The 576,716-nt window shown below is 44.7% G+C and overlaps 1 protein-coding gene across 1 annotated transcript; it reads left to right on the top strand.

Annotated features, from left to right (window-relative positions):
- The first annotated feature begins 222,835 nt into the window (after positions 1-222,835).
- LOC144776547 (calcium-activated chloride channel regulator family member 3-like) lies at positions 222,836-487,693 on the top strand. Its single transcript, XM_078659274.1, has 5 exons — positions 222,836-223,098; positions 242,549-242,689; positions 242,798-242,948; positions 447,789-447,897; positions 486,393-487,693. Exons 1-5 carry the CDS (start codon positions 222,937-222,939, stop codon positions 486,463-486,465), a joined length of 636 nt encoding a protein of 211 aa, XP_078515400.1. The 5' UTR covers positions 222,836-222,936; the 3' UTR covers positions 486,466-487,693.
- Positions 487,694-576,716: the final 89,023 nt, after the last annotated feature.

Below are 576,716 nucleotides of genomic sequence, written 5' to 3'. Positions count from 1 at the left end.
GACCCTGAACCCTAAAAATACCCCTTTACCCAAAAACTGAAAACTGACCCTGAACCCTAAAAATACCCCTTTACCCAAAAACCCAAACATATAACATTTTAAAAATAATTATATACTTACCAATACTTACGTTGTAATGGTATGCGTTGTGAAGGTATCTGCGTTGTAAAAACATGCGTTATAAAAGTTTTTGCGTTGTAAAAGTTTCGTTGTAATGGTAGTGCGTTGTAAAAATTGCATGGTAAACGTTGCATACCCCCTTCAACACCATCTCCGATAACCTCATCGCCAGAATCTGGGACTGAGGTGTGATTGCCTCCTTCCTCTCCAATAGAACTCAACTCCCCCCATAAACGACTGAACACAAGAAGCTCGTCTGTGGAGTCCCCCAAGGTTCTTACCTCTGCCCAACCATGTTTGATGTGAACATGGCACCCCTCGACAGAATCATACCAACCCAAGGCATAAACATTCCCTCCTATGCCGATGACACTCAGCTCCATCTCTTCCTCACTGATGCACAGAACACCACCAGAATTAACTTCATCCTTGACATTCCGCTCACAGTGAATAAACAGGTCAAAGCTGTGACTGCCTCATTCTCAGAATGCTTCACAAGATTATCAAATGGCTACCCTCACACACAAGATGCACATAACCAGCAGACTCGAATACTGTAATGCCCTCTATGTCAGCCCTCTATGTCAGCATCTCCAAACAGCTCACACAAAGACTCCAGGCCATCCAAAACACCGCCGCCAGACTCATCTTAGACATTTCCAGAAACGCTCACATCACTCTCTACCTCACTGAAATACACTGGCTATCCATCCACACCTATAAAGCTTTCCACAACATCGGACCAGTATACCTTAATGACAGACTTTAAATCTATCAATCTTCCAGACAATTACACTCTACAGGCCACATGCATCAACCCAAAAACAAGTCACAAATGGGCAGATTCACAGAAACTGCCCTTTTGCGAGCAGTATTTTTGCATTTGGGATGCATCAATCAGTCCTATCTTTCACCAAGTCCTATTTGATGTGAGTGCAGCAGATTCTGCAGGGGATATTATTACTAAATGTTTATCATCCCTCATTAATTTAACATATTCATACAGCTTTACATCACTATCCATCTTGGGCTACCAATATGCTTCCCTAAAGCATCTTTTGGTCAATGTGGACCCCATATGGCCATTGTGCGCATATTAGTGTATAGTTCGGAGTGAGTACTAATGCAATCTGTTTTAGAAATAGCAACCCCAATACAGTGAGGTACTAAGTGCTGGCGCATTGATTGCCCCGATTTGTATTTTTATTCATTCATTTGATTGTTCATGTAAGGAGTTCCACATACAGTGCTTACATGTCATCCGCCAGTCACATGAGAGCACTGTAAGGAATGCAAAACAAGGTAACAACTTAGATATTAAAGTGAGGTGATATAGTAAGAATAGAATATAGTACAACAGAATGTCGATGATGTTGGATGAACCGATGGATTACGGTTAGATGCTGAATGGTGTCATTGAGTCATAATATAAAGGCATTTAGGATTATGACATGGATTGACCTAAAAAGGTGGCAGAGCATTAAGGTTTTTTCTGTATGGGACGCCGCTGAGTTATTTTCTACATTCTTACTACTTCTCTTGGTATCTTAAGGCAGGGTCAAGGTTGTTCCAGAAGTTGGAGCAAGAGGATAATTCCCCAAGGCTTCTTTGGAATAAGCTGTGATGTACTGTATGATTGTAAGTGATACATGGCACTTATTACATTGATTAACCTATTTGGTTTTCTACGCATTTTGCTCGGTAAAAAAACTTATGGTTTTCAGAGTTTTCCTAGGGACATTTTCTTGGCTTAAGCACTGACTTGAATTGAGCCACCAATCCCGTTTCGGCCTTAAAATCCAGGTGGCACTGGAAACTGGATTACAAAGCAAGTGCATATTATACCCAACACAGATGCTCTCAAGATCATGCAGAATCCTGGTTCGGGTGCCTCAGAAAAGAGCACAACAAACTTAATTTTAAGTTTTCTTCCCCACGTAGACCTGCAAATCATAAACATTGTTTGCCCACTAATTACTGTGTTTAATGGAATTGACTTTAGCGCTTTGAAACCAGCAACTAAGCATGTTTACTGAAAGGTCTTAGACTTAATGTTGTAAGGTGCCATCCAGCCCTAAAGTGACCTGTGACCATGCAGCATGCAACCTGGAGGCCAGGCTCAGCCTGCAGGTATAAATGAATGGGATGTGAACCGCATGTGGCCCCACCCAATGACTGCATCAATTGTGTCCTGTGTGTTTTATAATACAGCACGAGTCCCACGTCACCTGGGCCCTCACCCCACCACATTTGGCAACGAGGAGTATTGCGACCCCAATGACACAGAAGCCACAGCAGTGTTAAGCCTGGGACAGGTGGCAGTCAATGCCTGTAAGCCCACCTGCCTCCCAGCAGCAACTGCTGAGCTCATTCCTGCCTCAAGGGAGAAGCACCCTGCTTGAGGAAGGTCATGCCCCACTTGAGGCACACATCATCGCGGTGTGCTCCCCTGCTGCCCCAAGGAGTGCCTATTTGGAGAGGAGCACTGCGTCCAATTTCCCTATTCCTTGCTCGGTGGAGTCGGAGGCAAGGCTTATGGCCAGAACCGGTACTGCAGCCAGCCCCTCACCAAGACTTATTTGAACTAACTGCAGTAGCAGCCTGAAGGAAGAAGCATTCAGTGCCATCCTTGGATCCAGGAGGAATGACAGCAGTCTCATCATCGTCGCCTGCAGGGTGTGGCCCGGAGCATTGCATAACCGCCCCAGGTGCAACACGTGACACACGAGATTGTGAGTACTCAAAGCATTGAGCATGGCAGATGGCCAGAACCTGCAGGATGAGTCTACAATGGCCCAACCACCACCAAGTTGCCCCAGCTCCCACAACTCCCTGGTGGTGCTACCCCCATAGACTACCATGGCTGACTCACTGATGACAGCACCATGGTGGAGCATTTGGATGAGCTGACTGAACAAGTATTTATGCACAACAAGGGAAACAAGAGATACCGAGAAGAGGTTGCTCCTTCTACACTTTGGAGGTGAGGCGATTTACACGCTCTTCGAAACCCTGCCACAGAAGGGCCAGACAATGAATATAACACTGTGGTAATTGCCCTGGATTCATACTTTGACCCACATCTGAACCTCGATTTCAAAAGATTCTTACTGCGCCATGCCAGCAAGTGAGATGATTAAAACATCAACAAATTCTCGCTCGTCTGTGACATCTCTCCAGCACGTGTGGATGACCATCAACCTAAGAAAGTTCGTGGCCAGCTCATTTAAGGCTGCAAGTCTGCCACACTGCGGTGCCTTGTCCTATGACAGCTTGGCATGACTCTCAATGCTATCCTCCTGCTGGTTCACTCCCACAAATGTTCAAACAGCAGAGATAAAGTTAGCCCTCAACAGAACTGTGAAGGTGGCAGGTATCGACGAGACCTACTCCACATGGATTAAGATGAAAGGGGGCATGGCCAGCTGCAAGGGAAGATTGGAGAGAGGATGTGTCCTCACGGCTAGGGAGGTCGACCTCAAATCTGGGGCACTGAGTTTGAGTCTCAGCAAAGACGCACAACTTCCTGGGATTCTGGGCAAATCAATTAATCTCCCCGTGGCTAAGAAAGATGAATGTGTCCTCGTTTAATGCAACTGGTGCTCGTGTAAAGCGCTCTGATACCCGATACCTTCGGGTCTAGTTTGCACTATAAAAAACAAGATGACCACTACTTAGAGTGGATCCAATGGTCTGCAAAATCCCCCATTAATCTGCCTTACTATCTGGTAGTGGTGACAGGAGGCACTCGCCCAAGGTCTACTTGTCGTCCTGATGGCAGCGATGCATTGTGAACCACAAAGAGCTCGGAAACGGCAAGGGCGGGAAACAAATCCCCAACCTCAATGCATGCCTTGTAGTCCTGACATCATTCCCTCTCCCTGGAACTCCCTCTCACCACCCCCTCTGACTGGAGGGACTGGAACCAGAGTTCCTACACCGGCATCCGCACACGCTTCCCAATTGGAGGGAAGTGCCAATAACGGAGGCACACATCTGGAGGGGCCCATCCTGCAAAAGGACGAACCCGTGGCCCAGCGGTGAAATTAAGGCAAGTGCTGTTTCTTCCACGTTGTGATGAGCTCCCCCACAGTACAATTGACTGCGGTGCACTACTGAAGCCAAAGGGGGGGTGAAGAGCCATATCGACCCCTCTGATATCCCAATGGACCTTTGGACCTGGTGATGTCACACAGGGGAGTGACCTGCCAAGGTCCTGGTAGACCTGACATCCCGACCAACTACAAGGTGTGACAGACTATATTAAAGCTTATCTGGACTGTTCCTGCCTGGTGGGATTGAGGGAGTAATCATCAGGCGAATCTGGGGGGCAGAAAACCTACAGGGTGTCAGGCATATCTCAACCGGCTTGGGCAGGCAGTGGTGAGTACTGCTTGCAAGATCTCACCCACCCTGCACGCTCCGTCCACACTGTACTTTAAGACCCTCCTGGCTAATGTGTCCAACAAGATGATGGGTGGCAAGGGTCAGCACTACACACAACAAACAAAACTAGATAAATATACACTCTCAAGAGGATCAACCACCATTGCGGATACTCCACTGGATGCTTCATCACCCAGGCCATTCCCTTGCATTTGCTGCAGGACATAATGGCCGCTATCCCGGGAGTTAAATCGGATCTCGCAGCCAAGATAGACTCCGTGAACACTGAGGTCTCTCTGTTGAGAACAGACTTGCGAAGTATGGGTGCTCGGATGAAGGAGGTGGAGGACGTCATGACTGTTCTTGAGGCTGATACCAAGATGCTCCAGACCCAGATCCCTGAACAGCAGGCTACTACTAAGTCCCTAGAAGCCAGGCTGGGAGACCAGGAAGACTGCTTCTTTGGCAACAAAGTCTGCATTATTGGAATGCCTGAAAATGCGGAAGCGCGATAGTTGATCTCTTCATGAAGGACTGATTAACAAAAATGCCCCAATCCCGGGGACTATCTAACTACTTCTTGGTGGAACGGGCCCATCAAATCCCGGGTACCCAACCAAGGCCTGGTGCCCCACCACATCCCATAATTGCAAGAATATTCAACTACCCCAATCACAACGTTATCCTCCAGGTGGCCTGGAGAACCCCTCCGCTTAAATACGAGAATACAACCATCACCTTCTTTCCAGACTTTTCTCTGAAAGTGCATCAGAAACATTGCAGCTTTCTTGAGGTGAAGAAAGCATTCAGGGACAAAGAAATCAAATATTCAATGCCTTTTCCAGAAACTCTCCGAAATGCATCGAATGGCAAGGTTTGGCATTTTTCCAGCAGTGAGGAAACATGGGACTGGCTGGAGGACTGGAGAACGGTGGTGAGGCCTAAACAGAAGAACCTACGCAAACGCCACTCCGAGACCACAGAGACATGGACTACTCAAGACAATGAAGACTGCTCTCACAGAGACAAACTTCCCCTGAGACCACAGGGAGTGATCATTAGTTGTGCTGTGGTCTATCCCCAACGGTCCTTCAGGAGCTAGGAATGATTCAGAGCTCACCAAACCACTCGCTCGAGACTAACCTGAAACAGTTGACTTGCAGACTGAGGCTGTTTGCAAAGCTGAGATCTAATCTTTAAAAACTGGCTTTACTTTGGTTTTAATTGTTGTTTCATGTAAACATTACTGCTGGTTTCCCACTTCCAACCTGATTGGGGGAGGCATAATGTCTGTGGGCCTTCTCAATGGAGCTAGCTCAGCCTACTGATGGTAATGTTAGTATTGGGGTAATAGGCACTCTGCAAGTTAGGGTGATTTGAGGTTTTGAGCCCACAGTGCAGGGTAGCAAGGAGGGGGGTTTTTGTTTCAATTTTAAAAGTGGATTGGTTATCTTTCAAATGTTCTTGCTCTGCTCGGCATTCATAGCTATACAGGAATGGACACTGGAGGAGGCAGGGGAAGGGCGCCACACTCCACCCAAAGTACAAGTGGGCAACAATTAAGGTCTAGCCACTGTAGATACCATGACCTCTTTGTCTGAGACAGAAGACCCACTTGAACCACACAATAATGATCTAATGTCTACAACACCTTGAGAGTGTTTTCGTGGAATGCCAAGGGTCTTTATAACAAGATAAAAAACACTCTGGTTCTTCAGTACCTATGCAGACATGCTCTAGATATAGTGTTATTTCAAGAGAAACACTTAAAGGGTAATCATTATAAAACCCTAGATAAACATGGCTACACACTGCTTGCACATGCAAGATTCACACCGGGCTCCATAGGGGTGGGAATAATGGTCAGTGGGAGGGCATGATCCTCAATGTATGCTTGGTCTACATACCACTAAAACTCCATGCTGACAGCCTGCCTATACTGAGCGCATTATTACTAGAAATGCCATCAGGCACTCTACTACCGGGGAGGGACATGAATAACACCATGGACCAGGGACGGGATAGAGTTTTGAGCTCAAACAAGGGCATAGGTACAGAGACCCTATGAGCATTTGTAGACAGAATTGGGCTGGTAGATATATGGTGTGAACATAATCTGGGGGCAAAGCAGGTTATGTTCTTCTCGTCAGTTCATGGCGGACACTCCCGCCTGGATCACCTCCTGACACATACCACTAGTACAGGTTTTTTCCGGAATGCAGTTCACACGGCGCGTGGTATTTTGGATGGTGGAGGTATGGTGGTGCTGCTCAAGGGACCCGTCAGAGATAATGCAGTACCTTCCAGATTAGTTCCATTGGGCCAGATATATCAAAGGGTTTTACACATTCCATGTCTGTAGGAAAATGCGTTCATACATATGGTCCATGGTTCTTTAAGGATAAACAATTTAAAGATATGATAAGAGAGCATAAGGAGCAATACTATCAAGATAGTGTGGGCATGGTTGATTCAACATGCACTATATGGGAGGCGTACAAGACAGTGATACAGGGGTATGCCCAAGCCCTGGTGGGGGGAGGGGGGGATGATGGAACAGAGATTAAAATATGAGATCTTGGAAAATTAGATTGTTAGGCTTGAAGTGATTTCTCCTGAGGCGGAAGCCGGGAGTAGGCTTGCACGAGCATTTTTTAAAAATTGAGTGTCACAATTACTTTGTTTTTATCTTACCTGTTCTCATTTCTGCACCTTGCTCAGGGCTCCCCCACGCTCCTGACTAAACCCGCGCAGCGGATTTTAGCGCTGCTGCGGGACAAACTTCAAAAACTCATTGCCGCCATTCCCGCCGCGCACACAGGCCACGCCCCTTTTCCAAGAGGCCCCGCCCCGCCGTCACTACTAAAGGACGCTAACTACAAGCGCCGCACAGATAGTGATTTCTCCTGAGGCGGAAGCCGGGAGTAGGCTTGCACGAGCATTTTTAAAAATTGAGTGTCACACTTACTTAGTTTTTATCTTACCTGTTCTCATTTCTGCACCTTGCTCAGGGCTCCCCCACGCTCCTGACTAAACCCGCGCAGCTGATTTTAGCGCTGCTGCGGGACAAACTTAAAAAACTCATTGCCGCCATTCCCGCCGCGCACACAGGCCACGCCCCTTTTTCGAGAGGCCACGCCCCCCACCGTCACTACTAAAGGACGCGGACTACAAGCGCCACACAGATAGTGATTTCTCCTGAGGCGGAAGCCGGGAGTAGGCTTGCACAAGCATTTTTTAAAAATTGAGTGTCACAATTACTTTGTTTTTATCTTACCTGTTCTCATTTCTGCACCTTGCTCAGGGCTCCCCCACGCTCCTGACTAAACCTGCGCAGCAGATTTTAGCGCTGCTGCGGGACAAACTTCAAAAACTCATTGCCGCCATTCCCGCCGCACACACAGGCCATGCCCCTTTTTCGAGGGGCTACGCCCCCCCGCCACCATCTCCCTTCCTGTATAAATAATGTGCATCTTCCGGTCGCGCAGCGGGCGCGCCTAAGGCAAGCCCGTCTGCTACCGTCCGCGACCAGCCGGGACTAGGGGCTACACCCCTTGCGGGTTTCAGCCAAAACCCGTCAACACCTATCTGCTACTCCCGCAGTGAATTGCTAGCCCTTCGTGAAAAGAATAATGGTTATAAAGCTAACCTATGTACCCAAACCGGGTACACCGGGGAAGCCGCTTGGCCGCAGTGCGCTTAATTAAGTCCTTTTTTTCATTTCATTTTCATTTCATTTCCAAACGGGGCCAGGATTATCTTATGGACCAATTTCCTGCCGCGCTTGTTGTTGGTCCAGTATGGGTCAATTCTCATTGGACCATCACATAACTCATGCCAGAAACCATCTGACCTTGAACTGTCTATATTTTAACGCTAGATCCCTACCTAGACATGCCCTGGATATTTGGGACTTACTTACGTCAAAGACCCCTGACCTAGTTATCATCATCATGGAAACCTGGCTATCTGACACCAACGCCCCGGATCTAGCTAACGCCCTCCCCCCAACTATAAAATCATCACGCTAGACCTATCTGGTAAAAGAGGAGGGGGGGTTGCTGTGATATTTAGGGATCACCTAACATGCCTTGTGGAACTAACAACTACCCACACTGAGCATCAGACCCTACCTTTTAAAGTACTTTATGAGGGTCTCACCATCCTCGCTGGTGCGGTTATATACAACCCCCCTGGACAACAAGTTAGTCTGAGTGCCAAACTATTAAATCAACTTCTGCCACTCTGTCTAAAACATAAAAACTATCTAGTTGTTGGCGACTTCAACATCCAATATGAGAAAAAGGATGCTCCAGGTACTTCCCAGTTGGAATATGACATGGGGATCCTCAATCTCAAGCAGTGGGTAGTGGGCCCCACTCATATAGCCTGTCATACACTAGACCTACTATTTACTAACATCGAATCCACCAACATAAGAGAGGTCCATCCCTTATCTTGGTCGAACCACTCCCTTATATCCTTCTCATTTGACCTCCCCGGCAAATCTTTGAAATCTAAGGTAGTCCCTCAGATTTCCAAACGAGCTTGGAGGCTAATCAACGAATCCAACTTTGAGAAACATTTCCAAGAGGCTAATGTTAAACTACCGGATGGCTCCTCTGTCTGCAATGACGTTGTCCCGCTAACTAAGGGAATACTGCAAACACTAAACAATCTAGCCCCGATGCGGGAATCCAGGAAAAAATCTATAACAGAAAAATGGTATACCCCTCATCTAAAAACTTTTAAAAGGGAATGTCAAAAATCTGAACATCTCTGGAGACAGTCTAGAGACAGTGAAGCCAGATTAGACTATGTCCATAAACGGAGGCAGTATATTCTGGCCATAAAAAATTCAAAGAAGGACTATTTCGCTCAGCGCATTCAGGAATACAGTAACTCAGTGAAGGAATTGTTTAAAATAGTGAAGGAGTTGAGCAAACCATCTAGTACTTCACAAACACTCACCCCTTCGGCTGAGGCTTGTGAACGCATTAACTCCTTTTTCTCTGAAAAAATTAAGGGAATCTACTCTACCTTCACTCCCCGAATTATTCAAAGCAACTCTGACAATCCATCCAAGACTGCGATCCTATCTGATGTTCTCACTGCTCCACCAGACCTAGGAAATGCACCCTGTTTAACCAGCTTCGACCTACTCTCCGAAGATGAGGTCCTAGCAGCCCTGACCACAGTGAAAGCTGGCTCACCCCTGGACCCTTGCCCCCACTTCGTGTTCTCAAGAGTTGCGTCCACGCTCTGCCCCTTGATCACACAACTCTTTAATAAATATTTAAGCACTGCCATCTTCCCGGATGCCTGGAAACACGCCTCTGTGACCCCCCTTCTGAAAAAAGGTGGGATATGATATTCTCAACCCAGAGAATTACAGACCGATCGCCCAGCTTCCCTACCTCTCCAAAGTCTTAGAGAAACTGGTGAATGTGCAGTTGACCAGGTACCTAGAAAATAACTCCCTTCTGGATTCTACCCAGACTGGCTTTTGAGCCAATAACAGCACCGAGGCAACGCTGCTGGCAGTGTCGGACAGTATCAGATCCTCCACCGATCAAGGTGGAGCAGTGGCGCTGATACTGCTTGACCTGTCAGCGGCATTTGACACGGTATCCCACAACTGACTGTTGAACGTACTTCAGAGTAAAGGCGGTCAATCTACGGCACTGAACTGGCTACAGTCTTTCCTGAGCAACCGCACTCAGGCAGTACATATGGGTCAGTTCTATTCCAGGCCCAATCCCATTAGCTGCGGGGTCCCCCAGGGCGCCTCACTGAGCCCTACTCTTTTCAATGTCTATATGTCATCTCTTGCTGACATTGGAAGGAAGTGGGGCATCGGCATCTGCTCTTATGCGGATGATACTCAGCTGATGGTGACCATGGACGAAGGGCCTGATATAACCAAAACCAAGCTACATGACTGCCTCTCCGAAATGGCCCAGTGGATACATGCCCACTGCCTAAAGTTGAACGCAGGCAAGTCAGAGATTCTACTGTTTGGTGGTGCCAAACGTGTATGGGACGCCACATGGTGGCGACCTTCACTGGGTTTGGCACCCACTCCAAAGCAACATGCTAGGAACCTGGGAATTATCATGGACGATGACTTGTCCATGAAGGATCATGTTCAATCCCTTTGTGGCAAGGGCTTTGCCATTTTAAAACTCCTAGCCAAGATTTTCCCATGGATACCCCTGGATTGCAGACGCTCAGTCAGACAGGCCCTACTGGTCAGTCTCCTGTACTATGGCAATGCACTATTTGTGGGGATGAATGAACATCTGTTCTCTCGCCTGCAGGTTTTGCAAAATCTGGCGGACAAACTTATCTGCAACAAGGGCAAACTAGACTCGGCATCGGAATGCTTAAAGACACTCCATTGGCTACCGATGCGTCAGAGGAATGCCTTTAAATTGCTTAGCCATGCCCACAGGGCTCTACATAAAACCGGCCCACAATTCTTCAAGGGAAGATCGAATTTTATGTTCCAACTAGGAACCTTCACTCTTGCCATTCTGCTTTGGCCAAGACGAAACGCATCCACAAAGTTAGAACAGGTGGACGCTCCTTTTCCTATTTGGCAGCAAAGAGGTGGAATGAGCTCCCCACCGACCTGAGACATTCCACAAATTATCTTCAGTTTCGGAAAAAACTGAAAACCCACCTCTTCCCCAAACTCTAGCTTCTTAGCATCCGCCATCAGTAGTTGCTATCTGGTATAAGCGCCGTGATATCCCTCGGGATGAGTGTTGCGCTCTATAAAAACCGCAAATAAATAAATAAATAAAATTGGGTAGCAACACCCCTGACCCCCTCGTTAGACATCCAGTCCTGCTCAAGCAACAAGAAATGAGAGATATAGTAGAAGACAGAACCTGGGTGCAGGCCAGAGTGTTACAAGGACGTCTTTATGATGTGGGTGACAGGTTAAATAAAATGATAGCCTTGTTAGAGAAAAGGAATTATGTCTTACAGATTTGTACCTCCAAGGGAACAGTTCATGGAACAGGGAAAGAGATCGCTGCTGCATTTGCTGACCCCTACGCAGCACAATACACATCCACCTCTGTAGGACAGGGGCTGATTGTACCGAACTTCACAGGGACATCCGCCTCCCCATGCTGTCGATCGGCGACCGCAATGCACTGGAACAGAATCTAATTATCGAAGAGATAGAAGGTGCTATATAAGACGTGCAATCTGCCGGCTGAATAATGTAAGGGTCTAGCTGCTACAGTGGCACTGCATATGCTCAGTATGTTCCAAGAGGCAAAGGCAATTGTTAGCCTTCCAGAGGATTAACAGTTAGCCATAATAGTGGTCATTCCTAAGGAGGGTATTCCCCCCTGAGGACTGTAACTCACATGGCAATTTCTCGCTACTGAATATTTGTAGGAGAGTAGGATCTGCTTACTATGGTTACCCCCACTTTTTGCTGGTGTTTCACAGTTTTTCGACTTTAGTCTGGCTGTGGCCCATCTAACCAGGACCCCAGCCTAGCTGCTTCCTCTCTAAATTGATTGCATGTACATGAGGTACACTCCAGATTGGCTACTGGGTTACCCTTGTTGGTCCCTGGTATAGGGTACCTTAGGTACTAAGGGCATAGGTACCCCAGAGGCCTACCAGGGGCTGAAGCATGTATTATGCCACCCCTGGGAAGCCTTCCAAAATGGCACCAGAGGTCTGCTACTGCAGCCTGGGTAAGGAAGTGCATGCAACCCATACTAAGATATAGGCTACCTATATCTACATTATATCACTGACACATATAAACCTGTAAGTCACTCCTATGACAGGCCTTAACAATTCTGAAGGCAGAGTGCTTGTTTTTTTGTAAAAAGGTGCCCAAGCATGAGCTGAGCCCCTCTGCAGCTTTTGGAATCAATTCTCTGTAACTCATCTGTGATGCAGCCAGACCATATACTCTTAAGTGCATTATAACCTCATGGTTAATGCTAACTTTGGAATGGCTGCATGGAAACTTGTTGTGTTTGGTGTCAATTACTTTGGAATGCTATCCCCCCCCCCCCCGCCTGTCCTGGCGGCGGGGATAGAATTACACCCTTCTATAGGGAGAGGCATGTATACACTGGTCTAACTGGTAATAGTTTTAAAGAGACCTGGCATCACAAAATGGATGCCACAGCCACAGACACAGGTGTGGCCTCCTGTTGCTGGACGAAACTCCTGCAGGGGAGGCCTGGACAATAGGTTTCCTGTCACAGGGAGGTGTAACCACCTCCAAGACAGGCTTTAGTGTATTGGGGCTGGGTGGGTGCATTCAGAGAATGCTTTTCAGACAGTGCTGGGGGCACACTTGGTGTCCCTGTGTATATCCCAGTTCAGACCAGTTGCTCAGCCCCTGCTCTGGCATGAAACTGGACAAAGACAAAGTGGTGTAACCACCCCTTCCCCAGGTCCTCCCATAGGTGGGACCTTAGAGTTAGTCCAACCCCTAAACTTAGCATAAGTATAGGAACCCTGGCCTTAGGACTTTAGATTACCCTGGACAAAACTCTGCAACATATATCCTGGAACTTCGACATTCTATTTTGACTAGAATATGGAAGAATCTCCCTTGGGGTCAAAGAGTGACTCCCCTGTTCAAATAGGCACCAAAGAAGCATCTCACCAGTCTACATTTAGGCTTCCGCTGGATTTTTGGCACAGGACCCAGACTTCCAGACTTCTCCGAGGCTAACATGAGATCCCATCAAAGTTGAGACCCGCAGCCCTCACGAGTGACGTGGAACTGGAACCCCTGGACACCATGCACATTTGCTAGTGCACCTACTTCACTAGCTTTCCTGAAGTTGTGCATTGGGCTACTTGTAGTCCAAGTCCTGAGCACCATTTGCACCAAAGATTGTGGGCCTACACTCCACGAGTGTTCCGTGGGCATACTTTTAGCATTTCTGCTTGACGCTCCTTTGCGATCTCTGGTCCGTCGACTGGTGGGCTCCCACGAAGGTAACTCTTCTGTTTCTTGGGCTTTTCTGGTTGCTTCAGATGTGCCCTGACTCCCCTCCAAAGGGTGAGTCCCTCAGACCTTGCCAGCCGCGGGCCGTGGAGGGAGTTACGGTGGGGCAGGGAGGCGGGGCAGGATGGAGGGACCTAAAAACTGGCATATGGATAATTGTAGGTAAGTACACAATTTAATTATTAAAACGAATTTCGTAGCGCGCACAGCATCGCATTTTGCGATGCAGTGCGCGCTACGAAATTCGTTTTAATGATTAAATTGTGTACTTTCCTGCAATTATCCATATGCCAGTTTTTAGGTCCCTCCACCCTGCCCCTCCCCCTCCCAGCCTCCCTGCCCCACCGTAACTCCCTCCACGGCCCGCAGCTGGACCTTGCTGGTCTGCACTGAAGCCAATCTTTGCTTTCTGCCTGGGTTGCTGTTGCCAAGGCTTGTTGGGTTCAATCCAGAAACCGACACTGCAGCACTCGACACCTTTTGTGGGACAGCTCAAATCCAGATCCTGGTCATCGTCGACACCTCCTGGTCCTCGTAGCTGAAGAGTCAAGCTTCACTTCTTCACCTGAAATTACGCGGCATTGGTTGGCATCTTCTCCTCGTCTTCCTGGTCACTGGCTAATGACCCAGACTCTGTCCCCTCTGCTGTCAGGTTCTTCTCAACTCCGATCCAGGCTTGGATCCCTCCGGACACTTTCGACTTGGTCACCTGCAGCACTTTTCAGCAGCTCACCATTGGAAACAACAACGAAAACGGACACCAACAGACACCAATGCACTCAGCTTCCCTGGGCGAGGTAACTCCAGTACACCGGTGCTCCCGTGGGTATTGACTCTAGAACTGCTTAGTTCTAAAGGGGTTTGCTCCAAGTCCTCTTCTAAGTGTCCTTCCTTTGTAAGTTTCCAACCGCGACTTTCCCCATAGACTTTCCCCCAACAAGTTAATGGTGATTCGCAGCTGTGTTTAGACACTGCATGCATCCCCTGTGTCACTACCTTGGGTGGTTCCTGGTGCCCCCAGCGGTTCTACAGGCTCTAGGCCTTGTATCTATGTCAGTACAAATGAGAATGGTCTGAGTATAGCAAATGTAATATGCATATATATACAAATTCAGATAGAACCATGTTCACCTTAAAAGTTTAAACCAATCAAAAGAAAAAATTTAATTTTTTGTATTTCTTTCAGGCGTTTTATTCAATCATAGCCAAAATTGTGTTGAGCAATTTATGATAAAGACATGTAATTGTTTCGTCATTACATTCTGTATTCGGAATCGGTGCTCTCTGTGAAAAGGGAAGGGTAGGTGAATAAGTGAGGGGGACAGAGTAAAGGTGTTGTGACATAAATAGTTGCATCCAAGTTAAAAATGAAAAAACCTCTACAACCAAGCTAATGGGCAAAGGTTCCCAATTTTACATCACGCATAGATTTATGAGAATACATCTCTTAATTAGCTCCTATGGTGTGTCAAGGAAAAACGGCGTATTTCTACGTTTCGACCCCTGATGCGCAAGAAGGGTGATTCACAGCCTCATGTTGGGGTCTTCGTCAGGAAGAGGAAAGAGAGCATCAGCCGACGGTCATTGAATGTGCCGTCTGCAGGAGGGGCTTTCAAATGCTCCGATGGAATTGGTGTGCCGGCGGAAACTAGGCACAGGTAGATCTGTCCTCGATGGGGGTGGTTTGTCTTGCAGGGTTGGATTGTCAATGCCACCCTGCTCTCCCAAACGCGTGTTCACTCGCGGTGGGGGTCTCAGTGCCGGTACGTTTTACTTCTTGAATACGAGCGCGCATCAGCGCTATTACTTCACGGCAGCCTGCATCCGAAGAGACTTTGTATCTATGTCAGTCGTGGTTCTTATACAACTTTCTTAGTATATGGTTTGTGAGGCCCCTAGGGCAAAACGTATACTGTGCTAATTTACTGTGTGCTAAATACGTTTACTCAATGTACTTTTGCCTCTAGTCTCATAAAGAGACTAAGGGAGTGTGTTTAGAATAAATACATATATTTTATATATATACCTGGTATGGTTATCCTTTCATTTGGTAATTCATGAGATTATAGACTGGTAAAACAAGCTGCTTTACATTACTTCAAGACTTAGCCTGAAGGCTGCTCTCCACAGCTACCACTAGGATAGCTTTCTATATAGGCTGTCTTTAAACCTACCATCAATAAGGGTAATTTGAACTGGTGCAAGGTGCCCACTAGAATAGTATACAGCAGATGCCAGGCCAACGACTCACAATATGGAGGCTAAGGTTCTGGTGAAGGCCATTGCAACCAGGCTTTGTAGAGTGATAAACTCCATTATACACCCCGATCAATATGGTTTTATGCTCCCACAGAAGCACCAAGCTGAATTTGAGACGCCTATATGGAGTCTTGTATATAACGGCAGACAGGCAGGAGGAGGGCGCTGTGTTACTGTCACTGGATGCACGAATGGAGTTTGACAGTATCGAATGGCAATTTTGTCCCACTGTCCTGTGCCGGATAAGGCTCTTGTATTCAGACCCTTTAGTGAGTAAATGGGACGATCTGCCGCCCTTTTGCCCTACAAAAGGGCAGGAGACATGGATGCCTGCTATGCCCTATGCTCTTGGCATTGGAACCTATAGCTGCATGGGTCAGGCGTGACCCGTTGGTGTCTGGCATCATGGGGGAGGATGGATGGGAAGAGCGAATCTCGTTGTACGCTGACAATATGCTGCTATACGCCACATGACAACTCTTTACTGTCAGCAGGTTACTCCACATATTTCAATTGTTCGGCAACTACTACCAAAATAACTGGGATAAATCCCTCCTGTTCCTTTTGGTGGGAACCATTCCATCTCTCCGACCAGCGGACAATCCCTATTAATAAAAGATATGTTTAAATACCATGGCATACTAATATCAAGGAACGGTGCTGAGTTCTTGGCCGATAACCTACTCTGGCAGATGACTAGGCTGCGAAGGGATGTGGCACATTGGAGACAATTGCTGGTTTCCCTAATGGGAAGGGCCGTCATGTTTAAAATAATGACACTGCGCTGTGATATGTCTTACAGAACACTTCCTACAAAAAGATACTGGTACATTTTTTCTACGAAGAGGACAGTGAATTATGAAAGCTTCTAAGAGATGGAGGTAGTTCCAGGATGGCCTTCAAAAACAGAGAGTAGTATTTTATGGGGGTCTGGTGATTTCCCGACTATGCCTGGGCAGAGTCTGTAGAATTCCGCGAAGTGACAAAAAAACTCTGTTATGGCTGCACTACAAGCAACAGAGTGGGTTACCTTGTGCCGTTCGCACTGATTTTTAGCGATGGGTGTTTGTCCCATGCTGTAAAATGAGCGCAAGCAGCATCACGTACAGTACAAGAGGGCGCAGCTTCTTTCTGCTGCTCGATTAGAGGTTCTACGCGAATGGAAGGTCTATCAACAAGAGCAGAAGTGACCATCCACGACAGCCCGCATGGAAAAATGTTTGCTGGGAAGCAGGCTAGCATTGGATTTTCCTTGCTTGCACTCGCCAACTTACCATTGGTAAGCACAACCAAAAAAAACCCACCACAAACGGAGCGGAGTTCACCACACAGGCCCATGCCCGACATTAGAAAATATTACTAGGCTGCCCAACTGGTCACAATTACTGACTGGGTGTTTGCAGGATGGGACGAACCTGCCTATAGACTTGATCACCACTCAATGAGACGTTGGGGCTACCGCGGGGTGCCATATCACTAACAAATTGTGGGACACTACTAAATTTCTCAGGTGGTAGGGCAAGCTGACGGAGAGGAATCCACTATGAGATGGTGATCTCCTATGGGAGGTGGGGTATCTGAAGGGTTTCTATAAATTGGGTCTCCTTGGGATAGACCACCTTGGGGAAGTCTGGAGGGGCATGCCATAATCTCCTTTGAGGAACTGTAAGTGAAATACCAGTTGAAAATGTTGGCATTTGCAGCAGGGACATGCACTACCGGCTCACATCCTTTAGGGCAAACAATTACCAGAATACGCACCCCTGGAAGACAGGCTTTTGCTAGACCGAATGCCAGATAAAGCCACCTCCTTGATATATAGAAAGATTATTAACAATACACTGGGCCCACAAGGACCCTTGCAGGAGGCATGGAGGCAGATGTGACAATGCCGGAGGATGAAAATTTGGTGAAGGAAACACAGACTGCCAGGGAGGTAGCTATGAGGGCATATTTCTGCCTTGTACAGTTTCGTATCCTCCAAAGAGCCTATTCCTCCATGGCCCTCATGTATTAGCTAGGCTGCTGTAACACTGACCACTGTGCTAGGGGCAATCTGGAGGTGGGCTCCTTCTTCCACATTTTGTGGGCCTGTCTCTTCAGCAATACTGGGGAGAGATAACACAGGTTATGTCTAAGTTAGTAGGCCAGACTGTCCCACTGAAAGCTGGATGTCATATACTGTGTGTGACTGGGGAAGAAATATGACCAAAATATTCTAAGATTTGGCAGATGGTTGCAGCCATGATAGCGAAAAAGAATATGGCCAGGCCCTGGGGTGCAAGCCGATCCCAGCAGGTAGTTGGTTGGAAAAACAGATCTTGATTGGTGCTGTTCAGCCGAAAAGGTGGTATTCCAGAGTCAGGGCTGCCCACGGAAGGGGCGAAAGGTCTGGGCTCATTAAGTGAAATACAGGGGCTACAGAGGATTCCTCTAGATGGAAAATTGTGTGGGTCGACTGGGTAACTAGGGGATTCGCTGTACTAGGTATAGTGATTGACGCTGGGAATGATTATTTCGGTCTTACATTAGAATACACTCTACTGAGTGAGCATGTAGAGATGGGATCTCCTGTACATTGGTTGTTCCGTCTCAATTTATGATTGTTAGTGTGCTGATGAGCTTATGTTTATTAAAAACATTTTTTTTAAAAGGAGCAGAGAGTAGACACCTGTCTACAAGCTACCTGGATGCCCAAAGCCCGCATCATTGAGTACTCCGATCCCTACGACATGTAGGAACTGTGGGCTTAAGTCACACCAAGGAGCAACATGCCCAGCAAGGAACAAGCCCTGTTCCCAATGTGGGAAAGGCAATCACTTTGCTCAAGTCTATTGAAGCATGGACAGAGGACGCAAATCCCAGAACAAACCAAGACCACGTGTCATTTAAGTATCTCACAGTAGAGGGCACTTATGAGGAAACAGACCAGAACACAAGCTCAAGGTAGAGTACCCTGGACAGTGAGGAGGGCGATGTCCTCACCATCTTTGAAGCTCCACCCAGGAATACTGAGTAGAGACAAGCTCCCCTCTGCACATTGGTGATAGGTGAGGTGCTAATACCCATACTAATCGAGACAGGAGCCTCTATGAACATCATGGACTGAAGCCAATGAAGGCCAGAATATATGTATATGGCAGTAGGTGCTTGCTACTACTAGCAGGGATCCTCGAAAAAGTTTTGGTGAAGGGTGACAGGAGAGTGTGCACACACTTACACATCACTAAAGAGGGAATACGCATGCTTCTTGGCTACCAGACAGCTGAAGATCAAGGACTTTTGTTCTTTGCAGAACATGTTCACGACAGCCATACAGATGACATCCATAAGGACTTTCCAGGGTTTCAGATGTCTGAAGGGCTCTTAGTTCAAGATCCACATTGACCAGACAGGCCACCCACTGGCCTTGCCTCACCACCCAGTGGCTGTGCAACACAGACGACCCCTTTCACCTGCAGCTTATGGGGGAAGAAGAACTGCAAGAGCTGGAGCTACTGGACATAAGAGGAAAGATTTCCGGACCTACCCCGTGGGTGTCCCCAGTATTGGTAGTGCCCAAATAGCAACATCCACTTTGTGGACATGCTCCTGCCAAACCTGGCCATCCACCAGTAGCAAAACACACAGAAAAAGTAAGGTAGGGTCAGAGGCCAGAGTTTAAAGACCAACTGGAATATGCAGCCCCAAACTGACATGTAAATACAAAGTATATACCAGCGTCTATATGATAAGAGAACAAAAGAAGATACTTAACAAGACTCAAAAATGTGATATGGCAAGGTGACATAAAAGTTTATGTGTGTGGATTCCTATCATTCACCAAGCCTGGTGATCAGCTTCATCATTTGGGTATCCTTTTGTATAGGATGACAATCCAGCTCTATATATATCAGAGCTCTCGAGTGTCAAAAAGGTATAGTTACCAAGATGAGCAAGATTGAATGTGTGGGAACAAGTTTTTCAGTGCAGTGCAAATTGTGAAGTGCAAAAAAATATATAAAATTGATGCGTGAACAGACTGTACATTTTATTAGTGTCAGTCATGATCAAGGGTTAAAAACACAACTCAAGGACCAGTTTTAACAAATAGCTGTCCTCAACAGAAGTGGTCAACATGTTTAAGCACTTAAAGGCAAAAGGATAAGCCATGTGCTTTCGTCAGGACCTCTAAAGATAATAAAGCTACTGCTATTAACAACTCATCAAAAAGGATATACTGTGAGTATGACGTCTCACAATCTGGAATTCCTCGTGGTGTCAACAAATTTCTGAAAAATAAAATAGCACAAAACACAAATCATTCTTGAAAAAGAATAACTTGATAGTTCTCTAATTGTATGTGGTTATGAAGTGTTATGCCATGACATATACACCCACTCAATGGGGCAACATTCCATCTTACTTTTATAGTATGGAGGACAAAACCTCACCCCACCTGGCAAAAGCTGAGGATAAAGGAGGCACCGCTCTAAAAAGAAGAATACACCAAACTAAAATTCTTGTGGTGTTTCATTCTTTAACATTAACAACAGAGACAACTGCCTCAAGCACGCGATACACCAAAACCAACATGACATCAATACACTCATTCTCATCATTTAATTATAAAAGGCAAAAGCAGCCCTCAGGGTCACAGAGATGCTTCGATACAATATGCACACCTCAACATGTGGAAGAAATATGTAAGGGAAAATCACCCTCTCTGGAGACCGTCAGAGGTACCGACGGAAAGGTAAGAGCGTGTCCTCTAACTGCATACGCTGGTTGGATATAGGGGGAGAATATAGTTTGTTTTTCCTAACACTAAGTCTCGACCGGGAGTTTATGACAATACAGCATTTTACATCTGGGTCGAGATGAATAGTTGTCAACTATTAGTAGTTCCCTTACATATTTCTTATCCATATTATGATGGGTGCGGACACATGCAATACAAAGTTTATTGTGTAGATTACTTAAAACCATGACAATAGAAAACATATTTTTTTTAAAAGAAATATAATTATACAGAAGCAAAATAGAGTGCTATTTCCTGACAAGACCATAAATGGCTTGTTATGCCGGAAGAAAGTAAACACTTGATGTACAGGCTTTCTCTCTACCATCTTCCCTTTCCCATGTCTATTATGAAAATAATGAATAAAAGTAAGTTAAAAAGCCTTCCAAAAAATGAATAAAAAGTTTCAACTAAGAGAGAACTCAATTACAGCGTGGTCTAACTCTACTGTGCATCAATGTCCATGATCCAAGGACTAAGAGTTAATACTGAATCATCATCTCAGTGCTTTGTTTAGAGTCCTCCACTGCTTTAAAAAATGTACCTATTCTTGCCAGTTCGATGGGGACCATTGTGCTAAAAATCCAGTTCATTGCCTGGTTGCATGTTCTTATACCGTGGATTAATAAGAGTGGCTTTAGTAAGATTTGACGGACAGCTGCACAGTAAATGTAAAAGAGTTTCTGATGTGTAGCCGCAGAGTCTACACTTGACTACGTTAGAGAGCAGCGGCCAGTGAGGATTAAAATCTTTGATTTGTAATGCCATCATCCTTACTGCCAAGATTTTAGTCAGCCAGTCTTTCCCTAATAGTGCAATTGAGGTTAGGTTGTGCCCTAAGTCCGACTTGACTTTCATTGTTGTATGACACTGCCAGGGCCCTTAGTGGAGGTGTAGTATTCATTTTTTGCAGGTCCGTGTTCTTGGAAAGTAATTTAATCTATTTTTTCATTATACTTTTTATTGCATTGAACGAAAATGAAAAAGTATTTAAAGTAATCAAATCGATTTGTAGATTTTCTGCTGCTATCCTTAAGTAAGTAGACCATGGATTGATTTTATGTTTAAAGATATCTTGCAAAATAAATTTTTGGGTACCCGGTGTTGCCGTGATGCATCTGTGGTAGTACTTTAGAAAAATCCCCATACTTGACCATATGATGCCCTCCAGGCCAAATTCAAGTCTCACCAAGGATCCCCTTTTATAAGAGGACAATTTGAACACTCTTTTATATATTTTTAGATGTAATTTTTCGATGGTGTTGGTGAGTTGACCTGGAAAGGCCTCGCTGCCATAAGTAATTGCGGATGGTAATACTGCCCTGAGTACCTTTCTAATTGGGGCTGAGGATGGACTTTCAAGGGCTGTATGTAGTTGACACAACGTCTGGTTGTTATTAAAGCTGCCTTGTTCTTTAAGTGACGCTTATGTGTTGTTGATGCGCCGTTTGCAGAAAACCATGTGCCCAAATAGTTATAGGACTTGGCTCCAGAGATTTTGAAGGGACCCAGGGACCAATTATTGTTTCTTTTTTGTAGCATCCTTCCAAATGATAGAACCTTTGTTTTTTGCTTTGTTTACTTTCAGTTGATTTACACCATTGTAAAAGTGTAGAGAATTTAATGCTCTCCGGAGTCCTATTTTTGAGTTGTCGAGGAGGACGATGTCGTTAGCGTATTGCAATATTGTGATCTTTGTGTTACCGACTTTTAGGGAAATTAAATTAGCGTTGGTAAGTGCCCGCGACATGTCCGCTGTGTATAAATTAAACAATATTGGAGAAAGGACACACCCTTGCTTTACTCCTTGGAAGGTGTTGATCTTCTTGGTTATCGCAGTGTCTGACAGCTTGACCCTCACCCAGGTAGTTGTGTATAGCGATATGATGGCATTGTGGAGGCCGCTGGGAATACCCAACGCCTGCAGTTTTCTCCAAAGTATATGTCTGTCCACCAGATCGAATGCAGATGAATAGTCCACGAAACATGTGTAGAGTGCTGGTGTCTTCTGTTTTTTTGCCTGGTAGGCGAGGTAGGATAGGGTGATTATGTTGTCCAGTGTGGAGGACTTAGGTCTAAAGCCAGTTTTGCAGAACGGAATTATTGCGTTTGTTGTTGCCCAAGCCTCTAGATCTTTTAGGAGTACAGCTGCATAGATCCTAGCCTCAATATCCAACAAGGCTATCAGCTGATAATTACAGGGATTCTGTCTGTCGCCCTTTTTTTAAAATTGTGTGCAATATTGAACCTCTCCAGCTGTCGGGCACTTTATGGAGTTTAGTGCAGGTTGTGAACAGTGAGAAAAGTATTGCGGACCATAATGACGGGTCTTCTTTGAACAATTGGGCCCGGAGGCCGTTCGGACCAGGTGCACCTGAAGATCTTATTTTGCTTAGTACTTTTTATTGCGTTGCCGCCATGGAAAAGCATGGCAGAATCTCTTGCGGGGGCCCGTTGCTGGCCCCCAGGGATTTTGGGGGGTGGGGGGTGCAGGTGGAGGAGCACCTATTGTACACCCCTGCATTTCAATATACAATGTGGCAGGCACCGCGTGGTGCCTGTCAAGTTGTGCATTGAAATGCATGACATGCATGTTTAGCATTTACGGAGGGCCGCAATGTTAAAAATGCGGGATGCGCCCGCCAGTATGGCGGGCGCATCCTAATGGCCCCCACCCTTATGGCGGGTGGTCCCTTTTTACGTCGGGCCATCCTAATGTGCCCCTTAGTACTTGAAAAACTACAAAAGCTGCAATAATAGGAGACTTCTGCCACATTTCTGAACCAGAAACTAAAAACAGAAGTGGAAATATATATACAACCACTTTGCAAAGTAAGTAAAACATATATTTATGCTAAAACATAAAATTAATTAAAGTTAAAAATGTCAAATGACGAATAACAATTCACTCTGCTACGTCTACTTTTTTAAGTTTAATTACTATAAAGAATTTATTATGGCATCGAGAAACAGCTAATCTACTGAGAAACAAAATCAGTCAAATATCTTGAAAAAGAGGTACCAAATGTAAATAAATGTAAATTACTACTAAACAGGAACTTACCCTGAGGGCCTGATTACGAGTTTGGTGGAACAACAGCCCAAGAACACCGCCTGGCAGCAGTCTCCCGACCACCGTATTACGATGTTTCAAATAAACCAGCGGCTGTCTTTCTGATGGCATTGAATGGTTTTCCATATGTGTTGATGTATCTGTGTTTATTTGGACTGTGGGCAAGTGTTGAATGCACACATATGCATGACAAATGTAAAAAAATACTACTACCCATTGCTAGAGTTGGGTCCAAATGTGCCCAGTCTAGTCAATGGGTAAATGGTAGAAAACTGACTTACCTGGTGTTGGCACCAATACAGTAGTTTTCTTTGGGGTCAAGATGCTGCTGTGAAGGGGGGGCCCTGGAGGAAGTGATCCATATCAGAGGCTGAAGGGAAGAAAAGGAAATTCGGGAGTATGAAAGCCAACTCGTAATTCGGATGGCGGTCAAACTTCTCTGCACCGCCTGATGACCACTGCTTTACCCCAACAAATGGTGCAGCAGTCTGCAACTGGTTGCCTGAGTCAAGGGTTCGCTGGCGGCCTTGCATAACAGCAATCCGACAATCTCGCAATATGGTGGTGCGACTGGCAGCGGTGCAGCTGGTGTTCTGATGCTGATGCCACAACGGTTCCCGGATTGCCAAACTCACAACAGGCCCTAAAACAGTTAAAAAATAAAACCTAACTATCTCCGCCCCCACTACCTATCAAAAAAAAACATTTAAAATAAAACAAAGCACTTTTTTAAACTAACACAAAAGAAACCAACTGCTCCACATTACAACACCCTCAACGGAAAATCTGCAAAGAAAGTGTGCAACATCTAGCAAGAACATACATGTAAGTGTAAAACAGAAAAACATATGCATCATTTTGTATGCGAATAACAAATTTATTTTGCATTTACATTTTTCAATAATTTATACTATTACGCAATTTTTAGGCATAATGACAGAAAGTGGTGGATACATCACATCATTAAAAACTAGGAGCCTCATTTATGAGGTTTTGCCGTGGGGAAGCGCAGCAGGCCTTCCTGCTGCGCTTCACTATGGCAAAAGAAAAGGGCAGGAATGGCCATATCTATAAGATACAGCGCATTCCTGTCCTTTTCCCCTGCGCCTGCGCACAATGGGCTGCTGTGCGCCAGTGAAGGCACCCTGGTGCAAGGGCTTGCGGGGATGATTATTTTTGTACAGGAAGGGAAACCTTTCTGTACAAAAATAATCACAAGAGGCTTTTTCTCTTTCTATGTGAGCTGCGCAGCACACATAGAAAAAGGAAAAACGAGGGGAAATAAAGATATTTCTCCTAGTTGCGCCTCCCTTACGCCTCCCCTGGGGAGGCGTAAGCTTTTGGCACTGCCTTAGATTTACGATTTCTCCTAAATCTGGGACAGCGTCAAAAGGCCATGAATGTTGCTGGGAATGCCCCCAGCAACACCCATTGCACGCCCCTTTAACGCAGAACACTGCGTTAAAGGGACTGATATTCATCAGGCAGCAGTATGCCAAAGAAAGTGGCTTAGTGCTGCCTGATAAATATCACGCAGGCTTCTGCGCCACGGAATTTCACAATAAGTGAGGCCTCATTTCAATCATTTTCTCACATGGGCTATACTACAACTAATGAAGTACAAGGATGGAAACTGTCAATTGGAAATGCATAAAATATTACTCTAATGTTTGCTATTGGAGGGCCACTACAAAAGATAATGTTGTAAACAATGTTAGGAAACACAACCATAGCCTAAATGTGATAGAAATAGAAGTAAGACATGAGCTGCAAGATGTAAGAGCACTAATTACCAAGATTACACGACTATAACCCTAAATGCTATACTCCCTAAAGTACCTGAACACATCAGAGACCAACTACCTACTATACCCACCTCAAAACACTTAATTGCACAAACTAAAAAAGCCACCAGTGATACCCCTACTACCCCTAGAAGACACAAAGATATCCAAATACCTAAACTCTTAACAACACAAAATAGGGAAACCTTCCTCTTTCATGATAACCTACACAATGCTAAACGGATCCTAATATTTTCTACATCAGATAACTTATTGTCAATGATGGATGGCACCTTCTAAAACGTTGTCAACTTTTTGATTGTTTTTCATATATTTAAAATAATAATATTTTATTAAAAATAATTACCTAATGGTAAAAAAATATATTATTCTTTATAAATATAAAATAAATAACTTGTAATCATAATGAAATGTGGACCAAAAATGACTAAAACAAGAAAATTATTGAAGAAATCAAGAACGTCCCTCATTTCTCCTACTTGGGGGTACCATTTGATGTGAATTTTAATTAGAAATGCTTATTAAATGTTAGAGCCATGCAATTCCAAAAGTCAATTGAAGCTATCTTTTGATTTGCCAAGAAACCTGGCCATAAGCCAATCAAAGAAATGTTATGCGTCTATAAGAGTAAAAGTCTCTCAGTAGTAACTTTTGGCCCTGGTGTCTGGCGACACATACATTGTAACTCACTCCAAATAGCAGAAAATAAGTTCATAAGGAGACTTCTTACTGTGCCTCAGAGTTCCTCTGCCTCTTTTTGTCACGAGGAAGTTGGACTGAGTTTTTTAAAAGATTACATTACATGGCAGCCACTATTGCTCTGGGCAAGTATTTGGGATACTCCAGAGGCTGATTTTTGTAGAACAATATTAGCAGATTTTATGAAATTGGACAACTGCTTAGACATACCCTGGTTCAGATGCATCAAAATAAGCTTTGCTAAGATGGGGGTTTCAGAGAATTACACAAATCCTGATACATCGAGAAATGTCTTGTCTGCTATAATTAAATCACTTTTCTATCAAAGCCTCGGCCGACCAAGTGCAGTGTGTAATACCACTGGACAATCTGAGCTTTTTTCTCAGCCACAAATACAATCTGCCCTTTATTTGCAAATAAACGTGAACGAAAGGCAAACATTTCTGCTGACCAGGCTCCATCTAAAATCCATAAAGTTTGTGGTTGCATTCCCTACCCAGGGCACATGGTTTCCTTCAATTCCTGATTGTTTGTCCCTGTGATGGTCTCTCATGTCAAAGCACTAAACACTTTATTTTATTCTGTAAACTTTATATTCCCCTGAGGAGGCAGTTCATCCGTCCATTATTATTAGCATCGGGGATTAGAGCTTATGAATTGATGTTGGTTTATCTGTTTTCACTGAGAACTTTAGATACCATACATGGAGTCTTAAACTATCGTTTTCGTGTTTTTAAGATTCGTTGCAAATACTAGGTATTTCTAATAAAATTAATTTGCAATGTTATCGTTTTTTATGCTTAAATGTCTTCAAATGAAAATGTATGTATGCAAGCTTTTATGGCTCTTTGTGAGTCTAATAAAGTATTCTGATGATGATGATGAACTTGCATATTAATATCAAGTATACATAAAGTCAAATTTAAATATACACATTTAAAACAATCTCCTACCCTTATCCCCTAAAAACTCAACATTCCAGCTCTATAACACAATAACACAAATTAATCATGCACATTGATTCTACTTTAAAAATATCACATAATCATATGTTATAATAAATTGTTAGAATAAACACACTCAAACAAATTAACAACTAAAATAAAACAAAATACATATAAAACACATAAAACAATATCTATTCAGCGATTTTTACCTAACAATAATTTTTACAACGATATTAAAATCAACACTATAAACAATAGTAATACCTTTGATATTAAAGTCCACGATATTGTGGGCATCCTGATATTCTTGACACCATTTTCTTTAATTCAATATTTTGTCCAAACATCAAGAAGGCAGAAGCCATTCGGAATGGCCCAATGCCAGTGAGTGCAGCAGAGACTGCAGTTTCTTAGCCATGGCAGCTACTGTGGTAGATTCATGTTGAACCTGGCCACCCTGTGGAACCCATGTGAGCCCTCACCAACGCAAATGCCAAGTGGGAGTGTATCAACAAGACAGAGAAATCATTCAGGAGAGTGAGTGATGTGACCTTGGCACCACCATAACATAGACTTTGTGGTTGATGTCAGCCCCATAGTGCTAGGGGCAGTGTTGCTGCAGGTAAAGAGCCACAAGACGTTGGTCCCTGTCACGTTTGCCAGCTGGGCTCTTAGCAGAATGGAAACCAGCTATGCCCGTAAGAGAGGGAAGCTCTGTCGATCCAATGGGACTGAAGATAATTTGACGTTTATCTCTGATGGTAGCAATTTAGAGTGATCACAGAGCAGAAGAAACTAGCCCCACTCTTCGGAGGCACAGCCCAGAACACCCTACTGGGGATAGAGATTGGGAAATCCAATTACAAATGTATGACTTCGAAGTAGCAGATTGACCAGGAGACCACAATTCCGCTGACTTCCTGTTGTGGCGTCCACAGTCAGAGTATGCTGAATGCAGAGGAAAAGATGAGTGGGAAGAAGAGTTTGTCAGTATGATGGTGCAGGGTGCCAGTGCTGTAACGGTGATGATGGAGAAAATCCAGAAAGCACCAAAGTGAACATATGCATTCAAAAGACAATTGAGGTCATAAGAAGTAAGGCATGTACACAGTTCCTTTAGGGATCCAGTAGGTGGAACCCACATGACAAGACAGTCCATACACATCAGGCATGAGATCAGCTACACCACAGATGGACTGCTTTGAGAAGGCATCGCACTGTGGTTCCTAGGGCTCTGTGGGAGAAAATGGTCAATCTAGCACACTGGGGTAACCAAGGTAGAGCCAAGACCAAAGCATGGCTGAGAAGAAAGATATGTTTCCTAGAAATGGATGAGAAGGTGGGGACCATTGCCAGCAAGTGCATCCAGTTTCAGCTCAGGTCACAAAAGAGAAAGACCAAGCTCACCCATGGACACATCTGAGTATGGACTTTAGCTTATTCCCGGATAGGAGATCTGACATAATGGTTGAAGTGGTTCTGGCCACTGCATTGAGGATGGTGAGGTCGGTAATAGACAAAATGTTCACCCTTTTTGGGTTACCCTGAAGAAGTAAAAATAGATAACAGACTTTGCAGTGGCAGGATTACCTGCAAAGGCTAGGAGTACAGCACAGAATAGGAAAGCCAGCAGGGTGAGGTGCGTATACATCCATGTGGCAGCGTGTGAAGCCAGTGAACGCATTAAGCCATATGAGCACCAAACACGCACCAATGCGTCTAGCACATGTGTGGTCAGCACATTTTCATCATAGTCTACTATCACGCTTCTGAATGATTAAATCAGCATGCACATTTGCCCGCATCAAATGCCCAACAGAAGTTCACACTGATGAGGTGACGCATAAAGAATGCCTAGCAACACGCTTCTGTGTTCAGTGAAATAGTGCTTACATATCTTCATTTGAACCACTCACCATGCACATAGTCCCCGTATATCTGCCAATCACTGCATATATCCCAATGGCTATTCGTGTGTCCTGCATACCAACTCAACCAAAATATTGCTCACACAGCACGGATTGGTGGATGTTGACAGTGGCTATTTTGAATTGGGATATCTGCCCAATTTGTTACATGCACTACATATTGTTTGAATTTTCTTGAATACAATAAACTAATCAATAGACACGCAGACAACATACATCTAGACATTATACAGGTTCTAATATTGATGTTCGCTCTGCACAAGGTGTAGCTTTGACTCCACTGTTCCTGGATCAAGAAGGGTCTCCACAAACTGAGTGAGAAGAAGGGGTTGGTAACTTTGAAAACTACTTCGAAGCCAAAGATGGCTTGAACTCTCGAATGTCCAGGGACAAGGCATTATTAAATGCTTTGGAAAAGGAGGGTCATCATGTGGTCAAATTTTCACCAGTGGCAATTGGAGCGTATCATGAGGAAATAGAAAATCCATATCTTGAAGCTAAGAACAGGCTAGAGATTTACTTTTGGAAGCAAGTGAATATAGTCATGCAAAGAGTCAAGTTATGTAGGCAACCACACAAGGCATATGAGTCAACTGATCAGTTTGTAACAAGGTTTAGGGAACCTACATTAAAATGCGATTTTGGTAATATGACTGATCAAATGACTGGAGATTAACTGATTGTACAAAGCAAAAATAAAAGAATGCGGGAGAGTTTATGGGCAGTGAGAAACCCAACTTTACAGGAGGCAATTGGAATAGCCAAGGCATGTAGGAAACAGACTTGTGTATGAGGGAAATGCAACAAATGGAAATAAGACATAAGGGTCATACTGAAGGAGTTAGTGTAGTGAACAAGAAAGAAGGGCATTTGAAGTCAACCAAAAGTGGGAAATGCTAAAGAGAGAGCTGGCTGAGATAAAGGGAAGGAGTATTCAAACACCAAGTCAGGATATAAGGGGCGTGGCAGGTGTGGCAGCATGATGCATGCTGCAGATTACAAAGGTTGCGATGCTCATGACAAAGACTGTTGAAAGTGTGAGAAGAAGGGCCACTCATCAAGTGTATGCAAAGAGAAGTCTAAAGGTCGGATAGCATGCAAAGGTGAGAAAGAAAACATACCGGAATGGGTTTTGTGTTTGGAAAGCAAGGAAAAGGCAAGAATAAACAGATCTAAAGCTATATACACAGTGACCATTAAACACATTGAGTTAATGGTTAACCCTGAGTCATGTCCCGAAAAGAATATTTGATGGCGTGGAATGTCTCTGCAGACAAGCGATATAAAGCCCAAAGGATATGATGGTGATGACATTCATATAGTGGGTGTGGTGCACGCAAAGTTTAAATCTAAGGGAAGAAGATCTGAAGACACGAGGTTTGTGTTCAGGAAGGGTCCAAAAATTCGGTACCACAGTATGATTTGCATGTGATATTGGACCCCAGATCTGACGAACAAGTGTTGGTAATGCAGAATGAGGAGGGTCTAGACATAATAGTGAGGACACTTTAGTGGAGGCATCAGAATGGTTGTCCCCAGTGGTGATTACAAAAAAATGGATGAGTGTTTAAGTTTCTGCGTGGACCTAAGGTCACTAAACAAATGCATAAAGATGGACAGTTTTCCCCTACCAATCATTTCAGAGATGGTTTTACTTTTATGTGGTGCTAAGTACTTTACAAGGTTGGATTTAAAATCTGCCTACCACCAGATTAAGCTGCATGCAAAATCGAATATCTTTGCAGCCTTCATTACAATAGAAGGAGTGTTCCGATTTACATGGCTCCCATTTGGGTTAGCATCAGCCTCAAGTGTTTTCCAACAGATGATGAGTAGAATATTTGGAGAGGTTCCAAATGTACTATTCTTGGTTTTCAGTGTCATGAGGGAAGAAAATAATTGTACACTAGTTAGGGTATTGGAGATTATAGGAGAGGCAGGGAAACCCAGTCACAAGGAAACATGTCAGTTTTTGGTGGACCCGGAACACTCTGCCCCTCTACCTCAGGCAATCCGTCACAGTTCAGGAAGGACCTCATGACCTGGCTCGTTGACTGAATCTCCACACCCAGATGGATCAGCACACCCCCTCCCTTAGGGCCTTGAGATCCTCACAGGTGAGTAGCCATGCTCTACAAACCCCTGATTGATTGATTACAGAAAATAGAGTATCTGAGCTACACCATCTCAGGTCATTCAGTTAGTCCTAAGGAGAACTAAGTTAAATCCATTAGGGAACCTCCAAAACCAAAAGGAAAATATTAGCTGAGGTCCTTCATGAGCTAATAGAATATTATTCAAATGTATGGCTCACTTAGCAGAGAAGACAGAGGCATTGAGGGAATTGTCAAGGAAAGGGAAGGAATTTGTGTAGAGTGAAAGGCAAAAACAAGTGCGAGGCCCGCAGGTGCAAAAAGCATCGATTTTTGCCACGCAGTGAAGGTGATGCATCAGTTCTGATAACAAGTCGGAGTCGAGAGGTGTTGAGTGATGCGCCAGATTCTGCCAGGGGATGCATCAATCTCACCAAGCTGCAGCGATAACAATACATTGTCCAATGCATTGATCCCTGGAGGCAAAGTGCTGGTTCCAATGCAATGCACTGCATTTACTCCTGCAACTGGCTCAATGCACCAGTTCTGCTACATACAGAGGGGAGATGCAGCAAAATCCATGTTGCAAGTATCCAGGCCACTTCCAGTTAGCCAGGCACAGAAGCAGGGGTAGAGACTCTGATATCCCTCAGGCTCAAGCAGCAGGAGTGAAGCCAAAAGCCCTTGGAGATCACTTGGAAGAAGGCAGGGTTAGGCTCTCCTTCAGCAGAGTCATAGAGCTGCAGTGCAACAAGCACAAAAGCAGTCCTTCGAGAAAAAAGCAGTCCAGTTGAGTCCTTTAAGCAGCACAGCAGTCTTTCTGACTTCTGACAGAGGTTCAGTTCAAGTTCCAGAAGTATCTGATTTTAGGGGTCAGAGACCCATTACTTATACTCAAAAGAGCCTTTGATGTGGTGGTGACTTCAAAACAGCTCTCTGAAGTGCACAAATACCCCTTTCAACCCAGTCCTGTCTGCCAGGCTATCTGTGGGGTGTAATCAGTGCTTTGTGTGGAGACAGGACACTGCCTATTTAAGTGAAGTGTTAGTCCCTCCCTCCTATCCTGCGAAGGCAAGGCCATCAGAATGCAGATGTATGTATGTAGAGAAATAGGTGAGTGTATAGTGATGGCATCCTTTATTCTGACTTTTGGCTGCATGCTCAATATATATGGGCACTATGATAAGTTTAACCCAGGGCAAAGCACTACGCTACTCTTGCGTAGTTTGCAAAACTTCGCACTACGCGAACTGCACGTAGCACAGTGCGAACATGCGTAGCACAGCGTAGCGTAGTGCAGCGGTCATTTTTTGCTGGCTCGCGGTCCTCAACGTCAAGATGGCAACCGCAAGCAAGCAAAATGACATCCTCGCAAGACTTTTTCCTTGTTCGCGACAAGCAACATCAAGTTGCCGATCGCGAGCATGGAAAATAAACCTCCCGGCGAGATACTCAACGCGGGGAGATCAGGTTTTCTCATTTCGAGTGGTCGCAATGAGAGACTACCAGTCCCTGTTGAGAAAGCTGCAGCTCGAGTGAAAATCTACTCGAGCCGCAGAAAAGTACAGCTCGCACTGTGCAAGATTTCCGTTTTGAATGATTGCACAGTGCTGAATGCTTGTCCGCACTGTGCAATCATTGAAAACAACATCTTGCATAGTGCAAACATGCTCCTACGCAGTTCGCCTAGTGCTACGCGTAGCTCGCGTAGTGCGAAGTGCACTTCGCGTAGCTTCGCATAGCGCTACTTCGCGAACTACGCCCACCCCTAGATAAATTGACTTTATCACCTTCCTTTATTGTAGAAATGTGAGATTGCTATTTACGCTCTATATTCCTTTTTCCATTCCATTTTCTCTTTTTTTCAGAACATTTGGCTCTTATTTTGAGTCTCTGTTTTTATGATATTCATAATGCGTCACAACAGATGGTGATAGGTGGCGTATCTACTTTTACTTTAACACAGATTAAACATCTTCTGGGAATCAGCACTATTATATCTCTTTCTCTTATCACTTGATTTTTTTGGGTTCTGGTGGTGCTTTGTTCCTCTTCCTCGATTCACTTTAGTATTAGATTTTGAATTGGTGCATTGGCTTACAATGTCTGTGTTTGAGATTTATCTTTTTTGCTTATGTAGTTGTGTATTGACTGTATGTATTTTGATATTCTAGCCCTGAGGAAGTCTGTGGCTTATACCACAAAAGACGAAACACATGTTGGCAGCTTGGATTGTGTTTGGAGAAGTGCTGTGAAATAAATGAAGAATAAGAAGATCGTCTCAAACTTGATTTATTAAGGACTTTACTGTTGATGAACCAAGCTCAGGATATATTTGTGTTTTTTTCCTGTGTTGTGGCTGCATTGAAGGAATGCACAAAGTGTAGCTGCTACCCACCCCAGACATGTATTGGTGACTGTCTGACAGACACACAGAGCACTAAGCACAGGAAAACGTCCACGTTCTGAAAGGGGCATTTCTAAAATAATAATGTTAAATCCAACTTCACCAGTAAGGACGATTTATCATTACCATTCCAAACATATGAAATATGACAAAACTATTCCTCTCTGATCAGGAGTTACAGCTTAAAAAGTGTATTAAGGCACTCCCAATGCTAGCCCATGAGAGGAGTAGGCCTCGCAGCAGTGAGAAACGAAATAGGCTGTTTGTCACTACCAGGACAGGCAAAACAAAAAGGTACATGTCCTACCTTTTATTCACATTGCACCCTTCCCCTAGGGTTACTTAGAGCCTACCTTGGGGGTGACATATATAATAAAAGAGGAGTTTGAGGCTTGGGAAGTAGTTGTCAATGCCAAGTTGATGTGGCAGTAAACTGCACACGTACGCACTGTAATGGTAGGCCTGAGACAGGTTTGCAAGGCTACTTATGTGGATGGCACAATCAGCGCTGCAGGCCCACTAGTAGCATTTGACGCATAGGCCCTGGCTATAAGTTATACCACTTTACAAGGGATCTACTATCAAATCAAATATTCCCATAAGATATACACTAATCTCACCATGTTTAGGATAGATGCACATACACTTTAGCACTGGTTAGCAGTGGTAAAGTGCTCAGAATCCTAAAGCTAACAAACAGAATCAACAACACCGGAGGGAAAAGGCAAACAGTCTGGGGAAAGACCATTCTAAGGATGAAAGGTCTAACATGTATCGCCCGAGCTGAAAGTGGGGAGATCTACCCAACCTCTATGGAGTTTTCATCACTTAGGCAGAAAGACCTAGATAGACCATCAGCATGGGTGTGGTCTACCCCAGGTCTGTGTTCCACCCTGTAGTCCATACCCTGTAGGGAAATGGACCACCTCAACAGTTTTGGATTCTCACCCATCATTTGTATGAATGAAAAACAGATCTGGCCTTAACTTTTTCCGTGCTCAGACCACAACAACAGTTTTTCTCTCAATAGCACTCCACCCCTGTTCCTTGGGGAGTAACCTCCTGGAGATGAAGGCTATAGGTTGGTTTAGGCCCTCCTAGACCTGGTCCTATGTCATGGTCTGAGGCATCTGTCTGAACAAAAAACTCAGAGAAGTTGGGAGTATTGAGCACAGAAGCTGTGGACATGACCTGCTTAAGGCAGTCAGAAGCAGTTTGGCATGCCTCTGTTCAATTCAAAATTCTTGGCTACTTCTTGGAAGTCAGCTCAGTCAAGGGGGCAACAATAGTGCCATATCCCTTAACAAACCTCCTATAGTACCAAGTGAGGCCCAAGAAAGCTCTGACCTCAGTCTGGGTTTGGGAGGCAGCTAGGCAAAGATGGTTTCTTTTTTGACCTGAAAGGGTTGCACCTTCTTCCTGCCCACCAGGTGTCCCACGTACACCACAGCCCCCTGCCCTATCTGTCACATACTTGCTTTGATAGTCGGGCCTTCCTATTGCAGAGGTTGAAACACTTCCTGAAAGAGAAAAAGGTGGTCCTTCCAGCTGCGACTCTAGACAGTTATGTCATCAAGATAAGCAGCAGAGAAGGTCTGCATACCAGCAATGTCCCGGTTCACCAGCCTCTGGAAGGTGGCAGGTACATTCTTTAATCCAAAGAGCACCACTTTAAACTGTTAGTGGCATTCTGGAATGGAAAAGCCTGAACTCTCTTTTGCTCCCTCTGTTAGGGCGATCTGCCATCTGATGTAAGATCAAAGTTACTGAGATACTGGGCAGCCCTTAACTGATCAATCAGCTCATGATCCCGGGGGATGGGGTGGCTATGTGTCTTAGTCACTAAAGTTAGCCCTCTGTAATCCACACAGAATCTCAGTGCAGGTGGGGTGCCCGGTGGGGCAGCTTTTGGTACCAGAACCTCAGACTGAACCAGGGGCAACTGGAAGGTTCTATCACCAACAACTTCAGCATTTTGGTGACTTCAGCTTTAATGCTGGACCTCATCTTATCTGACAACCTGCAAGGTGTATTCTTAACAGGGAGGTTGTCCACTGTGTCCACATCATAGGTACATAGGCGGGATGCCCCAGGGATAAGGGAGAGCAGAAAAGAGTATAGTCCTAACACTTGGTGGCAGTCTCTCTGTTGGGGCAATTAGTGGAGGAGTTAGAGTGGTTGAAAGGATTGTTCCTTCCACAGACCCATCCTTCTCCTTAAAGTCCAAGACATCAGGAAGAGGATCACTCTCTTCTTCCTCTTCTCCATCTGTCAGCAACAGCATGATGAGCTCAGACCTCTCAAAGTGTGGTTTGTGCTGATTTACATGCAGCAACCTGTGGGGTTTGCCAAGGGGTCTTGAGCAGCTACCTAAAAAGGGTTTCCCGGCGCAAAAGACAAGTCAGGGCTTGGAGGAAAACAGAAAAAGGAGTTTATCTGTCTAATAGCCATGTTTTAAAGACTTGCGAAACTGAGTATAGTTTATCGCGTTACGGAGGGTTGTGGGTAAAGAGTTCAAAGACGAGGGACCAAGGTAAGAGAAAGACCTACCACCCATCCGGGTTAATTTGAATTTAGGGATGCCGAACCTTCCTTGGGTGGCAGAGCGGAGATTTCGGGAAGGAAAGTAAGGACTGACCAAGGACTGAGGATAACAAGGAGCACAATAAGATTTAATTTTGCGCATATAGCTCAGTGCCTTGAACTTTACTCGGTTTTCAACTTTAAGCCAATGCAGCTTGCGTCGATAGGTCGAAATGGAGGTGGTCTTAAGGACTCCACACAAAAGTCTGGCTGATAAGCTGGTAGAGCCTTGGGCTTTAGAAGCTCCATCACCCACACGTTCTGACTAGGTTGTAACTCCAAAGTGGTGGAATTTTTGTCATAACACTCCTTATGACTAGCTTCAAAGTCACTGGAAGCTTGTTTCCATAACTTAGCCATTTGGCTTCGGAAGGCCAACATGTAGCTCACTACATCCTGGTGTGCCTTCCTGGGAGCTTGAACCCGCCCTTCTCTCACTAAACTTAGAGATCCTCTTACTGGATGCCCATTCAACAGCTTTAAGGGGCTGAAACCCACTCCTATTATCATTATTATTATTATAAAGCTTGTAGAGCGCCTGGGTCCTCCAAAGGAGTGTCCCCACACTAGAACACCATTAAAATCACAGCAAGTGACCAGGAACCACCCCCTCCCCCTAGCCTATGGCCCTAAGAAGTAAGAGGTCTACTTTCAGCCCCCTGGGGGGTGCTCTAAGAGCCAGGTTTTTAAATTTTTCCAGAAGAAAGTCTCCAATGGGCAAGTCCTTAAATTCACAGGTAGGTCATTCTAGGTCTTAGCCGCACAGAAGCCAAAGGAGGTGCCTTACACACTTTAGGCACAATCATCTTCGCTGTGCCCAATGACCTCAGGTTCCGAGCAGGTCTATATACGGTGGGAAGGGGGCACAGAAATCTTGGCCCTTTCTCGTTGAGTATCCTGTGGCTAAAACACAGGGCCTTAAAGGTGACTCTAGGCTGTATTGGGAGCCAGTGTAATTCCCGCAAGGCCAACCCCACCGAGGCCCGTCTAAAGATATTCATAATTAGCCGAGCTGCAGCATTCTGAACCTTCTGCAAGATGTTTAGTTTTATTTTAGTCATCCCTAGCTAAAGGATGTTACAGTAGTCCAGAAGGGACGTGACAAGGGCCTGTACAATCGTTCTTTTGGCGTCTAGTGGGAGTAGGTCCAGGATTTTTTGCAACATTTTAAGACTACCAAAGCAGGCTTTTGTCACAGCTGATATCTGCTCTGAATAGGAGAGGGTGTCATCGAACCAGACTCCCAAATTCTTGACCTTGGGGGTCGGAGTATGTCCCAACTCCTCTTGCCACCACAAGTGTGACCATAAAGAGGGCTGCTTGATAACTACCATCACCTCCGTCTTTCCCACATTCAACTGCAGGCAGCTGAAAGTCATCCAAATCGCAAGCTCACCCAAGCACTCCTTGAAATCAGATGTTGTTCCTGCCCCTTTTTACTCCAGGGTAACAATCAACTGAGTGTCATTGGCATATGACACCAGTTTCAACCCATGTCTCAGCACAATATCTGCCAAGGGGCGCATGTAAATAATAAATAGGGTAGGGCTAAGGGCCAAACCCTGTGGAACTTCTTGAGACAGAGGACAGACTTTAGATTTGAAAAGATATTGTAGGACCTGGAAGGATCTATTCTGTAGAAAGTGTTTAATCCACTGCCATGTACAGCCACCAACCCCGGCCTCCCCTATCAGTTTCAGCAGAAGGTCGTGGGAGACTGTGTCAAATGAAGCACTCAGATCCAAGAGGATCAGTGCAGTTGTTCTTCCCTCCTCGACGGCGGTTTTCAAGGCCTCTGGAGCTAGAAGTAAGGCCGACTCAGTACTATGAAGCGGCCTAAAGCCAGACTGGGTTTCATGGACAACCCGTCTTTCTTCCAAAAACATAGACAATTGGTTATTTAAATGTTTCTCTACAATTTTAGCCATGTAGGGGAGCAAGGATATAGGTTTTAAGTTTTCTGGAAGAGCAGGGTCTAGAGAGGATTTCTTTAGCAGTGGTACCACCGTAGCAAGTTTCCAATTGCTAGGAACCTGCCCCGAGCTAAAAAATGTGTTCAAAAGTTTGGTAAGAACTGGTGCAATTACTGTCCCCCCCCAAAAAAAGAAATTTGGGGAGGATCGGAACCAGGGGGGGGCCAGATTTAACTGCTTCCATAAGTTTTAGGACGTCACTTTCCACAGGAGGCCAAAAAACAAACCTATCCTCAGTCTCAAAATCTTCTATAACTGGGGCAGAGATATAATTCTTGCTACTTTCAGGGAAGGTAGCATATATATTTTCTATCTTACCCATGAAGAAATCTGCAACCTTATTACAATGATCAGTAGAGGGAGGAAATGTGGCTGTAAAACGTTCTAAAGAAGGCAGTTGTTTCACTACATTAAAAATATTCGTAGTGGAATTTTTTGCTGATTCAATTTTCTCAGTATAAAACTCCCTACCTACTCTCCTAATTTGTTGATGGTAGGACTTGAGTGCTGCTAAGTATTTCAAACTATTTTCAGTGAGATAATTTCCCCTCCACCAGCGTTTAAGGCATTTACATTAGGTTTTCAATAGTGCCAATTCCTCTGAAAACCATTTTGCCGAAGGGGTCATACGGGTAATTTTACAGGGCTTCAAATGTATTATGGAGTTTATTGCCTCCTTAATCCATAGGGAAACTTGGTTTTCTGCTATCTGGTTTTCAGCCCCTAAATCTGGAATGCTTGAAGCCAGCTAATTCCCAAAGATGTCATGGGTTAACGCTGCCCTTTTCCGGCCCATTATGGGCTCAGAACGCTTTCCCTGATTACAGGGAACCTTTCTAGGATTCACAATTCTGAAAGGGAGGATAGGATGGTCCGACCAGACTACGGGCACAGGTAACAACGCTTCTACCTGAGCACTGTTAGCGAAAATACTGTCCAGAATATGGCCCCTAGTATGCGTGGGGGTGTGGACTAATTCTTCTAGACCCATAGCTTGTAGTCCTCTAGTCAGCTCCTTGGTTTCTATACTTTCTCTATCTCCCAAATGAAGATTCAGATCCCCCAGAAGAATGAAATTGGGGTAGCGGATGGCACCTCTGTAAGCAAACAGCAGGCATGGTAAGAAGACATTGCACTTTTTCCTCAAGGCCTCAGGCAGGCCTCTGAACATGCCCTTCAGGGTCTTGTTGAACCTCTCAACAAGTCCACTGATTTGTGAATGGTAAGGGTTGGAGAACTTGTGGGTTACCCCACACTCCTTCCACATTGACTGAAAATAAGCACACATGAAGTTTGGGTCCCAGTCAGGCACAATGTTCCTGGGGAAATCCACTACGGTAAAAATCCCCATCAGGACCTTTGTCACTGAGGGTCCAGTAGTAGTCCTCAGAGGGATTGCCTCTGGGTACCTATTGGCATGATCCACCAGAACCAGGGTAGGCCTGTTGTCTGATGCAGTCTGGGGATCCATAGGCAGTACAACAGCAATGCCCACCCTCTTAAAGGCAGTGCTAATGACAGGTAAGGAATTGAGGGGGGGCTTTATGACTCTGCCCTGTCTTCCCTCTGACTTGGCTGGTCACAAAAGTCATACGGAACGCTTCTGAGGAATTCTTGAAACTAGAAGTGGTGGACAAACCTTGCAAAGGTGTTATCTTGGCCTAGGTTTCCTCAAGGGGACATTTTACGAGTCAGTCCTGGGAAAGGCACTGTAGAATTAGGGAACACCAGTGCCCTTGATGACCTATGCACAGGAGCGTTAGGCTCACTGTACATGAGGCTGTCCTCCCAATAAAGGATAGTGAATACCAGATGCATCATCTACTGCTTGGGCTTCTGCCTGTTGCCTCATGCCCTCAAGGGTCCGGAACCCACTTTATGCCCTACAGCACCGCTCCCTGGTGTGTCCTCCTTCCACATACCATCCAGCAAGCTCAGGTAGATACCAAGGGGAGGCAATGTCCTTCTCAGTGGACTACGGGGCGGCCACTAGAAATGCCTCATCCATCTCATTGAAGGTACATTCAGGGGCTGGTTTCCTCTGCCCTCTTCCTCTCATCTTCTTAGCAGCTGACTGGGCCATTGTTCCAGGCTACAGCCATTTTAGACTCCCATCCTGGGCAGCCGTGGACCATGGGCTAGAACAGATCCAGTCAGGTAACCCTAACATCTCCACATGAGCCTTGAGCTCCAATTCCTTCCAAGTAGCATGGCCCAGGGCATTACCTAATGAACAGTCCACAGGCATAGTAGGGCTCCCTACAACTTTCAGAAGACCTGAACATGCCCCCCTCATATGGAAAAAGGGCTACAGGATAGTGAACCTTTCTGTTATCAGCCACCACATCCTGGTGGAATGCTTGGGGAATTGCCTTCTCTGGGGAAGCAGGTTGACTCCTTTCCATAGCTATACTGGCTCCTGTATCCCTCAGAGCCTCAACCCCTTGCCCATTGATGGCGACCCATTGCCTATACTTTGTAGTATTTGAAGGCACATGGATCTTTGGAACCAACTCACCCTGGGACACTAGGCTAACCCACTAAACTCTCCCCATTAACTGGGACAAACTCCTGCCCCAGCACTATATTAGCCTCCCCTGAAATCCTTCCTCCAGTGGGAGGTTGTACTCTTTTTGGAAACTAGGGATCCCCCTTGTAGTGTCCATTCCTATAACACTCATAGCACTTGGGAGTTCTGGGCTGCTGACTCTGGTCATGTTAAGTTTTCTTCTGGTGGCCAGATTGGGAATGTGTACCAGACCCTTTCCCCTGGGAAGTATTTTGGGGGGCCTGAAGAGAACTCCCTTTTCTCTCCCCATCCTTATTCTGGTGGGTACCCTGACCACCCTTTTGGGAGTCCCTCTGGGGATACCTTTCTAAACACTCTGGTGACGACCCAGAGGTTGGCCTCCTCAGCAAGCTTCCTGGGATCAGTAAGCTTGCTATCAACCAGGTGTTGGCGCAGCTCTGGAAAACAAGTATCAAGAATGCCCTCCTTTATCAACAAATTGAACAACCCTTTATAATCATTAACTTTGGTGCCCCTTGGCCAGCCCTTCAGTGTCTTACCAGCATAGTCTAAGAAATCCACTCATGTTTCTGTTTAGAGAGTTTGTGACTGGCCGTGAAATGTTGTCTGTACTTCTCAGGAGTCAACCAAACTTACTGACTAAAATGGTCTTCATGGATAGTGTAGTCAGTCTGGTCTCCTACCTCTAATGTAAGGAGTGTGTTCCTCCCCACTGTGGGCATGTACCGCCAACGACTACACCGAGAACTCCTCTTGGACCCTGTGCACATTTAGAGTCTCTTCATAGGCTGCCAACCATGTATCTATGTCATCTCCACATTATAACTGGGCACCATATATTTTGGGATATGACATCTGGACCATTATGAAGATACAGCAGGTATGCTGCCACCAATAATGCTATTGCTGGACCCCACTTGGAGGCAACTAATATCCAGCTCTCCAAGACTAAGCTCATGGGCAATCTTCCTTTTCTCCATGGCCATCCTCTTTTCTTCTAGAGCTTGTCATTTCTCCTTATTTGCAGGCTCTACTCTGAGTTTTCTCCCCCTCCCTCCTGTCAGCCAGCTCCTCTGAGGACAGGCTCTGCCTGTTCTACAGTGGACTGAGGACACACTGCTGTCTGGTCTAGAATGGACTTTTAATCCTGGTAGAACATTGCCCCCTCCCCCTCTGTAGGCTGTATGGAAAGACCCTCTATCAGGTCCCGCTCTGATCGTTCCTCAGACACAGATCCCTCCTCCTCATCCACTTCTCTTTCCAGGTGGGCAACTGCCCATTTTCTAAAGGCTTTCTGAAGCTCTACCTTTATGGCAGTTCCATTAAGGAACACCCATGTTTCTTGGCAGAACCCCTTGATCTGGGTCAATGTGTATTACTCCAGATTGGCCAGCTCAAAATCCATTTTGCCAGATAGGACCACAGACATTGCAGAGAGAAAAATGGGACTTGGGTAAAAGAACGTTGGAAAATTAAAAAAAATTCAGAATAAGAAGTATTGAAAAAGGCTTAAATTGGCCTAGGTATAGAGTGCGAGCTACTATAAGGGTATTGCACAAACAAAAGTCCAATCTTCACTGCTATTCACCATTGTTAGCAATGGGATTACGGGTAACCCTGGGCAATGAACACCGCTCCGCTAGCGGAAGTTGCGGAGATGGTGTATTACGCATTTCATTGAAAACACAAAATTCATGCAAGAACTCCCATTCCGCTACATAATGTAGTTACCTACTGTACCCACAACCCTTTGATAAATCAACTAAAAAAAACAGCATATAACCAATTCACAAAACGGACCATTCAAAAACACCAGGCAATGAAAGAGGTGATGATTTTGAGGTCACCCTTTACCTAGGGGAAGGGGAAGCAGATGCATTTCTGCATGATTCAGTGGTGGTCCCATCCTCCTAGGACCACCCCAAGCAAAGTTATGGGCAAAAACACAATGCCAACTAAAGGACCCCCAAATCATCACGTCTCTCACTGCTTGCTATTTTTCATTTTTACTTTTGTGAGATGACTATATGCATTTTAGCCTGTAAAGATAAAATTAATTATTGTTTAATTAAAAGCACTGCTAGCTATATTTTTATTTGTGTGAGATGGCTATATGTATTTTAGCATGCAAAGATATATATATTTTTTATTTCTAAAGCTATATGAGATTTCTGCCTAAAACTTCTATTAATACATGACAACGGAGTTCATACAAAAACTCTGGAATAGACTACTGCAACCACATTCCTTTTTATAAAACAATGTTACCTTTACATGCTACAAAGCATGTAATCAATTCACAAAAGTGAGCTTCGAAAAATATCAGTCAATAAGAGAGGTGATGATTTTGGGGTCCCGCCTAACCTAGGAGGAGGACCAAGCAGCTGCCTTGAACACAAAGAGCATATCATGCTCAATGATTGTGCTGGTTCCATCCTCCTAGAAACACCCCAAGAAAAGTTATGGGAAAAAATACAATGCCAACCAAAGGCCCAGAAAAGCACTATTGGGTGAGATTATGGAGTTTCATGAATGTTATTTTATTAGCTCTCTGCTGAGCCCGAGAGTCTGCCCCTTGAGGAATGTTTTGATATTGGATACTATAATATTCACTGTACCCTATAATATTGTCCCACAATGCTTTGTAGGGCCTTTGGTTGGGATTGCATTTTTTGCCCATAACTGTGCTTGGGGTGCTTCTAGGAGGATGGGACCACCACCAATCATTCAGCAGGATGTGTTCTTTGTGTTCAAGGCATCTGCTTGGTTCTCTCCCTAGGTTAGTAAGGACATCAAAATCATCAGCTTCTCTTTCACGAGCTGAAAAGAGAAGCTGCTACTTGTCATTTTACCAAGGCTATGTGAGGATTCTGTTTACATAATTGTTGTGAGATGGAGTTGCAGAGCGGAATTCACTGAGTTTTTGATCAATTCCACAGAATTCTGTGTAGTGGTACTCCACCAACTACGCCCACTCTTAATTACGGGTTGGCTGAATTATGCACCTGGACCAGACAAGAAGCACAATTCCTGTCATGATAATCTAGATATACATTAAAAGATAACTTGGGCCCACCCTCTGGTAACTTGTCACAGAGCAGTCAGGCTTATCTAAAGAGGCAATGTGTAAAGTATGTGTGCAACACACACACACACAGAGTAACACAATGAATACACCACAAATAGACTCCACACAGGTGTATCAGGATATTAAATTATAAACAAGCCAAGACCAAAATGACAAAAATCCAATGTATTGAAGTTGAGATATTTAAAGAATAAATGCAATGAAGCGCTTAGAAGCAAGTAGCGCTAAAAAGATTACTTTAGGTCACGCTGAACCTTGGGCAAAGTCAAAGTTCGGGCCAACCTAGTGGAGGTGCTGGCAGGCTATAGGACCCATGCAGGACCTGGGAACAAAGTACCTTTTCTGGTTGCAACAGTGAAATGCAGGACAAGATGTGTTGATGTCGAGGCCAGCAGGTGCAAGATGCGTCAATCTTCTCCAAGCAATGAAGGCAATACATCGGTTCCAATGAAGGGTGCCGGAGTTGAAAGGTGTCAATCGATGCACAAGATTTCCCTCCTTGTGAAGGGAGCAGTGACTCTTCCAGGGTGGTCCTCAAAGAAGACCCGGGCGTTCCTAACAACTCAAGGTCCACGCAGCCCTTCACCTTGTGACCAAGTCCGGAGCCTAGTCGAAGCCTCAGAGACTTTGTGTGGATGGTAAAGAGGACCTGTGAGTCTACCCACAGGGTGCTATGCTTGCAAACTAACTTGGGGAGTGATGTAGAGTGCCATGTGGTCCCATTGTGGTCTGCTGCCACACAAGACACAACCTGGAGACCGGGTTCGGCAGACAGGTATAAAAAAGTGTGCTGTGTACCGCACTTGGCCACACCCAGTGAGTGTATCAATTGTGTCCTATGCATTTTATGGTACAGCACGAGGTCCATGTCACCTGGGTCCTTGGCCCTCCACAAGGATCTTATTTAGAGTACAGTGGAGGCCCACAGCCCTGCCAGGTCATCAGAGGCAATGTTCTCTGCTCCCCTAGCAGCCGAACCTCCTTATTTATAAATCCATGGCAGGTAGTTGGGGATCTTGCTGCCTTCAGTGGAGTCCCAGTAATGGTAGCTGTATCCAAAGCAGTAAAACATTTCCAAATGGGCATTATGTTTAAGGCACATAATTGGCAAACTTCTTTAGTTTTCAAGAATAAACTCTTAAAGCTGGGACAGGGTATATTGCTGAAGAACATCAAAATCAATGAGCATTGCATGGGGGTAGTTTCGTTCCTGTATATATGGGTACTTGAGAGACTATGTACCAAAAACAAGAGGAGGGAACTAGGAGCTCATTGTGGTCCAGTACCCGTGCTCCTTATGCTACTCACTAACCAAACAGGGGGTAACTGTTCCAGGGGGATACAATCTTTACAACTTTGTAACAACGCAGTGCCATTACTATGCAATTCATTACATTGAATTGCATAAGGAATAGTATAGCTTACTATTCCAACACCTTCTCTACTGTTACGTAGGCTGGAGTTGGAATAGTAAATTATACATTTCTAATGTTACGGCGACATCTACTGCAAGTCGATGTAATGACTTGCGTAGTAATGGCAATGCGTGGTTGCAACGCTGTCGTTGTAACAACTGCATTGTGATTGTGTTGCGGAGTAAAATCCACATTGTAAAGGTATGTATTCATTTCCAGGTGTGGGTGCAAACCCTCAAACAAGAGAAAGAAGAGAAAAAGGGAAGAGAGTAAGATCCTAGGTCTAAATCTCACGTACTAGAGGCAAGCACAAGTCTTGTCTCTTGAAACCCTCACACACACCGAAGGATGTCATGCTTCATCATCAGGCGTTCGCTCCTCGTCGGGCTTGTGCTGCAGTGCCCTACGGGTCCCCTAAAGGGTCACTTGAGCGGAGCTCTTTTGTTTGTACTGCCGTATGATGAGTGTGGGTGTGAGAAAGAAGGTTCTAGGAGAACAGTGAGTGGGTGAGTGATTGATAAAACTGGCAAAGGGATACCAGAGTGAGTAAACTTTAATGTGTAGGTTCCCTTGTCAGGCTAAAAAACCCGTAGGTTGTGAGTTACTGATCGGGCGTAATGGGCCTTAGTACATAGAGTTTGGTCGACATGTTTCACGTCGTCTAGGTGGTCAGAATGATCCCTGGTGCTTCTTCAGGACCAAATAGTGTGAGTAAAAAAGTGAGTGCAAGTAGTTGGGTCTAGAACCCTACTTGATCGTAGCTGTCCAACCCTGTGTGCAAGTACAAGGTGAGAATAACTTAATTGTATGGCAGCTCTTGTTGCAACCTAGGTAGTCACGGTAATTACGCAAAAGCCTTGATGTGCTCACGTAGCTACCACTATTATGTTTATCATAATACATTTCTCCCAGCAGAGGTGGTGCACTTATGATGGGTGTCCGGCAATGCTGCATATGTCCTTGCCACCCTTGTGGCATGACCTATAGCCCGTTTACCGCACTCACTGTGGAGTGCACTCATGCTGGAGAAAAACCATGATTATACCCAGAATGAAGCCGTTCTTTAATATGTGTTGTACGTTTTGCATGACAACTTTATTGTTTTTTAAATGTCTTTGGACACCAGATGCACTCAACCATGTGCCATTGGAGAGGATTACATTGACTCGTCTTATGTTTGTCTTGGTTTTGTCTTATCTACTGCTAGGTTACGACAGGAGCGGCTATACAATTAGGTTATTGACTTGTGCTTGCCTCTTGTACATGAGATTTAGACATAGGATCTTACTCTCTTCCCTTTTTCCCTTTCTTCTCTTGTTTGCGGGTGACTATTTTCGCCCACACCAGGAACAGTTACCCCCTGTTTGGTGTGTACTTGAGAGACTTCCCTGATCACACTACTATGCCTCACATGGATGTTCTGTGCAAGGAATTCTGTTGAGAGTCGTCCTAAAGAGGGTGTGGGACTGTCATTATGACCAGATGTACTGTGATGGATGGTCAGAGAATTCCGATGGCAGAGCTAGCTGAGACTCCGCTGTTGGAAACCCAGGGCTTCCCAGACACTAAACAGAGTGCTGGAACCATAGGTTTGGTGGACAGAAGGACAATAGATTTACAAAGGTGCTGCCACTCCTTCAAACTCTTATTACCCCCCGATACTCTTATAGAAGGGCAGTGGCAAAGATATTGGTTTTATCATTACAAATTAAATCACATGTTGCCTATTACCAAGGATATGTGATCGTGCATTGAGAAAAATCCCTTCTTGGCACCAATGTGTATTTTTTCACAAAATAGGCTCAGATATGTATGCTTGCTTCCGGAAAGGAAAGGTGACATTCTGAGCATGGATACTGCACTGGGTTGCACAGCGTTGATCTATTCTAATTTTAATTCATGATTTACATACAAAGAATTTTCATTTTACCCAACTTCATATTAGAAGTGCCCTTTAATACATTATTTAATCAATCAATCAGGATTTATAAATCGTGGCTAGTCACCCGATAGGGTATCCAGGCGCTTACAGGTCCCACAGGATTACATTTACTCATACGAGGAAATGGACTTGTTATAATAACTAAGAAGCAATATCACTGGGGTCACTCTAAGTCAGTTAGGTTTGTAAATTCATAAGACCTTTGCACTGTCACATAATTCAGCTCGGCTTGTAAAACGAATGACACAGTTTTCCCTCGATTGCCGGTAATAACCCTAGGGTGCTTCATGCTTAACTGCAACACGCCCTGAGATTTGAAACCATATATTCTACGTGAGCAAAAGCAGAAATGACTGCACAGTAAAAATAGAACAGAGCACTAAGGAAAAGGGCCGTTCATTGAACCGCCCGAACTTCCTCATTTAGGCTCAGATGGCTGACACACAGTGTATTAGACGGATCAGATAAAACATAGGTACTGCCTAACCCATAGACTCTTGTATGGCAATGTTCACCCCACTGCATGACACACTCAGGGTCATTTAGATATGTGTGATAAAAGCATGCGTCAAACTCATCCTTTCTAAAGACACATTGTTCACATTCCACCTGACCATTTGACACAATTTAGTGTCTGTTGCAAATAAACTAAGAATAACCCACAAGAATGACAATTGCGTCTCTTTTTCATGTTATTATCAGATTTTGTGTGCTTTTTGCTTGCCTTCATCACGAAATCCGCAAAGCTAATGATAATAGCAAGCATAACACCCCAAAAATGTACAATTTATTTTCAACTGTAAATTTCCAAAGGTTTTCAAGCCAAAGACTAAAGGAAGAGTTCCAGTGTTCCCGTGAGAAGAGTATTACAGAATAGGGTTGACCCAATAGTACTGGGACCTGGGTATTAATTGTTGCAAAAGGGAGGGCCCCAGTCAACGTAATTCACAAAAAACAAATAAGAGAAAATTCAGAAGTCACGTACATATGATTCATACCACAACTTGAATGAGAGATGTTGTTTATTCACATCCTCATTTTCATACATATCATGTATATTTACTTTACATATTTCAAATGGTGCCCAGGGTGAGGCAAAAGGAGGGAGGAAACAGGTATGTGTTCATGAGGAATAGGGATTGTGTAGAACAGTTTCAAAGAAGGCAAATGTGGTCAAATAAAACATTTGTTGTTAGACATCACATGGGCGTAATAGTATAGCCCCATACATTACTAACAATAGTAAAATCATATCCCAATAGAGGCACAGTCACTATGGTCTGTTGATCGTGGGTAGGTATTTTTAAGAAAGTCGACGTTTCGACCCCTGGTCAGTGCAGGTTAGTTGCACCTTACTTTAGGGTCTTCATCAGTGTTAGACTTGGGCCTTAGGGCAGGTTCACCCCTAATCTTTTTGCCTTTATTTGTGACCCTGTGTAGTGATTTTTGGGTCTTGGCGCACTTTTTCCCTGTGTCCCAGAGTGAAAGTGCGTGCGTGTAGTATGGCTGGCCTGCCCTCCCATAGGAATGCATGGGGAATGTGTGTGCCCTGGTAGTTCCTGATGTGTGGGGAGTGCAGGCTCGAGTTTAGTATGTATGAACTCGTGAGAATGAATGCTGCGCAATGGTATGTGCGGCTTGTATGTGTCTAGAAGGGAAGTGCTACTTCTGGACATTGATGTATGTGTGCAGTGAGGATACTGGAGCGTGATTGGCTGGAGCTGGCTGGCATGCCAGGCTCCAGGAAGTCTGGATGGGTCTGCCCGGTGGTGAGTGTGAGATCAGCATGAGTGATGTGTGGGAGGAGTAGATCTGTGTCCTGGATGGGCTGGGTTTTTCCCCACACAATGCTGGCTCCGCCCCCCTGTGGTTTGTCTAATGACCCAAGCCTCCCCAGTGAATGAAAGGGGTGGTTGGGCCATCAAGGGTACTCCCAAGCCAGCTGCAACTGGTTTCCCCCCACCCTGCACCCTGAAACAAAGGAATTCATGGTATAAAAATGGGGCTGTGTCCCCACAGAAATTGTTCTACTTTTGGATTCTTGCCAGAGGGGGCTGTTGCTGTTGCTGGGGCCAGGAGGACCGCCACTTGGCTTGTCTCCCTGCCTGGAGACCCAGTGTGCTGGCTCTGGCCCTGCCCTGCCCCCCTGTCTGCCTCCAGACCTTGCTGGAGCTTTGCTGTGCTTGGGGAGCGCTCTCCCTTGTCCCCAGCGCTGGGAGCGCTTCGTTTTGCTTTTAGCGCTGAGAGCGCTTTATTTCATGCCCTAAGCGCTTAAGAGCGCTTTATTTTCCCCCTAAGCGCTGGGTGCGCTTTATTTTGATTCTAGCGCTTTGGAGCGCTTTTCCAGGCCGAGCGAGTGCCTACCTCGCTTTCTATTTTTATTTTGAGGCCGGTGCCCACCCGGCATTGCCCCGTTTCCTTGTTAATTTGAGCGGCTGCCCACGCCGCATTTGCCCGCGATCACCGCCGCAGCCCGAGTGAGAGGAGGAAGCAGCGCCCGCCTTCAAGTCCGGGCCGCGCTGGGATTGGCCCAGCCGGCCGAGCCCCCTTTCACGTCATCACAGGAGGCGGAGGAGAGAGAGAAGCAGGAAGCAGCCTACGTTGACCACGAGGCTCCCGAGTGAAGGGGAGCCCCGCCCGTGGCCCAGCAGAGTCACTGAGGAGCCGTCCTGCAGCCCCAGACGCCCGGTGAGTGTGGGCTTACCGAGGGAGTCCAGCGGAGACTGCCTCCAACCCAGGAGGAGCCGGTGAGTGGGGCAGCGATTCCCGTGTGGCGGAGGGGGGCGTCGGGACACACTGTCGGTGCCTGCCCCTCCCCTCCAGAACGAAGGCCGGTTGTGTTCGAGCCTAAGAGAGGCTCCTGGGGGACGATTTGTTATTTAGAGCCCCAAGGCTCTAGGGGGCCCCTGTATTGCTACGAGCCTGCGAGGCTCGAGTGCCAGTGCATTGATTTACGAGCCAGAGAGGCTCTGGGGGCCATTTACATTGTGTAGAGCCCCGAGAGGCTCTGAGGCCATTCCTTGGTATTTACGAGCCCTGAGAGGCTCCTCGCCCATATTGATTTAGAGCCCTGAGAGAGGCTCTGGGGGCATATTCATTATTTAGAGCGCTGAGCTCTATTGGCACATTTTGCTTGGTGAGCCCCTGAGAGGCTCCTTGCCCATTTGGTCCTTGAGCCCTCCTGGCTCCAACGGTTGCCCAGTGCATATTCACAACTGTCCAGCACTTAGTGGACAGTTGCTACGTTTAGGCTTTTGTGTCTGTGCTGCCTGCGCAGACCTCCCTGACACTGAGACTCAGGGCATTCCGCCCCTTTCGAGGCCAGTTGGCCTGAGGGACATTTTGAGTGTTGTGCTACATGCACCCTGCGCATTGTGATTTCTTTGCTATATGATTCTTGCGCAAAAGTTCTAACCTGCACCTCTGAATGTGTTTTAATGTTACATGTGCAATTCTTGTTTATTATTATCTTTGCTAAAAGTGACCTGCTTAGGTAATTCTTTATGTGTTTATCCCCTTTGCTAAAAGTGACCTGCTTAGAGGATTGTTGGTGTCATTACCTTTGCTAAAAGTGACCTGCTTAGGTAATGCCTTGTTCTTTTATTCCCCTTTGCTAAAAGTAACCTGCTTAGAGGAATGTTGATGTTTGATTGCCTTTGCTAAATGTTACTTGCCTAGGTGATTATTTTAGGTTTCCTTCCCCCTGCGTGATTTCCCTACAGAGACTAGGGTGGCGTAGGAGGTGATAGGTTTTCCTTCCATAGGTTTCCTTCTCCCTGCGTGATTTCCCTACAGAGACTAGGGTGGCGTAGTAGGTGATAGGTTTTCCTTCCATAGGTCCTAGCTCCCTGCGTGATTTCCCTACAGAGACTAGGGTGGCGTAGGAGGTATTTTCTCTTTACCAGTAGTTACTGGTTGTATGCTACATTTACTATTTCTGTGTTACAGTCATTGTATGTTTATGTGCTAAAGTGTTATACCTACAAGTATTATTTCTAACAAGTGCATACCCCTGACAGTGGCCCAGGTGGCCTTGTCCTGTACATAATCCCTTGTAAATCTTGCCCGTGCCTGTTGGCACATTGTAAAGTGTGTGTGTTATCTAATGTGTTTTTATTATTATAATACAAAGGCTATTTTTGATATAACCTTGTGTGGAGTTTCCTTTGTGGTGGGCCTTTGGTTGTTGTCGCTGGGGTGCGCGCGCAAACGCTTTACACATCGCCTCTGAGATTAGCCTTGCTGCTCGCGCCACGTTACCTAGAGGGTGAGCGGGGGTTATCTTGGTGTGTGACTCCCTAGCCCTGACCTTAGAAATGATGATCCCTGACTGACCTCGACGCGAGTCTTGGCCGGCCAGGGTCCCGTTTCTAACATTGGTGGCTAGCGGTGCGGATTGGACTTGCGTTTGCGTTGTACCACAGTGGCGACAGGCCACACTTCAAAACTCTGCAATTTTAGATAACCACATTTTTGGGATTATTGTTTTTTAGGGAAGTTCAGTTTTGCTTCTCCTGAAAGGTGTCATTTGTATTTTGTCCAGTACCTTGTTTCCCCGCCCTGCTCCCAGAGTTTGGTACCTGTGTCGCTAGTGGTCAGGTTGAGATAATCAGGGGTGGTAGAAACTGCCTTACCAGTCCGAGGGGAGGGTTGTGTGTGAATGAGTGTGTGTTACGCTGGACAGTGGAGTGCAAGTTCTGAGATAGGAATCTTGCTGAATTTTGTTGATTGTATACTCCTGTTTAGCTCAGACCCCCAGGTTCCCTGTGTGATCTCATCTCTAGAACGTCTGCCAAAATGGAGCCTGTTTTTGATCTCAGTGATCTAGTTTGGTACAGTATGCAGGAGTTGGAAAGGTTCTGTAGAGAGAGAGACATAGGGGTGGATGAGTCAGATACTGAGAACCAACTTAGGAACCACCTGATCCAATGGTATAAGGATCAAAGGGATCTTGAGCGCAGCGAGGAAAGGGACCAGGCCACATGCCATGAGGGTGGTGAGTCTGTGGGGAGCCCTGAAGATTCTGATGAAGAATGTGAGTTGGATGATGACAGTGGTTGGGCCCCAGCAGATAGTGAGGACCCCATAGGTAGGGAGTCCCTTGCTGGGCCCAGTGTCAGTACCAGCGCCCCATCCCTTGTCCTGTCCCCAGAAGAGTGGGAAGATAGGGAGAAAGAAAGGGAGCACCAGTTAGCGATGGAACAGCTCATGTTAGAGCATGCCCAGGCTATGGCGCAGCTAGAGATCGAGAGACTCTTAGCGCAGGAGAGGATAGAGGTGGAGAGAAGGGCCATCATCCGTGAGAGAGCAGCCCTAGAGGATAGACTCTCCCCTGCGCACAGTTGTAATTGTCTGGATTCCCCAGAGAGGGTGGAGTCCAGTGGTGGCAGCTTTTTAAATATAAGTGTAGACAGTCCCACTCTCAGTTCCCCGAGTATGGTGCCTGTTTTCCCAGAAGAGGAGTTAAGGTTGAGATTCAGGAATCTTAGAAAACTGCCTCACCAGTCTTGGGAAGATTTTGAGGACGAATGTTGTGGGACACTGTTTGATTGGGTAAAGGTTCACACGGAAGATGATTTTGACATCTTTTTTGATTTGATTGTCAAAGAGCACCTGCTCAGTTGTTGTTCACCAGGGTTGCGCACACACCTGTTGGGGTGTGGATTGTCTGGCGCATGTGAGCTGGCAGCGGAAGCAGAGCGATGGGACAGTGCGAGAGGTTCTTCTGAGTCACTAGTGAGTGATTCCAACAATAGTGGGTCAGGTGTCTTCCAGCCCAGTGTGGTGGAGGAGGGTGAGAGTAGCCCAGCTAGGTCCTTGGTTAGTGAGGAGGGTGTAGGGGCTGACTGCCTGTCTCAGTGGAGCGGGAGTGAGTGTGTGACCGAGAGTCCCCAAACGCCCGAAGCCTTGTCACAGAGTCTGGATGGTTCCTTTAGGGAACACCAGGAAGGGAACCTAGACTTACCTGTTAGTTCACTTGAGGGAGATCTCCTAGTGGGTAGAGAACCTGGAGCATCTGTAAGCGGAGCTTCCATGGTTATAGAGTCTGGCAGTACTGCTCCAGTAGGGAGAGTACCGGAGTCCAGCGTGAGGAGTGATTGGGGGAGTTCCCCAGTGGAAGAACCAGTGGGTCAGGGACTACCCAGTGGGGCTAGGATCCCGTGTAGTGACCATGGTGACACCACTTCTGTGCTGGGGGATCTTTGCGCACTGTCGGGTGGACAGGAGGCGGGAGATCTGCGCCAGGCAGACAGTCACCCAACATATGTGTCATTTGCTAGCCTCAGGGGGATGGTGTGTGAGTCCCCAGAAGTCCTGGAGTGCCAGGCATTGGTTCCACCGAAGGTTTTAGACCAGAGGTTGGATGGCCAGGTTCAGGATCAGCCTGACCTGAAGGGTGGGACTACTGTAATCAGTGTCCTAACCAGTTCTTTCTCCAGAGGTACCGCCCCGGTTGGGAGGGAGCAGGACTCTGGAAGGGGGTGCAGAGGGTGGGAGAGCCCACCTCTGACCCCGGTACCACCTGAGGGGTTAAACCCTAGGTTGGGAGAATGTTGTTTAGAGGGAACCCCTCGCAGGAGGAGGAGGAACCCTAGGAGAAGAGGTAAGGGGAGGAGAGCCTTCCCTGAGACTCCTGGTCCGCCTGAGGTTGTAGACCCTAGGCTGGAGAACCAGTGGCAGTCTAGCCCTGTCTTGCAGACAGGAAGAGTGGAGCATGGCTATTATGTGCCAGGGGTTATTACCCCCCACTTTATGAGTAGGCAGGATCCAGTGGTACCTGGATGGCCTAGGGCCTGGTCCTGGCCGAGGGCAGCTGGAGAGTATCAGTGGGGTACCCCAGTTAGTCCCTACAGTAGTTTTAGAAGGAACCCTAGGGGTTCACCGTGGCGTAAAACAGGAGGGTGTCCCTGCAGTTGTGGGCCCGCGTCCTTGTTTTATCGCCCCAAGCAGGGAAGCCCATCACGGTGGTGATCGGTCTGCCCTGCGTTTTGGCTGGAAGGGGGTCGTGTTAGACTTGGGCCTTAGGGCAGGTTCACCCCTAATCTTTTTGCCTTTATTTGTGACCCTGTGTAGTGATTTTTGGGTCTTGGCGCACTTTTTCCCTGTGTCCCAGAGTGAAAGTGCGTGCGTGTAGTATGGCTGGCCTGCCCTCCCATAGGAATGCATGGGGAATGTGTGTGCCCTGGTAGTTCCTGATGTGTGGGGAGTGCAGGCTCGAGTTTAGTATGTATGAACTCGTGAGAATGAATGCTGCGCAATGGTATGTGCGGCTTGTATGTGTCTAGAAGGGAAGTGCTACTTCTGGACATTGATGTATGTGTGCAGTGAGGATACTGGAGCGTGATTGGCTGGAGCTGGCTGGCATGCCAGGCTCCAGGAAGTCTGGATGGGTCTGCCCGGTGGTGAGTGTGAGATCAGCATGAGTGATGTGTGGGAGGAGTAGATCTGTGTCCTGGATGGGCTGGGTTTTTCCCCACACAATGCTGGCTCCGCCCCCCTGTGGTTTGTCTAATGACCCAAGCCTCCCCAGTGAATGAAAGGGGTGGTTGGGCCATCAAGGGTACTCCCAAGCCAGCTGCAACTGGTTTCCCCCCACCCTGCACCCTGAAACAAAGGAATTCATGGTATAAAAATGGGGCTGTGTCCCCACAGAAATTGTTCTACTTTTGGATTCTTGCCAGAGGGGGCTGTTGCTGTTGCTGGGGCCAGGAGGACCGCCACTTGGCTTGTCTCCCTGCCTGGAGACCCAGTGTGCTGGCTCTGGCCCTGCCCTGCCCCCCTGTCTGCCTCCAGACCTTGCTGGAGCTTTGCTGTGCTTGGGGAGCGCTCTCCCTTGTCCCCAGCGCTGGGAGCGCTTCGTTTTGCTTTTAGCGCTGAGAGCGCTTTATTTCATGCCCTAAGCGCTTAAGAGCGCTTTATTTTCCCCCTAAGCGCTGGGTGCGCTTTATTTTGATTCTAGCGCTTTGGAGCGCTTTTCCAGGCCGAGCGAGTGCCTACCTCGCTTTCTATTTTTATTTTGAGGCCGGTGCCCACCCGGCATTGCCCCGTTTCCTTGTTAATTTGAGCGGCTGCCCACGCCGCATTTGCCCGCGATCACCGCCGCAGCCCGAGTGAGAGGAGGAAGCAGCGCCCGCCTTCAAGTCCGGGCCGCGCTGGGATTGGCCCAGCCGGCCGAGCCCCCTTTCACGTCATCACAGGAGGCGGAGGAGAGAGAGAAGCAGGAAGCAGCCTACGTTGACCACGAGGCTCCCGAGTGAAGGGGAGCCCCGCCCGTGGCCCAGCAGAGTCACTGAGGAGCCGTCCTGCAGCCCCAGACGCCCGGTGAGTGTGGGCTTACCGAGGGAGTCCAGCGGAGACTGCCTCCAACCCAGGAGGAGCCGGTGAGTGGGGCAGCGATTCCCGTGTGGCGGAGGGGGGCGTCGGGACACACTGTCGGTGCCTGCCCCTCCCCTCCAGAACGAAGGCCGGTTGTGTTCGAGCCTAAGAGAGGCTCCTGGGGGACGATTTGTTATTTAGAGCCCCAAGGCTCTAGGGGGCCCCTGTATTGCTACGAGCCTGCGAGGCTCGAGTGCCAGTGCATTGATTTACGAGCCAGAGAGGCTCTGGGGGCCATTTACATTGTGTAGAGCCCCGAGAGGCTCTGAGGCCATTCCTTGGTATTTACGAGCCCTGAGAGGCTCCTCGCCCATATTGATTTAGAGCCCTGAGAGAGGCTCTGGGGGCATATTCATTATTTAGAGCGCTGAGCTCTATTGGCACATTTTGCTTGGTGAGCCCCTGAGAGGCTCCTTGCCCATTTGGTCCTTGAGCCCTCCTGGCTCCAACGGTTGCCCAGTGCATATTCACAACTGTCCAGCACTTAGTGGACAGTTGCTACGTTTAGGCTTTTGTGTCTGTGCTGCCTGCGCAGACCTCCCTGACACTGAGACTCAGGGCATTCCGCCCCTTTCGAGGCCAGTTGGCCTGAGGGACATTTTGAGTGTTGTGCTACATGCACCCTGCGCATTGTGATTTCTTTGCTATATGATTCTTGCGCAAAAGTTCTAACCTGCACCTCTGAATGTGTTTTAATGTTACATGTGCAATTCTTGTTTATTATTATCTTTGCTAAAAGTGACCTGCTTAGGTAATTCTTTATGTGTTTATCCCCTTTGCTAAAAGTGACCTGCTTAGAGGATTGTTGGTGTCATTACCTTTGCTAAAAGTGACCTGCTTAGGTAATGCCTTGTTCTTTTATTCCCCTTTGCTAAAAGTAACCTGCTTAGAGGAATGTTGATGTTTGATTGCCTTTGCTAAATGTTACTTGCCTAGGTGATTATTTTAGGTTTCCTTCCCCCTGCGTGATTTCCCTACAGAGACTAGGGTGGCGTAGGAGGTGATAGGTTTTCCTTCCATAGGTTTCCTTCTCCCTGCGTGATTTCCCTACAGAGACTAGGGTGGCGTAGTAGGTGATAGGTTTTCCTTCCATAGGTCCTAGCTCCCTGCGTGATTTCCCTACAGAGACTAGGGTGGCGTAGGAGGTATTTTCTCTTTACCAGTAGTTACTGGTTGTATGCTACATTTACTATTTCTGTGTTACAGTCATTGTATGTTTATGTGCTAAAGTGTTATACCTACAAGTATTATTTCTAACAAGTGCATACCCCTGACAGTGGCCCAGGTGGCCTTGTCCTGTACATAATCCCTTGTAAATCTTGCCCGTGCCTGTTGGCACATTGTAAAGTGTGTGTGTTATCTAATGTGTTTTTATTATTATAATACAAAGGCTATTTTTGATATAACCTTGTGTGGAGTTTCCTTTGTGGTGGGCCTTTGGTTGTTGTCGCTGGGGTGCGCGCGCAAACGCTTTACACATCGCCTCTGAGATTAGCCTTGCTGCTCGCGCCACGTTACCTAGAGGGTGAGCGGGGGTTATCTTGGTGTGTGACTCCCTAGCCCTGACCTTAGAAATGATGATCCCTGACTGACCTCGACGCGAGTCTTGGCCGGCCAGGGTCCCGTTTCTAACAATCAGGACTAAGGAAGTGGTATGGGCAGTCGGGCACCTAATGTTAAAGATAACTGAAATGAACTGACAACATTTTTTTTTTTAAATGAATGAAAAACGATATAAATCCAATATTTACCCCATGGCCATCGTGAGTGAATGGCAGCCTCAGCGGCTAGTGGTTGGGCCAAAAGGCTCCCGAAATCAGAGAGTATGAAACCTAAAAAATTGGTCAATAAGTAAGTGGGTGGACTCTCATGATGCCTACCCATCAGAGAGCTGCTCAGTTAATTATAAGGTAGCGTGATTAATATTTAACACAAAACCCAGCCGGGTTAAAAACAGAATCAAACATTTAGGATTAAAAAGACATTGTCTCGTAATTCAAGGACATGAAACCAAAGGGTTCAGCTGCGTGGGGATGATTAATATTATGGACCCGTCCGGGTTCTAACAACCAAACTTTTAATGAATACAGAGTCGAGCATGCGGGAGGAAAAGAGTGGAACCACACCCAAAGACTTAGTTAATACAAAAGAATCGTATTGTAAAAAAGGCCTCGCAATACAGTGTAAACAACAGTTAAAAATTTGCTAACATTCGTGCCAAGAATTTTCAATTCTATTAAGGACAGGAGGCGAGGATTATGCTTTCTCTATTTCTTTACTGAAAAGACAGCAGCCAATCAGTACACAGTAAAGAAGAAAACTACAATACCCATGAGTACCAACCAGTATAAATAGGGCCACAGAGGTCATAACTTCCTCTTTCTTTGTCAGTAACAGTTAAATAATGAAAGTCAAAATCGTTGAAGAAAAAAACCACGGATCCATGAACAACATCTGGCCCCAGGTCATCCATAGGTCAAGTAAACAGGCAAATCCGAGGACCAGAGGGACGAACCAAAGCAGCAACCGGAGACGCCGGATCCAATGTTCATTTGAAGTCGGAACCTGAAATAGCAAAACATCGTCGTAATACCTACACCCACCACTCAATGAAGGAAATAACCATGAGAGGGCGGGATACATTGCATAAAACATTGCATACTAAAATCAGAAACAACAAGTTATATAATAACTGTATAGAACAATGCAATTATCAATCAGAATAACAAGGGTGGGATAATCCTCGCCTCCTGTCCTTGATAGAATTGAAAATTCTTGGCACGAATGTTAGCAAATTTGTAATTCAATGGCAGGACAGAGGCTACGATTATGCTTGTTTAAAGCTTAGCCACCACGACAGATGCAACATCAACAATTGGTTTAAAGTACAACGTCTTGAACACAGATTCAGAAGACCAATCTGCAGCCCTCATGATGTCATGAAGAGTGGCACCCATAGAAAAAGCTTTCGAAGCCATAGCTCCTCTTGCGGAATGAGCACCAAACAAGGAAGTATCAATGCCCGCTTCCTGCATGAGCCAACGCAACCAACGCGCTAGCGTAGCTGGAGTAACCGGTTTGAAAGGCTTCTGCAAAGCAATAAGAAGCTGACCCTGCAAATCATGTCGAAAAGATCCAGTGCTTACCTCGTAATCCTTGATACACTGGACGACACACAATTGAGGGTTGTGAGGAAAAGAAGGATAAGAAATGGAGGAGGTATTACATTTCATCCATTTAGAAATAACAAAGGTGACACCCTCAGGGGAGAACGTGCGACCGGCGAGGTCCAAAGCCCGTACATCAGAAACCCGTTTGCAGGAAATCAAACACAAAAGCATAGTCAGCTTGGCTGAAAGTTGTTTACGGGTCAATAAAGAATTGGAAGGCCAAGAAAAAAGAAAACGCAGAACAACAGACACATCCCACAGGGCAACGTACTTGGGGCAATGAGGTTTTACCATCCTTATGCCTTTCAGCAATTTAGAAATCAAGGGATGTTCTCCCGCTGGTTTGCCATCAATAGGAAGATGACCTGCCGAAATGGCAGAACGATAGTTGTTCACTGTTCTGAAAGCCAGTCCAGAAGATGCCACAGAGGCCAAACAATTGCTAATCAAAGCGAGATCCGCTGAAACGGGATCCACCGACCATTGTGAGCACCAATCACACCAGCGTTTCCAACTTGACGCATAACGCTTGCGTGTGTTGGGGGCCCAAGCTTCATTGATAAATCGGGTAGCGTCTCCCGATAATCCAGGGACTTGCCAGCGTCCCCCGAAATCCTCCAAGCCACCAACAGGAGCTGACCCGACAACACCAGAGGATGAGGCTTGTGAAGAGGATCCAAAAGCAGGTTCCACTTGTGTGGAAGAAGGAGCGGCTTCGAGCAGCTCATCTCCAGAAGAACTGGAAACTATGCCTGAGCCCTCCAGAGAGGAGTGATCAGAAGGAGTTCCGAAGAGAACTGACGCGCCCGGGCCAGAACTCGGGGAATCATTATGAATGGAGGAAACGCATAGCATAGGAGAGGAGGCCAAGGCTGGAGAAACGCGTCCGTAGCCAGGGCCGCCGGATCCGGACGCCAACTGTAGAATTGGGGAAGTTGGGCGTTGAGACGGGAGGCAAACAGGTCAAGTTGACAAGACCCCCAAATATGAGTCAACCTCCGAAAGTCCCGAGGATGAAGTCTCCAATCGCTGAAGTCGCGTAGGTGGCGAGAATTCCAGTCCGCAATCTGATTGCAGGAACCCGGCAGGTATTCTGCAATAACTGTGATCCTGCATTGCAGACACAGGTGCCAAAAGGCGTTTGCAATCTCCGACAGAAGCTTGGACTTGGTACCCCCCAGTTTGTTCACATAACGAACTGCAGATATATTGTCCATCCTGAGAAGAATATAACAATTCGTCTGTTGAGGGGACAGACACCGAATTGCGAAAGAACTCGCCAGAAGTTCCAGGCAATTGATGTGCAAGGACAGTTCCTCCGGTGACCAACGACCCCCCGTCGCCACCGGACCGCATCGGGCCCCCCAAACCCAGAGGCTGGCATCGGACTCGATCACAACATCGGGAGTCTTCCCGAACAGCGCCCGGCCGTTCCATGACTCCATGTGGTCCAGCCACCACAACATCTCCGTTCGGACATCCTTCGAAAGGGGGACATGATCTGAATAACGCAGACCCTTCTGAAGATGTCTGATCTTGAGACGCTGAAGCGCTCGATAATGCAGTGGACCCGGAAAGATCGCTTGGATCAAAGAGGACAAAAGGCCTACAATGAAAGCCACCGAGCGCAAGGAAACAGTCTGTTTGGCCAGAAGCAGTCGCAAGTCCCTCTTGATGGACCTGATCTTCAGCCCGGGCAGAAGGAGTTGGCAGGAGACAGAGTCTATCCGAAAGCCCAGGAAATCCATCGATTGAGATGGAGTAAAGTCGGATTTCAGAGGATTAACCAGGAAACCCAAAGACTGTAAAAGATCTATGGACCATTGGATGCCCTCCATCTTGAAATGGCGGTATACCACTCCGCCGTTGAAGTCCTTTAAATTGAGGACCAAACGAGACCCACCCCCTTTTTTCTCGACGAGAAAAACATTGCTGACGAAGCCGCGGGGATGAGGAGTCGTGGGCACGATGACTCCCTTGGCCAGAAGGGAGGCGATCTCTGCAGAGATAACCCTTTGATCTTGTTGGGAAAAAACAAGAGGCTGAGGCCGAAGATGCTGGCGAGGGCGAGTGTAAAACTCTATCTTGTACCCCTGTACCGTCTCCAGCACCCAGGCATCGTTCGAGAGCAAACACCAATTGTGGAGAAAAGATTGCACTCTTCCCCCCAACACCACATTGGAAGCGAGAATCAAGCTCACCTGAGGCGGAATCCTGTCGTCCTCCTTGGTTACCGTTGTAACCACCCTTGCCGTAATCTCCTCTGCCCTTCTTGGAGGGGTAGAAACTTGACTTGTTGTTGGAGTAATGTTGATTTCCTCTCTGGGACTTGTGCCTCGCTACGAGGCCTGATCCACGCCACGGCCGGACGAACGTCCCCTTCGTCCGGCCCTGCCAAAAAGTGGGCGAAAGGCTCTACGAAGATTGGCCTGGGCCCTATCCAACCCACTGAACGTGGACACAAACTTGGTCAACTCCTTAAGAAAAGGAGCCCCAAAAAGCTAGGCCCTGAGCCTGGGATCCTGATTCTGAAGATGCCAAATCAGTCAACCTGGGGTCCAGCTTCATCAGAATAGAACGACGACGTTCTGAACACAAAGCGCAGTTCGCATTCCCCAGGATGCAAACAGCTCGTTGAGACCACCCCACCAGTTCATCGGGGTCAAACATAGCTCCAGACTCTTTGGCCCGGTAAGCCATATCGAGAATCTTCGTGAGAGACCCCAACAAATCCAAAAGCTTATCTTGACATGAGCGCCAAGAGCGATCCAAACCTTTAGTGGGATCCTTTGAATATTTTTTCATATAGGTGATCATGGTCGGATCCACCTCAGGAGTAACTGCAAGTTTGCTGGCGAGATCTGGGCGAGGACACTCAGAGCGCAAACGCGCCCGCACATCCTTCTCGAAAGGGGTGCGAATGTGATCTTGGACGTAGTCTGCCACTTCAGGAGAGGTAATTGCAAACACAACAATGATGGACAGAATGTTGATCAATGTCACACATTCACCCCAGTCCAAAGATCTGGTCCCAAATCCATTGTTTTTCCACTCCACACCACCCTGGGTTAGACAATGGCGATATGCAAATCAGCGCTGACCCTGTGCCCCATGGGAACAGTCCAGTCCGAACTACAAAAGCCATGTCCTTCCCAGAACAGAATCAAGCATCCGAGGACCGGCCCGGTTTCGAGGTAACACCTCTCATCAGCCCGGCTAGCTTGACTAAAGTGGTGTGGAGTGCCTGGGACTCACGTCTGAGCATCCCCAGTACACTTAGAGCGGTAATTGCAAACACAACAATGATGGACAGAATGTGGATCAATGTCACACATTCACCCCAGTCCAAAGATCTGGTCCCAAATCCATTGTTTTTCCACTCCACACCACCCTGGGTTAGACAATGGCGATATGCAAATCAGCGCTGACCCTGTGCCCCATGGGAACAGTCCAGTCCGAACTACAAAAGCCATGTCCTTCCCAGAACGGAATCAAGCATCCGAGGACCGGCCCGGTTTCGAGGTAACACCTCTCATCAGCCCGGCTAGCTTGACTCCAGTGGTGTGGAGTGCCTGGGACTCACGTCTGAGCATCCCCAGTACACTTAGAGCGGTAATTGCAAACACAACATTGATGGACAGAATGTGGATCAATGTCACACATTCACCCCAGTCCAAAGATCTGGTCCCAAATCCATCGTTTTTCCACTCCACACCACCCTGGGTTAGACAATGGCGATATGCAAATCAGCGCTGACCCTGTGCCCCATGGGAACAGTCCAGTCCGAACTACAAAAGCCATGTCCTTCCCAGAACGGAATCAAGCATCCGAGGACCGGCCCGGTTTCGAGGTAACACCTCTCATCAGCCCGGCTAGCTTGACTCCAGTGGTGTGGAGTGCCTGGGACTCACGTCTGAGCATCCCCAGTACACTTAGAGCGGTAATTGCAAACACAACAATGATGGACAGAATGTGGATCAATGTCACACATTCACCCCAGTCCAAAGATCTGGTCCCAAATCCATCGTTTTTCCACTCCACACCACCCTGGGTTAGACAATGGCGATATGCAAATCAGCGCTGACCCTGTGCCCCATGGGAACAGTCCAGTCCGAACTACAAAAGCCATGTCCTTCCCAGAACGGAATCAAGCATCCGAGGACCGGCCCGGTTTCGAGGTAACACCTCTCATCAGCCCGGCTAGCTCGACTCCAGTGGTGTGGAGTGCCTGGGACTCACGTCTGAGCATCCCCAGTACACTTAGAGCGGTAATTGCAAACACAACAATGATGGACAGAATGTGGATCAATGTCACACATTCACCCCAGTCCAAAGATCTAGTCCCAAATCCATCGTTTTTCCACTCCACACCACCCTGGGTTAGACAATGGCGATATGCAAATCAGCGCTGACCCTGTGCCCCATGGGAACAGTCCAGTCCGAACTACAAAAGCCATGTCCTTCCCAGAACGGAATCAAGCATCCGAGGACCGGCCCGGTTTCGAGGTAACACCTCTCATCAGCCCGGCTAGCTTGACTCCAGTGGTGTGGAGTGCCTGGGACTCACGTCTGAGCATCCCCAGTACACTTAGAGCGGTAATTGCAAACACAACAATGATGGACAGAATGTGGATCAATGTCACACATTCACCCCAGTCCAAAGATCTGGTCCCAAATCCATCGTTTTTCCACTCCACACCACCCTGGGTTAGACAATGGCGATATGCAAATCAGCGCTGACCCTGTGCCCCATGGGAACAGTCCAGTCCGAACTACAAAAGCCATGTCCTTCCCAGAACGGAATCAAGCATCCGAGGACCGGCCCGGTTTCGAGGTAACACCTCTCATCAGCCTGGCTAGCTTGACTCCAGTGGTGTGGAGTGCCTGGGACTCACGTCTGAGCATCCCCAGTACACTTAGAGCGGTAATTGCAAACACAACAATGATGGACAGAATGTGGATCAATGTCACACATTCACCCCAGTCCAAAGATCTGGTCCCAAATCCATCGTTTTTCCACTCCACACCACCCTGGGTTAGACAATGGCGATATGCAAATCAGCGCTGACCCTGTGCCCCATGGGAACAGTCCAGTCCGAACTACAAAAGCCATGTCCTTCCCAGAACGGAATCAAGCCACTTCAGGAGAGGGCAGCCATGATGATGGGTGAGGATGTATAATATCCGACGGGTCAAATGTCAGTACTTGTGGCGTGGAAGGAGCATCTACAAGATGTTCCTTTCTAGAGTTCTTGGAAGGAGGCGGCCTTACAGGCTCTGAGGAAGAAGTGGATGAAGATGATCCGTTGTCTGAATCAGAAGAAGGAGTAGTACGAGCAGGAGCAGGACGTTTTTTATCTTCAGGTGTAGAAGATAAAGTCTTCGCCAACTTTGCAAAGTCGGAATGATGGGGGTTTTTGGGCGACTTCTTACTGTGCGCAGAGGAAGGAGGCAACCAACCCTGTTGCGCAGCATACTCCGATAAATGCCGCTTCAAAGGCGCAATCACCTGCAATAATGCCTGACCCATGAAGTCATCCATGGATGCAGAGGGCTCCTCCTCATTATAATAGTCATACCCTTATTCATCATAATAGTCAGCCATGGCGACAAAGTCTGCCCAGCAGTGCCCACAGGAAGAAATCCAAAGAATTTCAAATATTTTAAATGGCCAAAGCCGAATTTGGGGGAGTGGTACCCCTAATGCAAGCCAATAATGCAGGCAAACCTGACAAGTAAGAAAAAATAAAGGTGGAGGGAGGGCTTGCACTAAAAACAAAGGATATGCCACTCTAGGCAGAGCCTATGCAACAATTTGTACAACCCCTTCAATGTATTTGCTAAAAGGGGCGTAATGGAGCTCAAACGGCAGGTAATGTCAGGGCACGTCTTACTAAATACTTCAAATTCCTCCGTGTAAGGCGAGCGCCGTCACAAAATGTAAATAAACGCTGTCGCGCATGCACGAACAGCGACCTGCCTATAGGAGGGACGCGCGACCTTGAATCTCCCGCTCCACCAAATACAAATGACGCCGACACAGCGCGTCCTTACAGAGAGGTGCCACACGCTCTCAAGAGACAGCGGCCGGGAAGCCGAAAACGCAAACACAAAAGCCGCGGGGTAGCCGAGCACAGCTGAGAAGCGGCAACCACAAAGTGCCGAATACAACAAGAAACAAAGCGCAATATGCAATAGAAGGAGCGCACAAAGCGGTCAACAAGTTCACAATAATAGCGCAAACGCAAGTACAAGTAATAGGAATAAATGCACTTAACTGGCTGCGAAGCAGGAAAGAAAGAGGAAGTTATGACCTCTGTGACCCCTATTTATACTGGTTGTGTACTCATGGATATTGTAGTTTTCTTCTTTACTGTGTACTGATTGGCTGCTGTCTTTTCAGTAAAGAAATAGAGAAAGCATAATCGGAGCCTCCGTCCTGCCATAGAATTGGTGGTTGTTAGTATAAGGAACTCATTCTAGTTTGACACTAAACCGTTACTAAAAATTGCAGATATAATGTGTCTAAAATAAAAATTAATAAAATAATAAGTGCCCAAGTTGAAGCATGCGTGTATAAACATGCTTCCTAGTCCAATACCTGGAATATAGTATCTTGGTTCTCGTTCGTTTAGTCTTTAAAATACGAGCATGAAACGGGCTCAAATCTACAAAATGGAAAGAGAGCTTTACATAATCTCCGAAACCACGTGGGGGCAATATCTCACAAGGAATACGAGTGTGTGTTTAGAATATCGCTTACTGCCGTGTTCTTTGTCCAGCTCTCATGCATTGGTCGTGAAGAGTGTGGGCGGGCGGTGTAGTCTCCGTATTTAAGCTATGGAGCCTGTGCAGGCGCAGCCGCTAGATGCTGAAGGTGCCCCGCGATTCGTGAAACAGAAAAGAGACTCAGAATGCCGGTTTCACTAGCGACGATAGGATGATAGATGGAGGGTTGCAAGCTACCTCAAATCTGTCTAGTATCATGGTTAAATATTGTGATAGAATGTATAAACTTGGATTATGACAGCTAAGGCTATTGAGGCTGATGGCAGTGTATACAAACTTGTTTTTGGGCAAGATACCTCAAAATTGTCAGGTAACATGGTTTTAATTGTTATAGAAATGCACAGATTGCTAATACATTGAATTCAACAACATGTAAAAAAGTTAAGCCTATTAACAAAGACAGTGCATAGGGACATGTTGAAAGGCATGATCTACGTTGAGGCTTTTTACATATAACAGTGTTTCATATGCCAAAACAAAAATCAAGAATGGTAACAAAGTAGCTGGTCCTCGAAGTATGATCTGCAGAGGGAAAAAAGAAGGAAAGAACAGTCCCACATATGCATATTACAGACTACTTACAGATTCTATTACGGTAAACATGCTAACTGTGCAAAGCTAGCATCTTGTTCATTCAAACCCTCATGTACAGTATTGAAACAGGTCATCCATTTGCTCTCTCTGAGTGTAAGAATAGCATCTATATTCCCTCCCCTGGGGCCTAGGGATACCTTTTCGAGTACCAACCATTTCAACGGTGTGTGGTCTGATATCTTGCAATGTTCAACAAGGGGTGCACCTTGGGTGTCACGTCTTATTTGGCTGTGATGTTGTATTATATGTGTTTTTATCTTTTGTTGAGTTTGGCCAATGTATGCCAGACCGCATGGGCATATAATTCAGTAGATCACACAGCTAGTGTTACAGTTCATGAAGGCTCCCAGGTCAATAGTTTGTTGTCTATACGTGAACTGTTGATTTGTATAGCGGGTTCGCAGGCCTTACACTGGCAGCATCTGAAGTGGCCCACTGTCGCCGGCAGATTCCACATTGATTGCAATGTTGGTGGTATAGGGGTATCCAAGAAAGAGCAGACCACATGGTCTCTTACACTTTTCGCTTTTTTAAAGGAGTGCAAAGGGGGATCGTGTTGACCAATGTCATCAGCAATCAAGGCCCAGTGTTTATTAATTGTTTTGCGAATTGCATTACTCTTAGTGCAATATGTAGTGACACATATCATCCGTGTGAGACTGCGATTATTCTTGTCCTTGGAGGTTAGAAGTACATCACGGGGCTATACCAGGCCCGCTTCTGTGCTCTTTTAACAAGTCGTCTTGGGTATCCCCTGTCTAGGAGTCTCGATGTTAGATTTTCTGATTCCTTAATATAATCTCCTCTTTTCGAGCAATTCCGGCGTATTCGTAAGAATTTACCTACAGGTAAATTGTCCCTCAGGCCACGTGGGTGGTGACTGTTGGGGAAACATCCTTTACAACGCAACTTTTACCACGCAGTGCCTTTAGGACGCAACTTTTACAATGCAAACCATTACAACGCATTGCGCTGGGGGGTGCTCTAGGATAGGGAATAGGTTTAATTTACTATCCAACACCTTCCCTACTATCCACGGGGACTGGAGTTGGAATAGTAAATTAAACAATTCACTATCCAGCGCCCCAAAGGACTATGCGTTGTAAAGGCATGCGTTGTAAAAACCGCGTTGTAAAGGCATGCGTGGTAAAAGCATGCGTTGTAATGTCATACATCCAACTGTTGTAATGCAGTAACGAATTCTGTTCCGCTGAAGAGTGGCAGAATCTACCATGCTATGCACGAAAAGAGCGTCCAACTTTGTGGCTTTTTTTCCTGTTCTCCTCGTTATTTCCACCAACGATGCTCTCTATTGGTGTCTCATTCTCATAGAATATGACAAACTCGTAGACTTTGTAAGTTCTTCTGACCTGACAACAATCAGTCCAAGAGACATGGAAGCCTGAGGTAGGGCTGCTCATATCAGCATCAAAGCTGGGAGAGTTGGTACTGGTAAGTGGGTTTGTGGCAACTCCTATTTGGTTCCTATTGCCCTTAATCAGAGGTACTGTTTCTTTTGAAAATCTGGTCTTCCTTCCTATTTTCACCAGTGTTCGCATATGCAGGAGCCAGGATGCTCGACTTTGGGTGGAGATGCCAGACTCTGGAGTGAAGAGAAAGGATAGGTTGGGAGAGCCATAGTGGTTGGAAGTTGAGCAAAAGCGGAGGTTCCCTCCACTTTCCTCGTCCTAAATCAATCAGTCAATCAAATAATCAATCACATATTTGTAAAGCGTGGCTTGTCACCCATGAGAGTGTACAGGCACTGGGCTGTGGGTTTCAGTGGAAAAGCCAGGTTTTGAGCTTTGTCTTGAAGTCTGTCTGCAAGGGTGATGTTCGGAGGTGTATGTGGAGGGCGTTCCAGGACTGGGCAGCGAGGTGGGAAAAGGAGCATTTTCTGGTGGGGAAGAGGTGGATGTCTGTGTCAGGGCCAGGTGGCTGGAGCGTAGGTTTCAGGAAGGTTGGAAGTTCAAGCAGTGGTTTATGTATACAGGTTCTTGATTATTTAGGGCTTTGTAGGCGTGGGCCAGGAGTTTGAAAAGGCATCTTTCCTGGATGGGGAGCTAGTGGAGGTCTCTCAGGTGGTGTGTGATGTGGGTCCTTTTTGGCAGGTTGAGGATCAGTCTGGCTGCTGCATTCTGTATTGTCTTCTCATGAGTTTGCTAGTGGTGCCTGCATAGGGTGCATTGCAGTAGTTGGTGAGGAGGGCCTACATCACTGCTTTTCTCGCCATCTGGTATTGATAGGAGCCATTTGAAGTTTCTGAAGAGCATGCAAAGAGTGTGGAAGCTGGTTGAGGAGATAGCGTTGACCTGTTGTTTCATGGAGAGTTTGATGTCAAGAATAATCCCAAAGTTGAAGTAGTGGTGCTTTAGTGTGGGGGTGGGTCCGAGTTCCAGTGGCCACTAGGAGTCGTTCCGAAGGGAGGAGTGGCTGCCGAAAATCAGCACTTTGGTTTTGCCCATGTTGAGCTTCAGGCAGTTGTGCTTCATCCAGGCTGAGACATTTCTCATGCAGTTGTGTTCGCTTTCGTGGTGGTGAGGTCTGCTGAGAGTGAGAGGATGAGCTGGGTGCTGTCGGCATAGGAGATGATGTTGATGCCGTGGGTTCTGATGATGCCTGTCGGCGGTGTCATGTAGGTGTTGAAGAGGGTTGAACTGAGGGACAAGTGCGCTTGGGTTGTGAGGTAAAGGGAGGGAGGTGGATTCTCTGTGTGCATCCTGTGAGGAATAATGCAATTAATCCTGGAGCATCCTCTTGGATTCCTCTCTTTTGTGGACGTTTGATGAGTGTGTGGTGGGAGACGGTGTCGAAGGCTACGGAGATGTCCAGAAATATTAGGGCAGCTAATTCTCCTCTGTTGAATAGAATACATATGGTGTCTGTTGAGTCGATCAAGGCTGTCTTGGTGCTGTGGTTGGCACTGAATCCTGATTGGAAGGGTTCCAGCAGGTTGTTTCTCGCAAGGTGTTTGGTGAGTTAGAGGTTTATGGTGTTCTTCATGACTTTGGCAGGAAACAGGAGTAGCAAGATGGGATGTTAGTTCTTGAGATCACTGGGGTCTGTGGAGGGTTTCGTGAGGAGGGGTCTGGCTTCTGAGTGTTTCCAGGCATCGGGGAAGGTGGCTGTGGTGACTGAAGCATTGGGGATAGTGGTGAGCTGGTGGCTGGTCTCATTACTTCTAAGGTTGAAGAGTGGATGGGGGTATGGGTCAGAGGGTGCTACAAGTGGATGGAGTTCATTAAGGCAATATTATTTGGTATGCTGAGCTGTTCCCATGTGGTGAGCGAGTGGTTACTGCCACTCATCGTGGGATGGGGAGGCTTGAGAGATTTGCTGGTTGGGGGTAAAAGTTCCTGTATATGGGGGCTATCTTGTGGATGTGGCCTGCTAGAGCATCACAGATTTTCTGTGAGGAGGGGATCGAGTTTTTGGTGGCTGATGGGGAGGTGAACTCCCTGACGATGGTGAAGAGTTCCTTGGTCTGGTTTGCGCTGGCCTTAATGTGGGTTGCCAGGACCTTCTTTTTGGCATCTTTGAGTTGGTGGTGGCAGTTGTTGAGGGCCGACTTAAAGGTGGCTTGATCTGTGTCACGTCAGCTGGTGCGCCATTTTCTTTCTAGTAGTTTGCATCTGTGTGTCACCACATTGACATCTGGGTTGTACCAGCTGGCTTGTTTGGTGGATCTGTGCATTCTGGCTGGTATGATCGGGACGACCTGGTCTGCGGTGCCCGTGATCCAGGCATTGAATTACTCTACTGCCTGATCCCAGTTGGTGGAGACGTCCTACTGGATGAAGCTGAGGGCGTTGATCCATTGGTGCTGTGTGACTTTGGTCAAGCTGCGGAAGGGGGCGCTGTGGCGGTTGAGGTGGGTGCGAGGTGGGCCAGCGATGCCCACTCAATACACCTCCCTTGGCCCCACTCAATACACCTCTCATGGCCTCTACCCCACTCAATGCACCTCCCATTGCCCCATTCAACACACCTCCCATGGCCCCCCAGAGAACCCCTCGACCCCCCAGTCCAGCTGCGAGTCAGACACTTAGTCCCAACTGGGATAGCCAGCCCTTTCCGGTACCGAATCCAGATGAGATCAATGACTCAGATCTCGCTTCCAAACAGAAGTCTGCCCCTTTCCACATCCCTGTTCCTATTGGCACAAGCAGAATACCTAATACTGTCCACTCGCCTAGACCCCCTGCTCAATACACCTCTATCCACCTAATTCCTCCATCATCGAGACTCCCCGCCTTCTCTCTTGTATGCTCCTAAACTGCAGATCAGCAGTACAACACGCCACTGACATTGCTGAAGCTCTTCTCGCTGAAGAAATTGACATCGCTTTCCTCACTGAATCCTGGCTCAATGTCCACTCTACCCCCATCCTTGACATTCTTATCCCCCCAGGGTACAACATAATCAGACAAGACAGGCCAATCAAAATGGGGGGGGACTAGCCATCATCCACAAATTACCAATCTCAAACCTGCAGAATACCTATCGTTTGAATACCTGGGTGTCAAACTCACCACTAAGGGCACCTCATCCATCAAATTCCACAACATCTACCATCCGCCTGGAGAATGTACTCTTTCTCCCGAAGAACTAACAGACCTAATAACATGGTTCTCCTTGACAGATACCAAAGACGTGTTCCTGGGTGACCTCAATATCCACTGCAGCGACCCTAAAGACTCCACTGTCCTGAACCTATCCAACCTTCTGGAAATACATATCCTCAAACAACTATGCAATAAGCCAAATCACATCAAAGGTGCAACACTAGATGCGATAATTACCAACAACAAACTGGTCTCTCTGAGAGCGATTTCTCCCATTGACTGGTCCGACCACCACCTCATTCTATTCAGGATTGACACACCTGTCAGCCACCAACCTATTCGTGACGTCAAACCTAAACTCTTGACCAGAAACATCACAAAGTTATCTCATTATCCGAACTTCAATCCATGATTCATCCACATCTTCAACTTCATCCCTCATCATGGACGACTGATGACCTCACTACATATTTTAACTCTAGAATGACAGAGGTTTTAGACCAAGTAGCTCCACTGTAACTCAAGCAACAGAGGCAAAACAAATCGAAACCCTGGTTTAATGTGGAGCTAAACGATGAAGGGCGCCAACTCAGACAAACTGAAAGGGCTTACACCTAACACAACTTAGATCTGCTCGGCAAGCATACAAAAACAACACATTTTCAGTGAAAAGGCGTCCTTTTTCCGCAGCCAACTAGATCTGGCAAAAAACAGACCGAGAGAACTCTTCAGCATTGTCAAAAGCCAAACTAACGCCACCCCCTCTCAGGATATCGAAGCCACAAATGAGCGATGTGAAGAAATTGCCACCTTCTTCACTAATAAAGTCTCTAACATCCTTCATACAAACCGCAAACACTCCTTCCCTCTTAACCTGCCCCCCTTCTACTTCCCTTGATCACGCAGAAAGAGCTCTGTATAAGGACAATCAGACCAGCCTCCAGCTAAAAAACATGCACACTGGTCCAACTTTGAGCAAATGGCGGAAATCGAGGTCTTCAAGATAATTTCTAATCTAAAACCTTCCTCCCTCACCATGGACCCTCTCCCTTCCACAATCATAAAAGAACTCAACCACACCATCTCCCCTTTCTGGACAAAAATCCTCAATGCATCTCTCACCTCAGGCTGTGACCCAGACTCCCTTCAACTAGGACAAATCACGCCCATTCTCAAGAAACCAGGGGCTGGCCCTAATGATCTGAACAACCTCAGACCTATCTCAAACCTCCCATTCCTTGCAAAAACATTGGAGTCAATAAACACATTGATGAGTTCAACCTCCTCGACACCTTTCAATCGGGATTCAGGAAAGGCTGTAGTACTGAAACAGCCATACTCAACGTCTCGGATGACATTTGCAAAGCCTTAGATGATGGTGATGCATGCCTACTCATCCTTATTGACCTATCTGCGGCATTCAAAACAGTTAATCATCCAGCTCTTCTTGAGACCTTGTCGAATCGCTCCGGCATAAATGGTAGTGTCCTAAAATGGTTCACCTCTTTCCTCCAGTATCGCTCCCAAAAAAAATAAAATCAACTCCTGTCTCTCGAAGCCAACAAAAGTCACACTTGGGGTACCAAAAGGCTCGATCCTCTTCCCGTCCCTCTTCAATCTCTTCATGGAGCCCCTCACAATCATCTTGAAAAAAGCTGGAGTGAGTTACCACCTTTACGCGGATGACACCCAAATCTATTTCAAAATCAAGTCCCCCGATGACATCCATCACCTCAATACCACTCTAATGTCGATCCAAACTTGGTTCAACGTCAATCACTTAAAGCTCAACCCAGATAAAACAGAACTGATCCTATTCTCTCCAAAAAGCAACCATCATCCTATCCAAGAGTGGCTCAAGAATCTGATTGCACTAAACTTCCCCCTCGTTCTATCCGACTCAGTTATGTCTCTAGGCATCATCCTTGACAAGAATTTATCAATGGAGGCCCACATCAAAAACTCTGCAAAAAGTGCTCTTTTCTCTCTTAAACACCTCACGAAATTGAAACCTTTTCTTCCCCATGATGGCCTCAAGACAGTAGTTCAATCCCTGGTTCTCTCTAAAATCGACTACGGGAACGCCATCCTTACAGGGACTCCTAAAGCTCACATAGCCTCTCTAAGGGCAGTGCTGAACATGGCCACTTGACTTGTATCTGGAGTAAAAAGATTTGAACACATCACTCCAGCTCTCAACTCCCTGAAATGGCTTCCCATGGAAGGGAGATGTATTTACAAGCTGGCCTGCATCACACACAAAACCCTCCACTCTCCGGCTCCCAGCTACCTGAACAACAATCTGGTTAGAGCAGGTCAAGCCAGATCACTGAGAAGCTCTAACTCACTCCTTCTCATTCCGCCAAAAATGAAAAAGAAAACCACCCAATACCGATCGTTTTCTGGCAATGCTCCCAGGATATGGAACGCTCTCCCGGGAGTCCTCAGATGCAACCCCTCCTTCTCCTGTTTCAAAAGGGACCTCAAACTCCATCTCCTTAACAAATACTTTCCTGAACAACACCTACTAACCTAGACCTCAATACTCCGAGTTGACTCCCATTCAAGGATTGTTGATGACTTGTTGAGGATGCTAATCACCTTGCTTTTCTTTTTTTTCTCCCCCTCCGTTGCACAGTTATTTATCGTTCATGCTGTATTCTTTATCCGTGGTTTGCTTACTTACTGTCAGCCTCCTAGGTAATGTAAGGCCCTTCTGTTTTTTACAATGTGTATGTGAAGCGCTCTGATACCTACGGGTCTAGCTAGCGCTATACAAAACCTTTTAAAAATATATTCAATGGTGAGCGCGATGATGAATTCTGTGATGGCATTTCTGAGACCAGTCGTTTTCCTGGGGGTCTGTATGTGAGGGTGCCTTTGATGGTGGTTTTGTGGGTGATGTGGAGTTATGGGTGCAGGCATTCCATGATTGGCATGCTATTGCCTTTGGTGGTGTTGCAGGTGATTGATTCCTTGTGTACGATGGTGATGCCACTTCCGTGTCTGTTGTTGTGGTCTCGGTGTTTCAACTTGTAGCTGCAGGGTGTTGTGGTGGTGATGTCCGGTGTTGGAGTCAGGGTGAGCCAGGTCTCTGTGATGAAGGTGGCATTAGAGCCAAGGGTGGAAATGGTGTTCCAGATTTCAATGGCATGTTTGCAGAGTGCTATGAAACAATCAGAGAGAGAGAGGGTGTAAGACACTCTTATTCCCCCAGGTTATGTATGCAAAACAAAAGAAGAGTGTCAAATGCACTGGTATCTATATGAAGACACAGCGGCAAAGACTGTGAAAAGGACTGTGATGAAAACTGTGACAAAAACCCTTTTCATTAACACATTGGAAACCTTGGGGGGGTTTTTTGGAAGCCCTCACTCACCAACCTGGTTGGTGACATGCTTCATCATTGGGCCCACCAGGAGAAGCCGAGTGCCTCCCTGGTGTGCTACAACGCCAGATTACTGCGGAGCTGGTTTTTGTGACAATGGTGTGAAAAGTGATGTTAAAAATGTCTAAAGCTGTATCAATCGCAATGATTTATTTGTTGGTCAGTTTAGACATGGTTAAAAAGCGATTTGTGTGGATAAACTACCGCAAACTTATCATGGGAGTTTCCACTTAAAGTGGGGTCAACAAGTTTCTGCCCTTCCTAAGTGTAAGAATTACGTGGGCATTCGTCAGGACCATGTAGCGTGTACCTTGGCGGTATGGGCGCGCTAAGGCCCACCCTAACCAAAGGACGTGAAAGTTAAAAACTGTTTTATTTGTAAAAAAGTGCAAAACAGAACACAAACCACAAGTTGTGGGATTTACCTCCACTCAGAGGAACCTGTGTAATTTGTGTAATAAAAATCCACGGGGTCCGGAGCAGGAACAGCTAGGTGCCACGAGGGTGCTAGGCGTTGCGGGCGGTGTGCCATTTTCGCCTCCACCCCCCTCCCAAGACCCATGGGGCGTGGATCTTTTATTACACAAATTACACAGGTTCCTCTGAGTGGAGGTAAATCCCACACGTCCTTTGATTAGGGTGGGCCTTAGCGCGCCCATACCGCCAAGGTACACGCTACATGGTCCTGACGAATGCCAACGTAATTCTTACACTTAGGAAGGGCAGAAACATGTTGACCCCACTTTAAGTGGAAACTCCCATCATAATTTGCGGTAGTTTTTCCACACATATCTCTTTTTAACCATGTCTAAACTGACCAACAAATAAATCATTGCGATTGGTACAGCTTTAGACATTTTTAACATCACTTTTCACACCAATGTCACAAAAACCACCTCCGCAGTAATCTGGCGTTGTAGCCCACCAGGGAGGCACTCGGCTTCTCCTGGTGGGCCCGATGATGAAGCATGTCACCAACCAGGTTGGTGAGTGAGGGCTTCCAAAAAAAACCCCCAAGGTTTCCAATGTGTTAATGGAAAGGGTTTTTGTCACAGTTTTTCTCACAGTCCTTTTCACAGTCTTTGCCGCTGTGTCTTCATATAGATACCAGTGCATTTGACACTCTTCTTTTGTTTTGCATACATGTTTGCAGAGTGAACTGACATTGATCAGGAGACATTGGAGTGGTTCCGACAGGCGGGGTGGGTGTGGCAGGGGTTTCTGTGAGGGTGGTCGGTTCTGGGATGGAGGTGAACCTGCAGCAGAGGCAGGTGAACTGTCCTGCATTGTGCAGCAGCAGTTGCTGTCACGTCCGGGGTCCAGTGCACGGAGGCCTGTGGTAGAGTACCTTTGGGAGTCCAGGGGGCCAGGGTTCCTGGCACTGGGCACGGTCCAGGCACAGACAGGCACAAATTGGCTTTTCTTTGGCATGCCAGCAGCCACACTGTGGCTTGAATTAAATAGATCAAGAGGGCTGCCAAGGAGGTGGGAGGCATGAGGCGGGAAGAGCAGGAAAATGGCACGGGTCAGCAAGGGGAGGCATGCAAGGTGGCACTTGGGGCACTGGAACCTGGGCCTGAAGTGCAGTGGTGCAAGGGCTGGGGCAGATCCTGCTGGCTATGGGGCTGGCAACTGAAGTAGGAACAGTGGGCCCGATTTACAGAACTAACTGAAGACAAAACGTACTACTTTTGGTATTCACAGAAGTTAGGATTCTGTCTTAAGTTTGTCTTGTCAGTCTTAAGTCTGTCTTAAGTCTGTCTTAAGTTTGTCTTAAGTCTGTCTTAAATTTGTCTTAAGTCTGTCTTAAGTCTGTCTTAAGACAAACTTAAGACAAAATCCTAACTTCTGTGAATACCAAAAGTAGTAAATTTAGGATTTTGTCTTAAGTTAGTTCTGTGAATCGGGCCTTGTCTGGTGGTCCTGCAGAGGGATGCTGGTGGTGACTTGAAGTGAGAGCTGGCACTGTCACCTGGCACTGACCCATAGGTTGAGTTGGCGCTAACCTGCTCCTCAGAGTTCTACTTTTTGCCTCTCACCCCCAGCACAGCTGGATAAGTATATGTCTAACTAGACTGGCTACATTCATCTCTTAGCACATAGTCCCTCAATTGTATGCTCTGTCGAGAGCCTTACAATATCAAGCAATGTCCATTGTGCCAATGAATTGAAATTGAGCCCACTGTGGCCAGGGCTGAAAGCAAATGGAAATGAAAACCTAGGCAACAAGATAAAGGAGGACATCATGCAGAGAAGTAATGAGATAGAACCTCACTATGTTAAAGTGAAACTGAGCAGTCCACTGGGGTTACCAAGTATCGTGGCAATATATTTAAATAGCATGCACCCACTTTACTCACCAACATCAGAGAGTGCTTTTGCAAAAAAGAGATATAGAATGTTTGCATCCCATAGAACAAGTTACATCTAAATCCAATGTATCTATTTCCCTCAACTCACTGTCACTCGAACTTGAGAGAACTGTGGAACAGAGCGAATAAGATGCTTTAGGATTCACATAACTTGGAGTGTCACATATCAAATACAATTTAAAAATGCGTTTATTTTTATTGAGGTTTTGGTGAAGTGCTGATTACCTACTTGCGGTAACCTCAGAGTGCCTTAGGGTATTTATTTATATATTTTATTTGAAAGGTTTTATATAATGCTGGCTAGACCCGGGGGTATCAGAGCGCTTTACATGTGCAAAGACAAGATTACAGGAATTGTTCAAGAGCACAGTATAACAGTAAGTAAAATCAAACACTCCATTGCGGTATAATAAACTGAGACACAGTAAAAGCAGATACATTTACATATAGAGTAGCAGAGGGGGGAAAAGGATTCTGGGCTGAGCTGTGGGTGAGGCAGAAATAAGAAAAGGACAGGCTAGGGGAAACCAGGTTGGGGGAGAGGGGGCGGTGGTCAGCCGGCAGGGATTTAAAGAGTAAGGAGGAAAGGGAAGTGGGAGTAGAAGTGGGAGAGAAGGTGGGGGAAGCGTACAGGGAGAGAGAGAGAAGAGGGGAGAATTGAGAGGAGGGAGTGAAGTAGAGGGGGATAAGGACAGAGGAGGCACAGTGTCGGGTCAAAAGTCCGGTTAAGGACCCCTGTATTTGCTTAGGAGGTGCAGGTAAAGGTTTTTTTTAAGGCAGTGTCGGAGGGGTTTCACCGCAATTCCTTTGGGGAGGGCATTCCAAACGATCGGCATGTTTCCAGAGAAGGATTGAGATTGAGTGGTTTTCTTTTTGAGTAAGGGAGGGACGAGGAGGACCTCATCATTCTAGATTTGCTCGCTTTTTTTATTTTATTTGTGAGGTACAGCGGGGCATTCTGGTGTAGGGCTTAATGTGTGATGCATGCTGTCTTGTAGGAGGATCTACCTTCAGCGGGAAGCCAGTTGAGAGCCTTAAAGGCTGGGAAGATGTGGTCAAAATGTTTATAGTCAGTGGTAAGTCTGGCTGATATGTGGAGCACAGATCGGAGTGGGGCTAGTTGGACTTTTGGAGCTTCCTGTGAGGATAGTGTTACCATAGTCAATTTTAGAGAGTACAAGGGATTGGACGACCCATTTAACCCTTTACTTGTATCGGACGGCCCCTTCACATCCAACGTCACGGTGGGCGTGTGCGGAATATGGCCAGGGGCCGTCCTGATCACCCTCAGTCGTAAATCACCCGCACCCCAGTGGAATTCCCGCCGCGGTTAATGGGTGAAAGTCTTCCGGTGGGATGAAGAGTTTGATTTTCTTCCGGTGATGAAGAGTGAAGAGATCTCCTTTGGCAGAGTTTTTTATGTGGTCATTAAGGGTTAGATTTTTGTCAATGGAAATGCCAAGTGATTTCACTGAATTGGTCAAAGAGAGTGAGCAGTTGAGTGCATTAAGGTCGGAGATCAAGGCTTGGATGGGGAGCCCATTGTTTTTAGGGGAGAAGAGGATGATTTCAGTTTTCTTAGGGTTAAGTTTGAGATGGTTGGAGTGGAACCAGTATTGGATCTTGTAAAAGGTATGGTTAAGATGAAGAACGTCAGAGTGGGACCTGATTTTATAGTAAAGTTGGCTGTCGTCAGCATAGAGGTTGTAATTGATTCCAGTTTGTTTCAGAATGAGAGTAAGAAGTTCCATAAAGAGGTTAAAGAGAGTGGGAAAGAGGGGGAGAGAATAGAGACTTGGGGGACACCTAGGGAGACCGGAGAGGGGTTAGATAGATAGTCGTGCATTTTGATTAGTTGAGTTCTGTGTTGGAGAAATTAGGTGAACCATTTAAGGACCTGACTGTTAAGACCAAAGCAAGACTTGAGTAAGTTGAGTAGAGAATTGTGGTTGACTGTATCAAAGGCAGCCGAGAGGTCAAGGAGAATGAGTAGGCAGGATTCACCATTGTCAAGGGATGAGTGGATGCCATTGACAATATTTAGCACGGCGGTTTCAGTGCTGCAGCCTTTTCTGAAGCCGGATTGCAAGGGGCCTTAGAAGGTTGAAGTTTTGTTCATCCAGTTGAAGCAAAGCACATTTTTCCAGGGCTTTGGAAAGAAATGGTAGGCTAGAGATAGGGCAGAGATTGTTCAGGTCATTAGGGTCTGAGGTGGGATTTTTAGGGATAGGCATGATTTGACCGAGTTGAAGTGAGTCCGGGACACAACCTGTTGAGAAGGATGTGCTGATGATGGTGATCCAGTGAGGGCCAATAATGTGGTTGAGAATTTTGAGGGGATAGGGTCCTGGTGTGTGATGACGGCTTAAGTTTGCCGATGATGTTAAGTATTTCGAGCTCAGTCACAGGGAGGAAGTTAGTCCAAGATGCATTGTTTTCCAGTTGCAGGGAAAGAAGGCTAGATTCTGAAAGGGTAGTAGCGAGAGAGAGAGTGGAAGGGGGAGGAGGCAGAGTCAGGATGGGAGGATCGTTTAGTGCAGGGTCAGCGTGAAAAGGGGAGTTGGGTGGGATCTCAGTTAGGTGGAAGGACTGATCAATTTTGGGGATTTTAACCAAGAAGAAGTTGGCAATTTCCTCACATCTAAATGTTGAAGCAGTATGTTTAAGTGGGGCTGTGGATGTTTGGTTGCGAACAATGTTAAATAGGTCTCTGGGTCTGTTTTTGGCACGATCGAGTTGTGTTTAGAAAAAAGTGACCTTTTCCTTGAAGATGGGTTCTTCATAAGATGATCTAGCGGCCCGGACGGAGACAGGCAAGGTGGGGGGGGTGGGGTGTTGTCTCGATAATCTTTCAGTCAGTCTAAGTGAGCTCTTTTCGTCATTGAGGTCAGAGTTAAACCAAGTTTTAGATGGAATGGTTCTTTGCTTTTTTAGTTTGGGAGGGGCTAGGAGGTCAACAACCTCATTGGAGGTCTTGTTGAAAAGTTTGGTGAGCTAATTTGCATCTTGGGAGAGAGGGGTGAAAAGAAGTTGAGCTTGTAGCTTAGAATCGAGTTCGCCAGGAGGGATTTGATTGAGGTTTCGGGTCCATTTCATGGGTATGTAGTTTTTAATAGGGGGGGAGGGGAGCTGATTCGATCTTGAACAGGATGAGGTGATGGTCAGACCAGTCAATGGGGAGGATGCTGGAGACGAAAGCCAGGTCATTATCGGAAATGATGGCATCGAGAGTGGCACCTTTGGTGTGAGTGGGCAAATTACAAACTTGAACAAGGCCATTGATCTCCAGAAATTGATGAGATGGGTGACTGTGGGGTTAACAGCATTGTTTCAGTGGATGTTAAAGTCTCCTAGGAAGAGGTTTTTCGAGTTAGAGAGAGAGGATTGAGAAAGAAGATCGGACAGTTCCTCAGCAAAGGGAAGTGGATCACCTGGAGGGTGGTAGATGCTTTGTAGGCGAATTGGGGGAGAACCCTGTATAGTGCTTTTGGCACCAAGATATTTAAAGGTCTTTCTTAATGATAGAGTAGCAGCGGGGGGGTATGTCAAGAATGGCCTTTAAGTGGTCATTAAGCCAGGTTTCTGTAAGGAAGGCGATGTCGATAGATTCACTGAGGAGGGTTTCGGATATTTCCGTTGTGTGTTAGAAAGCTGACCAGAAGTTGACAAGCATGCAGGAGAGGGGTTTAGGTGGCCGGGCGCAAGTGTATGGTGGTAAGATGGGATGGGGGTCTGGGAAAGATGGAAGAGGAGGGAGTTCTGCTCCTTCCCAAAATCACTGGGATACTGGATTAAAGGAGGGTATGATGGGGGATACGGGGATTGGGAAGGTAAGAGATGCATACATCCGTAATGACAGAGGAGGAGAGGCCGTTCCTAGCACGGTGCGGCTTAAAAGATTTGTTGCGGAGAGGAATCGTTTTTTAGTGGTTAGGTTGGGAGGTGTAAGTGAGGCAAGGGCAGGCAGAGTCATTATGATTGAGGGAGGTCTTGTTGTTAAGGACGCTGAAATCTTCTCTGAGTCTCATAAGTTCCATCTGAATGGTAGAGAGAATAAGTTCAATGTTAGAAAGTGTCAGAGCGATAAGATTGAGTATTCGCCTGGGCAGCGGGGAGGGGGGACATGGGAGTTCAATAATGGCCTGAGACGAGAACCTGATGGGTGGAGGTGGGGAGATGCAGCTTGGGGCAGTCAGAGGGGATCTAGAAAGGTTGGATGTGGAGGTGGAGGTGGGGGTGAATCATGCAGGTAGGCCGCGAGGCCAGGGGAGGAGATATGATGAAGAGAGGGCTGGAGGGGGAGGTAGGATCAATATGGGGGGAGGAGTGTACTTTGGTAGTGGAGATATAGGTGTGGTGGGCGATGCAGCCGGAAGCAGTGAGTGAAGGGGCCGGGACTTAATTACCTCTACGTGCGTGGGGGGGGGGAGTGTAGTTCGTAGTGGGTGCTTTTGGCGCCGGGGGGAGGGTAGACGTTCAGGGTGGAGGAATCCGGGAGATGTGGACAGGTAATCAGCAGTTAGGTGGATTTGGAGATGTCATTCGTTGAATAAGGTGGGGATTTGGGTGGTGGAATGCGCAGTAAGGGTGTCTTGGGGGTGTGGGCTACAGGGTGGGGGAGGAGGGATATCTAATGGGTGTCAGACCGTTGGAAGGGAGAGGGTTTGGGGGCAGGTTTGGATAGAAGGTCAGTCAGGGAACTGTAGTCGTGATCGAAGGTGTTGAGGTGGTGTTCGGATGCTTGAATGAGTATGTTGCAGGTTTTCAAAATGGAGATGTCAATTTCTCCGCTAAAAGCTGGGAATGGGGAGGTAGATAGTCTGAAACTATATAGGATTTTGCCAGATTTAGAGATTGTGAGATGGCCCAGGAAGATGCTTTTCCATTTGGAGGGACATTTGGAATAGAAAATAAGGTTGTTTTTTATAGGAGAGGTGAGGCTATGGTAGGAGATAACTATGAGAATTTCGGGGTGATGTTTCAATAATTCACACTTAAAGTTTTTCTTGGCATTTTTGGACAAATTGAATTGGTATACGATGTTCCAGGGATTGGGACCATGTCTTGAGAGGGCAGGATCTGGGGAGTGGGGACAGGAGATGCGGGGGACATGGTAGGCCGTCAGAAGGGGAATTGGGAGGAAGAGAGAGGAGGGGGTGGGACAGAAAGAAATGAGAAATAGAAGGCGGTTGAGAGGGGAAGCCAGTGGGTAGAATCTCAAATTCAACAAAAGAAATAATAATTATAGAGATAGCATAATTCTAGCGATAGCACCCTAAATTATTCACATTAAAGGGTAATTGAACAAAAATTAGATAAATGCATAGTAGTCCTCAGACAGAGGAACCAGATACTCCTGGCTAATTTGTTCGGTTCAGCTGAAAAGAAACTCACGCTCATGAAAGTACTAGTAATAGTGCTAATGTATTGAAGGAGAGTCACACAGTTTGTGTTTGGAAGAGAAGGCAACAGCGAGTCCTAGGCACATGAACTGCTTATCCGTAAGTCATATAAAAGGAGGATATGCAGGAAAAATAGTCCAAACATATCGATCTGCTTAAAGTGGTGGATTTTAAGAACCTCCTGCATTGCTGAAAGCCAAAGACTCAGTTCAGTTGCAGTATTGTGGAACTTCAAGGTACGTGTATCATATGTATAATATATAAAATCAGGGGCATATTTACAAGTCCCTAGTGCAATCTGAGCATCACTTTTTTTGATGGACCAGTGGTGTGAAGAACTGTAATTTTTATTCTCAGGGAATACTTACTAATATAACAAAGAACTTGGCACAGAAGCTGTAATATGAAAAGACATCTTTATTGAACTTAACATAGTGCGGCCACGTCACACAGAAGCTGTAGCAACTGAATGAGATAGTCTGAGGAATACAGAGGACAGAGGCCTTTTATATGTTTTAGTGTTACATGACTCAGCACAAAAGTAAGTGGCAGTCCTAGCTTTTGCAAGCATGCAAAAAACCCAACATTCCTTCTTACACAAGCTGAACAAACCCATAATAAAAACGGGCACATCCCCATCGTAAACAGGCCTTAAAGAAAGGAGCAGAGACAGGTGTGAGTAAGATAAGACATAGTTGTATGCAATAAAGGTTTATGGTGTCCTGTGCCTTGATGCTTAATCTTGATCAGCTACTGGGAAAGGAACTGGTCTTCGGGCAGTGGAGTCAGCTTGCCCAGGTCACACAGAAGTCAGCTGAAGGTGTACGTGTCCTTAAGACTCGCTTGGCCTTAGTCATCGGCCTATGTGAGGGCAACCACAAAATGGCTGCTGTGCACAAAATGAAACCCGAGGGTTCAGAACGGAATCCCTGATTTCATGGTGATCTCGTCACTCGAACACGCCGAAAATACTTGTATATAGTATACTCGTCATTTTCGGTCTGCTGATACCAAAATCGTCATGCTACGATGATGTTTATGACGTGGGTCCAGAATCCATGGAACCACATGTGCAAAATGCTTCACTATATTTACAAGCCCATGCAACGCAACACAGCGTGGCTTTTCATGGCCTTAGCGTTCCATGAGTGTTGATGTGGGTGTTACCAGTCAACACCCATGGATTATGACACATGCACTGATTTACAAGGATTTGAAAGCCTGGGAATGCGTCAGATTCCTACTTCCCCCCAGGGAAGGTGTTAACGTGGCGTAACAAGGAGAAGTACCATTATTTCTCCTTATTTTTTGCTCTTTCTATTTGTGCTGCATACTGCAGCACACAGAAAAGGACGAAAAAACCATCACCACCATGGTGCAACGGTGCCTGCATTGGCACTTGGCAGCATAGAGGAAAGCACAGGGATGCGTCGTATTGCTATAAATACGATGCAAACCCGCACTTTCCTAATGATGCAGCGTGGTGCAGCAAGATGGCTTGCAGCGCTACGCCATAATCTAATAGTAAATATGCCCCTCAATGTTCAGTGGCAGACTGTAAACTTGTAGTTGGAAGATGCAGGAAACCAATAGTTAAAAAACTTAGGCCCACATGCATCAACCTATTTAGGAAGTGCAAACGGTGCGAATCGGTAAATTCGGCCGTTTGCACTTCCTAAATACGTTTTTGGAATGCATCAAACTCTATTTCAATATTCGCATTTTTTTGCATTTCTTAAAAATGCAAATGCATTTAAGGAATCGCATTTGTGCGATTCCTTAAATGCAATGCATCAATTTAAAAAAAGATGCGAATTTTGAAATTGGAAGTCCAAATTAACACGAGGTTGACCCTCGTGTTAATTTGCGAAAATCTTTCAAAATGCAAAAAAATTCATTTTTTACACTGTCATGTTACAGACACACATGTCCTTAGGACATGTGTGTTTGAAACATGCACTTTCAAATAAATTTCAGGGGTGCAGGGGGGGGTCCTTTGGACCCCCCTGCACCCTTGGAATGCATCAACAAATTGCGAATTCGTAAATGCCTTCCCATTGTTTCCTATGGGCCGAAAATGGAATTTGCGAAAATGCAGTTAGGAATTCGGTATTTATTTGCAATTCGGTAAAAATTGCGATTTTTACCGAATCACAAATAAATACCGAAAAATTTGATGCATAGCATTTTGCAATTCTTAATTTGCGAATCGGTAATTTTCGCAAATTAAGAAATGCAAAATGTAAGAATGATGCATGTGCCCCTTAGAGCCATATTTATTACCCTTTCACGCAATGCAGTGTAGAAAGGCAACTTGCTGCACTCCATAGTGGGAAATAGAGAGAGCTGAAATGCAGCATGTCTAATAACATATGGTGCACTTCTGCTCTCTCATAGTGCAGTGCACTTTAGGCAGCCTGGTGCTAACGCACGCACTTTTGCACCACGGTGTAAGGGTGCCTGCATTACAAGAATTGATTTTGTGCATGAAGGGGTATCTTCCTGTACAAAAACAATCTCTCAAGGCATTTCTCTCTTTTGCTTTTTACTGCAGTAGATTACAGAACACATAGAAGGAGGAAATAACAAGGAGAAAAAAATATTCTCCTCGCTACGTCATCTTCTGGGAGGCGTAGCGATTTCACGCAATACCAGATTTATAAACCTTTGTAAATCTGGGATAGAGTGAAAACCAGGGGTGGATGCATTGGGATGCCCATGTTTCACCCAAAAGCCTCCTAGAATGAAATGTAATGCAATGTAGCGAAAGCCTCTGAATTACGTGAAATGTTTTAGAAAGCCACGCAAGACGCCGTAAATCGCTCCTTGCATGGCTTTGTAAATATCTACTAGCATTTTGTGTCTTGGATACACGGCAGACGTGGTGGAACCATGACACAAAATGTTAGTATATCTGACCCTCAATTGGCAAGCATCTGTGTAACATCTTGTAAACGAGAAAGGGGGTTTTGATTGTACTGATAGTGGGAGCCTAAGCAGGGATGTTGGTGCTGCATGATGCAGTTGTGTTACTTTAGTCAGAACAAGAGACACGTTAAGTGATTCTGGATTTTACAGAACTGAGAGTGAGTTATACGTGAGACTTCCATAGACTTTATTATTGTAACCATTGAGGTAACTAACCAGAGTGGACAAGGGCGATTTTCTGAGGAAGGTCTGGAACATGCAAAATCCCCACAGTGCAGGAGTAAATGACGGAATGCTGATTTCAACACTGTATTTGATGGCTTGAGATAGATAATCTAACCTGATAGAAACCAGAATGCAGTGAGCACTGTTCGTGCAGAACAATTGTTCTAATATTTGACCTTTTTTAGAACAATTTTTCAATTTATACAATGGAAACAAATGTACATATTCTTTATTCAAGAAATTATTATTTAACAGTAAATCTTGCCTCGATACAATACATATACTTGTTAATGTATTTTTACACAGCCTAGTGAAATAACTGAACAGAAAGAATCTTTGTCTTGTACAATATAAGTTTTTTTTGTGAAGAAAAAAATCTTTGATTGACATATCACTGCTGTCACAAAGCCCATTGCATTTCGGGACACCGGGATCCCTCCCTCAGGGGCAATTTTCTGTAAACAGAAAAAATTGACTGAATTTTACATACAAATCGAAGTTATTGAAATGTAAAGGAAAGTCCCAAATGTCCAACAAGAAAAAAGAACTAATCTATACTATTGTGATAGTAGTGTTGATAGATAATTCCGAGTCGGAATCCACTCAACATGCTGTGTTAATGGTATTTAAACCACCATGTGCAGTGAAATGCAAATGTGTCATATTTAAAGAGAAGTGTATAGATTAGGGGCCTCATGTAGGTAAATGTTATTTACCGATTCGTAAATACCGAATTTTACCGATTTGGTATTTACAAATCGGTAAATGCTATGTAGGTATCTTTACCGAAATATTTACCAAATCGGTAACATTCGGTAATTACCGAATCGGTATTTACCGATTCGGTAATTGCCATTGATTCCTATGGGCCTTGAGGCACATAGGAACCAATGGCAATTACCGAATCGGTAAATATCGATTCGGTAAAATTACCGATTTTACAAGGGGGACAGGGTGTCACTTTGACACCCTGTTGCACCCCTGATTCAGGCTTGTGTGCCATGTGACACACATACACGCCCTTAGGGCATGTATGTGTACCACATGGCACAGGTGTACATGCACAGATGTGCATGCACACAGGAATTCGTTATTTACCATCAAATAGTATTTGATGGTAAATAACGAATTCTTAAGGGCCTGTGGCACTGTTTTCAGTGCCACCTACATCCCATATTACCGATTCTGTAAATTTACTGATTCGGTAATTAACAGAATAGGTAAATTTACCGATTCGGTAAATTTACAGAATCGGTAATATTTTGGCCCCCTACATCTGAAACTCCAAATACCGGTCGGTAACGGCCGAAATCGGCAGTTACCGATCGGTATTTAGCCACCTACATATGGCCCTAGGTCTTTTTTCTTGCGGGACATTTGGGACTTTGCTTTACATTTCAATAAATTCGAAACACCGACTTGTATGTAAAATGCAGACATTTTTGTCTGTTTACAGAAAATTTCCCCTGAGGAAGGGACCCCGGAGTGCCGAAATGCATTGGGCTTTGTGACAGTAATGCGACGATAAATTTGTGATATGTCAATCAAAGATTTTTTTCTCCACAAAAAACTTATATTGTACAAGACAAAGATTTTTTCTGTTCAGTTATTCTGTTCGCACTAGGCTGTGAAAAAATACATTACAAAGTATATGTATTGTATCAAGACATATGATTTACTGTTAAATAATAATTCCTTGAAAAAAGAATATGTAAATTTGTTTCCATTGCATAAATTGAAAAATTGTTACAAAAAAGGTCAAATATTAGAACAATTGTTCTGCAGGAATAGTGCTCACTGCATTCAGGTTCCTATCCTGTTAGATTATCAGTTTTAGTTAGCTTGTGATGTCAAGACACTGCAGCAGTGATGCACCCTTGGTAAATTTTTAGATTATTAAATAGGAAAATAGTGAATTTTTGAGTGCTCCTCCATTCCCCAGATTTTCTTATTACAATGGCTTGAGATAGCTCACAGTCTAAGCATACCCCATGGTTGCAGAATGCTGCAACAGAGAAGCTAGGAGTAGGGGGTACCGGTGACTCAGGTCAAACCAAAGGAGATATGAGAGGTTTTATCTAGATTGCAAGTATTTTTCCTATTACTGCTAATTTATTAACACAGCAGTTATGAAAGAATATAGACACGTTTAGGCGTATGTGGTCCAAAAACATACATTTAATGCCATGGATGTACAAAGTAAAACATATTCATGTTAGGGTAAACGCATACAAAGGAGAGTTGCACACCCGTGAGTCAGAGTCACACACACAGATATGACATTTGAATGTCTAACTCAATGTAATGTACTGAACAAACAATGTGCTATTCTTAAGCATTTTATTTTGCAGTTTACCTGATCAGCAAACAGTGCAGATACAAATTGATTGTACACAAAGAAACATTGCTGTCATTTGTGTCAACAGGACTAGGTGAAAGTTGTTTGTATGGGATATTGTTAGAAATTGGATTACTGGTTGTTGGGGGGACCTGCTCAAGCAGCAATCCAAAATTCTTGACAGGGGGAAACACAAGCAAACCCCAAATTAACCTATGCTGAACCCTCTGGTACCTTGGAACAAAAGCAGTCAGGCTGAACCTAGAGGAAATGTGTTAAGTATTTATTCAGCACTTCAAACAGTAATAAAGAGGAAAAACAACACAAGAAAATTCCCATATCCATTTATTAAATTATTGGACACCAAATCAACAAAAATCCAAACAGAGATGTGCACTTAGCATTTCTCCAGCTGGCTGTGTTGTACATCTGGGTGGAGAACTGTCCCAGGTACTGCCTGATCGGCCCAACAGGCTGCTCAGACCAATCACAATGCTGCTGTCATGCTGGTGACAGCAGCATTGTAATTGGCTTAGGGGAGTCTGGAAGCCTGTGTGCTTCCATTCCATGCTGCAGGGAAGAGAAGAGGATGGAGGAGAGGCGGTGGCTGCTCACAGGTAAGTGTTCTTTTTTTCCATCCCCGCCCCACTATTCCCATTCCGCAGCATCCACCAGTGCATTTCATATCAGCACACTAGGCAACCTTTGGGCATTTGGCTTTCCAGGCAGTGTGTGTGATTGCATTTTTCCTACTTCAAGTCTCCTTCCTCACTCAAAAGGGACAGCCCCCTAACATGAAAACAAGCTTATGTCACTCTTTAAACTTCTGCTCAATGCAGCACACAAGGATTCCAGCTCTTGCTCTGCCTCGCCCACCCTGTTACTGTAGTTCTTACCAGTTCCTGCTTCTGCTTCGTATTACCTTCCTTCTCAGCACTTCCCTGTGGCTCACAGGTGCCTCAGCCTCCTGCCCACACCAATGTCCTGGTTATATAGTAATTCATTCTTTTTTCATAGCTGTGCAACCAGCACCCCCTCTGTTGAATTTGGTGGTCTGGTCATCCCCAATACCACCACCATTACTACCATTATCAACACTGCCCCTATCACAAGCATCACCACCATTCTCATTACTACCACTGCATTTGCCACTATCTCCACTAGAACTGCCACCATCATCGCCACCACCAGGATCACATCACTATAGCTTATCAACACCACTGCTGTAATCACCACCATGACGGCTAGTATCACAACTAACACCAACATTACCAGTACTGGCACTGTCCAAATGACCACCACCAGCTCTGCTACAACCTTCCTCACTCCGATCACCAATGCCAGCATCACTATCACCACCAGTAACACCAGAACTAATACTAGCATCACAAATTTTTCATAGATGTTGGAGCTTTCCATTTCCAAGTAAACTATGAAAAGAAGATGGCAAAACAGTGGCTCCTTCATCAAAATGTTCTCTATAAGTGGACAACAGAACAACATGAATTAGAACCAGTTATGAAATTCAGATTTTACAATGTCATATGATCCAACAATTTTAATTTTGAAAACTTTTTTCACTTCTTGTTTTTATCCACTTGCTTCTTCAATGGCTCAAAATCTACATGGATGGGGCAGGGAGAACTTGTCTAGTAATGATTTAGCTTCATTGCAAAGAGATCACAGGATTAGACAGCAGACAGGTTGCAAACATCGTATGTGCTCAGGGCTCAGACTGCAGCAGTGATTATTGTGATAAATCCAGTTTGCGGAGTTCCAACGCAGTCAGAAATCACTGTGTCCCACTTTTGCCAATGGTAATTTTTCAGTTATTGCATCCTGCGGCCTCTGTACCATGATTCTTCAAACTGTGGACCATGTCCCCATTTTAGCAAAGGACCCTTACAGTAGTGAAGCAGAGTAATACACAGCTGACTCACAGGAGGGTGAGTGGACAGAAAATAAGAGCTAAGTAATGCAAAACATCACACTCATAACTCATTGTCCACTCTGGGCCTGACTCACAAAGGTAAACGTATACGTTTAGGTATATTTAAGATTGTTTGTTATTCACAAAGGGACTTATGACTCGTTACAGGTGCAGAATCTCTGTACATAAAAATGCTTTTATTTTTACATGCTGCAACTCCGCACTTGTAAAGATACTACTCATAAGTCCCATTGTGAATAGCAAACAATCGGAAACTTAAATAAAAGTGTAAGTTTACTTTTGTGAATCAGGCACCCAGTGGTTTTCTCTTTAGAAAATCCTTTTAAAGCACACACAACTACATAATACAGGGGGCGCTGGGTGGCGCACAAGCGGAATGGCCGCCATGTAGGGAGGCTCCCGCAGACCGACGTGTAAATCTGTCATTGTCAGAGCCAGGAACCAGCATGGGACGGGCCGCCATTATGGTGGTCTCCATAGCCCCGAAAATCATAAGAGGGGAGGAGGGGGGGACGGGTCACCAGTGGCGCGGCCCCCCCCTTTTTTAGCGAGCGGCAGCCAATGGGCGCTGCCTTTTAGAGCAGTGAACCCGAAGCGCTTCAGCGCTTCCGGTTCAGAAACATTCCGGAAGTCTTGCCTGGGCTCGGTAACCCTTAAAAAGGGGAGCCCGGAGGTGAGGCAGCCTCTTGGTTCCCGCGGCCGCCTCCATATCGAACCCACACACGGCCCGGCTGGCCCCTCCACCCGTCCCTTTTCATCTTTTTATTTATATTTCAGGTTCCGTCGTGGTTTTGCGGAGGAGCGGCATCGGGTGATCGGCGATTGCCGGACTGCGGGCTACAGACGGAGAGCACCATCGGAGGGGTGTGTGCGGCCGGGAGCATCTCGGGACCAGTGGCCGTTACGAGGCAGCTCCGTTGGTTAGAGGGAGAGCCCGGTGGGGGTACCGCTACCAGCGCGCGTTCAGGGAGCGACTGGGAAATGGAGTAGGAATCCTAGTCTAATGGGTCTGTGCAGCTACCGGCGCTTTAAGCTCGCAGTGTATTTGGGACTCGCAGACAACGTTTCGTGCCTTGCTACCACCATTGGACTCGAGCCCTAGTAATTTAAAGGCAATCTGGCCGGCGGAGCACTTGTCTTATGTGCGGGGGGCGCATAGGGTCAACAGACACAAGGCAGGATCTGGTACTGCGGTTCTGGGGGCGTTTTTTAGCGGGTGTTGTGCTCAGGGGGACTCACACATTCTGCCAGTTTAGCTAGGGCTGAGGTGTGGAGCGTTTTGATTGCCAGGGCTGACGGTGTCTCTTATGTCCTAGGGTGAGAGTAGTGTTGTTGGCCCCTTAGCTCACGATCAGGACAGGGTTCAAGGGTTTGTTTGGTCAAAAAACAGGAACCACTGTGAGGGACATTTCGCGGGATTGTCCTTTTCTTCATTGAACAGCTGCAGCTAGGGGTGCTCATTGGGACAGCTTTCGCAGGCGCAGCGCAGCGTAAAACGTAATTTGTCAATTTTTCTCAGCAGCACCGGCTATCATCGCGGAGTGGACAAGCACTCACCTGTGGGGCAACAGTTGGTTGGCGAGCACGGGAAACAGCGGAGGCGGCATTCGGCTAACCAGCAGATATCGCTTCTGGGAGCCATAGAGGGCTTGAGCAGGCGGCTCGCCTGAGCTTACTGGGTTAGCCAGTAAGTCTTGGCTCTGTTTGCGTGACTGCGCAGGTTGGTCGGTGTCGGTACAACAACTGGTGAGAGGGGACATTGTCTCCAGGTGGGGACCTGTCACGTGTTAGAGATTCTCCCGGGCGGTCATAAGTAGAAAGGGCGCTAGATTGCTATGGCCCCTAAGGCACGGAGGCCCGAGAAACGTTCTCACACGGAGGTCATGCTGGAAGCATTGGTGCAGCAAGTACAGCCCATGGGTCAGACCCTCAATAGACTGCAGGACAAGGTTGAAGGACCAGAAACAGTAGTGGGGGGGAAGGCCTAGACAGCCTATTGTGCCCCCAAGGAATTATTCCCCTCCTCCCCGGAAGCGGAATAAGACAAAACAAAGTGGGAAAATGAGAGGGGAGGGCACAATTGATTCAGTGAATCCGGTGTCAGCCACAGAGCCCGAGCCCCCTGTGGGTAGTGAGGGTACGGGGCAGCCAGTGCAGTTGGTCACGCCAGGAGCTCAGAAAACTCTAGAAGTACCTGGCCTGCCCGACATGACGGCCAGTTTAGCGGCGGTTCTGCCATGGCTTGATTCCATAGGCAACTGGTCACATGCCGCAGGGGCGTCAACTGGCGGGGGTGACGCGATGGAGCGGGCAAAAAAGTTGCTCGCGGAACTTGGAGTTGGCAAAGCGAAGGAGGGGCCGGCATTACCGGCAGGGAGCCCACAACAGGTACCTGCTGTCCCAATCCCTGAGTCGACCACGGGGTCACAGGAACAGGTGTCAGGCACCAGTAGCAGCAGCCTCCCGGGAACAAGCAACAGCGGGAAGGAGGCGGAGCCAGCAAAGAAGGCTGATGTAGCAGCATCGGCAGGTACAAAGCATTTCGCACCTCTGGGAGTGGGGGAAATGCGTTTTGAGAGGGAGCGTTTGGGTCGGCATCTGTCTAAAGACATGAAAGAAAAGATTTGGAGGGGAGAATATGTGAATATGTGTTTCCTTTTAATTGATGAAGTGGAGAGGGAAGAGGCTAGAAAAAATGAAGAATGGACTCATCCTAGAGAATGGTCTATCATCTTACTAAAATACATGGTGGAAGAGAATTTGGCAAACTGGATACAGGGTTTCTCCACTTACATGTCTGTGATGCTCGAACGCTTCCCAGAGGTGGGGTCAGAAATGGCAATCTACCAGAATAGGATCACCCTCGCGGAAAAGGGTGGTGACGGGTGGAAAGATTATGACAAGGCGTTTAGGCGGGCGAAGGCCAAGGACTCCACCCTGAGGTGGGATCAGACCGATATGTTCCTCCACCTAAAATAATTGGTGGTAACGTCGCAGGAGACCACACGGACCCCAGTCCCAGACGCGGGCCGTTTCCCTCCCTTTAGGACAAGCCCCGCTGGGAACGCGGGGGGTAGTGCAGCCAGATCAGGGGGCAATAGCAAGAGAGGGGTTTGCTTCGACTTTAACAAACGTACCTGTTCCAGGGCTGCTGGCACGTGTAAATTCAGACACGCCTGCGGATACTGTGGTAACACCTCCCACCCCGAGTCCAAGTGCAACAAAAAAGCTAGAGACAAAGGGGGCAAATAGCAAGAATAATGATATCTTGTTAGCAAAGGCCAGATCTCCAGTGAACATTGGCGCTATGATACCTTGGTTGGAACGGTACTCTTGCACTGAATCAGCGAGGGTCATCAGGGAAGGTTTTGTCGAGGGTTTCAGGATTCATGCGCAAGGCCACAGCGGGGTGACATACTGTAAGAACCAGGTGTCGGTACGATCCAACATGAGAATAGCAAGGGCAAAAATTTGCAAGGAGTTGAACATGGGGAGGGTGGCTGGACCATTTGAGGACGTCCCGATGGCGGATTTTGTGTGCTCACCCCTAGGGGTGGTACCGGAGAAGGCACCGGGCGAATTCAGATTAATCCAAGACCTGTCCGCACCTAGGGGCAGCTCAGTGAATGATGCCATTGCGGATGCGCTATCTACTGTCTAGTACACATCTTTTGATCAGGCGGTGGCCATGTTGAGAACCTTAGGTCAGGGGGCCCTGTTAGCGAAATCTGACATTGAATCTGCTTTCCGCTTGCTTCCTGCTCACCCCGCTGATTGTCATCTTCTTGGATTTCAGTTTGAGGGAAAGTACTATGTGGACAAGTGCATGCCAATGGGATGCTCAGTCTCCTGCGCTTATTTTGAGAAATTCAGCTCCTTCTTAGAATGGTCATTCAGGAAAAAATCCGGGCATCAGGGGGTCCTACATTACCTGGACCATTTTCTTTTTCTAGGGGCCCCAGGCTCGGGGGAATGCACGGCGGCCTTGCAGCAATTTTGCGACCTCATGCAGGAGTTCGGTGTGCCACTGGCACCCGATAAAACAGTGGGCCCAACAGCCAACATTGAATTCCTAGGGATTGAGTTAGATTCTGTCCAGGGGGTGTCCAGATTGCCACATGACAAGGTTAGGGAGTTCGGGCGCGCGTTGGAATGCTGCGTTAGCAGAGAGAAGGTTACGCTACACCAGCTGCAGCAGGTGGTGGGCCAGCTAAATTTTGCATTGCGCATCATTCCTATGGCGCGTCCTTTCTCTCGCACTATTGCTCACGCCATGTCTGGCCTCAAGGAGAAGCACCACCACACCAGATTGACCAAAGAAGTCAGGCAGGACATGCAGATATGGAAGACTTTCCTGCAGGATTTTAATGGCAAGGTGGTGTGGCCTAGCCCACCCGTGTCCAGCCCCGAACTAGGTTTAATGACCGACGCAGCAGGCAGCGAGGGGTTTGGAGCAATTCTGGGGCACGTTTGGGTGGCAGAACGTTGGCCGGTATGGTGGAAGAGTTCAGGGCTCACCAGCAACATCACTTTCCTGGAGCTCTTCCCGATTCTGGTAGCTTTGGTTGTTTGGGCAGATGCATTGAGAGACCAGTCGGTCATATTTTGGTCTGACAACATGGGAGTGGTGGAATGCATAAACAATCAGTCGGCAAAATGTGGAATGTTGCTACGCCTGTTAAAAGAAATAGTGTTACAGTGCATGAGGTTGAATGTTCTTTTTCGAGCAAAGCATGTTCCAGGAGTGTTGAACCACGCTGCTGACGCGTTGTCTCGTTTTAAAATGCAGGAGTTCAGGACACACATCCCAGAGGCAGCGACCCACGCGACACCTTTCCCAGAGTACCGCACCTCGTGGCTGCGGGCCTAGCGTCTAGAACAAGGAGTGCTTATGAAGGGGTGTTTGGTGAATTTTGTCTTTTCCTTGGGGACCAGTGGGGTGGCAGATGGCTAGAGCATGAGTCAGTAGTAGCTTACCTTGCGTTCATGTGGGAACAGGGTCACACAGTGGCAGCCGCAAGGAGACACATCGCAGCAATCTCTTATTTTGCAAAGTTACATGGGAAAGGCGATCCCACGAAACGCTTTGTGGTACAACAGGTTTTGAAGGGGTGGCAGCGTTTGAGAAAGGTGGAACCCGATGTGCGGAGGCCTGTTAGCCTATGGACACTGGGCAAGTTGGTTGTGGCCTTACCACGGGTCTGTACCTCAGTTAGCGAGACCGTCCTGTTTCAAGCTGCATTTTGCTTAGCGTTTTACAGTGCTTTCAGGGTAGGGGAGCTGGTCGCGAGGAATACGCAGGATAGGCAGGGAGGGATCCAAGCAGGGCACGTAAAACTGGGCGAAGGCTCGGTGATGATTACCATTCCTCAATCTAAGACTGATCAGGAGGGTAAGGGGGAGTCCGTTGTCCTGAACAGGGCAGGGAATGGGGCATGCTGCCCGGTCGCCAGGTTAAAGCCTTTCATGGCTCAGAGGGCTCTGATATTAGGAGGTCCCCTGTTTATACAAGCCGATGGAACACCCCTCACAGTATTCCAGTTTAGGAGGGTGATGATCAAGGCACTCGAGGAGGCTGGTTTGGATCCAGCCAATTTTGGGACCCACTCTTTTAGGATAGGCGCAGCCTCGGAAGCAGCGGCAAGAGGCCTAGGGCAGGAACGTGTTAAAAAGATTGGCAGGTGGTCTTCCAATTGCTATAAACGATATGTGCGGCTGCACTTACTGTAGTACCGATTTTTGTTTCAACACGATTGCCCCTTACTTTATTCTTGTGACTCAAGAAGTGGGGAGGTTGGTTCTGGACAAGCTGTTCATTTGTATATTTGGAAGGTATGCCGGTGCGGCAGTGCACTGACCTCCTTTTCTCTTTTCCATCTTACTTGCAGTTTCTTCATCCTGTGACTCAGGGAAGAAACATGCGTCGGATCAACAGGCGGCTGTTCGCAGGGAAACATTTCAAGAGGTGCCGCAAGTTTACTCTTCGCACCAGAAGAACCAAGAAATTTGGGTGGTAGGACACTCATATGTTCGCCGTTTGAATGCTTTCTTTACAGGAACCATCAAAGATAGGGTGACAAGTTTAGGGTCAAACATTTTATTTTTCGGAAGGGGGGATTGTGCGTGGGACAATTCAGGGAGTTGGTGAACCACGCTTTATGCACAAGCTCGGGACCACCTGCAATCTGGATCCTGCACTTGGGGGGTAATGATTTGGCGAAATTAGGTAGGAGGACCCTGACCAAAGAATTAGTCAAAGAGGTAGGGTGGCTGGCGAAGCAGTGTCCACAGTCCATAATAGCGTGGTTCAATATGATACCGAGGTGTCAGTGGAGGGGGGGCGAATCAGTCAGGGCGTTGAATCACGCGGTAAAGCGGCTCAACAACAAATTTGACAAATTGTTTAGGACCCCTAGGTTAAGGACGATAACACACAGGTACATCAGAGGAGAGCAGTTTTTTCTTCAGGATGGGGTGCACCTTTCATATAAAGGTAATCATGCTTTTATGGATGATATCATAGCCTGGCTCAGGGATTTGAAACAGACCTTTTCTAGGGCGGAAGGGGGGGCCAGATAGTCGGTCAACTATGCTGGCCTGTGGCGGTAAGGTCAACACTGGTAAGCATAGTCTGCGGTCTTAGCGGTCAGCACCATGTAACTCCGGGGGTAGTGACAGCCGGTAAGTAGGCTGTCGGGGTATGGGGGCCGGGGAGTCATCCTTCCCAGTTGGCCTGGGGCCACCCCTGTACGTGCGTGCGCAGCAGTCTGCGGCCCCCTGTCATGGAGATCAAGACCTGGGCGTAGGGGGTGCCCGGGGGAAAAAGATCCGTCCGATAAGCTGGACCCCCTGCGCAATCTTGCTCCAGGAGTAATAGTGGCAGTACCCTGGGACTAGAAGAGGGAGGGGCGAGAAGCCTGCCAGACGTTGACATTGCCATCAGGCTCAAAAAGGGACACGCAGAAAGTCATATTGTGCATTGTTAGATTTACGGTAGGAGTGCCTTCTGTATTAGAACGTGTTAAGGTTAGTCCTCGCAACAACATGTGTCTATCAATGTAAACTGTACTTTCTGCGTTTAAAAGTTTTCTGTAATTTGAAATGTTGAATATTGTTTGTAATAGTAATAAATACGGCCAGTGGGGTCACTCCCCCCTAATCCAAATATTTTATCCAAACATCCAGTCTGGTTGTCCAAGTCCCTGGGGCAGGGGAAGACCGGGATGGGAGCTACTAGGCACCAGGGGGTTGTTGAGCTGTTGAGGGGTCCTAGGGAGTACCCGACCATATTGTCAGAGCCAGGAACCAGCATGGGACGAGCCGCCATTATGGCGGTCTCCCTAGCCCCGAAAATCATAAGAGGGGAGGAGGGGGGGGACGGGTCACCAGTGACGCGGCCCCCCCCTTTTTTAGAGAGCGGCAGCCAATGGGCGCCGCCTTTTAGATCAGTGAACCGGAAGCGCTTCAGGGCTTCCGGTTCAGAAACATTCCGGAAGTCTTGCCTGGGCTCGGTAACCCTTAAAAGGGGGAGCCCGGAGGTGAGGCAGCCTCTTGGTTCCTGCGGCCGCCTCCATATCGAACCCACACACGGGCCGGCTGGCCCCTCCACCCGTCCCTTTTCATCTTTTTATCCCGCCCACCATCCCCTAAAGCAGAATTTTAGGTTTTTTCAAGATATTGTATATTTGTGTTGTAAATGGAGTTACCATTTTCATTTTCCACAGGTGTGTTTTAATGTTGATTTTGAGTGACATTTTCATTTTCCACAGGTGTGATTCAATGTAAATAAAAGTGAACTGTATTTTGCATGTTTTTTCAATAGTGTCGTATTTAAGTGTCCTTTTGTCAGGCGGTAAGGTCAACACTGGTAAGCATAGTCTGCGGTCTTAGCGGTCAGCACCATGTAACTCCGGGGGTAGTGACAGCCGGTAAGTAGGCTGTCGGGGTATGGGGGCCGATAAGTCATCCTTCCCAGTTGGCCTGGGGCCACCCCTGTACGCGCGTGCGCAGCAGTCTGCGGCCCCCTGTCATGGAGATCAAGACCTGGGCGTAGGGGGGGTCCGGGGGAAAAAGATCCGTCCGATAAGCTGCACCCCTGCGCAATCTTGCTCCAGGAGTAATAGTGGCAGTACCCTTGGACTAGAAGAGGGAGGGGAGAGAAGCCTGCCAGACGTTGACTGTGCCGTCAGGCTCAAAAAGGGACACGCAGAAAGTCATATTGTGCATTGTTAGATTTACGGTAGGAGTGCCTTCTGTATTAGAACGTGTTAAGGTTAGTCCTCGCAACAACATGTGTCTATCAATGTAAACTGTACTTTCTGCGTTTAAAAGTTTTCTGTAATTTGAAATGTTGAATATTGTTTGTAATAGTAATAAATACGGCCAGGGGGTCACTCCCCCCTAATCCAAATATCTTACCCAAACATCAAGTCTGGTTGTCCAAGTCCCTGGGGCAGGGGGAGACCGGGATGGGAGCTACTAGGCACCAGGGGGTTGTTGAGCTGTTGAGTACCCGACCATATTTATCCCGCTCATTGTCCACATTTTTGAGTGACAAAGTGTGGGGTCTCAACCTGCAAGCCCTGAGGCTACTGAGGTGCTGAAATTTAGGCTGGCGATGGTGTTTGGAGCGGCTGAGAAACTGAAGCAGCGCATGCCTGGGGCAAAGCCTGCTACCTGTGGAGCGGGCAAGCGGCACAGTTGAGTACAAGAGGCCCCGGTCCCCCTCGCGGCAGCTGAGCCAGCAGGAGAAAACGTCGTACAAGCTCACGGCAGGACATTGGAAGAGCACCCGACGATACCTGCTAAGCAGCGATTGAGCGGAGAGTGCTGTGAGACAGGAGGGACACATCCCGCGTCACGTTAGCGGCGGGCTGGCCTCGGGGACTTACGGTAGTGAGGCGCAGTTCACAGAAGCGCAGGGTGGCCATCTTAGAAGCGAACATTCCAGACCCTGATACTGTCTGGACACACGATCCTGGTGACAGCGCAACACTGCGGGTGCCGTCATATGCCATCAGCACACACAATAAACAGTCTAGGGGACAGGTATGATCTCCCTCATGCTGTCCGACACAGCTGTGTGCCCACTTGCTGAAGGTTGGGAAAGGGCGGACTGAAGAGATGTAGGCGCGCTGAGGGGGGCGTCGCCATATAACGGCTGTGGGAGATGTATGGGCCAGGGAGAGGCATCATATCATTAGCGCTTGGCCCCTGCTTGCTTTGGATGAGAGGCGCAGGTGTGGGTGTTGGAAATTGTAGGCAAAGCGAGATGCACCAAGGAAGGCCCTGAGATTGGAACTGCTGCCACTAATATACGGAGTGTCGGTGGTTAGAGTGGACGGCCTGAGGTGCTAGCAGAAAGAGGAATAGAGGGCAGCGCTACACATAGACTCCCAGGGGGGAAGAAATCGTGCAGCTCTACACTCAGCGTGATGCTGGGACGAACATAGGAAAAGACAGTGGACTGTGCTTGCCCCTGCGCTGAACTAATTGGCAGGAGCAATTGATTCTGCTCACAGACTTTGGGTGTGTATCTGGCGCAGCGAGGCAGTGTCTGAAGGATTGTGGAAGAAGTTGTGGAACATTTCGCTCTTGGTCAGCGGCGCAGAGGTGAGAAACGGCAGGGAGCGTGATAAACTGAACTGAATGCATGAAGCAATATTGGAGGAGGGGCCTGCACAGCTTACATTAATACCCAGCTATTATACGCGCTAGAGCTGCATACGCCTTAGTGGAGCTCGGAGCTCCAACCAGCCTGGCTGACACATAGCAGTGAGGAAATTTTAGACTTTCCTTGAGTGCTGCAGGATTGTCTGCAAGATTACGGACTGGGCCTGGCGAATAAGTATGGGCGAAATTTGCGAATTTGCATTCCGCGAATTCGCAATCCGCAAACTCCGCGAATTCGTGCGAATTTGCAGATTTTGGGGTTTTTGCGGGTTCGCGGGGTTTCTTACGTGTTCGCGGGGCTTTTTGCGTGTTCGAGGGCCGCTTGCATGGCAAAGTTACCCATGCGGTCGTGTATGGGCACCACTGCCACCCTCTGGTTCACCCCTGCCACCCTCTGGTTCATCACAGCACCCTCTGGTTCACCACTGCCACCCTCTGGTTCACCGTTGCCACCCTCTGGTTCACCACTGCCACCCTCTGGTTCATCACTGTCACCCTCTGGTTCATCAGTGCCACCCTCTGGTTCACCACTGCCACCCTCTGGTTCAGCACTGCCAATCTCTGGTTCACCCCTGCCACCCTCTGGTTCAGCACTGTCACCCTCTGGTTCAGCACTGTCACCCTCTGGTTCACCACTGCCACCCTCTGGTTCACGACTGCCATCCTCTGGTTCATTACAGCACCTCTGGTTCACCACTGCCACCCTCTGGTTAACCACTGTCACCCTCTGGTTCAGCACTACCACCCTCTGGTTCACCACTCCCAACCTCTGGTTCATCCCTGCCACCCTCTGGTTCACCACTGCCACCCTCTGGTTCATCACAGCCCCCTCTGGTTCACCCCTGCCACCCTCTGCTTCAGCACTGTCACCCTCTGGTTCACCACTGCCACCCTCTGGTTCACGACTGCCACCCTCTGGTTCATCACAGCACCTCTGGTTCACCACTGCCACCCTCTGGTTAACCACTGTCACCCTCTGGTTCAGCACTGCCACCCTCTGGTTCACCACTGCCACTCTCTGGTTCACCACTGCAACCCTCTGGTTCACCACTGCCAACCTCTGGTTCACCCCTGCCACCATCTGGTTCATCACTGCCACCCTCTGGTTCAGCACTGCCACCCTCTGGTTCAGCACTGTCACCCTGTTAGACTCGTTTTTTGTGCCCTTCTACCCTCTGTTAGACTCGCTTTTCCCTTGTTTTTCTGCCCTTCTGCCCCCTGTTAGACTCGTTTATTGTGCCCTTCTGCCCTCTGTTAGACTAATTTTTCCCTTGTTTTTCTGCCCTTCCGCCCTCTGTTAGACTGGTTTTCTGTGCCCTTCACCCTCTGTTATTCCCTTGTTTTTGTGCCCTTCCGCCCTCTGTTAGACTCGTTTTTTGTGCCCTTCTGCCCTCTGTTAGACTCGTTTTTGTGCCTTTCTGCCCCGTTAGACTCGTTTTTTGTGCCCTTCTGCCCTCTGTTAGACTCGTTTTTCCCTTGTTTTTCTGCCCTTCTGCCCTCTGTTAGACTGTTTTTTGTGCCCTTCTGCACTCTGTTAGACTCGTTTTTCCCTTGTTTTTCTGCCCTTCTGTCCTCTGTTACACTGTTTTTTGTGCCCTTCTGCCCTCTGTTAGACTCCTTTTTCCCTTGCTTTTTCTGCCCTTCTGCCCTTTGTTAGACTGCTTTTTGTGCCTTTCTGCCCTCTGCATCACCACATCATCACTCAGCGCTACCCCAGCATCACTCAGCACCACCACATTATCACTCAGCACCACCACAGCACCACTCAGCGCCACCACAGCATCACTCAGCGCCCGCCACAGCATCACTCAGCGCCACCACATTATCACTCAGCACCACCACAGCATCACTCAGCACCACCACAGCATCACTCAGCACCACCACAGCACCAATCAGCACCACCACAGCACCACTCAGCGCCACCACAGCATCACTCAGCACCACCACAGCATCACTCAGCACCACCACAGCATCACCGAGCACCACCACAGAACCACTCAGCATCACCACAGCACCCCTCAACACAACAACAGCATCACTCAGCACCATCACAGAATCACTCAGCACCACCACATTATCCCTCAGCACCACCACAGCACCACTCAGCTCCACCCCAGCATCAATCAGCACCATCCCAGTATCACTCAGCACCACCATAGCACCACTCAGCATCACCACGGCACCACTCAGCGCCACCACAGCATCACTCAGCACCACCACAGCATCACTCAGCACCACCACATTATCACTGAGCACCACCACAGCACCACTCAGCACCACCACAGCATCACTCAGCACCGCCACAGCATCACTTAGCACCACCACAGAACCACTCAGCATCACCACAGCACCCCTCAGCACAACAGCATCACTCAGCACCATCACAGAATCACTCGGCACCACCACATTATCCCTCAGCACCACCACAGCACCACTCAGCTCCACCCCAGCATCAATCATCACCATCCCAGTATCACTCAGCACCACCACAGCACCACTCAGCATCACCACAGCACCACTCAGCGCCACCACAGCATCACTCAGCACCACCACAGCATCACTCAGCAACACCACATTATCACTCAGCACCACCACAGCACCACTCAGCACCACCACAGCATCACTCAGCACCACAACAGCATCACTGAGAACCACCACAGCACCACTCAGCATCACCACAGCACCCCTCAGCACAACAACAGCATCACTCAGCACCATCACAGAATCACTCAGCACCACCCATTATCCCTCAGCACCACCACAGCACCACTCAGCTCCACCCCAGCATCAATCAGCACCATCCCAGTATCACTCAGCACCACCAGAGCACCAGTCAGCATCACCACAGCACCACTCAGCAACACCACAGCACCACTCAGCGCCACTCCAGCATCAATCTGCGCAACCATTCAACAACAACTGGTTCAAATATGTTCTCTCAATGTTTCAAACTTTATTACAAATGTCACAAAAAGATGTTAATATTTCACTTCTTTTCTTGGATTTTCGTCACAATAAAATACACTGAACATAATCTTCGCAAAAGTTATTTACAAAAGTTTAAGCTATTGCCATTATAAATTAAAATCACTTTTATTTAAGTATTAATTATTTAAAAAAATTAAAAGCCATTGTAATTTGTAATATCAATACAGCTAAGTCACGTAAATACAAAACATGTTCCATTACAAATGCTATAGGTGTCACATTTGCGAAAGTTATAACTATTGGCATTGTAAATGACAAAGCTAATAATTTAGCTATTTTCAAAACCAACACATAAATAAAAAAAATTGTCATTTACAAGACCAATAGCTCAAACCTTCCTAATGCGAGACCTATTGCACTGCAAATGCTTGTTTTTATATCTGTCAGTGCTTCCTGTTGAGGTTTAATTTTCGTGACAGGCGCCTCATTGCCTACTTGTAACTATTCTCTGACCCTGCTTCAAGGGTCAGAGCAGGGTCAGAGAATAGTTGCAAGTAGGAACGAGGCGCCAGGAAGCACTTACAGGCTTACAGCAGCAGGTGCCCAAGTTGAAGTTTACTTCTTTGTAACCCTTTTGTAAAAGGTTACAAAAAATTAGCTTCAACTTTTGCACCTGCTGCTGTAACCCTGTAAGTGCTTGGCTGAAAATTCATCCCCGCTGATTCGCGGATTTTACCGCAATTTCGCGATATTCGCGGATCGCGAAATCGCGGAAAATCCGCAAATTCCGCGAGCGGAACGAATTTTCAGCCCATGCTTACTGGCGAAGGTGGGTGGCAGAGGCTCACCTGAATTAGAGTCAGAGCTAAGATGGGGAGATTAGACGCCCGCCAACCGCATCTAACATTTGATGTTAAGAAAAACGCTAAGCAGCAACACGCAGAAGTAGATACTGGAGCAGAAGCCCTTCAGCAAGACCATCAGCAAGCGCCTAGCGATGATCTCAAGTTGCTTCTTAATGAAGTCAGACAAGGTTTTGCGACTATGGCAGATAAGATGGACACGGTCTCTACGCGGATTGACGCCATAGTTTGAACAATAGAAGGGCACAAAGCGCGAATCAAGGAGACGGAGCAGCGCGTCTCAGATGTAGAGGATACTACCGTCAAACTAAAAAAGGCGACAGCGCAAAAGGATAAGGTACTCAAGGTCATAGTGGCAAAAAATGAGGACATTGAGGCACGAAGCCGGAGGAATAACATATGAATTTTAGGTATAGCAGAGAGCACGAATAAGGGGAAAATAGAGGAGTACATTGAGCACTTGCTAAAGGCAGTGGTGGGTACAGAACTGCTTTCTCCTCACTTTGTGGTCGAAAGGGCACATCGATCGATGGGACCGCGACCCTCCCCCGGTAATACCCCCAGACCTATTATTGCTCACCTTTTAAATTACAGAGACAGGGATGTTGACTTCGAGTTGCCAGGGAGAAAAAGTAACAGAAACATGATGCTATACCTTTCACTATGTGCCTGGATTTCACACTTCATGTGCAGGAGGAAGGTCGTAAATTTCTGAGAGTCAAACTAAAACTCAGGCAAGCTCAAATAGACGCATTGCTATACGGGGCTTGCCTCCGAGTTACCCACCAGGGGTCGCAAAATTCTTCACTAACCCACAGCAGGTGGAAGAATACTTGAAGCACCTTGAGCCTGCACAACTGGACCCGGAAGACTCCCCCAGATCTCAATCACCAGAGAGAGAGTGAACACTGCGGGACATGGATCGATCACACTGTAGAGATGCACCTCATACTTTACAAATATGGTTGATGCACTAATTCGCAATAGAAGCATGGGATAGGACGCTAAGCACGTATGCATTAAGACCTTTGCCTTGCGTATAACATGATGAACAAGAGTGAACAATGTTCTGCCGGTCTCCCTCGAATCAGACCTGGACACCGCTATGTGCACATGGTGTGCGGACTGATAAGAGGTATTCGTGTGCTACCTAGGCCTATTACCCACTTGGGAGAACCCCATTTTTGCTACCAAGCTGTTGATATTTCTCGAAAATCTCCATACAGAGTTATGAGGAGATGATTCGGGCCCAGTTGGTCTACCTGAGAACATGGGGATTGCTAGGGAAGGGGGAGGGCAGCTCAATACTGGCATAATTGGGATGCTTCAGTGGGAGGGGTCAGGGGCGGTGGGAACTTTGATTGTCACAGTGGGATAGGTACACAGGTTTTTTCTATCAGTTGTGTATGATCATGCACGCAGAGGTTGGAATGTACGCCCTTACACTACATGGGTCAGGTGGGAGACGTTTGGTTTGATGACACAGGAGGATAGTAACACCCTTAGGGTGATATCCTGGAATGTTTGGGGTCTTGGGGATTCAAGGAAGCGGAGACAGGTATTAGCATATCTGGACAGGCAGCAGGTTCAAGTGGCACTCTTACAGGAAACACACATTGCACCGAGTGCTACAAAAGCCATCACTAGTCGGTGGGCGAGCTCCCATGTGTTCTCATCCTACTTCTCTTATGCCATACTTTTTAGTAAACACACGAGACTTGAGAAGATGGGGGTGCTAGAGGACCCACAAGGGAGATATATCATACTGTGCGGACGTTTGGGCAGTGACATGGTTACAATAGCTAACTGTTATGGTCCCAATTCGGATTGCTGGAATTCTTCACAAATTTATGGGGTAAAATCTTGACGGTTGGTTCGACCCACATTATCTGGGGGGGGTCGATTTTAATGTTGCTCTAAATCCACACATTAACAGATCCAATGCAGGTCCACAATACTACACAAAAGCACAGGAAGTTTGGCAGGGAATCATAGCGGAAGGTGGGCTGGTGGATAGTTGGAGATCCATGCACCCCCTACAGCATGAAGGTACACACTTTACGTCCTATAGAGGAACCTCGGTACGCATACATTACTGCCTACTAACAAGAGAACTGAGCCCGGCTATTAAGAGTGCCGTACTTCTAGCTCGCACTTTTTCTGACCACTGCCCAGTTAAGGTCTTCCTTTTACCTACAGGGTATGATAGGCCTAGGCTGAGCTGGCAGTTACAACCCACTGCACTTTTAGATATGGTTTTCCATACAGAGTTAGAGGAAGAAATCAAAGACTTCTTTGTCCGAAACAAAGGTTCTGTTGATAATGTTGAAATGATATGGGAAGCATTCAAAGTCACGATTCGTGGGCACTGCATGTCTAAGAGCTTCGGGGTTCTGAGGTATGTACAAAACGCGATACAGAAGCTGGACCGAGATCTGAAGGAGATGGAGAGGCACATGGGGCGGGGGGAGGTGGGACAAGTGCTGAAAGATTTCCGTACAACCTTAACTGAATATGAGGATACTGCGCATGGGGAGGCAAAATTACGGGGTAGGTACTGGACAGCGCGTAGATATGGGGAGGGTGAAAGACCAGGGAAGGTACTGGCTGCGGTGACCCGGAACCCTCGATTTAGCACGCATGTCATAGAAATTCAGGAGCTAGATAGGTTGCCGCATTGAGACTCGCAGAGCATACTAGAGGCATTCACTGCGCACTATACTGCACTATGTCTGCTGCCTCGTCTCTTCAGCCGGCTTCTGGCGGGCGTGGGGATCCTCCTGCATGAGTGACTTTTGCCTGCCCTGGAGCGTCGAGGGAAGGCACTGAGGCTGCTGGAGAGACGTGCAATACGTCCTGGCGGCGCACGGTGTCAAAGTCCTCAGAAGCTTTGCACCGAGGGAGGCACCGGTGGTTGCTAGGGAGACGTGTCTTACGTCCCTGTAGCGTGCGGTGTTTAAAGTCCCCGGTGGCTCCTGCAACACATCGTATGAAGCATCGGAGGCTCCTGGGGAGACGTGTTGTCCTTCCAAATGGCACGCTGCGCCTAAGACCGTGGAGGCTCCTGCATCTCATCATTACAGCTTCTCCTTCCACGATCAAGACCCGTGTGAGTGGCGAAGGGAGCTCTTGGGGGCTGAGGGGTCTATCTCGCGCTGGAGCCCCAGCCCCTGGGTCTATCTCTTTGATGTCTACTCTCTGATACTCTCTGATGTCTACTCTCTGAAACCACAGTGACTCATATGCTGGTCGTGACGTCAACTGGCATTTTTTTTGCATAGCTGCCTCACTTCATTACGTTTTTGTTTTCTTTTTTGGTCTCCTCTACTCTCTTCATCGTCCTATTCTACAAAATGGGCGCTTGTTGTTATTTATCTAAACAAAGGAAGCCATCCCCTGCAACAGCTCTTCTCTTTCAGTGATAATTAATTAATTTACAACCTACTGAATTACGACCTCTATCCCACAATTCCCTCTGTTGTCTCATCTCCACAGAATCAGGACCGCCCTATAATAATAGAAAGAGGACCTTCCTACCTATAAGGTGCAACTGAAGTAGAATCACAATCCCAAATTCCCTCTTTAGGACATGCTCATAGAAACAGGACTACTCTGGGGCTATGACCTATGAACACAGAAAAGGGACTGCACTAACCTGGTCTCATGCTCTCTTGGTCTATGGACACTGAAAAAGGACTGCGCTCACATTTATCCTGAGATAGGATTATTATGTTTTCCATATGCGTTATCGTAATTTTCTTCTTAAGGGACTGTATATATCCGGACCTCAATCCCTCTTCGATCCTGTTCATAGAATTAGGTCTATTCTGTTACCCACCTGTTTTATGCTGACACTTTATTAGGACTACATATAGACCTGTGTGTTATCTTACTTAGGATTCGTCCACTCTTGTTCCAGGTACCCTTTCCCCTCTATTTACTATATCTCTTACCTCTCTCCCTTACTCTTCAAATTCTGAATTAGGCCTCCCCTCTCTCTCATCACGTCCTCTGCTCTACTCAGCCTTATTACTCAGGTCTTTTCCCCGCTATCCCGGGATCTCTGCTCTCATTATGGAACCTACAGGCACTCACACCTACAAAATCATCTACCCTTCCAAACTCAACAAAAAATCGGCCAAACGTTTTAAACACAACTTTCTTAAATCTCACCCAGAAACGCCCTTTGCTGACCCTTACTTCACACCACATAATGGAATCACGACCACTGATATAATCTTTTCACTAGACGTAGAGCCCAATGGTGGAAAGCTTTCCTAGCCTTATTATCGATCTCCTCGACGAGGAAATCCGCACACGGTCTTTTGATCTACACTGCTCCATCACAATTCTTCCATGCCACAGCCACCTTCACAATCTACAACAACGGAACTATTCTCATTCAATCCACTGAACGCAGTCTAAATCTATTTGATAACATCTTCTCCACTATAAAAGATTATGTTTCTAACCTTCCCACTCCCTCCCAATTTACCCAATTAACTCACTTTCCCCTCACTCCCAGCACTCCGGTCACCACTACTCCTACCCTCCTTGACACTCTCCCATCCCCTACCTCTACCCCCCTGCCATCCATGAGCACCGGTGCTCACTCTTTCCTCAACCTCTCTTTCTCACCTTCCAGCGCCCCTCCATACTCTCCCCCTAACCCTCTCACGCCTCCAACCTGCTCTACTTTATCTACTAATTCACCTCTAGCACAATCTCTCAGTCTTCCCACTGTGCCCACAGCCCCTTACACTCCCTGTCCCTCTTCCCCCTCCATCATCCCTCCCCCTACCGCCTCCCTATCCCATAACAACACCTTAGTCCTCCCTCTACCCTGTACTGCATCCCCTCACGCTCCCTCTACAGTAGATGTCCCTCCTCTGGCTCCCAACAGAGACCATTCCCCACCGATTGAACCCCCCCCAAGAACCCTGCACAGCAGTCGTTCTCCCTCTGGCTCCAAACAGAAACCATTCCCCTCTCTCTGTATCCCCCACACATCCTGCTCAGTAGTCGTTCCACCAGTTGTGACCATTCTCTTCTCAATTTTCCAACCATCATACCTCTCCTCCCTTCATTAGCCATTCCCACTTCCCTTACACCTTCGCCTTCACTGTGCACTACATTCCATGCATCACCCCCCCTACCCCGCTTTCGCCTTCATCTGATCTCTCTCCTAATCGAGTCTTACCCCCCCAACCCATTTCTCACTCCAACTCCAACACCTCTATGGTTCCATTCTACACCTTGGATACGATTATGACAACTCTCCTTCAGATCAAAGACGATCTCCATTCCCTCAAAGATTTATTCTCAAAACAACCCAGGCATCCTTTACCCCCTAGTACCCCTTACCGTACAAGCGCCTCACCCAACCTCGAATTCCTTGCAAACAGAATCCTCCCTATTGGACATCCATCCCCTCACGTAATTCTACCACCCGTCCTCTTCACAGCGTCAACCCATTCTCAGCGTACGACATTCGCTTTCTCCTACACTCATATGATCTCTCACCCTTGACCCACACAGCCCCCACATATCTTCCCATTCCCTACTATTCCTCTCAAGCCCCACAGGTCCTCCAAACAGAACGATAGAGGTATCGTTGCCGATAATCTAAAAAAAGTCACACTCACCCCGACCCCTCTTCCTCCCTCATCACTCCTCAGCTTAAATGCACTCTCCTGACTGTAGATCGGCCCCCAGACATGCCTCAGTGAAGCTAACCCTGCTTGCTCCCTACATATTATCTATCACCCTCCAGGAGACAACCTCACCTTTACTGAACACTCATGGATCTGATAACAACGAACAATGGACGTCAACACACACAGATATTCCTTGGGGATTTCAACCTTCATTGGAACGACCACAACGACTCTGTGGTCAATTGTCTCAAAAACTTCCTCATCGACCTTGACCTCACACAAATTTGCAACAGCCCCACCCATGACAAAGGCTCTATCCTGGATCTTATCATCTCCAAAGCTGACTCTATCCAACTCGAGTCAATCCAACCCTGTGACTGGTCTGACCACTTCATTATCACTTTCTTCATTATCGAAAAAATGAAGCTCATTCCCGCTCAAGCCACCAGACCTAAGGTCTGGAAGAGAGATCTGAAGAAACTCAACCCCAATTCACTACCCTCTCTCAACCACAATCTTCTCTTACCCCCCATTGACGTTGTTGACGTACAGGCTCTTACCGACCACTACCTCAACTCGATGTCCTCAATTATCAACGCAGCTGCCCCCCTTCAATTAAAGAATGTCTCCTCAAAAATCTCAAAACCAGTGTTTGACGGGACTCTTAATGATGATAGACGTGCGATGAGACTGGCAGAATGTAACTGGAGATCTGTCCCGTCAGCTTTGCACCTCAAAACACTTAAGAAAAAAATAAACACTTACTTCAGAAAAATCAAACGTTCGAAAACTATTTACTTTAGCCTCCAGCTTGATCAAGCAAAAAACCGACCAAAAAAACTGTTCGAGTTAATAAAAACTCAATCCAGAGATGTCCCACAATTTCTCTCAAACACCTCTAATGCACTGCCGTCCTGTGAAGAATTTTCTTCCTTCTTTAACTTAAAGACAGAAAACATCAGGAATGACCTCCTCACTGATCTAAATCTCTACTCTAACCCTCACAGTAAAACGCCCACCGAATTAAAAAACAATGCTTCGTGGTCATCCTTTGAAATGTACTATGAAAAAAAAATTGCCAAGATTCTTAGCACACTGAAGCCTTCCAATCACCTCACTGACCCTCTACCCGCAAACGCCGTAAAGGACTTTATCCCATTACTTCTCCCCCTATGGACCAAAATCATTAATAGCTCACTCCAACAAGGATGCATCCCGGACTCCCTCAAAGTGGGACAGGTTTCTCCCATTTTAAAGAAACCCACAGCGGACCCCTCCGAACTTAACAACTATCGCCCTATCACCAATATCCCTACCCTAGCCAAAGTTCTAGAAAAATGCATACACCTTCAGCTGACTAATCACATCGACCACTTTCACCTCCTCAACCCATATCAATCAGGTTTCCGAGCAGGCCACAGTACTGAATCTGCCATGACCCACATTATTGATGATGCACTTCAAATACTTGATCAGAATGGTTCATGCTTCCTCATACCACTCGATCTCTCCTCAGCCTTCGATACAGTCAACCATGAGAATTTACTTAATCTGTTGATTCTTAGAATGGGTATCTCAGGGACAGTTCTCAATTGGTTCACCTCTTTTCTGCACAACAGGACCCAAAAAGTCAAGATCAACAATACTTTTTCCACTCCAGTCCCTGTAACACTTGGTGTCCCCCAAGGATCCTCCCTCTCCCCTACTCTGTTCAATCTAGTCATGGAACCACTTACCGCACTACTCCAAGCATCTAATGTTCAATTCCACATGTACGCTGATGACACCCAACTCTACCTCAAAATACACACCCTCGATGACATCAAAATACTCAACACAACGCTTAGAAACACAGAGACCTGGCTAGCAGAGAATCACCTCAAACTTAATGCACTAAAAACAGAATTTCTCTTAATAGCTCCTCCCACCAAAATCCCCATCACTCAGGACTGGCTTAACCATCTCACTGCTCTCAACGCTCAATCTACTATTGTGGACTCTGCGAAATCTTTAGGCATAACCCTCGACGGCAATCTCAACATGCATCTTCACATCAGCAATGCAACGAAGGGAGCTAATTTCCACATCAACACATTGCGTAAATTGAAACCTTTCCTCCCTCCCAAGGACTTCAAAACTGCAGTCCAAGCCTTGGTCATCCCACGAGTGGAATATGGAAGTGCTGCCCTCTGTGGTCTCCCTCTATCAGCAATCGCACCATTAAAAGCCTCTATTAATGCTGCAGCCAGACTTATCACAGGCTCTAAGAAAAGGTCACACATCACTCCCGGTCTAAAAGCTTTAAACTGGATGCCCTACGAAGCCAGAATATATCTGAAAATCGCCTATATGACCCACAAAGCTTTACACCACAATTTCCCCAGTTATCTCGCGCAGAAACTGACAATTTCTGGTGGATCAAGAGTGACAAGAAGCGCAGTCAATCTTCTCTTGAAACCTAGGAGATTACACAAGAAAAAAATGTATAAACGCTCCTTCTCAGGAATGGCGCCCAGGATATGGAATATCCTCCCTCCAGAACTCAGACTTATCTCATCCACGGCATCCTTCAAAAAAGGAGTAAAAGCTCTCCTCTTAGCCAAATTTACCTGACCTTTGACTATTGTAATATGGTAACTCAATACTTTTCCTCCTGACACTATTTATATTGTTTTTTTGTATGTATATTCACTGCCTTGCATCCTTGCCACCTTACATTGTTTTTCTTTATTTTGTAACCATTTACACCTTTTCTCAAATGTTTTTGTTTAATTATTATTCATTTGTATGCATATTCACACTCTGTTTGTAAAGCGCTCTGATATCCGTAAGGATCTTGTTCGCGCTCTATAAAACTTTCAAAATAAATAAATAAAATAAATAAATATACGTCTCAAAGGCGGGGTGTCATTGACCTAGAGGCATTCATGGGGTATGTGGCGCTCGGTTGGCTTGGAGATACCCAGCGGGAATTTTTAGGTATTCCATTTGAACTCAATGAGATCAGGGAGGCTATTATGCAGCTTCAGAATGGTAAGGCGCCGGGGTCAGATGGCCTCCTGGCTGAATTCTACAAGGCCTATATTCATATTATGGCTCCGGTGCTGAAGGAGGTGTATGAGGAATCCTTAGAGGTGGGCATATTACCATCCTCGATGAGAGAGGCGATAGTCACGTCACTGTTGAAGCCTGGGAAGCCGTCTGAGTCTTTAACTCATATAGGCCGTTGTCCTTGATGAACTGCGACACGAAAATCTTGGCGAAGGTTTTAGCCAATCGACTGTCCCTATTACTAGATAGGCTTGTACTGCCTGACCAATCGGGCTTTGTGCCTGGTAGGGCCACATACCAAAATCTCAGGAACCTTTTTTCACTAATCCAGAATGTGGCGCTTGACTTTCCACTCGCCGCAGTATTTCTAGATGCCAATAAGGAGTTTGACTCAGTAGAGTGGGATTATTTGTTTGGAGTGCTGCGGAGAATGGGTTTCCCCTAGATATACCTGTCTTGGCTTGAACCACTGTATCACCTCCCCACTGCTAAGGTGTTAATCAATGGTCACCTGTCCCAACCCCTCATGATTTCCAGGGGCACTCGGCAGGGGTGCCCACTGTCCCCGCTTCTTTTTGCCCTGGCGGTGGAACCTTTGGCTTGTAGACTGAGGCAATTACACCAGGACAAAGCATTCCGCTGCTGTCTTTGTCCAATATTGTTGTCGTTATATGCGGACGATATCAGGCTTTATGTTAGAGACCCACAACAAATTATTAATCCCATTTTGCGCGATTTTGTAAGATTCGGTTACCAATCTTTAATTGGCATCAACTGGGTGAAATCCCAGGTTTTCCCACTTACATCGGCGGTATCAAAATTCCTGCTTGACTTCCGGATAGAATGATGTGAGACAGAGCTGCGGTATCACAGAATGCAAGTCACTAGAGACAGAGAGGAAACCATACGAGCAAACTACGGTACAGCCATAACACGCCTAACTGCTAATGTCACACGTTGGATATCGCTACCTCTTTCACTTGATGGAAGAGCCTCCCTTATACTTCCTCAGTTTCCAGGACTTTTTTTTTTATACATTGCAAACTGAGTTGCTCAGATTACTGTGGGGGTGAGACAGGCGAGGCTTAGCTGGTCAACACTGACGAGGCCATATGAACAGGGAGGGTTTGACATTCCTGATTTTGAAATATACTTCTTAAGCGCACAAGCACCTTATGCATACTATTGGGTTCACCCCACTCGCTATATACAGCAAATAGCTGTGGCAGATTGGCTTGCTGAACCAATACTGCTGACTGGAGTGATACATGGCCCTATTAGCATGCGGGGGACACCACCGACCACTGTAATGGGGACCATTGGATGTGTGACCCCAGATAAATGCATTACTAGACTTGTCTATCCTTTACTCCTCGCGACTCCCGATGTCGTATCATCCAGATCTCTCGCTGTTGCAAGAGAAGGGATTTCAGGGGCTCTGCAAACGGGCCAATGTAACCACTTGGGGAGACCTCTTTCATAATGGGATGTTCCGGTCAATGGAGCACCTTTTTCAAGGAGTACAAAAAACACCTCTAGATATATTTCTTTATGTACGTCTCAGACAGGGTATGCGGGCTATAATCCCTGACTTCCCTCACGAGCCGATAAACCTCCTGTTACACCAAATGCTGGGTTCCGCAGATGGGAAACAGCAAGGGCCATATGTAGGTAATCTCATGTTACCGATTCCTAAATACAAAATTCGGTATTTAGGAATCGGTAAATATGATGTTGCTAATGAATCTGTAAAATTTACCGATTCGGTAATATTTCTTATTACCGATTCGGTAAATACCGATTCGATAATAAGAAATACCTTCCCATTTATTTCTATGGGCCTGGAGGCCATTCACTATTACCGATTCGGTATTTCCCGAATCAGTAATAGCAGGAGCATATTCAAGGGTGGCAGGGTTTCACATTGACACCCTGTCACACCCCTGCATCGTGCATGAGTGCACATGTGGAGCACATACATGCCCTAAGGGCATGTATGTCTGCCACATGGCACCTTGAAAAAAGCTAATTATTGTTTTTTTAAAGGTATTAGGTATTTACCACCAACTTGTAGTTGGTGGTAAATAACAAATCCTGAAAGTAAAAATGCACTCACTTGAGTGCCTCCTACATAGCTGTGAAGGATTCGGTATTTTACCCATTCCTTAACATAAGGATTCGGTATTTTACCGATTCCTTAAAATAAGGAATGGGTAAATTACCGAGTCATTAAAATCTGCCTCCTACATTAGAAAAGGCTAAATACCGGTTGGTAACAGGAGATTTACCGAATTTCGGCCGTTACCGACCGGTATTTAACTACCTACATATGGCCCCTAGTGTCAGGCTTATATAATAGCATCCGAGTGAACAGAGCAGGAATCCACAGTGGTTCCCGTATGCATTGGGGTGAGGAACTAGGGCGAGAAATCACTGACAAACAATGGCAATACTGTTGTAGGCAAACAGCACAGATCGCGGCCAGCAGCAGGTTGAGAATCATACATTATAAATATCTGCATAGGCTATATTTAACCCCGGTAAACACATTTATGTTTAAGATGGCTGATACAGATAGGTGTGTCTGATGCAGACAACCGGGGGCAGGATTCCCTCACCTAGCATGGGAGAGCCCGACCATACGGGATTACTGGGAGAAAGTATTAACGGCGCTAGACAGTATGACTGGCAGCGTTTTAGAGAGGGACCCGTTACTCACCTTACTGGGGCATACGGCACAGATACCTGCTTCAGACAGGAAGTTTGTGGCTTTATCGTTGTTGCTAGCTAAACGGAGAGTAGCCTGTAGATGGGGCAGAGGCCGCGCCCCGAAATTTGAGGAATGGATGGCAGACCTACTCTATTGCAAGGAGCAAAATACTACATATGCTGAGTTACTACCGTTAGCCTCTAGGCCCAAGGACATCTGGGGGCACCTCAAGGAGTATAATATATTGCATAGTGATACAGAGCTTGACACCGAGCCTTCAGCTACCATATGAAACTCCTTTTGTCAAAAGACGTAGATTAAGTGCCTTGGACATTGCATGCCAAACGGTTTGCCGATACCTCAAACATATTACAGTGTTACATGTTGTGATTACTCTAGGATTTATGATGTGCATTACCACTCTGTTTATTGAATAACATGATGTATTCTGACCATGGAAGGGGGGGCTTATTATGACGATGTACTGATTCACTGTGACAATGTTTGAGCGCAATCCAATGAGAGATGTAATTTGAAAACTGAAAAATAAAGTTACAAAAAACCTACATAATACACACACAATTTGAAATATGTATGTGTTAGAACCCTTCCTATAGACGCCTCATACAATAAACTGGAAGCAAATCGCATATGACAAAGAGCCGCCCAAGGATACTACCACCCTACATGTAGTCTGCTCTCTTTATGATGCATGGTACCTTTGGTCAATACGCATCCCTTAAGGTCCAAAAGATCAATGCCCCTACATGTACCTATTGTAGAAGACATATATGGTTTTCATTATTAAAAAGGCAGGCTTATTGATTTTGTCAATGTATTCAATACTATATATAACAGTCCTAGAGTCTTTATTAATTCACACAACATCAATACACATAAGCCTATTGACTCTGTCATGACATCAAACAAATCTACTTTTCACCATACATAAACCAAGCATGTGAAGTGTTACAATTCCTTTACATACATACAAAATAAGGCGCACCGTTTATGTCATGATAATTTCAATTATTTATACAGGCTTGTTAGCAGTAACTCCTGACTCCACAATTGAAGGGGTCAGCTTTCCCAACACCTTTCCAACTGGGCACATTAGCTTTCTGGATGGAGGGTAGTTTGTCCTTCAAGAGTACCCTCTTCTCCAGAATGGGAGATGTTTGGTTCGAAAGTTCCTGCCTGTCCAAAGGACTCTGTTTGGGCATACCACTGCTCCAAGTAGGCACTGGGGGCCATATTATCAAAAACGGCAATAACATTATCGCCGCTTTAGGGGCAAGAAACTGCCACTAAAGCGGCGATAAGGGGCTTGATAATATGGTCTTTTGGATTCTCATAGCCGGCCAGGTTCACACCAGAACCTGGGCTTCTATGAGAATTTACAAGGGCAAATTATCAAGCCCCTTATCGTCGTACTTGATAATATGTCCCCAAATTCTTAAGGTTGTGCAGGTGACCTAGTCCCTCAAAGCCCCTGTTATCCATAATGCAAAAATGTGCTCCTCTGGCGCTGGCCCCAAGGCAGTTTTTCTTTTCTCCTCTTGATGCAGCCACAGCCAACAATTTATACACCACAGGTGCCCTTGCCAGCCCCCGCTCCCTCCCCACATGAGAAGTAAGATACATCATGCAACAAGATCCTTTGATTTGCATGGTTCTGTTGGATTCTTTGACACCCCATTCCTATTTTCTGTATTTAACTGAAGAAGCTGATGGCAAATGAGCTCCCAGCCTGCCCACATACTCTGCCTTTGTCAGTTTTTTACTAACCTTGTACACACAATCCAATAGGACCAATGCCGGTTTCCACCTCTCACAGTCTGTTCCAATCACCACATACACTAGATATGAAAGTCAGTGGTAGAAGTGGGGAAAAGGGAATGGTATGAGTGAGGAAACGGAGACGGAGGTCTCCACATGGTCTCATTATGTCTGGGATCAGGAAGATCAGCAGGCTGTAGTGTTATCTGCAAAATACGAGATGTTAAAAGTAACTTTTCATTAGAATGCCTAACCTCATTTAACTGTGAATAGATATGCATTACAAATATCTCTGTTTAGCCAACTCTCTTTCCATCAACAGGAAACTTAAAAATTCCGGAAAACTCAACACAAATAAACATAACTACCACAAAACTACAGGTGCATGGGCATTAGGAAGCAGGCTCCTGCCAAAGAATGGCCAATGAGGAGAAGCCCGTTGCCAAGAATGGATACAGACCCTCATCTTTTTATGGCAATGACGTGCACATGTGCACCCTCTTCTGTCAAGAATATGCTCAGGGGAGGAATACCTTTGGATCAACAACAGTACCAATGCCACCAAAACCAAAGCAGATGTCTCTGAGCATTGCAGTGATTGCAATACACCAAATCTTCACATTAAACTCAACAGGACCTAGAGTGTGCTACGAATAATCTTTCAGAGGAAGGAACAGAGCAAGAAATTCAAATTGCTGCACAGCAGGATGTTGTGACTTCTCTTCCATTGGGCATATTGTCTACACTCTCTCCTCAAAGGGAAAGAAAAAGCACTCCCCCTTCTTCTCCAAGTCACCCATCAGCAGTTTGTGAACTGGAATGGATCCCTGAGATCTGTCATGGTACACAAGGGAAAAAGAAGATTGCCAATCAGTTTTGTTCATCCTGCTCTGATTCATTTAGTACCGGAAACATCGCCTGCTTTCCTCTTTTCAAGGAACTAAAAACATGCACCAACCCCATCCCTACTTGAGTTGCAACCCCCCCCCCCAGTTAAATGCAAACACAAAATGCCTAGCTCCAACACAAGAGGCTCTTTATGTTTTGGATTTATAAGAAAGCTCTTCTTCCTATTTGGGATTTCTTTACACTTAGACCACATGAAGAACAGATCACAGATTGCACAATTTACTGTAAACTGGTGGGTTGTAGGAAGTCAGGTGGGCATTATGGTACCAGGGACCAACTGGCCTATCAGAAAAACCAACTTGCAATCATGTAATTTGTCAAAAAGATAGATAGAGGTATTTGGTGGTGTAGAAGAAGATGTCACCATCATGCAAAGAAGTACTCAGAGTGTGAAGTCATTACCACAGCAATCTCGGCAAAGCACAAGAATTAGAGGGATATAATTATACCAAAGTGTCTAAGCATCATACATGTGTCACTTTGGTGGTGCTTGGATGAATCTCCTAGGCTGCATCTGGATCTGGGCAGTATAGACTTTACAGACTTGGTCTGCCAGAGGCAAGGGCACTCCCATCTAATAGTTACAGTGTCCTGACATAGGAAGTGCTTAGCATTCCATGCCTTGCTGTAGGAACCCTAAGGAGGAAATAGCTGCTCAGGCAAAAAATCTCCTGAAGTCTGGTTATAAAAGCTCTGGAACAGGTTAGAAGGTTTGATGACAATGGACGCAATGAAGAACCAAAGTCAAGAGAAAATGTTGCAGCCAGAAATGCTGAGATGGAACATGAAGGCTGGGAGGAGAACTGACACTGAAACACTAAAAGGAAGGCAGGAGAGGAAATTGGAAGGAAACAAGAGAATAACTGGATAATAGCAGCAGAAAATCATGCACACTGAACCAGGAACAAGCAACACAATGAATACTTGAAGCATAGCGGCACAAGGAGTAGGATATTATGCATTTTACAGACCAAGACCTAGAAATGAGGTTAGAGCTAGTATTCCTTCATCTTGGTTTGGAAAGACCAATTTTTCAACTATTGGTGTGCTAGCACTGCACCTTCAAGTGATAGAATTGTGAGGCGAACCAAAAAAGGAACTCACTGTTCAGATCATCCAGCTTACGATAGACATGTGGATGAGTTGTCATACCACAGATTACATGTGCATCACTTCACACTGGGGCCAAGAATTACTGTTATTTAGCACAACTCAACGCAGCAAGGAAACTTGCTGCACTGCGTCACATGGAGAGAGAAGGAATGCGCAAATATTTACTATGATATGGTGCATTCCTGCTCTCATTCTGCGCTAGCACTCACCATTGTGCCATGCTGCAAGGATGCCTGTGTTACAGGCAGGATTGGCTTTGTGTAGGAAGGAATACCTTTCTGCACATAAATGATCCTTAGGGTCATTTTCATCATTCTATATGTGCTGTAGAATACAGCACACGTAGAAAGAGGATATAACAAGGAAAAATAAAAATATTTCCCCTTGTTACACTTTTGTTTTCCAGTCTTAGTAAGTCTGGGAATGGGCCTAAATTAATGGCTGGATGCCTTGGAACACCCATACTCCACCCATGGAATGCCTTCCCAACGTAGAGTAATCCAAGGCAGCGACTTGCATTGCCTTGCGTTACTCTGGGTTTACTAAGCCACGCAAAGCCATGCAAGGTCTTTGTGTGGATTATAAATCTCACTGAAGCCCTTGTGGTGTCTTCAACTGGGCTTGGGTATCCATCAAGGGACTTAAGAAAAACTAGCTGCTGGTTTTACCATTTAAAGGCATTTTTCAGCATGCAATGGTTGCAATGTTCTCCATGGAGAAATCACAAACGGCTGCTCATTTCCTGGAACTATTTTGATACCAAAGTGTATGAATGGCTTCAACTCAGAGGTCTCAGGATTGGATTTGTTGCCACGGATAAAGGCAGCAACAGTGACTACGCCCTGGATGACGGAGGATACAGTAGAGTCCTGTGGTTAGCTCATTGCATTAACATATTTGGACTTTTTCAGAAAGAAGAAGTAGTCAACAGCATACTGGTCACCAGTCACAGGTTTAACACTCATTTTGGTCATTACTTTAAAGCCCAGAAGCTGCTGATGATCATTCAACATGCTAATATATTCCCTTTAAAAGTCCTCATGCGGGAGATATGAACCCATTGGAACTTGACATTCTACATTCTGCAACGTCTGTTTGAGCAGAGCTGGTCTATAAATGATTGTGTACTACAAAGAACATGAGAAGCTACTGTCAAAGCCATGACAATGGAGGTTGACAAATGAGGGCCAGTTGAGTGCCTGGTCCAAATGCTACTGCTTTTTTAGACTTTGACACAGGAATTCAGCAAGGAGGATTGTACCACGAGCCATGCCATTAAATTTGCAAGTGCTGTAGGACCATTTGCAAAATGTGGAACAAAATGCACAAAAGTCAGTGAAGAAGTAGCTACTTTGGTCAACAGCCTAATACATCATGTGAGCACATATCATAGACTACGCAACAGTATGGTGTGCTCCTAAGAGGACATCTGTGTCACAATGCAGAATCCACAGTACCCAAATAAACTTTCATTCCTTTTTATCACTGGATGTCTTCATTTACAAGAAATGGACCATCAGGAAAGTGAGTGACCTAGAAGATCAGCCTTTTCAAATGCACAGACGAAATGCACAAAAAAGAATTTAGCAAAACAAAAGAACAGAAGGCAAAATGTTTGGGGGAAGACCACCTTAAGATTGACAGATCTAACTACCCCCCAGATGAAAATAGGGAGAACTACCCAACCTCCTGAAAGTTCTCATCAATAAGTCGGAAGAACCTTACCAGACCATCTGCATTGGAGTGGTCTGGCCGAGGGCGGTTTTCCACCATAATGTCTATTCCGTGTAGGGAGACGGCCCATCTAAACAATATGGGATTCTCTCCCATCATTTGTTGATGAGATCAGAGCCATCTGATGGGTCTGTGATCAGAGTAAACTCAGGAAAGAGTCCAAAACAGGTATGAAGCCAGCTTCTTCATAGGCTAGACCACACCAAAAGCCTCTCCCTCAATGACACTCCACCTCTGTTCCCTGGAAAATAACCTCCTAATGATGAAGGCTAGAGGTTGGTCTAGGCCCTCCTCATTTAACTGTGACAATACAGCCCTATGCCATGCTATGAAGCATCAGTCTGCACTATACATTTCTGGGAGAGGTCAGGAGCCTTGAGTTCAGGCACTGTACTCTTGGTCTCCAGGAGGGTTTCAAAGTCTTTCTTGCAGGTCTCTTGCCTTCTTGGGCTGCTTTTTGGATGTCAGGTCAGTCAAGGAGTCAACAATAGTGCCATACCCCTTGACTAAACTATTATAGTATCCAGTGAGGCCCAGGAAGGCCCTCATATCTGTCTCAGTTTTGGGAGGGTCCTACTGCAGGGTTGTCTAAATCTTGTCCTGGGGGAGTTGCACATTGCCCCTGCCCACCAGGTGTTCCAGATACACAACACTCTTATTTGACACTTGCTGGCCTAGATAGTCAGGCCTACCTGTTGCAGGGCCTAAAGAACCTTCTAGAGGTGGTACAGATGGTCCTCCCAGCTTTTACTGTAGACTGCTGTGTCATGCAGGTAAACGATTCAGAAAAGGGGGTGGTGATGAACAGAGTGTCTGAATTAAGCAGACCACTCTTACCCAGTCCAAAGATCAGGGCTTGATCCATCACCGTTATTTAGCTCACTGCCCCATCCCAGCTCAGAACCTGGCTATATGCAAATTAGTCTGTCCCTGGCCCAGTGCATCATGGGAACAGGGCAGACCAAACTACCAAGCCAATTCTTCACCAGAAAGGAGACAAGCTACCGGGGACCGGTTTCTGGCATTTCAGCCTCGTCGGCCCGGCTTGCTTGAATCCTGATGGAGCAGTGAGCAAGGGACTCATGTCTGAGTATACCCTTGTGATATATTCCTATAGGTTCTGAATCGATCCCCCTATTCCTGACCCTATTCTGGTTAAACTAACCAACAAGTTAACTAGCAATCAGCCCATGAGGCAGAAAACCCCCATGAAGCAGATACAGTTATCTGACGCAGTCACACTATGGCACAGGAACGTGTTATCTGATTAGGTCAGAACGCTTGCGATCTAATAAGACAAGCGATATTTCTCCAGCCCCTGATAAGGCATACGGAGTTCTCTAAACAAATCAAACCTATGACACCTTGGGAAAAACCGTGCGGCCATTGTTTTGATTTCACCGAGAACTTCAGCAAAAGAATGTGCTAACGAGCAAGTCGTATGACATCCTTATTGACGTATCTATGTCCATCCTTACGTCAATCTCGGCACCTTAAAGGTATAAATATTACCGATCTTTCCCTATGCAAACACACGCGTGGTGACGAGACGGAGCAGCCATACTTGCCGAAGCCCAGAGCAGAGCAGACCCCGCTGGCAGCAGCCCCGCCTTCCTGACGCGCTGAGAGACGCGCTGCTTTCTCCTGCCGAGAACCCAGCACCGGCGCTTCCGGGTAGCCCTCGCAGGCAGCCTGGAATATCGAGACCAGAGAGAGAGATACCATTCCTCATTCATCCTAACTTCCAGGTACAGAACTGAATAACCCCTCGCAGAGAATTCTTTAGTTATTCACTTGGCAAAAACAAACTTAACTTAAACTGTAACTTTCTATTCCCGCCCACGCATTAGGCTTAGGTCAGGTACACGGGGTAGGCGTATTTAGAAACACCAGTTGAGTACGTTTAGTCAAATGTATATATGTATGTAATCTATTTTATTCATTTTTAACATCTTATGGCTTAGAAACCATATCAATGTTTTTACAGTATTATTTTATACTTCTGCTTCTAATGTATGCACTTTACTTAACTATAAGTATTGCAATAATATCGATCCATTTCTCTTGTATGAGAAAAGAGACTGATCAATAAATAACACCTTTTTATTGAACACGCCCGTCTCTTCCTTTTCTCTACAATCTGATGAGACTAAGAATGCACGTACTGACTGAGTAAAATAAATTGCCTTTTGTTCACACGACTCTCGAGATATACTCTTGATTAGGGGAGAGCAAAGTTGTCATGTTCTATGGTTGTCAGAAACTAAATCCCTTCTTGTCTAATCAGGGAAGTTAACTCCTACCTGAACATTCGAGAAAGTTTCTAGTGAACTCTGAGCTAAGCTGGCAAACCCAAAACTTTAAGTCTAATATCGACAGTAGTAGACCTAGTTAACGTCTGGTCTAGGCCTTTACTATTGTAGGTATTATTCCAATGCGCAGAGCCTATTGGGATGATAGGAGCTACACTACATGGCGCCCAACGCGTTTGGAAAGGGCGATAAAACGAACGTAAGACATTTAAAGTAACTCAGTCGTGCTTTCTCACTCAGACCCCTTTTCCCACAATACTCCAAAGACGTCTGGAGTGGGTGAAAGGTTATATCCGCCAGACCTCGCAGGAGGGAACTCCTATGTATGGTTCTTGGTTTAGTCAACGTTGAAGGATACACTGTTCCAAAATATTGTGCATCTAATCTTTGTTTCCATAAGAAACCTGATCTGCAAACAAACAAAACAACCTTCTAGACAGTAAAATGTCAGACAATGAAGATGAAAGAGAGGCAGTTAGATTAGCAACTGAACTCGCAGCAGCTGATGCTACAATGCAGGCAGCAGACCAGGATATAATACTCATCCCGGTCATTAAAAGGAGATCTATAACCTTAAAACTTATAGAAAATGGACTGACACCTAGAGGTGGCACAGTCATATTCGTAATTGAGGCACACGAATATCGGCAGACAGAGGTATACTATTCATGGATACATTTCCCAGCAGCAAATGCTGTAACAAAGTACTTCCACTATTACAAAATAGAGGAACCTCCTGATATTTACACTCCTTTCGAGGAGGTGGAAGTACCACTTAAATTTCAAGAGCATTTGCTCTTATTTAATGGCGCCCTAATACACAATAATCACATCACCAGGCTCGGTCCTTTAGGTAGACCAGGAGCAACGTGGCCGGTCCTAGCCGGATACACACCACATCCAGACATCGAAAGGATGCCTGCAGCAGACCTGTTAACACAGCTAAAACAATTAATAAAAATTCATAGACAATTAGTCCAGTATGTGATGCGGACTTCAACAATTCAGCCAGCGATTAAAATTCCACAGCTGACCCCTCACCAGGGGAACACAAATAAAATTACACCACAGAACATCCAATCCTGCCTAGGTAAAGTACCGGCTAAACGGGAACAAATACCATTCTGGCTAGCGCAAAAAATCACCCAAATAGAGGCGGTGTTTCCTGACACCACCCCGTTAGAAAAACACAGGATTCTGACTATCTGTCTTCCAATGGGAATCGCACCACACATTGAGGACTGTGACACTTGGGGTACAGTCTTTGCTTCCATTTACACAAAAACGCACGGTGTTCCATCCATTTCGGTAATACCAGATGTGCTAAAACAAATTCAAGACGAATACGGTCCAGAACCCGCTTTAACTCTTGGTATGAAATTACTGAAAGACTTCAAGCAGGTCTCGGCTATATTATTAGCCAACATAAAGGGAGAAGCAGCAAATGTGGCGATCCGCCAGAGGTTAAAAGAGACAGATATAGCAGACCAACCAGCTGAAATTGCCAGAATCATAGAAAAATCCTATGAGGAACTAGGTAGAGATAGTTTAGGTGGAATACCAGTAAAACCACAACTGATTGAAAGTCCTGAAAAAATATTTTTTAATAATAATTCGCAAAAAAAGAGCTGGGATGGAAACAAACAATCCAATCCTAAAGAAAAGAAATTTCAGTCCCGAGGAAGGTCTCCTAGGCGAAGAGAAAAATCTCCGAACCAAAGACACAGGTCACCCCAAAGTGACCCCTCTGGGAAAAGATATAACCTTAGAAATAGGGATAATATAAACAAGCATTGAAAATGCAATAGGTCTCGCAATAGAAGAGTTTAACTTTTTTCGTTTTGCAAATGGATGAGTGGCGTTGCGTGGATGAGTGGCGTTGCGTGGATGAGTGGCGTTGCATGGATGAGTGGCGTTGCGTGTGTGAGTGGCGTTGCGTGTGTGAGTGGCGTTGCGTGTGTGAGTGGCGTTGCGTCGATGAGTGGCGTTGCGTGTGTGAGTGGCGTTGCGTGTGTGAGTGGCGTTGCGTGTGTGAGTGGCGTTGCGTGTGTGAGTGGCGTTGCGTGTGTGAGTGGCGTTGCGTGTGTGAGTGGCGTTGCGTGTGTGAGTGGCGTTGGGTGTGTGAGTGGCGTTGCGTGTGTGAGTGGCGTTGCGTGTGTGAGTGGCGTTGCGTGTGTGAGTGGCGTTGCGTGTGTGAGTGGCGTTGCATGTGTGAGTGGCGTTGCGTCGATGAGTGGCGTTGCGTGGATGAGTGGCGTTGCGTGGATGAGTGGCGTTGCGTGTGTGAGTGGCGTTGCGTGTGTGAGTGGCGTTGCGTGGGTGAGTGGCGTTGCGTGTGTGAGTGGCGTTGCATGTGTGAGTGGCGTTGCGTGTGTGAGTGGCGTTGCGTGTGTGAGTGGCGTTGCGTGTGTGAGTGGCGTTGCGTGGATGAGTGGCGTTGCGTGGATGAGTGGGTTTGCGTGGATGAGTGGGGTTGCGTGGATGAGTGGGGATGAGTTGCGTGTGTGAGTGGCGTTGCGTGTGTGAGTGGCGTTGCGTGTGTGAGTGGCGTTGCGTGTGTGAGTGGCATTGGGTGTGTGACTGTGCTGCCTGTGGCGAGTGCAAACTACAATCAATTGGCACAGAATAAAATAATATTTTTAAAACATGATTTTATTATGCCAAATCACCTATCCACAGCAATGTGGCCGTGCAACAAAATCTGCAATGCAGAAACTGTGATGGATGAATCACAGCTGCAGACTGGGGTTTGAACAGAGCGCCAAGACGGCAAGGAATTGGTGATCCTGCTGTATAAATATATAACAACATAATATAACACTACAGCAAACACTACACGAAACCATGGAAGGTGTCTGTCAAATCCAGGCATTTCTAGCACAAAAGTGAAGTGTATAAAAAGAGTGTGAAGATTTCCTTTGTACCCCTAACAACTCGCTGCTGATTTGTGAAATATCTTTTGGGGGAGAAAAAAAAACTGACGTTAAGTCGTCATTGACCTAAATCAGCAATGTCATGAATTAGACGAAGTGGCTTGATTGAAGAGATTACATTAAAATGCTTAACTTCCCTCAAATTGTCATCTTGTTATTTGTTTTCCAAGACAAGTCTTTCTATGAATGATGTGATGAATGATGTGACGCAACTGTGAATTGAACTGGCACTAGGGAGTTATTGCCTGATGACAGGACCCTTTGTTAGGTGTTGTGTATACTTCCCAGCAAGCGGGAGGGCCGCCCCGACCCGTTCGTAAAAGCGCTTTATAATGTAAACATATTTACTGCTCCTGAGGCGCCAGCGCATTTGACAAACAGAAGTTCTGGGCGTCTTTAATGTGAATTTGGACCCGGTCCACCGGGGCGGGGAGGCGGGGGGAGGGATGTTAGTAGCAGCTGAACTTTCAAAAATGCAAAACGTGTCTTTCTGCGTATGGCATGCGCCTGGAAACGGGCGTCGCGGCGTGTATTTAGGCGCAGGGGTCGTGTTAGTGTCCTGAGAGGGGCTGAAATGAACTGGGCTATCTATGTCCACATTGGGAGACCACGGAGCCGGATGGTCCCTAATCCCGCCTTCAGCGCCTAGAGGCTGGCCTAAAATAACAACAAGCGCTATACAACCACCAAAATAATGATTTAAAAAAAAAAAAAAAAAAGCTAACCTCTGGAAGTCTGTGCCATGGCAGGCGAGGGTCCCTGTGAATTATTTTCATGCTGCAAAACAGGCCTACTATTCTGGTGACAGGATGACGCAATGTCCCCCGGACAGGCACGGGTTGCACAAGTGCGCGTGCAGCGGAAGTTGTGTTGTTTCTGTGGTTGTGCAGGGATCCTCTGCCCGCGAGGTTACCAGGAAGGACGTATTTATTCATTCACATTTTTGGAAAGGAAGTGCTGCGCCCCAGGGGGTGTGAGTGGAGGTCACAAACGCCACGGGTTGTTCGACCACAGGCTACAAAAGTTTTTTTTCTTTCTCTAAATAGCGTTTGCTTCCAAAGTAAATTTTTGCTTTATTGAACTGTAAAAGCCAAACTATTTGAACTTAAAAAAGAACTGTAAATACCACGTTAATATTACCTGCCTGTGTGCCTCACATCTATCTCAGAAGGATGGATGAAAGGCGGAGCAGGCCCTACTGATGGTACACATCTGTGACCAGCAAGTTTAACGCAAGTCTTAATAAATGTTGCATCAATCAATCCTATTAAACTTGGAAGCTCTTTGCTTTATGATGACGTCACCGCGAGGCTTTTCAGACTTGCTTATGGCTGATTCCCACATTTTAAGTTTTACTGAAAAGCAGAATGTGTTTACGAGTCCGGACCACAAGATGGTTAAATAATGGACAACAAATGAAGCCACAACAGTTAAATCAGCAAAACTACTAGAACATGTAAATGAAGGGTTTCCAACTTTAAATGCATTACTTTGCTTTTACAGTATGAATAAAATATGTTTTCACGTTTTTTGAATATTTTCACATGCAACGAACGAGTGTGAAAGCGGGATGTAATTAGGGGGGAGGAGAAGTCTGGGCAGGCAGGATGACTCAGGGGAGGGGGCTGAGCGGGGCAGAGCGGCATGTGGGTGTGAAGAAGCCGGGCCTTTGAAGTGAAGCTAAGCTTCACTTCAAAGGTGTCGGAGGAATGCGGGCGGCTGTGCACGCGCTTTTAAGCTCAATGCACATGCGCATTGAGCTTAAAAGTCACGGGCACTGCAAGGAATCGCCACGATTCCTTGCAGTGTGGATAAAGAGTGGATAACTCGCAATACTCTCGCCTTGCTCGATGCGCATGCGCATCGACAGGCGAGACCTAAAAAGCCTGATAGATATCAAGACATTGATACACGTCCCTCTCAATCTTTTCAGACTTCCTCGCAGAAATCGGAAAGAAGAGGACGATCAGAACAAAGAGAAGAGCACGCCAAGTCCAAAGACAAGGAACCTGCTCAGCTAAAAAAGAAATTACAATTTCCAAAAAAGAAGGTAGCCCGTATCAAGGTAGTTAACAATGCCGAGAATACTGAGGACACAACTGAAAAACGGGGAATGGGCTCAGACAATGCTAGACAGCGCAGCAGAAGTGAGCATAGCTCGCAAAGTCCTTATGAATCATCTGGAGACAGTGGACACGAATGAATATCTTCAAGTGGAAACTGCAGACACCAGAGTTAGCAAACCTCACAAAATATACGAAATAACATTACGTATAGAGGGAGATAAGACTAGGAAAATAAGGGGACTATTTTGGGATAACCTCTCCAAGGGCTATGACATCCTTCTAGCTGAAAAAGACTGGCCACCAGAGTTTGTCAGGGAGTGCCCTCGTGGCGAAGAAATAATTATGCCTGCCTTCTCGAATCACATCCCGATTCATAAAAAATATACACTTGCTAAGAAATGGGCAGTAGCTCTAGCTCCTGCTTTATATAAAAATCACGTAGGATGGGATGAGGACTCACCTCCTCACAAAATCCAGTTAAAATCACAACCTGCTGCACAAAGGCAGTACCCAATTAAGCAAGAAGCAAAAAACAGGTAAAAGAAATACTAGATCAGCTAGAATACCAGGGGGTGATTGAAACTTGCACCTCACAAATGAACAACCCTTTGTTTCCGGTCTCCAAACCAGACAATTCATATCGTCTAGTTTTGGATTACCGACACCTTACCACATGTTGCAAAACTTTTGCAGTGCAAAACTCACATAGTGCTGCACTAATGAATAACATAGTGCGCAAAAAATACAAAACAACAATAGACTTCTCTAATGGATTCTTTTGTCAAAACATAGCACCAGAGAGCAGATATTTAACTGCATTCTCAATAAATGGCACTCAAAAACAATTCTGTCGGTTAGCCCAGGGGTACAAGAACAGCCCGGGAGTATTCTCAGCGAGAGTAACAGAATTACTACAAATATATGATGATGAAGCATTATCTTATGTCGATGACATTTACTTAACAGATGATGACTTGGATACTCACTTGAAGAGAGTGAACACCATAATACTTGGGTTCGCAGCAGAGGGTTACAAATTCAACTTTAAAAAATCTAGAATTGCCCATCTGACAGTCCTGTTCTTAGGATATGAATTATCAAGTGAAGGCAAAAGCCTGGCTGACAATTTCCTAGAGAAATGTGCCGTAATCCAAGCACCTAGAACACTAAAAAATCTTCAGTCAATTCTAGGCTTCCTAAATTTCGGAAGAACATACATTGCAAATTACGCAGAAAGGGTCAAACCCCTTTATGATCTGATAAAACCAGATTTTAAAAGAAACAATTGGACTCAAATACACACAGAAATTTTGAGATCCTTACAAACAGACATGCTAATTAAAACAAAATTAGAAACACGTGATAACACACGCAATCTTGTGATCCGAGTCATCCCAGGGAGATGCGGATTCACATACCTGACCTCTAATGAGGGAGAAAAGGTACCAATTGTATTCAAATCACACTTGTACACAGAAGCTGAAAAAAAGTTCAGCATTAAAGAAAAAATTGTTCATGCAGTTCAAACCGCAATAGCTAGAGAAAAAGACAAAGCAGACGGTAGACACATCACAGTCAGAACAGCAGAACCAGCTTTTGAAGCACTAACAACACCATGTAATTTACCAACAACAACATTGAATCCGGAATGGATACAATGGGTGAATTCAATTACAACAGAAAAAGTATACTACTACTTTGATCCAGAACTAGAAGAATTGAAAAATCTAGAATATGAAAAAACATTCCCTCTGCCAATCGATATTCTGCCCTTACGACACTACGCTTGTGTAATCTATACAAACGGACATGCTCAACCCTCCGTTTGGGGAGAACAAGCATACAGCCCCACATGTGAGATTACAAAGGAAGTGTGGCGCGGAGGTAAATTAAAACCTCTATTAACAAAGACACACTCAGTAGAAACTAATTCAGAACAACAAACTGAAATAATAGCTTTGAAAATGGCGCTAGATAATGCGGATCGCGAATTCCCGACACTTATAGTGTCCGATTCATATTACTGCGTCAAATCATATAACAGCGATTTGCAGACATGGTTTCAGAACGGTTATAAAGATGACACAGATGCACCAATAAAGCAGAAACTGCTCTGGGAACAAATAGCTCTTTTACAAAAAGAACTACCAAAGACTCACGTGACACACTCACTGAGTCACCAGCGTGATGGCGTTCACGTTGCAGGGAATTCATTGGCTGAGACAGCCACAGCGGCAGCAACTAAATCGGCTCCCGTAGTTCGAAAAAAGCGTACATTAAAATACATTGACGGTGAAACAGTGCTGGCGGTGAAATCGTCATCAAAAGGCGACTGCTCAGCGTTACCGATCAACTATCCACTCAATTATACATACATAATCGATGCAAACTCCGTCCCATTTGCTCGAATCCCTGGAGTGGGGGATAGAGTGATTCCAAACATGGACAGGAGAAACTTGTTAATCGCAGACGCACATATGGGCGAGGGTCTCAGACACCTCAAACTAAAAGATTCTCTGGAAGAATTACAATCAAGGTACTGGTGGCCAGGCATGAGCCTGCATCATACCATGTTTGTAAAAAACTGCCCAAACTGCAACAGAAATCGCAGTGGGGAGAGAAATGGTGTAATAAGGTGGAATCTGACTGCAGATAATATCACCAGTAAAAAGCATGGCTTGCGATTAACATATACAGGCTAGTTTCCACTTATAATGTAGATCACCAGCACTCGGCTGACGTCTGGACTGTTATACAAAGATTTGCGAGTCTAAATGGCATATACGCTAAGAGCATGCTACGTCTGACCATTGTTTTCACTCTAGCCCTCCGGCATGAGGGGAAACATGGCCAAATGAGCATAGCCCAGCGGGAATCTTCTCACTTCCTTCCTGAGGGATATGGGATGGTGTAAAGAAAAAACCAAGACAGAAAGCAATCTATAATGGAAAGGATATTAGGTTCGGGAGCTGGGTGGGTCAAACATCTAATAAGTGTCCAACGTACTCTAAATAACTTGCCAAGAAATTCTCTGAAGGGATTCAGTGCGTACGAATTATTATTTGGAACTAAGATGATAATCTCTGACCTTGACAGTCAGACTTCAGTGGTGAAAGAAAAAAGCTTTGATATCAAAGACCGTTTGGCTATTTTGCAGGACTTAAACAAAACAAGAAAAGACCTGAGCAACATAAAGTTGAAACAACAGCCAACAACCACTGAAGAACCACCACCTGTCCCAGCAAGACCTGTCTGGATTCCAAAAGTCGGGGATCTAGTCAGGGAGAAGATCGCGGTAAAGAAGGAATTTGGGCCTTCTTACAGAAAAGCAGTTCCTGTCTTGTCTGTCAACGGGACAAGATCAGTTGTACTACCGCCGCTTGCTGGTAAAAAGGAGAACCGAGTTGTATCCATCGACCTGGTAAAACCACAATCATGTGGCCGATAACAAATAGTAGGCCAAGTGGACTCCCAATAAGTAGCAGAACACCAAGGTTTGCTACCAGTACAGAGGTCCTATCAAAGAGGCTCATCACATTCGAAACGCCTACAGAAGAACAACAAGGACTATGCAACAATGCAATAGAACTCAGACCTCTGAAAACCCAAATAAAAACATTTAGCAGAGACACACCAATCTACAATGAAGTACCAAGTGAAAATGCAAGAAACAGAAATCCTGAAGCAATTGTAACAATTGACAGAACTGCATCCGGCTACTTCATAAACTTCGATGATTCCTCTGAAGACCTCAGTGAATCAAAGACACAGCCATCATCAAAAACCTTTAAAGATAAAGCTAAAGAACTTTTGAAACAACTGAAAGAAACATATCTGATTTCTCCATGGATTGAATTTTGGGTGGGTTTTGGTGCATTTATCCTCATACTTTGGCTCATCATGATACTAACTTTGGGACGCTTCATTGAGGGAAAATATGCTAAAATGGACACAGCAAGTCAGAAAATCAACTTGATCCTCAAACCACAAACATCTTCACACGTCGAGAAAAGAGAACTTTCTTCAGCCAACTTCACAGCTAATCCTATACCGGGTGGGGTAGCATGGGACAACACTGACTATGAAATTTATGGTCCGGTCGAGATCCTGAAATATCCACACCAAATTAAGATCTCATTGAGTGACTTTGTGAAACCAAACTCATTTGCTGATGATTGGGACTTCGAAAGCATTAATAATATGATGTCTGACTTAGTAATGTCTGCTAAATTTACCAAACATGATTATTTGCAGGGTTCTACAAATTATGATAGTATGTATTGTTATAACCACTATGGCAACCATTTTCTACATAGATCTGCACAACCTAGAAATGTTTTAAATTATAATCAATGGGAACATTGTGCAACGCCTCCAAAAGGGAGCTCAAGAACCGTTTATGACAAATATTCATACTTTTCAGGTTTTAACACAAGCAATGCTGAAACATTTTATTTTAAATTGTCAAACAAGACAGGGACAAAAACCATGATAACCAACACAAAATTGATATATTCAGACTCATTTTTTGAAAAAATGAATACTTTTGGATTTGATTATTGGGACAAAAATGTTGAATTGAAAAGTGTTTGGGGTACAAAAGAATGGCAAGTACAGGGTATAGAATCTTTGTTTAGAGCCTGCATGATCCCAGAACAAATTATATTTTTAAATGATACTGTTCAACAAACCACCTGTCTTGGCTTAGCCAAAATCAAAGACCTGAATAAACCGTCTATTCCAAAGCCAACAATGTTTAGCAATAGCTCTGATACAGATGAAGAGATAGACGTAAACTATATATTAAACCAAAACAGAACACATCCTGATTGGAAACAATGGTTGATCTGGCCCACAGATACTAATAACTGTCAAGACAGATTCCTGAACAAAACACAGGGGTTCAAAATGACCAGGCCAGACCCTAGATATCCCCAAAGACATCACCCAGGGATAATAACCAGCTACAGTGTGGGCAAATTATGTCTTCAATGGCTACAAACTTCCACACTGGCAGAAATTAAGCAACACCTATCTTTACTTACTGATGGTGCTGACTTGCGTGATTTCATTATGGGACCACGCAAACAGCGTCAAAAACGTTTCATAGCAGCCTCTGTATATGCAGCATACAACGAGGCCTGGAAGGTTACTCAAATTGAAACAGCAGAGAGAATACGGGAAATTGACCGTATTAATTTGGAAAAATCACTTTCTGTAGTGGACAATGGGTTAATGAATCTGTCCTCCAGAATTTTTTCATTGGACAGCATTGTGTCTTCAGCAATCGACATATTATCGCAAGACTTACTGTTGCTACAACACGGTCAGTCGCAATTGCGTTCTATTGTACAGCTTGGCGTTCAGGCTATGTGCCTTGGCGTTTAATCAACACAACAACATTATTCCAAATCTTTAACCTTACTGATAGACAAATCAGTATGGCGCAAAAGGGTGCTGATTATACAATCTTGAGCATTGAAAAACTCGAAAGATTACCAGTGACAATGTCAGAACGACCTGTCAGTGAATGGATAATACATGGAATCATAAATATTCCAATCTCAACCTTCAGGTTTCAATACTGCCAAAAATATATACAGGCTGGCATGTACGAGAAATTGGGAAAGGGGTACATTAAAACAACATGGAACCTGCCCTATTCACATGCATGTGTCAGTAATAAAGGACAGAAAGTGTTTCTTAGTGGCAATAATTGTGCGATGTCACTAAGCGGCACGCTTCTGTGTAACGGAATTAGTTTGCATGGAGCCTGTGAAGGGAATTCATACAACCTTTCATGTCACCAGCAAGGCGCACCTGCAACAGAGATAGAACCATTCTTTCAAAGACTCTATAATGGGAGTTACATTCTAATTGTAGATCGCAGATGTTGTAGTCTTATGCCCGGGACTCCTTATCTCGTAACTACGACTGCGAAGGTCAAGTGCTGTGGACGTTCATTGTTCCCCAGCGCCTTTCCAGACAGGGAGGCAAGGGCATGGCCCAATTTGAAAATTACTTCTATTCGAATAGATACTTTAAGCAGAATGAAAACAGTGCTTCTTCAGACGCCTACAAGGCTCACGTCATCAAAAGAAACGTATGATCTACAAGTCGCAAGGACGACTGCAGAGATACATTCATTGTTATCAACTAATTCCCCCATACATTTCGCGGAAATCCTTAATGAAATCTTAAATATTTCTGATACCAATGGGATCTCAAAGGTATTTAAGACAGTATTTTCGATGGCATTAACACCATTCAAAGCCATACTGGGTATTTTTCCAGATTTCGTCCATTCGATTTTTGGCGGACTTCCCCTGATCCTGGGACTAATTGCAGGAATCCTATTCTTAGTCCTTATTTTTCGTTATGGCAACCCATGTCACAGACCAAACTCTCGCGACAATGGAAGAAACAATCCTAGCCATTGGATACCGGGACCGGATATCAAAAATCCTGGGACTCTCCCGGCTTAGAGACCTGAACATGACTTGGTTTCTATCATTTCGACCAATGTGGCAAAGATGTGTTTTACCTGTATTGAGGTGTCTGCTATGCGGAGAAGAATGCGTGTTAGACACCTGTCTGACGCTACAATCGGATGCGCCAATTGATGCAGAAACATTGTTGGGTCCTACCAAGGCTCATGCTTTGTGCTGCCCTCAAAGGCTACCAATCCTGATGACGGCATTCGTGGAAGCTTCACCACTACGATTGAGGGGTAGTGAAGTTCAAGATGAAAGCAGCATGGAACAGGTACGACCTTCTGTCAGCAATGCGAATCAGAATGTCAATGGAGACAATCATGCGCACGAATGCATGGTTACACCTACTTCCGAGTTAGTGGAACTTTCCCAGGAAGCTGTTGACAGCTTTTTCGAAAGTCTAAATGTAATGATGTTCTCACCGGAACAGAAATAGAGACTTTTGAGAAAGCTCGCACTCGGCGTTCCCTGAATTCGGCCTTCAACTTTAAAAATAAAGTCACATGAACAATTTTCACTCCAGTTCACGGACAGCAATTTTTTCGACAGCCCCAAATTATTTTTACAATTTTTTGGGACACTTATCTTCTGCTTAAAGTAAGAAACTATTCCTAGAGAACTAAGATTTCTATTTTTAGATACTTTATAGACTTTTAGCTGCCCGCTGGTATGTTCATAAATATTTTATTCTGTGATGGAATGGTCTCGAACCTTTTTTCTGTATTAAGATACCATTTCATGTGTAATTTCTCATATACCAAATAAGCAATAATGTATACAAATGCGTTTACTTTAGCATTATTATACAGCTTGAGTGCATACAATATATATGACTGCAATTTTTCAGTATATTTGAAAATTTCAAAATGCATTTATGTATTTTGGGGTGGTAAGGTATACACTATACTCTGTAGTATGTTGTACTATGTTATACTATGCATAGATTAGTAAATATGACCATAGTTAGCGTGGAGTGGGTGTGATGTATTCCTATAGGTTCTGAATCGATCCCCCTATTCCTGACCCTATTCTGGTTAAACTAACCAACAAGTTAACTAGCAATCAGCCCATGAGGCAGAAAACCCCCATGATGCAGATACCGTTATCTGACGCAGTCACACTACGGCACAGGAACGTGTTATCTGATTAGGTCATAACGCTTGCGATCTAATTAGACAAGCGATATTCCTCCAGCCCCTGATAAGGCATACGGAGTTCTCTAAACAAATCAAACCTATGACACCTTGGGAAAAACCGTGCGGCCATTGTTTTGATTTCAACGAGAACTTCAGCAAAAGAATGTGCTAACGAGCAAGTCGTATGACATCCTTATTGACGTATCTATGTCCATCCTTACGTCAATCTCGGCACCTTAAAGGTATAAATATTACCGATCTTGCCCTATGCAAACACACGCGTGGTGACGAGACGGAGCAGCCATACTTGCCGAAGCCCAGAGCAGAGCAGACCCCGCTGGCAGCAGCCCCGCCTTCCTGACGCGCTGAGAGACGCGCTGCTTTCTCCTGCCGAGAACCCAGCACCGGCGCTTCCGGGTAGCCCTCGCAGGCAGCCTGGAATATCGAGACCAGAGAGAGAGATACCATTCCTCATTCATCCTAACTTCCAGGTACAGAACTGAATAACCCCTCGCAGAGAATTCTTTAGTTATTCACTTGGCAAAAACAAACTTAACTTAAACTGTAACTTTCTATTCCCGCCCACGCATTAGGCTTAGGTCAGGTACACGGGGTAGGCGTATTTAGAAACACCAGTTGAGTACGTTTAGTCAAATGTATATATGTATGTAATCTATTTTATTCATTTTTAACATCTTATGGCTTAGAAACCATATCAATGTTTTTACAGTATTATTTTATACTTCTGCTTCTAATGTATGCACTTTACTTAACTATAAGTATTGCAATAATATCGATCCATTTCTCTTGTATGAGAAAAGAGACTGATCAATAAATAACACCTTTTTATTGAACACGCCCGTCTCTTCCTTTTCTCTACAATCTGATGAGACTAAGAATGCACGTACTGACTGAGTAAAATAAATTGCCTTTTGTTCACACGACTCTCGAGATATACTCTTGATTAGGGGAGAGCAAAGTTGTCATGTTCTATGGTTGTCAGAAACGAAATCCCTTCTTGTCTAATCAGGGAAGTTAACTCCTACCTGAACATTCGAGAAAGTTTCTAGTGAACTCTGAGCTAAGCTGGCAAACCCAAAACTTTAAGTCTAATATCGACAGTAGTAGACCTAGTTAACGTCTGGTCTAGGCCTTTACTATTGTAGGTATTATTCCAATGCGCAGAGCCTATTGGGATGATAGGAGCTACACTACACCCTGCCACACCTATAGTGGCCAAAAACGATTCAGAAAAGGGGGTGGTGATGAACAGAGTGTCTGAATTAAGCAGACCACTCTTACCCAGTCCAAAGATCAGGGCTTGATCCATCACCGTTATTTAGCTCACTGCCCCATCCCAGCTCAGAACCTGGCTATATGCAAATTAGTCTGTCCCTGGCCCAGTGCATCATGGGAACAGGGCAGACCAAACCAAACTACCAAGCCAATTCTTCACCAGAAAGGAGACAAGCTACCGGGGACCGGTTTCTGGCATTTCAGCCTCGTCGGCCCGGCTTGCTTGAATCCTGATGGAGCAGTGAGCAAGGGACTCATGTCTGAGTATACCCTGCCACACCTATAGTGGCCAAAAACGATTCTGTTCCCATGATGCACTGGGCCAGGGACAGACTAATTTGCATATATGCCAGGTTCTGAAATGGGATGGTGCAGTGAGCTAAAAAACGGTGATGGATCAAGCCCTGATCTGTTGACTGGGTAGGAGTGTTCTGATTAACTCAGATACTCTGTCCATCACCACCCCCTTTTTGAATCGTTTTGGCCACCACAAGCGTGGAAGGGTATGCTCAGATGTGAGTCCCTTGCTCACTGCACCATCAGGATTCAAGCAAGCCGGGCCGAAGACGGCTGTATTGCCAGAAACCGGTCCCCGGAAGCTTGTTTCCTTTCCAGTTAAGAATTGGCTCGGTAGTTTGGTCTGCTCTGTTCCCATGATGCACTGGGCCAGGGACAGACTAATTTGCATATAGCCAGGTTCTGAACTGGGATGGTGCAGTGAGCTAAAAAACGGTGATGGATCAAGCCCTGATCTGTTGACTGGGTAGGAGTGTTCTGATTAACTCAGATACTCTGTCCATCACCACCCCCTTTTTGAATCGTTTTGGCCACCACAAGAGTGGAAGGGTATGCTCAGATGTGAGTCCCTTGTTCACTGCACCATCAGGATTAAGCAAGCCGGGCCGAAGACGGCTGTAATGCCAGAAACCGGTCCCCGGAAGCTTGTTTCCTTTCCAGTAAAGAATTGGCTTGGTAGTTTGGTCTGCTCTGTTCCCATGATGCACTGGGCCAGGGACAGACTAATTTGCATATAGCCAGGTTCTGAACTGGGATGGTGCAGTGAGCTAAAAAAACGGTGATGGATCAAGCCCTGATCTGTTGACTGGGTAGGAGTGTTCTGATTAACTCAGATACTCTGTCCATCACCACCCCCTTTTTGAATCGTTTTGGCCACCACAAGCGTGGAAGGGTATGCTCAGATGTGAGTCCCTTGCTCACTGCACCATCAGGATTCAAGCAAGCCGGGCCGAAGACGGCTGTAATGCCAGAAACCGGTCCCCGGAAGCTTGTCTCCTTTCCAGTAAAGAATTGGCTTGGTAGTTTGGTCTGCTCTGTTCCCATGATGCACTGGGCCAGGGACAGACTAATTTGCATATAGCCAGGTTCTGAACTGGGATGGTGCAGTGAGCTAAAAAACGGTGATGGATCAAGCCCTGATCTGTTGACTGGGTAGGAGTGTTCTGATTAACTCAGATACTCTGTCCATCACCACCCCCTTTTTGAATAGTTTTGGCCACCAGAAGCGTGGAAGGGTATGCTCAGATGTGAGTCCCTTGCTCACTGCACCATCAGGATTCAAGCAAGCCGGGCCGAAGATGGCTGTAATGCCAGAAACCGGTCCCCAGAAGCTTGTTTCCTTTCCAGTAAAGAATTGGCTTGGTAGTTTGGTCTGCCCTGTTCCCATGATACACTGGGCCAGGGACAGTGTGTTAAATAAATAATTAATTACCGGTACTATTTTTCAATATATCATATAAAACAGATAGCTCAATAAATAAGAGGCAAGATTCGAGGTATCTGAGTCGAACAGGCTTTAATCAGGCATAAGGGAAGGGACAGGAACGCGACAGCCTGGTTGGAATGAAATAGAATGGAATTGAATGGCAGCTGCAACGTCTCATTAACAGTACATGATATATATAGTAAAACAGTACAATTACATTGAATACAGTAGGCGTAACTTGTAACGGACGCGAAAGATAAGAACACATGGGCGTGAAAAGAAGGCGTGCACAGGGCGTACACAAAGACATGTGATGTAGACGTCACAGAAGTGTCATGAAATGGGTGGATACATGGAGGGGGCTACCTGGGCAGCTGGAACCTTTAACCTAGTGGTGCGCGCAAATGGGCCATGACGTGTAACTGGGGAGAGCTGGGGGCTCTGACTTCTACACTAGAAGAGGAGACTAAAGTCTGGGATGTCAGGACGACATGTACCTATTGCATATCTGGTATCTTGTGTTTGGAGTACATGTTGATAGAATCTAAAAGTTAACAGGGCAAAGGCTACTTGACACTAAGGATGATGCATACAAATATTCTTCATGTATTGCGTGTGCTATGAATCTTCTATGGATATTAATACAGTAATTCACTTGCATGGAGACATAAAGACTAGACTATAGCTGAGCATGTTTATGCGGTTCGCTAGCTTAGGAATGTGAAGACGAGGAGCTGAACTGATAACTGTAGGCATAACATATTCTTGGCAGGCAGGCAGACAGAGCCAGGCCGGGCCGGGCACTGCGCGGCAGGAAGTAAGTGAAGGGTCAGGGATGCAGGTGGGGGCTGCTTCTCTCGGAGCAGGGCTTCAGGAGACAGGGAGACTCGAATCTGGTGTCCGGGCCCTTTGAGGCCTAGAAACGGGTGCAACTCGATAACTTTAACGTGCACAATACAAAGACGTTGGCAACATAGGTCTAGAAGCCTAATTCACGTTGCTTTCAGGGGGGGGGCTGGATAACTGACATACTAACGTTGGACACAACCATAGGTGCGTCTTTATTCGGACATAAGGGGATATATGCATATTAATCATGCACATATAACATAGGATGGGGAACACGTAGGGACACATGACAAGCCAAAATTCAATTTTCCTCATTCCCTCCTTGTCCCTACGTTTCCTTCAGGAAACATCAATATTCATGATACCATCTATCTGTTCATATAGCATCATTTGCTCGTCTCTTATCTTCTTGGAACGGGACTTTGGACTTGGAATACATGATGTAGCGCACAAGCCGCAAATCGCAGGGCCACATTGTAAACAAAGACAGCAACTGAATATGATCATTACTGCTATACCCAGGAATGACAGTACTTTCCATCCCCAGGCAGATATTATACTCCAGAGCCAACCGGACCATGTCCAGGTGCCTGGATCTTGGTGTAACTGATGGGCAATTTTATGAAGTCTAGTTATAGCTGAATATACAGACGGTGCGTTATTAGGAATGAAAATGCAGCAACTAGATCCGATGACTCTACAAGCTCCGGGTATTAACTTCTTCATTTCTAGTAATTCTATTTTCGTTAAAGGGGTGTAAACAAATACTCGTTCTAGATCACCCCCCTCTGTCTTAACTGGATGTACTTCTCGCAACGGATTCTGTCTGTCTATGTAAAATGGTTTTCTTACTGGGGGTGGAACCGGAACAAAATGCGGAGTCAGGAACGTTCTGTATTTGTGACGTTGTTCTAAAATGACACTAATTAAATCCGTACCTAGACCTTTCCATCGGTTTTGGAGTAACTCGTTCAGTACATCATACAAGGGACCTGGATCAGAATGCTGATCCTCATACTGTGTAATGAGGTGCTGCATCATATACATACCCACCAGTCGCTGCTCGGCTGGGGGCAGTTTCAGAAACATTTGGGCCACCATTTCGTCTGGAAATGTGGTAGAATCACTAGACCAGCGAACTGCTGATCAGGCTAGTTCTTGTTCATGCATGGTACTAAGCTCACCATAACCTATTCGTAATTTCAGAACTGTGTCGGTAGTCTGGAATAAATGCTCCAGGAAATACTGTTCTGGTACTGGAGGAGGAAGAGCTTTCTTGTAGTCCGGGCGTGAATGTCTGTCGGGAAATCTAGTTCTACCTACATACGCTATTCTGGAGGGATTCTCGTTATCTACCTCTTCACCTGAAGAGTCATTCTCTTTCTTGGCTACTCTCATTGCTTTCTCTTTTTCGTGTATGTCTAGAATTTCTTTACGGATTTTTCTGTACATAGATTCTATACTATTTTGTGTCTTGTGTTTTCCCTCGGCTATATTGTCACTCCACCTGATCAGGGCTTTCATTTCATCTTTGTCTTTATCGGGATGATCTTGTTCTCTTATTAAACAGTTAATCAAGAACTGTAAAATCATACTTTGGATCTCGACTTTTCTGTGTGTCATAGCTTCGTGAATACTTTCTGGATTCTCCCCTGTACGGATAAAATGATATATTCTGTCTAGATGTTATTTCATATCTGGCAGAGTGGCCAAAAAGTTGGCAACTCGTCGTAAACGTACGGAATATAATATCATGTGATCTTCACCTGGTACTGAATCATATATACAATCTGTAAGGTATTTCTTGAGGGCTGCGTAAGTAGAGACTTTCGGTGTATGCTGTAACGCTGCATCTCTCAGCGTCAGTCGTTTTGCTTGAGGCGGGGTGGTAGGAGCACCTCCTGCCGCCCCTCCTGGACTGGAATCGTCAATTAATACTGAATGTGCTGGTAAAGTGACTGGTAAAACGGGCACACGTAATGTGGGCTGGTCCGGGGGTACTGGCACATGGACAGGGTTCCCGGGACCAGTGGCTGGAGGAACAGGAATTACGTTATTAACAGGGTGCTGAGGTTGGGCAGGCGGAATAGGATTTGCATATTCTGGGACAGTATCGTCCAAATAGGACGAAAGAAAAATTTCAGCTGCGGTCGGTTTATGACGCAGCTTAGTCGGGACCAATGGCGGCGGGAAATTACTGGATGCTTCCGGGATCGCGTTAGGCAAACCCTCGGCAAGAAGAGGATACATGCCTTTAATAAGGGCATTCCTCTGTCTGTCGGACTGTTCTGATCTAACTCGTTCACCTTCTTCTAGAAGTTCCCTTTCTTGGGCTTTTTCTGAGGATTCTCGACTTAATTCGGCTTTTCTGAATTCTTTTTCTGATCTTTTGTGCGATTCTTTACGCCATAATTCTATGGCATCCTTCTGGGATTGTCTGGCTTTCTTTTTCCATAATGCTTCTTCTACTCTCATGATGCACTCGGCATCCCATGTACCTGATACAGGCCATCTATATTTCTCTTCGAGATCCTTGGTATAGTCAACCCATAAGTCTAAGTACAATATGGCACTTAAGCCATGCTTGTGATACATAAAATGTCCTGGACTGTCCCTGGGCGGGACAGGAACTGATTCTTCGAGTAACCCTTTCCGGGTTCCTATCTGACGTAACTTTGAGAACAGAGGCATCTTGAACACAATACAATACACGATAAACACAGTATTTATTCGGACATAAGGGGATATATGCATATTAATCATGCACATATAACATAGGATGGGGAACACGTAGGGACACATGACAAGGCAAAATTCAATTTTCCTCAACAGACTAATTTGCATGTAGCCAGGTTCTGAGATGGGATGGTGCAGTGAGCTAAAAAACGGTGATGGATCAAGCCCTGATCTTTTGACTGGGTATGAGTGTTCTGTTTAATTCAGATGCTCTGTCCATCACCACCCCCTCTTTTTGAATCGTTTTAGCCACCACAAGTGTGGCAGGGTATACTCAGATGTGAGTCCTGCTCACTGCACCATCAGGATTCAAGCAAGCCGGGCCGAAGACGGCTGCAATGCCAGAAACCGGTCCCCGGAAGCTTGTTTCCTTTCCAAGGGTGTATATTGGCGCCCATATTGTTTTCCCTATATTTGGCCGACCTACCATCCTCTATTTCTGCATGTGAGGGATTCGCTCCGATAATTGGAGGGTCTGCTATATTTATTTTAATGTATGCAGACGATATACTTGTTTTAGATTTGACCCCGAAGGGTTTATCTAATCGTCTGCTTGCATTGAACCAATTTGCAGTAGCACATCATATGAAAATTAACACATCGAAAAGTAAAATCATGTGTATTTTTGGTAAGAGAAAATGTAGGTCAGGTAGTTATAAGTGGTTTATCGGGGGACAAAAACTCGACGTGGTTAAAACTTACACCTTTTTAGGTAAAATAATATCAGCGAATCTTAGTGAGAAGCCCCACATCGAACATAACTCTCGTAAAGCGTTGGCCCATGGTATGGGGTTATGTTCGTTATATAATGCCACTGGGAAGAGACATTTCTCACTCTGTTTGGAGGTTTTTAGAGCTAAAGTCCCATCTACTCTACTATATGGAATCGAATTAGTAGAGTTGAAACATTGGGGATTTCTTCAAAAAACAGAAGGAAAGGTACTGCGGAAAATTTCATCTTTGAACAATGCATGTTCTACTTCTTCATGTAGGTTGGAATTCGGACTTCGAAGTTGTTGGACACAGGGGCTGGTCGCACTTGTAAGATGGGTAACCTGTTTGGCTAGAGGTAAACCTGGTACCCTAAGAGAACTCATTAAAAAGGAATTATTGGGCAATTTTAATGATTTCTCTTCTTTAGTAAAAAACTTTAGGAAAGCAGTAGCCCTGTTAGAGTTGGATGAGAGTACTTTATTTTTACTCTCTCCTCTAGAACTAAAAGCTAAACTAAAAAGCGCATCGTGGGAATTATGTTATAAGTTGGACACCCTTGCCCAACCCAGATTAGAGGATAGGGAATTTCTTCTAAAAACATATATCCCCAAGCAGACACAACAATATCTAATCTGGAATATTCCCCATGGAGTTCGTAGACTATGGTACCTTTTACGACATGATCTGCTCCCTCTTAATTCACTCCTAGCAAAGTGGTATGGGGGATCCCCATTATGTAATTTTTGTAATAACGCTGTACAAGATCGTAACCACGTTTTGTTTATTTGTCCTGTATTACGCTCTTTGCGCCATAAATGGTTAAAACCTATTTGTTTACAATTGGGAATTGTAAATGTTAAATTGTTCATACATGCACTTTACTGCCCTCCAAATGAACTTTTCTGTTGCAGAATTTTTAAATATTTTAAAGGGTTTTTAAATATTTATTAATGATGACAGGGTGATGTTGATGATTGCTTTATTTACTGATAACTGTTGTGTTTTCTTCTTGTTGTATGTTGTTATCTTATTATTTTCTCTGTATAATGGTCTGTCTAATTTTATGTGGCCCTCATTGAGAGCCAAAACATAATAAACTTTTTGACTTGTTTCCTTTCCAGTAAAGAATTGGCTTGGTAGTTTGGTCTGCCCTGTTCCCATGATGCACTGGGCCAGGGACAGACTAATTTGCATGTAGCCAGGTTCTGAGCTGGGATGGTGCAGTGAGCTAAAAAACGGTGATGGATCAAGCCCTGATCTTTTGACTGGGTATGAGTGTTCTGTTTAATTCAGATACTCTGTCCATCACCACCCCCTTTATGAATTGTTTTGGCCACCACAAGTGTGGAAGGGTATACTCAGATGTGAGTCCCTTGCTCACTGCACCATCAGGATTCAAGCAAGCCGGGCCGAAGACGGCTGTAATGCCAGAAACCGGTCCCCGGAAGCTTGTCTCCTTTCTGGTGAAGAATTGGCTTGGTAGTTTGGTCTGCCCTGTTCCCATGATGCACTGGGCCAGGGACAGACTAATTTGCATATAGCCAGGTTCTGAGCTGGGATTGGTCAGTGAGCTAAATAACGGTGATGGATCAAGCCCTGATCTTTGGACTGGGTAAGAGTGGTCTGCTTAATTCAGACACTCTGTTCATCACCACCCCCTTTTCTGAATCGTTTTTGGCCACTATAGGTGTGGCAGGGTATACTCAGACATGAGTCCCTTGCTCACTGCTCCATCAGGATTCAAGCAAGCCGGGCCGACGAGGCTGAAATGCCAGAAACCGGTCCCCGGTAGCTTGTCTCCTTTCTGGTGAAGAATTGGCTTGGTAGTTTGGTCTGCCCTGTTCCCATGATGCACTGGGCCAGGGACAGACTAATTTGCATATAGCCAGGTTCTGAGCTGGGATGGTGCAGTGAGCTAAAAAACGGTGATGGATCAAGCCCTGATCTTTTGACTGGGTAGGAGTGTTCTGATTAACTCAGATACTCTGTCCATCACCACCCCCTTTTTGAATCGTTTTGGCCACCACAAGCATGGAAGGGTATGCTCAGATGTGAGTCCCTTGCTCACTGCACCATCAGGATTCAAGCAAGCCGGGCCGAAGACGGCTGTAATGCCAGAAACTGGTCCCCGGAAGCTTGTTTCCTTTCCAGTAAAGAATTGGCTTGGTAGTTTGGTCTGCTCTGTTCCCATGATGCACTGGGCCAGGGACAGACTAATTTGCATATAGCCAGGTTCTGAACTGGGATGGTGCAGTGAGCTAAAAAACGGTGATGGATCAAGCCCTGATCTGTTGACTGGGTAGAAGTGTTCTGATTAACTCAGATACTCTGTCCATCACCACCCCCTTTTTGAAGTGTCATGCAGGTATGCAGCACTGAAGAACTCCATCCCAGCCAGAACAAGGTTGACCAACCTCTGGAAGTTAGCAGGGGAATTGTTTAATCCTAAGGGCATTACTCTAAATTGGAAATGGCACTCTGGGGTTGAGAATTCTGAGCTGTCCTTGGCTCCCTCGGTCAGGGCAATTTGCCAGTATCCTGAAGTGAGGTCAAAAGTACTCTGGAACCTGGTAGCTCCAAGCCTGTCAATAAGTTCATTGGCTTGGAGGATTGGGTGTGTACCAGACCTAGTGACAGGGTTGAGACCACTGTAGTCCACATAGTATCTCAGTTTGTGTACCAGCACAACGTGGCTGGACCAGGACTACTGGAGTGCTCAATCACTACCAATTCAAGCATTTTGGAGATTTCCTCCTAAATGTTAGACCTTGCCTTGTCTGACAACATGCACATTTTATTTTTCAGGAGCATAGACACTAATAATAATAAGTATATGGTCTCCATTATCTATGTCATTGTTACACAAGTGTGTGAGTCCAGATGTGAAGGAGAACAAGGGGACAAATTGTCTGAAAAACTGGCAGCAGTCCCTCTGGTGCTCTGGATTCAGAGTAGGGAAGAGGTTGATATTCTCCACTGACCCATCTTTCTCCATGGAGGATAGGAGGTCAGAGGAAGGCTCACTCCCCCTCCTGCACTCCATCATTACTCATCAGGAACATGGTGACCTCAGACCACTTATAGTGCGGTTTGAGGCAGTTCACTCTTAAGGGTTTCTGGGGTTCTTGACGTCCACCAAGTAGGTGGCCTTACCCTTTCTATCCTTTACCTCATAATGCCCTGTCCAACAGTCTTGAAGGGCCTTGTACATCAGTGGCTCCATTAACCATACTTTCTGGCCAGGTGGAAACTCTATCAGATTGGCCTTCTGGTAGTACCAGAGTTGCATTACCTCCTGACTGGCTTCTACATTCTCAGAACCCTCTTCCAGATTTCTGCATCTGGTTCTTGAGAGCCAGCATGTTGCTGATTACACCCTGCAGGAGGGTTTCTGGGAGTTTGCTCCCACTCCTCCTTCACCAGACTAAGAGGTCCACTAATAACATGACCATAGAGGAACTTAAATGGGCTAAACCCAACTCCCTTCTGTGGTACCTCCCTGTAGGCAAGGAGCAGGCATGATAAAAAGGACTCAAAAACAAGAGAGGGGGACTCAATAAAACCACAGGGGTAGGGTACCAAAGGACCAATGTCAGAAAAAAGCTCCCCTTGGAAACTGTTATAACAACTTAATCATACAATCTCCCTAATTGGCCTACCATGCACATATGACTCATTCACACCAACTCCTATTGTGAACCAGAAAAACCAATCAGTGCAAAATTATATAAAAGGTTTCTTACAATTTATTAAACATATCATACCAATAGCAGCTATGCAGTAAACAGTACATTATACCTTATAATGAATCAAATAAAAACAATTTTAATACATGTGTAAAAAAGTGGGACAACAAAGCAGCAAGAAAGATAATTTCAAATCAGGGAACACCACGGTAATTGTGCTAATAAATAGACAATTTATATGCACAAAGCTTTAGGCAAGATAATTCTTGTTAGATAGTCAAAAAGCTATTGTTTGCATGTATCCTATATCCGTAATGATTCCCAGAAATTAAAGCATCGACGCGTTTCCGTGGGTCCAATGGAGATAACTGCCCACCTTAATCAGGAAATAACAATATCTTCCCACTTCCTATAACGAATTCTAATAAAAACAAAATACATGTTAAGATTTGAACTGACTTGGTTAAATGGCTCACATAAAAATAACACATAGCAAACTCTGTCCACCGAGTCTGTGGTGTTATCGGTCCTCGACCTCTCCGCCGCCTTTGACACGGTGGACCACTCCATCTTACTCTCCCGTGTCAGGGTGGCCGGGGTCGGTGGTTCGGCCCTGGTCTGGCTGTCCTCCTTCCTAAGGGACCGCACCCAAGAAGTGCGCCTGGGCGACTTCTCGGCTGATCCCCGAAAGGTACTATGTGGGGTCCCTCAGGGCTCCTCCCTTTCCCCACTACTGTTTAACCTGTAGATAGCCCCCCTCATCTTTGCACTTCAGCAAATGGCGGTCTCCGTATACAACTATGCGGACCACCTCCAGCTTATTTTTTCCCTATCTCATTCCCCTGACACCATGGCTAACTTTCAATCTACTATGATCTTCATCCGGGACTGGATGAACTACAACCACCTGAAATTAAACCCAGACAAAACCAAACTAGTTTTGACAGGTGGTTGTACCAGTCCCTGGTCCCCCCTCTTTTGGCCCCCCTCCCTTGGTCCCCCTCCTGCCCCCTCTTCCTCAGTCAAAACGCTCGGTATCAAGCTCAACGATCAACTCACTCTGCACTCCCAGGTGAGCTCAGTGGTGTCCTCTTCCTTTCTTTCACTTCGCACTATCCGCAAGGTCTCCCGCTTCTTCTCCCTCCCGGCCCTAAAACTTATTGTATTAGCTATGGTCATCTCTCGATTAGACTACGGCAACGCTCTATACTGCGGCATGCCCGCATACAACGTACGACGACTACAGCTGGTTCAAAACCAGGCCGCCCGTCTAGTCTACAACTTGGCCAAATTCCATCACGTCACCCCACTTCTTAAATCCCTGCACTGGCTCCCTATCCGTGAACGTTCCCAGTTCAAGATGGGTTGCATCACTTTTCAGGCTCAGTTAGGTTCCGCCCCAGCCTTTATCTCCTCGGAGATCAAAGCCTATGCCCCCGCAAGGGAACTGCGCTCATCTTCCCAACACCTGCTGACAGTTCCCTGCTTTCGGCGTAAAAAGTGGGGAGGCTCAAAATTCTCCACACTTGCCCCCATCTTCTGGAATTCCCTCCCGGCCCACCTCAGATCCTCCACCCAATACTCTCACTTCCGAAAGGCACTTAAAACCTTTCTCTTTCTACAAGCTTTCCCACAATAATTTCTCCCTTTGCCCCCCGGACCTCCCCGCTCTCTGAGGCTCAGTAAACCACAGCGCCATGAAACCGCCAGGTGTACGCGCGCTTTAGAAATGATTTAAACTCAAACTCAAACTCAACTTGTAGGTTACGCCACACTCATCCTATATGGACTTCATGTAGGCAGGCGTGAAGTTTATGCCCCTACCAAACACTGCTTCTTTTGGGAACCCCACTCAGGTAAAAATCCCTATCAAAGCCCTAGGCACTACAGGAGCAGTCACAGATCTCAGACATGTGGCCTCTGGGTATCTAGTGGAATGGTCCACAAAAACAAGGATGACCTGTTGCCTAGGCAGTTTTGGGATCCAGGGCCCCAACAATCAATCAATCAATCAATCAAAGCATTCGTAAAGCGCACTACTTACCCGTCAGGGTCTCAAGGAGCTGGGGAGGGAATGCTGCTACTTCTCAAAAAGCCAGGTCTTGAGGAGTTTTCTCGGCTGATAACCGAAAGGTACTATGTGGGGTCCCTCAGGGCTCCTCCCTTTCCCCACTACTGTTTAACCTGTACATAGCAGGTCTTGGGTCTGCTGAAGGTGGATGAGGAGGGTGTTCCATGTCTTGGCGGTGAGGTGGGAGAACTATCTGCCACCGGAGGTCGCTCTTCGGGTGCGGGGGACTGTGGCAAGGGTGAGGTCGACGGAGTGGAACTGGCGGGTGGGGATTTAGAAGCTGAGTCGTCTGTTGAGGTACGCTGGTCTGGTGTTGGGGAGTGCCTTGTGTGTATGGGTGAGGAGCTTGAAGGATATCATTTTGTTGATGGGGAGCCAGTGCATGACTCTTAGGTGGGGTGTGATGTGGCTGCGGCGAGGGATGTCAAGGATCAGGTGTACAGAGGCGTTCTGGATGTGTTGGAGTTGTTTCAGGAGTTTGGCCGAGGCTCCTGCATAGAGGGCGTTTCCGTAGTCCAACCTGCTGCTGACGAGGGCCTGGGTGACAGTTCTTGTTTTGGTGGGGATCCACTTGTAGATCTTGTGGAGCATGCGGAGGGTGTTCAAGCAGGAGGAGGAGACGGCGTTGACCTGCTTTGTCATGGAGAGGGTTGAGTTGAGGATGACCCCTAGGTTGCGTGCATGGTCGGTGGGTGTGGGTGCTGTTTCTAGTGCGGTCGACCACCAGGAGTCGTCACAGGCCGAGGGGGTGGATCCGAGGATGAGGACCTCTGTCTCGAGTTCAACTTTTGTCGGCTGTTCCTCATCCATTCGGCGACGGCCTTCATTCCTTCGTGGTGGTTGGTTTTGGAGGTGTGGGGGTCCTTGGTGAGGGAGAGGATCAGCTGGGTGTCATCGGTGTTGGAGATGATGTTGAGGTCGTGCTGTCGGGCGACGTCGATGAGCCGTGCCATGTAGATGTTAAACAGTGTTGGGCTGAGGGATGAGCCATTGGGTACGCCGCAGATGATCTCGGTGGCTTTGGAGCAGAAGGGGGGGGAGGCAGATGCTCTGTGATCTGCTGGAGAGCAGGGAAATGGTCCAGTCCAGGGCTTTCTCTTGGATCATGGCGTCGTGGATGCGTGTGTGTAGTGTGCAGTGCAGACTGTGTCGAAGGCAGATTTCAGGTCCAGGAGGATGAGGGTCGCAGTTTCTACGCTGTCTAGCAGGGTCCTGATGTCATCAGTGGCGGCTTGAGGGCAGTTTCGGTGCTGTGGTTGCTGCAGAACCCGGACTGGGACCGGTCCAGGATGCTGTTCTCCTCGAGTCAGTTGTTTTTTGACGGTCTTCTCGATGATCTTCGCTGGGAATGGGAGCAGGGAGATGGGCCGGAAGTTCTTGAGATCCTTGGGGTCCGCTTTGGGTTTCTTGAGTAAGGCGTTGATCTTGGCGTTCTTCCAGCTCTTCCGGAAGGTCGCTGTCTCGAAGGAAATGTTGATGGCTTTCCGGAGATGGGGTGCGATGGTGGTGCAGGCTTTGTTGAAGATGTGGTGTGGGCATGGGTCTGACGCAGATCCGGACTGGATGGTGTTTATGATATTGATGGTGTCGTCGTCGCTAGTGTTTGTCCAAGAGAACAGGTGGTTCGTGGGCATGGTTGTCGAGGGGGCGGAGGTCTCAGTGGCTGTCGGGGCGGTCGTGGCGTTGAAGCTGTCGTAGATGTCTGCGATCTTGCGATGGAAGAAGGTGGCAAGCGAATCGCACAGGTCTTGCGAGGGTGGGATGTCATTGGTGTTAGAGCTGAGGTTGGAGAGTTCCTTCATGATGTTGAAGAGCTCTTTGCTCTTGTGTGCGTTGTTGTCTAGGTGGTCTTTGAAGGAGGTCCTTTTAGCGGCTCTGATGAGGTGATGGTGTCTGCGGGTGGCATTCTTGTGGGCTGCGTAGCTGTCCGGTGTTTGTTCACGGTGCCATTCTTCTCTAGCTTTTGGCAGGTTTGCTTGGAGGCCTGGAGGTCTTTAGTGAACCAGCTGGCTTTCTTGCTAGTATGGTTGTTGGGGGGGTTTCTTGACCGGGGCGAGGGTGTTGGCGCAGTCGTCGAACCACTGTCTGAGGTTGCGGGCGGCGATGTCGGGGTCGGTCGGGGTGGCGGAGGGGCTTTGGGCGAGGGTGGTAGCTTGCTGGTCTTCGGTGACTTTGCTCCAGCAGCGGCGACTGACCGGTTCAGTGCGGTGGTGCCTGGTGGGTTTCTGGGGGGTGAAGTGGATGCAGCGATGGTCGGTCCAGTGGAGTTTGGTGGTGTGGTTGAAGGAGACGTGGGGGCTTGTGGAGAAGATGGGGTCAATCATGTGGCCGGGGGAGTGTGTGAGTGGTGTGATTAGTTGTCTGAGTCCGAGGTTGGCGAGGTTGGCGATCAGGTTGGTGGAGTTGGTGTCGTTGTTGTTCTCGAGGTGGAAGTTCAGGTCCCTGAGGAGGATGTAGTCCGTGGAGACGAGGGCGTGTGTGCTGATGAAGTCGGTGATGGAGTATCTGAACTGTGGTGGGGTCCGGGGGGTCTGTAGATGAAGGTTCCTCTCAGGGTGGTCTTGGGGTTGGTGTGGATCTGGAAGTGCAGGTGTTCGGCGGTGCTGAGGGTGTCGTCGGTGTTGGTTGAGATTCTGAGAGTGTTCCTGTGGATGATGGCAATCCCTCCTCCTACTCCATTGGTGCAGTCATTTCGGGTGATCTTGTAGCCTTCCAGGATGGCTATGGCCATGTCGGGTGCCGAGGAGGGGTTTAGCCAGGTCTCCATCAGGAAGGCGATGTCTGGGAATGTTGAGTTGAGTAGGTCCCAGAGTTCAACGGTGTGTTTGAGGGTGAAGCAGGTTTTGAGGAGAATGCTTCTGAGGTAGTTGTGTTCTTTCCTGGTCGGTGGGTTAGCTGTCAGGATGCTGGGGAAGCTGTAGTTCCGGCAGGAGAAGGGTTCGTGGGTGCGTTTCAGGGCTGTCAGGCAGTAGGTTTGTGATTTTCTGGTGTTGAGTATGTAGAGAGTGCTGGAGTCATAGTGGAGACGGGCATCGTGGCGTTTACGGGGGCCAGGGTTTCTGGTGCTGGGCGCGATCCAGGCGCGGACGGGCGCAGACAGGCTTGCCTTATGTGCACCTTCGGCACGCCAATGGCGCGCCCTCTGCAGCCACGCAGCAGCCGCCATATAAGAGGAGGTGGGAGGGAGGAGCAGCTGGGAGGCGGGAACGGGGCGGCAAATGGGTGAGCGGACCGCAGGGAGGCAGCGGCGAAAAGAAACGGGGGTACGGAAGGCAAAGAATGAACAGAGGAAAGGGGCTACCTGAATAGGCAAAACGGCACATGAACAGTTAATAGAAGGCAACAAAAGGCAGCACAATAAATACAGTGGCTGGCAAAAAACAGGCAGAGAAAGGGCAGGGACACACAGGCTGAGCTGTGCGGCATGGGGAGCGGCCTAACCTGCAACCAGGGTCAAGGGTCACTCCCTCTACTGCGCAGCGGCCGTCATATAAGAGGAGGTGGGAGGGAGGGGCCGCTGGGAGGCGGGAGCGGGGCGGCAAATGGGTGAGCAGGGGCGGGCGGCAGGGAGGCAGCGGCGGGAAGAAACGGCAGTACAAAAGGCAAAGAGGGAATGGAGGAAAGGGGCAACCAGAATAGGTAAAACGGCACAAAAGCAGTTAACAGAAGGCAGCACATAAATACACTGGCAGGCAAAAACCAGACAGAGAAGGGGGGAGCTGCAAACTCATGGACCGGCAGCAGCGGGTCCAGAGGCACGGACACACAGGCAGAGCTGTGCGGTGTGGGGAGCGGCCTAACCTGCAACCAATGTGGATGTCCACCCTTTCAAAGAGGGTGGCAACAACAGGTAAGGGAAAAAGGTACGTCTTAGGTTTCACCCCTGTTATCCCACTGGCCCGGCAGGTAGGACATGACCTACAGACTGCAGCTGAGCCTGTCTTCATCTGGGGCCAATAGAAGTAGGTGCCATGCCCGGCAAAGATCTTGTCCTGCCCCAGATGGCCGGCTCAGAGTATGTCATGAGCCAGCCCCAGTAGAAATGCTCTGTAGCACTGGCAGACCACCAATACACAGGTTGCCCTAGGCTCAGGAACCTTAGCCTAACTATATAAGAGGTCAGTCTCCCAATAGATCAGTTGATCTCTAGAGGTGTCAACAGCTGCCTGGGACTCAGATTGCTGCCTCAAGCTCTCTAGGGTCGGGCACTCATTCTGTACCTTACAAAACTTCTCCCTGGTGAGCTGCCCTCAACTTGCCATCCAGCAAAGAAGATATTAATCTTGTGGTCAGATTGGGACCAGGTGAACTATTTTGGGTGTCTTGGGAGAACTTGTTTTTATTTTTTTCTCCCCCCTTCTTTCTTCTGGTGGAGACCCTGACCACTCTTTTGGGAACCCCCCAAATGCCTATTGAGCACCCTGGTGCTGGCACAGAGGCCCGTCTTCTTAGCAAGCTCTGTGGGGTCAGTGAGCTTAATATCAAGCAGGAGTTGGAACAGCTTTGTAAAACAAGTATTAGCATTTGCTTTGTCAGAATCAGATTGTACAGCCCAATAAAATCATCAACTTTGTTGACCTTTATCCAAGCCCTCATTGCCTTGTTAGATGTTAGAAATTGGGTTTCTGGTGGGCAGAGGTATGCATCCAGTCCGAGTAGGAACCACAATCTTCGTCAGGGTAAGTCACAACACACAATAAATTATCTTATGCTCAACCTTGTGTAGTTTGGCACAGAGCAATCAGGCTTAACTTAAGAGGCAATATGCAAAGTATTTGTGTAACACTTCAAACAGTCACTGAGTGAAAAAACACTGCAAAAAGACTTCACACCAGGTTAGAAAAATAGATGATGATTTTATAATAAAAACAAGACCAGAACAAACAAAAATCCATGAAGTACAAGTCGAGATATGAATTTTCAAATAATAAATCCAAAATAGCAATAAGTGCTTGAATGGGATATCTGTTCATGCTGAACTGGAGCAAAGCCAAAAGATCAGGCTGACTGCAATGGAGCCCGAACTCGATTAAGGTATTCACGTGTGCCCACTGCACCAAGGTACCTTGATTTGGGATGCATCACTGGCAACGAAGATGTGAGGTGCAGCTGAAGCGATGCATCTGTGTAGAGCCACACAGTGGACGCGATGCATCGAGTTTCTTCACGCAACTGCGACAATGACTCAGTTCTGAATGCAACATGCGGGCTCCTAATGTGATGTGCAGCTTCTGCTCCCGCTTTATGTGATGCATTGCTTCCGAAGGAGATGCTCTGGTCCCAAGAATAATGCGCCAGGTCCGCTCCACGCAACAATGAGGATATGCTGGTTCTGACTCATGAGGATGCGTGGGTTCTGGTTGAAGCAGCACTTTTTACTCACTTCTTAGGGCCCAGGACTGGGTTGTCACTACTAGGCAGGGCAAGACTTGCAGCAAGCAAAGGGTCCAATTGATGCAGGCCCAGTCCTTCTCATCCAGGGAGGAAAACAGCAAGCAGCAGGGCAGCTCAACAAGGTAAGAGTCCACCAAAGCAGCAGTCCAGAAGAGTGGCAGTCCTTTCAGTAGCACATCAGTTCTTCTTCCTGGCAGAGACTTCACAGGTCCAGAAGTGTACTGAAGTCATGGTGTCAGAGATCTAGAATTTACACCCAGTAGTGTCTTTGAATTGGGGGAGACTTTAAAGAAAGCTTTGACGTGCACAAAGGTGCTCCCTTCCTGCCCTGGCTCCAGTCTCACTCCAGAGGGGTATGCAGCCCTTCGTGTGTGGACTGGGCTCAGCCTATTCACGAGTAAGTGTGAGGATGTGCCCAGCTCTTCCCTCCCATCAGCGAGAATGGCCCATCAAGACACACCTAAGCTTTCTTTGTGTATGGCTCTCTAGAGGGAATACACAAAGCCCAGCTGTCACCCAGCTCAGATTATTCAGAGATAGGCAGCAGGCACTAAATGGCTAAAGTAAGTAAATGCAAATATTCTAAAAGTGCCATTTGCTAAACTGTAACTTAAAATCCAACTTCATCATCAGTTCTGAAATTACATTGTGAGTCCAGTGACACCAAACTTGAAAAGTCCATCTCTTCACAATTAGGAATTACACTTAAAGCAGGTAATAAGATAACCCTGCTATTATCCTGTGGGCGAGACAGGCCTTCGCTGTAGTGACAAACAGAATTGGGACTACCAAGAAATGCAAAACGTAAAAGTACATGTCCTGCCTTTTAAAAGCATTGCACCTTGCTTGGTGGGTCATAAAGGGCCTACCTTAGGGGTGATTTATATGTATAAAAAGGTAAGCATTTGGCCTGGCAAGAGTCTTATCCTGCCAGGTCGAAGTAGCAGTGTAGACCTGCACATACCAGCTCTGCGATAGCAGGCCTTAGCCATGATTAGAATGCTACTTAAGTGGGTGACACAAAGAATGCTGCAGGTCCACTAGTGGCATGTAATTTACAGGCCCTGGGCACATATAGTGCACTTTACTAGGGACTAATAAGTAAATTAAATATGCCAATTGGGGTTAAGCCAATATTGCCATGTTTAGGGAGAGAACACAAATGCTTTATCACTCATGAGCAGTCCTAAAGCCAGCAAAAATCAGGTCAGTAAATGCAGGGAGGCAGGTGAAAAAAATTGGGAAGACCACCAAAGGCTGTCTAACTGTAGAGTGGTCCACAAAATCAACCCCAGACAGGTTTGTTAGTTTATGGCTGTCCACATACCTGAGTAATACCCCTCAAAGGTCAGCTCAAACTTGGCAAGTAAATTCTTTTCTCCTCCAGGGCCAGCCTTTTCTTCACTATAGCCTTTTTGGCAGCAGCCTCCTCATTGACTGCCTCCAGTTTTAACTTGGCATTCTGAAGTCTGAACTCCCTCTCAGCCTTCCTGTTTGCCTCTTCCTCAGGAGACAGGTTGAGGGCGGCCACAATGATTCCTGTCCTGGCAGCAGCTCCTCTCCTGTAGGCAATTTGTTCCCCTCTTCCTCTGGGAGTTGTAGCTCAGTGTCTGTGGCCTGGTTCTCCTTCCTCTCCTCCTCCAAGTCAACTTCCACTTCCTCAGGGGTGTCATTCTTGGCTCCTCTGGGGTGGACTTCATCCTCTTTACCTCCTAAAAGCAGGTAAGGTTATCTCTAGGTACACCTCTGTGGCATTCTTTTCTGCATTCAGCCCCCTCTCCTTGCAGAGTTTCTGCATCTGAGCCTTGCTAGAGTCATCAATCTTGAGCAGCTCCATCTTCATGGTAGCAGACAGAAGGTGAGGTAAACTTAAAATTGGAAAGGGGTTTGGAATAGCTAATCAAAGGAGAATTTACAATGTGGTCTCTTCTGGTATCATATTATTTATCTGTGATTACACAACGACAAGTATTGGGTACCGCCACTAAGCACCAATGTTTGAAACTGAGTTGTCGGTTGAGGGGTGTGGGATCCTTTCTCAAGCAACAGCCACACACCTTGTCAGGGTGAACTGCAAAAAGTGTCTGAATTAAATTATGCTTAACCCTCTGGTAGCTTGACACAAAAGCAATCAGGCGCAACTTAGAGCATTAAAACAATAATAAAGAGAGGCGCTCCTCTGTGAGAGCATAGGAGCATCGCCTCTAAAATGCCCCCAAAAGCCAGAGAAATGAAAACTGAAATGGGAATAAAATTAACATTCCATTTTTCATTCACCCGTGCCAAACCAAAGGTCAGGACGGGGCGGGGCTCGCTGAGTCAGCAGCAGTGAAGAGGTTGGGCTGCCTGAGACCTTTTCAAATACAGCTGGGTTAGAGCAAGTGCAGGCCTCCGGTGCCCTCAAGAGCGCAGAGGGAGGCCACTCCCTCCAATCCTGGCACTTCTCTCATGCTGTTTGAGAGCAGCAGCAGGATTGAATAAAGCAGTTGGCTGGGACCCGCGCTGAATACTGGACTGCAGCAGCAGGAGAAGGACGTGCAGTGAGCAGGAGGCTGTGTTCAAGTTAAATGTTTTTTTTCCCACTGCCTATTTGCCCCCCATCAATACCCATAGATGCCAGCTGCAACTAATGATAAAGTGAAAACACAACCCAAGAAAAATAGAGTACATCTTAATAAATTGACAAAAAACAACAAAAATCCAATTTGAAGACCATTGTTATTAATTTTTAAAGTTTAAAGTGAAAAATAGCGCCTAAAAGATCAAAGCGCCAATCAGGGCAAAGTCGAAAGTTATGACCAATGATGATGGGTACACTTCCAGTTCAAAACCTATGTCGGAATCATGCAGACACACATGTACTATAGTGCAAAGGTGGGTGCACGGCACTCAGCAGCCTGACTGTGCGCTGGTGCTAGAGAAAGGAGAGGAGAGTGCCATATCTCTGTAGGCACTTTCTTCCTCTCTCCCTGTCACCCAGTGCAGCAGCTTTGGGTACTGCACTGAGTTGTGTGACTGAGTCAAAAATCTGGCCCTTTGTTTTTGTTTTGGAAGTTGAAGATCTCCTGCAGGACGAAGCTGCAGGCTATAGCTGGCAAAGGCTCCATGAGGTTTGATACCCTTCTGAACTGGAGCCTCTGAACAGGATTTGCTCATGCAGAGAAGAACATGCAGTGGAAGCTACCTCAAAGTCAGGCTGACCAGGAATGCACCTTGTGCGAATCCATAAGCAGGTTGACTGCATTCTCCTCTCGCTTCACAGCGCACATTTTGACAGAAATGTTTTTTGAGTCCCAAAGTTTGGATCTGGGGTGACTGGGGCACCTTTGGCATCACTTCCAAGGGTCCAGAACTGTAGAGGCACCAATTGGGCGGACAGCACTCACTCAAGGTGGGTCCAGGTGTGGGTTCAAGATGGTTGGATCCTTTTCTGCCTCTGAGTCTCTGATCAGGAGGCCAGCCAAATATCCCTTGGAGTCACTCTGCAAATCTTAGAGTAATGTAGAAAAGCAGGTCTCAAGCAGCAGGCTACACTGTTGAGGGCACAAAGCAGGCTTCAGGCAGCATGGTAGTCCTCTGAAGTACAAAGCAGGCCGCAAGCAGAAGACAGTCCTCTGAGAGTCCACCCACAGGTCCAGAATTGAACTGAAGAATTTGTCTGAGAGTCCAAATGTTATACCTGTTGCGAGCTTGGAAGGAGAATAAAGTTCTGGCCTTCCACCCCCCCCAGACGTGTCTGAAATTTCATGTCTCACTGACCTGGACCCAGGATAGCTGGAGTCACAAAAAGCTACGGTGAAGTTATGTGTGTGTGAGCTGAGGCAGTGCCCATGAAGTGCAACTGGAGCTGTGCACAGCTCTGTCCCCCATCATGCTAGGATGGCCCATCCTGCCAACACCAGTCCACCTATTGAGTGGGTGCCTGGGAGGAATACACAAAGGCCAACTGCCAACTACACCTAGTCATGTGGCCGAGGAACAGGCTGCTGGCACTAAAATGTTAGTAGAAAAAAATGTCTGTTTCCTAGAAGGGGTATTCTCAGAATTTTAAACTAACATCTGACTTTGCCATTAGAGAGGATTTTAAATTACTATTCCTTTGACACCAAACATGATATTTTGTACCTGCTCCCAAACAAAAGTTACCATTAATTAAATGTAATAGTTTACTCAATGTTATCCTATGAGAGAGGTACGCCTCACAGTAGTGAAAAACAAATTTGTACGTTTTGACCACCAGGACATGCACAAATTTAAAAGTACATGTCCCACATTATAAATGCGAAGCAATTAGAAGATTGAGCGTCTGCACTCCTTCCCTTAAACAGTTAATCTTGTATTCCAGCTTATTCAATGAGGTGCGTGCAAGCAGAAGCCGTGTCAAACCTCATCACGGCTAAGTTAGAAACGAGTCAAATGGGGCACTTTTCTCCTGCGCCCGTCTGTTGCACTGCAATTGGGGAAATCATTCCTTAATAAAAACTCTTCCTTAGTGGTCCCTTCTTTGTTATCAGATTGTTATAATTTATCCAAAATCTTAACTCGTGTTTCTTCCTTAATTACGTCACTGCGGAGACATCATGTTTGTACATTGAATTATTTATTCGTCATTTTCAAATACCAAACGTTGCCAATAGGCTTTTACGAGGGCATGTGAGGACAAACAAGTTTCAGCAGTATTAAAATGACATCAAAGTGCTCCCAATGCATTTCGAATTATAAATTCTTCGTCAGGGGTTTACTGAAAATAAAATAAAGAAACAGTTAAGCTGACTGCTCGACATTATTCCAAACTCAAACTAATAACTTCAACTCTAACCTCAACCATCCTAAACTTAAACCATCAAGTGTTTACGCTTCCCGCTGATCACCCTCCGTGCTCAAACGCTCCCCTCTCCCGAGTTCTCAATTGGCATTTGGCTAAATGTAAACAGTGCATCTCGGCTCACTCCCTGCTATACAATTCCCCTTGAGCTCCGGGCCACCCTTTCTCACGAATTTACCTTTTCAGCGCCGCAACCGGCAGCATGACCTCACTTCACTCCCTCGTGGCAGAAATTCTCGGAGTTTTACCCTCACGCTCCCATTGTTATTTAAAGGGAAAAGTCACACACCTGTGAGCGATCTAGCTACAAGCCTCCACCCCTTCTCGCAGTTTGAACGTGCCCTGTGTCAATAGACTTCATCACCCATAATGCCTTGCATGGATCGGAGACAGTATGCTCACATCAAATTAAAATGGTCCCTTTGAATCATCCAAAAACATAAACACATGAAAACATATAACATAAAGGTGTCCGCATCAAAGTTCCCCACTTCACCAGTACCCCTCCTTGAGAAAACATTGAAAAGAAAAGAAAACGGACTGTTCGAGTAGCAGGGTTCAACTGTCCCCTCATTCATCTATCAATTTAGTTCATATTTGCATTTGAGTCATTCCACTCGAAGTTGTATTGTTTTTCTGTCTCCGCGCTGACGTCTTCTTTAGAAAGTTTAAACTTAAATCCTTGGGGTGCAAGCTCTGAGGCGATAAAGTTGCGAAGCAATTAGAAGATTGAGCGTCTGCACTCCTTCCCTTAAACAGTTAATCTTGTATTCCAGCTTATTCAATGAGCTGCGTGCAAGCAGAAGCCGTGTCAAACCTCATCACGGCTAAGTTAGAAACGAGTCAAATGGGGCACTTTTCTCCTGCGCCCGTCTGTTGCACTGCAATTGGGGAAATCATTCCTTAATAAAAACTCTTCCTTAGTGGTCCCTTCTTTGTTATCGGATTGTTATAATTTATCCAAAATCTTACCTCATGCTTCTTCCTTAATTACGTCACTGCGGAGACATCATGTTTGTACATTGAATTATTTATTCGTCATTTTCAAATACCAAACGTTGCCAATAGGCTTTTACGAGGGCATGTGAGGACAAACAAGTTTCAGCAGTATTAAAATGACATCAAAGTGCTCCCAATGCATTTCGAATTATAAATTCTTTGTCCTCACATGCCCTCGTAAAAGCCTATTGGCAACGTTTGGTATTTGAAAATGACGAATAAATAATTCAATGTACAAACATGATGTCTCCGCAGTGACGTAATTAAGGAAGAAACACGAGTTAAGATTTTGGATAAATTATAACAATCTGATAACAAAGAAGGGACCACTAAGGAAGAGTTTTTATTAAGGAATGATTTCCCCAATTGCAGTGCAACAGACGGGCGCAGGAGAAAAGTGCCCCATTTGACTCGTTTCCACATTATAAATGCGCCATACCCAGACATATGGGCTGTTTAGGGATTGCCTTACGGGGTGACGTATGTAATAAAAACTGACTTTTATGCCTGGCAAGAGGTTTTTTTTACCAGGTAAAAATGTGCCAGTTTACAACTGTACAGAGGCTGCAATGGTGGACTAAGACATGTTTCAAGGGGCTACTTAAGTGGGTGTCATAATACGTGCTGCAGGCCCACTAGTAGCATTTAATGTATGAGCCCTGAGTATATGGTATACCCCTTTAGTAGGGTCTTATAAGTAAATTAAATATGCCAATCAGGTGTAAGCCAATTTTATCATGTTTTAAGGAGTGAGCAGGAGAACTTTAGGACTGGTTATCAGCCCTTCGGCCAAGAAAAACAAATGCAGCAAAACAGGAGGGGAGAAGGTAATGAGTAATCTTTCATTCTCATGTTGGGATGCGAAAATTCAAAGGACTGGACAGCTTACGTATGTAGCTTCCATTGGATAAGAAACACATGGATAGGTAAATGGATACCACATTTGGATTAGTAACAGGTAACTTTTTTAATGTAAACTAAATGATGACTCATTTAACCGAGTGAACAGGTTTAGATAAACATGATATTTAATGTGTGGGTGATCATTCTGAATGAACAAAGAGTTTCTTATTGCGATGTCTTTTGTGTTAATTGCACTCTAACATCACCTTTACCTGGACTAGATTGAGACTTATTTCCTGTTATTTTCTTGTTTGAGAGGTCTGTCTGTTTTTGGAAGAAATACAATCTTCAAGTCCTCCCAACCAGATCTAGGAGAAAGAACAACGCCTATTTACATCTACAAGGAAATTGACTTAAAGACACCTACCCCTGTACAATGGAAAGAGGTGAAGTATTTAGAATAATACAGACTAGTGGCTCAATTGGCCAATCATATTTGGTAGTGATGGTCACAGATAAGCTATTGTTATTGTTTGGGTTACCAATTGCCCAGGGTAGTTGAAGCTAGCTAGCTGTTTGGTCGTCTGGGTTCTGGGCTCATACAGCACTAGATTGGCTCTTAATTAATTGTATGCTAGCTTGTCCTCCACACTCGCGCAGCATGTTTATTTATTCCACAAACCTTCTCTTTTTCAAGGAACCTCCCTAGTGCTCGGTGGTTCATTCCTGCTTCCAAGCTGGACAATGCCAGAAGAATGCAGTTGCAGCATTTGTAAATATTATCATTTTTTCAAACCCTTTATTAAAAATATTTTTTTAACTGAGTGTATCCTCCTCTCCATTTCAGATTTCAGCCCAGATAATTGCAACACACATATGAGTCTGTTGGTTGCTAAAACCTGTTTGAATAGGTTAACTTAACTGTCATCTCCATGCTAGGAAATAAGTACCATGCTTAGGGAGTTGGTGAATGCTACGTTTATTTTTCTATAAAGAGCTCCCTAATTCCCTCTACCCATCTTATCATAAATCACCCAATCATCAAGTTGTGAGATGTATTGTTCTGTTATCCACTTCCATCATCTGCATATCTCACACTCTGAGGTGATCTCTAAATTTGGTGGATAGTAGTCCACCAGAGTGGCATACGTCATGTCCTCCACCAACCTGGCTGATAGGATACCACCTGACAAACACTAAATCAGAGCCTAAATCGAAATTACTCCTTCCCCAGCTGTTCACACCCACACCACCCACAAGAGGTCAACCCCCAACCTCAACCCTAAGATACAATGAACCTTATCTACCACTGACATCACATGCAACATATTATATTTGTTTTCAACACTCTTTACACACTTGTCAATGTGTTCCTCATGGGTAATCAGTGTGCCTCAAGATCCTCACTTTGTCTGTCTACCCTGTATCTGTGCCTCCAAATCTTCACGCTTTTGGGCCACTTGACACGCTCCTTAAACTATCTGTAAAGGAGCCACACTTTATTTACATCACCAGATATCTCAAGCTCCTTAAAATATTGGTTTGTGTGCTCCAGGTTTTCACTGTCATTTCATTTCACGTGTCCCAAACACGTAACACTTTTGCTCTATTGCCTAAGCTCAGAACACTGTCTGTCCTGACACTCCACCTGTCTGTTCCCATGAGACATAACCTTTTCCCACTTTTACTGATGTGCTCCAATCTTATCACTCTGTCTCTTGCAAAGAGCATAATTCTACCACCAGACCAATTATGAACATCAAAGTTGGAAGGGCAGACCTTAAAGTCCAGGTCCTATAAATGTGAGCACTAAAACTTTGGCACATGACATCTCAGACATTTTCATAAAAGCCTTTGGCTGCAGTTCTGTGGAGAGTCTACCTTTAGGCCAATGATGATGATGGTCTCCTCCGGGATTAATGTCTAAAGCCTGCCACCTTCCCTCCAATCCTTTAATACTGTTACCTTTTCTAACAATGGTATTTGGCACTCCAAAAGCCAGGCATATAATTCACCTTGCAATTGAATGGCTGACTGTGACCTTGACATCCAATAACTGTCCTGTGACATCCTGACTATGCAGCCTGTTGCTAGGTAGGCACATGCAAAGGAATGTTCTGAACAGATTCTGTGCTTGTTATGTTTGGAGAATCTAAGCAGTTGATCTTGGACTGTAATGCTGGTGACTGCTTATCCTATGGATGGGATCCTTACTATAATAAATACTTAATTCCACTACAATATACCTTTGGACTTCTTTACATTTGGCGACAGGATGGGATTTATGAAGAATTGAGGAAAGGATCCCAACAAGGACACAAGGACAACATTTTGAAACTTTAAAAAAAAAAAAGGTACTGTGTTTCTTTGTTCCATTTCACTGCAAAGCTTGAAGCTGCTCAGGGCTGTTGGGTATTTTTAAAGACAATTTTACTTCATGGAATGTTTGGCAGTCTACACAGCGCTGTTTAGAGATTTAAAAAAAAAAAAAAACGCTGTTTCCCCTGGTTTATATTGACTAGATCTGACGCGTCGTGTGTTTCATCAGTGTGTCTCTTTGGACAAAATTTTTTTTCTAACTTCAACTGACACACTGTACTGCACTGTACGCAGCATAAGCACTTCGACCTGCCAGCGCTTTAATCTGCCAGCGCACATTGAAGTACGGCACGTTTCCACAGCACACGTTCGTCTGCCGGCTCATCTCAACACAGCGCGTTTCCTCAGCGCTCTTCAAACCGCCACTGCGACGCGTCTCTGAGACACACTCAAGTCTCGCATGCGTCCTTGTTAAAACCCCAGCCTAACATCAGCAGCCGCTACTGCATCTTTCAAAAAAAAAAACAAAGACTCACCGCATTTTCTTCTCGAGCGCGGCGTTCGCTCACTGCAGCAGCACTCTAGCAACAAAGGGCACCATTGCGCGCTCGCTGACAAGGAGCGTCATGACGCGGCTTCCACAGTGACACGGCAACTTCGTCTTCTAATATACAGATTCGTCATAGGCGATTTTTACTCAAAAAAAAAAAGGGAGAATTGCAGATACACCAAACTTTTCATTTAACTCGTTTTTGACCTTTTAAAGCGTTCTAACTATTGTTTCTGCAGGATAATGACACTGAGACTGTTATAAAAAAAAAAAAAAAAAAAGAAAGAAGAAGGAAAGAAAGAAACAATTATTCTTTGAATGTAGTAACCTTCTTCCAGAATGTTTGCATAATCCTGCATTTTATCTTTTCTCATATAGCCTCTATATCAGTGTACACATAATGCAGAATGTCACCGCTCCATCCTTCTTTTTGCAAAATCCAGGAGATCCTCCGATTAGGTGGAAAAAGTGGTGCAAAGTGTTTGAAAGATATGCAAAAGTTTGTGGGGCTAACTTAAGCGCAGAAAGGAAAACAGCTTTGTTATTACACTGTTTAGGCACAGAGGACCAGGAAGTATTCGATCATCTCCCAGAGATACAAGATAGGAATCTTAACGAATATGAAATTTGCATAGCTATGTTAGATAAACATTACCTTCCGAAAGTGTCTACTATATTAGAGAGGTATCATTTTGGTCGCAGATTGCAACTTGAGGAGGAAAGCATAGAAAATTACATAACTACGCTAAGGAAATTAGCTTCATCTTGCAAGTTTGCTGCCTCTACTGACGAAAGAATAAGGGATCAGTTCATGCTAGGTTGTAGCATTGAACGTGTTAGAGAGGAACTATGGCAAAAAGATGAACCTGATTTAGATGATGTGATCACCATAGCCAAAAGAATTGAACATTCTATTAAATGTGTAGAGGTCATAAAAAAGAATGGGGAAAGTAAGAACAGTAGCACTGTTAATATTGTCAAGACTCCGAATACAACTAGGGATAATGCTGGGCAGAAAGGTAATACGAGGGATGTAACTACCAACAAAACCCTCAATACTAGACCAGATAAAAAGTTTGATTTTACACAAGTGAAATGTTATAGATGTGGCAAAATGGGTCATTTTGCAAACGATAGACAATGCCCTGGATGGAAAGCTACCTGTAGCAAGTGCAAAAGAAAGGGACATTTTACTATTGTTTGCAAGGGAAGGGATTACAAAGGCAAAGTTAATGAAATTTATTATGATTTTAATGACACAAATGATTATTATGAAAATGATGAGAATGTTGATTGTGGTCAAGTTTTGGTTCAAGTAGTTTTTGGTCCACAACCAAAGAATTGTCCTATTGATGAAATTTTGGTCAATGGTCATCCGGTAAAAGTATTATTTGATTCAGGTGCCAAGATCACCATTGTAGCAAAAGAATTTTATCTCAGGTATTTACAAGGTAAAATAAAAATGTTTCGTCCAGATATAAAACCACTTGCATATGGTAGGAAGCCCATAGAGATTTTAGGATACTTCTTAGGAAACATTAATTATAAAGAGAGACTTGCCAACTCAAAAATTTATATTTCACAAAAGGGGGACAATATCTTGAGTTGGTTTGTTCAAAAGGATTTAGGAGTAATACTAGATCCCAATTCCTCTCCCCCCATCATCTTAAAAGAGTTTCCCTTTGTTAACACTGATTCAATCAACATAAACCAAAATTGTGATGAGTCCTTTTTAGATAAATTAAGAAAAGATTTTCCTACTGTCTTTACTGAAAAGTTGGGTTGTTTGAAAAACTATGATCATCACATTAAGTTGAAGAAGGACACCATACCTGTTTGTAGTAAAGTACGTACCATTCCCGTTACTGTTAGGGATCAAGTTAAAATAGAATTGGAGAAATTAGTTAAGGAGGGCATCATAGAAGAAGTTGAAGCAACCCAATGGGTCGCTCCAATTGTGGCCGCCAAGAAATCGGATGGCTCTCTTCGTTTGTGCATAGACCTTAGAGAGTTAAACAAAAATGTGGTAGTAGATCACTACCCTTTGCCCAAAATTGCAGATATGTTAATGTTATTAAAAGGTGCAAAGGTCTTTAGTACAGTGGATTTAAGATCCGCCTATCACCAGATAAAGCTTGATGAAGACTCAAAAGATCAACTGCTTGGGAGCATTGTTCAACTTTTCTTTAAGCGCAATGAATTCTTTTTCACAATCATCACTCCATACAAAGTCAGATCCCTTTTTTAATAACGATCTCATGCTAGCACAGAGTGAGGCAAAACCACATATAAATTTGTTATAGTACTCAGCCATACCTAAAAAACTAATCAATTCCTCCTTGTTTTTAGGGGAAGACATCTTCATCATAGTGTTAATTAGACCAGCTTTTGGTGAAATGCCACCTTCTGAGATTGTGTGTCCTAAATAATCTATGGAGTCCTTCCTGAATTTACACTTTTCTAATTTCCACAAAAGATTTGACTGCATTTGTAACACCATTTGGCACTTTTCGCTTTGTGAGGCTTCCTTTTGGGCTAATATCAGCTGCCTCAGTTTTTCAAAGAGCTTTGGAGGGTGTCTTGAAGGGTTTGGAAGGTGTGAGGGTGTATCAAGATGACATCCTGATCTTTGGAAGTTGTGATAAAGAGCACGATCTGAGACTGATTGGAGTTTTACGACGTTTGTGTGAAGCCGGTCTAACAGTGAAATTAGAAAAGTGTAAATTCAGGAAGGACTCCATAGATTATTTAGGACACACAATCTCAGAAGGTGGCATTTCACCAAAAGCTGGTCTAATTAACACTATGATGAAGATGTCTTCCCCTAAAAACAAGGAGGAATTGATTAGTTTTTTAGGTATGGCTGAGTACTATAACAAATTTATATGTGGTTTTGCCTCACTCTGTGCTAGCATGAGATCGTTATTAAAAAAGGGATCTGACTTTGTATGGAGTGATGATTGTGAAAAAGAATTCATTGCGCTTAAAGAAAAGTTGAACAATGCTCCCAAATTAAATAGTTTTGATCCTGAAAGGAAATCGGTTCTAATAACAGATGCAAGTTTAAAAGGATTAGGGGCAGTCTTAACGCAAAAGATTGAAGGGAATGAAGTAGTCATTTTGTTTTTGTCAAGAAGTTTGAGAGGTCCAGAGCTAAGATATTCAGTAGTAGAGCGTGAAGCACTAGCAGTTTTTTGGGCAGTAAAGAAATTAAAGAATTTTTTGTGGGGAAGTACATTTGAAGTGAGAACTGACCACAAACCATTATGCGAAATCTTAAAAACCAAAGGAATAGATGCTGTTTCCAGTAGAATCACAAGATGGGTAGTAGGTTTACAAGATTACAACTTTGAAGTTAAATATTTACCAGGTGTCGAAAATAAGGTAGCTGATGCTTTATCTCGTCTTGTCTCTCAAGAAGATTTAGATCTAGAGGATGATTTAGAAGGTGAAGATGAAATGGTTTGTTCAGTTAGTGAAGGTGTCATTGATAAGTGTAAATGGTTAGAGGCTTCACGAGAAGATTTGGCCCTAATGGAAATTTTGAGATTGATCAAGATTGGATGGAAGGATAAGCCAAAAGGTGGTGACGTATTAGAAAAGTTTTGGCATGTTAAGGATCAATTATCTGAGTATGATGGGTTACTGGTAAGAGGTACTAGGTTGGTTCCTCCGACTTCTATTAGAAGTGAGCTCATTTCGTTGGCTCATTGTGGACATATGGGCATTTCAAAGACAAAAGAGAATCTGAGGATGTCATACTGGTGGCCCAGCATGGATTTAGAAATCGAAAGGAAAGTTAGAGATTGCATGGAGTGTGCTTTGAGTGAGAAGGTAGCAAAACCCAGAATTCAGCCCATGGTTATTAGAACACTTCCAAACAATCCGTGGGAAGAAGTTGGTCTAGACATCCTTGGGCCTATATACTCTGCAGGATCTGAATGGTATGTTCTAGTTTTAGTAGATTTCTTTTCTAGGTGGCCTGAGGTTGCCATCACTCGTGGCATAGAATCCAAGCATGTGATACTATTTTTGGAGAAACTTTTTGCTAGGGAAGGTATTCCCAACATCATTTTGACAGACAATGGAACTCAACTTGTCTCTAAGGAGATGGAGTTATTCTTATCTAAACATGGTGTTAAACATAAAAAATCTTCTCTGTACCACCCAGAGACGAATGGCACCGTGGAGAGATTTAACCGCGTGCTCAAGGAGACAATTAGGATGTCTAAATCTGCAGGTTCAGATTGGAAATCAGATATTTTTGAAAAGGTTAAGCTTTACAGGTTATCACCACATGCCACTACAGGAAAAACACCCTTTGAACTTTTCAGATGTAGGCGTCCCAACTCTTTGGTTACCCCACCCTGGGTTAATGATTTACATCTGAAAGGTTCAACTGATACTGAGGAGTGGAAAGCAGCTCAGGAGAAAAAACTACAAGATAGGAAAAGAATTTATGATTTAAGAAATTCTGTGAAAAACACGGTGGTACATGTGGGTGATTGGGTCCTTATAAAAAATCCGTGTAAAAAGAACAAGATGTTATCTGCTTCATTTTTGAAACCTATTCAGGTCATCAAAGTTTTAAGCAATGCTGTCAAAACATCTGATCATCGCATTTGGAACTTGAACAGGGTTGTAGTGATCAGGAAAGACTTTGTTGACAATTCCAAATCTCCTGTGTCAAGTTCTTCACCTACAGTTACATCATCTCATCACCCCGTGAGAAGTCCTGTCATCTCAAAGAAATCTTCAACAACTACTTCTTCTCATCGAGCTGTGGTTGGTCCTGTCATCGCGAGGAAATCTTCAAGAATCACACGTACACCAACTCGTTTTAATGACTTTGTAAAATAATATTTTCTGTTTAATCTTATTTGTTATAAGGAAGGAGATGTGTGACATCCTGACTATGCAGCCTGTTGCTAGGTAGGCACATGCAAAGGAATGTTCTGAACAGATTCTGTGCTTGTTATGTTTGGAGAATCTAAGCAGTTGATCTTGGACTGTAATGCTGGTGACTGCTTATCCTATGGATGGGATCCTTACTATAATAAATACTTAATTCCACTACAATATACCTTTGGACTTCTTTACATGTCCATACCCCTTAAGTTACAAATAATAAACAATAGGCTTCCTGTTAAAAAGGCATGTGTCAGGATTTGGTCTTGCGCCTACATGGCCTAACCATTTAGTTCACCGAGTACTGAGAAGGAGGTTATGCCCAGGGAACTACATCTCCCAGACTCCTCGGCTGAGGAGAGGTGATAACTGTATTGCTGACACGCATCCTGTTGCGTGTAATTCGTGCTCGTTCCTGTTCCTTGCCGGCTGGCAGAGGAGCCTCTGTCCTGCAGGTTTCCGGAGAAAGGAAGCCGTTTGTTTGTTCCCGTTCCGAGGTAGGAGTGGGAACTTGTTGTCCTCAGACTCAGCCTTTCACGGAGTGCGTTGCCTTCAACCGCGGTTCCGTAATTCGGAAAGGATTCTTGACCTTGTGATTGTGTTTTTTCCTACAGCGGAGCGCTGTAGTGTCTCAGGCTACGCGCTGCCGTTTCTATCCGGTTTTCTGGAAGAGAGTTCATCTTCTAGGGAAATACAGATTTAATTTGGTACTGAAGCGGCGCAGGAGGATGACTGGTGGAGCGCTGTAGTGGTCACAACTACGCGCTGCCGTGTGGTTTTGCTTTGGATATTAATCTGTTGATTTTCGTGGAGTTCATTCAGTGCCTGAGATCCCGGGGCACCTTGGGACTGCATTTTGTTTCTGGTTCCTTATTGGTGACAGAGCGGAGTGTTGTGGTTCTTGCTCCCTACACTCTACCGTATCTGTACGTTAGTAGGAATCGTTTCTTTTCTTTTCTTTTGCCTTCAGGACTTAAACAAAAGGAAACTAAACCAATGGAGTCATTATATATGTTTCCTTCATCAGACCCCATTATTGCAAGGCATCCTTACACTATAGCTATGGTAGGCGGAGTGGTGGTTGATGTTGTTCTTTCTGTGAAGGCCCTAAGTGTGTTTTAAATGATTCTTATGCCATGTTTATGTTTCATTTAGACAAACTTTTGTCATGGTTGGTGGTGAATGAGGAGGCTTACTACAGAAGTCTGTTTCCTTTATTTTGCAGGTACAAAGAGACCATTTGAGTGTAGCCAATGCATATGGAAGAATTCTAAGTGTATGTGCTTTGTCGTTACAGGTTACTCCCTTTCCCTGCGGTCCCTTCCCTTTCCCTCCCTTGTTTATTATTTTTTCCCTCGCCTAATTGCTCAAACACTCTGTGTTGTATTCAGTTGAGTGTTTGTGACGTTGGGAGGTGGACCATTATATACTACAACCGAATCCTGCGGAGCTGAATCTGACAGAATTACACGCCCAAGAATATAGCTCAGCCCGGTTCGGTTGTCATTATAATGGCCACTATGGAGGACGTTCTTCAGGCATTGGTCATGGTTCAGCAGGAGTTAGCCTCCTCTAAAGCTGAAATGGCAGTGTTAAGGGAGAAGGTTGATAAACTGAATAGAAACCCCTTTGATGCAGTCTCTCCCCAGGTACAGGTTACAGTGCCTCCTCCCATCCCTTTGGCCAGCCCCGAGCGCTATTCTGGAGATCCTGCTAAGACACAGGTGTTCCTCACTCAGATTATGCTTCATTTTTCCTGCAAGCCTGCGTCTTTCCCTATTAATCATTCACGAGTGGCGTTTGCCATTTCGTATCTGGTAGGTGATGCAGCAAACTGGGCGGTTCCCCTAGTAAGGAAGAACGACGCTATCCTATCGGATTGGTCGGCGTTTCGCGTAGAGTTCGAAAGAGTGTTCGATCGGAGGGCCACTACTTTCAGTGCCGACAGGGAACTTCTCACTCTTAGACAGGGAAGGCGTGACTTAGTATCCTATCTCACTGAGTTTAATAGATTGATAGCGGAAACTGACTGGCCTGAAGAAAAGAGAATGTCTCTGTTCTATCAAGGGCTAAGAGATGGTTTAAAAGACATCATAGCGCAAATTGATCCTCAACCCGTTACGTGTACGGACATGATAAATTTGATGCTACGATTGGATGGCCGGTTAACTGATAGAGGGGGCGATAGGAGACGTTGGGACAAGTTTTCCTTTAGCTCCGAGGGCAACCCTCGTAGAGTATCTCCATCATCAGAGATTGGCAGTGAACCCATGGAAATCGGTGCAGTAAGAGCGCCGTTATCCAGAGAGGAGAAAGAGAGCCGTCGAGCATTGGGGTTGTGTATGTACTGCGGAAAGAAGGGGCATTTTGTAAGAGAGTGCCCCACGAAACCTAAGACCTCAGGGGTATGGAATAAGAGCAAGAAATTAGCGGTTTCAGTAGTAGGTGCACCCGAGAGAAGTGCAGAGATACCGCAGGAAAGTGAAGAAACCCAGTCTCTGAGGATTCCTTCCCTAACCATTTTGACCTTGCAAGACTCAGAAACCCATATCATTCTTCCCATGAGACTTGAGAGTCAACTACAGGTACATCAGGTGAAGGTCATGATAGATTCGGGGGCCACTGGCAATTTGATAGACAGTGGTTTGGTCTCTTCTCTCTCATTAGACCGTGTGCCTCGCATCACGCCTGAAGAGGTGTTAGCAGTGGATGGTAAACCGTTGAAGTCCGGTCTTCTCACGGAACAGACAGAATTAGTATTCCTGTCTGTTGACGTGCCCGAGGGTAGACATAGAGAGGGACTGTCTTTGAACATCATAGAGGCCCCTCAGTATGAGGTCATTCTAGGAATGCCCTGGTTATGTCATCACAACCCTACTATAGATTGGAAGGCCAAACAGATTCAGTTCCTGTCGGATGAATGTAGAGAGCACGTGGAAATTCATAAGGCATCTCCTACTGCAGCATTGATGTTATCAGTGGTAGTGGTTACTGCCGCTGAGAAAATGGTTACCTTGCCTTCTGAATATTTGTGTTTTCAGGACGTGTTTAGCGAAAGCGACCATTTGAGTGTAGCCAATGCATATGGAAGAATTCTAAGTGTATGTGCTTTGTCGTTACAGGTTACTCCCTTTCCCTGCGGTCCCTTCCCTTTCCCTCCCTTGTTTATTATTTTTTCCCTCGCCTAATGGCTCAAACACTCTGTGTTGTATTCAGTGGAGTGTTCGTGACGTTGGGAGGTGGACCATTATATACTACAACCGAATCCTGCGGAGCTGAATCTGACAGCATGTGTTTTTTTGCTGCATAAGCAATGCCATCTAATTTGCATATTTATAATACACAACTCACCCAGTAGTGTATCCTGATGCTGAAGCAGGAGCTGTATGGGGCCAACCAAGGATGGGGTAGGTGAAGAGCCAGGTGTTCAGTTTCTTGAGGAATTCAAGAACTGAGGAGGAGGCATTAATGTGCAGGGACAGGTCACTCCAGACGTTAGGAGCAAGGTAGTAGAAGGCCAACTTGCTGGATTTGTTTCTGTGTATGTGGGGGTGTATATGATTAGGAGTCTGGCTGAGCAGAAGTGTCAAGCACGTTTGTGAACGTTTATGCAGGTTTTGAGGTAGGTGGGTCCAACATAGTCACTGCTTTGGTTGTGTGCATGAGGAGTTTGAAAAGTGCTCATTGGTGGAATGGAAGCCAGTGGAGCTTTTTAGGGGGGGGGGGGTGAAGTGATTGCAGGGGTGAGAGTAGCCACAGAGTTTTGTATGGTCTGGAGTCTTTTGGTCAGTTTAGCATTATTCCACCATACAGTGCTTTGCCACAGTACAACTTGTTTGTTAAGAGGGTTTGGGTGACTCTTCTGCAAGTGTTGGTGGGCAGCCATTTGAAGATCTCCTTCAGCATCTTGAGAGTGTGGAAGTAGGAGATGGAAAATGAATTGCTTGGCCGGACATAGTGAGTTGGATGTTAATTACTACTCTGAGGCTTTTTGAGTAGGTTGCTGCGTTGGGTTGGGTCCGACTCCGGCAGGCCTAAAGAGGGAGTCCCATAGTGAGGTGCCTTTTCAAAAGATTACTACTTCTGTCTTGTCAGTGCTCAGCTTGAACCATAACTCACCAATGGGGTGTAGACTGAACTATATCCTCACAAGGGGCTGTCATAACCATCACACTAAAAAGACCAACAAAAGTGCCCATGGTGCATCAAATAATCTAATAATTAATTTAGCATTTCATGGTATACAAATCACAAAGAGAAGAGAGAAATGTTTAGATCATTTAGTACTTTGACTGGAACAAAATTTTGGTTTACAAGTACCCTATTCATGTCCCCTTTAGGGTGAGACAATTGTTCCCCATCACCGCTTCCTTCCAAAAAAACTGAAATACAAAAATAAAACACATATGGACAAAGCAAAAATATATAAATATGTATATACTGGCAAGCAACAAAGACCAGTGGCATACCCATTTTTCAAAACTGTATTGTGATCCAGTAATTTCGGGGAGCCACCTAGAGCTACCAACTACAATTATATCTGAGATCCATAGTGATCTCGAAACCTTTCTCTCCAGGGAAGTATATGATGCTATCGTAAATATATCTCCTGGCAAGGCGGCAGGCCTGGATGGGCTACCTGGCGACTTATTACTGTATACACCTGAATTATGGTCAGACTTCATCGCCCTCCTAATGAATTTGATTCTACAGGGACATTCTGTACCTGAGTCATGGAAGGGTGCTGAAGTAGTGACCATATACAAGAAAGGCAACAGGGAGGACCCTGCCAACTACAGACCAATAAGTCTAATTGACACTATCCAGAAAGTAGTTGACAGGGTCATCGTCAACCAGAATAGGATCCTGGATAGAAGGCAATATACTTACCAATTTCCAGGCAGGCTTCAGACGAAATGGGGGAACTATAGATCAAGTCTTTAGGCTGTACGCTATTTATTGGAAGTCGGTGTCTGTGGCAAAGGGCAGCCTATATCTGGCCTTTATAGATTTTAAAATGGCTTTCGATTTGGTCCCCCGAGACAAACTCTGGAAGGTGCTGCTGGATATGGGGTTCCCGAGTTATCTTCTGGAGATGATTGTAAGGCTCCATCAGGGAAACTACGCCAGAATTAGGTGGGGGCTCAGGGACAATTAACTGGGAGAGTGCCTGTACAGAGGGGGGTCCGCCAAGGATGTGTGATGGCTCCAACATTGTTCTCCCTCTTTATTAATGGGGTGGTACACCATTTGAGGGAGGACTCTGCGGATGCCCCTTCCCTGGCGGGTGAGAAAACACCTACCCTCTTCTTTGCAGACGACACTCTCTTATTGTCCAAAACCCCTTCGGGTCTCCAGAAGTTACTAGACAGATTCTGCCTATTCTGTGACAAGAGGGGACTCACTGTAAATACGGCCAAAACCAAATTGATGGTATTATCCGCTAGGAAAACAGCCAGGAGAATTTGTATAAATTTGAATGGGTCCCCACTAGAGGTGGTGGAGGAGTTTGACTACTTGGGTGTCAGGATTAATAATAAAATGAAATGGGACTCCCATGTGGCCAAAATGCTCTTAAACCTCAAAAGAACCTCAGGAGCAATCCTGAGAAATCAGCGTTTGTCCATTAGCAGACCGGTAGCTCCAGCTCTGGCAGTCTATGACGGCAAGGCCTTGGCCTCTGCTGTCTATGGCTCGGAGCTGTGGGGATGTGAGAATACCACGGATCTGGCAAGAGCGGAGAATAAGTTTATGAGGGACCTAGTTGCCCTTCCGCCCTCCACCCCTTTAAAACCCCTCTTTTTAGATATGGGTAAGCACTCGATTGCAGACGTAGTACGTCTTCGTCCTTTGCTGTTCTGGGTGCGCCTGCGAAGGACACCAGAACTAGCAAACTACACCTTGGTGTTGGATGAGCTGATTAACCTGAACAGTTCAAATAAGATCCACTGGCTAAATAAATTGAAGCAGCTGGTTTTGAATTTAGGTTTGGGAGAATTTTGGAACTCCCAATCCCCTCCCCATAAGCAAATTATTTAAAAAATCAATTGGGAATGGGCACAGGCGGAGGAAGTAAAAAGTACAAAATGGGGGGTTCTAACCACCAAATTTATGGAACACAAATCCATCAAGAAGATCGAACCCGGAGGAGCTTCGCGGGCATCCAAGATGGTCGCGTGAGTGAGGAGCTCCCGAGACCCGCGCCGCCCTTTGCATCTATCCTTTCTAAATCCTGATTTTATTGATGGGCTTTTAAAGACAAGCTCTGGCTGACTTCAACATTCTTCGAAAAATCGATATCGGACGCTTGGGTCCTTCTTTACATCGTCTGGAACTTTTACGGCCCGCCCCGGGGCGACACCGGGGGCTCAGTTGGTTTGCTGGCGAGGGAGTAGTTGAACAACATCGGCTGAAGGGGTTCTTCCCCTGGACGGCCTCTGTCTGACTTTAGGTTTCACTTCCTACTCCCGGCGTGGATTGACTGTACTGCGGCTCAGATCGCCTCCTGCTCCAGCCTGATTTCGCAGCACTGTTCCAACCATCCTACTCGGCCACCGTGTCCTCTACGTTTTTGACATTTGCGCCCATTTGGTCCAGTTTCGTGGCTTTTTGGCCTCATCACGTTCGGCCATTTTCATCAGGTCGTGCGGGCCCCTCCGGGGTCCCTATTCCAATATGGCTGCCAGACATGAGCCGGAGAAACGCAAGACCAAGGCATCGCTTCGTGGGGGTCCATCCCAGACGAATATTATGGATCATTATTCTCAACTAAAGGGATCCCCCAGCAGTGCTAGCCGTTCTCCTGACGATCCTAAGTCTATATCTGCCGCGACGGAAGTATCGTTGCAGGATGTCATGGGCGCCATCACCGGCCTTAAGACCTCCATGGGACAGCAATATGATGCACTTGCCTCCAAGATAGACACGGTGGCTGTGAATGTTACGCTAATCAGAGCGGACTTGGCGAAGACCAATGAGAGGGTTAAGGAGTTAAATTTGAAGACTTCCAGTCTGACTACTGATGTTACAGAAATCCAAACCGAAATCGGGAACCTGCGTTCCTCTCGCGACATGATGGCGCGTCGTCTGGAAGATTATGAAAATCGGTCCAGTCGCAATAACGTGCGTATTATTGGCGTTCCTGAGACTTCTGGGACCTCTGCTACTGACCTCCTAGTGGAAGATCTGGTCTTGAATCATCTGGCTCCCCCCGGGCTTACCATATTCTTTGCGGTTGAGCGAGCTCACAGGGTTCCGGGAGGGAAGGCACAGCCCGGGGCACCCCCGAGACCTATTGTTGCCAGATTGTTCCACTTCAGGGACAGGGACGCTATCCTGCAAGCTTCCCGGGAAAAGGCCCGGTGAAGTTCGAGAACTCTACTGTGAATTTCTATCCCGATTTTACTCCATTCGTTCAACGGCAGAGGATGGGGTTTCAGGGAGTCAAGAGACGTTTGCGGGACCTGGGATTCAAGTATGCCATGCTGTTTCCGGCCAGACTTCGTGTGGAAAATGGTGAACGAACGTTTTTCTTTGATAGTCCGGGCAGTGTCAGTGACTGGCTTGACTCCTTGCCCAAAAGGGATGATCGAACTGAGCACCCCGGCGGTGCTGAAGGTGGCTTGTCGGAGCAGGAATGATGCTGTGGACCCTGGCGTCTGAACTTTTCTACTCTTTCGGCTGCGTCTTGACTTTGGTTCTTTTGTCTTTATTTATTGTTTGGGCCTGAGGGTGGCGGGGGTTACTGGGGACTCTTTCTCCTCCTAGGTTCTTCTTTTAGAGTAGTTTCACTATGGGGCGACAGGCACACTGCAAGTTGGGGTGGCTTCTGAGTCGTACGCAGGGGTGCAGGGTGGGGGGAGTTGTAACGGGTTTCGGTTGGGGGGTTGTGGGGGGGACTGTGTGTGTTTTTCTTTTGTTAGTAGGCTTCATATTGATTCTTCTTTCTGCTCTTGTCATTTGGGTTTGTGTGTGGGGTGCCCTGCTTCATTCTCGGGGAAAGGGAGTGGTGAGTTGAGACTGTTGTCCTGGAATGTTAATGGGTTGGGAGATAAAATAAAGCGGGGGTGGTCTTGCAGTTCTTCAGACGCCATTCTCCCGATGTTGATCTCCTACAGGAGACGCATCTGATTGGTAACGTCTGTCAAGCCTTGAATAGGCGTGGCTACCGCTTAGTCGCGCACTCTGGTTTCACTTCTGGTTCCCAGGTGGTGGGCATTCTTATTCGGTCATCTCTCCCGTTCGAGATCGATGAGGTGATACTTGATGATAGAGGGCGCTATGCGGCCCTCACGGGTAGATGGGAGGGGAAGACTCTCTCTATTCTCTCGATCTATGTCCCTCCGGGCCTACAAGCCCCTACTTATGCTGATCTGGGAAAGGTTATGCTAGGGCTACCTGAGGGTCTTCTTATCCTTGGTGGAGACTTTAACTCCGTTGTCTCTGGTACTGCTGACCGTTTTCCCCCCCGGTAGTTGGTCAGATCACAGATGTGGATTAGTGATCTGCTGGAGACTTTTGGGTTCATTGATAGCTGGAGACTGATGCATCCCACACAGCTTCAGTACACCTTTCACTCCGGGGCGCATGGTAGTCTCTCCAGGCTAGACTATTTTCTGATGCCATCGGCCCAATCCTCCTTCATTACTGAGGTTTGTCATCTTCCCAGGGGTATATCGGACCATTCTCCTTTGTGGCTTCGGTTTCGGGTTGGAGTTGGCAGTGCGGGTAGGGTGGCTCCCATCAACCCTTGGTATTTCCGTAATCCTAAGACCCGTTCTGAACTTGTGAAAGCTATTTACCACTACTTCAATGACAATGTGGGATCTGTTTCTTCTTCTGTTTCGCTGTGGGAGGCTTTCAAGACGGTTATCCGTGGGCAGTCACTGTCACTTATTGCTGCTGCAAAGAAGGCTAAAAATGAGGAAATTGTGCGAATTGAAACTGATATCACTGCACTTGAGAATGATCCTGGTTCTGGAGGGACACGTTTAGCATCACATTCCCTCAGTTTGAAGCAGGCTGATTACAGAGCCCTCGTTACTGATGCAGCAAAGGTGATGTACAGCGAGCAACAGGACCGGTTGTATGACATGGGGGATAAGGCTGGTAAATTGATTGCGTGGCTGGATAAGAAAGAGAGAGAGAATCGTGTTGTCCCTGTGATTGAGAGGTTGGATGGTGAGCGTGTTACTGAGCCAGTTGGGATCGTTGATTGCTTTGTTGACCATTTTCAAACTGTGTATGCCTCGGTCTCTGTTAGAGACGAGGATGATTCCCGGTTACTTCTTCGGGACATTGTGCTGCCCTGTCTTTCACAGGACGACAGAGACCTCATGGACGCACCCATCACGGTAGACGAGATCACGGGTGCTATCCGTTCCCTCCGCTCTGGTAAGGCAATGGGCCCCAATGGCTTACCCATTGAATTGTATAAGTTACGACCCGACACCTTGGCACCCTATATAAAGGGGATGTTTCTGGAGGCTTTGGACTCTGGTTCCCTGCCCGCGGATCAGCGGCTTGCTACCATTGTGGTTCTCCACAAGGAGGGTAAGCCTCGTGATCGCTGTGCCTCGTATAGGCCCATTTCATTGCTTAACACCGAACCAAAGATTCTTGGCAAACTGTTGGCTAATCGCCTGATGACGGTGATCGGGGACTTGGTCCATCCGGATCAGTCCGGTTTCATTCCTCGTCACAACACTGCCCTTTATCTGCGGAGACTCCATAGAGTTCTCGCGAGGGCTGCGACTCTCACTGAGTCGGCCATTTTAGTTTCCCTTGATGCTACGATGGCTTTCGATACCATTGAGTGGCCCTACCTTTGGGCGGCCCTCTCGAAGTTTGGGTTCGGCCGGGGTTCATCGCTTGGGTTAAACTTCTTCATGAGAAGCCCCTGGCTCAGGTGGTGGTTAATGGTAAGGTGTCCGGGGCCTTTACGCTCGGGCGGGGTACCCGGCAGGGCTGCCCGCTGTCTCCGTTGCTCTTTGCCCTCGCTTTGGAACCGCTGGCTGAGTGGCTCCGTTGGGAGCCTTCCATGAGGGGCATCCGGTGGACTCCCGATTTTGAGGATCGTATCTCGCTCTACGCGGATGACATCCTTCTGTACCTTACCTCCCCTCAGAAATCTCTTAATGTGCTTTTCGATGTTCTGACCTCCTTCGGAAAGAACTCGGGTCTCGTTATTAACTGGACTAAATCTTGTGTCTACGTTTTGGCTGGAGGACTCCCCCCATTGCCTCGTAGATTTCCAATTCAAGTGACTGAGACCGGCTTTAAGTACTTGGGGATCTACGTCTCCTTGGATGCCACCGTGCGTTATGAACGTAATTTGCTACCTCCTCTTCAAAGGCTGAAGTCTGATGTCGCTCGCTGGCGTCAGTTGCCGTTGTCCCCACTGGGTCGTGCGGCTCTTTTCAAAATGATGTCGCTGCCCAGATTTCTGTACGCTCTCCAGAACTCGTTTGATTTTGTTCCCTCTCGATACTTTCGTGAGGTGGAGGGTCTACAAAGGCGACTGATCTGGGATGGGCGTGTGCGCATTGCCCTGTCTAAACTTACATTACCGTGGTACGACGGAGGTATCGCCCTCCCTGACATTAGGCGCTACTATTGGGCTTCCCAGCTGAGTGCGGTTAACCACGCAACGTATGCCCCCGGTCCGGCCCCGGCCTTTGCGATGGATAAACATCTTCTGCCGGGGGGAAATTTCATCAGGGCGCTTTATTCCCGGAAGCGCTGTAGACCACTGACAGGACCCACTAAGATCGCGGTACGAGTGTGGCGGGATGCGAATGCGGCTCTTGGATGGAATGATAGGCTCACCCGTGCTACCCCCCTGTATGATTCTGAATGTTTGGGTAATCTGTGGCGAACGAAAGGATTTGATAAATGGGACATGATTGGCATCAGCAGGGTGGAGGATCTCTGGTCCAAGGGAGATGTTAAGTCCTTTGCGGTGCTACAGGCTGAGTACGAACTTGGGGACAGGGAATATTTCCGATACGCCCAGGTCCGACATGCCCTGTTATCGGTTTTCACCGCGGGTACAGAAATTCCTGAATCCTCCCCCCTAGAGGATCATATCCTTGACGGACATGTACCCGATAGCACAATTTCTCTGATTTATAAGAAGCTCATAAATAATAGAGCTGATCTGCTTGTGCGCCTCAGGGCTTCATGGACCGCTGATGGTCTAGAATTGGACGATGAGGACTGGCAATCCGCCTTGTCCTCGCCTAAGGAGGTCGCCATACCAGCCCGCCTCCGATTCGTTCAACTTAAGATCCTCCATCGTGTGTACGTCACTGGTCCAAGTCTGGTTCGCATGGGTTATTCTATGGATGATCGGTGTAAGCGTGGATGCGGCATGACCTCCACCTTCCTCCATATTCTGTGGGAATGCCCGATGGTGTGTGAATTTTGGTCCCGTGTACATGCTGTAATGGAAAGGGTGACTGGTGTTGCATTATCTCCCGAAGCCAGGCGTTGTCTCCTGAACGTCTGGGAACCTAATGACTACAATACGGCTCAGATCACCTGGGCGACATGATTGCAAAAAGAGACATTGCACAGCTGTGGGGATCCGATAGGCCGCCAACTGTATTGTCCTGGAAGGAAAACATGGACTGGTGCATGTTTAGGGAGAAAACTGTTTATCTGTCATGGGGTCGCCCCAAGAAATGGAGTAGAATTTGGTTGCAGTGGAACTCCTACCGTGGAAATGTTTGCACCCCCCCGCATGCTTTGCTTCCCGATGTCACTTTGTCCCCATGATTGACATTCCGCAGATTGACTTTACATGTAATATCGCTTGTCTCCTCGCTGCCCCCCCCTTATTATGGATACTGACTGTATGCTATATGCCGTTACGCTGGTGCGCCTTCTGCGCGGACCCATGACCAATTGATCAATTGTCATCAAGCCTTGTGATGTTTGTTGTGTTTCTTGTTAATTTTCAATAAAAAAAAAAAAAAAAGATCGAACCCTTCCTAGATTTCATCAAAATCCCAAGAGATAGGTCTCTCTTCATGAAAATGAGATATGGGGTACTCCCCCTGAATAAATTCATGGAGGGATGGAAAGGATTGGGGACTCATCCTAACACCTGCCCTGGGTGCCCTTGTACGAGCGAATCTCTACCCCATTTCTTGTTCGCTTGTATAGCTTATAAAAAACAAGAACAAGATGGTTAAAACCTGTGTGTAGAGAGTTGGGAGTTAGAGACTTTAGGATCGCTTTGCGCATCCTTACAACAGACACTACATCTCTGGATGTCGTATGTGGGATTGCTAAGTACTTAACAAAAGCGTGGTTTATACGAACAAGGCTGCTACACACTGTTAAAAGCTAGGTTACATTTAAATCGCCCATTGTATATGCATCATATGACCTTTACTATATAACTGTGTGTTTTAAATGTAAATACTTTTTATCTTTTTATGTTATGAAATGAACTGAATATGATATTTTTAATTATGGGTTTTTATGTCTGAATTGTTTGTACTTTTATGATATGCATATATCGAATAAAGTATTACAACAACAATATACTGGCAGTAGCCAGCAGGTAGGTATAGTTAAGACCAAGTTTACCCAAACACAAGGCTTTTTTTGGTTTGCTAATAACTTTCGAGCTGTTTGATAAATCTTCACAAAGTTTCCCCCAAAAATTGGCCTACACTGCCTAGCTCTGCATGAAAAGTTTTGGAGTGATTCATCAAGCGAGGGTCGAGAACAAGGGGGTCCCAAAACTATTTTTCCCCCTTCAATGTCTATGGAGATTTTTACATTTTAGACAAGCTACAGGTGGAACAGCTGAATGGATTTATACCAAATTTGGCAGAAAGCTAATTCTTGGTCTAGAAAGAGCCCTTTTTGTAATTTGGTATAAATCTGTTTAGTAGTTTTAAAGAAATGCAACTTTCTATATCTAGGAAAATGGATCCTTGGCAAATCCACGTGTCCCGGCAGATTGAATCATATATTTCTTTACATTAAAAACACCATACAAATTCACAGCAAAATAACCTAAGGGTGCAGGGAAGTTATAGTTAGGTTTACGCTTTATCCACACAAAACCATGGAAATGAAGCAGTTCTAGTTATACTTATAGTTATCTGAAGAAACTATAATGTTCTGTTTAGTTAAGAAAGCAAGCCCAACAGCTAAAGCAGAGCTAGAAAAATCATTAAAATGTTACTAGACTTACAGGTCTAGTAACTGAATAATCTACTCAACCTAAATCTAATTGACCCGTTAACTGGTCTCAAACTGTGTGATCCAAGGCAAATATTTAGCATTATAAATCTGCCTTGTTCTTCCTTATCACATAAGACTGCACCTTCAAATATGCAAGTTCACCATTTCTGCTGTACAAAAAAACTATACTTATTTACATAAATTTGCCCAATGTATAATAAGAAACAAGCCCACATATAGGGTACACATGATCCCTGGTTTGCCTCATAGTTCACTAATTGCTTTATCATCTGGGTAGGAACAGGAATACTTCCCAGTTCATGTTTAAAAATTCACTTTTCACAAATATATTACTAATGCATGATGTGGGAGTGCACTGTCATTTACAGATAGCAATGTTTCTATTGAAATTACTATAAAACTGTACCACTAGCATGAATAACAGAAATGTGTCTTCATAACTAGTGAAATATATTTGAAATGTTTGAACAGTTCACTTATTAGCTATCTCAATGTTATGTTAGAAAAAAAGCCTGACATTTTACAGCCTTTCATTTCACATACTTTGCACATGGCTATTGTCACACAGTTGACTTTACAAAATCCTCTAAATTCGGTCAGAGAAAGAAAAGTAAATGCAGGAAGACAAACTGACTTTTGACCTCTGTCTTTGAAAGTCGAGCAAATGTGACAATACAGCAAGTTTTAAAGGCACCTTTATTGCTCCTTCACTTTGTGAGCTAGCAGAACACCTGTTGTCAGCTCACCAGAAAGGGCGAGTAGGGCCTAAAAATAGATTGTCCTGGGTAAATCTGGCTCACCATAGCGAGTGGATTTTTTTAGCCCTGTAAAGGATAAAATATCATAGAGGTCCAGCCCTGATGATTTTACAAAAAAAGAGCTTGACTCTTCTCCTTCATCTATGATCTGTACTGCCCTCCAGAGCTCTTATTGTGTCAATGTTTAAGTCCCTTTATTAGCGATTCATAGTGACCGTCCTCAGAACATGATGGCGGTCCATTAATTCAGGGGTATATACTAACACCCACTTAATAAAATATCTAAACATCGTCATCTCTCCAGAAATAGTGTATCATTAATACTTTTTAAACAGAGAAACAAATATTGAATTGATTCCTTAACATACCTTCCACTTGTTGTAAGCCATATGACAACATCAATCTCATATATAGAAAACTGAATCTCAAACCCCTTAGAACAGATTGTATGAACTTAAGCCTATATTGAATATAACATTCGATTCATAAGGGTTGATTCACAAATATTGAAGAAAAACAAACAAATCTAATTTATTAGAACTCATTATAAATGAGGATTTCCAAAAAACACTTCATAATACACATAAACACAAATGAATATGTGGCTAAAGATTTAGGCTTTTTGTAAGGAGACCCATGTTTGACTAAATCAATTATATTGCCAAAATCTAACCACGAGTGAGAAAAAGGCTGAGAGATATTTCATAACACATATATACATTCTTTCATTATTTTTTCAAGCTTTTTTTTTGGCTAGCACTAATAAAAATGTGTGCAAACAAATGCAAAGGAAAAAGGGAGGTAAAGATGACAAAAGAAATATGAAAAGAATAGATGAGGCAATGCAATAAGGTGCAACAGGTTTATATCTAAACTCCTGCTGATCAAAAAATGTACATTCAAATTTACATTACAATCCAGGACCATAAATCACTGTTCTCCTAAACCACCAACAAAGCTACAGAATAAACCAGAACAACCATCAATCGGAACTGCAAACTCCTGTGTCTCAGACTCACATGACATCAATTATGGACAAGTGGAACAAGTCCTGATGGCACTCCGTGCAAGTTAACTTTTGAGAAATAGGAGGCACACGCTGCAAGTATTAACCACTTTGAAGCAATGATTTTTTAATGACACTGACAAAATCCAATCAGAATCAGGGGTAGCCTGTAAGCCCACAGAGGAGATACAGCATGTCTCGAAGAGACATCCCATGCGTCAACCATATTAGAAGATTAGAGCACAGCCACTCTTATCCAGTCGAATTCTAAAAAGACCAAAAAGGAACAGCAAGAGAAACTTCATTCACAGAACATCCTACTAAAAGCGTACTACTAGAAAATTATGTGACCCCAAAAGCATTCTAAAGTCACTCATACTTCCATTTTATTCACGATCTGCCAGCCCCAATTTGTCCTGTCCTCAATCACAGAGTCAGAAAGAATGCTGTGACAAAGCACTGCTTATTTTAACTCTGAGCTAGCCTACAAAAAAACAGGTGCTGATCAGGTGCTGATAACTTGTAGCTCCTGTTTATCAATGGTCAAAAACAGAAAGACTTTGCAAAAACAAACTCCTCCCATAAGTGCAAGTGACCACATGTCTTTTCTCGGCCATCCCTAGGCATATTCTCCCCCTTTAGTAATCACAAAGGGTGACACTGTTGGGGCATTACTGCCGCAGTTTATTTCACATTACATAAACACAAGAATCATAATCATCGCAATGTAATGGTCTTTTGTACTCTCCATTGATTATTACTTAGAATTTCATCACATCTGTCATTGCTATCAATGCAGTTCAGATTTGTTGGTACATATTACTTATTCACAGCACTTCCAGCAAAGCCCCTGAGCCCCTGAGTTTTCCAAGGCACTCTTCACATGCTAAAGGGAATGCTTTTCCCTCACAATGAAATGAACATGTATACATCCTAATTTAATGCTTTAAACACACAAAACGTTTCAAATAATTGTAAAGTCCCAATATGGAACAGTGGTCCTTTTAACCCACTGTAATGGGACCTTAGTTAATCATATAAAGGCAGAACATCCTGTCACCATAAATGTGTTATCTTGCACGCCCACACTATAAATGTACAGATACATACAAATATAGAATAACTCAATCCCAAACCATTTTTAGAAAATGAAGGTCCTATAGTGGAGATTCCAGATAACAAGCAGTAAATCAAGCTATGTATATACAATCAACATCCATGACACCTGTATAAAGATAGACATTTGGGGTCCCATTAGGATGGCGGGCAGATCGCCCTGGCTGGCCCGGCGGTAGCCACTGCCAGCCCGACGGGGATGATCCGCCCTCCATCCGTGCACAAATGACCCCCCGCCAGATTAGAATGGCTGAGGGTCCGTGGCGAACGGAAAGACCGTCTGCCGTTTTTAAGCATGGGCGTAAAATCCGCTCCGCTCGCGTATTTTTCGGATTTTCGGCAAATTCGCAATCCGCGAACTCTCGCGAATTTGTCGAAAATCCGTGAATCCGCTCGCGGCTGATTTTTTGCTTGGTTGCGGCGCACGGCGTGGTGCACGGCGTTCACTTTCCGTCATTAAGCGTTTGCCGAGTTGTTTTTCTCGATCATATTTTGCGAGTGCCGCGCCATTTTGGATCTTGCTGCGTGATCCCGCGGGAGTTTGGCGCCCGCGAATACGTAATCGCGGCTTGCCACCTTGCACAGCACACCTCGCGAGAGTTCGCAATTGCGAACACGTAGTTGCGGTGGAAAGGAACAATCTTGCACTCGCGAAATAGAGATTTTGCAATTCTGCACAAGAAATCCACCAGCAAACAGGATAAACCTTCAGAAAAGGATGATTTTTATCAGAATCACTCCTCAGGTTGACATTTGCATGGCCTTTTTTTTTTGCAAGGAGTCCATTTTTGGGGGGGGGAGGGAAGGAAGTGCCCCACAGTCTCCAACTTCCTGTTCCTGTCCAGCAGGCTCCTCCCAGTGCTTTGTCCATCCCCTGGTCACTTTCATTTGGATCTGGAGCTGGAAGGATTACTTTTTGTGGGTGCTGCTGGATATTTGGATTTGAGGCCTTTTTGACTTTCTTTGGATCACTTTTGGATTAGAAATCAACTTTCACAAGTAAGTTTGTTTGGGGCATTACAGTTGCTGCAACTACAATTTTGGAACTTTTTCAGAACATTAAATAAATTATATTGTGGGTAGCCACAGTATCCAGTAGGACCAGGGTTGGTTATGGGTGCATGATACAACTGTTTTGTTGAATTTAAACACCATTGAGGCCATGGATGGGCTGGGATTGTGCTGATTTTTGTCGTTTTTTTGGGGCTGCTGGTGGGGCCCTTTGCCCAGGGGTGGTGAGTGTTGCATGGGCCTAGTCTTTCTGTGGGGTGTCTTCTTGAATTTAAACATCATTGAAGCCATGGATGGGCTGGGATTGTGCTTATTTTATTGTTTTTTGTCGTTTTTTTGGGGCTACTGGTGTGGCCTTTTGCCCAGGGGTGGTGGTGCATGGACTGAGTGTGCCTGTGGTGTGGTCTCACTCTCTTTAATGTAAACATCATGGATGGCATTGGATTGTGGTGATTTCTGGCTGGTTTTCTGTTTTTTGGGGTGTACTGTTGATGTGGACTGGCCATGTGGGTGGTGGTGGTGGCCATCTTGAGTGCTGGCTGGTACAGGCAACATGTGCTTGGGGTGCAAGGGGCCATTTTGAAGAGAGGCAGTGTCTGAGGCCTGCACTTATTTTGCCTACCTTTCATCCATTATGCCCAGGGGTAGTGAGTGTTGCATGGGCCTAGTGTTTCTGAGGGGTGTCTTCTTGAATTTAAACACCATTGAAGCCATGGATGGGCTGGGATTGTGCTGATTTTATTGTTTTTTGTCGTTTTTTTGGGGCTGCTGGTGGGGCCCTTTGCCTAGGGGTGGTGAGTGTTGCATGGGCCTAGTCTTTCTGTGGGGTGTCCTCTTGAATTTAAACACCATTGAGGCCATGGATGGGCTGGGATTGTGCTGTTTTTTGTTGTTTTTGTCGTTTTTTTGGGGCTGCTGGTGTGGCCTTTTGCCCAGGGGTAGTGGTGCATGGACTGAGTGTGCCTGTAGTGTGGTCTCACTCTCTTTAATGTAAACATCCTGGATGGCATTGGATTGTGGTGATTTTTGGCTGTTTTTCTGTTTTTTTGGGGTGTACTGTTGATGTGGACTGGCTTGGGGTGTAAGGGGCCATTTTGAAGAAAGGCAGTGTCTGAGGCCTGCACTTATTTTGCCTACTTTTCATCCATTATGCCCAGGGGTAGTGAGTGTTGCATGGGCCTAGTCTTTCTGTGGGGTGTCTTCTTGAATTTAAACACCATTGAGGCCATGGATGGGCTGGGATTGTGCTGAATTTTGTAGTTTTTGTCGTTTTTTGGGGCTGCTGATGGGGCCCTTTGACCAGCGGTGGTGAGTGTTGCATGGGCCTAGTCTTTCTGTGGGGTGTCGTCTTGAATTTAAACACCATTGAGGCCATGGATGGGCTGGGATTGTGCTGTTTTTTGTGTTTTTTGTCGTTTTTTTTGGGGCTGCTGGTGTGGCCTTTTGCCAAGGGGTAGTGATGCATGGACTGAGTGTGCCTGTGGGGTCTCACTCTCTTTAATGTAAACATCCTGGATGGCATTGGATTGTGGTGATTTTTGGCTGTTTTTCTGTTTTTTTGGGGTGTACTGTTGATGTGGACTGGCCATGTGGGTGGTGGTGGTGGCCATCTTGAGTGCTGGCTGGTACAGGCAACATGTGCTTGGGGTGCAAGGGGCCATTTTGAAGAGAGGCAGTGTCTGAGGCCTGCACTTATTTTGCCTACCTTTCATCCATTATGCCCAGGGGTAGTGAGTGTTGCATGGGCCTAGTGTTTCTGAGGGGTGTCTTCTTGAATTTAAACACCATTGAAGCCATGGATGGGCTGGGATTGTGCTGATTTTATTGTTTTTTGTCGTTTTTTTGGGGCTGCTGGTGGGGCCCTTTGCCTAGGGGTGGTGAGTGTTGCATGGGCCTAGTCTTTCTGTGGGGTGTCCTCTTGAATTTAAACACCATTGAGGCCATGGATGGGCTGGGATTGTGCTGTTTTTTGTTGTTTTTGTCGTTTTTTTGGGGCTGCTGGTGTGGCCTTTTGCCCAGGGGTAGTGGTGCATGGACTGAGTGTGCCTGTAGTGTGGTCTCACTCTCTTTAATGTAAACATCCTGGATGGCATTGGATTGTGGTGATTTTTGGCTGTTTTTCTGTTTTTTTGGGGTGTACTGTTGATGTGGACTGGCTTGGGGTGTAAGGGGCCATTTTGAAGAAAGGCAGTGTCTGAGGCCTGCACTTATTTTGCCTACTTTTCATCCATTATGCCCAGGGGTAGTGAGTGTTGCATGGGCCTAGTCTTTCTGTGGGGTGTCTTCTTGAATTTAAACACCATTGAGGCCATGGATGGGCTGGGATTGTGCTGAATTTTGTAGTTTTTGTCGTTTTTTGGGGCTGCTGATGGGGCCCTTTGACCAGCGGTGGTGAGTGTTGCATGGGCCTAGTCTTTCTGTGGGGTGTCGTCTTGAATTTAAACACCATTGAGGCCATGGATGGGCTGGGATTGTGCTGTTTTTTGTGTTTTTTGTCGTTTTTTTTGGGGCTGCTGGTGTGGCCTTTTGCCAAGGGGTAGTGATGCATGGACTGAGTGTGCCTGTGGGGTCTCACTCTCTTTAATGTAAACATCCTGGATGGCATTGGATTGTGGTGATTTTTGGCTGTTTTTCTGTTTTTTTGGGGTGTACTGTTGATGTGGACTGGCCATGTGGGTGGTGGTGGTGGCCATCTTGAGTGCTGGCTGGTACAGGCAACATGTGCTTGGGGTGCAAGGGGCCATTTTGAAGAGAGGCAGTGTCTGAGGCCTGCACTTATTTTGCCTACTTTTCATCCGTTATGCCCAGGGGTAGTGAGTGTTGCATACTTGCATGGCCCTAGTCTTTCTGTGGGGTGTCTTCAATGTAAACATCATGGATGGCATGGGATTGTGCTGATTTTTCTGTGTTTTGTCGATTTTTTGGGGTGTATAACTGAACTGATGTTCCTCTGTCTTCCATTGCTTTTAGGTGCACAAGACTCAAGAGAACCACCTGTGCCAGGAAGAAGTCCTGCAGCGGTGTGTGTGTGCAGCATAACGTCACGCGACGTCACGTCTGGACACAGACAACTCTGCAACTCGTGCAACTGCTGCCTGCTGTTCTGACCTGCTCTGAAGAAGATGGCCCCCAAAAAAGTTACCCATAGCTCCTCTAGCAAGAAAGGTGCCAGTAAGGAGCAGAAGAAGCAAGTTACCAAGGAGACTGGTGTGCCGCCCGCCCCTTTTTTTGGAGTAAAAAAAAAAGTATGCCTGCAGCAGCAGCGGGATCTGCTGGGGACCAAGCTGGCAGCAGCACCCCCGCTCCATTGGGCTCAGTGCTACCACCACCACCACGCCAACTTAAGTCCAAGCTCTTGAGTGCTGCAGAGGCAGCCAGTATAGTTCTTCAATCACCATCGACCAGTGATGTTGGCTCATCGCAAGAAAGCAGCAGCAATGTCCCTCAATCAACACAGGTTGTTGTAGCTCATCTGACGAGTGTTGAACAACCACAGCCGCAACAACAATCACATGTGCAAGTACAAGCCCAAGTACATGTGGAAGGAGAGGCAGCGCAAGGAGATGCGCAAGCAGAGGTGCATGGAGGGTCACAAATGCCCACAATAGTTGTTCCTCCCGAAGTAGGGGCACATCAGGAAATCGACAATCAAGGCGAGGTATCATTTGAGGAAGACACTCCTCCTGATGATCATTCATTGTCTTCCACACCCCTAGCAAGGAAGAGATCAAGGGTGGTGTCTACATCTTCTTCAAGCACACCTCCTTCTGATGATACGGATCAAAATTGGGAACCAGCACCACTGCCGTCTGAGAGTGAGGCACACCATGATCTGACAAAGGTAGTTAGGCGTAAAAGGAAGCTCGTCCAAAGTCTCAGACTTATGGAGTGTGATGATGAGGCTCAACAAGAAGTGGCGGATACTGCTGCTGATGAAGACTCTGACAACGATGACCCAGTCATCATAAAGGTCACTGCAGCCCCAGCGGGCATGCAGCAAACAGACATTTTGACCCTAGCCCGAGAAGCTGCTGAGCGTGATGATGATGATGTTGTCGACGAGGAGGCAGTGGAAACACCACCACAATCATTGGAGTTAAGTAGTACACCAACTCGTACCGCTTCCATATTTCTTTCTGGCAAGAAGGGACCTCCATCCACCTCAACCTTAATTAGTGACTGCATGTGGTTAGCTTTAGTTTGTACCCAAAGATTACTTTATCTTCAATTATTGTTTGTCCAGGCTGTGCTTTTTTTTTCTTCTCTCAACAAAACCTACCCAAAAAGAAACCCCCATTCCCATCCATTTTCCAAACCCTAACCCTCTTCCCCCGGGCTGTGTTGTTTTGCTTGATGTCTGACTAAAATGACATCAATAATTCCACACACTTGCTGGGAAGGATAAGGTCATAGCAACAGGCTGGTGAAGGAATACGAGGATATCTTCTAGACTTACTCAGCTTCAGTACTATTTCTTCTAGTAGTAGGAGCCAATGTCAAATAAATTCAACGCAAGTACTAGTTATACTTGCAAGCAAATACTTTACAATTTGTTAGGCTACATTGTGGCACTGTTCTAGTGTACTTCTGTCACCTGCTATATTCTCTATCGTACCGTAACCGTTGTAATGCTACAGTAAGGACAAACCAGGTTTCGTTTTCTTTTTTTCCATAGGCATGCAACTGCCACTGTGTCACACCACTAGTACCACCGCAATGAGGAAATTTCACCCGCCCAGGATTGCCAACGTTAATCCCCATTTCACGTGGAGCCAGCCCTGGGCCTAGCCCTAATTTCTAACACAAATTACAGGTAAGATAAGCGTTTGGTGGGAGGTAGTATAATTGAGTATTAGGACTAGACGAGAGATTGACGGTAGTACTACTAAAGTCCTACGACTCTTCAGGAAAACAAACTTACTGTTATACCCCCGTCCCCCACCCACCAGACTGAAAAGCAGTAAAAAACAGGTATGGTCAGATAAAGTTTAAAAAAGTATATTTATGTAGCCCTAACAAAATAATCTCCCTCAAGACCCTCCCTAACCCCAACGATTGTCTTTGAAAAGTCCCAAAAAGAACCCAACTCCCAAATCCCACCCCCCAAAAGTCTCTAAAAAAGGGCAAGGGACACTCCACTACTGGAGGGTGCTGGTGCATTTTGCGGCATGGGCATCATACTCCTTGCGGAGGGTGGCAAGCTCGAAGCGGAGGCCCTCCACCAAGTTCTTATAGTTATGGACCTCCTGCTCCAGGTAGGACATTCGGACTCCTAGGCGGCGTTGGCGTGCCTTGCAGCTCCTGTGGGGGGCAGCTGGTCTTTTTGCTGCTTGGCGGTGGCGGTTGGCTTTGTTAGCCCGGCTCCGTACCGCTGGAGCACTGCGCATGCTGGCGGCCCGTGGGGTCACGGAGGAGGATGCAGCTGTCCCAGTCGAGGATGTTGTGGTTGCACCGGTAGACTGCGTGTCCTCCTCCTCCTCCAGGGCCACCAGCCGCCGATATTCGGCAACAGTGGCATCCAGCCTCCGTTGCCGGGCCATTCGAGCCTGCTCCCTCCGTGATGTCGATTTGGAAGGAGCAACTATATGAAGAAAGAAAGACATAGTCTGTAACCAATGCTCCTTAGCATTAATAACACAAAGTGATTGAGCCGAAAGTTGGGTCACAGTACAAGTAGCAAATTGAAAGCACAGTACATAACTATTGAGGACAGTATCTATCTAACCTCCCACTTCTGCATCCTTGCTCTAACATTAGTGGTAGTTTAATGAACAAATTCTACGACCACTATGGACTTCCATTACAGTCGACTATGACAGTACACCAGTCTTATTCTTATTCTTCTCTCTTGTTTAGGAAAATTGGTACGTTATCTTATGCAAGCCGGCAGAATGGCAGCACAGTGAACTTGCACCCGAGAAAAACAGTTGCACACCATGATGAGTGAGACAGACTTGCGTTACTGTACCGGTCCAGTACATGCAGGTGGTGAAGCTATTACTTTTCTATTACGGGTGGCACTGAGAATACTCTGTTACAAGGGCTACTGCTTAATTAATTTACCTTTCACCCTACAGTGCAAATGAGTACTAGAAAAGGAAAATGAAGAAGCTAAATAATTTGATTATCTATCACTTCACATGGGACGTATTTGATGACATATGGGATGACTTTAGGTGCCTTGCTTAATATTGAGTGAACAGTGATACACCCACACATGAATGACGTACTACAACTAAACTAAAGTTATTAAGAGAGGTACGGAGTGTCCACCGTAATAACCGGATATATGCTGTGCTGGCAGTTGCAATACAAAGTACTGCTACTATTCATGGTAGTATTGGACAAATTTACAATTTCTTTTCCTTGCCTTCCCTACACTGGAACGGACGTGCGGGTGTGGTGTTACATGCTCTTCAAGGTAACACTTAGTTCATCCAGCGACCATCTACTCTCTCTAGATACACATGTGCTATCTAAGAGTCAGATAATACCATGCTCCAGGCATCCATTCATTCAAAGTATACGCACACATACAGTTTCTGCTTCACCCACCCAGGCTGCTGTCCTTCCACCCATCCCTGCTTCATCATTGACCCAGCCATGCACCATACCATATTCTTTCCTTCCCAGCCCCCTCGGGGCCAAGCAAACACATATCATTCTTCTTTGCCAGCCATCATAAAATTTCGTGTCCCACTTACTTACACCCTTCTTTCGCTTTTCGTTCATCCCATCCATCACGTTCATCTAAGATCTTATTGGGATTCTTCTCACCAAAAACTTCACAGCTAAGTCGAAGTACATTTCGAGGAGGCTACTACCTGGTTGATTTGTAATACACCCGTGCAGAAAGCACACTATGCAGTCTTCAATCTCAATAAGTAAGGAATATATTGCTTACCTGTTCCCGCCACCACCGTGCGAACCCTCACAGGACCGTCCGCCGGCACTTGCACCGCATCCTCCCCAGAGTCCTCCTCGCCCAACACCACCACCTCCGCGCTGGCCCCGCCACCAGATGTTCCACCTACAAAGTACATTTAAGAATGTTAGAAATACACCACTCACTACTATATAATATTTGGTCTAGGAGGAATAAAGAAATTTAAAAAAAAAGAAATACAATGTAATAATTTGTAACTGTATACTCGCCAGTAAAAATGTCCCTTTTTCCAGGGAAGGCTGTTGTCTTGCTGCACTTTTTGGCACAACTGTTGAATGCTTGCTTTTTATTTTTAACACACAACACTTTTTCTCCTAACAGAAGCTTGACTTCTAAGAACACGATCAGGGTCAAGCTCAAGTTCAAACCAGGTGAGAGCTCAGCTCGACCACAAGAAATGTGTCCAATTAATCGTTAGCACTAAGCACTTTTCCATTTTCAGTTAAACGTTTACTTTTATGACAAAGTTGATTTTAATAAATGTGTTTAGTTGTAATAAAGCTTTTAAACTTAAATAGACTCTGTGGTTTTTTGTCCTCCAGACTAGAGTGGATGAGCTAAAGGTTTTGGAATTTTTGCAAGCATGAGTGCCTCTGACACTTCTTGACTGTGACTCCGTACTCTTGTCCTGCGTAGGATAATCTAATGATCATTGGGGATCAATCATCGGTGACTTCGGGAGCTAAATGACTCTGCCACACTATCTAGTCAGTAAGGAGATTGGGGGTTCTTCAAAGTCTGATATCACTGAGGTATGTGGAAAGAAAGTCTACCTGCGCCTATTATAATTGATAAACAATGCACTATTTAGTGTTCATAGTTCGGTTTGTGCAGATTTGTCCCTGCAACAGTAGTAGAATGGATTGTCCTCCTATCCAAACCAAAAGTAAAGTAGAATCTTACAGCCTGATTCATGAAGCGAAATAGCGCCCGCAATCGCAGCGAAAATGCAATTGCGGGTGCAATTTACGTAATTGGCATTCAAGAACAAAATAGCGAATTCGCGAACACATAATAGCGAATACGCTAACACATAATAGCGATTACGCTATAATAGTCGCAGATTCCCGGTAGTCGAGCATTAGCGATACGGAAAAAGCGACCAACCACGGAATCTGCGAAATAAATAGCGAAACGCAATATATTCTCAATCGGCATTCATGAAAAATCTACAATTGCGAAAAACCCCAAAATCGCAGTTTGCGCGGCGCAAATTAAGGACAACTCAAAGCAGGTGGTAACCATAAAAGCCATGAATAAGTAAAATTTGAAGAACCGTTGGCCAATCACCAACAGGTTCAGGCCTGACCAATCACACATAAGGACATTCAGCAGCAGCATTAGGCGTTCCACAATGCCAGGAATGTACATGGTGGTGAGGGGGCGAAGGCTACAGCGAGCAGCACGGAGGAGACGCATGAGGCAGGAAAGGATTTACCGCCAGCGGGTCACCTTGCTGGGCCAAACCAGAGAACAGATATTTGCTAAATACAGGCTGAATGGGGAAATGATCATCTGGCTGATACATGAACTTGACCCCCTCATGCAGCACCCAACAAGGCGAAACAATTCGGTGCCTACACATGTGCAGGTATTGTGTAGCCTGCACCTCCTGGCCTCCGGGAGTTTCCAGGGCATAGTAGCGGCTGCTGGGGGGATATCCCAGCCCACCATGTCACGCTGCCTCCACACTTTCGTTGACGCCATGCTCACCCAGCTCCACCGTCACATCACATTTCCCACGAGCCAACTGGAATTGGACTTGACAAAACTAAAATTTTACAATGTAGCCCATTTTCCCCATGTCCTCGGCTGCATAGACTGTACCCACGTCGCCATCTGCCCACCAGCTGCCACGGAGTATATGTTTCGCAACAGAAAGTCCTACCACTCCCTCAACATACAGATGGTCTGCAATGCCAAGACCATCATCACTGACATTGTCGCCCAGTACCCAGGGAGTACCCATGACTCCTTTATCTTCAGGCACAGCGGACTCCACACACGACTGCTCTGGGGAGAGTTTGGGGAAGGACACCTACTTGGTAAGTACACTTTGTCGACAATGTCACATTGCTATGAAGTAACTGCGCTGCACAGGCAATCAACATCTGCTCCTCTCATTCAGGTGACAGTGGCTACGCCCTACGGGAATACCTCCTGACCCCTTACCTCAACCCTGCCACACCTCAGCAACGGCGCTACAATGTTGCGCACATCCGGACAAGGAACTGTATAGAAAGGACATTTGGCCTGCTCAAGAGCAGGTTCCGTATACTGCACAAGACAGGTGGGGCCATGTATTACAGTCCTGCTGTGTGCTGCCGCATTGTGGCTGTCTGTGCAATGCTTCATAACATTGCAACCAAGCGCCGGATACCTGTTGACATCTCAGGCAGTGAATCAGAAGGGGACGACCGGCCACCAGCACATGCGCACCATGCACGCGGGGAGAACCCAGCTGAAGGCCACAGACGTCGCAACCACATCACAGAGCACAATTTCTAGCCCACCCTCTTCCCTCACCCCACAAATCACAATTGCATGCAAAATGTAATGATTACACAACGCTAATGTGTGCTGCAAAATAAATATATTTGTTTCATTCACAAAAAATGTAATCAGTACAACTATTTACTACTAACAGTATTCCTTCATACTGCAGTGTCAAAGGACAGGGCAGGCTTATAGTCAGCCTGTGCCAGTGATTGTCTGAAAGAGTCAATTGCGCCTCCTGCGCGTTATGCCCAAGCGCCTCTGAGGCTCTTCCTCTTCCGGGGCACCTGTACCTGGCGTTGCCCTGGTGCTGCGCCTAAGTGGCGGGACTAGTGTGGCAGATTGGCTGCTGATGCTGGATGCCCCCTCACTGCCATCGTCACCCCCTACAGTGGCAGGTAGAGCAGGAGGGTGTAGTGCCGTAACCGCCGTGGTGAGGTGCTCCAGGACCCTGGTGATGTCCTCACAGCACTGTACAAGTTGGTGCTGCTGTGTCAGTGACCGCCGCGACAACTGCGAAGTGGCATTTGCAGCCACATAATTGGACCTGCTGTAGGAGGCCAGCCGGCTCATGAGCTGGTGGTGGCGCCGGCTTGCTGCACTGCGCTGCTTAATCATCGCAGCAGTGTTGGCCTCCATGGCTGCAGTCATGCGGCCCATGGCCGCCGTCATGCGGTCCATGCGGTCTCCCACTCCGGCCACATTGCGCCCAATCTTGTGGAGCTGGAGCTGAATGGCACCTTGCTGCTGTGACTGGCGCTGATGAATCCTCAACATGCGTCTTTCGACGCTCAAACTGGCATAACTCTGTCCTTTGCCCCTCCTGCTGATTGCAGCAGTGGTGTGATGGCGAGACCTCCCACGCCTGCTCTGCTGGCCTGTCACTGTGGCTGGCCGCTGTGTTGGCGCTGTCGCAGGCCCAGATGTTGTAGCACCAGCTGCAGGTGGTGTCACAGCAGGCGTTGCTGGTGCGGCAGGGACTGGAGGCACATTAGTGGCGTGCCTGGCTTTGGCTGTGGGTGGTCCGCCAGATGCAGGGGGCACAACGGTGGGGGTCCTGGCTTTGGCTGTGGGTGGTCCGCCAGATGCAGGGGCCACAACGGTGGGGGTCCTGGCTTTGGCTGTGGGTGGTCCGCCAGATGCAGGGGCCACAACGGTGGGGGTCCTGGCTTTGGCTGTGGGTGGTCCGCCAAATGCAGGGGCCACAACGGTGGGGGGCCTGGCTTTGGCTGTGGGTGATCCGCCAGATGCACGGGCCACAACGGTGGGGGGCCTGGCTGCTGGTGTTGTTGCAGCGGCAGGGGCTGGTGCCTGGGTTTGCGGTGGAAAATCCTCCTCCTGGGCCTCCTCATCTATTTGCAGCCTTTCACTGTCGCTGCTTTCTGCGCCACCTGTGAGGGTAAGTGGATACTCATTAGTTGCATGTGACTGTCAGACGTGCTGATGTTACATGCATGCTGGGTGACATTCCCTGGATGGCTGTGGATTTGCGTACTTTGGAACCTGTCTGGCTGCATTGTGGTACTACTACATTGTGGACAAACTACATCTCCCACAATGCTTCAGGGCATTTCCTGATGCGCAACAAAGGCATGACTAAGGGACATTATGTGAGCCTATTTGGTCAGGGACGGTCATGGGGGACAGGGTCGCAGTCGCATGCCACTTACCTTGGGTGTCTTGGGTGGGGCGGGAGGAGTCCAGAAGTGTGACGCCAACGCACGCCTCCCTCTCAAGGGTGTTCTCCACCTGGTCCTCCAAGGGTGTGTTAGGAGGGACTGTAGGTCCGCCACCTCCAGTGCCCGATGACTCTCCAAGGCGCTCCGCCACCCTCTCCTTGGCACGACCTCGGAGGTCATACCATCGTTTCTTGAGCTCCTCAAGTGACCTATCGGCCACACCCACGGAGTTCACACTGGAGGCTATTCCCAGCCAGATCCTCCTTTTGTCTTGCTCCGGGACCTTCCTGGAGTTGTTCCCAAAGAGTTTGTCGTGGTTGGCCACCACCCCTTCTATCAAATTTTCGAGCTCCTGCTCTGAAAACTTTAGCTTCCTCTTCCGCCCTGTGCTGTTGCTGGGGCCAGGAACAGGTTCCTCTGACATGGCAGCAGAGTAGTAGGAATTTCGCAATCACCAGATTAGCTGCTGCTTTCCAACTTGCTCCCTCGAGGTCTGCCTCACTGTGGTGAATGGGGGTGGGAACGGCCTGCTTCCTGGTTGTGATGTCATCACTGTGCTCGAAAAGCGACTTCCCGTTTTCCCGATCGCGCGAGATTGCGATTCGCATTCCCGACGCAGGTAGCCGGAAATAGCGATTATTCTGCGATTATCGTTAGTCGCTAACGGATTTTGCGCCCGCGTGCGAGTCGCTTTTTTTTTCCGATAATCTTCATGAATTCTGATTTGCGAGTTCTCAATAGCGGTTCGCATTTTATCGCTATTTGAGACTCGCAAATCCCGTTCTTCATGAATCAGGCTGTTTTTCTTTCTTGGTGGTCATTCACCTTTTTATTGTTGGCAATTGTCAAAGCATAAACATTTAGAAGACTTGAAAAGACATTATGGACAATCCCAGAGGACTGCACTCAGTGCATAGAGCTATTGCTGACTAGAATGGGAGTCCAATGGAATTGCCAAATGTCCAATCTTAGTTAGCTACACAGACAGACTAATAATAATAATCTAGTAATACCACAGGGAGTCATATTCGAGGCAGGATAAGAATTCAGATCCAGTCTACAAGAAGATCAAAGACGATTTAGAAAAAATCGAATGAGGAACGCCAGGAAAAAATAGGTACTCTTTATTAAAATTAAAACTTACTGGGGCCAGCAAAGGAGCCCTCGCCTGCCCGATCCTGGCCTGCATCCTCCTGAACAGCACCCTCCTCCTCCTCCTCCTGTGTCCTCTTGCCCTTCGGGGGAGCTGATGTACAACATGAAAGAAAGAAAGACCAGAAAACATGGATGAGATTTGTCAACCAAATCAAACATTTCAAAAGAACAATAACAAAATATTTTGGAGAAATAGCAAATAGATAGACAACTATTCCACGGGATATATCTCATGTGGTATACTACGTTATTCGTATTGCCTGATTTGCGGACCGTTGACTTAAAAAGTTCCTATGTAACTCAATAAACAGACTACTAAAAAGGTTTGCCTAGGCCTGGCAGGCAGCAGTCCGCAGCACGCGAAGTGACAGACAAAGTCCATCCTGCTTGCAGATCAGTGAATACTCAAACTATCAATCCACCCACCACCACCACTATTTCTTCTTATAGCCATGTGTCTAAAGGAAGGACTGGACTTCAGTCTGTTGGGGCTGATTTAGAAGTCCCTTGCGGCTCATTTTCCTCCATTGTTGCGTGACTTTTGTGACGCAGCGGCAGAACAAAAGACTCGCCATGGTGTTGGTGCGGCGTATATATTAAAAAAAAAACATATGGGAGATGCATCACGTTGTAAAGCCCTGCGCCATCAGGGGGCGTTCCGGGGCAAGGGAGGGCGTTCCTGCGCAGGAACGAATGCTAAATGTGGCTGAGGGAAATCTACAAGATGTCAATCAGTCACTTTTAGGACAATGATGCATGACTCAAACCCTGCGCCTGCTTCAAGCCGACGTACGGCTTGATGCAGCATTGGGGAGATAGGGTACCCCAGAGCATTGCTGGAGCTGCGCCATCGTTGGCACGCAACTCCAGAAATGCGCCGCCTTTACGGCACAGATGCGTAAGGCTTCTGTGACGTTTTGGGCCAATGGGTGGTGGTGGCATGGCACACAATTACTGCCGCATCCCTGCTACTTTGCAGGGATGCGCCGGTAATTGAAAATATGACCCTTAGTGTCTAGCATTACGCAGTTCTTATCTTTACACTACACTCATACATAATTTCTCAGGCCAATGAAATGAACACAAAATACAAAACAAATAAGCATAGTAGCAAGCAAGGCTACTGAGAAGGAGAGCAGTGCACCTGAAATGCATAGAAGATTTTGAAATATAATTTACCTACAATGTAATCGGCAGCATTATTGCTCTTGGTAAAGAACAAAGATTTGCAAATAACAGAGCCGGATAAAACAGAGTAGTGATGAATGGCTACTACTACTCACCAAGCCCGGGGACCTCTACGCCGAGCGCGTCCAGCAAGTCCCGTTCCCGGTCCATGACATCCGTCCAGCGGTGGGTGGCCTGGTTATAGGTGCGCCGGACCCCAGAGAGCTTAAACATGGCCCGGCACACCTTCTCCCACCGCTTCCGGCGCTCCCGGATGCCATAGCCGGTTGCGATCTTGCCGCCTCCCAGGATGTTCTTGGGGAGGCGGCGCTGGACGTAGAAGATTAGTGCGCCCACCTCCTCCGCGCTAAAGATCTCCCGTGGCACCACTTGCTCCCCCCTCAAACGCCCGCACGGGAGCCGGGCACTGGGTGCGGGACCCTTCCCCTTCTAAGGGTGCTTCCCGGCTCCCTTTACCATGGTCTGGGCAGAAATAAAGTTAAATGATAAAGAAGAAATAGAATAGTGAAGAAGAAAATAAAAGAGTTTAAAAAAGTAGTTTAAAAGTAACTAAAAGTAGCAGAAAACACAAAAATATAGAGCTAGAAAAATAGAGGGATAGATAATAAGTAAAATAGATCAAATAAACTTCAAACAAGCAAAGGATGGCAGAGATTCAGAGAGGATACAGAAAGCATGCCCAGAACCATAGCAATGAATGAGAAACAAGATGGCCGCGCCCGTTCACGACCGCGTGGGTAAGTTTGCGCGAGATTTTCCTCGCGAGCACGCGCAAAATTGTACTAGTGAGCAGCACACTTTGCGAGATTACACATAGCGGCCGGAAACGGAATTACGTCACGCAAACAAGATGGCCGCGCCCGTGTACGACCGCTAGGGTAACTTGGCAAACGTATAGCTACAAGCGCCTTGCGAACACGCACAAAATCACGCGAACATACACGCCGCAAAAAAAAATTTGTGTATTCGCAAGCATTCGCGGCTTCCGAAATCGATCTCGCACGGATTCGCGCCCCAAAAATCGCGCAAAATTGCAGAAAAAAAGATTTTTGCTAAACTGAAAGCAATGAGCAGGTGCAAAAGTTCAAACTTAACATTAGTAACATTCACTCTAGTGCTTCCTGAGGGGCCCCTCCAGAGTTCAGTTGCCTATTTTCAACTATTCTATGACCCTGCTATGACCCAAACAGCAGGCTCATAGAATAGCTACAAGTAGACCATAAAGGTCCTGTGAAAAAAAATTGCACTGCAACAGAAAGCAAATTACAGATAAGGAAGGAAGCAGGTGCCAGCCAGACTGGAAGTTTCAAAATTACTGACACATTAATGACCCACAAATTAATTGATGGCAGTTGAAGAAGGGCAGGTGTGCTTGCTTTTTTCAACCCCCATAATCTACAGTGATAAACAAACCTAATGGGTGGCAGTGAGGATGTACCAGAGGGTGGCATGGGTGTCCCAGAGGGTGGCAGTGGTGAAACAGAGGGTGCTGTGAACCTGTGATGATAAACCAGACGTAGAAACAACATAGTCGCGGCCGTTGCGAGCCGAAAAGTAAGTTCGCAATTGCGAAATTGTCCACAAATCCTCGCGAACGCTCGCCAACACAAAAAACGGGAAAATCCGCAAATCCGCGAGAGTTCGCGTATTTTTGCGGATTGCGAATCCGTAAATCCGCAAATTCGCGTACGCGAGATCCGCTAGATCCGCCCATGCTTAGCCGTTTTCCACCCGGTCGACATGTCGACCGGGCGGAAAAGGGCTCTATATGGTCTAATAGACACCGCCAGCCATATTAGCATGTGCTTTAACAGATGCCTTTCCGTGGCGGCATTGCTGTCGGGGAAATTCACGCGGAGTCTGCTTGGGACTCCGGGGGGGTGGAGGGTGCACCCCTGCAGTTCCACGCGGTGCCTGCCATGTTGTGCATTGAAGTGCACAACATGCCTCCCTAACATTGTGGCGGGCAGTGCTGAGTGCACATCCTGCCACAATGTTAGTGATGCAGGATCCTAATGGCACATACGGGACCCCCACCCTTATGGCGGGTGGTCCCTAGTCATCCACCCGCCATTCTAATGTGCCCCTTAGTTTCAAAAGAGAACTTTATTTAAGATCATAGAGGTGTCGGTATACAATATGTGCAACTAATCATCAAAAAATACAATTCAATTGTATTCCCTCATAAGAACTTGAATAAAAACAGATGATAATGCTCCTTGCAAGAAGTAAACAAGGAAAATACAATGAATATGCTACAAAATAGAGGAAAGGAGAGTTAGAGGAGCTATGGAGGGTTGAGTACTTCTTGTTGGGGGAGTTTCAGTGAGGATTGTCGTTTGGTGCAAGTATCAAAGAATGTTGTAACCGGGAACCATAACTGGAGCCTCTTCATAGTCGTGGATGTGGGTGAATTGGAGAATGTATCCGGTTTATGGTTATGACACACATCATACCACCAGGCCTTAAATTAAATTTTTAGGGAGTCCTTCCAATTTCTTGTTATTTGTTGAAAAGCAACTGCTAGGGCTCAATAATTTAGAGGTAAACCTAAATAAAGGAGTGGATAGTGTTTGGGGTTTGCGAGAAAAAGAAAGGTATTCTTGAAATGAAAAAGGGGAGAGGAACGATAGTTCAACTGATGTCCAAAGAGGATAATTTTCCTGAGAACCAAGCAACCAGTATAAAGCCTGTCGTAAAAGAAAGGCTTTGTGATAAGTGAAAACAATTGGATAATTGACTCCACCTTCAGCCTTAAGACGCGATAATTTTGAGATAGACATACGTGATTTCTTCTTATTCCATATAAAGGAAGACAACAGTGAATTGATGGATTTAAATAACTTAGTGGAAATGGAAACGGGAATATTAGAAATGGTATATAAAACTATGGGGGAGAGCATCATCTTAAAAGTATCCAGACGGCCCCACCAGGAAAGATCAAGAGGATGCCATTTATTGGTGAGCTCTCTAAGTTTTTCAATGCAATTATTGATGCATAGCGTGACTGTACCTTTTATTGTCAGTGTGAAGTGTAAACCCAAATATTTAATAGAGGAAGATTTCCAAGTAAAATTAGTTGAAATAAAATCAGCTCTAAAGGTATATTTAGTCAAGGGTAATATTTCACATTTATTGCTGTTGAGTTTGTAACCTGATATTGATGAAAAGGATCAAACTTCTTCTAAAAAGGCTGGAATCGACTCACTAGGGTTCGAAATAAAAAGCAACATATCGTCAGCATACGCTGCAAGTTTTACATTCGATATAGAGGTCTGAAAACCTTTTATTTACGTGTCTTGACAATTCTTGAAAGGAACAGTCCAAGGGCCAAATTAAAAAGAAAGGGGGATAAGGGACAACCCTGACGCACCGCTCTACCAAGGTCAAAGAGTGATGATATTAAACTGTTTGCGCACAAGGCAATACGTGAGGGTGTGAAATAAGTAACGCCATTCAACTCTATCAAATGCTTTTTCTGCATCTAGAGCTATAGCTGCAAGTGGATCATTCAAATGTGGAGCCTTAGATAAAATGTTGTAAAAAAGTCCAGTGTTATCTTGTATAACTCGTCCTTTCGCAAAGCAGGATTGTTCTTTGCCTAATATTTTTGGGAGGTAAGAGTCCAAGCGAAGGGTTAATGCTTTGGAGGAAATCTTGTAATCTATATTAACAAGTGAAATGGGTCTGAAGTTTTTACAGTACTTCAGATCTTCTCCTTCCTTAGGTATTAAACATATGTGAGCATCTGAAAATGTACCGCCATATTTTCCCAAAGACTGAAAGGATTGAATTAGAAGGTGTAGTTTAGGCATTAATATATTGGAGAAATTGAGGAAAAACTCACCAATAAATCCATCTGGCCCAGGAGCCTTGTCTTTTTTCAAATGTTGAAGAGCATCCAAGAGTTCTTGTTGTGTTATCGTAGTTTCCAATAGTGATAAATCATCAGAAAACTGTTGGGGTTTTTGTATGTATGAAAATAAATGTGAGAGTGTATGGTCTGTGGGGTCTGTTTCGGAAGAATACAGGTTTTTATAGAATAAAGCAAACACATCTAAGATTTCCATGTCCTTGAACTTTAAGATAGAACTATCATCAAAAATAGAATCAATACTCACTTTGTTTTGTTTTATTTTTAAATAAGTAGCCAATAGTTTACCTGCCTTATGCCTACCACCATAAATGTTTGCATTTGATTTTCATAAACATAACAAGGCAATATCTGTTGACTCCTTATTAAACTGAAGCTTAGCTTGTATAAGGGTATTAAGAACATCTTTTGAGTTGGATGTGTAAAAAGAATGCTCCGGTCTCTTAATGCCTTGGAATAGAGAACGGGTACGATTGCGGGCAATGCTACGTTTCTTTGTCACATAAGTTATAATAAAGTCCCTTGCGGAGGCATTAAAGGCATCCCAAATAATTGAAAGAGGTAGGGAATCAGTATGATTTAGGAGAAAGTATTCGTCAAAAAAGGTTTTGAATGAGGAAGAAAATTCTGGACCCAGAAGTAGAGAATGATTAAATCGCCATCTTCTGGGAGCATTGGTTTTGGGTAACATGTGCAAATCAATTGAAATAGGGGCATGGTCTGATAATAATATGGGGCCTATTTGCGCACATGTAAGTGCTTGCGAAATGTTATGTGTTACAAAAAAATAATCAAGTCTTGATTGAGAGTGCTGCACCGGGGAATAAAAGGTATATTACCTCGTAGTTCGATTACATAATCTCCATACATCCAAGAGTTTATGTTGTGCAACCGTGTGGATGAAAGATTTATGTGTTTTGTTAGGAATAAATTACACTTTAGAGTTTAGATCTATAAAAAGGTCAAAAACCTGATTACAGTCACCTGCCAAAATAAAATTGTCTTCCATGAGAAGAGTGATCTGCTTGGCTACTGAAAGCCAAAAAGAGGCATCACCGTCAGTAGGAGCATAGACAACGAAAAAAGAGCCTGGAACATCCTTAAACATGAAAATGTTTGAGAAAGTGATAAAAATAACGATGAATAAAAAGGAATACAGCAAAAAGTAAGATATTGATGGAAAAGGATAAAAAGTGATTGCGAAATAACAGAAATGGTTAACAAAAGGGAATGGGAAAAACCAAAATCAATTATAAATTCAAACTTAGAATATACGATAGTTTGATGAAAAACAGCAAACAGAGAAATAGTATCAATGACACCTAAAGAGAGAAAAAGAAGAGTAGTTTCAAGAAAAAAGAGAGAAAAGATTAGCTATAGAGGAAGCATGGAAATGTAAGAGAGTAACATACCTACATGGGAAGAAAACATGAGGACAAGGAGGGGGGATGGAACCATATGGGATGGACGACACATCCAAGGTCGGCTGAAGGGGGAACCAGGAAAATATCATGAGACAAAGAACGGGAACCTGTGGAGTCGAAGGGACAGAATAAAAAATTAGGGTATGGAACTGGAACGGACAATAACAACAATAACAGAGATCAGGAGTAATCATTAGTAAATAACAATTGTGTAAAGTCATAAACTAATAAACTATGGCGAAGCCAAAAGTGGTGGTACTTAACAACAATTCAGCGTTTGACTAATAAAATATTACAGTACGAGGAACAAAGAGCCAAAGAAAAGCGTAATTAAAGATCAACCAGTAAATGAAGAGGAAGGTCCAGATGATTCAAAAGCTGATGTTTTGCAGACGTAGCGGATCTTCATATGTAGTTGTTCTATTGTTGTATGTAACTTTGAATAAGCAGGGGTAGAACAGGCCAAATCTGGCCCCAATGAGCGAAGCGAAGCTCTCATATTTAGAAAAGCCTTACATCGGTTAGCAGTGGCTTTAGCATAATCTTGAGCAAAAAACACTGAGGAGCCTGACCATGTAATCTTTGGGGAGGATTTGACTGCTGCTAAAACTTTCAATAAATCTGTGTATTCTAAGAAAAACAGGTTGACTCCTCTTTGCCTTTGTGATGAAGATGCAAGAAATGGTAAACTCCCCAGCCGGTGCGCTCGTTGGATATTTAATACTGTGTCTTCTGGCATATGAAGCAGTTTAGGTAGAAATGATTTGAAGAGAGCCAGCGGGTCAGATCCTTTGAGTCCTTCATCTAACCCATAAATATGTAGATTATACCGCCTGTTGCGAATTTCCGAGTCCTCAACCTTTTAGAGTATAGAGACTTGAGAATGAAGATGAGAAACATTGACACAAGTTTGTTTTAAGGAAATAACCATTTGCTCAACTGAAGAGACTCTTGTTTCAAGTTATGACCAGTTGTCCGTCAAGATTTGGAGTTTAGTATTTGCCTCTTCCATGAAAGGGCGAAGGGCTCTGATTTCCTCCAATAATATGGAGGAAACATGGTAACAAGTGACGTTTGTTTAGGAGGTGAGGGATGGTCTTACTTCAGTCGCTTGGTGTTTGATTTCTCTGAAGCAGTTTGAGAGGATTCCATTGTTGTGTCTGAACTATACGAAGAAGATGTCAAAGAATTTTCTAATTGGGAAAATTCAGAGAAGATCCTCGAATTCTTTACAAAAATGCGCTTCAGTTTAGAAGGTAGAGGATATAGTGACTTTGTCCTGCCCATAAAAACTTATATCACACACTCCTTCCAGGTATGTGCGTAATGAAAATGAATCACCGTGTGGTGAAAACCTCACATCTAGAAAGGAGGCATTATAGACAGGAGAACCAGCATATCTATAAATGAGTATTCATTGTAAACACTGAACACAAAGGTCTCGTTTAATCGAAGATAGTAGTCTCATACATATGAAATACCTCTGTGGAAATTGTGTGGTAGGGACCATAGACAGTGCTCAGCGAAGAGCTGTAGAGATGAATCTAAAATGGCCGCCTTACTACTTATCTCATCAGCACTGACGTGAGGGGTAAATGGTGAAATGCAGCAATAAAACACCAAATTTCAGCTTGATATGCATCAACATGAAAGATTCCAAAGCCCTTAACATGAATTAATGGAGCGCATTGTCGACAAAAGGTGTGGTAGCATCGCACAATGGCTTGAGGAAGATTGCTGGGAAAAACCAGTTCTCCTGAAATGGCTGCCTCGCATGTTGTAGTGAAAAATGTTCAGAGTGAGCATATGAAATATAGTCAAACACCATTCAATTTGCAGTAAGACACAATGGTCGTTTGGTGCTAATAGTCTGCTGAAAGTATTAAAGAACAGTCTACTCCATAAGGACTCTGTTATGGGAAGCTTGTGGAAGCATAGTTAATCGCGCAAGCGATTCAAGATGGCGGCCTCAATTAAGTCTGGACCACGGAAAAGTCACTGCATCAAAGAACGGTCTTGCCGTATAGTAACGAAGTCCTCAAGCAGCAAAAAATTATCCTGATCTCCTCCGACATCCGTTCATGTCCTAGGTGCAGGTAAGGGCTGCTTGCAGCTTCTTGTCTCCTGGTTCCGCCGCGGAGCCTCACCCAGCCGCCGCCATGTCCCTCGGGCACCAAGGTACACCCCCCATAAAAATAGACATTTGATCACACAGACTTGTGTATTTCTGAAGTCCTAGTCTGGTATATACCTATGGTATCGCTGAGTTAGTATACACAACCATGGCATAGGGATATAACAGAACAATTCCTCTCATACATCAATTGTGCTATCTTGCATACGGACCATGCTGTAGAGTTCCAGATCAAATGAAAAAGAATGGTGATGAAACATAGTCTACCCATCACTACATACCTTATAATCACATGTGAATGGCAATTCAATATTAATGTACTGTAATCTGACCCTCTGACAAAGATTCATTAAACCAAACAAACTTTATAGTGGAGCTAGATGGTGCCATTCCAGAACTGTGTCCATTCCAGAACATACTGTATCCAATCACCAGATCCGAAGATGTTGCTTAAAAGCAAGAAGCTTTTCTATAATTGTTTCACGTTTCGAGTTCTTAATGATTTCTACAACAAACTAGAACATATCCGTAATGTAATGTCCCCTCTCCATAAAGTGATCTACTGCAGGTGCCAAAAAAACCTTACAACTGATTCTGGATTGATGTTGTAAAATCCTATTCTTCACCTGCTGTTCCGTTTTTCCAATATAGAAAAGTCTAATAGGCACACTATACAGTAAATCACATTCAACGATTGGCAGGTTGAAAAACCTGAACGAGTGTATGTCTTATCATTAAAATAGAGGCTCTTTAAGTTTTTGTATTCCCATATTAGAGGCAATAACCACACTTAAAATTTCCCTGGATCTGTTCTAATCCCAAACTAGTTGAGATATCTCTCGAGCGCAGTGGTTCCTAAGATGCCTTTACCAGCTTATCACGTAAGTTTGGGGACTTCTTAAAAGCAAAAAACAGGATGTGGAATATTGACATTTCCAGATTTCAGTAGATTTCAATTTTTTGTTATCTCATTGCTGCATTCCCAAAAGTAGAGACACATACAAACCGTGATTGTTCCTGTCTTTTTTTCACCATCAGTAGACTATAGCGGCCACCATTCCGAGCACGTTTTAGAGCCCTCTTTATCATTTTCCAAAGATAGCCATCTGCTTTGAGTCTACTTGCTAAATCCTCTGCCTCCTTGAAATAGTCAACTGCCTTACTACTTTTCCCCTACACACTGAGGAACGGTCCTACCGGTGGGTTGTCTGTCAAATCACGGGGATGAGCACTTGTGTAATAAAGTAATTAATTTGTTCTTTTTTGTGCTCTTTCTGAACAGGCTAGTGTAAAGTTTATCATCTTTGACACTAATCAAAAGGTCCAAGAAATTAATTGTGTCCACCTTAGATGTTATAGTGTATTGTAAATCCTTACTTAAAGAATTTAACCAATCAAATATGGAATCAAAAGATTACTGTGTACATCTCCACACCATGAAGATATCATCAGATATTATGAGAGAAAGGGTTGACCATCACATCATAGATAAAGCACTCTTCAAAATCAGCAACATAGATGCACAAGATGCACCCATATCGGCCCCTTCAATCTGCTGGTAAAATCTATTTTTAATCAAGAATTTTTGTTTTGTAGGAGCTATTTCAGCACATTCTACAATGAATTGGGTGGGTACTTGATGTGGACAAAGCTTCTTTTCCAATACAGAATCTATTATCCTCAGGGAGTGTGTCTGGAGAATATGTGTGTTCAAACTAGTTATGTCCAGAGTCATCAGAAAAGCTGTCCCTCTATTAAAGTCCAGGTTCTCAATCTCTCTAATTGACATCATATTGTCTTTCAAATATGATCATGTGGACTGTGCTATTGGTTTAATAAAAAATCCACATACCTAGACAATAGATCTAAGATTGATTGGCACCTGAACAATAAGGTTTCCAGGGGGTGTGGTCAAGTCTTTATGGACCTTAGTTAGGGTGTGCAGAGTAGGACTGCTCTCTGTGCTAGCCACACAAATACACCTGTAAGCACACTAATTCATGTGCAAATATACTCAGAATAGCATGGTCACACATACAGGTATTCAAATTCTGCCCATGTGAACCCTCCCCAGCCCAGCTTCTTACCTTTTGGGTACTGGCATTGATCCTAGCTCTGATGATCCTCCAGGATCTGGTTTGTGAAGTCCTCTGCAGCAGCTTGTAGTGGGAGGAAGGTGCTGGGGCCCTTGTGCTAGCCATGTGATACTGTGCCTCTTCAGAGGTCAGGAAATTAGTGCTTCACATCTGAAGTCCTGAAGAAGTCAAACACCAGCAAGGAGCAGGACAACAAGAACCAGGATCCATGGTTCCAAAGTATCTCTGAACTAGGAGGCCATACATTAATAGCCGTGGAAGGGGTGTGTAACAGGAGGTAGACGACCCCACTGAATTCTCCTTTTACAACTTCGTCACAAGCTGTGGTAAGGTCAGCAAAATAGTTACTCGCTCTGATAAGTTTGGACTACGATAAGTTGAAAACTGCATTGCCTCACTGGCAATGCCCTAGACACATTCACGCCACTGGTATTCTTTAACATGTGCTTCCCATTCATTTTTACACACTCTTTGTCATCATATGGACTTCAGCTTTGCCTTTGTCTCTGTTTATGACACCCTCTTGTATACAGACCTACAGACATAACATGCCTTCAAAATACAGGATTTTAAATGTATTAACAATAAAAATGAAAAAATGTCAAATAAGAAGTGAAAGTCATATATTATGCTTAAGTTTATGACTCTGTAGCCTTACAGCAAACAAGCTTGTTTCCAACTGTGCAGGTGACAAAAAAAGCTGAGCTGTAATCGACTGACTGTGGCAAGATACACTGGTGATAAAAGTACCAGTGATATCTGGTAATGTGGTGCTGCCATGGCCATATACTTTAGTACATGTAGACAACAGAGTCAAGAAAGGGCTGATACAAAAGTAGTTTTTTCAAGACCTTGCTCGTACACAGTGGTGCCTGTGTCGATGAGGCAACAACCTGACTCCCTTTGTTGAAATTCCTTTGTGTATTTCTGTGGTTAGAGATCAAAGCAATGTATTCAAAGTCTTCTTTCCAAAGCATCAAGCGTCTAGTTTTCAGGTTATAGACCATTTTCCTGGACATTTGCCTATGTCTCCGGTGTTGATATTGCTTTTCACAGAGAATTTGCAGCATTTAGCAGACTGATTTGTAATTCCACACGCCAAACAGGTCTTACCTTTTGCACAAGATGGAGCAAAAGGTACCCCAAAATGGACCGTTTTCACTCCTCCCATAGTCTTCTGAATTGGAGACAGTGTTAAACCTCACTTTCATTAAGCAATGTGTCCTTGCATTATGGCAACTCCAATAACATCAAATTGGCAGAGTAATAAAATTCATTAAGTAAAGTGTGAAACTGATTTAATGTACTCCACTAAATACATGAGTTCTAGATCAATAAAAAGTTAAAGATTTTCATTACAAAAATTCAAAAATAAGTGACACAGAGTGCCAAAAGGCTCTTACGAGCAGAGTTATACAAAGTATATAAACATCGGAAAATGTTCCAAGTCCCAAATGAGCAGCAACATTAGAAAGAAATTGAGCAACATCTCGAGCAGCAGCAAAGAAAGCTCCAAAAATTCTAACTCACCCCAAAAAATCTATTTTTACGTAGAAAATCTGCAGTTCTTCAGATTCCCCTTGGTGTGAGCAAATGTATATTTTTTCTGCAAAACAGAACACAAGAAAAACAAACATCATTATCTTTGTACCAAAGCACTTCCCCATTTTCTTCAAAAATTATTCAACAACCTCTGTGCGAATTTGTTTTTGTCTGGGGGGCATTCAAGGCTTCCCTTCGTAGGCGAATGATTGCTTTGTCCGCCTCTCTGGTTAAATCAAGAAAAGAAAGAATTCTTAAACTCCAACAGGCCATAGCAGAAGCCTAAAAGATTAGATATACACAGTCCGCAGCTCAAGGGGATGCTAAAGCCAAGTTAGAAAGGACCAAACTTGAGTTAAAAGAGTTTTTCATTTTGGAAGAGATTGCTAGTTCGAGTACTTATCTACAGTGGGTTTTTGAGGAGAGTCAGATGATTGGTAAACTGCTTGCTCGGACTGTAAAAACCAAACAGGAGGCATCCATTATTACAGAGACTATAGATCCCAAAACTAGTGTGTCTGTAACAGATAAAGAGGAGATAGCTCAAGTTTTTTTAGATCACTAGTCTCAGCTATATACAACTAAATATAAGGCTGGAACAAGACAAATTAGCAACTACTATGATGGAGTCGAGCTTCCCTCCCTTTCAGGGTCTAGGGCGTAACAGCTTTTGTTAGATAATTCCAAAGAAGAGATTCTTAGGGTTATTAAGTCTATCCCAGGAGCAAAAGCCTGCGGAGCTGATGGTTTTCCTATAGAGTTTTTTAAAACTTTCTCTAAAGAGCTGGTCCCGTGCTTAGTAAATCTTTTTAATAATATTACTGAAGGGGTAAGCATTCCCGCAAACTTCAAGGAATCTATATTGGTCAGTTTTGTAAAAAAGGGTAAAAATGGGAAAGATGTAAACTCTTACAGGCCTATTAGTCTCCTTAATGCCAATTTAAAACTATTAATGAAAATCTGGGCACAACGCTTTATGCCGATTGTCTAGGAGCTTATCCACTTTGATCAAACCGGGTTCGTAGCTGGGAGGTAAATGTCTACAAATACTCGCTTTTTAATTCAAGCACTAGATTATGCAACTATTAATAAAATACTTACTCTCGTTACTATGGTCAATGCTGAAAAAGCATTTGACCTTGTTAATTGGGATGCACTTTTTTTCGGCTTAGGTAAATTTGTTTTTCCTGCTCAAGTGCTAAATATGCTAAAAAATATCTATCAAAGTGCTCAAGCTTGGGTGATAGCCAATGGAGAGTCAGTAGGGACTGTGGAAATAAATCGCGGCACAAGGCAGGCGTGCCCGATGTCCCCTCTTTTATTGACTTTTTTCATTGAACCCCTCGCGGCAAGAATTTGGGGAAATGCCCTGATTAGAGCTCCAAGTGAAGGGATATCAAAAGTAAAATTATTTGCGGACAACATAATCATGTATCTGTCCCCGGAAAAACAGAACGTGGAAGAAGCTCTCTTAGAATTTAGCAAGTTTGAACAGATATAAGATTAACCAAAAGAAAACGGAGGTGTTACTAGTTAATTCGAAATGCGACTGTCTACCCACGATTTTATTAACTCAGGCTCAAAAAGATGAGCCAATCAGATACTTGGGCATTAAGGGCACACCCCATATAGACCAGTTATTCAACTTAAATTATACTTCCGGGCTAATCCAAATTAAAACTTTATTAGATAATTGTTCTCTATTGCCCTTGACAATGATTGGGCGTGTTGCACTCCTAAAAATGGCAATTCTTCCTTTATTATTATTTTTGTTTGTTAATGTTCCCTTAAAAGTTAATGCCAAATATTTTAAGGAAATCGATACCATGTTCAGGGAATTTGTCTGGAATAAAAAGACGGCTAGGGTCAAATTGTCTATACTACAATTAGAGACTAATCATGGGTGCTTAGCCCTACCAAACATCCGCACATAATATGAAGCTTCGTTACTGGACCATACGGCACGGCTGTTGGAACCAAATGACCAGATGGATATATCTTTTTTTAAGAAGATGATTGTTGAGTCCGGTACACAGATCCCCACGTTTCTAAAAACATCTAAACTACCGAAAAAGTCCAGTTATAAGACGGTGCGGGATTATTCTAATCGACTCCAATTTTTATTTCAACAAGCCAATGTTTCCGGATTCGCCTTTTTGAAAATAGATGAATGTAAAGAGTTTGGCCTACATATTCATTCAAGCCATGTTAAGATATGGAAAGATATTTGTTTTGAGTATTTAGGCCAGTTCTTTATCGGTAATAAAATAATTCCCTGGGAAGGAGTAATGGGCAAGGTAGGGTGCTGAATGAAGCCAGGGTTCTTAGAGTATATACAGATTATAAACTTTATTGAAAAATATATATTTTCAGAATGTGGTGTTCCAACTCCCATTGCTAATGCAATATTTAAACGAAATTTGAAGTGAGTGGGAAATTGGTACTCCTTACTTATGAAATATAAGGCACTTCCTTTGGTTGACGAATTTTTGGGCAAAATAACCCGGGAAACGAACTGTGGTCTCTCTCAGCAGGATTAGCAGGCAATATCCCAATTAGGAAGCAAGGCCTTAAGAGCGGCTAACTTTAAAAGGATGGCTTTCCTTTCGAGATGGCTGGCTTTTTATACTCCGGAAAGATTAAATAAATGTTTTCCGGAAGTTGATAATAAATGCTTTTGATGCCTCTCCCAAGGTGAGGGAGATTGGGTCCATACGTTTTTCACATGCCCAAAGCTTGAGACCTTTTGGGAAAATATTTTTTCAGCAATGAGCCAGTCAATTAAAAAGAACATGCACCCCGAAGCAGAGGTGGCTCTCTTTGGACTTACCAAAGCCAGGTCAGTACTAATCAACACTGAAGAGATGTATATTTCAATTTGCTCTACAGTAGCACGTTCATTAATCCTTCAAGGCTGAAGGAGGCTCCATCTTATCTTAAATGGGTAAATAAAATGGCAAGAATAAGGAGATTCGAGGAAGCATATGCCAAACGGGTTGGGGCAACAAAAAGGTTTTTAATGGTTTGGAAGCTTTTTGACAACTTGGCCGAACCACAAGATCTATCTTTAGCACTTTAGCACATTTTGCACTTTAGAAAACTAAGCACTTTAATGCACAATATATTTTTAATGGCAAATAAGGGTTTTGTACTGTAGTGACATTGCCTAGATCTACCAAATGGGGGGGGGGGGTAATTATTGAATTTTTGCTTTACTTGGATTTTTTGTTAATTATTTGGCACTAGTCACTTTAGGTAATTTTTAGATGTGAAGGGGTAACTCATTAATGTTTTGATATCTATGAACCAAGGGTGTGGAGTACTCTTTGTTTTGTCTCATTTTTTTCAATTTTCAATTTTTGTAAAGATGTATATATTCAGGTCTGGAGGGTCTCAGCTTTTAACGGAACAATAGGGTATAGGTGTTATGGATGTATGATATATGATATATGTGCTAATTGTGGCAATAGGAATATTATTCCTCCCTGAAGATCAATGCTATGTTATTTTTCTGGCTTACTGCTCTGCTCAATAATAAAAAATAAAAAAAATAATAACCTCTGTGCGAATGTCATCATTAGATTTTCGTACGAATATGAAACATTTAATATTTCTTCGAATAAATAGTTCCAATGAACAAATGGCATACCGTAGCTACATGTCACAATATTACATCAGCACCCTGGAAGAGTCACAGTGAACACAACAATAGAAGTGAAAATAAACTATTATTAGCTTTGCTTGACTGTGGCAAGTGGATGTGTGCAGGTGGGAAGCTTGAGCGAGTGACAGAGACGACTTCCATCTTGTTTAAAATGACATTTTACATAGAAACTTGTCCTAACACAGAAAAAGAAGCAGATAGAAAAAAAGACACAGATGTATGTCAGCCTTTGATACCAGCCAGTTTTGGGGCACTGACTGATCCGTTGAAAACTAATAATGCAGGTCATATGGCATTTACTGGGGAGGAGGGGGCATTACCCGAGGTGCCAGCAAATGCGCAGGATCTACCACCCCTTTCCGGTCCCGAAGGTAATATCTCTGGTCCCTCTCGTCCATCATCACCAGACCGCTCGCTGAGCACTGAATAAATAGATCCTATACAAGGGCTGCCGACTAAAGGACCGCAGGAGGGCATACCTTACACCCCAGATAAGACAGATCTGTATTACTCTCTCACAGATGAATCAGTAATGTCTGATGTTAGCATTTCTCTGTCTAGCGAGGAGGAGGGTGGCAATTGGTATAATAGCTCCAACCCTGATTCACAGAAACAGCTACCTCTCTCCAAAAAACTGCGGAAAAGGAAAAACAGAGACCGTCACAGAAACAAGCATGTTTCATCTGATAAAGAGAGCATCCCTGAGTTAAAATGGGATTATCACGGGACACCCCCACTTTTGTTTCGCTCCGACTCCACAAATGCATCTGGGGGAAATCAAACTATCGTAAGTGATGATGTTGAGACCAAAGAACCACCTGAGGAAAGAACCAAAGAGCCCAGTCTGGTTGACATCCTACATTCTATCAAACACTTCCAAGCAGAGGCCAAATCCGATAACCGCAGATCCCGCCTGGCTGCCAAAAAACTTCAAGATGCAGTCAGGAAAGTTGGCAAGACCTGTGTGGAGATCGCTGACAGAATGACAGCAGTCGAGGACAGATCAGAACAGCTGGAGAAAGATGTGACTGCTCTTCAAACTAAAACTGAGGAACATGAAGCCACAACTAAGGACATCATGTGGAAGCTAGAGGAGCAGGAAAATCGTCAGCGACGAAACAATCTTCACTTCCTAGGAATACCAGAGGGCATCGAGAAGGAGAACCCAAGGAAATTCATGATTACTTTCCTGCAAAAAGCTTTCCCCGAACTACAAGCCTGGGATCTGGACAGAGAAATTCAAAGAGCCCATCGGTTTCCTCTGATGATTAAAAATCGTAATGTAGCTGCTCAACAACATCCAAGAGCAATGCTAATTTTCTTTGGGAATTTCCTGCTCCGACAGGCTTTCTATGACCTGGCCAGACCTACCAGCAAAAGGACCGTGGATGGAATATCAGTCTTCACCAGGCCTGACTTCGCACACGCAACCGTGGAGCGAATATGGCGCCTCCGACAACTCTTTGATCCGTTCCAGAAGTTGGGCGCAACAGTTTACCTTCAAAACCTAGCAAGATTGAAAATCGTATACAGAGGACATACCTGTAGCTTTGTGTCTGAGATACAGGCTAAAACTTACTTAGATGAAATCTCTGGACAAAAATAATGGCAACTCAGATGCTTAGAGACACTTCTATAGATCACTTTCCTTTTTGTTCTTCTCTTTTCTTTCTCTTCTTTTTTCATATGAGTATTACTTTGTCAAATCATGTCTGACAGGATAATTGAAATGTTCGGGGGTGACTCAGGTGGGCTCACCGGGCCCTGCACGCCGGATGTCACACCCCTGGCTCGCTCTGAGCCAGGTAACCTTCATAGGTGGTGGGGGGTGGAGGGGGAACCAGGGTCAGGGCAGGCATATCTCTTCAGTTTGTAATAAAAAGGAAACTTCTAGCCATTTTTATGGCTTTCTCTTCAAAAGGGTCCATAGAGACACTTAGAATGATAAAATGGGGGTGTTAAAAATTCTGTCACTTAATATATGTGGATTAAATGATGTGAAAAAAAGGCAACTGGTAACAGTCGGATTGCAGTCTATAGGGGCTACTATAGTTTGCCTACAAGAGACTCATATTGAGCGTTCTCAGTCGCATATGCGAAAATCATTGGGATATAATGTGATAGGTGCAACCACACAAGGTGCTCGGGTTAGAGGGGTAGCAATCTTAGCAAAAGGTTCAGGAGCAGGGAATCACTTCACTAAAACTAAGTGGGACAAACACAGGAGATGGGTGATCACAGAATATAAACCTGGAAAATCCCAATCAATAACCATCTGCTCTATTTATGGGAATAACACGGATGATCCCTCAGCTATACATCAAATATCAAACGAACTTACTCACTGGCCCCTACCACTAATAATCCGTGGGGATTTCAACATAAATCTTTCTCATAATTGGTCAACTGGGAATGACTGGCAGTACCGTGGTCGAAAACCAAAATTATTCAGGGCTTTTAAGCAGCTATGTCTGACACACGAACTCGTGGACGGGTGGCAATCATCCAACCCCAATGATCCAGGTTACACATTTTTCTCAAACCCTCACCATACACACGCAAGGCTAGATTACTTTTAATCTCCAATTCATTAAGATCCACGTCAGTTTTAAAAAAATTACCCCGGGTACTCTCAGACCATAATCCTCTGTTGTACTCAGTAGATCTAGCCCTAACACACCAGGAACAAAGAATTTGGACCTTCGAGAGATCCTTGCTACTTGAAACTGAATATTGTAAACACATGAGAATCTGGATTACCAATTTTTTGGTAGATAACAAAGGGAGTACAACAGTAGACTATGTGTGGGATGCCTTGAAAGCACGAATTAGGGGAGAAACAATCCAATATTCTCTAAGATCTAATAAGAAAGCAAGAGAATCACTAAATGCACTACAAGAAGCACTAAGGGGGGCTGATGAAAACCTGATAACTATGAAATGAAAACAAATTTATAAAGCGCTACTAAGCCCAATGGGCGTCAAGGCGCCTAACCAAAAAGAAACTAGCTAAAGCAAATATGCTCTCATTGCGGATAGGCCTTGATAAAGCACAAAGTTTTGAGCGCTTTTTTAAAAAGGGACAAAGATGGTTGGGCCTTAATCTCCAGAGGGAGAGAGTTCCACAGCCTAGGAGCGACGATGGAAAATGCTCTACTGCCCCAACGGACTTTCCTAGCACGGGGAACCACAAGCAGATTCATCTCCGATGATCTGAGGGTTCTACTAGTCATGTAGCAAGTTAACAGGGCACCTAGAGGGTCCAAAGGACCATCTGCAAGAGCTCTATAGGCCAAGCACAAGATCTTAAAAGAGATCCTCAGTTGTATAGGGAGCCGGTGCAGGCTCTTTCTGGCCATTGTGGCAGAGGATGCATTAGGAAGCGCCAAAACAAATCGAGCAGCCGCGTTCTGTATAACCTGAAGGCGTTGAATGAGTCCCTTGTTGGAGTCTGCCTAAAGAGCATTACAGTAATCCAACCTGGAGCCCACTAATGCAACCACCGTCTGCCTACGTGCTAGAGGAGAAAGATAGTGCAAGATTCTTTTGAGGATTTTAATGACTCCCCAGCAAGTGGCCACTGTTCGATTGACCTGTAGAGTCATGGACAGTGAAGTGTCAAATATTACGCCGAGGTTTCTGGCTGATTGGGAAGGAGATGGACAAGTTCCCAAAGATGAAGGCCACCACTCACTAGACCAGACATCCCGGTCCTTGCCAAAGACCAGAATCTCTGTTTTATCGCCATTCAACTTTAGGGAGTTCTGGATCATCCAGTCTGAGACTGTCTGCATACAAGTCCTAAAGTTGACGGCGGAGGTGGTAACAGAGTGGGCCAGAGACACCATGATTTGGGTGTCGTCGGCGTATGACACAACCTCCATCCCCTGCGATTTTACTAACCTAGCAAGGGGGGCCACATAGATGTTAAATAGGGTCGGACTCAAGGCCGACCCTTGTGGCACCCCATACTGCAAGGATTTAGCAGGGGAGAGGAACTCTCCAAGCATGACTCTCTGCTCTCTTCGATGTAAAAAAGACTGCAGAAGGTTCAAGGCCGGACCCGCAATCCCTGCCTCCCTCAGGCGCGATGTTAACGTAGAGGGAGACAGGGTGTCAAACGCTGCTGTGAGGTCAAGTAAGACCAACACAGTGGTTTGACCCGCATCTACCTTCAGGCGGATATTATTCACCACCATAGTAAGTGCTGACTCGGTACTAGGGGCCTTTCTGAATCCATGCTGGGAACTCTCTAAGAACCCAGAGGAATCCAGAAAGGTAGAAAGATGTGAGTTCAGGTGAGATTTGAGCATTTTTGCGGGAGCCGGTAACAGGGAAATGGGTCTAAAATTCTTAAGCTGTTCTGGGTCCAGGGTGGGCTTCTTCAGAAGAGGCTTCACTATCGCCCTTTTCCAAGCTGAAGGGAAGGTGCCTTGAGTTATGGCACCATTCATCACTTCAAGGAGGGGCGGCAGAAGAGTGAGCCTACAATTCTTCAGAATCTTCAAAGGACATGGGTCCAGAGGCGAGGACGATTTGGTCCGATCCAACAGGAGCTCAAGCCCGTTAAGGGAAAGTAGCGGGAAATGAGTAAGGCTCTTGGAGGGGTCTCTTGGCCCAAATTCTAGATTGGATAGAGTTTGGAGAGAGAGATCCCCCAAGGTGTTCCTCTGAGTTTCCAAGGCAAGATATATATCTTCAATTTTATTATGGAAAAACTCAGATATATTGTTACACAGCTCCTGTGAGCCCACAACTGGATCAGGCACTTGCAGGGAGCAAAGGGAGTCCACGATCTTGAAAAGTTCCCTAGAAGAGGTAAGGGAGGTAGTGAGATTTGAGAAAAACTCCTGTTTTTCCCTGATAACACTAGCTTTGTATTCTCTTAACAGACACTTGTGTGCCTCCCTTTCAGTAGGATCCTAAATCTTCCTCCATCTTCTCTCCTGTCTTCTACAGCTTTGTCTCAAAAGTCTTAGTGGTTCTGTGAACCAGGGGGCAGACGGTTTAAGACGTGCCGAGTATCGATAAGATGCAGGGGCTAATTCATCAACAGCCTTGGTGATAGAATTAGCAAGCCCATCGGCTGCCTCGTCAACGTCTCTCAAAGGCGAGTACATGCTGGTCTCTATATAAGGAGCAAGGGCTTTATTGGTAATGTTCCTGTAGCTCCTTTTCGGACCTCTGGTGCTGGTGGTCAGAACAGGCAGTTCTGCCGGGCCAGATTCTAATTCAAGAGGTACGGCCAAATGATCGGACCAAACTAAAGGTACCGGAGTGCCAACTGAAAGTCTGGGGTCATTAGTGAATACGCCATCTAAGATGTGACCCGCCCGATGGGTCGGGCTATTCACCAATTGGGTGCACTCACAGGCTCCGAGTGAGTCCACCAACATAGCGGTGTCAGTATCCCTTGAGTTTTCCAAATGGAAATTCAAATCCCCTAGTATGGTGAAATGGGGTTTGCCAAAATAAGGTTCAAGAATCCTCAAAAGGTCCCCGCTAAAGGCAGCTCTAGGGCCGGGAGGTCTATAAATAAGAATGCCAGTAAAAGAGACCGAGGGAGCACCTAGAATGGAAAAATACAATGCCTCAAACGGATCCGAGGCTACTGACAGAGATTTTATCGTGCAGGGCAGAGAGGATTTACAGAGAACGGCAAGTCCCCCCCCTCTACGTTTAAATCTATCCTGTCTGAGCAATTTGAAGCCTTCAGGAATTGCCAATAAAAGATCGTGGCCCGAAGACTCAGAAGCCCATGTTTCCGTCACGAACATCCATTCAGGTTGTCTGTCCGACACAAACTCATGAAACGCGATATTGTTTTTAATGAGAGACCTAGCATTTACCAGGAATCCCTTTTTGGACGTAGTGGCCCCAGATGGCATTAAGGCATTCAGAGAACTACTCTCAGGAGGAACAGGTGGCAGAAGAGCTGATTTACAGGTGTGACAGAAGGGGGAGTGTATTACACCCTCCGGAGAGAATCTATGAGTACAGGGCAGATACGATGGTTTAAGAGCTAATATCTCCAGGAAGGAGTAATGGTAGGTTACCTGCGGTAGTATACGAGAGTCCAGCGTCCAGCAAGAGATAACAAGAGATCCTTCCACTACAGAAGAAATAACTAATGTTCAAAACCAGGTGGCAATCGCCAAAGCGGCAATAACAAATATTTATACCACCAAAGGGGTTCAAAAAGCTACTACCCACCATGAAAAAGTATATGAGATTAATGAGTTAGTCAGCCATCAGTTGGCTATACGGATGAGACAGCAGACATCTCAGAGCATCATAAGGGAGATACAGGACCCAGTAGAGGGCAGGATATCCGACCCTGAAAAGATCAGAGAAGCATTTTGGCACTTTTATAGTACTTTATATAAGGAAGAGGTTGAAGTAGAACCAGGAAAGATTAATGAATATCTTGAAATAGATAATTTTAACAAACTTAATGCAGCAGATCAAGGAAACTTGGAGGTAGCCCCTAACTTAGAAGAAGTCATAAAAACTGTGAAGGATCTCCCCCGGGGGAAAGCAGCTGGGTTAGACGCTACTCCTCTGGAATTCCATACCGTATTCCTGGACCAAATTAAAAATATATTATTAGATCTATGTACACACATATTTAGATGAGGGCAACCTCCCATTTCGTGGTCCAGGGCAAAAATTGTCATCTTTCCCAAAAAACAAAAACCCACTGATTTAATGGGATCATGTTGTCCTATCACTCTAATAAATGTTGATTAAAAGATTTACTCTAAAATATTAGCTAACCGTATCTCACCTATTATCCATAAAATCATATCTGAATCCCAGCAGGGCTTTGACCCCGGTAGGGAAACCACAAATCACACTCGACGAGTGATCAGCTTGTTCGACAAAACTGAGGTGGCAGGAGACCCAATGGCACTAATACTTCTCGATGCCGAGAAGGCATTCGATAGGGTCTCCCGGCCATTCCTGTGGCAGGCAATGTCCCGGGCGGGATTTAAAAAAGGGTTCATAGGGGCTGCCCAGAAATTGTATATCAACCCCCGTGCCTCGGTCATGGTTAACAGCAACCTCACCAAAGAACGGACAATTACAAGAGGCACTAGGCAGGGATGCCCCTGTTCCCCGTTGCTATTCGCAATCTACATAGATCCTTTTATCCGACGATTGGAATGCAACGGGGACATAGCTCCCATCTCAACCCAAGGATATCTAACAAAAACACTAGCTTATGCCGATGACATCGCTATAGTGACTGCTGATCCAAATTCGGCCATGTCTATTATTGAAACAGAGACAAAAACTTTTGGGAAACTCGCAGGCTATGCTTTGAACCAAGGAAAGACACAAATCATATTAAACAACAAGTGTGACCTAAGAGACTCCCGGGTAACATATAAAGCTACTTATCTAGGGGTAACTATTACATCCAAACTGGAAAATCTAGTGGACTTAAATCTAAAGCCTTTAGTAGATACAATGCAAAAAGACCTCCGCCGTATTGATAATTTACATCTATCGCTGATCGGTCGGGTAAACGCACAAAAAATGGTCTACTTCCCAAAAATCCTGTACATGTTTAGAGCTATAATCTGGAAATTTCAGATTACTGGTTTAAAATAATGGAGCGTGCTTTCTCAAGCTTCTCAAGCTTTCTTTGGTCCTACACCCGACCTCGACGTGCTTATAAATCTTTGACGCTCCCAAAAGAAAGAGGAGGACTCGCCCTCCCGAATTTAAAGGTATACTATTGGGCAACAGTCTTGCTATATAGCCATGAGCTTCTTTATTTTGATGGGATAGAAATACCACTGGGCAACAGCTGCCCGTCTATTTATCAATTAATCCTGGGTCACAAAAGTACGGGTTATCTATGGAGACACCTTTTTGACAGTTACCACAAAAAAGTCAGGTTAAAAACACTCCTAGGATCTTTCAAAGTATGGAAAGCTGTGAGAAAACGACTTGGTATAGGACGTATATCTTTCTACTCCCCTCTTCAAAATAACGCTGTCCTACCTGAAATATTTAGCGGGGCATGCATGAATAGATGGAAGGTTGCGGGAATTACCCACATAGGATGTATGATCTCCTCAGGAGGGTTATACTCCTTTGAGGATTTACGAGAAAAATATCACCTGGAATGGAGAGACTTCTTCAAGTATCTCCAAATAAGAGACTTTATATCGCAACATAATAGAGAAAATAAACTATCTTGTGAGATTGATATTGCTAATATATTAAGTAACCCCCGGAGAAAAATCAGGATTGGGGGGGTGTATGCTCTTTTACTGTCTCACTTTCCGGTCGATCTACAGAAAATTACACAAAAGTGGCAGAACAAACTTAATATCACATCAGAAGAATTTAAACTCGCATATGATTACTCACAATCTGTTCTAATGTCAACAAAATTACATACTCAATTTTACAAGATATGCTTTTTTATGTACTATACCCCGGATAAAATAGCCAAATGGGGGAGTGGGAGAGGCACATGTTGTTTTAGATGCAATTTATCAAGTGCTGATTGTCTACATATATTCTCTGCGTGTGCATGCTTAACATCCTTGAAATTAAGTATTGAACGCTTTTTATCACTGGTTTCAAATGCAGCAATCACCATCCCCGATGAAACAGTTATGTTGGGTATAACGAATCTGACTAATCCAATAATTGGGCACAAATTAATTTTTATAGCAATGGCTGTTTTAAGAATCTGCATAGCCTCTGCCTGGCTTGACCCCATCGCCCCATCATTCCAACAATTGTTTGCAAGACTGCTAGCCATATATAAATTAGAGATGGCTATATACAAGACAAAAGGCAGGAAGCGACGGACAAAAGGGCTCCAAATTTGGCTTCCTCTAAGGGAATGGTCTCAGCGTCAAAATAGCACTTAGCTACACTACAGCTTATATATCAGACAATCGAAGCATCTTTATATTTAAATCATTTTTAAATAACTTGGTATACTTTAATCGAAGAGCATAATCTCTTAATGTTTTTTTTCTTTGTTTCTCTTATGAATTACTAACTTTCCTTTCTTTTTCCCTTGTACAGAAATACTGTTTTTCTTATCATTTCCTAAATTCATATCAATATTGCCTGTCCTGGAGGGGGGGGGGGGGGGTAGGGGGGACACAAAAATGCATGTTTTTTTAAAAAACCAAATAAAGATATTTTTTTAAAAAAAAAGAAACTTGTCCTAACTAAAAAACACATTAATAACGTCACTTGTATACATTATAAGAAACGTTTATCAAAAGCAGCTGGATTAATTCAGTCTAAATATTGAAAATCATGTGTGAAAATACATAGTACATATTCTCCTACACAGGGCAGGCAAAGTCGTGATGGGATCCGTGCAGACCGATGGTCATAACAGCGCCCCAACCTGGGACACGATGGCTAAGGTAGAGGCAAGAACGGAAACAAGGCCTGCCCCCCTGTTTTAGTTCCAGGCATGGCCTAGAGAGCCCTGTGCTCGAAGCAGAGCCTATATCATTATGCAGCACCTTGCAGGGCTTATTTGGGGATCAAGAAAGTTGTCCAATGTTGCGCCCTACCTTATCCCCACAGATGCATTGTAGACTTTCCATGCTCCTGGTCAGAAGCAACACTGACTGAAAGTTACAGGTAGCAGCGACAAACAGTCAGTGTTCGATAAATAGATGCACTGTTCCCAAAAAAGCAAATGGGATTTCAAAAAGGGGGCAGGGTGGAGCCCTAACGCCAACATGAAGGGCCTGGCACTGACCTCATGCAATGACACGTGTTACAGACATGACTAATGGGATTTTCATTGATCAGTCGTTCTAAAATGATGAGAAGTCACTCTTTTGTGCTACCACCGTGCCTGCTCTTTTATCAGATGTTTGCCTATCTCTTTGAACTCTGCGCCTTGCGGTGTCTTGAGTGTTTCACAACACTCGCCCTCAAAAGGTTCGGAGCCACATGCTGCAATCCTTCAGGAAACAAACAGCTTCTGAAGCCTTTGCAACAATAAGGAAGTGCTTTCGAATTTCAGCAGATTTTTCACCTCTCTTGTTTGGAACTTGATTCAAAACGTGCAACCAATAGAAATTAAGTTGATTTCAATTTACGACACAGAGATGCCGAAGTCTAATGTTAAAGCACATTAATATCTGATTAACGAGAGAATGGCAGCATAAATACCGTTTCGAAACAGACTGGATTGTTCATATTTGTATTGTGAGAGCCGTAAGATGTTGCTTTTACCCTGCAGCCTTGCCTTTCTTTTGGCTACTCAAGTGTTTTGCACGGTGACGTGTTCCATGGTGAAGCTGAAAAACAATGGCTATGAAAATCTTGTCATTGCAATTAATCCGGCCTTACCTGAAGATGGGAAGATTATTGACAAAATAAAGGTAGGCAAATGATTGTTTTCAAGAAGTCACTGTGGGCTGTTAAAGGCAAAGATCTGTGAATCGTATCTCCGGTACAACTGTGACATTGTAATGCAAAATATGCACACATAGAATTTGATTGTACAGACTAAATCCTGCATTAAAACATTTACCAAAACAATTACTGACACCATTTTGGGAAAGTTAATTTTTAATAAAATAAACAAATAGAGCCATATTCACAAACTTTATTCTTCATCTACCCACAAGCACATGGAGAAAAAACATATTTTTTTGCATATACAAATTCATAAAGGGAATTTGATCATATTCAAAACGTGATGCATTTGTGTGTGAATTAATGTGCGCACACACAACTGCAAGGTTTTCCAGGTTAAGCATTTGGCAGGCGCAGATCTGCCTCATTCACGCATCCCATTCCTCCAGATAAAATCAGTGCTTAATTTGAGCAGGAGCTTTCAGGTGCTCAGCACCTGCACTTCATTCACAGGGCCGGGGATTCAATTTCTGACCCTGCAGGTGGCGGTCTCAATATTAGTTGTTCAAATTCAAAATAAAAAGAATAACATACATTGCATGGTTTCTGGCTGGTAAATGTTCATAGACAGGCCAGATAGAGACCGAGGCAGTGAGAGTGTTGAAAGTTGGGCTCACCGGAGGAAGAAGTGAGCTGTGGCCTCCTTGGCAAAATTTTCAGCACCTGCACTTCATGTTCTACAAATTAAGCACTGGATAAAATCCTTGCCCAGAGTATACCAGGCACAGAATGGAGCTGTGTGATTGTTTCTGAAGGTAATGGCGCACTCACAGAGCTCAGAATATACATAATGTATAATACATTAGCTCAGAAACGTTTACAAACTCAGTACCAGATTTACTAAGTTGACACGTAGGGCAGTGCAGCAGCCGTAAATGCCTCGCTCCGTGAGAAGGAGAAGGAGGAGAGCGCCAAATGTACAGAAATAAGGCACTCCCCTCCCCTCTTCCTAGCGCCGGCACTGAAATCAGCTGCCATACACCACAGAGACACTGTTTGGTCCCTGGTGCAAGGGTGTCTCCATAATTCTAGCATAGGTTTTGTACTGGAAGGGTACCCTTCAGATGCAAAGAGCATTATTGACAAGCAAATACAGCGTTAGTAAACCTACTATTAAAATAAATGGCATCTTAAACAAGCAGCAGAAAGCCAATGGACATTTCTTGCATTTTCTGGATGCAAGAGGTCAGGTTTTAAAGCTATTCTATAAAATGCCACATGCTGGTGCCAATGCCCTCAATAAGTGTACTTGGTGACCAAAGTGCGAAGTTCCATGTTGTCTAAATCCTATCAGGCAGTGCTTGAACAGTGGTATAAAATGCCACCTGCTAGTGCAATAGCATGCTTGGCGGAAAAATGCACTGTTCTCTAATCTTGGTCAAGATATTCTAGGTGTTATGACAAGCAGTCACAGCGTAACTGAACATAGTATTAAAAGGAATGGCATCTTAAACAAATAGCGAAAAGCCAACGGACATTTCTAGCATGTTCTGGATGCAAGAGGTCAGATTCTAAGTCAGTTATATAAGGTGCCAATGCCATCAATGAGTGTACTTGGCACTGAAAGTAGCCTGTTATCTAAATCCAATCTGGCAGTGTTGAAACAGTGCTTACAAATGTCACGTGCTAGTACAATAAAAAGAAAAAATGCTTGACCATCAACTGTCGAAATGCCCAGTTATCTAATCTTAATCAGGATATTCTAGGCAATGCTGGCCCCAGTTCAGGCTCCATGTTCTCACATGACAGTCCAAATAGGTCGGCTGGCATCTCGCAGGAGCCTCCCAGCTTCTGAGAACAATTTGCCAATTTCTTCTTGTTCCTTTGGTACAACTGTATGATAAATGTATGCCAATGCCTCTTTGCATGTTCTTATCCCATTTTGCAGGAAAATTGGCTTTTTGTACATTTGCCTTTGGGGTAGCAAACCCAAGCAAAAGGATACAATGTGCCCAGCAGATTCAGGGTGATATTGGCGCAGCCTGCACTGGCCATGCCCAGGTGAGGGTCTCTTCCAGTGGTCCTATATTCCCATACAGGCGTTGTTAGGAGATTGGTCAATGGTATGTTTTTTTGGCGCTTGTCTACCCAAGACTGCTTTCAGATATGGTTGGCAGGAGTAGAGCTCATGTTCATGTGATGTATCAAGACCTGCTGCTACTGAAATATTTCTGATTTATTTTATGACGTAGTCTCTTGAAGCTTGCTTGCCTTGCTTTTTTAGAGTTCTCCTTAACTCCTTCCGAGCTCGTGACGGAACCACTCCGTCACGAGCCACGGACGCGCTGTGCTGGTGACGGAGTGGTTCCGTCACAGTGCGGCTGCCCCGCCCACGCTGCAGGAATTCCGCGCCTGCGCTGCAGTTTTATTAAGCCGGCTGGGTCGTGACGGAACCACTCCGTCACAAGCACAGCGCACCCGTGGCTCGTGACGGAGTGGTTCCGTCACAAGCATGGCGGCGCCGCACGGCCCCCCCTCCCCTCAGAGCTGTGGCGGAATTACCTCCGTGGCCAAGGGGTTATATCCTCAAAAGTTGTAGTTGAATCTATTGAATAAATTGGAGTCAGGTTTATTGTGTCTCTAGTGCTGCCGAGAATCTTTGTCCAGCTACTTTTTATTTCTAGAAATATGATGTTCAGAGCACCTCGCAACGACTTTGGATCTACCCTGATCTCCTCTGATAGAACTTAATTTTGTTCTTTTTAGATTCAATATCTATTTTCACCAGGTAGAGATCAAGACGAATCATTGCGAGCTGGGAGTTTTAGGGATGTTAAATATTTTCCTGTATGCTGCTGTACGGCAACGCTGTAATGGCTTGGTGTGCCTGCTGGGGAAGGCAAGCAGGACGTAGCTTATTGCAGGTGGCAATTTCGTCCTTATGGCTTTTCGGATGGCTTCTGTCGAGTGGCTCTGTAATTTATGATATAGTTTGGATGGAGCATAAGTGATATTAGCTGCTTTTTCTGTCACTACTGTGGCCTTCCACAAATGTTTACCAGTGTCTGACACGCAAATGCCCAGATGGCTTTATTTGGTGGTTGTGTTTATCTTTAAAGGGCGAACAAAGCAAACACAAGGAGATGATGGACGGAGTGCTGAATATTCCAAACACTCACCCCCGTCACAGATCTGGGTTGAAACCAATCCTTGTTCTTTAGCTCACTTTGTCACCACAGTTTAGACACAGCTATATGCAAATCAGTCTTGACCCTGTGCCTCATGGGAACAGTCCAGCGTGAACTGCCAATCCATGTCTTTCCTGACTGGGGGTGAGTGTTTGAAAAGTTCCAGCGCTCCGTTCATCATCTCCATTTGTTTGCTTTGTTCGCCCTAAGTTGGCAGGTTATGCCCAGGCCTGGGTCCCTTGCTGAATTTGGCACTGGATTCAAACTTGCCTGGCTGATGAAGGGTGTAACCCAGAAACCGGTCCCAGGATGCTTGTTTCTGGTTCAGGGAAGACCTGGCTTGGCTTTCCGGCATGGACTGTTCCCATGAGGTACAGGGTCAAGACTGATTTGCATATTGCTGGGTCTGAACTGAGGTGATAAAGTGAGCTAAAGAATGATGATGGATTCAACACATATCTGTGACTGGGGTTAGTGTCTAAAAAGTTTCAGCGTTCCGTTCATCATCTCCATGTGTTTGCTTTGTTCGCCCTAAGTTGGCAGGGTATGCCCAGATGTGGGTCCCTTGCTCACTTTGCCACTGGATGCAAGCTGGCCTGGCTGAAGAAGAGTGTTGCCTAGAAACCGGCCCCAGGATGCTTGTTTACGGTTCAGGGAAGACCTGGCTTGACAGTTCAGGCTGGACTGTTCCCATGAGGCACAGGGTCAAGACTGATTTGCATATAGCTGGGTCTGAACTGAGGTTACAAAGTGAGCTAAAGAATGATAATGGATTCAACCCAGATCTGTGACTGGGGGTGAGTGTCTGAAAAGTTTCAGCACTCCGTTCATCATTTTCATGTGTATGCTATCTTTAAAGGGCCCAGTAGCCATTTCAATTGATGCTCCTTGCATCTTTGGCCAAAAATCAGGACTTTAGTTTTGGAAGCATTTGCGTGCAGAGCATTCTTTGTGTTGTATACGTGGAGTATGCAACCACTCACACTGAAGGGGCCCCTGAAGCAAATGGCAAGCTGAAAGTACAGGGGAAAAACAGTACAGTAAAAAAGACCCAATCTGTCAGAAAATAATTTATAGAATGCTCGAAGTCACTAATATGTTAGAACATACCCAAACAAGCAAGTTCTTCCCAATATATGTAGAGACTCTAGTCTATGGAAAATATATAATTTATTTATATCATGGTATCAAGTTAATAGGAACACAATACAACAAAAAGAATTGAAAATCAGATACATCGAGGCTCATCATAGGCACACACACATTCTCTCATTTCAAACATTCAGACACAACCCAAACATACTCATACATCCCATAAACTCAGGATCTCATTACATAACAATATACATTTTTAAGAAAAAAACAGCAATCTTTGTATCGCACAAATCAACCAACATAAAAATGGTAAGTAGGCAATGAGTGTCAAATGATTAGTTTCTCAGTTTCTGGAGGGTTAATGGAGAGGATTGCACACGTGTGAAGATGAGGTCAGTCACGTTCTAAACAAAGAAGAAATGCTGGACTAATTATGCCAAAGCAGTCAGTCTCCGTAAATGGACAGGGCAAAACAATATTAAGAGGTGGACAGTTAATAATAAGCCAAGTGCTGGCTGAGAGTCATACCCTAGAGGCTGAAGTGGAGACTAACCAAAAAACAACTATGTTTTAGGGAGGGGACAAGCTCTAAGCGATGACAAACCCCAAGAATTAGAGAAACTCAAACATAGCCCAAGATAAAAGGGATGTACCTGCTGCTAAATCGCCTGAGTTGAAAGGTGTCTAAAACAGCATAAATCTATCAACAATTGCAAAATGCTGGATCAGCCTCTTGCACGAGCACTGACCATTAAAGAGAGTACGGAGGTCAAACTTACCCAAAGACAGCAGAGGGCACGCGGTAGTCCTAACCATCTAGTGTATGCCCAAAGCCAAAGCCCTCTTCATCCTAATGCTGATTTGATCCAATATCACCAGATCATCAGCATACTGTATGATGGGAAGTTTCCTCTGACCTAATTTAAGTGGGAATATAGGGGCTAGAAGTAGGTAATTGTAAATTACCGATTCGAAAATACCGAATTTTACCGATTCGGTATTTTCGAATCGGTAATTGCTATGTAGATAAAAAAATCAGTAAAAATTACCGATTCGTTAAGATTCGGTAATTACCGAATCGCTATTTACCATTTCGGTAATTGCCATTCATTCCTATGGGCCTCGAGGCCCATAGGAATGAATGTCAATTACCGAATCGGTAAATACTGATTCGGTAAAATAGGGAGAGTCAAGGGTGGCAGGGTGTCACTTTGACACCCTGTTGCACCCCTGATTAGTGCTTGTGTGCACATGTGGCACACATACATGCCCTAAGGGCATGTATGTCTGCCACATGGCACAGTTGAAAATGCATTGATTTGCATTTTCTAAGGTATTCCTTATTTACCACCAACTAATAGTTGGTGGTAAATAACGAATCCTTAAAGCACATGAGCACTGTTTAAAGTGCTTCCTACATGTCATTTACCGATTCAGTAAATACCGAATCGGTAAATGATGATTCTGTAAATACCGAATCGGTATTTACCGATTCAGTATTTATTGAATCTGTAAATTGGCCCCCTACTTAACAAAAGCCTATTACCGGTCGGTAACGGCCGATTTAGGCCGTTACCGACCGGCAATGGCCTTCCTACATCTGGCCCATATTCGGATGTATGACATTACAAGGCATGCTTTTACCATGCATGCCTTTACAACGCAGTTTTTACAATGCATGCCTTTAGAACGCATAGTGCTTAGGGGTGCTGGATAGTGAATAGTTTAATTTACTATTCCAACTCCAGTCCCCGTGGATAGTAGGGAAGGTGTTGGATAGTAAATTGAATCTATTCCCTATCCTAGAGCGCCCCCCAGCGCAATGCGTTCTAATGGTTTGCGTTGTAAAAGTTGCATCGTAAAGGCACTGCGTGGTAAAAGTTGCGTTGTAAAGGATTTTTCCCCCATATTCCCTTTCAGCAACTCCCCACTTAAGTCAGTGGTATAAATGAACTAAGCAAGGTGGGAGCGTTGACACAGCCCTGCTTAAGCCTTCTATTGGTGTAAATGTTTTCACTTGTATGGGTCTGCGTTATTTTAATTAGCACCCATGTGTACGTGTACAAAGTTCTAATTGCCAGCAGGAGTAGCCTTTGCGCTCTGATAGGAGAGAGCAAACACGTTGTCCATAGTAGAAGAGTCTGGCCGGAAGCCCGTCTGATAGTTTGGTATGATTAGATTTTTTTGATTGATCCAGTCCTCCAGCTCATGTAGAAGAACCTTTTTTGCAAAGGCCTTGCCATCAACATTCAATAGGGTTATTAGCAGATCACCCTTTTTGTGTATTTGGTGCAGGATGGAGCCGTTCCATGAATCCAGAATGGATGCCCATAGAACACATTTATTGTACAGGCTAACAATGTGGGGTGCCCAAAATGCCAGATCTTCCTGAAAGGCGTTCTTAGAAAGGTTGTTTGGACCAGGGCCCCTTCTTCCTGAATACTTTTCAGGATGCTTAACATCTCCTTTTCGGAGACTAGCATGGAGCTATCTTCTAGGCTTTTTTAGGGCATGAGCCAGTAAATGCTTATTGGTATCCCTTGTTTTTATCAGGGTCCACGTATAGTTTTTGTACGTGGGCCAAACATTCCTCAATAGAGACGGCACTCTCTTTACTGACAGTTCTATTCACCAGACCATTGACAACCCCAACATTCCCTGTTTTTTTTTGGTGGCAGCTAGGCATATATGTGTTTCCATTCCTCCTCTGTTTGTTTTAGGTTCCAAAGTATTTGTTTGCGTTGTCTTCTGGCCTCTTTATCTTGCTTTCCGTTTTCATAATTTTCGCTCTTTTATACAGCAGTTCCACATGAGGCACTTCTGATTGCTCTCCATAAACTCTCTGTTCTCGTGAGGAGGAAACTACCTCCCTCTTGTGGGCATGATTTGCCGATTGCTCAGGTTTTGTGCTATTAGTGTTTTGTGGAGTTGTTTTTACTATTTGCTCCCAATGTTTCTTAACCACATATGCTTTGTCTCCCATAGTCGGAAAGGAGTAGACTAATTTCCAACATGAGTACTTGGCCATGCAGGCTTGGCCCCATATGACTCTCTTAATTATTGGGCCAACATTGTTTGGAAGTGGATGACCAGCCGGCTTGTGGGTCCTGCATGTCATCGCACTCATGTTAACCACTATTGATATAGGATGGTGGTCGCTTACTGTTCTTGTTTAGACCTGATAGCTGATGCACCACTTTAGCAAATTCTTGCTTAAGAAAACCCAGTCCAGTGTTGAAATATTTTTGAAGGTAAGCATTTTTTGACCTCCTTTGTGCCTTTTCAACTGGACAATATTCACTTAGACAAGCTTCAGTGATGTTCCGGGAACAGTTCCCCCAATTCGTTGGCAGAAGTATTTTATGTTGAAGTCTACGGCTACTGTGCACTTGTGCCTTGGATGCTTGTAGAGAGTTGCTTTAATCAGCTCTGTGATGTTCCTGACATTGGCCATATTTACATCCCTGTGCGGATTCACATACAGGTTTATGAACATAATGGAGGAAGAACTTCCCTCTAGTACCAGAACATTTATACTGACCACCTGCACTTCCCAAGAAGAGTAGTTTCAAACTTTTACTTTTGCCTGCAAGCCTTGGTTCATATATACTGAAAGTCCACCCATGGGTCTTCCAAAGAGATTTATTTTGTTGACCACAGTGTGAATTGTTTGAAACCTTGAAATGGAGATAGGCTTATTCAACCACGTTTCTTGCAGACATAGTATGTCTCCAGTGTATAAGTACTGCAGAGTGTTTGTATTTGCCGTTACGGAAGACAAACTTGCCACGTTCCAGCTTATGATCATCATGGTTCTTGAGAGCTTTGTATTTTTACCATCCGTGCTAGGGGTTCAACCACCCATCTGAAAGCCATGCCCAGTCAGACATTTCCGAGCTTGTATGTGCTATAGGTTCCTTGGTGCCTTGGTGGAGTGGCTGTCCCTGTGCCACCAGTCAATTGTCCTGTGATCCTTTTTCAAAGGCAAGGGATTCCTTTGTTTTAATCCTCTCAGTATACTGCTTTCTGCTTTATGTTGTACCAGGGAATATTGCTTCTGTTATGGCACATGAGGATATTTTTCGGTCGCTGGCTTATTGATGAGTATTCCCCATTCTTTGAATAACCTGTGATGGTGTTTTGCATATCAATACTGTTGGACCACTCAGTTAGTGTAGATTCTTTTTGGCATATCTAGCTGTAGTTTTGGAATTTCACTGACATTAGGTGCGCCGATGTAAGATAAGACAGAGAGGTTATGTTGTGTCAGAGATTGTTAGACCCGTGATCCCTGGTTGGCCTTAGGCCAAATAGGTCACCTTCTGAGATAGCCCCACTCACCCCCTTGGTAGCATGAGCAGCCAGGTTTAACTTCAAGGCAAATGTGTAAAGTATTGGCAACCACGCTGACAGCAACCCAATGAGGACACCACAAATAGACTCCACACGGGTTTTATAAAAACTAGTATACATTTTATATAAAAAGATATATGATAAGACCACACAATATAAATCCAACATATGAGTTTGTGTACTACTTCCCCTAGCCGGTTGTTAGGCCAGCCAGCCCTTATAAGTTCTGGCTATATTAATGAGCACTTCTAAACATTCTCCTGTAACCCTAATATCATTATATACAGTTAGTAATGCTAGAATCAGGCACTTTTGCAATGTAAAAATAATGCAAGGCATAATGCAGCGATCAGACACACTGCAATGTAAAAAGAATGCAATGCGTAAGGCAATAATCAGCCACTTTGCAAGGTAAGAATAATGCAATGCGTAATACAACAACCAGGTACGTCGTTCTGCAGGAAAAATGCAATGGGTAATACGCTAATCAGGTAGTTTGTTATGCAGAAACATTGCAATGCGTCATACGACAATCAGGTAGTTCGTTATGCTGAAATAATGCCATGCGTCATACACTAATCAGGTAATTTTTTATGCAGAAATAATGCAATGCGTAATACTCTAATCAGGTACTCTGTTATGCAGAAATGGAATAATGCATAATACACGTGGGCACCAATCAGGGTGCCTTAGGCGGTCTCTCCGCCCCTCCTTTTGACTTGTAGTCAGCCTCTCAACAGTTGCCCTCAACACGGGTATGGGCATTCATTCCGGATTCATAGAACGGCTCCATCCTGCACCCAATATACAAAAAGGGTGATCTGCTAATAATCTGAAGCTTCAAACAGGGGAGAAGTTACATATGCTAATTAAGGATCTAAAACATGATTACAATGAATCTTTTATGATACAATCGAGGGACTTTAATTCAAACTTATTTGCATCTTTCCATTATGATGAACAAACCTACCAGTAAGACCTTTTCTGGAAAAATCCTTGATCAGTCATGTTGGAGCGTTTGAGGGATTTGCACTGTGCTGATTATTGGTGCAAACTCAAGTACAAGCTGCACTCGAGCAGATGGTACTTTTTTTTCCAAGCTGAGGTTTGAGATCAACAAATCAGCAATACATCAATTACAGTGAAGCACATTAGGCCTCACAAGGATGACCATAAAGGTTTATGAGAGATTAGGAAAGTTGCAAATTCGAATCATTAAAATCAATTATAAACCTATAATCATCATCTTAATATGTTGGTTGGTATACTTCAAGGCAATTCAAAATATCAAATACAAAGTCAAATAGTTTAAAGTTGTCATAATTAAATCAAGTAGGTTCAACATCCCATGAAGAGACGTCTACTACTATGCTAAGCTAAGTTGTCGAAGGAGTTGAAAAAAGGAGCAGAATGTGTCAGAAAATAAAGCCTCTAAAAAGCACAATCAATTAAAGATTCAGGGGCAGATGTATCAAGCGTTTTGCGACTCGCAAATGGTCTTTTTGCATTTTTTTAATGTATCAAAAATTCGCAAATTAAGTAATCTCAAAGATTTGCGATTCCTAAATTTGTCATAGCATTTAAGGAATCGCTAATTTTGCGATTCCTTAAATGATATGTATGAATCATTTATCTATTGAGAATTTTGGTTAAGGAATCGCAAATTACCACCAACTTGTAGTTGATGGTAATTTGCGAAGTCCTCAACAAACGCACAATTTTGCATTTTTAAAGGTGGCATGTGACGCACACACATGCCCATGTGGCATGTATGTGCGCCATATGCACACACACATGTACATTTCAGGGGTGCAGCAGGGTGTCTTACAGACACCCCTGCACCCTTGAAATAATTCTCAAATTGCGATTAGCAAATTGCGAATTCGCAATTTGAGAATTACTTCACAATCATTCCTATGGGCCTCCTGGCCCATAGGAATGCATGGGAAATGCAGCCTGATTCATCAAAGTCCCGATTAGCGAGTCCTTAATAGCGATTATTAAGGAATCGCTATTAAGGACTAGAAAAACGGGATTCATCAAAAAATGCGAGTAAAGAAAGCGAATCGCAACCGTCCGCTAAAGGCGATAGCGATTTTACAATTTCTCAGAAAAATCGCAAAATCCGTCCATTTCCGTGTAGGAATAGCGATTTCGCTAATAGCGAGGAATTGCGATCTCGCCAATAGCGAGATCGCAAAAACGGGAAATCGCATTTCGAGCACAGTGATGACATCACAACCAGGAAGCAGGCAGTTCCCACCCCCATTGAGAACACTGAGGCAGAGATTGAAGCAGCAGCACACAGAGCTCCCCTCAAAACACCTCCAGACTTCGATATTTTGGACATTAAAGACTGGAGCTATGCCACAGGGGGCAGCAGCAGGGCCCACTGACACCGGGCGCAAGCGCAATATTAAATTTTCAAAGCAGGAGCTGGAGCATCTAATTGATGGAGTCTGCCATGACCACAACAAACTTTTTGGTATGGACTCCAGGAGGGTGCCTGAGGCCGAGAAACGGCGACTGTGGCAGCGCATCCGCGCCAGAGTCAACGCAGAGGGAGTAACACAGCGGTCCATAGACGACCTCAAAAAGATGTGGTACGACCTCCGAGGTCGTGCCAAGGAGAGGGTGGCTGAGAGGCTGGGTGAGAGCCTTGGCACTGGAGGGGGAGATCCAACAGTCCCTCCCAACACCCCCTTGGAGGATCGTGTGGAGGACACATTGCAGCGTGAGGCATGTGTTGGTGTTATCCCTCTGGACACATCCCGACCCACCCAAGACAGCCAAGGTAAGTGGCATGCGACTGCGACCTGTCCCCTAACAATGGCCATGACCCTATAGACTCCCATGATCAACCCCAGTCATGCAGCCCATGCACATCAGAACATGCCCTATTGCATTGTAGGACATGTAGTCCGCCCACAACTTACAAACACTCCAATGCAGCCAGACATGTCCCAATGTCCGCAATGCAACAATCAGTCAGGGAATGGTAGCCAGCATGCATGTACCAACTGCACATGTCAAAGATACATGCAATTATTCTACATCCACTTACCAATCACAGGTGGTGCAGAAAACACCAGCAGTGACAGCGAGAGGCTACAGATAGATGAGGCATCAGAGGAGCCTGAGGGTGAGGAGGAGCAAACATCCACACAACCAGCTCCATCAGGCAAAGCACAAGTGCCACCATGCAGACGACCACCAGCAACGCCAGCTCCATCAGGCACAGCACCAGTGCCAGCTGCAAGACCACCACCAGCAATGCCAGCTCCATCAGGCACAGCACCAGTGCCAGCTGCAAGACCACCACCAGCAATGCCAGCTCCATCAGGCACAGCACCAGTGCCAGCTGCAAGACCCATCCCAGTGGCACCATCAACATCAGGTGCTGCTAGACCTGCAACACAGCGCACACCTACTGTGACCAGCCAGCACAGCAGGCATGTCAGGGAGCCACAGCAGAGTACAGCACACACCGGCAGGAGGGCGATGGCTGCGCGTGTGCCAGGGCTCAGTATTGAGCGCCGCATGCTGCACGTGCACCAATTGCAGGCACGACGCCAAGGTGCCATACAAATGCAGCTCCACAACATAGGCAGAAATGTTGCCAATGTGTCTGATCGAATTGACCAGATGACAACTGCCATGGAGGCAAACACAGCGGCCATCATCAGCCAGCGCAACATTGCCCGCCGCCGCCACCGCCAGCTACTGACGCGCCTCACGGCCTACACGCGTTCCAACTACGTGATAGGAAATGCCACCTCCCAGCTGTCCCGTCGGTGTCTGGTAGGCAATGCAGCTGCAGATGGTACAATGCAGCGAGGACGTGGCACGTGTACTTGAGCATGTGACCACTGCTGTTCTGGCCCTACAACCAAATGGCCCAGCCAATGCTGGGGGGGATGACACAAGCGAGGGGACATCGAGTGTCAGCAGCCTGTCTGCAACACAGGTCGGTGTCCTACGCCGCAGCAGTAGGCCCAGTGTGGGATCGCGTGCCCTGCGGGAGGAGGAGCCTGAGAGGCGACTGGGTGCTGCGCGCCGGAGTCGCACATGACATTTCAATCCATGGGCAGGGACATGCTGCTGACATAAGCATGCCGTGTCTACAACAGTGAGCAGTATGGCGCAATACTCATCACATGTAAAGCATAACAGTTATTCCATATTATTGTGCAATCAAAAATAATATTTATTCAAGCATTGAACATCGGACTCCTGTCATTATTTCCATTGTCATTGTGAAGTGTTGGGTGAGGGGAGTGGGTGACCTAGAAACAGTTCATTGTGATGTGGTTGCGCCGTCTGTGTCCTTCAGCTGGATGTTCCCCGCGTCCATGACGCGCATGTGCAGGTGGCCGGTCGTCCCCTTCCGACTCACTGCCAGATATCTCTACAGGAATCCGGCGCTTGGTAGCAATGTTGTGTAGTATTGCACACACTGCCACAATGCGGCAGCAGACATCAGGACTGTAGTACATTTCCCCACCAGTCTTGTGGAGTATGCGGAATCTGCTCTTAAGTAGCCCAAATGTCCTCTCAATGCAGTTCCTTGTGCGTATGTGCGCTACATTGTATCGTCGTTGCTGTGGTGTAGCAGGGTTGAGGTATGGGGTGAGGAGGTATTCACAGAGAGCGTAGCCACTGTCACCTGAATGAGAGGAGCAGAGTGTGAGTGCCTGTGCAGCGCAGCTACTTCATCACAGTGTAACATTGTGGGGCAAGTGTACTTACCAAGTAGGTGTCCTTCACCAAAGTCTCCCCTGGCCAGTCGTATGTGGAGGCCGCAGTGCAGGAATATGAATGAGTCATGTGTGCTCCCCGGGTACTGTGCCACGATGTCCGTGATGTAATTCTTGGCGTTGCACACCATCTGGATGTTGAGGGAGTGGTAGGACTTGCGGTTGCGGTACATGTATTTGGTTTGTGCAGGTGGGCAGATGGGGACGTGGGTACAGTCAATGCATTCTATCACTTGTGGAAATTGTGCAACATTGTAGAATTGATGCTTGGTCTCATCCAAGTCCTGTTGGCTGGTGGGGAATTTTATGTGCTGGTGTAGCTGGGTCAGCATTGCATCTAGGAAACTCCTAAGGCAGCGGGACATGGTGGGCTGGGATATACCCCCAGCAGCGGCAACTATCCCCAGGAAACTTCCGGAGGCCAGAAGGTGCAGGCTGCACAATACCTGCACATGTGTGGGCACGGAATTGGTCCTCCTTGTTGGGTGCTGCATCAGGGGGTCCAGGTCCTGGATTAGCTTGATAATCATTGGCCCATTCAGGCGGTACTTGGTATATATTTGCTCTATGGTTTGGCCCAGCAGGGTGACCCGCAGCCGGAATATCCTCTCCTGGATCCTGCGTCTGATCCGTGCAGCTCGCTGTAGCCTTCGCCGCCTGACCACCATGTACAGTCCTGGCATTGTGAGAGTCCTAATGCTGCTGCTGCAGCTCCTTAAGTGTGTTTGGTCAGACCTGTTGCTGATTGGGTAACGGTTTTTCAAAAACATTTTTTTTCACTTTGATGGTTACCACCTGCTTTGAGTTGTCCTTAAATTGCGCCTCGCAAACAGCGTTTTTTGGGTTTTTCGCATATTGCGATTATTCATGAATACCGATTGCGATTGTATGGCTATTTCGCATACTTATTCGCAGGTTCCGTGGTTTCTTGCATTTCCTAACTCGCTATTGGGCTACAACCAGGATTCTGCGATTTAGATTGCGAATTCGCAATTATGTCTTAGCAATTTCGCACTTTTTTTTCCATGAATACCTTTTTGGTGAATTGCGATCGCATTTGCTTTTTTTGCAGCTATTGCGATCGCAATTTAGCTTGATGAATCAGGCTGATGGTTCCTTATTTGCGAATTCGCAAAATGCGAATTCGCAAATAAGGAAGATTAAGGAATCGCAAAGAAATTCCGATTTTTTTCATACATTCCATTTTGGGATTTCTAAATAGCGATTCCTTAAAAATCGCTATTTAGGAATCGCAAAATAGAATTTTGATACATCTGCCCCTCAGTCGAGTAAATGAGAAGGGGTTTGCCCAAGTGTCTAACTCTTTGATCAGAGACAAGATAAGACAGCTAATTTCAGGACAATGGAAAGGGGCATCTGAATCTAACTAGCTTAGTAATGCAAATTTAAAACATACAATGCTCGACCATTTGCAACACTCTCCGCAATTCTGAGGGAGAGAACCAATCAGAATCGCACAGTTTGCAGTAAATCATTTGCCATCTTCTTCCCAGTCATCGCGCAATGGAGGTTTTCAGCTGCATGGCCGTCAAATTTCATAACAGGGTGATACAGCGCAGTCAGCTTGCCCCAAGCACATGTGTGGAAATTCACTATTCGCTCTCTGTGAAACACATAATGATAATCTAGTCTAACAGAAACCAAAACAGTTACAACATTTAAGTAGCTCAAACTACTGTGACTCCTGAAACTAAAGAAAAAACGACAGAATTACAGCAGCCAAAAATACATTGATATGTTAGCATATGTCATTTGAACTGAGGCCTACATTAACTATCTCTAACTTAACGGGAACACATATAACTATAGTCAGTCTTACGTGTAAGTCAAAAATCGAGTATATATATATATGTGATGTGGAAATTAATATCTGTAATGTAACCCAACCACTAGTGACAGAGCGTCACCAGGCTTTACCCTCACTCAAAAAATGTAACAAATTAGGAGAGAGTAGCTTAACTCTGTGTAATGCAGCTGGTTTAAGAGCTCTTAATGGAAGGTTTGCAGAGTACCAACCACCTGCTTGCATAGATACACTTCTGCAGAGACTAACTCCATCCGAGGTTACACAGCGGATAGCCTGCCCTTGTTCAAACACCTTGCAAACTTCCGATTCGATCTGCCTTCTGAAAGCAACTAACTATCTTCTACAAGCCATTAAGTTAACAAATCATACCCCTTTTCACGAAAAAACAATATTTTAGCTGTCGAGCTTCAATCCGCTTACCAAAAGAAATTAAAATGGAATGGATTACTGGCACGTGATATTGAGGCGAGTTGCGCTCTTCTAGTAGAAAATTGCCATAACAATTCTGGCAATCGTGCACAACAGCGGGAGCAATTTGTTGAAAAGCTACTTTTAAAGTCCGTTCCTAAAAATACTGAAAAGGTCCTTCAAATTAGTCCAATAAGAGCCAGAAGAGAAGAGAAGAGACAGATTTGCCGATCCTCTCCGAGTGGATAAAAGCGATAAATCGTAACCTAAAAAATCTGAAGACGAAGCTTTTAGACACGTTTCAAATTTAAAAAAAGTGGAGTGAAGACGAAATGAAAAGGTAGTTTGGGCTGCAAAGAAACATCTTCATGACCAATTTTAGGCTCAATTGATGTTTGGAAGTAAGGGTAAAAACGGTAAGGAATTTTGTCGAACAGTAAATCAACTTGAAAAGGGCTGCTCACAGTAAACAATGACAATATCCCAGAAACAACTTGGGTCCACTTCTTACAGACACAACATGGTAAAAAGTTTACACGGCAGAAGACACTCCAACTACTTATATAAAACTTCACGCTCTGACAGTTCTTGCGAGCTTCACTGACAAAACAAGTTCAGAAGCAGCCGAGCTCCACGGCATTAATCTTGTTGTCTATAACAGCGCACAGCGTCATAAATACAATTTCAAAAAGTTCTTCAGATGGTGCTCCCAGGCCAAATGGCCTTCCCCAAGCCATATTTAAAACCAACCCCGACTTGTGACAAGAAATGTTATTTTGCTTCATAATTACAGTTTATAAACCAAGGAAGTGCCAGACACTTGGAGGGGGGGCGACCATCTATCCCATTTTCAAATGAGGTAATTAAGCAAACCCAGAAATCTATTGCACTCTTAGATATAAAACCAACATCCTTTGCAGTATAATTGCTTCAAGACCTGGAGAACTGACCAGAAGATAATACCTGTTTACCAAACATCCTTTCACCAAGGCATGGGAACCACTGCAAACCTTATGGCTCTTTCAGTAATCATGGATAAGAGCTTTGGAAACAGTCCTTATTATAGTCCCGTTTTGTGGATTTTACATCCACATTCGATGGAGTTCCAAGAGAAACCCCTTGGCCAAACCTCTCCTGCTGGGATATTCCTTCAGATCTGCTGAAGGGTATTCAATTGCAAGATCAGTGAAACTCACTCAGTATCAAAAAAGGTTTTTTCAAAGACTAGTCTTAAACAGGTATGCTTCCTTTCTCTGTTATTATTCAGGCCGTGTCTAGCATACCGTCTGCAAGATCTAGACCAGGTAAATGTGTATCCACCGCAAGGATTAGTCGGAAGTTGATTTCAAGCCTAGTGTATGCAGATCATTATCTGCTAAGAAGCAAATAAAACATGGGTATTCAGAAATTACTTACAGTATTAAATGACTATGCTATAACCAACACGTTAGAAATTAATTTTACCGAAACAAAAGTAGTAATTTTGGTAAAAAATGAATAAAAATGCACAAGGCTCAAATCATAGCAAAGTAATCGGAATGTGAATACCAGGAAGTCCTTTTAGATAATCGTGGCACTTTTTAGGCACAATCATAGTTATTCAACTCAAAACCATGTGTATTTGGGATTGCCCATCTTGAAAATATTAAGTGCAGAGCTGCTTACCACCATTCCTTATGGTTGTGAAGCCCGTAGAAGAAAAGTCACATTTTTGTATACAAATATAAATAAAATATATAGACACATGTATTGGTTAGCCAGGAACTCTTCACAGGCCCAAATCTGCCTGGAATTTGGACTGCCAAAACACGCAATAGCCAGTCAAGGGGCATACAAAAGAATGTGTTTTAGATGAAGGAGATCAAATAAAGACTCATTGGACCATTTAATGAGGTGAGAATTCATAAGGTCAGATATAAAATCCCAAACCAAATTTTTCTGGAAGCCAACTTAGAAAACTGGCAAAGAAAAGAGCTTTAGACCATGCCGCTCTCCCTAAACGAATTAAAAAAATATCTAAATAAAAACCTGTTGTGCTATCTTGCCTCCAAAATAAACACAATTGTCACAGTGTCCACATGCTTGAGTGATCCTAAAAAACTACTGATGATGCAGTGTCACCATCATTTATTTGTGCCTAATGAAAGGTTACCCTGTAACATAACACATAACGCGCATAACGCATAACCCCATCTCATGTGATGTGCACATGATTTGAACATGAACTATTCATTATTATATACATAATTCTATATTTTGTTTTATATTTAGGCTATTGAAATGGATGTAGTACAGATTTTTTTTAGCCTTAGTTATCATATGTGAATCTTAACATTATCGTGAGTACGCCTAGGTTCCTTACTCCATTTTAGGGTGAAGATTGTATTTCTACTTTTTGTGCATGGCACCTTTCCTATTTCAGACGCCAGGCTCATTGTGTTCTCATTTCTAAATGTTATGTTTTGTTAGTTCACATTTTCAATTTCAAAGAGAAGCTGCTAACTAGTTAGGATGATGATTCACAGCACCTGCCTAGGAGAAGAGGAGAGGAGGTGAATACTTTTTTGTGAGATTTCATGAAGTCCAGGATGATGAAAAGAGTGGAGGCCGACACCAAGTACAGAGGGAACACTGGGTTTTGATTGGTTCTTGTTCAGTAGGATCCTGAAGAATATATCACTTAGGTGGAACTTATGTTTTAACTATGTGAAACTTGTTAGTTGGATCGCTTGCCCCTGTCCACCTTTGCAGGCTGACGATTCTCTCCCCCTCTTGAGACTCAATGTTCCTCATATTTTTTCTCATTACTTTAATTGCTAGAGCAAGTACATGTCTCCTTTTCCTCATTAGAACTGTCATTTGGTTCTTTTTGAGATTCTATCTTTGCTGACACCTGCTGCTTATGAATTCTCCGACCTTAACTGTCATTTGACATTGGCATAGGGTCTTTATGTAAAAGATTCTGCCTTTAATTAATCTAATTTCACATGTTTCTCGACTTGCTCGGTGGAATTAAGATTATTAAATGATTGATTGAATTTACTGAACTGAGATTCGAACTTTGCTAATATGCTAATAAACATTCATGATTTGAAACCCATTCCCCTTTGCCACGATTGTGGAGCAAATCTCCTGCACTGTCCTTGCAATGCTATTGAATTTGTGATTTCAGCCTCAGTTCTAGAAAAAGGTCCATCCTAGCGGACATAGCGGAGTTCAGAGGTTGCACTAAGATTGCATGGCGTGAATTCCATCCTTATCTATCCCGCTATCACTACCACTCCACTAAAAGACAATATTATCTCCGCACATTTTTAATACATAAATGCATATTTTACAAATTCTGACGACTTTCCTCACTAGAATTTATACCAACAAGGTCTAATCAGAGGTCCACCAATATCCCTATATCCCAATTCACGCCTCAAAGACTAATATTCATTTTGTCAGACAAGATTTGATCAAGTGTTCAAAAGATGACAACATACTTCGAAATCTACTGTTTATTAAATTCCTGTCTCAAGCAGACGGCAAAATTGGAATGACATCAAGTAGACTATAATAATTTTTCTCTTTTTACCAAATATTATGAAATTGGTACAGATTAATTCGTTTGTGTTTAAATTAAGATGAGCAGATTTAAAAAAAAATGCATTTTTTCTATCCCATGTTTACTAACATTAAATGTTTTTTAATAACCAGACAGAAAATTAAGGAATTTGAAAATGTGAAAACATGAATGTATTTTTATATAATCATTGTAAGACATCTACATCTGTCCCTAGCCGAGACCTGTGAAGAACAAGTGTCATAATCATTCTTATTGTTTCTTTGCTCGTACTAGGTTATGATGACTGAGGCTTCTGTATACCTGTTCACAGCAACTCAAAGAAGAGCCTACTTCAAGAGTATAAAAATATTAATACCTTTAACATGGACGCCAAATCCCAGTTTCTCAAGAGCAAAGACCGAAACATTCGATAAGGTAAAGGTTCATTGTTTTTATAGAACTATGCACCTATCCGTGTGCTGAGTATTTCCACCATAGCAGCTTTGGGCTGTGCTTTGATGAAAGACCTTCTTCTTTTGTCAGGCTGATGTCATTATTGCTGAACCATTCCTGAAATATGGCGATCATCCATACACCTTGCAGTATGGAGGATGCGGTGAACCTGGAAAATACATTCATTTCACTCTCAACTTTATAACAGATGACTCCCTGCTCTTAGTGTATGGACCCCGAGGTAAATATATTTGCTCATTTCTACTTTTCGCTGTGGTAGCCCTCTAGTGCCATCTGGAAGAGAAGTTTGGTAATGGTATAAAGTAAAACCTGAGCAAAATGAATAATGACTATGTTACATTCATAGGGGCAGATTTACGAGTCCCTTGCGATACTTTTACGCCGCCATTGCGTCACTTTTGTGACGCAGCGGCGGCGTAAACAATGCGCCATGTTGCGACTTATTTACAACGTGATGCATCTAATCACTCCTTACGCCTGCTTGAAGCAGGCGTAAGGAGTGACGCACCATGTTATGTATGGGTGGCCCCTGTGCATTGCAGGAGTTGCGTCGCGCTTGCGAGGCGACTCCAGCAATGCGCCACCCGTACGCGTGTAAATGCGGTGCATCTGTGGTGGCGCAAGGAGGGAATTGAGTGACGCATCAGTTCTGGCACATCCCTGCTGATTTGCAGAGATGCGCCAGAACTTGTAAATATGCCCCATAGAGTGCCGTTTGGCACTTCACCTATGGGCCCAAACAAGGAGCACTGATACTTACATATGCGACTGATGTTGACTCAATAATTGGCTTGCCTATTTTTCTCAATTGAAGAGCAATCTGCAAGTGGTGTCTTCACGCCCCACCCCCCTTTCCCCCTCCGCCAGGCCATTACAGACACTGTTTTCAGATCTGAACGAGCATGGTGGGATAAAAAATGCATTCTGCGTTTTGTAGTTGTTTTAATGTGAACCATTTACTTTCACCCATCTGAAAACAATGATTTGTAGGTGAAACGTTTATCACTGAGGACAGTGTTTATAACCTGGAGTGAGGGGGCTTTTCTCATAGAGTGTGAAATCGGCTATACAAGTAGAGTTTTCCTACGAGCAATGCATTGCACAATCTAAGCTTTCGATGTTTGTATGAAACCTATACATTATTTTTATATTTACATACATACATACGTTTTTGCATGAAAGTTTGTGTAGCTTGCATTTTGTTACATGATTGAAGCATAATGGACGTGCTAGATAGTGCTTGTAGTTGAGTTGGCTGTACAACTGTTCCACTAACACTATCAGAGAAACAGTGACTGTCTGTGCTTGCCCTTCTTAGTGTCTCTTGCCCGGCAAATGACAGCCAGAAGTGACAGTGAGCTGCACTGAACTGAAGTAGATTTCCCAGAGCAATACTGACTCCCCTCTGTGGCATTATCTGGGACCATGTCCGACTGGCCTCACCATCATGGCATCTCCTGCAGCCAACTTTGCATTCTCTCCATAGCACTATGCCATCTGTGCAGAGCATGGCAGGGCTCAAGCAAACGTGCAAGGCTCCACCTGGCCCCCCCCTCCCTTGAACGAACGATGACCTATCCACTACTCTGGGCCTGAGGTCTAACGTTGTGAGAGAAAGAATGGACTTGTTCACACAGATGTTCGCCAGACTCCTGTGCCTCTTTGACCTATGCAATAGGATGAGGAACAATGGAAGGGGTGGCAGAGGGGACGTAGGAGTTGACAAGTTTCTTTATAAAGCTTTAAACAAATGTAAAAGAACAGAACAAATACTGGCATAGTCATTTCATACATAACAAGCCTTTAGCAGAAAAGAAATCAATATGATATGGATTTCTATCAATGGTAATTAACAGATATAGCAAAAAAGGATATAGCTTTCGATGTAGCAGAGTCAAAAGAATAGTATTAAAGGATATAGTCAAGATATACCCTAGTTATAGCATGTGAGCTTGTTGTCTTTGCCATTCCGGGGATACATTTCAAAACCAAACCATGGTTTATATATATAGTCTATAGTCTGACATATTCAGCAGACTTATTTATTGCAACTCCCTGTAAGGATCACACATGCAGCACACACAAAGAGATGGCCTATCTGCGTCTACTCTGTGTACGAATCTGGGAGGGCAGTAAAATCTTTTCAGAAATTTAAAATGCAGCAGTTTATGCCTATAAATGATAGACACTAGCCCAGTCTGAAGGCAACAGAATTTCCTCACCTCTCCCCAAGATCAGGTTCCCAACTTGCCAGGGTCTTGCTCGCAGCCGTGGCATAATCATCAGTGTATAACCCATGTAGTGCCCGATTACGATGCGGTTAGGAGAGCATTCCCTACTGAATTGGTTTGGGAATGGTTTCCAAATGACTCGGATCGGGAGAGTCCAACCAACCGATTACGATGCATCCGAATGCTTCCAGATACGATTGGGTCGGACTCCCTTTGACTTCAGTGGAAGCCTATGTTCCGACCAAATGCCTAGGCTCCCATTGAAGAAAGGGGTTACTGGGGAAAATTAGGCACCCTGTTGTGGCCATCCCTTGGTGCCTGTCACACTGTGCATGGCTGGTAAGGGGGGGACCCATTGGGACCCTCATGGGTCTGATTGGAAAGACTCAAGGTGCAGGGGGGCCAGCTATAAGCCCCCACAGTCTGATTCTGGCTACCGATTGAGTCAGATGGCACGATTCGGAAAGGCTGTCTGAATCCAGCATCCTAACCAGTCGTTGGGAACCGCAGCCTGTAAAGATGTAAGTTTCTGCTCCTTGCAGCTCGGTCATTCCAAACGCGATTGGGTTCAGATTGAGATACTCCTAATGCCTAACTTGCATAATAATCGGTCAGTCGGAAACTTTTTTGATTCGGTCAGAAAGACATGTTCCCGATCCGATTCGAACAGAGCAAATGCCATTAGGAGGTCTTTCTAACCTCACCGTTATCAAGCTGGTAGTCTTAAGATCCGCCCGTCATCTCCGTGATTCTAGAGGATGTGGGTATGGGGATGAAACTCCATGGGTTCATTAGAAAACAAGGCCATCTGTGGGAGATAGGGAATGTTGCAATTTGAGATAGTCAAACGTGTCTATGACAGTCACCCCACTGTCGCATTTTTCTAGTGCAATATATACATTATCTATGTATAATTTGACGTCCTTTAGCAGGCTTGATTTCATACTCCTATCTAGCATAGGTAAGAGGGTTGGATTGTTAACAAGCAAAATGTCTTATGAATATATGTCTGTCATTAAAGTCTCCCTGATCATGGTCCATAATGACCAAGTATTGCATCGGACAGTTTGTATAAGCTGTATGGGTTTACGTAGATTAACTTAAAACACTAGTTACTAGGTCTCCCACATTTAACTGATCCCCCTCTATCTGTAGATGGGTCGCCAACACTGTGGGTCAACCAGTACACCTCATAATGGGGATGCGTGTTAATATTAAAAACTCTATGACATCTGTTTGCAAGTTGATCCAAAACACCCTACCACTGGGTGCCCTGGATAGAAAGCACCAAACGTGTTGTGCCTGTCGTGTGTCTTGAAGCACCAGCTATATTACCACCGGAGAGGGATCAAAGAGTGTGCGTGGTAAATGTGCAGTATCAGTGATCCATAATAATGGTTCATCGAAGTAAGGCTTAAATCAATTTATGAGAATGTATCATGAACAAGAAATTAGTAAAAGCACTCTTCCTTTGGCTCCATTCATCCCTCAGCCCATCCTTGTCCAGCATTTTATTTACAACTTTCGCAGAACGTGAGTGGTCTGCCCGAATGTATGATGATCACCATGCATACCGACACAACACAGTATTTTACATCGCGGTTTTGACAACGCAAGTCGTTACATCGACTTGCGTTGGAGGGTGCTGTACTTAGGAATAGTGTGAATTACTATTCCAACTCCAGTGTACGTACAGTAGGGAAGGTGTTGGAATAGTAATTCACACTATTCCTTAGTCTAGAGAGCCCTCCAGTGCAAGTCGACGTAATGACTTGCGTTGTTAAAACCACGATGTAACCATTACGCGTTGTAATGGTTGCAGGGAAAATAATGTTTCCGGTCTGCCCTATTGCCCTATACTGTCTGCATAGTGCTATGATCACCTCAAGAAGTTCTGGAGAGTCTCATCATTAGGTGCATACGTGTTAATAAAGATAGCAGGAAAATTATGCAAGATGCATGCCACTAATAGGAACCTACTGTGACATGCAAATGCAGCAGCTTAAAGCATAAAAACTTCAGGCCTTATTTATAAGCCTTTTATGCCACTGTTGCATCACTTTTTGTGATACTGCAGTGGCATAAAATATGTGCCACTTTGTGCCCTATCTTCAAAGTGACACATCTAGACAGATGCGTCACTTTGTAAATCCCTGCGCTACATCATACTTGCGTCAGATATAATGTATGCAGGGTAGGCATTCCCACTCAAAAAAGTCTTGTAGAAGTGATGCAATGCAATCTATGAGATTTCACAATGCCACTGTATCAAATCCTTACACCCGCTTGAAGCATGCACAAGGAGAGATGCAGGCCCTTTCACATGGGGCTTGCCCCATGAGAAAAGACACATTGCTGTAGTTGCGTCTGTTTTCACACACACTCCAGCAATTTGACAATTTTGAGCCTACAGATACATCAGGAATACTGACATATCTGTAAATCCTTGCGACATGAAGTGCCACACAGTAAATATGGCTCATCCATGGTGTCGCAAGGATGGCGCTATGAAAAGTGTTGCATCACTGGTTTCCCCCAGCGATGCAACACTGTTCATGAATTAGGCCCTTCTTAATTAGCACTGCTTCTTTCTGGAGTATGGGATGAATGAGGCAAAGTATCTACACCATCCCACCCATGTGCAATGGGGCTGGGAGGCCAGCGGCAAGATGGGTCTCCTACAGCATTGCCACTTTTATGGTACACCACAATCAGGTGTTGCTTTTTAGAGTGGCCTAAGCCATGTATTTTGCATGCCATTTTTTTAACAGTCCTTGTTCACCTGCTGTTGTCATGTATCCATGAAATAGGCTGCTGTCCAAAGCCCAGCTATTAATGTGATAAGTTGGAAAGCCTGCTGACCCATTAGAAATGTCTGTGCAAACTGTCCCTACAAACGATGCCTCACATTCCACATCCACACTGATTTCTCCAACATTTAGTGGAAGAAAGCCCAAGTATCAAACATCCCCTTATACTCCTAGCCATTCGCTATGCACTGGGAGGCACCATCAACTTCCATCCACATTCTCCAAATATAATTAATCCTGCAAAGCAGCTCTTCATTGCTGTTGATTAAGTCAAGCATACAAACAACTCTGCAAATATAACCCTGTAACTTAAATCATCTATCAATTAGTATTTAGTCTTAACAGTAGTACAGTCAAGCAAAGAGAGTGCCACTAGAAACAAAGCTTCCTGGCTGAAGAAAGACTTCCAGCCAGTCTCTCACTGAATGGTCAAGGAATGTCAGTTTCCAAATATTGCTGAGTGTCATTATGTGTGAAACTTGTCTCCTTCATGGTACTAATATAATGTACATTCTGGCAGGGTACAGCATGACATTGTAAATGTCCTGAGCTCTTGTACTGCTACCATGAAGTCCAGCACAATAAATATTTCAGAGCACTGGTGGTGGAGGGGCCCTTTCTCTTTAGGGGGTCTCAGCATTGTGTCGACATCCCACTAGTTCAGCAACTTTGTGATTATATGCCGGGGGCCCAGGAGAGGTCTAGTGACAAGTGAATCGTGTACTTTCTCAATGAGCACAAGTTCTGCAAAGTTTAACGTACCCAATAGATCCACAAGTAATATCTCAGCATATCTCTCGAGCTTGCTGAGGTTGGTTGATTGGGAGAGCATTGTGATATGGACATTGTTTCTGCATGACTGGGATTCGAGATCTTTGTTCTTCGCCGCAGTCTTTGATATCTCCCACTCCTTCCGCTGTAGTGCATTTTTTATATCTAGTATATCATCCTCTAGTTTGGAGATCCACTTCATCTAGTCGGTCACAATGCTAATTTAATTGTTCACTCATCGGGCCCAGTCATGCCCTTAAATGATCAATTTTGGTATCAATCACCTGTAGGCTTTTGTGTCAAGAAGAATTAATTTGATGCCCGTGACAGACTAGTCAACTGCCTTTCCATTGTCCCCAGTGTCAGACTAGTCAACTGCCTTTCCATTGTCATGGGCTTCCAGTGGAGTTGTAAGTATAGATTGTGAGATAGCAGTTTTTTTGTGGTCAAATTTGACCTTGATGGTCTGGCACCTGTTTTCTCTATTTTGTAGAGTTCACATGTACTCTCAGGACAGGTCACCAATTAGAGGAGCTATCAGAACCCACCAGTTATACAGCCTCAAGATGCAGAGAGGAATTGCGTTCCTCCGCCAGTGCTGAAATTTACTATATCAGGCACCTTCTCAGTGTGCAACCATCAGGTACTTCCACAGCTCATCGCAAATATCGAGTCACCCTCGAAATGCACATGAACCAGCCTCAGAGTTCATCAGTGCTATTTAATGGCCATTAGGCCAAAACCCTGCCATGAAGAGCAGATAGAACAGGCAATAAGTATGCTTGTCAGTTAATGTGATAGGTGCGAGTCCATGAAGAGAAAACAAAAGGTTGGTGCTTTCTGTTTCTTGTCCTGGTGTTCCTTTATACTAGACCCTGTTTGCCCTTGTGCTGTGGCTGCCATTTTAGGTCTTGTGTGGGACCACTCAGTGCTGGCATTCCAAGGGGGCAGGTCCATCATCTTGGGCCCCGTCGAGTACTGGGAGAACCACCATTTATGGTGATTCCTGGGCTTGGGCGCTGCCTTGTAGCATCACTGCTTCCCCCATTCACAGCAACAACCACACCCCAGGTCTCAAGGCATGCTATGACTCAGCCCCCATCTCTCATCCAGGCTGCATCCAAATCCAGTGCTGCAGTCCTGTGGGGCAGCCAAAACTGTGCCACAGGACCAGAGAGACCAGAGAGAGATTGGTTCAGTCCTGCAGGTCTCTCCTGTCTTTGACTGACTGGTACACAAACAGATCGGCAACTTCGGCAAGATAAATCAGAGCTAGGGACCACAACCTCTGCGAAGGCATGCCCATCATGAATGGTAGTAACCCATGCCCCACTACTAGCTTGTTGAAGCTGTAGATATTATCACAGTAAAGAGTACACCTATATTTACCTACATATATACTTACTATGAGAAGATGCCCCTTTTTATTAATTTTTCTGCTTGTTTATAGACTCTGCACTTAGGGGCACTGCTGTACAGTTCCATGTATATGTGCTCTGACCCCTAAAACAAGTAGAAATCAACTAATCCCTAACTCTCATACTTAACTCTCCTATAAGGTATAAAAACTATGCCCATAGTATGGAAAGTTAAATGTCCCCTGTGGACTGCAGCACTTAAGATACAGGAAAACATGGCTTTAGGCCTTACAGTGTACCGATGTAGCCTGACTGCTGCAGGTTTTTTAACCTAGTGTTAGACCTGTCAAAACAACCATTTCTGACAGGTAAAACCTCCCCTTTAAATATTAATAGGCCAACTGTGGGTAGCCCTTGTAGACACAAGGTAGGGTGCATGGTATTTAAAAGTGGGATACATAGAAATTGAATGCACCCATGTCCCTATAGTGGCAATGCCCCAAAAGCAATCTTCAGTGAGGAAGGCTCTGGCTGTCATATAAGGAAAGCTAGGGTACAGATTAAACTATTAATTCTGCTGTTTTGGGTTTGAGACAAGGAGCTGGAAAAATAGTTCAAATACTATTCTAATATTTATTAGAAGCCTAATTCAATGGGGAAGTTGAATTCATAATAAATATTTAGGAAAAGTACCTTTTCAAAAGTTACCTTTTCCCTGCCTGAAGCTCCTGTTGGCTAATTTGCATTAGTTCTCCAGCAATTGCCCAGCCAGTGTAAAAACTGCTCCTAAGGCAAGAACTCTAGGGGTGGGGGGGTGTTTTTCTTCCCCATGCTGGAAGACCAGTTCGGGTGGACTCATGAACTTCATTAATTTCTAAAAAGACTATTACTTTTACAGGTAAATAGAAGGTGAAACCTGGAGATGAAAACAACCATTCATTCCACCAGCCAGGCTGGCACCAAACCCAGCCAGAGGGTAGCTCCCCCAACAACTGGTTTTGAGTGGTCACAGAAGGGGGTATGTCTCATTTTCCTGGGCATACCTCTATGTGGGCACACATGTTCTGCACATGAGAGTAAGGGTTCCCATAGGAGGTACATTTTGGCAGTAAGGTGCACCATGGGATTGTTTATAGAAGGGCAAACATGAACCGTTACGAAAGGGGTTAAGATTGACCCTTGGTTAATGAGGAGCCAGTAGTCACCCCATTCATTGCTGGTGCCAACCATAAATGAGGCATACCGAGGCACCCTCCTAATAATATTTTCTGGAACAATGGAAGAGGGACTGTTTCCACTGTTTGGGACCTGTGAGGAGACCTGAAGAGGTGAACAAGCTCCCCACATAAACCAAGCAAAGAAATAGACTCCCAGATCAGTTGGCGAACCCCCTGTGACTTCAAGGACCCATCAAGCTACAAGAGGTCTTTTACCCGAAGAGCAGAGCTGAATAGTAGCAACTGGACATGGACTGAGCCTGCTGGTGGACTTTGCTGGAGTGATCCTTGACCCCCAAGTGCTGTCCCTAAGGTACTAGGTCCCTTGGCTGTATCTGACTGGACTTCTCCTAACAGCTCCGAAAAGTTATCAGTTATAAATGTTTTGACTTCTAGACCTCCGGAGGACTGGGACCAACTGCCCATGTCAGGATTGCACTCCAGAGGATCCGCATGTAGCAACATTGCTCCACCTCCAGACCTTCCAAACACCCTGAAGTATAAGCACAGGGTGTTCAGACGATACGGTGAGGGAAAAACCCCAAAAGGGGAAAAAAAACAAAAAGAATAAAGGGAAGAAGGAAGGGGCAGCAGGGAAAAAGAAACTGTAAGACAAAAATACAAAGGTTAATACAATTCTTAACCCTACACTCATTCAATTCTCACTAAGCAACAACCAGTTAGATTCACCTGTAGAAAATGTGCACAGACACCATACTGCTGTTTCTTCTGACTTCCTTCTATCCTGCATAACACAAGAGAACGTATGAAAAATGCGGCAAAACACACCATATGCCTAAAACATTAGTTCTCACTAGTAACATACCCCATAGCCAATAATCAGAAAGCTCTGAAGAATTAGTTCCATTCACAATCAAGAAATGCACAAAGAAATAGGAATAGGAAAAGGAGTTCCACTTTAAGTTAACAGAAAATCCACCTTCGCTATGATAGCACAAATGTCTCCTTTCCACTGGGTTTACAAAAGGGTTAAACCAAACACGGCATGGCGTAGTTCCTTCACTACTGCCATCCGCTTTGGTATTTAATATTCTGAATCCGATCTGTGCAAAAACAACGTCACTGATTCATGACGGTAGTGCGGAGGTCCTCACCCCCCCCTGCACTCCGCCACTTGCTAAGCCGATATAGGATTCTCTATTTAACCCCTTCGCTGCTAGGCCTTTTCCCCTCCTGTGCTGAGGCTTTTTTTGGCGTTAGTGCGCGCTTAGGCCCTTGTAACTTTTTGACCACATAAGGTATCCACGCCAAATTTGCGTCCTTTTCTTCCAACATCATGTGGATTCTAAAGGCGCCCAGGGTTTGTGGATTCCCTTGGAGGGGGCCCAGAAATTAACCAAAATATAGTGATTTTTATGTTTTTTTCAGAAAAATGGGAAAAACGGGCTGCAAATGAAAGCCTCTGGGTTTTTCCCTGAAAATGGTATCACAAAAGGGTTTGTGGGGCTGAAATCTCCATTTTCTCAGCTTTCAGGGAATGACAGACTTTTGTCAGAGAACCGAAATTTTTCACTCAGTTTTGGCATTTTTCTGGGACATAGCCTATTTTTGCTATTTTTAGAGCTTTCCACCTCCTTCCAGTTAATGGTAGAAATGAGTTTGAAAGCAATAATGGATCCTGGAATTCTTTACATTTTCAAAAAGTAGACAAAATTCTGAATTCAGAAAGGGGTCATTTGTCTAAATCCATGAAGGTTTCGTTATAGAAACTAACAGTTAGATATTGGAATATTTGACATTTTGTTGAAAAAAACAGCCTTTTGTCTCAACGTTTTCACCTATAACTTTTTCTAATTTTGACAGCTCTTGGAAAGCAATATACCGTTACATCCTTTAGACCTTCCTGGTTGTGGGGATATATAGGACTTGTAGTTTCACCAAGAACCCGACGAACCCAGATCCAAAAACTGAGCAGCAACTTGCAATGGTATTTTTTCATTTACTGGGTATAGTGCACTTTGTCTTGGAAAATGTATACATGGAATAATCTGTATGAAAGACACCTATGTATTTCTGAATTGGGTACAAATTATAGACTTCAGAAACAGTATATAATTGCACATTTTCAAAGTTGGGAATACTCATACTAGCATGAGAATTATTGGTCATTTTTCATAAAGATTTTTTTTTTACACAATGTCTTTCATTCAAAGGGAGAAATGCATGAAAGCTCAATTGGTAATAACAGTTGATTTACAAATCTGAATTACCCCAAGTGTCCCGATACAAACGGTACCTCACTTGTGTGGGTCGGCCTTGTGCCTGCGACAGGAAACGGCGCAAAATGCAACGTGGTCACTAAGCATGGGCGTAAAATCCGCTCCGCTCGCGGATTTTTCGGATTTTCGGCAAATCCGCAATCCGCGAACGCTCGCGAATTTGTCGAAAATCCGTGAATCCGCTCGCGGCGGATTTTTTGCTTGGTTGCGGCGCGCGGCGTGGTGCACGGCGTTCACTTTCCGTCATTTAGCGTTTGCCGAGTTGTTTTTCTTTGCGAGTGATGCGCCATTTTAGATCTTGCTGCGTGTTCCCGCGGGAGTTTGTCGCCCGCGAATACGTACTCGCGGCTTGCCACCTTGCACAGCACACCTCGCGAGAGTTCGCAATTGGGAACACGTAGTTGCGGCGGAAAGGAACAATCTCGCACTTGCGAAATAGAGATTTTGCAATTTCGCACAAGAAAATCACCAGCAAACAGGATAAACCTTCAGAAAAATATGATTTTTATCAGAATCACTCCTCAGGTTGACATTTGCATGGCCTTTTTTTTGCAAGGAGTCCATTTTGGGGGGGGGGGGGAGGAAGGAAGTGCCCCACAGTCTCCAACTTCCTGTTCCTGTCCAGCAGGCTCCTCCCAGTGCTTTGTCCATCTCCTGGTCACTTTCATTTGGATCTGGAGCTGGAAGGATTACTTTTTGTGGGTGCTGCTGGATATTTGGATTTGAGGCCTTTTTGACTGTCTTTGGATCACTTTTGGATTAGAAATCAACTTTCACAAGTAAGTTTGTTTGGGGCATTACAGTTGCTGCAAGTAAAATTTTGGAACTTTTTCAGAACATTAAATAAATTATATTGTGGGTAGCCACAGTATCCAGTAGGACCAGGGTTGGTTAGGGGTGCATGATACAACTGTTTTGTTGAATTTAAACACCATTTAGGCCATGGATGGGCTGGGATTGTGCTGATTTTTGTCCTTTTTTTGGGCCTGCTGGTGGGGCCCTTTGCCCAGGGGTGGTGAGTGTTGCATGGGCCTAGTCTTTCTGTGGGGTGTCTTCTTAAATTTAAACATAATTGAGGCCATGGATGGGCTGGGATTGTGCTTATTTTATTGTTTTTTGTCGTTTTTGGGGGGCTGCTGGTGTGGCCTTTTGCCCAGGGGTGGTGGTGCATGGACTGAGTGTGCCTGTGGTGTGGTCTCACTCTCTTTAATGCAAACATCATGGATGGCATTGGATTGTGGTGATTTCTGGCTGTTTTTCTGTTTTTTGGGGGTGTACTGTTGATGTGGACTGGCCATGTGGGTGGTGGTGGTGGCCATCTTGAGTGCTGGCTGGTACAGGCAACATGTGCCTGGGGTGTAAGGGGCCATTTTGAGGAGAGGCAGTGTCTGAGGCCTGCACTTATTTTGCCTACTTTTCATCCATTATGCCCAGGGGTAGTGAGTGTTGCATGGGCCTAGTGTTTCTGAGGGGTGTCTTCTTGAATTTAAACACCATTGAGGCCATGGATGGGCTGGGATTGTGCTGATTTTATTGTTTTTGTCGTTTTTTTGGGCCTGCTGGTGGGGCCCTTTGCCCAGGGGTGGTGAGTGTTGCATGGGCCTAGTCTTTCTGTGGGGTGTCTTCTTGAATTTAAACATAATAGAGGCCATGGATGGGCTGGGATTGTGCTTATTTTATTGTTTTTTGTCGTTTTTGGGGGGCTGCTGGTGTGGCCTTTTGCCCAGGGGTGGTGGTGCATGGACTGAGTGTGCCTGTGGTGTGGTCTCACTCTCTTTAATGTAAACATCATGGATGGCATTGGATTGTGGTGATTTCTGGCTGTTTTTCTGTTTTTTGGGGGTGTACTGTTGATGTGGACTGGTCATGTGGGTGGTGGTGGTGGCCATCTTGAGTGCTGGATGCTACAGGCAACATGTGCTTGGGGTGTAAGAAGGGGCCATTTTGAGGAGAGGCAGTGTCTGAGGCCTGCACTTATTTTGCCTACTTTTCATCCATTATGCCCAGGGGTAGTGAGTGTTGCATGGGCCTAGTGTTTCTGAGGGGTGTCTTCTTGAATTTAAACACCATTGAGGCCATGGATGGGCTGGGATTGTGCTGATTTTATTGTTTTTTTGGGCCTGCTGGTGGGGCCCTTTGCCCAGGGGTGGTGAGTGTTGCATGGGCCTAGTCTTTCTGTGGGGTGTCTTCTTGAATTTAAACATAATTGAGGCCATGGATGGGCTGGGATTGGGCTTATTTTATTGTTTTTTGTCGTTTTTGGGGGGCTGCTGGTGTGGCCTTTTGCCCAGGGGTGGTGGGTGGTGCATGGACTGAGTGTGCCTGTGGTGTGGTCTCACTCTCTTTAATGTAAACATCATGGATGGCGTTGGATTGTGGTGATTTCTGGCTGTTTTTCTGTTTTTTGGGGGTGTACTGTTGATGTGGACTGGCCATGTGGGTGGTGGTGGTGGCCATCTTGAGTGCTGGCTGGTACAGGCAACATGTGCCTGGGGTGTAAGGGGCCATTTTGAGGAGAGGCAGTGTCTGAGGCCTGCACTTATTTTGCCTACTTTTCATCCATTATGCCCAGGGGTAGTGAGTGTTGCATGGGCCTAGTGTTTCTGAGGGGTGTCTTCTTGAATTTAAACACCATTGAGGCCATGGATGGGCTGGGATTGTGCTGATTTTATTGTTTTTTGTCGTTTTTTTGGGCCTGCTGGTGGGGCCCTTTGCCCAGGGGTGGTGAGTGTTGCATGGGCCTAGTCTTTCTGTGGGGTGTCTTCTTGAATTTAAACATAATTGAGGCCATGGATGGGCTGGGATTGGGCTTATTTTATTGTTTTTTGTCGTTTTTGGGGGGCTGCTGGTGTGGCCTTTTGCCCAGGGGTGGTGGGTGGTGCATGGACTGAGTGTGCCTGTGGTGTGGTCTCACTCTCTTTAATGTAAACATCATGGATGGCGTTGGATTGTGGTGATTTCTGGCAGTTTTTCTGTTTTTTGGGGGTGTACTGTTGATGTGGACTGGCCATGTGGGTGGTGGTGGTGGCCATCTTGAGTGCTGGCTGGTACAGGCAACATGTGCCTGGGGTGTAAGGGGCCATTTTGAGGAGAGGCAGTGTCTGAGGCCTGCACTTATTTTGCCTACTTTTCATCCATTATGCCCAGGGGTAGTGAGTGTTGCATGGGCCTAGTGTTTCTGAGGGGTGTCTTCTTGAATTTAAACACCATTGAGGCCATGGATGGGCTGGGATTGTGCTGATTTTATTGTTTTTGTCGTTTTTTTGGGCCTGCTGGTGGGGCCCTTTGCCCAGGGGTGGTGAGTGTTGCATGGGCCTAGTCTTTCTGTGGGGTGTCTTCTTGAATTTAAACATAATAGAGGCCATGGATGGGCTGGGATTGTGCTTATTTTATTGTTTTTTGTCGTTTTTGGGGGGCTGCTGGTGTGGCCTTTTGCCCAGGGGTGGTGGTGCATGGACTGAGTGTGCCTGTGGTGTGGTCTCACTCTCTTTAATGTAAACATCATGGATGGCATTGGATTGTGGTGATTTCTGGCTGTTTTTCTGTTTTTTGGGGGTGTACTGTTGATGTGGACTGGTCATGTGGGTGGTGGTGGTGGCCATCTTGAGTGCTGGATGCTACAGGCAACATGTGCTTGGGGTGTAAGAAGGGGCCATTTTGAGGAGAGGCAGTGTCTGAGGCCTGCACTTATTTTGCCTACTTTTCATCCATTATGCCCAGGGGTAGTGAGTGTTGCATGGGCCTAGTGTTTCTGAGGGGTGTCTTCTTGAATTTAAACACCATTGAGGCCATGGATGGGCTGGGATTGTGCTGATTTTATTGTTTTTTTGGGCCTGCTGGTGGGGCCCTTTGCCCAGGGGTGGTGAGTGTTGCATGGGCCTAGTCTTTCTGTGGGGTGTCTTCTTGAATTTAAACATAATTGAGGCCATGGATGGGCTGGGATTGGGCTTATTTTATTGTTTTTTGTCGTTTTTGGGGGGCTGCTGGTGTGGCCTTTTGCCCAGGGGTGGTGGGTGGTGCATGGACTGAGTGTGCCTGTGGTGTGGTCTCACTCTCTTTAATGTAAACATCATGGATGGCGTTGGATTGTGGTGATTTCTGGCTGTTTTTCTGTTTTTTGGGGGTGTACTGTTGATGTGGACTGGCCATGTGGGTGGTGGTGGTGGCCATCTTGAGTGCTGGCTGGTACAGGCAACATGTGCCTGGGGTGTAAGGGGCCATTTTGAGGAGAGGCAGTGTCTGAGGCCTGCACTTATTTTGCCTACTTTTCATCCATTATGCCCAGGGGTAGTGAGTGTTGCATGGGCCTAGTGTTTCTGAGGGGTGTCTTCTTGAATTTAAACACCATTGAGGCCATGGATGGGCTGGGATTGTGCTGATTTTATTGTTTTTTGTCGTTTTTTTGGGCCTGCTGGTGGGGCCCTTTGCCCAGGGGTGGTGAGTGTTGCATGGGCCTAGTCTTTCTGTGGGGTGTCTTCTTGAATTTAAACATAATTGAGGCCATGGATGGGCTGGGATTGGGCTTATTTTATTGTTTTTTGTCGTTTTTGGGGGGCTGCTGGTGTGGCCTTTTGCCCAGGGGTGGTGGGTGGTGCATGGACTGAGTGTGCCTGTGGTGTGGTCTCACTCTCTTTAATGTAAACATCATGGATGGCGTTGGATTGTGGTGATTTCTGGCTGTTTTTCTGTTTTTTGGGGGTGTACTGTTGATGTGGACTGGCCATGTGGGTGGTGGTGGTGGCCATCTTGAGTGCTGGCTGGTACAGGCAACATGTGCCTGGGGTGTAAGGGGCCATTTTGAGGAGAGGCAGTGTCTGAGGCCTGCACTTATTTTGCCTACTTTTCATCCATTATGCCCAGGGGTAGTGAGTGTTGCATGGGCCTAGTGTTTCTGAGGGGTGTCTTCTTGAATTTAAACACCATTGAGGCCATGGATGGGCTGGGATTGTGCTGATTTTATTGTTTTTTGTCGTTTTTTTGGGCCTGCTGGTGGGGCCCTTTGCCCAGGGGTGGTGAGTGTTGCATGGGCCTAGTCTTTCTGTGGGGTGTCTTCTTGAATTTAAACATAATTGAGGCCATGGATGGTCTGGGATTGGGCTTATTTTATTGTTTTTTGTCGTTTTTGGGGGGCTGCTGGTGTGGCCTTTTGCCCAGGGGTGGTGGGTGGTGCATGGACTGAGTGTGCCTGTGGTGTGGTCTCACTCTCTTTAATGTAAACATCATGGATGGCGTTGGATTGTGGTGATTTCTGGCTGTTTTTCTGTTTTTTGGGGGTGTACTGTTGATGTGGACTGGCCATGTGGGTGGTGGTGGTGGTGGCCATCTTGAGTGCTGGCTGGTACAGGCAACATGTGCCTGGGGTGTAAGGGGCCATTTTGAGGAGAGGCAGTGTCTGAGGCCTGCACTTATTTTGCCTACTTTTCATCTATTATGCCCAGGGGTAGTGAGTGTTGCATACTTGCATGTCCGTAGTCTTTCTGTGGGGTGTCTTCAATGTAAACATCAAGGATGGCATGGGATTGTGCTCATTTTTCTGTGTTTTGTCGTATTTTTGGGGTGTATAACTGAACTGATGTTCCTCTGTCTTCCATTGCTTTTAGGTGCACAAGAAGACTCAAGAGAACCACCAGTGCCAGGAAGAAGTCCTGCAGCGGTGTGTGCAGCATAACGTCACGCGACGTCACGTCTGGACACAGAACCCTCTGCAACTCGTGCAACTGCTGCCTGCTGACCTGCTCTGAAGAGGATGGCCCCAAAAAAAGTAACCCGTAGCTCCTCTAGCAAGAAAGGTGCCAGTAAGGAGCAGAAGAAGCAAGTTACCAAGGAGACTGGTGTGCCGCCCGCCCCTTTTTTTGGGAGTAAAAAAAAAAGTATGCCTGCAGCTGCAGCAGCGGGATCTGCTGGGGACCAAGCTGGCAGCACCCCCCCCGCTCCATTGGGCTCAGTGCCACCACCACCACCACGCCAACTTAAGTCCAAGCCCTTGAGTGCTGCAGAGGCAGCCAGTATAGTTCTTCAATCACCATCGACCAGTGATGTTGGCTCATCGCAAGAAAGCAGCAGCAATGTCCCTCAATCAACACAGGTTGTTGTAGCTCATCTGACGAGTGTTGAACAACCACAGCCGCAACAACAATCACATGTGCAAGTACAAGCCCAAGTACATGTGGAAGGAGAGGCAGCGCAAGGAGATGCGCAAGCAGAGGTGCATGGAGGGTCACAAGTGCCCACAATAGTTGTTCCTCCCGAAGTAGGGGCACATCAGGAAATCGACAATCAAGGCGAGGTATCATTTGAGGAAGCCACTCCTCCTGATGATCCTTCATTGTCTTCCACAACCCTAGCAAGGAAGAGATCAAGGGTGGTGTCTACATCCTCTTCAAGCACACCTCCTTCTGATGATACGGATCAAACTTGGGAACCAGCACCACAGCCGTCTGAGAGTGAGGCACACCATGATCCAACAAAGGTACTTAAGCGTAAAAGGAAGCTCGTCCAAAGTCTCAGAGTTATGGAGTGTGATGAGGCTCAACAAGAAGTGGCGGATACTGCTGCTGATGAAGACTCTGCCAACGACGACCCAGTCATCATAAAGGTCACTGCAGCCCCAGCGGGCATGCAGCAAACAGACATTTTGACCCTAGCCCGAAGAGCTGCTGCGCGTGATGATGATGATGATGTTGTCGATGAGGAGGCAGTGGAAACACCACAATCATTGGAGTTAAGTAGTACACCAACTCGTCCCGCTTCCATATTTCTTTCTGGCAAGAAGAGACCTCCGTCAACCTCGACCTTAATTAGTGGCGGTGAAAGTGGAAAACGTACAAAAGTTGGGCAATCCAGATCCTCCACTTCATCTGGCATTAGCTTCATGACCACCACCACCAGTATCGCCGCCTCCTCCAGGTCCCACAGACACTTCAAGTCCCCAGTTTGGGACTTCTTTACTGTTTGTCCCAAAAATCCAAAGTTTGCCATTTGTACCCTTTGTAAGCTTGCAGTTAGTCGTGGTAAGTCAGGTACCAACTATGGTACCGGCGGCCAGAGTGGTCATCTTGAGAGAAAGCACGCTGTCAAATGGTTTGCGCACCTAGCTGCGATCAAGAAAGGCCAAAATCAAGGAAACGTTGATGTTTCATCTGATGATGACGAGCAGGAAGAAGACGTGTCAAACACTTCCCTTACACCCAGTACCCCTGTCAGCAGCACACCCAATGTGAGGCACACTAAGAGTGTTGGAGCGAGTGAGACACCAACGCACAAAAGTTCACCAGCGAGCAAAATTGGGTCAACGAAGTCATTATCAGCCCGTAAATGCTTGGTCCAGGGCAACATTAGAACAATGCTTACTTCAGACGTGCCATATGAACGCAACCACCCACTGACGCGTCTGTATAACACTAAGCTGGCTAAAATGCTAGCTGTGGACCTTCTACCTTTTTCTTTTGTAGAAGCGGTAGGTTTTCTTGAATTAGTTGCAACGCTCTGCCCTAAATGGAAGGTTCTGAGCCGGTTCTATTTTGCCAGAGTTGCGGTTCCAGCACTACATGAAGATGTGCTGCAGGCGATTGGGGCAGCTTTGCAGAAGAGTGCTGTTCACACAATACATCTGACAACAGACATATGGACCAGTGGCCCAGGCGATGATTACATGTGCATCACTGCACACTGGGTCTCTTTTTCAGGTGTTAAAGCAAAGCTAAACGCAGGTGTTGACCCGGACCAAGTTTTCAAAGCTGCTCGGAAACATGCAACACTAGCCATGTTTGGCTTGGAGAAAAGTCACACAGCAGAAAACCTTTTGGAAGAGTTTGACAAAAAGGTCTTGACAATGCTATCCCCCCTAAAACGCAAGATTGGTTATGTTTCCACGGATAATGGCGCCAATGTAGTTAAGGCCATGTTCATTGGTGACCATGTTAGAGTGCCGTGTTTGGCGCACTGTATCAACCTGGTAGTTCAAAAATTCTTGAGTGATAAAGAGAGTCCAGCGTTCGAGGTAATGGCCACCTGCCGCAAAATGTGCAACCATTTCAGCCATTCTTTTAAGGCCCGGAAGCATCTGCGGAGACTGCTACTTCAACGTGGAATGCCAGTGAAAGCACTCATCCAGGAGGTGGCAACACGTTGGAACTCAACCTTCTACATGCTTGAGCGTCTGTATGAGCAGTATACGGTACTCGATCACTATTTCTTGACAGAGGCTACATCTCAGAAGGAGGACCTGCGGATGAGTAAGGCGCAATGGGACATAGTTAAAAGCCTGACAGACATGCTTCGTCCTTTTGAGTTCTTCACGCGTGCAGTCAGCCAGGAGGACTGTAATTTGGGAAAAGCTATCCCATTGTTGTGCATACTGGAGCACCAACTGATGGCGGTTTCTTCTGAGTTTGAAAAAGATGAAAAAAAAAAAAACATTTCATTTTGTCTGAGAAATTATTACATCGCCTACGTGGTGATGAACGTCTTCAAAACATCAACTCAGATCAGCATTACATTTGTGCTACTATTCTGGATCCACGCTACAAAAAGGCGCTGGCAGACAACGCATTCTTTCCTTTCGCTGATGCAGATGTTCAAAAGTACAAACATTGGTTAGCCTGGTCAGCCAAGAGGTTTGAAAAAGAACGGCAGGTTATTGAAGGAGAAGCCAGTACATCAGCATCAGCATCAGCAGGCCATCCGCAGTCACAAGAATCCACTTCTGCACCTGTGGCTGGGGCACAAGTGACCTCTCAGCCGTTAAAGACACCGGCAACTGGATCATCTGCACCACACACAATGACAACACTAACAGTGGCTGGGGAGGAGGATTGGCTAAGTTTGATGGGGTATGGTTCTCGAAAAAATGTCACAGGCACAGCAAAAAGTAAGCAAAGTGGAGGAACAGTTGATGACCTTGAGTCGATGGTGCAGGACTATCTGAATGACTCAACAGAGGTCTTCCTTAATGATGAGCCATTGCAGTATTGGCATGGCAAAAAACAATTGTGGCCACAGCTCTTCAACCTGGCTATAAACTATTTGTCTTGCCCACTCGCAAGTGTGTCTTCTGAACGTGTTTTCAGTGCTGCTGGTGGCATTGTAACTCCCAAACGGAGCCGCCTCTCGCCCAAAAATGTGGAGCGGCTGACAATGATCAAGATGAATCAGCACCTCATACCACCAGATTACAAAGTACGAGAAAGCACGCCGCATGAAGACGAGGAGGACAGCAACGTAGATGAGGGGATTTTTTCTCTGTTCGGTGCCACTGACCTCATCCAGCCTGAATTCGCAGAGTATGATGACGAAATCTTGTTCTTATTCCCTGACACCGAGCCCTGAAAATGAGACAATCAATCAAGAACTTTCTTTTTCGTCCTTATTCACTTTTATTCCTGTGTGCTTTGTGTCTCTCTTTCTTTGTTTTGCACAGTTAATTTAATTCAAACTTTAATCACCTAATCCCAAAAACAAGACCATCATCAGAACTGTCTTCACTTGTTTGCTTATTGATTTGAAGGTGCCGCAGTCTACATTCCTCAGGTTCACAAGTTCTGAAGAACATGCTCCTCTATCCTCCTCCTCCAGACTGCGATTTCCCTCCAAGCAGAGTGCTGGATTACGCACAATGAAGAAAGACTCAGCACTTGTGGGGGTGTTGTACTTCTTTGCGGGTGAGTTGACGGATTTGGGCCCATTGCTGTGAAGCTCTAATAATGGACAAAAGTGTTTTGGACCAAATATGAGGTGGAAATTTCTTGCCGTTTTTGCTGACTTGCTTGCCTTTGAGGTGCTCTTTGGCGGGGTTCCGGGGGTTTGTGTGTAATTTTTGGTGTCTGTCGAAGCACTGCTGCGACAGTCTAATCTTGATTGCATTTGCTTTTCAGGAAATCCGTGGTGGAAAACAGGAGTTATGATGATTGATGATGATGATGACCTAGCTGAACAGCGCCGCATTTGGAACGAAGGCCGAGAGATATTGTAAGTATGAGATTTAGCTTTTTCGCTGTTTGGGGGTGTTGTCGGGTGGTTTTTTGCAGGTGGGTTGGCGGGTCTTGCTTGGGGCATTCCTGGGAAGGTCTAATACCGGATAGAAGTGTTTTGGACAAAATCCATAAGGAACAGCCTTTTTTTTGCTATTTCTTCTGACATCTTGCTCAATGTAGCGTTTTGGGGGGCTTCCTGCTGTTCGTGGGTGGGTTGCGTCCGGGGTCTCTGTCGAAGCACTGCTGCGACAGTCTAATCTTGATTGCATTTGCTTTTCAGGAAATCCGTGGTGGAAAACAGGAGTTATGATGATTGATGATGATGACCTAGCTGAACAGCGCCGCATTTGGAACGAAGGCCGAGGGATATTGTAAGTATGAGATTTAGCTTTTTCGCTGTTTGGGGGTGTTGTGTCGGGTGTTTTTTTGCGGGTGGGTTGGCGGGTCTTGCCTGGGGCATTCCTGGGAAGGTCTAATACCGGATAGAAGTGTTTTGGACAAAATCCATAAGGAACAGCCTTTTTTTTGCCATTTCTTCAGACATCTTGCTCAATGTAGCGTTTTGGGGGGCTTCCTGCTGTTCGTGGGTGGGTTGCGGCCGGGGTCTCTGTCGAAGCACTGCTGCGACAGTCTAATCTTGATTGCATTTGCTTTTCAGGAATCCGTGGTGGAAAACAGGAGTTATGATGATTGATGATGATGACGACCTAGCTGCACAGCGCCGCGTTTGGACCGAAGGCCGAGAGACATTGTAAGTATGAGATTTAGCTTTTTCGCTGTTTGGGGGTGTTGTGTCGGGTGTTTTTTTGCGGGTGGGTTGGCGGGTCTTGCCTGGGACATTCATGGGAAGGTCTAATACCGGCTAGAAGTGTTTTGGACAAAATCCATAAGGAAACACCAGTTTTGGCACTTTTTGTAAGTTAGGGTTCGTTAGGGTTAGCCCTAGCAGCAGGATTGCATGTGTTTAGGGGGGTTCTATTGTAACGCGGTTCTGTTGTTGTAGAGCACTGTTGGAGCGATGCTGGCTATGGATACTTTTGCTTGCTTGCAAGTGGTTTGAATACAATCCACGGTCTGTATTTGGGCCTACTGTTACTTTCAAAGTACGTTTTGTAACCATTTTTCTGCTAGGCATCGTTTTTGGAGATATGATTGGGGTTCTTCTACATTTTTGCGACTGGCTTTAGTAAGGGTCTTGGTGGGAGCATTGCTGGGAAGGTCAAATTTTGTTCTAAAACACAGTAGTACACCCACCTTGAGGGGAAAGATCCGCTATAATATTTTGGCCATACTTATTGATCCTTAAAAAGGTGACTCAGACAGAGCACGCAATTTCAAAAATATTGTACTGTCTATTAGGGAAATCAAAGTGTCACTTTTTGAACCACACAGCGTACATACCTTTTATTTATTTATCAGTGGTATTGTAATAGCACTTCCTGTTTTCCGTTCAATAATTACAGGCCGGGTTTCAGTCAACATCCGCCAGGCAGGCAGTGGACAGGGTGTCTCTTCTGTCAGTGGTCACCACATTGATGGACGAAGCGTCAGCTGGAATGGAGGAGTGCCGCCAATAAGAGGAATTGTTTGCTGCATGCAACTTACTTACCAATTTCAACAGGACAACTCCAACAACATACGCAATACAGATACAGTATCCATTGTTGTCTTTTATTCTATGAGTGTGACTGCATGTGCTTACCTTTAGTTTGTAACCAAAGATTGTCTGTAAACTCTGTATCTTCAATTATTGTTTGTCTATGCTCTGCTTTTTTTTTCTTCTCTCAACAAAACCTACCCAAAAAGAAACCCCCATTCCCATCCATTTTACAAACCCTAACCCTCTTCCCCCGGGCTGTGTTGTTTTGCTTGATGTCTGACTAAAATGACATCAATAATTCCACACACTTGCTGGGGAGGATAAGGTCATAGCAGCAACAGGCTGGTGAAGGAATACGAGGATATCTTCTAGACTTACTCAGCTTCAGTACTATATCTTCTAGTAGTAGTAGCCAATGTCAAATAAATTCAACGCAAGTACTAGTTATACTTGCAAGCAAATACTTTACCATTTGTTAGGCTACATTATGGCACTGTTCTAGTGTACTGTCACCTGCTATTTTCTCGATCGTACCGTAACCGTTGTAATGCTACAGTAAGGAGGACAAACAAGGTTTCGTTTTCTTTTTTTCCATAGGCATGCAACTGCCACTGTGTCACACCACTAGTACCACCGCAATGAGGAAATGTCACCCGCCCAGGATTGACAACGTTAATCCCCATTTCACCTGGAGCCAGCCCTGGGCCTAGCCCTAATTTCTAACACAAATTACAGGTAAGATAAGCGTTTGGTGGGAGGTAGTATAATGGAGTATTATTTCGGAGTAGACAAGAGATTGACGGTTGTACTACTAAAGTCCTACGACTGTTCAGGAAAACAAAGTTACTGTTACACCCCCGCCCCCCACCCACCAGACTGAAAAGCAGTAAAAAACAGGTATGGTCAGATAAAGTTGAAAAATATATTTATTTAGCCCTAACAAAATAATCTCCCTCACCCACCCTAACCCCAACGATTGTCTCTGAAACGTCCCAAAACGATCCCAACTCCCAAATCCCACCCCCCAAAAGTCTATAAAAAAAGGGCAAGGGACACTCCACTACTGGAGGGTGCTGGTGCTGGTGCATGATGCGGCATGGGCATCATACTCCTTGCGGAGGGTGGCAAGCTCGGAGCGGAGGCCCTTAACCAAGTTCTTATACCTCAGGACCTCCTGCTCCAGGTTGGACATGCGGACTCGTAGGCGGCGTTGGCGTTCCTTGCAGCTCCTGTGGGGGGCAGCTGGTATTTCGGTTGCTTGGCGGTGGCGGTCGTCTTTCTTAGCCCGGCTCGGTCCCGCTGGCTTAGTCACGGAGGAGGATGCAGTGGTCACAGTCGAGGATGTTGCCCCGCTCGACTGCGTGTCCTCCTCCTCCTCCAGGGCCACCAGCCGCCGATACTCGGCGACTGTGGCCTCCAGCCTCCGTTGCCGGGCCAATCTAGCCTGCTCCCTCCTTGTTGTTGATTTGGAAGGAGCAACTATATGAAGAAAGAAAGACATAGTCTGTAACCAATGCTCCTTATTAATAACACAAAGTGATTGAGCCGAAAGTTGGGTCACAGAGTACAAGTAGCAAATTGAAAGCACAGTACATAACTATTGAGGACAGTATCTATGTAACCTCCCACTTCTGCATCCTTGCTCTAACAGTAGTGGTAGTTTAATGAACTAATTCTACGACCACTATGGACTTCCATTACAGTCGACTATGACAGTACACCAGTCTTATTCTTCTTCTTCTCTCTTGTTTAGGGAAATGGGTACGTTATCTTATGCAAGCCGGCAGAATGACATGGACACAGCACAGTGAAGTTGCACCCGAGAAAAAAAGTTGCACACCATGATGAGTGAGACAGACTTGCGTTACTGTACCGGTCCAGTACATGCAGGTGGTGAAGCTATTACTTTTCTATTACGGGTGGCACTGAGAATACTCTGTTACAAGGGCTACTGCTTAATTAATTTACCTTTCACCCTACAGTGCAAATGAGTACTAGAAAAGGAAACTGAAGAAGCTAACTAATTTGATTATCTATCACTTCACATGGGACGTATTTAATGACAGATGAGATGACTTTAGGTGCTTTGCTTAATATTGAGTGAACAGTGATACACCCACACATGAATGACGTACTACAAGTAAACTAAAGTTATTAAGAGAGGTACGGAGTGTCCACCGTAATAACCAGATATATGCTGTGAATGCAAACGCAATACAAAGTACTGCTACTATTCATGGTAGTATTGGACACATTTACAATTTCTTTTCCTTGCCTTCCCTGCACTGGGACGGACGTGCGGGTGCGGTGGTACATGCTCTTCAAGGTAACACTTACTTCACCTGGCGACCATCTACTCTCTCTAGATACACATGTGCTATGTAAGAGTCAGAGAATACCATGCTCCAGGCATCCATTCAGTCAAAGTATACGCACACATACAGTTTCTGTTTCACCCACCCAGGCTGCTGTCCTTCCACCCATCCTTGCTTCATCATTGACCCAGCCATGCACCATACCATATTCTTTCCTTCCCAGCCACCTCTGGGTCCAAGCAAACACATATCGTTCTTCTTTGCCAGCCATCATACAAGTTCGCGTCCCACTTACTTACGCCCTTCTTTCGCTTTTCGTTCATCCCATCCATCACGTTCGTCTAAGAACTTATTGGGATTCTTCTCACCAAAAACTTCACAGCTAAGTCGAAGTACATTTCGAGGAGGCTACTACCTGGTTGATTTGTAATTGTAATACACCCGTGCAGAAAGCACACTATGCAGTCTTCAATCTCAATAAGTAAGGAATATATAGCTTACCTGTTTCCGCCACCACCGTTTGATCCCCCACAGGAACGGCCGCCAGCTCTTCTACCGCCGCCTCCTCCCCAGAGGCCTCCGAGTCCTGGTCCAACACAGCCACCTCCGCGCTGGCCCCGTCACCAGATGTTACACCTACAAAGTACATTTAAGAATGTTAGAATACACCACTCACTACTATATAATATTTGGTCTAGGAGAAATGTTAAAAAAACAGAATACAATGTAATAATTTGTGACTGTCTACTCCATAGTAAAAATGTCCCATTTTCCAGGGAAGGCTGTTGTCTTGCTGCACTTTTATGCACAACTGATGAATGCTTGCTTTTGATTTTTAACACGCACCACTTTTTCTCCTAACAGACAGAAGCTTGACTCCTGAGTCCTAAGAACACGACCAGGATCAAGTTCAAACTAGGTGAGAGTTCGGCTCGACCACAAGAAATGTGTCCAATTAATCGTCAGCACTAACCACTTTTCCGTTTACAGTTAAATAGTTTTATGACAAAGTAGATTTTAATAAATGTGTTTACTTTTAATAAAGCTTTTAAACTTAAATAGACTCTGTGGTTTTTGTTCCTCTAGACTAGAGTGGATGAGCTAAAGGTTTTGGAATTTTTGCAAGCATGAGTGCCTCTGACACTTCTTGACTGTGCTGTGACTCCGTACTACTCTCTTGTCCTGCGTACGATAATCTAGAGATCATTGGGGATCTATAATCGGTGACTTCGGGAGCTGAATGACTCTGCCACACTATCTAGTCAGTAAGGAGACAGTGCATAGAGGTATTGCTGAATATAATGGGAGTCCAATGGAATTGCCAAATGTCCAATCTTAGTTAGCTACACAGACAGACTAATAAGAATAGTCTAGTAATACCACAGGGAGTCATATTCGAGGCAGGATAAGAATTTATATCCAGTCTACAAGAAGATCAAAGACGATTTAGAAAAAATCGAATGAGGAACGCTAGGAAAAAATAGGTACTGTTTATTAAAATGTAAACTTACTGGGGCCAGCAAAGGAGCCCTCGCCTGCCCGATCCTGGCCTGCATCCTCAGCACCCTCCTCCTGTGTCCTCTTGCCCTTGGGGGGAGCTGATGTACAACATGAAAGAAAGAAAAACCAGAAAACATGGATGAGATTTTTCAACCAAATCAAACATTTCAAAAGAACAATAACAACATATTTTGGAAAAATAGCAAATAGATAGACAACTATTCCACGGGATCTATCTCATGTGGTATACTACGTTATTCGTATTGCCTGATTTGCGGAACGTTGACTTAGAAAGTTCCTATGTAACTCAATAAACAGACTACTAAAGAGGTTTGCCTAGGCCTGGCACTGCAGGCAGCAGTGCGCAACACGTGACAGACAAAGTCCATCCTGCTTGCAGATCAGTGAATACTCAAACTATCAATCCACCCGCCACCACCGCCACTATTTCTTCTTATAGCCATGTGACTGTCTAAAGGAAGGACTGGACTTCAGTCTGTTGGGGCTGATTTAGAAGTCCCTTGCGGAAGTTGCGGCTGATTTTCCTCCATTGTTGCGTGCCTTTTCTGACGCAGCGGCAGAACAAAAGACTCGCCATGGTGTTGGTGCGGCGTATATATTAAAAAAAAAAACACATATGGGCATATGGGCAATGCATCACGTTGTAAAGCCCTGCGCCATCAGGGGGCGTTCCGGCGCAAGGGAGGGCGTACCTGCGCAGGAACGAATCCTAAAAGTGGCTGAGGGAAATCTACAAGATGTCAATCAGTCACTTTTAGGACAATGATGCATGACTCAAACCCTGCGCGCTTGAAGCCGACGTACGGCTTGATGCAGCATTGGGGAGATAGGGTACCCCAGAGCATTGCTGGAGCTGCGCCATCGTTGGCACGCAACTCCAGCAATGCGCTGCCTTTACGGCACAGATGCGTAAGGCTTCTGTGACGTTTTGGGCCAATGGGTGGTGGTGGCATGGCACACAATTACTGCCGCATCCCTGCTGCTTTGCAGGGATGCGCCGGTAATTGAAAATATGACCCTTACTGTCTAGCATTACGCAGTTCTTTTCTTTACAGTACACTCATACATAATTTCTCAGGCCAATGAAATGCTTCTGAACACAACATACAAAACAAAGAAGCATAGTAGCAAGCAAGGCTACTGAGAAGGAGAGCAGTGCACCTGAAATGCATAGAAGATTTTGAAATATAATTTACCTCAATGTAATCGGCAGCATTATTGCTCTTGGTAAAGAACAAAGATTTGCAAATAACAGAGCAGGATAAAACAGAGTAGTAAATGTACTACTACTACTACTCACCAAGCCCGGGGACCTCTACGCCGAGCGCGTCCAGCAAGTCCCGCTCCCGGTCCATGACATCGGTCCAGCGGTGGGTGGCCTGGTTATATGTGCGCCGGACCCCAGAGATCTTGTACATGGCCCGGCACACCTTCTCCCACCGCTTGCGACGCTCCCGGATGCCATAGCCGGTCGCGATCTTGCCGCCTCCCAGGATCGTCTTGGGGAGGCGGCGCTGGACGTGGAAGATCAGTGCCGCCACTTCCTCCGCGCTGAAGATCTCCCTCGGGACCACTTGCTCCCCCCTTAAACGCCCGCACGGGAGCCGGGCACGGGGTGCGGGACCCTTCCCCTTCTCAGGGTGCTTCCCGGCTCCCTTTACCATGGTCTGGGCAGAAAGAAACTTAAATGATAAAGAAGAAATAGAATAGTGAAGAAGAAAAGAAAAGAGTTTAAAAAAGTAGTTTAAAAGTAACTAAAAGCTGCAGAAAACACAAAAATATAGAGCTAGAAAAATAGAGGGATAGATAATAAGTAAAATTAGATCAAAAAAACTTCAAACAAGCAAAGGATGGCAGAGATTGAGAGAGGATAGAGAAAGCATGCCCAGAACCATAGCAATGAATGAGAAACAAGATGGCCGCGCCCGTTCACGACCGCGTGGGTAAGTTCGCGCGAGATTTTCCTTGCGAGTACACGCGAAATTGTACTAGCAAGCAGCACACTTTGCGAGATTACACATAGCGGGCGGAAACGGAATTACATCATGCCAACAAGATGGCCGCGCCCGTGTACGACCGATAGGGTAACTTGGCAAACGTATAGCTAGAAGCGCCTCGCGAACACGCGCAAGATCACGCGAACATACACGTCGCAACAAAAACTATTTTGTATTCGCACGTATTCGCGGCTTCCGAAATCGATCTCGCACGGATTCGCGCCCCAAAAAACGCGCAAAATTGCAGAAAAAACGATTTTAGCTAAACTGAAAGCAATGAGCAGGTGCAAAAGTTCAAACTTAACATTAGTAACATTCAAGGTAGTGCTTCCTGATGGGCCCCTCCAGAGTTTGCAACTATTCTATGACCCTGCTATGACCCAAACAGCAGGCTCATAGAATAGCACCATAAAGGTCCTGTGAAAAAAAAATTTCACTGCAACAAAAAGCAAATTACAGATAAGGAAGGAAGCAGGTGCCAGCCAGACTGGAACTTTCAAAATTACTGACACATTAATGAAACACAAATTAATTGATGGCAGTTGAAGAAGGGCAGGTGTGCTTGCTTTTTTCAACCACCATAATCTACAGTGATAAATAAACCTAATAGGTGCCAGTGAGGATGTACTAGAGGCTGGCATGGGTGTCCCAGAGGGTGGCAGTGGTGAAACAGAGGGTGCTGTGAACCTGTGATGATAAACCAGATGTAGAAACAACATAGTCGCGGCCGTTGCGAGCCGAAAAGTAAGTTCGCAATTGCGAACTTGTCCCAAAATCGGCGCGAACACGCGCCAACACAAAAAACGGAAAAATCCGCAAATCCGCTAGAGTTCGCGGATCTTCGCGGATTGCGAATCCGTAAATACGCAAGTTCGCGGATTGCCAATCCGCAAAATCCGCCCATGCTTAGTGGTCACACCTAAATTTAGCAGTTACAAATTGACCCTTTTTTGGCAAAGTGCCTACCTGTAGTTTTTGCACCCTAGCTCTGCCGGCACCTAGGGAAACCTAGCAAACCTATACATTTTTGAAAAGTAGATACCCAGGGGAATTCAGGATGGGGTGACTCGACTGCCTACCACCAGGTTTTGTTACCCAGAATCCCTTGCAAAGCTAAGATTTTCACAAAATAAACACATTTTCCTCACATTTCTGTGGTGGAAAGTTCTGGAATCTGCGTGGATCAACAAATTTCCACCCACCCAGCGTGCCCCCAGGTCTCCCGAAAAAAATGGTACCTCACTTGCGTGGGTAGGCATAGTGGCTGCGACATGAAACAGCGCAAAACGCAGCATGGTCGCACCTCAATTTCCCAGTGAAATTTTACGTTCTTTGGAAAAAGAGACTACCTTTTGTTTTTGAGCCGTAGCTCTGCCAGCACCTAGGGAAACCTAGGAAACCTATACATTTTTGAAAACTAGACACCCAGGGAAATTCAGGATGGGGTGACTCGTCTGCCTACCCCCAGGTTTTGTTACCCAGAATCCCTTGGAAATCTAAAAATTTGACCAAAAAAACACATTTTCCTCACATTTCTGTGGTAGAAAGTTCTGGAATCTGCGTGGATCAACAAATTACCACCCACCCAGCGTGCCCCCAGGTCTCCCAAAAAAAATTGTACCTCACTTGCGTGGGTAGGCATAGTGGCTGCGACATGAAACAGCGCAAAACGCAGCATGGTCGCACCTCAATTTCCCAGTGAAATTTAGCACGATTCGGACAAAAAGACTACCTTTTGTTTTTGCACCGTAGCTCTGCCAGCACCTAGGGAAACCTAGCAAACCTATACATTTTCAAAAACTAGACACCGAGGGAAATTCAGGATGGGGTGACTCGTCTGCCTACCCCCAGGTTTTGTCACCCAGAATCCCTTGCAAACATAAAAATTTGACCAAAAAAACACATTTTCCTCACATTTCTGTGGTGGAAAGTTCTGGAATCTGCGTGGATCAACAAATTTCCACTCACCCAGCGTGCCCCCAGGTCTCCTGAAAAAAATGGTACCTCACTTGCGTGGGTAGGCATAGTGGCTGCGACATGAAACAGCGCAAAACGCAGCATGGTCGCACCTCAATTTCCCAGTGAAATTTAGCACGATTCGGACAAAAAGACTACCTTTTGTTTTTGCACCGTAGCTCTGCCAGCACCTAGGGAAACCTAGCAAACCTATACATTTTCAAAAACTAGACACCCAGGGAAATTCAGGATGGGGTGACTCGTCTGCCTACCCCCAGGTTTTGTCACCCAGAATCCCTTGCAAACATAAAAATTTGACCAAAAAAACACATTTTCCTCACATTTCTGTGGTGGAAAGTTCTGGAATCTGCGTGGATCAACAAATTTCCACTCACCCAGCGTGCCCCCACGTCTCCTGAAAAAAATGGTACCTCACTTGCGTGGGTAGGCATAGTGGCTGCGACATGAAACAGCGCAAAACACAGCATGGTCGCACCTCAATTTCCCAGTGAAATTTAGCACGATTCGGACAAAAAGACTACCTTTTGTTTTTGCGCCGTAGCTCTGCCAGCACCTAGGGAAACCTAGCAAACCTATACATTTTTGAAAACTATACACCCAGGGAAATTCAGGATGGGGTGACTCGTCTGCCTACCCCCAGGTTTTGTTACCCAGAATCCCTTGCAAACATATAAATTTGACCAAAAAAACACATTTTCCTCACATTTCTGTGGTGGAAAGTTCTGGAATCTACGTGGATCAACAAATTTCCACCCACCCAGCGTGCCCCCAGGTCTCCTGAAAAAAATGGTACCTCACTTGCGTGGGTAGGCATAGTGGCTGCGACATGAAACAGCGCAAAACGCAGCATGGTCGCACCTCAATTTCCCAGTGAAATTTAGCACGATTCGGACAAAAAGAGTACCTTTTGTTTTTGCGCCGTAGCTCTGCCAGCACCTAGGGAAACCTAGCAAACCTATATATTTTCGAAAACTAGACACCCAGGGCAATTCAGGATGGGGTGACTCGTCTGCCTACCCCCAGGTTTTGTTACCCAGAATCCCAGGCAAACATATAAATTTGACCAAAAAAACACATTTTCCTCACATTTCTGTGGTGGAAAGTTCTGGAATCTGCGTGGATCAACAAATTTCCACCCACCCAGCGTGCCCCCAGGTCTCCTGAAAAAAATGGTACCTCACTTGCGTGGGTAGGCATAGTGGCTGCGACATGAAACAGCGCAAAACGCAGCATGGTCGCACCTCAATTTCCCAGTGAAATTTAGCACGATTCGGACAAAAAGACTACCTTTTGTTTTTGCGCCGTAGCTCTACCAGCACCTAGGGAAACCTAGCAAACCTATACATTTTTGAAAACTAGACACCCAGGGCAATTCAGGATGGGGTGACTCGTCTGCCTACCCCCCGGTTTTGTCACCCAGAATCCCTTGCAAACATAAAAATTTGACCAAAAAAACACATTTCCCTCACATTTCTGTGGTGGAAAGTTCTGGAATCTGCGTGGATCAACAAATTTCCACTCACCCAGCGTGCCCCCAGGTCTCCCGAAAAAAATGGTACCTCACTTGCGTGGTTAGGCATAGTGGCTGCGACATGAAACAGCGCAAAACGCAGCATGGTCGCACCTCAATTTCCCAGTGAAATTTAGCACGATTCGGACAAAAAGACTACCTTTTGTTTTTGCGCCGTAGCTCTGCCAGCACCTAGGGAAACCTAGCAAACCTATACATTTTTGAAAACTAGACACCCATGGCAATTCAGGATGGGGTGACTCGTCCGCCTACCCCCAGGTTTTGTTACCCAGAATCCCTTGAAAACATAAAATTTTGACCAAAAAAACACATTTTCCTCACATTTCTGTGGTGGAAAGTTCTGGAATCTGCGTGGATCAACAAATTTCCACTCACCCAGCGTGCCCCTAGGTCTCCCGAAAAAAATGGTACCTCACTTGCGTGGGTAGGCATAGTGGCTGCGACATGAAACAGCGCAAAACGCAGCATGGTCGCACCTCAATTTCCCAGTGAAATTTAGTACGATTCGGACAAAAAGACTACCTTTTGTTTTTGCGCCGTAGCTCTGCCAGCACCTAGGGAAACCTAGCAAACCTATACATTTTTGAAAACTAGACACCCAGGGAAATTCAGGATGGGGTGACTCGTCCGCCTACCCCCAGGTTTTGTTACCCAGAATCCCATGAAAACATAAAATTTGACCAAAAAAACATATTTTCCTCACATTTCTGTGGTGGAAAGTTCTGGAATCTACGTGGATCAACAAATTTCCACCCACCCAGCGTGCCCCCAGGTCTCCCGAAAAAAATGGTACCTCACTTGCGTGGGTAGGCATAGTGGCTGCGACATGAAACAGCGCAAAACGCAGCATGGTCGCACCTCAATTTCCCAGTGAAATTTAGCACGATTCGGACAAAAAAAGTACCTTTTGTTTTTGCGCCGTAGCTCTGCCAGCACCTAGGGAAACCTAGCAAACCTATATATTTTCGAAAACTAGACACCCAGGGCAATTCAGGATGGGGTGACTCGTCTGCCTACCCCCAGGTTTTGTTACCCAGAATCCCTTGCAAACATATAAATTTGACCAAAAAAACACATTTTCCTCACATTTCTGTGGTGGAAAGTTCTGGAATCTGCGTGGATCAACAAATTTCCACCCACCCAGCGTGCCCCCAGGTCTCCTGAAAAAAATGGTACCTCACTTGCGTGGGTAGGCATAGTGGCTGCGACATGAAACAGCGCAAAACGCAGCATGGTCGCACCTCAATTTCCCAGTGAAATTTAGCACGATTCGGACAAAAAGACTACCTTTTGTTTTTGCACCGTAGCTCTACCAGCACCTAGGGAAACCTAGCAAACCTATACATTTTTAAAAACTAGACACCCAGGGCAATTCAGGATGGGGTGACTCGTCTGCCTACCCCCCGGTTTTGTCACCCAGAATCCCTTGCAAACATAAAATTTGACCAAAAAAACACATTTTCCTCACATTTCTGTGGTGGAAAGTTCTGGAATCTGCGTGGATCAACAAATTTCCACTCACCCAGCGTGCCCCCAGGTCTCCCGAAAAAAATGGTACCTCACTTGCGTGGGTAGGCATAGTGGCTGCGACATGAAACAGCGCAAAACGCAGCATGGTCGCACCTCAATTTCCCAGTGAAATTTAGCACGATTCGGACAAAAAGACTACCTTTTGTTTTTGCGCCGTAGCTCTGCCAGCACCTAGGGAAACCTAACAAACCTATACATTTTTGAAAACTAGACACCCAGGGCAATTCAGGATGGGGTGACTCGTCCGCCTACCCCCAGGTTTTGTTACCCAGAATCCCTTGAAAACATAATATTTTGACCAAAAAAACACATTTTCCTCACATTTCTGTGGTGGAAAGTTCTGGAATCTGCGTGGATCAACAAATTTCCACTCACCCAGCGTGCCCCCAGGTCTCCCGAACAAAATGGTACCTCACTTGCGTGGTTAGGCATAGTGGCTGCGACATGAAACAGCGCAAAACGCAGCATGGTCGCACCTCAATTTCCCAGTGAAATTTAGCACGATTCGGACAAAAAGACTACCTTTTGTTTTTGCGCCGTAGCTCTGCCAGCACCTAGGGAAACCTAGCAAACCTATACATTTTTGAAAACTAGACACCCAGGGCAATTCAGGATGGGGTGACTCGTCCGCCTACACCCAGGTTTTGTTACCCAGAATCCCTTGAAAACATAAAATTTTGACCAAAAAAACACATTTTCCTCACATTTCTGTGGTGGAAAGAGTGGAATCTGCGTGGATCAACAAATTTCCACTCACCCAGCGTGCCCCCAGGTCTCCCGAAAAAAATGGTACCTCACTTGCGTGGTTAGGCATAGTGGCTGCGACATGAAACAGCGCAAAACGCAGCATGGTCGCACCTCAATTTCCCAGTGAAATTTAGCACGATTCGGACAAAAAGACTACCTTTTGTTTTTGCGCCGTAGCTCTGCCAGCACCTAGGGAAACCTAGCAAACCTATACATTTTTGAAAACTAGACACCCAGGGAAATTCAGGATGGGGTGACTCGTCTGCCTACCCCCAGGTTTTGTCACCCAGAATCCCTTGCAAACATAAACATTTGACCAAAAAAACACATTTTCCTCACATTTCTGTGGTGGAAAGTTCTGGAATCTGCGTGGATCAACAAATTTCCACTCACCCAGCGTGCCCCCAGGTCTCCTGAAAAAAATGGTACCTCACTTGCGTGGGTAGGCATAGTGGCTGCGACATGAAACAGCGCAAAACGCAGCATGGTCGCACCTCAATTTCCCAGTGAAATTTAGCACGATTCGGACAAAAAGACTACCTTTTGTTTTTGCGCCGTAGCTCTGCCAGCACCTAGGGAAACCTAGCAAACCTATACATTTTTGAAAACTAGACACCCAGGGCAATTCAGGATGGGGTGACTCGTCTGCCTACCCCCAGGTTTTGTTACCCAGAATCCCTTGCAAACATATAAATTTGACCAAAAAAACACATTTTCCTCACATTTCTGTGGTGGAAAGTTCTGGAATCTACGTGGATCAACAAATTTCCACACACCCAGCGTGCCCCCAGGTCTCCTGAAAAAAATGGTACCTCACTTGCGTGGGTAGGCATAGTGGCTGCGACATGAAACAGCGCAAAACGCAGTATGGTCGCACCTCAATTTCCCAGTGAAATTTAGCACGATTCGGACAAAAAGAGTACCTTTTGTTTTTGCACCGTAGCTCTGCCAGCACCTAGGGAAACCTAGCAAACCTATATATTTTCGAAAACTAGACACCCAGGGCAATTCAGGATAGGGTGACTCGTCTGCCTACCCCCAGGTTTTGTTACCCAGAATCCCTTGAAAACATAAAATTTTGACCAAGAAAACACATTTTCCTCACATTTCTGTGGTGGAAAGTTCTGGAATCTGCGTGGATCAACAAATTTCCACTCACCCAGCGTGCCCCCAGGTCTCCCGAAAAAAATGGTACCTCACTTGCGTGGTTAGGCATAGTGGCTGCGACATGAAACAGCGCAAAACGCAGCATGGTCGCACCTCAATTTCCCAGTGAAATTTAGCACGATTCGGACAAAAAGACTACCTTTTGTTTTTGCGCCGTAGCTCTGCCAGCACCTAGGGAAACCTACCAAACCTATACATTTTTGAACACTAGACACCCAGGGCAATTCAGGATGGGGTGACTTGTCCGCCTACCCCCAGGTTTTGTTACCCAGAATCCATTGAAAACATAAAATTGTGACCAAAAAAACACATTTTCCTCACATTTCTGTGGTGGAAAGTTCTGGAATCTGCGTCGATCAACAAATTTCCACTCACCCAGCGTGCCCCCAGGTCTCCTGAAAAAAAATTGGTACCTCACTTGCGTGGGTAGGCATAGTGGCTGCGACATGAAACAGCGCAAAACGCAGCATGGTCGCACCTCAATTTCACAGTGAAATTTAGCACGATTCGGACAAAAAGACTACCTTTTGTTTTTGCGCCGTAGCTCTGACAGCACCTAGGGAAACCTAGCAAACCTATATATTTTCGAAAACTAGACACCCAGGGCAATTCAGGATGGGGTGACTCGTCTGCCTACCCCCAGGTTTTGTTACCCAGAATCCCTTGCAAACATATAAATTTGACCAAAAAAACACATTTTCCGTACATTTCTGTGGTGGAAAGTTCTGGAATCTGCGTGGATCAACAAATTTCCACCCACCCAGCGTGCCCCCAGGTCTCCTGAAAAAAATGGTACCTCACTTGCGTGGGTAGGCATAGTGGCTGCGACATGAAACAGCGCAAAACGCAGCATGGTCGCACCTCAATTTCCCAGTGAAATTTAGCACGATTCGGACAAAAAGACTACCTTTTGTTTTTGCGCCGTAGCTCTACCAGCACCTAGGGAAACCTAGCAAACCTGTACATTTTTGAAAACTAGACACCCAGGGCAATTCAGGATGGGGTGACTCGTCTGCCTACCCCCCGGTTTTGTCACCCAGAATCCCTTGCAAACATAAAAATTTGACCAAAAAAACACATTTTCCTCACATTTCTGTGGTGGAAAGTTCTGGAATCTGCGTGGATCAACAAATTTCCACCCACCCAGCGTGCCCCCAGGTCTCCCAAAAAAAATGGTACCTCACTTGCGTGGGTAGGCATAGTGGCTGCGACATGAAACAGCGCAAAACGCAGCATGGTCGCACCTCAATTTCCCAGTGAAATTTTACGTTCTTTGGAAAAAGAGACTACCTTTTGTTTTTGAGCCGTAGCTCTGCCAGCACCTAGGGAAACCTAGGAAACCTATACATTTTTGAAAACTAGACACCCAGGGAAATTCAGGATGGGGTGACTCGTCTGCCTACCCCCAGGTTTTGTTACCCAGAATCCCTTGGAAATCTAAGAAGTTGACCAAAAAAACACATTTTCCTCACATTTCTGTGGTAGAAAGTTCTGGAATCTGCGTGGATCAACAAATTACCACCCACCCAGCGTGCCCCCAGGTCTCCCAAAAAAAATGGTACCTCACTTGCGTGGGTAGGCATAGTGGCTGCGACATGAAACAGCGCAAAACGCAGCATGGTCGCACCTCAATTTCCCAGTGAAATTTAGCACGATTCGGACAAAAAGACTACCTTTTGTTTTTGCGCCGTAGCTCTGCCAGCACCTAGGGAAACCTAGCAAACCTATACATTTTTGAAAACTAGACACCCAGAGAAATTCAGGATGGGGTGACTCGTCTGCCTACCCTCAGGTTTTGTTACCCAGAATCCCTTGCAAACATATAAATTTGACCAAAAAAACACATTTCCCTCACATTTCTGTGGTGGAAAGTTCTGGAATCTACGTGGATCAACAAATTTCCACCCACCCAGCGTGCCCCCAGGTCTCCTGAAAAAAATGGTACCTCACTTGTGTGGGTAGGCATAGTGGCTGCAACATGAAACAGCGCAAAACGCAGCATGGTCGCACCTCAATTTCCCAGTGAAATTTAGCACGATTCGGACAAAAAGAGTACCTTTTGTTTTTGCGCCGTAGCTCTGCCAGCACCTAGGGAAACCTAGCAAACCTATATATTTTCGAAAACTAGACACCCAGGGCAATTCAGGATGGGGTGACTCGTCTGCCTACCCCCAGGTTTTGTTACCCAGAATCCCTTGCAAACATATAAATTTGACCAAAAAAACACATTTTCCTCACATTTCTGTGGTGGAAAGTTCTGGAATCTGCGTGGATCAACAAATTTCCACTCACCCAGCGTGCCCCCAGGTCTCCCGAAAAAAATGGTACCTCACTTGCGTGGTTATGCATAGTGGCTGCGACATGAAACAGCGCAAAACGCAGCATGGTCGCACCTCAATTTCCCAGTGAAATTTAGCACGATTCGGACAAAAAGACTACCTTTTGTTTTTGCGCCGTAGCTCTGCCAGCACCTAGGGAAACCTAGCAAACCTATACATTTTTGAAAACTAGACACCCAGGGAAAATCAGAATGGGGTGACTCCTCTGCCTACCCCCAGGTTTTGTCACCCAGAATCCCTTGCAAACATAACAATTTGACCAAAAAAACACATTTTCCTCACATTTCTGTGGTGGAAAGTTCTGGAATCTGCGTGGATCAACAAATTTCCACTCACCCAGCGTGCCCCCAGGTCTCCTGAAAAAAATGGTACCTCACTTGCGTGGGTAGGCATAGTGGCTGCGACATGAAACAGCGCAAAACGCAGTATGGTCGCACCTCAATTTCCCAGTGAAATTTAGCACGATTCGGACAAAAAGAGTACCTTTTGTTTTTGCACCGTAGCTCTGCCAGCACCTAGGGAAACCTAGCAAACCTATATATTTTCGAAAACTAGACACCCACGGCAATTCAGGATAGGGTGACTCGTCTGCCTACCCCCAGGTTTTGTTACCCAGAATCCCTTGCAAACATATAAATTTGACCAAAAAAACACATTTTCCTCACATTTCTGTGGTGGAAAGTTCTGGAATCTGCGTGGATCAACAAATTTCCACCCACCCAGCGTGCCCCCAGGTCTCCTGAAAAAAATGGTACCTCACTTGCGTGGGTAGGCATAGTGGCTGCGACATGAAACAGCGCAAAACGCAGCATGGTCGCACCTCAATTTCCCAGTGAAATTTAGCACGATTCGGACAAAAAGACTACCTTTTGTTTTTGCGCCGTAGCTCTGCCAGCACCTAGGGAAACCTAGCAAACCTATATATTTTCGGAAACTAGACACCCAGGGCAATTCAGGATGGGGTGACTCGTCTGCCTACCCCCAGGTTTTAATACCCAGAATCCCTTGCAAACATATAAATTTGACCAAAAAAAAAAATGTTCCTCACATTTCTGTGGTGGAAAGTTCTGGAATCTGCGTGGATCAACAAATTTCCACTCACCCAGCGTGCCCCCAGGTCTCCCAAAAAAAATGGTACCTCACTTGCGTGGTTAGGCATAGTGGCTGCGACATGAAACAGCGCAAAACGCAGCATGGTCGCACCTCAATTTCCCAGTGAAATTTAGCACGATTCGGACAAAAAGACTACCTTTTGTTTTTGCGCCGTAGCTCTGCCAGCACCTAGGGAAACCTAGCAAACCTATACATTTTTGAAAACTAGACACCCAGGGAAAATCAGGATGGGGTGACTCGTCTGCCTACCCCCAGGTTTTGTCACCCAGAATCCCTTGCAAACATAAAAATTTGACCAAAAAAACACATTTTCCTCACATTTCTGTGGTGGAAAGTTCTGGAATCTGCGTGGATCAACAAATTTCCACTCACCCAGCGTGCCCCCAGGTCTCCTGAAAAAAATGGTACCTCACTTGCGTGGGTAGGCATAGTGGCTGCGACATGAAACAGCGCAAAACGCAGTATGGTCGCACCTCAATTTCCCAGTGAAATTTAGCACGATTCGGACAAAAAGAGTACCGTTTGTTTTTGCACCGTAGTGTGGAAAAATACAACTGGGGGGCACTACCAACCAGAATATAAGATCCTTAAGTATTTGCCCGGCGGTGTCGCCTCTTGAACCCACAAAGAAGTTAAACTATTGAAGAGGCAGGCGCTGGAGACTGGAAGGCAGGAAACAAGGTTTTTATTTTCTCCGGAGGAGAACACAACGAAACGGACAGAAGGTATCGTTCTGAGGTGCTCTAACTGCATCCCTGAGGCCTGGCCTCTTATACACAAGTTTATCTCTTTATTACATGTAACACATTCTCGTTGATACTTTGATGTACGGAAAGACATCCTCAGAATCCCCCCCTTCCCAGCCCGTTCCCACGCAAGGTTACAGTGGAAGTCCCCGCCCCGTTCACAACAGGTGATGGTCATCGCGCAGCTGGGTATTCCGCCGATTCACGGAGTGTGCGGGTTTCGATCGGATCTCGTGGGATGGGGGGGGGCTTTGATCATCTCGGGGGTCCTTTGAGGAGGGAAGCTTTCTATTGTATGGGGAGGGGCAAGGGATTGGTATCGGCAGAGCTAGGTGTCGGCCTGGGAACGGGGAAGACAAACGGGCACACGGGGAAAAGGGGTTTGCATCAAAAGGGCCGGAGATCATGACGGGGAAGCAGGGAGGTGTCGCGCTGGGAACAGGATGAGGGCCTGGGGCAGAGCAGCGCCGAAGAGGGGTTTATGACTCAAGGCAGGTGCAAGCAGGGGGTTGCCAGCGAAGCTAGGAGAGAGAGAGAGAGAGAGAGAGAGAGACGCGCTGGCTCTCGGCGAGAGCAGGTAAGCCATGGTGTCCAAAATGGCGGCTGTTTTACGCGCACAAAAGGTTTAAGGAGAGCAAGAGGGCGCCGATAATGTTGACGGTTTTCAGCCTAACTTTCAACAGTCCTCCCTTTTCAACATATCTAGCCAACTTGCTTACTCAATGTCAATTTTCATCAAATTCCTAACTTCGGTATCATACAATGCCCTCATATGTTCGCTTCCAATGTCCACAGCTTTGGGAAAAATACAACTCGCACATAAGGAACACATAGGTGGCAAACATTGAATTCCTAAGCATAGGCCACATATTACAACTACGGGAATCAGGATAATGGTGAGCAGTCTCCAGCCCCAGCTTTTGACGGTGTCCCAGAACCAACCACCAAGCGACCATTCTTCTTGCTCTTGGTGAACTTCCGAAGAGAGTCTGTGAAGATGTTCGATGGCTTTGTACACTGAGGGTGAGTTGTCCGGTATGTATGTACAACAGCTGGCCCCAATAATGCGGCATGCTCCTCCACGGTCCGCCAGAACCACATCTAGAACGAGGCGGTTCTGAAGAGCCACCAAACGGACCGCTTGGAGCTCGGCAGTGTTGTTGGCAAAGATGCCCGCTGTGATGTTCATGGTTGTCTCGACTGCCTGAGTCAAATGTTGGATGGCACGGCTGTTTGCCATCGGGCCCCAGAGGGGGACGAGTCCTTTCATAGCATCGAGGAACTGTGCCCCTGTTGAGTCGGCTTGCTCAACGTCTTTGGCTCGTTTTTGTCTGTGGTGATTCGCTGGGGCCACATAAGTTGGAGGAAGGACGAAGGAGATGTAGCAAGTGCCCCCCCAGCCTTTGGGGAGCCAGGTGTAGGCCTTCGTGCCACAGATGAAATACATGTTTGGGGATGACACAAAGGAAGGTGGATCCGTGGAGTCCAAAGTTCTGGTAAAGCGGCAAGCGCTGCGACCCACCAGCTGTGTCCCAAGTCCTTCTACACACATGTGGCCTGTGACGTTGATGACCGTCAGGGCCACAGTCAGAGTGGCAGCCGTTCGTTTCCGCAGATAGGAGAAGGTGGGTCTGGTTGGATTGTTGAACACCTGCATTTCGATTCGTTCTTTGGCCGGGATGTCCATTTGGATCGAGTCGCTGGGGGTCAGCGGGCAGAAGTGTGTCTTTGTCTTGTTTCGCCCGGCCCCATGAGGAGAATGTGCTGCAGTTCTGCTGGAGGTGGCATTGTCCGTATAGCTCTCTTGCAAGAGGATCAGCCAGGCAAGGCAGGAGCCGTGGACGGAGAAGGGTGAAGGGATGAATGGTATTGAATGTCCAGTGGCATGGGGTAGCAACCCACAGATCCAGCAGTTGGTGGCGTTGGTGGCAAGATTGTGCTGGTGAAGTAGTTGCACGAAAGAGTTGTTCCAAAACTCCTTTCGTCTCTCTCTTAGTTGAGGAGAGAGCGAAATTAGATAATGTTCCTTCACGGTGGTAGGCTGAGCAGTGGTTAGGAATGTTTCGTGAGCAGGTGCATGTTCTTCCATAATCCAGAGCGTAGTCATGAGGAGAAAACAGAGGAGAATTACGATGAAGAGTGCAATTGTCTTTGAGCTATGGAGCCTGTCTATTCTCGGATTTCTGTAGTGGGTATTTCCTGCTGTCTCCGTCGGCTTCTTATTTGGCGCTTCCATCATCTTCTTATCTGGCGCTTCCATCATCTTCGTCTTCAAGGTGCTCGGTAGTGGGCAGGACCACAGACTTAGTTTTAGCTTCTCTCCAGGTAACCCTTGGTAGTTTGGGTCACCGTTCTGAGATCCTCTAACCTAGTCCGTGGCCTACTTAGCCGAAGCTCCCTCCTTTCGACGCAGGAAATACCCTTCTCGAGATGGCACAGTGGGGTCAGGATGTTTTGAAAGTTCAAGTGTCTCTGTATCAGGGTAGCAGTTCAACGATGGTCGGTCCTGGTTCAGGAGCTCTTCTTGGGTGTTGACGGTGTCTGTCGTGGCCAGGGCTGGAGAGACCTTCTTGCAGTGATGAGCGTGCAGCCAGTGTTTCTTCCCCTCCACTCGAAGTGCGGTCCGAGTGGTGATCAGCACTTGCCAGGGGCCCGTCCACCGGGGTTCCAAACTCTTTGATCGCTGAAAGTTTCGGATCAGCACGAAGTCCCCCGGCTGGATGGCGTGACCCGGACCCCTGGAAGCATCGGGGATGGCCTGCTGCACCTGCTGATGAAGGACAGACAAAGTTTCAGTCAATTTGTACAGATAATCAGACATTAGGACATCCGGAACGTCATGAATGGAAGTTGGTTTCGGGGCAGACCAGACGCTCATGGGTCGACCGAAGACAACTTCATAAGGGGTTAAGTGATGTCGGGTGGGGGTAGAGCGCATCGATAGCAATGCCAATGGGAGGGCGTCTGGCCATTTCAGGCCCGTCGTAGCCACTATTTTGGCCAGTTTAAGCTTTAGTGTGGCATTGTGTCGTTCGACAAGCCCAGCAGATTGAGGGTGGAAGACTGCGTGGAATTTCTGTTTGATACCCAGCCCATTTAGGATGAGCTGGATAACGTTGGCTACAAAGTGGGGGCCATTATCACTCCATAAGACACGACAGAGGCCATAACGGGGGAAAAACTCCTTTAACAGGACCTTTGCAGTGACCATAGCGGTGTTGTCACGGGTTGGATATGCTTCCACCCATTTGCTAAATGCGCACACCACGACGAGTACATATTTCAGGCCTTGGCATCTGTCTAGCTGGATGTAGTCCATCTGCAGGACTTCAAATGGGTGGTTTGGGACCCCAAATCCCCCCCGGGGTACTACAGTTCCCTTCCCGGGGTTGTGTTGCAGGCATATTAAGCATTGTTGGACCAGGCGTTTGGCGGAATCTGGGATCTTGTCATTGTGCCAAACCCTGGAGACAAGTTCGATCATGGGGGCTGATCCTATGTGGGCAGGGGAGTGTGCCATGGTTAATATGGGAATCAAGTATGAATCAGGTAGCAACCATCTGTTCGTGTCTTTTGTCCGCCAGCAGCCTTCATCGTCTTTCAATCCCACCCGTGCCCATTCAGTCAATTCGTGTTGTGTGCTAGCCGTTTGTATGTCTCTAATTGTGTCCTTGGCGTCAGTCCAGTTTTCTGCTTGTGACCTGGTCACGTACATATGTGTTGTCGTTCTATTTTCAGCTGTCGTTCGGGCGGTGATGTCGGCTAGTGCATTTCCCTGTCCAATAATGTCTGTCACCTTCTTGTGTGCCTGGCATTTGATAACGGCAAGTTTGTTGGGGAGGAGGACAGCTTCGATTAAGGCGGAGACTAAATCCCCGTGCAAAATGGGTGTGCCGTGTGAGGTCAAGTATCCTCTCTCCCTCCAGAGGAGCCCAAAATGGTGAACCACCCCGAAGGCATACTGGCTGTCGGTGTAAATGTTCGCCGTGGTTCCTGTTGCCAGGATGCAGGCTCTCGTCAAAGCAATCAGTTCCGCTGCCTGGGCAGATCGCTGGGTGATGCGGGCTGTTTCTACTACAGTTCGAGCCGTGGTGACTGCATAGGCAGCGGAAGTGGTACCATCGGAGAGTTTGATGCAAGAACCGTCCACCCACAACTCCCCGTCGGGGTCAGGGAAAGCTGTGTCTCTGAGATCGACCCTACTCCTGGTCTGTTCGTCCGTAAGAGTCACGCAGTCATGTACGGGGTGCACATTGGGATCGTTCTCTGGCAAGGGTAACAGAGTTGCTGGGTTCAGTGTGGTGCATCTTTTCAGGGTGATATGGGGGGCAAGCAAGGTCAGTTCGTATCCAGTCAGTCGTGCACTCGTCAGGTGTTGCGTCTTGGTTTGGTTCAGGAGGGTGTCGACTGCATGGGGTACCAGTACCGTGCTTAGGGACGTTTGTCTGGTAGTTTCCCCGGTATTGGTCTCGTCCTATAGTCACCCCTTGCAGTTTGGCAATCATCACCCTCTCTTTTAAGTCTTTCTTCTTTTTCTCTGTCGCCCTATCATTTTCATTTTTCTGATGCTCATAATATTGGGCCATTTGGAGAATCGCTGTAGGTTTGGAGGCTGCCCAACTACTCTCGCTGGCCTGTAGTTTCTGGGAGATGTCCAATGATAGGCCCTTAACATAATTCTGGACAAACAGATGGTGTCCGGTTGCAGTGGTCATGTCCTGGCCGCTGTAATCGGAGAACACCGTTTCAAACCGGGAGAAGTATTCCGATACATCCTCCTGGGGTTTTTGGCGACAGGCTGTTACTATCGACCAGTCCACTTTCTTTTCTGGGATTAGGGTTTTTAATTTCTCTACGATTTTATCTGGGAGGTCTAGAATGGATTTCAACGGCTTTTGTCCTGGTCCCCGTTGTTTGTCCAAGTCATCGAGTTGTGACCAGGTGTGTCCGAACAGCTCAAGGTGGTCGACTTTCCGGATTTGCTTCCACACATCAGCTGGCAGACATAACCCGAAGAACAAGTCGATGTCAGCCAGGGTCATGATCGTTGAACCCCGGGCTGTACCTAATTCAGTATAGAAGGCAGTGGGGTTTTTACGTAGGTCGGGTAGAGATTTCCGGAATGTCAGTATCTCTTGCCGGTCCCATGGCTGGTAGACCCAGTTGTATACTACCCTTCCCTTTGCATCTTGGTTGTTTGCATCATCGTGAGTCCCTGTACCTCGAGGGGGAACCCAGTAAGGGGCAGCCTCACGTATCGGCATCATGGTGTTAGATTGCTCGGTTGGTGGTTCGGTCACTACGGGGGCTGCGGATTTAGCTCCTGGCTTTCGTTCAGTGAGGTGGCGGAAAACCTCAAGCGTACGCGTAAGGAGGTCCGACACATCACACTCGCCCTCATCCCCGATATCGACCTTCCGGTACAGAGTCCTTAGGCTCTCGGGACCTTTGTCTCGATATCGGTCCTCGTATGCATTCAAGACATGATAACACAGTCGTACGGTAAAATGTCGTCTGTGACTCCCTGTATACGAGCTGAACATATCTGTGATGTACTCTTCATCATCCTTCCTTTCTACCAGTGTCCTCGCTATTTTGTCGATCCCCGCTCGCTCATCCTTGTCTAGTCTGTTTGTTCTTGCAGGGCCAGCCCCTCGAGTCTCATGGTCATCTAACGTTGTTGTTGATGCGGGTTTTAATACAAGGGGTTCGGCTGGCACAGAGGCTATTGGGGCCGACGCTGTGGCGGTACCTTCGCTTGTACCTGGGGGTGGCGCGTGCTGCGCCAAGGGTTGAGAAGGGGCATATGGAGGGGGCATGTAGATGATAGGAGGACCTAACAGCAGGTCCTCATTGGCTTGTCGTTTCGAGGGTAAGTCAGGGTAGAGCATGGAGGGGGTTCTAACCGGACACTGGCTTGGCGTTTCCCTTTCTAGTTTCTGTTTAGCTTTCTCTCTTTCCTCTATCTCCTTTTTTAGTTTCTGAGCAGCTAGGTGGGCTGCTTTTTGCAGCTCTTTTTCCAACCTACTCTCAGTTTTCTTTTTACGCTGTTCAGTTTCTTTTCGCCACATGCCGAAGCTGTCAAGCATAGTAGGTGTTGTCTTGTTTTTACCCAGGGCGGTTTCTAGCGTTTTTATTTTATCATCATCGAAGGATCCTATCAGGGGCCATTGACTTTCTTGACCCTTTTTTGTATATTTATGCCATAGTTTACTATAGGCTATAGCGGTCAATCCATGCTTCATGAACATGTCCTTATTAGGGGTGCCTTCCAGCGGGGCTGGATGGTCCATCTCTAATAGGCGGTCCGGGCTAAACAGGCTACTCATCAGTGGGGAGAAGACAGACATGACGGCTCGTAACGAGGGACTAAAAGTCAGCACTGCCTATCTTATCACTAGGTGCAAAGACTAGACAGAATATTTCTATTCTACGTTGTTTGCAGGCAGTGAATACCTCATGGATCACAATAACCAAAGACCAATAAATAACAATGGGGAGAATGAGTAGGTCCGCAAAGATCTGCGTTACCTACCCTTTTCACTATCTGCAAAAAGGGTGGTCTCTTCCCTGTTTGCAGACAGGGAATCTCCAGGAAACAATAGTTTTGCGAACAACAGTTCAGTTTCAAGCAATTATTGGGTGGGGGAGAAAAAATAAGCACGGCTGCTACCCTACCTATCCTCCACTGCTTGCAAAGAGAGAGCCCGTTGTTTCTCCGTTTGCAGACAGTGAATCCCTCATAGATCAAGATAACAAAAGACCGATAAATAACAATGGGGAGAATGAGTAGGTCCGCAAAGATCTGCGTTACCTACCCTTTTCACTATCTGCAAAAAGGGTGGTCTCTTCCCTGTTTGCAGACAGGGAATCTCCAGGAAACAATAGTTTGTGAACAACAGTTCAGTTTCAGGTGATTATTGAGTGGGGGAGAAAAATAAGCACGGTTGTCTGCCCTACCTATCCTCCACTGCTTGCAAAGAGAGAGCCTGTTGTTTCTCCGTTTGCAGACAGTGAATCTCCAAATAAACAAAAAGAGCAATACTAGTATTTAACAAACAAGCAATCAAGCAATTTTTTCGCAACTTGTCGTGGTAACACGACCTTACCCGGACCGCATGGACAGTTTCCTGACTTCCGAATCCAGCGCCCGATCGTCCTCTCTTCTTCGTTATCCTCGCGGCACTCCTGATGGTTCCCAGTCAGGACCGTAGATCACTCGAGAGAGGTCTGTTCGGAACCAGTGAAGTTCGGATGATCGGCTGTCAGACGAGGGTCTATCGGACAGACGCGTTCCCGATCGTTGCAGTCGTTCACTTTGTCGTCAGGACCTCTCCCACTGGATCCATGGGTCGCTGATGGGCCCCACGCTTGGGACGCCAATTGTGGAAAAATACAACTGGGGGGCACTACCAACCAGAATATAAGATCCTTAAGTATTTGCCCGGCGGTGTCGCCTCTTGAACCCACAAAGAAGTTAAACTATTGAAGAGGCAGGCGCTGGAGACTGGAAGGCAGGAAACAAGGTTTTTATTTTCTCCGGAGGAGAACACAACGAAACGGACAGAAGGTATCGTTCTGAGGTGCTCTAACTGCATCCCTGAGGCCTGGCCTCTTATACACAAGTTTATCTCTTTATTACATGTAACACATTCTCGTTGATACTTTGATGTACGGAAAGACATCCTCAGAATCCCCCCCTTCCCAGCCCGTTCCCACGCAAGGTTACAGTGGAAGTCCCCGCCCCGTTCACAACAGGTGATGGTCATCGCGCAGCTGGGTATTCCGCCGATTCACGGAGTGTGCGGGTTTCGATCGGATCTCGTGGGATGGGGGGGGCTTTGATCATCTCGGGGGTCCTTTGAGGAGGGAAGCTTTCTATTGTATGGGGAGGGGCAAGGGATTGGTATCGGCAGAGCTAGGTGTCGGCCTGGGAACGGGGAAGACAAACGGGCACACGGGGAAAAGGGGTTTGCATCAAAAGGGCCGGAGATCATGACGGGGAAGCAGGGAGGTGTCGCGCTGGGAACAGGATGAGGGCCTGGGGCAGAGCAGCGCCGAAGAGGGGTTTATGACTCAAGGCAGGTGCAAGCAGGGGGTTGCCAGCGAAGCTAGGAGAGAGAGAGAGAGAGAGAGAGAGAGACGCGCTGGCTCTCGGCGAGAGCAGGTAAGCCATGGTGTCCAAAATGGCGGCTGTTTTACGCGCACAAAAGGTTTAAGGAGAGCAAGAGGGCGCCGATAATGTTGACGGTTTTCAGCCTAACTTTCAACAGTAGCTCTGCCAGCACCTAGAGAAACCTAGCAAACCTATATATTTTCGAAAACTAGACACCCACGGCAATTCAGGATAGGGTGACTCGTCTGCCTACCCCCAGGTTTTGTTACCCAGAATACCTTGCAAACATATAAATTTGACCAAAAAAACACATTTTCCTCACATTTCTGTGGTGGAAAGTTCTGGAATCTGCGTGGATCAACAAATTTCCACCCACCCAGCGTGCCCCCAGGTCTCCTGAAAAAAATGGTACCTCACTTGCGTGGGTAGGCATAGTGGCTGCGACATGAAACAGCGCAAAACGCAGCATGGTCGCACCTCAATTTCCCAGTGAAATTTAGCACGATTCGGACAAAAAGACTACCTTTTGTTTTTGCGCCGTAGCTCTGCCAGCACCTAGGGAAACCTAGCAAACCTATATATTTTCGGAAACTAGACACCCAGGGCAATTCAGGATGGGGTGACTCGTCTGCCTACCCCCAGGTTTTAATACCCAGAATCCCTTGCAAACATATAAATTTGACCAAAAAAAAAAATGTTCCTCACATTTCTGTGGTGGAAAGTTCTGGAATCTGCGTGGATCAACAAATTTCCACCCACCCAGCGTGCCCCCAGGTCTCCTGAAAAAAATGGTACCTCACTTGCGTGGGTAGGCATAGTGGCTGCGACATGAAACAGCGCAAAACGCAGCATGGTCGCACCTCAATTTCCCAGTGAAATTTAGCACGATTCGGACAAAAAGACTACCTTTAGTTTTTGCTGTAGCTCTACCAGCACCTAGGGAAACCTAGCAAACCTATACATTTTTGAAAACTAGACACCCAGGGCAATTCAGGATGGGGTGACTCGTCTGCCTACCCCCCGGTTTTGTCACCCAGAATCCCTTGCAAACATAAAATTTGACCAAAAAAACACATTTTCCTCACATTTCTGTGGTGGAAAGTTCTGGAATCTGCGTGGATCAACAAATTTCCACTCACCCAGCGTGCCCCCAGGTCTCCCAAAAAAAATGGTACCTCACTTGCGTGGTTAGGCATAGTGGCTGCGACATGAAACAGCGCAAAACGCAGCATGGTCGCACCTCAATTTCCCAGTGAAATTTATCACGATTCGGACAAAAAGACTACCTTTTGTTTTTGCGCCGTAGCTCTGCCAGCACCTAGGGAAACCTAACAAACCTATACATTTTTGAAAACTAGACACCCAGGGCAATTCAGGATGGGGTAACTCGTCCGCCTACCCCCAGGTTTTGTTACCCAGAATCCCTTGAAAACATAAAATTTTGACCAAAAAAACACATTTTCCTCACATTTCTGTGGTGGAAAGTTCTGGAATCTGCGTGGATCAACAAATTTCCACTCACCCAGCGTGCCCCCAGGTCTCCCGAAAAAAATGGTACCTCACTTGCGTGGTTAGGCATAGTGGCTGCGACATGAAACAGCGCAAAACGCAGCATGGTCGCACCTCAATTTCCCAGTGAAATTTATCACGATTCGGACAAAAAGACTACCTTTTGTTTTTGCGCCGTAGCTCTGCCAGCACCTAGGGAAACCTAGCAAACCTATACATTTTTGAAAACTAGACACCCAGGGCAATTCAGGATGGGGTGACTCGTCCGCCTACCCCCAGGTTTTGTTACCCAGAATCCATTGAAAACATAAAATTTTGACCAAAAAAACACATTTTCCTCACATTTCTGTGGTGGAAAGTTCTGGAATCTGCGTCGATCAACAAATTTCCACTCACCCAGCGTGCCCCCAGGTCTCCCGAAAAAAATGGTACCTCACTTGCGTGGTTAGGCATAGTGGCTGCGACATGAAACAGCGCAAAACGCAGTATGGTCGCACCTCAATTTCCCAGTGAAATTTAGCACGATTCGGACAAAAAGAGTACCTTTTGTTTTTGCACCGTAGCTCTGCCAGCACCTAGGGAAACCTAGCAAACCTATATATTTTCGAAAACTAGACACCCAGGGCAATTCAGGATAGGGTGACTCGTCTGCCTACCCCCAGGTTTTGTTACCCAGAATCCCTTGCAAACATATAAATTTGACCAAAAAAACACATTTTCCTCACATTTCTGTGGTGGAAAGTTCTGGAATCTGCGTGGATCAACAAATTTCCACCCACCCAGCCTGCCCCCAGGTCTCCTGAAAAAAATGGTACCTCACTTGCGTGGGTAGGCATAGTGGCTGCGACATGAAACAGCGCAAAACGCAGCATGGTCGCACCTCAATTTCCCAGTGAAATTTAGCACGATTCGGACAAAAAGACTACCTTTTGTTTTTGCGCCGTAGCTCTGCCAGCACCTAGGGAAACCTAGCAAACCTATATATTTTCGGAAACTAGACACCCAGGGCAATTCAGGATGGGGTGACTCGTCTGCCTACCCCCAGGTTTTAATACCCAGAATCCCTTGCAAACATATAAATTTGACCAAAAAAAAAAATGTTCCTCACATTTCTGTGGTGGAAAGTTCTGGAATCTGCGTGGATCAACAAATTTCCACCCACCCAGCGTGCCCCCAGGTCTCCTGAAAAAAATGGTACCTCACTTGCGTGGGTAGGCATAGTGGCTGCGACATGAAACAGCGCAAAACGCAGCATGGTCGCACCTCAATTTCCCAGTGAAATTTAGCACGATTCGGACAAAAAGACTACCTTTAGTTTTTGCTGTAGCTCTACCAGCACCTAGGGAAACCTAGCAAACCTATACATTTTTGAAAACTAGACACCCAGGGCAATTCAGGATGGGGTGACTCGTCTGCCTACCCCCCGGTTTTGTCACCCAGAATCCCTTGCAAACATAAAAATTTGACCAAAAAAACACATTTTCCTCACATTTCTGTGGTGGAAAGTTCTGGAATCTGCGTGGATCAACAAATTTCCACTCACCCAGCGTGCCCCCAGGTCTCCCAAAAAAAATGGTACCTCACTTGCGTGGGTAGGCATAGTGGCTGTGACATGAAACAGAGCAAAACGCAGCATGGTCGCACCTCAATTTCCCAGTGAAATTTAGCACGATTCGGACAAAAAGACTACCTTTTGTTTTTGCGCCGTAGCTCTGCCAGCACCTAGGGAAACCTAACAAACCTATACATTTTTGAAAACTAGACACCCAGGGCAATTCAGGATGGGGTAACTCGTCCGCCTACCCCCAGGTTTTGTTACGCAGAATCCCTTGAAAACATAAAATTTTGACCAAAAAAACACATTTTCCTCACATTTCTGTGGTGGAAAGTTCTGGAATCTGCGTGGATCAACAAATTTCCACTCACCCAGCGTGCCCCCAGGTCTCCCGAAAAAAATGGTACCTCACTTGCGTGGTTAGGCATAGTGGCTGCGACATGAAACAGCGCAAAACGCAGTATGGTCGCACCTCAATTTCCCAGTGAAATTTAGCACGATTCGGACAAAAAGAGTACCTTTTGTTTTTGCACCGTAGCTCTGCCAGCACCTAGGGAAACCTAGCAAACCTATATATTTTCGAAAACTAGACACCCAGGGCAATTCAGGATAGGGTGACTCGTCTGCCTACCCCCAGGTTTTGTTACCCAGAATCCCTTGCAAACATATAAATTTGACCAAAAAAACACATTTTCCTCACATTTCTGTGGTGGAAAGTTCTGGAATCTGCGTGGATCAACAAATTTCCACCCACCCAGCCTGCCCCCAGGTCTCCTGAAAAAAATGGTACCTCACTTGCGTGGGTAGGCATAGTGGCTGCGACATGAAACAGCGCAAAACGCAGCATGGTCGCACCTCAATTTTCCACGTGAAATTTAGCACGATTCGGACAAAAAGACTACCTTTTGTTTTTGCGCCGTAGCTCTGCCAGCACCTAGGGAAACCTAGCAAACCTATATATTTTCGGAAACTAGACACCCAGGGCAATTCAGGATGGGGTGACTCGTCTGCCTACCCCCAGGTTTTAATACCCAGAATCCCTTGCAAACATATAAATTTGACCAAAAAAAAAATGTTCCTCACATTTCTGTGGTGGAAAGTTCTGGAATCTGCGTGGATCAACAAATTTCCACCCACCCAGCGTGCCCCCAGGTCTCCTGAAAAAAATGGTACCTCACTTGCGTGGGTAGGCATAGTGGCTGCGACATGAAACAGCGCAAAACGCAGCATGGTCGCACCTCAATTTCCCAGTGAAATTTAGCACGATTCGGACAAAAAGACTACCTTTTGTTTTTGCGCCGTAGCTCTACCAGCACCTAGGGAAACCTAGCAAACCTATACATTTTTGAAAACTAGACACCCAGGGCAATTCAGGATGTGGTGACTCGTCTGCCTACCCCCCGGTTTTGTCACCCAGAATCCCTTGCAAACATAAAAATTGACCAAAAAAACACATTTTCCTCACATTTCTGTGGTGGAAAGTTCTGGAATCTGCGTGGATCAACAAATTTCCACTCACCCAGCGTGCCCCCAGGTCTCCCAAAAAAAATGGTACCTCACTTGCGTGGGTAGGCATAGTGGCTGTGACATGAAACAGAGCAAAACGCAGCATGGTCGCACCTCAATTTCCCAGTGAAATTTAGCACGATTCGGACAAAAAGACTACCTTTTGTTTTTGCGCCGTAGCTCTGCCAGCACCTAGGGAAACCTAGCAAACCTATACATTTTTGAAAACTAGACACCCAGGGCAATTCAGGATGGGGTAACTCGTCCGCCTACCCCCAGGTTTTGTTACCCAGAATCCCTTGAAAACATAAAATTTTGACCAAAAAAACACATTTTCCTCACATTTCTGTGGTGGAAAGTTCTGGAATCTGCGTGGATCAACAAATTTCCACTCACCCAGCGTGCCCCCAGGTCTCCCAAAAAAAATGGTACCTCACTTGCGTGGGTAGGCATAGTGGCTGCGACATGAAACAGCGCAAAACGCAGCATGGTCGCACCTAAATTTCCCAGTGAAATTTATCACGATTCGGACAAAAAGACTACCTTTTGTTTTTGCGCCGTAGCTCTGCCAGCACCTAGGGAAACCTAGCAAACCTATACATTTTTGAAAACTAGACACCCAGGGCAATTCAGGATGGGGTGACTCGTCCGCCTACCCCCAGGTTTTGTTACGCAGAATCCATTGAAAACATAAAATTTTGACCAAAAAAACACATTTTCCTCACATTTCTGTGGTGGAAAGTTCTGGAATCTGCGTGGATCAACAAATTTCCACTCACCCAGCGTGCCCCCAGGTCTCCCGAAAAAAATGGTACCTCACTTGCGTGGTTAGGCATAGTGGCTGCGACATGAAACAGCGCAAAACGCAGTATGGTCGCACCTCAATTTCCCAGTGAAATTTAGCACGATTCGGACAAAAAGAGTACCTTTTGTTTTTGCACCGTAGCTCTGCCAGCACCTAGGGAAACCTAGCAAACCTATATATTTTTGAAAACTAGACACCCAGGGCAATTCAGGATGGGGTGACTCGTCCGCCTACCCCCAGGTTTTGTTACCCAGAATCCATTGAAAACATAAAATTGTGACCAAAAAAACACATTTTCCTCACATTTCTGTGGTGGAAAGTTCTGGAATCTGCGTCGATCAACAAATTTCCACTCACCCAGCGTGCCCCCAGGTCTCCCGAAAAAAATGGTACCTCACTTGCGTGGTTAGGCATAGTGGCTGCGACATGAAACAGCGCAAAACGCAGTATGGTCGCACCTCAATTTCCCAGTGAAATTTAGCACGATTCGGACAAAAAGAGTACCTTTTGTTTTTGCACCGTAGCTCTGCCAGCACCTAGGGAAACCTAGCAAACCTATATATTTTCGAAAACTAGACACCCAGGGCAATTCAGGATAGGGTGACTCGTCTGCCTACCCCCAGGTTTTGTTACCCAGAATCCCTTGCAAACATATAAATTTGACCAAAAAAACACATTTTCCTCACATTTCTGTGGTGGAAAGTTCTGGAATCTGCGTGGATCAACAAATTTCCACCCACCCAGCCTGCCCCCAGGTCTCCTGAAAAAAATGGTACCTCACTTGCGTGGGTAGGCATAGTGGCTGCGACATGAAACAGCGCAAAACGCAGCATGGTCGCACCTCAATTTCCCAGTGAAATTTAGCACGATTCGGACAAAAAGACTACCTTTTGTTTTTGCGCCGTAGCTCTGCCAGCACCTAGGGAAACCTAGCAAACCTATATATTTTCGGAAACTAGACACCCAGGGCAATTCAGGATGGGGTGACTCGTCTGCCTACCCCCAGGTTTTAATACCCAGAATCCCTTGCAAACATATAAATTTGACCAAAAAAAAAATGTTCCTCACATTTCTGTGGTGGAAAGTTCTGGAATCTGCGTGGATCAACAAATTTCCACCCACCCAGCGTGCCCCCAGGTCTCCTGAAAAAAATGGTACCTCACTTGCGTGGGTAGGCATAGTGGCTGCGACATGAAACAGCGCAAAACGCAGCATGGTCGCACCTCAATTTCCCAGTGAAATTTAGCACGATTCGGACAAAAAGACTACCTTTTGTTTTTGTGCCGTAGCTCTGCCAGCACCTAGGGAAACCTAACAAACCTATACATTTTTGAAAACTAGACACCCAGGGCAATTCAGGATGGGGTAACTCGTCCGCCTACCCCCAGGTTTTGTTACCCAGAATCCCTTGAAAACATAAAATGTTGACCAAAAAAACACATTTTCCTCACATTTCTGTGGTGGAAAGTTCTGGAATCTGCGTGGATCAACAAATTTCCACTCACCCAGCGTGCCCCCAGGTCTCCCGAAAAAAATGGTACCTCACTTGCGTGGTTAGGCATAGTGGCTGCGACATGAAACAGCGCAAAACGCAGCATGGTCGCACCTCAATTTCCCAGTGAAATTTATCACGATTCGGACAAAAAGACTACCTTTTGTTTTTGCGCCGTAGCTCTGCCAGCACCTAGGGAAACCTAGCAAACCTATACATTTTTGAAAACTAGACACCCAGGGCAATTCAGGATGGGGTGACTCGTCCACCTACCCCCAGGTTTTGTTACCCAGAATCCATTGAAAACATAAAATTTTGACCAAAAAAACACATTTTCCTCACATTTCTGTGGTGGAAAGTTCTGGAATCTGCGTCGATCAACAAATTTCCACTCACCCAGCGTGCCCCCAGGTCTCCCGAAAAAAATGGTACCTCACTTGCGTGGTTAGGCATAGTGGCTGCGACATGAAACAGCGCAAAACGCAGTATGGTCGCACCTCAATTTCCCAGTGAAATTTAGCACGATTCGGACAAAAAGAGTACCTTTTGTTTTTGCACCGTAGCTCTGCCAGCACCTAGGGAAACCTAGCAAACCTATATATTTTCGAAAACTAGACACCCAGGGCAATTCAGGATAGGGTGACTCGTCTGCCTACCCCCAGGTTTTGTTACCCAGAATCCCTTGCAAACATATAAATTTGACCAAAAAAACACATTTTCCTCACATTTCTGTGGTGGAAAGTTCTGGAATCTGCGTGGATCAACAAATTTCCACCCACCCAGCGTGCCCCCAGGTCTCCTGAAAAAAATGGTACCTCACTTGCGTGGGTAGGCATAGTGGCTGCGACATGAAACAGCGCAAAACGCAGCATGGTCGCACCTCAATTTCCCAGTGAAATTTAGCACGATTCGGACAAAAAGACTACCTTTTGTTTTTGCGCCGTAGCTCTGCCAGCACCTAGGGAAACCTAGCAAACCTATATATTTTCGAAAACTAGACACGCAGGGCAATTCAGGATGGGGTGACTCGTCTGCCTACCCCCAGGTTTTGTTACCCAGAATCCCTTGCAAACATATAAATTTGACCAAAAAAACACATTTTCCTCACATTTCTGTGGTGGAAAGTTCTGGAATCTGCGTGGATCAACAAATTTCCACCCACCCAGCGTGCCCCCAGGTCTCCTGAAAAAAATGGTACCTCACTTGCGTGGGTAGGCATAGTGGCTGCGACATGAAACAGCGCAAAACGCAGCATGGTCGCACCTCAATTTCCCAGTGAAATTTAGCACGATTCGGACAAAAAGACTACCTTTTGTTTTTGCGCCGTAGCTCTACCAGCACCTAGGGAAACCTAGCAAACCTATACATTTTCGAAAACTAGACACCCAGGGCAATTCAGGATGGGGTGACTCGTCTGCCTACCCCCCGGTTTTGTCACCCAGAATCCCTTGCAAACATAACAATTTGACCAAAAAAACACATTTTCCTCACATTTCTGTGGTGGAAAGTTCTGGAATCTGCGTGGATCAACAAATTTCCACTCACCCAGCGTGCCCCCAGGTCTCCCGAAAAAAATGGTACCTCACTTGCGTGGGTAGGCATAGTGGCTGCGACATGAAACAGCGCAAAACGCAGCATGGCCGCACCTCAATTTCCCAGTGAAATTTAGCACGATTCGGACAAAAAGACTACCTTTTGTTTTTGCGCCATAGCTCTGCCAGCACCTAGGGAAACCTAACAAACCTATACATTTTTGAAAACTAGACACCCAGGGCAATTCAGGATGGGGTGACTCGTCCGCCTACCTCCAGGTTTTGTTACCCAGAATCCCTTGAAAACATAAAATTTTGACCAAAAAAACACATTTTCCTCACATTTCTGTGGTTGAAAGTTCTGGAATCTGCGTGGATCAACAAATTTCCACTCACCCAGCGTGCCCCCAGGTCTCCCGAAAAAAATGGTACCTCACTTGCGTGGTTAGGCATAGTGGCTGCGACATGAAACAGCGCAAAACGGAGCATGGTCGCACCTCAATTTCCCAGTGAAATTTAGCACGATTCGGACAAAAAGACTACCTTTTGTTTTTGCGCCGTAGCTCTGCCAGCACCTAGGGAAACCTAGCAAACCTATACATTTTTGAAAACTAGACACCCAGGGCAATTCAGGATGGGGTGACTCGTCCGCCTACCCCCAGGTTTTGTTACCCAGAATCCATTGAAAACATAAAATTTTGACCAAAAAAACACATTTTCCTCACATTTCTGTGGTGGAAAGTTCTGGAATCTGCGTCGATCAACAAATTTCCACTCACCCAGCGTGCCCCCAGGTCTCCCGAAAAAAATGGTACCTCACTTGCGTGGCTAGGCATAGTGGCTGCGACATGAAACAGCGCAAAACGCAGCATTGTCGCACCTCAATTTCCCAGTGAAATTTAGCACGATTCGGACAAAAAGAGTACCTTTTGTTTTTGCACCGTAGCTCTGCCAGCACCTAGGGAAACCTAGCAAACCTATATATTTTCGAAAACTAGACACCCAGGGCAATTCAGGATAGGGTGACTCGTCTGCCTACCCCCAGGTTTTGTTACCCAGAATCCCTTGAAAACATAACATTTTGACCAATAAAAAACACATTTTCCTCACATTTCTGTGGTGGAAAGTTCTGGAATCTGCGTGGATCAACAAATTTCCACTCACCCAGCGTGCCCCCAGGTCTCCCGAAAAAAATGGTACCTCACTTGCGTGGGTAGGCATAGTGGCTGCGACATGAAACAGCGCAAAACGCAGCATGGTCGCACCTCAATTTCCCAGTGAAATTTAGTACGATTCGGACAAAAAGACTACCTTTTGTTTTTGCGCCGTAGCTCTGCCAGCACCTAGGGAAACCTAGCAAACCTATACATTTTTGAAAACTAGACACCCAGGGAAATTCAGGATGGGGTGACTCGTCCGCCTACCCCCAGGTTTTGTTACCCAGAATCCCTTGAAAACATAAAATTTTGACCAAAAAAACACATTTTCCTCACATTTCTGTGGTGGAAAGTTCTGGAATCTGCGTGGATCAACAAATTTCCACCCACCCAGCGTGCCCCCAGGTCTCCCGAAAAAAATGGTACCTCACTTGCGTGGATAGACATAGTGGCTGCAACAGGAAACGGTTCAAATCGTACGGTGGTGAATTTACATTACCTCATTGCAAAACTACCTTGATTTTGGGGTGGGGGCATCTGAGTTTGTGGCCCGGGGCTCGGTGGTATTCTTTGCAAAGTAGCAAACCCAAACAGTTCTGAAAACTAGACACCCGGGAGAGTCCAGGGAGGTATGGCATGTGTGGGTCCCCCAATGTTTTCCTACCCAGAACTCTTTGCAAACCTTAAAAATAGGTAAAAATAGCACTTTTCCGAACATTTCGGCGTGGGATCGCCGTGCCGGCAAAAAAGTTCTACCACCCTGCGTTCCCCTTGTTCTCCCGAGTAAAAGGATACCTCACTTGTGTGTGTGCCCCAAAGCAGAACATGCCAAAAATGAATTTTGAAAAAAGTAGTTTTTAGTCATATTTAAGTTTTACAAATTAAGCACCCCAGCCTGAGTCACATGCCTTTGGCCCACCCACACAAGTGAGGTATCATTTTACTCGGGAGAACAAGGGAAACGCTGGGTGGTAGGACATTTGTTCCGGCAGCGAGATCCCACCCAAAAAAGTATGGAAAAGTGGGTTTTTGGACCAAAATTTCAGGTTTGCAGGGGTTTCTGGGTAGGAAAACATTGGGGGACCCACGCATGCCATACCTCCCTGGACTCCCCCGGGTGTCTAGTTCTCAGAACTGTTTGGGTTTGGTAGTTTCCAAAGATGCCTGCCAAGCCCCGGGCCAAAAGCTCAGGTGACCCCCTCAAAAAATAAGATTATTTGGCTAAAGGTAATTTTTTGGTCTCCACAGTATGAATTGGGCCTTTTCCTAAAGCAGCCGCTATGCCTACCCACGCAAGTGAGGTACCATTTTTATCGGGAGACCTTGGGGAACGCTGGGTGGGAGTTAATTTGTGTGAGCCCACTGATGCCACGCTTTCCCACACTAAACGTGTGAAAAAACTGATTTTTTCCAAGCAAAAAATGAGGTTTGCAAGGGATTCTGGGTAAAGGAACGTTGGAGGATCCACGCAAGCCATACCTTCTTGGAAGCCCCCGGGTGTCTACTTTTCAGAAATGTGTGGGATTGGTAGGTTTCCCTAGATGGCTGTCTCGCACGGGGCCAAAAACCCAGGTAACCTCTCTTGCAAAAGCTGGTGGACTTAACATTTTCACCATTGTTAAATTCACCAGCTTTTGCAAGAGGGGTTACCTGGGTTTCTGGCCCCGTGCAAGACAGCCATCTATGGAAACCTACCAAATCCAAACAGTTCTGAAAACTAGACACCCGGGAGAGTCCAGGGAGGTATGGCATGTGTGGGTCCCCCAATGTTTTCCTACCCAGAACTCTTTGCAAACCTTAAAAATAGGTAAAAATAGTACTTTTCCAAACATTTTGGCGTGGGATCGCCGTGCTGGCAAAAAAATCCTACTACCCTGCGTTCCCCTTGTTCTCCCGAGTAAAAGTATACCACACCTTAACAGAGTTACTCAAAAGTCAAACATTCAAGCACAGCTATGTATTCCTCAAAGACACACACATACAGGTTGGATTTGGCACGAGGGCGAGTGATGGTTCAGTACATAAAATTTTATTAACAAGATATTTCAAAAAAATGAAATGCTCTGTCAATAAATAAATGCATAAAAACTGAACCAGTGACTCGCAACTCGTGAGCTGTAAAGCCACGACAAGGCACCAACCGTTTTACAGGCCATTCACGCACCTTTCATACCTGATACAAAACATACCATTGACACCATCCGAATGGAAAAGCAACACATAACAACAATCACAATAAGGGGCAAGGTACACCCTACTGCAGAAAGAGAAAAAAAACAATTATTACTGCACACCCATCTAATCCGCAAGCACACACACATACTGGTTGGATTTGGCACGAGGGTGAGTGATGATTCAGTACATACAATTGGATACGCAAGTAATTTCATCAAAAATGAAATACACTGCGTATAATTGAAAGTATGATAAACTGAACCACTGACTCGCAGCTCGTGAGCTGTAAAGCCACGTCAAGGCACCAACCTCTTTACAGGCCATTCATACACCTTTCGTACGCGTGACACATACAAAACATTCACACCGCCAGCCGCGGACCCATCACATTTCAACACTCACACCAGCAAACAGCGCCATTCAAGGGCCCATCACTTTCACACGCCCACATTTCTGACACTGCAACTACACAAAATGATGGACTGTGTGGAGTGTCACTCAACTAGCAGTGTGTGTATTGACCAACAGAAAGTAACTACTCACACACCGCCTGCCGAGCGCCAGTCCACCCACACCACCATCCAAGCACCAGACCATGCACACTGCCAGCCAAACACCACTCAGCGCACACCGACAGCCAACTACCACTCCACACACACCACCAGCCAAGCATCACTCCACGCCCACCACCAGCCAAGCGCCACTCCACAAACACAACACCATCCAAGCACCACTCCACACACACCGCCAGCCAAGCACCACTCCACTCACACCGCCAGCCAAGCACCTAACCATACACTCCGCCAGCCAAGCAAAAATCCACGCACCCCCCAGCACAACTCCAATCCATGCACTATGCCAGCCAAGCACCAGACCACGCACACCACCAGCCAAGCGCCATCCACTCACACCACCAGCCAAGCACCTAACCATGCACTCCGCCAGCCAAGCAAAAATCCACTCACCCCCCCAAGCACAACTCCAATCCATGCACTATGCCAGCCAAGCACCAGACCACGCACACCACCAGCCAAGCGCCATCCACTCACACCATCAGCCAAGCACCTAACCATGCACTCTGCCAGCCAAGCAAAAATCCACTCACCCCCCAAGCACAACTCCAATCCATGCACTATGCCAGCCAAGCACCAGACCACGCACACCACCAGCCAAGCGCCATCCACTCACACCACCAGCCAAGCACCTAACCATGCACTCCGCCAGCCAAGCAAAAATCCACTCATCCCCCCAGCACAACTCCAATCCATGCACTATGCCAGCCAAGCACCAGACCACGCACACCACCAGCCAAGCGCCAGTCCACGCACACCAACAATCCAAGCACAATCCTGCACACACCACCATCGAAATTAGAATTTTTTAAAGAAATACCACAAATCAAATGTAGAAACCTACAAATCTGCTAACACAAATTCAAAACCTAAATGCTTTGCACTAATGCAAACCTAAAAGCAAACTAAAAAATATTACCGAAAACAGTCCAGACAGTACACTTACAAGCTCAAGGAAACTCCCAAAACTTCTTTTTTGTGTGGTACGATTTAAAACAAGCTGGCACACACAATCCAGGATTTGAAGGACAATCAGGACAGTGCATATGAGACTCCCTCCGCACTTCTCTTCGCCAACAGACTCTACATCTTTTAGTGGGATTGTCTTTTGCAGTTGTGGGAGGAATGTATTCTGGAAAGTGGCGATCTTTCAGTCTAGCCACTTCCTCCACCACTCCAAATCTTGGCACACTTGCCTGTTCCACTAGTACAAGGCTGCCTATTATAGTCTCCTGAAACTTAACAAAAGGCATCTTTGACTCAGGACAAGATTTCTGGAAAACAACAAAAGCATTAAAGGATGCCAAGTGGAAAAGATGGATAGCCAACTTCTTGTACCAAACGTAAGCCTTTCGAAGAGCAGCATAAGGTTCCAACCTCTGATCTACTCTGTCAACACCACCCATGTGCCTATTATAGTCTAAAATGCACACAGGTTTACGCACTTCAGCAGTCTCACCCCGAACTGGCAGAGCTTCAGTGCTTTCGTCACGGATAGTAGTCAGCATGTAAACATCTCTCCTGTCTGAAAACTTCACAGCTAGAAGCTTCCCACATCGCAATGCAGTAGACTGTCCCCGCACAAGCCTTTTGCAAACAAGTTCTTTTGGGAAACCTTTCCGGTTACTGCGCATCGTGCCACATGCAACAGTGCCCACTTTGGCCAACTCCTTGAACAAACGCACACTAGTGTAGAAGTTATCTACATATAAATGGTGGCCTTTGTTAAATAATCGTCTACCTAGTTCCCACACAATTTTCTCAGTCACTCCAAAAGTGGACGGACAAGCAGAAGTGTTAATGCTGGAATCCTTACCGGTGTACACCCTGAAATTATAAACATATCCAGTCTCACTGTCACACAGCATATACAGTTTGATGCCATAGCGTGCCCTCTTACTAGGAATGTATTGCCTAAAAACCAAGCGGCCCTTGAACAATACCAAAGACTCGTCCACAGCTATTTCTCTTCCAGGTGCAAACATCTCAGGAAAACGATCAACAAAGTGATCAAGGACAGGCCGAATCTTAAAAAGACGGTCACAATCAGGGTGATCGCGTGGCAACGCTAAATCATTATCAACAAAATGCATCATGCGAAGAAGAAGCATATATCGATCACGAGTCATAACTGCTGGAAATATAGATGTTGCCATCAAGGGACTAGTGGACCAATAAGAAGGCATTGATGGCTTCCTTAGCAAGCCCATCAAAAAAGTTAATCCCAAAAACTTCTTCATCTTTTCAACATATGTGGGAGACCAATGGGTAGCTCTGGAATGGGGCTTAAGGCTGGCACTGTGGTCCCTCAAATACTGCTCTGCATACAAATTAGTTTGCTCCACAATCTCCTGCAAAAACTCATCGTCAAAAAACAACTGAAAAAATTGAATTGGCAAAAAATTGTCAGTATTCACTCTACACCCTGGAACACCAGTGAAGTCTGGCAATTCCGGCTGCACCATGCCAGGGGCAACCCAGACGTCATCACTAACATGAGGAGAAGAAGCCACCCTAGCCTGCAGGCCAGATGCCTCTTGCTGCACTACATCAACGGGAACACTAGCATCCCCAGATGCCTCTTGCCTCACTACACCAACAGGAATACTAGCATCCCCAGATACATTTTGCATCTCTTCACCAACAGGAGAACTCACATCCCCAGCTGCCTCTTGCATCTCAACATCAACAGAAGAACTCGCATCCCCAGATGCCACTTGCTGCTCAACAACAACAGAAAGACTAGCAGCACCAGATGCCTCATGCTGCTCTACAACAGGAAGACTAGCAGCACCAGATAACCTTTGGCGCACCACAGCAATGTGAAACCTTTTGGGCGCAGCCTTTACTACACTTGCCTGTTCCCGACGAGAAAAAAAGGGAAACCTTGAGGACCTAGGCTGCCGCTCACATGGCTCTTGCCTCTCTACCGGCACATCAATGTCCCTCTCTACCACAGGCACTTCATCAGCACTAGAAGAAGAATCATCATCCGATGATACCATGCGAAGAGAAAACTCACTGCCTGAATCTTCTGCACCTACCTCATGCTCCGAATCGGAGTCAGTGTCTGGACCATGGTCAGAGGAAGACTCAAAAAGCAAACTAACAACCTGCTTAGCAGTAATCCTGCGAGCAGCCATTATCCTTACAAATCAAGAAGACTACACACACAAGTGAACAACAACCTACACTGTGCAAAGGAAGAAGTAAACAAGGTAGAGTCTTCACACAAAAATCAATACACTCAAAAACAATTCAAATCTAACCAAATATAAGAAGACTCACCAGCACCTACTCTGCTGAAACACAGCAAAAAGAAAGGAAATCCCACTGGAAAGAAAAAAAAGTATAGATTAGACAAAGTACACATCAAGCAGCAATACAAAAAAAAAGTTAACAATCAAGAAACACAAAGCCACACAAACAGCAATAACTTCACTTTTCATAACAACACATTTATCTAGGAAAAATAGTACAAAAAACATTTACTTACCAAGCACATGCAACTACACAAGCTGCAAAACCAGCATTAACCGAACCACAACCTACACCAATACAAACAGCAAAAGCCTGGATCAAAAACAAAGAAGAAAAAAAATAATGTAATACTACATTTCACAAACAACATAACAAATGAATAAACAATACACAAATTTACCCCCAAAATCACATCCACACAGATGGGCCATCAAAAAGGGCAAAACGGACAAAAGTACGGGTTGATTTGCCCACCGGGGGGGAGGCCAGAAAATCTAAATTTAAAATCCGACCCACCTGAAAGCGACCCTTGCCCAATGGGTCACTTCCTACAATCTAAAATAAAATCCCTGGTGCTAGTGGGGGCATTTCCACCGCACAATCGCAATGCTGTGCGCGACCGTGAGCCAGAAATGCCCTGCAAAGAGACATCAGAAGAGAGGAAAATCACTTACCTCTCCCCTGATGCCTCTTTGCAAACCCCCCCAAATATCTCAAAACCAACCTAACACCTCCAGGCGCAGGAAGCAAATGGCTTCCCGACCGCCTGGGAATCCCTGAAGATGTTGGCGCGTGCTGTGCGCGCTGACGTCATCAGGGATTCTCATGGGGAGGGGGACAACAGAATTACTGTGGTTAACTGCGATGCTGGACAGAGGCACTTGCATCCTTGATTTTCACAAGCGCAATCCTAAAACAGTTCCTACGACCAGGAGCTTCTTTCTCCCCATCTGCTGCTCTCAACAGTCTCTGACCATTTATACACATAAGAGGCATGTGAACTCACACAGAAGATCCCCTATTGGCAACGCCCACCAACTAACGGAGTGCACCATCTTTCCTAAATTTACCCACTATGATGGACAGCTCACTCAAGGGACCTGTGCACACATTGGTGCGATGGCATAGTAACACACACGGACACTGGAGACAAAGCAAGCGCTCGAGTTGCAGCACAAATTCAGGAAAACATTCATCAGCCCAAAAACATTTGTGACCTTCCCACTATGATTCACAGCTCACACAAGGGACCCCTGCACACATCTGTGCAATTGCATAGTAACGCACACATGGACACTGGAGACAAACATGGGGCTCGAGTTGCAGCACAAACTCAGGAAAGCAATCATCAGCCCAAAAACATTTGTGAACTTCCCACTATGATGAACAAATGGTCTCTGTTTCCAGATACCTAAGAGCCTTGCTAGTTTATTCAGATAACAACCAACACACACTGGGGTCGATTGTGAAAATATGGTATTGTGTACAAAAAAGGGGAGAAATGCTCCTCTTTTAGGTGTCCCCTCACTCACCAGGGTTGCCCCACGGTGACATGCTTCATCATTGAGGCCATCCCAGTCCTCTACGGGCTGGGGCGTGCTGCGACTTGCGAAAGTTACGTAGGAGCACTTTATTAGACTATGTGTGGTGCATGTGTATTTGAGGAGTGGACTATGTGATGTGTGTTAAAAATACCTGCCCAGTAGGTTTACAATAAACTTTATTCTTGCATCTAGGTGGTAATAAACGGGGTGGAAAGATAGGCTGCCCTAAACGTAATGTGTCCAGATGTACCTATCAACTCCTATCGTCGACATGTTTCGTGCATACCCCAAGCACTATGATGGACAGCTCACACAAGGGACCCCTGCGCACATCTGTGCAATTGCATAGTAACTCACACATGGACACTGGAGACAAAGATGGCGCTCGAGTTGCGGCACAAACTCAGGAAAACAATCATCAACACAAAAACATTTGTGAGCTTCCCACTATGATGGACAGCTCACTCAAGGGACCCCTGCGCACATTTGTGCAGTTGCATAGTAACGCACACATGGTCAATGGAGACAAAGATGGCGCTAGAGTTGCAGCACAAATTCAGGTAACAATCAACAGCCCAAAAACATTTGTGAGCTTCCCACTATGATGGGCAGCTCACTCAAGGGACCCCTTCGCACATGGCATAGTAACACACACATGGTCACTGGAGACAAAGCATGTGTTTGAAAAGCAGCACACAAAAAAAAACATTCATCAGGCCAAAAACACTAGTGAGCTTTGCCTAGGCAGCACAGGTGTGTTTTTTAGCCACTTCAGAAACACACATCAGTATAAGTAATGAAGGACAGAGGCACTTGCATCCTTCATTACAATGAGCACTATCATTTTACTTTATAAATGACCCCCATCAGCATTTTTGTAGAAAAAACGGCCTTTCAACAACATTGCAGCCAAGAGAAGACTTCATAGATAATGTTCCCCCAACAAGGGGAGCGACCCTTCCCCAAGGGGCCGCTCCCCGAACTACGAAATTGATCATGAAACAAAAAAAAAAAAAATCCCTAACATTCCTGCTGCACGATCGCACGATCGTGCAGCAGGAAACCTCTAAAGTGCCATCGAGGGAAAGGAAAAGCCTTTCCTTTCCCTCGTTAGAAGTTACAATGCAATCTCCCCCGCCCCAGCCGCAAAACTAACCTCTTTCCAATCCGACGCGCAGGAAGCAAATGGCTTCCCTGCGCGTCGGTAAACAAAAGGAGTCTCCGGTGACGTCAGCGCGCCTCGCGCGCTGACATCATTGATGACGTGGGCGGGGAGGGTGGGGGGAGGCAGGGGAAGGTCTTCCCCTGCCATCCCCGCAGAAACGAAAACAATCGGGCAGACTCGGGGGGAGCGCTGGCGCTTCCCCCGAGGGTGGGGCTCATGACGAGCTGGGCTTGTCATGAGCGTGCGAGGAGGCTACGCCATGACGAGCCCAGCTCGTCATCAGCCCCGAAGGGGTTAACACACCGCTGTGTAGCTTTTATCACAGAACGTGTGCGACCATGATCTGCATCAAAGAAAGGAAATATTTGCTCGCAGCCGCGAGGCAAGGCAAAACACAGAGGTAACTCCGTGCCGAAGTTAGGAAGAAAACAAAAAGCAATCGCGCTAGCCAGCGCGTTACAAATACCGGGCACAGTCTCAATCCTCAGCCTAATAGGAATAGCGATAATCACCACAGGAATACCCGGACACAGGGGAGCAGCCGCTCCCTCCGCCAAACAGGAATCACGAGCCCCGATCGCCTAGCTCCGCCCAGTGATATCCTGCAGCACCGCCGGGAATCATGGGAATCGTAGTTGTGAGCCCTAGGTTACTGGGAACTGTAGTTTTTAGGCAGGCGCGCTGTCCTACAACCTGACAGTACGCCCTCCTCCCAAGCGCCTCCTAGGCCCGGGCTTTGCAGGAAACCTAGCGTGGAAAGAACATACTGCCCTAGGAGCATTGATGTGCTGCACCGGCTCCCACGAATCCTCCTCAGAACCGTACCCCTTCCAGGAGACCAGATACCAAAGCACCCCCCTGCAGAATTTGGAGTCACGGATAGACTTCACCTCGTACTCTAGATTCCCATCACATGCAATAGCAGGGGGCGCCATTCTGCGCGAAGTAAGGGCTCTCTTCAATAACTGCACATGAAACACCGGATGGATTCTTAACGCGGTAGGCAACTTCAATTTGTACGCTACAGGGTTGATTTGTCTCACTATGGGGTATGGCCCGAAGAAACGCAGGTGGAAAATGCTCCTCAACTTGAAACGAATGTACTTGGTCGAGAGTCACACCTTGTACCCTCTCTTGAACTGAGGACCAGGAGCTCGGTGCCTGTCGTCCCACCGCTTGTACACCTCTTTTGCCTTTAGCAGATGTTTTTGCACCTCTTTCTGCACCTTCCTTAAGGTCTGAACTCGGTCCCTCACAGAGGGCTGATTAATCAAATCAGCAGGGATATCGATCGGCAAAGTGTTAGCATCGTAACCGAAATTGGCCTTAACTGGCGACATGCCTATCGAACTGTGCCATGCATTGTTGTATGCCAACTCTGCCATCCACAACAACTCCACCCAAGATTTGTGTGCTTCCTTGGAGTAACAGCGCAAATACTTCTTTAAGGTCTGGTTCAGACGTTCTGTTTGTCCGTCTGTTTGAGGATGGAAGCTGGTAGAGAGCGCTGACTCAATACCCAACGCCTTGCACCACATACGCCAAAAACGAGCGATGAATTGCGGCCCCCTATCAGACACAATGACTCTTGGTATGCCATGCAATCGTATGACTTGAGAGGCCAATAACTGTGCTGTTTGACTAGCAGTGGGAAGATTCACACAAGGTATGAAATGTCCCATCTTCGTTAAGTTGTCCACTACCACCAATACTGCGGTTTTTTCCTGGTCAGAAGGTAGTCCTGTGATGAAGTCTAGACTTATGTTCTGCCATGGCCGATCAGGTGTTGGCATAGGCATCAACAGACCTTTCTTTTTGGTGGTTTCCCCTTTTGCTCTGGCACATGTATCACACCTCTCCACCCACAGGTTAGCGTCTCTGCCCATAGATTCCCACCAAAAATGTTTTCGAAGCAGACTCACAGTCTTGGTAACCCCAGGATGTCCAGCCGCCGGAGCTTCGTGACACCAACTAAAGGCTTTCTTCCGAATCTCCTCAGTAGGTAGAAACAAACACTCCCCCTGGAATGGCAAGCCCTGTCTCACCATCCGGCCCGGTTTGGCAGCAGCCCAACGGACCCAAGACCCTAAAGACCTGGAGCCCTTGATGTCGTCCAGAAACCTTTCGGCCCTAATCACACACACCACCTTAGCTGAAGGGATGATGGATCGCTCCTCCTCACACTGTTTTACGGGAAGCTCCTGTCTGGACAGAGCATCCGCCTTCCTGTTCTCCGTGCCAGGACAAAAGGTTACCACAAAGTTGTACTCGGAAAAAAAAGCATCCACCGCATTTGCCTTTGCGTCAGATGTCTCGCGGAGGACATGTATTGGAGATTCCTGTGATCGGTATACACCGTCACCGCTTGACAAGCCCCCCACAGGTAAGGCCTCCACTCCTGAAAAGCCCTTTTTATCGCCAAGAGTTCTTTCTCCGCTATGGAATAGTTGACCTCAGCCGAGCTCAACTTCTTTGATAGGTAAGCAACAGGATGGAGCTGACCCGTGTGTGAATCCCTCTGGGACAGGACTGCCCCTATGGCTTCATCCGAGGCATCTGCCTCGACTATGAATGGATGTTCCAAAACAGGATGTGCCAACACCGGTGCTGTGGTGAAAGCTCTTTTCAGAGCTTTAAACGCCTCCTCAGCCTCCCCAGTCCATACAAAAGACCTTCCTTTTCTTAACAACCGGGTAATGAAGACAGCAGTCTGGGAGAACTGCAAAATGAACCGACGGTAATAATTGGCAAACCCCAAGTAGCTCTGCACTTCCCTCACATTTTTTGGGGCTGGCCGATCCCGTACCGCCTGTACCTTCCTTTCGGACATCTGCAATCCGCTTGGACTGAGGTTCACACCCAGAAATTCCACCTCCTGTACCCCAAACTCACATTTACTCAGTTTCACATATAAACGATGTTCCCTTAGTTTGTCCAAAACCTTGCATACATGGTTAGTATGACATGAGACGTCCTGTAAGTAAATCAAGATGCCATCTATATACATCACAACAAATTGGTCCACGTATTCTTTCAGGACGTCGTTTATAAAAAAACTGAAACGCTGCAGGAGCATTACAAAGCCCAAAAGGCATCACCAGATATTCGTACAGACCATATCGCGTCTAGAACGCAGTTTTCCACTCGTCCCCCTCTCTCACTCTGACCAGATGATACGCCCCACGTAGGTCCAAACGAGTATAGATCTTGGCCTCCCTCACCTGGTCAAGCAAGACGGAGATGAGGGGAAGAGGGTAACGGTTACGGGTGGTATTCTTGTTCAAGACGCGATAGTCCACACACGCTCTCAAATCCCCGTTTGCCTTCGCTATAAAAAACAGAGGGGAAGCAGCTGGAGAGCGGGATGGCCGGATGAACCCCAAACAAGAATAATGCTCTATATACTCTTTCAAATGAGTGGTCTCAGGTACAGACAAAGCGTATACTCTGCATGATGGTATCGTGGCCCCATCCACCAAATCTATGCGGCAGTCATATTCCCTGTGAGGGGGTAGAACTGTCAAGTTGTAGGACAGCGCGCCTGCCTAAAAACTACAGTTCCCAGTAACCTAGGGCTCACAACTACGATTCCCATGATTCCCGGCGGTGCTGCAGGATATCACTGGGCGGAGCCAGGCGATCGGGGCTCGTGATTCTGTCAGGATTGCACTCCGCAGGATCCGCATGTAGCAACAATGCTCCACCTCCGGACCTTCCGGACACCCTGAAGTATAAGCACAGGGTGTTCAGACGATACGGTGAGGGAAAAATCCCAAAAGGGGAAAAAACCCAAAAAGAAAAAAGGGAAGAAGGAAGGGGCAGCAGGGAAAAAGAAACTGTAAGACAAAAATACAAAGGTTAATACAATTCTTAACCCTACACTCATTTAATTCTCACTAAGCAACAACCAGTTAGATTCACCTGTAGAAAATGTGCACAGACACCATACTGCTGTTTCTTCTGACTTCCTTCTATCCTGCATAACACAAGAGAACGTATGAAAAATACGGCAAAACACACCATATGCCTAAAACATTAGTTCTCACTAGTAACATACCCCATAGCCAATAATCAGAAAGCTCTGAAGAATTAGTTCCAGTCACAATCAAGCCAGTGCATAAGAGGAAAAGGAGTTCCACTTTAAGTTAACAGAAAATCCACATTCGCTATGATAGCGCAAATGTCTCCTTTCCACTGGGTTTACAAAAGGGTTAAACCAAACACGGCATGGCGTAGTTCCTTCACTACTGCCATCCGCTTTGGTATTTAATATTCTGAATCCGATCTGTGCAAAAACAACGTCACTGATTCATGACGGTAGTGCGGAGGTCCTCACCCCCCCTGCACTCCGCCACTTGCTAAGCCGATATAGGATTCTCTATTTAACACACCGCTGTGTAGCTTTTATCACAGAACGTGTCCGACCATAATCTGCATCAAAGAAAGGAAATGTTTCCTCGCAGCCGCGAGGCAAGGAAAAACACAGAGGTAACTCCGCGCCGAAGTTAGGAAGAAAACAAAAAGCAAACGCGCTAGCCAGCGCGTTACAAATACCGGGCACAGTCTCAATCCTCAGCCGAATAGGAATAGCGATAATCACCACAGGAATACCCGGACACAGGGGAGCAGCCGCTCCCTCTGCCAAACAGGAATCACGAGCCCCGATCACCTGGCTCCGCCCAGTGATATCCTGCAGCACCGCCGGGAATCATGGGAATCGTAGTTGTGAGCCCTAGGTTACTGGGAACTGTAGTTTTTAGGCAGGCGCGCTGTCCTACAACCTGACAGCCCAATTCAATCCACCCACTGTGCCTAGTCGCTGGACTAATGAAACATATTTCTTCCCCTTAGAGCTTCAACACAGTAACAAATCGGTTTCAGTGGGCTCACAGCAAGAAGCTATCCAGCGTCATGGAACTCATTTTTCAATACAACATGTAACCTTGCCCTACTGAAGAATTCTGGGCTCCAAAAAGAGACTATCCGAACATAGTAATCTTGACCATACCAAGGCACCAATGTTTCTGCCAAACGCAATGACTTCCCTGGAGCAAAATTTGAATTTTCTTGCTCTGATTTTTTCCTACTAAAGACAACAGTGTCAGCAGGACCTCATCCATATGACTTAGTGATGACTTGCACAGGTACAGCCTGTAACCTTGTCCTGCTGGAGGATTTTGACTTCCATTTCAAGTTTCAGCGTAAAATCTCCAACAAGACCAGGTTAGTGTATTTTAACCATACTCCGTCACCGAAAGTCTGAAATCATGCCTAGGTCTCAGTCTACTGACTCATTAGACTATGGCTGGTGCTTAGTGCTTTTTGGGGCTAGTTTTCCTTACATTTTCTAAAATTCATATCTCCAGGCCCCTTTATGGTATTTTTGTCACTTTGGTGTAATTTTCTTTATTGAATTATATATATATATTTAAACTTGAGTGGTATTTTTATTGCGTAGTTTTTTTGACTATTGAACTGCTTTGTTACTTCTAAATGCTTCACATATTTTCTTTAAATTAAGCCTGTCTTCTCCGTGGCATAGCTACAAAGGGTTGAGCTAAGGTTTAAGTTAGTAAAACATTTGACTGGACTTACCGGTTAGTAAAAGTATCACCTGTGGTGGATTTTCATTTACCCCAATTAATGTTTCACTCTCTCACGCTTTCCTTCACAATAGATTGGTAGTTGATATTCTGTGCATGATACTTTTTGTGTGATATTTAAAATCGATATTCTGGTATTATTCCTGCTTGGGGGGTCTGTTTATCACCATCCCACAATACGTTGCTTGCCTTAGAACTTTCGGCAGATCACGAAGTCCGCCCACCATTGCAGCTGCTAAAGGGACCACCCGCAATAGTTGCAGCGGTCGCACCATCCCAATTGTGATGCGCCCGCCACACTGGAGGGCGTGTCCCGCATATTTTACATCGCGGCGGGCGGTGCTGCTAGCAGCACCCGCTCCACTGTAAAATATACATGTGCTTTTACATGCACAGCGTGACAGGCACCATGCGGTGCCTACCACATTGTACATGTAAAAGCAGGGAGGTACTGGTGCCCCCCATGTGAACTCCCCACCGCCAACACCCCCAACAGCAGGAACCGCCAGCCTTTCCATGGTGGCAATGCAGCAATGGAAAGGCTGCTCTGAGCCTGCATCTAAATATAGATACCATATTAAACCTGTTTTCCGCCGGTCGATGAGTCGACCGGTGGAAAAGCGGCGGACGGTCTTTCCGTCCGCCACGGACCCCCTGTCCATCATGATACGGCGGAGGGTCTTTGTAGTGACGTTGGCGGGCAGATCACTCCCCCTCGGGCCGGCGGTGACCACCGCCAGCCTGCAGGGGCGATCCGCCCACCATCGTGATCAGCCCCTTAGATTTTCTAAATTATTCACAGTCAGAACTAATTTACATATTCAATGAAATCACCACAAGTGACTTCACATAACTTATAACACTAATTTCATCATAGAAATGTATAGTGAGTTGAATTATAGGATTTGAAATTGCGAATTCCGGTTTTGCTTACATTCCCGCTTTAATGATCTTTATTTTGCATACTGTCCTTGCAGTATAACAGGTAGCATAAGTCATATATCGTGTCCCAAGTTAGCCAGTTGGGGCGTGAAGGACATAGAGCAATAGAAAACAACATTTTGACTAACCTAAAGCGACTTACTTAACCCGATTACAGTTTAAAATAAAAGATATTTGCTGACATCAAAAAAAAGAGTTTAGACACAAATCTTTTTGTAGTATAAGGGCAACAAAAAATGCCAAATTAACCTGGGTAAATATTATTATCTAAAGAAACAATGGTCATGATTTGCTTAAATATTCCTCAAATGGACAGCAGAATAGAAAAGAAAAATAATATTTGATGGGTTGCTCTAAAAGTCATACTGGCAACAATGAAGGCTTTTGCGATTCCTTAATAGCGATTATTAAGGAATCGCAATTAAGGAATTGTAAAAGTCTGTGCATGTAGCAATCACTATAAAATTAGCGATTCCCAAACATTCCTTAATTGTTACTCGCAAATTGCAAGACGCAAATAAGAAATACCTTCCCAATCATTCCTATGGGCCTGCAGGCCCATTGGAATGAATGGGAGATTGCAGGCGCAATTTGCGACTACCAATAGGTACTCGCAAATTGCGCATGCAATTTCAAGGGTGTCAAAAGGACACCCCGTTGCACCCCTGAAATTGCTCTGTGCACACAAGTTGCTCACAACCATGCCCAAAGGGCATGTGTGTGTGTAAACTACAACTTGATGGTAATTTGCGCCCCCTAGTAGCGAAATCGCTATTTTAAAGTGGTTCTTGCATTGCATTTAAGGAATTGCAACGATTCCTTAAATGCAAACGCAATTTGAGAAAATCACAATTAATTGCGAATTCTCAAATTGCGAGTGCCTTGAACTTGATGCATCACAAATGCCCTTTTTGCGGGCGCAAATGGCCGATTGTTGCTAATTGCACAGTTTGCGCTCGCAAAAATCGTTGATGTGATAGACTTCTACCATAAGTGGCTGCAAAAGAGCAAGGTGCTCAAAGTAATCCCACAATGACAATAGTACATGGTAACAGTACATCATGTAGAAGATGGCTGTACTCGGCAGACACAGCTGATTCCTCTTGCAGCCCTAGCACCCCCCCCCCCCCCACCCCTCCCGACACCTAAAGCACGCTAGAAGCATGGATGAAAGCCCTTCTGCGTGTGCGGAGATACTTGCAGGCCACAACTGCTTTTACTACAATTGCTGCCCCCATTACCACTGCCGCTGCCAGTGTCCTTTCAGAGGTGGTGGTGTTATTGCTCCCATGTGTGGGAATAAGAGGATTGCAGCAGAAACCTTGGCAACCACATGCTTCAAAGGGTCGGATTACCTAGCAGCACATCGTGGCTTGGGGAAGTGGGAGAGGAAGCAGTGGTAGTATTCCTGGAGGAGGGTCCCATACACACTTCCTGATGCAGTGGTGGCGCCGCTCAACGAAAAAGTATTATTTGGGCTGCTTAAACACCACATTGGTATTCCTGTCCCCATGGGGATCTTTGTGGAGGGATTTGAATGTGGTGCACCCAGGAGCTTAGAACTGATCCGACTGAGAGGAGGGAGAGCAAAGTAGTAGTGCCCAAAACAGTGCTCAGCAAAACGCCCAAAGAGCCCAAGGAGCCCAGGGCACCTTACTCCGTTTTCAGGCACCCTGGACAAGCGGATTCCTCAAAGGTTAATGTACTTGTGATAGGCTCACAGAACTTTGCGAACCGGAATACTGCTGGGGGAACAATTGAAACTTAACATCTGTGCAGACAAGTCTTGTAGGTGCCCCTTCGGGCCCATTGGAAGATACTTTGCTTAATGCACCCTCATGGTTCATATGCTTTAAAAAAAACTGTGGTGTTTTTTTTCGGGCCTAAGAGTATGTGTATGGGCTTGGGGTCCAACTCCCTGTTGCTATTCCGTAAGTTGGATCCTGGTTTGGGCATCCTATTTCCTCGTGGATCAAAGAGGCTGCAGCAATTACAACCAGAATGACTAGTGGCCACAGGGGTCTGTCCATTGGGTCCCATTCAATCCTTGAGGATTTTGCCAGTGTTAATGCACTCCAGCTGGCTGCTACAGAAGGGGGCAGAAATTGCGCATCCTGATTAATTATAAACTTATGTATTTTTATTCCACAATTTTAATCTACTATGTGTATAATGAGTTTTAAAGCATTCTTAAAAGTTTAGAACTAATTATCCTATATGATGTACTTGTATTTGTTGACCCTATTCGAGGTCTGAATCAAATACAATTTTGACTTTGCATAGGCTCATGCCCTGGACTCCTGGCCAATATTGAAAATAATGAAACTATGTTGCATGAAAATCGGGATGCACTAGAAGCTTTTTTTTCCCCCATCTGACCCCTCGGAGACTTGAAGCTTGATCACTTCCGACTCGGACTCCAAGTCGATTGGGAGCCTAATGGGGGAAAGTGGTCAAGGTCTAAGTCAGAGGGGGCCATAAAGACCAGCATAGTAGCCTCCGGATGTTCTGTTACTGAGGTCATCCTGGCTGAAATCAATGATGATGATCTACAATTGGACCCTGAAGGTGTTGAACTGACGCCAACCAATGTCACCATCCAGGATGCGCCCTTGGGAATTTCTCCACGAGATCAGGTGGTTCAACTGAAGACTAGGTAAGTCTCTCTAGCAAGTGCTAGTTCTGAGCAACATGATATGCCACTTGTACATGTGCAATTGCAACCTATGTCACATACAGGGGCAGTCAGTGGTCCCTCCATTGCCTCAATGTATAATATGTTGCAATTACATTGGGAGGAATACAAAAAGTACTTCATTCCTTAGTTTCTGGGTATAAATTGAATATTGATAAATCTGAAGTCCTACCTCTTAATAAATTCTGTCTTTCTCTTTTTTTTCCTCATTCTGCAATAGAGTGTATTTGGAGTTATCAGGGACCCGCTTCTCTGCTTTCTGACCCTTCACAGCCCTTGGCCTTGGGGGGGTCTCGCCATATGTGTTTTCAGAGTAGGGTCCCCTTACGTCCGTAACACCTTCAATACCTTCCACTTGAGATGGGGTAGCTGGCCACCCTGGACACTCACACAGGCATTTTGCCTGTACATTTATTGCCATTGCATAATCATTGGAAATAGGTAGGCCATAACGTGTTTGTATTCTCAGTATCCCAATTTTAGTTTACAAACTGGGAGTCTTCCCATATCTCCCAATAGTTATACTTCCTGCTGGGTTTCCCTTTCCTGTCCCACTTATTTATTCTATTTATAGAGGCCACCCATTCTAAGTGTGTGGGGGGGACTGGTCTTATCCACTTAATGCAAAGTTCCCTTCGCGCAAGCAAAATCAACATAACAAGAGATTTTCTTCCTTTTTTGTTAAGGCTATTTCTACCTCTTGTCTTCTGACCCCAAAAATAACAAGATCCATACTTACTTCAATTGGTCTTCTCAGTACCGATTCTAAGATTTTACACACTTCCCGCAAGAAACGCCCTCGAGCTGGGGGCACTGCCAAAACATGTGCACGTCATCTGCCCTTGGTAAGCCACATTTGGGACAGGTTTTCATGTTAGGTCCCCCGAATTTAGACAATCGCTTCGGTGTCCAGTAGGCTCTGTGGGAGGTAAAAAGGTGATTTCTCCTTAGGGTAGCAGATTTCACAATGGACCAGCATTTGTTCACAGATTTTGGAGGTCCAGCGACGGCAGATCTTTCCCCCAGGTCTTTTCTGGAATCAGGAAGTCCTCCTCCCCGGATTCAATAGTGCCCAGTACCGTAATGCAATTTCTTTTTCCTTAGGTGAATTTTCTATCATAGATGTTTCTAAGGTTTTATTCCCGCTGCTTTTCTCCTTCAATGTTTTCGCCCAACTAGTGAGTTGATAAAATGTAAACTTTGAAAGGGATGCATTTGTACTCGCAAACAGAGTGCCCCAATCTGTTATGGTATTGTCAAACATTAACTGGCCCCATACTTGGAAACCTGATGTTTTCAGTGGATTTGCCAGTTTGTCTTTAAGACATTCTGGGGTCCCTGGAGAGTCCCATATAGGTGCAAACTCACTATAATGTGGAATATTCACGGTGCTCCTTATCTGGTACAAAAGCTTAGCTACCGATCCTAAAATCTTCAATTTTTTTTAAATACTTTGGGTGGCCGAATTTGTACAAGAAGTGTCCAGTATTTCCAGTCATTACTTTGAGATGTTCCGGGTACTGATCATGATTCCTAAATAGAACCCTCATATGCTTAAACTGAAAAGCTCTATAATATTCCACTAAATCAGGACTAGCAATTCCTCCTTCTACCTTTCTTCTTCGTAATTTTCCCCAAGCTATACGTGTACTTCTGGACGCCCAGACAAAGCTCGCTACTTCTCCTTGTATTTTCTTTAATACATACCTCTTGAATTCTAGAGGGATTGCACAAAATAAATACGTAAATTTCGGGAGGATAGACATCTTAATTAAATTAGATCTACCCAGAAAGGTCAGAGGGAGGCCTCCCCACGCTTTTAATAACTTTCTGACTTCTGCTGTTATTCTATCCAGGTTTATCTTGGTTATCTTGTCTAAGTTTTTAACCAGATCTATTCCCAAGTATCTGATTTTCTCCCTGGTATAGGTACTATTTACCTGGGTATGCCAACTCATAATCTCAGTTTTTGATCGATTGATTTGAAAACCAGTTAGACCCGAAATGTTTTTAAGGTGTCTTCGATGGCTTTAATAGATCCATCATAGTTGTCCATAAAAATCATCAGATCGTCTGCATACAAAGCTATTTTTTCCCCCATCCATTATATTTAAATGGGGATATTTCCGGGTGAGCTCTAAGCCTGTGTGCTAGCGGCTCGATATATAAATTAAAAAGCAGGGGAGATAGGTAACATCCCTGTCGTGTCCCTCTATATATACTCTGTTAAATTCCCATTTATTAGGACCTTGGCTTTTGGTGCTCGACACAGTTCTTTAATAGCTCCCTGGAAATTTTCACCCAGGTTATATTTTTCTAGAGTCACATTCAGGAAAGCCCAATTCCCTCTATCAAACGCTTTGTTATTAGAGTTATTATAGTTAGGGGAGTTTTTTCGCTTGTCGCTCTATCTATTGACCCGATAAGTTCCTGTGTAAGTTCTTGCAGTTGCCTGCCCCTTACAAACCCTTTCTGATCTTCTTTTATTATTTTCCCTGCAATTTTACCAAGCCTTTTTGCTAGAATTTGTGTGAAGATCTTATAATCACAATTAAGTAGGCTTATAGGGCGGTAAGATTCACATTTAGCGGGATTTTTACCGGATTTTAGCAAGATACTTATTGTGGCGTCATTCCACAAGTCAGGAAGTTTCCCCTTCTCTAAATAGATTTTATTTAGCAAGTTTGTAAGTGAGAGAGACAGGACCTCACTAATTTTGATGTAGAATTCATTTGGTAGAGCGTCCGGCCCTGCTGCTTTACCCCTCTTCAGGTCTTGCAACGCTTCCTCTACCTCCTCTTTTGTGATTAAGGTGTTCTATTCTTCATTTTCCGAACTTGTTAACTCGGGAAGATCCAGATTTTCTAGATACTCGTCTAAATCCTCTCTTAGTGGAGCTATATCTTCCGTATACAGAGAAGAGAAAAAGTCTACGAATTCTTTCATTATTACTGTCTCTTCTGAGCAGAGGTCTGAGCCATCTTGCGGTAGAATATTAAGTATCTTATTTCTACTGGAGTCTGTCTTTGTTTTCCATGCCAGTAGTTTGCTGCACCCCTCCCCATACTCGTAATGAGCTAACTTGCTTGCCTCCCATCTCTCTCTTACCCTTCTCTCTAGTACATCTGCTAACATTTCCTCTTGCACCCCCTTATCCACTTCCAGTTTCCTTTTGTTTTCTGAATCCGCCCCAGCTTCTATTATTAACTCTAGGTTTCTGATATTAGTTTCCAACATTCCTATTTCTTGTTTTGATCTTTTTGTTTTGTATGCAGACAAACTGAGTATCTTCCCCCTAATAACCGCCTTATATGCATCCCATGTGACTTGCAGTGATACTCCCTCCTTATTTAATCTCAAAGTACTCCACCGAATCTATTTTAAGCGTCTCAATATTTTGGGAATCATTAAAAATAGTGCGATCTACCGTCCATCTCGTTACTAATTGTTCATTACCCAGCTGAGTTTTTAGTAGCACGGCTGAGTGGTCCGACAATAGGGCAGGCAAGTGTTCGACTTTGTTCATTTTATCCACTAATAATTTATCTGTCAGAAAGAGGTCAATTCTGGATTGTAAACCCAATCTTTTATTTTTGAAGGTGAAGGGATATTTTTTGTCCCCTTTCTCCTTTCAAATATCCACCAAACCCAGATCTCTTTTGTAGATTCCCAACCACTCCCTCATTTTAGGGAGATTCACTTGTTTCATAGGGGGTAGGCGGTCTACTTTAGGGTCTGGAATCAGATTAAAATCGCCCCCTAGAACTACTGAGGATGCAGAAGATAATAATTGAGTGTACAAACTTTGTAGTGGGGTGGGGTCGTCGGAATTAGGTCCGTAATAGCCCGCTATAGTGTAGAGGGTATTATAGATTCTTACCCAGGTGATTGCCCATCTACCTTTTTTATCTAGTTCAGTTTTCTCAATTTTAGTTTTTATGGATTTTTTACATAGTATGGCTATTCCCTTTACAACACATTCCTGATCTGTGCAAACATAGCAATCTACCCAGTTAAATTGTTTTGTGATTTCTTCCCGTTCATTCTTTAACAAGTGTGTTTCTTGTAGAATTATGATCTCACAATCTGCCACCCTCAAGTACTCTAAAATTCTTCGCCTTCTGCTTGGAAGTCTTAGCCCATTTACATTCCATGATAGTATGTTGATGAAGATGGCGGCCGGATAGGACGCCAGGTCGGGAGCTCCTGAGTGTCTGCTCTATCGGAAATATATCGGAAATATAGGATATGCGCGGCCACCCGTTGATTCTACTCTCCACCGTGCATTATGTTTACATAATTCTTTTACCTCAAAAAACCCGCTAAATGCCTCTAAAACTCAACACGGCAGAAAACACTAACGTTTGACTCCGACTCCGTTTCTGCCTCTGCGGCGGCGCTTGCATGCTGCATGCTGCCGCCCGTTCAAAAAGGATTGCTGGCGGAACCTCGCAGGGTCGAAGTTACACGCCCGCCCTGTTCAGTACTTCCCGATTCGTGTGTGATTCGGCAGGGGAGTTGGGGGTTTGCGGTCTCACCGTATCCCGGTGTGTGGAGCACTGCGCGGGAGGCTCACAGGGCTTGCAGGAGAGCCGCAAGCAGAGTCTCCTTCCTGTTCCGGGGGAGCGAGATCAGGGAGGGAAGTGGCAAGACTGCTTGCAAACGGTGATACTGTTCATAGATGGCAGGTGAAAATGCTGCCCGACGTGAAGTTCAGAGGAGAAGGAAGGGTGAGTGAAGCCTTGCAGAGTGTGGGAGTGGAGGGAGTTACATATCCTATGAAAAATACCGTTTTAGGAAATTCCTTGGCCAATGTTGTAATTAAGGAGACCAAGGGGGTTAAAATATTAAACTTTTTGCCTGGTAAAGGAGACAAAGGAAATGGAGGAAGAGGCTTAATTGCTCAGGGTGCAGCACAGTCCGAAGAACACCCCAGTGTGCAGCAACAGCTGCAGCGGATGAAAAAAATCGACAACACTGGGGGTGCAAGAAGCAATGATGGGGATAAAACCCTAAAAGGGGGGCTGGGGGCATAGAACTAGTTCAAGTGCACGGATTGAGAGCGGAAGCAGAGTTAAACTGTACTGAATCAGGCGGTGCTATGATAATAAGTGGGTGTCGAGGAGCAGTAGTATCTGTGTCTGCGGAAGAGGCACGCTCTGAAGAAGCAAGAATAAGCGCGGTGCAGGAAAAGGGCAGATCAAGCTACTGCCTGAGAAATAGGCAGTTCCTTAAGTACACCACTCCGGTGGTATCTAAGCAATCTATCGCCCCCTCACAGCACTAAACGGAAGTCTAAGAAGCAACCCAAGATAGACTCGAATAACTATTATACCAAGAGGAAAAACCCAAAGGAATCAGGGAAGATCGGTAATACATTAGAACTTCCTCTCCGAGTAACCCCATCTCTCAGATCCTTCTTTAAAGTACAGGAGCAAAGTCAAGTGCCTCCCTCTAAGGGGGATCAGGCAGTAAAAGCATCAAAAACTAGCGCTTCCTCTTTAGCACCTAAACTACCCTCAGCTACATCTGGGTCACTTATAACTGGTCTCTCAGTCCTATATAATCCCTTATCTATCCTAACTATAAGAGAAGAGAATAACATGGATCCCACACAAAGTAACCTGACGGTTACTACATTGCAAGGGCAAGTGCAATCAGATTTAAAATCTGATGGGGCAACTGTTTTACAATCTCCTCTGACAGTAAATCAATTGAGTCCACATCATAACGGCAACAAATCTGGGGGAGACCAACCTCAAAATTCGAAGCCTGGTCCAAATTCTGGCTCAAGCTCAACTGACTTGTATCTCGAGAAAATGCTGGAGGAAATGAGGATAAAGTTTGCCGTATCAGAAATAAAATAGAGTAATATCTAGGAAGTATGTGAAGCTCTGGATACTAAAATGATTGCCTTGAATGATCGGGTTACAGAAGTGGAATCAGTAGTTGAGGGACTCTCTAAAAGAATGGAAAGAAACGAAAAGGACATAAGGGCTGTAAAAGAAAATGGGAGAAGTGCTAATGAAAAATTGGAATCTTTAGAGAACCAGGCTAGAAAAAACAATCTGAGAATACTGAATGTTCCAGAAGGAAAAGAAGGGACAGATGTCAAGAAATCTATAGTACAGCTACTCGAGGAACACTTTCCGTGGACAAAGGAGATAGGACTAGATGAAGACATCCAAAGAGCGCACCGAGACCCCTTTGGTAGGAATAAAGAAAGAAAGAACCAGAGGAAAATCCTGATAAACTTTAAAACTTATATTATCAAAGAGAGAATCTTAAGTGAGGCGCTAAAGATGGCCCACATAGCAAAGAGGATTGGGTATTTAGGATCCGGTCAGATATCTCCAAAGCCACCCAGGATAGACAATGGGAATTAGGCCAATACATGCAAGAACTGAAAAGCCTAGGGGCCTCGGTACAAATGAAGTTCCCTGCTGCACTTAGAACTATGTGGCGAAATAAAATGTATAATATAAGGGAGCCAGCCGAAGTTGCCCATTTCCTAGAACAGATGAAAGACCAAGTGAGAATGCAGCCTGGGTCAGGTACCTGATCTTTACATTTTTGAAGGAGAGAAGTGAACCAAATTCAGTTAAGGGAATTCAGTTAAGGAAAATAAAGAGTTTAAGAGGTTAACGATTAGCCCAAAGGAGGGAAAGGGAAAGGGAAAAGGGTAAAAAAAAATGTAACTTAAGGAAAATAAAAGGGGGCACCTGTTGAAAAAAGTGAGCAGTCACGGAGCTCAACATGGGCTAATAATGCAGCCCAGCAGGGAAAGAAGGGAGGCTTCCCCAGGGAGGTTGTTTTTAAGTCACAAAAAAACGTAAAAATATAAAAATAAGCACAAGGGTGGGGAGCAAACTGGGGGAAAAAATGAAAAAATTACCTCAGAATGCAGAAAAGAAGTTATCAGGGTCGGCCAAACACAGTTAAGGGAAAGTTTAGAAAACTAGCAAGTAAGAGAAAGAGGAAAAGATGGGTAGAAACATAAATTCTGTCTTTAACATATGTTCCAGGGATCTGGCTTTGAATGGAACCCCAAGCATATCAAATGTCTGGGTGTTCTTTATGCTAATACTATTAGGGATACTATTACACTTAATCATACAGATATACCTAAAAAGAGTTCCTCACTTATTGATGCTTGGTCCCCCCTTTTCTTATCTTGGTGGGGAAGGCTAGCAACTGTTAAAATGATGCTACTTCCTTTAGTCAACTTTTATCTTTCTATGCTTCCTATTTCTCTTATGCGCTATTTCTTCAAATCCATCAATCGTCTACTAACAAAATTCTTATGGAATAATTGCTAAAGCTAGGATATCCCTATCTCGCCTCCAACAACCCAAGGATTCGGGTGTGGTTAATTTTCCTAATATTTCTCGTTTTCATTCGTCCTTTACACTGAAACAAATCTGGCCTTTCCTCACAGACTCCTTTTCTTCTCCTTTAATAGCGTGGAGCTCAATAGAACTTGCACAACTTTCTCCTTTTTCATTCCTCACTGCTATTCGCTTATCTCAACCTCCAAAGAGATTTATTACCCCCATATTTAAACACTCCAAGGCACTAGCTCTTTCTTTGTTTCGCTCCTACATTTCACCTGCTAAATTTCACTTGTCTACTCCGATTTGGTACAATAAACACCTCAAGATTCACAATAGAGTGCTTTTCTGGAAAGAATGGATTGACAAAGGTATAATTACTTATGATCATTTACTCAATGATAATTAATTAAGAACTTTCCAAGATCTACGCGACACTTTTATTCTCTCAAATACACACTCTTCCCACTTTCTTTTACTTACACACACCCTCACCTCTCTTATTTCTCAGAATAATCCCCTTCCCACCACTAACTCGTCTCTCTTACCTCCACCAGACTTTTCTATCCCGTCCAGAGCTTCTACTATTCATAAACTACTTTTCCATCCCACCACTGAGAGGATCAAATCTAATCTTGAGCTTTTATGGGAAAACGACCTAGCTCAAGAATTTTCTCTACAAGTGTGGGACACCATGTGGTCTAAAATACATACTGTTTCTCGTTCTGCCAGCACCACGCAGACTTTTTACTTTTTTTATAATAGTTTTTTTTGCTCCTTCTGATTTGTAAAAATTCAAGTTACTTCACTCAAAAAAGTGTTGGTCATGCTCATGTGACAATAGTGATTTACTTCATATGTTTTCCACTGCCCTTTGGTCAAGTCACTTTGGTCTCGTATTTGGTCTAAACTAAATGACATTTTATCTACTGATGTTCCTTTTGAGTTTGTACATATTTTTTGGGGTGGTTCTTCCCCTATATGGAATGTTCATTGTAATGTACGTAAATTCATAGACCTATTCATAGCAATTTCATTTCAGATAATTACGAGCAACTGGAAAGATACTTCAAAGATTTCATATAACACTTGGTGGAATTTGTTATGTCACCATCATAGGCTTGACCGTGCCTTTGCCACCACTGTACCTCTACTGATCAAAAAAGATTTGTTGTGGTTGCCTTTAACTGATTTTCTTTCCAGACATGTCCCTTAAATGTGTTTTTTATCTCCCCTTCATTTTTATCCCCTAGTGTATTTACTGGTATGAAATTTATATTCAAGGTTGCCCCTCATTTTCCTCTCCCTCTTTCCCCCCTTTCTCTCTCTCTCCTTCTCTCCCCCATGACAAAATACCCTTAAAAGATTTGTTTCTTGGTATAGTTTATTTACCCTTTTGGGGTCTGAACTGCATATTATTTTATCTTAACTGCCTTTATATCTTCTTTGCTGCCATTTAATTATTTAATGATGTTTTACTATGCATATCTTCATTTAATAAAGCTTTCTAAACTTAAAAAAAAGTTCTTCATGCCTCTAATAGCCGATCATTTAAAAACTCTGATGGTACTTCACAAAATTTTTGAAAAATGGGTGTATTTCATTGTCATTTGAATGACATTGAATTTCAAACAGTCGGGCTCACAGAATCAACACACATCATTAAGGATCAGGTGAGTCAGCATCAGTCCAGGTTGCATTGTATGTCTCAGAAACTTTAAGGTGTTGAGAATCAGATGCAATGAAAAAATCTACTTTATTATTCACCTAATAAGTTATACAAATGAGTTTGAGAACTACTTCTGATTGCTTTCACTGTTGTCTGCTTAATGCAATACGGTTCATATCCTCGCCTTGTGCGAGTAGATTATTCCATACTGGAACAGGGTGTTGTGCATGACGGATAGACAGCTAAAGCTACACAGCATGCTCTTCGGTATCAGTACTAATTATCTAGTCCTATATGGGGCTGCTGTTAATGCCTGTCTTATACATTATCTGTACTATACTATCTTGGTTAATACGTTACGCTTGTATTCACATTATGTCCTATGTATTATAATACAATGAATTATACTGTACTGTACAATGCATCCGGTATGACGCAAGGCCTATGCATTTTTGAACTGTTCTACGGTATAGATTAGCTGTAGCTGGGCGACTGTATCTGTGAACAAAGTTGACGCTGGTCTGAACGCTGACTCGCTGCCACTGGTGGTTCCACTGCATATGAACACGAAGTGTCGGAAGATGGGCGCATTCCATTGAGGCTCCGCCGGCTGAAGGACTTACACCATCTCTCATCCGGACCCCCCAGTGTTTCGTTTCCCCCATCATTTCCTTCCTCTCTTCTGTTCTGCTGCCGCTGCGCAAGGCTGTAACTCTCCAGTGTTGCTGAGTGGCTGCACGGTGGGCCTCCTACCCGACCGGTGCACCCACCCAACCAACCAACCAGATAAGGCATTCACTGATAAAATGGCGACCTACTTCCAGAGCAAGGTGCTAGCTGTTTATAATGATCTGTCTACAACAGCAGACAGGACACCCATGGTGCAAAGCGGGGGCAACGATATATGTAATGCACAAGGTGTACTCTCATTGTTTCCCTTGCTAGATGTGAACAGGCTGGCTGACTTATTGACGCGACTGGATGTCAAAGTCAGATTTTTCTGAGCAATTTCTCCGGACCCTTAGAAATTGCCCGTAGGGCAGATTTTCCCTAAGGGAGCGGGGATGATGGCTATCAAATCCGGGCAAGGAATTTCTTGCCATTGGCTTCCGATACAGTTTACTCGCTAGATGGCAAGAGAAGTCTGACTTTGACATCCAGTCGCGTGAGCTCTCCACAAAATTGAAGCAACGACAGTACCCAAGCACTCTGGTGAGAAGGGCGCGGAAAAGGGCCTCGAATAACCACCGTGAGGCCCTATTAGCACCACCGGTTGAAAAACCGCCCCTTGATAAGCTCACTTTTGTAACCACCTTTAGCACGATTTCCACACAGGTACAAAAAATAGTCCGGAAGAACTGGCGGATCTTGAATACTGCTGGGGTAACAATCCCGCCTCCACTCTTTTCATTTAAAAGAAGCCAGAATCTGAAAGATGACCTAGTTCATACCAAACCTCGGTCCACCCCTCAGGACTCTACAATCACTTTGTGGAATCTTCCTCCAGTTCAAGGTCATCATCCATGTGGCACTTGCTCCGTGTGTCCACAGACAGAGAGGACCCTGACAGTTGATATAGGTACACAGCACCCATGGGTGCTTAAGCGTCATACCAATTGTAATAGTGAGAGGGTTATCTATCTAATCACGTGCCCCTGCTCCCTCCGCTATGTGGGGATGACTTCTATGAAGGTCAAACTCAGAATTCAGGAGCACAAGAGCACAATTAGACGCAACAGACAGGCCACACGGCTTCCAACCACTTCTTGACCATGAAACACTGCTGACGAAATGAAGTGGTTGGTCCTTGAACAACCTTTCATCCCCCAACATGTGAAATGTGAATGATGTTTCCCGTTATCTGTTCATCAGGGAACAGAAATGGATTTTTAAATTGAAGTGTGACATAAATGGGCTGAATGATGAAATCCCATGGATTCAGATTTAATTAACTTTTCAGGTTCCCAGGATTTATGTTATTCATGCTAGCTTATGCTTTTTCCATCAACCTCAGGGAATTCAGTTACACTCAGAGCCTATAACATTTAAATTTACATTGGTCCCTTTATGATCCACATTGGTATAATTAATCTCCTTTTGTTGTCATCACAACCCTTTGAGGATACTCGTGGTCTATTGAGACATTACAACCTTTTGAGGATATTCGGGGTCTATTAAGACGTTTACTATACGCTCTACTTCAACACCTGAGATCGGCCACACATCTATCACGAGCCATCACTGGTGCTATACTCGATACCGGAGTACATTCATCTCCGGGTGTTTCCTGGCCAATCAGCTCAGTGGAACTTTGTTTTTCTGGTTGTCCTTCAGTCTAATTAGTCTAATTGGCAAAAAATGATATACGAGATGTCTGTGCGATAATTTATTTTCATACGGACTTGCTGCAACGAATGGTAGCAAGACGTTTTTCCCGGATATCTGCAGCCATTCATTTTGGAAGTAGGAGGTTACCATCGCTCCATTGGCCCTGAGTGACCCACCCCCTTTTCTGGTGCTTGTGGATAGATTTACCACAGAGGAGCAAGTCTCCCTTCTCTGTGGTCCGCCACTCGCAAAATATTGAGATATCTACTTGGCTTTTACCTATCCTCAAGACACATTGTCCATATATTTCAGCACGGGCACATTACATTCAGTACTGGCATAAATTTCGACTTTGTCGAGCCGCATAGAGTTTGCGGTGATTGTACTTTCCGGTTTCCGGTTTCAGAGTAACCAATCACAATAGAGAGAACTGTTTCTCTCTATGGTCCGCCATCACCTTTCTCTTTCCTCCTCAACCAGGAGCCGCACAAAAGATTGCAGTGATTATGGTTTCCGATTTCCGGCTTCATACTAACCAATCGCAATAGAGGACACTGGTTCTCTCCATGGTCCGCTTCCTCCTTTCTTCAACGGCCGTCCCGCCTGTCCTGGTACCTTCCCCTCGGCTCAGTTATAGCCCGAGGTACCGACGGACAGGTGGGTGGCCTTTTTGTTAGGCACTGGACCATCGTGCAGGATTTTTTCGAGAATTATTGTTGGAGAGAGATCTTGATACTTTGGAGGGCTTTGCGCATTTGTTTCTTGTGCGTACTTTGGCTCGACACTCTTACTAACGAGTCTAAATACTTGGACCCACATTGTACTTTCCAATAGAGTGGTTTAGCACCAGTCTATTCCTCAATTTTTTGGTATTAATAGAGACCTCCCATTTTAAACTACCAAACAAAGGCTCTACGTCAGCTCTATGGGCCAGCTGAGGTCGCTCTCTTGTTTATGTTCATCATGCACCAGGGACTGCTATATATTAGATGGTTGAATTAAAGAATTTATATTTTCATTGAATGCTAGTTAAGAAATGGATGCTTTTTCTTTTTCCGCTTTCTCCAATCTCTTTAGAGCGGGGCCTCTTAACCTGAGCGAGTGCCAGGCGAGGTGAGGCTTTTCCCCATCAAATATTTGGGTGAGTCATTATTAAATGCAGTATTAAGTGGCTTCTAAACTGGACTTAAGGCCATTATATATTTAGAGATATATATATATAATCTGTCCTCAGAAAACTGTATTTGCATGTATTTGTGTTGTTTGTTCACAGGTGAGAATTTTCTTTGACCATGTTTTCAACCTCCAGTGCTTAAAGTACGGTAGGTTATTTGTTTTGCATGGTACAAATTGTTTCTGTGTTTAACAGACAGATATCTTCTACTCTGTCCTCACATGTTGCAGTAGTGTTTTGACATCTATAGGTCCTGAAGAAAGCCATTTTTTGGCTGAAACATGTCGACCATTTTTTGATAGTAGTATTTGTTGGCACTATCTACACTCTGTTTTTTAACCTTGCCAATGTGGTGGCCTCTTCATTAAAGTTAATTCTTGGCACCACACTAGACAATTTTAATTCTCACACTTTTTCTTGTTTTTTACACACCCTCTGAGCACTGCAACTTTTTCCCATTTTCAGCACCTGTACCACATCTGTTTGGCTTCCATCACTGGTGGATCATACACTAGGATCTCTCACGTCATTTCAAGTGAGTAACCTAGTAGATACCAGTTTTTCAACAAATCCCAGATGATGAGTTTCCGCCATCGGGTGGGCTTATGGGTATTTTCTTTCTTCTTCAAGATACCACTCTCTGTCTCACTCTTCAGCACTTCTCATGCATTAAACTCTGAACCAGCAGGCAATCATTTTTTGAGCCACACATAGACCTTTAGCATCCCTTGTGTATTTGTTGTTAGTTAGATTAGGGGATAGGATGTTACTACGTCTTTAAATATATTTCCCCTATAGACCCTCACCCACATTTGTTGTTTTTTATGCATGTTATTTCCCCTTTTTTTAAATAAATATAAATTATCTGTTACGAATAACTATTGCAGTGTCTTTGTCAAGGGGTAAAGTGGAGCGATAAGCTCATGAGGCCTTTCATCTTAAAAAAAAATAAAAAATGCTGTTTTATATAGCGAGAACTTGACCGGAATATGGTTTACATGAAAAACAGTCGCATTACAGAGGGACACATTCGTTTCTAGGCACGGTAGATTAGGCGATTTGCCCAGAATCGCAGGATGTTCGAGTTTCCTGCCAGACTCGAAAATGCTTCTTTCTCCTACTTCAAAGTCGGGGCCCCTCTAGCCATTAAGCCACACCCTCTCTGTCCAGAGGCTGCTGCAGCCCGGACTATAAGTGGGGGTCCCTCAATCAAGTGGCCACTAATGACCGCGTGAATGCTTGTAAATACCCGCCCCTCCTCCCCTCTTGGTAGCGTCGAATCGTCACGTGTTCGGAATCGGCCTGATAAGGTTCGGGGGTATGGGTGCGCCTGCCTTTAGTCAAACTTTATCGAAGGATGCTGATGCAAGGCACGGTCAGTGTGCGTCCGCGAATGGAGGCTCCGGCGTCTCATCCGGTGTCTGTCTGCTGGTCCCGCTGGAGGGCCAGGCATGAAGGGCCGCACTCAGGAACTGGAGGCTGAAGTGATGAAAATCTAGTCCAATCATATCTGCAGCTGTGGGCGAAGGCTGCCTGCACTGGTTTCTTGTTCATTGCCGTTTGCCAAAATGCAGTGCACCTGCAGGCAGAGGGGATAGGCCAGGCTTTAGTGGCCTGGGTCATGAGTTTTAAACAGCAGGTGCTGAGATGGCTCCCGATCGGACAGACTCTTGTTTTGCTGTCGGTGTGGATATAAATCTTTCCTGGCAGGTAGTATCGCCACCGGCTTTCCGGGGCTTCCTTGTGGGTTGATAGTTCCAGAAGTCTGGTAGAGGGAGAGGAAGGGGACAGAGTTTAGGCGCAAAGGTAACACCTAATCAGTCATTTTCTGGTATGCAGCCATGCGGACCAGTGGGCTGGGCCCACAGTCTTTGGTGAGTGGGCGGGGCGGGGAGGCAGAGGGAGATACGGATTGTGAGTACCCCCCACACAGACAGCTGAGTAAGTTAAAGTTGATTTAGCTTGGCTCACATTGATGGAAATGCAGAGCTAGAGGCCTGAGTAGAAAAGCGGGCAGCTTGCTTTGATGCCTCCATGATCCTTCCCCTCGACTTCAGGCAGTGCTGGAAACCCGTCTCTGCAGCAGAATGAATATGAGACTTTTAAAGCGCGGACTTAGCCCAAGGGCATCAAGGCGCTAGCACCGATAATATACAGGAGAAAACCGATTCCTACTCATGCCCGACTTTCAGGGAACAACCATGTCTTCAGGGCTTTACGAAAGATAGAGTGTACTTGTTGCCCCGCGAAAGAGTCCGGGAGAGAATTCCAAACATTCGCGGCTGCAAATGAAAAGGTCCTTCTGCCCCATCTCATCTTTTTGACCCTAAGAACAAGAAAAAGATTCTTTTTTGCTGACCTTGGGTTTCTGGAGGGCACATACTGTTGAAACTTACGGCCGTATGTAGGAGCCCAAATACCGGTCGGTAACGGCCAAATTCGGCCGTTACCGACCGGTATTTAGGAATTGGCATGTAGGGGCCCTATTTTACCGATTCTGTAAATTTACCGAATCGGTAAATTTACCGAATCTGTAAAATACCGAATCGGTATTTTTAACGATTCGGTAAGTTCCAGATGTAGGTGGGACTCTTCTGAGTCCCAAAGGCCTTTCAGATTCGGTATTTTACCACCCAATCCAATTGGGTGGTAAAATACCGAATCCAGGTGTGCATGCACATGTGTGCATGCACACCTATGCCATGTGACAGACAGATATGCCCTTAGGGCATGTCTGTGTGCCATATGTCACAGGTGCCTGTATTCGGGGTGCTAGAGGGTGTCAAAGTGACACCCCCTGCACCTATGCAGGATTCGGTATTTACCGAATCGGTAAATACCGATTCGGTATTGCCCATTTATTCCTATGGGCTTCAAGGCCCATAGGAATCAATGGGCAATACCGAATTGGTATTTACCGATTCGGTAAATACCGATTTTTACAGATTCGGTAATTCAATTACCGAATTTACCTAAATCTCCCTCATTCTATTTTACCGATTCATAAATATCGAATCGGTAAAATTCGGTATTTATGAATCGGTAAAATAGAATTACCTACATCTGGCCCCTAGTCTTTATGCCCGAAGGGCACAGGCCATAGTATGCATTATGAGTGAGGCAGATAGATTTAAACATAATTCTCCGGTCTACTGGGAGCCAGTGCAACGACCTAAGAGAGGATGAGACCAAATGATGTTTGGGAATGTCCATCACCAGCCTGGCAGCGGCGTTTTGCACCATCTGCAAACGACGTAGCTGGCCTTTGTTGATGCCTAAATAAAGGGCGTTGCAATAGTCCAATCTGGACAATATTAGTGCAATCACCACTTTTTTGCGTGCCTCAAGTGAGAGGAACTGAGAATTTTTTCCTATGATCCGTATAAGCCCGAAACAAGTGGCCACTGTCCTAGAAACCTGCAGGTTCATGGCTAGGGAGACATCCACCACCACTCCTAGATTCTTCCCATGGGATACCGGGGTTGGACAGGCGCCTAGGGTGTCAGGCCACCATCCCCTCGACCAGATGTTAGACCTGTCTCCAAAAATCAGGACTTCCGTCTTCTCGCTGTTCAATTTAAGATAGTTTTGAACCATCCACGACGAGACTGCTAACATGCAGTTCTGACAGTTCTGCGCAGAGACCCTAGCATTTTGCATGATTGACACCATGATTTTGTTCTCATCCGCATACGACAACACTTCCAACCCAAATTACTTCCTCACCCCTGCCAGCGGGGCCACATAGATATTAAATAAAGTGGGACTCAGGGGGAGCCCTGAGGCACACCGCAGACAAGGGGGGTAGACTCCGAGTAGAAGCTTCCCAATTTGACTATTTGGGAGTGCTATTCCAGGAAGGAAGTCAGAAGATCCAAAGCCAAGCTCCCGACCCCTATCTCCCAGAGGTGCTCCACAAGTCTCTGATGACCACAAACACACCAGCAGTTCACCCCTGAACCTCTTGTACCTCATGTTACTGTCTCACAGGACATTTTAAAGCTGTTGCATGGTTAAAAAAAAATCATCAAACAAGCCTGCTTTCAGCATTTATCCCTTTTCATCTACTGTTAAGGTCCTGGGCAATTAGTTGTATTTTTTCCTGACAGATATGTATTACTTTAAGGGGTGCTCTTGCGTAGTACCTGAAATAAAAAGACTCGGGCGACTCTTTCTCTCTGCGCCTTGAGGAACGCCACCCAAGAAATAAACCCCATATATCGCCTCCAAGCACGAGCTGGCACCCTGCATGCTCTTTGTTTATTATTGTTAAATAACCGAGCACCGGACATCCCCTTTAAATGAGGTTCAGCTCCAAGAGCTGTCAGCACAGCACCATTTGTAAACACTAAACTGGCAATTAACAACAAATGTACAGAAGAACAACTAAAAGCCCCGAAGAACAACTAAAAGCCCCGAGGAGTGAGGTCTGATCCCGAACTTGAAGCCACAATATGTCAGGCGCACCTATGAGGAGTGTCTCTCAGGCCTCGTGGCAGCACTTATGTGCATCCCTTCTGCGGATCGGGAGCGGTGGCAAGGCAGGTATAGGGAGAGTGAGGGCGCTAGGAGCCCCCAGTAGGTGCCTCTACTTATGCCACATCTGTCTCGCGAGAGAACTGTTGGCTGGCGCAGTCTAACGTGTTACCTGGCGGCAGCGGGCCAGTCAGGCCCATCTTGCAGGAATGGGTGCAGGGAGGGGCACTGTGCCTTTTGAAGGACAGGTGCAAGGCAGCGCAAGCAGGCATGCGGTGCTGCTGCAGGAATGCTGATCGGTGTAGAAGTGGGCCCACCATCCCTGTCTGGCTCCATGACAGCCAATCTCCCGTACCAGATGACAACAGCGCGAAAGAAACGGGAAACGGATGCTGACTACTGCCAAGATTAATTTGTTTACCAACAGAAAGCGAGTTGTGATGAGAGGTGGCAGTGCCCTTCATGAATGATGCTGATGCCAGTCACTGCCTCACTCCAGCTCCACAGCCATGTTTTTTTTTATTTTTAGATTCTGAAAACCTTGAGTATCCAATACACAAAACAAACCCCTTCCCAAAGCTTCTCTTCACGTTAATTTGCTAGCCTCACTTTTGGCGGCCGGCGCCAAGCCCCCGACCCTGGGCATGGCGGCATCTGTCGCAGCACAGCAGGGGTGGCTGCGAGATTCACTTGATGGAGCAATAATTGCTGCCATAAACCTACGCTCGCTCCCGCAAGTGAATCTCCTGAGGTGCACGCGTTGTCATCGAAGGCAATGGAACCCATGCCCGTTCTTGGCCAAAGTGATCCCAAAAGGTCTTTTTGCATTTTCAGCGCATGCGCGCTGCATAGGCAAGACCTAAAAACAGGCGGCCTCCCTGCTCTAAAAAACTTCTTCTGGGTCAGGCTACACGCCATTCTTAACCCAGTTTCCTTTTTATATGTCAAAAACCATAGACGTCATTATGGAAAGGCAGTATCTCTTCTTCGATGTGTGCGAGATAATATTTATGTTTTAATTTATACAAACTATCAATGTAAATCGCATGTTTTGGCAATTTTAAAAGAAAAAAATATGAGTCAAACGATAAGATCAAACTTGAAATGCACCCATTTCTTACGATAGAAATATGGTGGCCATCTTAGAGTGACAGAAAAGATACTCTACAATAGTTGACTATAACATCAATTCATATTACAGTTTATTAGAACAGTACTCAACAGTAATTGGCCTAAGAGAGGGGCTGTCCTTACACTAATTATACATCAATATATTTACTTAAAAGGAAATATTTGGCGGCTCGTCTTAAAAATGCAAAGTCCTGCTGATCACTATTGTTCAAAAAGTTATGATGATGTAGGTCTCACATGATACAAATCACTTATTTTATCCCAAAACGGGTGAGAACTGATCATTTTCCCGAAGATGTAAATAGGGGATTACATTAGCTTTTAACACTCTTCCTTACTATTAATGCCATTACTGTATGTGTTCAATTTAGACATGTAGAATTGTTCGCGTTTTTTTTTCTTTTTGCTGTGTGGTTGCAATCACGTACATTAATTTGGATTACCTTAATTACGCACCATCTGAGGTCATCAATCTTATGGTTTTTATCAATCCAATGTTCCACAAATGGAGCAGTGCGCTTCAGGACAAGGCTGAGCGCTAAAATAGCACACGCCGCCCTTATGGTGGTCAAACCTGTCCTCGGGGGAAAGGAGGAGGTGGGAGCACTCCCACCTCCCCCATAAGCGTCCAGTAGGCGGGTTACTGCGGGGCGTGAACCAGAAGCACTTTAGGCTTCCGTTTCACACGGACACCCAGCAGCGGGGTCCAACCAGTTTAGACTGGCCCGTGCCCCCCTTTTAAAAGGGGGTGTGGGGGGAAGAACAGTCTCTTGTTCTTACGCTCCCCACGGGCACAACACCTGGGCCACCAGCGGCCCGTAATTTCTCTAGACGTCTCACCGATGTATCCTTTGTTACAAGTATGACAGCTTTGACTATCTGTATGAGGCAAGGAGTATGACCTAAATAAATAGCAAGTCTCCATCCTGACATTCACCTCATCTAATGACAAAAAATAGCTGCTATTTCCTGGATGTAAAAATAAAAAATGACAATGGTTTGTTGCAAGTTGAACTATACACCAAACCAACAGCTCTCAATACCATGTTACATTATAATAGTAAACATCTGGCAGGCCAAAAGGACAACATACCTTTTGGTCAATTCCATCGAGTAAGACGTAACTGTACGAGCATGAGTGATTTCAATCTGCATGCAGACAAGTTGACCAATACATTCTTAGAGAGAGGTTACCCAAAGAAACTGGTCAGATGGGCATACAAAAGGGTAAAGTACTACAATAGAGACTCCCTGTTTGAAACTAAAGCACGGAACCTAGACACGCAGAAACTCCCATTAACATTTGTTACTAACTTCAGTAACATCAGTAATAAGGTAAAAAATATAATAAATAGGAAGTGGCACTTAGTGAATGAACAAAGTAGTGTAAAATTAGCTGAACCTATCTTTTCTTTCAGACAGAATCTCACATTTAAAAACTGTCTAGTACATACTTACAGGAACGAAATGGAATGTAAACAGCGAAGAATAACAAATGGCGCTCTCCCCAATGGGAATTTTCCTTGCAGTTTGTGCAATAATTGGGATAACATTATTAAAGAGGCTGTGATCACATAATGTATCCTTTATTACAAGGACACAATATAAGGTAACTTTCCCAAAACATTTAACTCTTGAATAGGGACTTTTGTGATTTACTACGCACAGCTGGGGCCCACTGACTGGCACTGCCACCATTGGCTGATCTGTCTCTCTGCTTTCTGCCTCCTCTCCTGATCTCTTTTTTTCCCTACTTTCGTATTTTCAGTTTTTCTGTCACTTTATTTCACCTTCTATATTTTTTGTTTGTTGTCACTTTCTTCACTTTCTGCTTTTTTTCCACTCTTCCCTCCTTTCGAATTTGTGCCTTTTCCTCGGTGTGTCTCTGCAGTTGCTCGTCCCCTACAACCCCACCCCAGTCCCCTCCAGTGCAGCTCTCCCCTTTTCCTGCCTCCCTGCGGTCCAGCTCTCCCCCATTATCTTACTCAATGGTTTCTGCGGCACGGGCATGCTTTGGGCACACACATCGGGTGCACCGAAGGCACCTGGACCGCTCCCAGCATCCCAGACCCTGGTCCTCAGACCATCCAATGCTATGACCCCAGTACCCTCTATGCCCTCAACAGCGGACATCCTACCGTCTGTTACCAGGTGTCACAGAATGACATCATGGGCCTTTTTTCCTGCCGATACTGCTGTTGCACTTTCTCCTGCCACCGCACACCAGTCTCACCCACGCATGACCTACACATACAGGACCTGACTCCCTCAGCTGTATGGTGCTCAACATATGCTCCCTTCCCAAATACGGCATGGAGATCTGTGACCTACTCAGCTCCATCAGCCCCGATATAGCCTACCTCACGGGCACCAAGATGAATTCCACCTCCGCCCGGACATCACCACTGCCATTCCAGACGGCTACAAGATCATTCACAAGGACCACATCAACTAACCAGGTGGAGGCATCACCATTGTGCACAAAAGCACCCTCTGCCACACCACCCACTCAGATGACTATGCGACCACGCGACCAACATGGACAACACTAATGACAGAACACCGCGTCCCTGCTGGAAAACCTCACCACTGTCAGACTCAGACAATGTGTACCCTCTCCACCCCACTCTGCAGGACACATGCTCAACCCCGTCTTCTCCGCCAGTTATAACGTCTCCTTGAGTCACACCTCCGAGCTGGCTTGCACCGACCACCCATGCGTCCACTTCTCCTTCACCAAACCCACCGTACACCACCGTGTCCACCACTACCCTCACAGAAGCTGGAACAGGGTCACCGAAGAACAACTCACCACCTCCCACAGCAAAACCCCACCGACTTACGCAGACACTTATAACTTGACTCGCAACGTCCACCAGTGGATCTCCAACTGCACCAAAACACTGGCTCCCATCAAGAAAGCACCAGGCAAGTCACACTCCAAAAAAGTCAGCTGGTTCTCTCCTGCCCTTCAGGAGTTCAGATGCACCTGTAGATGGCTCGAAAAGAGATGGAAGAGCAGCAAGACCTCAGAAGACTGCTCAGCCTTCAAAATCGCTGTCACCACACATCACCACCTCATTAGAACAACAAAGAACACAGCCCTACAAGAAAGGATCTACACCAATGCATACAATAGCAAAGAACTTTTCACTGTGGTCAAAGAATACGCCAAACCCAGCACAAGGACAGTAGACATCCCACGCTCGCAAGAGCTCTGCACCAACCTCAGTGCCTTCTTCCACCACAAGATTAAGGAGATCTAAAACAGCTTCAATGGTCTCGATACCCAAGACCCTTACACCCCACTCACAACCATTGTACCCAAGGACACCAGACCCCAGCAGACCCTGATAAGCTGGACTCCTCTGACCACTGATGACACTCTCAAGTTCATGAAGAGCACCAACTCAGGATCACCTTCGGACCCCTTCCCGCACCACATGTTCAACAGAGCCAGTGCCTCCATCTCCCCAGAGCTCTGCTGCACCATCAACTGCTCCATCATCTCTGCCACATTCGCAGAAGACTGGAAACTTGCAGAGATCAACCCCTTACTGAAGAAACCCTCTACCGACCTGAAGGATCTCAAAAACCTCAGACCCATCTGTCTGCTTCCCTTTCCAGCCAAGATCATAAAGAAGGCCATCAACACCCAAAGTTCATCAAAGCAAATCACATCCTGGACCTCTCCCAATCCAGCTTCTGAAGCAATCACAATACCAAGACCTCCCTCCTCACCATCACAGATAACGTCCACACCCTACTCGACCGAGGCAAAACTACAGCCCTCATCCTCCTGGACCTCTCGGCTGCATTCAACACTGTCTACCAGTGCACTCTATGCACAAGACTCCATGACACGGGCATCCACGAAAAAGCCCTGCAATGGATCCGATCCTTCCTCACTGGCCGAACACAGAGAGTCAGGTACCACCATTCCACTCAAAACCCACAGAAATCCACTGCAGAGTCCATCACGGCTCCTACCTGAGTCCCTTGCTCTTCAACATTCACATGGCCCCACTTGCAGCCATCGTCAGGAACCGTAGACTCAATATTGTCTCCAACACTGACAATGCCCAGTTGATCCTCTCCCTCACCAACAAACTCACAGTCTCTAAGAACAACTTTCATAACCGGATGAAGGCTGTGGCCATGTGGATGAACGACAGCTGCCTCAAGCTAAACTCAGAAAAGGGCGAAGTCCTCATCCTGGGCTTTCAATGTTTCTTCATCTAAGTGGAATGAGATGCACTGCTTTCGGTATCACCCTCTGGTGTTTCTATACCGCCTCCCTCAAAATATGGTCTATGCTGTTGCTTTGAATGTGTTCGATTGCCCCCTCCATGCTGCACTTTTCCTGATGTCTGTCAGACCAACCTCCATTAAACTGCCTGGTGGGATCTCGCTGCATCTTGTGCATGCGCTCGGACACCAGTTGTACAAAAGGCGGAGATGTTTGATGAGCGGATGTTAAGGCTGGTCAGTCCTTTTATTCCAGTGGCCATATCCCTAGTGGACTGGAGTCCTTGGATGCTAGTTTTGAAAGTCCAGGGCTGATGCTGGTGCCTCTGTCACTTTCCCCAGCTCCCTGAGGTTAATTGCTACAGGCACATAGTGGCTTCAAGGGAGAGAGAAACAGAGGGAGGTAGGCAGAATGTAGATCAGAGAGGAATAAGAGGGAGGGGAGAGAAGAAGCATTGATGGATAGAAAGAAAGAGATCGCAGAGGGATACAAAGGGAGCGGTCTCAATTTCTTTCTTCCATCACTGCTTTTGGTTTCCCAGTCTGGCCATGGTGGACAGCAAACGTTTTGTTTTTTGGAGTCAAACCCTCAAAGCAGGCAGTTGTCTAAAAAACAAAAAGTCAAATGGCTCTGTGTGCAAATGTGCCAGGTCTGTTTTTTGTTCCCCAGTCTAGCCCTGTTGGGCGCTAAATTTGGCAGCTGAATAAAGGCAATAAAGTTCTTTGCCACCTTGTCTGCCTTTACTACACCTACCATACTCTAAATCAGTATGAGAAATACATATGATATCCCAACTGGTATAATTCAAAGGCAATTAGGCAAGTTATGAATACAACATTATCATAAGGAGGTAAAGAGACTCTATTTGATTACTGTATGTGCTCATGGCATCATTTTTAATGTAGAAGTATTAAAAAAAGGGGAGAATAAACAGGGCAATTAGCAGTTGTGACAGCACTGCAATATACAAATAAAACAAATATTAGCAACCCAAATTGCACTTGGTGCTCAAGGTGTGCGAGTGAAAAACACGGTAACGACGCAAGTGACAATATAATCAGCGAGGGCGGCGCTTAGTGACTGGTGCAAAATATATACAGTGAATAAATGACACAATGTGGTTCCAAATAGCTTGAGAAGTTCGTTTAGACCCCTTAAATAACAGACTTACCAAGGCTGACCGTAATCCAGCAATGAAGTGGGGGTCCGGTGCGAAGTATCCGAAGCCGATCCGTAGTAGGTCGGTAATTCAGGCGGCAAGTCTGGGAGCCGATCCTGAAGTGATCGGACTCGTGAGAGTAAATCTGCGGTGGGGAGGAAGGGTGTTGGCGTTAAGGTGGGTCAGAGGTCCATGGAGCAATGAGAACGGAGGAGGGGGGAGGATTCTAATGTGGGGAAACATACCTCGAGGAGACAGAGCGCTTCGGTATTTTCGGTCCGATGTTGCGTCGCCAAGGAGACGGCAGTGCAAGCCGGAACATAAAGGCTGATTGGAAAGGGGGAGGTGCCGAATGACGAACCAGGCCAGGAGAAGGAAGAGTATCCGTGATTGGTTAGCACTGGGGAGGGGGAGGGAATATTTGTCACAGAGTTACAATGACAGAAGGCGAATCCGTGACGGGTAAGGGAAGGCAGTTACCGAGAGATCGGACCGTTCTGGTATCTGTAGATGCCGAGAGTGCTGTGAGCGCATTGGAGTAACACTGTTTGAAGGAAACGCTAATAAGTCAAGCATAAGCGCCGTGGAGGCAGACAATACACCAAGCTTATGACCAATTCAAACATACAATATGGATTACAGTATGACGTAGAGATTCATGATAGGTGGTCAGAGTAACATAGATAGATTGTGGGACTATATTAACAGCACTATAACATAGAGATAAACGTTTAAAGTACTTCATGATAGACCACAAGGGAGGGGCGGAGGAAAAAACATTTGTGACAATAATAATGAAGAAAACATTCATAACAATAATGATGAAGGAAATACACCAATTTTTGACAGTCAGATAGGTTAAGATAGCAACACTCTATATTCATACAGAGAATGGAATATTTTAAACGTGAATCAGAGTGTAATTTGAGAAATTGGAAAGGACAGTGGAGGCCATGTAGGGACAGGAGCAATGGAAGACAGGGAGGACTCAGATGGCGATGATGCTATTCCACTCGTCAATAGTGTTAAGTCCATTGTTGACAGAGTCACACAATGTCATCCATTTGCACTCGCATCTGTTCATGAGTGATTTGATGTCGCCACCCCTCGGGGGGAGAGTGACCAGTTAAATCACCTGCAACATGATGTCCGTGTCACTGTGGTTCTTGTCCAGGTAGTGAGATACCATCAGGGCCGTGATCACTTTGCAGTTTATCCTGCTCTTGTGTTGGATAGTCCTGTTTTTGATGGTCTGGGAGGTTTGGCCGATGTAGAACAGGGAACAAGGGCATTGAATAGCATATATCACGTTTTGTGATCTACAATTAGTGTGGTTCTTCAAGGTGTGGGTTCTGTTTTTGTAGACAAATACTTTGGTGTTGAATGTAAGATCGCAGACAGAACAGTTCTGGCATTTAAAATGGCCCACCACCGGTGGGAGCCCCCATGCAGCAGTGATGGTGTGTTTGTCCGTAGTCTTCTCGGGCCAAGTGATGGCGTGCACCAGATGTGAAGCTAAGTTGTCTCCACGTTGATAGGAGAAAAGAGGTTCCTCTTTGAATGGTTCGAAGGGGCGGAGTATGGACCAGTTCTTCCTTATGATTTTCGCCACTTTGTTGCTGCTGGGACTAGATCTGGATACAAACGGAATTCTTTTCAACGGTTGCTTGGTTTGGGTAGTTAGCAGGTGTTCCCTGTGACAGTACCAGGCTCGTTTGCGAGCTCTGGAAATGAGTCTTTTTGGGTATCCTCTTCCAATTAGTTTGTTAGTCAAAACCTCAGCTTCTTAAAAGTAGTCCTTGCGCCACTTGCAGTTTCTTCTGATACGGAGAAATTGGCCATATGGTAGTCCGTCTCCCAGTCCACGCGGGTGATAGCTAGAGCGAGTAAGAGCGAGTTTCTTTCGGTCGGTTTCCGGAAAAGGCAGGTACCCAATTTGCCCTCTTCTGCATGTATAGTCACATCTAAGAAAGGTAAATCATTGCTTCTACAATCACATGTAAAGCGTAGGTGTTCTTGAGAGTGGTTGAGCCAATCCATAAAGGAGGTAAGGTCCACTTTTGTTCCATTCCATAGCAACAGGATGTCGTCTATGTAGCGATGCCATAGGCTGATGTTGTTGGAGAAAGGGTTGTTGGTGTGTAGAATATGTGTTCTTTACATGTTGTGTACAAAAAAGATTGCAAAGTTCGGGGCAAAACAAGCACCCATAGAGACCCCTTTAATCTGCAAATAAAAGGTGTCACGGTAAAGGAAGTAGTTATTTTGTAGTGTAATTCTTAGAAGATCCATGATGAAGTCAGTGGGTATCCTAGTTGGCAATGGTCTTTCGAGTAGGAGAGATTTAATCACCTGTAATCCTTTAGCATGAGGAATGTTCGTATACAGGGATTTGATGTCTAACCCGGCCATAACGTCGGTCTCGATGTTAAAAGGTTTGTCTTCAATGGTGTTGATTAAATCTGTAGTATCCCTGATGAAAATATCAGTCATGGGGACAAACTCTTTGAGAATGGCATCAATATATTTACCAACGGGTTCCAGGATTGAAACACATCCTGAAACTATGGGGCGTCCAGGGGGGTTCATAACGTCCTTGTGGATTTTGGGGAGGACGTAAAGAACAGGAGTGCGGGGATGCAGGTTATTCAAGAAAAGAAATTCCTTATGTGTGATGATTTCCCTGGATTTGGCTTGTTCAGTCACACTCAGTATTTTTTGTCTGATATCTTGGAGAGGATCCTTGTTGAGGGGGCGGTAATGATCAGTGTTGCTGAGTTGACGTTTAATCTCTTCATCATATTTGTCCACTTTCATCACAGCAATTCCGCCACCCTTGTCTGCGGGTTTGATGATGATATCCATGTTATTTTTGATTGTTAGCAATGCTTGTTTCTCGGAGAGCGAAATGTTGTAGGGGATGTACTGAAATTGGGATTGTAGTTCAGCAATGTCTCGTAGTACCAGGCGTTCGAAAGCCAGAATTTCCGGGGGCATGAAGGCGGATGGAGGGTTGAAGGTAGAAGCCGGATGGAATCGTTGAATAGCAGGTTCATTGGGTTCGGGTTCATTTATAAAGAATTGTCTCAGTCGTATACGATGGAAAGACCTCAGGACACTAGATTGTAGTTCAAGATGGTTAGTGCATTCAGTAGGAACGAAGCTGAGACCAAGGGACAGGATGCGAGTCTCATCCTCAGTCAGATTTTGCTCCGAAAGGTTGAAGATGGGTATATTGTCTGTGTTTGGAATCGCCGGCATGGCTATGGTACGAGGTATAGAATCAATAGCTGCCGAGTTCACTGTGGGGGGCCCCACTGGTAGAAACGGTTGCGGGTCTGTCTTTCGCCCGCCAGTTGTGGTTGGTATGGGCGGACTCTGGTAGGGCGTGAAGCCGGTTGGCCGCGTCCCCGTCCTAAAAAACCCTGTGGGAGTAAGGGTGGTGGTCTGGTGTTCAATCGTGTGGAGCTGGAGCCTTCACCGGGGTCCGATTCCTCAGCCGAGGTATTGGAAGAATCTGAGAATGTGATACGTTGGTTGTTTCTGAATCGCCCCAATTTCTGGACCTTGGTGGAATGTATGGAGTGTTATAGAATTCCTCGTGGAGGTATGGGTATGTCTGTTCTACTTTGTAAAATTTGATGTCCTGCTGTATTTTAGTAGCTTTTTTATTCAGTTCAAAGGTGTTGAATGTGGAGATAGTGGCGTTAATTTTTTCTAAGAGATTTTTGGTATCTGCAATGGTAGAATCAGCCAGGATTTGTTGCTCTAGTTCATCAATTTCTTTGAGTTCCTGTCGGCTATGTCCTATGGCTGTATCGATGCCCAACACAATCCAGTGGCGAGAGCAGGTGGTGGCGAGGTGACTGAAGCTGGTCCTAAATTATGGATCCTGGGTGAAGATGGCTGGGGTGTTGCGAATTTGAAGGCCGACTGGGATCACACCAGATCGTAGGAAGTCTGTTAGCATACAAGCATGTAGGTCAGTCCGGATTTGCTTCTTCTTCAGTTTCCATAGTTTGTCAAGAAGTACACAGGAATTGTTAGGAGTGAGAGTGGTAGAAAGGGAAATGGATGGACCAGAGAGGAGATAAGGACCACCCATAAGGTTCTGGATATATTCCTCTGAGTAGGTAAGAGGCTCTTTAGACATTCTAGGTAACCAGAGAGTGTCACGTAGAGAAAAGTATCACTTAGTTGACCCAAAGGTAGAGTCCCAGGGGACTAGCTCTCGCAGCTCAGCAGCTGCTCACAATCTTGTACGAATAACAGGAGCAAAAACCCGTCAACCGTGTTGGGATTAGGGTAGAGAGTATGAGAAATACATATGATATCCCAACTGGTATAATTCAAAGGCAATTAGGCAAGATATGAAAACAACATTATCATAAGGAGGTAAAGAGACTCTATTTGATTACTGTATGTGCTCATCGCATAATTTTTAATGTATAAGTATTAAAAAAAGGGGAAAATAAACAGGGCAATTAGCAGTTGTGACAGCACTGCAATATACAAATGAAACAAATATTAGCAACCCAAATTGCACTTGGTGCTCAAGGTGTGTGAGTGAAAAACACGGTAACGACGCAAGTGACAATATAATCAGCGAGGGCGGCACGTAGTGACTGGTGCGAAATATATACAGTGAATAAATGACACAATGGGGTTCCAAATAGCATGAGAAGTTCGTTTATATATGATTAGCTTGTGTTGTTCATGAACCACTTTGTATGGAGCGCCTATGATCGCGCTGAACAGTCGACGGCGTTTCGATCGACTTAAATCGGGATCATCATCAGGACTGGGTTGGGCGCAGTGCTGTACATGGGGGGCAAGGGAAGTAGATTAGTAGGAGAAGGACGTGGTGGAGGAAAAAGGAGACATCGGGAGGGGGTGTGTGCATTGGCTGAATAGCAGCGTGACCCGGTGTTATATGACGGGGGAATAACTAAGTGACAGAGTGTCGGGAGCAGGCCTGCCTGGAATCCGAATGAGGAAAACCAACGGAACTCCTGAGGTGGGTCGGGGTGACCCAAAGAAACAAAGCGCAGTGGGACGTGGAGACATTGGCGGGCGATAAATATCTTTCAATCTTATATATATGTGAGAAAAAAAGGCACAGAAGATCCTAGTAATGGTCTAAGAGGATGTTCACAGTAGGGGCAATAAGTCTTGGATAATACTCTTCGGACAAAATGACAATCCACGGCATAGTAACCGAGGGATTGCCACTGGTTAGACTACTTACAAGCATTCATCCCATTACCTTTTGGGTGTTTGATTGACAGTAGTATGCCTCGAAACTTGAGATTGGCCTAGTTTTCCAAGTCTTCTATTGTCAATGTTTGTGAATTCTAAAAACCAGTACATTTGTAGCCATTCTAGTACTACTTCCATGTGTGCAGAATTACTACTTTTTTGATAAATTGGTTAATATATATATGTATATATGTATATATATATATATATATTCACTGAAAAAACCATAGGTTATAGACCATATATAGTTAGGAATTAGCATTTAAAAAACCTTATTTTACTCACACAAAACCATTGAAATGCCATATATAGTTAGTTGTACTAACTATATATCGCGCACCCGCAATCCACTGCTGATCATGTCACATATTACATCATTCATGACATGGTCAGTGACATCACTGATGACATCACTGATGACATCTCAAATGACATCACTGATGACATCACTGATGACATCTCAAATGACATCACTGATGACATCACTGATGACAACATCCAGTGACTGTATTTTTCTGTAAAGTTAAAATATGTCTTACATATTGAAGAATGAGTGGATGTATAAGTGTCTGGATGAAGGATTTAGTAGGGGCATGACTGACTGTATGAGTGAGTGATTAAATGTGTCTCACTGAGTGCATGGGCTAGTGACTAAACTGTCTTAATTTGTGCATCATTATGTCTGTTGTTCTGTAAACTGCTGCATGTGTTGATCAGTAGCTATATGAGTAACTATATGGGTTATTGATTGGTTGCCCAAGCATTTGTATGGGAGGCTGAGTGTGTGTGTGGGTGGGTGGGAGGTGTATGCCTCTGTGCATAGATGTGTGAGCAGTTGATTCACTAGATGTATGGGTTCAAAAGTGCATGTGGAAACAGCTGTATGGGCGGTTGACTGTGTGCATGAGTGTATTGGTGAGTGAATGGATATCTCAGTGCTACATGTCAAAGTAAGTACATATGTAAAATACAGTACATGTGAGAGTTGACATATATAAATAACTGTGCATAAGAGCCAGTGAATGTGTGAGTGGCTGTATGGATCATTGTGAACTTGTATCCAGGATTGTATAAGTGAGTAAATATGTTTTAGTATATGTTTGAATAAGTAAGGTGTGTATAACTGTATAGTTGAGGAAATGGAGGTGTGATTGATTCTTTGCATGACTGATTAGGTGTGTGAGTAACTCCATGGATGAGTGACAGTCTGTGAGTGTATGTTTACACTGAGTGTATCTAAGGTTATATAAGAGTCTGAAGAGGTTCATCATAATATCACATGAATGATGTCATCAGTGATGTGATCAGTAATGTCAAATGAGATGTCATCAGTGATGTCATTTGAGATGTCATTTGAGATGTCATCAGTGATGTCATCAGTGATGTCATTAGTGATGTCATTTGAGATGACATCAGTGATGTCATCCGTGATGTCATCAGTGATGTCATTTGAGATGTCATCAGTGATGTCATCAGTGATGTCATCAGTGATGTCATTTGAGATGTCATCAGTGATGTCATCAGTGATGTCACTGACCATGTCATGAATGATGTAATATGTGACATGATCAGCAGTGGATTGCGGGTGCGCGATATATAGTTAGTACAACTAACTATATATGGAATTTCAATGGTTTTTGTGAGTAAAATAAGGTTTTTTAAATGCTAATTCCTAACTATATATGGTCTATAACCTATGGTTTTTTCAGTGAATTTTCAAGGTTTTGTAAATGCTAATTCCTAACTATATATGGTCTATAACCTATGGTTTTTTCAGTGAATTTCATTGGTTTTTTAAAAGCTAATATCTGTAGCTGTAAAATGTATTCTTCTTTAAATCCAAAAATATATTTTATATGTTTATTAATAATTTTGTTTTTAAATATTTTTTTTTGTTCGCTCCCGGTTCGCGAACCGGGAAGCTTCCCGTTAGCTCAATTTGATGCCGCGACCCGGTCCGCGAACCGGTAAACGTTCCGTTTGCGCAACTGCCGCGTTAGAAATCAACATCGTGACGCGTCGCGGAAGCGCGACGTATCACGTTGTCGCGTAATGCGTCTTATGACGCGCCGCGTTAGCGCACCCGGAAGTGCTCCGGTACGCGAACTGAGACCCGAAGCGCAGCTCCCCGGAAGCGATCCGGGGCGCGTCGCGAAAGCGCGACGTATCGCGTTGCCGCGTAATGCGTCTTATGACGCGCCGCGTTAGCGCACCCGGAAGTGCTCCGGAGCGCGAACCGAGGCGCGAAGCGCAGCGACCCGGAAGCGATCCGGGGCGCGTTCCGCAGCGCGTAACATAAGCGTAACAGGTCATGTGACTTGTTAATAAAACTTTTCATTGGTTCATTTCACTTTTGGTTTCATAATGATGTAAGGCTAGGTCAGGTGACCTAAAAATAACACTTTTCATTGGTTTAGAACTATTGTTTTTCCCAAATGATGAAAACCCCTCCTTCTTTCCTCACTCTGACTTTCATCTTTGTGAGAGGAAGACCTTTTTTGATATTTGAGCAATGGCTCCATTAGTAGCTTCATCTGGTGGACCCCCACCACCACCACCACCTCCTCATGGGAAGAGAGGACCACCTCCACAGTTCATGAGCAACACAGAGGAGGAAGAGGATGAACAAGAGGAAGAGGAGACAGAAGGACCACAGTTTTTACAAGAGGAGCCCCGGGTTTCTCATCGGAAAACCAGTTTTATTTGGCAGTTTTTTTCAATCCCTGAAGGGCAGAAGAAAGTTAATGCTAGATATGTCACCTGCCTCATATGTAAAGAGGAGTTATCTAGAGGCACCTTAAAAAAGTATAGCTTCGGTAACTACACCATGCATCGTCACATGAGCAGGTGGCATCCATTAAACTACAGCCGGGCAGAGATGCGTGACCTGCAGGACAACCCACCAACTCCTGTGGCCAGGTCAACATCACAGGTATCTTTGACAGGACCAGAGGCACGGGAAACCGTGCCAAAAATTCAGGACAACTTTGTCCATATGAAGATTACCTGTTTGTATTGCGGTGCATTACTGTCATGTGCCAATATGAGCATTAACCTAATCAACCGAGCATTTCAAAATCACAATTGCCCTAAACGCCCCAGACAGTAATTTTTTTTTTTGCTCCTGTTGAGCCCTTTCCAATGCCTGTTTTTTGTTGTTTCCCCTCCATCAAAAACAAAAAAAAACCATAAAACTGTTCAAAAAATACAAAAAAAACAAAAAATGTTCAGAAAAATAAAAAAAATATATAAAACAACAAAAACATAAAAAAAAGTTCTTTTCAGAACTACCTCCCCTTTCAAAAAAAATTGCTAGAATGTTTAGCACTCTGGCAAGCTCTATTTCTTTTGGTTCGCTTCCCCGTTCGCTTCCCGGTTCGCGAACCGGGAGCGAACCAAAAAATTAAAAAAGAAGAGTAAGTATAAGGGAAGTAAACAGAGAGTAATGTTAAAAGAAAGACAGCTATAGGGAGTAAACCAGAGATACTGTTTAATAGATCTATTTACCGAAGAAAAGATGGAAGAGGGTATAATTGTGAAAAACAAAATAGATAAGGAAGTGAAAGAAAAAAAAGAGAGTAGAACAATAACAAAGAAGAGTTTCTTGGAGAATGTGAGTGAATGTTCAAAATAAGATTAAAACATGTGGAATAACAGAGAGAAAAAACAGAAAACAGAAAAGAAAAAATAACAGAAAAAGATTAATTGAAACAGCAAAGAAATGTAAATAACATAGAGCCATATCATCAACATAGGCAATAAAAGTTTTGCAGCTTTTATCGGCAGAAACGTGTCGCTAAAGCGCTTTTGCGGCAGAAAACTGCCGCTAAAAACACTTTTGCAGCAGTTTTCTGCCAATAAAAACAGCAATAATTTTATTGGCTGTGCTCATAATATGCCCCTTAGTGTGCTTCAACTACACAGAGAAAGCATTATGAACAAGTAGTGAAAGAGTGATAAGTCAAAGACACTAAGAGTAATAGAGACGGAGTGAGTGAACAAGAGTGAGGAACTATGAGAAGAGAGGGACTGAGAAAAAGAGTAGAAGGAGTTGAGTAAGTAGGTAATAGAGAAAGGAATGAGGAAAGTAGCAAAGGCAGGAAACTGAGGGTTAAAGAAATGAAGCTGTGGAACTAATAGTAGGTGAATGTGATAGAAATGTAACGAAAAGAATACAAAACATTTACCTTATAATTGTCGGTAACTTACTCACTTTTTATTTTTATACTTTCAATCTGTGAAAGAGAGAACAAACATTTGAAAAATATTAAAACATGTATTTAAAAATTAGAAAAGACAAGGGAAAAGATTGAAGGACAAACAGTTTTTCAACAACTTTGACACTTACAGAAGCTTCTGCTTCTCCAGGCCCCCTACACAGTCCTAAAGATATACATTTTAAACTAACAGTATCTTGATGCAGATGAAGTGAGGCCTATCTTAAAACATGGTGCATCTTTTGCAATGCTGTTGTCTCACAAAAGTGTCGCAAGACACTAACATTTTAAATGATTGTTTCAGGATGCCAATAAGATGTGTCCTATCCAGAGGTTTGTTTGAGGTGAGGCCTACTCAGGGTTCCAAATGAAATTTCGAGTTGTTGAAGAGAACAGAGGACATAATACATGTGAAGGCCTACCAATGTAGTAAGTCATGTCCACTTCACTCTTGAACAAAGGCCAGACCTCTTCTGTGTCCGTGGACAGACCTAAACTTCATCTGCACAATGTAATTCGTAAACTTAGGAAACACAGGTGATGTAATTGAAAAATGTGGAGTTTCTTTTCCTCATTTCAGAATCACATCACCTGTGTTGCCTTTGGTTAGGTATCTCATAGTGCAGATGGAGTCTAGCATATCAAAGAGTACACAGAAGTTGAGCAGTATATACAACAATTTTGACATTTACAGAAGACTTAGCTTCTTATCTTGTTGGAGAAGAAGTCAGGCCTGTCTTGCAACATGGTGCATCTTTTGCATCACTGCTGCATCGGTTTCATGTGGCACGGGTTTTTTACAGCATGACACATCTGCCTAGATGAATCAATTTTTAAATATGTCGCCACATAGCAAATCTTTTGCACCGCCGCTGCATCACAAAAGTGACGCACAGTGGCGCAAAAGAGGCATACACCTATCATAAATCTGTCCCTAACATTTGAAATGATTGATTCAGGATGACGATAAGGTGTGGCCTCTCCAGAGGTTTGTTTAAGGTGAGGCCTACTCAGGGTTGCATATCAAATTTACGCTTGTTGAAGAATACAGAGGAGATAATACATGTGAAGGCCTACCAATGAAGTAAGTCATGTTCACTTCACTCTTGAACAAAGGCCAGACCTCTTCTGTGTCCGTGGACAGACCTAAACTTCATCTGCACAATGTCATTCGTAAACTTATGAAACACAGGTGATGTAATTGAAAAATGTGGAGTTTCTTTTCCTCATTTCACAATCACATCACCTGTGTTGCCTTTGCTTAGGTATCTCATAGTGCAGATGTAGTCCAGCATATGAAACAGTACCCAGAAATGCACACTGCATGCAACAACTTTGACACTTACAAAAGCTTCAGCTTCTGCATGCCCCCTACACAGTGCTAATTATATACATTTCAAACTCATGGTATCTTGCTGGAGATGAACTGAAACCTATCTTGCAACATGGTGCATCTTTTACACAAAAGTGACCCACAGCGGAGCAAAAGAGGCGCACGGCCATCATAAATCTGACCCTAACATTTTAAATGATTGTTTCAAGATGCCGATAAGGTGTAACCTATCCACAGATTTGTTTCAGGTAAGTCCTACTCAGGGTTGCAGATGAAATTTAGGTTTGTTGAAGAATACAGAGGAGATAATACATGTGCAGACCTACCAACGAAGTGAGTCATGTCCACTGCACTCTTGAACAAATGTCAGACCTCCTCTGTCTCCTGGAACAGGCCTAAACCTCATCTACACAATGTGATGTGTAATGTTTGGAAACACAGGTAATATAATTGAAAAACGTGCAATTTTTTTTGCTCATTCCACAATCATATCACCTGTGTTTCCTTTGCTTAAGTATCTCATTGTGGGAATGTAGTCTATCATATGAAAGACTACGTAGAATGTGAGCACTGTATGCAACAACTTTGACACTTACAGAAGCCTCTCCTTCTCCATGCCTCCTACACAGTTCTAAATGTACATCATAAATGCAAACAGTACAGAATTAATTATACATGTTAAATGGTTTATTTTTGCTGTTCTCAGAATGTATCAAATTTCACTAAAAACAGTGACTTGAAGGTATTCATCATATAACAGCGGGGAAAAAAAAACACAATCAAAATGATTGTGTTTAAAAAACCCATACAACATAACAAATCAGAATTCAGAACTCCTTAAAGTTAACTTACTTTCCATGACCTCGAAGGATGTCCTATGAACAGCTTACACTCTGTTGTGCTGTTATTACTTTCAGCCCGCCACTTTCTGAAAGAAAACCTCCATCGTTTTGAAAAATATGTTACATACAATAAATGACTTCTCGCTCTCTACCACACGTTTCCACAAGGCCAAATCATGTCAGAGCCATTTATAACTCTTGGATTTCTTGTAAGCCAATCCCGTCATTTTGCATTTCCGCAACTTTCAGAATTAAAATGTTGAAGATCATTTTCACAATCCTGGGCTAGTAATATCTTCCCCTTCTTCCTCACTCATGTTCTACATCTCCTATGTCACTGATACTGCTTACTATGAAGCAGACTTACACTACCTCTTGACTACTACAATTATTTAATTCTCTACATCACTTTTAATCACAAAGCAATATAAAACAGTAGACAGCATTGCAGACTTACATTCCCTCTACTCCATGTTTTGATTGGCTGCTTCAATTAGTTTATAAAAAGAAACAGTTTTTCTGAACTCATTCAAAGTGCAGTTATTTTTCCATGACGTCAAGTGTTATGGTAAGAAGTTATGTCTCTGTACTACACTTATCCTCAAGGCCAAATCGTGTAGGAGCCATTAGAACTTCTTGAAATTCCTCAGAGCACATCCCGAGATTCTTTCCCTAAAATTTTGGTTTTAAAAACACCAGGTAAGAATTTTTAAGGTCATACGGCAATTTTTTTTTGAAAATTAAAACAGAATCGTTGCAGAATGACCAGCCATTTCTAGACTTTAAATAAGCTGTGTAATGTCCTGATGTTATTGAAGGACCAAATTATTTACAACAAGGGGTGGTGATGGACAGAGTCTCTGAATTAAGCAGAGTACTCTCACCCAGTCAAGAGATCAGGGCTAGATCCAACACCGTTTTTTAGCTCATTGCACCATCCCAGTTTCAGAACCTGGCTGTATGCAAATTAGTCTGTCCCTGGCCCAGTGCATCATGGGAACAGGGCAGACCAGACTACAAAAGCCAATTCCTACACTGGGAAGGAAACAAGCTCCGGGGACCGGTTTCTGGCATTACAGCCGTCTTCGGCCCGGCTTGCTTGAATCCTGATGGTGCAATGAGCAAGGGGCTCACATCTGAGTATACCCTTCCACGCTTAGGGTGGACAAAATTATTTACAACAAGGGGTGGTGATGGACAGAGTCTCTGAATTAAGCAGAGTACTCTCACCCAGTCAAGAGATCAGGGCTAGATCCAACACCGTTTTTTATCTCATTGCACCATCCCAGTTTCAGAACCTGGCTGTATGCAAATTAGTCTGTCCCTGGCCCAGTGCATCATGGGAACAGGGCAGACCAGACTACAAAAGCCAATTCCTACACTGGGAAGGAAACAAGCTTCCGGGGACCGGTTTCTGGCATTACAGCCGTCTTCGGCCCGGCTTGCTTGAATCCTGATGGTGCAATGAGCAAGGGACTCACATCTGAGTATACCCTTCCACGCTTAGGGTGGACAAAATTATTTACAACAAGGGGTGGTGATGGACAGAGTCTCTGAATTAAGCAGAGTACTCTCACACAGTCAAGAGATCAGGGCTAGATCCAACACCGTTTTTTAGCTCATTGCACCATCCCAGTTTCAGAACCTGGCTGTATGCAAATTAGTCTGTCCCTGGCCCAGTGCATCATGGGAACAGGGCAGACCAGACTACAAAAGCCAATTCCTACACTGGGAAGGAAACAAGCTTCCGGGGACCGGTTTCTGGCATTACAGCCGTCTTCGGCCCGGCTTGCTTGAATCCTGATGGTGCAATGAGCAAGGGACTCACATCTGAGTATACCCTTCCACGCTTAGGGTGGACAAAATTATTTACAACAAGGGGTGGTGATGGACAGAGTCTCTGAATTAAGCAGAGTACTCTCACCCAGTCAAGAGATCAGGGCTAGATCCAACACCGTTTTTTAGCTCATTGCACCATCCCAGTTTCAGAACCTGGCTGTATGCAAATTAGTCTGTCCCTGGCCCAGTGCATCATGGGAACAGGGCAGACCAGACTACAAAAGCCAATTCCTACACTGGGAAGGAAACAAGCTTCCGGGGACCGGTTTCTGGCATTACAGCCGTCTTCGGCCCGGCTTGCTTGAATCCTGATGGTGCAATGAGCAAGGGACTCACATCTGAGTATACCCTTCCACGCTTAGGGTGGACAAAATTATTTACAACAAGGGGTGGTGATGGACAGAGTCTCTGAATTAAGCAGAGTACTCTCACCCAGTCAAGAGATCAGGGCTAGATCCAACACCGTTTTTTAGCTCATTGCACCATCCCAGTTTCAGAACCTGGCTGTATGCAAATTAGTCTGTCCCTGGCCCAGTGCATCATGGGAACAGGGCAGACCAGACTACAAAAGCCAATTCCTACACTGGGAAGGAAACAAGCTTCCGGGGACCGGTTTCTGGCATTACAGCCGTCTTCGGCCCGGCTTGCTTGAATCCTGATGGTGCTATGAGCAAGGGACTCACATCTGAGTATACCCTTCCACGCTTAGGGTGGACAAAATTATTTACAACAAGGGGTGGTGATGGACAGAGTCTCTGAATTAAGCAGAGTACTCTCACCCAGTCAAGAGATCAGGGCTAGATCCAACACCGTTTTTTAGCTCATTGCACCATCCCAGTTTCAGAACCTGGCTGTATGCAAATTAGTCTGTCCCTGGCCCAGTGCATCATGGGAACAGGGCAGACCAGACTACAAAAGCCAATTCCTACACTGGGAAGGAAACAAGCTTCCGGGGACCGGTTTCTGGCATTACAGCCGTCTTCGGCCCGGCTTGCTTGAATCCTGATGGTGCAATGAGCAAGGGACTCACATCTGAGTATACCCTTCCACGCTTAGGGTGGACAAAATTATTTACAACAAGGGGTGGTGATGGACAGAGTCTCTGAATTAAGCAGAGTACTCTCACCCAGTCAAGAGATCAGGGCTAGATCCAACACTGTTTTTTAGCTCATTGCACCATCCCAGTTTCAGAACCTGGCTGTATGCAAATTAGTCTGTCCCTGGCCCAGTGCATCATGGGAACAGGGCAGAGCAGACTACAAAAGCCAATTCTACACTGGGAAGGAAACAAGCTTCCGGGGACCGGTTTCTGGCATTACAGCCATCTTCTGCCCGGCTTGCTTGAATCCTGATGGTGCAATGAGCAAGGGACTCACATCTGAGTATACCCTTCCACGCTTAGGGTGGACAAAATGATTTACAACAAGGGGTGGTGATGGACAGAGTCTCTGAATTAAGCGGAGTACTCTCACCCAGTCAAGAGATCAGGGCTAGATCCAACACCGTTTTTTAGCTCATTGCACCATCCAAGTTTCAGAACCTGGCTGTATGCAAATTAGTCTGTCCCTGGCCCAGTGCATCATGGGAACAGGGCAGACAAGACTACAAAAGCCAATTCCTACACTGGGAAGGAAACAAGCTTCCGGGGACCGGTTTCTGGCATTACAGCCGTCTTCGGCCCGGCTTGCTTGAATCCTGATGGTGCAATGAGCAAGGGACTCACATCTGAGTATACCCTTCCACGCTTAGGGTGGACAAAATTATTTACAACAAGGGGTGGTGATGGACAGAGTCTCTGAATTAAGCAGAGTACTCTCACCCAGTCAAGAGATCAGGGCTAGATCCAACACCGTTTTTTAGCTCATTGCACCATCCCAGTTTCAGAACCTGGCTGTATGCAAATTAGTCTGTCCCTGGCCCAGTGCATCATGGGAACAGGGCAGACCAGACTACAAAAGCCAATTCCTACACTGGGAAGGAAACAAGCTTCCGGGGACCGGTTTCTGGCATTACAGCCGTCTTCGGCCCGGCTTGCTTGAATCCTGATGGTGCAATGAGCAAGGGACTCACATCTGAGTATACCCTTCCACGCTTAGGGTGGACACAATTATTTACAACAAGGGGTGGTGATGGACAGAGTCTCTGAATTAAGCAGAGTACTCTCACCCAGTCAAGAGATCAGGGCTTGATCCAACACCGTTTTTTAGCTCATTGCACCATCCCAGTTTCAGAACCTGGCTGTATGCAAATTAGTCTGTCCCTGGCCCAGTGCATCATGGGAACAGGGCAGACCAGACTACAAAAGCCAATTCCTACACTGGGAAGGAAACAAGCTTCCGGGGACCGGTTTCTGGCATTACAGCCGTCTTCGGCCCGGCTTGCTTGAATCCTGATGGTGCAATGAGCAAGGGACTCACATCTGAGTATACCCTTCCACGCTTAGGGTGGACAAAATTATTTACAACAAGGGGTGGTGATGGACAGAGTCTCTGAATTAAGCAGAGTACTCTCACCCAGTCAAGAGATCAGGGCTAGATCCAACACCGTTTTTTAGCTCATTGCACCATCCCAGTTTCAGAACCTGGCTGTATGCAAATTAGTCTGTCCCTGGCCCAGTGCATCATGGGAACAGGGCAGACCAGACTACAAAAGCCAATTCATACATTGGGCAGGAAACAAGCTTCCGGGGACCGGTTTCTGGCATTACAGCCGTCTTCGGCCCGGCTTGCTTGAATCCTGATGGTGCAATGAGCAAGGGACTCACATCTGAGTATACCCTTCCACGCTTAGGGTGGACAAAATTATTTACAACAAGGGGTGGTGATGGACAAGGTCTCTGAATTAAGCAGAGTACTCTCACCCAGTCAAGAGATCAGGGCTAGATCCAACACCGTTTTTTAGCTCATTGCACCATCCCAGTTTCAGAACCTGGCTGTATGCAAATTAGTCTGTCCCTGGCCCAGTGCATCATGGGAACAGGGCAGACCAGACTACAAAAGCCAATTCCTACACTGGGAAGGAAACAAGCTTCCGGGGACCGGTTTCTGGCATTACAGCCGTCTTCGGCCCGGCTTGCTTGAATCCTGATGGTGCAATGAGCAAGGGACTCACATCTGAGTATACCCTTCCACGCTTAGGGTGGACAAAATTATTTACAACAAGGGGTGGTGATGGACAGAGTCTCTGAATTAAGCAGAGTACTCTCACCCAGTCAAGAGATCAGGGCTAGATCCAACACCGTTGTTTAGCTCATTGCACCATCCCAGTTTCAGAACCTGGCTGTATGCAAATTAGTCTGTCCCTGGCCCAGTGCATCATGGGAACAGGGCAGACCAGACTACAAAAGCCAATTCCTACACTGGGAAGGAAACAAGCTTCCGGGGACCGGTTTCTGGCATTACAGCCGTCTTCGGCCCGGCTTGCTTGAATCCTGATGGTGCAATGAGCAAGGGACTCACATCTGAGTATACCCTTCCACGCTTAGGGTGGACAAAATTATTTACAACAAGGGGTGGTGATGGACAGAGTCTCTGAATTAAGCAGAGTACTCTCACCCAGTCAAGAGATCAGGGCTAGATCCAACACCGTTTTTTAGCTCATTGCACCATCCCAGTTTCAGAACCTGGCTGTATGCAAATTAGTCTGTCCCTGGCCCAGTGCATCATGGGAACAGGGCAGACCAGACTACAAAAGCCAATTCCTACACTGGGAAGGAAACAAGCTTCCGGGGACCGGTTTCTGGCATTACAGCCGTCTTCGGCCCGGCTTGCTTGAATCCTGATGGTGCAATGAGCAAGGGACTCACATCTGAGTATACCCTTCCACGCTTAGGGTGGACAAAATTATTTACAACAAGGGGTGGTGATGGACAGAGTCTCTGAATTAAGCAGAGGACTCTCACCCAGTCAAGAGATCAGGGCTAGATCCAACACCGTTTTTTAGCTCATTGCACCATCCCAGTTTCAGAACCTGGCTGTATGCAAATTAGTCTGTCCCTGGCCCAGTGCATCATGGGAACAGGGCAGACCAGACTACAAAAGCCAATTCCTACACTGGGAAGGAAACAAGCTTCCGGGGACCGGTTTCTGGCATTACAGCCGTCTTCGGCCCGGCTTGCTTGAATCCTGATGGTGCAATGAGCAAGGGACTCACATCTGAGTATACCCTTCCACGCTTAGGGTGGACAAAATTATTTACAACAAGGGGTGGTGATGGACAGAGTCTCTGAATTAAGCAGAGTACTCTCACCCAGTCAAGAGATCAGGGCTAGATCCAACACCGTTGTTTAGCTCATTGCACCATCCCAGTTTCAGAACCTGGCTGTATGCAAATTAGTCTGTCCCTGGCCCAGTGCATCATGGGAACAGGGCAGACCAGACTACAAAAGCCAATTCCTACACTGGGAAGGAAACAAGCTTCCGGGGACCGGTTTCTGGCATTACAGCCGTCTTCGGCCCGGCTTGCTTGAATCCTGATGGTGCAATGAGCAAGGGACTCACATCTGAGTATACCCTTCCACGCTTAGGGTGGACAAAATTATTTACAACAAGGGGTGGTGATGGACAGAGTCTCTGAATTAAGCAGAGTACTCTCACCCAGTCAAGAGATCAGGGCTAGATCCAACACCGTTTTTTAGCTCATTGCACCATCCCAGTTTCAGAACCTGGCTGTATGCAAATTAGTCTGTCCCTGGCCCAGTGCATCATGGGAACAGGGCAGAGCAGACTACAAAAGCCAATTCCTACACTGGGAAGGAAACAAGCTTCCGGGGACCGGTTTCTGGCATTACAGCCGTCTTCTGCCCGGCTTGCTTGAATCCTGATGGTGCAATGAGCAAGGGACTCACATCTGAGTATACCCTTCCACGCTTAGGGTGGACAAAATTATTTACAACAAGGGGTGGTGATGGACAGAGTCTCTGAATTAAGCAGAGGACTCTCACCCAGTCAAGAGATCAGGGCTAGATCCAACACCGTTTTTTAGCTCATTGCACCATCCCAGTTTCAGAACCTGGCTGTATGCAAATTAGTCTGTCCCTGGCCCAGTGCATCATGGGAACAGGGCAGACCAGACTACAAAAGCCAATTCCTACACTGGGAAGGAAACAAGCTTCCGGGGACCGGTTTCTGGCATTACAGCCGTCTTCGGCCCGGCTTGCTTGAATCCTGATGGTGCAATGAGCAAGGGACTCACATCTGAGTATACCCTTCCACGCTTAGGGTGGACAAAATTATTTACAACAAGGGGTGGTGATGGACAGAGTCTCTGAATTAAGCAGAGTACTCTCACCCAGTCAAGACATCAGGGCTAGATCCAACACCGTTTTTTAGCTCATTGCACCATCCCAGTTTCAGAACCTGGCTGTATGCAAATTAGTCTGTCCTTGGCCCAGTGCATCATGGGAACAGGGCAGACCAGACTACAAAAGCCAATTCCTACACTGGGAAGGAAACAAGCTTCCGGGGACCGGTTTCTGGCATTACAGCCGTCTTCGGCCCGGCTTGCTTGAATCCTGATGGTGCAATGAGCAAGGGACTCACATCTGAGTATACCCTTCCACGCTTAGGGTGGCCAAAATTATTTACAACAAGGGGTGGTGATGGACAGAGTCTCTGAATTAAGCAGAGTACTCTCACCCAGTCAAGAGATCAGGGCTAAATCCAACACCGTTTTTTAGCTCATTGCACCATCCCAGTTTCAGAACCTGGCTGTATGCAAATTAGTCTGTCCCTGGCCCAGTGCATCATGGGAACAGGGCAGACCAGACTACAAAAGCCAATTCCTACACTGGGAAGGAAACAAGCTTCCGGGGACCGGTTTCTGGCATTACAGCCGTCTTCGGCCCGGCTTGCTTGAATCCTGATGGTGCAATGAGCAAGGGACTCACATCTGAGTATACCCTTCCACGCTTAGGGTGGACAAAATTATTTACAACAAGGGGTGGTGATGGACAGAGTCTCTGAATTAAGCAGAGTACTCTCACCCAGTCAAGAGATCAGGGCTAGATCCAACACCGCTTTTTAGCTCATTGCACCATCCCAATTTCAGAACCTGGCTGTATGCAAATTAGTCTGTCCCTGGCCCAGTGCATCATGGGAACAGGGCAGACCAGACTACAAAAGCCAATTCCTACACTGGGAAGGAAACAAGCTTCCGGGGACCGGTTTCTGGCATTACAGCCGTCTTCGGCCCGGCTTGCTTGAATCCTGATGGTGCAATGAGCAAGGGACTCACATCTGAGTATACCCTTCCACTCTTAGGGTGGACAAAATTATTTACAACAAGGGGTGGTGATGGACAGAGTCTCTGAATTAAGCAGAGTACTCTCACCCAGTCAAGAGATCAGGGCTAGATCCAACACCGTTTTTTAGCTCATTGCACCATCCCAGTTTCAGAACCTGGCTGTATGCAAATTAGTCTGTCCCTGGCCCAGTGCATCATGGGAACAGGGCAGACCAGACTACAAAAGCCAATTCCTACACTGGGAAGGAAACAAGCTTCCGGGGACCGGTTTCTGGCATTACAGCCGTCTTTGGCCCGGCTTGCTTGAATCCTGATGGTGCAATGAGCAAGGGACTCACATCTGAGTATACCCTTCCACGCTTAGGGTGGACAAAATTATTTACAACAAGGGGTGGTGATGGACAGAGTCTCTGAATTAAGCAGAGTACTCTCACCCAGTCAAGAGATCAGGGCTAGATCCAACACCGTTTTTTAGCTCCTTGCACCATCCCAGTTTCAGAACCTGGCTGTATGCAAATTAGTCTGTCCCTGGCCCAGTGCATCATGGGAACAGGGCAGACCAGACTACAAAAGCCAATTCCTACACTGGGAAGGAAACAAGCTTCCGGGGACCGGTTTCTGGCATTACAGCCGTCTTCGGCCCGGCTTGCTTGAATCCTGATGGTGCAATGAGCAAGGGACTCACATCTGAGTATACCCTTCCACGCTTAGGGTGGACAAAATTATTTACAACAAGGGGTGGTGATGGACAAGGTCTCTGAATTAAGCAGAGTACTCTCACCCAGTCAAGAGATCAGGGCTAGATCCAACACCGTTTTTTAGCTCATTGCACCATCCCAGTTTCAGAACCTGGCTGTATGCAAATTAGTCTGTCCCTGGCCCAGTGCATCATGGGAACAGGGCAGACCAGACTACAAAAGCCAATTCCTACACTGGGAAGGAAACAAGCTTCCGGGGACCGGTTTCTTGCATTACAGCCGTCTTCGGCCCGGCTTGCTTGAATCCTGATGGTGCAATGAGCAAGGGACTCACATCTGAGTATACCCTTCCACGCTTAGGGTGGACAAAATTATTTACAACAAGGGGTGGTGATGGACAGAGTCTCTGAATTAAGCAGAGTACTCTCACCCAGTCAAGAGATCAGGGCTAGATCCAACACCGTTTTTTAGCTCATTGCACCATCCCAGTTTCAGAACCTGGCTGTATGCAAATTAGTCTGTCCCTGGCCCAGTGCATCATGGGAACAGGGCAGACCAGACTACAAAAGCCAATTCCTACACTGGGAAGGAAACAAGCTTCCGGGGACCGGTTTCTGGCATTACAGCCGTCTTCGGCCCGGCTTGCTTGAATCCTGATGGTGCAATGAGCAAGGGACTCACATCTGAGTATACCCTTCCACGCTTAGGGTGGACAAAATTATTTACAACAAGGGGTGGTGATGGACAGAGTCTCTGAATTAAGCAGAGTACTCTCACCCAGTCAAGAGATCAGGGCTAGATCCAACACCGTTTTTTAGCTCATTGCACCATCCCAGTTTCAGAACCTGGCTGTATGCAAATTAGTCTGTCCCTGGCCCAGTGCATCATGGGAACAGGGCAGACCAGACTACAAAAGCCAATTCCTACACTGGGAAGGAAACAAGCTTCCGGGGACCGGTTTCTGGCATTACAGCCGTCTTCGGCCCGGCTTGCTTGAATCCTGATGGTGCAATGAGCAAGGGACTCACATCTGAGTATACCCTTCCACGCTTAGGGTGGACAAAATTATTTACAACAAGGGGTGGTGATGGACAAGGTCTCTGAATTAAGCAGAGTACTCTCACCCAGTCAAGAGATCAGGGCTAGATCCAACACTGTTTTTTAGCTCACTGCACCATCCCAGTTTCAGAACCTGGCTGTATGCAAATTAGTCTGTCCCTGGCCCAGTGCATCATGGGAACAGGGCAGACCAGACTACAAAAGCCAATTCCTACACTGGGAAGGAAACAAGCTTCAGGGGACCGGTTTCTGGCATTACAGCCGTCTTCGGCCCGGCTTGCTTGAATCCTGATGGTGCAATGAGCAAGGGACTCACATCTGAGTATACCCTTCCACGCTTAGGGTGGACAAAATTATTTACAACAAGGGGTGGTGATGGACAGAGTCTCTGAATTAAGCAGAGTACTCTCACCCAGTCAAGAGATCAGGGCTAGATCCAACACCGTTTTTTAGCTCATTGCACCATCCCAGTTTCAGAACCTGGCTGTATGCAAATTAGTCTGTCCCTGGCCCAGTGCATCATGGGAACAGGGCAGACCAGACTACAAAAGCCAATTCCTACACTGGGAAGGAAACAAGCTTCCGGGGACCGGTTTCTGGCATTACAGCCGTCTTCGGCCCGGCTTGCTTGAATCCTGATGGTGCAATGAGCAAGGGACTCACATCTTAGTATACCCTTCCACGCTTAGGGTGGACAAAATTATTTACAACAAGGGGTGGTGATGGACAGAGTCTCTGAATTAAGCAGAGTACTCTCACCCAGTCAAGAGATCAGGGCTAGATCCAACACCGTTTTTTAGCTCATTGCACCATCCCAGTTTCAGAACCTGGCTGTATGCAAATTAGTCTGTCCCTGGCCCAGTGCATCATGGGAACAGGGCAGACCAGACTACAAAAGCCAATTCCTACACTGGGAAGGAAACAAGCTTCCGGGGACCGGTTTCTGGCATTACAGCCATCTTCGGCCCGGCTTGCTTGAATCCTGATGGTGCAATGAGCAAGGGACTCACATCTGAGTATACCCTTCCACGCTTAGGGTGGACAAAATTATTTACAACAAGGGGTGGTGATGGACAGAGTCTCTGAATTAAGCAGAGTACTCTCACCCAGTCAAGAGATCAGGGCTAGATCCAACACTGTTTTTTAGCTCACTGCACCATCCCAGTTTCAGAACCTGGCTGTATGCAAATTAGTCTGTCCCTGGCCCAGTGCATCATGGGAACAGGGCAGACCAGACTACAAAAGCCAATTCCTACACTGGGAAGGAAACAAGCTTCAGGGGACCGGTTTCTGGCATTACAGCCGTCTTCGGCCCGGCTTGCTTGAATCCTGATGGTGCAATGAGCAAGGGACTCACATCTGAGTATACCCTTCCACGCTTAGGGTGGACAAAATTATTTACAACAAGGGGTGGTGATGGACAGAGTCTCTGAATTAGGCAGAGTACTCTCACCCAGTCAAGAGATCAGGGCTAGATCCAACACCGTTTTTTAGCTCATTGCACCATCCCAGTTTCAGAACCTGGCTGTATGCAAATTAGTCTGTCCCTGGCCCAGTGCATCATGGGAACAGGGCAGACCAGACTACAAAAGCCAATTCCTACACTGGGAAGGAAACAAGCTTCCGGGGACCGGTTTCTGGCATTACAGCCGTCTTCGGCCCGGCTTGCTTGAATCCTGATGGTGCAATGAGCAAGGGACTCACATCTTAGTATACCCTTCCACGCTTAGGGTGGACAAAATTATTTACAACAAGGGGTGGTGATGGACAGAGTGTCTGAATTAAGCAGAGTACTCTCACCCAGTCAGGAGATCAGGGCTAGATCCAACACCGTTTTTTAGCTCATTGCACCATCCCAGTTTCAGAACCTGGCTGTATGCAAATTAGTCTGTCCCTGGCCCAGTGCATCATGGGAACAGGGCAGACCAGACTACAAAAGCCAATTCCTACACTGGGAAGGAAACAAGCTTCCGGGGACCGGTTTCTGGCATTACAGCCATCTTCGGCCCGGCTTGCTTGAATCCTGATGGTGCAATGAGCAAGGGACTCACATCTGAGTATACCCTTCCACGCTTAGGGTGGACAAAATTATTTACAACAAGGGGTGGTGATGGACAGAGTCTCTGAATTAAGCAGAGTACTCTCACCCAGTCAAGAGATCAGGGCTAGATCCAACACCGTTTTTTAGCTCATTGCACCATCCCAGTTTCAGAACCTGGCTGTATGCAAATTAGTCTGTCCCTGGCCCAGTGCATCATGGGAACAGGGCAGACCAGACTACAAAAGCCAATTCCTACACTGGGAAGGAAACAAGCTTCCGGGGACCGGTTTCTGGCATTACAGCCGTCTTCGGCCCGGCTTGCTTGAATCCTGATGGTGCAATGAGCAAGGGACTCACATCTGAGTATACCCTTCCACGCTTAGGGTGGACAAAATTATTTACAACAAGGATTGGTGATGGACAGAGTCTCTGAATTAGGCAGAGTACTCTCACCCAGTCAGGAGATCACTGGGCCAGGGACAGACTAATTTGCATATAGCCAGGTTCTGAACTGGGATGGTGCAGTGAGCTAAAAAACGGTGATGGATCAAGCCCTGATCTGTTGACTGGGTAGGAGTGTTCTGATTAACTCAGATACCCTGTCCATCACCACCCCCTTTTTGAAATATTTTGGCCACCATAAGTGTGGAAGGGTATGCTCAGACATGAGTCCCTTGCTCACTGCACCATCAGGATTCAAGCAAGCCGGGCTGAAGACGGCTGTAATGCCAGAAACCGGTCCCCGGAAGCTTGTTTCCTTTCCAGTGAAGAATTGGCTTGGTAGTTTGGTCTGCCCTGTTCCCATGATGCACTGGGCCAGAGACAGACTTATTTGCATATAGCCAGGTTCTGAACTGGGATGGTGCAGTGAGCTAAAAAACGGTGATGGATCAAGCCCTGATCTGTTTACTGGGTAGGAGTGTTCTGATTAACTCAGATACTCTGTCCATCACCACCCCCTTTTTGAAAAAGTTATTGAAGGACCGTCATGATATATAATTGCTGCAGTTACAAAAGTCCTTCCTGATATTGACAACTGTGAAGCTACAAAATTTTTAATTAAAGTTGGCAATTTTGTTCCATCAGGCCTACATCGTTGGAACATTAAAATGACATACTGGCCATATGTTCGTATAAATAATGTTGACATCATTTCAGATTTACATTGGCTACACTCCATGTTGTGATCAGCTGCTTTTACTAGCTTATTAAAAGAGACTGATTTACTGTCTGGCAAAGTTAAATATATAAATCTTTCTGAGTCTACACTAGTAGTACTTGATACCCTACAATTCTCGCAGTCATGCTGCCATTGATAAGAAAGCCCAAACAGGTGATCTACATCTACACCTTCAGCATGCAATACATCAAGTATATACATTAAAAACTCCTGACAATCTTGCTGAATATTTTGAGAGAATTGTGTTTGGCCTGAACATCTGTCTAACAGATTTCGAATTTCAGACACACTTTCTATTTTTGTTCTATCTGTGCTACATTTCTCTAACACAGAATTTAACAAACTGCAAAATCTTTGATCAGAATTGACCACAATCTCTTCTTTTACATTTTCTAGAGATAACAAAATATTAACCACTACATTAGCATAGCAGTTGACACCAGAACTGTTTTCAAATTGAAAACCAACAACATCTTCAACAGAATCCTTTTTGTTTCTGCTTATAATTTCAGGTTCATCGACTTTTCCTCTTTTTGCTGCAACCTCCCTAGTATTGGTCACATTTCTTCGTTTCCGGCCTACCACACGTTTCTCAAACAAAGGATATTGAGGCAAATGTGGCGCATACTCTCTTCTCAACCTATTGTATTCCTTAACACAATCTAGATCCGCACAAATGTTTGTGACATCACACTCAATCAAGTACAATCCCGATAAAGTTCTAACTCGTGACAATGCCACATATGCCATACCCTCCTTGAACACAGAACTGCCAATATTCACCAATGCACTGTCTACACTTAAACCTTGCGATTTATGGATTGTCACCGCATATGCCAAGCAAACAGGAAACTTCTTACGGCGAACATATAAGTCTTTTACAAGCAAAAATCTAGCAGAACAACGACCAATTAGCTGTACTTCCTCAATGCCATCAAATTTAATTTTTAAAAATTCAATTCCATCTCTATTTCTGTATTTCACAAAATCAACAACATTACCCATTGATCCACTTACCAGACCTCTTTCAACATGTAAATTCCTTCTTAAAATTATACGGCAGTTCAAGCACACATTCAGAGTCTTTTCAAAACCTGCAGTTTTAGATATAGTCTTCTCTAATGAATCCAATTTTGTTTTCAAATTCTCAGACAAAATAATTGTTGATCCCAAATGCTCTACTCTGTCAATAGCTTCCAGTTTCACAATCTCTTGCTTTTCTAAATGCAACATTTTTTTGTTGAATTTGGCACATTCTGCAAGAGTTGGCATCAAACATATTCCAGATTTTTTCTCAATAATTTTCTGAAAAATATTCTCAGGCACAACATCTTGTTCTGGATATAAATTTGACAGTAATCGTGCATGTAAAGCTTCTTTCCCATGCTCGGTCACTTTTCCAATTCTAACATCTTGTAGAATATTCTTGTAAACTTCATCCTTCGCCTGACGCATATTTTCATGCAGTTCAGCATAATTGAAGTTTAACCACATATTGACGTTGCCAATGCTCCCTAGGCACTTCCTGGTATCTTCATGCGTGAGCATTTTGAACACAGGTTGCCCTTTCACTGGTGTCAGCTGCAAAAGATCTCCGAAAACAATGATGTGTTTGCCACCAAATAACACATCATACTCTGTTTTGAGAACTTCTTGCATTCTCAAATGCACAAAGGCAAGCATGGCATTGGAAACCATGCTTACTTCGTCAATGATAAGAAGTTTCATTTTCCTCAAGATTCTTGAAACTTCACAACAAGCATCTCCAGATAGCTTGTGATATTGTAATTTGTTGTCATGCTCCACTGGCAGCATCAGTAAACGATGTAAAGTAATCCCTTTAATGTTATGTGCTGCCAGTCCAGTTGGAGCGGTGACAACACAAGACAGCGATGACTCAGTCCTTTCCTGCAAATAACATGAAATTGCTTTAATAAGGAAACTTTTTCCAGTTCCGGCTTCTCCACTCACGTACAGTCGGACAGGCTTCAACGACGTACATGAGCACTCTTTCTTCTCATGACTTAATCCATGATCAATTTGCATGGTAACTTCGTCATATATTTTCCTCTGCTCAACGTTGAGTTGTCTTTCCAACTCTTCTAAGTTAACCGCATCCTCCTGAGCATGTGCCATGGCTCTTTCCACTTCATTCATAGCAGTGGCAGCTTCATTTTCGATAACAGGTCCTCCTAGTGGATCCTGACTCAATGAAGCAGAACTCTGACTGTCCTGAGAACTGTCTCTGGCAATCTCGGCTGCAATCGTTGCTTCCTGCTCGATTTCCGCATTCAACATTTCTACATATTTAGGAAAAGCAGGACATTCTATGGTCTCCTTGGCGGCAGTGAAAGAGTCTTCATAACAGAGGAAATCTCCAATCAGTTCCTCTTCTGCACGCCAAGGCTTGAAAAGTTGCAAAAGTGCTAAATAGAAAAACTCCTTTTTTTCAGGAGATTCGCCACTCAATTTTCGATGGTTTACCAAGTGGCATTTTCTTTGCTTGACCAGACATCCCTCACTTCCAATTACAGCATACACTCCTTTCTCAGTATCTTCTTTGATGTTCCTCTTGAATATGTAATTTTGAAGAACCTCATACAGACAAACATTCTCGAGGTGACTGCTTCGATTTGGATAATATGTATCCAACATGTTGGTCTTCAAACTGTCGGCACTGTTTGGCTCCTTTTCCGCCAAATACTCAATTTCCCGCACAGGTTTCAGAACTCGATTACGCGTTGCAGCAAGACCAAGACTCGCCCAAACGATACTCCTAGATTTGGCATAGAGACTTGCTGAAGACAACCGGTCAGAACATTCGTAAGCTCCGATTTCTCGATGCGACAACATCTTCAGACTGTAACTGTACAACTTCTTACTGAGGCTCTTTTCATGGGAAATGTCCTCCCACATATCCTTCAATTCTGTCTTCTCTTTTTTGGTGATGTAAGATGTCACATACCGAGCCACAGCCATACAGTTATCAGCCACAAACTGTATATCCATGTTAGCATTCCACATGGACAAAATCACCGGGTTGTAGTCGTTGATGTACTTGGACTCTTCGTTCCTCATCAAATTGTATGTGTTTTTAGGTGATTTCTTCATCACATTATGTCGCAGCGAAGACATCAAACTGTTTACTCTTCCTTTAGAAATCACTGGTCGTGGAAAGCCGAAACGACATTTGGTGTAGAACTTGTCCTTGTTTCGGAATTTACGACGACAGTACTTTCCACATCGATGGCTTTGGAAACGTAGAACTTTTTCTCTTAGGCTTTTCTTCTCCTTTGCGTTTGGAACAGCACACGTAGAATACTGTTGTATGAAACTCATCACTGAGTCTTCTGGATCCGTTCCAAATTTAGGTGCATCCTTGATCCACAGCAGCATATGTATATGAGGAGCACGTCTTGCTTGGTACTCCTTTCTCCAGAAGAAATCCAACACCTCTCCAAGAGGTGGATTCTTCTTATTCATGATGAAAGACATCATAGCTTCAAATCTATGATTGAAGTACCCGCATACATTGACTGGATCCAAAGAGCACAGTTCTCCGGGTGTCTTGAATTCGATGTTTTCAATGTTTCCATTTGCCTCTCGTAGAAATTCAAGTAAGTCTTCCCAGCCATACTCGGCACAGCTCAGAGTGAGGAACCATGTGAGAGTTCCTAAGTTCCTCAGCATACATTTTAAATCACCATGACGACGGTACCAGTACTCATTAGTACCACGCTGACACGCCATGAGATTAATCAGGTGACAATCTAAAATACTGTCCTGGACATTGACTTTATCCATAAAGTCACTTGCCGAGATGTTTTGCATGTGTATACCACTTTTCAAGATGTGGTTCACTGCATATGACAGTCCAGACAGATCGCTTTCAAACAGGAGATGAAACAAATAGGGAATACATTGTCGAAACCTAGCATCTCCTGCATACAATCGCAAAGTCCGGTATTCAGAAGCAGGAATTTGATGAGGTCGCTCATCATATCTTCCTCCCTGACCTGTTGGAAAAAGCTGTGGGAAACACCGAGCTTCCAAACTTTCCTCCCAAACACTAATGGGACTCCCTTTGGCTTGTTTCATTTGAAACAACTCAAAAGCATTCCCCATGACTTCCTTGGAATGCAAAGGATGAACACTATAATGTTCATATATTTCTTCACTAGTAGAGGGTTCTACTTTCTCAATTTGACCAGCACACAAATCGCTATCCTCTTCCTCACTTACTTCCTCTTCTGCAACATATACATTCTTATAGTATTTATTTATTCTTTTCAAATACAATGTTGCCTTTTTGACTTTCCTAACATCCACTAAATCTTGCCATATTTTCTTATTCTTTGTCGGAACCCCATTAACTAAGATAACCAGAGGTTCCTCTTCCACTTTTTCTACTCCAATTGTGTTAATGTTTTTCTTCAAATCTAGAGGCAAATACACAACTCTTCCCTTTAATCCTCTCTGTAAATCTGATGGAGGCAATTTCCCTGTCTTTGGCTCCATTCTTACAATAGCCTGAAAGGGATGTATACTTTGAATCAAAATAGATTCATAAGTAGTTAAATCCTTCAATTCAGAAGGAATCTCAACCAATTCCAGATTATTATGAACTGCTCTAGCAGGCATCTGGTTTTGATTTAATTTGTTACAACAATAAGTACACACACGTTGATCCAATCCCAAATCAAAACAATTTTCTACCATCAAGTATGTTGTGAAATCCTTCCATTCACTATTATTTTCCCTTTCACTTTTTGCATATAAATCCACTAACTTAGTCTGATTCTTATAATAAGTGCGTCGACAACACACACAAGTGAAATTTGGCCTCTCACTTGATTTCACCGTCGCAATTTCCCTCTGAAAATTATCTGTACTGGAAACCTGTACACTATCTTCCACATTACCCTCTTCTTCTTGGTCAATTTCAACATTCTCCTCTTTACTTCCAAAGTAACAAAACTCAATTTCTTCACATATATTCTTCACATCTATTTCAGAACCATGCAAAAGAGCAGCGCATAATTGTTTAAGCATAATTGCTGGACTCTTAGCATAATACAACATTCTAACTAATTTCCTCACTTTATTATGATGCACTGCTAGCATCCTGAAATGATGAAAAACACTCTGGCATACTCTCCTGGAAAGACAAGCCAGTGAATGACCATGCAAACCTGTCACTTCTCTCACTCTGCAAGGATCTAATTCTTGCAACAACTTCATTTTCTGCTTCAAACTTTTCTTATTAAATGTCCGTACAAAATCACAAAGCAAATTGATGGAATCCTGTTGCACACTTCAAATACTACTACACTTCCAGGTGTACACAGGACCCTTCGGACGTCTTCCTAAAACCTCATTACCTAACACCTCTTCTGTCTCTGTTGTCACAAGTTTTTCTTTTTCAACTGGACAACCACCTTTCACTTCATAAGCTCGACCACTGGTGTCAACTGCATGCACCAAATCATTATCCTGGAAATAACTCTCCTCATTAAAAAATGCCTCACAACTTGAACTATGCATCCATTCTCCAGAAAAAACTTCACAAAAATTACTACGATTAACTATTCTCTTCCATCTACTATTTCTTTTGAAATCATAAATTGCCTTGTTTAGCTTCCTAATTCTATTGATTATCAAAATAAATAACTTACGTTTAATTTCAAATGCCTGATCAATAACTTTCTCAACTATTTTTTTTCTCTTATTAAAAACCACTTTCTGTTGACCTTTCTTAATATTTTTTAACAAATTGCCAATTATCCTGTTGCGGAACATTCGTTTACGTTTTGCAGCCTTTCTAAGTCTTTCTTTGGTTGGCATGCTCAAATCTTGAAATGATCTGCAGTTGAATCTGTGGTAAAATATAATAAAAAATGTTATTAACCACTATTACCAAACAGTAAATCAATAACAGTCATCAAAAACTTAACACACTACTTGACATTTTTACATAAAATATTTTTTAGTGCTTGGCAAATTTAGAATACAGAAATAGCAGAAAAGAAATGGAATTCATATTCATTTTACCTGTGCTGTTTTATATGTGAATCTGATCTAATTTAATGAGCATATTTTAATATTTTATTGAAGACACTACACATAACCTGTTTTTGAAGGTGTCTTTATTTTTAAATGAAACGGTTTACATTTTTACTTTTCATTCATTATACATTTTTAAAATAAATGTTTATAGTTCCATAGGCTCAAGCACGTCAGCTTCCCATCCTATGTCATACAATTCTGACAAATCTGCATCCTCATCATGTTCTTCTTCATCCTCAGGATTTAAATCATCCAAGGGATCAACATCCACTGATGTTTCAATTACGAGTTCAATGATGAGGTCGAAATCATCTGATTGCTGATTGTCGCTCATGTTGATGTTGTCGTTATCTTTAAAGAAAGATAACAACAATGAGATGTTGCAGAGTAAGAGACAAATCTCAGAGATTATAATAGTAAAATTGTTTAACAAGAGTAACATTTTGCAGCTATTATTTAGCCATGTCCAGCGATGCTGAGGAGGTGAAGCCTATGTCCAATTTTTCAGTGAACAGGACTCATCTCTTCTTAACCTTGGATAAGCCTCACCGACTCTGTGTCCCCTGCACATACTTAACTGTAAAGGGGCAGATTTATGTTAACTGGCACATCCCCAGGGATGCACCAGTTAACGTGCACCGCTGCTCTGCCACCCATGGTGTGCCGCATTTACAATCAGATAGGAAAATGCTGCGTCAAAACCCTGCGCCTGCTTGAAGCAGGCATAGGTCTTGACGCAGCATTATGGAGATGGGGCACCCCTGAGCCTTGCTGGAGCTGCATCGCACTTGCGATGCAGCTCCAGCAATGCGCCACCTTTACGGCACAGATGCGTCACGCATCTGTGCCGTTTTTGCCCCATGGTGCGCCGCATTGTAAATACAGCACACCATGGGTGGCGGAACAGCGGCGCAGGATGACTGGCACATCCCTGGGGATGCGCCAGTCATCCCTAAGCTTCTTATCTTGTTGGAAATGAAGTGAGGCCTGTCTTGCAACATGGTGCATCTTTTGCATCACTGCTGCATCGGTTTCATGTGGCACGGTTTTTTTACAGCATGACACATCTGCCTAGATGCATTAATTTGTAATTTTGTCGCCACATAGCAAATCTTTTGCACCGCCACTGCGTCACAAAAGTGAGGCACAGTGGCGCAAAAGAGGCATACACCTATCATAAATCTGTCCCTAGCATTTTAAATAATTAATTCAGGATGACGATAAGGTGTGGCCTATCCAGAGGTTTGTTTAAGGTGAGGCCTACTCAGGGTTGCAGATCAAAGTTACGCTTGTTGAAGAATACAGAGGAGATAATACATGAAAAAGGCCTACCAATGAAGTAAGTGATGTCCACTTCACTCTTGAACAAAGGCCAGACCTCTGTTGTGTCCATGGACAGACCTAAACTTCATCTGCACAATGTCATTCGTAAACTTAGGAAACACAGGTGATGAAAGCGTTTTTTGATTGCCTTTGCAGCATGTTTGGGTCACTTTTAACATGGCTATGTAACTCAAACAATCAAAATCTAAATTTGCCAAGCACAGGTGGGAGCATATTTACAAGGAATTTGCACCACGGGGAAAGGTCTTTTAATTTAAAATGGGAAAAATAACATCAGAGACACTCAAATGCCTTATAAAGAAGCATACACCATTATGTCCTTGTCATACATTTTAAAAGCATTCCTTTACCTCAAAAACGATTTTCAAGTCATAATTTCAAAACACTGCACATGGGGAAATGACTTAAAATGTCCTTAAGACACATGAACGCGTTTTTTGATTGCCTTTGCAGCATGTTTGGGTCACTTTTAACATGGCTATGTAACTCAAACAATCAAAATCTAAATTTGCCAAGCACAGGTGGGAGCATATTTACAAGGAATTTGCACCACGGGGAAAGGTCTTACATTAAAATGGGAAAAATAACATCAGAGACACTCAAATGCCTTATAAAGAAGCATACACCATTATGTCTTTGTCATAAATTTTAAAACCATTCCTTTACCTCAAAAACTATTTTCAAGTCATAATTTCAAAACACTGCACATGGGGAAATGACTTAAAATGTCCTTAAGACACATGAAAGCGTTTTTTGATTGCCTTTGCAGCATGTTTGGGTCACTTTTAACAAGGCTATGTAACTCAAACAATCAAAATCTAAATTTGCCAAGCACAGGTGGGAGCATATTTACAAGGAATTTGCACCACGGGGAAAGGTCTTACATTAAAATGGGAAAAATAACATCAGAGACACTCAAATGCCTTATAAAGAAGCATACACCATTATGTCCTTGTCATACATTTTAAAACCATTCCTTTACCTCAAAAACGATTTTCAAGTCATAATTTGAAAACACTGCACATGGGGAAATGACTTAAAATGTCCTTAAGACACATGAAATCGTTTTTTGATTGCCTTTGCAGCATTTTTGAGTCACTTTTAACATGGCTATGTAACTCAAACAATCAAAATCTAAATTTGCCAAGCACAGGTGGGAGCATATTTACAAGGAATTTGCACCACGGGGAAAGGTCTTACATTAAAATGGGAAAAATAACATCAGAGACACTCAAATGCCTTATAAAGAAGCATACACCATTATGTCCTTGTCATAAATTTTAAAACCATTCCTTTTCCTCAAAAACGATTTTCAAGTCATAATTTGAAAACACTCCACAGCTCCTATGCACAAAAACACCCTGTCAGTACTAATACTTCACATTTTCTCCAATTCCAATTTCTCAAAGAAACAAAATCTATTTGTAAAACACTTGAGACAAAGCAACATTTTAAAAACACAACTTTCTTCATAATTTTCTCCTTAAAGCACACTATTCTCTATCTAAATTAAATAAATCGTTTCTCACCTTAGCAAATACTTTATGAGTTTCAAAACAGTCTCAGAAACACACCAGTTTGTCTTTAGCAGAGCAAAAGGTATGCACACCAGAGGCTGGAACCAACAATGGCACAGAAATGCTGTAATTCTTCACACATATCTCTCATGTCACCCAATCAAAACTCTTCCCTCACTTTTTTCAAATCAAAACCCTTCCCCCCTCTGCCCTCTCTGCCTTTTTTGCATAGCAACCACCTCTTGGAAGACCTCTGGTGTTTGCAAGTTCACACAACAATGTTTCAATTGAACTCTGAACTCTCAGTGCACCTGCATATCCAGTGCAATCTTTCATGTAATGATTTTTTATTGACCATTCAAAATACATCTTTCAAAGAACTCATCCATGCACCCTAACTTTCTGTTTTCAGCAATCAAAATCCACCAATCACTGTTACTGCTTCATTAACACAGAAACTCCACTGTTTTTTTCATTTTAAACTCTTATTTGTTCACCTGCCATTTCATTGCCACACTTCATCTGACTGCAGCAAAACCTTCTCTCACCATGTTTTCTGTCTGGATTGTTGGACATAGTTACATCTATTGGGCTCAGAGGTATGCTGAGATCAGAAATTTACCTAACCTCAATTTACAAGATGTGGAAATTAAGTGGTTTGGCCACAGAGGATTAAAATGTCACCAATTGATACCATTGGTGAAAACCTTTATGCATTTGCCAAAACCTGACCTGTTAACTGTGCACTGTGGAGGTAATGATTTGGGCACTTTGACTGGGGTAGGTCTGGAAATGCTTTTAAAGGACACGTTTGAGCAATTGATGGCACTTTTTCCTCAAACTGCCTTGGTATATTCAAATATATGCCAAAGACAGAAATGGAGGTGGTCAAACCAATTTTGTCCACAAATTGAGAAGTCGAGGAAGCATGTAAACAAATCTGTTTCAGCTTACATGAGAGACCATGGAATGGGCTCCATGTACAACAATAACTTGCGTTACTACATTTAAGATATCTACAGAGGAGATGGAGTTCACTTCTCAGATGAGGGCAACAGAATTTTCATTCTGAATTTAAGACTGTGCATTGGTACCTACTTATAAGTACCTAAATGTACCATAAACCCAAAAGCTCTTCTCAGAGCTACCCTACATCTGATCACTCACAATTATTATTTTACTCTAACTTTGTCACTAATTTTCAACAAAGTACGCTCCCCGGGGCGCTACCCGGTATGCGAACCGGAAGCTAACCTCGCGAAATTTTTAAAAAAAATGTTTTTTTTTCGCACATATAAGCCTCCTCAGCCACCCTCAGAAAACCTAGGGGGTCAAGATAAGTCTACCGTGCCCCCTTCTACCCATTCTGAACATTATTTGCCCTCCATCTTGTATCTTAATTCGACCGAAACACAAAATGGTGGACTCCCGTAACGCTTCAGGTTCGCGTACCGGGGCGCTCGCCAGTTCGCGTACCGGGACGTTCCCCGGGAAGCGCTCCATCAAAAAAAGGTGGGAAAGTAATTTACAGAAAAACGACTTGAGACACTTTCACCAAATATAGATTAGCTCATACTACATACCAATCCCTATCATTTTCACAAATTTGATTGAAATTCCATTTAGCCATTTAGCCTGTAGACCTCTCTAAATACCGTGAGGTAAATTACTTCACAAAACACATCTGAAGTGTTGGAATTGACAACCAATAAAAATGTTACTTTCATTTTCTACTTTTTTTACCTGACATTTGATTGGTTATATACCTGAATATATATAAAGGAAGAGAAGGAAACACAGCCATTTTGACTACTACTTCTTGTTGTACATTTCAATAGGATTTTCACTAATCACTTCAACTTCTTTGTAAAGGTAAGTTGTTATTTTAAAAACTGAAGTATATTGTGCACTATAAGTTAATATGGTAAACTTTTTCTGATAGCTATATACTATCCCTCTGTAGTAGTTATAGATTTAGATAGACTTCTCTGTTATAGTTATGGATGGAGTTAGGTTTCTCTTGTATAATTATGAATTTACTTACGTTAAATCACATACACTTTTTTATATTCCTACTTCCACTCTGATACTATACACTGCCCAAAGATAAATTCACTGATAAAAACTGCCTATCTAAAATTAATCCAAACAGTGCCCTATCTCTACTAATATATATTTTTTTTATCCAAATTTCAGGCAAAATGGAAGGCGAACACAAAGTTTCATTTCAAATTGTCCTGCAAGAGAGCAGCCAAGAAATAATTGATCCAAATTATATAGAATTTATGGATGAAACTTGGGACCAAGAACTACTGCAATGTGTGCAAGCAGTAGATGACCTCCTTCAAAATGAGGACATTTTACACACTCAGAGATTACAAGCTATGTTCAATGAAAATAACGACATTTCAGACAGTGAAATGTTAGAAATGTTATTAAATTTTGAAACACAATCACAATAATAAATAATTGCTTAAAAAATAAAGAAATTAAAAAATAATCAACAAAACCAACAATCAATTAACATACAGTATTTGAAAACTCTATCATTCTTTTTTCCTTATAGTACGCTCCCCAGAACGCTTCCCAGTTCGCGGACCGGGCGCTCCCCACGCAAAAAAACAAAAAAAATTTTTTTTCTTTTTGCCCTGCGGGGCCCTTTTAAAGCCTCCACATCAAACCTAGGGGGTCAGGGAGGATCTATTATGCCCCCTTATGGTCATTTCCCCCTTTGTTTTGGTCTCCTCTTGTCTCTCGATCCTACCGAGAGACAAGATGGCGGCCGCTCCGGACTGTTTAGAATGTTGACAGACACCGGAGAGCCAATCAGCTTCGCTACGCGAAGTTCCGTTACGCGTCAAGTACGCGAACCGGAGCGCTGCCTGGAGCGCGCTTACAGATATATATCTTTTTTTGAACGTTAATTTCTCAAAATCCACTGGAGCACATATATTGAGACCTAGCAAAGGCACATCGGGCTAACAGTCCCTACAATTTTGCCAAGTTTCGTGCAAATCCATTCAGCCGTTCGGCCTAAAAGTGAGGCCAACCGCCCTATGGAAATTAACATGGGAAAAACGCGTTTTGGGACCCCCCTTTTTTCTCGGCCCCCCCTTGATGAACCCCCCCAAATTTCCAGGGGCTGCTCAGAAACAAAATGTTCCATTTTCCTGAAAATTTCAGCCAATTCCGTCCACAAACGCCAAAGTTATTAGACATAGAATTTTCAAAAATCCCATAGGGAAAAAATCCTAACTATATATACCTACTGGCGACCGCCAGTAGGTAATATATATATATATATATATATATATATATATATATATATATATATATATATATATATATATATATATATATATATATATATATATATATATGTATATATTACCTACTGGCGGTCGCCAGTAGGTATATATAGTTAGGATCGATTTCCATAGGGAAATCGCAACATTCTATTTGGAATAACTTTGGCGCCGGTTGAGCAATCAAGCTGAATTTTTCAGCAACTTTGCCTCGCGGCTCTCCACTCCTTCCCTGAAAGTTTGGGGGGGATTTGTCAAGCGGGGGCTGAGATAAAAGGGGGGTCCCAAAACGTGTTTTCCCCATGTTAATTTCCATAGGGCGGTCTGTCGCAGTTTTAGCTCGAATGGCTGAATGGATTTACACCAAACTTGGCAAAATTGTAGGGACTGCTAGCCCGATGTGCCTTTGCTATGTCTCAAGATATGTGCTCCAGAGGATTTTGAGTAATTTAGGTTTAAAAAAATGTATATATCTGTAAGCGCTTCCCGGTACGCGTACCGGGGAGCGCTCCAGGCGCGCAACGCGACTTTCGCACGGCAAGCTGATTGGCTCTCGGGTGTCTGTAAACATTCGAAACAGTCAGCAGCGGCCGCCATCTTGTGTCTCGGTAGGATCGAGACACAAGAGGTGGCAAAAAACAAAGGGGTAAATGACCAAAAGGGGGCAGGGTACACCCCCCCTGACCCCCTAGGTTTGATGTGGGGGCCATAAAAGGGTCGAAAATCGATTTTCGCGGGGGGGGGGGTGAGCGACCAGTACGCGCACCGGGGAGCGTACCCGAGAGCGTATTTAGGTGAAAAATAGTGAAAATAATAGTGTAAAATAATAATTTTGAGTGATTTAGGTAGGGTAGCTCTGAAAAGATCTTTTGGGTTCTGTGGTTGTTTTAGGTACCTACAAGTGTGTCCCACACACACCCACACGCACACAACGCCACACCCACACATCCACACACTCCCCACACACACTTCACACACGCACACCTCCACCCACACTCAAACACACACCTCACCCCCCTTTCACCATACACACACACATATGCACACACACACACAGATATCTCACAGACACACCCACACATCTCACACACACATTTCCCACCCCACACACACAGAGACAACTTACAGACACATCCACACATCCCACACATACATACACATCCTACACACATACCTTCCACACCCACACACACCCCACACACACCTCATACACCCACACTCCCACCTACACCCAAAAACCCCACACACTCACGTCCACACACACACCTTACATACCCATATCCCCACCCACATCCACATACCCCGCACACCTATACACCTCATCCCCCCCAGACACACACACACACACACACATACACACCTCACAGACACCCCCCGCACATCCTCCACACACACCTCCCCCACGCCTACACATGGGGAAAACTAAGTGAAACACTAAAATAATAATTTAAAGTGCTTAGAGGTAGGGTATCTCTGAATAGAGTTGTTGGGTTGTTTGGGTGTTTTAAGTACCAACATGTAGGTACCAATGCTGAGTCTTAAAGTCAATGTACACCGTCTCCTCTGTAGATAATTTGCATGTTGTTACAGAAGTTATTGTGGTATATGGAATCTATACCATAGTCTGTCAGGGAAGCAGAAACAACATGGAGGCAGGAGATGAAAAAGAGATGTCAAATACACATTGGAGATAATGTAGTGGGAGAAAGGAAGTATCTATGAGCAAAATTACTATGTAACACAAATACGTTGCACAGTATACTATAAGTCTGACTTTATATTATAATCAATTTGGTACTAGTTTATGAATTACATATAATAATGAATAATGTCTCTAACAATTTTTGATTATTAAATATAAATTTATTTTTCTGATTCTTTTTCAAAATTTAATAGAACGTCTAACATTTGACTGTCCGAAATGTCCTCTTTTTGACTGAACATAACTTCCAACATTTGACTGTCAGAAACGTCCTCATATTGAATTAACAAATCCACAGATTCTACACATTGTAGAAGTTCATGGTCCCGTGATTCATCCATGAATTTCAAGTCAATGGGTTCAATGATTTCCTCATTGTTCATCTCTAGGACAATTTCAAAGGAAACGTTCTGTTCTTCTTCCATTTTTGTGCTGAAATTTGCATTAAAAAAAAATCTGTAGAAATATGGCACTGTTGGGTTTAAGTTCAGACAGGTAGTTTTGATTTTTTAATAGTGAAGTTAACTTTGGGCAATGTATGGTAACAGGCAGGAAGTAGAAATATTAAAAAGTGCCTGTGAAGATGCGTAAATAAATTCATAATTATAGCAGAGAAGCCTAAGTCAATCTATAAATATAACAGAGGAGCCTATCTCTATCTATAACTATAGCAGAGGGACAGTAAATAACTATCAGAAAATGTCTTTAAAAAATAACTTAAAGTGACCCTTACAAATTATCAACTTAATTTACAGAGAGGTGAAGAAGACAAAATGCGAAAATCCTTCCAAGATGTACCTCAGGTAGTTGTAGTCAAAATGGCTGTGTTTCCCTCTCATTTTTCATTTATATTCATGTACATAACCAATCAAATGTCAGGAGAAAAAAAAATAGAAAATGAAAGTAACATTTTAATTGGTAGTCAATTCTAACACTTCAGATGTGTTTTTGTGAAGTAATTTACCTCAGGGTATTTAGAGAGGTCTACAGGCCAAATGGGTCAATGGAATTCCACCAAATTGTGGAAAATGGTAGGGACTGGTATGTAGTATGGCCTATTCTATATTTGGTGATAGTGTCTCCAGTGGTTTTTATGTAAATTAACTTTTATCATTTTTGGAGCGCTTCCCGGTGCGCGTCCCGGTACACGTACCGGAAGCGCAACGGAAGTCCTCCATTTTGTTTTTCGGTAGAATTGAGACACAAGATGGAGGATAAACAACGTCGGGAATGGGTATAAGGGTGCACGGTAGACACCTCCCGACCCCCTAGACACAAGCCTCACCACCTATGCTCCCCAGGAAAGCCCAAACATGTACCTTTTTGCACCATATTTAAAAAGAGACACGTGTAATTAGATGCGTCACGTTTTAAACCTCTGCGTCACAATATACTCAAATATGTAAAAAACATTAATTTCCCAAAAATCGATTTTGAAATCACATTTAGGAAACACAGCAGAGATCCTATGTACAACCATCTGCCTCACAGCAGGGATAACACTAAGGCAAAATCTTTCACATGAAGCTTCACAATTTTACAAATTACAATTCCTCTATGCAAACAAACTCAATATGCTTCCTACACTGATTTAAAACACAGGTAACATCATTGTAAAGAGTCAAATTGACACCTGTGTCTAACAGTGCAGTCAGGGATAGGCTTCATGAAGCCTACTCCACTGCACTCTTAGACACAAGCCTCACCACCTACGCTCCCCAAGAAAGCCCAAACATGTATCTTTTTGCACCATATTTAAAAAGAGACACATGTAATTAGATGTGTCACGTTTTAAACCTCTGCGTCACAATATACTCAAATATGTAAAAAACATTCATTTCCCAAAAATCGTTTTTGACATCACATTTAGGAAACACAGCACAGATCCTATGTACAACCATCTGCCTCACAGCAGGGATAAGTCTAAGGCAAAAAGTTTCACATGAAGCTTCACAATTTTACAAATTACAATTCCTCTATGCAAACAAACTCAATATGCTTCCTACACTGATTTAAAACACAGGTAACATCATTGTAAAGAGTCAAATTCACACCTGTGTCTAACAGTGCAGTCAGGGATAGGCTTCATGAAGCCTAGTCCACTGCACTCTTAGACACAAGCCTCACCACCTATGCTCCCAAGGAAAGCCCAAACATGTACCTTTTTGTACCATATTTAAATAGAGACACATGTAATTAGATGCGTCACGTTTTAAACCTCTGCGTCACAATATACTCAAATATGTAAAAAAACATTCATTTACCCAAAATCGATTTTGAAATCACATTTAGGAAACACAGCAGAGATCCTATGTACAACCATCTGCCTCACAGCAGGGATAACACTAAGGCAAAAACTTTCACATGACGCTTCACAATTTTACAAATTACAATTCCTCTATGCAAACAAACTCAATATGCTTCCTACACTGATTTAAAACACAGGTAACATCATTGTAAAGAGTCAAATTGACACCTGTGTCCAACAGTGCAGTCAGGGATAGGCTTCATGAAGCCTAGTCCACTGCACTCTTAGACACAAGCCTCACCATCTACGCTCCCCAGGAAAGCCCAAACATGTACCTTTTTGCACCATATTTAAAAAGATACACATGTAATTAGATGCGTCATGTTTTAAATCTCTGCGCCACGATATACTCAAAGATGTAAAAATCATTAATTTCCCCAAAATCGTTTTTGACATCACATTTAGGAAACACAGCACAGATCCTATGTACAACCATCTGCCTCACTGCAGGGATAAGACTAAGGCAAAAACTTTCACATGAAGCTTCACAATTTTACAAATTACAATTCCTCTATGCAAACAAACTCAATATGCTTCCTACACTGAGTTAACACATGTAACATCATTGTAAAGAGTCAAATTCACACTTGTGTCTAACAGTGCAGTCAGGGATAGGCTTCATGAAGCTTAGTCCACTGCACTCTTAGACACACGCCTCACCACCTACCCTCCCCAGGAAAGCCCAAACATGTACCTTTTTGCACCATATTTAAAAAGAGACACATGTAATTAGATGTGTCACTTTTTAAACCTCTGCGCCACATTATACTCAAAAATGTTAAAAAAAATGTAATTAATTTATTTTTTAAATTATTTTTAAATTATTTATTATTTATATATATATATATATAAATTATTTATTAATAATTTATTAAATAAAAAATAAAAATAAAAATCTTCACATTTAAACCTTCAGTAGCGCAAAACTGACACATGGATTTATAAATGAGGATCAATTATGTCATCTGCGTTACCTGAGATTAGGAAGTAGAGTGTGCAGATGAGGTGAGACATATCCAGAGGGATAGAGGAGGTGAGGTTTATGATCAAGACTGTAGTGGGAGAGAGGCCTTTCTCGGGAAGCATAGGTGGTGAAGCTTGTGTATAAGAGTGCAGTGGACTTAGACATAGGTCTCTTCTTCTTTGTACTTGTAGACAGAGCTGTCTTCCAGTATACTCTTCAATACAGGCCTTCTCCTTTTGTGCACCCCTGGAGAATCCTCACCTGATCTGTAATTTTGAATAGATTGTTTTCTTTTTGTCATTGCTTTGTTGTTTGGTAAAAGTGGTCTATAATGTGCTATTTTTTTCTTTAACACAGATTGAAATCGTTATTTCAAGAATAAAGAAAGATGCCCACGAGGGAAAGGTCAATTAAACAACGTAACAGGGAAAAATCAAAAACAGCAACGGAATTACAGCATTCTTCCACAACAGATACTTCAAAAAACAGGAACAAAGCTCCTGGTAAGACAACTAAGTCTTTTTTACGCACAATATGTACATCTAGAAAAAATGATGGACACCATGTACAAAAAGAAAATGAGAGAGTAAAATTGAAAAGGAAGGAGAGAACTTCAAAGAATCCTAAAACTGGAGCAGGAGAGAATAATATGTATAGGAATAGAAGGCAGAATCAGTTTAGAGACATTCGTAGACCAATGTTTCCCAATAGAGTGGTTTTAAATTTGTTAAAAAACATTAGGAAAGGTAAACAGAGAGCTGCTTTCTATAAGAAAAAGAAAAGTGTAGAGAAGATGGTTGATCAGGCTTTTGAAGTTAAGAAAAAATTATTTATTTTAGTAATTAATAGAATTAGGACACTTAACAAGACAATTGATGTTTTCAAATCAAACAGTAGATGGAAAAGAGTAATTAATCGGACTAATTTTTGTTAAGTTTTTTCTGGAGAATGGATGCACAGTTCAAGTTGTGAGCCATTTTTAAATGAGGAGAGTTACTTCCAGGAGAATGATTTAGTGCATGCAGTTGACACCAGTGGTCGAGCGTATGAAGTGAAAGACGGTTGTCCGATTGAAAAAGAGAAACTTGTGCCTAGAGAACCAGAAGAAGTGTTATCTGATGGAGTTTTAGGGAGACGTACTAAGGGTCCAGTGTACACTTGGAAGTGTAATCGTATTTGTAGTGTGCGACAGGAATCAATTGATTTGTTTTTGTAATTTCTTACGTACATATAGTAAAAAAAGTATAAAGCAGAAAGTGAAGTTGTTGCAAGACTTAGATCCTTGCAGAGTGAGAGGAATCACAGGTTTGCCAGGCCATTCACTGGCTTGTCTTTCTAGAAAAGTGTGTCAGAGTGTTTTTCATCATTTTAGGATGTTAGCAGTGCATCATACCAAAATGAGGAAATTAGTGAGAATGTTGTATTATGCAAAAAGTCCAGCACTTAAGCTTAAACAATTAAACAGTGCTCTTTTGCATGGAACAGATTTAGATGTGAGGAAGATTTGTGAAGAAATTGAGATTTGTTATTTTCGTGAGCAAGAGGACAGTGTAGAAATTAAGACAGCAATTCAAGGTAATGTGGAAGACAATGTACAGATTTCATATACAGAAAAGTTTAAGCAGGAAATTACCAGGTTTAAAGTGAAATCAAGTGAAAGGCCGAATTTTACTTGTGTGTGTTGTCGACGCACTCATTATAAGATTCAGACTAGGTTAGTTGATTTATATGCAAAAAGTGGAAAGATGGGCAATTATGAGTCGAAAGATTTAGCAACTTATTTGTGGGTGGAGAATTGTTTTGATTTGAGTTCTGATCAGCGTATGTGTAAATATTGTTATGATAAATTAAATCAAAACAGAATGCCTGCTAGAGGTGTTCATACTAATCTGGAGTTGGTAGACATTCCCCGTGAATTGATGGATTTAAATACATATGAGTCTATTTTGATTCAATGTGTCCATCTTTTTCAGGCAATTGTTCGCATGGAGAAATTGCCTCCTACAGATTTGCAGAGAGGATTAAAGGGAAGAGTTGTTTATTTGCCCCTAGATTTGAAAAAAAATATTGATACAATTGGTATAGAAAAAGTAGAAGAGGAACCTTTAGGTATTCTAGTTAATGGGGTTCCAACAAAGAGTAAAAAAATCTGGCAAGATTTAGTGGATGTTAGGAAAGTCCTAAAGGCAACGTTGTATTTAGCTAAAAAACAATGAGTACTACAAAGATGTATGTGTTGCAGCAGAGGAAACAGCTGCAGATGAAGAGAGTGATTGTTCAGGCGGCCAAATTGAAAAAGTTGATGTGTCTAGAAGTGAAGAGATATATGAACATTATACTGTTCATCCTTTGCATTCCAAGGAAGTAATGGGGAATGCAATTGAATTGTTTCAAATGAAAGCATCAAAAAGGAAGTCGCATTAGTGTATGGGAAAAAAGTTTGGAAGCTCGTTGTTTTCCACAGCTATTTCCAACAGGTCGAAGTGGACGATATGACAATCGACCACTTCAAATTCCAGCATCTGAATATCGAACTGTAAGATTATATGCTGAAGATCCAAGATTTCGACAATGCATTCCCTATTTATTTCATCTACTGTCTGAAAGTGACTTGTCTGCTCTTTCTTATGCAGTAAATCATATACTGAAAAGTGGAGCACATCTGCAAAATGTTTCGGCAAGGGACTTTCTGTAGAAAGTGAATCTGCAAGATAATATTTTGGAATCTCATCTAATCAATCTCATGGCATGTCAGCGTGGTACAAATGAGTATTGGTACCGTCGCCATGGGGAATTGAAATGTATGCTGAGAAATTTAGGAACCCCTACATGGTTCCTCACTCTTAGCTGTGCCGAGTATGCATGGGAGGACTTACTTCAATTTCTATGAGAGGCCAATGCTAATATACAAAATATAGAATTCAAAACACCTGGAGAACTGTGTTCTTTGGATCCAGTGAATGTATGCAGATATTTCAATCATAGATTTGAAGCTATGATGTCTTTTATTACCAACAAAAAAAATCCTCCCCTTGGAGAGGTTTTGGATTTCTTTTGGAGAAAGGAGTATCAAGCGAGAGGTGCTCCTCATATACATATGTTGTTGTGGATTAAAGATGCACCCAAATTTGGAACAGATCCGGATGAGACAGTGATGAGCTTCATTGAAGAGTATTCAACATGTGCTGTTCCGAAAACTACGGAAGAAAACAGTTTAGGGCAAAAAGTTTTACGTTTTCAATCCCATCGTTGTGGAAAGTACTGTCGACGAAAATTCAGAAACAAAGACAAGTTCTACACAAAATGTCGTTTCGGCTTTCCACGACCCGTGATTTCTAAAGGAAGAGTAAATAATTTGATGTCTTCTCTGCGACATACTGTGACGAGGAAATCACCAAAAAATACATACAATTTAAAAAGAGACGAAGAGTCCAAGTACATCAACGACTACAACCCAGTGATTTTGTCCATGTGGAATGCTAACATGGATATTCAATTCGTTGCTGACAACTCTATTGCTGTGGCTCGATATGTGACGTCTTACATCACAAAAAAAGAAAAGACAGAACTAAAGGAAATGTGGGAGGACATTTCACATGAAAAGAGCCTAAGCAAGAAATTATACAGTTACAGTCTGAAGATGTTGTCGCATCAAGAAATTGGAGCGTATGAATGTTCTGATCGATTGTCGTCAGCAAGTCCCAATGCCAAATCTAGAACCATCATTTGGATAAGTCTAGGTCTTGCTGCAATACGAAATTGAGTTTTGAAATCTGTACAAGAGATAGAGTATTTGGCGGAGAAAGAACCAGAAAGTACAGATATTCTGAAGACAAACATGTTGGATACATACTATCCAAATAGAAGTCATCACCTTGAGAATGCTTGTCTCTATGAAGTTCTGCAAAGATATATTTATAAGAGGAACATCAGAGAAGATATCAATAATGGAATATATGGAGTCATTGGATGTGAAGGATGTCTAGTGAAACAGAAAAAAGGTCATTTGACTAATCATCGCAAATTGAGTTGTGAAAATCCAGATAATAGAGAATTTTATTATTTGGCTCTTTTGCAACTGTTTAAACCATGGCGTGAAGAAGAGGAACTTCTTGGAGATTTTCTCTGTTATGAAGACTCCTTTAATGCAACAAAGGATACCATAGGATGTCCTGTTTTTCCAAATTTCCAAGAAGCCACAATTGCTGCAGAGATTGCGAGGGACAGTTCTCAAGGCAGTCAGAGTTCTACTTCATTGAGTCAGGATCCACTAGGAGGACCAATTATCCAAAATGAAGCTGCTACTGCCATGGATGAGGTGGAAAAAGCTATGGAACAAGCTCAAGATGATGAAGTTAACTTAGAAGATTTGGTGAAACAACTGAACCGTGAGCAGAAACAGATATATGACGAAGTCACAGAACTGATTGAACATGGATTCAGTCATGAGAAAAAAGAGTGCTCATGTACATCATTTAAGCCTGTCCAACTGTACGTGAGTGGAGAAGCGGGAACTGGAAAAAGTTTTCTGATTAAAGCCATTGCAACTTATCTGCAGAAAAGGACTGAATCACCGCTGTCTTGTGTTGTTACCTTGTGTTGTTACCGCTCCAACTGGGCTGGCAGCACATAACATTAAAGGGATTACTTTACATTGTTTACTGATGCTGCCAGTGGAGCATGATGACAAATTGGAGTATCACAAGCTATCTGTAGATGCGTGTTTCGAAGTTTCAAGAGTCCTGAAGAAAATGAAACTTCTTATCATTGATGAAGTAAGCATGGTGTCAAATATAATGCTTGCTTTTGTGCATTTGAGGATGCAAGAAATTCTTAGAACAGACTATGATGTCTTATTTGGAGGAAAACATATTATTGTTTTTGGAGATCTTCTGCAGTTGACTCCAGTAAAAGGACAACCTGTGTTCAAAATACTCACTCATGAAGATACCAGGAAGTGCTTAGGGAGCATCGGAAACGTTAATATATGGTTAAACTTTAAATATGCAGAACTGCTTCAAAATATGCGGCAGGCAAAGGATGAAGATTATAAAAATATTCTACAAGATGTAAGGATCGGAAAAGTAAGTCAGCAAAGGAAAGAAGCTTTACATGCACAATTAATTTCAAATTTGTACCCAAATGAAAACATTCTTCCAGAGAACATATTTAAGAAAATTAACGAGAAGAAATCTGGCATATGTTTGTTGCCAACTCTGAAAGAATGTTCCATGTTCAACAACAAAATATTACAGTTAGAAAATGAAGAGATAGTGAAACTGGAAGCTATTGATAAAATAGAGCACATGGGAGCAACAATTATTTTGTCTGAAAATTTGAAATCAAAATTGGATTCATTAGAGAAGACTATATCTAAAACTGCTAGTTTTGAAAAGACTCTGAATGTGTGTTTGAATTGTCGTGTCATTTTAAGAAGGAATTTAAATGTTGAAAGAGGTCTGGTAAATGGAGCAATGGGTTATGTTGTTGGTTTTGTGAATTACAAAAAAAGAGATGGAATTGAAATTTTAAAAATTAAATTTGATGACATTGATGAAATAGAACAAATTTGTCGTTGTTCAGCTAGATTTTTGCTTGTGAAAGACTTATATGTTCGCCGAAAACAGTTTCCTATTTGTTTGGCATATGCGGTGACAATTCATAAGTCTCAAGGTTTAAGTGTAGATAGCGCTTTGGTGAACATTGGAAGTTCTGTGTTTAAAGAGGGTATGGCATATGTGGCATTATCACGAGTCAGAACTTTAGCAGGATTGTACTTGATTGAGTGTGATGAAACAAAGATTTGTGCAGATTTAGATTGTGTAAAAGAATACAATAGGTTAAGAAGAGAGTATGCTCCGCATTTGCCTCAATATCCTCTGATTGAAAAACGCGTGGTAGGCCAAAAAAAGAAGAAATGAGAGTAATTGCAGTGAGGTATCAGCAAAAAGGCATAAAGTAGATAAAAGTGTAATTGTAAAGAGAAACCAAAAGGATTCTGTTGAAGATGTTGTTGGATTTCAGTTTGAAAACAGTTCTGGTGTCAACTGCTATGCTAATGTAGTAGTTAATGTTGGGTTTTTTCTTCAAAATTTACAAAGACAGATTGTTGAAAATCGAGAACAAACATTGTGCTGTTTATTGAATTCTGTGTTAGACAAATGTAGTAGTGATAGAGCTAAAATAGAAAGTGTTTCAGAAATTAGAAATCTTCTAGATATATGTTCAGGTCAAAATCAATTTTCACAGAATATTCAGCAGGATTGTCAGGAATTTTTAATGTATATGTTTGATGTATTACAAGATGAAGGAGTAGATATAAAAAAATCTATTTGGCCTTTCTTATCAATGGCAACATGACTGTGATAACTGTGCTTCATCAAGTACTACTAGATTAGACTCTGAAAGATTTATATATTTAACTTTACCAGACTGCAAATCAGTGTCTTTCAATAATCTAGTTGAAGCTGCGGATCACAATATGGTGTGTACCCAATGTAAGTCTGCAATGCTGTCCACATTATTTCTACAAAATTATGGTCGCTATGTTATTTTAATGTTCCAACGATGTAGACCTGATGGAACTAAATTGACAACTTCTATTAAAAATTTCGTGGCTTCTCAGTTATCGATATCAGGAAGAACCTTTGCAACTGTAGCTATTATTTTTCATGACGGTCCTTCTACAACATCAGGGCATTACACATGCTATTTAAAAACTTCTAAAGGTTGGATTCAATGTAACGACACTCATTTGACTTTCAAACAACGTTTGCCTTTTGGCTTTATAAATTCATACCTAGTGTTTTTACAGCCAAAATTTAGGTAAAGGTAATTGGCCTATGAAGACGGGAGGAGTACTCATATATACTCATACATCTGACACTATTTGGCCAAATGGAAAGGTGCAAGAATGAGTAAAGAGTCATGATTGAAAAAAAGGAGTATATTAAAATTTTGAAAATATTTCAGATGTTCTTGGAGCTTTTCTTGTAGAAAGTCAATGACATGGATTACTAGGTGAACAGCAAAATACTATGCAACGAGAAAAGGACCTCCATGATATACTATTTGGCCTCAAGGAAAAGTAAGTCAATCAAAGATTACCGTACATTTGTCATTTGTCAGTATATAAGGTTTTTTTTAAAACACAATCTTTTAGATTGTGTTTTTTTTCCCGCTGTGATATGATGAGTAATTTGAACTCCCTGCTTTAAGTGAAATTCAATATATTCTGAGAACAGCAAAAATAAACTATGTAACATGTTGTATAAGTTATTCTATACTTTGCATTGTGTAAATTAAATTGTATTCCCATTCTCTGACATCCATTCTCCCTCACTTATCTTTGTTTGCTCCTTACTTTTGACCTCTTCTCTCTATTTTTCGTTCACTACTTCTCTGTCCTCAGTGCCTCACTGTACTTGTGTTATTTTCACTTGTATTTATCTACCTTCTATCACTTGTTTTACAACAACTTCACTGCTCATCTCTCGTCGTTCTTCATCCCATTTCTTTTACTCTGGTTCCTTTACTATCCATCATTTCCTTTCTTTCAATGTCCTTCTCTTTACTTTCATCACCAAATTATTTTCTCTCAGTAGCACTGTTTTAGTCGTGTTTTCCTCTCTTTCCTTTTTTTTGCTCACTTACTTTTTTTCTTTTCTCACTCATTGTACTCCATCTCACTCCGTTTTTCTCTTAGTGTGTCTACCTTATAACTTCCTCAGTCCATTTCATTCAATTGTTGTATATTATCCTGTCTCCCTTCATCCTTTCACTCTATGACTGTTCTTCACTTACTCTCAGTTATCGTCTATTCCTCATTCTTCTAAATGCATCCTTAATTAGACTGTTTTCTGTCTCAGTCATTATCTTTTTACTTACTCCTGTTTCCTGATTTAGTTTTGCTAACTCACATTGTTTTAATATCTTTCTTACCTTCAGTTCATTTCTCTGTTCTTCTCTCTCTTTTTCTTATCGAATCTATATGCCTTACTCTTTGTCATTTGTTCTCTTTCTATTTCTTTTCCCTCTTTTTGTCCTTCTTCCTTAGTTTATTTCACTTTCTGTGTTCTTCACTCTAACTTTATTTCTAAATAGAGTGTTATGATGTTTTTAGCTCTTCATTTGTATCTTTTAATTTAAAATACATATTTTACTAATTATAACTTTTTTTTTCTCTCTTTCACAGATACCAACTGTAGTAAAAAAATTATAGTTACATTTATTATATGGTATGTATGACTAAAAAAATGTCGTTTGTTATCACCCTTTGCTTTAAGGTCACTAACATTTTCTCAACCTACCTCACTCCTGTGTTTTTACTGTGCTTCTCTCACTTATTCTTATTCTACATGTTTACTCCCCTTTCATTATTTACCCTCTCATATTCAACTTCTTTTGATTCCTATTCTTTACTTCACTTACCCTCTGTTCCCTTACTTTGCTTCTTTACTCATTCTCTTTTTCTTATTGTTTTTTTTGCAGAGTTTTATATAGCGCGAACTAGAACCGAACCGAATCAGTTATCAGAGCGCTTTACATAGCACCAGTTACGTTACATGTGGACACACTTTCATCTTTTTTTAGGCACGGGGAGATTAAGTGATTTGCCCAGAATCACAGGGGGTTTTTGGCGTCGTTACCGAGACTCGAACCCAGATCCCCAGGTCCGAGGTCGAGCGCCTTAGCCGTTAGGCCAACCCCTCTCCCAATTATTTACCTTACTCCTACACATATACCTCATCCCCCTCCCAACACATACACACACCTGTAACATACACCCCACACACACACCACACAAACACCTCATACACACAAAAAACCTCCCACACACACTCCTCAAAAACACATACACATTCCATACACACACATACATCGAACACATATACACCCCACACTCATACACTTCTCACACATATTTCACACACCCTCATCTCTACCCACACCAAAACACTCCGCACAACCACACCCACAGACACACCTTACACACCCACACTTTGACCTACACCCACTAACTCCCTGTAATTCACACACACTGCATTACTTATCTTTTTTGCTGTTGTACTCAAGCCCATTCAGGTACTGTTTCCTTTACTCTCTTTGTCCTCTCTCTTTGTCACTCACCATGTGTTATCCTAATTCAATATTTCTCACTCTATCACCCCTCTTTACTTTTACTGTGGGTAGCGCACCGGGGAGCGTAACAAGGGGAAAACAAAGAGAAACAGTAAAATAATATTTTAGAGTGCTTTGAGGTAGGGTAGCTGTTGTGTTGTGTGGGTGATTTACTTACTGCACTCCTTCCACTCCTTTTCTCAGTACCTCTGTTCTCACAGTTCTTCATTCCCGTTCACTCTGTCTGTCTATCTTACTGTAATTGTCTCTGTCTATTCACTCTTTCACTACTTGTTCATTATGCTTTCTCCCTGAAGTTCAAGCACACTACGTTATTTACATTTCTTTGCTGCTTCAATTATTCCCTTTCTGTTACTTCTTCTTTTCTTCTTTTAGTTTTTTCTCTCTGTCAATCCACATGTTTTAACTTTATTCGATGTTATCCATCTTATTTCATCCCTCTTTAGTTATGCACACTACTTTTTTCTCTTTCTCCCTTACCAGTGTTATTTAAATCTGGTTCTGTTATTACCTTTTATTTGTACATCATTTTTTCTCTTTCTTTTTACTCTTTACAGCCACTCACATTCTTCATGTGCCTCTGCTTTAGTATTCTTCTTCTCTCTTTCTTTGTTTCACAGCCTTATATTTTTTTCATTTTCTCTCTTACATTTTGTTATGTCTTTTACACTGTTTTACTATGTATTAAACAGTACATCTGTGTGGCTCTCTGTTGTTGTCTGTCTCTTAACATTACTCTCTCTTTCTCTTTCTCTTATGCTCTCCTTCTCTTGTTTTTTTTTTGTTTTTTTTTGTGTTGCGCTAACGGGGCGCTCACCGGTGCGCGTCCTGGGAAGCGCACCCATGAGAAAAATGAAGTCAAGAGTGCTAAAAATTGTAGTAATTTTTAAAAAATGGGAGGTAGTCCTGAAAATAACTTTTTTTAAAAATGTTTTTGTTGTTTTATATATTTTTTTTCTGAACATTTTATTTTGTATTTTTTGAACAATTTTATGTTTTTTTTGGTTTTTTGGGGGGGAACAACGAAAAACAGGCATTAGAAAGGGCTCAACAGGAGCAAAAAAATAAAATGATTTCTTGGGGCGTTTTGAGCACTTGTGGTTCTCAAATGCTCTATTTATCAAAATAATACTCATATTCGCACATGAAATTAGGTCACCACAATAAAGGCACACAATCTTCAAGTGCACAAAATTTTGTTGAATATTTGGGACCGTCTCCCTCGCCTCTGGTCCCGACAGAGTTACCTGTGCCGATGTACTGGCCACAGGATTTGGTGGGTTGTCTTGGAGGTGACGCATCTCTGCAACGCTGTAATTCAGTAAAACGATGGATTTGGGCCCAGATCTTTGGACTGGGGTGTATGTGTGACATTGATCCACATTCTGTCCATCACTGTTATGTTTGCAATTACCGCTCTAAGTGTACTGGGGATGCTCAGACGTGAGTCCCAGGCACTCCACACCACTGGAGTCAAGCTAGCCGGGCTGATGAGAGGTGCTACCTCGAAACCGGGCCGGTCCTCGGATGCTTGATTCCGTTCTGGGAAGGACATGGCTTTTGTAGTTCGGACTGGACTGTTCCCATGGGGCACAGGGTCAGCACTGATTTGCATATCGCCAATGTCTAACCCAGGGTGGTGTGGAGTGGAAAAACGATGGATTTGGGCCCAGATCTTTGGACTGGGGTGAATGTGTGACATTGATCCACATTCTGTCCATCACTGTTGTGTTTGCAATTACCGCTCTAAGTGTACTGGGGATGCTCAGACGTGAGTCCCAGGCACTCCACACCACTGGAGTCAAGCTAGCCGGGCTGATGAGAGGTGTTACCTCGAAACCGGGCCGGTCCTCGGATGCTTGATTCCGTTCTGGGAAGGACATGGCTTTTGTAGTTCGGACTGGACTGTTCCCATGGGGCACAGGGTCAGCGCTGATTTGCATATCGCCATTGTCTAACCCAGGGTGGTGTGGAGTGGAAAAACGATGGATTTGGGCCCAGATCTTTGGACTGGGGTGAATGTGTGACATTGATCCACATTCTGTCCATCACTGTTGTGTTTGCAATTACCGCTCTAAGTGTACTGGGGATGCTCAGACGTGAGTCCCAGGCACTCCACACCACTGGAGTCAAGCTAGCCGGGCTGATGAGAGGTGTTACCTCGAAACCGGGCCGGTCCTCGGATGCTTGATTCCGTTCTGGGAAGGACATGGCTCTTGTAGTTCGGACTGGACTGTTCCCATGGGGCACAGGGTCAGTGCTGATTTGCATATCGCCACTGTCTAACCCAGGGTGGTGTGGAGTGGAAAAACGATGGATTTGGGCCCAGATCTTTGGACTGGGGTGAATGTGTGACATTGATCCACATTCTGTCCATCACTGTTGTGTTTGCAATTACCGCTCTAAGTGTACTGGGGATGCTCAGACGTGAGTCCCAGGCACTCCACACCACTGGAGTCAAGCTAGCCGGGCTGATGAGAGGTGTTACCTCGAAACCGGGCCGGTCCTCGGATGCTTGATTCCGTTCTGGGAAGGACATGGCTTTTGTAGTTCGGACTGGACTGTTCCCATGGGGCACAGGGTCAGCGCTGATTTGCATATCGCCATTGTCTAACCCAGGGTGGTGTGGAGTGGAAAAACGATGGATTTGGGCCCAGATCTTTGGACTGGGGTGAATGTGTGATATTGATCCACATTCTGTCCATCACTGTTGTGTTTGCAATTACCGCTCTAAGTGTACTGGGGATGCTCAGACGTGAGTCCCAGGCACTCCACACCACTGGAGTCAAGCTAGCCGGGCTGATGAGAGGTGTTACTTCGAAACCGGGCCGGTCCTCGGATGCTTGATTCCGTTCTGGGAAGGACATGGCTTTTGTAGTTCGGACTGGACTGTTCCCATGGGGCACAGGGTCAGCGCTGATTTGCATATCGCCATTGTCTAACCCAGGGTGGTGTGGAGTGGAAAAACAATGGATTTGGGCCCAGATCTTTGGACTGGGGTGAATGTGTGACATTGATCCACATTCTGTCCATCACTGTTGTGTTTGTAATTCAGTGGATGCCACCTCTGCATATGGCGGTGCATAGTATAATTACCATAGCTATTCTTTTTGTCTGTACCTCTAGACAAAACAGATTCACAAATGAGGCATGTCACATGTCGGGCATTGACCTTTTTTTGGCCTCGAGGCAAAGAATAAAATTGCCAAATAAAACTGTCTTTGTGGTGGGATTTCCGGGGCTCTTCACGTAAGAACTGCCTCGGCTCTACGTCTTCTTCCTCTTCTTCTTCCTCTTCCTCTGGGTTGGGAAGGAACTGCGGAGGTGGTCCTTCCTTCCTAGGTGGTTGTGGTGGTGGTGGGGGTCCACCAGCTGCAGCTACTACAGATGCCATTATTTCAACAAGCAAAAACAGGTCTTCCTCTCACAAAGATGAAAGTCAGAGTGAGGAAAGAAGGAGGGGTTTTCATCATTTGGGAAAAAAAAGTTCTAAACCAATGAAAAGTGTTATTTACAGGTCACATGACCTGTTACGCTTACGTTACGTGTCCCGCTCCGCGTCTGGAGCGCTTCCGGTAAGCTGCGCTTCGCGCCTCGTTCGCGCACCGGAGCACTTCCGAGTGCGCGAACGCGGCGCGTCATAAGACGAATTACGCGGCAACGCGATACGTCATGCTTATGCGACGCGTCACGATGTTGTTCTCGAACACGGTAGTTGTGCAAACGGTACGTTTCCCGGTACGCGGACCGGGTCGCGGCATAAAAATGAGCTAACGGGAAGCTACCCGGTGCGCGGACCGGTAGCGAAACTAAAAAAAAAATATATATACATAAAGAAATTATATTAAATACATATAAAATATATTTTTGCTTTAAAAGAAGAATACATTTAACAGCTTTTGATATTTGCTATTAAAAAAACATTGAAATTCACTGAAAAAACCATAGGTTATAGACCATATATAGTTAGGAATTAGCATTTACAAAACCTTGAAAATTCACTGAAAAAACCATAGGTTATAGACCATATATAGTTAGGAATTAGTATTTATAAAACCTTATTTTACTCACACAAAACCATTGAAATTCGCATATATAGTTAGTTGCACTAACTATATATTTCGCACACCCGCAATCCACTGCTGATGATGTCACATATTACATCATTCATGACATGGTCAGTGACATCACTGATGACATCTCAAATGACATCACTGATGACATCTCAAATGACATCACTGATGACATCACTGATGACATCTCATTTGACATTACTGATCACATCACTGATGACATCATTCATGTGATAATACAATGAACCTCTTCAGACTCTAATATAACCTTAGATACACTCAGTGTAAACAGACACTCATAGACTGTCACTCATCCATGGAGTTACTCAGATACTTAGTCAGTCATGCAAAGAATCAATCACACCTCCATTTCCTCAACTATACAGTTATACACATCTTACTTATTCAAACATATACTAACACATATTTACTCTCTTATACAATCCCTGATACAAGTTCACAATGATCCATACAGCCACTCACACATTCACTGGCTCTTATGCACAGTTATTTATATATGTCAACTCTCACATGTACTGTATTTTACATATGTACTTACTTTAACATGTAGCACTGAGATATCCATTCACTCACCAATACACTCATGCACACAGTCAACCGCCCATACAGCTGTTTCCACATGCACGTTTGAACCCATACATTTAGTCAATCAACTGCTCACACATCTATGCACAGAGTCATACACCTCCCAGCCACCCACACACACACTCAGTCTCCCATACAAATGCTTGGGCAACCAATCAATAACCCATACAGTTAATCATATAGCTACTGATCAACACATGCAGCAGTTTACAGAACAACAGACATAATGATGCACAAATTAAGACAGTTTAGTCACTAACCCATGCACTCAGTGAGACACATTTAATCAGTCACTCATACAGTCAGTCATGCCCCTACTAAATCCTTCATCAAGACACTTATACATCCACTCATTCTTCAATATGTAAGACATATTTTAACTTTACACATTTATACAGTCACTGAATGTAGTCATCAGTGATGTCATCAGTGATGTCATTTGAGATGTCATCAGTGATGTCATCAGTGATGTCATTTGAGATGTCATCAGTGATGTCACTGACCATGTCATGAATGATGTAATATGTGACATCATCAGCAGTGGATTGCGGGTGCGCGATATATAGTTAGTACAACTAACTATATATCGAATTTCAATGGTTTTGTGTGAGTAAAATAAGGTTTTTTAAATGCTAATTCCTAACTATATATGGTCTATAACCTATGGTTTTTTCAGTGAATTTTCAAGGTTTTTTAAATGCTAATTCCTAACTATATATGGTCTATAACCTATGGTTTTTTCAGTGAATTTTCAAGGTTTTGTAAATGCTAATTCCTAACTATATATGGTCTATAACCTATGGTTTTTTCAGTGAATTTCATTGGTTTTTTAAAAGCTAATATCTGTAGCTGTAAAATGTATTCTTCTTTAAATCCAAAAATATATTTTATATGTTTATTAATAATTTTTTTTAATAATTTTTTTTTGTTCGCTCCTGGTTCGCGAACCGGGAAGCTTCCCGTTAGCTAATCTTGATGCCGCGACCCAGTCCGCGAACCGGTAAACGTTCCGTTAGCGCAATTGGCGCGTTAGAAATGAACATCGTGACGCGTCGCGGAAGCGCGACGTATCACGTTGTCGCGTAATGCGTCTTATGACGCACTGCGTTAGCGCACCCGGAAGTGCTCCGGTACGCGAACCGAGGCGCAAAGCGCAGCGACCCGGAAGTGATCCGGGGCGCGTCGCGAAAGCGCGACGTATCGCGTTGCCGCGTAATGCGTCTTATGACGCACTGCGTTAGCGCACCCGGAAGTGCTCCGGTACGCGAACCGAGGCGCGAAGCACAGCGACCCGGAAGTGATCCGGGGCGCGTTCCGCAGCGCGTAACGCAAGCGTAAGAGGTCATGTGACTTGGTAATAACACTTTTCATTGGTTCATTTCACTTTTGGTTTCCTAATGATGTAAGGCTAGGTCAGGTGACCTAAAAATAACACTTTTCATTGGTTTAGAACTATTGTTTTTCCCAAATGATGAAAACCCCTCCTTCTTTCCTCACTCTGACTTTCATCTTTGTGAGAGGAAGACCATTTTTGAGAGTTGAGCAATGGCTTCAGTAGTTGCTTCAGCTGGTGCACCACCTCCACCTCCTCATGGGAAGAGAGGACCACCTCCCCAGTTTATCAGCCAGACAGAGGAGGAAGAGGATGAACTAGAGGAAGAGGAGACCGAAGGACCACAGTTCCTACAGGAGGTGCCCCGGGTTTCCCGTCGGAAAGCCAGCTTTATTTGGCAGTTTTTTTCACTCCCTCGAGGGCAAAAAAAAGTAAATGCTAGGTATGTCACCTGCCTGATTTGCAAAGAACAATTATCCAGAGGCACTGACAAAAAATATAGCTACGGAAACTATACAATGCATCGTCACATGAGCAGGTGGCATCCATTGAACTACAGCCGGGCGGAGATACGTGACATGGAAGAAAACCCAACAGCATCTCCTGTGGCCAGGTCAACATCGCTAATATCGTTGACAGCAGCAGAGGCACGGGAAACCGTGCCAAACATCCAGGAGAATTTTGCGCATATGAAATATACTTGTCTGTACTGCGGTGCATTGATATCATGTGGTAACATGAACATTAATTCAATCAACCTAGCTTATAACAATCACAATTGCCCTAACCGCCCCAGACAGTAATTTTTTTTTGTTGCTCCTGTTGAGCCCTTTTCAATCCCTGTTTTTTGTTGTTTCCCCTCCATCAAAAACAAAAAAAAACATAAAACTGTTCAAAAAATACAAAAAAAACAAAAAATGTTCAAAAAAATATATATATATATATAAAACAACAAAAACATTAAAAAAAAGTTCTTTTTAGAACTACCTCCCCTTTCAAAAAAAATTGCTAGAATGTTTAGCACTCTCGCAAGCTCTATTTCTTTTAGTTCGCTTCCCAGTTCGCTTCCCGGTTCGCGAACCGGGAGCTAACCAAAAAAATAAAAAATAAAAAAAAAGAAGAGTAAGTATAAGGGAAGTAAACAGAGAGTAATGTTAAAAGAAATACAGCTATAGGGAGTAAACCAGAGATACTGTTTAATAGATCTATTTACCGAAGAAAAGATTTAAGAGGGTATAATTGTGAAAAACAAAATAGATAAGGAAGTGAAAGAAAAAAAACAGAGTAGAACAATAACAAAGAAGAGTTTCTTGGACAATGTGAGTGAATGTTCAAAATCAGAGTAAAACATGTGGAATAACAGTGAGAAAAAACAGAAAAAAAAAAGAAAAAATAACAGAAAAAGATTAATTGAAACAGCAAAGAAATGTAAATAACATAGAGCCATATCATCAACATAGGCAATAAAAGTTTTGCAGCTTTTATTGGCAGAAATGTGTCACTAAAGCCGCTTTTGCGGCGGAAAACTGCCGCTAAAACAACTTTTGCAACACTTTTCTGCCAATAAAAACAGCAATAATTTTATTGGCTGTGTTCATAATATGCCCCTTAGTGTGCTTCAACTACACAGAAGAAGCATAATGAACAAGTAGTGAAAGAGTGATCAGTCAAAGACACTAAGAGTAATAGAGACGGAGTGAGTGAACAAGAGTGAGGAACTATGAGAAGAGAGGGACTGAGAAAAGGAGTGGAAGGAGTAGAGTAAGTAGGTAATAGAGAAAGGAATGAGGGAAGTAGCAAAGGCAGGAAACTGAGGGTTAAAGAAATGAAGCTGTCAAACTACTAGTAGGTGAATGTGATAGAAATGTAACGAAAAGAGTACAAAACATTTACCTTATAATTGTCATTAACTTACTCACTTTTTGTTTTTATACTTTCAATCTGTGAAAGAGAGAACAAACATTTGAAAAATATTAAAACATGTATTTAAAAATTAGAAAAGACAAGGGAAAAGATTGAAGGACAAACAGTTTTTCAACAACTTTGACACTTACAGAAGCTTCTGCTTCTCCAGGCCCCGTACACAGTCCTAAAGATATACATTTTAAACTAACAGTATCTTGATGCAGATGAAGTGAGGCCTATCTTAAAAAATGGTGCATCTTTTGCACTGCTGTTGTTTCACAAAAGTGTCGCAAGACACTAACATTTTAAATGTTTGTTTCAGGATGCCAATAAGATGTGTCCTATCCAGAGGTTTGTTTGAGGTGAGGCCTACTCAAGGTTCCAAATGAAATTTCGAGTTGTTGAAGAATATAGAGGAGATAATACATGTGAAGGCCTACCAATGAAGTAAGTCATGTCCACTTCACTCTTGAACAAAGGACAGACCTCTTCTGTGTCCGTGGACAGACCTAAACTTCATCTGCACAATGTAATTCGTAAACTTAGGAAACACAGGTGATGTAATTGAAAAATGTGGAGTTTCTTTTCCTCATTTCACAATCACATCACCTGTGTTGCCTAGGCTAAGGTATCTCATAGTGCAGATGTAGTGCAGCATATTAAACAGTACCCAGAAGTGCACCACTGCATGCAACAACTTTGACACTTACAAAAGCTTCAGCTTCTGCATGCCCCCTACACAGTGCTAATTATATACATTTTAAACTGATGGTATCTTGCTGGAGATGAACTGAAACCTATCTTGCAACATGGTGCATCTGTTACACAAAAGTGACCCACAATGCAGCAAAAGAGGCGCACGGCCACCATAAATCTGACCCTAACATTTTAAATGATTGTTTCAAGATGACAATAAGGTGTAACCTATGCACAGATTTGTTTCAGGTAAGTCCTACTCAGGGTTGCAGATGGAATTTAGGTTTGTTGAAGAATACAGAGGAGATAATACATGTGGAGACCTACCAACGAAGTGAGTCATGTCCACTGCACTCTTGAACAAATGTCAGACCTCCTCTGTCTCCAGGAACAGGCCTAAACCTCACCTACACAATGTGATGTGTAATGTTAGAAAACACAGGTAATATAATTGAAAAACGTGCAATTTATTTTGCTCATTCCACAATCATATCACCTGTGTTTCCTTTGCTTAGGTATCTCATTGTGGAAATGTAGTCTATCATATGAAAGACTACGTAGAATATGAGCACTGTATGCAACAACTTTGACACTTACAGAAGCCTCACCTTCTCCATGCCTCCTACACAGTTCTACATATACATCATAAATGCAAACAGTACAGAATTAATTATACATGTTAAATGGTTTATTTTTGCTGTTCTCAGAATGTATCAAATTTCACTAAAAACAGTGACTTGAAGGTATTCATCATATAACAGCGGGGAAAAAAAAACACAATCAAAATGATTGTGTTTAAAAAACCCATACATCATAACAAATCAGAATTCAGAACTCCTTAAAGTTAACTTACTTTCCATGACGTCGAAGGATGTCCTATGAACAGCTTACACTCTGTTGTGCTGTTATTACTTTCAGCCCGCCACTTTCTGAAAGAAAACCTCCATCGTTTTGAAAAACATGTTACATACAATAAATGACTTCTCGCTCTCTACCACACGTTTCCACAAGGCCAAATCGTGTCAGAGCCATTTATAACTCTTGGAATTCTTGTAAGCCAATCCCGTCATTTTTTTTTTTTAAATGTATTTTTATTGCAGAATCAGGAATAAACATAGCCAACAAACCAACCCAAGTACCAACGGGTCCCATCAGACAGCAGTCCAGCAATGCAATACACAGCCGATTAGCCCACATCCCGGAGGCTGGGCGGCGCGTCAATAAAACAATTCGCTGGAGGCACCCTGGTACATGCCCAATGCCGGACACGGGTCAAGTACAGCACTTCGTTCCTGCTTTTATCCCCAAACAACCAACCATCTTCTCCCCACCCAATCCCCGGTCACTGCAATGTCATATCACAAAATCAGCCCGACTATGTTCCTGGGTCAACCGGTTCCGGGAAGTCGCTGGCAACCCACCCCATCCCACAACTCCTACTCTAAGCCCACCCCCAACTGCTGCTAACGCGGGTATCTCCAGGCCCCTCCTGCTCTAGGGTGACAACCATCAGGAAGTTGTAACGAACAAGTGGTCACATGGAATCCTGACTCATAACTGATCGGTCTCATCACTGTCAGTTAAGTGGTCCCTCAACGCCTGCACCACCATCTCCCACGACCGTGCCAGATCCAAGCTCCTCTCATTACCCGTTCTAGTCGCTTGGCGCATCCGTAACACACTCTCACAGCCCGACCACTTCACCAACTCGTTCCTCCACCTCCGTACAGACGGCCCCTCTTTAGACTTCCAATGCCAAGTGAGTTCTCGCTGCGCCAATATCAGACCTAACCCAATGAATTTACTCGTCACCTTTGTCTTTTTGGTATGCGGGAACCACAAAAGCAGACACGTGGCCATGTCAAAGTCCACCTCCCGATCCGTGACAGCATTCAAGAGTTCCCCCACCTCGGCCCAGTAGTCACCCAACCTCGGGCAGCCCCACAGCATGTGGTCAAAATCCGCTCCGGGCGCCAAACATCTCGGGCACATGGCATCATGCACCCGGAAGTGGCGACGTAATCTCTCCGGGGTCAAATACGCCCTATGGAGCACAAAATAATGCACCTGTTGGAATCTCGCATTCCTCGTCTCTTTCCAGGCCCTGTGTATCACCTGACCCCAAACAGAGTCCGGAAGGGGCCTACCGATGCTGGCTTCCCAACGCAACTTCAACTCAGTCAACGGAGCTAGACCCTCGTTCAGCATCCTATTGTGAAGGCAAGTCACCGCCTTGACGGTGCCCGCAGCCATCACCACATATTGGCACACCCCCGACACCTCTGGTTCAGCCAATCCGCCCCCCCAGTGCCGTCGCAGTGCCGCGACCACCGCCGTATGCAGCAAGAAGGAACCATTCGGCAGGCCGAACTGCTCCTGCAACGTCTGGAACGGGGCCAACGCCCCATCCACATACAGGTCACCTACCATCAGCAAGCCCAGGTCCTCCCACTCCAACAATCTGGACCAATCACCCCCGTGCGGCAAAATAGTGAGCATACCTATCGGGATCTCCGGGGCATACGGCCGGCGCTTCCCCGCCCTTTTCATATATCTATTCCAACACAGTCTGAGGGTCCACTCTTCCATCGTGACTTCCCTACTGGCCAGCCTCTGCTGCATCACAATGGACGACAAGACCTGTCGCTGAACGCCTACCCCTCGACCAACCTCGGGCCCCCTGAATTCTCTAGCCACATTCTGCGTCAGGACCTGGAGCTGCGCCGCCAAATACTATAACTCGTAATCGGGGACGGCCATCCCACCCTCACATTTGGGTCTCAGCAGGGTGGTCAATGCTACCCGTCTGCGACCATGGCCCCAAAGAAAACCAGTCACCATCGCCCTCAGCTCCCTGAATATGCCCTGCGGGATCCACACCGGCAACGTTCTAAAATAGTAGAGCAGTCTCGGGAGTGCCACCATTTTCAACAGCGCCACTCGGCCCAATACAGACAGCGGGAGGGAGGCCCAGAAGTCCATACTACCTCTCAACGCTCTAATGCAGCGTCCCACATTCCCGTCAAGGAGGTCCGCTGTAGCATGGTAGATGCGTACCCCCAGGTACAGAAAGCAAGATGGTTCCCACTTCACAGACCCCACGAGCTGTGGGCAGCGCGTGGCCTTCCGCAGCGGAAACACACAAGTTTTAGTCCAGTTCACCCTGAGGCCTGACAGCTCCCCAAACCTGCTCAACATATCCACCGCGCCTTCCAGAGCCTTTCCAGCGTCCGCGAGGTACAGCAACAGATCGTCAGCGTACAGCGATATATAATGTGAGTCAAGGCCCTGCATGATCCCGTCGTAAGCAACTCCCAGCCTCGCCTGTGCAGCTAGGGGTTCCATCGCCAGAGCAAAGAGCAAAGGAGATAGCGAGCAGCCCTGCCTCGTACCCCTACACACCGGGTAAACCGAGGAGACCAGTGTCCCTAACCGCACCCGTGCTTTGGCCGAGGAATAGAGCACTCTTGTCCAGCCTCGGAACCCGTCCCCGATCCCGAACTTCGCCAGCACACCATCTAAAAAGTCCCACTCCAAACTATCAAACGCTTTCTCAATATCGACCGCCAGCACCACCGGGCCCGGATCGGACAAGGCAGCACTATCAATAACCCCGAGCAGCCGACGGATATTCATCGAGGTACTCCTGGAGGGGATGAATCCCGCCTGATCCCTATGTACCAAAGAGGTCATCAATGGCAAGAGACGGGTGGCCAGGATACGACTCAGAATCTTATAATCCACCGTCAACATAGACAACGGACGGAAAGAGGCGACATCCAAAGCATCCCTGCCCGGTTTTAGCAGGGGCACCACCAGCGCCTCCGTCATGGACTCAGGCAATCGCCCCAGCTCCTTCGCCTCCACATATACAGCCTGCAGCCTGGGCGCTAGTACATCGATAAATGTGGCATAGAACTCGATCGGCAGCCCATCCACCCCCGGGGTCTTATTCCGCGCCATGTGGCCAATCGCCCCTCTAATTTCGGCCAGGGTGACAGGGCCTCCTATATCCTGGGCGTCCTCCTCATCCAACACCGGTAGAGGAATCGGATCTAAGTAATCGCCAATGGCCGTGGCCTCCACCTCAAGGTGGCTGGTATAGAGGCCCGTGTAGTAGGATTGAAAGCGCTCCAGGACCGCCGTCTGCGAGCAAACCACCACCCCGTCTCCCCTTCGTATACTCAGCACCGAACAACCCCTAGGGGTCGGATAAGCCAACTTCGCAAGGAGCGTGCCCACCTTATCACGTTCCTCGTGCACTTTCACCGCATACAACTTATAGTCATAGCACCGCAGTCTCTCAGTCTCAGTCGCCACTGCCTCCTTAGCACGCAACAGGTCGTCCTGCAGCTCAGGCCTCTCCGGACGCCGCAGTTCCACTTCTCTCAGCACCGACTCCGCTTTCGCGAGATCAGCCAGCACGGCACCCCTCACAGTCAGAAACCGGCCCATACATACCCCTCTCACCACCACTTTCATCGCATCCCATTCATTCGCTCTGGTCGCCGTCGACCCAGCATTGACCGCGAAATAGTCGTCAACGCCTTGACGGACCGTATCGTAGAACGCTGGGTCCTCCAACGTCTCTGGACGGAGTCGCCACGTGGGGACCGCCGATCTCGCCAACTGCCACTGCACCGAAATCAGCAGCGGGTTATGGTCCGAGACGGTTCTAGCCAAGTACTCAGTGTGCTGCACCACCCTCGCCAAAGACTCACAACATAGCACCGAATCCAAACGAACATGCAGATCATGCAGCGCCGAGAAATAGGAGTAATCCCGGGTGTCGGGGTGCTGCGCTCTCCATACATCCACCAAACCCCACCTGTCCTGCCATTCCCGCCTACGAGTCGCAAGTCTGCGCACCGGGGAATCCACCAAAGGCGGGTGAGACCTGTCCAACTGCACATCCGTAATAGAGTTAAAGTCACCTGCCAGGAGGATAGGGCCTGCCAAGTAGCTCGCCAGTGAGCGCGACAAGCTCTCGAAAAAGTGGGCTTGCTCAGCGTTGGGGGCATAAATGGTACATAGCACTACTTCCCTTCCATACAGCCGTCCCTCCACCACTACATAACGACCCTCCGGATCTATCTTCTGACTCGTGACCTGGAATGGCGTGCCAGCCCTGACCCATATCAACACTCCTCTGGCAAACGCTGAGTAAGTCGTGCCAAACACCTGGCCCCGCCACCTCCTCTGCAAAGCCCCGCATTCCTGCTGTGTCAAGTGAGTCTCCTGAAGCATCGCTATCTGGACGCCCCGCCTCACCAAGTAGGCATGCACCTTGTGGCGCTTGACCATAGTGCGGAGACCCCGGACATTCCATGTGACACATTTCAGATTAGGTAACGTCCCCATAGAGCATCAAACCCAACAGTAGCACATGCCAAGAAATGTGACCCGCATCGCAGCAATTGTACAACCCCCTCAAAACATCCCCTACAACACCCACCCTCCCATTCCCCAGGACAGGGCCTAGTAACCCACAAAGCCAATCCCGTCATGTTGTATTTCCGCAACTTTCACAATTAAAATGTTGAAGATCATTTTCACAATCCTGGACTAGTAATATCTTCCCCTTCTTGCTCAGTCATGTTCTACATTTCCTATGACACTGATACTGCTTACTATGAAGCAGACTTACACTACCTCTATGACTACTACAATTATTTAATTCTCTACATCACTTTTAATCACAAAGCAATGTAAAACAGTAGACAGCATTGCAGACTTACATTCCCTCTACTCTATGTTTTGATTGGCTGCTTCAATTAGCTTATAAAAAGAAATAGTTTTTCTGAACTCATTCAAAGTGCACTTATTTCTCCATGACGTCCAGTCTTATGGTTAGAAGTTATGTCTCTGAACTACACTCATCCTCAAGGCCAAATCGTGTAGGAGCCATTAGAACTTCTTGAAATTCCTCAGAGCACATCCCGAGATTCTTTCCCTAAAATGTTGGTTTTAAAAACACCAGGTAAGAGTTTTTAAGGTCATACGGCAATTTTTTTGTGAAAATTAAAACAGAATCATTGCAGAATGACCAGCCATTTCTAGACTTTAAATAAGCTGTGTAATGTCCTGATGCTATTGAAGGACCGTCATGATATATAATTGCTGCAGTTACAAAAGTCCTTCCTGATATTGACAACTGTGAAGCCACAAATTTTTTTATTAAAGTTGTCAATTTTGTTCCATCAGGCCTACATCGTTGGAACATTAAAATGACATACTGGCCATATGTTCGTATAAATAATGTGGACATCATTTCAGATTTACATTGGCTACACTCCATGTTGTGATCAGCTGCTTTTACTAGCTTATTAAAAGAGACTGATTTACTGTCTGGCAAAGTTAAATATATAAATCTTTCTGAGTCTACACTAGTAGTACTTGATACCCTACAGTTCTCGCAGTCATGCTGCCATTGATAAGAAAGCCCAAACAGGTGATCTACATCTACACCTTCAGCATGCAATACATCAAGCATATACATTAAAAACTCCTGACAATCTTGCTGAATATTTTGAGAGAATTGTGTTTGGCCTGAACATCTGTCTAACAGATTTCGAATTTCAGACACACTTTCTATTTTTGTTCTATCAGTGCTACATTTCTCTAAGACAGAATTTAAGAAACTACAAAATCTTTGATCAGAATTGACCACAATCTCTTCTTTTACATTTTCTAGAGAAAACAAAATATTAACCACTACATTAGCATAGCAGTTGACACCAGAACTGTTTTCAAATTGAAAACCAACAACATCTTCAACAGAATCCTTTTTGTTTCTGCTTATAATTTCAGGTTCATCGACTTTTCGTCTTTTTGCTACAACCTCCCCAGTATTGGTCAAATTTTTTCGTTTCCGGCCTACCACACGTTTCTCAAACAAAGGATATTGAGGCAAATGTGGCGCATACTCTCTTCTTAACCTATTGTATTCCTTAACACAATCTAGATCCGCACAAATGTTTGTGACATCACACTCAATCAAGTACAATCCCGATAACGTTCTAACTCGTGACAATGCCACATATGCCATACCCTCCTTGAACACAGAACTGCCAATATTCACCAATGCACTGTCTACACTTAAACCTTGCGATTTATGGATTGTCACCGCATATGCCAAGCAAACAGGAAACTGCTTACGGCGAACATATAAGTCTTTTACAAGCAAAAATCTAGCAGAACAACGACCAATTAGCTGTACTTCCTCAATGCCATCAAATTTAATTTTTAAAAATTCAATTCCATCTCTATTTCTGTATTTTACAAAATCAACAACATTACCCATTGATCCATTTACCAGACCTCTTTCAACATGTAAATTCCTTCTTAAAATTATACGGCAGTTCAAGCACACATTCAGAGTCTTTTCAAAACCTGCAGTTTTAGATATACTCTTCTCTAATGAATCCAATTTCGTTTTCAGATTCTCAGACAAAATAATTGTTGATCCCATATGCTCTACTCTGTCAATAGCTTCCAGTTTCACAATCTCTTGCTTTTCTAAATGCAACATTTTGTTGTTGAATTTGGCACATTCTGCAAGAGTTGGCATCAAACATATTCCAGATTTCTTCTCAGTAATTTTCTGAAAAATATTCTCAGGCACAACATCTTGTTCTGGATATAAATTTGACAGTAATCGTGCATGTAAAGCTTCTTTCCCATGCTCGGTCACTTTTCCAATTCTAACATCTTGTAGAATAGTCTTGTAAACTTCATCCTTCGCCTGACGCATATTTTCATGCAGTTCAGCATAATTGAAGTTTAACCATATATTGACGTTGCCAATGCTGCCTAGGCACTTCCTGGTATCTTCATGCGTAGGCATTTTGAACACAGGTTGCCCTTTCACTGGTGTCAGCTGCAGAAGATCTCCGAAAACAATGATGTGTTTGCCACCAAATAACACATCATACTCAGTTTTGAGAACTTCTTGCATTCTCAAATGCACAAAGGCAAGCATGACATTGGAAACCATGCTTACTTCGTCAATGATAAGAAGTTTCATTTTCCTCAAGATTCTTGAAACTTCACAACAAGCATCTCCAGATAGCTTGTGATATTGTAATTTGTTGTCATGCTCCACTGGCAGCATCAGTAAACGATGTAAAGTAATCCCTTTAATGTTATGTGCTGCCAGTCCAGTTGGAGCGGTGACAACACAAGACAGCGATGACTCTGTCCTTTCCTGCAAATAGCATGAAATTGCTTTAATAAGGAAACTTTTTCCAGTTCCCGCTTCTCCACTCACGTACAGTCGGACAGGCTTCAACGACGTACATGAGCACTCTTTCTTGTCATGACTTAATCCATGATCAATTTGCATGGTAACTTCGTCATATATTTTCCTCTGCTCAACGTTGAGTTGTCTTTCTAACTCTTCTAAGTTAACCGCATCCTCCTGAGCATGTGCCATGGCTCTTTCCACTTCATTCATAGCAGTGGCAGCTTCATTTTCGATAACAGGTCCTCCTAGTGGATCCTGACTCAATGAAGCAGAACTCTGACTGTCCTGAGAACTGTCTCTGGCAATCTCGGCTGCAATCGTTCTTCCTGCTCTATTTCCGCATTCAACATTTCTACATATTTGGGAAAAGCAGGACATTCTATGGTCTCCTTGGCGGCATTGAAAGAGTCTTCGTAACAGAGGAAATCTCCAAGTAGTTCCTCTTCTGCACGCCAAGGCTTGAAAAGTTGCAAAAGTGCTAAATAGAAAAACTCCTTTTTTTCAGGAGATTCGCCACTCAATTTTCGATGGTTTACCAAGTGGCATTTTCTTTGCTTGACCAGACATCCCTCACTTCCTATTACAGCATACACTCCTTTCTCAGTATCTTCTTTGATGTTCCTCTTGAATATGTAATTTTGAAGAACCTCATACAGACAAACATTCTCGAGGTGACTGCTTCGATTTGGATAATATGTATCCAACATGTTGGTCTTCAAAATGTCGGTACTGTTTGGCTCCTTTTCCGCCAAATACTCAATTTCCCGCACAGGTTTGAGAACTCGATTACGCGTTGCAGCAAGACCAAGACTCGCCCAAACGATACTCCTGGACTTGGCATAGGGACTTGCTGAAGACAACCGGTCAGAACATTCGTACGCTCCGATTTCTCGATGCGACAACATCTTCAGACTGAAACTGTACAACTTCTTGCTGAGGCTCTTTTCATGGGAAATGTCCTCCCACATATCCTTCAATTCTGTCTTCTCTTTTTTGGTGATGTAAGATGTCACATACCGAGCCACAGCCATACAGTTATCAGCCACAAACTGTATATCCATGTTAGCATTCCACATGGACAAAATCACCGGGTTGTAGTCGTTGATGTACTTAGACTCTTCGTTCCTCTTCAAATTGTATGTGTTTTTAGGTGATTTCTTCATCACATTATGTCGCAGCGAAGACATCAAACTGTTTACTCTTCCTTTAGAAATCACCGGTCGTGGAAAGCCGAAACGACATTTGGTGTAGAACTTGTCCTTGTTTCGGAATTTACGACGACAGTACTTTCCACATCGATGACTTTGGAAACTTAGAACTTTTTCTCCTAGGCTTTTCTTCTCCTTTGCGTTTGGAACAGCACACGTAGAATACTGTTGTATGAAACTCATCACTGAGTCTTCTGGATCCGTTCCAAATTTAGGTGCATCCTTGATCCACAGCAACATATGTATATGAGGAGCACCTCTTGCTTGGTACTCCTTTCTCCAGAAGAAATCCAACACCTCTCCAAGAGGTGGATTCTTCTTATTCATGATGAAAGACATCATAGCTTCAAATCTATGATTGAAGTACCTACATACATTGACTGGATCCAAAGAGCACAGTTCTCTGGGTGTCTTGAATTCGATGTTTTCTACGTTAGCATTTGCCTCTCGTAGAAATTCAAGTAAGTCTTCCCAACCATACTCGGCACAGCTCAGAGTGAGGAACCATGTGGGAGTTCCTAAGTTCCTCAGCATACATTTTAAATCACCATGACGACGGTACCAGTACTCATTAGTACCACGCTGACACGCCATGAGATTAATCAGGTGAGAATCCAAAATACTGTCTTGGACATTGACTTTATCCATAAAGTCACTTGCCGAGATGTTTTGCATGTGTATACCACTTTTCAAGATGTAGTTCACTGCATATGACAGTCCAGACAGATCGCTTTCAAACAGGAGATGAAACAAATAAGGAATGCATTGTCGAAACCTAGCATCTCCTGCATACAATCGCAAAGTCCGGTATTCAGAAGCAGGAATTTGACGAGGTCGCTCATTATATCTTCCTCCCTGACCTGTTGGAAAAAGCTGTGAGAAACACCGAGCTTCCAAACTTTCCTCCCAAACACTAATGGGACTCCCTTTGGCTTGTTTCATTTGAAACAACTCAATAGCATTCCCCATGACTTCCTTGGAATGCAAAGGATGAACACTATAATGTTCATATATTTCTTCACTAGTAGAGGGTTCTACTTTCTCAATTTGACCAGCACACAAATCGCTATCCTCTTCCTCACTTACTTCCTCTTCTGCAACATATACATTCTTATAGTATTTATTATTTTTTTTCAAATACAATGTTGCCTTTTTAACTTTCCTAACATCCACTAAATCTTGCCATATTTTCTTATTCTTTGTCGGAACCCCATTAACTAAGATAACCAGAGGTTCCTCTTCCACTTTTTCTACTCCAATTGTGTTAATGTTTTTCTTCAAATCTAGAGGCAAATAAACAACTCTTCCCTTTAATCCTCTCTTTAAATCTGATGGAGGCAATTTCCCTGTCTTTGGCTCCATTCTTACAATAGCCTGAAAGGGATGGATACTTTGAATCAAAATAGATTCATAAGTATTTAAATCCTTCAATTCAGAAGGAATCTCAACCAATTCCAGATTATTATGAACTGCTCTAGCAGGCATCTGGTTTTGATTTAATTTGTTACAACAATAAGTACACACACGTTGATCCAATCCCAAATCAAAACAATTTTCTACCATCAAGTATGTTGTGAAATCCTTCCATTCACTATTATTTTCCCTTTCACTTTTTGCATATAAATCCACTAACTTAGTCTGATTCTTATAATAAGTGCGTCGACAACACACACAAGTGAAATTTGGCCTCTCACTTGATTTGACCTGAAACGTCGCAATTTCCCTCTGGAAATTATCTGTACTGGAAACCTGTACACTATCTTCCACATTACCCACTTCTTCTTGGTCAATTTCAACATTCTCCTCTTTACTTCCAAAGTAACAAAACTCAATTTCTTCACATATATTCTTCACATCTATTTCAGAACCATGCAAAAGAGCAGCGCATAATTGTTTAAGCATAATTGCTGGACTCTTAGCATAATACAACATTCTAACTAATTTCCTCACTTTATTATGATGCACTGCTAGCATCCTGAAATGATGAAAAACACTCTGGCATACTCTCCTGGAAAGACAAGCCAGTGAATGACCATGCAAACCTGTCACTTCTCTCACTCTGCAAGGATCTAATTCTTGCAACAACCTCATTTTCTGCTTCAAACTTTTCTTATTAAATGACCGTACAAAATCACAAAGCAAATTGATGGAATCCTGTCGCACACTGCAAATACTACTACACTTCCAGGTGAACACAGGACCCTTAGCACGTCTTCCTAAAACCTCATTACCTAACACCTCTTCTGCCTCTGTTGTCACAAGTTTTTCTTTTTCAACTGGACACCCATCTTTCACTTCATAAGCACGACCACTGGTGTCAACTGCATGCACCAAATCATTATCCTGGAAATAACTCTCCTCATTAAAAAATGCCTCACAGCTTGAACTATGCATCCATTCTCCAGAAAAAACTTCACAAAAATTACTACGATTAACTATTCTCTTCCATCTACTATTTCTTTTGAAATCATAAATTGCCTTGTTTAGCTTCCTAATTCTATTGATTATCAAAATAAATAACTTACGTTTAATTTCAAATGCCTGATCAATAACTTTCTCAACTTTTTTTTTTCTCTTATAAAAAAACACTTTCTGTTGACCTTTCTTAATATTTTTTAACAAATTGCCAATTATCCTGTTGCGGAACATTCGTTTACGAATGTCCCTAAACTGTTGTTTCCTTCTACTATCATGCACAGAGTTATCTCTTGCTCTAGCAGTAACATTTTTCATTGGCCTTTCCTTTCCGTTTGAATTGCTTCTCTGTTTCTGGACTGAAACATTTTCTGTAGTAATATTTTTTTTACTACAGATATTTCTTATGAATGTTTTTGTACTCTTACCCGGTGCTTTCTTGGTGACTTTGCAAATCTTTTTATTAGAGGACTGCTGCTTTTTTTCATTGACCTGCTGTCTTTGACGTTTTGCAGCCTTTCTCAGTCTTTCTTTCGTTGGCATGGTGAAATCTTGAAATGATCTGCAGTTGAATCTGTGGTAAAATATATTAAAAAATGTTATTAACCACTATTACCCAACAGTAAATCAATAACAGTAATCAAAAACTTAAAACACTACTTGACATTTTTACATAGAAGATTTTTTAGTGCTTGGCAAATTTAGAATACAGAAATAGCAGAAAAAGAAATGGAATTTATATTCATTTTACCTGTGCTGTTTTATATGTGAATCTGATCTAATTTTATGAGCATATTTTAATATTTTATTGAAGACACTACACATAACCTGTTTTTGAAGGTGTCTTTATTTTTAAATTAAACGGTTTACATTTTTACTTTTTATTTATTATAAATTTTAAAAATAAATGTTTATAGTTCCATAGGCTCAAGCACGTCAGCTTCCCATCCTATATCATATAATTCTGACAAATCTGCATCCTCATCACGTTCTTCTTCATCCTCAAGATTTAAATCATCCAAGGGATCAACATCCACTGATGTTTCAATTACGAGTTCAATGATGAGGTCAAAATCAACTGATTGCTGATTGTCGCTCATGTTGATGTTGTCTTTATCTTTAAAGAAAGATAACAACAATGAGATATTGCAGAGTAAGAGACAAATCTCAGAGATTATAATAGTAAAATTGTTTAACAAGAGTAACATTTTGCAGCTATTATTTAGCCATGTCCAGCGATGCTGAGAAGGTGAAGCCTATGTCTAATTTTTCAGTGAACAGGACTCATCTCTTCTTAACCTTGGATAAGCCTCACCGACTCTGTGTCCCCTACACATACTTAAATGTAAAGGGGCAGATTTATGTTAACTGGCACATCCCCAGGCATGCACCAGTTAACGTGCACCGCTGCTCTGCCACCCATGGTGTGCCGCATTTACAATCAGATAGGAGAAAGCTGCGTCAAAACCCTGCGCCTGCTTGAAGCAAGCATAGGTCTTGACGCAACATTGTGGAGATGGGGCACCCCTGAGCCTTGCTGGAGCTGCATCGCACTTGCGATACAACTCCAGCAATGCGCCACCTTTACTGCACAGATGCGTCACGCATCTGTGCCATTTTTGCCCCATGCTGCGCCGCATTGTAAATGCAGGACACCATGGGTGGCGGAACAGCGGCGCAGGATGACTGGCACATCTCTGGTGATGCGCCAGTCATCATAAATCTATCCCTAAGCTTCTTATCTTGTTACAGATAAACTGCCATATGTATCATCAAAATATTTTGCATTTCCTAAATAGCGAATTTTAAGGGATAAATAGCGATTCTTTACCATTCCTAATTTGCGATGAGCAAATTTCTAATTGCAAATTACCCATTCATTTCCATGGGCCAGGAGGCCCATAGGAATGAAGGTGCAATTTGCGATTAGCAATTAGCTCATCGCAAATTAGGAATTTTTCCAAGGGTGCAGGGGTGTCTCAAGAACACCCTGCTGCACCCCTCAAAAAGAAATTTGGGGGCATATGGCGCACATACATGCCCTAAGGGCATGTATGGGCGTCATATGGCACCTTTTGTTTTTAAAAAAAAAATGCTTTTTGAAAAGAATTCGCAAATTACCACCAACTAGAAGTTGGTGGTAATTTGCAAATCCTTAATGGCATTTTTTGCATATTTTTTGTTTGATACATTGCATTTAAGGAATCGCAAAATTTGCAAATCCTTCAGTGCAATCGCAAAATAAGGAATAGCAAATTTTGCTATTCCTTATTTTGCATCAAACTTGTTTGATACATACCATTTGTCTAATTAGCATTCGCAAAGGCCGAAATTCGCAGAATTTTGGCCTTTGCGAATGCTAATTAGCTTGATACATATGGCCCCAAGTGAGGCCTGTCTTGCAACATGGTGCATCTTTTGCATCACTGCTGCATCGGTTTCATGTGGCACGTTTTTTTTACATCATGACACATCTGCCTAAATGCATCAATTTGTAATTTTGTCGCCTCATAGCAAATCTTTTGCACCGCCGCTGCATCAGAAAAGTGACGCACAGTGGCGCAAAAGAGGCATACACCTATCATAAATCTGTCCCTAGCATTTAAATGAATAATTCAGGATGACGATAAGGTGTGGCCTATCCAGAGGTTTGTTTAAGGTGAGGCCTACTCAGGATTGCAGATTAAAGTTACGCTTGATGAAGAATACAGAGGAGATAATACATGTAAAGGCCTACCAATGAAGTAAGTGATGTCCACTTCATTGCACCAGTCATCATAAATGTATCCCTAAGCTTCTTATCTTGTTAGAGATGAACCGCCATATGTATCATCAAACTATTTTGCATTTCCTAAATAGCGAATTTTAAGGAATAAATACTGATTCTTCACCATTCCTAATTTGCAATGAGCAAATTGCTAATTGCAAATTACCCATTCATTTCCATGGGCCAGGAGGCCCATAGGAATGAAGGTGCAATTTGCGATTAGCAATTAGCTCATCGCAAATTAGGAATTTTTCCAAGGGTGCAGGGGTGTCTCAAGAACACCCTGCTGCACCCCTCAAAAAGAAATTTGGGGCATATGGCGCACATACATGCCCTAAGGGCATGTATGGTCGTCATATGGCACCTTTTGTTTTTTGGAAAAAAAGCTTTTTGAAAAGAATTCGCAAATTACCACCAACTAGAAGTTGGTGGTAATTTGCAAATCCTTAATGGCTTTTTTTGTATATTTTTTGTTTGATACATTGCATTTAAGGAATCGCAAAATTTGCAAATCCTTCAGTGCAATCGCAAAATAAGGAATAGCAAATTTTGCTACTCCTTATTTTGCATCAAACTTGTTTGATACATACCATTTGTCTAATTAGCATTCGCAAAGGCTGAAATTCGCAGAATTTTGGCCTTTGCGAATGCTAATTAGCTTGATACATATGGCCCCAAGTGAGGCCTGTCTTGCAACATGGTGCATCTTTTGCATCACTGCTGCATCGGTTTCATGTGGCACGGTTTTTTTACACCATGACACATCTGCCTAAATGCATCAATTTGTAATTTTGTCGCCTCATAGCAAATCTTTTGCACCGCCGCTGCATCAGAAAAGTGACGCACAGTGGCGCAAAAGAGGCATACACCTATCATAAATCTGTCCTCAGCATTTTAAATGATTAATTCAGGATGACGATAAGGTGTGGCCTATCCAGAGGTTTGTTTAAGGTGAGGCCTACTCAGGATTGCAGATTAAAGTTACACTTGATGAAGAATACAGACGAGATAATACATGTAAAGGCCTACCGATGAAGTAAGTAATGTCCACTTCATTGCGCCAGTCATCATAAATCTAACCCTAAGCTTCTTATCTTGTTAGAGATGAACCGCCATATGTATCATCAAACTATTTTGAATTTCCTAAATAGCGAATTTTAAGGAATAAATAGCGATTCTTTACCATTCCTAATTTGCAATGAACAAATTGCTAATTGCAAATTACCCATTCATTTCCATGGGCCAGGAGGCCCATAGGAATGAAGGTGCAATTTGCGATTAGCAATTAGCTCATCGCAAATTAGGAATTTTTCGAAGGGTGCAGGGGTGTCTCAAGAACACCCTGCTACACCCCTCAAAAAGAAATTTGGGGGCATATGGCGCACATACATGCCCTAAGGGCATGTATGGGCGTCATATGGCACCTTTTGTTTTTTGGAAAAAAAGCTTTTTGAAAAGAATTCGCAAATTACCACCAACTAGAAGTTGGTGGTAATTTGCAAATCCTTAATGGCATTTTTTGCATATTTTTTGTTTGATACATTGCATTTAAGGAATCGCAAAATTTGCAAATCCTTCAGTGCAATCGCAAAATAAGGAATAGCAAATTTTGCTATTCCTTATTTTGCATCAAACTTGTTTGATACATACCATTTGTCTAATTAGCATTCGCAAAGGCTGAAATTCGCAGAATTTTGGCCTTTGCGAATGCTAATTAGCTTGATACATATGGCCCCAAGTGAGGCCTGTCTTGCAACATGGTGCATCTTTTGCATCACTGCTGCATCGGTTTCATGTGGCACGCTTTTTTTACACCATGACACATCTGCCTAAATGCATCAATTTGTAATTTTGTCGCCTCATAGCAAATCTTTTGCACCGCCGCTGCATCAGAAAAGTGACGCACAGTGGCGCAAAAGAGGCATACACCTATCATAAATCTGTCCCTAGCATTTTAAATGATAAATTCAGGATGACGATAAGGTGTGGCCTATCCAGAGGTTTGTTTAAGGTGAGGCCTACTCAGGATTGCAGATGAAAGTTACGCTTGATGAAGAATACAGAGGAGATAATACATGTAAAGGCCTACCAATGAAGTAAGTGATGTCCACTTCATTGCGCCAGTCATCATAAATGTATCCCTAAGCTTCTTATCTTGTTAGAGATGAACCGCCATATGTATCATCATACTATTTTGCATTTCCTAAATAGCGAATTTTAAGGAATAAATAGCGATTCTTTACCATTCCTAACTTGCGATGAGCAAATTGCTAATCGCAAATTACCCATTCATTTCCATGGGCCAGGAGGCCCATAGCAATGAAGGTGCAATTTGCGATTAGCAATTAGCTCATCGCAAATTAGGAATTTTTCCAAAGGTGTAGGGGTGTCTCAAGAACACCCTGCTGCACCCCTGAAAAAGAAATTTGGGGGCATATGGCGCACATAAATTTTAACAACATTCCTTTACCTCAAAAACGATTTTCAAGTCATAATTTGAAAACACTGCCCACGGGGAAATGACTTAAAATGTCCTTAAGACACATGAAAGTGTTTTTTTAAAGCCTTTGCAACTTTTTTGGGTCACTTTTAACATGGCTATGTAACTCAAACAGTCAAAATCTAAATTTACCATGCACAGGTGGGAGCATATTTACAAGGAATGTGCTCCACGGGGAAAGGTCTTTTAATGTAATATGGGAAAAATGACATCAGAGACACTGAAATGCCTTATAAAGAAGCATACACCATTATGTCCTTGTCATAAATTTACAAACCATTCCTTTTCCCCAAAAACGATTTTCAAATCATAATTTGAAAACACTGCACATGGGGAAATGACTTAAAATAAGACACATGAAAGCGTTTTTTGATTGCCTTTCCAGCATGTTTGGGTCACTTTTAACATGGCTATGTAACACAAACATTCAAAATCTAAATTTGCCATGCACAGGTGGGAGCATATTTACAAGGAATTTGCTCCACAGGGAAAGGTCTTACATTAAAATGGGAAAAATAACATCAGAGACACTCAATTGCCTTATAAAGAAGCATACACCATTATGTCCTTGTCATAAATTTACAAACCATTCCTTTTCCCCAAAAACGATTTTCAAATCATAATTTTAAAACACTGCACATGGGGAAATGACTTAAAATGTCCTTAAGACACATGAAAGCGTTTTTTGATTGCCTTTCCAGCATGTTTGGGTCACTTTTAACATGTCTATGTAACACAAACATTCAAAATCTAAATTTGCCATGCACAGGTGGGAGCATATTTACAAGGAATTTGCTCCACAGAGAAAGGTCTTACATTAAAATGGGAAAAATAACATCAGAGACACTCAATTGCCTTATAAAGAAGCATACACCATTATGTCCTTGTCATAAATATTAAAACCATTCCTTTTCCCTCAAAACGATTTTCAAATCATAATTTCAAAACACTGCACATGGGGAAATGACTTAAAATGTCCTTAAGACACATGAAAGCGTTTTTTGATTGCCTTTGCAGCATGTTTGTGTCAACATGGCTATGTAACACAAACATTCAAAATCTAAATTTGCCATGCACAGGTGGGAGCATATTTACAAGCAATTTGCTCCACAGGGAAAGGTCTTACATTAAAATGGGAAAAATAACATCAGACACACTCAATTGCCTTATAAAGAAGCATACACCATTATGTCCTTGTCATAAATATTAAAACCATTCATTTTCCTGAAAAACGATTTTCAAGTCATAATTTGAAAACACTCCACAGCTCCTATGCACAAAAACACCCTGTCAGTACTAATACTTCACATTTTCTCCAATTACATTTTCTCAAAGAAACAAAATCTATTTGTAAAACACTTGAGACAAAGCAACATTTGAAAAACACAACTTTCTTCATAATTTTCTCCTTAAAGCACACTATTCTCTATCTAAATTAAAGAAATCTTTTCTCACCTTAGCAAATACTTTGAGTTTCAAAACAGTCTCAGAAACACACCAATTTGTCTTCAGCAGAGCAAAAGGTATGCACTCCAGAGTCTGCAGCTATCAAAAGCACAGAAATGCTGTAATTCTTCACACATATCTCTCATGTCACCCAATCAAAACTCTTCCCTCACTTTTTTTCAAATCAAAACCCTTCCCCCCTCTGCCCTCTCTGCCTTTTTTTGCATAGCAACCACCTCTTGGAAGACCTCTGGTGTTTGCAAGTTCACACAACAATGTTGCAATTGAACTCTGAACTCTCAGTGCACCTCATATCCAGTGCATTCTTTCATTTAATGATTTTTTCTTGACCACTCAAAATACATCTTTCAAAGAACTCATCCATGCACCCTAACTTTCTGTTTTCAGCAATCAAAATCCACCAATCACTGTTACTGCTTCATTAACACAGAAACTCCACAGTTTTTTTCATTTCAAACTCTTATTTTTTCAACTGCCATTTCATTGCCACACTTCATCTGACTGCAGGAGAACCTTCTCTCACCATGTTTTCTGTCTGGATTGTTGGACATAGTTACATCTATTGGGCTCAGAGGTATGCTGAGAACAGGAATTTACCTAACCTCAATTTACAAGATGTGGAAATTAAGTGGTTTGGCCACAGAGGATTAAAATGTCACCAATTGATACCATTGGTGAAAACCTTTATGCATTTGCCAAAACCTGACCTGTTAATTGTGCACTGTGGAGGTAATGATTTGGGCACTTTGACTGGGGTAGGTCTGGAAATGCTTTTAAAGGACACCTTTGAGCAATTAATGGCACTTTTTCCTCAGACTGCCTTGGTATATTCAAATATATGCCAAAGACAGAAATGGAGGTGGTCAAACCAATTTTGTCCACAAACTGAGAAGTCGAGGAAGCATGTAAACAAATCTGTTTCAGCTTACATGAGAGACCATGGAATGGGCTCCGTGTACAACAATAACTTGCGTTACTACATGCAAGATATCTACAGAGGAGATGGAGTTCACTTCTCAGATGAGGGCAACAGAATTTTCATTCTGAATTTGAGACTGTGCATTGGTACCTACTTATAAGTACCTAAATGTACCATAAACCCAAAAGCTCTTCTCAGAGCTACCCTACATCTGATCACTCTCAATTATTATTTTACTCTAACATTTTTCACTAATTTTCAACAAAGTACGCTCCCTGGGGCGCTACCCGGTACGCGAACCGGGAGCTAACCTCGCTAAATTTTTTAAAAAATGTTTTTTTTTCGCACATATGGGCCTCCTCAGCCACCAAATAAACAACAAAGAAGGTCAAGGGGAATATTTTCTGACCATCCACTGATATATCCCCTAGAGCAATGAAAGTACAAAAGATATCAGGAGGTCAATCAAAATGCATGAACTGTCCAAAGTAAAAGTGTTAAATTGGGGAGCAATCACAAAGTTCATATGGAAATGATACAACGTGACCATCAATTGATTCCCATCAGATACCCATCCTGTGCCGCCCTACATCATTTGGGATCCTTCAACCAAGGTTTGTGAGATGTGACCACAAACAAAACTGAGTGATATGCCACCCAATTGAACAAACAGGATCAACAAATAGGGAATCGTTGTGAATGCATTAGGGGGGTAAATGACTAGCAGTGCAAAAAAAGTAAGCAAAATGGTGGTGCTTGAAAAAGTGAGTGATATAAAAATGGGTTATGAAAGTGGAAAAATATGATTTAATAGTATCCTATCCATACCCAATATTAAAAAACAGTGCAAGGTAGTTTTATACAAATAGCTACCCAGATGGAAAAAAGGTCAACATGTTTCTGCGGTAAAGTGGAGTCTCGAGATCTCCGCCTGCTTCATCAGGACCTATGTTTAATGCTACTGCTTAAATGGTTGAGAAAATAAAGAAACAGTGTCACCTGAAATACGCCAGTTCAGAAGATCCAGATCATCACAGTGGCGAAACAGGGCAAAAATATAAAAATACAAAAAAACACATTAACATTTGCGACAGTTTGCAACCCACATTATTTATGTGTGAAATTATGAATAGCCAATAATATTATTAGTCACTAGGTCTCAAATTAGTAGACCTTTCAAATTGAGTACCATTATTGTAATATAAAAATTATTCTACAGATTGAATTTGGAAAACACAATGGTTTCACTCACCCAAATTATGGGGAATGCATACCCCACCTCACCTGGCTACAGCGCAGGTATAGAAGGAGCACCGCTCTGGGGAGAGGGAAGGAAAGAGAGAACAGATCGAGGAAAGGCTTAAGGCTGTTATCAATGCATCAGTTTCATTTAGAGAATGTTGATCGTAGGTACAGGGGTAGAGAGTTGAAGTCTCATTATCCATTGGCTACATCAGTAGCCTAATCACGCCCCCTGAAACGTCATCCTTAATTTTATTTTTCACTATTATAACACAAAGACTAAGCATCGCAAAATGGGCGCCCTGGAATTATCTAATCAGAACATTGGCGTCCCATATGTGCGATTGCCCCGGTCTGACTTGCAAACTGTAACGATCATGTCAGGCAAACCGACAGTAAAGTTAGAACACATCGTCATAGGCAGAATGAAAACCGGAGCGCTTACACGCGTTCTAAGTTCAGAAACAATTAAATTAGACCCCCACCGTCCTGCTTACCTGTCCGTCGGTACTCCTGACATCCGTCTAGGCTGTCGTGGAGGGAGGTAGCTTGACGGACAGGAAGCAGGCTATTGAGGTCGCGCAGAGAAATGCGTGATGACGTATCCCTGCGTGGAGCATACCGAGCCCGCAGGGAAATGTAGTTTTTTACATCCCCGTAACGAGCAGGGAAAGGCTGCCTGCCTGTCTTTTAGTGTTGCGCGCTGGAAACGCACACAAAGAGCGCCAAGATGATAAACTACATCGCGCTTAGGGGCCAGTAGGGAAATGTAGTTGATTACAAAAACGAGCACCTGTGACTCACTGAGGTCACAGATCACTATATGGGTCGCGATCTCACTGGTATCATGTCCTATCTCTAAATTAGGTGCCTGAGTGCCAGAATTCGAGTAATGGTTACAGAAAAACAATGTTACATAGTAAATGTTAGAAAAATGTAACAAGTAACTGGACCATTCTCATAATTCATTTTTTCTGTTACTCCACGATGTTTAAACATGAGTACCAGGGTCTCAATGGAAACCAGTAGTATCGGGTTTCTTGCTGGTATAGAGAAATATATTGGCACTATTCCCTGGAGAACACATGGTGGTGTCTAAGAGATTAATCATATCCCTATTTTTAACTGTGGGATATACCTATTTGTCAATAATACACATCAAGTGCAGACTGGTGGATATCATCTAGGACATTAGAAATAGGTAAATTTTTACAATGACATCCATGGAATGTCATCATTCAATCCTGACTTATGGGTTTGCAATTTATACACCCATCTTTGTTCTCGTTTGAATAGGAACACGCTGGTGTCAACAATATGCACTGGAATTATTGGTTGTTCCAGGACTGTCCACCTTAGGTCTGTTGGAAGATGTTGTGCCAGTAAGAAATGACTCGTAAGTCTGGTGGCCAGTTTGTTACACCTTATAGAACTTTTGTGTTCAGATATTCGCAGCTTAATTTTGCGGGTAGTCATTCCGACATACATCTTGTGGCAAGGACACTTAATCAAGTAAATGAGATTAGCACTATTACAATTGGTGAACTTGCGTTGTTCCCAGGCTCGTTCTAATCCAATGTCAATTGATGTTGTTTTTGATGTCTGGGGACAGGCCGCACATTGCCCACAGGGATGATGTCCTGTGACCGCAGGCATGCCCCACAACGTGCCTACTGCTCTCGGTATCTCACTTTTTGGTCTGGTATGGACAAGTCTATCCTTCAGATTTTGTGCTCTCTTATATGCGAAAAGCGGAGGGGGTAACATATCTTGTCCAGTATTGAGAATACCCCAGTGTCTTTTCACAATCTTGGTGATTTGGTTTGAAAAAGTACCAAAAGTGCTCACGCAAGTCATGCGTGCAGTCTTAGGTTTTGGAGGTAGAATTTCGAGCAGGCCGGCACGATTATTGTTTGCAGCTCTTTTTTGTGACTGCTTGATGAGTTTTTTTGGATAGTCTTTCCGTGCCAGATCTCTCGATAGACGTTGAGCATGTGTTTGGAAAAATACACTGTCAGAGCAGTTCCTCTGTATGCGCAAAAATTGCCCATAGGGTAGATTGTCCCGCAGGGACTTTGGATGGCAGCTGTTATAATTAAGCAATGAATTGCGTGCCATTGGTTTGCAATATAGTTCTGAAGTCAAACCATTGGGTGTGCCGTGAATGAGCAGATCTAAAAATGCCAAACTCTGTGGATCGAATTCCATAGTGAATTTCAAGAACCGATTCCTTTTGTTAATCCATTCGTGGAACTCCTGTAACTGTGTGACACTCCCGCGCCACACGACGAGGATATCGTCGATGTAGCGCTTCCATGTTCGCAGACAGCCTAGATGGGGGTTGGTGTCTGCGAACACGTGCTCCTGCTCGAAGTGATGTACATACAAATTAGCGAGGCTTGGGGCAAAAACGCTGCCCATGCTGGTCCCGCTAATCTGTAAGTAGAGGTGGTCCTCAAACCGGAAAAAGTTCTCGGTCATAGCTATCTCTGCGCGACCTCAATAGCCTGCTTCCTGTCCGTCAAGCTACCTCCCTCCACGACAGCCTAGACGGATGTCAGGAGTACCGACGGACAGGTAAGCAGGACGGTGGGGGTCTAATTTAATTGTTTCTGAACTTAGAACGCGTGTAAGCGCTCCGGTTTTCATTCTGCCTATGACGATGTGTTCTAACTTTACTGTCGGTTTGCCTGACATGATCGTTACAGTTTGCAAGTCAGACCGGGGCAATCGCACATATGGGACGCCAATGTTCTGATTAGATAATTCCAGGGCGCCCATTTTGCGATGCTTAGTCTTTGTGTTATAATAGTGAAAAATAAAATTAAGGATGACGTTTCAGGGGGCGTGATTAGGCTACTGATGTAGCCAATGGATAATGAGACTTCAACTCTCTACCCCTGTACCTACGATCAACATTCTCTAAATGAAACTGATGCATTGATAACAGCCTTAAGCCTTTCCTCGATCTGTTCTCTCTTGCCTTCCCTCTCCCCAGAGAGGTGCTCCTTCTATACCTGCGCTGTAGCCAGGTGAGGTGGGGTATGCATTCCCCATAATTTGGGTGAGTGAAACCATTGTGTTTTCCAAATTCAATCTGTAGAATAATTTTTATATTACAATAATGGTACTCAATTTGAAAGGTCTACTAATTTGAGACCTAGTGACTAATAATATTATTGGCTATTCATAATTTCACACATAAATAATGTGGGTTGCAAACTGTCGCAAATGTTAATGTGTTTTTTTGTATTTTTATATTTTTGCCCTGTTTCGCCACTGTGATGATCTGGATCTTCTGAACTGGCGTATTTCAGGTGACACTGTTTCTTTATTTTCTCAACCATTTAAGCAGTAGCATTAAACATAGGTCCTGATGAAGCAGGCGGAGATCTCGAGACTCCACTTTACCGCAGAAACATGTTGACCTTTTTTCCATCTGGGTAGCTATTTGTATAAAACTACCTTGCACTGTTTTTTAATATTGGGTATGGATAGGATACTATTAAATCATATTTTTCCACTTTCATAACCCATTTTTATATCACTCACTTTTTCAAGCACCACCATTTTGCTTACTTTTTTTGCACTACTAGTCATTTACCCCCCTAATGCATTCACAACGATTCCCTATTTGTTGATCCTGTTTGTTCAATTGGGTGGCATATCACTCAGTTTTGTTTGTGGTCACATCTCACAAACCTTGGTTGAAGGATCCCAAATGATGTAGGGCGGCACAGGATGGGTATCTGATGGGAATCAATTGATGGTCACGTTGTATCATTTCCATATGAACTTTGTGATTGCTCCCCAATTTAACACTTTTACTTTGGACAGTTCATGCATTTTGATTGACCTCCTGATATCTTTTGTACTTTCATTTCCCTCCTCAGCCACCCTCAGAAAACCTAGGGGGTCAAGATAAGTCTACCGTGCCCCCTTCTACCCATTCTGAACATTATTTGCCCTCCATCTTGTATCTTAATTCGACCGAAACACAAAATGGTGGACTCCCGTAACGCTTAAGGTTCGCGAACCGGGGCGCTATCCAGTTCGCGTACCGGGTCGCTCCCTGGGAAGCGCACCATCAAAAAAGGTGGGAAAGTAGTTTACAGAAAAGCGACTGGAGACAATTTCACCAAATATAGATTAGCTCATACTACATACCAATCCCTACCATTTTCACAAATTTGATTGAAATTCCATTTAACCATTTAGCCTGTAGACCTCTCTAAATACCCTGAGGTAAATTACTTCACAAAACACATCTGAAGTGTTGGAATTGACAACCAATTAAAATGTTACTTTCATTTTCTACTTTTTTTACCTGACATTTGATTGGTTATGTAGCTGAATATATATAAAGGAAGAGAGAGAAACACAGCCATTTTGACTACTACTTCCTGAACTACATTGCAAGATTATTTTCACTCACAACTTAAACTTGTTTTTAGAAGGTGAGATATTATTTTATAAATTTGAAAACATTTTCAGATAGTTATATACTATCCCTCTGTAAGAGTTAGACATTGAGAAAGGCTTCTTTATTATAATTATTTGGATTGGATTATGGATTGATTTAGGTTTCTGTGGTATAATTATGAATTTACTTAGGCTTCTTCACAGGCACTTTTTAATAGTACTACTTCACGCCTGAACCCATACAGTGCCCATAGATTACTTCTCTGTTATAAACTCACAAGTACCTGTCTGAACTTAAACCCTACTGATATATTTATTTTTTATGCAAATTACAGCAATAAAATGGAAGGTGAGCAGAATGTTTCCTTCGAAATTGTTCTGGAGAACAACACAGAAAAATATATTGAGGACAATGATGACTCAGATTTCATGGATGAATCACGGGACCATGAATTAGTTCAATGTGTAGAATCTGTGTATCATTTACTTCATTATGATGACGGTCAAATGTGGGAAGTTATGTTCACTCAACAAGAGGACATATCTGACAGTCAAATGTTAGACATTATATTAAATTTTGAAAAACAATCCGAAAAATAAAATTATATGTAATATTAAAAAATTATTTGAGTCTTTAATCATTTTTATATGTAATTCATAAACTAGTGAAATGTTAGAAATGTTTTTAAATTTTGAAACACAATTACAATAATAAATAATTGCTTAAAAAATAAAAAAATTAAAAAATAATCAACAAAACCAACAATCAATTAACATACAGTATTTGAAAAGTCTATCATTCTTTTTTCCTTATAGTACGCTGCCCAGAACGCTTCCCGGTTCGCGAACCGGGCGCTACCCACGCAAAAAAAACAAAAAAATGTTTTATTTTTTTTTGCCCCGCGGGGCCCTTTTAAAGCCTCCACATAAACCTAGGGGGTCAGGGAGGATCTACTATGCCCCCTTATGGTCATTTCCCCCTTTGTTTTGGCCTCCTCTTGTCTCTCAATCCTACCGAGAGACAAGATGGCGCCCGCTCCGGACTGTTTAGAATGTTGACAGACACCGGAGAGCCAATCAGCTTCGCTACGCGAAGTTCCGTTACGCGTCAAGTCCGCGAACCGGAGCGCTACCCGGTCCGCTGTTACAGATATATATCTTTTTTTGAACGTTAATTTCTCAAAATCCACTGAAGCACATATATTGAGACCTAGCAAAGGCACATCGGGCTACCAGTCCCTACAATTTTGCCAAGTTTCGTGGAAATCCATTCAGCCGTTCGGGCTAAAAGTGAGGCCAACCGCCCTATGGAAAACTCAATGTTAAAAACACGTTTTGGGACCCCCCTTTTTTCTCGGCCCCCCCCTTGACGAACCCCCCCCAAATTTCCAGGGTCTGCTCAGAAACAGAATGTGCCATTTTCCTGAAAATTTCAGCCAATTCCGTCCACAAACGCCAAAGTTATTAGACATAGAATTTTCAAAAATCCCATAGAGAAAAAATCCTAACTATATATACCTACTGGCGACCGCCAGTAGGTAATATATATATGTATATGTATATAATATATATATATATATTTATATGTATATGTATATAATATATATATATATATATATGAAAACACAACTCCTCCTCGAATTTCGCAGCGTTTCAGGCAGCAGCGCACGCCGGCAAATGAGGGAGACGGACCACAGGACACAGCAAAGATGGTTTATTGTCGCAACCACACAGAGAACAGCTACCCGTTTCAGGCTAACTCGCCCTTGTTCACACTTATATATATTTCCCTTCCAAAAAATGATCAAGTTAAGACCTCTTAGTTAAATTAGGATGACAAGAAAAAATGACACAGATAAGCAGGCCAGACTCATCATTGGGTAATCACTCTTGAAATCCTAAATGGCATCTCGTTCTCTACAGTAGGATCTTCAGTAATCTTCCAAAAATCTTGTAGGGGCCCTACAACCTCAATCGGTTTCTTTACAGGCAATCCCTGCATTACATACCTTTGTACTTCCTTCAACAACATGTTTCTCTTGTAGGCTTTTTTACATTTTTCTCTACTAATAGTGCATTCTGGCTCATTATTCAACTATTCTAACTTGTATTCTTCCCTCTCATTCTCAGGTGTTTCTTGAAACAGGGATGGGCAGGAGATTTTGGACCGGGTCTAATTGAATCTTTTATACATATTGTTCAGTAACCTCACAGACATTCGGGCAATTCTAGGCATACTATTGTATAGTCTATCAGTGTTCAACACTGTTTTCAAAGGCTTGCGATCAAACTAATTAGTATGTTAGTTTCCCACACAAACTGGCAGAAGTTTCCAATCACTAAACAACCATTAATTTATCTTTCTGTATTACAGAATAGCACTCTTTCACTTGAGTTAACCCTCATGTGGTAAATGTGATAGTAAACTCCTGCCTGTTTTTATCCATCTGGAATAATAAAGTTCTAATTGCACTACTACTAGCTTTAGTCATTATAATGTTCCACACAGCGAGATCATAACCCGGAAGGGGCTTAGCCATACAAATTACTTCTTTGATCTTGGTAAACTCTTCTTGGCATTGTGGCTTCCAAACAACCTTTTCCTTCTTTTTCAACAGTTGTCTAGGAAAAATATTTTCTTGTAAAGTCTTTACAGTCTTCAAGTAGAATTTGATTAGACCAAGAAGCAGTCTCAACATATCCTTGCTCAGAGGAAGGGGTGCTTCTTTTTTGCTCTCAACAAGTCAGGTTTGGGCTTGATCCTTTTGTGACTAATCATGTCCTAAATAACTCAGGCTTTACACAGCAAAATTACACTTTGTATGTTCTGCTATCAGTCCATGTTTTCCCAGCACATTCACAACGTCGTGTAATCTCCCATCATGTTGGACCATATCAGTACCAATAACCAAGATTTTATCCTGGAGAAACATGATCCATTTTGATCTTTAAGCAAATGAAACATTAAACACACCCACCGATGCAAGTCTGAACCACATGCGAATATGTTGAGAGCACCCATCTGGTGTTGGAAACATTTCAACTTTCTTACTCTTGGTGTTTAGCCACATCTGTTGGTACATCGAGGATAAATTAATTTACAAAAAACATTTCATACCTTTTTGTCATAGCAATCATTACATTTATCATATGTAGAACAAATCTTTCAATTTAATATTACTATTGAGGTCTCTAACGTTGACACAGAGAAGAACCTTGTTGTTGGCCTGCCTGCTATGACTAGGGGTGCTAGCCACCCTGCTGCCTTGATAGGCTTAGTGATACCAGCCTCGAATCGCTTATTAATTTCTTGATGGATGTATTCCCTCACAATCATAGGTCAATTTCTCAATGTATGTACTATGGGAGTAGCATCCACCTTTAGTAATTTATTATATGAAAATCACTTAAAAATACACATTTTGCTCAGAAAAACACTTGGGAATTCCTTCTGCATCTTATTGCTAGTAAATAGGCTTACTCCTGCCACTAGCACTTTCTCCAGGCTATTGCAGTCTAAAATAATGTCTAAAGCCCATTGATCTATCCATCCAAGGGTGGATGGTACCACCTCTGCTAAATGTAAAGTGCCTTCAGCCTTGCAAAGCTGTCAGGTTAAATGTCAGGAGTTTGGAGTTTTGGGTCCAACACCACTACAAATCCAGCTTTCCAAACCTTCTAGTCAACAATCGTGTATGATGAGCCAAAATCAGCAAAAAACATTATCTTCACTCCGCCATATTTCTTCTCACACACTGGTTTAGTTTTAGAGTGTCTGTTAGATCTGAGGGTCTCTAGTTGGCAGAGGTAGGTACCAATGTCCAAATATGGACCCTTGCTTCTAGTCAGAACAAGGGGGATACACTCTTTAGATAACCCCTGCTCACCCCCTTGGTAGCTTGGCACAAGCAGACAGGCTTATCAAAGGCAATGTGTAAAGTATTTGTACCAACAGTCACAGTAACACAGTGAAAACACCACAAATGGACTCCACACCAGTTTAGAAAAATAAACGTATTTAAACTAAGCAAGACCAAAATGACAAAAATTCAACATACACAGTTCAAGAATAAGTCTTTAAAAGAGTTCTAGGGTTTGCGTCAAAATAATCCACAGTTGCAACACGTTTGGCCCAAAGTACCTGTAGATGCGACAAAAGTTTCAAGTGGAAGCTGCAGCGTTGAAAAACAAGCGATGCGTCACTCCTGAGACCCTGGGGAGGCGATGCGACCGCCCTGTGATGCGACCGCGCTGCTGCACGCAACGAATCCGGTCTGTATGGAGAGGGATGCGATACCTTGTATGGATTCCGGTGCACAGGTTCCGTAGGAAGCGTCCCACACAGGCATGATGCGACGATCTTTGGGACGGCAACGATCTCCGGTGTGGCAACGATGCGTGGTGCAGCAATGATCTTCTAATCTCGCGGCCCCTCGATGCGGTCAGCAAGCAAGCAATGCAGTGATCTCACCCAGCGACGACAGGATCTGCGACAATACTCGAGGCAACATGAGTTTTCCCGCACCGGGGTGATGGGCTCCACAAGCGAATGATGCGTCGGTTCTTGCAGCGGCAACAGGCGCTGCGACGATCTTGCGGCAACGGGAATTCTCTCGCACTGTCGGCGATGCGCTCCGCAAGCGAGCGATGCATGAAGATTTCAGATCTTCTTCTTTTCTCCTTGTCCAGCTTCCCAAACAGCAGGCAACAACTTCCAGAGGCCCCACAATTGGATCAAGCACTCTAGGAAGGGCAGAACTCACTCAGCAGAGTTCAGGGGAAAGCTGGGGGTGAAGTCCTTTTGTTCCTGGGACTTCTTAACAGGAGGCCAGCTCTCCTCAGGCCCTTGGACATCTCTTCAAGCAAGGGGACACAGCACACAGCAAAGTCCTTTCCCTCTCCTTGGCAGCAAAGCAACTGCAGGTCAGTCCACAAGCACACAGCAGGACAGTCCTTCCTATTCAGTCTTCCAGCTTTCTCCTTGGCAGAGGTTCCTTCTTGATTGCAGGATGATTTAATTTTCTGTAGTCTGGGTAGCCCTTTTTATACCAGTCTTTCCTATTTTCTGTGGGGACAGAGAGGCCTTGGCTTAGTCAGAACCAGTTCTGGTAAGTCATGGAGAACTTTGTTTTCCTGACTTCTTCTTTCCTTTCAGAGAGAGGGGCAGGGTCGTCAGCCGCCCCGCAGGAGGTGGAGCCAGCATTGTGGAAGGCAGGCACAGCCCTGTTCAGGCCCAGGTGCTATCCCCTCCCACCACTCAAGACGCAGATGCAGCTATTCAGCCTAGGGCTGACTCATCCAGCCTCCTGGGGACTCCCCAGCCCCTGTCACTCACAAACCAGACAGTCAAATCACAAACAGGCCAAGGCACACAGAAAGGTCAGACAAGAGAACAGTCACTTTCTAAAAGTGCTGTTCTCAAACACAGGAGTTAAAAAAACATCCTTTCTAAAAGATAGGTTATTAAATTGAAATGAAATGAAAAATTACATTTATATAGCGCGTAACCCGTAGGCCTCGCAGCGCTTTAACTGATTGCTAGTGGCGGGCTAAGGGTAGATTAACACGCTTTTGCTAACAGGTGAGTCTTTAAAGCCTTTCAGAAAGACATACGATCCTTGCTCTCTCGAAGGGAGAGGGGGAGGAAGTTCCACAGTTTAGTCGCAGTATGGGAAAAGGAGCGACCACCCCAACGGGCCTTGCAGACTTTAGTGGTAGTCGCTAGATGTAAGGACCCAGAGCGCAGAGCTCTGGCTGGGACATAAGGCATGGCTATGGGATGTAAAATTGCCGGGCCAGTGCGGTGAAAAGACTTGAACACAACGCACATAGCCTTAAACTGCACTCTGGCCGCTACTGGGAGCCAATTAAGTTCTCTCAGGGCTTTCTTGGCTGACTGCCAGCGGGGAATATTATACAGTAGCCGAGCAGCACAGTTTTGTGTGACTTGGAGCCTGTGGGTCACTGCTGCCGGGGCTCCTATATAAAGGGCATTCCCATAATCCAGGCGCGAGAGGATCAGGGCCTGAACCAAGATCCTCCTAGCCTGGAATGGGAGCAGAGGTAGCACCTTGCGAAGCATCTTCATCAGCCCGATGCATGTAGAGGCAGTTTTAGTAGCCTGGACTGAAAAGTCAAGCGCTTGATCCAACCAAATTCCCAGGCTCTTTATTTGGGATTTGGGAGGAGGAGGCGTGCCAAGACATGGGGGCCAGATGGAGGTTAAAGAGGAAGGAGAGGGGTTGCCCAACAGCATGATATCAGATTTCTCTCCGTTAAGCTTAAGATAAGAAGATTGCATCCACCTAGCCACCGCCTCTAGACAGGGCCCTAAGGTGGAAGACGATCCCTCCGAGTGGTCAAGAGAGACCACCAATTGGGTATCGTCGGCGTAGGTGACAATACGCACACCAAAGGGCTGGACTATCCCTTCTAGAGGTTCCTTATAAGCAGACTTACCAGAGGGATACCAGACTTTAATTATCTATCCTGCTCCTATGGGAATATAGCCTTACAATAGTGAGAAAAAAACGAAAATGGCTGGGATTCACTACCAGAGCATGTCACCCACATTAGTACATGCTCTACCTTTCACATACACTGCACCCTGCCCAGGGGGGTACCTTGGGCCTTCCATAGGGGTGTCCAATGTGTAGAGAAAAGGAAGGGGTAGGCCTGGCCAGTGTGGACACTGGTCAGGGCAACATGGCAGTTAGCAACTGCACACAGGCACTGCGGTGGCAGGCCTAAGACACCATGTTAGGCTACTCATGTGGGTGGCACAATCAGTGCTGCAGGCCCACTAGTAGTATTTGAATCACCAGCCCTGGCACACTTAGTGCACTTTAATAGGGACTTCTTGGTAAAACAAATATGCCAATCATGGATAACCAATCACAATAACAATTTACCTAGGGAGCACTTGCACTTTGACACTGATCAGCAGTGGCAAAGTGCCCAAAGCATCTAAACCAGCAAAGACAAAATCCAGCACAGCGTCAAAAATACAGGAGGTAGAGGCAAAAAGTCAAAGGAAAACACACCAAAGATGCCAGGTCTAACAGTGTCCATATTACACTTTTCAGAACTACCCAACTCAGATGTTTTCTCAACTTTGGCATGACCTAAAATTTCAATTTCTATCCTGTTTCCTTTATCACACTTCCCTCAAACCTGTTTTGCGTTTCTTTATTTTCCTGCCATCCACATTTTATTTGTAAGTACTACCACTGTTTGCAAAGTCCTATTTGCTACACACACTGCTGTTTTGGTTTTATCCTACTATTTCTTTGTAATCGGACTCACTCCCAGGCACACCTACTTTTGCACAATGATTGGTAATGTTTGCTTTGTACACAACTGCAATTACATGCTTCAATTAAGAATATTTCTTCATGCATAATCTTTCTTGTATGCTTTTGTAATTCATCCTGGTGAGTCTCAAAGTTACATTTTATGGAGAGTTTCCGTAATGCAGATACATAGTACTCAATAGACTCTGTCTTCCCTTGCTTCCTGTGAAAGAATTTCTGTTACTCAATTGTAATGCAAACATTCAGTGTATAACAGATATACAAGTCTGCCTAAGCTTTAAGGTATAAATCCATAAGTATGTAAGGGCACTGAGGGGTATGCACTGGAGTGCCTATCCCTTGGTTCCTATACATATTTATGTACAGGAACTGAGAGTTATGCATTGCACACTGCGGTGCCTATTCTGCCCCCTTGTGGAATTTCATAGAATTCTGCAGAAATTAAATTCCGTGGAATAAAATGCTGCCACAACCACACACACCTAATTGCAATGCAAAGTCTGGCATTAAATAGGTGCAGCACACCAGCTGGTACAGAAAATGCTACAGGGCTTGGGATGCAAAGTCCTGCATCATCATTGAGACTGACATCAATGAGAGGCTTGCGATACAAGGGCCTTACATCGCGAATGCGCTGCACAGCTGTGATTCTGATGAGACTGCAGACTTCGATGTGAAGGCCTTTCACCAGAAAAGTCCAGACATCAGAAGCAATGTATCAGTTTTGCTCTAGGTTTTGGAGCACAACAGAGGAGATGCATCAGTTCTGCTGGATTCACAGATGGGCTTGCAGAGCACCTTCAGGTCTACTTCCAAGAGTCTAGGACTGGGGTGGCACAACTTGGCAGGGTAGGACTCACAGATGGCAGAATCCAGGTGCCAGGATCAAAGTTGTTGGTGCCTTTTGTCCCTAGGGCTCTAATCTGGAGGACAACCTGCGAGTCCTTGGAGTCACCTTGGTGGTCGTGGGTTCAACAGATACAGGTACAGCTCTTCTAACCAGGCAAGAGGGCAGCAGGTCAGCAAAGCAGGGCAGCAGTCCTTTGGATCAGCTGTTCAGCAGAGTTGCAGTCTTTTCAGGAGCACAGCAGACCCTCTTCCTGGCAGAGCATCCACTGATCCGGAAGTGTAGTGAAGAGTTGGTTCCTGAGGTCTAAAATGTATACCTGGGCCTTCTTTTGAAGTGGGAGAAGAGGTTGCCATGTAAAGTCCACAGGCTTTCTGCCTTCCCTGCCCTGATTCATAACTAACTACAGGGGGTATGCATCCTTTTCTGTGGAGGCAGGAAACAACCTATTCAAGTGTAAGTAGGGCTATGCCCAGCTCTGCCTTCCAATCTTACCAGTGATGGCTCATCCAGGCACTGATAAGCTCTCTATTGTGTGTGATTGTCTAGGAGGAATGCACAAAGCCCAACCGTCAGCTACACCCAGTCCTGTGACCCAGAGATAGGCTGCAGGCACTAAATGGCTCAGACAGAAAAATGGCAACTTTCTAAGTAGTAAATTAGTTGGGCAACCTGATTTACCCTTGGGGGCTTGGGTAACAAAATATTTTGTCTTGTAAAATTGCCTACAAGGGATTTTATTTCGATATAGTGAACCCATATTTAACAGTAACATTTATGAGGCGCCAAACTAATGGCCTCAAACATATGAATTTTATAAATCAATTTGTATATTCAAAGAGTGAATAAATCAAAAATAAATGAACAACAGATCTATTCTTATTTTGTAGAGATTTATAATCCAATACATTTAATTAAAGGGTGCAAAACAGTATTCACATGTACGGAAGTGACCTAGATTAACAATCTTTAAAATGAAAAAATATCTGATAATCACTTATATAAATAACCCATTTCTAAAACCTATTTACAGAAAGAAATTTTTCTTCAACATTCATTTTAAAAATGTTTGTCAAACAATTTTATTTTATTGATGAAAATGGGTTAGACTGGTCTACGTTTCTGTCTTGTCATGTGATACATCTAATAGACTATCTTGAGGACAGAAAGATTCTTATGTAGAATGAGGACCGCTATTTAAAAGGTATAATCACAGAAAATATGTTTGTCAGCCAAAGACATAATAGAAAGATACACACCCAAAAAAGTGAAGAAAAAGCTGATTTATTGTCGTGAGTCATAAAGGAACCTTTAGCATACACTCTAGCTCATCCATTTTAGAGATAAAAGTTTATAGAGTTTGATAAATTAACTCACACCAACCTATTGTGAAATAAAATATTGAAAAAAACTTACTAGAAAATAAATCAATTTAGGACCTTAGAGTAATTAGTCCAGAGTGGGTAGTGAAATCTTAAAGAAGTCTGAAAAAAGTATAAACTAATTATCTATTTATGCCAAAGAAAATTAAAAGACTTTGCAGTAGGAAAATCTACTAAAATATTCTAAATAGTCCAAATCAAAAATTACCCTGAAAAAAGATTGCTATATACTCAAATTTAATTGGTAGGGACATTATATACATGTAATTTATAACATAAATAGAATTAAGAAATGGACAAAAGGTCACCATCTCCAAATAAAGAATTACAGGCAACGTGAAAAGAAACAATCTATTCCAAAAACAACTGCTCTGCGGATGGCACAGGAAGCGTTATTATGCTTCGGGTATGTATGTCAGAGCAGCGTAAAGTCTAAACTAAAATATGGCTGCCATCTTAAAGTGGCTCACCTGCCCGTTAATGAAAAGTTCTATATCGGTCTATGTGAATTAACACAATAGAGTTTAGTTGGTTAGAAGAAAATAATAATATTATACGTGCATATAATTCAAGGAAATTGTTAATTATTTATCAAGACAGGAACAGGGCATAAAAGAAATCCTGCTGATGCATGTGCTCAAAGAAGGCATCAACATGCATTTTATATGGACAGCGATGTATCTATTGTTTATGCATAGATCTTGAAATCAACTTTTTCAATTTTACATTTCAATTCAATTCTTTATTTCGGCAACATTTTGCCATAAAAGATTGCACAAAATACATACATAAATAAGTAAAGCATACCAATCTTACTGATACACAATCATTTAAACATGATATAAAAATAATAAAAAACAAACACATGCCTGCATGGTTGAGTGTACTACCACTAAATCTTATACAATTCATGTTGCTACCTTTATCGTTACAGTTTTAGACCTTTTTTCCTACAGGCTATGTAAACAAAATGTAGGAATCTACTAGCACTAAAGACAATAATTTGTGAAGTGTCAGATTTAATTATTCTATATGCCAAATTGCATGACCTAATACCCAAATGGTTACACAAGGGTTTAATCCACTTTTTTCTCGCAGGGGAGTATGCTTGACAGAAAAACAAGACGTGAACCTCATCCTCTTTGTAGTTTCCCTCACACATTATACAATTTTCACTTGCCAAATGAGTTTCATTTCTTATAGACCCTTCCTATAATCAGCCAGTTCAGGTGTCAGCCAAAGTCTTACCCAGAACATTAAGGGCCTAAGGATGGAGTAGTGGTCTGTCCTCTTAAAGTTCAAGTCCAATTGGAGAGGTACTAAAGGAGTACTTGTAGGGGCCCTTACGATACTTCGCATGAATTTATTATCCATGATGGCAAAGGGATCCTTAGCCGATGGCCCCCAACTCTCAGCTCCTTAGAGTGCTGCTGATTGGACTTTTAACTTAAAGAGCTCCACGACAGGTGTCACTGCTTTACTTGTACTTGTGTTTTGCTTACTAAGGATTGGTTTAATATTTTGGGCAAAAATCACCTTACTTTTTTCGATTTGGGGTTTCCATGTAAATTTAGAGTCTATAGCAACCCCCAGGTAAGAAAAGTGATCAACTGTTTCCAATTTTTGGCCATCTAGTACTAAGCACCCTTTATCTGGTCTACAGGGGTTTAAGGCCATGCACTTTGTTTTGTTCACATTGATTTCCAACCCCTTGTTATCACAATATTCACTAAAGGAGTTAAGTAGTGCCTGGAGACCTTTCTTGGTTTGCGAAATTAGGATAGTATCATCCGCGAAAAGTAACGCAGGCACCCTTTCTCCATTAAGTTTGGGAGAATCATTCATACAGCCCTCCAAGTGTGCAGGAATATCGTTCACGAAAAGGGAAAATAACATGGGGGCCAGGACGCAACCTTGGCGGACGCCACGTTCAATTGGTATATTATGGGTCAATTCGCCATTGGGACCCTATCTCACATTATCGAAATTCCTGGCGTGCAACTCGATTTTTTGAGCCAAAATGCATCCTGGCATCCCAGCCTCTTTGAGGGATCTCCAACGGAGGTCTCGTGGCACTAAATCAAATTCCGCTCTCAGGTCTACGAAAGTGACATATAAGTGCCCTTTTCTAATGTGAACGTATTTCCAGTAAAGGCAGCAGAACCTAAAAACCTGATCAATAGTGCTGACCTTACTCCTGAACCCAGCTTGGAATTTTGTAAGTACCGTCTTCTCTACCAACCAATCATTTATACGGGTTAGTATATGCCTTGAGTATAATTTCTGCAGGATGTCCATTAAACTGATCGGTCGGTAATTTGAGGGTTCAGACCGATTACCCTTTTTAAAAATTAAAACAATCTCGGCTCCCAGCCAACTATCTGGGAAGTCGCAGTTACTAGACAAAATGTTAAATAAATAGTTTATATAGGGTGCCCAGACCTTTGTATCGTGCTTATACAAATCCCCGGGTATTTTGTCCAGACCTGGCGCTTTGCCACTTTTCAATGCACTAATTGCCATCTCTGTTTCTTCAATAGAAAAGTCTAGTCACTCAATCGGGGGTGGGGCCCATGGTGCTTTTTCACTACACTTGTTTATGACACTGTCAAATTTTTGATATAGAGTCGTGAAGTGGTTCACCCACGTGGATTCATCGAGGTATATGTCTTTCACAACTCTCCCTACATGGCTCCCATTGGCAACCAACCTCCAGAACCCTACAGTTCGCCTCCTCCCACACCTTCCTTGAGGTCATCTGTATGTGCTTGTACGCTTCCCTAGCTAATCTGACGTCAGCTTGGCTTTTATTTTTTATTGCCATCATAAGCTCCCCCTTAGCTATCCTACAAGACACTTTCCCCTCAGAAGTTGTAATTTTTAGGGCCAGGATGTCCAGTGAGCTAGTATCCATAACTTCAATCCTAATCTTCAGGGTTACTTTGACCCAGATAATTAGGCCCCCTGAGGGCCTACCCCTGGTTGATGGAACTTCTCCAATGCCAAACGATTTATAGCCAACCCTGTGCGGTGTATCGATTGCCCATGATTCCTGTAATAGGCAGAGGTCACTAGAATCAATGTACTCCGCCCACTCAGGATCCCTTAGATTCTTAGTTACTCCCGCTATATTCCACGAGACTAATAACAGTGGCGAGTTAATACCGATACTAGGCAGTCCTACGTTTGGAGTAACTGGTTCCAGTGGATGAGGCCCTGGGTGAGTCAGCACATCTTGGGGCATTCTGTCTGCTTCATACACCTTTATTTGCGAGGCATAATTCCTCACACCCTGGACGGCTAATGCCGCCAACCCTCTCTCGTCTTGCGGATCCTTAGGGGCAGCATCAGTACCAAGACAATGGCTAGTTCCCCCCCCCCCGGTGATCTTTTCTATACTCTCTTCTAAATTACATATAGTGGTCGTGGGCAAAGTGCACAGTATAAAAGGTGAACCGTTGGAGCTGATTGTGCAGTCTATCCATGGTGTAAGTCAATCTACTCCTTCTAGACAGCTGAACCTGTTGTAAGTTCGAACCCCATTCCACCAACTGGGGTTACCCTGTCTACCATCTCTTGACCCACCCCGAGCATAGTGTCTGGCCATTGTCCAACTTCCTTCTTGATCAAGGCGCATCTGCGGAGGATAGAAGAAGGTGAGTGGTCTGGCTTCAAGAGTTGAATTCTCACCAAAAGTGTTCCATGTGCATATGTGGTGTACAGTGTGTGACGCTTCAAATGTAACAACAATGCAATCACCTGGGATAGATTTATATGAAGGGCCTATCCATGGCACCCTTCGCGCCATTAAAATGTTACTTTTCATATGGTTAGATAAAAGCCTATTTTCATTCAGCCAATGAATTATTTCATTCCTCAGTGACCAAAAGGTTTCCTCATGATGGTTGCTTATCTCCGGGACACCTGTTAGCACTACTACATATGGCCTGGCATCAGGTGGAAGGTCTATATAACCCCCCCGTTGTTTCTCTCTTGTTTGGATCCCCTTTTGGATATACTGATTTGCTTTGGTCTCCTTTGCCCTCTGTACTGTGATCTTTTTATGAACTGGTACAGTGTGTGCTGGTAATTGCTTGGATACATTCACTTTTGGGCTGCTAACATTTGCTCCCTGAGCCTCAAGTTGGGGTTTATTCGTATGTGATACTGACGGTATAGCGGGGGGTATTACCGGAGGTACTAATACGGTCTTAACAGCATCGGTGGTGCTATTTAATTTAGTTCCCACTATACTGAGGCTTGCCAAGGTTATAATGCTTTTTTCCACCTCAATCAACTGGTTTTCTATGCATGTTAATCTGACTTCCAGAGGGGTTAATAGTTTTTTTAACGTTTCCCACACGTTTTTCAAGAATTCCTCCTTCCTTCCCTCCACCTCACCGACAATCACCCCTCCCCTCTTGACTCCTGTTAGGGGATCTTGCTGCCCATCTATGGCCTCCAAGTTAACCACGTTTATGTTCTCATTCTGACGGTCTCTTTCAACATTTGGGGGCACCTGATGAAGCTTACCACTCCCACCCCCTAATTTGGTATTTTCACCCCTAAGGTACTGGTCCTTTGCTACTTTAGCCTTTTTCCTGGCATAGGCAGATGTAATATTACGTTTCCTTTTTTGGTTTGCACCCTCCTTACTTCCGCACAGTTTACTCACACTCGCCTCATCTCCCTTTGGATTTATCTCGGTGAATTCCTCCAGTGTCGCATCCACCACAACCAACGACAAAGATGGACTCCGGTTAGTGGGTGGTTGGGGTGACCCTGGAATAGGGGCAGGCATAAGGGGGATTTTATCTGGAATATGGTGCACATACACTAATGTTATAATTGGTACTGGACCAGTCGAACGTTCAGGGGTTTTTGCAGATGCTGTATGACCTAGAGATGATTTTTTGGCCATTGCAGGATCCTGTGACAATCTTCTTCTTGCTGCATCTAAGTCCATAGATACTCTCTGCTGCATTTTATGTATCTCTATATCTATGACAGTGTTGGTCCTAGTTATAAATTCATCAACGGTCCCAGTTAGCTGTTTTCCCCCCTTAGCAGTCCTGCTTCTACTTTCTCAAGTTGACATTCTTCCAGAATTCCCCTAAACAAAGTACAGACACAAACAATGATAGTGGTGGTATGCTTAAACCAAGAGGGGTGGCCCGGTCCGGTCTTACCTGGTCTGTAACGGGCTAGAACGGGCCCGCCCTTGGCCTGGGCTTCGCCCGGCTCGTCCCGCGCATGTCCCGCGATGCGTGTTTCCGGTGCTAATTTGAAGCACCTGGTCGGCTCTGGGCGTTGCCGGCGATGTTCAAGGTCCCCCACTGCCTTATGGGAGATGTAGTCAATTAGGCAGTGACTACTCGCTGGTCCCAACGAGGAGGAGCTACTTGTGGCGTCCGATGGGGTTTTTCAGAAGTCAGCCCCTATTCCAAAGTCCTGCTTTGGCTGCTGCTCTCACGCTGTGTCTCTGCGAAAAAGGTTTCCCAAAAGTTCTTCCTCCGGTGCTAATTTGAAGCACCTGGTCGGCTCTGGGCATTGCCGGCGATGTTCAAGGTCCCCCACTGCCTTATGGGAGATGTAGTCAATTAGGCAGTGACTACTCGCTGGTCCCAATGCAAGCATTTCCCGCAAAGCGGGAAACGCGAGGAGTAGCTGCTTGTGGCGTCCAGTGTTTTTTTTTAGAAGTCAGCCCCTATTCCAAAGTCCTGCTTTGGCTGCTGCTCTCACGTTGTGTCTCTGCGAAAAAGGTTTCCCAAAAGTTCTTCCTCCGGTGCTAATTTGAAGCACCTGGTCGGCTCTGGGCGTTGTCGGCGATGTTCAAGGTCCCCCACTGCCTTATGGGAGATGTAGTCAATTAGGCAGTGACTACTCGCTGGTGCCAATGCGAGCGTTTCCCGCGAAGCGGGAAACGCGAGGAGTAGCTGCTTGTGGCGTCCGGTGGGGTTTTTAGAAGTCAGCCCCTATTCCAAAGTCCATCTTTGGCTGCTGCTCTCACGCTGTGTCTCTGCGAAAAAGGTTTCCCAAAAGTTCTTCCTCCGGTGCTAATTTGAAGCACCTGGTCGGCTCTGGGCGTTGCCGGCGATGTTCAAGGTCCCCCACTGCCTTATGGGAGAGGTAGTCAATTAGGCAGTGACTACTCGCTGGTCCCAATGCAAGCGTTTCCCGTGAAGCTGGAAACGCGAGGAGTAGCTGCTTGTGGCATCCGGTGGGGTTTTTTAGATGTCAGCCCCTATTCCAAAGTCCTGCCGTGGCTGCTGCTCTCACGCTGTGTCTCTGCGAAAAAGGTTTCCCAAAAGTTCTTCCTCCGGTGCTAATTTGAAGCACCTGGTCGGCTCTGGGCGTTGCCGGCGATGTTCAAGGTCCCCCACTGCCTTATGGGAGATGTAGTCAATTAGGCAGTGACTACTCGCTGGTCCCAATGCGAGCGTTTCCCGCGAAGCGGGAATCGCGAGTAGTAGCTGCTTGTGGCGTCCGGTGGGGATTTTTAGAAGTCAGCCCCTATTCCAAAGTCCTGCTTTGGCTGCTGCTCTCACGCTGTGTCTCTGCAAAATTTTACATTTACTGCCGAGACATTAAAAACATTTAGTGTTTAGATACTAAATCAATGTTGGTAAACTAATCAAAATTCTGGAATTGACAGTGAACACAATAGAGATCAATATATGCATATATGCATATATGTATAAGTCCAACAGCACAGTTTTACACATAAATTGGAGGATCATCAATGTTACAAATTGCTGCAGACAGACAATTATAAATGTCTGATGCAACAAGCAAAAAGATGGTGTTGTTAACATCTAGTCTGTAAGATGTTCAGACCAGGGAAACTAGTGTTTGCCATTCAACAGCCAGGTTAAGGCCTTTTGTCACGTTATCAGTTTTGCAAATCCAGCGATTCTCCTTTATTGTTAGGACATTATCAATATTTGACATTCTTTTAGATGGTCTGACCACATCTATGACCCACAAGGACATATATTTCTCTAAGTGCTTATGATTGATGTAATGTTAGACCATAGGGGTGGGATCCCCTTTACATCGTTATCACGATTGATGTTGTAGTATCCGTTTTTTAATCTGTTGAGTGGTTTTGTCTATGTAATGAAGTCCACAAGGACATTGAATGCAGTAACCCTAGGGTCCAATATTTGATGATTATCTTTTTGATCCTGTTCGAGAAGGTGCCGAAAGTGGAAACAAAGACTAGTTGGGATTCAATTGGTTGATTTCCTACTTCTAAGAGAGCCTATGTTGTTATACTAGGCTGTTTAAGCACTTTTTTTTTTAAGTTTTGCCTGGTAACCACTAGCTTTCAAATTTTCTTTGAGTTTCTTTTGCCTCAAGAAACTAACCTTCCTTTTTGGAGCAATTAGCCCAAAAGTTAACCCATCATTTAATGCCTGTGGGTGATGGCTATAGTATTTAAGTAATGTATTTCTAGCTGTTGGGTTAGTAAATATTGTTGTATAGAGCTAATTATCATCATCTATCTTCACTGTGATATCAATTAAATTCAATTGATGTTGATCAAATTCCATCGTGAATTTTAGATTAGGATTTAATGAATTGATCCATGTATGGAAGGTCAATAAGCTTTCACGATTACCTTTCCATATCATCAAAACATCATTGATGTATCTCATCCATTTGATGATATTATCTTGATATGGATTGGTGATACCTTCAATGTGTAGCTCCTCAAAGCAGGATACATAGATGTTCGCAATGACCGGAGCGAAAACTGCTCACATTGCTACACCTTTCAATTGTTGATAGAATTAATTTTCAAATAGAAAGAAATTCTTACATAATGATATTTCAATGCATTCCAAAATGAATGTAGTGGGCACATTGTGTCGAGGAGGCCTTGAATCCAAACTTTCATTAAATATTCTCAATACAACTTGTTGAGGTATGTTGGTATACAAATCTTATATCGATGCTAACCAATAGCTCTTCATTGGAGTTAAATGTCTGGTTGTCGATTATGTTGATTATTGCTGTGGTGTCCCTGATGTACGTGGGATTATTAATTTCAAAAGTAATTATGAAAAAAGTCTGCATATTGCTCGAGTGGTTTATAGAGTTCAATTTTAGTCTGAAACAGATCATTTTTATTTGTTGGTACAAAGGAGAGCCCTGATGTTAATACTGAAATTTCACACTTAGAGAGTACATGAGAGGACAAATTGAAGATCGGTATAGTTTGATTAATATCTACCATTTGTAATATTGGCTCCTTGTTTGTCCGAAACCAGGGGTGGACTGGTTCCAATACCATCCTCGTCTGGCCCCTTGTTGTCTCCTCTGGGGTCCTTTGCCTCTGTGAACTTGCCCTAAAAAAGCTTGATGTGTGCTAGAGGTCTGATTATCATAGTCCGATTGATATGCATTGGCTGTAGTTTGATGTCTATCTGTATCTGAGTTAGTGTTTGAAAAAGTGGTCCTCTTGAAGGAAGTGTTTTTTGGACCTGAAAATTGATACACATATTTCCTGAGATATAGATAGGTCTGTTCTTTACTGTATCTTTTTATTTCCTTTTGTAATGTATCTGTTTTTTATGTATATTAAACTCTTCAAATTCTTTTAATGCAGGTGCAACCTTATCTAAGAGTGTCTTAGAGTTGGTTATAATGGAGTCTGTACTTATTTTTTTCGAGAGTTTCTCTTTCCTTTAAGAGTAGTTTTATGCTTAAGTGCTGTCTCTATGCTCAGAACCATCCAGGTCCATGAGCATTTGTTTGCAGAAAAGCTAAAAAAAACTTTAAACTCTTCATCTTCTGTAAAGATTACAGGGATCTTCCTGATTTGTAAACCAGTAAGTATTATGCTGTCATTGAGGCAAAATTGATCCAAAAAGAAAGATTACTTTCTTGAGGCACAGAAATGCAAAGAAAAATAAAAGTTAATGGTTATCCAGCAAACCTTCTCAAACATTTGCTTAAACGAGCCTGGTATAACAACAGAGAGGCTCTCCTAGAAGTAGGAAAATGATCAATTAAATCCCGACTAGTCTGTGCTTCCATTTTCGGCACCCTCTGGAAAAGGATCAAAAAGATAATCATCAAACACTGGACCCTTTTAAAAAGGATCGCAGAGGTCAACCAAAGACCTTTATTTGCATTCAAAAGAGGATCAAATTTTAGAGATTGATTAGTCCATGCCTATGATACACCCAACACAGTAACAGTTGATAATATGGGACAACTATTCCCAGTGATTGGCCATTTCAAATGTAATATGTGGGTAGCTTGCAACACAACAAAGACCACCAAAACATTCACCATCAATGGGCAGCTATATATACTAAAACAATTTTCAAATTGTAATACAAGTAAAGTAGTTTACTGTATTCGATGCCCTTGTGGACTTCATTACATAGGCAAAACCATTCAACAGATTAAGAAACGGATGCTACAACTTAAACACCAAATATGATGTAAAGCGGATCACGCCCCTATGGTCGAACATTTCATCCATCAAAAATATTCAGAGAAAGATATGTCCTGGTGCATCATAGATGTGGTCAGGCCATCTAAAAGAATGTCAAATATTGCTTATGTCCTAACAATAAAGAGAATCGCGGGATTTGCAAAACTGGTATGAACATCTTACAGGCTGGATGTTAACAACACCAGCTTTTTGCTGGTTGCTTCAGACGTTAATACTTGCCTGTCTGCAGCAATTGTTTTATATTGATGATCCTTCAATTTATGTATAAAATTGTGCTGTTGGACTTTTACATATATGCATAGTAGTTTTCAATTGTGTTCACTGCCAATTCCAAAATGTTGATTAGTTTACCAACACTGATTTACTATCTAAACACTAAATGTTTTAATGTCCCAGCAGTAAATGTAAAATTGAAAACGTTGATTTGAATGTGTTTAGATGAACAATAGATACATTGTTGTCCAAATAATATGCACTTTGATGCCTTTTTAGAGCACATGCATCAGCAGGATTTCCTTTTTCTCCTTTTCCTATCTTCATAAACAAGTAACAATTTCCTTAACAATATGCATGCATAATATTATTTCTTCCTTCTAACCAACTAAACTCTATTGTGTCAATTCATGTAGACCGATAATAGAACTATTCATTAACACGCGAGCGAGCATCTTTAAGATTGCCACAATCTTTTAGTTTAGACTTCACACTGCTCTGACATACATACCCGGAAGCATAAATACGCTTCCTGTGCCATCCGCAGAGCAGCTGTTGTGATTCACTCTGCCGGGACGCTGAACTAAGATGGCGCCTTTCATATATAACAAGATCTTTTAAATATCTTTTGCAATACATATCACAATGTTATTTGTTCACTCATTGTTCTGCCGGTTTATTGATTATTCCTCCGGTTCCTTTATGTTTTGTAAGTGCCACGGTAGACACACCAAATTCAGGTGGCAATACTACACTCAGTAAACACTTTCTACACTGCTTTGACTCAAGTTATGCCAATTAGTCTTGGCATACTGGTGGCACAAGTAACAGATTATACATCGTTTCCTCAACAAGTAGATAAAGGAACAAAGTGTTAACCATCCTTTGCCCAATGCAAACCGTGAAATTCCTCCAATTTTTGGAATAGATTGTTTCTTTTCACGTCACCTGTTATTCTTTATCACTTGGAGTGGTGACTTTTTTTTCCATTTCTTAAGTCTATTTAAGTTATAACTGACACGTATATAATATCCATACCAATTAAATTTGAGTACATAAAAATCTTTTTTCGAGAGCTATTTTTCAGTTGGACAATTCTGAATTTTTAATTTCCCTTTCCTACTGCAAAGTCTTTCAACTTTCTTTGCCATTTTAAGATAATTAGTTTGTATTTGTTTCAGATCTTCTTCAAGATTTCACCACCCACTTTGGACTAATTACTTTAAAGTCCTAAATTGATCTATGTTTTAGTAGGTTTTTTCAATATTTTATTTCACAATATGTTGGTGTGGGCTAATCTATCAATCTCTCCAAACTTTTATCTCTAAAGTAGATGAGCTAGATCATATGCTAATGGTTCATTTATGGGTCGCAACAATAAATCATCCTTTTTTCATTTTTTAGGGTTTATTTCTTTTTTATTATTTTGCTAACAAACACCATTTCTGTGATTATACTTTCTACAGAGGGGTCCTCTTCTACATAAGAATCATTCTGTCCTTAAGATGGTCTATTAGATGTATCACATGACAAGACCAAAACGTCAACCGGCCAATCCCATTTTCATTAATAAAATATCATTGTTGTGCAGACATTTTTTACTGCATGTTAAAGAAACATTTCTTTCTGTAAATAGGTTTTGGAAATGGGATATTAACATAAGTGACTAGCAGATATTTTTTTCGTTTCAAAGATTGTTAATCTCTGTCACTTCTGTGTATGTGAATACTGTTTAGTACCCTTTCATTTCATCTATAGATTTATACATTTCCACAAATGAAGAATAGACCTGTTGTTCATTCATTTTTTATTTATTCACTCTAGATTATATAAATTGATTTATAAAATTCATATGTTTGTGGCCACTAGTTTGGGCACTCAAAAATTATACAGTTAAATATTTTTTTACTATATCGAAATAAAATCCCTTGTAGGCACTTTTACTAGACAAAAAAACTTTCTAAAAGTTGCATTTTTTAAAATTTTAATTTGAAATCCGCCTTCAACATAAAAGAGAATTTTTCATTTCAAATCCAGAGAATCTTTTCCCATTTGGAAGTTACGTTTTAATAAATGTAATAAGATAACTACAATGTCAGTCGATTGAAGAGGTAGGCCTTTCAATAGTGAAAAACAACTTGAAGAGTATTTCAGTCCCAGGACATGTAAAACTTAAAAATGCATTTCCTACTTTTTAAATACATTGTTTCCTTCCCTGAGGGCTGTTTAGGGTCTATGCTAGGGGTGACATTTGTGTATTAAAAAGGAAGGTTTGGGCCTGCTAAAAGGTTTATTTTACCAGGTCAAAATGGCAGTTTCCAACTGCACACACAGGCTGCTTTGGCAGACCTGAAACATGTTTAAGGGGCTAGTTAAGTGGTTGGTACAAGCAGACCTGCAGGTCCACTAGTAGCATTTAGTTTACAGACCCAGTTTACATCGTCTACCACTTTACTAGGGACTTACATGTACATTAAATATGTCAATTAGATGTAAGCCAATTCTACCATGTTTTGAGGAGAGAGCACAAGCATTTTAGCACTGGTTAGCTTTAAAGTGTAACATGTTTTGAGGTACTGATGTGTATATGACCTGGTTAAATACATTTTTGTATGTGTTTATGCTAAATATTCACAATTTTTCCATACAGGCAGACTGTTTGTCCATGAATGGGCTCACCTTCGATGGGGCGTGTTTGATGAATATAACAATGACAGACAATTCTATATATCTGGAAATATAAAAATAGAAGCTACAAGGTAATATTCTCACTCACTTGCAGTGCCCTGTTTCACACACTACAAGGTTCTCATCAAGTATACTGTGTTTGCTTAAGCATGAAGGTTGAGCATATATTTACAAGTTGCGTCAGTTCTGAAATAGTCACCACTCTCTTTTTGTTCCAACTGATACACCTCGCTAAGAGAATTGTTGAATTCATAGTTTAAATATGGGACTCTATACATGTGCTTTAAACAGTTTAAAACGGGATTAAGAATACGCATTGACAAAGTATACATAATCCATGCACACAGACATACAATATATATCACACATTCATGCACATTTGCAAGCATATCAACACTAATACAGGCATCCAAGTGGACACAGAACAACATGATTTTAGGTGTCTGTACACACACAGACTAATTCACAAAATTTCAGGTACCAAAACACAAAGGTTTACATACACACAGAGAGGTAACATGCATATAGACACATACACTATCTCACAAAACACATATGCTGTCATAGAAACACAAAACCAGGCCTGCATAAAAGATAGGATTATGAACAGATCAAGAGTTGTATGAAAAGGTGTTTGTGGGCTACATGTTCACTGGATCTCTTGCTCATCAGCAGTGAGGGTTGAAACTTAGATGCACTGGACTCTAGCTTTTGACTTTGAATGAGACAGCCCATATGTAAGTCTTCTTGACACTTAGAGAGAGATAGCCTATGCTTTTTATTTGATTTGATTATGTCGATTTCCTAATTAACAAACATTTACTCTCTGTAATAATTATTTTGATATATGAATAAATTAAGAAAACTAGGATTAGTGTCTCAAGCCTTCTTCTAAACCTTATTGACGAAATATGTGATGCCAATTTTGCTCCATTTCCCTCAACTTGGCCAACATAAAATTACATATGTTTCGACATCTACAGATTTTGGTAGAGGATTCGAGTTCTATTATTTAGTATCTAACTAAACTAATTTGGCAATTAATTAGTGAGGGTAGTTAATTAATTAGACCCTCAATTGGAGAATTGTACGTCTTTGTGTCCCATGGTGAAGTGTTCCCATGGTTAAGTGTTGCCATGTGTTGGAGCCTGACGGAGATGATTTGGCTGTTCAATCCATTCTTCTGGGGAATTGGTTAGGATTGATTGTTTATAATGTGTCTAGTGCTATGTGTTTTGCAATGCGTGCTTTGATATTAATGATTGCAGAAGTGTTATGTTATGGTATTGTGTTTGCGTGCGCTTTTGACATTATTGCTAATACAGGCGAGGGTTGAAGTGTTGATGTGGTTTATAGTTTTGATTATGTATTTTACGTCAAGATTTTGGATTTTTTACCAGCGGCAGCTCATAGCAGCATCATGTGACTCTGGGCAATAGCTCACTTAATACCCCGATGGCCCGAGCACCTTGAAACGCTTAAGGGGGTGATATGTTCACATTCTACAAATAGTAGTTATTTTTATTAAGTCATCTATGAAAGATTTTAAGATAGCGCCAAGGTTTTTGGAATTTATAATTTTCTTAATAATCTAGTTGTGAATGTTCTATTCTGGATTGGAATAGTGATGGTTTATTCTGTGCACAAGAGTGAATTAAACTAGTTCTGGAACTACTTTCTTTGTGGTGAGTTCGATTTCCATTCCATTTCCCAGTACCCAGACCCAGGTGTTATTGTTTTTTTAACATTTTTATTTATTGTTTTATTGAAACAGCTGTCAGCAATGTACAAGAAAACCTTCAACATGCACAGTAGGGATACATTATCATCATGAGCAGTTTAGGAAAATACAATCATCGCATGGAGGACTGTGTCATTTAAAGTAGAGGAATGTCAATGAGACACAAAATACATTTCAAGTATACAACAGTACTATAACGGGTGATGGCAAAGCATTCTGCTCAGTGTAACATAAGCAGCACAGTGGGAGGGGACTTCCACAGCAGGTTTCACAACCATGGGGGAGAAGGCACATCTCAAAAGCGTTCAAAGCACATGGGTTTCATGATTCAGCAACGACAGGGTGTTCCAACAAGTAAGACAGCAGTGGGCCCCATATATCACAGGGTCGTGAGGAACGGGAAAGCTATTCAGCATATATGCAAATTTGATCTTGCCAAAGGATCATATCGCCTAGCCACTCCTTAAATTAAGGTGCACTGCCACGGCCCCACCTACATGACCCAGGTGTTTTGTTTTGTCTTATTTAATGATTGCATTTTGAGATATTGAGGTGAAGTTATATTGCATTTGTTCAAGTATTAGTTTGTTGAGAGCATTTGATTTAAAATACATGCAAATTTGGATAAATCAGAGTCAAGATTGCTATTGAAAGGGTGACCTGCACCTCTAGTTGGAAGTCCTCCCTATGAGATGATTTTAAATTCTGCCATGCTGAGGGGATGTGGTCGGAGCAGCCAAGATGGTGCACACAAAGTAGGGATGCTCTTCAGACCTCTCCTGTCATCCAGCCGCATCCTGTGTCCCAGGCCTGTATTTCCCCCTGGTGGGCCACTCCCTGACTTGTAAGAACCCTGTGTGGCTGCTGGGGCCGTCAACCCAGGCTCAGAATAATTCTAACAAGGCGGCGAGGGATGGAGCCCATGACCCCAAGGTGGTGCCAAGGCATAAAAAGCATCTCTGAGCCAGCCTATCCTATTGGAGCCTCTAATACTGAGCGGGGATGTCGGAGCTCACCCAATATTTATGGGGCAGCTCCTCAGCTGCTGTGGGCCTTGTCACACTGCTGGGGACCATCCTTACCTGGAGAGAGAGTCGTGCTGTGAGAGTGCCAGCCACGGGAGCTGCTGTGGGGCCACCTCTTGGTGCTGGGGACTTACTATGAGATAGGAGGTGATGGGACCAGTGGGGGTCTTGAGGGATCAGCACGCTCCACCCTTGGGTCCTATACTTCCTCTGATTTGCCTGTGGGCATAACTGCTGAAACTGTGACCAGTGAGCCAGTTGCAAGGGTGGCAACAGAATCCTCTTCACCCCCTGCCCCCCTGGGTTTGTGACGTGCTGATGGTGTGGTCTACGGGAGCCTGAACACTTGCATGCCCAAACCTCTGCTCTGGCTGGGGACCGGTGATAGGCTCCTTGACATCGTGACTGTCGCACCAAACTTTATTCCTTCTGCCACAGCCTACACTTATCAATTGTGGACAGAGGCCTCACCCTTTGGACCCCATTGCTGGACCTCTGTGGTGACCTAGCCCACTGAATACTGCTGTGTTTGCAGGGGGCCCGCCAACTGCTCATGCTGCCTCCCTGGAGACTGTGAGGCAATTGAGCTGGGGATCACTTGGGCAGAACCTTTGGCCACCCTCTTTGATCTGTGTACTTCAATCGCTAGTAGGGTGGTATAGGGCCCTGGGGTGCTCCACTCCATGCCAAGGGCATCCTGTTGAAGGGGCCTCCCTCCTCACTCATACACCCATACTGTGGCTGCTTGTGCTGCTCCCTGACATCTGGGTATGCAGGTCAAACATTGGAATGACTGGTTTTGAAGCCAAAGGCATCGATCTGGTGCCTTGGCAGAGCTACGGCCAAGGCGCCTAAACTGCCTGTTATCCTGTTTGAGGGCACGATTCCCATCATACACCCCTCCATCAAAAAGTGGTCTGATGCCTTCCACTATCTGTGACAAAGATGGGTAAAGATAAAGCTTTTCCATCTTGGGTACAATCCAAGATTGCTAAATACACAACAAACTCCTTGGTTTCTGCCAGGCAGCAGGCTGCTGCGGGAGTGGCTCCACTACCCCCCTGGTTACAGGCGTGGCCAAATCTTACAGGCCATCCACAACTCCTGGGAGGCTCTTGAATCAAAAATGAGTGCAGTTGAGTGAGATGTTGTGGTTCTTCATCATGATCTCTGTAATGTTTCTGGGAAGGTTACAGAGAACTACCCTCGAGAAAGACTCGCAAATCCTTTGATACAGTCAAACAGAAGCTCAAAGCGATGACCAACCAGTAGATGCTGCTCTTCCCGGCACGGCTGAGGTGATTCTCGGATCTCGCTCCTACTTCTTCGATGTCCCGAATAAGGCATGGAAGAGGAGAGCTGAGCAGAAGTCCCCCTGTCAATGTGAAACCCCTGGCAACGCTTCTGAGATGGGTTGGGGGCACACCGGCCCCAAACACTGTCCGATCCCAGAGCTGCAGATGCCCTAAGCCCAAGGGCTGACACAGAGCCGGACAAGTGCCAAACACCATCTGATCACTCCCACACCCTCTGATGTGGAGTGTCCTCTTGAAGTCAATGGGGGGACTAACCCTGATGAGGAGCTGCTCAGCCAGGGACAGGTGTAAAACGTTTGTCGACTCAGTTCCATCTATGACACCAGGCCCGGGGCACACAGCATATTTGTGTATATTATAGGAGGAGGTCCACCTTGAATGCCAAGTTATGTGTCTTACCTGTTTTGTTGTGTAAGACTGGGTTACAGATACTTCTGGGGTGGAGTGTGAGGTGGGGGCAGTTATTGTTGATGGGGGAGTTCAGAGGTTTTTGTTTTACACTTTTTTCATCTTTCAGTTTTGAATGCTTCTTTGCCTGCCTTGCACTCGATGTCGTGTTCTATATGGCAGACTCATTTGTCCTCTTTCGACTCCATACATATATCTAAAGACTGAATTTAGCTTTCTGTCATGGAATGCTAATGGTCTCCTGGACTGTATGCAACGCACAGCTCTTCTTCGACTTCTAAAGCGTCTCCAACCAGGGGTCGGGCTCCTACAGGAGACTCACCTCACAAGCACTCGGTGTCAATTCTTGCACAGATTTGTATATGACTGTGACTTTCATACACATTTCCGTAGTGGCTCCAGGGGTGCAGCAATACTTCTACACAAACACTTCCACTTAGTCCATTTACGATGCTCAGGGCCTAAACGTGGGAGTGGTGGGGACACTGGAAAACCCTACAATATTCTCAGTGTGTATATCCCTCCCCACCTACATAACCAAACCTTCAAAGACCTCACTGAGACTATAACTGCATTAACATATGCAGCACTGCTCATCGGGGGGACTTAAACACTAACCTGAACCCTGATATTGCTGTCACACACCCCGCTTCGGCCAACTGTAGGGAATTTTTCAGGACCGTTGTGTCTTAGATGAACTCACTGGGTATGTGTGATGCATAGTGGACCTGACATTCTCAAGAATATGCATACACTCATTCCTTTGCCTCCTCTACGTGGCTCTCATGTATTAACCGAATGCTCCTCCTAGCCACAAATATGACTTCCACCTCTGCTGTTAGCGTATTGCTCCGTTGTATCTCAGACCACTCTCCCATGGTGCTCCATTACGGGGCACCACACTGGTGCAAGAGACCCTTGTGGCGTCTTAACACCTTGGGCCTCATTTATGAAAAGTGACGCATCGCTGCGTGAAAACAGCGATGCGTCACTTTTCACTGCGCTCTCCCTGCGACATGATTGATGCGTCATATTTATAATATGACGCATCATGTCGCAAGGAGTTACAGATACGTCAGTATTTCTGACTTATCTGTAGGTGCAAAAGTGACGCATTGCTGGAGTGTGCCACAAAAGTGACGCAACTCCAGCAATGCTTCCTTTCAAATGGGGAAAGCCCCATGTTAAAGGGCTTGCGTCAGTCTTACGCCTGCTGTGAGGCAGGCGCAAGATTTTGATGCAACAGCATCCTAAAAGTGACGCAGTGAAATCTCATAGATTTCACTGCGTCACTATTACGAGGCTTTTTGCGGGTGAACGCCCCCTCTGCATACATTATACCTGACGCAGGTATAATGTAGCGCAGGGGTTTACAAAGTGACGCATCTGCTTAGATGCGTCACTTTGTAAATAGTGCGCAGCAGGAGGCATGTTTTACGCCGCCGATGCGTCACAAAAAGTGACGCATCGGAAGCGCAAAACTCACACAAGGCCTCATAAATGAGGCCCCCTGTCCCATGCAGAAGATAAGTTTCCAGACCACTTGTCGTAGGAGTTCTGCTCCTACTTCACACTAAGGTAGGGTCAATCCTTGAGGCAAGCAGCCTGTGGGTAGGCAGCAAAGCTGCACTTCTGGGCATGGACAAGACATTCCTCACCTATGCGATCAGGTACCATTGCAGATATGTGACAGAACTAGGGAGAAATATGCTATGGTTAGAGGCGGCAGTGGCATCCAAAGTGTCTGAGCTCATGACCCAACAATTGAAAATGGACTGGACCTCATTTTGCCATCTTGCCTATCATGAGGCCCTTCAGTGCTTGAGAGCATTCTTTCACCAAGTATATGAACATGGCGATAAAAGTAGTACTCTCCTGTATAGATTGGCCATCAGAGGCACGCGTCCCCAATTTATTTCTTCTATTAATGATGCTACTGGGTCCCTGGTTATTGATCCATAGGTCATATGCTGACTATTATCAAACACTCTATGCCCGACACCTGAGAGCTGAGTATGAGCTCACAAGACCCTTCCTGCCTGATGTTCACCATCACCAAGGCCAAGAATCGGGAGGTGGCCCATTACTTAAAATCGGGTAAAAAACCTAGGTCCTGATGGCCTCCTTCTTGAGTACCATATCAAGTTCTGAAATGTTGTCATTCCCCACATGTTCCACCTCTAAAAAGAGCCTGGGAGCTCCAGGTCCCTCCCCAGGACATAGACCTTGCGACTATCATGGTTATTCCAAAGTCTGAACCTCCAGCACCCTACTGCTCCAGGTGCCACCCTATCTCATTGATCAATATCGACATCAAGATTTACATCAAACTTCTCACAAACAGACTACAGCCAGTGCTTAACACCCTGAATTACCCGGACCAGTGCAGGTTCATGCCCAAATGGTGCATAATACCCAGCATCTGCTGGGTACATACTGCCATGGCCAATAACCACAACATCAAAGGAGCGCATTGTTACTTGTGGACCTCGAAAAGGACTTCAACACAGTGGACAGGGACTACCTGGATTCTGTGTGTGATGCATGGGCTTCAGTGCCAACTTTTTCAAACTAAAGCAAAACCAAAGGGGATGATAGACAGAGTGTTGAACTGCAAACTAGTTGGTGTTTTATACTCAAGAGCTATGGTGCAAGTACTCATTAATGGGGTGCTCTCACATGAATTCCCTATTTGATGAAGAACCTGACCGAGATGCCAACTATCCCCTCTTCTTTTTACCCTTGCTATTGAGCCCTTTGCTTGCAGTATTCACTGCGATGCTCAGCTACATGGCAGGAGATGGAGCACGTTGCTCGAGCACAGGATCGTTCTTTACGCGGATGTAATCCTTCGTTTCCTGGCCGATCCTTCAAAATTGGGTCTACGGGTACTGGACATTCTTCAGCTCTATGGGGAGGCCTTGGGCTACAAATGAACTGGGGTAAATTTCTGCTAGTCCCTGTATTCAGAGACGGCAAACAAAAATATAACTGTGTTGCCTCAGTTTCAAATATTTTGGGGTCCATCTCTCCACCTTTCCCAATTTGTTTGTGTTGAGCCTTTACCTGCACCCACCTCCTCCAAACCATGAAAATCAGCCTCAACACCTGGTCAACTTTGCCCCTCAATATTCTGGGGAGGATTGCCCTTGCAGAGATGATGTGGCTTTCTCGTTTTCTGTGCACGCTACAAAACCTTCCAAGACACGTTTCTGGTTTATTGATGTTGCAGCTAGACTCTGGGTCTTCCTCTGGGAAAGCTGCCCTCTCGCATTGCAATTAACACATGTCATCGATCTGTGTATGATGGCAGCCTGGGTACAATGGACATCCACTTCTATCACTAGGCGTCCAAACTCCTAGTCATTAACGAGTGGCTGTCCAGTGGGTGGATTGACCTGGCGTGGAAGGGGTGATGCACTACCTACGTGGCCGCCCTATCCCTCTTCACACAGTGAAGGTTACTAAAGCAGTCTTCCTGGTGTGGCATATGACCACAGACTCCTAGGATGAGACAGGAAACTAACCCACCAGATGCCCCTTTGGAGAGGGTGCTGATTGTATTACACTGCGGGACTAGAAGGATTCCAGCACTGGCACAACATTGTGATTACAACCTTGGGTGATGTGTGGCAGGGTTCTTGTATGCACTCCTTTGCAGATTTGCAAGTGCTATTTGCATTGTCCAAGCCTCAGTTCCATAAATATTTGCAAGTGAGACATGCACTTGGCAATTATCAGACTAATTTAAATGCCCTGCTTAAATTTAGCCCCCTGGAGGCCATACTACTGATGGGATGCTTGGGGCTTGGGGATATGTCAATACTACACTGCTCCCTGATATCTAACACTCTGAGGCGCTGGGTCGCACCTGATAGAAATAGATGGGATGGGTTAGGGAATTGGTAGACGTTAAATGGTGGGAGGCTTTTATGGCCCCTTAAGAACTCGCCATTTCAGCACAACTCAGAGTGGTCCAAATACATAACCTACAAATCACATACATGATGCCCGTTAGGCTCTGGCATGCAGGCCTTATCATTGAAGCAGATTGCACACATTGCTCCTCTTTAGAAGTAGACTTCTTTTACATGGTCTGGCAGTGCCCCTTGATTGCCTACTACTGGAAACAGCATAGGCAACACTCTTTCAAGGATCCAAGATAGACCTATACTTTTGACACCAAACATAGCCCTCCAGGGACTTCGGGACGAGTATGGCTGGGGCGAGGGGAGAGAGAACACTGTTGGGACTGGCTACGCTGGTGGCTGCAAAATCTTGGAAGTTTCCATGCCCACCTGGCCTGGCTATGTAGAGTTCCGACATGGACTGGTGCCATAAACAGGTGGAATCATTTTATTTTTCTGGGGAATTTGGGGTAGATGGTTGGAATATTATGGTTTGTCTTCTACACCGGCAGATATGCCAATCAGTGCTCTGGATTCCCTGTAATTGAAATGATTAGGGGTGGATGGGAGGCGAGGCCTGGCTGTGCAGCGATCCAACATGGACTGATGTGCTAAACAGGAGGAATTGATCTATTTCCCAAGAGGTTGCACTCGAAAACTCCACAAAATTTGGGGTAAATAGTGGGAATACTATGGTCTTTCTTCTACCCTGGAAGATGTGCCAACCGACACTCTGGATTCCCTGTAATTGCTGATGATGGGGAGTGGATGGGGAGGCAAATTCTGATTGGGAGGTAATTCTTGTTCTATTTCTGTTGCTGTTTATCGATATAAACTGTTCATTTATTTAAAAAACTGCTATGCCAACTTGTTTATGACTTTATGAGTGACACATAGCTACAGTGAAAGATAAGAAAGTATAGTTTGATGAAAATGGTACTTTTGATGTTAAGAAAATTATGAATTTGAGATGTTGCTTGTTTGATACTTATCAACAACTGAGACCAGTGCAATTTAAAGCATTTAACAAATGCATAGGGGAGCCTATACAAAAGATCAGCAGAAAAGGTTATTAGGTAAGGTTGATAAGACGCTACCTGATTGGATGGATGCTAGGTTCTGTATGAGGAAAAAGGCATGGAGTACGGTAGTGCTTGAAACGGATTGTGCATTTCCTGTGATCGCTGCAGACCAAATTAAGGATAAAACAGAAGAGAACAAAAACTAAAATGAAGAAGAAAAATTTATCTGATGAAGAGGATTAAGTGTGGGATGATTTTCTGGCAATATCACCACCATACAATAAAGCCAAAGAATCAGAGCCGAGTAAAATGGTGAGGGAGAAGGAGATTTGAAGGCTGTTGAAACATCCAAGAGTGTGATAGCAGTACCTCCCAGTGGTAGTGGTGTGAATCAAGTGAATTTTAAACAATTTCTTGAATCAGATCTTGATCATTAGCACATTCTGAAATTGACTTTTTAGGAGCTAGTGTTTTTGCATTTGGCAGCAGGGAAGCGAGCTTGTAGTGCGTATGAAAAATTGGAGAGCATTGCTAAAGAATTGAGAGTGGTTGTGAATCAAAGGAAAATTTGCAGGCCTCTCAAAATAAAAATGACAGAATTTTAATTGCAAAAATGATCCATTATAAAACGGGGGTCAGATTTTTGAGAAATTATAGGTTTTGTAGGAGATTGGGAAAATGAGGTGATGTATGAGAGAGACTAGACTGTATATCACTTGCAAGGTGCGGTGAAATGAGCCATAAGTTATACTGTAGTGCTCCTTGAGAGAAGTAACAGGAAGCCTTGGTCCAGTTTATGTTAATGTACCTTGGAGCAGGAATGACCTGTGGACTTTTATTCAAGATTTTCCAAAGTTTAAGGAGCATCCTTAAAAATGATGTGTTGAGGAGCAAATAATTGCTACAGTGTCTAAGATACTCTGGGAAGATTCGGATGCATTGTTTTCTAGTATTGTCAAAAGGTTTTTGGACTGATTGCAAACTGGTGGTGAAGTGGTCAGATGGAACACTGCATAGTATTGCATAGAATTAACAGCCTTCATCTGTTGTCTTGTAAAAATATACCAAAATTATGAATCATTTGAAAACAAAGGTTCCAGTGAAACAGGTTATTTGGTCAAAGATCATAAGAGCAGCGTAAAATAGAGAGAAGTCAGTACTTGCATACTATGAGATATTGATTTATATTTAAAGGCAATACAGTGGAATGGACAATCCAATGAAAGAAGGTGCTTCAGGATTCGTTACAGCTTTTGTGTTGGGTTTGGGCCCATAATTGATTTCACAGCTTCAGCAGAGCGTGATGTGTTGGCATGCAAAGTCAATGAAATATTGGTAATATTGCAGTGATTATTGTGACTCTAAGAAGAAATTGTCAAAAGATAAATTTATGATGGGAAAAACCGAATCCTTTCAGCAAGTAGGACAAAGGTTAGTTTCTCTGGCAAATGGTTCTGGAGGTAGTGGTAGAGGTTTTATTAACAATGCTAATAAAGGTCAGATGAGTTCAGGAGCTTGTCACATTTTTAGTAAAGATGGACATAGGAAGAGAAATTGTAGCTTTAAAGTAAAACAATATATTAATGGGACACAAATGGTGCCTCAAACAATTCCTATGCAGCAGAATTTGAATCCAATTGCACAAAATGAGATGATACCCTATCAACACCTGTGTAGAAAATGAAGAATAAAAGGCAGTTCAGCAAAACTATGATTTCAGCTCCAGATCCACAGCCTCAGATGCATAATAGCACTACAGGCTTTCTGCAGAATGTACATTATTTTCATTTTCAACAGAAGTAATTTCAACCCCAAGTAAGACCATAAGTGATTCATTTTAACCATTTGCCGCTACATTTGAAGTTCCAAATGAGTAACTTAGGCTCGATGACAGTGCTTGAAGCTGTTGGTACTGCAGCATCAATGCCACAGCTGATCTGGCGCGAACCTTTCTAGCTGAAAAGGTTCCCCTACTCTAGCATACCAGCCAGTAGCATATCACAGTATGTCCTCACAGTTCACATTGTTTCTGGAAATCAAAATTGTCAGTCTCTGTATCGCAAGATGGGTAGAGAGGAGAGACACCCTAGTTAAAAGTGTAAGCAATTATACTCCATAGATTCCAGATTTGCACCCCTTGACATCACCAAATTTGTCGGATCACTCTGTCCTATTGGTTGCTCACGATAGGATGCGATGATGTAGTAGGTAGAATAATACAAATCGTGAAGAACTAATTCATCCTTTGCTTGCCATTTTCCTTAGAACTACTGTAGGTTAGTCATTCAATTGTATGTTGCTTTCTAGAAAGTAGGCAAGTTTATGCTCTCATTCATTATCTGTCCATTCTCAAGCGTATGCTGTAGGAAGTAACATTTTTACTGCAAGTCTAGTCAAGCAAGCTACAAATGCCAAAGAAGGTGTTAGAACCCAAGTGATAACTTTACGACAGGTTCTCATAGGCTTCAAACTATTCAGTTTGTAATTCATACTAGGAAAAGAAGCAAAGTTTGAGGCCTCATGAAATACAGCTTATGCACGATGAAATTGTACTAAAATGTGCATCTGGCATTACATAGGATAGTGCATTATTTCTTCAATTAAAGATGTTACTTTTGCTCTGTTATGAATTGTAATGAATTCATGTAAGTATAAGGCTGCTATTAAAAATATATATATATTCACTATCACTTTACATATCATTTTGTAAGTCTTTTTTGCACTTTGTATGTTATTAAAGTATACAGGATTTAAAGGCACATCAATGATAATCTTTATGAAAATGTATCCGTAACATAAACTCGTGTAGCACCTATTTTTCTTGTCAATGTCTGTGCTCACGTTTATACATTCTAACATTGCATTTTTTTTTCTAACGCATGAAGCATTTTATATTCAAATAGAAGTTTGCTGTGTTGGCGTTTATTTATCACATGTGTCTAAGCATAAGAACACATAGCACTAAATGTCAGATTTCACATCTACTTATGAACTGGTGTGTTATCCGAAAACTACTTTTAACATTCTGCATGCTTTTATGATGCAGTAGCTAAATTAGAACTTCATTGCATGTAGTTTTGAAACATGAAGACTAATACACAGTTTGTCGATTTTATGTAAAATTGTGTCATTAGCAATTTCCATGAAAAATTGTTGTAATCAGATGAAAGGTATCATCTCTGCTCTATAGATTCCTCCTTTGATGCCAAATCGAGCGATCACTCTTATCCTTATCTGATGTCACATTTATATGTCTGATGTCTTCATAAGACTTAGCATAGATTGCTCTAGAGCTTTTAATTCATCACAGTACCTGCATCGTCTCTCTTCTAGTTAATTTTCCAACTGTCTTTCTCTTTTTTCCTCTAGTCTCTTTTTCCAGTTTTGTATGTTTATATTATCTGATCATTACTTATAATTATTAGTAAGTAAATAGCTGTAGTTAGTATGGGTGTTAATATTTTTCTCACTAAACTAGCTCCTAAAGTTGAAAAACATTCTCCAACAGAAGTAAATCCTTTGCCAGTAGATTCCCAAGCTTCATCAACTTTCAATTCAGTCAAATCTTTTCCCAAATTAATAAAATTGCTGATTTATCAATGCAAATCCTTGCTTTTGTCAAGCATATAAGTACAGCACTGTTGAATGTTTAGCATTTGGCAGACTCCACCCTCTTTTACAAATAGAACGTCTAATGCAAATCTGTTTTGTACCACCATAGATCTGATAGCAACCGTTTCAGTATCTATGACAAGGAAACCTCCTGCTGTATCAGTTGACAAACGATCAACTACAGTAGAAAGATTTTGAATTTAGTGAGAATTTAGAATCACCCCAACTGATGGTATTATTGCACAGACAATATCCCCAATTATTTCAGCAACAATTATTCCCCTTCTCAAATGGGTATGTTTAAATTTGTTGGTTCCACTATCTTGTCCCACATATCCCCATATAGCAGTATCCATCCAATGTTTTGGCAGCCTATAATAGGCATTTTTCCCACAGATATAGTATACCCCTGGAAAGACGGGATCAGATCCTCCAATATATATTTCCCAAACTCCCACAATGTGGAAGGTATGATCACATTCACTAGAACCAACTAACTTATTGTTAAGTTCAGTTCTTCATCTCAATATGCATAGCTGTCCTTTATGTTGCCAATCCAGAGCCATAGCAGAGTGTGCATCACCCTTTTTAATTTCCCCCTCCTGGTGTGGCCAAGGTGGACTTTTCTGATGTATTTCAGCCTTTTTTCTTCATTTTCCCATGTTTGTCTTCAACTGAATTGATAAAGTCCTTTTCTACACTATGTAAAAAGCAAGTTAAATTATGTATGTGTCTATACCTTGTGTTGGTTGGAAAAATTCACCCATAATTTCAGCAGTCTATTTGTCTGGTACAATGTTCATATTTTTCCTATTTGGTATCTCTGAAAATATGAAATCATAATTTGAATAATAACATCGAACTTGCCCTTTGCAAAAAAATACACTAGTTAGTACACTACAAGAAATGCCAGATTTTAGAGGCAGGGGATGGTAAGTCACCCCCTCTGATACTGAGGTAGGTAATTGCATGCGCAAATAACAATCTCTAGCATCCGTAGTGTCGACATAATAGTATAAGAATTTAGTAAAGAAGTTTAAAGAAAAGTAATTAATAGATTGATCATGATGTAATGTCAGTTAGGTCATTAGTTATAATTCCATCATTCTTTTCTTCCAGCAGTTTAATATTAGTGGTAGGATTCATGTTATGCTTTCCATAGACATGATGAGGTACATTTAAAACAATAAGTAACAACACAATAATTGTAACAAAAGCTTCTAGGAAACTAGCACGTATGCATTTATGTTTTACCGATAGGGTGTTAGGATCTCCCATCTCTCCAGAAAGGGAAGTCATGCTTTTGGTGAAAATTTGAGACAGCTTAATAATGCAGAATTTGCAGCAAACATTTTCTGTTGAGCTCTTTAAATGGGATTTTCTTTGTTTCTCCCACTGTTACAGTTCACAGGTTTCAAGTTTTGGCATAATCCAATCTATATTTGTCCCTTCAATGACTCATAGGCCATACATACCTTTTATTGTTATGCCTTGAAAATGTCCCTTATTGCAACAGTCTCTTAAGGTGGATTTTGTGAGTGTAAATCCTTGTGGCAAAAAGCTTAATATGCTTTCTCCCAGTCAATGGCTGCTGCAAAATAAGTCCATTCAGGTGCAGCACATCTCCGCTTTGGTACTTTAACTCTTTTCGATTTTCTCACTGTTGGTCCGTCATCGTCCATATCACTCTGTTCAGATTGACTTGAGACTTCGATTACAGTTGGGGGTACGTCGATTCCTGCCAAAGTTTGTCTCAAAATATCATTTCTTCTGGGCCAACTGTCTCCACTTACCAATCACTTTTTATTTGCAATGTTCCCAGTAGCTGGATCAATACTTCTCCTAGTCAAGTCCCTCTCCGCATGACCCTTTTTACCTACAGGGACTGACTCTCTCGGACCCTCATTTGAATCAGTGTTTCAAAACCCTGTAGCTGGTGCCTCCTCTACTCTATGACTGACTTGAGTTGGACTTGTCACTGTAATCACTGGCAAATCCACAACAGGCAATACATTTTCCAGGGGACATGGAACTTGGCAAGTGTGGGCAGCATGTACCCAATTAGGCAGGCCACCACATTTGACAGCAGTTGTGGTGACTAGAATCACTTGATATGGCCCACGCTAGCGAGGCTCCAAACATGATTTGCACATGTGTTTCTTCATCAGGACCCAGTCACTGCAACAAAGGTCATGGCATTGCTCCTGTTGTAAGGTACCTATAACAAAAGGACGTACCTGAACTGATATCCCAATTTAGAATACAATTTACTCAACAGAGAAGAAAGCTCATTTCAACCTGCGATATTGCCAATCAATAGCAATTTATTTATTCAATTTAACATTATTATTTGAGACATAGTTTCACATTTTATATACAAATACTACACCAAATAACCTATGTAACAAAAATCATTCAGACTAGTCAGTCATATCACAGTCATTCAACAGCAAACATCCATATATACACAAATTAAGCTTTTGTGAAAATACCAGAACAAAGATTATGAGTGGAGGGAAAAATAATTAAAGGAAAAATGAAGAAAAATAAAGAAAAAGACAAAGGTTGCTCAAGAAATCAGTGCGTGCGGTACAATGTACTATACATATATACACATGGAAATAAATCACAATCAACTTGATTGATAAAGCACAATATGTATAAACCAATTGAGACACAAGATTTCTCGACTTTTAGATTTAGTGAGAGCAACACTCTGTATAAGGGCCAACGCGTTTCGAGTCCCAATCAGAAGTTGGAGGGGGGGACTCTCATCAGGACCAATAGAGTATCTAGAAAAAGAGAGAAATATCTCTAAGTGAAAAAATGCAAATGGTGACATATATGGCACTCAGGACTGACCAGCCATTTCCTCGAACAGCTTACCCCACTGGTCTACAAGGCCACTTGGAGGGTGTAGAGTTGTAAAAAGTCTATAGCAACAATGCGGCGGATAGCAGTTTATCGTAGAGAGGGTACCTTTCTGGTGGTGGAGACACACTGCAAAGTAAGCAGATTGAACATTGTCTGTGATTGGCAATACTAGATGACCTAAGTGCACAAGGCACCTAGCACGGTGGCTTACCTAGCTCGCTCCGGGGATCCAATTGGGCCCACTGGTGGCTGGTTAATGATTATTAATTATTAGTTTGCCAAACTATTGTAGTCAAGGATATTCACCTAGAAGAGATGAAAAATGTCTAAAAAACTGGTCGCGCTATTAGCATTCGAACAAAGCTCTCATGAGTCTGGATAGTTACCTGCGACATCAGCCCATGGACTTGGTCGGTGAGAAAGAGCGATTCGAAATTCAAAAAGACCCGCCGGTGACTGGACTAGTATTTGAACGGCTTATCACCTGTAAAAAATTGGGGATTCATCAACGACTAGTGGCGCTATATGACCTCGAATGGTGGTCACATGGGTCCAAGTAGTTACCTGCAACAGCAGCTCCTGTACTTGGTAGGAGGCGCTTCATCCATTAGATGGCTCCTGCAAAAGGAGCATCAGCGTTAGTACCAGGATGCTGGTAAAACGGGAGTTGTAAAGCTCTGGGACCTCCGTATATTCATCTTACCTGGTGTGGATCGTTCTCCGGTCACCCGTCTCGGCGTCTCCGCAGCGCTGATTTTTCGCGCATGCGCAGAACTGCTTAAGATGTAGAGCTCGCGGGAGACACTACTCTCCCGCGCATGCGCATTGTGATTAATTCCGGGCTCCAAGATCCGAGTAGTATTAACAGTGTGCACCCTAATAACTGCAAAAAGGGACGGGCAGAGGCTACTACTAAAGTTTGGGCACAGCAGCGAGATTGAACAGGCAGATAGCCTGTGGATTACAGTTTATAAATTTCTGACAGTTCATTCAGGCCAGTGACGGCCGTATTGAATTTCACAATGAGGAGCGCTTCCCTTTTGGAGAGCCTGGCATCCCAGTCTCCTCCTCGGGGGTCACGCTCGACCTTGGAAATAATCGTCCATTTTAAATCCTTGATTTGATGAGACATTCTATTCCAATGGTTGACCAATGGAGCTGTCTCAACTTTTGGGACGGCGAGACGGGTGACCGGAGAACGATCCACACCAGGTAAGATGAATATACGGAGGTCCCAGAACTTTACAACTCCCGTTTTACCAGCATCCCGGTACTAACGCTGATGCTCCTTTTGCAGGAGCCATCTAACGGATGAAGCGCCTCCTACCAAGTACACGAGCTGCTGTTGCAGGTAACTACTTGGACCCATGTGACCACCATTCGAGGTCATATAGCGCCACTAGTCGTTGATGAATCCCCAATTTTTTACAGGTGATAAGCCGTTCAAATACTAGTCAAGTCACCGACGGGTCTTTTTGAATTTCGAATCGCTCTTTCTCACCGACCAAGTCCATGGGCTGATGTCGCAGGTAACTATCCGGACTCATGAGAGCTTTGTTCGAATGCTAATAGCGCGACCAGTTTTTTAGACATTTTTCATCTCTTCTAGGTGAATATCCTCGACTACAATAGTTTGGCAAACTAATAATTAAAAATCATTAACCATCCACCAGTGGGCCCAATTGGATCCCCGGAGCGAGCTAGGTAAGCCACCGTGCTAGGTGCCTTGGGCACTTAAGTCATCTAGTATTGCCAATCACAGACAATGTTCAATCTGCTTACTTTGCAGTGTGTCTCCACCACCAGAAAGGTACCCCCTCTACGATAAACTGCTATCCGCCGCATTGTTGCTATAGACTTTTTACAACTCTACACCCTCCAAGTGGCCTTGTAGACCAGTGGGGTAAGCTGTTCGAGGGAATGGCTGGTCACTCCTGAGTGCCATATATGTCACCATTTGCATTTTTTCACTTAGAGATATTTCTCTCTTTTTCTAGATACTCTATTGGTCCTGATGAGAGTCCCCCCTCCAACTTCTGATTGGGACTCGAAACGCATTGGCCCTTATACAGAGTGTTGCTCTCACTAAATCTAAAAGTCGAGAAATCTCGTGTCTCAATTGGTTTATACATATTGTGCTTTATCAATCAAGTTGATTGTGATTTATTTCCATGTGTATATATGTATAGTACATTGTACCGCACGCACTGATTTCTTGAGCAACCTTTGTCTTTTTCTTTATTTTTCTTCATTTTTCCTTTAATTATTTTTCCCTCCACTCATAATCTTTGTTCTGGTATTTTCACAAAAGCTTAATTTGTGTATATATGGATGTTTGCTGTTGAATGACTGTGATATGACTGACTAGTCTGAATGATTTTTGTTACATAGGTTATTTGGTGTAGTATTTGTATATAAAATGTGAAACTATGTCTCAAATAATAATGTTAAATTGAATAAATAAATTGCTATTGATTGGCAATATCGCAGGTTGAAATTAGCTTTCTTCTCTGTTGAGTAAATTGTATTCTAAATTGGGATATCAGTTCAGGTACGTCCTTTTGTTATAGGTTATAGGTGCTCAGCCTAACTGATTAGAGCCGACTCTTCATTGTTCATACAGTACCTGTTGTAAGGTGGCTGCTTCCCCAACTTGCTAAGACACAGAACGGACCACACCAACCAATCCTTGGAGTACTAAATCATCAGTTATATTTACTACTTGATTAGCTGGGACTGTAGGCTGTCTCATTGTCCTCCCCATTATGAGTTAGTGTGGGGGTTGTCCAGTTCTTCTGCCTGGGTACTTCTCAGACTCATCAACACAAGGGCAAAGCATCAGGCCATTTCAGAGATGTGGATGCACACACCGTTGCCAGACAGGACTTTAGTATTCCATTATCCTGCTCGACAACTCCAGACGCCTCTGGTCGGTAGGCACAGTTTAACTTCTGCTCAATTTGCAATGCTGCACAAAGCATTCGCATCACCTGATCCCTTGTTAAAAGGAGTCACTCTAACCGATTAGAAAAAGGTCAGAAATCCAAACCGTGGCATAAGCTCTCTAAGGAGTAATTAAGCTACAGTTAAACAATCCTTAAGCCTGGTTGGATAGGCTTCCACCAAACTAGAGAACAGACACACAATCACTAGAATGTATTTTAGTCCATTGCAAGGGGGCATCTTGGCAAAATTGAGCTGTATCTGTTAAAGGGTCCCCTAGATCTTCCTACAAGACCCATTGTGACTAGTGTTTTCTTTCTCACATTTTGTGTGACATATTACACATCTCTGGCAGAGCACCTCTGCAACAGCTCAGAATTGGAGATTAGACCATGATTGTCTAAAAAGATGCATCATAGCATCTCTCCCAACATATGAAGGTTTGTGGTAGTTTCTTGCCATTGGTGACAACAAACTATCAGGTAAGACTGGTCTTTAATCTGTGTATACCCACACCTTATCGTCCTGCCTTTGCATGCAATCTGCTTTGAGCCATCCCTGACTTTCTGGTTCTGACACTTCATCCTGTAAAGCTTTTATTTCTTTGCAAGTTTCCACAACTGAACACATCAGTCTGCATATTGTGACATCAGTTTTTCTTTTAGTGGGTCATCATTGAAAATGTAAGACTTTAGGGGGCAATATCACGCAGTCTAATCCACATAGCGGTTGTCGGCCGTCACATAATAATTTCCCTGTTGGTGGGCTGGACATTTTACCACCGCAATTTGGGCGAGCTATTGTAATAATAGCAGTAGGAGAGTTTTCATGTTCTCACAATTTCAGATAGGTGATCCCGAAGAGGTCATGAACCCACCCGGAGACACCATAGCTTAAAATCATAGATAACCCCAAAACATATTGGCAGTCCATAAACATGGTAACTCTCAATTGTTCAGTGATGCTGCAAGCCCTGGTCAGTGAAATCAATGCAGCCACCTTGGCTGAATATACTCCTTGCAACCACGAAGCTTCCACCAATCCCACAACTGTACAAATGACATATGCAGCTCTAAAGTTTCCTCCTACATCTCTCCAGCATGATTTATCCACACACAACACATGATCTGACTCAAGTGGTGGAGCAGCTATAATATCTGGTCAGGCTGTGTGCATAACTCGGTCACATCCAAACAATCATGATCTGCTTCATCTATCACAACTTCATTTCCTGGTAAGGATATCAATGTGGGTGGATGCAAACTCATACATTGCACCAATGACATTTTCTCAGCACCCAAAATCACCTGTTCTTATTTATTCCACCGGCTACTGGTTAGAGGTGCATTAGAGTATGAGTAAGCAAAATCTCAGCAGAATGTGGTACATGTACTTTCAGAGGATGACCCATCACAACGCTTTTACACTGTTCTAAACTCATGCATGTGGCAGCAATTGCCTTTAGACATCCAGGCAATTCTGAAGCTACAGGATCTAATGTAGTGGGAAAATATGCAACAGATCCGTGAGCAGTTCCGTGCATTTGCATTAGAACTGACAATGCACAACCTCCGCGCTCACTGCAGAACAGAGTGAAGCTTTTGGTAAAGTCGGGCATTCCCAGTGCTGGAGCGCAACACAAATTCTCTTGCAGTTTAGTAACAGAGAGCATGCATTTATCATTCCATGGAAGTGGATCTGACTCATCCTTGTGTGTGAGCCTCTGAAGTGGCTTAGCTGTCAATGAGAAATTTGATGTCCATTGGCGGCAATAGCCAACCATTCCCAGAAACATGCAAACTTCTTTTTGAGTGCTCGGTGGATTCATCTGCAGAATGGCTGTAATTCAATCCTGTGACACCTATCTTGCTTCTTTCTCAATGTGATGTCCTAAGTAAAGGACCGCCCTTCTGCAAAATTGTAACTTTGTTAGTGACACTTTATGCCCACTTACTCTCATATTATTCAGCAATGCACTGGTGTCACATACACAAACTTCCTGAGTACGTGACGCTACTAACAAGTCGCCAATATACTGTATCAGAACAGAATGATTCGGCATTACCAATGAGTCCAAGTTATTCTTCAATATTTGATTGTGACACAAATCAGTGACAGAAAACCACTCAGCTTCACATGGAATCTGATATAGTATCACCAGTGGCGGTTTCTGGGGATGGGCAGAGAGGCTGTGCCCGCAGCTTTACAAGTTCTAGGCAATGGATGGTAATTGCAAAAAGCAATTACCACTCAGATTGCCTTGACTGTCTAGAATGACCCTCTTCGAAATGAATGTGAGCCATGGGAGTACAATTTAAGCAGCTTATTGGCTGACCAGGTGCCAGCTCAGACATTTAATACTTGGGGTCCCTTGGAGCCGCCCAGTAATGACGTGAGGCAGTGTCATATTTTCACTGCAGCCCCGGGAGTACACAGTATCAGCACTGTACTTCCTGGGGCTGCCTTTCAATCCCAAGCTGCTTCTCCTGATTCCTCCCTTTCCCAAGTTCTCACAGGGTGATGAGTTGTGAAAGGGAGGCGTTTCAGCTTTTGGGAGAGGGGCTGACATCAGCTAGTCATGAGTCTCAACTCATGGCTCTGTGAAGCCGGGTCACATGCTGCCTGCTCTGAACAGAATACACTGCAAGTGCTTCTGCACCTCATGTATCTGTCAAGAGCATTTCAGCACAATGCAAACAAATGATAGACGGAATGCTGAATAAATCATACATTCACCCCAAGTCAAAAGATCTGGATTAAATTAATTGTTCTTTTGCTCACCATGCCACCCCAGTTTAGACCCGCCCATATAAAAATCAGTCTTGACTCTGTGCCTCATGAGAACTGTCCAGACCGAACTGCCAAGTCAGATCCTCCCTGGACCGGAAACAAGCATCCTGGGACCGGTTTCTGGGTATTACCCTTCATCAGCCAGGCTATCTTGAATCCAGTGGGACAGTGAGCAAGGGACCCAGGTCAGGGCATACTCATCCCACTTAGGGTGAAAAGTGCAATGCAAACAAATGATGGACGGAATGCTGAATAAATCATACATTCACCCCCAGTCATGAGATCTGGGTTACATCCATTGTTCTTTTGCTCACCATGCCACCCCAGTTTAGACCCACCCATATACAAATCAGTCTTGACCCTGTGCCTCATGGGAACAGTCCAGACCGAACTGCCAAGCCAGGTCCTCCCTGGACCGGAAACAAGCATCCTGGGACCGGTTTCTTGGTATTACCCTTCCTCAGCCAGGGTAGCTTGAATCCAGTGGCACAGTGAGCAAGGGACCCACGTCAGGGCATACTCATCCCACTTAGGGTGAAAAGTGCAATGCAAACAAATGATGGACGGAATTCTGAATAAATCATCATTCACCCCCAGTCATGAGATCTGGGTTACATCCATCGTTCTTTTGCTCACCATGCCACCCCAGTTTAGACCCAGCCATATACAAATCAGTCTTGTCCCTGGGCCTCATGAGAACAGTCCAGACCAAACTGCCAAGCCAGATCCTCCATGGACTGGAAACAAGCATCCTGGGACCAGTTTCTGGGTATTACCCTTCATCATCCAGGCTAGCTTGAATCCAGTGGCACAGGGAGCAAGGGACCCATGCCTGGGCATACACATCCCACTTAGAGTTTTCAGCAGCTCGCCTGGTAGATCTGCTACACAGATTAAAAAACAACGCGTCACACTGGTGCATACGCTGGACTTGTGCAGTTTATCTGCAAGCAGCAGATTTACCAGCCATTGGGAAGTGGTGAAGTTGAGAAATGCTTGGCTGTTCCAGGGCAGAGCACAATGTACAGCTGGAAATGAAATACTGTTCACGAGTTAGCCTGCCTGGCCTTCGACTGGCCACTGTTGTCGAAAGGGGAGCAGTTGATTTCATGTTGGTATTTTTTATGAAGCTTTAAGTGGTGCCACGTCTTGAATTATTCACTTAGTATTTTCAAGGATCTATATAATCCTGAATTGATGGTCGGCTGCAGGAGTGACCTGTTGGGAATGGAGTGTCTTGCGTATGTTCAAAGGCACTTTGATATAGTGCATGACGTGCTGAAGGGCAGCAGGGGAGCTGGCATGGAATTGAAAGATGTTTCCCTCTGTCTTAGTTTCAGAGTTCAGTCTGGTTGGGGGCTTTGCACTGGCTATAGGCACTGATTGGGATGACTTTGAGGGAATGATAAATGTCCAAAAACTATTGTTCAATGGAACCAAGGTTAGACAATTACAGTTCTCTCTAATGCTTATAAGAGAGAAAATCATTTACAAATCTGGGTGACATCATCAGATATATTGTATTTTGAACCGCGGGAGAGACAGATGTTCTGGGCATGATTCTGAATTTCCCAGTTCTCAAGCTGTCACAGCAAACATGGAGAAGCCCTGAGAGTTCCCACATATGGAGAGGGGAAGGCTTGTTGTTACTCATTTATGTTAAACAGCTAACAACCTTTGACAAAGCAAATTGTACTATCAGGTTTCAGGTGTAGGTCAGGTGTTCTGTTATATATCTGGATACAATAGCATTGCAGAGAAAAAACAAAATATCAGTCGGGTCGCACACTATGGGAATCACAGAAATGTATTTAACGTGTTCTCCTTTTAGAGAATCAACACATTTTTCATCCCGCTTAAAGACCTGTTTTCACACATTTCTATATGACTGATTACAATCAGCAGCTGTGGGTCCTACCCAATGCCTGGTTAGAGGATTTTCTTCCAAAGTTGATGCTACATGCAGTGCAAGACACTGGGCAAGTACATTTAAAAAGCTGAAGTTGTTGCGCTGTACAATTTGCGCATTGCAGTAACTGTTGTATATACTAATGCAGTAAGATGTAGAGCAGTTTTATGTTTAATATTTCAAAACTATATATTCCTGCTGATTTATACGATTTGCTTTATCATTAAATTAATTTTCTTTAAAATGCACCTTTGCCAATCTTTTTTAAAAAAAATTTCTCTACAGGAGGATCCACTCTCGACCCCATATTCGTCCATTTAGTTTCACAGTGTCACTCGCTAAATAAGTCATTCCAAACTTTTACAACACACCACTTTTAAATTTCACCTGCAGCCACTGAGTATCACAGTTGGATTTGGCACAATTGCACAACAGGGTATCACAATCTGAATAACCATGTGCAAATCCTGCATGATCTGATACTTTCCGTTTGGTTTCTGAATTCCCATAATAGGTTAATTACATGACATCCCCATGATCTCCCTCAAAATTCTTTGTTCAATCAATGACTTAATCAAAGTTGTTATACCTGCAATGGTGTCGGGGCTCACATTATATGGTGGAATATGTAGAAATTCTACATTTGATTACAAAGTGATCCATATTGGAGCCACTCCCTTAATCAGTCCAATATCCTTTCCTGTGAAATCCCAAACTTAAGATAACAGTGTCTGTCAATTCTAAGGGTAAATCATCACGTGTCAATAAAGGAAGTAACCCTTCAATCTCAGTCTTTTGTTTTGCCATTTAAAATAGAATGTCTTCATCATTGGTATGAAACTCTGTTCCTTTTGGAGTACTATAGATCGATCAATTTAATTTGCACAACAGAACTTGTCCCAAAAGATTCACTGGACTGGAATCACATATCACATATTTTTGCAGATCCTCAATTGATCAATTTGTGCCTTAACAGGCTCAGTTACAGGGGTTGACCTTAATCGATTAGAGATTCCTACAACTTGGATTATTTTTCCTGAGTGGGCTAGATTGGGAACTTCTGCTATTTTCACAAAGAAACGGGTAACACCAGGGTCAAAAATAAATAAAATAGGTGTTCCATTTACTTTGTCATCCACATAAGGACCACTCTGATCTACCTCTAAGGACGCTCCAAGCATGCATTCCTCATCCCCTCTCAGGCATCATCATTGGGATAAATCAGAATCACTGTCATCAATCTGTATCAAGTATTGTTGGGTTACCTTCGGGCGTATGTCAATTTGATCATTGGTATGGAATCCCATGCTCACATTATATTTTTGTACCTGTCCATTGATGTGGGACATAGGAGCTTGAGGCATATTTCTATTTAATATTTTCTGCCTTTGAGTCTTCTGATTTTGCATCATATCAACTGCTTGGGTCCGTATAGGTTGACCTTGTATTACCTGCCCAATCATCTGATTCTGCGGATTAAACCTACACTTGTGCTTCCAATGCACACACATGCTACAAATAAGACATGGGTTAGACTTTTTCAGCATTTCTATTGAAGAGCCTCTTCCTCTACCTTGAGTTGTTGCATTTTGTTGTTGACCTTTTGCTACTCCCCGCATACCATTATTCATTTGGCCACTTCCCTATACAAAAACAGAACAACCGCCACCAACTCCGCTATAACCTTTTTCTGCTGCCATCATCTGAACCAACATCAACATTTCCTTCAATTTCTTATGCCTGGAATCCACTTTATTTCTGCAATACTTTGCATACCAAAGTATTCATCTATTGGGTTGTTTTGCCAACAACTTATATGCTGTATCATTGCACTTTTTTGGGGTCTTAATCCATATACAAATTGATATTCAAAATGTCCCATATATTTCCCTGCCAAGTTTTCCATTCCAACATATTTCTTAAATGCCTGCAGAAGTCTCTCATAATATGCATATATTGTGTATTCTTGTGTTGTTTTATCAATCTTTATCCAATCGGTTTCCTTTGGAGAAATATTTCCCTTTAAATAAGGAATGACCTGGTTATATTTCTTTATTACTTAAGGTGATGGTGCACCAGTTTTCGGATCTCCCGTTCTGTCTCTGGTTAAACTACTGCAATCAGTTCATAGATCAATTGGGTCCACAATGTCATACAAGATAACTAAATCTTTTAACAAAACCTTTGAAACTTTTACAAATCTCTCAACTTGTATATATCATTAAACTGTTTTTTCTCTCAATTTCGGGAAATCATTTGTAAAGGACAATATATCTGGTTTAGTCCATGAAACATGATCATATCCTCCTCCTGGCACTTCCCTCATAGGAAATATTTTTGTTTCTGCATTTTTGGTTTCCCCTTTAAACATTAGACACATCACCCCATTTCCTAAGTGTTGGCAGTAACTTTTTAATCTGTAATATTTTTCCTGATGGTTTTAGACTCTCAAGATCCTTGTCACTGAAATCCAATAGATACATTTTTTTGCAATTTCTTTGATTTGTGTATGTCCACCCCATATTTCTGGACAACCTCAGCCAATTTCTCATGAGTATTTCTAGCTCTCGCTGTAAAATCCTTACATACAAACAATGATTCATCATCCTGATAACTAACAATGTTTCCAGGGCTCATGGTTCCCAAAATCATTTAACCTCAAGTTTAGCTAAATCAAGTGGGTTTTCACTTAATTCCCTTATCCTGGTAGTCCCCTGTTCTTCCACACCCTTATCAAAAGTAGAAGGCGCTATATCCTTTATCCAATCATCGAGTTCCTTTGTGGTAGGCCCTACTGTTTTATTTAATTCACTCTCTGGTGATCCCCAACTGGCTCGCTCCACCCTTGAGGAGACATGTGTTTCAAAACTTCGAGTTCCCATTTGTAAAGTTGTTCCTATCATAGCCTGTAGTCCTCTGTTAGGATTTTCTGTGACTCCCTCTGCAGTCCCAGAAAATGGGGTTGGTCTCACTTGATTATGGGATAGAGTAGTCCGAATAGTACCTGCACTAACTCTTGATTTATTCCCTTGTTGTGAGTGTTATTAAATCCTACTCCTCTAGGCGTTTGCTCTTCTATCAGGAAAGGATGTACAGAATTTAAGCTATTTGGCAATGTGGGTGCATCTGGTTAAGTTCACACAAATGGATTTGACACTGTCAGTGACTGTTCCTCGTTATATGGTGGCAGCCGATTCATTAATAATTTACTCAAAAACTCATCATCAATCTCGTCATCACTCTTATCAGTTAACGTGAGAGCTTGAGAGCTTGAGAGTTTTCAAGGTGTTTCTTCTTTTCTTTGCATTTTACTCCCTCATCTTTTCTACAACTCATATGGGATACATTCACGCTCCCTCTGCAATATCCCTTCCCCACATTTTCCAATGTGCATCACACTTAGCCTCTACATATGTATTTAGAGTGTTCTTATACTTTCCCTGGTATTTCTCTTTCTGATGAACATCATATTTCCATTCTCCTAGAGCTTTGAATTGCATAGGTCTTTGTGGTGGCTTACTATCATACATCTGTCTCCTTAAATTATCAAGAATTCGTTCATTGAAGGTACCATATTGAGGGAGAGCTAAAGGTCCATCTTTCTCAGTCTACGTCATCCAGTTCTCTAACCAAGTACATGTATGATATCCTTTCTCATATACAAAACAGGTGTGTCTTCAGGTGCTATCAGTACTCCTCTAGTAGATACAGGCACATCTCCTTGTATTAATGCTTTTACGCTCTTTAAAATGTTATGATTTCCAATAAAAAATATTTGAATGTCATTTACAAAGAAATTTCAAATGACCAGTTCCAGTTCTTGGACAGAATCACCTGCCTCTGTCCGTACTGCAGCTTCAATGCCACAGCTGCTCTGGCGTGAACCTTCCCAGCTGAAAAGATTCACCACGCTAGTATACCAGCCAGCAGCAAATTGCAGTATGTCATTACAGTTCGCTTTGTTTCTGGAATTCCAAATCGTCAGTCTCTGTACGACAAGGTGGGTAGAGGGGAAATGCCTCTTAGTTCAAAATGTAAGCAATTATATTCCATAGATTCCAGGTTTATACCCCTTGACATGCCCACATTTATCAGACCACTCTGTCCCATTGGTTACTCACGATAGGATGAGATGATGTAGTAGGTAGAATTATACAATAGAATTATACAAATCTGGAAGAATTAAGTAATCCATTACTCACCATTTTCCTTAGAGCCACTGTAATTCAGTCATTCAATTATTAGTTGCATTTTGGAAAGTTGGCAATTTTATGCTCTCATCCCTTGTCTGTCCATTCATTGTCAAGCGTTTGATCTATGAAGTTACATTTTTGTCACAAGTCTAGTCAAGCAAGCTACAAACATCAAAGATGGTGATTGAGTGTTAGAACACAAGTGGTAACTTTACAAAAGGTTATCATATGCTTCAAACTATTCAGTTCTTAAGATTTGAGGCCTTTATCAAATACAGCTCATGCATGCCAAAATTGTCCTAAAATATGAATCTTGCATTGCACAGAGTAGTGCATTAATTCTTCAATTAAACATGTTAATATTGCTCCATTATGAATTGCAATTAGTTCATGTAAGTGTAAGGTACCTATTATAACACAATTTAGTATTCACTATCTGTTCACATATAATGTAAGTCATGTTTGCATTTTGTATGTTCTTACAGTATACAGGATTTGAAGACACATCAATGATAATCTTTATGAAACTTCAATCATAACATAACGTCGTGTAGTTCCTATTTTTCTTGTCAATGTCTGTGCTCATGTTTATACATTCTAATATTGCATTCCATTTTCTAGCAGATGAAGTATTTTATTTTCACATAGAAGTTTTCTGTGTTGTCGTTTATTTATCACATTTATCTAAGCATAAGAACACATACCACTAAAATGTCAAGATTCACATCTACTCATTAACTGTTATTTGTTATCAGAAAACTACTTCTAACATTCTTCATGCTTTTTTTACGATGCAGTATCTAAGTCAGAACTTCATTGCATGTAGTTTTGAAAAATAAAGACTAATACACAGTTTGTCGTTTTTATATAAAATTGTGTCACAAGCCATTTTCGTGTAAAATCGTCAGATGAATGGTAACATCTCTGCTCTATCATCCTTCATGTCGGGCCTAGCAGACAGGATCCTCAGGGAATTAGGAAATCTTAGGGAGAAGGCCCCAGACATGTCCCCGTTAAAAATGAGTAATGGAGATTTGTGCTGACCCCCTGGTCCTGGCCCACCCTGGAGGTAAATCGAATGTTACATTATGCTCTCTGTTCTCTGCCCAGTCCACGAGGTAGAAACATTTCTGTGTTGGTTCCTTGTTATGTTATGTCAATAGCCTTTTATATAGCGCACGTACACCCAGGGGTTTCATGGCGCTGACCAGCAGGAACCCAGATGGACAAATGGTTTATACCTAGGCCACAAAGGTTTTATACCTTCAGCCTCTTATGGCTGATTGGCACAGTTTTGGTGTCATGCTGCTCCTCGTGGCCACTTTAGCTACAGATTCATTTTCTTCAGACCCGCCTCTAATTTTGGGGGATGATTAACAAGCCCCTTGCGCCATCTGTACATCACTTTTCCCCTGTTAAAATTATTCAAAAGTGGTGCAAAAGGCTTGGAAATAAGCCCCAAGGTTTCTATTCCTGGAACTTGGTTTTCTGCTCCAGCTTCTGAAACTGTCCTCATTCTGAGCTCCTGGTACCTGCTTTCCCTTGATAACTTCCTCAGCAGCCCCTCCACATCACTCCAGCAAAATACCTTCCCTGATGCACTTCTCAAGCATTATGACTTTTACCATCTTGCAGGGCACTTTCAATAGAATCAGTTGCCCCCTGCTGATGGGAGTCACTCAGCGGCAAGTCCAGTCCAATGAGATCCAGGGTAACTCTCTAGGGAATTTAGTAGGCCAAAGGGGGCTGGGTCAGTAGCCCTGGAGAAACACTCCTAGTCCATGGGTACCAGTCCAGAAGTCCATTCTTGCAGTTGAGACAGGTGGTATCTCCTTCCAGCTGGACATTCTTGCGCCATTGTAGATCCCAGGTCCAGTGAGTTCCCAACTTTCTCTCCAAAGTACATGGGTGTTTAAGTGGGGGTGGAAAGTTTTATAAGGTAGACACCTCTGCCAAATGTAAGGGAACCACATCATCACTACACCCCTGCCTCAAACATTAAACATTGCGGCTTTAAGAGGTCTTTAAGAAGACCTTAAGAAGACCTTCCCTGAGAATTTCACCCGTGCCCCCAACTTATAAACCAGTCTTGTCCCTTGCCACCAAAACTTCAAATGGTATCCCCTCCTCTGTTTGGCTTCAGAGTTCTGGCTTTCCTCCTTTGTTACTGTGGGCTTGGCCTGGCCAGGTGCAGTGTGAAGAGCGAATTAGTGCCTGCTGATTTTATCCCCAACCCATCCTTTCCCAAAAACTGGGTTGATCACTGGAAAATTATTCTATTGTTCAGGGAAGCCTTTGATCCTTCCGTTAGCCAGCAGAATAACTGAGCACAGATAGGGGAGGTGAATCTAATTATGAGCTGAGGCAGGGAAATATGACAATTCACTTAGTGCCATAAGGATGCAGTTACGATTAAAGTGACAGTGGATCTGCACTTGGGTTACATCTTTATCCTAATACTCACACCCTAGCTACGCAGTGGTGGCCTTATCTAACAAAGTGGACACTGGTGGTTAGCACTCTCAGTCCGTTTCTGCACGTTGTGAGTCTCACTCACAGTAAAAGTCCACACCTGGGTAGTCAAATATAAAAAATCTAGGGGGTTTAAATGGGTGGAACCCATTTGCTACCATGTCTAAACCCATGTGTGGTGGCCCAGGAGGCTCGTGTTTAATCCATGAAACCCCTCCTTGATACTAAGAAGCACAGAGTGCCTCTTTTTTTTTTAAAAGACCTCTTTTTGTTGATTTTATTCCTGAATTATTACAGTGAAGTTGTGTACATACAGTATTTAAAAAATGACCACTTCAGCAACACATTCAAGTTCACTTTATGCATTCATGGCTTTACCCTCCGATGTCTCTAATTAGTAATACCTTAAATTAAATAAACCTTAACATATATTTCAATCTTTATTCTGCATCAGCGCCACACTAATAATGAGAATAGCTGACAAAAATGGGAATACAGGCACTATCAAAACAAAATGAATAGTTCCAAAGATCCAGCAACACATCAGGCAGATTTTCTAAAACAATGCATCTTGAGATGTTTTCAGGACCTTACTAGGACATTTTTATTTTTTAATTTGTTTTAATTGCTTGTCAAGAGTACATTTTCATGGTCAGTGACATCAATCATGACATCACTGATGGCATCTCAAAGTGACATCACTGATGACATAACTGATGACATCATCCAGTGACTGTGTGTTTCTGTAAAGTTTAAATATGTTGTATATATATATATATATGCCAAGGTGTATTGAAGAATGAATGCATTTACAAATGCCTAAAGGGATTATTTAGTAGGTGTGTGACTGACTGTACAAGTGAGTGATTGAACGTGTCTTGCTAAATGCATGGGTTAGTGACTAAACAGTGTAAAAGTCTGTATTAGTCTCTCTGTTGGTGTGTAAGCAACTGCATGGGTTGCTGAATAACTACATCAGTGTCTGAATAGGTATTAATTTGTTGTCTAAGTATCTGTATGAGTCCCTGAGTGTCTGTGTGGGTGGGTGCTTGGGGGGTGTATGAGTCTGTGCATAGATTTCTGAGTGGGTGATTCAATGGTTATATGGAATAGAAAGTGCATCTGGAAAGGACTGTATGGGTGAGTTAGTGTAGTGTGTGTATGGGTGTGTTAGTGAGTGAATGAATGTCTCAGTAGTATATCTGTGCCTAACTACAGATGTTTTAAGGCACTATATGTGAGTGTTGGAGTATATAAATGAGTATATGTGACACTAAGTTATTTGAGTGCGTGGATAAATAAGTGTCTGCTTCTATCAGTGATTGTATAAGACAGTAAATATGTGTTAGTATCTGTATAAATAAGTGATGTGGTATGTCTAAAAATAACGAAGTTGGCGTGTATCTATACTACTATTATAAAGGAAGAACTTTGAACCTTTGAGGCGGGTAAACTCGGGAACCACAGCGCCAATCCACACACCCGATACATCGTTGAAATTGTCAGGGTGTGCAGATGGACATAGGCTATATAAATTAAAAAAATACAAGTTATTCAAAAAATTTACGAGAAAAAAAAGTAGTCCCATGGAAGTAGCACCGGCCGCGACGTGCGTGCTGACATCAGTGCTGTGCCTCTGCACCGTAATTATTAATGACGTGTTGTTGGTTCCTGCAGAGACCGGGAGCTCCGTTTGAATGTATGCAGTACTCATGGCGCAAGAAGAAATGTGTAGGACGCGTTAATGATTTGTAGATCCAGTCATCTAACCACTCATTGCTCTTACCTGACCCAACTGTTGTAAATAAAACAGCGATAAGTGTTAAGCATTAGCTAAAGACATGAAATCGAGATTTACTTGTGGCGTTTTACCGCTAAAATCTCTTCTTGGCCAGACTCCATCTTGTTTTCTGTCCTCCATCTTGTTTGCTACGTATTGCAATGTGCCCGCCTTGAGGCAAGTCCTACCTCTGTGCCAGTCACCCTTGGAGTTTGCCCAGCAACAGGCTATAAATAGTCCTTTGTGCATCTAGCGCATGCTCAGTGAAAGCCACATCTGTATTTGATCAGCTCAGATAGGAATGTGCATTTCCGTGGGCTCCAAGAACCGTTAACTCCGCCTATGTATCGATCATGTTCAGAAAAGTCCTTATACGGTCGTAAATCATGTCCTGAGTTGAACCCTCCTACTTATGAGCCCCTTCTTTGTGTATATAAGGGGACTATGTACTCGTGTTCTTTGTGCTACCTTGTACAATGCTGTAGAGTGTTGTGTGGGCTGTAGTACCACCTTTAAAGGTTTATTAAACTATGCTTTTGTATTTTCAGTTTCCGTGCCAATTTCTTTGTGCAGTCTGAGGACTTCGTGTACAGAAGGGCGAACCCTTCGCACTCACAGGCCTTGCTGAGGCCTGTACACATCAATTGGCGCCCGACACGTGGGGCTCATCGACGACTCGGATGCCCGAAGGATTGGTCGTGACGAAGGATTGGAACTTTGCCGGGGACGTGATCACTGCCAGCGGCGGTTTTAGTCCTGGCATCCCGAGGTTTTCTTCCTTCCCTTCCGATCTGACCATATAGGTGGCGCCGGTCTTCGACTGAGATCTCTTCTGTCGGTTTGCCGCGCAGTGGTCGTTTGGGCGAATTTGGAACTTGGCATTTGGAATCTGGACGCTCTTGATTGGTAAGAACCGTTATACGGTACTTGCTGCGAGCCTTTGAAGTCTGGGTTGGCAAGGCAGTTTTAGGATACGCTTGCTGTGACTATTTTGATTATGTGGGACTAGTCTTTTGAATATGAATATGAGATAGATATATGTGTTGCAACACATATAGGCAGGCACTGTGGAGAGATTTCTCCTGAATTTTGAATTTGAGCGGCAACCTTTTCTGTGCCTTCTTTGTTTAAATTATTATCGACATGCCTGTTTTTAGCGCACTCCGTAAGTGGTGCTGCTGTTTTGGAAGTGACCAGTTAAGACTTGAGGAATCACAGCCGGCTCCTCCAGAAGGGACGCCGAATAGGGATATGTATGTGAAATTTGGTCTTTCTCCTATAATGTACAGCACATTGTGGAGAAAATATACCAAAAAGGATCCTGAGTTGCGTTGGCCATTGTATGGATCGTTTGACTTGCGGAAAATCGAGTATGTGGAACAGTGTATGTGTAAACGTCGTGTGAGACAAGACATGTTTGAGTGTATTCGCATGTGGGTGAAAGAAGTGCGTGAGCGCGAGAAACGTGAGAAAGTGCTGATTGAGAAAGAGCAACGAAAGAGCGATCGTGATAAAGCACAGGAATTGAAAAGACGTGAAACTACGGAATTAAAAGAGAAACAGGAAAAGGATCGTAGATTACAAATATCTGGCCAGTATGCTATTCGACAGCCTCTCTATCCTGTCCTAAATAAACTTGATGATGATTTTTCGTTATTAGATCGTTCTCCACCTCCGTACTTTGGACCGTCCGCCCCGAGGGGAGGTGAGGATTCTGGATCGCCCCCTGGCAAGGTGGACACGCGGTCCATGTTATCATCCGATCGTATGGCTGATCTTCGAAAGTTCATTTTTCGAATTCTGAAAGCTACTGTTTCTCTTTCTGAAGTGATGCAGTCTCTTGAAGAATGGCAGGATAGGGAGAAATTATATTTCACTGAGACTCTTTCAAGCGACGTGATTTCCTTTTTTCGAAAATATTCCGATGTTCTTGAACCTAATGATGTGATACATGATTCTAAAGAATTGCGTAAAGGTCTTCTCCTTCCTTCTCAGGTGCCGTATGCCGTCCGACGATTGTTTGCATTGATGGAAGATGCGTTCCGATTATGGGAGGAAGCGCAGAGAAAGATGGCGGAGGAGGAGCAAGCGAACTTGAATTCCGGCGGGAAACGGGTGTCTACTCTTCATTCAGATAAGAGCGAGATAGAGCATATTAAGCCAATGCGAGAGGCAGCGCCTTTATATGTTCCTCCTAAAGGATCGGGTACCAGTTCAGACAGAACTTCCCCTGATGCTCAAGGGTATTTTATTTATAATTGGGTTTATACTCCTTGGAATAGAGCGGATGTTATGGCATTAAAAGCTGCTTTACCTGATCCCCGTAAGAATCCTGCTGCTTTTTATGAGGAAGTTGAGGGGGCTCTGAACTCTTGTACCATGACACTAGCTGATATTGATTTATTCTTTGGCCTTATATTACCTCCTGATATGTGGAGGTCAGTGCGAAGGGTAGATGATCTGGTCACTTTTAAGGTTAAATGGTCGGATATTGAAGATGTGGATAGCGAAAGGAAACCTGCACAGAAAACGCCTCAACTGATTCTAGACCTTCCGGCTGCTATTTTGACTAAATTAAAAACAATTGTTCCCCCTAAAAATATTGATTGGACTATGTTAGCGTCGTGTAAACAGAAAGTAGATGAATCAGTCTCAGATTTCTTTACGCGATTCGAGGAAACTTTTCATGATGTTAGTGGCCAGTCGCTTACAGACGACACGGGCCGACACCTTTTTGTTGATAAATATGTTTCTAATTTATTGCCAGGAGTTGCAGCTCGTTTAAAAGCGAGTGAAAGCTCTTGGACGACTTCAACCCCGGCATCCCTCCTGACGATGGCTCAGTATTACGAGCGTCAGGAATTAGAAGCGAAAGGTAATGAAGAGAAGAAAACAAAAGATTTGAAAACGAAGGTTATGTTAGCGCAAGTATATGGTCCACCCCTTAGGGGTTCTGATAGGGGTGGTCGAGGATCTTAAGGCTCTTCCTTTGTGCGCTCGGATGTGGCTAAGGACCAATGTGCGTATTGTAAACAGTTTGGCCATTGGGCCAGAGATTGCCCGTTGGTACGTGCGCAGCGGCAAGGGCGTGGTCAGGGCCCAACAAGACATCGAGGGGGGTTTTCAGGTCCCCGGGGCAATACGAATGATCGTGCCAGGTTTGAATCTAATGTACGACCGCGAGATGGGTCTAATGTTTTTGATCGGCGGAATCAATGCCAAATAGCTGATCCTGAACGTTCTGAATATCATGATTCGCAGTATGTGTAGGATTGCGTAGGATGGGGTGAGGAATCAGTTGAAGTGCCAGTAGATCAGAGGGGTCCTTATGTTACAGCACATGTTTGGGTTCTGCTGATCGGTTTCTGGTTGATACAGGAGCTACTCGTAACGCCCTGTCTAAACAATTGGTTCCAAGGGCTCCCCTGTCTGGCTTAACAATTACATCCATAGGGTTCGATGGAACGCCTTCTCTTAGCCCATTATCACAACCTCTTGCACTTCATGTAGATAAGTTTGTTGCACCATGTCCATTCTTACTTTCCCCAAACACGCCTGATAACATTGTGGGTCTGGATATGCTCAAGCACTTTAGAGCTACAATACGTTGCTCCCCTGAAGGAGTGCGTGTTATTTTGAACGATAATTATCCAACAAGGGAGAGAGTGTGTACGTTTAAGGAGGACACCGCGCTGGCCTCCCTACCTCCTACTTTATGGGCTACTTCAGATACAGATGTAGGACAGATGGTCATTCCCCCAGTGCATGTCAGTGTAAAGGAGTGAGCCGTGTTGCCACGCCTTCCTCAATATCGTATTTCACAGGAGGGGGAGGAGGCGCTTATCCGGATTGTGCAGGATCTCATTAAAGTGGGGGTAGTGGAAGAAGTTCCATACAATGTGTGTAACAGCCCTATTTTACCGATTTTAAAAAAAGACACTGATACTCGGATCTATCGTTTTATCATTGACCTTCGGGAGGTCAACAAAATTGTGATCCCTCAATACCCGGTGGTTTCTGATATTACGACACTTCTTACCCTGGTTCCACCAACTGCAACTACGTTCTCTGTTATAGACTTGAAGAATGCTTTCTTTTCGATTCCTATTCATCCTGATAGCCAATATCTTTTTGGCTTCACTTTGAATAATCGATCGTATAGATTTTGTAGAGTTCCTCAAGGCTATACTGAGAGTCCTAGCAATTATAACCAAGCGCTAAAACGAAAATTGGATTCTTTTACTTTACCTGAAGGTGTGGTGCTGATACAATATGTCGATGACATCTTGTTGGCTGCCGACACTCCTGAGCAGTGTGAGACGAGTACATTGTCTCTACTTGCCTTCTTGGCATCACAGAATCACAAAGTATCGAAATAGAAATTGCAATATTGTAGACCAAAGGTGAACTACTTAGGACACCTTTTGTCTAAGGAGGGACGTGCACTCACGCCAGATCGTATTCAAGCAATTTTAGACACTCCAGTACCCTCTACACAGAAGGATGTTCGAGCATTTTTGGGTCTCACTTCCTTTTGCAGGCAGTGGATCCTGGGTTTTTCACATATAGTTAAACCATTGTTAGCGCTTTTAACAAAGGATACTCCAGTCCCTCTTCCCTGGACAAATGAGTGTGAGAATGCTTTCCAGCAATTACGACAAGCCCTTTGTTCAGCACCAGTGTTAGGCACCCCTGATTACATGAAACTTTTCACATTGTACGTGCATGAGAGAGACGGATGCGCATTATCAGTGTTAGTACAGATGCACGGTGATAAACAACGACCTTGCGCATACTTCTCGGCAGTGCTCGACCCTGTTGCGCGAGCGCTGCCTGGATGTTTTCGCTCAGTTGCAGCGACAGCTGTGTCAATACGCCAGAGTGAGGGGATTGTGTTATCTCATAAGCTATTGGTGTTGGTCCCCCATGCTGTTGATGCTCTTTTGAATCAGACAAAGACGCAGCACTTAACCAGTGCACGTCTAACGGGATATGAGCTGACGCTGTTGGCTCCTCATATTACACTGAAGAGATGTGCAACACTAAACCCAGCTACGTTGTTGCCATTTCCGGCGACTCACCCTGAGGCGCATGAGACACATGACTGTCTTTGTGACTGAGGAACAGACAAAGGGTCATATTGATTTGCAAGATACGCCCTTTACAGATGTAGATGGAGAGCTGTGGGTGGATGGGTCTTGCCTGAAGTTACCAGATGGGACTACTTCTGCAGCATATGCAATTACTACATTAAGCACAATACTGGAGACAGCACGCATACCACAGAAATCAGCTCAAGCAGCAGAACTAATAGCACTGATATGAGCATGTGAGCTTAGTGCAGGATTATGCGTGAATGTCTATACAGACAGCCGCTATGCCTTTGGAGTAGCGCACAACTTTGGCCTACTCTGGAAGGAAAGGGGCTTTTTGACATTGCATGGAGCACAGATAATGTATGGAGAATTAGTACATAGCCTTTTGACTGCATTGACCTATTCAAAGAAGATAGCTATAGTGAAATGTAGTGCACACAAGAAAGTGACAGACAAAGTGGGAGAAGGGAATGCCTTCGCAGATCAAGTGGCACGTGAAACTGCGATACAGCCTGATGCCACTTCGATGTATGTTGTGAAGTCACAAGCTGAGCGGTGGCATGATGTTAGGAAAGAGGTACTAGAGATACAGAGGACCTCTTCTGATAAGGAGCGGGAGCAATGGTCCAAGGATGGAGAGTTGGATGATGAAGGATGTTGGAGGAGTAAACAGATGGATAAGTGGAAGTTACCCACAGCCTTTGTACAACCTATGGTTCAGATGGCACATGGGCTAGCACATGTTGGAGCTTCAGTAATTGTGAAATTGCTTACACAAGTTTGGGAGCATCCAGAGATTGCTAGCATGGCTAAGAGAGTGGTACAGACCTGTATGATTTGTTTAAGGTACAATCCAGGAAAAGGGACACAAACTCCAACAGGAGGATTTGCAACACCTACTGCACCTTTTGAAGTATTGCAAATGGATTATATTCAGCTGGAACGCTGTAATAATCTGAAATATGTCCTAGTTGTGGTTTGTGCATTCAGTAAATGGATTGAAGCATACCCTACGAAGGACAATACTGCACTTACTACGGCAAAGGTTTTATCGAAGGAATTCTTTCCTCGATATGGTGTTTGCAAGTTGTTGTGGAGTGATAACGGGCCTCATTTTATAGCGGACGTTGTCAAGTATGTCCTGAAAGGATTGGGAGTTAAACAAAAGTTCCATGCAGTGTTCCACCCGCAGTCAGCAGGATTGGTGGAGAAGTACAATGGGACTTTGAAACTAAAACTCGCAAAGATACAGGCTTCCACTGCTTTGACTTGGCCAGATGCTTTGCCCTTGGCATTGTTGTCTATCAGATCAGTACCGCATTCTCGGACAGGTCTTACCCCGTACGAGATAGTTTTCGGGCGCCCCATGAACATATGGGGAGTGCCCAAACCAAGCTCAGTGTATGATGTACCTTGTGTTTTAATGAATGACTATTTGGCACAATTAACTGACAGTTTGGTTTCTATTCACCAACAGGTTCGAGAAGCGCTCCCTGATCGGTCCACAGGCGAAGGCCATAATCTCCGGCCCGGGGATTTTGTCCTCGTGAAATTATTTGAAAGGTCGAGCAGTCTGGAGCCAAGGTGGTGTGGTCCTGAGCAGGTTCTTCTTGCTACGAGAACAGCTGTCTGAGTCACCAATCGCAAAAACTGTATACATTCCATTCACTGCCGAAAGGTGCAACCCGGACTCGTGGAGCCTGCTGTGTTGACGGACCATCGAGAAATCCTGACTCAAGAGAAAGGCCGTGCTGTGGAACCTGACGACATTGAGGAGTTCTTTCCGGACCCGACAGTTTCTGAAACAAGGAGATATAATTTGCGACCAAGGAAAGAGCCTGTAGTTGTGTGAAGTTGTCAGAACGGTCTCTAGGTTAGTGAAACGGAGAGCCGATGTGGCAAGGGGGGGGGGATCAGCCCTGCATTAGTGTAGTGACACTCGTCTTGGCCTGCTGGTGAAGAAAACAACGGCTACCTAGGGGTAAGAGTTCTGACAACACTTTAGTTTCAGGAAGATACTGTGTGCATTGCTCGAATGGATAAAAAGAGGATTTTCTGTGCTCTAGGGTTCATTGCTACTGTAGCAGTTGTTGCTACAATCACGTGGTTTGTCGAGGATGAAATTCCTGCCCGTGAGTTCTATGTTGTTTCCACTCCTGTCCCAGAAGAGCATTTCTTTTATACACTTCCGTATCAAGAGCTGAAGCATCGACAGTCATATTTGAATAACACTTTCATCCAGATGCTGCATCATACCCATGTAGCTACTAATGCCACGAACTGTTGGATATGTGGGATGATGCCGGCACATCAGAAGAAGGGGGAACACCGTTTATACCTCTTCCTTTCTCTCATAATGGCACTTGTCGAGCCTGGTATACTTTGCTTTTTGCTACGAGAAAACCTACAGTGGGTAGATTGCTTTTTAGACTGAATAAAGAATGCCACCAGGATAAGGAAGGCTATCCACAAGCCAATGGAACTATATATGAATGGGAAGAGTATCGACCAGACAATGAATCAACACCTTACATCTTTACGAACACTAGAGACATTGTTGGCAATGAGAAATTTGTGATTTCAGTGGCCCGAGCACAAGCAGACTTATGTGTACAAAGTGTAGGCTATATTCCTGTAGGAGTTAGTGATTGTATTGTTATACTGAATATTGATGGTTTGAATAATAGCACATTCCTTGCCTCTCATAATACTTACTGTGTATGTGGTAATAGGGGTTATTATCGTTTACCAACTGGATGGTCTGGGGTGTGTAATGTAAGGGTGGGCGTAGTTCGCGAAGTAGCGCTACGCGAAGCTACGCGAAGTGCACTTCGCACTACGTGAACTTCACGTAGCACTACGCGAGCTGCGTAGTAGCATGTTCGCACTGTGCAAGATGCGTTTTCAATGATTGCACAGTGCGGACAAGCATCCGGCACTGTGCAAGCATTGAAAACGGCATCTTGCACAGTGTGAGCTGTAGTTTTCTGCTGCTCAAGTATATTATTACTCGAGCGGCAGCTTTCTCAATGCGAACAGGTAGTTTCTCATTGAGAGCGGTCGCGAGCATGCGCAACCACTCACAATGAGAAACCTGACCTCCTCGCGTTGAGAATCTCGCCGGGATGTCATTTTTCTTGCTCGCGGTCGCGAACATGACGTTCAGGACAGCGGACAAGCAAAAAATGACCGCTGCACTACGCTACGCTGCACTACGCATGTTCGCACGTGCTACGTGCAGCTCGCGTGGTGCGAAGTTGCGAAAACTTCGCAAACTCCGTGAGCGTAGCATAGTGCTTCGCCCAGGGTTAGTGTTATGTAGCATTTCTGTTACCACCTGTATTTTTGGCATCTGCTTCATATCATAAAGATTTGAAACTACTGAATAATGTGACTGTAAATAGATACAAGCGGACTTTATCCATTGATGAAGTGGACCAGGCAGATACTAGTTTGCAACAGTATATAGATTTTAACTTGGGATTATTTTTCTTTGTTGGAGCTGCTCTAAATAGTAGAAAGATAGGACGATTAACGAGAGTAGTAGAAGCTGTGACGAATCAAACTGCTGCAGCCCTTGGCAATCTTACTGAAGAGCTGCAAATTACTAGAATTTTTGTGTTGCAGAACCGTATGGTTCTGGACGTTATGTTACTAGTTAGAGGTGGTGCTTGTAGAATCATCGGAAGTAGTTGTTGTGTGTTTATCCCTGATCATACTCCTTCTGTGTACAAAGCAATAAATAAACTACATAAGATCGCAGCTGATATACATGTTGAGAACGGGACTTGGACCTTCTCATCCTGGTTTTGGACTCTAATCTCTACCTGGGGTTGGAAAATACTTACGGGTTTATGTATAATTATTGCAATTATTTTTACATGTTGTGTATGTATTCAATGTAGTCCAATGATATGTTCCCTTTGCATTTCTTTTTGTATACCTAATAAACGAGTCGAGGCTGTCCGACAGAAAAGTATAACCAAAGAGGTAGCAGAGATGATGAGCATCGATATCAACGATGAGTATTTAGATTACCCTAGAAAACCGAATGTCTTCAGCTAATGCTGAAAGGGTCATCTGTTGTAAATAAAACAGCGATAAGTGTTAAGCATTAGCTAAAGACATGAAATCGAGATTTACTTGTGGCGTTTTACCGCTAAAATCTCTTCTTGGCCAGACTCCATCTTGTTTTCTGTCCTCCATCTTGTTTGCTACGTATTGCCATGTGCCCGCCATGAGGCAAGTCCTACCTCTGTGCCAGTCACCCTTGGAGTTTCCCCAGCAACAGGCTATAAATAATCCTTTGTGCATCTAGCGCATGCTCAGTGAAAGCCACATCTGTATTTGATCAGCTCAGATAGGAATGTGCATTTCCGTGGGCTCCAAAAACCGTTAACTCCGCCTATGTATCGATCATGTTCAGAAAAGTCCTTATATGGTCATAAATCATGTCCTGAGTTGAACCCTCCTACTTATGAGCCCCTTCTTTGTGTATATAAGGGGACTATGTACTCGTGTTCTTTGTGCTACCTTGTACAATGCTGTAGAGTGTTGTGTGGGCTGTAGTACCACCTTTAAAGGTTTATTAAACTATGCTTTTGTATTTTCAGTTTCCGTGCCAATTTCTTTGTGCAGTCTGAGGACTTCGTGTACAGAAGGGTGAACCCTTCGCACTCACAGGCCTTGCTGAGGCCTGTACACATCACAACACTACAAGAATGGGAGTAGAGCACATGAGTTTTGCTTCTAGGAAAAGACGTGCTTCGCTGTTCTTTTTCCAAAACTCGGGTAAGGTTCGTAGCTAGGCCTCCCTCTGCACACCTCTTTTCGCATTTTGGGGGGTCTGAGGAGAGTCTTCCTGTGCAAGTGCTTATAATCATGTATGTATAAATGTATGTATAAATTGTTTTGTAGCGCGCTCTATTACTTGAGAGTATCCTGGCGCGATGGAGAAAAAAGAGCAAGGGGATAGCATCAGGGATTAACTTATGTCACATTTCTAAACAGATGGGTTTTTAAATTCTTCTTAAAATCATGGTCACTGCACTCATGCTATTTTCGTGTCGTTTGCCACATTTGCCACATTATCCATCAACTGCTGCATAATCTGAAGATTTTAATAAAAAGAATGTTTTGTTTGTAGCTCACACCGATCAACAGTGACTAAAAGTGTGGTTACAAGTTGCAGTGCAATGGAAGGCCCCTCACAAAGTTTGACTGGTCACCTTTCTCTTGAATATTGCTATATCAGGGTGTTAAACTTTTATTAATGAAGTAAAACCGACGCGTAGACAGTGTTAAGAATTGTAATAACGCAGTAATACTATCACAAAATGCGATGCATTATGCCGCATAGTTTGCCATTTCTTGCCATCAAATGAAGTCAATTCTGAGGCATGATTGTCCCCGCCACATAGTTCAATTAACCCAGATTATAATTAACTGGTTCTGCCCTGGGCCTAATGAATTAGTACCCCTCAGGCAGCTGTGCGCATGTTTAAATGTATGAACATTTATGTCCCACTTGCTCCCCGGACATTCTGATTTCCAGCAGCAATCGGGGCAAAGAAAACATTTTCATGGTCGAAATTCACTGTCCAGGTGTACACGATAGCACTGTGTGATCTTCATAATGCCCGTCTGTAGCAGCAGAGGTGTTACCGCTCTTTCCTGTCACTTTCCTGTGTGTGGGGGTTATACTGCAAACCACAGACTCTAACATGCAGTCACAGCTGTTGCTCGCCCCTGCTGCAACTGAGCAGGAAGGACTAATCTTCTCAGACCACTGAGCAGTGATGGGAGATTAGCCCACAACACAATTACACTGAGAGGAAAGCCAGTGGCGTAGTGCAAAATGATTGCCCCCCCCTACAAAATGTGATATGGTACACCCGAGTCTCCCATATCGATATCGAGATCGTCCTTAGTCTGTGGGCTGCATGGGGCCACCCATTGAAGAATTCTGGGCACACTGGTAGTGACAGTCGCTCATTCCCAAAGCATTATTATATATGGCACTGAGTTGAGGGCCCTTGGAGAATCTGCTCAACCCCTTACAGGAGATTGTGGGAGAGAAAATAATGCCAACCTATTTTTATTTAGCTATCCATACCACCATTTAGTCATTTATAGTGCTGTTATCAATGAGTTCTTCTTTTCACAGATTTGATGGTTCTCAGTTGACTGTCTTCCGAAGGATGGAAGGTTGTGTTGGCCTTGGTAGGATTCAAACCTATGGCCTGTAGTCTGGAACAGGCATTAGCAGTGATTATTTAACTAATAGAGACAAATTTCCTACTAAATGAGGTAGAAAACAGAGGAAGGGGAAGCAAGATTTCAAAGAATACTGGCGTGGAAATCTATACAACTATTATAAAGGAAGAACTTTAAACCTTTGAGGCGGGTAAACTCGGGAACCACAGCGCCAATCCACACACACCCGATACATCGTTGAAATTGTCCGGGTGTGCAGATGTACATAGGCTATATAAATTTAAAAAATATACTTTATTTAAAACGCGACGTGCGTGCTGACATCAGGAGCGCGGGGAGGAGCGACGTCCAGGAGCACGAGGACGAGACGCGGACATGAGCGCGGGGAGGAGCAGCGGACAGGCGGGGAGGAGCGGTGAGGAGCGGCGGACAGGTTGGGAGGAGCGGCGGACAGGCGGGGAAGAGAGGGGAGGAGCGGCGAGGAGCGGCGGACCGGTGAACTCAGGAGCGCGGGAGGTGCGGCGGATGAGGTAAGGCTCCGGGGGACCCACGGACAATGTCGGGGCGGGCGGGGACCCTGAAGCCAAGGTCGGGACGGGCGGCTACTCCGGGGGACCCACGGACAATGTCGGGCGGGTGGGGGCCGGGGCGGGCGGGGGCCCTAAAGCCTGTTTGCTCCCGGACAAGGTCGGGACGGGCTGCTAGTGATTGTATACATGAGTAATGGGTATGTGATTGATTCTTTGCTTTACTGACTAGGTGTGTGAGTAACTCAATGGATGAGTGGCAGAGTGTGACTGCATGTATAGACGTATATAGAGTGCATATTATAGTCCTGTATTAATGAGTAACTACCAGTATAAGTGACTAGATGTGTGTGTAGACCTAGGAAATAGTGAGAGGTATGTAGTATATGGAATTCTTGTGTGTAGGTTTTCAAAAATCCTAGTCTGCATTTTAGAATGGGTGTATCAAAGTTTATATTAGAGCATTAGTATGTGCATCACATTATCACGTGGATGATGTCATCAGTTATGTAATTTGAGATGTCATCAGTGATGTAATATGTGACATCATCAGCAGTGCATTGCGGGCGCACTAGTTATAGTTAGCTCAACTAACTATAACAGGCAAATTTCTCTGGTTTTATATGAGTCAAATGTCCAACTAACTATAATGTCCCTAAAACCTATGTTTTTTTCCAGTGAATTTCTAAGGTTTTTTAAATGCTAATTCCTAACTATAACGTCTGTAAAACCTATGGTTTTTTCAGTGAATTTCGAAGGTTTTTTAAATGTTAATTTCATATTTTAATATTTATAAAACCTATATTCTTTCTTATTGTTTTTTAATATTTTGCAACTCTATCTTCCTTTTTTTTAAACTTTAGAAATTATGTAATCTTATATATCTTCGACACAAAATATGTATATCTTTTTTTTGGGGGGGAGAAAACTACCGACCTGCACCGGTAGTCTGCCACGCTCGATGAACACGCGAATCCTATACACCACATTTAAATGATGAGTGTTTCGTATCCGACGGGTATGTGAAACTGCGTCCCGCTTAACAACATGTACGTATGAGGTCACGACAGCTGCTATTGTGGTATTGGACTGGTACGCACTACCAAGCGGCGCGTTACGTCATGTACGTATGGGGTGGCACCCGCTGCACGTTCCAAATGCAACAAATGCACGCTGCCACGCCCTGTGTTACGTCATAGACGTACGATGTTGAGCCGCATACGCCATTCTCTAATTTTTTTTGTCTCAAAACTATATCTAAATAACTTTAAAGTGTATATGAGTACAAACGATAATTAAAAATATTTTAAAAAGTTATATATTTCTAACTGTAATAAACTTATATTATAGTAAATACATTTTCTCAAAATCACATCGGGTGCGGTCTCATTGCTGCACGATTGCCATGTGACCATAAAAAAAGCATTTCATTATTCATTACATTTCCCATTGTAACAGTTCAAAAACACCACCCATTCTAGTCAATATCTGTACTGCATTTCATGAAACACACCTCTTCTGCTTAGAGAGCTTTGTTCTAAACTTTTTGCAATATACACATATCTTACACTACACACAATATGCAACCATCATTTTCATCAATATTTAGGCTCTGTAAAGTAACCTTCCACCTATGAAGGCCATACACCTAAAAGTTACTTTACCGAAATTTTCTCCAAAACCACAGGTAACATGGTTGCATAGGCTGTCCACAGCTCAACATAATACAGTACGGCCCAGAGACAGTATCATGCATAGATAGTGAACACACGGACACAGATAGATAGTGGAAGTGGATACGGGCACGTACGCTCGACTCCTTTTTATTACCATGGTGACATATCCACAGGTGACGGCTGTGAGTGTAAACCAGCCTTCAGGGAATGGTTGCTGCTAGCATCAAATACCACAGTAATCATTGGATCACACACAGAGATTCAATATTAAAAGACTCAATAATTTATGCTGCAGTACAGTAGATGTGAAATAATACAGAAATAAATCTATTGTAAAAGAACAACAACTTGTGGTATACTGACACACAATCAATAGATCTGAAATAATACACAAAAAGACTGCATCATATATGCTCAGTTCTAGTGCACTCACATGGCCACATCAAAACCATTCAGCATGTGCACAGCCACAGATACTGTGTGCTGTAGACACGCCGTACTAGGAGCAATATCTGTTGCCATCAACACTGCATCATCTGCAATAGTGACTCAATCTGAATCATGAACACTGCTGTCTGCAGTGTAGGCCACAGATAGTGGTCAGCAAGGACCCACATGTACGTAAGGTGACTTCATCTGCCCAGTTTGTAGGTAGCGAAGCAACAAAAAAGTGTGTGCAGAGCTTGCAATGATGCATATGCATGGTGCAGACAGTACGCACTGGAGCAATGTCTTTTCCTACAGGACGACCTCATCTACAATAGCGACTCAATCTCAATTGTGAAAACTGCTGTCTGCAGTGTAGGCCAGACAGAGCGGTCAGCAAGAGCCCACAGCCACGTGGCATTGACTTGAGCTCTACAGTTTGCAATTCGCAAACCCCAAAAAATGTGTGCTGAGCCTGCAATGATGCATATGAGTGGTACAGACAGTACACACTGGAGCGATATCTTTTCCTACAGGACTACCTCATCTACAATAGCGACTCCATCTCAATTGTGAACACTGTTGTCTGCAGTGTAGGTCAGAGAGAGCAGTCGGCAAGAGGCCACAGCCACGTGGCATTGACTTGAGCTCTACAGTTTGCAATACGCAAAGCATATGAGTGGTGCAGACAGTACGCACTGGAGCAATGTCTTTTGCTACAGGACTACCTCACCTACAATAGCAACTCGATCTGAATTGTGAACACTACTGTCTGCATTGTTAATTGAAGGCAGTACTCACACTCACTACCTCATTACAAAACATAACAACCTAAATTACAGAGAACTCTACAATGAATACATCAAAACAATTCGAATTGGGATTTCATCTACATCTACACTATTCACTGTTCCTTTGGACTTGCAAGATGAATTTGGTAATTTTACTAAACCTATAACTCATCTAAAAAAACTTCTTCAAGCAAGTATACTAAAACAATGTTGTGTATGTTTCAATAGATGTTCTAATTACTTAACTACTGGATTCTGTAATTAAACAATCACCACTCAATCTAAATTGTGAACCCTGCGAACCGCGGTCTAGACCAGATGCAGTGGTCATTAACACCTTAGCCACATACCATTGGATTCGAAAGCACGGAGTTGGTTGCACCTGATCAGAGGGGGTGCACAGAAATCATCACAGACTTTAACTTATGCCATCCTCAATCATAGAATCAAGACCCCATTTCACTGTTCGCACCTGCTATACCACGGTATACTCAACCAAGCCCAATAATCATGTGCAGCAGTTAGCTATGGAAGCACAGAGTGTGATGCACATCAACACATGAACCTCTGAGAAAAGCAAGCAGCAGGTAATATAGGACATCATCCATTGTGGGATCAAGACATCGTCCACTGTTGGGACCTAGATTTGGTTGCACCTGATCGAAAAGAATACCTTAATCTCCATTCTCAGATACAGTTCTAACATAAAAACAACCAACAAGAAAGAAAGGGTCAAAAAGTCACTTGTACCACTTGTACCCCTTACAAACAATATATATACCAATCAACGTAAGAGTGTCAACAAAACTAAAGTAAAAAGCAAAGATAAAAGACAAGAAAGGTTCAAGGTGTCATAAGTTTACTAGCACCAAAATAGATACCAAGTTAGTATGGAGGTGAAATACACGTGCTCAGTGTAAGCTAAAAGGACCCTCAGGCCCCAACTCAGAGTTGGTAGCCAGTTGTCTTCATGGGGTCCCAGGTAGTAGAAAAGAAATCAGAATTGGTGATTAGGGTGAATTAAAAAGAGTATGGACTACTCCTCCAACTGAAACAATTCTTTTTAATGAGAGGGTAGTTCTAACTCCGTTAAAACCAGTGAAACAAAGCGGACTGATAAGTGGTTGTGTTAATTTGAACTATAAAGTCCTAATAATAGAAAAAGAATGGTCAACATGTTTCTGCTAGCAAGCCAAAGATCCGCTTAGCATTCGTCAGGACCAAAAAAGAAATTCTCACTCCATGGTAGGCACACGCTAAGGCGTCCGACCTTATGGGATGGGAAAAGAAACTATTAAAACCTTTTCTGTAAAAGTTCATGTAGGGATTTCTTCCTGTGGCCTCTCCGCATTATGGGAGACCAGGAAATAGTTAATTAATGGAACTACCGGGCGGGGGATGTGAACACCGTAGGTTTGACGGCGGGCAGTCGCCCAGATACAAATTGCCTGGTCGTGAAGAAATCCCCCTGCCGCAAGCCCATGGGGCGCTCTCACCATTAATTATCTATTTCCTGGTCTCCCATAATGCGGAGAGGCCACAGGAAGAAATCCCTACATGAACTTTTACAGATAAGGTTGTAATAGTTTCTTTTCCCATCCCATAAGGTCGGACGCCTTAGCGTGTGCCTACCATGGAGTGAGAATTTCTTTTTTGGTCCTGACGAATGCTAAGCTGATCTTTGGCTTGCTAGCAGAAACATGTTGACCATTCTTTTTCTATTATTAGGACTTTATGGTTCAAATTAACACAACCACTTATCAGTCCGCTTTGTTTCACTGGTTTTAACGGAGTTAGAACTACCCTCTCATTAAAAAGAATTGTTTCAGTTGGAGGAGTAGTCCATACTCTTTTTAATTCACCCTAATCACCAATTCTGATTTCTTTTCTACTACCTGGGACCCAATGAAGACAACTGGCTACCAACTCTGAGTTGGGGCCTAAGGGTCCTTTTAGCTTACACTGAGCACGTGTATTTCACCTCCATACTAACTTGGTATCTATTTTGGTGCTAGTAAACTTATGACACCTTGAACCTTTCTTGTCTTTTATCTTTGCTTTTTACTTTAGTTTTGTTGACACTCTTATGTTGATTGGTATATACAGTTCTAACATAGTCCATTGTGGGATCAAGACACCATTCCACTGTTGGGACATAATGTTCCTTGCACCACATCGGAGGGGGTACACAGAAATCATTACAAACTTTAACTTCTAACATCCTCAATCATAGAATTAAGACCACGTTTCACTGTTTGGACCTGCTATACCGCGGTGTATTCCAGCGATAGCAGTCAACTAAACCCAATAACCACTTGCAGCACTTAACCGCAGAAGAACAGAATCTGATGCACCTCAACAGAGTTCTGTGAAAAACCAGCAACAGGTAATATCGGACATCGTCCATTGTGTGATCAAGACAAGGTTCCACTGTTGGGACCTAGAGTTTCTTACACCTACTCGAAGGGAGTACCTTCATCTCCACTCTCAGATCCAACTCTAACATCGTCCATTGAGGGATCAAGACACCGTTCCACTGTAGGTACCAAGAGTTGGTTGCACCTCATCATAAGGTATACACAAAAATCATCACACACTTTAACTTCTGACATCCTCAATCATAGAATTAAGACCTCCTTTCACTGTTCGGACCTGCTGTACCACTGTGTACTCCAGCAACTGCAGTAAACCATGCATAATAATCATGTGCAAAAGTTAACTACAGAAGCACAGAGTCTAATCCACCTCAACGGAAGGAGTTCTGTAAAAATCAAGCAGAATGTAATATTGGACATCTTCCATTGTAGAATCAAGGCACCGTTCCACTTTTAGAATCTAGAGTTGGTTCCACCTGGTCAAAGGGAGTACCTTCATCTCCACTCTCAGAAGCAGTTCTAACATCATCCATTGTGGGATCAAGACACCGTTCCACTGTTGGGACCCAGAGTTGATTGCAGCTGGTTGAAGGGAGTACTTCCATCTCCACTCTCAGATGCAGTTCTAAGATAGTCCACTGTGGGACCAATACACCGTTCCACTGTTGGGACCTAGAGTTGATTGCACCTGATCGGAGGGGGTACACCAAAATCATCACACACTTTAACTTCTGACATCCTCAATCATAGAATCAAGAGCTGGTTTCATTGTTCGGACCTGCTGTACAGCGCTGTAATCCAGCGACTACAGTCAACAAAACCCAAAAATCCTGTACAGCAGTTAGCTACGGAAGCACAGACTGTGATGCACCTTAAGGGAGGGATTCCAATCAAAACCAAGCTGTAGATAATATCAGACATCATCCATTGTGAGATCAAGACACCGTTCCACTCTTGGAACCTAAAGTTGGTTGCACCTGGTCGAAGGGAGTACCGTCATCTCCACTCTCAAATGCAGTTCTAACATCGTCCATTGTGGGATAAAGACACTGTTCCACTGTTGCGACCTAGAGTTGGTTGCACCTGGTCGAAAGGAGTACCTACATCTCCACTCTCAGATACAGTTCTAGCTTCGCCAACTATGGTATCAAAAACACCGTTCCACTGTTGGTACCTGTCAGACTATTGTGTTAGTAGTATACAGAGCACTCCACGCTCCTAGGCCTCAGGCTGGGCGCTGTGTGCCTGTGTCGCGGTAGCCAGTGTTAATCTCAGGAGCCTTTAGAGCTCACAAACCTCGGCCCAGGAGCTGCCGCCGGCACGTGGTGGGCCCTCTTTCACATACGGCGGTGTCGAAAGGTGAATTGTGGAGCATATATGTGTTGCAGTGGCCAGGACAGTTTCTGAGTACCAGCAGGCTGAGAGCATCATTCACGCACCCACCTTCGCTCACAGCACCAGCCTAGTGGCGGTGTAAGCTGCGCAGACCTGGCAGACCCGTTTGCCAATCCGGAAGAGAACCACACCCAGAGAAACGTGCCTCTTGTTCATACCCCTACGCTACCCTTGCGTACGCCGAGCCAGCCCATTTCCCTAAACAATTGGGGGAGGGGGAAGGCACGTACGCGCTACCTTTCCGTAATCTTCCCTATCAACTGTACTATCATGGATGCGTCCACTGTCCACTTCACTCAATAGACCATCAGTGTATGTTGACATGTACATGTCTGTGCTCTGCATACTCAACTCTGTCTGGCACATCCCCTCAAGACTTTGCATTATATACTTTAATAGTAAATAATTACTTGCCACCTTTGCATATACTTTGCTCCCATCTCTCCCAGCATTCTGCATTGTGAGGCAGAGGTGCCATGCCATGTTTAGTTTGTGTACATGACTAGCCACGTTTCCCACAGTATGTAGTGTTGTTGTGTCTGCTACGTGCACATGTTGTTTGTCAAGTTGAATGCGATTATATATGGTAGCGTGTTTATTCACGAGCAGTGGTTTATCCCATTTACATATCGCTGTCTTAATCAATCAATCAATCAATCAGTCATTTGTAAAGCGCACTACATACCCGGGAGGGTCTCAAGGCGCTGGGGGGGGCGCTACTGATCGAACAGGAAGGTTTTGAGCATCCTCCTGAAGGTCATCAGGTCTTGGGTCTGTCGTAGGCTCAGTGGAAGGGTGTTCCATGTCTTGGAGGCGAGGTGGGAGAAGGATCTCTCATCCGTCTCTCGGATGTGCGGAACAGTTGCTAGCGAGTGGTCGGCGGAGCATAGCTGGCAGTTGGGGATGTAGAAGGAGAGCCGTCTGTTGAGGTAGGCTGGGCCGGTCTTGTGGAGTGCCTTGTGTGTGTGGATGAGGAGCTTGAAGTATGCCCTCTTGCTGATGGGGAGCCAATACAGGTCCCTCAGGTGGGGGGGTGATGTGGCAGTGGCGTGGTACGTCAAGGATCAGTCGTGCCGAGGTGTTTTGGATGTGTTGTAGTCGTTTGATGAGCTTGGTGGGGGCTCCCGTGTAGAGAGCATTTCCGTAGTCGAGTCTGCTGCTGACAAGGGCCTGGGTGACTGTCTTTCTTGTGTCTGTCGGGATCCATCTGTAGATCTTGCAGAGCATGTGGAGGGTGTTGAAGCAGGAGGAGGAGACAGCGTGGACCTGCTTGGTCATTGAGAGCGTTGAGTCGAGGATGATTCCCAGGTTGCGTGCGTGCTCGGTGGGTGTCGGGGCTGTTCCCAGTGCCGTCAGACACCAGGAGTCGTTCCAGGCTGATGGGTTGGTGCCGAGAATGAGGCCCTCCGTCTTGTCCGAGTTCAGCTTCAGATGGCTGGTATTCATCCAGTCAGCGACGGCCTTCATTCCTTCGTGGAGTTTGGCTTTGGCGGTGATGGGGTCCTTGGTGAAAGAGAGGATCAATTGAGCATCGTCGGCGTAGGAGATTATGTTAAGGTCGTGCTGTCGGGCGACGTGTGCGAGCGGGGCCATGTAAATGTTGAACAGAAGGAGGTGGCCATTCCAGAGCCTTGTGTCGGATCCCTGCGGTGTGGAGGCGTGCGCGTAGTGTGCGGTGGCAGACGGCGTCGAAGGCGGTGGAGAGGTCTAGGAGGATGAGTGCTGCGGTCTCACCGTTGTCAAGCAGGGTCCTGATGACATCGGTGGCGGCGATGAGGGCAGTCTCGGTGCAGTGGTTGCTGCGGAACCCTGACTAGGAAGGGTCCAGGATTCTGTTTTCTTCGAGGTATCGGGTTAGCTGTTTATTGACGATTTTCTCGATGACCTTGGTCGGGAAGGGGAGCAGAGAGATGGGCTGGAAGTTATTGAGGTCTCTTGGGTCTGCCTTGGGTTTTTTCAGTAGAGCGTTGATCTCGGCGTGTTTCCAGCTCTCTGGGAAGGTTGCGACCTCGAGGGAGAGATTGATGACGTTGCGCAGGTGGAGTGCGATGGAGCTGCTTGCTTTGTTGAAGACGTGGTGCGGGAAGGGATCTGACGGGGAGACGGAGTGGATTGTGCTCATGGTCTTGATGGTGTCGTCGATGCTCAAGCTGGCCCAGGCTAGCAGGGTGTCTTGGCCGATGGTGTGCAGAGGGTCTGTTGTGTTGCTGTCTGTTGGGGCTGTCTGGGTGTTGAAGCTGTCGTGGATGTCTGTTATCATGCGGCGGAAGAAGGTGGCAAGGGAGTCGCACAGGGCTTGCGACGGCGGGATGTCGTTGGTGTTGGAGCTGGAATTGGAGAATTCCTTCACGATGTTAAAGAGCTCCTTGCTATTGTGTGCATTGTTGTCGAGGTGGTCTTTGAACGAGGTTCTCTTGGCAGCCCTGATGAGGTGGTGGTGGTTGCGGATGGCATCCTTGTGTGCTGCGTGGTTGTCTGGAATTTGTTCGCTGTGCCATTTCTTCTCTAGTTTCCAGCAGGCTTGCTTGGAGGCTAGGAGTTCTGGGGTGAACCAGCTGGCCCTCTTGCTGGTGTCTCTGTGGGGGGGGTTCTTCAGCGGGGCGAGGATGTTGGTACAGTCCTCGATCCAGCGTTTGAGGCTGTGGGCAGCATCGTCGGTGTTGGAGGGTTTGCTGGGTGGGCTGAGAGCAAGGTTTGCATGTAGTTGGTCTTCAGTGATTTTGCCCCAGCAGCGGCGGGGGATCTGTTTGGTGCGGTGGTATGTGGTGGGTTTCTGGAAGGTGAAATGGATGCAGCGGTGGTCGGTCCAGAGTAGTTCGGTGGTGTGGCTGATGGAGACGTGCGGGCTTGAGAAGAAGACGGGGTCGAGCGTATGGCCGACGGAGTGGGTGGGCATTGTGATGAGCTGCTTCAGTCCAAGGTTGACGAGGTTATCGATTAGGGTTGTGGAGATGTTGTCGTTGTTGTTCTCAAGGTGGAAGTTCAGGTCCTCGAGGAAGATGTAGTCGGTGGAGGTCAGGGCGTGCGTGCTGATGAAGTTGGCGATAGAGTCGCTGAACTGGGGGCAGGGTCCGGGGGGCCGGTAGACGAGGGTGCCTCTGAGGTTTAAGTTGGGGTCTGTGTGGATCTGGAAGTGCAAGTGTTCGGCGGTGCTGAGCGCGTTGTCGGTGCTAGTTGCGACCCTGATGCTGTTCTTTTGGACGATGGCGATTCCAACTCCGTTGGTGCGGTCTCTGCGGGTGATCTTGTAGCCCTTTGGGATGGCTATGGCGATGTCGGGTGTGGAGGAGTCGTTCAACCAGGTCTCTGTCAGGAAGGCGACGTCTGGGGATGTTGTGTCGAGCAAGTCCCAGAGCTCAACGGCGTGTATGTGTGCGGAGCGGGTATTCAGTAGTATGCATCACAGGTGGGTGCGGTCTTTCTTGGCGGGTGCTTCATCAGCTCTGAGGCGGGTGAAGCTGCAGTTCCAGCAGGTGAAGGGACCATGTGTGCTTTTCGGGGCAACCTTGAATCAGGTGAGGGTCTGTCCGGGGTTGAGAGCGTGGAGTGTGCTGGCAACGGAGGTGGTCGTCGTGGCGGGTGCCAGGGGTCCAGGCGCAGACGGGCTTGCCTTAGGCGCGCCTTCGGCGCGCCAGCGGCGTGCCCGCTTCGCACGTCAGCTGCGCAGCCACGCAGCGGCCGGCATGTATGAGGAGGTGGGAGGGAGGAGTAGCTGGGAGAGGGGGGCAGCGAATGGGCAGTCAGGGGCAGGTGAGGACTGACAAAGGGAACAGAGGGAAGGGCACAAGATTGAGTGAAAAAACGGGTGTTACAGAAGGAAAAGGGCACAGGAAACAGGGGGGAAATGAGTGGCACAGAAGGCAAAAAGGGTAAAAAAACGGGTGTTACAGAAGGCAAAAGGCACGGGAAACAAGGGGGAAGTGAATGGCACAGAAGGCAAAGGGCTCAAAAAACGGGTGTTACAGAAGGCAAAAGGGCTAAAAAAAATGAGGGGACACGAGTGGAACAGAAGGCAAGAGGGCACAGAAATACAGGGACTTCTAGGAGACAAAAGGTAAAATGGGCAGAGAGGCACGGGGAAGCGAGGGGAACAGAGGGAAAACGGCACAGATCAAGTACAGGCAGCGGGGAAAGACGGGGAACAGCAGTCACAGGCACAGTAATGAAGACAATGGCAATATAGGAAATACAGTGAAAACAATAAAAACAATACACTACAATACAATACCTAGCGGAAAAAACCGAAGAAGAACAAACCTACGGCCTACCACTGGCCACCAGGTAAGAGGCGCAGGTGGTAGCCTGCGGGTGGAGGAGGGCCTCGAACTTCCTCAGCAGCGGCAGCTGGGGCAGGGACATACAGGCAGTGCTGTGCAGAGGGGGAGCAACCTACCAGGTAGGGTAAAGGGTCGTTCTTACAGAAGTTTTTCTCACAGGTGAATAGTGCGACCACAACGGCAGTCATTCATTACTATCCAAGTATGTCCAACTACACTGCACTTCTAAGCTTACAGCCCCCAAACTTGCGTCCTTTCTTAAAAGGACAGCAACTCCCACAATCAAACCAACATTCACACAGCTTGCTAACAACAGTTATCTGCTTCTCAATAGCATGCACTCCTACGGAATGTGAGCTAGCATACCGCATGTCCTTACTGTTTCAAACACAGTAACTTTCTGTGGCAATATCTATTCCCACCCACACAAACTAACTCCCAAACTTCAACTTGGCCTTCAATTCCTAGTTTGAAAACACATTTCAAGAAACAAACCAAACTAATAGCACCTTTGTTCTGAACAGAAATCTCCCTCACTTCTGCAAAAGAAATGTATAGACTGCAGATACCACGAACTTCAATTAAAATACACTCCCTTTTAAATACGAACTGCCAATTACACTTTGTGAATTGTTACACAATTTTCAACACATGTCACACTCAACGTCTGGCACTCTTTTTTAACACGGTCTCCTACAGCCTTCTAACACGCTTTCAAATGGCTCTTCTTTTAATACCAGACTACATTCTGACATTCATTCGATCATCTCTGGAATAACAGGAACAGTGCCCATAATTCTCGCCCTCTTTGCGGCCATCCTACTACGAATTCTACTTCTAGAAATGGCTACGCTCTCTGTGGTAACAACTATGTCCGACAGAATATGCCTCTACGCCAAGCTGCATCAATACTCTAAAAAAACTGAAAAGCTTTTCGGCAACCTGCCTCTATCTATTATCGGAGCTAGCTACAACATAACATTTATCTACACTTATGCAATATGGCGCAACCATCGTTTGATTGCAAAACTTGCCCATTTGACTGGCGGATGGATGTATGCCTTGCCAACATCCCAACAATCGCTCCCAATATCCAGTAGGTAATGCAGTACCTTGAAAACCATGAACGTGATTGTTCTGCCAATGGAGAAATGGCGAATGCAATGCAAAAAGGAATTGTAGCAGAATGGGATTTCTGCGCAGCCACAAAAGATCTCCTGCGATGTGCGACCTTTAAGCATGGGCGTAAAATCCGTTCCGCTCGCGAAATTTGCGGATTTTCGGCAAATTCGCAATCCGCGATCTCTCGCGAATTTGCCGAAAATCCGTAAATTCGCACGCAGCAAATTTTTTTTCTTGGTGATACAATTTTGCGGCGAGCGGCGTTCACTTACCGTCATTCAGCGTTTGCAGAGTTGTTTTTCTCCATATTTTGCGTGTGCTGCGCCATTTTGGATCTTGCTGCGGGATCCCGCGGGAGTGTGGCGACCGCGATTACGTCATCGCGGCTTGCCACCTTGCACAGCACGCATCGCGAGAGTTCGCAATTGCGAACACGTAGATGCGGCGGGCAGCAACAATCTCGCACTCGCGAAATTGCAAAATTTGCAATTCTGCACAAGAAATCCACCAGCAAGCAGCATAAACCTTCTGGAAATGATGATTTTTATCAGAATAACTCCTCAGGTTGACATTTGCCTGCAAGGAGTCCATTTTGGGGGGGGGGGGGAAGTGCCCCACAGTCACACAGTCTCCAACTTCCTGTTCCTGTCCAACAGGCTCCTCCCAGTGCTTTCTTCATGTGCTGGTCACTTTCATTTGGATCTTGACCTGGAAGGATTACTTTTTGTGGATGCTGCTGGATATTTGGATTTGTGGCCTTTTTGACTTTCTTTGGATCACTTTTGGATTAGAAATCAACTTTCACAAGTAAGTTTGTTTGGGGCATTACAGTTGCTGCAACTACAATTTTGGAACTTTTTTGTTGAATTTAAACATCATTGAGGGCATGGATGGCCTGGGATTGTGCTGAATTTTGTGTTTTTTTGATTTTTTTGGGCTGCTGTTGGGGCCTTTTGCCCAGGGGTAGTGAGTGGTGCATGGAATGAGTCTGCCTGTGGGGTCTCTTTAATGTAAACATCCTGGATGGCATTGGATTGTGGTGATTTTTGTGTGTTTTTCATTTTTTTGGGTGTACTGTTGATGTGGACTGGCTATGTGGGTGGTGGTGGCCATCTTGAGTGCTTGTACAGGCAGGCCCTCCACATGTGCTTGGGGTGCAAGGGGCCATTTTGAAGACAGGCTGTGTCTGAGGCCTGCACCCATTTTGCCTAGCTTTCATCCATTATGCCCAGGGGTAGTGAGTGGTGCATGGACTGAGTCTGCCTGTGGGGTCTCTTTAATGTAAACATCCTGGGTGGCATTGGATTGTGGTGATTTTTGTGTGTTTTTCGTTTTTTTGGGGTGTACTGTTGATGGGGACTAAGGGGCCATTTTGAAGACAGGCAGTGTCTGAGGCCTGCACCCATTTTGCCTAGATTTCATCCATTATGCCCAGGGATAGTGAGTGGTGCATGGGCCTAGTGTTTCTGTGGGGTGTCTTCTTGAATTTAAACATAATTGAGGCCATGGATGGCCTGGGATTGTGCTGAATTTTGTGTTTTTTTAGATTTTTTTGGGCTGCTGTTGGGGCCTTTTGCCCAGGGGTAGTGAGTGGTGCATGGACTGAGTCTGCCTGTGGGGTTTCATTAATGTCAACATCCTGGATGGCATTGGATTGTGGTGATTTCTGTGTGCTTTTCGTTTTTTGGGGTGTACTGTTGATGGGGACGAAGGGGCCATTTTGAAGACAGGCAGTGTCTGAGGCCTGCACCCATTTTGCCTAGCTTTCATCCATTATGCCCAGGGGTAGTGAGTGGTGAATGGGCCTAGTCTTTCTGTGGGGTGTCTTCTTGAATTTAAACATCATTGAGGCCATGGATGGCCTGGGATTGTGCTGAATTTTGTGTTTTTTTCCGATTTTTTTGGGCTGCTGTTGGGGCCTTTTGTTGCCCAGGGAGTAGTGAGTGGTGCATGGACTGAGTCTGCCTGTGGGGTTTCTTTAATGTCAACATCCTGGATGGCATTGGATTGTGGTGATTTTTGTGTGTTTTTCGTTTTTTTGGGGTGTACTGTTGATGGGGACTAAGGGGCCATTTTGAAGACAGGCAGTGTCTGAGGCCTGCACCCATTTTGCCTAGCTTTCATCCATTATGCCCAGGGGTAGTGAGTGGTGCATTGGCCTAGTCTTTCTGTGGGGTGTCTTCTTGAATTTAAACATCATTGAGGCCATGGATGGGCTGGGATTGTGCTGAATTTTGTGTTTTTTTCCGATTTTTTTGGGCTGCTGTTGGGGCCTTTTGTTGCCCAGGGAGTAGTGAGTGGTGCATGGACTGAGTCTGCCTGTGGTGTCTCTTTAATGTAAACATCCTGGATGGCATTGGATTGTGGTGATTTTTGTGTGTTTTTCGTTTTTTTGGGGGTGTACTGTTGATGTGGACTGGCCATTTGGGTGGTGGTGGCCATCTTGAGTGCTTGTACAGGCAGGCCCTCCACATGTGCTTGGGATGCAAGGGGCCATTTTGAAGATAGGCAGTGTCTGAGGCCTGCATCCATTTTGCCTAGCTTTCATCCATTATGCCCAGGGGTAGTGAGTGGTGCATGGGCCTAGTCTTTCTGTTGGGTGTCTTCTTGAATTTAAACATCAATGAGGACATGGATGGCCTGGGATTGTGCTGAATTTAGTGGGTTTTTTCGATTTTTTTGGGCTGCTGTTGTGGCCTTTTTTCCAGGGGTAGTGAGTGGTGCATGGACTGAGTCTGCCTGTGGGGTCTCTTTAATGTAATCATCCTGGATGGCATTGGATTGTGGTGATTTTTGTGTGTGTTTCATTTTTTTGGGGTGTACTGTTGATGTGGACTGGCCATGTGGTTGATGGTGGCCATCTTGAGTGCTTGTACAGGCAGGCCCTCCACATGTGCTTGGGGTGCAAGAGGCCATTTTGAAGACAGGCAGTGTTTGAGGCCTGCACCCATTTTGCCTAGCTTTCATCCATTATGCCCAGGGGTAGTGAGTGGTGCCTGGGCCTAGTCTTTCTGTGGGGTGTCTTGAATTTAAACATCATGAAGGGCATGGATGGCATGGGATTGTGCTGATTTTTATGTGGTTTTCGAGTTTTTTGGGGTGTACTGTTGATGTGGACTGGCCATTTGGGTGGTGGTGGCCATCTTGAGTGCTTGTACAGGCAGGCCCTCCACATGTGCTTGGGGTGCAAGGGGCCATTTTGAAGACAGGCAGTGTCTGAGGCCTGCACCCATTTTGCCTAGCTTTCATCTATTATGCCCAGGGGTAGTGAGTGGTGCATGGGCCTAGTGTTTCTGTGGGGTGTCTTCTTGAATTTAAATATTTTTGAGGCCATGGATGGCCTGGGATTGTGCTGAATTCAGTGGTTTTTTCCGATTTTTTTGGGCTGCTGTTGGGGCCTTTTGCCCAGGGGTAGTGAGTGGTGCATGGACTGAGTCTGTCTGTGGGGTCTCTTTAATGTAAACATTCTGGATGGCATTGGATTGTGGTGATTATTGTGTGTTTTTCGTTTTTTTGGGGTGTACTGTTGATGTGGACTGGCCATGTGGGTGATGGTGGCCATCTTGAGTGCTTGTACAGGCAGGCCCTCCACATGTGCTTGGGGTGCAAGAGGCCATTTTGAAGACAGGCAGTGTTTTAGGCCTGCACCCATTTTGCCTAGCTTTCATCCATTATGCCCAGGGGTAGTGAGTGGTGCCTGGGCCTAGTCTTTCTGTGGGGTGTCTTGAATTTAAACATCATGAAGGGCATGGATGGCATGGGATTGTGCTGATTTTTATGTGGTTTTCGAGTTTTTGGGGTGTATAACTGAACTGATGTTCCTCTGTCTTCCATTGCTTTTAGGTGCACAAGACTCAAGAGAATCACCAGTGCTAGGAAGAAGTCCTGCAGCGGTGTGTGTGTGCAGCATAACGTCACGCAACGTCACGTCTGGCCACAGACAACTGTGCAACTCGTGCAACTGTGGCCTGCTGTTCTGACCTCTGAAGAAGATGGCCCCAAAAAAAGTTCCCCGTAGCTCCTCTAGCAAGAAAGTTGCCAGTAAGGAGCAGAAGAAGCAAGTTACCAAGGAGACTGGTGTGTCGCCCGCCACATTTTTTGGGAATAAAAAAAATAAGTACGCCTGCAGCAGCAGCGGGATCTGCTGGGGACCAAGCTGGGAGCAGCACCCCCGCTCCATTGGGCTCAGTGCCACCACCACCACGCCAACTTAAGTCCAAGCCCTTGAGTGCTGCAGAGGCAGCCAGTCTACTTGTTCAATCACCATCGACCAGTGATCTTGGCTCATCGCAAGAAAGTAGCAGCAATGTCCCTCAATCAACACAGGTTGTTGTAACTCATCTGACGAGTGTTGAACAACCACAGCCGCAACAACAACCACATGTGCAAGTACAAGCCCAAGTACATGTGGAAGGAGAGGCAGCGCAAGGAGATGCGCAAGCAGAGGTGCATGGAGGGGCACAACAAGTGCCCACAATAGTTGTTCCTCCTCATCTATATACACCTCCCGAAGTAGCGGCACATCAGGAAATCGACAATCAAGCCGAGGTATCATTTGAGGAAGCCACTCCTCCTGATGATCATTCATTGTCTTCCACATCCCGAGCAAGCAAAAGATCAAGGGTGGTGTCTACATCTTCTTCAAGCCCACCTGCTTCTGATGATATGGATCTTACTTGGGAACCAGCACCACTGCCGTCTGAGAGTGAGGCTGAGGCACACCATGATCTGACAAAGGTAGCTAAGCGTAAAAGGAAGGTTGTCGAAACTCTCATAGTTATGGAGTGTGATGACGCTCAACAAGAAGTGGTGTATACTCCTGCTGCTGAAGACTCTCACGACGATGATGCAGTCATCATAGGCTTCTGTCCAGCCTCAGCGGGCATGCAGCAAACAGACATTTTGACCCTAGCCCGAAAAGCTGCTGAGCGTGATGATGTTGTCGACGAGGAGGCAATGGGAACACCACAATCATTGGAGTTAACTAGTACACTACCACCTACCGCTTCCATATTTCTTCCTTGCCAGAAGGGACCTCCATCCACCTCGACCTCAATTAGTGGTGGGGAAAGTGCACAACGTAGTAAAGTTCAGCAATACACATCCTCCACTTCATCTGGCATTAGCAGCATGACCACCACCAGTATCGCCTCCTCCGGCCCCCACAGACATTTCAAGTCCGCAGTTTGGGACTTCTTTAGTGTTTGCACAAAAAAGGAAAACATAGCCATTTGTAGCATTTGTAAGCTTGCAGTTAGTCGTGGTAAGCTTGGTACCAACTATGGGACCGGAGGCCAGAGAGGTCATCTTGAGAGACAGCAGGCAGTCCAATGGTTTGCGCACCTAAAGGAGATCAAGGAAGCCCGAATTGCAAGTCAAGAAAACGTTGATGTTTCATTTGATGATGACGAGGAGGAAGAAGCGTCACACACTTCACTTACAACCAGTACCCCTGTCAGCACACCCCCTGTGAGCCACACTAAGAGTGTGGGAGAGAGTTAGACACCAATGCGAAAAAGTTCATCAGCGAGCGTAACTGGGTCGAAGAAGTAATCGTCATCATCCCGTAAAATGGTCCAGGGCAACATTAGAACCGTGTTGTTTTCAGACGCGCCATATGAACGCAACCACCCAACGGCGCGTCTGTATAACACTAAGCTGGCTAAAATGCTAGCGCTGGGCCTTCTCCCTTTTTCTTTTGTAGAAGGGGTTGGTTTTCTAGAATTAGTGGCAGCGCTCTGCCCTAAATCGAAGGTTCCTAGCCGGTTCTATTTTGCCAGTGTTGCGGTTCCAGCACTACATGAAGATGTGCTGGAGGGGATTGGGGCAGCTTTGCAGAAGAGTGCTGTTCACACTATACATCTGACAACAGACATGTGGACCAGTGGCGCAGGGCACTGATTACATGTGCATCACTGCACACTGGGTCTCTTTTTCAGGGGTTAAAGCAAAGCTAAACGCAGGTGTTGACCTGGACCAAGTTTTTAAAGCTGCTCGGAAACATGCAACACTAGCCATGTTTGGCTTGGAGGAACGTCATACAGCAGAAAACATTTTGAACGAGTTTAACACAAAGGTCTTTCACTGGCTGTCCCCAAAAAAACGCCAGATTGGTTATGTTTCCACGGATAATGGTGCCAATGTAGTTAAGGCCATGGATCTGGGTCACTATTTCAGAGTGCCGTGTTTGGCACACTGTATAAACCTGGTTGTTAAAAAATTCTTGACTGAAGACAGTCCAGCGTGCGAGTTAGTGGCCACCTGCCGAAGAACGTGCAATCATTTCAGCCATTCTTTTAAGGCCCGGAAGCATCTGAGGAGCTTGCTACATGAACGTCGAATGCCAGTGAAAGCACTCATCCAGGAGGTGCCAACACGTTGGAACTCAACCTTCTACATGCTTGAGCGTCTGTATGAGCAGTTTACGGTACTCGATCAGTATTTCTTAACACTGGGTACAGCTCAGAAGGACCTGAGGCTAGATACGGCGGAATGGAAGCTAGTTAAAAGCCTGACAGACATGCTTCGTCCTTTTGAGGTCTTCACGCGTGCAGTCAGCAGGGAGGACTGTAATTTGGGAAAAGCTATCCCATTGTTGCGCATGCTGGAGCACAAACTGAAGGCGGTGTCTTCTAAGTTTCAAAAAGATGAAGAAAAGCAAGAAGCTTTTGTTTTGGCAGAGAAATTATTAGAGCGCCTACTTGGCGATGTACGTCTTCAAAATATAGACTCAGAACAGCATTACATTTGTGCTACTATTCTGCAACCACGCTCCAAAAAGGCGCTGGCAGGCAGAGCATTATTTCCTTTTGGTGATGAAGATGTTACAAAGTACAAATGTTGGCTAGCCTTGTCAGCCATGAGGTTTGAAAGAGAACAGCAGCAAATTGAAGGAAAAGGCAGTACATCAGCATCAGCAGGCCATCCCCAGTCAAAAGAATCCACTTCTGCACCTGTGGCTGTGGCAGAAGTGACCTCTCAGCCGTTAAAGACACCGGCAACCGGATCATCTGCACCAGACACAACAGAAACATTGGGTGATGATGATGAAGAGGATTGGCTATCCAAGCTTGGGTTTGGTTCTCAAAAGGTCCCAGCAAAAAGTAAGCAAAGTGGAGGAACCGCGGACATCATTCAGTCGATGGTGCAGGACTATCTGAATGACTCAACAGAGGTCTATGTTAATGCTGACCCATTGGCGTATTGGCATGGGAAAAAAGAATTGTGGCCAGAGATCACCAACCTGTCTATAAATTACTTGTCTTGCCCACTCGCAAGCGTGTCTTCTGAACGTGTTTTCAGTGCTGCTGGTGGCATTGTAACTTGCAAATGGACCCGCCTCTCGCCCAAAAATGTGGAGAGGTTAACAATGATCAAGATGAATCAGCACCTCATACCACCAGATTACAAAGTTTTGGGGTCTGGGAGCACTGCTGGCACAGTCTCGTTTTGATTGCATTTGCTTTTCAGGAAATCCATGGTGGAAAACGGGAGTTATGACCTAGCTGCACAGCACATTTGGACAGAAGGCCGAAAAATATTGTAAGTAATATGAGATTTTCCATGTTGGCTTTTTGGCTGTTTGGGGGTCTTCTACTTGTTTTCGCCTGGGTTGACGGCTCTGGGGCCATTGCTGGGAAGCTCTAATACCGGATGAAACTGGTCTGGACAAAATCCATGAGGAAAAAGTTTATGCATTCTCTGACATTTCGCTCAATGTAGCGTTTTCGGGGGCCTGTTTGGGGGGCTTCCTGGTGTTTGTGGGTGGGTTTCGGGGTCTGGGAGCACTGCTGGGTATGGATAGTTTTGATAGCAAGAGGTTTGAAGGGAATCCATGGAGGCAGAGGGGAGTTAGGGCCTAGCTGCAGAGCGCGCGCTGAGTGATTTTGGAAATTTCACCAAAAGTGACAAAGTCCCCATTTTTGTACTTTTGCTTTTTGGCTGTTTGGGGGTCTTCTACTTGTTTTCGCCTGGGTTGACGGCTCTGGGGCCATTGCTGGGAAGCTCTAATACCGGATAAAACTGGTTTGGACAAAATCCATGAGGAAAAAGTTTTTGCATTTTCTGACATTTCACTCAATGTAGCATTTTCGGGGGCCTGTTTGGGGGGCTTTCTGGTGTTTATGGGTGAATTTCGGCGTCTGGGAGCACTGCTGGGTATGGATAGTTTTGATAGCAAGAGGTTTGAAGGAAATCCATGGAGGCAGAGGGGAGTTAGGGCCTAGCTGCAGAGCGCGCGCTGAGTGATTTTGGACATTTCACCAAAAGTGACAACATCCCCATTTTTGTACTTTTGCTTTTTGGCTGTTTGGGGGTCTTCTACTTGTTTTCGCCTGGGTTGACGGCTCTGGGGCCTTTGCTGGGAAGCTCTAATACCGGATAAAAGTGGTTTGGACCAAACCGGAGACAAAATATTTTTTTGTGTTTTTGCTGACTTGCTTGTCTTTGAGGTGCTCTTTGGGGGGGTTCCGGGTGTTTGTGGGTGGGTTTTGGGGTCTGGGAGCACTGCTGGCACAGTCTAGTTTTGATTGCATTTGCTTTACAGGAAATCCATGGTGGAAAACGGGAGTTATGACCTAGCTGCACAGCGCGTTTGGACAGAAGGCCGAAAAATATTGTAAGTAAGATGAGATTTTCCATGTTGGCTTTTTGGCTGTTTGGGGGTCTTCTACTTGTTTTCGTCAGGGTTGACGGCTCTGGGGCCATTGCTGGGAAGCTCTAATACCGGATAAAACTGGTTTGGACAAAATCCATGAGGAAAAAGATTTTGCATTTTCTGACATTTCGCTCAATGTAGCGTTTTCGGGGGCCTGTGTGGGGGGCTTCCTGGTGTTTGTGGGTGGGTTTCGGGGTCTGGGAGCACTGCTGGGTATGGATAGTTTTGATAGCAAGAGGTTTGAAGGAAATCCATGGAGGCAGAGGGGAGTTAGGGCCTCGCTGCAGAGCGCGCGCTGAGTGATTTTGGAAATTTCACCAAAAGTGACAAAGTCCCCATTTTTGTACTTTTGCTTTTTGGCTGTTTGGGGGTCTTCTACTTGTTTTCGCCTGGGTTGACGGCTCTGGGGCCATTGCTGGGAAGCTCTAATACTGGATAAAACTGGTTTGGACAAAATCCATGAGGAAAAAGTTTTTGCATTTACTGACATTTCGCTCAATGTAGCGTTTTCGGGGGCCTGTTTGGGGGGCTTCCTGGTGTTTGTGGGTGAATTTCGGCATCTGGGAGCACTGCTGGGTATGGATAGTTTTGATAGCAAGAGGTTTGAAGGAAATCCATGGAGGCAGAGGGGAGTTAGGGCCTAGCTGCAGAGCGCGCGCTGAGTGATTTTGGACATTTCACCAAAAGTGACAAAATCCCCATTTTTGTACTTTTGCTTTTTGGCTGTTTGGGGGTCTTCTACTTGTTTTCGCCTGGGTTGACGGCTCTGGGGCCTTTGCTGGGAAGCTCTAATACCGGATAAAAGTGGTTTGGACCAAACCGGAGACAAAATATTTTTTTGTGTTTTTGCTGACTTGCTTGTCTTTGAGGTGCTCTTTGGGGGGGTTCCGGGTGTTTGTGGGTGGGTTTTGGGGTCTGGGAGCACTGCTGGCACAGTCTAGTTTTGATTGCATTTGCTTTTCAGGAAATCCATGGTGGAAAACGGGAGTTATGGCCTAGCTGCACAGCGCGTTTGGACAGAAGGCCGAAAAATATTGTAAGTAAGATGAGATTTTCCATGTTGGCTTTTTGGCTGTTTGGGGGTCTTCTACTTGTTTTCGTCAGGGTTGACGGCTCTGGGGCCATTGCTGGGAAGCTCTAATACCGGATAAAACTGGTTTGGACAAAATCCATGAGGAAAAAGATTTTGCATTTTCTGACATTTCGCTCAATGTAGCGTTTTCGGGGGCCTGTGTGGGGGGCTTCCTGGTGTTTGTGGGTGGGTTTCGGGGTCTGGGAGCACTGCTGGGTATGGATAGTTTTGATAGCAAGAGGTTTGAAGGAAATCCATGGAGGCAGAGGGGAGTTAGGGCCTCGCTGCAGAGCGCGCGCTGAGTGATTTTGGAAATTTCACCAAAAGTGACAAAGTCCCCATTTTTGTACTTTTGCTTTTTGGCTGTTTGGGGGTCTTCTACTTGTTTTCACCTGGGTTGACGGCTCTGGGGCCATTGCTGGGAAGCTCTAATACTGGATAAAACTGGTTTGGACAAAATCCATGAGGAAAAAGTTTTTGCATTTACTGACATTTCGCTCAATGTAGCGTTTTCGGGGGCCTGTTTGGGGGGCTTCCTGGTGTTTGTGGGTGAATTTCGGCGTCTGGGAGCACTGCTGGGTATGGATAGTTTTGATAGCAAGAGGTTTGAAGGAAATCCATGGAGGCAGAGGGGAGTTAGGGCCTAGCTGCAGAGCGCGCGCTGAGTGATTTTGGACATTTCACCAAAAGTGACAAAATCCCCATTTTTGTACTTTTGCTTTTTGGCTGTTTGGGGGTCTTCTACTTGTTTTCGCCTGGGTTGACGGCTCTGGGGCCTTTGCTGGGAAGCTCTAATACCGGATAAAAGTGGTTTGGACCAAACCGGAGACAAAATATTTTTTTGTGTTTTTGCTGACTTGCTTGTCTTTGAGGTGCTCTTTGGGGGGGTTCCGGGTGTTTGTGGGTGGGTTTTGGGGTCTGGGAGCACTGCTGGCACAGTCTAGTTTTGATTGCATTTGCTTTTCAGGAAATCCATGGTGGAAAACGGGAGTTATGACCTAGCTGCACAGCGCGTTTGGACAGAAGGCCGAAAAATATTGTAAGTAAGATGAGATTTTCCATGTTGGCTTTTTGGCTGTTTGGGGGTCTTCTACTTGTTTTCGTCAGGGTTGACGGCTCTGGGGCCATTGCTGGGAAGCTCTAATACCGGATAAAACTGGTTTGGACAAAATTCATGAGGAAAAAGATTTTGCATTTTCTGACATTTCGCTCAATGTAGCGTTTTTGGGGGCCTGTGTGGGGGGCTTCCTGGTGTTTGTGGGTGGGTTTCGGGGTCTGGGAGCACTGCTGGGTATGGATAGTTTTGATAGCAAGAGGTTTGAAGGAAATCCATGGAGGCAGAGGGGAGTTAGGGCCTCGCTGCAGAGCGCGCGCTGAGTGATTTTGGAAATTTCACCAAAAGTGACAAAGTCCCCATTTTTGTACTTTTGCTTTTTGGCTGTTTGGGGGTCTTCTACTTGTTTTCGCCTGGGTTGACGGCTCTGGGGCCATTGCTGGGAAGCTCTAATACTGGATAAAACTGGTTTGGACAAAATCCATGAGGAAAAAGTTTTTGCATTTACTGACATTTCGCTCAATGTAGCGTTTTCGGGGGCCTGTTTGGGGGGCTTCCTGGTGTTTGTGGGTGGGTTTCGGGGTCTGGGAGCATTGCTGGGTATGGATAGTTTTGATAGCAAGAGGTTTGAAGGAAATCCATGGAGGCAGAGGGGAGTTAGGGCCTAGCTGCAGAGCGGACGCTGAGTGATTTGGGAAATTTGCCTGAAAATGTCTAAGTCCCCACTTTTGTATATTTGCTTTTTGCCTGTTTGGGGGGCTTCTACTTGTTTCCGCCTGGGTTGTCGGCTCTGGGGCCATTGCTGGGAAGCTCTAATACCGGATAAAAGTGGTTTGGACCAATCCGGAGACGAAATATTTTTTTGTGTTTTTGCTGACTTGCTTGTCTTTGAGGTGCTCTTTGGGGGTTCTGGGTGTTTGTGGGTGGGTTTTGGGGTCTGGGAGCACTGCTGGCACAGTCTAGTTTTGATTGCATTTGCTTTTCAGGAAATCCATGGTGGAAAACGGGAGTTATGGCCTAGCTGCACAGCGCGTTTGGACAGAAGGCCGAAAAATATTGTAAGTAATATGAGATTTTCCATTTTGGCTTTTTGGCTGTTTGGGGGTGTTGTGCTTTTTTGCGGGTGGGTTGGCGGGTCTTGGGGCATTGCTGGGAAGGTCTAATACCGGATTAAACTGGTTTGGAGATAATCCATGCGGAAAAGCCTTTTGGCACTTTTTGTAACTTAGGGTTTGTTAGGGTTAGCCCTAACAGCAGGATTGCATGTGTTTCGGGGTGTTCTAGATTTTTGCAACTGAGTTCTGGGGTCTTAGAGCACCGTGGGAATGTGTAATTTTGGTTGCAAGTGATTTGAAGAAAATCCATGGTGGGAAAGGGGGGATTTGGCATAGTTAAAGAAAGCGTTTGCCACTATTCTTATCTTAGGGCTTGTTAGGGTTAGCAGTATTTGTATTGCATCTGTTTGTGGGGGGGTTTGCGAGTCTTGGAGCGATGCTGGGTATGGATACTTTTGCTTGCTTGCAAGTGCTTTGAATACAATCCACGGTGGGTAAGGGGGGATTTGGGCCTACTTTTACTTTCAAAGTACGTTTTGTCACCAGTTTTCTACTAGGCCTCGTTTTTTGAGATCTGATTGGTGGTCTTCTACATTTTTGCGACTGGCTTTAGTAAGGGTCTGGGTGGGAGCACTGCTGGGAAGGTCTAATTTTGTTCTAAAACACAGTTTACAGTACACCTAGCTTGAGGGGAAAGATCCGCTAAATTAATTTGCCAATACTTATTTATCCTTCAAAAGGAGACTCAGACAGAGTACGCACTTTCAAAAATATTGTACTGTCTATAAGAAAACTAAAAGTGTGACTTTTTGCACTACACAGCTTACATACCTTATATTTATTTGTCAGTGGTGTTCTAATATCACTTTCTGTTTTTCCATCAATAATTACAGGCCAGGTTTCAGTCTGTGCAATGGGAAAAAAAGGATGAAGTCAGGCTTCACATTAGCGAGCCGCAATTCAGCATCCGCCAGGCAGGCAGTGGACAGGGTGTCTTCTGGTCACCAACATTGATGGACGGAGCGTCAGCTGGAATGGAGGAGTCCCGCTAATAAGAGGAATGGTTTGATGCATGCAACTTACCAAATTCAACAGGACAACTACAACAACATACAGATACAGTATCCGTTCTTTTCTAATTATCTTTAAAGTAATGTTATTGCTGTGAACTTCTATGAGTGCGACTCTGCATTTCTTGGATCTCCATTCTCTGCTTCTAAATTCATCCCTACAGCCATTCTATAGGTTTTACTTCTGCTATTTTGTAAACCTAATTTAATGTAAGAAGTGTTTCTCTGAGTGCGGAGATAGGCAAGTGAAAACGCTGCAGCCCTGTACTGTCGCATTCTGTTATTCACGGTTGTCGAAAATAGTACTTACTTTTCAGTAACCATGCATGCAGTCGTGCATGCACTTCCTTTATGTCACTTAAAAGATTTATGGTTAGCTTTGTACCCAAAGATTTCTTTATTTTCAATTATTGTTTGTCCATGCTGTGCTTTTTTTTCTTCTCTCAACAAAACTTACCCCAAAAAAAAAACCATTCCCATCCATTTTCCAAACCCTAACCCTCTTCCACCGGGCTGTGTGGTTTTGATTGATGTGTGACTAAATGACAGCAATAATTCCACACACTTGCTGGGGAGGATAAGGTCATAGCAACAGGCTGGTGAAGGAATCCGAGGATATATTCTAGACTTACTCAGCTTCAGTACTATTTCTTGTGTTAGTAGGCAATGTGAAAGAAATTCAACGCAAGTACTAGTTATACTTTCAATACTTTACCATTTGTTAGGCTACATTGTGGCACTGTTCTAGTGTACTTTCACCTGCTATATTCTTTATCGTACCATTGTAATGCTCCAGTAAGGACAAAGCAGGTTTCATTTTCTTTTTTTCCATAGGCATGCAACTGCCACTGTGTCACACCACTAGTACCACCGCAATGAGGACATTTCATCTGCCCAGGATTGCCAACCTTAATCGCCATTTCCCGTGGAGCCAGCCCTGGGCCTAGCCCTACTTTCAAACACAAATTACAGGTAAGATAAGCGTTTGGTGGGAGGTAGTATAATGGAGTATTAGGAGAGACGAGAGATTGACGGTAGTACTACTTAAGTCCTAGGACTCTTGAATTCACTTACTCTGTAAGAGGCACTTAGTGTTGAAAACATTTAGCCATTTACACTTAAAGGAAGAAAATGACACAGACTTAAGTTTCAGGAAAACAAACTTACTGTTAAACCCCCACCCACCAGACTCAAAAGCAGTAAAAAACAGGTATGCTCAGATAAAGTTTCAAAAAGTATATTTGTGTAGCCCTAACAAAATAATCTCCCGCAAGACCCTCCCTAACCCCAAAGATTGTCCTTCAAAAGTCCCAAAAACAACCCAAGTCCCAATTCCCACCCTCCAAAAGTCTCTAAAAAAGGGGCAAGGGACACTACGGCAGGATGCTGTTCACTTTAGCGGCCAGGGCATCATACTCCTTGCGGAGGGTGGCATGGTCGGAGCGGAGGCCCTCCACCAAGGTCTTATATGTTAGGACCTCCTGCTCCAGGTAGGACACTCTGAGGCATAAACGGCGCTGGTGTGCCTTGCAACTCCTGTGGGGGGCAGCTGCTGTCTTTGCTGCTCGGCGGTGGCGGTTGGCTTTGGTAGCCCGGCTCCGTACCGCTGGAGCACTGCGCTGGCTGGCAGCCCATGGGGGCACGGAGGAGGATGCAGCTGTCCCAGTGGATGTACCAGTAGACTGCGTGTCCTCCTCCTCCAGGGCCAGCAGCCGCCGATATTCGGCGACAGTGGCATCCAGCCTCTGTTGCCGGGCCATTCGAGCCAGCTCCTTCCTTGTTGGTTTTTTGGATTTGGAAGGAGCAACTATATGAAGAAAGAAAGACATAGTCTGTAACCAATGCTCCTTAAGATTAACACAAAATGATTGAGCAGAAAGTTGTGTCACAGTACAACTAGCAACTTGAAAGCACAGTACATAACTATTGAGGCCAGTATCTATCTAACCTCCCACTTCTTCATCCTTGCTCTAACATTAGTGGGAGTTTAAGGAACAAATTCTATGAGCACTATGGACTTCCATTACAGTCGACTATGACAGTACACCAGTCTTATTCTTCTTCTCTCTTGTTTAGGAAAATTGGTACGTTATCTTATGCAAGCCGGCATAATGCCAGCGCAGTGAACTTGCACCTGAGAAAAACAGACGCACACCATGATGAGTGAGACAGACTTGCGTTACTGTACCGGTCCAGTACATGCAGGTGGTGAAGCTCTTACTTTTCTATTACGGGTGGCACTGCGAATACTCTGTTAAAAGGGCTACTGCTTAATAATTTAACTTTCACCCTACAGTGCAAATGAGTACTAGAAAAGGAAAATTAAGAAGCTAAATAATCTGATTATCTATCACTTCACATGGGATGTATTTGATTACATATGGGATGACTTTAGGTGCTTTGCTTTTTATTGAGTGAACAGTGATACACCCACACATGAATGACGTACTACTACTAAACTAAACTTATTAGGAGAGGTTGGGAGTGTCCACCGTAATAACCGGATATATGCTGTGCTTGCAGTTGCAATACAAACTACTGCTACTATTCATGGTAGTATTTGGACAAAATTACAACTTCTTTTCCTTGCCTTTCCTACACTGGAACGGACGTGCGGGTGCGGTGTTACATGCTCTTCAAAGTAACACTTAGTTCATCCAGTGACCGTCTACTCTCTCTAGATACACATATGCTATCTAAGAGTCAGATAGTACCATGATTCAGGCATCCATCCATTCAAAGTATATGCACACATACAGTTACTGTTTCACCCACCCAGGCTGTTCTCCTTCCACCCATCCTTGCTTCATCATTCACCCAGCCATGCACCATACCATATTCTTTCCTTCCCAGCCACCTCAGGGACCAAGCAAACACATATATTCTTCTTTGCCAGTCATCATTAAATTTATCGTCCTTCCACACTTACTTACACCCTTCTTTCGCTATTCGTTCATCCCATCCATCAAGTTCATCTCAGATCTGATTGGGATTCTTCTCGCCAAAAACTTCACAGCTAAGTCGAAGTACATTTAGAGGAGGCTACTACCTGGTTGATTTATAATACACCCGTGCAGAAAGCACACTCTGCAGTCTTCAATCTCAATAAGTAAGGAATATATAGCTTACCTCTGCCCGCCACCACAGTGTGAACCCTCACAGGCACATTGGCGTCGTCCGGCACTTGCACCGCCTCCTCCCCAGAAGTGTTCACCTCATCCAGCACCACCACCTCCGCGCTGGCCCCACCACCAGATGTTCCACCTACAAAGTATATTTAAGAATGTTAGAATACACCACTCACTACTATATAATATTTGGTCTAGGAATAAAGAAATGTGAAAAAAAAACAGAAAACAATGTAATAATTTGTGACTGTCTACTCTAAAGTAAAAATGTCCCTTTTTCCAGGGAAGGCTGTTGTCTTGCTGCACTTTTTGGCACAACTGATGAATGCTTGCTTTTTATTTTTAACACACACCACTTTTTCTCCTAACAGACAGAAGCTTGACTTCTAAGAACACGAGCAAGATCAAGTTCAAACCAGGTGAGAGCTCGGCTCGACCACAAGAAATGTGTTCAATTAATCGTCAGCACTAAGCACTTTTCCATTTTCAGTTAAACGTTTAGTTTTATGACAAACTTGATTTTAATAAATGTGTTTACTTTTAATAAAGCTTTTAAACTTAAATAGACTCTGTGGTTTTTGGTCCTCCAGATTAGAATGGCTGAGCTAAAGGTTTAGCAATTTTTGCAAGCATGAGTCCGTGCCTCTGACATTTCTTGACTCTGACTCCGTACTCTTGTCCTGCGTTGGATAATCATCATTGGGGATCAATCATCAGTGACTTTGGGAGCTAAATGACTCTGCCACACTATCTAGTCAGTAAGGAGATTGGGGGTTCAACTACAAAGTCTGTTATCACTGAGGTATGTGGAAAGTCTAACAGCGCCTATTATAATTGATAAGCTGAGCAATGCATTATTTAGTGTCCATAGTTCTGTTTGTGCAGATTTGTCCCTGCAACAGTTGCAACAGTAGTAGAATGGATTGTCCTCCTATCCAAACCAAAAGTAAAGTAGTATCTTATTCTTTCTTGGTGGTCATTCACCTTTTTATTGTTGGCAATTGTCAAAGCATAAACATTTAGAAGACTTGAAAAGACATTATGGACAATCCCAGAGGACTGCACTCAGTGCATCGAGCTATTGCTGACTAGAATGGGAGTCCAATGGAATTGCCAAATGTGCAATCTTAGTTAGCTACACAGACAGACTAATAAGAATAATCTAGTAATACCACAGGGAGTCATAGTCGAGGAAGGATAAGAATTTAGATACAGTCTACAAGAAGATCAAAGACGATTTAGAAAAAATCGAATGAGGAACGCTAGGAAAAAATAGGTACTCTATATTAAAATTAAAACTTACCGGTGCCAGCAAAGGAGCCCTCGCCGGACCGATCCTGTTCAGCAGCAGCAGCAGCCTCCTCCAATGCCCTATTGCCCCTGGGGGGACCTGATGTACAACATGAAAGAAAGAAAGACCAGAAAACATGGATGATATTTGTCAACCTAATCAAACATTTCAAAAGAATAATAACAAAATATTTTGGCGAAATAGCAAATAGACAACTATTCCACGGGATATATTGACCGATCTCACGTGGTCTACTACGTTATTAGTATTGCTTGATTTGCAGACCGTCGACTTGGAAAGTTCTTATGTAACTCACTAAACAAACTACTAAAAAGATTCGCCTAAGATTGGCAGGCAGCAGTTCGCAGCACGCGAAGTGACAGACAAAGTCCATCGTGATTGCAGATCAGCGACAACACTAAAAAGTTTCCTGCTACATTAACCAGTCATTAAAATACTCAAACTATACATCCACCACCACTATTTCTTCTTATCGCCATGTGTACAAAGTAAGGACTGGACTTGAGTCTGTAGGGGCTGATTTAGAAGCCCCTTGCGGCTCTTTTGCTCCATTGTTGCGTGACTTTTGTGACGCAGCGGCAGAACAAAAGAGGCGCCATGGTGCAGCGTATATTAACAACGTGACGCATATGGGAGATGTATCACGTAGTAAAGCCCTGCGCCATCAGGGGGCGTTCGGGCGCAAGGGAGGGCGTTCCTGCGCAGGAATGCATCCTAAAAGTGGCTGAGGGACATCTACAAGATTTCAATCAGTCACTTTGAGGACAATGATGCGTGACTCAAACCCTGCGCCTGCTTGAAGCAGACGTACGGCTTGACGCAGCATTGGGGAGATAGGGCACCCCAGAGCAGTGCTGGAGCTGCACCATTGTTGAGACGCAACTCCAGCAATGCGCCGCCTTTACGGCACAGAAGCGTAACGCTTTGGCGACGTTTTGGGCACATGGTGCGCCGCATTGTAAATACGGCGCACCATGGGTGGTGGTGGCATGGCGCACAATTACTGGCGCATCCAAAATACTTTGCAGGGATGCGCCGGTAATTAAAAATCTGACCCTTAGTGTCTAGCATTACGCAGTTCTTTAAGCTACACTCATGCATAATTTCACAGGCCAATGAAATGAACACAAAATCGAAAACAAATAAGCATAGTAGCAGCGCTACTGAGAAGGAGAGCAGTGCACCTGAAATGCACAGAAGATTTTGAAATATAATTTACCTAAAATGAATCAGCAGCATTATTGCTCTTGGTAAAAAACAAAAATTTGCAAGATAATAACACACAGAGCAGGAGAAAACAGAGTAGTAAAGAAATAGCTACTACTACTCACCAAGCCCGGGGATCTCAAGGCCGAGCAGGTCGAGCGGATCGCGTTCCCGGTCCAGGATATCCGTCCAACGGTGGGTGACCTGGTTGTAGGTGCGCCGGACCCGAGAGTGTTGGTACATGGCCCGGCACACCTTCTCCCACCGCTTCCGCGCTCCCGGATCCCGTACCCGCTAGCGATCTTGCCGCCTGCCATGATGGTCCTGGGGAGGCGGCGCTGAACATAAAAAACGAGTGCGCCCACCTCCTCCGCGCTGAAGATCTCCCGGGCTTGGACATTCTCTCCCCTCAAACGCCCGCACGGGAGCCTGGCACGGGGTGCGGGACCCTTCCCCTTCTCAGGATGATTCCCGGCTCCCTTTACCATGGTCTGGGCAGAAAGGAAGCTAAATAATAAAGAAGAAATAGAATAGGGAAAAAGAAAAGAAAAGAGTTTAAAAAAGTAGTTTAAAATTAACCAAAAGTAGCAGAAAACACAAAAATATAGAGCTAGAAAAATAGAGGGATAGATAAAAAAAAACTTCAAACAAGCAAAGGATGGCAGAGATTCAGAGAGGATACAGAAAGCATGCCCAGAACCATAGCAATGAATGAGAAACAAGATGGCCGCGCCCGTTCACGACCGCGTGGGTAAGTTCGCGCGAGATCTTCCTCGCGATCACACGCGAAATTGTACTAGCGAGCCGCACACTTTGCGAGATTACACATAGCGCCCGGAAACGGAATTACGTCACACAAACAAGATGGCCGCGCCCATGTACGACCGCTAGGGTAACTTCGCAAACGTTGCGCTACAAGCGGCTTGCGAACACGCAAAAAATCACGCAAACAAACACGCCGCAAAAAAAACTAATCGTGTATTCGCACAAATTCGCAGCTTTCGAAATCGATCTCGCACGAATTCGCGCCCCGCGAATCGCGCGAAATTCCAGAAAAATGATTTTTGCAAAACTGAAAGCACTCAGCAGGTGCAAAAGTTCAATCTTAACATTAGTAACCATTCACTCTAGTGCTTCCTGAGGGGCCCCTCCAGAGTTCAGTTGCCTATTTGCAACTATTCTATGACCCTGCTCTGACCCTCACAGCAGGCTCATAGAATAGCTACAAGTAGGCCACAAAGGTCCTGTGAAAAAAAATTGCACTGCAACAAAAGCAAATTGCAGATAAGGAAGCAGGTGCCAGCCAGACTGGAAGTTTAAATTCAGTGACACATTAATCAACCCCAAATTAATTCATGTCAGTTGAAGCAGGGCAGGTGTGCTTGCTTTTTTTCACCCCCATAATCTACAGTGATAAACCAACCAGAGGGTGGCAGTGATGTACCAGAGGGTGGCATGGGTGTACCAGAGGGTGGCAGTGGTGAAACAGAGGGTGCTGTGAACCTGTGATGATGAACCAGACGTAGAAACAACATAGTCGCGGCCGTTGCGAGCCGACAAGTAAGTTCGCAATTGCGAACTGGTACACAAACCTCGCGAACTGGCAGAGACCCTTGCGAACACAAAAAAAATAAAAATCTGCAAATTCGCGAGAGTTCGCGGATTTTGCGGATTGCAAATCCGTAAATACGCAAGTTCCCGGATTGCCAATTCGCAAAATCCGCCCATGCTTAGCGACCTTTCACAACATCGCAGATTGCCTGCCCATTCAAATTGCCGCTCCAACATTCAAGGCACATTACTGTCCCTTCGAGGATATGAATTGGATCGCTTTGCTTTTCTCAGACGATGGCAATAATAGCCTCTTGGAACATTACGCATCTCAAGCCGCTGAAGAACCTCTGGAATGGAATCTCCAAGACTTGTAAGAAACTCACGTTATTCTTGAATGGATTTTTTTCCATCTTTTTTTACTTTGTCCTTTAAAATGTTTATAATACACTTCAATCCTACTACTTTGATATAATAACTTTCTAAGAATACTTGGACATTTTAACTCTATCCTCATTATTGCCCCTTACGTCTCCACTCTAACCAGGGATCTTGATGTATGGCCTATGTAAATATACTATTTACTTCCTAAATTAGCCTAAAACCGACACCCATTTAGAAACCACGTCTATTCTTTGTGCGCACGCCTCTCTGCCTGCCTGTTATTCACAAAGCCCTTTCACACAATTTTACTCAAAGTCAGCCTCTGCTCATAACCTCACGATAAAAATTCAAAAAGACGACTTTGTTTAGGAACTGGTTGGCACAGTGTGGTAATCGTAAACTACCTTTATTTTCATTATACAATTTATTCATTCATGTCTAATAGCTATTGTGCAGGTCACATAGAACTGTAACATATAATGTGCAATTCACTAATGCAGGAGCTTCGATTTGACTACAGCAGAAGAGGTTGGAGTTTGTCTCAGCTCGATGCCTTAGCTCTCTGCACAAGAATGTTTTTTTGACACAGCTGAAGACAATAATGTACGGTTTGACTACAAAGGTACCAAATGTGCTTCTCAGAAGCGCAATGTTTGTATTCATCCTCAAAGTTCCAATGTGGGTAGAACTATTTACTTCCTAAATTAGCCTAAAACCGACACCCATTTAGAAATCATGTCTATTCTTTGTGCACACGCCGCTCTGCCTGCCTGTTATTCACAAAGCCCTTTCACACAATTTTACTCAAAGTCAGCCTCTGCTCAGAACCTCACGATAAAAATGTAAAAAGACGAGTTTGTTTAGGAACTGGTTGGCACAGTGTGGTAATCGTAAACTACCTTTATTTTCATTATGCAATTTATTCATTCATGTCTAATAGCTATTATGTAGGTCACATAGAACTGTAACATATAATTTGCAATTCACTGATGCAGGAGCTTCGATTTGACTACAGCAGAAGAGGTTGGAGTTTGTCTCAGCTCGATGCCTTAGCTCTCTGCACAAGAATGTTTTTTTGAAACAGCTGAAGACAATAATGTACGGCTTGACTACAAATGTATCAAATGTGCTTCTCAGAAGCGCAATGTTTTTATTCATCCTCAAAGTTCCAATGTGGGTAGCTCCAATGTGGGTAGAACTAGTACCAATTCTGACACGCACCACATTGAATCTACTGTACAACAGATTGCTAACTATTCTACTGTTGATAATTTTCTGTTACAAAAAAGCACTGCCAAGGTACCAAAAAAGTTTGATGATTACATTTTGCAATTTCTTTTTTATTTCTTTCTTTTCTTAAAGGATACATGTGGTAATCGTATCCTACCTTTATTTTCCTTATAGAATGTAGAGTCAGTCAAGTGTAATAGCTATTGTTTATTTCACATGCAACTGTAACATGTAATATGCAATTCACCGATGCAGGAGCTTACGTTTGAATACAGCAGAAGTGGTTAAATTTTGCATCAGCTGGATACCCTAGCTCTTGCAACAGTGGCTCCAATTATGGCACCTAAATAAAGACACTTTCTATATAATTTTCAAACTCCATCACTTTATCACACACAACCACTTTCTTAGACGCAACTCATTTGACCATTTTCCTTCTCTGGCATTGCAACATTCTGCATTATATTCTTCACGATTATTTCTTTATTCCTGCATCCTAAAACACTTCATTCGAGTCTTCAGACCAGTAGGGGTGAGTAGTTTGTTTCCCCACTCACTGTATAGAATAAACGCACACTAACACTACTTACACAGGTATGCTACAGCGGCTTGTATCCTACAGCGCCCACAGCACATCACTTCACAGCAGTAAACTCATGACTTACACTCACAGTTTCATGCCCAGTCTTCAAACCAGTACCACTGAGTAGTTTGCTTCTCACTCCTGCTATACTCTAAACGCATACCAACACTATCTGCACACATATGCTACAACACCCACTATGCTACAGCGCCCAGAGCACATCAGTTTACAGCACTCAGCTCACAGTTTAAGCGCACGGTTTAGCTGTACCTCACCTCTGCACCATCTCACTCTAGACAAAACAGCACTTTCACACCGGTAAGCTCACAGTTTAGGTGCACGGTTTCATCCCCGAGTGTACCTGCACCTCACCTCAGCACCATCTCACAGTGGGCAAAACAGCACTTTCACACCAGTAGGGGTAAATACTTCGCTTCACACTCCCTCTATAGCACACCCTAACCACCCAACAAACCTCACAGCACTCCTACCCTCCTCTTTCCCACCATTTTCTCCCTTTTGTCCCCTTACTCGCTTCAACGGAATCACAAAATGGCGGCCAACACTTCCTAGTTGCAACCGCTCGCACCCAATTAGCAGCAAGCTCGTGCTCGTATCGCCTCAGCTAATCAAATGGCAGAATTCCCAAATATCGATATCTGAAAATTTTGATATTTCTCAAAAACTACTCAACGCATTTACATCAAATAAACAAAAGCCTGCTTTCTAGAACAAGACCCTTCTCCCTGCCAAATTTGGAGTCATTCCGTTCACCCGGTCGACCTGTAGCCTTGTCTAAAGTTTCTATGGAAATTAACATGGAGAAAACACGTTTTGGGACCCCCTTTTTTCTTGGCCCCCCTTGACGAGTAGCCCCCAAACTTCCAACATAGGAGCTGATATGAACAAAGAATTAGTTTTGATAATTTCATGAAGATTCATCAAAGGATGCCAAAGTTATAGGAATAGAATGTTGCGATTTTCCTATGGTAACTAGGTCCTAACTATAACTACCTACTGGCGACCGCCAGTAGGTAATATATATATATATATATATATATATATATATTCACTGAAAAAACCATAGGTTATAGACCATATATAGTTAGGAATTAGCATTTACAAAACCTTGAAAATTCACTGAAAAAACCATAGGTTATAGACCATATATAGTTAGGAATTAGCATTTAAAAAACCTTATTTTACTCACACAAAACTATTGAAATTCCATATATAGTTAGTTGCACTAACTATATATCGCGCATCTGCAATCCACTGCTGATCATGTCACATATTACATCATTCATGACATGGTCAGTGACATCACTGATGACATCACTGATGACATCTCAAATGACATCACTGATGACATCACTGATGACAACATCCAGTGACTGTATGTTTCTGTAAAGTTAAAATATGTCTTACATATTGAAGAATGAGTGGATGTATAAGTGTCTGGATGAAGGATTTAGTAGGTGCGTGACTGACTGTATGAGTGAGTGATTAAATGTGTCTCACTGAATACATGGGTTAGTGACTAAACTGTCTTAATTTGTGCATCATTATGTCTGTTGTGATGTAAACTGCTGCATGTGTTGATCATTAGCTATACGAGAGGCTATATGTGTTATTGATTGGTTGCCCAAGTATTTGTATGAGAGATTGAGTTTGTGTGGGGGTGGCTGGGAGGTGTGTGACTCTGTGCATAGATGTGTGAGCAGTTGATTCACTAGGTGTATGAGTTCAAGAGTGCATGTGGAAACAGCTACATTGGCAGTTGACTGTGTGCATGAGTGTATTGATGAGTGAATGGATATCTCAATGCTACATGTCATAGTAAGTACATATGTAAAACACAGTACATGTGAGAGTTGGCATATATAAATAACTGTGCATGAGAGCCACTGAATGTGTGAGTGGTTGTATGGATCATTGTGAACTTGTATCAGGGATTGTATAAGAGAGTAAATATGTGTTAGTATATGTTTGAATAAGTAAGGTGTGTATAACTGTATAGTTGAAGAAATGGAGGTGAGATTGTTTCTTTGCATGACTGACTAGGTGTGTGAGAAACTCCATGGATGAGTGACAGTGTGTGAGTGTCTGTATACACTGAGTGTATCTAAGGTTATATTAGAGTCTGAAGAGGTTTATCGTATTAGCACAAGAATGATGTCAAATGAGATGTCATCATTGATGTCATCAGTGATGTCATTTGAGATGTTATCAGTGATGTCATCAGTGATGTCACTGACCATGTCATGAATGATGTAATATGTGACATGATCAGCAGTGGATTGCGGGTGCGCGATATATAGTTAGTGCAACTAACTATATATGGAATTTCAATGGTTTTGTGTGAGTAAAATAAGGTTTTTTAAATGCTAATTCCTAACTATATATGGTCTATAACCTATGGTTTTTTCAGTGAATTTTCAAGGTTTTGTAAATGCTAATTCCTAACTATATATGGTCTATAACCTATGGTTTTTTCAGTGAATTTCAATGGTTTTTTAATAGCAAATATCATAAGCTGTCGAATGTCAAGTACGTGGTAAGTAAAAACATTTTCGTGTTTATGCACACTGATCTGCTTTGAATGCTGCCCCCCACCCCTCATTTCTATTAGGAGTACTCTCTCTTTGCAGATAGTGAAGGGTAGTTAACGCAGGCCTTTGCCCCCGTTGCAATCCGTCGTGCCTGCTTCTCTCTCCATTTGATTGATTGTTCTCTTTGGTTCATTCTCTATTTACAAACAAGCACAGAGTCGCAATACTCTGTTTAGTCTTTGCAGATAGCGAAAAATCGTGTAAAAAAACAAAAGGAATCGAGCAAAATCAGTAGGCCACTAATGGGATCTCTTTTTGACCTCGCTAAAATAGAAACATTAGGAGCAACCTGTTGAAAATAGCAATGTGTATGTACATAAGCGGCGTTCATTTGTGTTCACAATACCCCTTGTTGATTGTTTGAATCGAGCATTGAATTGTTCGAAGTTGGTTCTCTTAAGGATCTTCTCTGCCTGCAAACGAGGAAGAATAGGAATATTCTCTCTCCCTTTGCAGATAGTGAAGGGTAGGTAACGCAAACCTTTAACACGTCGTGCCTATTTCGTTCCTCATTGATTGATTGTTTGCCCAAACATTGACTGTTTGGGAATTGGTTCTTTTTGGAGGTATTCCCTGTTTGCAAATATACGTAGGAAAATCTTTGCAAGTAGTGAAAGGGTACGTAATGCGGACCTTTCTCCCCCGTTGTAATCTGTCATGCCTATCTACTCCCCACTGATTGATGCACCTGTTTCACCCGGACCATTTACTAGAGATACGTCATCTGGCCCGACCAGAGAGCACCCCTATTGAAAAGGACATATGCAATAATAACGAAGTGATCACTGTATCCTGTTAACAGAAACTTTAGCATGAAACAACCTGGAAAGAAAAGAATAGGAAAACGAAAATCAGTAGGCCACTGATGAACTTTTTATTAAATAACAAACAAAGAAACGATAACAATACGTAATGATAAAACCTATTATTGTCCTAGAAACAAGAAACGTTAGAAGTAAGCCTGTAATAAGAAACCTGAAAACATCGCCCCTCACTGCCCCAAAACCTGTCTGTCCCACCGCCTGCCACGGCCAAATAACGGCAAACTGGGAAAGATACAAGTCAGCAGACATCCACCCCATTCTAGAAACTTCCAAAGTGGAACAGGTTTTCGGCTACGCCCAGCCGGAAGCAACACATATAAGGCGGGTCCTGCTGCCACGCCTCGGCCAGGAGATCATCACGTAGGGTGTAGCCGGAGGAGAGGCCGAGGCCAGCGGGACCCAGCCAGGGGGATTGACAACACTGGACAGTTTTAGGTGGGGGAATGTCCGTGTCCTCGACCCTCCCCTCTCTCTCCCAGTCCGGCCGCGGTGGCCCTTGAGAGTTGCAGGTTGTCCCCCCACACTCTCTCCCGGTCCGGCCACCAACGGCCGGGGGCTGGGGCCGACGGGATCCGGCTGCAGCCGATGAGCCAAGGAACCCGTTCATGAGGCCAGAGCAAAGGGCGTCCGGCCGCCATCCACCGGAGGTCCGGCCCGAAGACGGACTGGACATTTCTTCTTTCTTCTATAATTGCTGCAACAACCCTGGGGGGGGATGTCTTGCACATGCCTCCGACCCCCCCCCCTCGTCCTCATCGCCTGGTCCGGCCATAACAAATGTCAAGCGAGACGCCGTGGGGTGCACTGGGAGGGAGAGACGGTGCGAACAGGCCTCTCCCGCCTCCCCAGGTGGAGGCTTCCCAGCTGCACCCTCAGCGCTCCATGCGCCCGGAAAAGGATCCGGCTGCAGCTGATGAGCCAAGGAACCCGTTCATGGGGCCAGAGCAAAGGGCGTCCGGCCGCCATCCACCGGAGGTCCGGCCCAAAGACGGACGGGACATTTCTTCTTTCTTTTATAATGGCTGCGACAACACTGGGGGGGGGATGTCTTGCACATGCCTCCGACCCCCCCCCCCTCATCCTCATCGCCTGGTCCGGCCATAACAAATGTCAAGCGAGACGCCGTGGGGTGCACTGGGAGGGAGAGACGGTGCGAACAGGCCTCTCCCGCCTCCCCAGGTGGAGGCTTCCCAGCTGCACCCTCAGCGCTCCAGGCGCCCGGAAAAGGGTTCTTCCACTGTGGCGATGCTGCAACGTCTCGCCCGGCAGGGTGGAGCCCGTCCGCTCATTTGACCCCGCGATCGCCAGTAGCTACCGAACTCTCAAAATGGCGGGCGACCTGGCAAGAGCGGGCCCAGCATAAAGAAATGGCCCGGTCACTGGTTGACTCCACCACCGTAGTCCTCCACGACCTTGAAGATTCTAGAGGAGCCGCGGGAGTCTCCGACCCCCGCAGACACCCCCGATGGGGAATGACTGCCATGATCGCCCGTGGAGTGACGAAACTGTATCCGCGGGACGTCGGCGCTCCCATGCTGGCGCCAGCCTCAGTTTGAATGACTAGAATCCTGCAGACCTCAGTTCCGGTGAAAGCACAGTGTGACCCGGTAGGAAAAATTGTTGCACCCCCTCCCCTTTTTGACTGATAGTTCAAACCACCGATCCTTTCCTTTGCCCTTTTATCGGAACTTTGGACTGCCTCCCCATCTTTTACATTTTCTAGAGAAAACAAAACATTAACCACTACATTAGCATAGCAGTTGAAAACCAACAACATCTTCAACAGAATCCTTTTTGTTTCTGCTGTGACCCTGCTACAGCACAGGCATTGTCCCCAGCAGTAATTCTGCAATGCCGGTAAGTATAGCTGTGGTGCCTACTGGACTCACTCACCCCCGCGGCGCCCCACGCCGTTATTTGCTGGGCGGCAACTTACTAGACATCACCTTCGTGGCATCCAGATTTCAGCGCTTTCTGCTGCCTTGGAACTATTCGCACAACAGACCGCTACTGACAATCCACCCCCCGGGACGCCCCACGCCGGATACCCAAATCAGTGCGGCACCCAGGCAACATCTTCTGAATTTTCATAATTTGAAAGAACTAGTAACATGTCCTCATCAGGAATTTCCTCATGAAAAGTCTGCAATGATGATTCTTGTAACTCTATGGTCTCCAAACATTCGATAATTTCGCCATCAAGAGATTGATCAAAAAAATCATTCAAGTCATCTCCTCCTTGTGAGAATATTTCATTATTGGTGCTGTCAATTTCAATAAATGTATTGGATAATTCAAAAGAAATTGCCACGGTCTCTTCGTTGTTTAAATGTTTTTACTGTTTTTGTTTTGTTGTATATATTTATAAGTTATTAAAGTTTTATAATCCTACTACTTTGTTGGAGTGCTATATATTTTTAATATGACACATAATTGTAAAAACTTTGATGTACAAAGAGTCATCCCTGGAATCTTCCGCTTCAGGCTCGGTCCCCTCCCCAATCACAATACAGGATGGTTTTCAGATAGTAGGAACACGTGTGGTGTGACGGATCTCATCGGGTGTGGGCCTTGATCTACTATAACTCCTTTGAAGAGGGGTGATTCTTTACAGCTGGGGCCATAAACTACATCTGCAGGGCTAGCTGATAGCCTGGACAATCGGACACAGAGGAAGAGGAGTGTCAGAGGGTGCGGTAGTGAATAGGGCGAAAGGGAGGTGTCGGGCGGGCACAGAGTGTGATTCTCAGGGAAGAGCAGCGCAGATGGGGGGAGGTTTATTGCCCATGCATAAGACAGAGAGCGGGGGTGACCAGTGCCTGGGGAAGATGCTTGCGAGGGTGGGGAGCCATGCTACGAATCGACAGCGTGCAGAGAGTGGGTCTGGTCAAGGCATCTAAAATGGCTGCCGTGCACGACAAAAGTGTGGCATTTCAAAAAAGGCAAGATGGCGCAGACAATGTTTTTCAACACTTCCTCATTTCCTTCGAATCGAACGTTAACAGACGTTGGTGCATATTACCAAAGTTAAGCGATATTTATCGCTAACGATGCTTAGCAACGAATTTTTTACCGCTAAGCATCGTCAGAAATTATCGAAGATAAACCTTGCTATTATCAAGGTTTATCGCAAATGCGATAAAAAACGGCCGCAATGCATGAATATCGCTAAAAAGTCAGCGATATTCATGCATTACCGAGCTAATGCTCTTAGCCATGTTATCCACCTCCCATTGGATAACATGGCTAAGAACTGCTCAGGGCAGGTGTTAGTTTTTGGAGATATTCGCGCTTAGCGCGAATATCTCCAAAAGTTGGTAATAGGAGATAGATATCTTGCATGTTGTAATGCAAGTTATTGTGGTATATGGAACTCATACCATAATCTCTCAGGAAAGCAGAAACTGATCCTTTTGGGACCGCCTGAGAAGGCCTAGGGGGTGAGGGGTACTCTACTTTGCCCCTTTTTCATGTTCCGAGCTATTTTTTTTTACTCTCTTCTGTAATTACACAAAATGGCAGCGATAAGATGCATCAGAGACAGACAGTGAGAGAAAGGAGGCCGGAGATGAAGAAGAGATGTCAAATACACATTGGAGATAATATAGTGGGAGAAGGGAAGTAAATATGAGTAAACGTACCATGTAATATAAAAATGTTGCACTCTATACTATAAGTCTCATTTTATACTACAATCACTTCGCTACAACCTCATAAATTAAAAATAAAAATGAATAATGTCTCAAACAATTTTTGATTTCTAAATATAAATTTATTCTTCTGAATTTTCAAAATTTGAAAGAACTAGTAACATGTCCTCATCAGGAATTTCCTCTTCAATCATCTCATCTGGAATCTCCTCATGAAAAGTCTGCAATGATGATTCTTGTAACTCTATGGTCTCCAAACATTCGATAAATTCGCCATCAACAGATTGATCAAAAAAATCATTCAAGTCATCTCCTCCTTGTGACAATATTTCATTATTGGTGCTCTCAATTTCAATAAATGTAGTGGATAATTCAAAAGAAATTGCCACGGTCTCTTCATTGTGAGCCATTTTATTTTGAAATTGCTTGCTGTAAATTGCAGAAAAAAATAATCACTTTCATTTATCGTTTTTAGTAATACATAATATAAAACTAACTTTATCAAGTATTTAGTATAACAGAAGGACTGTAAATAAATAACAGAAAACATTTTTCAAATTATCTTCAAGTGTACAACATAGTTCCCCTTACAAATTAACAACTCACCTTTTTAAAAGTAGGAGAAGTGTTAGTACTGTGTAAATCAAACACCAGAAATTGACCACCAAAAATTCCTCACAAATGTACCTCAGACAGTGGTATCACAAAATGGCTGTGGTTTCCTCTCATTTTAGATATCTACATAACCAATTAACTTTCATCACACACAAATACAAAACCAAAGTAACATTTTAATTGGTTCTAAATTTCAACACTTTCAAATGTGTTTTCCCCATGCAATTTTCCATAGGACATTTAGATACGTCTACAGCCTGAATGGCTGAACGGAATTACACCAAACTTGGCAAAATGGTACATCAAACCTAAGAGGTCAGGGAGGATCTACTATGCCCCCTTATGGTCATTTGCCCCTTCGCTTTGGCCTCCTCTTGTCTCTCGATCCTACCGAGAGACAAGATGGCGGCCGCTACGGACTGTTTGGAATGTTTACAGACGCCACACCAAACTTGGCAAAATGGTACATCAAACCTAAGAGGTCAGGGAGGATCTACTATGCCCCCTTATGGTCATTTGCCCCTTCGCTTTGGCCTCCTCTTGTCTCTCGATCCTACCGAGAGACAAGATGGCGGCCGCTACGGACTGTTTGGAATGTTTACAGACGCCGGAGAACCAATCAGCTTCGCAAAGCTCCGTAACGCGAAAAGTACGCGAAGCGGAGCGCTGTTGCAGATATATATCTTTTTTTGAACGTTAATTTCTCAAAATCCACTGGAGCACATATATTGAGACCTAGCAAAGGCACATCGGGCTACCAGTCCCTAATATTTTGCTAAGTTTCGTGCAAATCCATTCAGCCGTTCGATTATTATTATTATATTTTTTTTTTGCCCCGCGGGGCCCTTTTAAAACCTCCACATCAAACCTAGGGGGTCAGCGAGGATCTACTATGCCCCCTTATGGTCATTTGCCCCTTTGCTTTGGCCTCCTCTTGTCTCTCGATCCTACCGAGAGACAAGATGGCGGCCGCTACGGACTGTTTGTAATGTTTACAGACGCCGGAGAACCAATCTGCTTCGCTTCACAAAGCTCCGTAAAAAGTACGCGAACTGGAACGCTGCCCGGTCCGCTGTTACAGATATATATCTTTTTTGAACGTTAATTTCTCAAAATCCACTGGAGCACATATATTGAGACCTAGCAAAGGCACATCGGGCTACCAGTCCCTACAATTTTGCCAAGTTTCGTGCAAATCCATTCAGCCGTTCGGGCTAAAAGTGAGGCCAACCGCCCTATGGAAAACTCAATGTTAAAAACACGTTTTGGGACCCCCCTTTTTTCACGGCCCCCCCTTGACGAACCCCCCCCAAATTTCCAGGGGCTGCTCAGAAACAAAATGTTCCATTTTCCTGAAAATTTCAGCCAATTCCGTCCACAAACGCCAAAGCTATTAGACATAGAATTTTCAAAAATCCCATAGAGAAAAAATCCTAACTATATATACCTACTGGCGACGGCCAGTAGGTAATATATATATTACATCCACGATTTGTCTCCAAAACGATGAGGCCACAACTCAGCCTTAAGACTTTGTAATTTGAGACCCCTTGGAGCCCACTGGGGTGTTATTTTTGAACGGACTTCCCTAACCAGAATTCCTTGCGGCACACGCCCACTGGGGCGGTACATAGACTGTGCTCAGGTGGTCCGCTCATTCCGGGGGGTCTCTTAAGCTAGTGAACAAGGGCGTCTTACGCTCGAAACGCGTTTGGCCATATTTGTGAGTTGCTTGTGGAGGTGGCAATCCTTGGTAATAAATGGATTTACATGCTGAGTTGTGGCCTCATCGTTTTGGAGACAAATCGTGGATGTAATATATATATATATATATATATATATATATATATATATATATATATATATATGTAACAAAATATGATGTAAAATTACAAACAATGCTATGCATTCATTTAACAGTGAACATCATTGAAAGGCAAAAGAAAATTTTGATTAATAAAAACAAAGATTATCGAAGGTCACATCATCAAAATAGGCAGTCAACACCAGGAAATAAACCTAATGTATACTATACATGGATCAAAGTGCACTGTACATTCTCTTACAAGAGTTCAGGGAGCAGAGGATTAGGGCACCTATCTCCAACAATATTTTGTGTTGAGTAGAACATACTCAAGATGATCAAGGCCTGAACAGGGACAAGAGCAGTAAATTCTGAGTGCCTCGCCAACAAATTGTTCTTGAACCAGGGACGGGGGGCCAAGGTGGTAAGGATTTGTCTGGATTCAGGACTCTCACTCATTCTACAAAAACCTCTTGAAGGATCTGCTATGAATACTAAGGGTGCTATCCTACCAGTTGTAAGTTGGTGCGTAAAAACACTTCAGGAATTCCTACTTTACAGGCTTTTGGAAGGCACTTAAACTACGGATGTTAAAAACAGGTTGCCTTGATTTTCCGTCTTCTGAGCCTCGCCCTTCCCAGGAATTTGGTTAATGCACAAGCATACAATGGACTTGTGTCCGATGCTAATATTCTTAAAACTTCAACATGTCTCTAGTTGCTAATCTGAGAACAGACTGGTTTGATCCAGGAGAGACTGAGATGCATACAAAGAAGGCAGGCAAGCAAGACATGAGCTACATTGTCATTTGAGACATTGCAGGCTAGACCTAATAGCACAGGCGAGGGAAAGTAAAACATTCAGCAGTAAAAGTGTTACGAGGCAATGTTCCTAGCCTGAACTGAATGTCGAGCTTCCTTTCTATGGTGTCAGTGATGAAATCCAGATAAGGTTTAAGCACACTGTGGGACCTTAAACATAGTACATTAATCACACAGCATGCCCCTATTTATATTGTTAGCATCGTTCTGTGAAATCCAAGACCAGTTCTTGGATTTTTTCTTTAGAAGGGAAGCGGACAGCTGGGGAAACGTCCCACAAATAGTGTAACCCCAGACGGCTCAGAAGTTTCTTAGTATTGTTGAGCTATTGCAGACCCTCCACATACAGGGCTAGTTCTGGTGTAGCTCTCAGCCTCCTCCAAACAAGACAGGTCTGATTCTTGCTTTGTCTTGGATTTGCTTCCTCCCCATTTCAAGTTTCAGCGGGTGTACTGAGGCGCTAACAGGTATCATTACCAGATTTCTCAAGAACTTATTTTTGATTTTCGTCATGTCACCTATGTTTTGGAAACCCAGAGTTTAGCCCCATGAAGAGTAGCTCCTGCTGCCTTCACGTCATAGAGCTGTAAAGCTGGAGTAATAGGCTTACTAACTGATGTGCAATGTTTTTCTACAAAATGACGCCCACCATTTGTTTGTGTTTGAAGGACGCTTTTTCAATATGTGGTTTCCACAACAGTTTGGGGGACAGCCTAATTCCTAAATAGTGAAAGGCATCTACTTTTTCAAGTTTGCTTCCCCACATAAACATCTTCTCTCTAAATGACGTGTACTGGTTGACGGTCATATGCTTAGTTTTGTAGGAGGTTACTACTCGTCCTTGCAAGGAACAGAATTCTTCAAATAGATTTAGCAAGCACGGTGGCAGTGTCTCCCCGACCCGCTGTTCACCCGATGACGGAGTGAGATCAAAGACTGTCTGTCTTAACTGCGAGGGCTGCGAGGAGTTAGGAAGCATCTTTTTAAAACTTGGTATTGTTTTTCCTTAAAACTTGGTATCGTTTTTAAACACTTGTGATTGATTTAATAATTCACACTATTAACTGCTGGAAATATTCCTAACACTCTCCCCACAGTGCCTGGGGTCGATACTGCAGCCTGCCTGCCCCGGTCCGACTCGGTAATTATTGACGTAGAGCGGAGGGCGGACAGGTAAGAGCCAGGCACATTAACACCCACTTCCGCTGGAGCGGAGGTCAGCGCTCTAGTCGCTAGCGTCATCAGGGCTATTTAGACCGGACAGAACATCGAGTGGATGCGGTAGGGAGACGGTGGCAGTGTCTCCCCGACCCGCTGTTCACCCGATGACGGAGTGAGATCAAAGAATGTCTGTCTTAACTGCGAGGGCTGCGAGGAGTTAGGAAGCATCTTTTTAAAACTTGGTATCGTTTTTCCTTAAAACTTGGTATCGTTTTTAAACACTTGTGATTGATTTAATAATTCACACTATTAACTGCTGGAAATATTCCTAACACTCTCCCCGCAGTGCCTGGGCTTGATACTGTAGCCTGCCCGCCCCGGGCCGACTCGGCAATTATTGCCGTAGAGCGGAGGCGGACAGGTAAGAGCCAGGCACATTAACACCCACTTCCGCTAGAGCGGAGGTCAGCGCTCTAGTCGCTAGCGTCATCAGGGCTATTTAGACCGGACGGAACATCAAGTGGATGCGGTAGGGAGACGGTGGCAGTGTCTCCCCGACCCGCTGTTCACCCGATGACGGAGTGAGATCAAAGACTGTCTGTCTTAACTGCGAGGGCTGCGAGGAGTTAGGAAGCATCTTTTTAAAACTTGGTATCGTTTTTCCTTAAAACTTGGTATTGTTTTTAAACACCTGTGATTGATTTAATAATTCACACTATTAACTGCTGGAAATATTCCTAACACTCTCCCCGCAGTGCCTGGGCTCGATACTGCAGCCTGCCCGCCCCGGTCCGACTCGGCAATTATTGCCGTAGAGCGGAGGGCGGACAGGTAAGAACCAGGCACATTAACACCCACATCCGCTAGAGCGGAGGTCAGCGCTCTAGTTGCTAGCGTCATCAGGGCTATTTAGCCACGCCTCCCTACCTAGCGCGCAGCGGTTGCGCGCAGAGGGCGCCTTCGAGCACGCCTAAGAAGCGCCGAAGAAAAGCCCGTCTGCGCCCGTCCGCGACAGGACGGGACAACGGGACATGACCCTATCATCTGGTACTCCCGACCCACAGGTTAGCACCATAATATCCTATTCACGGGAAAAACTTCTGAGTCTGATACCTAACCCTCCTGCTACCTGTATGCTCGAGATTTGGCCAAATTTTGAGGGGCCATTCTCATGTGCAAACTGTCACTTTCAGGCTTGTCATACCTGTTCAACTAGGGATAAGCTCTCAGGCGTCTTCACTACAGCTCCAGCAGGGCAGCTCCTTCAGACACCCTCCTTGTCCTGTATTGCCAGTATACTTGCTGATAGCAACACTGATGAAAAGGGACCTTCAGGATTAAAATGCTTCTTACTGAACATACGCTCCCTACCTAAACACTACCAGCAATTATGGGACCTTATTAATACTGACATGCCAGACATCTGTTTTCTCACGGAGACCTGGCTAAAACCCCATACAGTCCCCGCAATTATGCTAGGAATCCCTGTTGGATATAAGATTCTTCATTTAGATCGCTCGATAAAAATAGGAGGGGGTGTGGCTGTTGTCTATAAGAGAGTCTAAAAGTCACAGTTTTTGATCAAAGATGTGATGCTCAGATGGAAATAATGATTTTCAGAATCTCTCTCTCCTCTAAAACACAGTGCAAAGGAGCACTAGTATACCGCCCTCCTGGCCCATGTTTTGATTTCTCACTCACTCTTATGGAACTATTAGCCCCTTATTTTAGAGCCAAGGAAGACTTCATTCTCCTTGGAGATTTTAATGTTCACATAGACCTACCAAATCATCCTGATAGCATATCCCTGCTCGCTGATCTTTCGAGTTTGGAACTGAAAATCCAGAACAAGGGCCCAACACACTCAGGTGGGCACACACTTGACCTAATCTTAACTAATTGCCCCAAAATAACATGTTGCTCTCCCACTATTATTAGTTGGTCAGACCACTATATGTTAAATTTTACCTTATTAGGTCCTCAACCACCACGTCAAAAATCTTTCCCTGCTATATGGAAACGGAAATGGCACAAAATAACTGTAGAAGGACTACAGAAATTTTGGAAAGAACCCACTCTCTCCAAAGACGATGACATTGAATTAGGCCTATCTAAGTTTAATAAAGCACTCCTGGAAGCAATTGACCTACTTGCACCGCTGGAATTACATAAGCAATGCTTTAAAGCTAAGCAGGAAATATGGTACACAGAAGATCTAAGGGCAGAGAAACAACAATGTAGGAGATTGGAGAAAATGTGGAGAAAAACACATACACCCATTAGTAAAAAACACTTATTTGGAGGCACAATCTATCTATTATAAACACATAAAACAAGCCAGAAGAAATAGACTCGAGCTACAGATAACAGAGGCAGGGAACTCTACTAGAGAACTTTATAAAATTTTGCAATCTTTTGTCAAGCCTATAGCCTGCGAAAGCCCGGATGACTTTAGCCAAACTCTATGCGATGATGTTTCCGCATTTTTCGAGGACAAGATTGAACTAATTTACGAAAAAATTACCAAAGCATCAAATATTATGGATACCGCTGACTCTCCTTGCCCTCGGCCAGCCAAAAATGAAAGCAGCAGGATTACTGTGTTTCCAGAAATCAGCCTGACAGAAGTTATTACTCTATACAACCTAATCAAATCAGGCTCACCCACAGAGCTATTACCTGCTAAGATGATAGCTCCATTAGGCAGCCTGTTAGCCCCGAGCTTTAAATCACTGAATAATCTCTCCCTTAAGGAAGGAAAGATTCCCAGTGTCTGGAAAAAGGCAGTTGTGAACCCTATTCGCAAAAACACCGCATTACCATGGTCTGACCTCAACAACCTCCGTCCAATATCCCTCCTACCCCACCTGAGTAAGATGACTGAAAGGCATGTCAACTTTCACCTGTCTAAATACATTGAGGCAGCGGATGGTCTGGACCCTTCCCAATCTGGGTTCAGACCAAATCACAGCCCAGAATCAGCTCTCCTCTCCGTGACCAACACCATCCGGATGGCACAGGATAGAGGAGGCTCCATGATTCTGATGCTGTTAGATTTGTCCGCTGCCTTCGACACGGTGTCTCATGACACCCTCGTCAGTCGTCTGGAGGGGGTAGGGGTTGACGGGATGGCCCTATCTTGGCTAAAAAGCTTCATATCAGGTCGCTCACAAAGTGTTTGCTTGGGCTCCCATTCTTCCATCTTTAGGGAGCTCACAAAGGGGGTTCCACAGGGCTCATGCCTAAGTCCCACATTGTTTAATGTGTATGTGGCCCCCCGGCGAAAATCGTGAGAGAATATGGGTTCACACCTATATCTTATGCTGACGACACCCAGCTACTATTCCCTTTCCAGAATATGACACCAACAGTAAAAAGCTCCTTTGCTGCAGGAATGAGAGCAATAGCCGGATGGATGACCTCCAATTGCCTGCAGTGTAATGTAGGCAAAACGGAGGTCATGCTCTTTGGAGATGCCCCACTCCTCTGGTCACCTGAGTGGTGGCCCCCCGAATTAGGCATGCCCCATGCCCAAAAGAAACTGTAAAAAACCTAGGTGTTAAGCTAGATCAATCCTTGGTACTTAAAGATCATGCTACACAGGTTACAGGAACATGCCTGAGGGGGATTGGCTTATTGAGGAGAGTTTTCCCCTACCTAACAGACCATCACAGGAAAACACTAGTGCAGACCCTAGTAATCAGCAGGTTAGATTACTGCAATGGGCTGCTCTTATCTGCTAACGAGGAACAGCTAAGCAGGCTACAAGTAGCCCAAAACACGGCTGCTAGGCTGATTTTAAATGCCCCAGCCAGATCCCCTTCCCGTCCTCTGTTAAATAAGCTACACTGGCTACCCATTCGTCAGAGAGTGAAATTTAAGATCTGCTGCATCATTCACAAATGTTTGTTCGGATCTGGCCCCAAGTACTTGGCGGAAATCTTTAAACCTTACGAGCCAGGTCGAACCCTACGCTCCAAAAATAAAGATGCTCCAGATCCCTAGGATTAAAAGCGACAGACAGGGAGGCCGAGCTCTATCATACAAAGGCCCCACCCTCTGGAACTCTCTGCCTCTCACCCTTAGGATAAACTCTAATCTGCCCACATTCAGGAAATGCCTGAAGACGCACCTATTCTCCATTTAGTAGCCTCTCACCAATGTTATACAGATGTCTCTGTCTGGCTCAGTACACGGAAAGAACAAAAGCGCGGAGATACCTCTTCGGAGGTTGAATTCCTGCGCTATAAAAGAGCTTAAATAAATATAAATAAAAGCACTGTAGTCCACTCAGGGTCTGAGACATTAGTAACATGTCATCATCAAAAAGAGAGGAACGTGTTCTCATTCTAGTCATAAAAGGAGCATTGTTTGGGCATGTTGACAGAAACAGAACAACATCGTTTAGATATAAAGAGAACAACGCTGGAGCCAGGACACAACATTGTCGTACACACTAACTGATCGGGATAGGGTCTGTATGCTGTCCTGGTCACCCCATCTAACAATGGCATGATTATCCTCATGTAAACAAATAAGAATGGAAAAAATATGTATGTACATCCCCATGTCCTTCAAAACCTGCCACAACTTTTGCAGGGGTACTAAATCAAAGGCAGATTTCATATCGACAAAGACCTCGTGACCCTTGCCTATTAAACTGTCTTCCAGTACAGTGTCAGTAACCAAAAGGCCTGTTCTATTGTGCTGGTTTTCCTCCAAAAGCCAGATTGCAATGTAGAAAGTATATGGCTTTCTTCGAGCCAGTAATATATTTCTCCAATACCACCTGACAAAACACCTTTTGGATGGTGTTCATTAGAATTATGGGTCTATAATTTGCGGAAAAGCTTCTGTCTCCTTTTTTAGGTCTAGCATTCGAGATCTCTTGTATATACTTTAGTATATACTTATTATATACTTATATGTGTATGTACTTTGTGGGCTGTGGAGATCAGCCCTAGGACTTGTCTGCTTCCGCTTAGGTACTTTTTTCTGTTCAACTGCCTCAATATAACTGTCTTGATAGAAAACCACCAGCAGAGGTCAGTATAATACCAGAATTGCTTTCTGCTGAGAGACTTTCTTTTTTAATTTTTCTGGCAACTGCCTCTATTTAACTTTCTTGATAGAAAACGACCAGCAGAGGAGAGTAAAATACCATACTCCCTTTAGCATTCTCTTGATTCCAGTCTATAGAAATTGTTTTCCACAAGCACCCGTAGACAATAATAATTTTTTCTAATATTGTATTTTTAGTTATATGACTACCGAAGGCCCTGATTTTATATTAAAACCAGAGCTTTGGAATATACCATTTCCCGCTGAAAGGCAATATTTTCCTTGTGTTCCCATAACTGGCGTGTCACCCAGTTTGGTGCTTACTTTCCCTCCATGGTAAAGAATAGTAGATGTTTCAGCACACAGGCTAATGTGCTGCACAGCTAAATATATATCAATCAATCAATCAATCAATCAATCACATCATTTGTAAAGCGCACTACTCACCCGTGAGGGTCTTAAGGCGCTGGGGTGGGAAATGCTGCTACTGCTCAAAAAGCCAGGTCTTGAGGAATTTTCTGGAGGTCAGCCGGTCTTGGGTCTGCCGTAGGTGGATGGGGAGGGTGTTCCAGGTCTTGGCGGCGAGGTGGGAGAACGATCTGCCACCGGAGGTCGCTCTTCGGAAGCGGGGGACTGTGGCGAGGGCGAGATCAGCAGAGCGGAGCTGGCGGGTGGGGGTGTAGACTCTGAGTCGTCTGTTGAGGTACGTTGGTCCGGTGTTGTCGAGTGCCTTGTGTGCGTGGGTGAGGAGCTTGAAGGTTATCCTCTTGTTGACCGGGAGCCAGTGCAGGTCTCTCAGGTGGGGTGTGATGTGGCTGCAGCAAGGGATTTTGAGGTTCAGGCGTGCGGAGGCATTCTGGATGCGTTGGAGCCGTCTCAGGAGTTTGGCCGCTGCTCCTGCATAGAGGGCGTTTCCGTAGTCCAACCTGCTGCTGACAAGGGCCTGGGTGACCGTTCTTTCCGTTTCAGTGGGGATCCACTTGTAGATCCTGCGGAGCATGCGGAGGGTGTTGAAGCAGGAGGAGGAGACAGAGTTGACCTGTTTAGTCATGGAGAGGGTGGAGTCGAGGATGACCCCTAGGTTGCGCGCATGGTCGGTGGGTGTTGGGGCGGTTCCCAGCGCAGTCGGCCACCAGGAGTCGTCCCAGGCTGAAGGGATGGATCCGAGGATGAGGACCTCCATCTTGTCCGAGTTCAGCTTCAGTCAGCTGTTCCTCATCCATTCAGCGACACCCTTCATTCCTTCATGAAGGTTGGTTGTGGTGGTGTGGGGGTCCTTGGTGAGGGAGAGGATCAGCTGGGTGTCATCGGCATTGGAAATGATGCTGAAGTTGTGCCGACGGGCGACGTGGGCGAGCGGTGCCATGTAGATGTTAAACAGAGTTGGGCTGAGGAATGAGTCCTGGGGTACGCCGCAGATGATCTCGGTGGCTTCGGAGCGGAAGGGGCGATGGCAGACTCTCTGTGCTCTGCCGGAGAGGAAGGAGGTGGTCCAGTCCAGGGCCTTCTCTTGGATCCCCGCGTTGAGGAGGCGTGTTCATAGTGTGTGGTGGCAGACCATGTCGAAGGCAGCTGACAGGTCCAGGAGGATGATTGCCACCGTTTCTCCATTGTCCAGGTCGCAAAGGCGAGACCGATTGCATTGCAAATGCTTGTTGTAAATAGGCACAACCCCAGCTCCTTTCTAGGAGTTCGGGATAGGTGGGAACCTTACTCTGCAAATATTTTTTTGGGTCAGTTTACCTTGTCACTAATATGGATATCTCCTGGGATGCCATTGGTTCCTGTTCCTTTACCACGTAAGATTAGATCAGTATCTAGGGCGGACCTGATATCAGTTAGGTCAAATACTAGTTTGTCCAATGAGGAGTCGTGTTTCATTAAGGCAAGGCTATTGGGGTCTTGAGAATTATCAAAATATAATTCCTTAAAATGATGACACCAGGCATGTTGTGGAATGATATTTACTGGTTTACCTGCGACCCCGTACCCCCCATGCCACCAGTGTCCTTAACTTTCAGTGTTCTTTGCCAGTACATGATTTAAGCATGTCACACCATCTCTTCTCATCCAAATGCGTGCTGTTGAATGAGCTTACTTGCTTTCCTTGTATCTTTTATCTGCCCCTTGCTTTTTGATCTAATAGCCAGTATTAGCTGACTTCTGGATTTAGTGGATGCTTGAAAGGAGGGGCTACAAAGTGGAGTGATAAATGATTGTAGAAGCATGAATGAATACTTGTGGCTTCTTTGATGTTTATGTTTTTGGCCAACAGTGTGTCGAGATTAAGAGTGGCGCTAGTGAGGTCTGAGGTCATAGAAGACGAAGAGCCAGGCTGAACTGCTACATGATGCCATTGAGTGTGCGCTTATTCTTACTTTGCTGGAGATCCCTAGTTGGGGTTTGCGACATGGGAACCATAGGCATGATTTCCCAAAATGAAGATACGTAAAGGCAAAGGTATAGTAAACTTTAACCATCCAACATCAACCTTAGTAACACTGGATGACCAATCCCAAGAGTCATTTCTTTAGTAGCTAACAAGTTCACCACCCTTAGATTCCCTTCACCCCCATATTGAAGCAGCCAGTGTCCCTCTGTGTTTCACAATAGGATTTGTTAGTGCCCATATCGCCACCAATGGGGGCTTCCAGTACTCAGTCAGCACAGGGGGGGCTCGTTCTCTTAATTTATTTAATCAATTGAGTACCTCCATCCACAGATCTACAATGGGTCACCTGCACTGTCCCCGTCTTCATCCTGCATTGCTATGATCTCTGCATTCTCCTACCTCTCTTATCCACCTACTATGCGGCAGGCCTTCAGGCAAGCACCAGTGCATCACTATAAATATCTTGGCCAGCACTAGTTCCAGTTTCAGAAAGTTGGGCCCTTGCGTTACCATTGCATCAAGCAAGGTAGCGCAAGGCAACACAAGGGCAACACAAGGGCTTCAGTGTGAGATTTACTTAGGCACAAAAAGTCTCCTTGCGTAAATCCAGAGTAACATAAGGCAGCACAAGTTGTTGCCTTGCACTACTCTGCATTGGGAAGGAGTTCCATGAGTGCAGCGTGGGTGTTCCCACACATCCACTCATTGATTGTGGCACATCCCCAAATTTAATATGAATAGTAAAGCTTGGATATTTCAAAATGGTACATCTTCCCAAATGAGGTTTAACAAGAAGAAATAACGTTTTTGCTCCTTGTTATTGTCTCTTTCTATGTGTGCTGCATTCTGCAGCACATGTAGTACGAGAAAAATGCCTTCGAGGATTGTTCTTGTGCAGAAAGGTGACCCTTCCTGTACAAAAATAATACTGCCTGTAACGCAGGCAGCCTTCACCATGGTGCAAGGATGTCTGCATTGGCGCTAGTCAGGACTGTGTGCACCAGTGCAGAGAGAGCAGGAATGTGCAATATATTGGTAAATATGGCATATTCCTGAACCCTCAATTTGATACAGCTCAGCAAGTTGTTTTGCTAAATTGTGCCAAATATTAGTACATCTGGGCCTGGGTGCCCACCTTTTGTACCTTTGGGTATTGATATAGGTCCAGCAAGCATACTTCCAAGCTGCAAAGATAAGCTCTATTCAAGGATCTTTCCATGTCAGCAGTAGTCCCTGCCCAAAAGCAGGCTTTTGTAGGACAACTCCTTGGATACACTTAGTGCACCTCTTAACATCCTTCTCCACAACAAAATTCAGCTTGTGGGTTTTCAGGAAAGTGGTATGCAGGTAGTTAAACGTTGTGTATTAGTTTCTGGTGTGAACAGTGTCCCAGTCATTTGCCTCAGGTCTATTTTCTCATCCCAGCCACACTGCCAATTTGTCAAGTTACATTTAAAGATTGACAGAAGGCTGTTGTAGAGCCAGGACTTCAGTCTGTAGCCACTTTCAAATGTGAGGAGAATGTGAAGCACTATGTGTGTTTGTGGTTTTGATGGGTCTGTCCCCCATGACTTCTTTATCGACTGCATCACTGCATCAAACATCAAGAACTGAGCCTCTGTTGGATTAGCCTCCTCAATCATCTGTTTCCTAGCATTTACCTGTGGTGAGTATCCCTGCTCCCATACAATCCCTCATTCAATGAACAGTAAAGACCCACCTTCCCCCTATAGGTTTGGAGGTCACTCGGGGCAATGCCGGAGCATGTGTCAAGCAGAATTGGGTTCTCCAAACCTCGCCCCTCCAAAACCATAAGGCTGTAATGAGGAGTGTAAGTTTCCTCCTGGGTTCAGTAAGTTTCCCAGCAGAACCATGACCAGTTCTCTTGCCAGCCATTGCAGTTTAGCGGCCATGAAGTACAGTTGGTAACACGCCGTCCCTGATCGGGTACTGCAGAATAAGCAAGAACACTCTCTGCTGCCCTCCAACCTAAATCAGCTCACATAGTAGCGGCTTCAGTGCTCTAAACTAACTTTTGGGGATTCAAAACCAAAAATTGGCAATGTTGTACAGGAATATCGCCATTTTTAGGTCTTGGCTAGCGTAGGCCGCACTTGCGCAGTCTCGCTGGCGAGATTTAATGTCTTCTAGTACGGAGGAAAACGTGCCAGCTCTTCTCCATTGGCTGGCTTCCTAAACGGCGGCCAGCCATTGGAGAAGAGCTTTGTCAGTCACTTTAAGCCCTGTCCGTTTCGGATTCAGGGGCATGTTTTTTGCTGTCCTTTCTCTCTGTGACGTCTTCAGTCACTCAACAAAAAACACCCCCCCAGTCCGAAAAGGACGGGGCTTAGTGACTGACAAATGCGAAACAAGCCGTTCTGGAGGGGAGAGAGGCGGGTGCCCACCCGCATGTCCGTTTACTGCTTAATTTCGAGGGAGCCTACCCCTCATTATTTCACCCCGAGAGAAGAGTCGCGGCGAGGCTACAGACCTGGGCCGCACGGTGATTGGTTCGGGACTCCCTCCTCGTCAACCCAGGGTTTGGTTGGGTTGGATTGGTTCCAGCTGCCCGGGAGTCCCGTTGCGTCATCACATTGCCCGAATGCCATTGGTCCGGCCGTGAGGGCTTCCCCCGAGGCCGGAGAACTGCACCGGAGGCCGGGGAGCCGAAGAAAGGAGCCTCTGCACTGCCTATGGTGACCGGGTGAAGGAGGGCGGCGACACTGGCTCCCCCAGCAAAGCTCTCCCAGGAGTGAGAGAGCCCCGCCGCCGCCCTTGAAAAGGAGCAGGGAAGCCCAACGGAGACGCTGCCTCCCAGCAGCCGGCAGCCGGGAGGCACATTGAGGAAGTCCCGGGACAGGCAGAGGGGTCTGCCTCGGCGTCCCTCAAAGCAACGCCTGGTAGGTACTTTATCTTCACCCGAGGGACAGAAGGGAAGTCAGGCCCCTCTTCTCATGTCAGACGTGGGGCAACTCTTGAGTCCTGAGGAGGTGGTCTCTATCAGGAGCGGGTTCGATCTCCCAGTCACTTCGGCTCGCCAGGCGGTAGGGTCTTCGCTCCCCCATTGCTGAGTCCTCTCGGGATCTCCTAGCACTCCACTCTGGGCCTCTCAGCTCAGATGTCGGCCCCGCTCTCCTCAGGAGGACCCAGCTCACTCTTGCCCGTGCGCTGCCCCTCTCACCTGCGAACGGGCTGGGCTCAGATATACACATCACTGTGGGCTTTTACGTGGCTCACTATGTTGGCCCCTGGAGTGTCCACCCGGCAGGGCTTCCGCATCTAGGTTCTGTCTTCCTTGTTCAATGTAGAGCGGTTCCCCTCAGCTAGATTTCGTGGCTGCCATTGTGGAAAGCTGCGCCTCGTTCCCGCGTTTCCTCATTTCTTCTGTTTCCTCCACTTTCGATGGGCACAAATCACTGTACAGGGTGTATTGCTGCGGAGGGGGTGTGAGGCACACTGCCGGTGCCTGCCCCCGCCGCTTCTGAAGAGGAAGCGGACCAGCGAGGAAGGGAGACCGGCTGCCCAACAGAGAGAGACTCCCCCCCCATAGCCGGTAAGTGAAGCCGGCTGGTATTTTTCGTTTTTGTTGCCTCTGTTCCCTGCTTGTGCTGGATTTTCTTGCCTCTGTTCCTTGCTTGTGATTGTCTTTTCTTGCCTCTGTTCTCTGCTTGTGATCGTTTTTTCTTGTCTCTGTTCCCTACTTGTGATCGTTTTTTCTTGCCTCTGTTCCCTGCTTGTGCTCGATTTTCTTGCCTCTGTTCCCTGGTTGTCATAGTTTTTTCTTGCCTCTGTCCCCTGCTTGTCATAGTTTTTTCTTGCCTCTGTTCTCTGCTTGCATTCGTTTTTTCTTGCCTCTGTTCCCTGCTTGTCCCCTGCTTGTGATCATTTTTTCATGCCTCTGTTCCCTGCTTGTGATCGTTTTTTCTTGCCTCTGTTCTCTGCTTGTCATTGTTTTTTCTTGCCTCTGTTCCCTGCTTGTGCTCGGCTTTTCTTGCCTCTGTTCCCTGCTTGTGATCGTTTTTTCTTGTCTCTGTTCCCTGCTTCTGATCGTTTTTTCTAGCCTCTGTTCCCTGCTTGTGATCGTTTTTTTCTTGCCTCTGTTCCCTGGGGCGTTACTGGGCAGAGAGCTCTGTGTGTGTGGCTCTGTGTGTGTGTGTGTTGGGCTCTGTGTGTGTGTTGAGCTGTGTGTGTGTGTCTGTGTGTGTGTTGGGCTGTGTGTGTGTTGGGCTGTGTGTGTGTGTGTGTGTGTTGGGCTCTATGTGTGTGGGCGTGTTGGGCTCTGTGTGTGTGTGTGTGTGTGTGTGTGATGGGCTCTGTGTGTTTTGGACTCTGTGTGTGTGGCTCTCTGTGTGTTGGGCTCTGTGTGTGTTTTGGGCTCTGTGGGTGTGTGTGTTGGGCTCTGTGTGTGTGTGTTGGGCTCTGTGTGTGTGTGTTGGGCTCTGTGTGTGTGTGTTGGGCTGTGTGTGTGTGTGTTGGGCTCTGTGTGTGTGTTGGGCTCTGTGTGTGTGTGTGTGTTGGGCTCTGTGTGTGTGTTGGGCTCTGTGTGTGTGTTGGGCTCTGTGTGTGTGGGCTGTGTGTGTGGCTCTGTCTGTGTGTGTGTGTGTGTGTGTGGCTCTGTCTGTGTGTGTATGTGTGGCTCTGTCTGTGTGTGTGTGTGGCTCTCTGTGCGCGCGTGCGTGTATGTGTGTGTGTAATCTGCTTCCTGGCAATGTGGGACAGGAGACGTGCACGCTCACATGGAGGAATCTCCTGCGCGTGCACATCCCCTGTCTCACATTCCCGGCAAGCGGACAGCAATAGGTCTTTCGCTTGACAGCGAGACCTAATAAAAAGCACCAATCACATTAGTTCACAACAGCTAAACGGAAGCGCACAGGAGAGTGTGCACAGGGCCAGCTGAAGCGGCAGTGAGGCGGCTTTTTACATAATTTGGTGATTTTAATTAATTCCATAACATGAAAGCTATCGTAGAAATGATATATAGTAAGCCGTTTTTTTAACCGTAATGGTGTCAGCGACAAGAAGGGTTACGAAGTTTGAGACGTGGTAATGCTTTGGAATTTAAAAGCAACCATAATCCCAGTGAGGCGGCTTTTAACGTACCATTGCGACTTTTACCACCGTGATTAAATAAAAATCACCAAGCACATTAGTTAACAACATCTGAACTGAAGCGCACAGCAGAATCTGCACACGGCCAGCAGAAGCGCGTGCTACTTGCCTAAAATAATTAGAGACGTGGAAGTCATTAGGCGCGATCACAACAACAGATCTGCAGGGCCCTGGAGAGTTAAGCGCGTGCAACTTGCCTAAAAAAAATGTGAGGCACGGAAGTCATTAGGCGCGATCACAACAACAGATCTGCAGCGCAGATCTGCAGCGCCCTGGAGAGTCAAGCGCGTGCCACTTGCCTTCCAAAAAAAAAAGAGCGAGCAACTTGCCTAAAAAAAAAAAACGAGACACGGAAGTCATTAGGCGCGATCGCAAAAACAGATCTGCAGCGCCCTGGAGAGTCTGCACACGTGATGCAAGCCCGACTGCAGAAGCGCGTCCTCGAGAGGAAATCGCCGAGGTGAAGCGCGTAACCACCCCCTGTAACCCATTCCCGCCAAACCCACAACAATAGGTCTTTCGCTGAAGCAGCGCGACACCAGCGAGACCTAAAAAGGCGGTAGTATCAGGAGAGAGGAAACAGTAATAGGAGAGAGGGGAGAGTATGACAAGAGAGGATGGAAAATATGAAAAAAGGGGCGAATATAATTCCTTAATGTACACAGATGCACAGTGTGATATTAGACAAACAAATATAAGACCATGCATTATACCAAAACACATTTACTACTGAAAAACGTTTAAGTGACTATACACATTCAATGTATATAACTACTACATTTCAGTGAACAACCCTGACTCATTGTGAAAATACATATGCAATTTACTCCATTATTTTTGCCAACGTTACGTCAAAAAAAGTGTCACAATACAACAACAAAGACACACAAGGGGCATGTAAATCTGCCCCAGAGTCTATGCAGAGAGAGAGAAAGGAAAAAGAGGAGAGAAAAGGAAGTATGAAGAGAAAGATGAAATATGAAGAGAGGGAAGAAAATGAGGAGACAGAAGAAATATGAGGAGAGACAGAGAAATATAAACACAAAGAAGGGCAGTATGAGGACAGAGGAGAATATAAGAAAAAGGGGGTAGTACCAGGAGAGAGGAAGGAGTAAGAGTAGAGAGAGAGGAGTATGACAAGAGAGGGTAGAAAATATGGCACATGGGGCGGATATACATATAGATTCATCAAAGTGCCATTCTGCGAATTTCAAATAGCGAAAAATAGCGAATCGCAATTTGAAAATCGCAGAATGGCATTCATGAAGAAATGCGATTGAAAAATGCAAACTGGTGGTATTGATCGAGGTACTTTTAGCATTGAGAGACAGATTCACCCAAATAGAAAGCCCCACTTAGCTCAAAGGTAGGGCAGGAATGGAATGACAACTAAACTGTTATGCATAACTTAATTTGTCTCCCATGTCTCCCGAAGAGATATGATGTGAAAAGAGTGTTATCAGGAGACATACTCTGGGAAATTCCAACTGACTACATACAAAACACCAAGGCCTAGATGTATCAAGCCTTTTGAGAATCGCAAACGGTCTTTTTGCATGTTTTGGCATGCATCAAAAATTCGCAAATTAAGGAATCGCAAAGGTTTGCGATTCCTTATTTTGCCATAGCTTTTAAGGAATCGCAATTTTGTGATTCCTTAAATGCTATGTATGTAGCATTTTTAAATTGCGAATTCTGGTTAAGAAATCGCAAATTACCACCAACTTGCAGTTGATGGTAATTTGCGAATTCTTTCAAAAATGCACAATTTGGCATTTTTGAAGGTGGCATATGACGCACACACATGCCCATAGGGCATGTATGTGCGCCATATGCACACACATGTACATTTCAGGGGTGCAGCAGGGTGTCTTTGAGACACCCCTGCACCCTTGAAATAATTCTCAAATTGCGATTAGCAAATTGCAAATTCGCAATTTGAGAATTACTTCACAATCATTCCTCCTGGCCCATAGGAATGCATGGGAAATTATTCCTTAATTGCGAATTCGCAAAATGCGAATTCGCAAATAAGGAAGATTAAGGAATCGCTAAAAAATAGCGATTTCTTATACATCCCATTTTGCGATTTCTAAATAGCGATTCCTTAAAATTCGCTATTTAGAAATCACAAAGGGGTATGTTGATACATCTACCCCCAAAATTGTGTGCAAGAGCAGTATAGGAGTGAGGGGGGCTGTACGCTGCCATAATGACACTACATCTTGAATCCACCAAATTCTGTCAGTTTAAGCCACCCAGGCTTTCAAGTGGAGAAAAGCGGTTCACCAACAAAATGGGACTCTCATCTAATGTGGCCAGATTTGGGGGCCTGAGTTGGAATGCAGAACATACTCTGTTTATAAAAAAATACTAGTGATATCCATAAATGTTGCTTGGTCCTCCAAAAAAGACTGCACACCCTACATAGATGAAAACTAACCATATTTGAATTTATAAAATGAATTACAACAGTGTCTCTTTCAAAACGTTTTAGAGAGGATCCATTCACTGTAGTCCTGACAACATTTCTCAGTTTAAAATATGAAAATCAGTGCAACCAGCGAGACATCTTATTTTTAAGTTGCCTGTAAAATTCTTAGTAATGCCTTCAGAAAGTGGAGAGACATTTTCCAAGATAAGTATATAAGGGCAAGCTTCAGGAGACAAGTTGATGATTGGTAACTTTAGTGTGGGGTCTTGCAAATCCATCCAGCGAACAGCTGATGAATTGATACTTGGGGCAGTCAATTGTACAAGGAGAAAGTGGAGTCATATGAACAGGATTAAATTCGGGTAACTCACTACTAGGATTAATATGGGCCTGAGCTAGGAAACAGGTCCAGCTTGTCACCTTATCCACCGGCACTAGACTAGGCCTTTGCTGCGATTCCGTCATAGGCAAGAAATATGTAGGGTGGTGAGCTAATTTGATCATGAATAACACCATCCATCCTGACCGCAGTCACAAGACCACTCAGCCCCATCCCATTTTACCAGGGAGTTCACCAGATCTCTAAATAGGACCTCCAACTTGTTGAATAATATGCCACAAATAGCATCCACATCAGGAAGTGCAGCTGAATCAGAGAAGGATGAGCTGGCCCTGGAGTTGGTTCTGAATTCTCTGGTAGCCAGGGCAGGAGTTTTTCTTACTTTCTTTACACACTTGGTGGGAGTACAATATACAATGACATGCTATACCATACAATGAAAGGCCATATCCATAGCATACTGTTAGATTTGGGGGTCTCTAGTTGGCACAGGTAGGTACTTGTGACAAATAGGGACCCTTGACTCTAGTCACGGTAATGGGGGTACACTTCTAAAATAACCAGTGCTCACCCCCTTGGTAGCTTGGCACTAGCAGACAGGCTTATCTCAGAGGCAGTGTATAAAGCATTTGTGAACACATACAGTAATCAAGTTACAACACTACAGATGGACACCACACAAGTTGTATATTAAAAATAAGTATCTTTTATAAAGATTTAACACAAGAAAACAAACAACAAAAATCCACAATACTGTACTTAAAATGGTAGAATTAGCTTAGTTCTCTTAAGATGGTAACTGCGACACTCTAAGTTCAATGTACCTTAAGATGCAAAACGTAAGACGAAAGTGTTGCAAGGGCCGTGATGCGTTGATGATCTTGTGCAAAGAAACAAATATGGCACTTTCTTCTTGATGCGACACGGTTCCCAGTGATGCTGTGGTGTCGATCCTCTTCCCTGGCGATGCAAGTTGCTTCCACAATGATGCAAGCCGCGACAGGCCCTCCGCCACTCTTCCCGGTGATGCGTCAGCGACTGCTGCGATGTCGATCCTCTTCTCCGGCGATGAGCCGTGACACGCCCTGCGACACGCTTCCTGAAGTTGCGGCGGCGTCTGATGCGATATCGATCCTCGTCTCTGGCGATGAGCCGTGACAGGCCCTGCGACATGCTTCCAGTGATGCGGCGGCTTCTGCTGAAACGTTGATCCTCTCCCCTGGCGATGCGAGGTGCTTCAGTGGCCCTGCGTTGACTCAATGATTCTTCTGTGACACGCTTCCTGGTGATGCGGCGGCATCTGATGCGACGTTGATCCTCTTCTCCGGCGATGCGAAGCGCTTCATGTTCTGAAGCAGCAGTGTTAGTTCGGCGACACGCTTCCTGTTCTTCAGACATGCTTCCAGCTCCTTGCGATACGCAGTTCCTCAGAAAGTCCAGCACAACTGCAGGCACTTCCAAAGAACTCTTGGAGAATTGGTGGGTGAAGTCTGTTGTCCCTGATAATTCAGCAGGAGGCAAGCTGTTTTTTCAAGCCCTTGGAGATCCTTACAAGTTGAAATAAAGTACACAAAGTTCCTCTCTCCTTTATTTGGCAGTCAGGAAACCATTGCAGGCCAATCCCCCAAGCAGCACTTCAGCTTAGGGATAGTCTATCCTCAGTCTCTCTGGTTCCACTCCTCAGCAAAGGTTTCTTGTTGTTGTCCAAAGTGATCTAATTCTCTGGGGTTTGGGTCCCCTCTTTTATACACAGTTTCTCTTTGTTCTCTGAAGGCAGAGAGGCCTAAACCAGTTCTGGTCATTCCTGGAGCACTCAGTTGACATGCCTCCTTCTTTCCTTTCACAGTGCAGGGCAGAGACATCAGATGCACCACAGGAGGTGGAGCCAGCATTGTGCAGGGCAGGCACAGACCTATTCAGGTCCCAGGTGCAACTCCTCTCTCCCATCATCTAGATGCAGATCTCTCTATTCACCACTGGGCTGACTCACCCCGTCTCCTGGAATCCCCCAGCCCCTGTCACTCAAACTCCAGACACGGGCTGGAGTTATTGTATGCTACCCTTAAGCAGATGCAGGGGGAGGCGAGACAGGAGAGCAAAAAGATCGCTACTGGCCACCAAAAAATTGCAAGGGGCAATTCGTAAAATAAATAAGGTATGCACTGATACGTCTGAGCAAGTCACACAAGTGGAAGAACAAACCGCTGCGTGGAGGTTAAAGTCGATAAATTACAGTTATTTAAGGCTACGCAGGAAAAACAGTCTTTAGATGTATGCTGGAAGCTAGAGGAATATGAAAATCGGCAAAGCCGCAACAATGTGCGGCTACTAGGTTTGGAAGAAAATATGAAGGGGGAGAACATTATGGCCTTTGTCACCACTTTGTTAAAGGGTGACTTTCAGGATCTTGCCCACTGGAATTGGGAGATGGAAATACAGCGGGCTCATTGATTCTCAATGTTTAGGAGAGCCCAAGCTAAAAGCCAAGGGGAGCGACCTAGAGCTATTTTGATCTTTGTTGGTAACTTTCTATTAAGGCAGGCTATAATTGATCAGGCCAGACCTGACTTGAAGCGATCTTATGAGTGGCACACCTTCTTCACTCGGCCGGACTTTTGCCACACAACGGTCGAGCGGAGATGGAGACTTTGACAGATGATAACCCCGTTTCAGGGGGTGGGCTGTGAAGCTTTTTTGCTATTTCCTGCATGGCTAAAAGTTATCTACAAGGGGAGGGTCAGAATGTTTTTTTCTGAGGTCAAGGCGCAGGAATTTCTCACAAAGCTAAAAGAAACACGTGAGCAGAGGGTCACAGGCAACATTGCACATGGGGTGGCAACAGCTCCTCATTAATGTTCTACAGTGACACGTTTGTTGAGGACATAAAATATAATATTTTTTGCTGGTTGTTTGCTGGTTATTTAAGTACTTTAAGGGTTTGGGCTCACTGGGTTTGATTGATATTCAGGATGAGTTCATAGAGGTGATTTCGTTATTTGGTTTGGGGGGATCTCGGGGGGGGGGGGCGCATGCCGGAGATGTAAGATCGGCTGCCATACATAGGTCATGATTGACCTACCTGCCTGTAAGTGGTGTAGGGGGGGTGGGTCTGGAGGGGGTGGGTGGACTTGAAGGTGTGGCTTGGTTTGGGTTCAGCACAGTATAAGCTAGCATAATTTGTGAGGGGAAGGAACGAGCTGAGTACCTGGAGGCAAAATGTTTGTCGAATGAGTGTGTTGAGAGCAACCCTAAGCACTGACAGATTTAAAGATGGCAGGAGGATGAGGGTTCTGTGTATGGAAAGGGGGAATAATAAACCATGAGTTTACGAATAGCGACAGTTAACATCTGTGGGTCAAATTATCAAAATAAGAGGCAAAGGGCTGCAGTTTTTGTTTAAATCTTTATACATAGATTTTCTTTGTGTTCAAGAGACATATATAGAAGGCATTAGAGCCCGCATCTTGGAACAGTTAGGATATAAACTGGTAGTGAATACTGTTGTATAGCATTTTAGGACCTTAGTGTAAATTTCCAGATTCATGCCCTCATATAGGTATAAAATATTGTATCCTTATATTGGCATAGAAATCATAACCATATTAAGACATAACTCAAGTAGTCCTAATACGGCTTGGCTACTTCCACTAGTTCCAAAAATCTACAACGATTTCTTGGAAAAACCCGCCTTCAGCAGTCAGGGACTTCCCCCTGCATGAATATTAATTTATCCAAGAACTCATGGAGTTTTCAGAGAATTAAGTCTCTAATGACGTTATTATGTCCAATCTTACGTCAAACTCCGCACCTTCAAGGTATAAATATGCCCACACTTGTTCAAACAAACACACAGTGGATTGGAGCAGTTCGACTATCTACTTGCCCGACGCGCCCTGCTACAGCAAGTGCCGAAGGAAGCCGACCCTCCAGCTGACGCACTGAGAGACGCTGTACTTTCTCCTGCCGAGAAATCCAGCTCCAGTGTTTCCAGGCTACCCTTGCGTGTTGCTGGGAAATCGAGTCCTGAGAGAGAGATACAAGACCTTCTTCATTCTAAACCAAGGTACGGAGCTGATTAGACCCTAAGAGAATTCTTGGATTAGATTATTGACAAAGAATACTAAAACTAGGCTACAACTCACTTACTTCTTCCCTTGTACTAGACCTAGGTTAGGTACACCGGGGTAGGCGTATTTTAGAAACACCAGTTGAGTAATTTTAGTCATTATTTATCACTGTATGTATTTTATGCATTGTAGGTATTTTATGGCTTAGAAACCATATCATGCTTTTACAGTATTATTTTATAATACTCTTCGTATTGTACACTTTGTACTTTACAGCAAGTATTACGATTGCAGAAGTCAATTTCTTATGCTTGAGAAAAAAGACTGTTCAATAAATATATTTTATTGAAAACGCCCGTCTCTCTATTTTTCTTTGCACCTCTGGTGAAACAAAGCATGCACGATTGACTGAGTGAAATAACTATCTATTGTTTCCGCGACTCTAGAGATATATATTCCTTATTCTTGGGAAACAAAATTGTCATGTTTTAAGCAGTTGTCAGAAACTAATCCCTTCTTGTTCATTCAAGAAAGTTTCTAGTGACCTCTGAGCTAGCTGGCACACACACAATTAAGTCTTATATATTCAGTAGAGACCTAGTCGACTTCAGTCCTACGTCTAAACTACAGAATACACTATTCCAATGCGCAGAGCCTATTGGGAATATGGGAACTACACTGCAATACGACACAGGGCTCCCGCACAAAGAGGGGTGGCTATTCTTACCCGGAGGAGTGATGTAAAGGTTTTAAGTAAGTCCGCTGACCAATGGGGCTGATGGGTAATGGTTGAATGCTCACTGGAAGGCGACAAATTCACATTTTGCTCTGTATATGGATCAACATGTAATGACTCGGATATTCTAGAATTTTTAGATTCTAATTTAGCAATGTGGCCTACTCCTATAATTGTTTGCGGGGATTTTAATATCAATGGCCTGGGGGTACAGTGGAGCATTCCTGGAAATAGATATTCTGGCAGGAAAAGAAGGGTCTTTGTAGCTTTAAACATCTAGTCATCAATAATGGTTTAACTGACGCATGGGCATATATGAAACCTACAGACCCTGGCAGTACTTTTTTTTTCGACACACATAAGGCTATTTACCGATTAGATTATTTTTTTCGTATCTCACCAGTTTATTTCTACTTCTAGGATTGAGAAGTACCCTCGGATACTCTCGGACCATAATCCATTTGTTCTTACAGTTAGTTTTCTGGGGGAGATAAGCAAATTTGGGGTTGGACTTTCGAACAGAGACTGTTATACGATCCAGATTATGTTTCACATATGAAGGGGTGGGATAAAGAATTCTGGGATATTAACCGGGGGGGCACAAATGTGGGGATAGTCTGGGATGCTTTTAAGGCGGGGTCAGAGGGGAAACCACTAGCCATAGTATGCACCGTCAGAAGAAGGAGGAGGTGATTAGAGACAAGTTAATTAAGCTAGAAGAGGCGCTGGCCACTGCTATTAGCACGGGAGGTCCAACGAAAGACATAATACTTCAGCTAGCTATGAACAAGGCCGAGGGTGGTGAATGTATAGCTGCTAAAGCTGCAGAAATGTATTTGGCAAAAAGAGAGTATTGCCACGAGTATAATGAGCGGGTGGGGCATACCCTGGCCATAAGAGTAAGACAAAAAGCGGAGGCAGCAGGAGAGATATCGGAACTTTCTGATTAAAATAGCTGACTCCCTAGGGATTCGAGAGACGTTCAGGCTTTTTTTATCAACATCTATATACTAAAGAATCTTCAGAGACGCCTTTGGAAATATGAGAGTATTTAGACAGAATACCCCTACATAAGGTCAGTCCAGCGGACAGGGAGACACTCAAGAGGGGGTTGACACAGGATGAAATAATGAGGGCTTTGCAAGATTTTACCTTCTAGCAAGGCGGCTGTCCCATATCAGATCCCTTTAGAGTTTTACAAAACATTTGCGTACATAATCGGACCGAACCTGATCGAGGTTATCCTGCTGGCTCAAAGGTTGGGGCCTGCACCCGAGTCTTGGGCCGGAGCGGATTTTGTAGTTTTCTTAAAAAAGGATAAGCCACCGAGGGAGCCAGGTTTGTATCAGCCCATAATGTTATTGAATAGCAATGTTAAAATCTTTTCAAAAGATATGGCCACAATGCTCAATAATATCATGAGGAAAACAATCCACCCCTGCCAGCATGGGTTTATAATGGGCCGGGGGATAACGCAGCATGTACGGCGAGTGATAACACTCTTCGATGCAACAGAGATCTCAGGAGACCCTATGGCCGCTTTGTTACTAGATGCTGAGAAAGCATTTGATAGGGTCTCCGGGGGTTTCCTGTGGGAAACAATAAGATGGTTTGGGTTGGGGGAGGGTTTTATTAAAGCCATCCAGGTACTGTATTTGGCACCCACAGCTCCTTTAAGGTTAAACTGTGGCTATACGTCTCCCTTTATTATTCAGCGGGGGACCTGGCAGGGGTGCCCATGTTCACCCCGGCTATTTGCTACATATATGGATCCCTTAATACGGCTATTTGAGACTAATAATGGAATTCTCCCTATCGTTTGTCAGGGCTTGCAATCTAAAGTTTTGGCCTTCGCCGATGATGTGGCTATTGTTACCGCCAACCCTTCTTCTGCACTGATGGTGGTGTAGTCAGTAGCACAAGATTTCGGCAGATATTCAGGGTATGCTCTAAACAGAACCAAAACTCAAGTTATAAAGAACAAGTATGCTATTATTGAAGATTCTCGTGTTACAGTATCAGCAGTGTACTTGGGAATAACGATTATGCCAGATCTGGGGAATTTGGTAGCTAGGAACATCGAGCCAGTAATCAGGAAGCCGAGAGCTGATTTTGATAGAATAAATTATCTTCATTTATCATTAGTTAGTTGATGCAATGTGGTGAAGATGATGTTTTTGCCAAAGGTTCTTTATTTGTTCAGGGTAATACCAATTGAATTTGAGAAACATTGGTTAGTTACTTTGGAGGGCATAGTTAATCGATTAATTTGGGCGCATGGAAAAACCAGGAGGGCTCTCCGGTTTATGTCTTTATCACTGGAGCGAGGGGGGTTTTCTGTTCCAGATTTTAGAAGTTATTACTGGGATGCAGCTCTCCAACATATGAGTATATTATTTGTCACACCTTCTGGAGATCTGTAAGGGGAAACAGAGCTCCCCGATGTATGTAAGCTGCTACTTGTGGATCAGGCCGAGAACTGCTTTATGAAATTTACGGAGCCCAGTTATTATAAAAAGGACACAATGTAAGACTCTTGCAGCTGCCTTTAAGATCTGGGCGGCATTAAAAAGAAAGATTGGTCTAGGGAGGCTTATACACTACACCCAGCTTTACAAAATCCCCACACTTCTGGAAATCTTCTCAGATGAGATTATGGCAGTTTGGTCAGTGAAGGGAGTCCGGAAGGTTGGGGATCTAATACAGAATGAACGATTTCGTCAGTTTGGGGATATTCAGTTGGAGTTTGGGCTGGAAAGAGCTAACTTTTTTAAATATTTACAATTGCGCAGTTTTTTTTTGTAAGAAGGTGGGGTGGTATAATGGGTTTAGTAGAATTAATGTCATAGATATTATCAGGGGTAGAACCAAGGGCGCTATCAGGCTATTGTATGCCAAATTGATAGCATTAAAGCAAGACGATCTAGCTAAACACGAGGGTAAATGGATGGAATGTGTGGGGGTCGCATCAGAAAGGCTCTCTGAATCTCTAGAATTAGGTCAGATGGCTTTGTGCTCGGCCGGGCTTCAAGCGCAACATTTTAAAACTCTTTTTGCGCTTTATTATACATGGCGAGAATAGCAGAGTGGGGTGGGTTAGCAGGGATAACCTGTCCGCGGTGTGGTGCGTCGGCTGCTGATCTTGTTCACATGATTGCATCTTGTTCACGTCTCCAAAATTTGCTAGATTCCATCACGAAATTTTTAACCCCTGCTTTGGTTCTGCTGGGAGTCAGCAGTAGTGAACGGCAAAATACAGCTTATCAATTTCTTTTTATGGCCATTGCTGTGTTACAGATGAGTATCGCTTCTGCATGGCTTGACCCTTTACCCCCTACCTTTCAACAGTGGCTCTCGCGCTTACTTTCAATACATACAATGGAAAGAGCTATCTATGAGAGGAACGGGAAAAAATCGAAACTGTTGGGACAGCGTATCTGGGCCCCCCTTTCAAGATGGAAGGATCCATAGGAAATCTAATAACCTAGGTTTATAAGTTGAGTTGGATTGGATGAAATATCCAGTGGGGTATTAGCTCAAATGTGTTGAACCTAGATTGGTGCTCTCTGAATGATATATGGCTTTTCACTATTTAAATTTGTTGGGACTATAATCACAGACTATGAATGTATTAGTCAGGATTCGTTTGTTAAGGATTGGTAGGATGGGTCGCTCATTCTATGAACATTTTTTCTGATTATTAAGAAATTTTGTTCTAAACCTCATAGTATAAATGTGTTTATGAATTGGTGCTGACCTCTGAAAAAAATTCAAAAACTGAATAAAAAGATTTTTTTTTAAAACAACAACAAACTCCAGACAAGGAATACACAACCTAGCAGAGTCAGGCTTGGATAGTTAGACAAGAAAATACCTACTTTCTAAAAGTGGTATTTTCAAACAGAGAATCTTAAAACCAACTTCACTAAAATATGTATTTTATCATTCTGAGTTCAGGCATACTAAACTCGAATTTCTACCTAGTTCCCTGTGTCAGTTAGGATTATAAGATGTAATAATCAAACTGCCCATTCTGGCTTATGGGGAATAGGTAGCCATGCAATAGCGAACAACGCAAATGGCTGTAATTCACTATTAGGACATGCCACACACATCAGGGCTTGTCCTACCTTATACTTACAATGCACCCTGCCCTTGGGCCTAACATAGGGGTGTCTCATATGAAGAAAAGGGAAGATTTAGGGACTGGCAAGTGGGTGCACGTGCCCAGACAACATGGCAGTACCAGACTGCACACAGGCTCTGCAATGGCAGACCTGAGACACACTTTTACAGGCTGCTTCTGTGGGTGGGTCATCCAGTGCTCCAAGCCCACTAACAGCATTTGGTTTACAAGCCCTGGGCACACTCAGTGCACTGTACTAGGGTCTGATCAGTAAACCAAATCAGCCAATCATGGAATCACTAATCCATACATCAATTTAGAACAGGGAGCACCTGCACTGTGGCACTGGACAGCAGTGACACAGTGCCCAAAGCATCTAACACCAGCAGAAACACATGAGGCAACAGCAAAAAATGGAAGGAAGACCCACACCAAGGTGCCAGGTCTAACACATACCATACCATAAGGTACAATGCACGTTATGCAACACAATACCATTCAATGACAAGCCATATCATACCATACAATGAAAGACTATACTACATCATATCAAATCATACCATACCATACTATACAATGAAGGGCCTTTGCTCGTTTTGGGGGCATTTGCAGAAAGATCCACTCACCACTGACGCAGGGGGCTCACACTTGCCATCAGCAACCCCCGCCGCCGTAGAGTATTCCGGCCGCCGAGTGGGGACGAGCCTTGCCTTGCGGGACTACACTACCCAGCGTCCCTTGCCAGACCGCGACGCCGCCTCCTCACGCCTGCTGCTTCCGCCCGGAGGCGCTTAAACATCAGCAGCACCTCCGGGGGGGGGTGAAAGCCTTTGCTCGTTTTGGGGGCATTTGCAGAAAGAACCACTCACCACTGACGCAGGGGGCTCACACTTGCCATCAGCAACCCCCGCCGCCGTAGAGTATTCCGGCCGCCGAGTGGGGACGAGCCTTGCCTTGCGGGACTACACTACCCAGCGTCCCTTGCCAGACCGGGACGCCGCCTCCTCACGCCTGCTGCTTCCGCCCGGAGGCGCTTAAACATCAGCAGCACCTCCGGGGAGTGGGAGCCTTTGCTCGTTTTGGGGGCATTTGCAGAAAGATCCACTCACCACTGACGCAGGGGGCTCACACTTGCCATCAGCAACCCCCGCCGCTGTAGAGTATTCCGGCCGCCGAGTGGGGACGAGCCTTGCCTTGCGGGACTACACTACCCAGCGTCCCTTGCCAGACCGGGCCGCCGCCTCCGCACGCCTGCTGCTTCCGCCCGGAGGCACTTAAACATCAGCAGCACCTCCCGCGTCTCGGGACGCATGCGGGCGCCGCCGGGCTGAGCCTGGGCAGAGGTCGGGCATCTGTGGCCATCAGGGGGCCAGCAGAGGTCGGGTCGGGCCACCCCCCTTGGCTCCAAGATGGGGAAGCGCAAATTAAACTCCAGAGAAGGGGAAGGTAAGAAGGCTAAGGTGCCTCGAAAATCGGAGTCTATTATTTCATATTTGACTTCTGCTGTAGGGGCTTTAAACGATCAAATCGCAAATGTAGAGAAGGAACTGGGACTTGATTTACTTACAGACGTTGTGCCCACTCAGAATGCAGAAACGTCCCCAAGTACTGCACCCCCCATCCCCCTAGAGCCAGACATTATTGTAGTTAACTCGCTCCAGGATGCCCAGGATAAGCCGGTCTCTGTAGACACTTCTCAAACAGCCAGCTCGAGGGTGATAAGGACATGCGATGAAAACATAAAAATGACTAATAAAGGTACCAAGAGGAACAAACCCCTGAACCAGACCTATGGGGGTGTGGCTATTACATCGAACCTTGGGCTGCCAAAAAATGTTTTGGAGTTGATGGAGGAACTAATTGAATCCCATTTGGAGCCTGTACTTGTGAACATTGGCAAGGACATTGTGGACTCCCTGAACCTTTGTGTCGCAAATATTGCCAAGAAATGCGAAAATATTGACACATTTTTGAAGGACCTAAGGGTCCATCTTATAGGTCCCTCTGATGGCAGTGCCTTATGTGCAAACCAAGCTAGGGCGTCTAGTCGGGATACAGATACAGAGACCCCCTTGGGTGAGGATTTGCAGACTAACGTAGGAAGCTTTAGACAACAAGAAAAGAGGTCAGATTCCACCCCGGGGGTTCAACGCCATCTCTTACCCGTTAAGGTTACACAATCAAGGTCCCTAGGCAAAGATCGACACATTCCTGATTTCCGTACCTCAAAATTACCCACACTACATCTTCCCCCACAAGCTGCCCCTTTAGTGGTGGTTCTGTCTGGAATTCCACCCCTAAAAAATGGTGCTGTGGAAAATGAGAATGATCTTCTGGACAGAACTAAAAGGTGGTGCTCACAGTTTAGTAGTGGGAGTACTGATATTGCCACGAGTATCATTACGGCCAGAAAGGTTGAGTGGGTGGGGAAACGGAAAAAGACCATTCCAGGAGACTGTGTGGTTGTAAATTTCAATAGAGTAAATATTGGGGACACTTTGTTATGGGATGGCTCAGAGCTTGATGGTCAAGGCATCAGGCCACTCCCTCTGGGCTATTTCTATCCACCTCCTTTCCCGCAACCCATAGCAGGTCGGCCTATAGCTCCTCTGACTCTTTGTTCTACCCTGAATGTTAACAACACTAAAAGCTATTCGTATCAATTACAACAGGCATCCCTGAGGGCAGCAAAAACAGTCACGACCGACAAGCTTGGTACAGGAGTTAATTCTGAAATAACACTAACAAATAGATTTTCTGTCTTATCGAGTCTGGACATAAATGATTGACAACTACCCACAGAAAATACTAACATGCCTAATATTGCCCAGACTATTCAACTGCAATCCCCTTCCTCGTTCAAAATAATTAGCTGGAATGTGGCGGGGTTGGGCAAGAAAGTAAAAGATGATAGATGGTTACACTACGTGAGACAACATGAGATCATTGTTCTACAAGAGACCTGGGTCACAAGTGATCTCTTTTATTTAGATGGTTACTGTAGCTTCCAAGTCAAGGCTACCCCTGGCCTGGGAGGGAGACCCAAAGGTGGTCTTTGCATTTTAACCTCACTTAGACTCCCAGGTTCATTTACCAATTTGGGGATTCTTTCAGCAAATTTACAAGGATTAGAATGGAGTCGTCCTAAATATCCAAAGATTCTAATTCTGAATTTTTACAATGCGCCAGAGAAGGACACACAATATATACACCTGAATACACTGGCCTCTTTCTTAGAACATTACAAGTCAACAGAAAATGCTATATTCGACATAATCCTAATGGGAGATTTTAACATACACCCCTGCGCCTGGGATTGCCTGGCTAAACAAAACATAGGCCCACCTGGTTCAATCTCTACTCACTTCGAACACTTGCCTAGGAGTGAGCTGTTGGAAGAAATCCTTGCAAACATTAACTTATATGAAGTTGAGGGAAATGGAGGGGAGAAAAGGGCTCCGACCTTTGTAGGTAGAGAGGCGGAGACTGTGATTGATTATATTTTTGTCTCCCTTGGCATAGTTCAGGTGTGTTCCTCTATTGAGGTCGCAACTTCAGCTTTCAGCGACCACAACCCCCTGATTCTGTCCCTACATAAGGGGGAGGACGCAGATAACCAGAGGGATAATGAGGAATGTAATTCTGACAAACTTATTCCTAAAGACCAGGGGAGGAGGCTCAATTGGGCCAAGGTGGTCCCAGACACCTTTATGCAGGAGTTAGAGAACAAAGTAAAAGAAGACATGGCAATATGCCTAGACAATCAGGCGGATGGGAAAGAGGTCTTAAATTCTTTCACCATTATCTGCGCTCAAGTTAGACTCGACCTGAAGTGTAATAAGAAGTGGGATGGTCCAGACCAACCAAGGTGGTTTGATGAGATGTGTTCAAAAGCCCATAAAGGACTTATGCATGCACTAAAACAAAATCCAAGAAATCGGGAGCTGGTGGCTGTACTTAGAAAAAACTATAAATTAGCCACGGCCAACCGTAAAAAATGCATAAAAAAGGAGGCATGGGAAAACCTCATGTCAGTTGACGTACTCAGAGATAGTTCTAAATTCTGGGCTGTAATTAACCACCCCTATTTCTCCGGTACAAATAACTTGGTGTTGGACTCCGTGATCCCCGATGAGACATGGGTCACTCACTTCAGCAAAATATACAATAGTGCAGAGGATTACATTTCAATGGTGAACCCCACAGAAAATAGAGCAGCCCCTCTTTCATGTTTCAAGGAAATGGAGGTACAAAGGGCCATTGTAGAGATGACAAAAAATAAGGCTCCGGGCCCAGATGGTGTGCCCGTAGACCTTTATAGGACCCCCTTGAAGTTTTGGACCAAGACACTTACAAATGTCTTCAACTCCACAATTACTTCGGGGTTCCCTTCGTCCTGGGCTACATCATCTATAATACCCGTCTTCAAAAAAGGCTTAAGAACTGACCCTGCCTGTTACAGGCCGATCTCTCTGATTGACTCTGCCGTTAAAATCTTGGGCAGAGTCATTCTGTAGAGACTCGGTCAACAACTGGAAGAGAGGAGGGTCCTTTCTGAATTACAATACGGGTTCAGGGCCAAAAGGGGTACTCTTGATCAATGCCTTAACCTCCACATGTTAATTAGTAAATATACCTTGGCTAAGGAGGGTCTGTTGTATATGGCCTTTATGGATTTATCGTCGGCCTTTGACTTGGTCAATCGCACCAAACTCTGGGCGATTTTAATCAACATAGGGATAGACCCGCCTTTGGTGAATTACTTAGCAGCACTGCATCAAGATCTGCGTGCCTCTATTAGAACCAATAGAGAGGGTGGAACTACTAGCTTTTTTAGATCAAAACAAGGAGTAAGGCAGGGGTGCATCTTGGCACCCCTCCTATTCACTTTATATATAAATTCCCTCGAATCAACCTTGAAGGGGTCCACATCCGACGTCCCTCGTGTGGGGGAGTACACAGTTCCGGTACTCCCCTACGCAGACGACGCGGTACTGCTGGCCCGTACTGGGGTGGGGCTGCAGAGACTCTTGGACGATTTTGGGGTTTTTATGTCCTCCTTGGATCTACAGATAAATAACAAAAAATCGCACGTTATGGTTGCAGGGAAACGTTCAAAAACTGTAAAGGTAGGAAAGTTTCTATGCAACGGCGAAGAAATCACCAGGGTCCCGGTTTTTACCTATTTGGGTGTTTCATTTGACGAAAGGGGCACTTGGAGGCCACAACTAAATGCAAAAGGCTTAGCTGTCACCAGATCAACTTCAGCTCTACTGAGTTTTGCGAAACGATTGGGATCGCGCCCAGTAAAAGCACTGCTGACAGTCTACAAGTCAAAAAGCCTTTCAATAGCAATATATGGTGCTTCCCTATGGGGCTATCTACCACAAGGCAAACTCCAGGTGGTTGAAAATAAGTTCCTTAGATCTTTGTTAGTGGTCCCCCAATCAACCCCAGTACTTTCTGTCCACACAGAGCTGGGCCTTGGCTTCATCAGTGACCAATTACAGCTGGCACTCCTGACCTGTTGGGCCAAGACCTGGCTGAACTCAGAAATTAGTTTAAACCATTCTATTCTTATAGACTGTATGGCACTGGATAAAGATAACAAAATCCCATGGTTGGCTTACATTAAAAACACTTTTTGTAAACTGGGAAGGCAAGAACTATACTTCGCCCCGAGCACCATCAAGAAGGGTGATGTACTGTGGATTAAGAACAATTTCTTGGGACGTATGGAGATGGAACGGGAGGAAGTAGAGCTCCAAAAACCGAGAGTTAGAGCTAATTACATACTTCAGACTACCCCGAAATTGGAACCCTACTTGATTATTGTGACCCGGCCCTTCCATCGTAATCTCCTTGTGAGATTTAGACTTAATATCATCCAATATTCCTTGGGGAATTATCCAGTATGGGGAAAGTCAGATCCATCTATTCCCTGTAGCTATGATAATTTCTCCGAACAGAGCCTGATGCAATTTATTATGTTTTGCGGCCATTATGAGGAATGTAGGAAACAGTTTTTATTACCTATTTTGAGAGAAGCAGGGTTTACGCAAGTCCGTCCCGCTCTCCATTACCTACAGCTCCTGAGTAGCATCAGAGTAACATTTGGGGTCGCAAGTTTTTTGGTTGCTGCTATGCGTATTAAGTCTAAAAAACTGAAGCTAAATGTTCCTTGATATGTGAATAATTACTATCCAATAGTTCTACCGATGAATTGCTATATCCCATGTAAATATATGAATTTGTTCTCCTAAATGCTCTTTTTAATCTGAATTGTTTTTATATGCGAATTTTTTTTAACACTTGAACTGCCACTTTTCTATATGTGATGGAATTGCTTTTATGATTTTAATTAATCGAATAAAGCTTGCATTGACTTGACTTGACTTGACAATGAAGGGCCATACAATCCCATACTATTCACTGGCAGGCCATACCATACTATACAATGTCAGGCTATACATTACCATGCAGCAAAATGACATGCCATACCATACTATACATTGAAAGGTCACACCACAATGACAAACGCAAAAGATCTTGTTTAGGTGACACCTATTGTATTTGCCAATGTTTGTTTCTCTTCTTACCTATTCATGTACCACATTTCGCACTTTGTCATCTCCGTTTATCCTCCACTTTTTTCCTCCACACTCTCCTCTCACCTTGATTACCTTACCCCAGTCCTCCCTGCTCTCTTGTTCTCTTCACTAATCCTCCGAATCCCCCCTTTTGTTTTTCAACAGTTTTCTCACTCTTCCATACCTCTTTAATCACACTTTACATTGTGATCTGCTCCACCTTTCCTTTATTATGTGTCACCATCTGCTTTTTCACTGTCTGCTACACCACCCTCAATAAAACCTATTGTCCATCCTCTTATTACCCTATCTCCACTTTCCTACTTTGTCCACTTATTTTTAACCACTTCCCGATTCCTTCTACACACCCTTCTCCTGTTCTTAAATGTACCCTGTTCTTTTCCTCTCGCCTAATCTAAAACGTCTCCCACACCTCCTCTTGAGCCTTCATTTGAGACCAACTTTTCCTTTCACCCTCTCCCTGAACCTCACCTCTTGCATCTTCTCCACTTTACAATCAGCTGTTGAGGCACCATCTGCTTTTTCATTCATCACTCATTCATCCTTTCATTTCTGGTACATAATCTTCCAAGTCTCCTCTTTATTGTCTCTTTATCAGCCACCTTTCTGTTTCTTCCTTCACCCACTTCTTACTATCCTTTCCTCCACCTCCCGTAGCCCCTCATCCACAATACATCTCTTTGCACAATCCCTCCACAGCCACCAATACCAAAACAATCCACAAGCCTACTTCAGCCCAGCAGATCGATCTCTACTGCCCACATAATAAAGGTGATCTGCTGCACACTACCGCCACACCACTCAACCACAACCCACCCCTTCATCCTGTGGCCCACAATCTCATGTTCAGCAGTCTTCAGTGACACTTTCTTAACCTAGCCAAATGGAGATCACAGATAGTAACAAATACAACAGCTGCAACCCCCATCTACCGCCAGAGGTGAGGAAGCTCTGCAACACTCTCTGTGCTGTGTTCAAGTTAAGAAATTCCTGTGACCAGTCACCCCTAAAGAAAAATAGGAGAAGGAAAGAGACCCAAATTCTATGAGTAGTAACTACGGAGGCATGTTGGTAAGGGGAACCAGGGAGTAATGAGACAAGAAGCACTGGAACTGGGGATAAAACAGAAGGGTAACTCTTCTGACAATTTGTTAATCAATCCATTATCAGGTTTGTATAGCGCAGCTTTACACTCGGGGTGCCTCCAGGCGCTGTGTGGTTTGAGCAATCCTTAGTCGGAGAGAGGCAGAGGTCGGAAAGTCAGGTCTTCAGCTGCTTCCTGAACTCCCTCAGAGAGGGGGGGTGGAGGAGGTTGTTCCGTGGGACATAGGCTAAGGAGAGGGTGGCAGAGTGGAGCTTTCTGGTCGGTTGGAGGAAGATCAGATGGCTGTTGATGTAGGTGGGTCTAGTATTGTGGAGGGCTTTGTAGGTGTGAGTGAGGAGCTTAAAGAGGCATCTCTTCTGAATAGGGAGCCAATGGAGGGATTTGAGGTGAGGGGTGATGCTGGCTCTTCTGGGAAGATTGAGGATGAGTCTTTCCACCAAGTTTTAGATGGTTTGGAGGCAGATGAGCTGTTTCGTGGTTCCAGCATAGAGGTCGGCTGGAGGTGAGGGCCTGGGTTACTGACTTCCTCGTAGAGGTGGGGGTCCACCGGAAGATCTTGCGGAGGGTGTGAAAGCAGGCAGAGGAGACAGCATTGATCTGTTGTTTCATGGTGAGATGGGTGTCCAGAATGATGCCACAGTTGCGTGTGTGATCTGATGGGGAGGGTGAAGGGCCGAGTGAGGAGTGGCATTTGAGGGTCAGAGGGTCAGGGCAAACCATTTGGCTTGCTTGGTTGTTCTTTCCCTGCAAGTGTTCTTCAGTGGGAGCAATAGTGTCAGTAGTTGAGTTATTCCAGTTGGAGAAATTCTGGATGTTGATTTTGATGGAGTCCATGGCGGGTGGTCTAGTTCAATTTAGGGCAGTGTTCCAGAGGGGTTTGGTGACTTTACCCCAGCTGTGGTGGGAAAGGGTGGGGTGTCTTGTGTGGGCTTCCAGAGGGCCATAGATGGATAAGTGAATGATGCTTTGGTCTGTCCAGGACAGCTCAGTGATGTGGGAGAACTTGCCGCGTTCGTTGGTGGAGAAGATGGGGTCATGCGCTGTGTGTATGGGCCGTAACTGGCTGAGCGAGGCTGATGATGCTCATGTTTTTGAGAAGTGCAGTGGTGTTCGGGTCGACGTGGTCTTCGAGGTGGAAGTTGAGGCCTCCCAGAAATGTAGTAGTTGGAGTCTAACGCCAGGGGAGTGATGAAGTCTAGAATGGCGTTGCAGAAGCTGGCACAGGGGCCAGGTGGTCCATAGGCGAGGGTTCCTCTGATGGAGGTTTTAGCATTGGGTTTGATCTGAAAGTTGAGGTGTTCCATGATCGGTGTGTTGTCGTCGTCCAGGGCGATGCAGTCAAGGGGTCTTTGTGGATGATAGCAATACCTCCGGTGGGTCTGTGGGGGGGGGGGGGTATGATGGATCATCTTGTATCCGGGGGGCGTGGCAGTGGTGATGTCTGGTTTGGACAAGGGGGTGAGTCATGCTTCTGCGATGACATTGAGAGCTAGTATGGTTCATGTGTCCCAGACCTCCATGGCATGCTTGCCGAGGGACCTGACATTGAGTAGAGCACAATGGCTCTGTTGTCTTTGGAGGGTTGTATGAATCTGATTGGAGGTTGCAATGGTTCAGACATTGCAGGAGAAGTGGCAGTGGTGGGAGGTAAAGGGTCGTTTTGTGGATCAGGGAGAGGCAGTACAGCAGTTGCTGTCTTGTGGCTTGAGTGCGAGGTTCTGGGGGAGTAAAGATGGTGGGCTGTGGGACCAGGGATCCTGGCACTGGGCATGGTCAAGGCTCGGACAGTGCAGATGGGCAAGCCTTTGCCGCACCAGCGGCATGGCCACACTGCAGCCTCCATTAAGTAGTCCCGAGGAGGGGCAGGAGAGCGGCGCAAAGAACCGACGCAAGCCAGTGGGTTGGGGGGAGGGCAGCAAGAGTCTGGGCTGCGCAAGCCATAATGAGGCAAACAAATACCAAAACAATAGAACAGATAAAAATGCAGGAAGAATAGGCAAGGAGTGATATAAAAACATACAGTCAGAAAATAAAATAAAATTATCAATAGGGAAACAGTACCATGAGGGGAGATAAGTCAGGGGCGGGAGGCAGCGCGAGAGGAGCTACTGGGGCACAAACCATATTGGATATACAAATGATCTATTTACCACAACTAAGAGCATACCTCCCGACTTACATGGTGCTACCATTTGTCAAACAGTCACCTGATAAAGAACCGTTTTTAAATGAAGAAAGCAAGTTGAATTCGAAATCCTTACACATTGTAGATTTCCAGCTGGTGTGTGGAGGCTTTACTCTGACGCACACACTCGTTTTTCAACCTCACAAGGACTTGGGATACTTTCCCTGATATTTTTGTTTGACATTCTCAGGGAGCGTCATTGCTCTAAAGCTGAAACCCCTGACCAGCGCCGGTCCCTTAAGGCCCCTACTGTTCCTGCGAATTAACATTGCAAAGAAAAAATATTTTAAACTTGCCAAATCTTTGGATAATATTTGACTTCTTGTTCACAGAAAAATCTCTGCATGAAACACAATCCTCGGTTATTTTAATATTTAAAGACCGATGACATGCGGCCTGCAAGACGTACTCTTCACCTTAAAAAGCTATTTTAACAGTTTCAAACTTGCACCCAGCAGACTACACACTGCTTTTAGCAGAAATCTCACACCCCAACCATCTTATCTATTTTATACACCGACATTTAGTGGTTAATCATACATCTCTGCAATTGGTGTTGTAACTATCCTAGTCAATCTTAAAGAAATATGCTCACATTTCACCTTGTTGTCATCTGTTTTGGGCAGCAAGGTTTTAACAATGCATAAGTAGCCGAGATAAATAGTTTGTCAATGAAGACACCATTTGGACACCATCCCTGTTTGAAGGAATTCCCATTCCTAGCACTTTTTTAACCAAGCAATTTATAGTTCTGATCAGTGGCTAATTCGTAAAAATAAAAGTAGGTAGCAGAATTTTTTCTTGGCCAACCCTGCAGAAAGAGTCCCGGAAGATGGAAGGGCCGACTCTAACAGATCGTTTGGCTTTGGAGGGTGGACTGAGGAGGAGAACATTGGAGCCAGGAGAAAAGATGCATGCTCACTCTAAACTGCACACAATGAGGGCATTAACAAGATGACCATTAGTAAAGAAGACTTCAGAGGAAGAAGTTGTTAAGCAATGAGAGTTTAAAAGAGTAGGAAGGAGTAATGAAGCTACGTAGATGGAGATCAGACAGGTATGGACAATATGTGAGATGTGGGTACATGATGTGACAAACGTGTTTGTACCTAGAGATATGTGGCCATTTAGGAGAATGAGATGGAAATCTCGATTTTACGTCATGCCATATTGAAACGGATCGTGAAGCATGCTACCTACCAGCAGATGATTTGGGAAACAGTTGGGGTGGCTGCTAAGGGAGCTGGAGGTGACTTGGTCTGGGTTGGTTGAAATGAGACAGTCTAAATTTTCTCATGCTGTGGGAGATTCTCGCTTAAAAGATGAAATCAAGCCTGCTGCGGATACATTGGGGGACAATTAAGGGATGCAGGTGACAGAAATACTGATGAGAAAGGGATTCTTGGAGAATGAACAACCTTACAGAAATGTTGCTTGGGAGAGATAAAGTTCTGCATCATAGGTTGTGGCAGGGAGCTATTCATGCAGCAGCAGTAGATACGGCTAGGGTGAACTGAACAGTGTGGCAAGTGTGTTTTGCAGAAATTTGGGGATTACCGTAGTGGATCATTGTTTGATAAGATGTGACTGCCCAGAATTGTTCCATCCAGATGGGATACATTTGTGTTTCGCAGAAACAGAAGCTTTTTAGATCGAGCCTAATCAGCTCGTAAGCGCTGCTTAGGAGGGCCTCTTGTAATCGCTCACGGCTTTTTGGGAAACTCGTTGAGGTACTGCAATGTTCCCAATGAGCGCTGGTGCATGTGTGGCATTTACCTCGTGGGAGCCAGCAGCTTCACCATATATTCGGTTTCCTATTTCAAAGGCTTCGTGTTCACGTTTTGGCCGCGCCGTCCGGGCCCTGTTTTCATGTACAGGAGACGGTCTCTTGGGATTCCAGAGGCTAGCAGTGGCGCCGTGCAGACATTAAGAAGTCAGCAGACTTCCTTCTGACTACTAGATGGCAGCCAGGCGCGCAACACCCATTGAGCTCACCGGGCTTCAGCCCCCCCCCCCCCGTCGTCTTCTTTAGCCCGGGCTAATTTGACACACACTGAAATGACTGTGCATCGGAGCTGAGAATGTAATTTTTATGATGCTTTCTGAGAGGCCCAGCAGCCCGAGCCAGCCAGCCTCTGAACAGTTTCAGTGAACCCCCTGCCCCCACCTCTTGTTTTCCTTTACTGGCGCCAAGGTGATATCCTTGCCTGAAGGCAGGGATTTCACCTAAGCACTTGATGTGTTCAGCATGGGGTGGGAGTGGGAAGATGCACACAGCAGGGGGAAAGGGACGGCCAGTGCAGGTGACGCTTTTCCTTTGTAAAGGAATTTCTGCTGGCATCATAGCCCAGGGTGTGCTTTCTGTGCACTTGTATGGATGTGTATTCCATACAAGTGCACAGACAGCAAACCCTGGCCTATTACACCAGCAGGAATTAATTTACAAAGGAAAAGCTTCACCTGCACTGGACATCCCTTTCCCCCTGCTGTCTGTGCACTTGTAGGGAATTCACATCCAGGGCGCTGCTCATCAGATAAATGGTGAACAGGGCCATTTCTCTTTTTGCATCCAAGGGCACCAACGACGCAGAAGCAGACGAGGCCCTGGCAAGGAGAAACCAGGAAACATTTGACCCACACCTGTCCACACTGTGAGATTTTCGGGAGGGGCTGGATGCTAGGACGCAGTGCTGCTGATCAGCCCAACTCAACTGAATAGTATTAGAAGAGCAGGCAGCCGTTTTTTATGTAAGTTTCAGTAACTTTAATGCATTCTTCAGCACAGCATTACCTACTGCCTGCATATCTAGGTTACTCTAAGTGAATGTTGTTTTTGACTTACATACATGGAAACGTCAAAGAGGAGAGTTCCCTCCGAATATGCAAATGTAGTGTAAGTTTGTAGTGTTCATGTTTTGGGGTGCTAGTGGGTAACCTTAGGGTTCAGGGTGGGTGTGGGTTTTAGGGTGCCAGGGAGTAATTTTAGGGTTCAGGGTGGGTTACAGATTGGAGTGCCAGGGGGTAATTTTAGGGTTCTGAGTGGGTATGGGTTTTAGGGTGCCAGGGGTAATTTTAGGGTTCAGGGTAGTAATGGGTTCTGGTGTGCCAGGGGGTAATTTTAGGGTTCAAGACAGGTATGGGTTTTGGGGGCCCGGAGGGTAATTTAGGGTTTCAGGGTGGGTGTGGGTTTTTGGGTGCCAGGGGTAATTTTACGCTTCAGGGTGGGTATGGGTTTTGGGGAACCAGGGGTCATTTTAGGGTTCAGGGTGGGTATGGGTTTTGGGGTGCCATGGGGTAATTTTAGGGTTCAGCGTGGGTATTGGTGTTGGTGTGCCAGGGGTAATTTTAGGGTTTAGGGTGGTTAAGGGTTTTGGGGTGCTATGGAGTTAATTGTAGAGTTCAGGGTGGGTATGGGTTTTAGGATGTGAGGGGGGAATTTTAGGGTTCAGGGTGGGTGTGGGTTTTCGGATGTCAGGGAGGGGCAATTTTAGGGTTCAGGGTGGGTAGGTAGGGGTTTTGGGGTGCCAGGGGGTAATTTTAGGGTTTAGGGTGGTAATAGGTTTTGGGGTGCCATGGGGTTCATTTTAGGGTTCAGTGCGGGTATGGGTTTTAGGGTGTGAGGGGGGGACATTTTAGGTTTCAGGGTGGGTGTGGGTTTTTGGGTGTCAGGGGGGCAATTTTAGGGTTCAGGGTGGGTATGGGTTTCGGGGGGCTATGGAGTTAATTGTAGAGTTCAGGGTGGGTATGGGTTTTAGGATGTGAGGGGGGAATTTTAGGGTTCAGGGTGGGTGTGGGTTTTCGGATGTCAGGGAGGGGCAATTTTAGGGTTCAGGGTGGGTAGGTAGGGGTTTTGGGGTGCCAGGGGGTAATTTTAGGGTTTAGGGTGGTAATAGGTTTTGGGGTGCCATGGGGTTCATTTTAGGGTTCAGTGCGGGTATGGGTTTTAGGGTGTGAGGGGGGACATTTTAGGTTTCAGGGTGGGTGTGGGTTTTTGGGTGTCAGGGGGGCAATTTTAGGGTTCAGGGTGGGTATGGGTTTTGGGGTGCCCGGGGAGAATTTAATCTTCAGCATGGGTATGGGTTTTGGGGTGCATGGGGTAATTTTAAGGTTCAGGGTAGGTATGGGTTTTGGGGGGCAAGGGTGTAATTTTAAGGATCAGCGCGGGTATGAGTTTTGGCGCTCCAGGGGTTGATTTTAGTGTTCAGAGTGGTAATGGGTTTTGGGGTGCCAGGGGGTAATTTTAGGGTTCAGGGTGGGTATGGGTTGTGAGGGGCTAGGGGGGTAATTTTGGGGTTCAGGGTGGTAATGGATTTGAGGGGGCAAGGGTGTAATTTTAAGGATCAGTGCGGGTATGGGTTTTGGGGTGCCAGAAATAATTTTAGGGTTCAGGGTGGGTATGCGTTTTGGGGGGTAAGGGTGTAATTTTAGGGATCAGCGCAGGTATGGGGTTTAGGGTTCTAGGGGGATGATTTCAGGGTGGTAATGGGTTTTGGGGTGCGAGGGGGTAATTTTAGGGTTGCATGTTTTCTCCGCTTGACCTGAGCATTAATCGAGCCTGATTATCTGCCATTTTAGCCCCTCCCCATTGGTTAACATTAGCCACGCCCCTTCATTTGCCATGTTAGCCCCCCCCCCTTAAATTAAGACCTAGTTGCGCCCCTGATGGCAGCAGTACATTGCCTGTCACTATTTGGTTTTTGAAACCATTCTTTAACATGTGCTCTGCGTTCCCCACGGAGACAGCTTGTTTTTCTAGCTTCTGTGTCAGGTCTTTGGCTTTAAAACTAATAGCTTAATGTGTAGCGCATCAGAAAGGTCACCTAGGAGCTTTGGAAAATTCAATTGTGTGATAGTAATTATCATTTTCAACCAGGGCTCTTCTGTTTTCATTCGTAGGGGATGCTCCTGCCTAGAGGCGAACAAAAAGAAAACATCTGCCTCCGAAGTAGGTGCCAGGGGAAGGGGCACTGGCGAGGCGTGGCTACACAGCATCACCCGTTCACCTGCTACCCCAGACAGCAGCAGCCATTGTTTTCTCA

This window comes from Lissotriton helveticus, chromosome 1_1 (assembly GCF_964261635.1).
Source record: "Lissotriton helveticus chromosome 1_1, aLisHel1.1, whole genome shotgun sequence".
Classification (NCBI taxonomy): domain Eukaryota; kingdom Metazoa; phylum Chordata; class Amphibia; order Caudata; family Salamandridae; genus Lissotriton; species Lissotriton helveticus.
This window is presented reverse-complemented; position numbering and strand designations above follow the sequence as displayed.

Bases quoted from the DNA above. Each gene is read 5' to 3' on its own strand.
- LOC144776547 (XM_078659274.1), top strand. From the start codon at position 222,937: ATGTTGCTTTTACCCTGCAGCCTTGCCTTTCTTTTGGCTACTCAAGTG. The intron at 242,690-242,797 runs GTAAAGGTTCAT...TTCTTTTGTCAG, and splicing joins AGACCGAAACATTCGATAAG to GCTGATGTCATTATTGCTGA. The intron at 447,898-486,392 runs GTAATATTCTCA...ATTCACCAACAG, and splicing joins ATAAAAATAGAAGCTACAAG to GTTCGAGAAGCGCTCCCTGA.